We start from the raw sequence: 576,716 nt of genomic DNA, 5'->3' as shown, positions 1-576,716 counted from the left end.
TGTCACAAAGTCAGGGACCGTGTCTCTCCTGTCTCCTTACCACCAGGCTTCATCACAATACCTGGCTTCTGTGAGAGCCTCACAAATATTTATTTAACAGAAGAAGAACAAGAGGGGCTGGGGTCAAAACAGGTCAGAGAATTCCCTCAACCGCTCCTAAGTCATTAAGACAGCATGACATTTGTCTCGTCGAGAGGCGGGGAAGACTCGTCAGGTCGGGCTTTTGACCTCCGTGTACCCATGTACGAGAGGGCAGCTGTACTCTAGAGACATCACACAAGGATGAGCTCGGATGAGCTCAGGGACACTGACTCCCGGTGGGCGCCAGGAGGATGAACTGGGTTGAACACACTGTTATCCTTTTTCCTCCCCCAAGTCCAGCATCTCCACAAACCTCCATGCTCCCCTCCCCACCCCTGGAGCTGCATCTCATGACCCACAGCCCTTCGTTATTGCTGACTTGGGTCCTGATCTTTCTCTCAAAGGTCTTATCTATGCAGTAAGACAATTGTTTTGGGCTCCGATTGCAGCTTTTTCTTTTCAGTGCTTACTTAGGGAGGACAGAGGGGTGGAGGACTAAGATGGGGGGCGGGGCTTAAACAGCGCTCTATTTACAGCCTCCTTATAAAGCCAGCTTTTAAATAGATCTTATCTTGGCTCTGGCTGAGTCAAGAAGAGAGAGATTATTTATTTACTTTTTTGTTATTATTTTAAAGGAAATCTTAATCCTGGTTTTGAAATTCCCCAGAGGATCTTCAGTAGCATAAAGGGTGTTACAAAATTCTCCAGTCGATTGAAGTGAAATTATTCAATCCAATAAACATGTCACACAATACCCTGTGGGGCCCAGGGAAAGGGGGCATGATGAAATCAAGTAGGTCAGCTTTTAAGACTCCCAAAAGGACAGCCAGCAGAGGGTAAGTGGTTCCTTGGTGTTGAGACTAGGTTTGTTTCTGTAACCTCATCTTTCCTCCATAATCACCCTGTTTCTGCTCATAAATACTGTGGGAGGCAATAAGGACACTAAGAATAGCTCCCCTGGACCAATACTGACCACATTGTCTGAGCTTACAACACCCTTAGCAGGTAAACTCCAAAGGAAAACTCAGCCCTTGAAAACAGCTCCAGATTCAAGTAGCTGCTCCAATCTGCCACATCCTTCAAGCTTGTGCTTGACATCAGGGCTGCATCCTGAGTGCTTGAAGATGCCTCACTCATCCTTCCTACACACAATCCAATATTCATCCCCCAAATATACAATGTGAGGAGAAAGCCTCATGTGTGCTGTGAAACGCTAATCCTCTTACTCTTACATTTTGAGGCAGAGTCTCAGGCAGCCCAGATTCATCTCAAACTTGCTAAATAAGCAAATATGATCTTGAACTACTCTGCTTGCCTCTACCTCCCAGGTGCACCGGCCTCTGTCTCCCAGGTGAGCCAGCCTCTACCTCCCAGGTGAGCCAGCCTCTCCTCCCAGGTGCACTGGCCTCTCCCTCCCAGGTGCACTGGCCTCTACCTCCCAGGTGCACTGGCCTCTACCTCCCAGGTGCACTGGCTCTATCCAGTGCCTGCTCTCCTCCCAGGTGCACCGGCCTCTCCCTCCCAGGTGCACTGGCCTCTCCTCCCAGGTGCACCGGCCTCTGTCTACCAGGTGCACCAACCTCTACCTCCCAAGTACACCAGCCTCTACCTCCCAGGTGCACCAACCTCTACCTCCCAAGTACACCAGCCTCTACCTCCCAGGTGCACCAACTTCTACCTTCCAGGTGCACCAGCCTCTACCTTCCATGTGCACCAGCCTCTACCTTCCAGGTGCACCGGCCTCTACCTCCCAGGTGCACCAACCTCTACCTCCCAGGTGCACCAACCTCTACCTCCCAGGTACACCAACCTCTACCTCCCAGGTGCACCAACTTCTATCTCTCAGGTACACCAGCCTCTACCTCCCAGGTGCACCGGCCTCTGTCTCCAGGTGCACCAACCTCTACCTCCCAGGTGCACCAGCCTCTACCTCCCAGGTGCACCAACCTCTACTCTCCTCAGGTGCACCGCCTCTGCTCCCAGTGCACCACTCTACCTCCCAGGTGCACCGGCCTCTTGTACCTCTCCCAGGTGCACCAGCCTCTACCTCCCAGGTGCACCAACCTCTACCTCCCAGGTGCACCGGCCTCTCCCTCCCAGGTGCACCAACCTCTACCTCCCAGGTGCACCGCCCTCCTCCAGGCACCCTCTACCTCCAGTGCACCAGCCTCTACCTCCCAGGTGCACCAACCTCTACCTCCCAGGTGCACCAACTTCTATCTCTCAGGTATACCAGCCTCTACCTCCCAGGTGCACCGGCCTCTTCTCCCAGGTGCACCCCTCTACTCCCAGGTGCACCGCCTCTCCCTCCCAGGTGCACTGGCCTCTACCTCCCAGGTGCACCGGCCTCTGTCTACCAGGTGCACCAACCTCTACCTCCCAGGTGCACCAACTTCTATCTCTCAGGTACACCAACCTCTACCTCCCAGGTGCACCAACTTCTATCTCTCAGGTACACCAACCTCTACCTCCCAGGTGCACCAACTTCTATCTCTCAGGTACACCAACCTCTACCTTCCATGTGCACCAACCTCTACCTCCGAGGTGCACCAGTCTCTACCTTCCAGGTGCACCAGCCTCTACCTTCCATGTGCACCAGCCTCTACCTCCCAGTCACTGCCTCTACCTCCCAGGTGCACCAGCCTCTACCTCTCAGGTGCACTGGCCTCTACCTCCCAGGTGCACCAACCTCTACCTCCCAGGTGCACCAACTTCTATCTCTCAGGTGCACTGGCCTCTGTCTCCCAGGTGCACCAACCTCTACCTCCCAGGTGCACTGGCCTCTACCTCCCAGGTGCACTGGCCTCTACCTCCCAGGTGCACTGGCCTCTACCTCCCAGGTGCACCAGCCTCTGTCTACCAGGTGCACCAACCTCTACCTCCCAGGTGCACCAACCTCTACCTCTCAGGTGCACCAGCCTCTACCTCCCAGGTGCACCAACCTCTACCTCCCAGGTGCACCAGCTTCTACCTCCCAGGTTCACCGGCCTCTCCCTCCCAGGTGCACCGGCCTCTGTCTACCAGGTGCACCAACCTCTACCTCCCAGGTGCACCAGCCTCTACCTTCCATGTGCACCAGCCTCTACCTCCCAGGTGCACCAGCCTCTACCTCCCAGGTGCACCAGCCTCTACCTCCCAGGTGCACCAACCTCTACCTCCCAGGTGCACCAGTCTCTCCCTCCCAGGTGCACCAACCTCTACCTCCCAGGTGCACCAGCCTCTCCCTCCCAGGTGCACCAGCCTCTACCTCCCAAGCGCTGAGATTACAGATGTGCACCACCATACTTGGCTTTATTCGGTTCTGGGGGTCAAACCCAGGACTTCTGACGTGCTAGGAAAACACTTTACTAACTAAGCTGTATCCCAGCCTGCCTTCTCTTTAACAAGTTTGTCATCTGAGGTCATACCATGTAGAAATTCTAGAAGCAACAGTGCTTTGCATTATGTCATGTTACATGTGAACAAAATAAAGGGTTTTGTTAATTCAAACTCTAGACTGAATTCAGAGTCTAGTGTATAAAATACCACAGGACCAGCAAACTAAAATTTTTAACCAGCCAACTGAATCTTTTAAATTATTTTCTCCAAGCCGTCTGTATATTTATGACATTCTTACTGGGCTACCTCTTCAATAATGAATGTCATGAAAACATGACGTATATATCAATTCTAACAGCATCAGACTACCAGGGGCCCATGATTGTAAAAGCCCTTTATCCCATGCAAACAGGACCAATGAATGTATCTCATCTGGTTTGGAGAGATGCTCACTGAGTAAAGCATTTCCTGTGCGAGCATGAGGCTCCCCAAAACTCATGAAAAAGCCTGGAATGGTGGCACACATCTGTGACCCCGACACTGAGGAAGGGAGAGAGACAGATTTCAGGGGCCTTGCTGTGTGTCTAGACCAGCTGAAACAGTTGACTTCCGTCTCAAAATCAAGGTGGAGAGCAATAGAGTAAGACGTAAGACACCCAACAGTGACTTCTGACCTCCATGGGGGCATGAGAAGGCATGTGCACTCTCACAAATGCACAGATGTGTCTACTCTATGTCATAGTCCTAAAGCCTTCTTCTAACAGCAATGGAAAGAAGCAGCTGGTACTCCATCGACAGTGTTTGCCTAGCATGCACAAGGCCCTGGGTTCAATCCTTGGTCCAAATGGGTGTAGTGCGGGAGACCCATGATCCCATCACCAGGGGGTGGAAGTGGAAAGATCTTCAATTAAAGTCACCCTCAGATACTCTGTGGACTTTAGAGCTAGCCTGGACTGTATGAGAGTCTTTGTAGAAAAAAAGGAGGCTGCCAAGAATACTAAAGTCACCTTTGATCCACAGCTCCCTTCCCCCAAGAGGCCAGCCCATTATTTCTAGCCATAATGGTTCCCATAACCAAAGGAACACAGCCCTTATTGAAACTTAATCTATTATCAGACAAGTACTGAAAAGTCCAGTTTTAAAGACTCTGTAATGACATTTGGAAACACTTACAGCCGATAAAGAAATAGAGAGCAGAATTTTGTCTGTGCTACTGTGTCAAAGGGTATTTGTCAACCGTTAACCGCGTCGCCAGCGTCTCCAGTTTTCTTTCGGCCTTACCTCTTCTTTCTGCGTTGGCCTGCAGAGCGGCTGGGAGAGCACCAAGCAAAGAAAGGAATCATCTCCTCTTCCTGAGTTCTACTGACTCAGGCCGATCAGAAAGGAGGAGGCCGAGAAGTACAGAGGACGATGGTACGGTGAGTTCCAGAAAGGGGCCGTGGCTTCCTCCCCAGGCCACGCTCTGCGGTGAGGCAAGACTTCCGAGTGGTGGCAGCGTGGCCACTGGTAAGGTGTCTGGACTCTGTGAGGGTTGGAGAGCAGCGTCCCCCCCCCCATAATTAACCCTTGTACTAGAAAGCCCTGAGCGTAGATGGAGCAGGGGGAGGGGCCTCTGTTAAACAGCAGGCATGAACCGCCTGCTTGAATGGCAATTCAAGAGACGGTTTTGAGAAATGTCCAGGCTGATGTGCGCATGGCTGGGTGGCACTGGGGCCTTGTGCCAGCCAGGGAGAGTTGGGAGTGTGCTGAGCCAATCGCAATTGTTTCCGTCTTTGCCTGGTAAGTAGAGTCTGAAAGAAAAAACAATATTCAAAGTCAGAGAGACATGAAGGTGTGAAGCATCCCTTACTTCTGTGTACACAGGCACAATTTTGTGCCTTTGGAGGGAAGGACAAAGAGAACAGGTCATGCAGAGCACCTCTGAACAGGACTGTATGGAGAAGAAGATGGCCGTACTAGCCAGCCAAGTTAGAAAAGAGACGGGGTGACACAGAACATCTTACATCTCAGACTCCTCACCAGGCGTGGTACCTACTTAAGACCCCAGCGCTTGGGAGGTGGAGGCAATTCATGGTCATTCTCAGCTAGATGGTGAGTTTAAGGTTCAAGGTCAGCCTGGGCTACATAAAATTGTCTCAAAAAAAGAAAAGAAAAAGAATTAATGAAAGGAAAAAATGTTATTATATCCTGGTATCAATAAAGAAGGCAACCCAAAGTTTTAAATATGAGAGTTAAAATAATCAAAACTACATTTTAAAAATAAATGTAGCATGAATCTTAAAAGTTCTTATTAATAAAATCAATCCCAAGGCCAGTTATTGGGGTCAATGCTGGTAGATCAGAGAGACGGAACTAGCCACAGCTATCTCACCTTGCCATTTCCTCAGCTGGTCCTGTTTCCTCAGACTGGAAGCCTCTGAGTCCTTATCCAGAATGAATCTCAGCTGAACTGTGTTACTCCAAAGCCTGAAAACTTAACCAGTCAAATGCTTAACCAGGCCAAATGCTGCTAGTTTCTGGTCCTCACGCCTTATATATCTTTCTGCTTTCTACCACCACTCCCCGGGATTAAAGGCTCACTTTCTGGGAGTAAAGGCATTGAGTGCTTGGCTGTATCCTTGAACATATGGATTTCTGCCTCTGGAATGCTAGGATTAAAGGCGTGTGCTACCACTGCCTATCCTCTATGTTTAATATTGTGGCTGCTCTGTCTCTGACCCCAGATAAGTTTATTAGCATGCACAATATTTGGGGGAATACAATACCACAAATATATTTTAATATAAAATATAAAAAAATTATATTTTAAAATGCACTCTGGTGGTTTGGGGTGGAGTTCCTAAAAGTATATGCAGGGAAATCAGTTCTCAGGCTCTGGCAGTAAACAGGCAATAAAGTCACAATGAGCACCGCATGGCTGGAGGGGTTGTGAACAGAAAGCCTGTTTAGGAGGCTTGGTTAGAGCTGTATCACTCTCCACCTAATTATGTTGTTGTTATTTTACTATTCTTTCACACATTGTGTGTGTGTGTGTGTGTGTGTGTGTGTGTGTAAATACATAACTGTACACATGTATACATGCATACACTTTGATCACATTTACTCTCATCATCCTCCTTTTCTCCCTTATACACTTCCGTTCCCACCAAACCCCTTTCCAGCAGCCCCCTTTCTCTTCCTCCCTCCCTCCCTCCCTCCCTCTCCTCTCCTCTCCTCTCCTCTCCTCTCCTCTCCTCTCCTCTCTCTCTCCTCTCTCTCTTCTCTCTCTCTCTCTCTCTCTCTCTCTCCTTCCTTTCATGCATTTAACTAGGGGTACTTGTATGAACATGGCTGAGGGGGTATTACTTAAGCAGCAAGTGTCTCTCACTAAACCATTTTGGCTAGATTGAGTAGCCAGTAAGCTTTGGGGGGGTCCTGTTTCTACACCATCACCATACCTGTATAAAGTTTATATTACACACTATTACACACCGATGCTCCCAACCTTCACACGGATGCTCCCAGCACTGCACCTGACTCACATGGATGCTGAGGCTCGGAGCTCAGGTCCTCACTGCTTGTATGGTAAGCACTTTCTGGCGGGACTAGCTCCAGCCCCTTCCACCTCATATTGAAGGAGCCGTGTCTGTAAGAGGTCTCATAGCTTGGGTTTCCTTTTGAATGGAACAAAACCAAAAGCCAATGAATGCTCACCACACAGCAACCACAAAGCTAGCCACTTCAGACGATGATCTTGGCCTCGACTCCCACCATCCTCAGCTACCTAGCAGACAGTAGGAAATGCTTTCCTGACAAAGCAGAATTAAACCAGCAAGTTTCCAGGTCCTCACTAGGAACCCACTCTTTCAACCAGAGAAGGGACGATTGAGCAGCCAAGACCCCCTGATTCCATTTCTCTGAGACTCGTCGTCTCCTGGCTCCACAGTCTGGCTTCCGGGACTGCGGGGCACAAGTATGGCTCCTGGGATCTTGTAGTCTGGTTTTTCTTTAAGCACATGTTAATTACAAAAAGTAAAGGGGTTGTGTAGACACTTCCATATGTACATGCAATGGTCTGTGATTTGATTCCCTAGAAAACATAAATAAGGTTTTTTGTTTTTGAAATCTTCTGTAGGCCACACAAACAGGACCAAACTCATCATGCAATCAAAGATGGCCATGATCTTTTGGTCTTCTACCTCTCTGCCTCCCCAGTGCTGGGATTACAACCTGTCGTCACACCTGGTTTATGCAGTGCTGAGACATGATACCTTGTCCCTCCCAGGAGGAGATTGTGAGCCCAGCCTACCCTAACATAGTGCCCCCCTGCAGGGCAGTTCTACAATGAGAATAAAGCTTGGAGCTCAGTACAGGAGCCCCATGTCACCCAAAGAAGGAACAACTCTCTTTCTCAGCAGCCAAGGTCTCTGAAGTGCGGAGAGCTGCCTGATAAACTAACCTTTCTGCACTATTGTGTGGGTTTTTTATATGGCTGAGTATTTTTATAATTGCTTTACTCAGCCAGCCTGGGAAATATCTGAGTAGTCATCGGTTTTACAGATGTGGGAACTGAGGTTCAGGAAGGTTCCGTGAGTTGCCTTCAGTAGTCACAGATCTGTATCATTAGAGGATCGAATTCGCAGCCTCTTCCCTACTAAGGTGATGCTCTTAGGATGCAGATAAATGATACTCGTGCTGACCTGACACACCAGTGGGGATCTCATGCTGACCTGACACACCAGTGGGGATCTCATGCTGACCTGACACACTAGTGGGATCTCATGCTGACCTGACACACCAGTGGGGATCTCATGCTGACCTGACACACCAGTGGGGATCTCATGCTGACCTGACACACCAGTGGGGATCTCATGCTGACCTGACACACTAGTGGGGATCTCATGGTGACCTGACACACTAGTAGGGATCTCTTGCTGACCTGACACACTAGTGGGGATCTCTTGCTGACCTGACACACCAGTGGGGATCTCTTGCTGACCTGACACACCAGTGGGGATCTCATGCTGACCTGACACACAAGTGGGGATCTCTTGCTGACCTGACACACTAGTGGGGATCTCTTGCTGACCTGACACACCAGTGGGGATCTCTTGCTGACCTGACACACCAGTGGGGATCTCATGCTGACCTGACACACCAGTGGGGATCTCGTGCTGACCTGACACACCAGTGGGTGATGCAGCAGATGGAAGGAAGTCGAAAGACAGAGAAAGGGCCCTGAGAGCCAAATGAAGGCAGAGTTTGCAGGAAAAAAACCTTCAGCTCTCACAGTTTAGTGAGACTTCTTTGTACGTGTTTGTGGGCACATGGTGGCTCCTTATTTGATTGTATGGGTTTGCCCCCATTTTTTCTAAAGATTTATTTATTTTAATTTTATGTGTATGGGAGTTTGGCATTGCATGTCTGTCTGTGCACCTCACACACGCGGCATCCATGGAAGGGACTCAAGGACAAGTGCTCTTAACTGCCAAGCCTCCTCCCAGCCCCTCCCCCCACTCTGTATGGACAGAATGGAAGTTTTCATCAGCTCTAACCCCTTGCAAGGATCAGCTTACATCGGAACCCCTGGCCCCAGAGGAGAGCATCACATGAGACTAGTGTCAGTACAGTTCTACCCAGCCCTCGGAAGTTGTCGTCGTTGTCCTGTGGTGCATGCCGCTCGCTACCCAAGCCTTCAGCACCAGGGCCAAGCTGACCTTAGAGGAGGGAGCAGACACTCAGAGGCACTCTTGGTTTTTATACCTTCCCTGTCCTCTCCCCAGAACTGGTGACAGCAGGCTCACGGGGCCACATTCTATGCAGAGTTTGAGTTGGAGAAGCACGAGACAGCTCCTGAGCTGAGCTGAGCTGGAGGAGGGTAAGGGAAGAATGTGATCATTGAGTACTCAAAAATAAAAACTAGGATAAAACCACAAATGCTCTATATGATTGTTTCCAGAGCTCAAATACAGGAAATCTCTTGTACAATTCCATCCGTGAGCATCCCACAGATCCCGGCCACGCTATTTTTGTCTCTGGAGCGCTTCTCGATTTCCTATTTCTCCTGTAAGACTTACACTTCAGTTCCTCACCATGGGAGTCACTGTCCGTGCGGTCGTCCTGACACCCTCACACATCTGTCTCACAACCACAGGACAGTAATTCTTGGGAGTCTGGTTCTCAGAACCTCCCCAAGGCCACCGAGAAAGACAAACACAGGCTTGTTATCTCGGCAGTGACCCGGGGTGGTCTTTGGGGATTTTGTTCCAGATACTTCCCGAGTCCCTCTGCCAAGATCAAGTAGAGGCAATGATTCTCATTCTCTGTGTAATTACGTGACAGGTGTCCTGAACGCTGAAAGACAAACAATGCTTAGGAAACGCCAGCTCATCAAAATCACACTAATTAGGAAATTCCTCTCTATCGCGCTTATACACTACAAAGATTTATCCAGAAATAAATGCTGGAAATGGATCTTTATATTAACACCCAGGACTGTGCTTGGTTGTGGCTTTTTGTTTCTTTCTCTTACCCTTCCTTCAATTTTCAACTTCTAAATTCTTCCCCAAGGGTGCACCAGAAACAAAGTCCCTGTCTGTTATGAATCTGTTTAAACATAACACCCGTGTACCCCTGGCCTTCACCCTGGACCTACACATGCCCTGGCAGATACCTGGGGTCCAGTTTTTACTTAGCTTTGTGAATCTTTTCTCCAACGTGAACTTTTAGGCAGAAATTTTTGTTTTGCCAACCACGTCTGCACGGGGAATGAGGTCTGTAGATTTACTGACCACTTTCCCTCCGGTCATCAGAGAAATCTGCAGACAAGGTCATCGTGAAGTTTGTTTGGTCTATTTTTACTTTTCTATTTTTTTTTCTACAATGTGTGTTATGGAAGTCTGCTTTACTGTACAGTGAAAACCCAAGCAAAGGAACAAAAAACATTGAATCAGCAAGGGCTGCAGAGGTAAGTGTTCTGAAGACCACCTTCTAGTGTTCGCTCCAGGTCACTTTCAAATCTCATTGAGACCCTTTTTCCGGGGGCTAGTGGGAGGGTTTTCCTGAGCGTCCTCAACACCTAGATGTTTGCTCATGTTATAACTCCGAGATTACCATCCCACAAGATTTACTTTTTTACTCTTTTTTTAAATTTTTATTTATTTATTTTTTTATATAGTCTCACTATGTAGCCCTGGCTGGCCTGAAGCTCATTATGTAGCTCAGGCTGGCCTCAAACTCACAGAGATCCACCTGCCTTTGCCTCCTGAGTGCTGGGATTAAAGGTGCGTGACACCACTCCAGACAATTAATTATTATCTTTTAAAACTAAAATGAATGGTTTTAAAGATGGGTCCCAAAGTACACAAAGCTCACTCCTGTCTAATCTGGAGCATTCTCACTGTCCAGAAAGACATTGGGTCCTCATTAGCAGTTACCTCGGGGCCCCTCTGTGCCCAGCCAGAGGCCATCACTAAGCACCTTTTGGGTCTATTTTGAACATGTTATATAAATGGACTCATGCTGTTATAGTTTGAACGGGAAATGTATCCCATAGGCTCATGCTTTGCGCTACCAGAAGTGAGTCAGTCTCCAGTCACCCCAAGCTCTCTCTGCTTCCTGATCCAGCAAACTGTGGACAAGCCACAGCTGAAGCTCTGGTACCAAACACCATGCAGCCACACTATGCTGTCCCACCACGACGAACTGTATTCCCTGAAACCAGGAGCCAACAGCAACCCTTCGCCCTTGAAATCTCGATGTCAGCGATCCTGCTGCAGTGATGAGGACTGATGCGCGCACACAGTGTTAAGTTTGCCCTGGAACTTAAGTCTTTGATCTGCAGTTCATTTTATTGGTATATCTGAGACCAAAGCAGCCAACTTTAGTCTCTCACGTGAGGACTCCTGTTGTTTCAGACCTTCTGTTGGAAAGACCTTCAGTCTCCATTGGGTTATCTTGACAACATCATAATTAATTGGTTATAAATAAAATGGATTTTATTTATACCCTTAAGTCAGTACCAATATTTCCAGGAAAAATCAAATTTAGGAGATGGAAAATTGATAGTGATTGAATCAGAGTGTGGATTAATTTGAGTATTATTGTCCTGACAATATTTGAGTTTCTAGTTCAGGAACTCAATTTATTTCTGTTTATGAGGCTGTTTTTAGTTAATTTCAGTGTTGTTCTACAGCTTCTAGCAAAAACTTTCATTTCTTTAGCTAATTTTACTCTTGAGTGTATTTTTTTTTCTGCTTGATGTTATTGTAAATGAAACTGGTTTCTTAATTTCATTTCAGACATTTCACTGTCAGCACACAGGAACACAACTGGCCCTTGCATGCCAGTGGTCTAGCCTGTAACCCTCCTAGCATTGTTAATTCGTCTGATATTCGGTGCGTTGGTTCTGTGTGCCTGTGGGACTTCCACATGCAGGTTCAGTTGCAAAGTGGGCTAGTTTCTTCTCTCCTTCCCTCCTCTCTCTCTCTCTCTCTCCCTCCTCCCCACCCTCTGCCCCCTCCCCCAACTAGGAACTTCAGTACATTGTTGACTAAGATGAAGCAAGAGGCCTAATGTTACTCCTGATCTTTGGAAAGGAACCTTCAGGCCTTCGCCTCTGTTCAGACTGTGTGTGTCTGTAAATGATGTCTGTTAGTGAGGGCGGTCACATCTAGTCACATCTATTCCTAGTTCTTTGCGTGCTTTTAAGAAAAGAAATACATTAAAATTTTGGCAAATGCTTTTGCTCATCTTGGTGAAAGTCCTATAGTTTGTCCTCATGCAAGCATATTACATCAGCTGACTTTCACATGTCGGGTCAAACTCCATTTCTGACATAGAGCCTAGTCGGTCATGATACAGCTCCTCTTTAGTGCTGTCAAGCTTCATTTTCTGGAATTCTCTTGAGGGTTTTGAATCTATATGCATCAAGGTTATTGTTTTTCATTTCCCCTATGGTGAGGGTTTTATCTAGTTTTTGTATCTGTAGGAGCAGCTTTATAGGATAAGTTGAAAAGTGGTTCTTCCTTCTGGAAGTTTTGACTGAGTCCATGAAAGATTTGTGTTAGCTTTCCTTTAAATCTCTGGTGAAGTTCACCAGGGAAGCCAGGTGACTCTGGGGTCTTTGTAGTAGGAAAGGTTTTATTACTAGGTCACTCACTTTGTTAGTTATAAGTTTGTTTAGGTCCACCAAGAGGACATTTCAGTTTTTAACATTTATGCCCCAAACACAAGGGCACCCACGTGTGTAAAAGAAACACTACTGTAGCCTAAGCCACATGTCGACCTTCGCACCCCAATAGTGGGAGAAAACCCCACTCACCAACAGACAGGTCAGCCAAACAAAACTAAACAGAGAAACGCTGCGCTAGCGGAAGTTATAAACTAGATGGACTTAACATAGATATCACAGAACACTTCACCCAAACACAAAAGAACATACATCCTTCTCAGCGCCTCACAGAACTGTCTCCAAAATTAACCATATACTAAGACACAATGCAAACAAAACCAGATATAAGAAAATAAAAATAACACCCCAAATCCTATCTGACCACCATGAATTAAAGCTGGTTAGCTGAACAGAAACAACAGAAGGCTTACAGACTCATGGAATCTGAACAACTCTCTACTGAATGAAAAATGAGTCAAGACAGAAACTAAGAAAAAATGGAAGACTTTCTAGAATTGAATGAAAAAAGAATACAGAACACACCCAAACTTATGGGACTAAATGACGGCAGTTCTAAGAGGTAACTTCATGGCACTGAGTACGTACATGAAAAAAAAGTAGTGAGATCTCATATTAGCAACTAATCAGCACCCCTGAAAGCTCTAGAAAAAAAGAAGAAATCACAAGAAATAATCAAACTCAGGGATGAAATCTATAAAACAGAAAGAAAACAAACAATACAAAAAATCAATTTCTTTCTCATCTATGATTTGTATGTAGGAGGCTACCGATTTTCATTCTGCGTTCAGCTGCTTTGCTGAAGGTATTTATTGGCTCTAGGAGTTTCCTGGTGGAATTTTTAGGGTCACTTATGTATACTATGATCATCTGCAAATAAAGACACTTTGATTTCTTCCTTTCTAAGCTGCGCCCCTTTGAACTCCTTCAGCTGTCATATAGTTCTGTTAAGACTTCAAGTACTGTATTAAGTAGGCATGGAGGGAGTGGACAACCTTGTCTTGAGTTCCTGATTTTAGTAGAATTGCTTTCAGTTTCTCTCCAGTTAAGTTGCAGTTAGCTATAAAATTCCTGTGAACTGCATTTATTATGTTGAGGTATATCCCTTGTGTCTCTAATCTCTCCAGGACTTGTATAATAAAGGGGTGTTGGAATTTGTCAAAAGCCTTTTCTGCATCCAATGAGATGCCTGTGTGGTTTTTGTCTTTCAGTTTGTTTAAATGGTGGATTGCATTTATTTATTCATGTGTGTTAAACTACTTTGAGGTTTCATCTTACAGCTGTCAGAATGGCTAAGAGCAACACAATAAATGACAGCTCATGCTGGTGCGGGTGTGGGGTAAGAGGAACACTCCTCCACTGCCAGTGGGAGTGAAAATTTATACGGTCACTATGGCAATCAGTGCACAGTGCCTCAGGAAGATGGAAACCGGTAATCTTCGGAAATCTACCTGAAGATCCGCTATACCACTCTTGGGCATATACCGAAAGGCCATTTCATCCTACCACAAAGACACTTGCTTAGCCATGTTCACTGATGCTCTGTTCATAATTGTCAGAAACCAGAAACAACCTAGATGTCCCTCAATTGAAGAACAGATAAAGAAAATGTAATATATTTACACAGTGGAGTATTACTAAGCCATTAAAATTAAATGGCATTATGAAATTTGCAGGCAAATGGATGGAACTAGAAAAAAAATCATCCCAAGTGAGGTATCTCAGACTCAGAAAGACAAATAAGATATGTACTCACATAAAAGTGGATATTAACTGTGAAGTCAATGATAATCAAGCCACACACTGTAGAAGCACAGAGGGTAGGTAGAGAGTAGGGGACTGGGGGGACAGACAGATCTCATTAGGAAAGGAAATAGACTAGATAGTTATGGGTGGGTGGGGGGCTGGAGCAGGAAGAACAAGTGGGGAGAGGAAGGGAAGGGTGAGGAAGGGACCAGAGGGAGAGAAAGCTAAAACTGAGCCCATTTGAAGGATAGTACGGAAACCTCATACAACAGAAGCTTCCTAAAATATATACATATATGAAGTCAATCCAAATAAAACCATCCAATAATGAGGGAGACAGAGCCCCAACTGGACATTTCTCGTCACCAAACGAAGCTTTCAGTACAGGGATTGGGTTACATCTAATTGGGTTGTTGGCCAAAGTACTCCATGAGAACTCCCAAACAACCCAGGCTATTTCCAAGCATGTAGATTTCTCTCCACATACTGAAGGCAAGGCCCCATTGCTGAAGACAAGAGCTACACAACCCATTGAACATGGAGATGCCAAGCTGGTGCCTATGTAGGGCCTTCCCCCCTGTGTTCTAGTGGCTGTAGCACAGGAAGACATCTGCACATTGCAGAAAAAGAAATGTAAATATCAAACGAGTCACACACCCTTTTATCTGCAGTGTCTGCAAGATATGCTAGGGAAACGGTGGCACAAAGCTCATGGGAGTCACCAACCTATAACTGATTTGATTTAAGGCCCACTCTACAGGATATAACCACTACCCAACACTGCTTGGGTGACCAAGAACCGGTGACTGGATAGCCCAGGAATCTAGGCTTAATACTTGTCTAAAACAAAACAAAACAAAAATGTAGTGATAAAATTACTTCTAACAATATTCTGCTGTACTCATAGACCAGTGCCTTATTCAGCCATTATCAGAGAAGCTTCCTCCTGCAGCAGATGAGAAACAACAGAGACCCACAGAGAGTCAGACTCAAGCGTCAGACATCACACAGAGAGTGAAGGACCTTGAAACACTCAGTCCTAAATGGGGTGTCTCCGTCAAATCCCTCCACTCAGAGTTCAGTGATCCCCGGGGCAGAGGAGGAAGAAAGAATGAAACAGCCAGAGGGGACGGAGGTCACCAGGAGAACAAGGCCCTCGAAATCAACAGGAGCAAGCTCATGTGAACTCACAGAGGCTGAAGCAGCAGGCCCAGGGCCTGCCCAGGGCTGCACCACGTCCTCTGAACACACGTTATGGCTTCCCGCTTAGCATTTTTATGGGATTCCCGAGTATGCAAACCAGTGGTCTCTGATTCCTGCGCCTCCTCTTGGGCTCTGTTTCCTCTGTTGGTTTGTCCTGTCCAATTTTGATGTGATAGTTTTTGTTTTATTTTATTACATTTTATTGTTATATTTTAATATTATTTCTTTGAAGCCTGTTCTGGGAGTGGATTCAGATGGGGAAGGAGTTAGGGAGCAACTGGGAGAAGTCAAGGGTGGAAACCATAAATCAGGATAGATTTTGTGAGAAATGAATCTATTATCAATAAAGGGGAGAATTAAAAAACAAAAAAAGACACATGAGTGGGTGGAATACAAATAAGAAAAAGGTCACTCCTGGAGGAAAAAGATTTGAGAGTAGAACTCTAGCTGTGTAATTACAGGCTGGTTTTTCTTAAAGACAAGACAATTTTGCCATTTATGTTAACATGTGTAAATCCTGGATAAACCCTTCCCAAGCCTCAAATCACGATAAGAATATCTGAACAGGAAACGCTTAAATAAGAGGTGCACTGGTGGTGTTCTATATTTAATGCTAAGTTGTACAGTAATGAGCAAAGGAATTGAACAGACAAACCACTGGAGACCATGCAGTTGTGCTACCTAAATGAAGAGCACTTATTCCCTGTGATGGTGACTGTTGCCAAACTGAAAATCATCTGGAGGAGAGCACAGTGGGCATGTCTGTGAGGAGGTTCCACAGGGAACCATGGAGATGGAAGGACTCACTCTAAATATGGGCAGCTCCATGGGCTCCGACCCGGACTGGATAAAAGGGGGAAAGCAAGCTGAGCAGCGCCGTGCATGTCTGCTTCTGAGTGTAAACGCAGTGTGAGCAGGCGCTCACACTCCTGCCACCATGGCTTCCTGCCAAGATGGAGTTGACTTTCACACCAAAAGTGAAAACGAACACCTCGTCCCTAAGTTGATTCTCTCTTTTGTCACAAGAACGAGAAAGGTAACTAATTTGCTCCTCCAGCTTCGGAAATGCCATAGCTGGGGAAAGCTGCCTCCACCCTGGCAGGCTCCCTGACGCATTTACCCTCATCCAGTGAACTGCTCTGTGCCACACGCGGTTGACCTTGGCCCCTTTCTCACTCAGACTTTGAAAGATTCTAACGCCACTTCCCAGAGCTCCTTCTGCTAGAGCCAAGCCTCAGATTCACCCTGCTCCTCAGCCCAGTATCTCTGTCTGCCCTACAGTTTCGTCCTTACACCAGACACTAACCACGAGGGCCTTTCCGTTTCTGTATCTGTTCAGAATCTGCGCGCCGGAGAACCTCACCTCTGATCTATAGACACGGGTCTAAAGGCCCTCTGCGAACAAAATCATGGTTCAAGTTCCAGTCGGAAAGCAGGATGACGGACCTTGTGCAGCAGAGTGAGCCCATCTCTCTTGTTCGTAGCGATGGAAAGGATCAGTTTATTTGGGGCAGTCTGCGCTCTGCGAGAAGGCTGCAGTGATCTCACAGCTACGGCACAGCTATCGAGCGCCCACGGGCTGCTGGTCCTCCAGTGGGACTTGTGAGGAGGGCCTCTAAACAGTTCCCTCGGTGTCTCTACACTTCTTTTCCTGCTGCCTGGAATGGGGGTGCAGTGGCTGGAGTTCCAACCACCATTCAGGGGAGGCTGAAAGCCACCAGGCACATACAAGAAACCTAATTTGCCGAGGATTTCATGGGACACCATGCTATACTGCATTTTACTCAGGACCTCACAAACTGTAAGGGCCTTTCATATTTTATGTGGGAAGTTTTATCAACATTGCGCATGTGAGGCCCTGTCAGTTTTGATTTTTTTTTTTTTGTTATACGTACATGTGGTGGCAAATGTGTGTAGTCTCAGCCTTGGGAGGTGGACGCATGAATTCAGGAGCTTAAGGTCATCCTCAGCTGCTGTGGTGGTTTGAATGAGATTGATCCTCATATGTGCATAGATTTGATGGTCCCCAGTTGGTAGAACTGTGTGGGAAGGATTTTAGGAGGTGTGGCCTTGTTGGAGGAGGTGTGTCACTGGGGGTAGGCTTTCAGGTTTCAAAAGTCCACGCCACTCCCAGTTAGCCTTCTCTCTGCCTCCAAGTTACAGATCAGAATGTGAGCTCTGGGCCGCTGCTCTAGCGTCATTCCTGTCTAACTGCTGCCATGCTCCCCGGCAGGATGATATGGACTCGAACACTCTGGAACCACGAGCCCAAATCAATGTTTTCCTTTATAAGTTGCTTTGATTATGGTATGTGTCTCTTTACAGCAATAGGAATAACTAAGTCACATAGCCACGGAAACCAGCCTGGGTGACATGAGAGACTGCCTCCTAAAGAAACTGTTGTACTCCAGTGGAAGACCACACATCCAAGAATGTTTGGGTAGCACCAATTGGTCTTAAAAGGCTTTAAAAGAGGGAGACACAAAATTTAGTAGATAGTGAACTCTGGGTGAATCTGGGCAGAGTTGGGGAGGTGGTTGTGATTAAAACACATTCTACAAAACTTGAAATTCTCAAAAGACTAATAATAAAAACTAAAAAAAGTATTATAAACTGCCAGACTTAATTATAATTTAAACAAATGGACAATTTTATGCACTGATGGTAAAAGAGAAAGTGAAAATATACTTTGGAAAACAATTAAGTATTTGCCTTCTGATGCTCTTCTTGAGTAATTCTACATCAAGAAATAAATTACAACCATGGTAATTAAATGTGTAGATATTTTAAATAACGCCTTCACAATTTAAGAAAAATGAAAACTGTCTAAATATTTAGCATAATAACATTAAAATATGATATAACAATTGTATAAAAATAACATCAACAACTAAAAAACAAGGCATGGCAGTTCACGAGTTTAATCCCAGCACTTCAGGGGCTGAGACAGGAGGATTACCACAAGTGCAGAGGCCCATCTGGGCTACATGTTCGGTTTCAGGCCAAACTAGGTTACCCTGCCTCAACCAGAAAAAAATAACTAAGGAAACTGATGACATTTTTATTTGAAAAGCCTTTTGTGGTGACAGTGTAGGCAATCTAGATGTTCATGGTGTTAGACTAGAACCCACCACCTCGACTTCAAGTCCCCTCTCCACCTGCTTGTGTCTGCCACGTCTCTCCATAACGTTTCCTGTGTCTGAATAACACACCCAGATATCTATGCACACATACTAGATTTTTGTGTGTGTGTGGGGGAGACAGGACCTCACTATGTAGCCCTGGCTGACCTAGAACCCACCATGTAGCTCAGTCAGTCTAGTCTAGAACTCACGGAAATCTGCCTTCTGTTGGCTCTCAGGTGCTGGGGGCAAAGTCATTCACCACCACGTCGACCATACACAAAATCCTTTAAAAACTGAACTTAAATACGTTCGAAGGAAAAAATATCAATGGTATGAAGAAATAATGTCTATATAACAATAGCAAGTTTTGTATGTAACGTAAAATTTGATATAAGCAAGAGCTTGATTGCATTTCAAAAGTTCTCCAAAAAGATGAAAATACACATAACAAGCAAATATGTAAGTAAACAATGAATATTGTTAGTATTAGCAAATAATGTTTACTGTTAATAACAGCGTCCTTTTCCCCTAGACCAGACCTGACTTCTCACTGTCCTCATAAAGCTGATAATAAAAGCAGTGTCCTGACTTTCATGGCAAACAGTGGAGGCTGAGGGCACATATTTGAACCACCTGCTTCCACGTCCCATCCAAAATGACCCAGAAACTTTTAAAATATGTAAAGCCCTGCATCAGGCATGGAAGCTAGGGAAGGAAACCATTCAAGTGCCAAAAACTTCAAAGAATTTCTTTGAAATCCCTGGCAGTCGGGACTAGATTAAAGAAGGGCATCCAGGACCAACCCCACAACCTGCAAAAGAGCAGCTTAGCCCCAGAGACAGGATGCAGACAGAGGGCTCATCTGATTCCACGCGTTCTTCAGACGCCAAAAGGGGCCAGGTTGGCTGGCACGCAGTGGCAAGAATTTCCAGCAGAAAAGCTGGACTTGGAGCTGGACTTGCGTTTTCGGCTCCTAAAGGCCCAGGGTGTTTCATAGTCTCTATGAGCTGGGCCCCAGCAGGACCCTTGTGCTATTGGTGACAGCAGCCATCTTGGGTGATGCCAATGACGTCTGACCAGAGGCCAGCACTGAGCTGGAAGCTCATCTCCAATGCTTGCAGAGCTCACACAGAGATTGGTCCCTTGTGCAGTCAAGACCAAGACTGGTGGTCATGCCTGTACTCCCAGCACCTGGGACACCGAGGAAGGGGGATCAGAAGTTCAGGTTGAAGTCTTCCAAGCTATACTACAGGCTGAGTTCCAGGCCAGCTTGAGCTACATGAGACAAGTGAGTCTAGCAAAAATAAATAATAAATAAATAAATATAATAGAATTGAAGTTTAGGTAACTATATTTTGAAAGCAATTTCCCTCTTTACTTAATACATAGGAATTCTTTGAGCTGGATCTCAGATGCCCATGTGAAGAGGGAGCCGAGGGAAAGAAGCCTCTTCATGGCCTTTGCTTGGGCAGACTATCTCAAACAGACCACCCAAAGCTCTCTTCCGCAGAGGAGAGGCGGAAATGCTGAATTCGATTAAAACAGAGGAGCTTCAGTTTAACAAAAGACAGTGTGAAGAAAGTGGAAAGATGAGCCAGACTGGAAAAAACGTCTGCACAATGTGACTAGGGAGGGGCTCAGGTGCAGACTGTGAAAAGAATTCCCCGTCAGTGTGAATGGGGGGGGGCGGGAGAGCCTGGAGAGATGCTGGGCGGTTAAGAGCAGCGCTGCTTTTGCAGAAGACCACGTCCAGTTCCCAGCACCCATGTCAAACACCTCACCACCTCACAACCACCTGTAACTCCAGCACCAAGGAATCCGACACCTAGTCTAGTCTGCACACACACATAAGTAAAATAAAAATAAATCTTAAAAAAAAAAAAAACCCAAAGTCATAGGTGGTAGAGATTTGGGGAACTAGCCAAGTCCATAAAAAAGAGGCCCCAGGAAGAGCAACATGGTCAGAGGACCATGAACAAGGAAACAGACCCATCCCAGACACCAAATCTGTGGGCATCCTAACCAACTTACCAGCCTCCATAATTTAAGAAATTAATTTCTTGTCTTAACAAGCCACACAGTTTATTTTCTTACAGCAGCCCAAATAGTCTAACATATCCAACCAACATGACTTAAGAATCAAGAGAGAAGAATATAGAACAGGTATAGTGGAAGCAATATTTTAAGCAAAAATAGAGAAACAAGGAGTTTATAGAATCAGAGATTACCTAGGAGAACTGATGGTGAGATATGAGCACCTAGACGGTCCTGTGCAATGTCTCAAGAGTTAAGGAGAGCCTAAGCAGGTCCGTGAGCATCAGGCATCAAGTCCGTTTCTCAGGAGTGCTTCTCAACTCTGGCTATGCTTTGAAATCACTGGGCAAGCCTTGTGCCGGGCAGCGGTGTCCAGACCCCATTTTAAAGGGTTTTATTTACTCATCGTGGGCTGGATCCCAGGTACAGACATTTCTAAAAAAGAAATCCCTCAGTAATATAAATGTGTAGCCAGAGTTGGAAAAGCACTGCCTTGGGGAGGTTGGGGGGGGTGGGGTGGAAGCACAGACTTTTCCAGAAAACTAAACAGCATCAGTAAGTGGAGAATTTCTTCCAATCTAGGGAGGGAAGAATTATGTATGTAAGTTTAGAGGCTGATTGTAGGGAACCCGACATTCTCCCCCAAGCCAGCTCTCAGAGTGTACCACTATCACAGCCAGTACTGTGCTCACAGTTTAAGGACACAGCATAAAACACCGAAAAATGGGTCAAGACTAAGAATCCAAGACCTAGGGGGCACAGTATAAGGAACTATTGGGAAGCAGTGGAGAGGGGCTGGAGGGGGCTTGGTGTGCAAAAGCACTGGATGCCCTTGCAGAGGACCTGGGTTCGGTCTCAGCACCGAGGTGGAGGCTAAGAACCATTCCTAACTCCAGGTTCAGGGGATCTGACCTCCACAGTCAGTCAGGGGATCTGACCTCCACAGTCAGTCAGGGGATCTGACCTCCACAGTCAGTCAGGGGATCTGACCTCCACAGTCAGTCAGGGGATCTGACCTCCACAGTCAGTCAGGGGATCTGACCTCCACAGTCAGTCAGGGGATCTGACCTCCACAGTCAGTCAGGGGATCTGACCTCCACAGTCAGGGGATCTGACCTCCACAGTCAGTCAGGGGATCTGACCTCCACAGTCAGTCAGGGGATCTGACCTCCACAGTCAGGGGATCTGACCTCCACAGTCAAGGGATCTGACCTCCACAGTCAGTCAGGGGATCTGACCTCCACAGTCAGTCAGGGGATCTGACCTCCACAGTCAGTCAGGGGATCTGACCTCCACAGTCAGTCAGGGGATCTGACCTCCACAGTCAGTCAGGGGATCTGACCTCCACAGTCAGGGGATCCGACCTCCACAGTCAGGGGATCCGACCTCCACAGTCAGTCAGGGGATCTGACCTCCACAGTCAGTCAGGGGATCTGACCTCCACAGTCAGGGGATCCGACCTCCACAGTCAGGGGATCTGACCTCCACAGTCAGGGGATCCGACCTCCACAGTCAGTCAGGGGATCTGACCTCCACAGTCAGGGGATGCGACCTCCACAGGCGTCAAGTGCGGTGTGAATTCATGCATACAGGCCAAACACTCACACACATAAAAATAAAATAAAAATCTAAGTCTAAAAAAGATAGCATTGGAGGTGAGTTAAACCTTATAACATTGGTCATTAATATATTTAATTAATATGTAATTAATACATCAAATCATTAATATAATTAGAAAACAAGACCCATTTCAAGCATTAGTATCAAAAGAAAAAAAGCTTTTCAAAATCCCTTTGCCACGCATGGTGGTGCTGGCCTCCAATCCCAGTACTTAGGAGGTAGAGGCAGACAAATAAATCTTTGTGAATTCGAGGCCAGCCAGGTCTAAAACATACAGATAAACATAGTTTTTGTTTTTGTTTTAAAGGGCTGGAGAGAAGGCTGTAGCTAGAGTTTTCCTGCCTTGCCCACAGTTAGGACAAATCTCTGTCACCCGCCAGTCCCACAGCCGCTCAGACCCAACCAAGTAAACACACTTATATTGCTTACAAACTGTATGGCCATGGCAGGCTTCTTACTAACTGTTCTTATAGCTTAAATTAATCCATTTCCATAAATCTATAACTTGCCACCTGGCTCGTGGCTTACCGGCATCTTCACATGCTGCTGATCATGGCAGCAGCTGGCAGTGACCCTCTGCCTTCCTGTTCTTTCTTTTCTCCTCTCTGTTAGTCCCGCCTATACTTCCTGCCTAGCCACAGGCCAATCAGTGTTTTATTTATTGACCAATCAGAGCAACTTGACATACAGACCATCCCACAGCAGATGGCTCATCAGATGGCTGCTATTGCAGAGGACTTGGGTTGGAGCCCCAGCACCCACATGGCTGCTCACAGTAGTCTGTAACTCCAATTCCAGGATCTTACACCCTCTTCTGATGCCTATAGGCATCATTACCACATGGTACAAGACATATATGCAGGCAAAATACATATAAAATACACATAAAATAAAAATATATTTTAAAAATCTTTTAAGAATTTAATAATTCTTTTAGAAACAAAAAACTAAGGGTTGAAGCTGGAGAGGTAGCTCAGTGAAAAAGAGTACTTGTTCTTTTTTTTCACATTTATTTATTTTATGTGGATGGATGTTTTATTTGCATCTATGTCCTGCCACATGCATGCCTGGTGTCCTTGGAGGTCAGAAGATGGTATCAGATCCCCTGGAACTGCAGTTATAGATAGTTATCAGCCGTTATGTAGGTGCGTAGAATCGAACCCTGGTCCCTGAAAGAACACCTGCTCTTAGCCACTGCACCATCTCTCCAGCCCCAGGACTTGCTCTTGTAGAGGAAGTGGGCTCAGTTCCAGCACCCACATGATGGCTCACGGTGATCCATAACCCCAGTCCTAGGGGATCCAATGCCCTCTTCTGATCTCTGGGGATACCAGGTGAGCACATGGTGCACATACATGATGGCAAACACACACACATATAAAAATAAAAGTACATACATCTTAAAAAGAGGAAAAAAGTTTTTTCAAATGACTATTAGAAATAAATATGATTACAGCTTTCAAACTATGAGAGATGTAAGGACTAAGAAAATATAGTTAATAAAAACATAAAAGAACATAAAACTATTATTAAATGCGATTGATTATGTGTTGGTGTGTAACACATTACAGACATAAAAACATAATTGTGGAGAAAATACCCCAAAATTCTACCAGCGATTGTCTTCATATTGAGATCATAGTTTGTAGCTTGTTTTCCTATTAGTGCCTTTTAACTTTCTCTAAATAATCCATAATTAGAAATAGCTTTTTTGTAAGTTGAAAAAAATGAAATTTTGACATTTAAAATTAATGTTCATCTCATTTATTTCTTCGTGTTTCCATGGTACTTACATTAAAGGATAAAAGTCAAGTTTCTAAGTGGGCTCATTCAGGCAATTTTAAGATTTTTCTTTACTGATCTGATCTAATGACATTTTAAGGAATAAACATCTCTGAATACTGTAAAGGCTTTTCTATGGATGCTTTTACAAAGTCTCTTTTTGGAAGTGACTTGTTATGAAAAGTCATGCCAAAAAACAAGAATATTAAAATGTGTTCTACATTAAGAAGGAATCTACATCATAAGTATATTGGAAGTAAATAAGATTCAGCAGTAAAAGCACAACAGGAAGCCAGGAGAGCTCAGGAAAATGTGCTCACAACTCTAAGTTTTTAACTGTATAGATAGAATCCTTAGAGGCACTTATCCAGAGAGCTCCCAAGCTTGAACCAGAACACTTATTAAAAATGTCTCCTGTTGGGGGCTGAAGAGATGTCTCAGCTGTGAAGAGGACTTTTAGAGGATGCATGTTCAATTCCCAGCCCCACAGGGCTCATCCAGTGCCCTCTTCTGGCCTCCGCAGACACTGCATGTACATGGTGCACACACTCAAATGCAGGCACACATCAAAGGCAGTGGAGGAAAGAGGTCTCCTCCACTGTGTTCTTCCGATGCTTGAATGCATTATGGACTCTCTGTTAGCGCCTATCTCCATGGTGATTTACAGACAACTCCAGGCCCTCTCAGCCACTGGACTTTGAGTCCTCGGAAACATGAGCCATAACTTTAATTAGTTTTCTTTACTATTTTTTTGGACAGACTAGGTCAAGAGTTCACATGTGAAACTTGTGTTGTTGTTGTTTTTTATTGCAGTCAATAAACTTAAAATTGGATTGTGGTTAAAAAATATTTTTATCTCACTAATCAGTTTTAATATTTAAAACAACAACAGTTAGTTATTTTTAATATTTCTCCAGGTATTCCCCCAAGCCGAGGACTAGAATTGTATTTCCTCTCTGGCTCCCTAAACTACTCCAATAGCCTGAAAACACTGCTGATGTGAATCCAAATTCCATGGTTTGGGTGCTGCCTCCCTCGGCAGGACCCACCTAGATCCTGCTCTGTGTGTGTATGAGACACAAACAGTTTATAGCCCAGGCTGGCCTAGAATTCACTATAATTCAAGGTTGCCTTGAACTTGTAGCAATCTTCCTGCTTCAGCCCTCCAAGTACTGAGTTTCTAAGCACAAGCCACCAAGTCAGGTTGGATAGATATGTCTGCACTCGTTCAGTTAGATTCGAGCTGGGCACTCATATTCGAAGAGACTTCAGGGGTTAATCGTCATTGTCTGCTTGACTGAACTAAAATCACCATGGAAACACATCTCTGGGTCTGTCTAGGAGAGTATTTCCAAAAGGACTTGACTGAAGAAGGAAGACACACCCTAACAATGGAAACATGTCTCTAGGTGTGCCCCTCAGGGTATTTCCAGAAAGCTTTTATGGAAGAAGAAAGGCCTCTCTGAAAAAGATTTTCAATTACATTTATCTATTTATCGGTAAGTGGGTGGTTGGGTGGGTTCCCTTATGCCATGGCAAACACATGAAGATCAGAGGTCAACTTTTAGGAGTCAGCTCCCTGTTTCCACATGTGGGTCCCAAGGGTCAAACTCAGTTGTTAGTTTTGGTGGTAAGCATCTTTACCTGATGAGATGGCATGCCATCTCTAAATCTCTTTTTTGTGACATGAGTCCAGAGAAATTCCTGTTGAGAATCAAGGGAAAATGAGAAAAACCACTCAGAACAAATATGAAAACTGTTTCAGAGAAACCGTGCTTGGTGGGAGAGAGGTTTTTTTTGTTTTGTTTTGTTTTTTGGTTTTTCGAGACAGGGTTTCTCTGTGTAGCTTTGCGCCTTTCCTGGAACTCACTTGGTAGCCCAGACTGGCCTCGAACTCACAGAGATCCGCCTGGCTCTGCCTCCCGAGTGCTGGGATTAAAGGCGTGTGCCACCACCGCCCGGCGAGAGAGGTTTTAAGATTAAAATCACAGAATTTTCAGGAGAACTTGGTTTCTGTTAGGGAAAAAAGAAAAGTGCTTCAGAGGGAATATCCCTTCTGGGAAGAAAAACATGGCCACCCTGGAACTCAAAAAACAAGCAAGAGCCAAGTTCTGACAACCGTGTGGTCTGGGGATCCTGTGGCCCTCCACGCAGCAGTGAGCGGAGACACAGTAGTCCCACTTAATGCAGAAAGGTCTCAGAGGCCTGAAAGATATGGTTAGGAGGGACCAGAGTTGTTGGAATTCATGTTTTAATTTTGAAAAATATTTATTTTAATTTTATTTGTATATATGTTGGAGCTGCCATAGAGACCAAAAAAACATGTCAGATTCTCTGAGGCTGGAATCACAGACAGTTGTGAGTGCTGGAAATGGAACTGGGCCTCTGGAAGAACAGGTATTCTTCACTCTGAGCCATCTTTCCAGCTCCAAGAGAAACATTTTTTTAAGCAGACGTTCCACAATGCTTGTTTGTTTGTTTGTTTGTTTGTTTTCTAAAGAAATGTTTGTTTATCGTGTATGTATATGTTGTATGTGTATTGGGGTGTTGTAAGTGCATGTGTGTGCACAAGCATGTGAAGGTCAGAAATTGAACTTGGGTGTTGTGCCTCAGCAGTCACCCCTTTGTTTAGGGAGACGGGGTCTCTCACTGGGATCTGAGGCACACAGACTAGGCTGCACTGGCTGGCCAGAGAGACCCAGGGCTCTTCCTGTCTCTGCCCCCATCTCTGAGATATCAAGTCCATGCCACTATGCCCAGTTTCTTATGTGTAGTCTGGAGATGGAACTCAGGTCCTCAGCCTTGAGTGGCAATCCCTTTACCCTCTTAACTGTCTCCCTAGGACCTTGGCAAACAGTTAATGTTGAAAGAGAAACTCCTTTCTAGTCTAGTGTGGTGGCGCACGCCATTAACCCCAGCACTCAAGAGGCAGAGGCAGGCAGAGCTCTGGAGTTCGAGGCCAACCTCGTCTACAAAGCGAATTCCAGGACAGCCAGGGCTACACAGAGAAACCCTGTCTTGGGGAAACAAAAACAAACAAACAAAAAACAGGAAAAAGTAAAACTCCCTTCTTTACCCCTAGTTTGACTGTTTGACTAGTTAAAAGACCTGATAACTATCTCATCCAAGACGACAGCTAGCAGACAGCAAAGCTGATCGAGAGAAAGACTGTCGACTAACTTTGGAAGGAGACAAGAATATCTCACTCCAGTTCCTAGAAGAAAGCTCTCAGACTACAAAATCATTGTTTAGTTTTTAAAGTTTTTTTTTTAAGGAAAAGTGTAATTTTCAAATTATATTTGTTATGCCCAGATCACAGGGACCCCCTAAAAGACTACCACGAAGACTGAATCCTGTATGTAAAAGCAAAGAGCCTTTATTTTCAAGCTCAGAGCTTGGGCTCTCTGTCAGACTCAGAGGTGAGAGCAGAGAGCCCAGAGCCCAGGCAGGGTGGGGTTTTTTTAGTTTTTTGTTTTTTTATCACAGCAGAGGTTGGGGTGAGGGGATTTCCAGGGTTCAGGACCCTGATTGGCTGACATTTTCCTAGGGGTCTAGGGGATGTTTGGAATGTCAGGTATTTCCTCTTAGATGCAGGCCGCCCTAGATGGGGTCAGCTTATGGCTTTTCCTGGGTCCAGGTGTTGCCTGTCAGAAGCTGTGTCTGGGCTTCTAAGCCTGTCATGGCAGCTGTGTGGTCAAGCTGTTTTGTAACACACACACACACACACACACACACACACACACACACACACACACACGCATATTGAACAGTCAAATACTTGTTAGCACTACTATTTTCAGACATCAGGCTAGACCCTGTGGTGAAGAAAGCTGTGAGATACTCACCTAAGTCTTAGGAAATCATAGCCCTGTGATAGCTTAAAACGTGGCTCCTGCCTCTAGTATACCGGCTTAGTCCCGCTTGTGGGCACTACCCTAATCCTTCCTCAGCTTCAGGTGGCTTTCCTCTCATCCCTGGCACTCTCTAATTACCATATCATCTGATTCATTTCCCTAAAAGTCTTTATCACATTTTTATTGGAATAAAAACTATAAGTTCTTTGAGGGCCAGGATTCCCATCTGGTCTGCCTGTGGAAGTATATGTTCCTAGATTCCAGAAGAATGCATGGTCCATGTGTTTTGAAAGTTATGAGGAAGAGAGTGAATGAGGTTGAATGACTGCAAACAGTGAGGCATTCTTTATGGAAGAACCTGATCATCGCTCTGTGGAGGAAGGATCTGGGTGGTGTGGCTCTGCACGCCCTGGTAACAGAGGCGAGGGTAGTAGGCACCTTAAGAAACAAGAAAGCCTCCTCAGGAGGAACGCAAACACAGCCTGAGAGGAGAGTCCTCGTCCAGAGCTCCACACAGCTCCAGATGTCTGGAGGAAAACAGAACCAAGGGGTGAAAAAGGAGCAGGAGTCCACCATGGAGTGGCTCATGAGCTCCACTGGGAATTCAGACGTTATTCCAAAGTGTGACGGTTTGGCTAAGAATGCCCCCCTTAGGCTCAGATATTTGCCTGCTTAGTCATCAGGGAGTAACATTACTTGAGAAGGAGTAGGAGGTGTGGCCTTGTTGGAGGAAGTGTGTCACTGGGGTGGGCTTTGAGGTCTCAAAAGCCCAAGAAAGGCCCGAGTCTCTCTCTTCCTGCTGCTTGCAGATCCAGATGCAGATCTCTCAGCTGCTTCTCCAGCACCATGCCTGCTGCCTGCTGCCTGCCATGCTCCCGGCCCATGCTGATAATGGACTGAACCTCTGAATCTGGAAGCTAGCCCCAGTTAAATGCTTTCTTTTGTAGAAGTTGCAGTGGTCATGGTGTCTCTTCACAGCACTACAACATTGACTAAGACAAAAAGACAACCTGGTGGGCTGTATGCTATGGCGCAGGGTGGCCGGACAAGGCACGGGACAGATCTGTGCTGTAGAACTCGCAACTAAAAAGCATGTGAGAGAAGAATGGAAGAGACGAGGAAGCTGACTAGGCAATAAGTCATGAGAACGTGAGCTAAAGCTGAGGTTTGTGGGAACAGAGAGCAGGGTGGGCTGGAAAAACAGGGTGGAAGGAAAGAGCAACGGAAGGGGTTAACTTCCACCCCAACCCATCCCGGGCCCTCCTCCTCCCAAGTCCTGTGAGCAAAGGAAAGGGTTAACTTCCCCTCACCCCACCCCAGGCCCTCCTCCTCCCAAGTCCTGTGAGCAAAGCTCCTCTGCTGAGTTGTCCAAGGCCTGGGGCTGCTGCGGTCCCTAAGCAGGCTGCACAGGCTGGCATCACACCATCCGGGTCTTCTGATGGTCACGTGGTCCAAAGGAAAACTGGAAGAACCAACTGCGCCTGCTGAGAGCAGAAAACCGGACATGGTGGTGTTGGGATTGAAAAGTAGTTCAGTCAGTAAAACAGGGACCTGAGTTCAGTCCTTAGAACCCACGACGTCACTGGGGCTCCGGGGTCACAGACTGTGCTCCCAACAAGCCAGATTTCGCCTCCTATCCTTAAAAAGCAAATTAAAGGATCCGCACTAACAATGAAAACAAAGAAACAAACATGTATCCAGGATGGTCACATTGCCAAGAGAGACAGAGAGATTCAGTCTGTCTTGAGGGAGGGGATCTGACTTGAGGGCAGGTTTTAAACACAAAGCAGAGACAGCCATAACTAAAGAGCCAGGTAAAGTGACCATCAGACCATGACTGCCTCAGCTCTAAGGCGCTCCTACAAGGTATTCCAACAAGCTGTCAATCTCTGCCCGGGAGACAAGTTCTTCCTCAAGGTATTCTCAAGCCTTTGGCCATCTCCTCTCCTGTCAGGAAACTCCTAGGCAATTTTTAATTTCTTGGAGTTTATTATTTCAGTAGTCTGATGTCAAAGAGGGGAACACAGGTGTCTCTTCAGAATATACTCATTCCTGTCAGAAAGGCTGGTTAAAACTTTCGAAGCCAACCATAATGAGCCATGGGTTTGCCATCCCAGCATTGGGGGGAGGGGCAGAGATAGACGGCAGACAGCACATGACACCTGAGGCTATCCTTCGGCCTGTATAAACACCAATACACACACACACACACACACACACACACACACACACATATACATACACACACACACACACACACACTCCCCTGAACACACATAAACAGGCATACATACATATAGACATACACACAAGCACACACTCTCTAGAATGACCCATCCAAAACATAGATCAGGTTTCTCAGGTCTTAGCCTTCTAACCAGATATAAGGACTTTTTCCCCGATGTGTATGGTAAGATAAATTTCAGAAAATTTTATCTCCTTTTTCATAAAAATATTTTTCAGAGAAGGAAATCTAATCACATTTGAGTTTATCTCAGAGTATTTAGTGAAGGTCTGTTGGCCTCACAGGGCTCTGAGGAAAGAGCTGTGGCCCTCCAACAGTCTGCAAATTGACGAAAGAAACAAGAAAATACAAACAGAATAAAATTTCTAGTAAACCTCTAGTAGAAGCATTATACTAAAGGTATAAAACAGAGAATTTAGTGGAGAGATGGCTCAGAGGTTAGAACATCGGCTGCTTTTCCAGAGGACCTGGGTTCAATTCCAGTACCCACACGGTGGCTCACAACTGTCTATAACTCCAGTCCCGGGGGATCTAACACCCTCTTCTGGCCTCCTTGGGCACGCATGTGGTACACAGACATACAGATAGACAAAAAACTCATATGCATGAAATATGTCGGTTTGGGGAAGAGTCACGAATCAACAAGAACAATAACCCATCCTCAGAGAAAAATGTAACCTATAACTAACACAAGATCAGTGGTCATTTAAAGTGTGTCAGCCCTGGAATAAACACAAACGGATCAAAAACGTCACAAAGTATGGATGGAGTTCAGTGGGTAGAGTTCTTGCCTGGCATGCAAGAGGCCTCGTCTAGACGCTCGGCACTGGTGTATGGACACATTCCCTTACTGCTGCACCCTGGAGGCACAGGCAGGGCAATCTTCTGCCATGTAGCACAGGCCAGGCCACCTTGAGGGAGACCCTGTCCCCCAAGCAAGCGACAAAACCTGTAAACGAAGGGGCTCATTGTAAGGGTATCCGCAGTAATATCAGTGGGTAATGGACACTGATGACACACACCAAGTGCTTCTGAGATCTTTTAGTCTCACACTAGTTAGGAGCTGGCAAAACCCTTGTAACTTTATAGACAGGAAAGCTGAAGTTCAAAGAGGACTTGCCCAGAAGCCGCTCACACCTGGACAGCCTGAAGACAGAGCTGCTGGTTGGGATGTGGCCTCTGTCTTCCTGTCGCTCCTCTGCAGGACTGAGGAGATTTGCTCCAAGCCTTGCACAGCCTGGGCTGGGGTTCAGTTCCGTGTGCCCCGGGCCTCTGTCCTCTCCTTCAACTCCGATTTCAGGCTCAGTAAATTCTTACACGGAAGGACAGACTGGAGAGACGGACTAGGGAAATGCACATTCCCTTCGTTTTCTTCTTTGGGATGACCCAGTTTGCATGTCCTGCCTCGGTTACAGGAGACTCTGTCGGAGGTAACGGCCTGGGGCAGAGAGCATGGCTGCGGCAGCTGGCCGTTTAACAGCCCTGGCCACACAGGGCTTGACACGTCAGGCTGTCAGCGGACAGTGCCGCGGGAAAGTTCTTCCTTTTCTCTGCTTCCTTCTTTCTTTTATTTCTCCTTTGCATGGTGTCGTTTTAAAGTCTCGTAGAACTCACAGCAATCAACCTGCTTGCCTCAACTTAAGTTCTGGGATTGTGGGTGTGAACCACTACGCTCAGTTTCCAAAACTAGTCCTTTGAAAGCAGGACTATTTTATAAGTTCATTATTTCTCTTTATTAGACCAAAGCTCCTCCCAAGGAGACAATTGCCCTCTCTCCCTTTTTTTTGAGGCAGAGTCTAGCCTAGGCTATCTCAGACTGGCTACATAGCTGAGGACGACCTTGAATTTCTGCTCTTCCTGCCTCTAGCTCTCAAGAGCTGGGATTACAGGCACACGCCACAACACCTAGTTTGTGTGGTGTTGGGGATCGAACCCAGGGCTTCATGCATGCTAAGCAAGCACTGGACCAACTGAGCGGCACCCCAACTCCAGAACCGCATACTGTTTACATTCAGAGAGTTCAGCATTTGTAACTCTGCATCCCAAGAGCTTGCCAGTTGCAGACACAGAGGTCCCTGCCACCATGGAGTCACATTTCATCAGCTCCTTTTCTTCCCAGGTTTTTTGTGGGAGTCCAGGATGCAGCTATCATTTCCTGAGAGCCCTTTCCTCCCAGGCTTCCAGAGCACAGCGCTGTGCCTCTCCTGCACGGGAGAGAACTGCGTTCATTCACCTCCTGCTGCTCACTCGAGGGCACACCGGAGCTGGACTCCTCTCCAGCTCTGTCACCAGCAGCCTGGCTCTGTTCTCCCAGACAGGCTGTGCCTCCCCACACTGCTGTCCCGACCTCACCCACTGGGCCCAGGACCAGCACTGCTCCTTGTAAAAGAGTGGGGGCGCTTGTAAAAACCCCCACTCCTCAGCCCCATCCTCTCTGCACATGGAGCTCTGACAGGGACAAGCCCTGAATCCCTTCCTCACCCTTCTCACCCAATCTCCCTCTTCCTCACCCTTCTCACCCAATCTCCCTCTTCCTCACCCTTCTCACCCGATCTCCCTCTTCCTCACCCTCTCACCCGATCTCCCTCCTCTTCCTCACCCTTCTCACCCGATCTCCCTCTTCCTCACCCTTCTCACCCGATCTCCCTCTTCCTCACCCTTCTCACCCATCTCCCTCTTCCTCACCCTTCTCACCCGATCTCCCTCTTCCTCACCCTTCTCACCCGATCTCCCTCCTCTTCCTCACCCTTCTCACCCGATCTCCCTCTTCCTCACCCTTCTCACCCGATCTCCCTCTTCCTCACCCTTCTCACCCGATCTCCCTCTTCCTCACCCTTCTCACCCATCTCCCTCTTCCTCACCCTTCTCACCCGATCTCCCTCTTCCTCACCCTTCTCACCCGATCTCCCTCTTCCTCACCCTTCTCACCCAATCTCCCTCTTCCTCACCCTTCTCACCCAATCTCCCTCCTCTTCCTCACCCTTCTCACCCGACCTCCCTCCTCTTCCTCACCCTTCTCACCCGATCTCCCTCTTCCTCACCCTTCTCACCCGATCTCCCTCTTCCTCACCCTTCTCACCCAATCTCCCTCTTCCTCACCCTTCTCACCCAGTCTCCCTCTCTCCTCACCCTTCTCACCCGATCTCCCTCTTCCTCACCCTTCTCACCCGATCTCCCTCCTCTTCCTCACCCTTCTCACCCGATCTCCCTCTTCCTCACCCTTCTCACCCAGTCTCCCTCTTCCTCACCCTTCTCACCCGATCTCCCTCTTCCTCACCCTTCTCACCCGATCTCCCTCTTCCTCACCCTTCTCACCCGATCTCCCTCTTCCTCACCCTTCTCACCCATCTCCCTCCTCCCCCTCCCCACCCCTCTCCTCACCCTCCCCATCTCCCTCTTCCTCACCCTTCTCACCCGATCTCCCTCTTCCTCACCCTTCTCACCCAGATCTCCCTCTTCCTCACCCTTCTCACCCAGTCTCCCTCTCTGACCCCTGCTCCTATGAGACCCTTGGCCTTCTTTTCTGTGAATTCATCCGATGAAGTACTTCCTCCAAAGGGGATCAGACTTAGTCCAGACACAAGCTTCTCTAATCAACACAGACATAAAAATTATGTCAGGGGACACCAGAGTATCTCTAACAGGGTAAGGCTGCCCCAAGACGACAGAAAAAGTGATGGAGCATCCCAGGAACTATTACCTCATCTGCACACTTCCCTAAGAGTTGTTCTTTCTTAACCTGAAAAGTAGGATCTAAACACATCCTCCTCCTCAACTCTTTGAGGTCTGTGGCCTGCTGGCAAGCCCAGGTAGACTGAGGCAGAAAGGCGCGGACCAGGCAGTCACATTGCCTGTAAGATGGATAGTGGAGCCCACATACACAGCAAAACGAATGAGTCTCTGGGCCTGTGTTTGTCTTTATAGGAAGTGAGGATAATGAAGCCATCCTGATGGGCGGTTTGGGTTCAGTGCAGTTAACTATGCATTTTTAGTTGCAAATGTCAAGAAACAGTTGTGAGTACATTGCTTCTGGGGATGAATTAGAAGAGATTTCAAGTAGAGATGAGATGAGGGTAGGGAAACTGAGGCAAGGGCCTGGGGATTGTGGGAGCAGGTATGGGAAGGTGAGAGTGAAGGGTGTCTGTGTGACTAAAGTGAATGCCGCATCCCCAGAAAGCAGGAGGAGAAGCTGGAGGAATGGGAGAAGCATCCCCAGAAGGCAGGAGGAGAAGCAGAGGAATGGGAGAAGCATCCCCAGAAGGCAGGAGGAGAAGCAGAGGAATGGGAGAAGCATCCCCAGAAGGCAGGAGGAGAAGCGGAGGAATGGAGAAGCATCGGAGGAATGGGAGAAGCATCCCCAGAAGGCAGGAGGAGAAGCTGGAGGAATGGGAGAAGCATCCCCAGAAGGCAGGAGGAGAAGCAGAGGAATGGGAGAAGCATCCCCAGAAGGCAGGAGGAGAAGCAGAGGAATGGGAGAAGCATCCCCAGAAGGCAGGAGGAGAAGCAGAGGAATGGAAAAAAAAAAAAAAAAGAAAGCATCCCAGAAGGCAGGAGGAGAAGCAGAGGAATGGGAGAAGCATCCCCAGGAGGCAGGAGGAGAAGCTGGAGGAATGGGAGAAGCAACTAAGATGTTCTCCACACAGACTCTGGGTTTTGGATATCCTAGAAGTCCTTTCAGAGACCTCACGCCACCCCTGGAATAACACCCCAGGTACTGTATTAGTCCTTTTTCTTGTTGCTGTAACAAACAATTTAAGGGGGGATGGGGCTTGTTTTATTTATTTGTTTTCAGGGCTTGTAGTTAAGAGTGAAGTCCACCATGACTGGAACATCACAGCATCAGGAACTTCAGTCTGCTGGCTGCATGGCATCCACACTCAGGATGCAGAGAGAGACAGAGGCTGGTGCTCAGCTTGCCTTCCCCTTTTGGTTCAGTCGGGGCCCAGCCCTGGGAAGCAGGGCGGCTCCTTCATGCTCAGTTAAAGCCACTGGACCCTATCACAGATATCCCAGAATTGGGCTGAGGTGATTCGAAACCCTTCAAGCTGACGATGAAGGTTAACCATCACAGATACACTGCAGAAATCTGTGGAGGAAAGCCTTGAAAGCTCAAGTTTAAGTTGGTGGATGAACTGAGATTCCAGAGCATATGTGCCTCTGCGGTGTGTGTGTGTGTGTGTGTGTGTGTGTGTGTGTGTGTGTGTGTGTGTGCGCGCGCACGCAAGCGCATGCTTACATGTGGGTGTGTGTTCCTAGTTTGCTCACGTGGCCAGACTCTACTTCAAGCCTAAGCTAAACAAAACCCACAAATGGTTGAAGTCTCCACAGTTCACCTCCAGCTGCTGAACACTCCATTTTGGCTGCATCCTATGGCCCCTGCCCAGGGCAATATTCTTCCCCTCAGAGCAGGGACAATACTGAAAAATTTACTCTGAAAGTCGTAGGCCAATGTAACCTCCCTAGGCAAGAGACCCAGGTAAGAAGACCCTCCCCCTCCTCCTCCTTCCTCTTGAGACAGGGTTTCACTGTGTAGTCCAGGCTGGCCTCAAACTCTCAGCAACCTCCTGCATCAACCACTCTTGTGCTGGAATTAGAGGCATGGGTTGCCATGCCCAGCTGTATCCCTGAACTATATAATGAAAACAGTTTGTTTCAAGGCACCACTGGAAACATGTATTTGGTGGAATTGAGGGGTGAAGGCAACAGTTTAATTATCATACTATTTCTTTACAAACAGGAAATTTACTGAATGATTCTGTTTTGGTTTCTCATGGAAGCCTTGGGCTTCACGCTAAAGAGGCATGGGCAGAGTATACACTCGTACAGGGTCTAAGCAGAGTGTTTAAAACAAAGAGTGACAGGTATTGTCTCACAGCCAAAGGCGAAACCCTTTTCCTAGCAGAGAAGTTCAACAGTGGATATCCTGAAGATCCCCACACAAGCAGTTGTATATAACTAATGGGGAACCACCTTGACAGCCTTCTGTTCTAGCCAGGGTGAGTGACATGTCTCTACAGACTTCCGGGTAAGCCTTCCTTTTATCTGAAAGCTCACAGTGGAGCGTCATGGTGTCTGAGGCAGCTAGGGGGTTTGTAGCTCCATCTTTCTGCCTCACTTGAGGCAGAACTCTGTGTGGTGTGAAAACATTGCACACCTCCTCTAAGAAGTGTAGGTATTAGCAACAGAGAACATATGAGAGACGGAGCCGGGATGGAGCTCAGCTGACAGCGTGCTTGCCTAGCACACAGGAGGCCTTGGGTTTGCTCCAGCACTGCCTAACACTGAGTGTGCTAGCACAAGGCTACAGTCTCCGTAGTCCACTCTGGGCAGTGGAGGCAGGAAGGTCACAAGATGAAGTGGCTCAAGGCCAGACTGGACTATGTCTCAGGAAGTGCTGGGGGACAGGGTTGAATATATGTGCAAATATCACTCCCTTTCATTTGAATCTTTACCTGAAATGTTCCTGTGCCTGGGCACAAGGCCTCAAGTTTCAATATTAAAGGGCCAGGGAAGACAACCTGCGTTATCCTTAGTGTTCTCACAGGTTTGGGTCACACTTAATTGTTATTGTCTCTATCTTGTTGGTCTGTGTGCGGCTGATCCTGATTATCTACTGAGGCAGAAGAGGAGGAGGACCCAGCCTAGTCTGGGTGGTAGCATCCCTAAGCAGTTGGTCCTAGGTTGTAGAAGAGCCAGGCTAAGCTTGAGCCTGTGATCCAAGCAGGGAGAAAGCCAGCAAGCATTGATCCTCCATGGTTCTTGTCTCCTGGTTCTTGCCTGTAGCTCCTGCCCTGATTTCCCTCAATGGTGGACTGTGACCTGGAGTAGAGGGTGAAAATAAACCCTTCCCTTCATCCGTTTTTTGCTCAAGTATTTCATCACAGCAACAGAAAGAGCATGGGAACTCCTACTGAGACATCTTGGCAGCCCTGATTCACATTTTAAGAAAATTCTGGCTAAGATGAGATAATCCCTCCTATAAAGGAATGACTGAGCCATAGCATTTGGGTTCATTCCTCCAAACTGCCATTTGGAGGAACTTTGATCTTCCTGGTTTCTTTAAAACCACACAGCAAATGACAACACATGGGCCTGTCCTCCGCACATGGGAACGCGTGTCTAGTGGTCATGGGAGTCTGCAAGTGAATGTGAACCCAGAAGTTCCTGTGGCTGGCGGTGAGAGCACCGATTGGCCAGGGAGGCTGGAGGAGCCAGTGAGGGCCTTGGCACTGTAGCAGCTTCAAGGGGGTGGGGTATATGTGAGGTCAAGTTTGGCACAGACAATGTCTTCAACTGACGTTTCTGTCTGTCTGAGTTTTCCTTCCTCATGTAACTCCTCTCCTCCCCTCCCTGCCCCGCCCAGCCCCGCCCCCTTTACCAATGAACATATTTATCAGAAGAAGACTGACAAGTTTTATCCTAACGGAGATTTCACTAAAATGTCCAGGTCGCACATACATTTCTGCCTCTCCCTGCCAGGGCCCTCAGCCATTCTCCTTGTTCCTTTCTTTACCTGGCCTGGTGTCTCTTCTTTTCTGAGACAGTGTCTCAAGTGGGCCGGGCTGGCCTTGAACTCACTCTGTGGTGAGGGCAAGCCGGAACTCCACCTCCCCAGAGCTGGGCAAACAGGCATGAGGCATCCCAGCTGCTTTACTGGGTGCTAGCAATTGAAGCCAGGGCCTGGTCTGTGCGCGGGAGCCATCCGGTAACTGGACCACACCTGCCCCTCTGCTTCTCAGAGCTGTCTCCTGTGAAGCCTTCCTTGTGTTTCAGCTCTACCTAAGGAAACACAAAAGAAATCGGAGCAGATCCTTTATTCCTCTTATCTCACTTAGCACAGAGATTGCAAAATGATGATTTAAAAATCGTCCCGACTCTTGAACTCCGAGTGAACTTCATTTAATTGTCATTAAGGAGCCGGTAAGGAAAGAAGTACAAATGCTCACAGGTTCCACAAACTTACAACCTGAGCTCAATTAGATGTTATTTTAAAACTAATTAAAGTGCTCTAATTGGTGTCTTCTCTGCTCTGGAAGAGTTTTTTCCAGGTCAAGGTTTACAGGTCTATAATCTCAAATTTTTCTCTCATCCTAATCAGAATAATATGTAAATGTGTACAGACACTCAGCTCACCTGTGGAAGGCAGTTTCATCCACGCTTTTGAAAACAGGTTTTTAGAGAAGAAACTACTTATGTTTTATTATAAAAACATTTCTTATTCACATGTTGGCCCCAGGAGATACTTTTGGTTATTATAGCATACATTCACTTATAAGCTTATAAGCATGGTGATTTTAGTGCATGCAAATGACTACAGATCGTTTTTGTTTTAATGGATGACATTATGCTCTAGATGTAGCAATATTTCTTCCTTCCTTTCTTTCTTTCTTCCTTTCTTTCTTCCTTCCTTCCTTCCTTCCTTCCTTCCTTCCTTTCTTTCTTTCTTTCTTTCTTTCTTTCTTTCTTTCTTTCTTCTTTTTCAAGACAGAGTTTCTCTGTGTAGCTTTGGAGCCTGACTTGGATCTCACTCTGTAGACTAGGTTGGCCTTGAACTCACAGAGATCTGCCTGCCCTGTCTCTCAAGTGCCGGGATTAAAGGCGCGTGCTACCACGGCCAATATTTCTTTCTTTAAAACATGCAGTTATTTATTATTAATTTCCCACAGCCTGATCACAATTTCCCCTCCCTCCTTTCTTCCCAGCCCCTCCCCCAGCCCCCATCCACTCCTTTCTCTTCAGAAAACAGCAGGCCTCCCATGGATATCTGTCAGCCATGGTATATCAAGTTGCAGTAAGACTAGGGACCTCCTCTCCTATTGAGGCTGGATGAGGCAACCCCAGTAGGAGGAAAGGGTCCCAAAAGCAGGCAACAGAGTCAGAGACAGCCCTGCTCCTCTTGTTAGGAGTCCCACAAGAAGACCAAGCTACACAACGGTAACGCATGTGCAGAGGGCCTAGGCCAGTCCCATGCACGTTCTCTGGTGGGCGGTTCAGTCTCTGTGAGTCCTGTGAGCCCAGGTTAGTTGATTCTGTGGTTTTCTTGTGGTAAAACATGCACTTTTATTCTTTCACTAATGTTTCTCGACTTTGCCTGCTTTCACCTTCCTCCCCCTAAAACCCTTCTCCTCCCCACGAGTCCCACACCCCCATGTCTGTTTAATGTGTGCGTCCCAGAGCATTTAGTTAGAATTGCGTACACGAGCCTGGCGGTAGAACTTCTTATTTATATGAGCAAGGGCAGCTTACCTGTGGCTGCAGCACTGAGGAATCATGACCCCTCAGCCTTCGGCAACCATTAACCACCCATAGCTCCCCAGGGAGGGGTAGGACCTCATGAGCCCTTTCGAGTTCATGAAAGAATGATGTCTGACCTAGTCTTGTGCGAGCAGCCACAGCTGTTGTGGATTTGTGAGTGCGATGGCCATGTCACGTACAGAAGACAGTATTTCAGCACCCCGCCCTGTCCTCTGGCTCTTTCTGCTCCCGCTTAAATCTTCCCTGAGCTTTGCAGGGAGTAAACACTCAACAGTCACATACTCTCCCTCTTGTGATCAGTTATGGGCCTCTGCATGAACTGCTGCCCACTACAAAGTTAAGCTTCTCTGGTTAAGGCTGAGAACATCTTTATCTACACTTTGAGTATAAACAAATATTTAAAGGGCAGTTCTCAGCAATGGAGAGACAGCTCATCGGTTAAGAGCGCTGGTTGCTCTTCCAGAGGACCCAGGTTCAATACCCAGTACCCACATGGCAGCTCACAAGTGTCTGTAGCTCTAGCTCCAAATGATTTGACACCCTCACACAGACATACATGCAAAACACCCATGTGCATAAAATAAAAGTTAAAGAATCATTTAAAAAGTTTAAAAAGGCAACTCTACTCATTCCTCTCCACTCCCCGTGTGTGTGTGTGTGTGTGTGTGTGTGTGTGTGTGTGTGTGTGTGTGTACACATGTCCATGAACAAACACATAGGATACACATTTATTTAGCTTATTCTAACAGTTTGGGCCATAAAGATAGAAAATAAATTACACCACTTTGCTGTCTATCATGTGTCCATTGACAGTTTCAGCTACTAGCCAAATTGTCAGGCAAGAGAGCCAGTGTGTGCAGGAAATCAAGGCAACTCGGAACTTTCTAGAAGTTCACAGAGCAGATGGTAAAAGTCTGTGACCTGCCTTCAGCAGTTTGCACTGCTATCGGTCCTGTCACGCTCCCTTCAGCATGCTTGGGAGGTTATGGAACCAGGCTGCAGTACACACAGCTGTGATCCCAGAGTGTGGGTGGTCGAGGCAGGAGGATGGGAGTTCAGGAGCAGCCCTGGCTATGTGAAACCCTGCTCAAACAAATGAAAAGGACCACAGGACAGTGGCTCTCAACCTGTGGTTATAACCCCTCGAGGATCAAAACACCTTTTCACAGGGGTCACCTAAGACCGTGGGAAAACACATGTTATGAAGTAGCAGTGAAAATAATTGTATGGGTGGGGGTCCCCACAGCATGAGGAGCTGTGTTAAAGGGTGGAAGCATTAGGACGGTTGAGAACCACTGCAGTAGGAGAACCTCACTGGAGACCCCCGTGAGGGACTGTGCCTGACCTAGAAGGCAGAAACCAGCTTGCTGTGTTAAAACAATACAAATGACAAGCGAGTTCCCTTTTTGATTTTGAATTTGTATATAGGTGTTCTGTGATGGGTTCCTGGAGAAGAAGCTGCAGGTGGTTTAGAGTCCCCTGATGTGGGTTTGGGGATTGAACTCAAGTCTTCAGGCTCGGTAGCAAATGCTTTTACCTGCTGCGCCGTCTTTCTGGTCCTTACTTTTTTCTTTGTGCAGTTACATTGGGCCAATGAGTTCTGCATCTAGGCTAAAGAAGACAAAAGTTAACTCTCATTCCAATGTTATTAAAATTGTGGCCTGAATACATTACAAATGGGATGTGTTCATCCATAGTTACCTATAGACTAAACAGGCATTAACACACCCTATATAAAGTCAGACCTTAGGTGCCCTCGACAGGTTTATAGAAAGGATGTTTCGGGGAGTTTATTGCTGGTTGTCTGTCCTTCGTCTGGCCTAAAGGAACCACTCCAACATGCCTGGATCCTCTTAGCCATCTGTGGATCTATCCCTCCCCACTGACCATCCTTGCCTTCCCATGTTCCACATCATAAACGAGACTGTGCTGTGAATTTCAGAAACTCACTTACTGATCACAGAAACACAACACAGTGGGCATGCAACTTTTGACAGCCACTAGGGAAGCTGGCAGACAGGTTCTGAGAGCCAGGTCTTCCACAGCGGCCCTCTGCCTCCCAGCAGTCGCATGTGTACAGTGGCCTCTCCTCCTAGTGGAAACCAGAGCCCCATCTGCCCAGTTAAACGGGGGTCCTCCTTTCCTATACCTGCCCCACACCCTGCCTCAGAACTGACTTCATTCTGAAATGAGCAGCACTGGGCATTTTCGTTGATCTTTTGTTACTAAACTGTGATGGTTAATATTGTCAACTAGACGGGATCTAGAATCACTTCTCGCACATCTGTGGGTCGTTTCTAGATTAGGTATTAGGTGAGCATTGAGGGGAGAAGTTCTACCCTAAATGTGGATGGCATCATTCCATTTCGGCTGGACTCAATAAACAGGAGAAAGGAAGCTGAGCACCAGCGTTCATTCTGTCTCTGCTTCCTGACTGCAGACACAATGTAAGCGACTCTCTGTGTTCCCTGCCATAATGCCTTCCCTTCTGTGATAGCCTCTGACCAGGAACCAAAAGAAGTTCTTTGTTCTGTCAATTGCTGTTATCAGGCATTTTGACTGACTCATATACCAACAAGCACACCTGAGATGGCACACATTAAAAGAGAAGCTGGTTTAGCTTACAGCGTCGGAGACTAAGATTGAGCAGTCTTGTCGATGTGGGCCCATGAGGGACCGCCTCAGCTTCTTGACACTGCAAGTATCGGGTAAGAGCAGGAGAGAGCACATGGTAAGACCAGAGGCCTGAAGGGGAAGGCAAGGGCCTTGCTTATGCTTCTATAACAGCTAATGTTCACAAAAGCAAGATTTCTCCACAAATGAGCATTAACACGGCCTTAGGGTAAGTTAACTTGCACCAAGCCTTACATTTAAGAGGTACACCATCTATCAGAGTCGCTGTTCTGTGAACCAACCATCCAACACATGAATCTTTAGGAGACAAGCACAGCCACACCATAGCAGTGGTACAAAGACTCTCCTCAGAGGAATGCATCCTGGCCCTGGGTATGTGCTTGCTTATTAACCCTGGTAACTCAGTCACAGGCATACTGAGGTATTTTCCAGAGTCTGAATAAGCTTGTTTCAATTCCTGGTCAGGTTTTTGTTCTTGTGTTATTCAGTGTGAGAGCAGACCTATTTAGCCTTTTTGGTATAGTCAATCTGGTCTCATCACTGTAGTCACTGAAGAATTAAGAAAGTGATCAACAGCCCAGCCCCGGGCAGCCCCAGGTGGGCAGATGACAGCCACAGGGACCGCCAGGCAGGTGCCACCACGATGAGCAGGTGTGTGATGGAGAAATGGGAGGAAAGGAGAAGCAGAGTGGTTCATGCACTGTGGAGATAAGCAGAAATAAAGGCTGGAGGAGGAGGAGGGGGAGGGGAGGGGGAGGAGGAGGGAAGGCTGATTCAGGTGGCCTAGCCCCGGGGCCATGTGATGTCTGGTCCCAAGCTGCAGCCAAGGGCCATGTCTGAGTCAATGGCCCTACCATAGTCAGGGTCTATTGATGTCCATGACCAATGTTACCATGGAAGGCCAAACAAATGCCCACATTGATGCCCAAGCGCCATGCTGCTGCTGGGGTCACACTGATCTGAGTGGCCTGCTCTGCCACCTGAGGCCAGGGTGATGATCAGACCCAAGCTTTAGCTTAGATCCATTTCTGAGTCCATGGTTCTACCCCAGCTGTGTTCTATGTTAATGTTCATGGCCCGTGTTACCACTGGGGGCCATGGGAGAGCTGGCTCTGGTGGCCCTCACCATCTGTCTCAGTGGGAGAAGTGGCCCCCAGAACTGGCCCCAGTGGCATGGTGCAGGAGAGCTGGCCCTGACCCTCAGTGTCCCAGGGAGAACTGCCCCTCATTGCCAGCCACTGCAATGGGATTGCTGGCCCCACACACCGAATCGCTAGTCCCACCTCTTACCAAGCGAGAGGGAGAGCTGGCCCCGATGGTATGGGCACCTGCCAGCTGGCCCTGACTCTTGCCTGAGGGGGGCAGTCCCAGTGGAGACCCGGACTGACCATCTCAGCTATCACCCAGGCATACATCCAGGGCTCTGAGTGGGCCAACCCCAACATCTACCCCATCCCACAGTCACGGGGTCTCCATGACATGGGGCAAAGGCAGGATATCTGAGAGGAGTTTCTGTGAGGGTCTCAGTTAGGTTCCTATTGCTGTGAGGAGACACCATGACTATGGCAACCCTTATAAAGGAAGACATTTAACTGGGGTGACTGGCTTACAGTTCAGAGGTTCAGTCCATTATCATCATGGCAGAGAACATGGCATCATGCAGGCAGACATGGTGCTGAAGTAGTAGCTGAGAGTCCTACATCATGCAGGCAGTTAACTGATACACTGGGTGTTCTCCTGAGCATAGGAAACCTCAAAGGCCACCTCCACAGAGACACACTTCCTCCAACAAAGCCACACCTCCTAATAGTACCACTCCCTGTGAAATTATGGGGACCAATTACATTCCCACTACCACAGTGAGGGTCCAGTATCGATGGTGTACCAGAAGCCAGAGGCCTTGAACCAGACCAACAACTCATTGCAGTGAACATTTGCAAGTAAAGCTGTTTCAGCAAAAGGGTGTGCCACATGAACACCGCAGTTCCCACAGCCACTGAGACAATTGAGTATGTGGTGGAGAAGCAGGAAAGACAGAGGAGCCAAGTGGTTTTTGCTTTTTGGGTTTTTGCTGCTGTTGTTTGTTTGTTTTAGTTTTTCGAAACAGGGTTTCTCTGTGTGACTTTGCACCTTTCTTGGAACTCATTCTATAGCTCAGGCTGGACTTTTTTGGGTTTTTTGAAAATTATTTTCTTTAAGTTTTGTTTTGGTGGGGGCTAGGTGCTACAAGGGTGGAGGGCAGACATAGAAGGACTGGGAAATTAGTGGGGTTGGGGTTCATGATGTGAAATTCCCAAATATGCAATAAAAAATTGTGTTAGTAAAAAAGAGAGTAATGAGAAATGAATAATTAATAATGTCTCTTTCCATACATCGGGACATCTATGCTCAGATATTGGTTTAAAGAGTGTTTCAGGACTGGGGGATGACTCAGCAGTCAGGAGTGCTTGCCTTAGCTGGGTGTGGTGGGCACACCTTTATTCACAGCACTCCAGAGGCAGAGGCAGGAGGATCTCTGTGAGTTTGAGCCCAGTCTGGTCTATAGAATGAGTTCCAGGATAGTCAGGACTACACAGAGAACCCTATCTCTAAAATCAAAAACAATAAACAAACAATAACAAAAAGAGAGTTTGCTGCTTTTAGAGAGAACCAGAGTTTGGATCCTGGAAACCCACACCGAATGGCTCACAACTACCCATAACTCCAGTTCCAGGGTCTAACACCCTCTTCTGGCCTCTGTTACACACACACACACACACACACACACACACACACACACACAGAGAGAGAGAGAGAGAGGGGGGAGGGAGAGAGAGAGAGAGAGAGAGAGAGAGAGAGAGAGAGAGAGAGAGAGAGAGAGTTCAAATTTAAAAAACCTTTAAAACATTTGTTTCTAGTTACGTAAACTAGAACCTTACTAGTACAGCTTATATTCCCAAATAGAACCTTGAACTCCTCAAGGACCTGCCATGGGTCACTTTCCTACAGTCCTCTCTACCCAAGAACCAAATCTAGGAGCCCCACACCAGGTTTCTGCCCTATAAACAGAAGCATATGCCCTACCTCCTAATCTGCAATCCAGATACTTCTAAGTCTCAAGGTTTAGGGCTAGAAAGATGGCTCTGTTGGTAAGCTACTCGGCAGGCCATCTTGAAGACATGAGTTTGGATCCTCAGTACCTGTCTTGGCTAGTTTTACATCAATTTGACACAAGTTAGAGAGGAGGATCCTTGAAGAAATGTCTCTATGAGATCCAGCTGTAAGGCATTTTCTTAATTGAGTCATCAGTCGGTGAGGGCCTAGCCCATGGTGGGTGGTGCCATCTCTGGGCTGGTGGTCCTGGGTTCTATAAAAAAGCAGGTGAGGAAGCCACGGGAACAAACCAGTGAGCAGCATCCCTCCATGGCCTCTGCATCAGCTCCTGCCTCCAAGTTCCTGCCCTGTTTGAGTTCCTGTCCTGACTTCCTTCAACAATGGATTATAATGTGGAAGTCTAAGTCCAATCAGCCCTTTTCTCCCTAAGTTGCTTTGGTCATGGTGTTCCATCACAGCCGTGGTCACCCTAACTACAACCGTACCCATGTAAAAAGCCAGGTGTGATGACACAAGCCTGTCACCCTGATGCTAGTGAAAAAGGAACATGTGGACACCTGGAGCTTGCTGGCTCACCGGTCCAGCTAACCAGCAAGCTACGGAACCAGTGAGACCCTTGTCTCAAAAATCAGATGAAGAGCCACCAAGAAAGACACCAAACTTGGATCTATACCCCCCGCAACCCCCTAATGGTTTTGTCCCCCTTGGACTCTGTTGTAGAGCGTGATTTCAGCCCTTCTGACGTCTGGCAGCATCTGCTCCCTAATGTACAGGTCGCCCAGAGAGTGGGAGTCCTGCAGCAGAGTCTCCTCTCAGAACAGATTTTAAAGGAACCATCAGAAAAGAAACACTTATTTTGAATGAGCAAAAACTGGTCCTTCTTTTTCCTCTCCTTATTTGTTTTTGTTTAGGAAAGTTGTAATCAGAACAGTTAACACCACCAACAATAAAAATCTGGGGAAAGTTTTTTATTTTTGTATGGTTTTGCTGTGTGTGTTTGCAGACATTTCAGCAGTAAAGAAAACCATTTATCACATTAAAAACCTGGCTTGCTGATGTAGTCTTTGAAATTTTTATAACTTGAAAACAAAGCTTTTATCCTACAATTTGGAATACCTTCAAGGAGAGAGAGAGAGAGAGAGAGAGAGAGAGAGAGAGAGAGAGAGAGAGAGAGAGAGAGAGAGAGAGAGAGAGAGAAATTTGAAGAGGCTCGCAGGGAATTTTCTGAGGAGCTGCAGGAGAATAATCCTAGTTAGAGCCAAGGGCTTGCTGATACTGTAGGGAACTGAGATAATGCAATGATAACTTGATGCATCTTTCTCTCTGGACTGGCAACGTGATCTTAAAATGCACAAAATTGGACAATGTGTTTGTGAATAGATATGCAACAGCTGCATGGCTCTCTGTTTTATAAAATTTACAAGAGTTCTACCAAAGGGAAAACAGTGGGTTTCTTTTGTTTGTTTTGGTCAAAACAGTCAGCTAGTGCTTCTAAGGCAGCTTAGAACAGGAGTTCTGCAGCCAGACTACTCTGCCCTGTCTATAAACAGGGCCACTGGAGTGGTCTCTGCCCACTGTTGGACAGTAAACTGCTCAAGACTGAAGCAATGCCTTCTGATTTGCAAGCTATCAACGATGTGAAATCAGTTTAGTAGATTATATGCAGTGCTTTAAAAAGCTAGAATAGAGCTTTTTAAAGATTTACAAACAGATTTGCCGGGCGGTGGTGGCGCACGCCTTTAATCCCAGCACTCGGGAGGCAGAGCCAGGCGGATCTCTGTGAGTTCGAGGCCAGCCTGGCTACCAAGTGAGTCCAGGAAAGGCGCAAAGCTACACAGAGAAACCTGTCTCGAAAAAAAAAAAAAAAAAAAAAAAAAAAAAAAAAAAAAAAAAAAAAAAAAAAAAAGAGTTACAAACAGTAAGAATAATTATAGTTTTGTGAAATTCTAAATTTAATTTATATTATTATATAATATTAAATCATTATACTTATAAATACTATTGTATGTGAGCTATTATACACACATATGCATGTCTATTTATATACACACATCTACATACCATGACTCCTCTTTCTTTTCCTTCCTTCCTTCCTTCCTTCCTTCCTTTCTTCCTTCCTTCCTTTCTTCCTTCCTTCCTTTCTTTCCTTCTCTCTCTCTCTCTCTCTCTCTCTCTCTCTCTCTCTCTCTCTCTCTCTCTCTCTGGTGTTGAGATGTTGGGCCTCATGTATACATGGCCAGCATTCTCCCAAATAAGGAATAGCTCCAGTCCTAGGCTCATGAATACTTATAATAATGTATTTCTTTCTGTAATTCAGTAGCCATAATTTAAAAGCAACCCCTCTAATAGCAGTGGAGGAAACCACAGCATCAAATCCTCAGGCACCAGTGGAAAATATTCCCTGTCTTCAGTCTGGGATTGTCATGCAAACCTATTTCTATCTTCAACAAGCCAGGAAAGTCACATAAAGAAACTTGACAGTCCCAAATCCACCCTGTTAACTCGGGAACACACAGAGAAATGGCATTCACCATACAATGCTTTGGCCACACCCAGACTTGAGAGCTACGGCAGACAGTTAAAGTCTTGGTTCTAAGAACTTTCCTGAGAAGCGTTTCTAACATTACCTTTTCATGCCTTCAGGAAAGCAGGCAATGATAGAAATGAGTAACAGTATGCATTCGCTGTGCTTTTGAAAACGTTTGGCTAACAGTTTAAGGAAGGAAGGATGTATGGCTCAGGGTTCTGTGGGTTTCAGCCTGTAGTCTTTGGTTCTTGTCACTCTGGGCAGAGCACCATAGCAACGGGAACATGTGGCAGGGGCTGCTCTCTTTAAGGGCGACAGGAAGCAGCACCCTTGTGCTGAGGGGTTGGCTACTTTCCTGGTTCCATTCCAGTCTCCAGCCTAGGGGATGGCACCACCCACCATCAGGGCTAGTCCTCCAGCCTCAGCTGATCTTCTCTGGAAACACTCTAACAGACATCCCTGAGGTGAGCTTCCCTTATCTGTTAGGTGTTTCTCACTCCAGTCACGTCAGGAATCAAAGTTAATCACCAGAGAGCAGTCAGGATAAACTCAGACCTACACTCAAGCATTTTAAGAGAAGAAAGGACAAATAACTTACAAGTGTCAATTAATTCTAACTTTTACTATTTACAAGATTTGGGACACACTTCACAGCTGTGCCTTGAGACAATGTGATTAGGGATCTCAGGAATGCCGCATATTTAGATAATCTCCCACACTTCCAGACGGAATATAGTTTTACATACAACTGCCTAAATCAGAGTCTTCTCCAGAGGATATCCTAGGGACCAAACCAAGATGGGATCCCCAAAAAGTAACACAGCAGAGCTGCCAGATTAGGAAATGGTCATGGTTAAGAAAACCAGCCAATGCACCTTTCCATGGAATAACTTTGGGGGTGGGGTATTAAGATCAGTCATAAAACATGGTCTTCCTCATTTCTGTTTGTTTGCTGTGTTGGTTACTTTTCTCATTGATATGCCAAAATACATGTCCAGGAGCAACCTAAGGAGGAAGCATGTGTTTTGGCTTACCAGCTGCAAGGGATACAATTCCCCCACTGAGGCAGGGAAGGCATGGCGCTAGACCATCACGCAGCTGGAGATGACACTGTGTCACAGTCAGAAAACAGTGACACAAAGAGGTGCACATCTGTTTTTCTCTTTTTACTCAGTCTGGGACTTGAGCCCATGACATGGTGTCTGCCACATTAGGGTGGGTTTTCTTTTTCAGTTAGATCTTTGAGGAAATACCCTGCAGACAAACCCAGAGATATGTTCTACATTGATTCTAAGTCCAATCACATTTGGTTTCTTTTGTCTTTGATGGTTTAGTTGGTTGGTTTTCCTCTTTAAATTCCAAGTGTGGATAAAGGACCACTGGGTCATGGGCAACTTGTAGGGGGCTCATCCCTGAAGAAACCCAACTCCTCCTTCATCAGCTGTCCACTGCCTATATCTCCTCAACTGGGAGTTGGACCTTGTGAACCTTCCCATCAACCCAGAATGTTGACTTGGTCTTGTGCAAACCTTTGTAGACAACCACAGCTGTTGATAGTTCAAGGGTGCAGCATCCCTGTCGTGTCCAGCAGGTACTATTTCGTGGCAGTCCTCCAAGTCCTCTGGCTCTTACGGTCTTCCCACCCTTCTTCCATGAGCTCCCCTTAGTCTTGGGTATAGGGGGGTGTGCTGTATATGTTAGATTTGGGGCTGGGCATTCCAGTCACTTATTCTTTTCATTTTGACAAGATGTAGACCTCTGTAATAACCTCTGTCTACTGCAAAAAGAACCTTCTTTGATGAGGGTTGAGAACTGAGCTAATCTACAGGTAGAATAGGTATTTTGAAGACTGTTGGATACCACATCAATTTAGCTGAAAGGCAATAGTAGGTTCTCTTCTAAAGTCTATGAGCTCTCCAGCTATAGGAGTTGGCTATGTTTATAGTACCAGACATGAACTTCCTCCTATGGTGATATTTTATTTGTGCTGAAATGTGATTTTATTTGTATGTTAATAAATAAAGTTGCCTGGGGGTCAGAGCTAATAGCAAGTCATTTAGCAGAAGTCTGGCAGTGGTAGCACACACCCTTAATCCAATCACATGGCAGGCAGAGTCTGTGTGTTCAAGGACATAGCCAGCTTGGTGACATACACCTTTAATCCAAGGACCAATCATAGAGACCTGGAGGTCTGTACAGACAGGCAGTGATGAAAAAGTTATGTGGTTGGGTTTAGAACCAATGAGAAGGCAGAACAGAAAGTCAATAAAAAATACAGACACACAGGAAGTAGGTCTCTTTTCTCAGGGGAAGGACGGCAGCGGCTGGTAAGCTAAGGGCTATTCACTAGTGCTCTGACCTCTTAGGCTTTTAACTCTCCATTTGGCTCTGTGTTTCTTATTTAATAAGACTGTTTAGAAATTCATCTACACCCTCCTATTGAGCAAACCTTCAGTCCAACCTGGCAGCTGTTGGTTTCTCCTGGGGTCTCAGTGTCACTAGTGTACCACTGGGCGCATCCTCAGGCCAATTGTTATTGAAGTTCACAGGATGTACCGCTAGGGAGGATCACTGATGAGTTCGCCAGGCTAACTGTTGTAGTTCACAGGATGTACCGCTAGGGAGGATCATGGTGAGTTTTCTCCCTGGGCATCCTCAAAAGCTTTTCTTGAGAATGCTCAGTGTTTTTAACGAAGCCCAGGTGGGGCAGGGCTTCTGGTCCCTCTGCCAACCAGCTTCTTTCATGTGTTCCTCTTTACATAGCTCTCTCCCATCCCTGTGCTGAAGAATCACTTGGTTTACTCACTCAAACACTGTCTCAGTCACAGCCACAAAGAATTCACAGGTGAGTATGACTGATTCCTGACTCATAAAGTGTATACTTCGGCACAGAAAAAAAAAAAATCATGTAAAATAAATAACGTCACGGTCCTAAGAGATGACAGTGTTAGAAGAAACCGATTAAAGAAAAGTAATAACTTGCTTCACCTAGGACTTCTGGTGCCTGAAATGTATGGCTGTCAGGGGCTCATCCAAGAATAAAGTCAGCTGTAAGTTTAACATCGTGTCAGCAACCCAAGAAGCCACGTGGTCTGGTACAAGATTCTCAAAGTTGAATGTGTGTATCTTACTAAAATTCAGTTTGTGAGTGGGTGGACTCGGAGATTCTGTTTCCAACTAGATCCCACATGGTACACATACTGTGGTTACAGGGTCCACATTGAAGAATGCTGCTCTAGTGCATGGAGCAAGGACTTGGCACCAGAGAGGAGGAGTGTGATTCCTGTTCTGTCTCCTGTAGCCAGTGATCTCAAACGGCCTAATGTAAAATACCTGACATCTTGCAAAGGCTGAATAAGAAGGTATGCACAACGTTCCAGAGTAAGGAAAAGCCTGATCCAAATTAGCCCCTTTCCTCTCAATTTTGAATATACAATATATAATTGCTTTTGAAAATAAAGTTGGCTCCAAAGGACAAAATTCACTCAGAAAGCTTGTTTGAATCCACTGAGCCTCCTGACGCTTTTCCAAGTGAATATCCCTGATATGCATTTGTTTTTACAGCAAATTAAGGCATTAAGCTTCTCCCTGGGGCCAGAACCACACAATGGCCAAGTCAGATAAGAACACAGGAAGTAGTTTGCCACACAAACCACTAATCCACTCAACCTTTTCCTTAATGAAATAATGTCATCCTGGCTGAGAGCAGCCTGGGCAATGTCGGCACTTAGCAACGTAGCAAGAGAAAGGAGCCTGCGATCATGTGGGCTCACAAGCGTAACGTGTGTGTGTGCGCGCGTGTGTGCGTGCGTGCGTGCGTGCGTGCGTGCGTGTGTGCGTGTGTGTGTGTGTGTGTGTGTGTGTGTAAGCAGGGTTGGGGGGTGGAGTGGGGTAGGCATGTGTGCAGGAGTTCATGCCTCTGTGCATGTGGAGGCCAGAAGAGGACATCCGGTGTCCTGCTCTCTCACCAGCCACCTCTTTCCCCAAAGAGAGCTTCTCACGGGACCTGGAGCTAGTCTGGTGACTCACCAACCCAGTGATCCTCCTGACTGCTGGTCCTGCCTGCTTATGCAGGGCCTACGGGTGTAGCCAATCATGCCGGGCTCTTTAAGTAATTGACAGGATCTGAACTCGGATCCTCACACTTGAGCAGCAAGCCCCTTTGCACACTGAGTCCTTCTCCAGCCAGCCTAAGCTTTCATTAAGATGCTTGGGAAACATCACGTGAAACAAGCGGTAGCTGTATCTGCAGATGACTGCTTCACTGTTCTATATCATGTCATTGGAGGCTCAAAAGCCGACAGGGAAGTCGGCTGCTAAGAGAGGTCTCTAGGGGACGGAATGACATCCCTTGCTATAAACTGTCAAGTAACCAAAACCGATCAGTGTGTCCCGCCGGGCCTGCTCCAGTACTCCACTGTTTGGTTTTGACCTGGGTGGAGGAGGGCAGGGGACAAAAGTGGAGATGGGGGGGCAGTGTTGGGGGGCCAGTGTTGGGGGGCCAGTGTTGGGGGGCCAGTGTTTGGGGGGCCAGTGTTGGGGGGCCAGTGGGGGGGCAGTGTTGGGGGCCAGTGTTGGGGGGCCAGTGTTGGGGGGCCAGTGTTGGGGCCAGTGTTGGGGGGCCAGTGTTGGGGGGCCAGTGTTGGGGGGCCAGTGTTGGGGGGCCAGTGTTGGGGGGCCAGTGTTGGGGGGCCAGTGTTGGGGGGCCAGTGTTGGGGGCCAGTGTTGGGGGGCCAGTGTTGGGGGGCCAGTGTTGGGGGGCCAGTGTTGGGGGCAGTGTTGGGGGGGGGGGCAGTGTTGGGGGGCCAGTGTTGGGGAGGCCAGTGTTGGGGGCCAGTGTTGGGGGGCCAGTGTTGGGGAGGCCAGTGTTGGGGAGGCCAGTGTTGGGGGGCCAGTGTTGGGGAGGCCAGTGTTGGGGGCCAGTGTGGGGGGGGGGGGGGGGGGGGGGGGCCAGTGTTGGGGGCAGTGTTGGGGGCCAGTGTTGGGGAGGCCAGTGTTTGGGGGGGCCAGTGTTGGGGGGCCAGTGTTGGGGAGGGGGCCAGTGTTGGGGGCAGTGTTGGGGAGGCCAGTGTTGGGGGGCCAGTGTTTGGGGGGGCCAGTGTTGGGGAGGCCAGTGTTGGGGGGGCCAGTGTTTGGGGGGCCAGTGTTGGGGGGCCAGTGTTGGGGAGGCGGTGTGGAAACACTCCGCGGAATGCGCTTCCTGGTCAACTGTGGTTCAAGACTGTGTGCTTGTGTTCCCGGGACAGTTGTCCAGCTGAAGTTAAGAGGTCACACTAGGTGGGGATTAGGAGTCACATGGTCATTTTCAAAATGTTCTGGCAAATTCACAAGCTGAGTTTTGAGGGAATCACCCAGTTTTGTTTGTTTCTTTGTTTGTTTTTCCTTGGGTTAATGGGCATGGCATACTTTTTTTTTATCCTGGCTTCATTGTTTTTTTCCTGTTTGCTCTAGTGTTTTCTGATAACATTCCAATTTAAAGAAATTTGACAAATAATTGAAACATCTATATGAAATTCAGAATTCCCTTCTCCTGCCCACATCTAAACATACCCACCTCCCCAAGCCACCCCCAGCCCCATGCTAGGATTAAAGGTATGCACCACTGTAATATATAATATTTGTGATTTTAGGGAAATTCATTACGTGTGTAAATCTAAACCCATAATATTTAGCCTATTTGGGATTTTAACACTGGCATGTGCCAGCCTGTACGCACCTACATAGTTTTCTTGAGGTTTTATTATTTTCTTACAATTGTGAACTCTCTCACATAGGCCAGAACCATTATTATAAACATACAATGTTCAAACACTATTATTTTGAAGAGCCTGCCTTGAGCATGCAGTGTGTGTGGCCGGGGGTGGGAGTGGGGTGGGGATCCAGCGCTTCGAGTTGGCCAACGCGGCCAACTGCTCCATCTACCAGCTGCTGGACCGCAAGGAGGAGCCGGTACCGGTCCGCAGAGCCAGATCGGTGCCGCAGAGCCAGATCGGTGCCGCAGAGCCAGGTCCGGGAGCTCATTATCGCCACCGAAGACAAAAACCTGAAGCGTGGCTGTGATTGAAGATGGCAGTGGCTGACAACATCCGCCACAGGACCGAGAAGCAGTTCCAAGGAGTCTGAGGATCTGCAGAGCCCAGTGTCCCTGGAATAACGAAAAGTAAAAATAAAAAAAATAAAGGCAGCTCCGATGGGAAGATGCTTTTAAAAAGTGTACTCACTAAATTGGAAAGAGAGATGGTGGAGAAGAGCAGAACTCAGGGTGGATGGTGAAACTACAGATGTGGAGAAGGAGGGTATGGAAGCGGTATGGGAGAGCAGCGGCAGCGGACAGAAACCAAGGCGTTACTCAATAGATCCAGTCCTCTGCCTGCAGGCTGGCTGGAAGCGTGGAGCTGCCGCTAATGGTAGCCATGCCGGGAGAAGAAGTACAGGGCCCAGCGCTGCCCACAGACTGCAGGCACAGCAGTCATGTCCAGTATCTCTCAGGGTAGCATCGAGAGCAGAGCTCGCTTGGATCAAGCCCCGGTTGCCCTGCCTAGCCAAAATCACCCTGACTCTGGGCAACAACAGGGTATCTGAGCTGAGTCTCCGCAATGGTCCAGTATAGACGATGCTTTAGAAACCAGACATCTGGAACCAGAGCAATGACTCCTGGCAATGAGTATTATTTGTGTATAAAGCTGTTTGGGATATATATATACTGAATGAGTGACATACTACAGTTTCCAATGCCACTATGAATGCCTCTAATGAATTTGCGATGGAGAACTGGGAAAGAAGGATGAACAGAGCAGTCCATATGAGGTGGAGAGGGGCAGGGTTCTGGTCCTGCTGCAGCTGGGGGCCGTGTTGATGTCTGTGGCCATGTTACCACAGAAGGCCATTTGGATGTCCATGGACTGTGCTGCCACCTAAAGCCATGGTGGGCTGTAATGCCACCAGGGGCCATGTTCATGTCCGTGGTCCATGCTGCCACTGAGGGCCATATTGGCATCCATGGTCCTGCTCCAGCTGGGGCCATGGTCTCGGTTACCACCAAAAGCCATGTAGGTTCCCGTGGTCTGTGCTGCCACGTGAAGTCACATTGACATCTGTGGTCCAGGCTGCCACCAGGGCCCTGTTGGTGTCCATGGCCTGTACTACCACTGAAGACCATGCTGAGGTCCGTGGCACATGCTGACGAAACAGGCCAGGTCTGTGCTGTCGCCCAATACCATGTGGAAGTCTGTGATCCACACTCCTGCTGACTGTAAATGGAAAGGAAGCATCTCCATCAGTGTTATCGATGACTGCAGACTCACAGTTAAGAACAAGAGACATAGAAGACTTCTGTGACAAGCCCTGTTGTCACCCCTGAAGAAACAGCCTAGACAGAAGTCATCCAAGAGAATGCTTAAAAATGTGAAGAGGATGCTGAAGTGAAGCCCACAACAATAGATAACTCCTGGTGAGGTGGGATGGGGAAGGACTCAGTTTTCTTTAAGGGGCTGGCCACTCTGCATGCTCCAGTGACTTGTTGTTGATCTTTTTGTAGGAGAGGCCCTAAGGGTAGGGGAGGACTGGAAGGACTGGGAAATAAGACTGATTAGGATGCATTATGTGAAATTCCCAAATAATCAATAAAAATATTACATTAAAAAACTATTATTTCTTTCTTCTAGAAAGCTACAGAGCATTAGATGCATGCTCTCAAAAGAATGGGCTGTCTCCTCAGCCATGTTTGCATTTGTTCCCACAAAGCAAGAGAATTTGAGATAAAGATAACTACTTATCTAATAAACTGTACTTCTTCGTGCAATTTACCAGACTTTCTGAATAATTCATCCACAAACTTGAGTTCATAAATGCTCATTGAGTGACTATCGTAAGCTAAAGGCTTTGCTGGAAGTGACTGAAAATGAAAGCTAGGGTCCTCAGCTTCAGGACTTTCATGCCCAGTGGAGGGTTGAAACTAACCATTTCAAGATTAATAAGTCCCAAATCATTTCAACCCAAAGATATAAAGAGAGTATTCATGATCGGTAGACCTTTGGATTTACGGTTCCTGAGGGATAAGCATCTATGACTATCATCATGGGGAACGTAACAGCAGGCCACACATCATCGGCAGACTAGCAAGCTGAGGACATGCATCTTAAACCACCAGCAGGAAGCGGAGAGAATGAACCAGGAAACTCCGCAGCCTTCCACCAGACGCACTTCGTCCTTGAAGACCACACCTCTTAAGCTGCCCCAGACAGCACCACAGGTAGCTAGAGTTTTCTGCCTTGCCCACAGTCAGGACAAATCTCTATCACCCGCCAGTCCCACAACCGCTCAGACCCGACCAAGTAAACACAGAGACTTATATTGCTTACAAACTGTATGGCCGTGGCAGGCTTCTTGCTAACTGTTCTTATAACTTAAATTAGTCCATTTCCATAAATCTATACCTTGCCACATGGCTTGTGGCTTACCGGCGTCTTCACATGCTTCTTGTCATGGCAGTGGCTGGCAGTGTCTCCTTCCGCCTTCCTGTTCTTTCTTTTCTCCTCTCTGTTAGTCCCACCTATACTTCCTGCCCAGCCACTGGCCAATCAGAGCAATTTGACATACAGACCATCCCACAGCAACCACACACTGGGAAACTAGCATTCCTATGGGGGACATTCTCATTCAAATCCCCATGACAACTCTTATAAAGAAAAGCACTTAATTGAGGTAGCTTACAGTTCAGAGGATTAGTTTCTTTATCATCATGGTGTGAAGCATGACAGCATGCAGGCAGACATGGTGCTGGAGAGGTAGCTGAGAGTTCCCAGTCTGGATCTGCAGGCAACAGGAAGTGAATTGTGAGCCACTAGGCATGGCTTGAGCATTTTAAACCTCAAACCCCTCTCCCCCAGTGACACACCTACTCCAACAAAGCCACCTCTCCTAACAGTGCCACCCCCTATGGACCAAGTATTCAAACACCTGAGTCTATGGGGGTCAAACCATCACGGTCGCTGTGTCTAAATTTCTTATTGAAGGAAGAGACACAGATATTGATAACTGAATCTAAGATCATCCAATGTCTTCACAGCATTTGGTGCACCCCAAGGAGTGTGCTGGTAAATATTCACCTGTGGCTCTCTGAAAAGGGAAAAGCCCTGGCCTACAGTGTTTGGGGGTTTTCATGGCATCATCTCCATCCACAGCTAATGACAGGAAGTCACAGAACATGTAATTGGAGGGATGCTACAACTGGTGACTAGGTGTGCTGACTCTCACACCACTCAGTAAAATACTACCCAAGTGCTAAAAATCAATTCACAGTCTGACTGGTAAAATGATTGGCAGGCACATCAAAGAAAGGAGTTACATGACAGCTCTTAATACCTGAAGCCCTCATAGTACAGTAGGATGACATTACATAGACTTCTGGAAAATGCAAAGTGCAAATGAGGAGCTCTATTAATAATTTGGGGTGTTAGCATTCTCTATGGAAATCTCCTAGTAGGCTGGAGTGGTTGTTCAGTGAATCCCAGGGTTCTGCTGTCTCTGCCTCACCCCTGCAAGGTGGGGTTACAAGCTCACACCACTGCACCCAGCTTCCACCCTGCATTCTATAAACCGAACTTGGGCCCTGAGCCATTTCCTGAGCCTTGATGTAATATTTTTATAAGTCAATCTTCGCTAGGAATTCTTTAAAATTGAAAATCCATTATTTAGTGTTGTTGGGGAATATGTATTTTCTTTATTCCGTCACTAATGTGGGGGTGGGGCCCACAGGCTGTGGTGCACACGTGGAGCTCAGAGGACAACATGCTCTCAAGGATCAGTGCTCTCTGCCCACCTTTCTGTAGGCTCCAATGCCACTCTCTTGTTGCTAGACTTGTGCAGCAAATGCCTCTCACCCGGTGAGCCATATCTCTGACCTGTATTTTTATATATTTTAATAAAATTTATCTTTCAGATCAAAAAATCTTTAAATATTAGTCTAATCCTATTGCATTAAAAATTGGGGGAGGATATCACATTTCTCTGGCCTCTTAGACAATGCAGAATGGATGCTATTCAATCCCTGGTTCTTTGGGGACATGAAAAAGGCTGGTCTGCGGAATGCTGGATGCATGGAGGAGCTATTCAAATAAATTGAGCAGTGGGAGTGCCCGCCTCCAATCTCGTGTTCTGGGGTGTTTAGGTTAGCTTTTTCTGGTCTCCCTGCCTTTCATCCTTCTGCCTGCTGTGATCTGATCTGCCACAGGCTCTCTGAGTGACTGCTGCTGGCTATCACATTGCCTTCTGGTTGCTAATTTGCTTCTTCCAACCTGCTGAGGGTGAAGAAACAAAGCAGGCAGCTCCCCTCCTACACCTTAGGTAGAAAGCGGACTCGGAGAAGGCCTGGGAGAGCCTCCTGAGAGCGAGCGAAGGGCACCTATCTCAACCCATCAACTCCACATGAGGCGTCTCTACTGGAACTTAATCCCTACATGTCTTAAAACAAGAAAAGCCGTATAGTGCAGCTTTGATCCTACACAATTGAACTTGGGGCCAACATCTATATTGTCAATTGACTAACCTATTGATAGTTTGTCTCTCATCTAACCAGTGAAATACTGAATGGCTCTTCCAACCTCAGGACGCGTGGAAGAATAGACTCCCCTACTAAACAGAGTTGGGGCTGTTGTTCTGCCTCCTACTCAGGGCTCTTTAGTGCCTTTGATTCCTTACCTACTGTCATACAAAAAGACAAGTCCACTTAAAATGTCAAACTCCTTCTTTTCTAATCTTTTCTCTCCACTGAGGTAAATTTTGCATAAAAATTTACATAGAAAATGTACAGGTGGAGTGTTTCAATCACTCTCATCTTGATAATGTGCACACCTACAAATCTGTCACTCCAGACCTGTTACCGACATCCCCTTGCTCCTGAGAGCTCTAGTCCTCTCCCATTTCCACCCCTCACAGACTGTCACAGTAATGTCTATTGCTGGATTCTGTCTCCAGCTATGTGGGCCATAATAGGTTGTGGGGAAAATGAACAGGCATGGCATGTGTCAGAGGCACGTTCTTGTCTTTGAACGGTTGAATAGTTCTCAAGCACATAAATATATCACAATTTGATCATCCATTCCTCTGCTGATGGACACCATTTTAGTTCAGAGTTGTGAGTCTTTTCTGAATGACCCAAGGTCAGCAATGCCTCAGACACAGCACAAGTCAGGAGAGACTGTTGTAAGCCTGGGTGTTAGAGGCCTAGTCCCAACACTCAAAGGCCAGAGACAGAAAGATGACGTTGAGTTCAAGACAAAGACTGGTCTATACAGTAAGCTCCCATGCATCCAGGATTAAATACTGAGACTCTTTCTCAGAAAGCTAAAAATCAAAGACAGAGTGCAGGGCAGTGTTACCTCCCTAATTTTCTTCCTGTGCCGGAGGGTGACTAATTGTCAATAGGTCTCCTAGATCAGCTGTGTGTCCTTAACAATACTTTTCCAAAATTCAGAACCTGTGAAGTTTTACTGAGACTACAGCATGTTACAGAATGTGATCATTAAACACGCGCGCGCACACACACAAACATGGAGGAGAGGGGCAGGAGACAGAGGGAGAGGGAAGAGAGAAGAAAGATGATAACCAAATGTGCATTGGTTCCACAGGCTCCCCAGCCCGTCCCTCTCCCGCTCCCTCTCCCGCACATTCCCCTGCTCTGTCCGTGGACTTGTCGTCTGCTGCCCTTCTCTGGGGATGAAGGAAGAACAATTGCTTCCTTGTGCTGGGTCATTGAACACCACAGGTGGAGAGAGCTCTTTACTTGTGTGCAGGTGCTCAAAGCTCAAGGTTTTTGGTCTTTGTTTTTTTAAAGAAAAGGAAAAAAAAAAAAAAAAAAAACACTCTTCACCCAACAACTTTTCCACAGCTCTAGCAGCCCCTTTTGAAACTTACCATGAGAGGCAAAGGCAGCAAGCTTCTGGTCTTTTGCTGCTGCTGCTGCTGCTGCTGTGACTGTTGTTTAAGACAGGGTCACATAGCCCAAGCTGGCTATGTAGTCAGTGATGACTTTGAACTCCTGATCCTCCGGCTCCACCTCCCAAAGTGCTGGGATTACAAAAATGAGCCACCACATTGAGTTTGTGCCACACTGGGCACAGAATCCAGGCATTTGTGCATGGCAGAGAAGTCTTCTCCTGACTGAACTGTAGCCCGGCCCCTCTGATTGTTGATTGATTCCATTCTGCAGCGTCTTGAGGGGTGGGAATGAAGAGCTGCACGTGTCTCTCCAGTCCTCTGTAGGAGTCAGTGGTCTCTAATCTTCTGAATTCATTATGAAGCAGGGACACTGGAACTTTGGTCTATCTGGGGGTCACTTTTCATGCCCCCTAGACTCCAGCAGCTTCGCCTCTGCTGTGTTTGGTTCACCCAGAGGACGCAGCCAGACTGTGGGAAAGATACATGCCCCACCTCTGAAAATAATCTACATTGAAAATGTATTTAGTGGTCCTGGAGCAGTTAATCTACTCAGTTTAGTTAAACTTAATTCGGTAGTTAAGAGCATTTGCTGTTCTTGCAGAAGACTGGAGTTCAGAACCCAGTCCTCACAGCAGAACACTCACAACCACCTGTAACTCCAGCCAGGGTATCTGACCCCTCTTCTGACCTCCAATGTACTTGCACACAAACACATATTAAAAATGTATTTAAGTTGTATATGGTGGCACATGTCTATAATACCAGCATTGAGGAGGCTGAGACAGGAGAATGTCAGGTCTGAGGTCAAACTTTTGCAGAGAGATCTTGTCTTAAAAAGTGTGTGTGTGTGTGTGTGTGTGTGTGTGTGTGTGTGTGTGTGTGCATGTGCACGTGAGTTTTTAAAATGTGATTTTTAAATTTTTAACAAATAAAAAAAATTTTAATGTAATTTAGTGCTGTAGAGTTTTGGATTTTTGTTTACTTGTTTCAGTTTTTGGAACCAGAACATTTATTTTATGAGTGATTGAATCCTCAAAATAAACTGTATGCCGCAATAGCTGCCCTCTTGGGTTCGATTCCCAGCACCTACATGGTGTCTCACAACCATCCATAACTCCAGTTCCAGAGGATTCAATACCCTCTTCCAATTCTGACTCTTCTGACTCTGCAAGGCGCCAGGCATGCACACAGTGCACATATATACATGTAGGCAAAACACTCCTATATATAAAACAGAAAATAAACATTAAAAATGTGATTTATAGTTTGTTTAATAATCTAAAGGTTTTAATGTTTTGCAGTTGTTTTGACTTCTTACCAACATAGCCCTTGTCGAATTGTCACTTTAGGTAAGCTTATAATTCTCATCCCACAACTAGTCTGCCCTAACAATTTGTACATTTAATTGTAACCAAGTCAGTAAACATTTTAATCAGTTGGAGTATCACAAATTTAAAAACTAATTAAACTAAATAAGATTTGACAAAGTCCTAACCTTAAGACAAATTGTTCCTATTTTTCTTAATTTGTTCATGCTTGTTACCATGGAGACAGCACAGTCAAAACATACAGTGAGCACATTGTTCTGCTCTGGACTTCCTACTATAGATTTGATTAGGTAATCTGGCAGGCCCATTTTAAGACTCTGAGAACACAACATTGTTTCTTTAGTGAAAACACAGCATTCAAACACAATCAATAAAACAATGAGAATTGGATTTTAAATTCCATCACCCCCCCCCATTTGATAATGGGAGAAAAAGGCAAATCACTTCAATTAGTTATTTTTGTGGCAAATTCAAGTCTCAGATTTGTTCACCAGAGAGCATCAGGGCTCGATCTCGTAAAAGGGATGGGCTCAATCTTGTAAAAGGATACTTCAATGGTTAAGGAGACAGGTGGCCTTTTCAATTGAAGTCCAAATAAGGCGAGTTTTGAAGCATTTCTTTTGCAGACGTACTGAATATTACTCTCCAGCTTCCTGCCCCATGCAGTGCAGGACAATGGGAGATGTACTTCTTTTCAATAGGGTGCACCTGTGGTCTTATACATTGCCTTTTCCAGCCTCATTCATGCTGCGATTTCTCATGGGAATGCTAGTTTTGATCCTATGGGGCTCATGGAGAAATTCTGTATGGTTATTGCATCTACATTCTATTTCTTTGCTCTCCAGGCTGGCAAAGGGGGCATTCCTATGTCTGTAGCTTTCAAGAAAGACATGCTAACAGTGGTCCATGCTAACTCGTGGGGACCCTCTTCCCTGGCACCTTGTGAGGACCAGGGACATGGTTTCTTTTGTTACTTCAAATAAAAATGATCCGTCTGAATCACCAGAGAACAGGCAGAAGCTATTCTATTTCACCTCCTCCCCTTGCCAACAGAAAACATTATTTCTCTTTTAACCCCTATTTTCTCTGTATTCAAGCACCCATGGACTTGTAAAAAACGAGCCCACAAACAGTAGTAGTAAACTTGGCTTTGAAGCTTAGCTTTTATTCATAGCGACCCAGCAACTAAAGAGGCTTCATAATTTTGTCCCTTTCATAAAAAAAAAAAATGCTGTTTGTACCAAATAAATTCCTTAGGTTTTCCCACTCGGCATTATGTGAAAAATATTTCAATACAATATTAAAGAGTTTCTTCCCAATAGATTAAATGTCAGGTAATTAGATTTCATCAGTAGTAAGGTGTACATGCATAATTTCTACACACTTTAAAATTTTTACTACGATTGTGTACAAGATTATGTGGGGCAGGAACATCCACAACAAGGCATGTGTGTGCGCATGTGTGCATGTGTGCGCGTGTGCGTGTGTATGTGCGTGTGCGTGTGCGTGTGCGTGTGCGTGTGCGTGTGTGTGTGTGTGTGTGTGTGTGTGTGTGTGTGTGTGTAGGTCAGAGGACAACTTGTGAAGTCTGTGGCCTCCTTCCAGGGATCGAGTCGAGTCGGGGGCTTCTGTAGCCAGTGACTAGCTGAATCATCTCCCCAGTGCCCTAGGCAAGGTTCCACCCCTTTTCTTCTGTGGCCCATGGTTGGAGGCGCAGCCCAGATGTCCACACCGTGCCCTTAGAAGGCAGCTAGTCAGTGCAGCTTTCAGAGTGTGCTGTTGAAAAAGAAAAAATTGGTCCTTGAGCCTGCCCGATGAAAAGTCTGTTCCAGAGCCCAGCATGGAGACACCTACTTTCTGTTGGTCTGGAGGTAGGGCCTGGACGAGTAAGCCTTCTGGAAGCTTCAGGCCTCCTTTCTGAGGGAGAGCCAGGACAGACCCGTAGTGTGTTTAAGAGGGAACCCCTGCGTCCTTGATTCTGTGCCCTCCTGCGCTGCTTTAAAAGCAGCCCTGTTTTTAGTGTTGCAGTTGGCGGCTCTGCTGGCCACTGGCTGCAAGAGAACAATCCTTCATTGAGGCCAGGCAGCCCCGACCCAGATGCAGCAGAAAGCTGGGATGGAGGTACAGAGGGCCCCTCTGCCCTCCGCCCTGCGGAGGGTAAGAGCGATGTCAGGCGCCCAGGGATTCCCGAGCGGGAGAACTCAGCAGACTCCTCATACAGCATCCATTATGCTGGTGCCACAAGGACCCACACACTGAGGAGGCGCAGTTCCCGGACTTGGCTACCTCTCCCTGGTGCCACCCAGCTGGGCTTGAGCTCCCAAACAGTCCCTAAGCAGGAGGCTGTGGTCCGGCTCCTCACTCCGAGTGCTCTTCAACCACACCGCAGCACTAACATTTCTAAGTAAACCTCTGAATAAAATGCCCCTTCAGAAGGATGGAGGGGGTGGGGAGGGTTTGCAGGGCTACCAGGCCAGAGAAGAACCAGAGGGGAGGCTGCTGATGACTTCAAGTCTTTCGTTAGCAATGGCCCTGATACATGGCCGTCCCTGAGGTAAACTCCCTTCTAAAAATAGCAAACACCACCAACACAAACACACATTCACTTAGCAAAACTCAGTTATAGTCTCCCCCGAGCACACCGATCCCTGCTCTCCCCCCCCCCACCGCATCCCGAGCACACCGATCCCCTGCTCCCGCCCCCCCCCCCCCCCCCCCGCCACCGCATCCCGAGCACACCGATCCCCTGCTCTCCCCCCATGGCATCCCGAGCACACCGATGATCCCCTGCTCTCCCCCCACCGCATCCCGAGCACACCGATCCCCTGCTCTCCCCCCATGGCATCCCGAGCACACCGATCCCCTGCTCTCTCCCCACCGCATCCCGAGCACACCGATCCCCTGCTCTCCCCACATGGCATCCCGAGCACACCGATGATCCCCTGCTCTCCATTGCTGCTAAGCAGGGTGGAACCCGGTTAGTAAGCAGAAAGACTATGCTCTCTGCTGTTTCCCGTTCTCAAGGCTGCCATAACAAATCATCAAACAAGTGGGTAATTTACAGCCGTAGGAAGCCGCTGTCTCACAGTTCTAGAGGTGAGCGGTCCCAAAGCAAGGCCGGCAAGGCCAGGGTCTCTCTGACCACTCCTGGAGAGCTCTACCTTGCCTCTTCTACGCCACGGTGTTTGTCAGCTGTTTTCAGCACGCAGTGGCGTTCAGACACCTTCCTTCTGTTTCATGGTCACCTTCTGCCTTGGTGTCTCCTTTTCAGCTTCCCCTAGAGACACTAACTAAGATTAGGGCTTACCCACAACCTCATTTGGACTTGATTGCTTCTGTAATGACCCTGTCTCCAAAGAACATCACATTCCTAGCTAATAAAAGGTTGGGATTTAAACACACATTGTTGTGAGCTGGTGAGATTGTTCAGCAGGAAAAGAAGGCAACTGTGCAAAGCTTGACAACCTTTGACCTGAGAACACACACACACACACACACACACACACAAGGCATGATATAATTGAACCTTGAACAGGTCTCAGCTTTCAAAGCACTTCCCATTGCCGTGTTTGCTTACTCACAAACAACCCACTGGGAATGGGAGGGAAGAAGTTCTCAGAGTCACGGGACAACTGGACAAGACCTGTTTCTGTCACACCCTCAGGTGTGCAGGTGAAGGCAGCAGGAAGATGTGGGTCCCTCCTCTTTTCGTCCTTGCTGTCACCTCTGACTATCGATCACTGAACTGACTCCGGGATCCCCAAAGATCATTAGGTCCAAAGATGGTGCGGTAACTTCTGTGAAAGGTCAAGGTGTTCGCAAATGAGCCTGCCACTGCCACGGGCTATGACCTCTAGACGGCTTATAATGGCAGATGCATTGTAAGGTCTGAACACACGAACCTGGCAGATTGAGTCGACTGTGGGTCCTAGGTCTATGTTCCTTGCTTTCAAAATCATGTATCTAAGAAGTGCATCACCTAGTTCCTTCTGACTTTGCTGTCTTCTCAAATTTTCACTGAGGACTTTACTCAGGAGACTAGGGAGGCTCCCTAGATGTACTCTCTATGGTGATGCATCCCATGTTAGGATCAGAGCTACGGCTGCACCACAAATGCATTGATTCCCACTTTAGCAGGCTTTTATTAAATATTTCTGGTAATTTGATTAGACAGAATTTGTGAAATGGAAATAAATTCAACTTTTGGGAAGCCTCTGCCTCCCCAAGCAGAGCAGCTGAGGGCTGACAGACTTGGCCTGGACCCCTCCCTGAGGTGTTGCCACTTCCTATTTATTTATCTCAGGACTGAAGAGGATTGCATAGGTCCAGAGTAGTTGATTTGCCTTTCTTGAGTAACTGTGTCTTTTTCCAAGACCAGTGTAGATGATGGAAAACCCAGAGAAAAAAGGATACAGCCCTGTCTTCAGGAAGTTTGAAGGCCCATGAAAGAAATTAATTTCACTGTAAGACTAAGCATCTCGATACGACATAGTTTGATGTGTCAGGAGGAGACTAGAGGTGTCTGGCAGCTGGATGGTCCCCAAATGCAAGTTAACTGGGTAACATGAGTAGAGCAGTTTGGATGAAAGGCTAGGTCATGAAGACTGACCATGGGTTGTCATGGCTATGTGTCAGCCGTGTGTCAGGTCCTGGAGACCAAGGCACTGCGAGGGGACTGGGAGATGACTGAGTTGATAAAAGATTGCTGCACAAGGGTGTGGGTCTAAGTGTGACCCCAGCACTCACCTAAAAGCCAGATGTGGGGGCTCATGTTTATCTCAGGGCTGGGGAGGTGGGACTGGTAGATCTTAGGGCTCGCTAGCCAACCAGCATAGCCTACTCAGGCGAGCTCTAGGCCAATGAGAGACACTGTCTCAAAATAAGGTGATAGCTCCCAAGGCATGACACCTGAGGTTGACTTCCAGCCTTCTACATACACCAGATACACCAGGAAACCCTGTGGTGCACAGACATACATGCAGGCAAAACACTCGTGTACATATAAAAATCATAGGTATTTAATTTTTAAAAGTGTGTGTGTGTGTGTGTGTGTGTGTGGGGGGGGGGGGGGGGGGGGGGGGGGGGGGGGGGGGGGGGGGGGGGGGGGTGTGTGTGTGTGTGTGTGTGGTGTGTGTGTGTGTGTGTGTGTGTGTGTGTGTGTGTGTGTGTGTGTGTGTGTGTGTTTGCAGGCATAACAAGATGAGCCTGTAGAGGTCAGAGGGCAACTTTTGGATGTTGCCTTGCCCCTTTTTCTATGTGAATACCAGGAACTGAACTCAGGCCATCAGGCTTGGTGTCAAGGGCCTTTACTCATTCAACCATTAGCCCCAAAGTTGCTTCTGAAGCAGGGCATTGACTGGAATAAGAGGTCTATAGAAGGCCTGGCTGCAGTGAAAGAACCTTTGGAATGCCAAACTTCTCACTTACCCAGCATCAGGCCAGGGCTGTCCTCCCGAGGGAACTGAGTGCAGGTGTGTCCCAAGCATGATGGTAAATACATGTAGTTAGTATAACAAAAGTTATATTTCATATGCTGAGGGTCATCACACTAGGTTCACAGTCTGAATTCCTAATTCTAAAGTCCTGAGCCTGTCTCCCCAAGGTGCTCACCTGTGCCCCATCTCAGCTGAAGGTCAGGTCCAGTCTCTAACAGAAGTCTCTGATTAGAGGGCCAGGATCCTGGGGGAGACTCCAGCCGCAGGGCAGATCAAGGTGGCATCTCTCTAGATGTGCAGAGCAGACAGAGCATTGCTCTTGATGTCTGCTTACATACTGTCCAGTGGGTGTCATGAGGTTCTAGGACTGTGTCTGGTTGCCTTGAGTGACTGATGTCACTGGGTTCTGGTTATCAGGTGCAGCCTTGGGTGTAGTGGGGATCCTGACCAAGCTGTTTTCACATGTCTAAAAGGCATTTTGTTTTACTATGCTCAGTATAAGGTGGTACCTCAAACCCTAGCTGGTTCTGAGTATAGCCTAGGACTTCCCAGAAGTGAGGAAGCCCAAGTGAGTGTCTGCTCCTCTGCGGGAAAACTCACCTCCAGAGACCATGGGAGAAAGCCCCTGACAAATGGTTGGAGAGGAGCCAGGAGGAGGGAGCTCGAGGCGTCTCAGAGAACACTTCCCCCTCGCTTTGTTCTGCCCCGTCGATGGCGCTAATTTCTAAGCCGTCTCCATAGCAAAGTCCAAAAGGCATCATGGTATGTGTGTGCAAGTGTTATCTGACTGAACTGCGTCCAGCCAGAGGGTTTTGTTTCGATTTGTTTTAGTTAAAGACTTGGTAAATTCTGAGCCGTTCCTGAGACTGCCTTCCCCCAAAGTTAAACGTAGTCAACTCCTTCTGTCTCTGCAGCCTGATTTTAAGAGGGCACCGTAAAGGGAAGGGGGCTTATCCATGTAATTTCTGTGTCAATGTTTGTCCTAAAAGTATTCTCTGAGACGGGAAAAAACAGACTTCAGAATAGGTTTCAACATTTCAGTTCTTATGATCCAAGTGCCAAGTAGGGGGGAAAATTCAACTCAAGTCAATTTTATTTGGTTTCAGATATCAAGTTCTATTAAGAGATATCAAGTTCTATTAAAAGCTTCAGTCAAAACATTATGTTTATATGCGTATTAATTCTGAGTAGAATAGGGAAGTTTAAGAAAAGATTTTCTCAAAATTCCCTTCACACAACAAATGAGTCTCAATCGTGTGTCCTGAAAGCTCAAATAGACCACAGACCACATAAGACAGTGGGCTCCTAACGTCGAGTCCCACCACTGTAGGAGATGAAATAAAGTTGGTGTGTGTACCATTTTGTCGTTGGTGGTTTTCAAGGCAGGGTTTCCCTGTGTATCCTTGGCTGTCCTGGAACTTGCTCTGTAGACCGGGCTGACCTTGAATGAACTCAGAGATCCCCCTGCCTCTGCCTCTGGAGTGCTGGGATTAAAGGTGTGTGCCCCACAGCCTGGCTCTATGTGTACTCATTTTTAATCTTTATCATAATGAAAGAAAAGGGCCTGGGGAGATGGCTCATGAGTGGGGTACCCGCCTGGGGCACAGGGGTCTAAATCTGTTCCCGATGCCACATAGAGTGTGTGGCGGATCGAGTTGGCAGTCCCAGCACTGCGGAGGCAGAAGCAAGGGACCCCTGCGCTTCGGTGGTCATCCAATCTAGCTTAGCAGGCAAGTCCCTGACCTAAGAGAGCCCCAGTCTCAAAGCACGAGCTGGGCAGCTCCTGAGGAACAGAGCCCAAGCAAAGCTGACCTCTGGCCTCCACACGCATGTACACATGTGTGTATGTACTCTCACTTATGTACACCTGCACACTCACACACCCAAAAAGGAAACTATGGTGCCGGGGTCCAGATCATCTTGAGGCAGGAGAGGAGAGCCGGGAGTTTTCATTCTTGGGGGGGGGGGGGGGGGGGGCTGGCTTGTGGGTGGTCCTGCAGGGTGGGGCCTGCTGACCAGGAATCCCATGACATGCTGGATCACCCTCCCCACATCCTGGCTCTTCAGCGCTCTCCCCAAGAGTGGCATCTTCTGGTCCTCAACACAGTTGTCCAGAGAAAGGTGAAGCCGCCTCCTGCCTGTGCTCCAGGTGTGGCCAGAGAATGGCTTTCTCAGGAAGGCTGGTCTGCCCTGGGAGATGGCAGGCCGCCCTCTCCTGCTCTTGGCCTATCCTGTGGACAAACCTCGGGTATGGTGAAGGCTCCTCACAGCTTCCCCTAACTGTGCATTTGCCGCACTCGGAGGAGCTAACCTCTAACTTCTACAGTGACAATCCAAGTTCCGGCAGTGATGAAAATGGGGGAACAGCACAGGAAATCTGCTTTCTGAATTCAACTTGGAATTCCTGTGAGACCGGGGGAAACCAACTGACCTCTTTGAAATGTCCTTCTGCAGTCTCTTGGTCTTAGCTTTGTGTTTTTAAATGATTGCTCTTGAGACAGGGTCTCACACCATAGCCCAGGCTGGCCTGAAGCTTACAGCAACCAACCTACCATGTTGTGAGCAGTGCAGTCTAACTATCCATGTCCCAAAAGACCTATGAAAAAATACTAAATAAAAAGTTTTAAAATCTATTTTTTAAAGTGTAAAAATATAAATCTTTTTTTTTTTTTTTCCCGAGACAGGGTTTCTCTGTGTAGCTTTGCACCTTTTCTGGAGCTCACTTGGTAGCCCAGACTGGCCTCGAACTCACGGAGATCCGCCTGGCTCTGCCTCCCGAGTGCTGGGATTAAAGGCGTGCGCCACCACCGCCCGGCCGTAAAAATATAAATCTTAAGGGAAAACTTTTTTTTTTTTTAATTTTAAGATAAAATGTGAGCTGAAAGGAACAAAACAAAGTTTAAAAGAATATAAAATCCAAATCTTGGGGTTGTAGATATAAGCTGTTATGCCTAGTGGATTTTTTAATTATTTAATTCAAACTAACTGCTGTGTCAATTTATTAGAAATAATATGATATTGCAATACAGACCCCACACGATGCCTGGTGGTAAGATCATGGTAACTGGTACTCTGTCACCTCAACATTTAAAGAACACACAAAACCTCTTTATTAGCTACTTTGAAAAACAATGAATTACCCTCATTAATAGTGTTTACAGTACTGCAGAATGTTAGAAATGATTCTGCACATCCTCTGTACTTGCTAAACACCATATTACACTTTTAGTGTTAGTTTTTGGTCTGGTATTTTTTTAATTTTCAGTTTATAGCTTTTAATTTTTTTTAAGTTTTAAACAAATTTAAATTTTTACAGTTCATAGTTTTTCACTTTTATTTTTATTATGATTGTGTGTGTGTTGGGGTGCTGTCACACAGTATGTGGAGATCAGGGGACAATTTTGTGGATTAAACTCAGGTTGTCAGGTTTGCTTAGTAAATCCTTTCGAATGCTGAGCCGTCTCAATGTCCCCATGTAGCCCAGGCTGACCTCAAACTCACTGTCTAGCCAAGGATAACCTCGAATTTCTGATCCTTTGCCTCTTCCTCCTGCGTGCTGGGACAATAGGCATATGCCACTCTGTTTTTGTGGCACTGGGGATCAGACCAGGCTTCATGTGCGGTGGGCAAGGCAGCCGCCAACTGACTGTGCCCCAGTCTACTTTATGCATTCTCTTTTCTTATTGAACTGTCCTTCATAGGAGTGGCATTATTCTTTGGGGACACGAGTCACTGGGAAGCACATTGGATACGAGGAGGACAACGTCATTGGTTACTTTCTGATGCTGTGATAAAACATCATGACCGAAAGGGATTTCTGGAAGAAAGAGTTCATTCTGGCTTACTCCCAGAGGGGGAGTTCGTAATGTCAGCAGGCAGCCAGGGCAGGGAGCTGAGTGACCACATCAACCACACAGAGACATCAGAGACAGCAAACCGGAAATGGGGCATGGCTATGAATCCTCAGGGTCCACCTCCAGTGATGTTCTCCCTCCAACAAGGCTGGACCTCCTAGAGGTCTCCCTCCAACCGCGCTTCGAACCCAGGACCATGTGTTTAAATCCGTGAGCCCTGGGGACATTTCTCATTCTAACTACTCCAACAACTAAAGCAGTTTAACCTGAGTTGTCATCTTGATACAACCTGGAACCCCCAGAAGAGTCTCAGTGGAGAAGGACCCACACTGGGTTGGTCCGTGGTATGTCTATGAGGGACTGTCTTAATTAAGTTCATCAGTGTGGGGTGACCCAGTACAATGTGGGCAGCACTGTTCCCAAGGCAGGCATCCTGAACTGTGTGAGAGAAACCGAACCGAGCACAGGCCAGCCGGCAGTGATTGTGTGCGTAGTCCTTCCCCTCTGCCCTGGAATCTGGTGTGAGTCACTGTTTCCAGCTGCAGCCTGTAGCTTCCTGCAGTGACGGACTCAGAGCTGCAATTATGGGGGGGGGGGACCTTTCTCCTCTAAGTTGCTTTTTGTGAGGGCATTTTATTCCAGTAACAGAAATAAGACTGGAACCGTAGCCAATATTGAAATGGAGCAAAGGCGGAGCTTGGAGGGACAAGAGGGCAGACAGACTCATGGTCTGAAGAAAATACGCCCTGTAAGGACTGTCAGCAGGGACTCCCAGACAGATGACACCCAGCCCAGTTTTCCCTAGCTGTATCCAGAACCAGAATCAGCAGGCAGGAGCAGCTGCTGGAGCAAGGGATGGGAAGAAAACACAGCATTTGAGAACAGAACAGAACTGGGAAAAGAAGCGCCACCAGCATGGCATGCTGGCATCTGACCCTGAATCCTGCAAATAAATCCCAGCAGATCTGTCTGGCCAGCAGCCCCAGTCCGAGGCCTACACACCGCACTCAGCACATTTAGCTATGGATTTGCAATCCTGATGCATGATGAGTTCGTTTCCTTTCCCTCTACCTCGTTTCTGAGCAAATGGAGCCCTGAGTAGTGCTCTCCCATCAAAGGCTGCACTGACAGTTACTGGATCAATAATACTGCGCAGGTCCTTTTTAGTTCTTAAGCATCGCATTGGAGAAATGAAGATAAATAAGACAGGGCTTTGCCTCCAAGAGCGGGAGACAAGTAAACAAATAAATTACAATACAGCATCCTCAACCATGACACTGTGGCCTAGGCAGGAAGGAGGAGGAAGTGATTAACTCCTTCTGGGAATGTGTTACCAGGATGACAAGAGCTGGGGGAGGAAGAATGCACTTAGACAGACTCCTGAATTATTTATAGAAGTGTTGTTTTAACAAATGTGGGGAGGAAGCGCTTCATCATCAGGCCTCTACACGGGTCTCCACTTCCACTTCGGCCTCAAAGCAGAAGCAAGATCGCATCACCACCTGAAAAACATGGAATAACACACACACACACACACACACACACACACACACACACACACACACACACGTTGTGCCACGCTGTGGCTCGAAGGGCCTTCCCCATAGATGTCAACAACTTGTGGGAAATGTGGCTGCCCTGCCAAGCCCTGGGGAGCCAGGGCGGGGCCAATGAGGCACCTAGAAACTGTCTCCGATTCAGACAGGGATCTGGGAAGGACCAAAAGCTGACCCCAGAAGGAGGCTGCTGCAGCATCCTGTTCATCTTGAGGATTTCAATGGTCAGTCACAAAATAAATGTTCTGGTTTCAAAAGCTGAGAAAAAAGAAACAGATCTTTATTGCGAAATTGATTTTTACCATTTACCTTTTTATTACTTTGAAAATACACATGTGTCTTTACTGCTACATCATGGAAGTACCACTTTAATGATACAGGCTGTTTTACCCATCCTACAGATGAAACAGTGAGGCAAGGAGAGATTAAACTTGCCTAAAGCACGTCGCTAATGAATGGCACAGCCTATGCCCATGAACAAAGGGACACCCAGTAGCTTAAGGGGGGCTGCTGTGCTATGAAAAGGAAGAGCAAGGGTGGACAGGGTGATGATTTCCTAACAGGGGCCTGAATCTTCTCATTTGCCAAAGGGAAAGAGGAAACCCACAGAGAGAGGAGAAGCCCTTGTTGCACACAGCAGTTGAAGAAGAGGTTGGAATAAAGACACGAGTGAGTTCCAAATGCCTTTCTCCATGATGAAATCTAAATGCAGAGGCAGAGAGCGCACGCATCCTTTCCTAGCAGGATCTGCTAGTGTCTGAAGATAAGCACATGAAACTGTTTGGTTTCTGATGCTGGGGATGAAGTCAGTTCCAGAATGAAGCTTGGACACATTCAAACAAATATCTGAACTGTTGACTGAGCGTCTCATAAACCCTCTTGCGAGAATCAGGGATAAAAGTCCACCTGATCTTCAGGAGGGAAACAGTCCCTATCCCAGCACATCAGGCCTGGTAGAAAGATGTCAGTATTAACAGCTTCTACTTACCAAAAACTGAAACTTAAGAATAGTTTTAAGTTTGGGAGCTAGAGAGATGGCTGAGTGGTTAAGAACACTGGCTGCTCTAGCAGAGGACCTGGGTTCAATTCCCAATATCCACATGGCAGCTTACGATTGTCTGTAACTCGATTCCAGGGAGCTGACACCCTCTTCTGGCCTCTGTGTGCTCCAGGCTTGCGTGTGGTGTGTGGACATATGTGCAGGGAAAACACCCATACACATAATATAAAAATAAATTGAAAGATAAACGAAAGCAAACAGCAACTAGAGTTATTCAAGGGGCTGCGAGAAATACTCTTTTCCCAGAACTAATCAACATAGTTGTCCTATCTGCTCACAGAAGAATGTGCAGTGCAGTAACTACTGGGGTCATTATTTCTCGGAGCCTTCCTGCTAGGCTTGGCACGTATGTCAGGTACTTATGCTATGTGCTTTATATGTATGAGGCATTCACTCTTCACATTGTCTTTGAGAGGCTGGTGTTAACATCTGGATTTTACAGTGAGGGCACAGAGAGATATCGAGAGGAGCAATGGCTGGGGTCTGAACTCCTGGGCACCTCTGACCTCAAAGCTACTGTTCTTTCTAAAATGTTTGAGTGTTTTGCCTGCATGTATGTCTGTGAACCGCATGTGTGCCTGGTGCCAGAGTTCAGAAGAGGGCATCAGTGCTCTTAACAGCTGAGCCATCTCTCTATCTCCCTGTTTGATTTTATGAAAACAGGATCTCAAGTAACTCAGGGTGGTCTGAAACTGGCTAGGTAGCAGAGGCTGGCCTTGAACTCCTGGTCATCCCCGAGTCTCCACCCTTTAAATCCTAGGATTACAGGTGTGCAGCACAACCCCAGATTAGAGCTTTCTTTAAAAAGAAAGCTGCTGATGACAATGTGAAGATGAAACCTTCACATACTGTCAGCAGGAATGTGGCAGCTGTCCACATGTGCAGATGACAGCGTGCAAACGTCATCATGGAGTACAGTTGTGGCGTCGCCCACCACGATGCGTCTGCCTGGGAGAAGCACACTCAGTAAGACTAGTTTCTAAATAACAGTCGTCCAAAAGAAATACGCTGGGTCAGGGAGCTGGCTCTGAGGGTAAAAGAGCGAGCTTCCCAAGTCTGATGGGTTGAACCTGGATACTCAGAACCACATCTCCAGCAGATCGGAGGGGGACAGACTCGCCCTTCAGCTGTCCCAGTGTCTGGGCACAGGAACACGAAAGATTTCAGCAAGGCAGAAGGTGAGAACCAGCTCCCAGCTCTTGGCCCCTGACCCCCACACAGGTGGTGTGGCACACGCACACTGTTTTTGAACTCATACACACACATGAACATACACACACAATAACAGAATTTTAAAAAGAAGAAGTGCCATGACACTACTTGGGAATATTTACACTATATTAAGCATCTGTTCTCTTAGAAACCATCTTAGCAATTAAGAAAATAGAGGTCATAAGCAACATGTTAAATGCATGTTCTTTAGTCACTGAAACTTTTGAAGGGGGTACAGGTTACTCACAGTGCCTCTCCAGAGAAAAAGGAAAGGAAAAGCAACTTATCCACACAAAGGGATAGTATTCATCCTTTAAAGTGACATATGCTAATGAATGAACCCTGAAGATGCTGTGCTGTCACGAAAGGTTAGTGTATACGACTTCATTGTCAAGAAATATCCAGAATGGGAAAGCCCAGAAAGGCTCAAAGCGTTGTCTTCCTTGACCAAGAAAGAAAGGAAAGGGCAGGGGCAGCCAGTGGATACCATCTTTGTTAAGGGAATGGCAGAAATGTTCTGGAACTAGACAGTGGTGACATTTGCTCGACACTGTAGAGGTGCTTAACCCCCTGGAATTCACCGCTGTGGGGTGTCGCCGTTTCTTTATGTGAAATGTTTCTCAAAACAACAATTTGAGAGCTCAGAAAGGAGAAGCTGGAGGAATGGAGGCAGAGGGGAATGAAGAGGCAGAGGGAACACCGTGGGTCAAAGCTCAGAAGCAGTAGCAGAGTTTCGTTCAAAACATAGTGACAATCTGATAAAGACAGAGCCTGTGGCCAGTGGACTATGGCTTGCTTGCAACATTCTGTTGACCGTATAAGAAGAGGCTGAGGGCGAGCAGGGCCGTCAGCAGCTGGACACGTAGGACAGAGCAGGAGCTCGACAGAGCTGACCAAACAGCTGCTAGGCATGCGGGTAGGACCACACTGAGAACCTTGGCGGACGGGAAAGGAAAAGGGCGGCCCCTGACTTTTCACAGCTTGCGCAGCAGCATCATATGAAATATGCTGCAGAGCAGCAAGCTGGAAAAACACATGGGGGACCTTAGCTTAAAAAAAAAAAAGTTCAAGGTTTTACGTTGTTACTTTCTCCTTGCTGTGGACAAATGTTAGAAACACGTGGGGAGGAAAGGTTTATTTTGGTCTCGGTTTTAGAGGGACCGAGTCCATTGTGACGGGGAAGGCCGGGCAGTGGAAGAGACCCGGGCTGAGGCAGTGGGAATGTGTAGTGGCAGCTGTCCACACGTGCAGATGGGGGAGAGAAGGCAGGCGAGAGTGAGGGGCAGGTTAGATCTTCAAAGCCCTGTTCCTGAGGGTTACTTCCGCCTGCAAGGCCCTGCCTCCCGAAGCCTTCACATCCTCCAACACAGCACGAGGAGCCACGAGACAAGCATTCAAAGCATTATCCTTTGGGGGAGCGTTTTAGGGTCAAACCGTAACATTTCTGGTACCTATTGCACATTGTCTGGCCTCCCCAGCTTTTCTCTGGAACCTCGGAATAAGCCTCTATGACTCCGGGAGTCCTGTAGTCAGCGTATTTGGGAGGCAGCACACATAGACGATGCCGGGTTCTGCGGCCAGCTCACACTGCAGTCCTGTCCCTGCAGAACCGCTGCGGTAGACTGAGGTAGACAGGCGTGTGACCTGTCTGAGAAAACATTCCCGTTGGCTGTCGTTTTCCATCCAGGAGCCCTTCAGTGGTCTCTCTCACATACAAGTTGTGAAGTGGGTTTGTGTTTTCACACTTTGGAGCCCCTAGGTTGGGTCTGTCCTCCAAGACACACTTCCTGCTGTCCCAGGGCCCCTGCAGCTTGAATAGCACTCGTCTCTTGAGCGATTGTAACCCGGTCCACATTTGCTCTGTCACTGACTTTAACCATTTTACATTTTTAAAATGTATATATTAATGGGATGTATGTGTAAGAGATGTGGAATAAGGGACTGTGCACGCTACAGCACATGTGTTCAGGTCAGAGGACAACTTTGTGCGTCTCTTCTCCTTTTCTGTCTTTATGTGGGTCCCAGGGCTCAAACCCAGGTCACCAGACTTGTTCAGCATCTCATCTCAGCACCACCCTAAACTACACACTTTTTTTTTTTTTTTTACATCTTTCTGCTTCACCTTTTGCCCCCATTTCTCACTGTAGATCTGGCGGAAAGCAGCATGCAACAACTTTCATAGCTGAATGTCATGTTATCTTGAAATCTCTCCCGCCAAAGTAATTATTCCGTTTTTAATTCAGCTTCACGCCCATTTTCAGGACAGGAGAGCGTCAAGAGGCGCCTTTCATCGCGGCACACCAGCGGCTTTTAGTGCCAGCCATAGATGTTCTGTTTGTTTTCTTTTTATTTCGTCTGCACCTCATGGACCCTATCTTTCCCGTTTACCTTCTCATGAGCGGTGTGCTCTTCCAAATAGCCATCAGAATGGCTCATTAAGCTCTGCTTACAGTGGCCTAGGGCTTTCCACATCCCTCCTGTAAACCAGCTCTCAAGGCCTGAGAGCCACATGGTCAGGTTTATCACCACACACACACACACACACACACACACACACACACACACACACACACACACACACACTCAGGGTAAGCTGTTTTTCTTGTTGTTGTGACCAAAATGTCGGACAGAAACAAGAGAGGGAAGATTTAGCACAGCCCCTGGTTCCAGAGGGTCTCAGTCCATCACGGTAGGAACTCTGCTCAGTCCATGCAGTAGGAGCTTGTTGCTCCTCACATGGCACAGGGCGGGAAACAGACAGCAGAGCTGGAATACGTGGCAGGTGTAGCTTTCAAAGGCCCAACCCTAGTGACCTACACCTGCTACCCATGCTCCATCGCCTTCAAAATAGAGCCGGGAGCCAGGAGAGAGGCGTTCAAAGCATCAGCTTGTGGGGCATTTCAGGTACAGATCACAGCGGCCCACCTCCATCATTCATGATTAAGATTCCTTAGTCTGGTGTGCCTAGCTCTGCTACACAGTTGTGTGCTTTGATACTTCTAAGGATGCTTTGCCTCTTTGGGCCTAGAGAAAACAGGATAATCAGGAAATTGGAGGGAAAAGGAAATTTTAATGAAAGCAAAACTTCAAAGAAATAAATAAAGGCCCGTGTGCTCCAGCTTGGAATCAGAAAATAGTGTATGGGATAATCAACAGGGGTTAAAAGAGGCACAGAGCACACCCGTCAGCACTCACACATTTATTTACGTTTATTGAGTGAGAGAAATCAGAATAAACGATGCTGGGAAGGAAGCTGGGCTGAGAGGCAGCTTATGTCCGGGTGACAGTGGGGGGGGGGACGACACTAGGAAATGTCACAGCTCCCACGCCAGCAAAGGGAAAGAGCGAAGCCGGCACCACGTGGGGAGCACTCTCTGAGCCAACTGCAGAACCCTGACTAGATTCCAGATGTTGATTCCTGTGCACAAGAGAGGTGGAGAAAGGAAGGGAAACCGAGGCACTGGTGGGAAAACTAGTCTCTATTTTCTCATCAGCCCTGAATGGTACTGGGAAGCAACCGCGAGACTTCCCCTGTGGTCATATGCGGCTCCTTCCTCAAGCAGAGGCCAGTTACTTAGCATCTAGTTTTGTTGAAGTCAAGGAGATTCTGAGTCCACAGCGAGGCCAAAGTCGCTTGTTTGTCCACGCTGGTGCAGAATGGAGGAAGCTCACATTCAGCACAAGCAAAGCAATGCGTCATATCATACTGCCAAGAGGTTGCATCATTTCTAAACTTTCCGGAAGCCTGGATGGGAGAGAGGTCATCTGTGTTTGTTTTGTGAAGTTTGGCCTACCAGGAAATGTGTGGGTACAAGAGATATTTCGGGCCCCTGAGACTCTAACTTAACACACTTAAATCCGGCAGCATGAGCTAGAAGCTTTGGCCTCTAAGTAGATCTTTGAAAAGAGTGGCAAATTGCAAAGTATGTGAGGTTTCTTGGCTGCACGAACCAAGCCACGTATAAAACCCTGTTGCCAAACAGAGACTAGAACCAGATGGCAAGTCTGAAAACACACAGCACGTATTGACTCTTCTATAAAATCCTCATTACTGCCTAATCCAGTAATAGTCATTTCTAGAAGAATTGCATAATCACTTACCAATCCATTTTAATTAGGGTTGCAAATTGACCTTAATAGAAGGTTTTTGAACAAAATTTTTCATGTCAAGTTGCTCTAAGAAAATAATGGAATTTCTTCATCATGGGGGAAAAAAGGATGCATCTGAAGGACGTAATTTTCATTAGAGTTAAAATATATGTGGTTGTTAGTAGTCCGCCCACAGGACTTCTCCAGCCTCTGGCAGACAGTTAAGTTTATTTTGGTTTTTGTGTCATTGGTAACCTAGAAGGTGACTAGAGCCCTTACCTAGAACAAAAAGGTCTTTTCATGTGGGACTGACAAGGAAAATTCTACACACACACACACACACACACACACACACCTCCAGACCCAATCTCAGTCCCACCAGTAAAAGAGTATGGGAAACTCACAATAGGGATAATGCAAATAGCTCGCAGAGGACACCAGTGCTAAGTGATGGATGCAGAGGAGAGTTCTGCAGATCACATCAAAGGACCCACCTCTCTCACCCACTGCAGTGACTATTACGAAGCTCCAGGAAGTCCTAAAAAGAGGAACGCAGCATTTCCTTCTCCCTAGCAGACCACATTCCCATTGCATTATTCCAGGGAAGATCCTCCGGACCCTGAGAAGGGGTGTACAGCCATGCCGAAAGACTGTAAGTCAGAAGCCCACCGAGAGCCGAGAAACGCATCCGTCAGCATCGTGCACTCACCCCTCCCTGCCTGGGCATGGATCCCATAGCACACAGATGCACACCACTCCCGGTTCACACATCTAAGAGCAAGGCCCCTGCTCTTGGCCTTCTCATCACAATCAAGGACCGTCTCCTCCGTCAAGGACCCCCACCAGCCATGGGACCAAGCCACTACTGGCTGCAGAAAGGGGCCATTTGCTTAGGCCTCATCCTCACTCCGGAGTTCTGCTGTCTGACTCTCATGTTCCCAATACTCAAAACCTACATGGGTACGTCTCCCAACTGCCTCAAGCCACACAGCCTTCCACATTGTTCAGTTCCCCCAGGGCAGTTTCTGTCAACTTGCCCTTCCTTGTATACTGGAGTTGAAAACCCATCTTTCCTGTCTGCTTTTAATATAATCCTGACTCACAAATGTACTGCCTCTTCTTAAGAAGTATTTTAAATCTTGGAATCTTTGTGTATGGGAATGTGCATCTTTGCCAAGCCCTGGATTTTTATGTTGCCCGTTAAAGAGGAGTCTTAAAGGCTCACTGTGCATACCTCCAAGGATCCTGAAACGTGTGTGTGTGTGTGTGGTGTGTGTGTGTGTGTGTGTGTCTGTCTGTCTGTCTGCCTGCCTGTCTGCCTGTCTGTCTGTCTGTCTGCCTGTCTGCCTGTCTGCCTGTCTGTCTGTGTCTCTCTGTATGTGTGCAAGTGTGTATACAGGTGTCCATGTGCATGTGTGTATGGAGGTCAGAGATCAACCCCAGACAGCCTTCTTCTTTTTCTTCCTGAGCCAGGCCTCTGTTGGCCTGGAGCTTGCTGACTTGGCCAGGCTGGCTGTTGGTAGACCCAAGCATCCTCCTGTCTCTACCTCTCCAGTGCAGGTATTACAACTATGTACCACTATCCGGACTTTTATACAGGGATGCTGGGGATCAAACTCAGTTCCAGGAGTGGCAAGAACTTTGACAACTAAGCTATCTCCCCAGCCTGAGGAGTCCTGAAACTACCACAGAAGAGAGAAAGGGACTCCTATCTGGAAACATCCCCAGTAGAAAAGCAAGACAAACTTCATCGTCAAACCTCCAACCAAATTAATAGAAAGCAGCAATGGGCAATGATGATGATGATAGCAATAATAATACTAACCTGGTGGGTTGAAATACTATTCGAGGATTGGCTGAAAAGAGTCTTCTCTCAGGGGTGGGGAGGTGACGCAGGGGTAGAGTGCCTGCTGGTAAGTGAGAACTTGAGATGCTAGCACGGTAGTGGAGGGGCAGTGGGCGGCGGCAGGTGGCTCCCAGAAGTCAGTTGGTCAGCCAGCCTAGCCGAATCAGTGAGCTTCACATTCAGTTAACACCCTGCCTCAGAAATAAAGGTCGAGATCACTGTCTTAGTGCTGCTGTGGTTAAAAAAACACAACACAACAAAAGCTAACTCTGACGAAAGCAGCGCGAGGGAGGAAGGCCTCACTCTGACTCCCAGCCCAGGAGTCTATCAGTGTGAAGAAGAGCAGGAGCCGGCGGGGGCTGGTCCTACAAATCCACAACCAGGAACAGAGCCGTGAACCCATGGCCTGGGCAGCTCCTGTCTCCACATATGATCCCCAGGTCCCAAGGCAATGGTGCGCCCGACAGAGGGCGGGTCTTTCCTCTTCATTTAGCCCGATCATGACCATGCACCACAGACAAGTTCAGAGACTAACCTAGAAAATCTCTCAGGTGTGCCCAATGGCTTGCCTCTTACCAGAGTCTAGATTCTATCAGGTCGACAATTAACACTAACGGGAGTCGCTATCGATAAAAATCACCTAATAGCAACACATGCACATACCATGTGCACTTACACCCACATGCACTTGTGAACACACTAACGAGAACACATATGTACACGAAATTATTTTTCAGGGTCACTCTTAGAAACGCACACTGAAAGTGCAGAAGAAGGTGAGCCGGGTTGCAGGAAAGCGGTGGAGGCTTCTGCCTAACAGTCTTCCAGGAAGCAGCTAGAAGCTTGACTCGGCTTGGAGCATCTCAGCCCTGCTGCCTCCCTCCCACATGTCTGCATCAGTAAAGGTCAATTCATCAATATTGTTTCCACTCTGGACACACTCATTCATTCATTCATTCATTCATTCATCACACTGTGTTCCAGGAACCATCGTATGGACCAGGATACAGCAAAGGAGAACAAGGTCTCCATTCTTGCAGAGACTAATCTATTGAGGAGAAAGATTGCAGACACAATACCAAGGCAGTCTGGACCACAACCAGATTGGCATGAAATCGGGATTATCTCCTGTCTTGAATCCAACCTTACAAAAACTGCCTCAGAAACAGAGCATGGTGGTGTGCTCCTGATATCCCAGCACTCCAGAGGTGGAGGATCAGAAGCTGGGGGTCATCTTTGGCTACACAGTGAGTTTGAGGTTCGACTGCATTACGTGAGACCTTGTCTTAAATAAATAAATAAATAAATAAATAAAGCCATCAAGATGGTTCAACAGGCAAGGCCACCTACTCCCCCGAGCCTCGCTGCCTGAGTTTAATCCCTGGACAGAGTGATAAGTATAGAAGCTACTCTTGGTGGATATGAACTCTCCTCATGGTCGGTTGAAGTCAGGTGGTAAGTCTTGGTAGGAGTGAATCTCACAATAGTTACTCAAAGTGTGTGCTGTGGATTCAATGTTCTTAGCTCCTCCCCAGTTCGTATCCTACCTCATAATATGATAGTGTTAGGAAGTGGTTGGGGTGGCGCTGTGAGTGGGAAAGTGTCCTTATTAAAAAGAACTCACAGAGATTTCTGTGGTTACGCTGTATTTACATATAATATATATATATATATATATATATATATATATATATATATTAATTCTTTGAGAGCTTCATATATGCCTACAATGTACTTCGATAATATTTCCCCCACATTCCCTGTGCACACCTTCTGTCAGATCCATCTCCCACCCCCAAACCCCTTCCAACTTCCTGCCCTTTTTCTAGAATCTACCAAATCTAATTTGTACTGCCCATGCCATGGGGATGGGGCCATCTACTGCTCGACCTCCAGGGACCACACTCTCAAAGAACACTGACCCCACCTCCCTCAGAAGTCACCAACTGTCAATAACTTCTAAGAAGTTCTAGAAGTGGGGCTTATGATTCCTTCCCTCTCCGTGCCGGGATGTTGATAGGTTTGATTTTGTGCAAGTCATACGCAGGCAGTCATGGCTGCCTTGAGTTCATGAGTTCTGCCACGTCCAGAAGACACTGCTTCATCTGGTCCTCCATGACCTCTGGCTCACATACTCTTTCTGTTCTCTCTTCCTTGACAGTCCCTAAGCCTTAGGGAAGGGGGAGGGGAATGTTCTCATAGCTGAGCACTCCATAGACGTTACCTGCGCCTTCACCAGTACACAGAGCTTTCCTGAGGTCATTCTGCAGTGAGAGTTCAACAGGAGGACAGCAAGCCCAGAGAGGTGGTGACAGACGGTGGCCATGCTGGCACTCGATACGGGAGTACAACTGTCAGAAAGAAACGTGGTTTTAGAAGCTCCGAAGTCTATGATGCATTGCTTTGTTTTTTGTGTGTATGTCCACATGCATGTGTGTTCATATGTGTGCACATGCATGTGGAAACTAGAGCTGAACACTGGGCCTCAATACCAGATGTCTTCTTCCACTGCTCTTTGCCTTATCCTTTTGAGACAGAGTCTTTCACTGAATCTAGAGCTCACAATTGGCTAGACTGGCTGGTCAGCAAGCTTCGGGATCCTCTGTCTCCGCTTCCCTAGCCTAGGATTACAGGCATGCACTGCTGTGTTCGACTTTTATATGAGTGTTAGGGGTCCGAACTCAGGTCCTCATGATTATACAACAAGCACTGATTAAGCGCTTCCCCAGTCTCTATTTTGTTTGTTTGTGTGTTTTCTTTACATGTTGCAATGAAATTTGATCATGTTTACTCCCCCATTCCCTTTTCCACCTGCCCCATGTTAATCCCAACATACCCTCTCCCAAGTCCCTTTCACTTCTTCATTTTATTTTCTGTTTGCTTGACTGATAACCCACCAAGGCAATAGTGCTCCCTATATATGCATGGGTATGGGCGGTCCCTGGAGCAGCCCAGAAGGCAGCCCTTCACAGCACTCCTCCCCATCCTGTGGCTCTTACAGCTGCCACCCCTCTTCTGTGGTGCTCAGCTTTGGAGGTGAGGATGTAGATGTCTCATTTAGAGCTGATCACTCCCAGTCCATGCTCAGCAGTTGGAGCAGTTAGTTAGGAGCCTCTGCATTGACTGCTGCCCACTGTAAAAAGAAACTTCTCTGATCAAGATGAACAGCTCGGTTCTGTGGGCAGAAACCCTCGGAAGGCAGTCTGGCAATACAGCACCAATGGATATTTCTTAAGTGAAGGAATGACTTCTTTGTATCACAGACAAGGCATAGGACGTGCACATCAGTATTAGTCAACTGTGACCTTTCGATGAGGGGAGTGTGAGGGAGATAAGAAGTGAATGTACAAAAAGATCATCAGTTTCCTCTTTCCATAATATTTTGGAGCCAGAAAACCAGATGTTCCCTTCTCCTCACTCTGTGTCCTTGGCAAGAGAAAGGCATCTTCCACTTAGAGAAATTCAAGCTGACCTTGGAGTTACTGTTTCAAAGATGGTACTAAACACAAAGGATGCCCAGGAAAAAAGAAATTCTGCTTTTCCTTTCATAATATAGGTGGAAAATAAGTAAAAGATTAAGCGTAAGAAAATGCTGTTATAAAATGAGATGGAAGGGCAGGCTGGAGAGAGGGTTCATTGGTTAAGAGCACTGACAGCTCTTCCAGAGGACCTGGGTTCAATACCCAGCACCAACTTAGTGGCCCAGAACCATCTGTAACTCCAGTACCAGAAGATATGATGTCTTCTTCTGGTCTCTGTGGCCACCAGGCACACGTGTGGTGAACTGACATATATGTAAGCAAAATATCCATACACAGAAAATAAAACTTAAAAAAAATCACATGAGGATGTAGCTCAATTGGGGAAGAGCTTGCTAGAATACACAATGTCCTGGGTTCAGTCCCCACATTTCTACAACCAGTATTGTATACACCAAGTGTGACAGTCCATATCTATAATCCAAGATCTTGGGAAGGAGAGGTAGGAAGGTCACTCCAGGCTACAAAATGAGTATGAGGCCAGCCTGGGAACTATGATAACCTGCATATATATGATATATGAATGACAACTTGCTGGGCAGACATTTCAGAATTATTTAGTGTTTAGAATTTTCTGGTTTTTTCAGTGTGGAGGATATCTAGAAACAATCTTGAAAACTTGGAAGGAGGAAACGTTGACACTTGCAGGGCTCATGTCCTTCGTCTGCCTTATTTGCTGAGGAAGGAAGGCCCCATTGCTGCTAATACCCACACATTAGTTACAGAAACACCATTATGCAAGAATCTGAGGAACGCCAAGGGAAGGACAGCCTGGTATTCAAAAATAAACAGAAACAACTTCTCTTGGTCACAGCCACATGCACTTTCCACAGTACCTCGGCTATCCAGCAGATTTCATTTCTATCTGCTTTCTCTTCAGAGCTTGGGAGAAGGAATCCCGGATTTGGCAGGGGCTGCTCACAACCCCCCCCCCCCCACTGGAGCAACGTTATTGGTTCAGTCCTCCAGGCCAGTAACACTTCTGGCCCCAGGGAGACCTTGCTTCCAGCTTTTCCATCTTCCCACCAGGGAGTTCTTTTTGCAAAAGGCTTTGGCTGTTCCTGGCACTCTCTCACACTTTTCTCTCTTAAAGCATACTTTGTAGGGTTGGAATGCTGTGGGGTTTTTCCTCTGTCTTCACCCAGATGTTTCTGGTTCTCAGGATGTACACCTGCGAAGCTGGGTCACTAGGGAGAGATGCTTAGTGTTATTTACAGCCAAGAAGAATGTGTTCTTCACATGCAAATGTTTAAAATGGTCATTTTGTTCCCAGGACTCAATTGCAAGATCTGCTAGCATGGACTCTGCAGGGACATGAAAACAAAATGTTAAGGTCAAAATCATCTAATCATTAAGTGTTTTCAAACGCACACCCTGGCTCCCTCACACTGTTCCTGGTGTTGGGAATAGAGAAGAAGGGTGGGAGAGGAAGAAAAATCTGTCTTAGTTAAGAAAGAAGCGGGCTTCGGGAGGATGGGCAGTTTGTAAAAATAGCAATTGAGAAGTAGATAGATGGTTTGGCAAAATTGTCCTGAAATTTGGAAGAGAAATTAATCTATTGAGCTACACTTTGCACCATGATCTTGTTTGGGTGGCTGACCAATGATGGACACAGAGCGTTTGATGCAGTAGTTGAAACAGGGTAGGAACTCAATCCCAGTTCCCTGGATGGAAGCCCTTAGCTGATCAGGAGAATCTCTCACTGCTGGCTAGCTTACACACTGGTAGGAGGTGCTTTGCAGGCTGCTCTGGTGGAGAAAAAACTTCAGTGGTCTCCCCCGAAGCTGTATCCTTCCTACTACAGTATCAACCTGCCTGGCCCCGTGTGCCTGCTGGTGTAATAATGTCATGATAGCCGTCAGGGGAACCAATTCAGCTTGGATAGGAGGCCTGTAGAATGGAAGGGATTTCATGCCTAGTTCCATAAACCTGGTCAGAAGCCTATGACTGGAGAGATCATAGGCCCTAGAGGGGAACTTAGTATTGTTGTTATGAGAAATAGTCATGTTGTCAAAGTATTTTCTAAATATGTTTATATATACTCAGGATTGATGTTATTCTCAACTTTGATCAGAAAAGCCTCTTTTGTTGAAATGGGTAATAATTAATGCAGAAAATCATAAGCGGTCAATGAGTCAAATGTAAGTAACTATGAGTGTTTGGCTGTAGGGGCCTCATTTGTATTGATCTCCCCATTCAAGACGCAGGGACCATCATGGATGACTGGGCAGAAAGAAAGCAAGAGCTGGTAGATAAGAAGAGTCTTCAGATGCACACATTACCTCACACCAGCTGTGATAACCTGCACAACATCAAACCAGTCAAAATTCAGGAATGAGTGGGGGAGCAGAGGGCACACCCTTGGCAGGGGAGCTTTGGGTAGTTAGTTAATGGTTGCTGCAGGGTAGAGAGTCACTCTCCTGGGGACACGTCTGCTGGTAGGTGACCCCTGTCCCGATGAGTGGTCTCACCCATGTGCATATCCAGAGCACTAATGTGCTGTGGATATCACTCTATGTAAATAAAACACTGATGGCCAATGACCAGGCAGGAGGTAGGTGGGACAAGGAGAGAGGAGAATTCTGGGAAGCGGAAGGCTGGGAGAGAGAGACTGCAGCCACCGCCAGGAGAAGAGCATGTAGAGATGCCGGTAAGCCACCAGCCACGTGGCAAGCTATAGATTTATAAAAATGGGTTAATTTAAGATAAAAGAACAGTTAGCAAGAAGCCTGCCACAGCCATACAGTTTATAAGTGATATAAGCGTCTGAGTGATTATTTTATAAGTGGATTGTGGGACTGCGGGGCTTGGGGAACCTGGAGAGAAGCCCTCCAGCTACACTAATGGGACTTGGGGGGTTCTTTTTAACAACAAAGAAAGGAGGACATGAAGCTGGGAGGGTGGGAAGTGCTAGGAAGAGTTGGAAGGATGTGGTGGTAGATAGATTTAATAATGCTGTACGAAAAATGAAATTTTCAATGAATAAATTTATGTAGATGTAAAGATTTATTTTATTGTGTATGGGTGTTTTGTTAGCATGTATGTACATGCATCATGTGCATGTTTGGTGCCCACACAGGCCAGAAGACGGCATCGGATTCCCAGGAACTGGAGTTATAGATGGTTGTGAGCCACCATGTAGGTGCTAAAAACCTAATTCAAGTTCACTGCTAGAGCAGCTAATGGTCTTAACCACTGAGCCTTCTCACCAGCCTTATAAAATATTATTTAAAAAACAATAATTGTCACTAGCTTGAGCTACCAAGCCATACCATACTCTCTTAGAATCAGGTTTAAAATTCCATTTATGACAACCTATACTTTTCTTTCCATGTACCTCAAAGTACGCTCTTCAGGGTTTTACCTATCACCCTGTTCCATGACTGTTTCCATGTTTGGGGGCATCTGTTACAACATTCCATGATCTTGCCCTGTTCTGGCTGTTTTGACAAGGTACCATATGGGGCTAGTGATGTAGCTGAGTTGGTGGAGTGTTGGCCTAGCATGCGTGAAGCTCTGGATTTGATTCTGAGCATCCCACAAACTGGGCACTTAGGAAGTAGAATCAAGAGGATCAGGAGTTCAAGGTCATTCTCAGCTCCGTATTGAATTGGAGGCCAGCCTGGAACACTTGAGACTATCTCGAATCTCTCACACACTGCTAGTGGGAGTGTATCCTATGGAGACACTGGCACATCCCTGTTCGCTCATTCTTTATTCACAGTGGCTAGGAAGTGTAGCCAGCCTAGATGCCCATCAACAGATGAACGGATAAGAAAAATGTGGTACATATACACAAGGGAATGTAACTCAGCTGTAAAGAAAATTAAAGTTCACAGGCAAATGGCTGGAACTAGAAATTGTATACTGGGTGAGGTAACCCCAGTGCACAAAGACAAGTACTCTATGTTCTCTCTCATACGAGGGTCCTTGCTGCAACTCATTATATAGAGTTTGGAATCCAAGTAAGTCAGGAAACTGAAACTTTAGGTGGGGAGGGCCCTGCTGTGGTGGTCTGAATGAGAATGGCCCCGTAGTTCACAGATTTGAATGCTTGGTTACCGGGGAGTGGAACTCTTTGATAGGATTAGAAGGATTAGGAGGTGTGGCCTTGCTGGAGAAGGTATGTCCCTGAGGGTGGGCTTTGAGGTTTCAAATGCCCATACCAGACCCAGTTTCTCTCTGGCCAAGACTGGCAGATCTCAACTACTGCTCCAGAGCCATGTTTATCTGCTTCTCATGGTGATGATAAACACTGACCCCTGAAATTGTAAGCAAGCTCTCAATTAAATGCCTTTTTTTTTTTTTTTGTTTTTTTTGAGACAGGGTTTCTCTGTGTAGCTTTGGTGCCTGTCTTGGATCTTGTTCTGTAGGCCAGGCTGGCCTCTAACTCACAGAGATCAGCCTGGCTCTGCATCCCGAATGCTGGGATTAAAGGTGTGTGCCACCATCGCCTGGCTTTTTTTTTTTTTTTTTTTTAACAAGACTTGCCTTGGTCACAGCATCTCTTCTTACCAATAGAATAACAACTAGGACACATGTTAAGGCAGCCTGGAGGATGGGGAGGAGTACCCTGAGATGCTGTCTTATGGACAAAACTTGGCTACTGTAATCATGAACTCACAGCAGCTGTGGTTACCTGTGTAACAACTATGCAAGATCCATGCTGGACAGGGGAGGAGCTAAGGAATCCTCACCCCTAACAGAAAAGCTATTAGCTTTTTAGCTCCTCAAGGGAGAAGAATCATTCTTTTTGGGTAAGGCCATGGGTAGGCTGCCCATGCCCAAGTGGATGGCCCACACCCGTGTGCATGTGGACAGCACAGATGGGACTTAGTGAGGTTTAAAGGGGGAAAAAGGAGAGAAAGAGGATGTGAAATTGGGAGAAAGACGTGTTGGAAATAATCAATGAAGCAACCAGCAAAGAAGGAAATAAAAACTTAAAAAGAATCTGCAAGAGTCCAGAAGCGAGACACAGCAGACATCCTATAGAAGTACCGAGTTTCAGGAGCTGAAGGACCGACCGACGGGAGGTGGAGGGGGTAAAACACAGGGTGACTAGGGACTGTACCAGGGAAAGTCTTATATCCCGAGTGGAGGAGTGAGCAGGGACCAGGGAAGGGACACGACTAGACTTGAGGAAGGTCGGTGTATGTTTAATAAGCTCAGATCGGGAGGCATAGAGAACATGGTGGTGATCTGAAAAGGAAACCATGCTAGGCCAGTGTGTAAGTAGAGGCAAACACTTAGAGCTGAAGACTTCTGGGGAGTTGGGATCTTCTAGGGATGGTCAATGACTGGATGCAGGGGTCAGGGCAGGAGAAGGAGCAGAAAGATGCCCAGGAGAGAGGAAAAGTTTCCGAAAGGAACAAAGAGAAGGATGGCAATGCTGTCCAGCTGAACAGCTGTCTGCGGCACCTCCAGGTGCAAACATCTGGGAGAGCTCTTGAACTCCAGACCAAAGCTCAGGCCTTGCATGTTTTCCAGGGAGATGAGCGCATGAACATAAATTGTATTCGTGAAAATGAACAACAAGATCGTGTAGAAGTGCACACAGGAGAAGATGAAAGAAAAGGTCTGATACCACGAGCAGAAAGTTGTACAGAAGGACAGAGAGAGTCATCAGGAAAGAGATAAGCGACACCAGCCAGGATGCAGGGGCACCAGGAAACTGAGGAGGAAAGATGGAAGACCACGGAGCCGGAGCCGGGAGCACCGCCAGGGGCTCTGAAGAGGCAAGACAATTGCACTAGATATTTAACTACAAACAGACAACTTGTGATGCAGATGAGGGAAGCCTAGGGCAGTGAATGACCAGGATGAGGGCCTTAATGACCAGGATGAGGGCATTAGTGACCAGGATGAGGGTACTAGTGACCAGGATGAGGGCACTAGTGACCAGGATGAGGGCACTAGTGACCAGGATGGAGGGCATTAGTGACCAGGATGAGGGCATTAGTGACCAGGATGAGGGCATTAGTGACCAGGATGAGGGCATTAGTGACCAGGATGAGGGCATTAGTGACAGGATGAGGGCACTAGTGACCAGGATGAGGGCATTAGTGACAGGATGAGGGCACTAGTGACCAGGATGGAGGGCATTAGTGACCAGGATGAGGGTATTAGTGACCAGGATGAGGGCACTAGTGACAGGATGAGGGCACTAGTGACCAGGATGAGGGCATTAGTGACCAGGATGAGGGCATTAGTGACCAGGATGGAGGGCAGTTAGCAACTCTTGGGAGATATTTGATTACACTGTGTAAAGATACAACACTGTGATTGGTTTAATAAAAAGCTGAATGGCCAATAGCTAGACAGGATTTCCAGTCATAGAGGATACTAGGAAGAAGGGCAGGGACAGGAAGAGACACAGAGCAAGCAGCATGGGCAATACCAAGATGAGGTAATAAAGCCACGAGGCAGAAAGTAAATTAATAAAAGTGGGTTCATTTATGTTATAAGAACTAGTTAGAAACAAGCCTATGCTATTGGCCGAGCTTTCATAATTAATAACAAGCCTCTGTGTCATGATTTGGGGGCTGGTGGTCCTGGGTTCTATAAGAACACAGGTTGAGCAAGCCATGAGGAGCAAGCCAGTAAGCAGCACCTCTTCATGGCCTCTGCATCAGCTCCTGCTTCCAGATTCCTGCCCTGCTTGAGTTCCTGTCCTGACTTCCTTTGATGATGAACTGTGATATGAAAGAGTAAGCCAAATAGACCCTTTCCTCCCCAACTCGCTTTTGATTGTGGTGTTTTATCACAGTAATAGAAACCCTAACTAAGACAAAGGGATTGTCCTTAGAAGGGAAAGCCCAAGGAAGCCTAATTAGGCAGGGCCAGGCATAGGCAAGATAAACCCATATGTAGGGACAGGAAGGGAGGTAGAGGGGTAGGGAGGAAATTACAAATATTCTTATCCGTGGATTGTTTGTGAATCAGCTCAAGGTCATCTAGGAGTAGAGATGAGCAAGTGCCAATAAAGTGGAGGGAAATCTCCCAACAGATGGGGACGGGAGGAAGAGGACTGGGAAACTGGAGTCCTGGGTGCTGGTATTTTGGGTAAAGGGAAAGTAATGGACACGCCCTTCCACAGGAAGTTATATTGCTCCAGCACCCACACAGGAAGCCAAGGGAAGGAAGACTGTTGTGAGTGGAAGGGCTTATCTAGAAGTCTGGATGGAAAGACAGCTGCAGAAGGTACTGGAGACATCGCAGTCAGTGGAGTGCTGGCCTAGCACCCGTGAGGCCCTGGGTCTGTGTCCTACAGTACTCCATCAACTGGGTGTCACCACAGGCACACACGGGCAATCCCAGCACCCAGGAGGTCAAAGCAGAAGGATCAGAAGGTCAGAGTCATCCTTGGTGTCTTGGTGAGGGCTGTTGCTGCAACAAAACCCCATGATCAAAAAGCAAATTTTTGGAATTGCAGGAAAGGGTTTATTTGGCTTACATTTCCATATCTCTGTTCACCATTGAAGGAAGTCAGGACAGGAACTCCAACAGGGCAGGAAGCAGGAGTTGATGCAGAGGTCATGGAGGGGTGCTGCTTACTGGCTTGCTCAGCCTGCTTTCTTATCAGCCTGGGAGTGGCATCACCTACAATGGGCTGGGCCCTCCCCCATCAATCACTAATTAAGAAAATGCCCTACGGGCTTGTCTACAAGGGATCTTATGACAGCATCTTCTCAGTTGAGGTCCCCTCCTTTAGATAACTCTGGGTTGTGTCAAATTGACTTAAGACTAGCAGCACATTTGCTATATACAGTGAGTTCAAGACCAGCCTGTGAAAAGTGAGAGCCTGTCTCAAAATAAAAACAACAATATCCAACAACGAAAGTCAAAGCTGAAGGGGAAACATCCTGTTCTGGAGTGAAGCAGGCGTCAGGGAAGTAGAGATTATGTACAGAGGACCATGGTGGGTGGGATGTTCCCCTTCCCAGAGGAAAAATGGGCTTGACTGGGAGGAGCATGGCAGCAGGACAAAGGAACTCCCAAACACAGCAACAGGAGAAGGAAGTGGTCATCCCAAGAGAGGCAGCCCTCTCCGGGTGATCCAGGAAGGCAACAAGGCAGAAGAGGACATAGATGGCCCCATGACACAGTCCAAAAGTCATCTCACAGACAAATAAACTGCCATGAAGGAACAATGGTGTCTTGCATAAATGTCCTAAGAGTCTCAGCTCATCACTTAGGCCCAAGGGGATCCGCGGCCTCTGTGGCCTTCTATGCAGAAATGTTATGCCTCCAGGGCTGGGGTGATCAAGAATATGACCACTACCACAGTTTAAAATCAAATTTGAAGCAAGTTTTAATTAAACACTGACCAGGTGGATGGACTCTGGTCAGGTCCATACCCACGTTCCCAGGAAATGTCCCAGAATAAAGTATGGCAAGGGTTTAAGAAGGAAAATCCATAATTCATAGCATTTCCTAGCAGGTCCAATCAGGAGCAAGATTACATCTTGATGTACCTCCAGCCTACATCCAATCAGGGCCAAGCATACATCCTGACATATTTCCTGCCTTTGAGCCTCCTACACACATGTGACCAAGCACATCTGGTGCAGATCTGTCAAACAAACTTGTTTAGGGCAGTGGAAATCACGTGGCTTGTTATCTTTCATAAACAGTAGCCTCCAGCATTTCCGGAACTCTGTCCTTGGGCAAGGGGCTTGCAGATCAGAGACATTTTTGTTTCGGGGATCTCTTAGGCATAGTAATTAAAACTTAAAATATAATGTGGCTCTCACATTAGTACTCCAGTTTCCTGGAAGGAGTGAGTTTCTGTGGGGGACAACTCCCTTCTCTGCGTTATTTGCATAACTTTATGGGAGAACCTTGAACCTTAGGAGGTAGATGAGTTAGGAAGTACCATCTCCCATCCACGGAAGGTTAAAGTTTAACAACTTCAACCGTTCCAGGCCTTTTGCTAAGGAGGGGTATAAATGGAGCTGAGTTCATATCCTAACTCCTCATTCAACCCTCCATGTTATGGGACAGTCAACCTTTTGTAACTTCAAAACCCAGAGTTTTAATGTTTTTGAAAATATGAACTGATGTTAAATTCACATTGGAAGGACCCGGAGCCTAGGTCCTTCTGAGTCACGTGAACACTACACATGAAAATTGTGCAGAAGTACTTTCAGTTCCTACAGTGATGAGAAGCTCTGCTAGCATTTGTTAAACTGTCACCAGTGTCTGTGACAGTCCTGAGCTGAGGACCATGCTGTTCCTCCTGGGGACCTTGATAGAACAACATGATAAGCAGCCTCCAAGATGGCACCCAACAATCCTCACACCTGGGTGCTTCGATCTGTGTGAGTTCCCTCACACTGTACACTAAAGTCAGTCCAGGAGACCGGAAGGATATGACAGAAGCAACGATATGTCATGTCCCAGATTAACTTTTGAAAGACTGCAGCTATCTTGGTTACTGTCCTTATGTCACTTGCTCTGGGGAAATCCATGTCATGAGCAGTTCTCTGAAAAGGTCCCTGGGGAGGAAGTGAAGCCTCCTCTCAGCAGTCACCTTCATGAGCTTGGGGAGGACCCGCCAGCTCCAGTCATAGCTTCAGAGACCTCGCTGCAAACAGTTGACCGTGACCCCAGGAGAGAATTTAGTCTGCCTAGCTACTTCTGCGTTCCCAGCACTCAGACACAGGGACGTTATATTTGTTTGACTGGCTAAGCCTGTGGGGAGGAAAATTTCTTATGTAACAATAGATGATCAATGTGAACAATTAACTCCAGATCAGCTAAGTATCTGTCTTTCTGTACATCTATTTTAGTGCATAGCAAAACTAGCCTTGCTAGCCAGGCCTGGGAGGCTGAGCCCAGAAAGTTCTAACTTGATCACAGGAGCGGTAACTCAGACTGTGACACAGAGATGTTCACATCTGCATAAGAGAAAAAGGAAGCAAAATGCCGTGGGGAGGAGATGAGCAGATAATGAAGGAGAAGAGAGGAAACATTCAAGTAATTACATCACAGCCAGATGTATTAGCACACATCTGCCGTCCCAGAGCTCAACAGGCAGACAGAAGGTCATGAGTTCCAGGCCAGTCCGGGCTATGAAGCAAGATCCTGTCACAAGGAGAAGACGGGAGGGGAGGGGGAAATTTGAAGGAAAAGAAAATTCATTTGGATCTGAACTTCTCTCTCCAGGGTGACTCTGCACTGGTATGCAGTACCTCTGTATACAGTCATGCTGTACCTCTGTATACAGGCATGCAGTACCTCTGTATACAGTCATGCAGTACATCTGTATACAGGTGTGCAGTTCATTTGTGTACAGGCATGCAGTACATCTGTATACAGTCATGCAGTTCATCTGTGTACAGTCATGCAGTACATCTGTATACAGACATACAGTACATCTGTATACAGTCATGCAGTACCTCTGTATACAGTCCTGCCATACCTCTGTATACAGGCATGCAGTACCTCTGTATACAGTCATGCAGTACCTCTGTATCCAGGTGTGCAGTACATCTGTATACAGTCATGCAGTACCTCTGTATACAGTCATGCAGTATCTATTCTATCTGTATACAGGCATGCAGTACATCTGTATACAGTCATGCAGTACATCTGTATACAGTCATGCAGTTCATCTGTGTACAGTCGTGCAGTACATCTGTATACAGACATACAGTACATCTGTATACAGTCATGCAGTACCTCTGTACACAGTCATGCAGTACATCTGTATACAGTCATGCAGTACATCTGTATACAGTCATGCAGTACATCTGTATACAGGCATACAGTACCTCTGTATACAGCCATGCAGTACCTCTGTATCAGTCATGCAGTACATCTGTATACAGTCATGCAGTACCTCTGTATCAGTCATGCAGTACATCTGTATACAGTCATGCAGTACAACTGTATCCAGTCATGCAGTATCTCTGTATTCAGGCATGCAGTACAACTGTATACAGTCATGCAGTACCTCTGTGTACAGTCATGCAGTATATCCATATACAGTCATGCAGTACATCTGTATACAGTCATGCAGTACATCTGTATACAGTCATGCATCTGTATACAGTCATGCAGTACATCTGTATACAGGTTGCAGTATATCTGTATGCAGGTGTGCAGTACATCTGTATACAGTCATGCAGTACCTCTGTACACAGTCATGCAGTACATCTGTATACAGTCATGCAGTACATCTGTATACAGGTTGCAGTATATCTGTATGCAGGTATGCAATACATATGCATAGTGGCATGCAGTACCCAGGGTACATCTTGTTGAGAGAAGTCATTTTTCTAATTTTTGCAAGAGACCTGTATTCATTTCTTAGATCTGTTACAAAAAACAATAAATACAGAGAAATTACTCTTGCATAACCTAGGAGCTCGAAGCTTAAAAAGCAAGGTGTCCACAGCCCTTTCTCCTCCGAGACTGGGTGTAACCCTTTTGCCCTCTTCCCAGCCAGTGAGGGCCACTGATGCCTGGTATTGCCCAGCTTGCAATTGTGAACACTCCTGTCTCTGCTTATTGTTACCTGGTGTTCTTGCTTTTTGTCTCTGTCTAACATGGCCATCTTCCATCTTAGATGGAAGTAAGCAGCAATGTTGGATTAAGGGCCCAACCTGCTCCAGTAAAACTTCATATTAACTGATAACAACTGCAATGACCCCCATTTGGAAATCACTGCGTGTGTATATGTGTGGTGTCGTGTGTGTGTGTGTGTGTGTGTGTGTGTGTGTGTGTGTGTGTGTGGTGTGGTGTGTGTGTGTGGTGTGGTGTGTGTGTGTGTGTGGTGTGTGTGTGTATGTGTGGTGTATGTGTATGTATGGTGTGTAGTGTATATGTGTGGTGTGGTGTGTGTGTGTGTGGTGTGTGTGTGTGGTGTGTGTGTGGTGTGTTTGTGGTGTGTGTGTGGTGTGTGTGTATGTGTGGTGTTTGTGGTATTTGTGTATGAGTGTGGTGTGGTGTGGTGTGTGTGTGTGGTGTATGTGTATGTATGGTGTGTAGTGCATATGTGGGGTGTGTGTGTGTGTGGTGTGTGGTGTGTGCAGGTTCCTGCAGGTGGATGTAGAGTCCAGAGGTCCATAGTAAGTGTCTTCCTCAGTCACTCTTCATTTATTTTTTGAGACAGAGTCTCTCACTAAACTTTGGAGTTCACTGACCAGCCCGCCCCAGGAATCCTTTTGTCTCTGCCTCCTCAGCACTAGACTTAAGGTTGTACCGCCGTAACCAGGTTCATTACATAGGCTTTGGTGCCTGAACTCAGCGCAGACAGACAGCCCTTTAATGACTGAGCATCTCCCCGGTCCTCGCGTCATCTTAAAGCCAAGAAATAATCTTTCTCAAACTCAAAAGTCAACAGACTATCAATATTTTCTTTTCTTTTGTTTTCTTTTGTTTTCTTTCTTTCTTTCTCTCTCTCTCTTCTTTCCTTCCTTTCTTTCTCTCTCTCTTTCTTCCTTCCTTCCTTCCTTCCTTCCTTCCTTCCTTCCTTCCTTCCTTCCTTTCTTTTTTTCCCATGACAGGGTTTCCCTGTGTGGCCCTTGCTGTCCTGGAACTCACTCTATAGACCAGGCTGGCTTCAAATTCAGAGATTCACCTGTCTCTCTCCAGAGCACTGGGATTAAAGGTGTGAGCTACTGCCAGGTTTAAACTGTTCATGTTTACCTACTGATTTCATGTGTACGTGATCTATGTATGTGCGTGATTATAATACTTCCACATTTGGAGGCCAGAGATTCACATCAGGGACCTGCTCTGATTCCTCTTCCACCTGTTATCTGTGTATTCCCACATTTGTGTGTGTTTTGATCCATGGCCTCTCCCTAGGCAGGCTGGACAGCACACTCCAGTGGTCCTGATGCCTCCTCCGCATTGCTAGGATTGTAGGTGTGCACAGCTGTACCTTCCCTTAGTCCTGAGCAGGAAGGCTCTGAGCTCAGGTCCTCTCACAGCAAGTGCTGGAGTGAAGGAGCCACCACCCAGCCCACGATCTTTAAGAACTTCTCTCTTGGTCACTACATGGATTAGTGTATGTGTATATGTTTGCACGTGTGCAAATGCACAGGCTGTGACACTCGTGTGGAGGTCAGGAGGTAACCATGGGATTCAGTTCTCTTCATTTACCCTGTGGGGCAGAGAAATTGAACTTGAGTCATCATAGTAACAAGTGCTTATCTCACCAGCCCTGAAATTGTCCTTGATACAAGTTTGCTAGAGGAGATTCTGTAATAGATCAATGAGCAACTAAAGAAAAACAAGTTTGTGAATGTATAGAGATGCGAAAAGACCTCCCTGAAGTTGAAAATTTTGTCTTGCTCTAATAATATCATAATTCACTCACAGCCAGCTACAATGGAAAACAGCGGGTTTAGCTGGGCAAGGGAACTCATACCTGTGATCACCGCACTGAGGAGGCTGGAGCAGAATTCCTGCTGACAGTGAGTTCTAGGCCAGTTTGCCTTAAGTGTGAGGTCTCAAGAAGACAAAACAACAACAACAAAACAAAAAATCTCAGAAAAGCTCCTGCGCTGACCCTAAGTCACAATTTAGAGACATGACTCCCATTCTACCTTTATTATTCTGGTGACCTCACAGGAATTACTATGGTTTTTACAGTTGCATATTCTCAGCCATAGACAGGACACCTGTGTCAACAACCCCCACCCCAGAAGGCTCAGGGAACATCTCAGAAGAGGCACAGAAAGAATTTAAGAGCCAGAGGACAGGGAGGTACGTTGTGAAATCCCGTCTCCTGAACAGGACGTGGCTATGACCATCATCAACTCCAGCAGCTGTGGCTACCCACATAAACGCAAGCCAGTGAAAGTTTCCAACACGGGAAACAAGCCCCTGCCCGCAGACCCCCACACTCCTTCAGTGCCCTGCCCCCGGAGCCCCTCCTCTCCTCCTCACCACACCTTGACCCAGCTCCCGTGGAGACCCCTGCTTGGCCAGAGGCTGCACCAACCACCAGAACCACAGGTGGTCCACCCCGGCGGGCACTGCTCCCACTCAGTGCCCACCCAGCCTACGCACAACTGTTCCACCCCTCCCTGTCACCACATCCCAAGCCCTCAACTTCTTTGGAGGACTGGGTTGGGGGTTGAGGGAGTGGGGGATGGGGGGGTGGCGCTAAGCCAGAGATCATGCCAGAATTACATGATCCAGAATTACAGCCTCTAACTCATTCGGAAACCCTCAGTCTACCAGAGGCTGCCTCAGTCATCAGAAGTTCAGCCCCCAACTTGAGTGGAGACCACAGGTCACACCAGCCAGAAGACCAGAGGGGAAACAGAAACCAAGGACCAAAACACCCATCCAATAAGGAAGACTCAGAAATCTGCACCTAGACCTATAATCACCACAAACCCAGATGCCTAGAGGCCAGCATAAGAACACAATCAACAAAAGCCAGAGCAATATGGCACCACCAGAGCCCAGCTTATCCTACTACAGCAAGTCCTGGATATTCCAACACCGCTGAAGCACAAGAAGAAGACCTTGAATCCAACCTTATGAAGATGATAGAGGCCCTTAAAGAGGAAATGAAAAATCTCTTAAAGAAATCAAGGAAAAGAAAAACAAAAATAAACTGGAGGAAATTAATGAATCCCTTAAAGAAAGCCAGGGAAAAACAAGCAGTTGAAGAAAATGAGTAAAACTGTTAAAGACCTGAAAATGGAAATAGAAGCAATAAAGGCAAAACTGAGAGAATTCTGGAAATGAAAAATCTAGGTAAGCAAACAGGAACTCAACCACCACCAACAGGATGCAAGATGGAAGAGAGAATCTCAGGGGTTGAAGATACAATAGAAGAAATAGAAATGTTGTTCAAAGAAAATGTTAAATCCAAATTATTCCTAACACAAGACATCTAGGAAATCTGGGACACTATGAAAAGACCAAACCCAAGAATAATAGGAATAGAAGAAGAAGAATCCCAGCTCAAAGGCTCAGAAATATCTTTAACAAAATCATAGAAAAAAAATTTCCTAACCTAATGCCTCTAAAGATACAAAAAGAAGACCAAATAGGTTGGACCAGAAGAAAAAGTTCTTCACTACATAATAAGGAAAACACTAAACAAACAGAACAAAAAAGGGATGTCAAAAGATGCAAGGGAAGAGGACAAGTAACAAGTAAAGGCAGACCTGTTAGAATCACACCTTCAATCCCAGCACCTGGGAGGCAGAGGCAGGGGAAACTCTGAGTTTGAGGCCAGCCTGGTCTACACAGCAAGTTCAAGGACAGCCAGGGCTACGCACAGAGAAGCCCTGTCTCAACAACAAACAAAGAAACAAAAAAAAATTACTTCTCAATGGAGACTCTGAAAACCAGAAGGGTCTGGACAGATGTCCTACAGACTCTAAGAGACCACAGATGACAGCCTAGACTATATCAAGCAAAACTTTAACTATCATAAATGGAGAAAACAAGATTTGATTTGATAAAGTCAAATTTAAATAGTATCTTATCTACAAATCCAGCCCTAAGGAAGGTGCTAGAAAGACAATTCCGACCCAAGGAGGCTAACTACACCCATAAAAGAACAGGAAATAAACAATCTCACACCAGCAAAACCAAAAGAAGGGAATCACGCACACCAACACACACCAACACACACACACACACACACACACACACACACACACCAACAACAACAACAACAAGGTAACAGGAATTAATAATCAGTAGTCATTGACATCTCTCAATATCAATGGACTCAATTTCTCTCAATGAAAAGACACAGACTAACAGAATGGATGTGAAAACAGGATCTATCCTCTGCTACATACAAGAAACACACCTCAACATCAAAGACAGACATTACCTCAGAGTAAAATGTTGGAATACAATTTTTCAATCAAATGTGCCTAAGATACAAGCTGATATAGCCATTCTAATATCTAACAAAATAGACTTCAAACCAAAATTAATCCAAAGAGTTAGGGAGAAACGCTTCATATTCATCAAAGGAAAAATCCATCAAGATGATTTTTCAATTCTTTCCAAAAATAATTTATTTATTTGTATTTTATGTACTTTGGTGTTTTGCCTGCATGTATGTCTGTGTGAGAGTGTTAGATCCCTGGAACAAGAGTTACAGACAGTTGTGAGCTGCCATGTGGGTACTGGGAATTGAACCCAGGTCCTCTGGAAGAGCAGTCAGTGCTCTTAACCTGTGAGACATCTCTCCAGCTCGATTTTTCAATTCTTAACATCTATGCCACAAACACAAGGGCACCCACATTTGTAAAGGAAACACCAATAAAGCTTAAGCTACACATCCACCTTCACATATTGAGAGTGGGAGCCTTCAATACCCCACGCTCACCAGTGGACAGTCATCCAGACAACAACTAAATGGAGAAATAATAGAACTAATAGGCTTTATGAGCCAAATGGACCTACTAGATATCTACAGAACATTTCACCCAAAACCAAAATGATAACACCTTCTCAGCACTTCATGGAACATTTTCCAAAACTGACCACATACTCAGTTTTAAAGCAATCTCAGCAGATACAAAAAATTCAGAACCCCCTGTATTCTATCAGACCACCACAGATTAAAGGTGGATTTCAACAACAGAAACAGAAAGCCTACAAACTCATGGAAACTGAACAACTCTCTATTGAATGAGTACTGGGTCAAGGTAGAAATAAATAAAGAAATTAAAGACTTCCTAGAATTCAATGAAAATTAATGCACAACATACACAAATTTATGGGACACATTGAAAGCTGTGCTAAGAAAAAGTTCATAGCTTTAAGTACCTTCATAAAGGAATTAGAGAGATCATATTAGAAACTTAACAGCACACCCAAAAGCTCTAGAACAGCAACAACAACAACAAAAAAGCAAACTCAAACAGGAGAAGTAGAGGGCAGGAAATAAGCAAACTGAGGTCTGAAATCAATAAAATAGAAACAGAGAACAATACAAAGAATCAATGAAACAAACCAAACCAAGAACATATCAAAAAGATCCATCCATCATGATCATCATCCATCATGATCAAGTAGGCTTCATCCCAGAGATACAGGGATGGTTCAACATACTTAAATCTGTGAATGTAATCCACCATATAAATAAACTGAAAGAAAAAGACCACATGATCCTCATTAGATGCAGAAAAAGGCTTTGGCAAAATCCAACACACCCTTGATTATAAAAGTCTTGGAAAGATAAAAGATACAAGGGACATACCTAGACATAATAAAGGCAATTTACAGCTAGCCTACAACCAACATCAAATTAAATGGAGAGAAACTCAAAGCAATTCCCCTAAAATCAGGAACAAGACATGAATGTCCATTCTCTCCATATCTATTCAATATAGTACTTGAAATTTAAAGTTCTAGCTAGAGCAATAAGACAACTAAAGTGGATACAAATTAGAAAGAGAAAAGTCAACGTATTGATATTCAAAGATAATAATAGTATATACAAGTGAGCTCAAAAATTCTATAAGGGAACTCCTACAGCTGATACACAACTTCAGCAAAGTGACTGGACACAAGATTAAAAAAAAATCAGTAGTCCTCCTATACACAAATGACAAATGGACTGAGAAAGAAATCAGGGAAACAACACCATTCACAATAGCCACAAATAATATAAAATGTCTTGGGGTAAAGCTAACCAAGCAAGTGAAAGATCTGTATGACAAGAACTTCAAGTCTAGAAATCAAAAAAGACATCAGAAGATGGAAAGATGCTCATGGATCAATGGGATTAACATAGTAAAAATGGGAATCTTAGCAAAAGCAATCTACAGATTCAACACAATCACCATCAAAATTCCAACACAATTCTTTACAGGCCTTGAAAGAACAATACTCTACTTCATATGGAAAACCAAAAAACCCATGATATCTAAAATGATCCTGTACAGTAAAAGAATTTCTGGAGATATCACCATCCCTGATTTCAAGCTATACTACAGAGCTATAGTAATAAAAACTGCATGGTATTGGCATAAAAACAGACAGGTAAATCAATGGAATCAAATCGAAGACCCAGACATACATCCACACCCCTATAGACACCTTATTTTTGATAAAGAAGCCAGAAATACACAATGAAAAAAGACAGCATCTTCAACAAATGATGCTGGACTAACTGGATGTCAGCATGCAGAAGAATGCAAATAGATCCATGTCTATCACCCTGCACAAAACTTAAATCCAAGTAGATCAAAGACTTTAGCATAATACAGACACACTGAACCTGATAGAACAGAAAGTGGAGAATAACCTTGAGTGAATTGGCACAGGAGACAACTTCCTGAACAGAACACCAATAGCACAGGCACTAAGATCAACAATTAATAAATGGGACCTCCTGAAACTGAAAACCCTCTCTAAGTCAAAGGACACCATCAAGACAAAACAGCAGCCTACAGGATGGGAAAAGATTTTTGCCAACCCCACATCTGACAGAAGGCTAAGATCCAATACATATATAAACTCAAGAAACTAGACATCAAGAAACCAAATAATCCAATTTAAAAATGGGGTGTAGATCTAAACAGAGACTTCTCAATAGAGGAATCTCAAAGGGCTGAGAAAACCTTAAGGAAATGTTCAATATCCTTAGCCATCATGGAAATGCAAATAAAAACTCCTTTGAGACTTCATCTTACACCTGTCAGAATAGCTAAAATCAAAAATACAAGTGACAAGGCCAGGCAGTGGTGATGCACGCCTTTAATCCCAGCACTCGGGAGACAGAGGCAGGCGGATCTCTGTGAGTTTGAGGCCAGCCTGGTCTACAGAGAAAGATCCAGGAAAGGCACAAAGCTACACAGAAAAACCCTGTCTCAACACCCCCCCCAAAAAAATACAAGTGACAGCTCATGCTAGCCAGGATGTGGAACAAGGGGAACACTCCTCCATTGCTGGTGGGAATACAAACTTGTACAGCCACTGTGGAAATCAATTCAGTGATTCCTCAGAAAATTGCAAATGGATCTACCTCAAGACCCAGCTATACCATTCCTGGGCATATACCCAAAGGGCATTCTATCCTACTACAAGGACACTTGCTCAACTATGTTCATAGCAGCTTTGTTCATAATAGCAAAAAACTGGAAACAATCTAGATGTCCCTCAACAGAAGAATGGATAAAGAAAATGTGGTACATTTACACAATGGAGTATTACTCAGCTGTTAAAAACAAAGATATCATGAAATTTGCAGGCAAATAAATGAAGCTAGAAAAAAGTTATCCTGAGGGAGGTAACCCAGACCCAGAAAGACAAACATGGTATGTACTCACTTATAAGTGGACATTAGCTGTTAAGTAAAGGATAATCATGCTACAATCCACAGACCCAGAGTCACTAAGTAACAAGTAGGGTTCAAGGGGAGACACATGGGTGTGTGTAGGGATAGGAACAGGAGAGATTAGACAGGGGATGGGGTGGAGAGAGAGAATAATGGGAAAGATGACTGGAGTTGGGGGGCATTTGGGGTTGATGTAGAAATCTAGTACAGTGGAAACTCCCTGGAATCTACGAGAGTGACCCTAGCAAAGTCTCCTAGGAATGGGGAATACAGAGCCTGAATCGGCCAAATTTTATGACCAGACAAGGCTCCCAGCAGTGAGACTGGGGCATCAAACTAATGATATATTCTGCTGTACTCATAGATAGGTGCCTAGCCTGATTGTCATCACAGAGGCATCATCCAACAACTGATGGGAACAGATAAAGAGACCCACAGCCAAAGTCTAGGCGGAGCAAGGGAATCCTGCAGAAGAGGGAGAGGAAGGACTGGAAGAGCAGAGGGATTGAGGGCATGACAAGAACATAGCCCACAGAATCAACTAACCAGGACTCACTGAGTCTCAGAGAGACTGAACCAAGAGTCAGGGAGCCTGTATGTGTCTGACCTGGGCCCCCTGCATACATGTAGGTTGGTGTTCTTGTGGGACTCTGCTGTGGGATAATGCTTTTGTACACTGGTTTAATAAAATGCTGGTTGGCCAGTAGCCAGGCAGGAAGTATAGGAGGGTCAAGCAGAGGAGGAGAATTCTGGGAAGAGGAAGGACAGAGTCAAGAGTCATCAGCCAGACACAGAGGAAGCAAGATGACAAGGCAGAACTGAGAAAAGGTACCAAGCCACATGGCTAAACATAAATAAGAATTATGAGTTAATTTAAGTGTAAGAGCTAGTCATTAATAAGCCTGAGCTAATGGCCGAGCAGTTATAATATGAAGCCTCTGTGTGACTGTTTTATAAAAGGCTGCAGAGAGAATTGTCCCGACTGTGGGCCAGGTGGGGCACAGAAAAACTCTGACACCAGGACTCCAAACAGGGGGAGTGAGGCTGTCTCTGACTCTTGCCTGTGCTTAGGACCCTTTTCCTCTTCCTGGGTTGCCTCATCCGGTCTTGATATGAGGGTTTATGCTTAGTCTTATTGCATCTTGTTTTGCCATGTTCAGTTGATATCCCTGGACAGCCTGCTCTTTTTTTTTTTTTTTTTTAAAGGGAAATAGAGGAGAAGTTGATCTGGGGGAGAGGGGAGTAGGAGGTGAGACCAGGAGGAGAGGAGGGAGGGAAATGCAGTAGGGATGTACTGTATGAGAGAAGAATAAACATTTAAAAATATTAATAATGACATGAAGACATGTAGACCAGGCTAGCCTTGAATTCAGAAAGCCACCAGCCTCTGCCTCCTAAGTGCTGGAATTAAAGGCATGCACCACCACTGCCTGGTGAAATTTTCAAAGAATAAATAAAAATATTTTCAAAAAACTGCACAGACGCCAGAGTTTCTGTGAGAGTACGGTGGAAAAGCATGACATGAAGCCGACGCTGTTTGAGATCAATGCCCCAACCACCACTTACGTTGCATGGGCGGGTGATAATGCTGTACAACTCACACAGCAAGCAAGAAATGCTTCTTCCACATCAAAGCAAAGAGAAGCTGCAGAGGACATGATGTGCGAACCAGCATTCAAAACAGTGCACATGTTTGCAATCCTGTTATGAGGTTGAGAATCAGATATTAACCATATGATGGCCAGATGGAGCAGATCATACCTGTAATTTCAGCACTCAGGAGATGGAATCAGAAGGATGGGATGTTCTAGGCCATCCTCTACTACATAAGAGTCTACACAGTGAGTTTTAGGCAAGCCTGGGGTACATAAGACCTTGCCTTAAATATCAAAAATGGAGGTGATCTCTTAGTTAATTAATGTGGAATTGGTATTGACATTCGTCAGGAAACTAAAATTCATCTTTGTAAAGGAACATATCAACCAGTAGAGAACAGTGCATCCAGAAGTTTTCCTGTGTCCCATCTGGCCTGCAGCAGCTTACAAAATAATCACTCAGAGGTTTAGTATTAATTACAAACTGTTTGATCTATGGCTCAGGCTTGTTGTTAGCTAGCTATTACATCTTAAATTAACCCATTTCTATTAATCTATGTATTGCCACGTGGTCATGGTATTCTAGGTCTGCTGGCATCTTGTTCCTCCTTGGGCATCTGCCCCGACTCTGCCTTCTTCTCCCTTTATCTTTGTTTGGATTTCCTGTCTGGCTCTAATCTCTCTTGCCATAGGCCAAAGCAGCTTCTTTATTAACCAATGGTAGCAATACATATTTTTCAGAATACAGAAAGACTGTCTCACAGCAGAACAGTGTGACTCAGTGATTTTATAACTTCGTATCATTAAAAATAAAATTTGGGGCTGGAGAGATGGCTCAGAGGTTAAGAACACTGACTGTTTTTCCAGAGGTCCTGAGTTCGATTGCCAACACCCATATGGTGGCTCACAACCATCTGTAATGAGATCTGGCTCCGTCTTATGGCCTGCAGGGATACATGCAAACAGAACACTGTATACATAATAAACAAATAAATCTTAAAAAAAAAAAAATCCCCGCACCCACATGGTGGCTCACAGCTGTCTGTGACTCTAGTTTCAGGGGATCTGACACCCTCATATGGACATACATGCAGGCAAAACACCAATGCACATGAAATAAAAAATAAGAAGAAGAAAAATAAAATGAAAGAAAATTTGGGGCTATGTAGTGGGTAACATGTTTTCTGCACAAACATGAAGGCCTGAATTTGGATCCCCAGCATCCACGTAAAAAAGCAGTATCCTGCACTAGTAATTTGAGCCCTAATGGGTGGAAGGAGCAGGATCCCAAAGCCTTGATGACTGTGGGCCTAGTCTATTCAGCATCCTCTAGGTTCAGTGAGAGACCCTGTAGCAAAATAGTAAGGTGGAGAGCAATAGAGGAAGATACATGAAGTGAACTTCTTGCCTCCACACAGGCACAGGTAGGAGAGCACACTCATTTACGTAGGCACACACATGCAAACATAAAAAATACCTCATCTTTTTTCAGTTTTCGTGTAGACATTCTTGGAGCTGGGACTGTAACTCACTTGGTAGAATGCTTGCATAGCATAGATGTGGTCCTGGGCTCCAGCTTCAGCACTACATGAGTCAGTTATAATATCACCTGAGTGTTATCTCAGCACAAAGGAAGTAGAGGCAGGACAGGAAGTCAACTTCAGCTACATAGCGATTTGAAGCCTAGCCTGGGGTATGTGAGACTCTTAATTTCTTTTCCTATGGTTTTGATAAAATACCCTGACTGCGCCCCCCCCAAAAAAAAAACTTAAGAAAGCATGGGTTTATTTTGATTCACAATTCAAGGTAGAGTCCATCATGGCAGGGAAGTCAAAGCAGTAGGAGTTTGAAGCACCTGGTCACAACATTCCATCCACCATCAAGAGCAGGGAGCAAGGAATGACGTTCAGCCCACTTCTTTGTTCTCTACAGTTTAGGATCTGTGTTCAGAAATTGCTCTTGCCCACAGATAACATGGGTCTTCCCATATCACTTAATGTAATCAATATAATCCCCCACAGGCATGCCCAGAGACCCACCTCCTAAGGAACACTAGATCCTGCAAAGCTGACAGTTAGCATTGACCATCACAGATGCTGTCTCAGATGAGTAAATTGACATTCTTTTTAACTTTGTTTTACATTTATCTATTTATTTTGCACGAATGTGTGTGTATGTACATATGCAATCAGAGGACAACTTACAGGAGTGGGCTCTCTCCTTCCAGTTTGTGGGTTTGAAGATTGAACTCAGGTCACCCGGCTTGGTGGCAAGTGCCTTTGCCCACTGAGCCGTCTTCCTGGCCCGAATGTAAATATGCCTATGGCCTTGGGTCTTCTCCAAGCTTTCTTCACTGCTAGGCTAAAATGATTCGAAGAAGGCAGGGACAGGGAGTTTTCTCCCTGGATTAACTTGCATGCCTTTGACAATAATGTGCAAGGACATAAGAGACCACAGATTCACATGCCCTGAGTAATTTGAGATTTCCCGTGCAAGTATGCTAGGAAGAGCAAGCACCTCGTGTCCCAAACCAAGCACTGACTGTCATGTCCATTGTCACAAAGAAAACACACAGTGAGAGATGTTCACATAGGCAAGGGGGAAAGCCATTGTCCCCTCGAAGCTCTGTCATGTGAAACTCTGTTGGCTGTGGAAGCAGATCAAACATGCCGTAGAAAACATAGCTTGTAAGGAGATGGCTGCTGTTAAAAGACGCAGCATCTGTGGCTCCACAACAATGACATGAAAGCTAAAGTGTTATTTCCTGGTCTCCATTGCATCTTAACTGTCACTAACACTAGAGTAATGGAAAACTGAGATGTGCATATGCAAAGTAACCATCAATTATCCATTCATTGCAAAAACACTTTACCCCTTATCTGGTCAAATGCAATTACAGCCTGCTCTCTAGGTGTAGAGGAAGCAATGCAAGCAGGCTGATAAAAATCCCAGTAAATAAGCTTTCCTTTTTATTTTGGGGGTACTAGGGTTGGGGTTTCTTATTCCCTCCCACCACCCCAAATACTTTACTCATAAACTGGCCAAAACAAGTATGTCCCAGCAATACAAGATTTCTTTCCAAGCAAATCAGTAACTCTAAGCCACGTCTCCAGTGTTCTCACGAAAATCACTAGAAAATGTTGTATGGCAGACTGTGTAATGTAAATCGATCAGCAAAATACTAATCAACATAATTTAGCTGTAATTCCACTTTGTTGTTTGAGACAAGATTTTGTGTATCCTAGGCTGCCCCCAAACTCACTATAAAGCCAAGGATGACCTTGAACTTCTGATCCTCCTGCCTCTACCTGCCAAGTGCTGGCATCATGGGCGTGTGCCACTGTGCTGGGTTTCAGGGTGCTATGGATGGAACTCGGGGCTTTCTGCATGCCAAGCAAGCACTCCACCAGCTGAGGTACGGCCTCAGACCCTACAATTCCACTTTAAAAACTACAGTACAAATATACACCTTCTCCCTATGTGCTGTACGTGCAAATAATTTCTACTTGATTCTTGGTTCTATGAGGATAGTCACTTTGTCTCATTTATTTCCGCATTCCTTGGATGTAAAATAGTTCCCAGCATTTAGTAAGCATATAGTATATCTAATAGTATTTATTTACTGTGTTATGGTTCTTGTTTGCAGATGCTGGGGTATATAAAACTTAACAACAAAAGAGGGGAAGTGTCTGCTCTCATGATGTTATATCTAGAAAGGAATAAAGAGCAAATAAGTGATGCTTTGAAGGAAAAACTATGTAAGTGACGATGTTAGTGGCTACCCGATACTGGGAGGCAGAAGAAGCTGAGTGGTGTCACCAGCATGACCATGCAGGCTGAGAGGCTCCTTCCCCCAGCTGCTATAAATGTCTGCCAAGAGCTCTCAGCTGGACCTTAACCAGGAGTTGTTCTCAGTGGAAGGGAGCTTCTTAAGGTTTCCTCCTCGCTAAGGAAAACATGCATCTGATAAAATTGGTTCACACGCACATAGATCTGTCATGCCTCAGCTGACATGATTTTGAAGGTTCCCCCAGCTCATAGCTGCTTGCATGGTCCCCCAAACCTCTGTTCTAACCTCACCTGCAGCTCAGGTTCTCCTTCTCACTGATGTTCTTTCCTTCTCATCCACCACTGAGAAATCTCAGCTCAACCTGCACAGGAGCAAAAGAGAGTGTGATGATGTTTTATTTGTGCTCTAATAAATAAAGCTTGCCTGGAGAGCAGAGGAAAAAGCCAGCCATTATATTAAACAGAAGTCAGGCAATAGTAGCACACACCTTTAATCCCATCACTTGGCAGGCAGGGATCTGTCTAGGTCTCTGTGAGTTCAAGGCCATACTGGGGAACAGAGCCAAGTGTGGTGACACACACCTTTAACCACAGCACCAACCATAGAGGTCTGGAGGTCTGTACAGATAGACAGGAAGTGACAGATCTGGGCAGGAAGAGGAAGTGATATAGCTGAGCTGAGAGAGTGAAAGAGAGAACAAACAGAAAGGCATATAGGCATGGGTATACAGGAGTAGGTCTCTTTGAAGATGCGGGGTTGGTGAGGTAAGGTTAGCTGTGGGTTTTCCTATTTCCCTGATCTCTCAGGTTTTCAAGCCTCTATCTGGCTCTGTGTTTTTTTATTTAATAAGGCCGTTTAGAAATTTGTCTACAAGAGAGGGTGGCATTTGGATTTTATTCTCACCCCATTAATGAAATACAAAGCACGTGACTCCGGAGTACAAGGCAGAATTGGAGCTCACGATGGGAATCTGGGAGCTATAGTGCTTCTCAGAGCCGGGGAGATACACAAATGGCCCTGGAGGAAAAAGAAAATGCTAGAGGCCAGGAGAGAAATTTCAGAGTCCCTCTGGTATTTGCAAATCAATGAATGTTGGGAATTTATAGAGAAGATGGAAAAAATGCAACCTCTGAAACAATGTTGGCCACAGTCCTCCTAGCCGGGAAGGAAGGAATGAACTCGATCGCATGCTGCCCACATGTCAAGGTGGTGAAGCCATGAACTGATGGGGGTGGCGATATGGAGATCACTGGTGACAATGGGGCTTCTAGCAGAATGGTGGGGGAAAGAGAACTGACCAGGTGAGTCTAATACTGTCACAAGAAAGACGGGGACTTTGACAGGGTGGAGCTTTACCTCTTCCACATGTGAGCTGGCAGTAACTGTTCCCTGTCTCTAGAACAATGCAGGACACATGGGTGGGGCCACTGCATATGCTGGAATGGATGAATGAAGTATTTGACACATCAATGAAGCTTTTGCTTTATGTAACCTTATAAATCTAGAATTACCTTCAATTCCAGGTAGAGAAAATTTGGGGGGGGGGAGGATTTTATGATGTAAAAATAAACTTTGTGTAATTCCTCAATGAATTTTCCTCATGCTTCTACATAAAGTGGGGAAACCTTCTGATTAAGATTTACATGTCTTTTTGTTCAGTGTTGGGAACCAACCTCTGAGAGCCTCCTGTGTGGTAAGTAGTGCTCTGTTACTGAACTATACCCCAAGCCTCAAAACTGACTTTTAAAGTCATGTATGCTTTCATTAGTAAAACTGAAAATGCAGGACATGATGAGCATCCATACTACTTTTACAGAAACTCTGAATAGAACAGTACAGAATCTGACTTTCAAGCAATAGGTCCACTTGGTTGATTCTTTCCAGTTCAGTTTCTAATGGAGCCACAGAGCATCAATATCATCATTGGAATAAACTTGAAAACTTTTTTATGTACATAGTCTCCTCTCTCTCTCTCTCTCTCTCTCTCTCTCTCTCTCTCTCTCTCTCTCTCTCTCTCTCTCTCTCTCTCAGAATTGAACCCAGGGCCTTATACAAGCCAATCATACCTTCAGACAATTTAGTTTAAGCTAAGATAATTTATATTTTTAGTCCCTTGTACTAAAAGGGTAAAAAGGATCTAGTTTATTTTCAAGGAGTCCAAGCATTAAACATCAAAAACCAGGCGGTAAAAAATATGCAGCATTATAAAATTTCCTAATTTGTTACATAGAGACAGATCTTTTAATGTCATACTCAGAAAAGTACTATGCATGGGTAATCACAAAACTAGCCTTTGGCAGAAATTTCAAAAAGCAATTGTCAAGTGCAGAAATGTTAGAGTATTTTATTCTGGTTTCACTGATCTACACCACGGTGGGGTTGCCAAAATCACTGGTATAATTTACCTGTTTCTTTCACTAATATTTTTTTTTTCTTCAAGTGTAAGATAGTCTCAAAGCAAACAAAACATCGGCCGTATTCAGTTTGGTTGTGGTGAAAAGGAGCAGGCATGAGGTGAGCCTCTTCATGTTTAGTCTACAGGGCCAAGTTAAAGGGAGAGGAAGCCATCTCTATCACAGATCATGCAGCCCCTGAAGGCCGCTGGGAACAACAAGAGTTTTAGAAATGATTGGATAGTCTCCAATAGAGTTTATTTTAAATAAGGAAAGACTTCTGCAGCCACCAATGGAGTAATTGATTTAGGCAAGGATCTGTGGTGGGGTGCTCACAGGATAAAAGGGAACTGGGGAACACACTGATTTGACTTCAGGAGAGCAATCCGTAGGTGGCTTATTAGTTACAAAGGGGAGGGACACCGTGACAATAGAAGAGTGTAGAGGGCACACCCACCCATTTACACACACACACACACACACACACACACACACACACACACACACACGAGTATATAAGTCTTCAGTATACACTTCTCTGGAACTTGTGCTTCTCAGGCAACAGAACCTGGTAGAATTTTCAAATCAATTATCTAACTCTAGTTTGCTCTTAGCCTTTTGATACTGAACAACAGTCTATGGTAATGGATACAGTGTCACATATTGATCCAGCTATGCCACTCTGACCAAGTTGCTACCTCTACAGATGATACTACGAGACAAGCATCCTTGTAAATATGATGTCTGAGCTGACTCTGGGCATTCAAGAGTGGACCCAATGTATAAACCCCGTCTATATGAATGCACATTGCAAGACTGCTTTTCAGGAGCTGGGGAGATGGGTTGGTGGGTAAGAGTACTCACCATACAAGCAAGAGGACTTGAATTCAATGGCCCCAGAACCCACATAAAATGCAAGGCATGGCCAGGAATGCCTATAACATCCTCAATGGGATGGGTAGAGACAAAAAGATCACGGGATATCACTGGCTGGCCAGCCTTAGTTGAGAGTTTAGTGAGAGACTCTGTCTCAAGGTAATAAAGTGGAGAGTGATAGAGCAGGACATTTGATGTCCTCTTCTGGACTCCGTGGACACACATGAACACAGACACAAGCATACAGACTGCACACAAACACATTTTTTGAAATCTTCTTCCAAATGTGCTGGTAATAGAACCCAAGACTGTATAAGAATTGCGAAAGTGTTCTTGTTCCTCAAGCTCATTCTCATCAACAGTAAATGCTGTTGCTCAATGCCTCTTCCACGTCTGTGGCTGCAGTATCAACTGGAGTGTGCTGTGACCTGGAACTGTGAGCTACAGCGGACCCTTTCCACCCCTAAGCACCTTATCTATTACTTCTTGGATGCTTGTGTTTGCATTATTTCAATATGCTTTGGGTGGTAAATCTAAAAACACATTTTTCTCAGTTGCCTCTGCTCTTCACAGTCCTCTTCTATTTTTCTTACCTGTTTTGTGTCTATTTTTCTTGTACTGTTTAAAGGACTCTAGTAATGTAAGGTATATTACTAGGTATATTTTGACATCTGATAAAGTTTTCCTCATTTGGTCATAAAACTATTTAGCTTTTTGGTGTATGTGTTCATATTTAATAAATAATAGCACTTAAAGATTTCCTTAGTAAAAATGCCTTCCATTTTTATATTACCCATACCCAAAGAAAGATTATTTTACCATTTTTAAGTAAGTTCTTGTATTTTTCTCAAATGTATTGCTGTATATTTTGAATTTGTACTTTTATAATCACCTCACTGAGGCATAACACACAGTCCATAAAATACCTCAATGCAAATATAGAATGAAATGTTTCTAGCCGGTTTTTCTTGCACACTCACCCACCACAGTTCCTTTTTAAAACATCCCACAGTCCCACCATCCACAACCACCCCACAGTCCACCACCCCACCACCCCACAGTCCCACAGTCCACCACCCCACAGTCCCACCACCCCACCACCCCACCACCCCACAGTCCCACCACCCCACCACCCACAGTCCCACCACCCCACAGTCCCACCACCCCCACAGTCCCACCACCCCACCACCCACAGTCCCACACCCACAGTCCCACACCCACAGTCCACCACCCCACCCCCCACAGTCCCACACCCCACCACCACACCACCCACAGTCCCACCACCCCACCACCCCACAGTCCCACCACCCCACAGTCCACCACCCCACCACCCCACAGTCCACCACCCACAGTCCCACCACCCCACTCCCACCACCCCACCACCCCACGTGCTCTTCATGCTGCTTTAGTCCATTTCTTCCCATCATAGCTCCTGGCACCCTGGGTTGCTTCCGGACCATATGGCTTTTTCTGAATATTTCGTATGAGATTTAATATATGGCTTTCGGTGCCTAGCTTTAAATTCTTGGATTAATGTTTTAAGGTTGTATTTGTTTTCTGCTCACAACATAGTGTTGAAACTGAGTGTCACAAACAACAGAAATGTGTGATTCTCTGGAAGACCGGGGCCAGAACTAGGGTGTTAGGGAGCTGCTTTCTGTGAAGTCCTGTGGGAGGATGTTTCCTTCCCCTTCCGCCTCCTAGTAGCTGTGGGTAACACTGGCGTGCATGTGAGTCCCAGTGAGAAACAATGCAGACTGGCTTGACCTGCAAGCATGTCTGTGGGGTGTGGTTTCATCATGTGGAGACACTAGTCTCCGAGTTTGGACTAAGAGTGGGCAGCTAGCTGAGCACAAGCTTCAGATTCTTGCTGCTGCGACTTCCTGCTGTGATGATCTGGAGCCTGGGCTTGTGAGCTGAAGTAAAAACCCTTTCTCCCCTAAGTTACTTCTGCCAGTTGTTTTTTTTCTCTAGGGTTTTTTTTTCTGTTTATTTGTCTGTGTGTATGTATTACGTGATTTCATATTCTCCACCTATGTGCAGGTGCCGTGGAGGCAGACGAGGGCAGCAGGTCTCCCCAGGTCTCGGGCAGTTGTGAGCACTGCGTGGTGCTGGGAACTGAACTTGGGTCTTTCACTGCTGTGCTGCCTCTCTGGCCCCAGGGGCGAAGAGTCTTTCACCACAGACAGAGAAGAGGGAGCTGGGACAACTGCGTGTCTGCCTGCAGCGTCCTGCAGCCCTCTCCTCTGTGTGTGTCCTGTCCTGGTCTGCTCTCAAGTCTCTACCTGCGTGCCTTTCCCTTATATGGATGCTTATTGTCGCACTAGGTCCTGTGCTGACTAATCTTTGTCAACTTGATGCAAGCTAGTGTCACCTAGGAAAAGGATCCTCAGCTGAAGAGTGGCCCAGACCAGATGAGTCCGTGGTCGTGTCTGTGAGGCATTTTCCTAATTGCTGATTGATGTGGGGGTACACAACCTGCTGCAGCCAGTACCACCCTGGGACAGGAGGACTGAGCAAGGATGATTAAGGAAGGCAGCTGAACAAGCCAGGGAAAGCAGGCTGGGAAGCAGCACTCCTCCATCGTCTCTGATTTCGTTCCTGACTCCAAGATCCTGCAGTGCCCTCTGCTCCGGCTTCCCTTGGTGGTGGACTGGAACCTGGAAGCCAATAAATCCCTTTCCTCCCCCAAGTTCCTTTGAGTCCTGGTATTAACCACAGCCACAAATCACAAACTAGGACTGACCCCACCCTGATACTCGAAGCTAATCACATCTCAGAATCCATCATTGAATTATACCCGCAAAGACCCTTTTACCAAATGACTTTAACACAGTCTAGAGACTAAGCTATGGACAGTCTTGTGGGAGGCTGCCATTCCATCCAGTATAGCCATTCACCTATGCTGTAGCATGTATCAGTGTTTTCACTGCCAGATAATGTTCCACTATGCGGCTACACCATACTTGGTTTATATGCCTTCTCACCTTATGGACGTTTGAGTTGTTTCAACTATAACAACTAGTTCTTCTAAGAACATTCACAAATTCAAGTTGTCAAGTGGACATTTCAATTCTTTGGGATATGTACCTAACAGGGGAATTACTGGGTCATGTAGACACCACGTGTTTAACCTTTTCAGATACTGCCAAGCCGTTTTCTGAGGTGGCTGTCCTTTCCCATCAGCACTACTGGCAGTGGTTTCTCCATATCCTCTCGGATACATATATAGAGATATACATTCCTAAATACTTTAGAATGATGGTGATTAGATATAGATCTAATAATATTATATATAATAAATGATATTATAATTATACATTATGCAAATATATTTATATTATAGAAATATAATATATACAATAATATACTATCAAATATATATAATCACTGTCATTCTAATGAGACTGATGGATTTCTTACAGTTTTAATTTACTTATATTTCTAGCTCTGTCTCCTTAGAGATTCAGGAAACTGTAACACTTTAATAGTGACCACCAAGAACCTGGATTTGGTCCCTCCCTTCCTTCTTTGTTCCCTTGTTTCCTCTCTGCCATCTCCTTCCTTCCTTTCTTCCTTCCGTCCTCCCTCCCCCCCCTCCAGTGTTGATGTCGTTCAGACTGGACTTGAACTAGGAGATCTCAGCCGTCTAGATGTCGTTCAGACTGGACTTGAACTAGGAGATCTCAGCCGTCTAGATGTCGTTCAGACTGGACTTGAACTAGGAGATCTCAGCCGTCGTCTAGATGCTCAGATTTCCAGGTTTGGGATTCTCTCTTTCATGACATGGCTTTACGTATGCTGGCTGACTTCCAGTGCAACATGGAGTTGAGGATGACCTTGAACTTTTGATCTTCTCAATTCTACCTCTAAATCGGGTGCTGAGGTTCCAGGTGTGGGCCACCATGCCGGTTTTCTCTGGTGCAGACTATCAAACCCAGGGCCTTGGGAACACTAGCCAAGCACTCTACTAACCTTGGTTTCTAAACACATTTTTCTTTTAAAGTGGAAGCAGGGTCCTTAGTAAACCAGCTGGAGCAAGGTTAATCTTTTTTTTTTTTCCTTTTTTTGGGGGGCGGGGTCTGTGTTTCAAGACAGGGTTTCTCTGTGTAGTTTTGGTGCCTGTCCTGGATCTTGCTCTGTAGACCAGCCTGACCTCGAACTCACAGAGCTCCTCATGGCTTTGCCTCCTGAGTGCTGGGATTAAAGACGTGCACCACCACTGCCTGGCATTAATCTTGAATCTTAATTGTCAACTGAACTCTATGCAGCGATGTCCAGGAGATTAGTGCAACGCACTTCTGGGTGTGTCTGTGAGGGCATTTTCGGGATGACTGGCAGGCACACGAGGGAGCAACTGCTGAGGAAAGGTGTGCTCTGAATGTGGGCGGTGTCATCCAATCAGCTGGGAGCACAAGCAGAACAGAAGGCAGGAAGAAAAAGCCAGGATCAGTGAGTGCTTGGTCCTGTGGGCTGCGGCAGTTCCGATGGAGCCCATGCTACTTGTGTGTCTCCCTGGGGAGCTCTCCGGAGCCTTCCGTCCTTCAACACCTGGCTGGTGCTGTCTCCTTCCTCCCTTTGCTGCGGCTCCATCGCCTGACTCCCAGCCTCCAGCTATGTAAGCACATGCAGCAAGTCTACGTTTTCTCGGATTGTTTCCGTTGCTCTAGAGAACCTTAACCCACACAGTTGACTTCAAGACCAGACTGAGAAAGTAAAGGGTAAGTGTGGTCCACCTTGCTGGGACAGAACATGAGACAGGACCACAGAGAGAGAAGCATGGACAAGAAGGACATTAGAAACACAGTTTTAGGGCCTCCATGAGTCAAGATAGGAAATAAACAGCTATAGGAAAGATCTGTGCTCCTGGGTAACTCTCAGTCCACATTGGCATAAGTAAGACAAGTAGAAAAGAAAGTTCTTCCTTACGGCATGATGGTAACCACTCAGTGCAGAAGACGGACGGCCGGGCGGCGTTGGATATCTGCACTGTACAACCGTGGTGATAATAGTGAACTCAGCCCAAAGCATCAGGTGAAAAGCTGGTGGGTGAGAGGTGGGCAGGGAGTGGCACGTTGACTTGTATCAAAACACGAAAACACCAATTACCAAGGAAAAGGAAAAGCTTTAGAGCAGAGGAACGTGGCAGGTGGCTGAGAACCTTGAACCAGCAGCGGCCTCGAACTTCTGATCCTCCTGCCTCCACCTCCCAGGTGCTAGGATGACAGGCGTGTGCCACCACCCCTGGTTTACAAAGTGCTGAGGTAGAGCCAGGGCCTGAGACGCTCCATCGTCTGAACTACATCTCTAGTCCCTCACAGTTCTACATTAATAATTTAAAACTTTGTTTTGCTGCTAATTTGTATGCATGAAAATATTATGGCTTCCATTTTCCTCATCAGTTAATATTTGTATTATTAGAGTACCTTTTTTTTTCTAGTTTTTGGCTTTTAAACTTAAATTCTATGTTCTGTGTTCATATACATATTATTCCGTGTGTGTGTATGTGTGTGTGTGTGTGTGTGTGTGTGTGTGTGTCATACCACAGTGCTCATGTGGAGGGTTCCTAGGAGAAATCCATTCTCTGTTTCTACCATGTGGGCTCCAGGGGTTGAAGTTAGGTTGGTCGTTTCCTCAGGCTGGCTGGCAAGTGCCCTTCTGCCGCTGGCCAGCCCGCTGAGATTCTGCTGTCCTTTCACATTTTATAGTTGCCTGCTCTTTACCCGCTCTCCTATGTAATCAAACAGAATCCCCTATTATTACAGGAAAACGAGACACCAGCTTTCCCCAGCTGAGAGCGTTCATTACTGCTCTCCACCCATAGCCTACAGCCTGAAGAGTCAGTCACCAGCTCCTCCTCCTCCTCCTCCTCCTCCTCCTCCTCCTCTCAGAGATGAAGCCTCAGGCAGTGTGGGCCGCCTTTCTTCCCCCGGCCCTCCCCACCACACTTGAGTTCTGCTGAGGTGGTTAGCTCTTCACATTCCACAGTGTGATTCAAAGCTTCCCCCCCCCCCCCCCCCCCGTAGGCATCCTACCCTGTGTCTTCCTTCAGCAGGTTCACTGAGTCCCCAGCCCAGCATTACACACTCTTGTCACATGCCTTGATGTCCTAGCTTACTGTCATGTCTCTTCTGTTATTTGTTATTCTTTAAGGAAAGAAAGAATTTTTCAAGTATTTTCCCCAGGTGAGTCGTGTGCGTCACTGCCCTGAATCCTTACATATCTGCAAACATATTCCACTCCAACAGGGAAAAACGTATCTTAGTTAAAAAGCACATCCCAGTCTTCTTGGTGCTGACATTGGAAAGGATAATTCCAGGGCTGAAGTAATGGTTTTTTGTGTGTAAGAGTTTGAGTTGCTATGCAGAAAGAATATAATGGTTGTTTTTCATCTCTGGCTTTTCAGTCTTCTGTGTATTAAATGTGTGTGTGTGTGTGTTCTCTTTGCATGGTTCCTGCCCGGAACGTGACAGCCTGTCCTTAGGTAGATGGTTTGGTTTGCTGGCTGCCTTCTCCCCTCTGTGAACAGCATCGGTTTCCCTGTAGGGCTCCTGCTCTGTCCACATCTCTTCTCTCAAACTCCTTCTCCCCACACTGCTTCTTGTGGCAAACATTTTGATTGTTCTTAGCTTTTAAAAATGCTTTTATTGTTATTTTTTTTGAGACAGGCTATTCTAGAACTCTGCATGGCCTCAAACTCATGACGTAGTCAAGGATTATCTTGAACTTCTTATGCTCCTGCCTCCACCTCTCAAGCCCTAAATCACAGATGTGTACCACCATGCCCATTTTATGCCACACTGGGGATTGAACCAAGTATGCATCCTGCATACTAGGCAAACGCTCTGCCAACGGAGCCATATCCCCACACTTTGGTATTTCTTGGTCTAGTTTCCAGTCTCTTGGCTGGTTCTCAACATTCACCATTTGGGGGGCGGGGAGAGGGGGGTGAATCTGAAAGTGTAAAATTTCTGAATGCCTTTTAGCCCAGAATGTCTTCTGTGTTAGATCATGTATCACCTTCCATGTCTCTAATGTCTTCCTGTTCCAGTTTGTGTCCTAGGTCAGTCACCCTGACTCACAGGGACACTGCTCTGAGTGCGCCTGTTGACAGCTTACTCTTTTTTCCATGCTTTGTTCCACAGGCCTCAGTCTAGTTCCCCTCAGATCCAGACAGTTCAGGGCTGGTGGCCTACCCAAAAGGTGTCTCCACAGGACACTGATGGTGAGTGTCCTGGAGGCAGCAGGAAAGATCCTGGCCATCCTTAGCCACTCATACCCTCCCTTCTAAGGAACCCCTCCGTGACTTTTCTTGTCCCTCCTGGGGCCAGAAAGGACATGCACACACCTGCTGAAGGAGGGCAACACTCACAACCACCTTCATCAATTCTGTTCCTTTCTAGTGTATATACCTACAATTTCATTATATAAAACAGGAATGTTTCAATTTTGACAAATAATGGTAGATACTAGTGTGTGTGTGTGTGTGTGTGTGTGTGTGTGTGTGTGTGTGTGTGTGTGTGTTGAGCTAGGCATAGTGTTACACACCTTTTGTTAGCTTTTTGTCAACTTGACACAAGCCAGGGTCATTTGGAAGAAGGAACCTCAACTGAGAAACCACTGTCTGTAGGTAAGTCCGTGGGGCATTGTCTTGATTCATGATTGATGCTGGAGGGCCCAGCCCACTGTGGGTGGTACCTCCCTTTGAGTTGTATTCAAAAGCAAGCTATTCAAGCCAGAGAGCAAGCCAGTGAGCAGCACTCCTCCACGGCCTCTGCTTCAGTTCTGCCTCCAGGCTCCTGCTTTGAGTTCCTGCCCTGGCTTTACTTATGATGGACTATGATAGAGAAATGTAGGCCAAATAAATCCTTTCCTTTTTGAGTTACTTTGGCCAGAACGCCTTATCACAGCAATGAGAACCACACCAGGACACAGCATCACACCTGGGATCCCAGGTCTTGGGAATCTGAGTGAGGCAGGGTAAGTTTGAGCCCAGCCTGTGCTACTCGGTGAGGACTTGGGGGGAGGGGAGGGTGCTGGCAAGCTGTCCCATCCTGGTCAAAGCACTTGCCTCTGAGCCTCTGACCACCTGAGTTCAGTCCCTAGGGCACAACCACACATGTGCACACCACACACGTTAAAGAAATAGAATTTAAATAAATGTAAAAAGAAAGAAAACTATTGCAGAATTTCCATGTCAGCATTTTACTAAGGAGAGGGGGGTGTTCCAGGGGAACACATGGGTGCACACGCTGCAGGGTAGGTGTGCAGGTCAGAGGTCACCTCTGTGGTGTCACGTCTCTTCCTTTATGCCAGTGCTAGAGGTCACCAGGCTTGCATAGCAGTCAACTTTACCCACTAAACTGTCTCACTGGCCCCCAAATTAACTATTTTGGGGTGAACTAGTTCAAGTATGAGAACATTCCGTGTTGTTAAACAATTGCCTGTACCAAACTCTAAGAGCTTATTACCTCCAAACAAAACCCCCTCCTCTCAAATAGTCCTATGCTGTAGCAAGAATCTTAAACGATCTTATTAATAAAATCAAGCCTGGAGCCAGGTATTGGGGTGAATGCTGAAAGACCAGAGAAACAGAACAAGCCACAGCTTCCTCACCTTGCCAATTCCTCAGCTGATCCTGTTTCCTCTCACTGGATGCCTCTCAGCTGAACTGTGCTGCTCAAAAGCCTAAAAGCTTAACCAACTCTAGTTCCTGGTCCTCACGCCTTATATACCTGTCTGCTTCCTGCCATCACTTCCTGGTATTGAAGGTGTGAGTGACCATGCCTGGCTGTTTCCAGTGTGGCTTTAAACTCACACAGATCCGAATGCCTCCCAAGTGATAGGATTAAAGACATGTGTGCCACCATTTTCTGTATCTAGTGAGTGTTCTGCCCTCTGACCCCAGATAAGTTTATTAGGGTGCACAATGTTTGGGGGAACACAATATCACCACACTATGCTCCCCTTTCTCCAGCCATCGACAGCTGCCAACGTGCTTCCAGTCTCCATGGAGTTACTTCCTCTGTATTTTCCTATAAATAGAATCATATAGTTTTTGGCCCTTTGTGTCTAGCTTCTTTCACTTGGCACTTTTAAAAAAATATATAAAGCTTACTTGTTTGGCTGTGTATAGCAATATAATGTACATAAACACCTCTTTTTATTGTTTCTGGGACCTTCATACTACCTGCGTGTGCACACACACACACATGCACACTCACTAGAATTGGTATGTTCAGATCTATGACCTGTTTATCTTTAAGAAGACCATTACAGAAAACCAGAACCAATCAAATGCAGACCTGTGGGGCCGTCTTAGATCAGACACCTACAACACAACTCTTGCACATAAGGTTCAGGGATCATTGCAAAGAGGGGCAGAGACTGTAGGAGTCAGGGAAATAGAGTTTGCTGAGAGAGTGAGTGTCCTAGGAAGTCAGAACCTACACCCATCAAGTCTCATCAACAGCTCTGCCTTTGCCAGGGATACACAAAGAAACCCTCCTCTAAATGTCTTGAAATTAGTAACACCATTCCAAAATATTCAAAGAAATCACAAGAGAACTTAGAATATGTCTTAAATGGAATAAAAATGGAAACAACATTGAAAATTAGGGGGAGCAGCTAATGCAGTATTCAGAAGAAAATTTATAGCTTTGAAACGCTCCAATATGAGATTACTTTGGGAAACTAGGGAAAGAAGTAATTCAACTAGAAATAAAGAGAAGAAATGATAAATCTTAGACCTGACAATTGAATGTATCAGGCTTTGCTGACTCCCATGGGAGCCCTTACCCTTTTGGAGGAGGGGATGGGGGTAGGTTGTGGGAGGGAAGGCTGGGAGGGAGCGAGAGGACAGATGAGAGGGGGATCTGTGGTTGGTATGTAAAATGAATAAAAAAATTTCTTAAATAAAATAAAGAAAAGAAATCTTGGAGCTGAAATAAATGATAGTTTTTTAAAAAAGTCAAAGACATTTAAAACTGTCCTTTGAGAAGGTTACCCATAAAATTCTACTGCTTAAATGTAAACAAACAAATCAAAAGCTATTGCTAGCACCAACTAGGCTGGTTTGGATGGTGGAATGCTTTTCCTTTAAGTCTGGATGAAAGACTAAGGATGCCACCTGCTGCCATTTGCCCTTTGCATTGTTCTAGAAATGCTAATTTGTAGAATAAAGCAAGAAAAAGAAATTAAAAACATACAAATTTCAAAAGAAAATGTAATCTATCTTTATTCATAAGGAAATGATAACATACACAGAAAATGTTAGAGATCACAAGCTACAGTCAGATCTAAGAACGGAACTGATTATTATACTAGAACCAATTAGAAATTAAAACATCATTAACAACAGCATCAAACAATAACATATATGGATAATCTTGACAAAACGCATACATTAAACCTACAAAGACTACTGAAAAAAATTAAAGATTTCTGTAAGGTTTAACATTGTTTAAGGATGTCAGTTTTCTCTAAGTAACCTCTGTATTTAACATAATACCCATCAGGGGCTGGAGAGGTGGCTCAGTGGTTAAGAACACTGGCTGCTCTTCCAGAGGACAAACATTCGATTCCTAGCAACTCCTGTTCCGGGGATCCAATGCCCTCATACAGTCATACCTGCAGGCAAAACACCCATGTTCATAAAACAAAAATAAATGAATAATTTTAAAAAACGTAATACCAATGACAGTTATCTAGATAAAGACAGACATGTTGACCAAGTGTAGGGCCCAGAGAAATCACACATAGACCAGCACTGGAGGTCTGGAAAAGGTACCAACAAAACTTAGAAATAGTTGTGTTTCCAACAAATGACGAAACAATGAGATTTCTATGTGCAAAATAAGAATTTCAGGGTTTGGGAGTGTAATCCAGTTGGTAGATGCTTCACTGTATACATGAAGCCTGAGTTCAACACAAGTACCAAATTTCAAAAAGTATGATATTATACTCCTGCAATCATAATCCCAGCACTTGGGAGGTAGAAGCAGGAAGGTCACAAGTTCAAAGCTAGCCTGGGCTACCTGAATCCCTGTCAAAAAAAAAAAAAAAAAAAAGACTAGGAGGAAGAGAAAGGAAAAAAGGAAGGAAGGAAGGAAAAGAGAGAGGTTGGGGAGGGAAGGAGAGACACAAGCTTCAACCTTATGCTGTATTTTAAATTTAATTCCAGGCTCGAGAAATGGCTCAACAGGTAAAATCACTAGTCAAACAAGTTCGATTGCCTGAGTTTGATCCATGGAACACACACACACACACACACACACACACACACACACACACACACACACACACATACACTCACAAAGTTGATGCACTCATGCATCTGTAATCCCAGAATTCCTGTGGTGAGATGGGAGGCAGAGACCAGGAATTAGCTGGAAGTTGCCCTGACAGCTAACCTAGAATATTCTAAGCATGGACAAAAACAAGAGACCCTGATTCAAAACAAGGTGGAAGGTGAGCCTTGACTCCCCAAAAAGTGTTCTCTGACTATTACATGCATATTGTGGCACATGTGTACACACACACACACACACACAACACACACAAAGTTATGACATGCATCTAATCCAAATTCTGTGGGAGATGGAGCAGAGACAGGAATAGCTGGAAGGCCTGACAGCTAACAGAAATAAAAAAAAACAAGAGACTGACAAAACAAGGAATAGCGACCCCAAAAAGTTTCTGACTATTACATGCATATTGTGGCACATGTGTACACACACACACACACACAATTAAATACATTTACTTCCAAACAGATCTAGACCTAAGTACAAAAGCTGAAATAAGACTCTAAGAGAAAATAAATCCTTGTGACCTTCAGTTAGGCCGCTTTGTAAACTAGAATACACAAAGCATGAACCATTAAAGAAAAAAGAGTTAGTTCAGTTGAATTTCATTGAGCTCAAACCTTTTTCTCAAGTCAGGCATGGTTGGCAAAGGATCTGGGGCTTGTGGCTGTCCTGGGTTACAGAGGGCTGGTGCTGTGGCTTAGCGAGTGAAGACACCCCCTGTTAAACCCGAGTTCATTCCAGGACTCCCAGGGTGAATGGAGTTATCAAGCCTGGGAGTTGTCCCATGACCTCCACACACATATCGTGCCATTGTGTTTCTTCTCATCCACACTCACCAGAATTAAAGAACTAGAATGTAACCATGTTTTAAAGTCAGGCGGTGGTGGCACACGCCTTTAATCCCAGCACTCCGGAGGCAGAGGCAGGAGGATTTCTCTGAGTTTGAGGCCAGCCTGGTCTATAGAACAAGTTCCAGGACAGCCAAGACTATTTACACAGAGAAACCCTGTCTTGAAAAACAAAAACAAACAAACAAACAAAATTAAACGCAACACAAAGTTGGAACCAACCAAGAACTTACCCCCAGATGAGTGGATAAGCAAAGCTGTCGTCTCTAGTCAATGGGTAGCTGCTGGACAATGTGTAGGAGATAAGGACTGTTGTACTCCTTAACAGAGGTGGCCTCAGCAATGCCGCTCTGAGGCAAAGAAGCAGACCACAGGATCGGATGGAAATTTAGAAAAGCCCAAGGTAATCTACAAAGGTCAAAATCAGAACCAGCAGCTGTCTTGGTCTGGCTAGGGGTAGGGATGACGGCAGTGGAGCCTCATAAAGTGATAAAGATGATACAGCTGGCTGAGCATATGCAACTGTCAAAGTTCACGAAAATAGAAAGGAGATGCATTCTATTGCTTATAAACTGTTTGTCCATAATGTTGCTGTCTAAAGCTGATTGTGACTGTGTGTGTGTGGATGGACAGGTGTGTTTACATATGCACACCATGTTGACTGTGTGAAGGTCAGAGAACAACTTTTGGGAGTCAGTCTCCTTTCACCTGGTGGGTCCCTGGAATCGAATTCAAGTCGTCAGACTTGGGGACAGGCACCTTTATTCACTGAACCACCTCACCTGCCCTCGGCTGCTTTTTAAAAGTGACAGAGACAGGGATAATTTGGGAGAACATGCTTAGAATTGCTTCCCTACCCTTTTACTCTCTCTCTCTCTGTCTCTCTCTCTCTGTGTCTCTCTCTCTCTCTCTCTCTCTCTCTCTCCTCCTGTCTCTGGTGATTTTCTTCTTCCATCCCCCCTCCACCCCCACCCCACCCCGCCTGTGCTCCTAAGTCACAGCTTTCTTTCATTTACCCAGCTCTCTAAATATTTGAAGAGGTCTCTATCAATGGTGGCCTTCACCTACCCACCCCCACCAAAGTCTCCTCTCCTCTGGGTTAAACATTGCCAGCTCTTTAGCCTTCCACATGCTGATAAGTGGAGCTGTTAAAGCTACGTGGTTTACAGCAGGGAGGCAAGATCTGGAAGGCTTGTGGATTCCCCAGACTTCAGAGGGGACAGCTGGGCTAGGCAGCCAAAATGAACAAAAACACAAGTAAACAGAGGTACACACACACACACACACACACACACACACACACACACACACACACACGAGAGGCCACAGGGTCAGGAAAGAATCTGTCCCTCTCAATTACAGTGCAGGAAAGAAATGATGTGACCTGCTTTAGGCCTTTGGTTAACTTGGTCCTGTGCAGCAGAACTAGTACCTGGACTGTGCCATCGTCCGTGACTCGTGTCCCTTTTCAAACGTCCTGTGTTCCGTAAGCACCGAGTCCTTACAATGCCTTCGCATATTTTCCCATCTCTCGTTCTCTTCCTAATGGCTCTCCTAACAATCAGTGGACAGGATTTTATTTAGATCAACAACTCACTTAATCTCTTTCCTTTCTCTGTTTCTTCTTCTGGCCTATAACGGGATAGCCACATTCAGTTCCAAAGCCTGATTATGGCGATTAAGCTATGTGTGACCCTTTCAGTATCAAGTGTTCCCTGCTGTTTACTCAAGGAGGAGGAGAGAAGTCTTGCAAGCTTCCACACAGAATTAGAATAAGAAGTGCTTTATAAAGAGGAGGGAAGAGATGCCTGGGGTTGAAAGTCTCCTTTATAGTCTGAGAAAATCCTTCATCCTAAAGCCCTTCTGACTAGTTGCTTGCTACCGTGGCTGTCGAGAAGTATAGATGAGTTTCTTGTGGGTGAACGTGATCCTCCGCACAGAGGAAAGGTCGGGAGGGTTTTGCAGAGATGGAGACGTGCTAATCTACCTTCCCGGACCACAGCCTTCTCCTTGCATTCCACACGTACCATCCATCTTCCTCCTCCCCACCCACCCTCCTCCTCCTCTCTTTCCTGCTTCACACTGCACTTGTTTCAGCCCAGGGACAACAGAAAAGGTCTCTTGTTTTCTAAGTTAGTGGCTTAGTTATCCTGGTGTTCTAGTGTAGTCACCTGATCCCAACTAATCAGGAGAAAAGAAGAGAATACACACCGTCTGTCTCAAATCTTAGGACATGTTAGAACCCCGGAGGACACCAAAACCAGAGATTTCCCTTTTTGATGAGGGAATTTCCTTTGCTTTCCCTTAATGTTTAAATTCCTAACATAGTCAGAAAGTTCTGTGTTTTCTCTGCATTCTACCCCCAGCAGCACACATATACATACTTACATTCACATTCATACACATATATACACACTCAGGCACATACATACATATCCACTCAAACTCACACATTTCACATGCATATACACTCAAATTCACATACATACACATCCATACACATATTCTTACACACATGCACATATATACACATTTACACTCTCATACACACACATACATACACACTCATTCACACTCACATATATACACTTACACATAGACATACATACACACACTCACACACATACCTATACACACTGTCTTACACTTATACATATATACATAGTCACCTCATAACTCACACAAACACACACATACATTCATCATGTCATGATTAGTATTTTATCTCTTAGTCAATTCATCATTTCAATATCATTTTATTGTTATTATGTTTATTTTAAGTTAGTATTCTAGCCTGGACTGGCTTCAAAATCACTATTCCAAGGATGGCCTTGAACTCCTCATCCTCCTGCTCTAGAATGCTAGGCATCCAGGTGTGGAACACCACACTGGGTTGGTACAGGCTGCCCAGGGCCTTGTGCATGCTAGGCAAGCACCCAGCCAACTGATTTCCCTTTTTAAATATCCCACCTTCTATCCCCAGAACCAGTTTGAAATGTTATTTCATTAATGCCAACTTTTAGAATGTTTATAAAGCTGCAATTTGAAATTTGAAAATTCAAACTCTTTGAGGAAGAGAAAAAGATTAAGAAGCTATCCAAAGCATATTTGCCAAGAATTTTTTGCCTGACCATCACAATTTAAGAGGAAAAGAAATTCTTACATTTTGATTCATTTGTGCCTACTTCATCAAATGGTTTTACAAAAGCTATTTGATGATCTACTGGATATTGGATCCTTAAAACTTTCCAGTGTAGTTTCTCTTTGTGTGTTTTACCCACCACTGTGTGCCCATGTTTAACCCACACATATCAAAGAGAGCCATTGCTAGAACAAGTCTGCTCTCCAGTCTTTGAGTTTTCTCTTTTCTCTGACCGAAGCACTCAATCTTTGATACTTCCACATTTAACTCCCTTTGTCTCCCTTGTTTAAAAGTCCTCTTTTCAAAGCCGCCTACTTATACCACACTATCAATAACTAAGTTATGTGTATTGGCTCCAAACAACTGAACCAATTAAGACTTGGAATCAAGGGACTAGGGAGCCGGTTCCATGGGTCACCATTTCTGCTGGGCAAGCGTGGAGACTGAGTTCAGACCCTTGTCATTCATATGAAATGCTTGTGAGCACCTCTAACACCAGTGCTGAGGGCATCGGCAGGCAGGGCCCGGCTTGCAGACCAGGCAGTCTAGTGGAAAGGCTCCAGGCTGAACGAGAGAGAGAGAGAGAGAGAGAGAGAGAGAGAGAGAGAAAGGGGGGGAAATAAAGGTGGCTTGGAAGTGACTAACGAAGATGACCTGATTCACTTACATGTATTCACATGTGAACACACATAACACACACATACGCTGATCAAGGTCTGGACATGGCAGAACACACTTGTAATCTTAATAGGCTGAGCCAGGAAGATTACTAAATAAAATAAAAATAAAAAATAAGTTGAATGACCTTATAGTGCATCCAATGAAAATGTGTCACTCTTAGAAGTCTAAAGGGGCCAAGAGGGGCCACTCTGTAGTCCTACGCCCCTGAGGGTCCCCATTCTCACCATGTGCATGAGCTGCTTTTGCTGCTGTGATAAATACAGCATGCCCAAAAGTGACTTATGGAAGAGACTGTTTTGGCTGATGGTTCTAAAGGGAGTCCATAACAGGAAGGGCGGCATGGCAGCCAGTGCTCCGAGGTGGAAGCTGGGAGATCACATTTTCAACCATGCACAGAAAACGGTGAACTTGAAGTAGGGCAAGGCTACAAACTCTAGAGACTGTCCCCAGTCACGTACTTCCTCCAACAAAACTGCACCTCCTAAAGGTTCCATGACCTCCACAAACAAGACCACTACCTAAGGACCAAGTGTTCCAGTGCCTGAGCCTATGGGGACATGGCTTATTCAGTGCACTGTGCTGTGGGTACTTCCAGAACCTTCCAACATCTGTCCTTTTAGCTTTACTTCCTACTACTGTCCTTGCTCTGTGCACTCCAAAACATCAATCTTCTTGCTGTTCCTTGAAAAGCCAGAACACGTCCACTTGACGACCTCCCGCTGCCTCTTCTGCCGCCTGGATTAGTCTTCAGATAGACATCCTCATAGTAGGGCTGGGACATAGTAGGGCTCAGTAGGTAGATTATCAGCATGAACGATTAGGTAGATTAGCATACGTGAGGCCCTGGGTTGGATCCCCAGCACCACATATAACCAGGCGTGGTGGCACATGCTTGTAATCCCAGCATTTAGGAAGTGGAGGCAGGAGGATCTGAAATTCAAGAGCTCAAGGCCAGCCTGGACTACATGAGTAGGAATGAAGGAAGGAAGGGAGGGAGAGAAGGAGGGAGGGAGGGAGGGAGGGAGGGAGGGAGGAAGGGTTCCTCCTGGAGATAACTTTACCTTTTTTATTCAAAAAGTATCTTACTCTTTTCAACTGCTTCACCCTCTAATAAGTACACAGTTCCCTTACTGGGCTTGTTATTAATTGTCTCTTCCTGTTGTGATAGAAGTGCTCTAAGGTGAGAAGCTTGTTTGTAACGTTGTATCTCTGTACCTAGAACAAGGCTAATTACAGGGCATTGTGCAAAAGGAAGCATTGGGTCCACCCAGCTGTGCTCCAGGTTTACCAGGGCAGACTCCATTCGCAGTCTATTCAGATTTGTCCTGTGGAGAGTCTCTGGGAGCTCTTTCCCCAGGGAAATGTAAACAAATGTTAACACCACCCTTAAAGGGCACCAAAAGACAAACCATCAAACTTGGGGAACAAATGAGCCTATTGTGTTTACTTCCAGAGCATGGATGAGGGGTCACTTACAGGAGCACAGATGACCCCAAAGCAGCAAACCCAAGTCCCACTGCAGTGTTGATCGTGCCCCCCCAGGGCTGCATAGACGGAGGCCCCTCCCACCAGCCTTCCACCCTCGTGTGCTTTTGCACCACCTGAGACCATAAGACCGCTTGCAGTTAGGTCAGAATTCCAGACAGGAGGGAGGGGCTGGATTCCCAGGTGAGGGTCCAGGGACCCTCTGTGTGCCCCTCTTCTGTGTGGGAATGTCAACAGCCTAGAGTCCTGATCTCAGGGGTCTCTTGCAAGGGCTCCACAGCCACTCTGATGAAAGATGGGGCTGCTGTGCTCAGAGAACAGCTCTCTATGAACGGAGTTATTTAATTAACCGAATTCTCACAGCCCTTCTCACTACAGCCTTGCTTAGCAGTGTGTTACTTTGCCCTGGGTTATTCACATTTTAAGGGTGAACAGCAGGAAGAGGGCCTTGAACCTGAGACAATGAGCCTTTATTAGGGCATTCCAGGCCTTACGGCATGAAGTCTCAGTTTACCAGCGTAAGTGTCTGTTCGGTCTAGGTTAAATTACCCTACCCGCCTGGATTGGCCAAAATCTTGTTAAATTAATGCAAAATAAGTTGAAGAACAAAATGATGGAACAAACGCAAGGTGGAAATTGCTTCCAAGCCTGTGTCTAATATAGTCAGAGCTCGGGTCAGGAGGGTAGCTTGTGCAGCTTCGTGAAACGCAGTTGGAAATAAACTGCCACTTTGATTTTTAAAAAAGATGAAAACATAAAGCAAAAAAAAGTGTAGGTGTGAATTTACCGTGCAGGGGGAAGAGGTGGAGGTGGAGTATGGACATGTGAGAGGGGGTGAGGAAGCCTTGGGGACTCACTCCAGCGTGGAAGCGGATGACCAGCATGATCACTGTGGGGTCAGATAGGCCAGCTCAACTTAGATATAGACAGGAGACCAGATGGGTGTATTAAGAAAACAAAATTGACTTGGTGTGTGACAAAATGAAAGAAACATGGTTGAGGGGTTGGGGATTTAGCTCAGTGATAGAGCGCTTGCCTAACAAGCACAAGGCTCTGGGTTCGGTCCTCAGCTCCAGAAAAGAAAAAAAAAAAAAAAGGAAACATAGTTGATTGGTTTGGTGTAAGGAAATAGCTGTGGGATAGAATCGTCAATGAAAGCCATGAGTCATCCAAGAATAAATATGGCAATATTATCCCATTGATGAAATAAGTTGATTAAATCTTATTTAGCACACATAAAGACCATCTCTGGAACTTTGTACAAAACAATCAACAGTTATTTTTACATTTTTCATGTGTGTGTGTGTGTGTGTGTGTGTGTGTGTGTGTATACACTTGGATATGTGTTTATGTGTGTGTGTACATGTGTGCACATGTGTTTGTAGGTATGTAGATGCCTATGGAGGACAGAAGAGGGTGTCAGATCCTTTGGAGCTGGACTTACAGGTGGTGGTGAACCACCCTGTGTGGGTGCTGGGAACGGAACTCAGGGCCCGTGGAAGAGCATCACAAACTCTTAAGCACGGAGCCCTCCCTCCAGCCCTGACATGTTGACTTTTGAGCAAAAGATATGAACCCTGGAAGACGAGTGTTGGTGGACGAGTGGAAGGACAACGTCTAGAAAATGCCCGGATGAAGTTCGTTACTTTTTGCACTAAGTTCAAGTTTTAAAGATACATTTCTGAAAAGAAAGCAATATTATAGACATTAAAAACTAGGTTTTTTTCTGGTGTTTCTATAAATAAGCCTCAGCATAGTGCTTTTAATTTACTTGTAAAATCCATTCCAACTTTTACTGACACTAAAAACTTGCAAAAAGTTCTCTGATTCCTTTCCGCTCCCTTTCTTCATCTACAAAGACATAATGACACTAATGGACTCCAAGAGTTACTGTCAAGTTTAAGTACAACAACTCACATAGTGTTTCCTTTGTCTTCTGGAAAGTGTTTCAAGTTTCCCCCACGGTGGGTGTTATAAGGAACGTGGGTTACAGCACTAGCTGCTGTTTCTCTTTGCTTCCCGACTGTGGCTGTGATGTGGCCAGCTGCCTCGCATTCCTGGGGCCACTCCTGGGGCCGCGCTTTCCGCCACAGCCAACTGTACCACCTGGAACTGTGAGACAAATCTCCCCCGCCCAGTTCTTTTTGTCAGGTAATCACGGGTGGGATGGAGTGGGGGTGCTGGACTATGAAAGGAGGGTGCCTATTCCGTTTGATTTTGACTTTTCCATGTCATGCCTCACTTGTGGTAGGTAGGAAACTCGACAGATGAGAGTGAAATGGAGGGAGCAAAGAAGCGCTTTGAGAAAGACCTAGGACGTGCAGCATCAGACACCATCCAAGCAGCAGGGCTTTGTAAAGGGTTTGTGGATGGACTCAGCAAAATCAAGGATGTATAGACCTTATAGCACATGGGTATTTTAAGTGGGGAAAACGGGTTGCTTTGTTGAAAATAAGTAAAATACCCTACAAAAATTGGAAGCTGTTTAGTGATTCCTTGACTTTTTATATATATATAAAACTTATTTTTAGTGCATTTTTATGTGTTTTGCCTGCATGTACCTCTATAAGGGTATTGGATCCCCTTGAACTACACAATTGTGAGCTGCCATGTGGGTGCTGAGAATTGAACCCAGATCCTCTGGAAAGGGCAATCAGCACTCCCAACTGCTGAGCCATCTCTCCATGTCCATGATGCGTTGAATTTTTATTTTATTTTATTTTATTTTATTTTATTTTATTTTATTTTATTTTATTTTATTTTATTTTATTTTATTTTATTTGAGACAGCATCTCACTATGCAATGCAGGCCAGCCTGGAACTTGTTATGTAGACTAAGCTGGCCTCAAATGCATAGAGATCTGCTTGCCTATGCCGCCTGAATGGTGGGATTAAAAGTGAGCCCCCCTCTCCCTCCCAGTGTTCTCCAATCCTGTATGGATGAAAACCCCACCCAGTTGCTCAGATCCAGCCATCACTGGTTGATGTGCAAAAGTGACAGTATTTTTGCATGTTCACCCATACTCACCCTGCTCACCCTTTACTCCACGCCCACATCCTTGGCAATCCAGCTCTTCTTCTGGGCAGTCCTGCATGAGGAATCAGTCCCTCTTCTTTCCAGTTGCTTCTGTCATAATCTTCCTGAAGGTTGCCTGCCACCTGGGAAGAGAACTTTCATCGGACAATCCGCAGCTCTTGCCTGCTTTGTGCTAAGGCTCCAGTGCCAAAACATGGCCTGGCCTTGGGAGGCCGTGGCTGCTAAAGACGTTTCTATGCCCTGGTAAAAGGGAAGTCTGGCTGGGGTAAACTGAGGCTGATGCTGTGGCTCTGAAGTTCATTCTTCGGTCTAAGAGCACATCATGGTGTTCTTTTGTGTTTTGTTGTGTTGGTGGTGGGTTTTGTTGTTTTTTGGGGGGGAGGAATCAGAGAATATCTGGGGTTATTTTTTATTTTTGTTTTTACATTTATTTGTGTGTGTGTGTGTGTGTGTGTGTGTGTGTGTGTTACATACGGTAACTGCTATACTACAGAACCTGTTATGGGTGGAGATTAGAAGACAACTTGTTCTCTCTGCCCATGTGGTGTCCAGGGATTGGATTCAGCTCCCCAGGCTTGATAGCAAGCACTGTTACCCACTGAGCAATCTCCCTGGTGCCCATCAAGAAATCTGATCTGGGCTCTATGTGTGGAAAATGTCCCTAAATCATAACAACAGGTCTACCTTCCAACTCGGGCCAGCTTCCGGGGCCTTCCGTCTATCCACACAGCTGTCCCCACTTCACAGCTGCCTGTCACCACCTCCCCCTCTCCACCCTCCCTGGCCCAATGCCCCTCGGTACCCACTTCGCTCTGGGGATGCTTTGTTAGAGTTTAATTGAGAAGGATCTGACTATTGCTTGTCCCTGGTTGAGGTGAAATTGACCTCTGCTATACTTCAGAGGTGGGCCTCGATGGGGTAGAGGAATCTCCGTACCCATTTACCAGAGTAAGTATAGTTGGCTTAGAAATCACCATGTGATGTTGTCAGACCCAGACAAAGGCTAGGATGTACTGGCCAGGGCAGTCACGCCCACGCTCTTTGTCCGAGTCTATCAGAAGAAACTCTCTTCTCCTGAACATTGTGATGTGAATATTTGAGATCTGGAGTTACTAGAGCATTTTGCTACCAGGAGTGGAACAGCTAGGAAGAAGTGAACGTTCTCCCTGTTCCCTTTACACAGTCTAGCCTGGATTGGCACTTAAGGACAATAATGGTCACAAGTTGTTGAGGTATTTTATCAGCATTATTCTGGAAGTGTCCATGAGGGTGTTTTTGGATGAAATGAATATGAATCTATGGACGAGATAAAGCAGCGTGCCCTGTGGTCAGCCTGTACAAAAGGCCAGGAGTGAGGAGGGCTCCTGCCCTGTTGCTGGAGGAGCAGCCATCCCACTGGGGTCCTGCCTTCACACTTCAACTGGTACACCAGCTCTTTTCGGGTCTCAGGTCTGCTGGGTTTTACATTAAAATGTACCTCGGAGGATGGGGAAATGAAAGTGAGCATTTGTACACGTGTGTGAAAATCTCGCAGTGAAACTCACCATTTTGTAGGATGAATATATGCTAATGGTGTAAAATAAAACAGATATGCTGCAACATGATGTGACGGGGCAGGAGCTGCCCCTTCAGCTCTCCTGGGTCTCAGCCTTCCTGAACCTTCTCCTCTCCCAGCTTCCCAGCTTTCTACTGCAGATAGGAGTTCTTTTGCATCTTGCAGAATCATGTGAACGGACTTTTCCGGAGAAATTCTCAGTGTAAGTGCTCTCCACACTCATACGGTAGTGTTTTCCCGCCCTATCTAAGGCCGTCAGCCCTACATTGTTGAGGAGACAGCAATGGCCTCCTGAGTCAGTTGCTATGCCAGGCAATGCTAACCTGCTTCTTGGCTTCTAGACTTGTAACTAGGCTCAAGTCCCTGCAGAGGGGTAAGGATGCAGTACAAGCCGAAACTGTGAGCTGTACAGAACTCTAAAACCACTGCTGAGGAGGCCAGCTCCATCACTAAATGCTCAAAATACACCCAGCGATACACTGGTCAAGGACCAGTCACTGCGACAAGGATTTAGGTGGTAAGCCAGCGAAGCCGTGAAAGTGGAACACCAGTCCTAAAAGATCATTGTAAGTCACCACAAGCTTTAAGATCCTCTTGTGCAGTCTTAATCTTTAGGTGGAGGTGGTTGATAAAACCTAATTGCTGACAATCTGTTGATTTGTATCACTCTTGAAGGGGTCCAGGTGAGCTGGGGGAGTCCAGATAAATCAGCCCCTGATGAGAGCCTTGTTCTCAGAAATAGAGAGTTTTTTTTCCTAGGAAGGAGGGAATAGAGCATGGAGTCTGTGGCCCTCTGACTTTCTTCTGATCCCATTAACATTTAAATGAGTATTCCGATCAAGGCATTTTCCCTATAGAATGTAGGTGGAATTCATTCAATCAGTGGAACACAATGGGGACCATAGAAAAGGCTGGTGTCCTCCCAGAAGGACATCTGTAAGTTGTCTTTGGACTTGGGCTGAGGCATCTCTGGGGCTCCAGCCAGCTAGATTCTACAGTTTGTGTGAACTTGTTTGTTAAAAATCTCTCCCTGCTCTCTCTTTCTTCCAATATATACCGTCTATTGGTTCCGGAGAACCCTGATATAGCACGTGATCAGACTTTGGTTTTTTTTTTTAATGTAATCTTCAAGATAATCTTACTTAGGTTACAGGTTACCTAATGAAAAGACAAGGTTGAAGTTTCTTCTTCTTCTTTGGGATAATGACTCTAAGATCAGATAGGAAATGTTGTTAGTTAGGTATGTCAAGTAAGTAAAACTTACCCTAATAAAAACAATCAATGGAGCTAAGGCTGGGCATGCTGCTCAGCTGGGTGAATGGAGACATTCCTGGACTTCTGCTGCAGCACTGCAGATACAGTGGTGCACATCTGTAATCTCAGCATCTGGAGTGTGGAGTCAGGAGGGTCAGAAGTTCAAGATCATCCTTGGCTATATAAAGAGTCAAGGCCAGCCTTGGACACATGAGATCCTGTCTCAATACGTCTATAGAGCACTCCGGAACCTCCGGCTCAGGGGACACTGGGGAAGAGGTGCAGAAAGATTGTAGGGGCCAGAGGTTGAGGGAGTTTGCTGTGAGACTGTGTCTCTTAGTAATATCAAAAGCTACACCCATAAAGTCTCAGCACCATGACTGCCCAAGTGTGAGCTGAGCAAGGACACCACCAATGGACATGCCACAGCAGACAGGCAAAAGCCCACAAGGCTCAGCCTACGCAAAGCACTACAAGCAACTGAGGAAAACTGGGAGCTCCTGCTGTGGCCCTCCCCGGGGAAGAACACACACACCAACTGGTTGTCCAGTGCCCAACGGTCAGCCCTGAAGGCATGCACACAAGTAACCTCATCCGGACTGAACAGGGTACATTTAGGACTATGCATGTACATACACATGTGCATGCAGTAACAGCGAAGAAAGAAGCCATGGATTTGAATGAGAGTGGGGCGTGGCATCAGGAGGACTTGGAGGGAGGAAAGGGAAGGAAGACATGTAATTATAATATAATCTCAACTATAAAATAAAAAGTGCATACTGTATACTTTTATTTACATATGAACTAAAGAACTTCAAAAATGACTACAGCTAGTTTCATGTAATATCAGTATTAGTGTGACTCAGGAGTCCTAAGCCAGGCTTAGCATAGACTGTTTTATATATATATGTAATTTATTATGCTTCACTCTGAATGAGATTCTTATCCCTTGAAACCAAAATAGCCCAAAGTAATATACCTGCCTCTCCTAAGGATAGAAGAGCACACACTGAGATCAAACAGTTAATTAAAACAAAGATCCAATGAATAAGAATGAATAAGAATTACGTAATAAAGATGGAGGAAGAATGGCCTTACCAGAAACCCCAGGCTAAGGATAATTGCTGTAATTGGGAACAAAAGTTATCTCTGACTTTCTTAGCTGCCAAGACAAAAAGAAATCAAAATGAATAACCTTATTCCTGTTAAATAAAGAATATATCATTTCATTAAGAAAAAGAAGATGCTGAGCAGTGGTGGCCCACGCCTTTAATCCCAGCACTGGGAGGCAGAGGCAGGAGGATGTCTGTGAGTTCCAGGCCAGCCTGGTCTACAGAGTGAGTTCAAAAAAAAAAAAAAAAAAAAAAAAAAAAAAAAAAAAAAAAAAAAAAAAAAAAAAAAAAGCATAGCAGAGCAGAGCTGAGTTACTAGGGTACAGGACAGGCAGGGCTGTTACTAGTTACTAGGCTGTTCTCAGTTGAGAAACACTGTCTCAAAAACTGAGAGAGAGAGAGAGAGAGAGAGAGAGAGAGAGAGAGAGAGAGAGAGAGAGAGAGAGAATGTTTATTGAACCAAACTTCCTTGAATAAAGTAAGTTGTTAGGGACTTTTACATAAGGATCACTGAGAGAAAGAACTTAGAGATATTTATTGAACTTTGTCAGTGATTTATTGTGATTAAAATTATATGAATTTATAATTTATATAGATTTATTGTGATCAAATTGTATGAATCCCCAGCCATCTGCCCATGGGATAAACTCTGGCAGTGTTCATCTCTAGCTCAGATATAAGGCGTAAGATATAAGGTATAAGAGAATACTTCTTGATGAGAGAAACTTGTCTTTATAATATCACAGAATTCAGTGATGTCAGGCCAACAGTGCAGTAATCTCCTGTACTACTTGAAAACTTGTGAGTCGTTGTCATTCTGAAGAGACAGAGGAGAATGGGTCACTAGAGCCGTGCATGCGCAGCAAACCCCAAGGCATATCAGGCTCATCTGTCTGATAGGGTTACTAGGCCAGCAGAACAGCCTAGAGACGAGCCTTATGATATCTTCATGGACAAAACACAGACATGTTTGGGCTATCGAATGAGCTAGTTCACTATGGGACCCAGACATTAGAAGTAAATGACTTCTGATGTTCAGCTCCACAGATATGTCAGATACAGTCTGAGCTCCACACAAGTAAGGTTGTCATGGTAACAGTTAAGCTGCTGGTCTGTCCACCAGTGCCCTTTCCATTTGATAAGATTAACAGTATCGTGTTTTGCTCTAACTAGGATGGAATGCAAGTGGTAACTCTTTGCTCATCACTAAGGTATTTGTTTGGAGTACAGACTGGGCCTAAGGCTGGGGTTGAATGTCTGAAGGCCTCTGGAAGGTTGGTGTGGAGAATCTGTGAGAAGCTGGGAAGCAATCTTAGCCCCTGAGAAGCTCCTGTGTTGAGAGCCAGGAAAGTGTCTGTGGTGGAATGAGCCACAGCTGCCCTTATCCGTCATGGATCAGGGGCTGAGAAGGGAGGCTTGCTGGAGTACACCACAGCTTGGACTTGGTTCTTTACCTGTTTAGCCTTCAGGAATTAGTGTCTGTGTTCCAAGGACAAGTGAAAACTGAGAAAGTCATTTCTTCACAGGGCTTTCCGCCTCCGATGACAAGTCAGTGAGCTTAGGTCTGCCCTAGCAGACAGCCCTAGTCCTGGTCATTATTACTGTCTGTCTTTATCACCGCTGCCCTAGTCCAGCTAAGAGACCGTCTCTTACCTGATAGATGTGGAAGGCTTCTCTGCCTGGTGTCCAAGTGCCTGGACAGAGCAATAATTTTGTAGGAGTAAGTCAAACCGTGTGATCCCCTTCTAAACTCCATCTTGGGAACTAGGAGCGTAGCTCAGTTGGCACAGCACTTGTCTCGCATTCACGAAGCCTTAGGTTCTATCCCCAGCAATGCATAAATGTGGGTTCGTGGCACACAACCATAACCCCAGTAACTGAGAGTGGAGGCAGGAGGATCAGAAGTTCAAGGCTGTCCTTGTCTATATATTGAGTTCAATATATAGCCCGAGTTACATGAGACTGCTTCAACAATAAGTAAGTAACTAGGCAGGCAGGCAACAATCTGCATCAGCTTTCGGAGAGTAGCTGAATCTCCGCTCTGACCTGCAAAGCCTCACACGATCTAACCGTTCAGGAGTCTAGTGTCTTCACTGGTCACTCAATCTGAGAGCCACTGGAATTCAAGGTGTCTGACTGCTAAGTTCTCCTCATTTTTAGCCTCTTCCTTCTTTCTGCTTTTACTCTGCACTGGCTTGAGTGTCCGAGCCTCCTCTTCTTCTTTACTCTGGTAGGTTTTAGCTTATGCATCATTTCTATAGTTTCCTATCTGAGCAATCTCCTGCCAGCTCCTGTTTTGGCTAGATCTCTTCCTTCATAGTTCTTTTCTCAATGTAGAGTTATACATTTCCCTATGTATTGTTTCTCTAAGACCATAAGACTTGGTGGTGGGTACCCAGCTCCAATCCACAATGTGCATTATGGTGGGTACTCAGTGAATTAATGACCAATGACCATAAGATATTGGAAGCCAACGGCTCTTTCATTGGTCATCAGTATAACTAAATATGACATTGCAAAGTAGTCTGTCAAGATGGCATGGCTTTATGGAGAGATGTAGAGGAGATCTCTGACTGGGCTCCCAAATCATCTTCTCAGGTGTTAGCAAACCAAAAAAGTTACTCACAAACCCACAGGAAACTTCTAGAAAGAACTGGAAAAATTTGGTAGTACCTCTGAAGTCCTATAATAATAATGGTGGTTGCTGAAATAGAGAAAGAGTATTTCTTGGTGTTAATGTGTTTAAATTAGACACCCTGGCTAATAAGGTTGGAGACACGGGAATTATATAGGAAATATTAGAGCCTATGCTTCCAAGAACTAAGACAAATATTATAGTGACTCCATAAAAGATGGAGGGCCCGCAAGACAGATGTATAAGAGCACTTGTAGCTCAAGCTTGATCCTTCTTATGACTGTCCTCTGAACTCCACGTGCACCCCAACACACTCACACCCCCCAAACACGCAGGTGCATACAGCATACACACAGTAATAAATAAAACACTTTTCTTGGAAGATGAGAAATAGTTTTAACTATTGCGCTCCACCCTTCCCAATCCAGAGACAGCCCAGTTAGTCTCTGCGATTGAGTTTGTTGTTTTTAGGTCAAATCTCAGAATCTTTCCTTGACCCAAACTGTTTCTATTAGAGCCCAGCTGCTCAAATGAAATCTCCTCCTTGGTTTATTTCTCTGTGAAGGGACTAACTGTGTGCCCCCTCCCCGATACCAAATCTCAGCCTCCAGTGAATGGGATTTGGAGACAGGGCTTGTCGGTGATTAAGAACCTCAGAAAGGGATTGATGCCGTTCCATTTGTACTTGATCTCCCTTCCTTTCCCTCCCCTTCCTCTCTTTGGCTCTCCTTCATGGACACATAGCCAGAATCTAATCTCCACCCTACAAAAGATCAGTCAGTGCATTGATCTTGGATTCCCCATTCGGGGCTGTCTGAAATACATTTCTGATGTTTAAGCCACCTAGTATATGGTATTCTTTTATAGAATATCCAAGTGACTAGGACAGACCGCTTCCCCCAAAGCATTTTGGATCCACAACAGCTAGGAAGGAATATATATGGGCATATCATTAGTATTCTTGACTCCATAGAAAGAGATAATGACCATAGTGGCAAACCAGATGGGAGGGTGGCCAGGAGAGCTGTCAATCTCCATGCAGATATGGTTGGACCAACCTGCTCTGTTGAGGTGACACATTTCAGAGCAAGTCAATATGATGGATACAGTCAGATTCTTAAATAACTATGTCTCATGAGAACAGTTTTTACTGGTGTGTCTTTGGCTTTGTGACTTTATTAACAACTTCGATGGCAACATGGAAAGCATTCTTATCATCTTGATCAATGTCAAAACACTAAGAAAGGATGTTTGTTGGTTGTCTTGATTTCTTTTTCTGTTGCTGTGATAAACGCAATTTATTTAGGATCACAGTTCGGGGCTGGAGTCCATCAGGGCAGGAAAGGCACGGAGGCAGGCACAGTCACACTGTTTCCGCTGTTTAGGAACAGAACGAAGGCTTGTTAGCAGTCGCTCTCCATTTTATCCGGTTCAGGATCCCCTGCCCGGGAAATGGTCCCACCCACAGTTAAGATGGGTCTTCCCAAGTCAATTAATTAACATAATCAGAATAATCACCTACAGATGTGCCCAGGAGGCCCATCTCTCCGGTGATTCTGTCAAGTTGACAGCTAATGTGAACCATTATGTGGCAGGACTCCAAAAGTCTTAATTAGCTGAGATGGGAAGATGCAACATAAATAAAATTTAATAAAATTAAGTATCCCATCAATTAACAAGTTAACTTTAAGATTGTATCAGTTGAATATACAGTGTGCATCTTGACATGTTTTTGTGGCACAAAAGCATGAGTTAATGGGAGGAGAAATTTACTAACAAAGTTAACATCATCTTTTGTCCACATTGGGGCCAGAACAGGAACCACTGTGGTTGTATTCTGATCATGCCTGAAACACTAGATCAGAAACTGGATCCCTGGCTCTCAGGGATGAACAAGTGGGTCCCCAGAGCAGCAGGACGTCCTTGAAGTCGGCTGTGTGTCTCAGACATTTCTTCAGGAGATGACTCTTTGGGTGGGTGAAACGTGGGCATTGTCAGTTTTCTGTCCCCCGGGGCAGAAGCGCAGCACTGCAAAGAGGCGGTTCAGTCTTGGTGTGGAGCTGGAGCTGATGATGTGAGTGGGCCGTCACAGGAAGCACTTTCCTTTTCTGTGGTGGTCTTTGGTCTAAGGTTGACTTCTCAGGTCTCAGGATGTGGATGAAAAGATGCTGCTTTGGGAGACAGAGTGAGACCTGAGGGCTGGGTAGACACCTCGTTTGGTCAAGTCCCTGCCACGTTTGTGCAAACCTGGCTTTGATCTCCGGTGCCCACACAGAGAGATGTATGTGATGCCACATACTTGTGATCTAGTTCAGGGAAGGAAGAAACAGGAGGATCCCTAGGACGTCATGGCCTGCCAGCCTAGAACTTGGAAAGTTCTAGGCCAACGAGAACTTGTTCTAAAACAATAGGGAAGCTCCTCAGAGATTCATCTCTCCCCTGCACATGTGCCAACCTTGGGCTCAAAATCACAAGGCTTGACAACCCTCCTTAATCATTCTGATAACTGGGCGGCAGATCTTATTGGAGATGTTTTGGTCCTTCAAACATTTGTCTAAAATTTGTCCGTGTTTTGCCTTGAGCAATCGTAGAGAAGGCAGAACCACAGTTTTACCCAGGTGAATTGTTCAGGAAGTATCTGTTTCACTGAAGTTGCTGTGCTCCTTTTAGCTTGTGCTGTGAACTCAATTGACCATCCTTTAGTCAGTATTCTAGTAAATTCTGAACGGTCTTCAGAAAGGACGGATTGGCATTACCGTTACCACTCATCTAAAAGCAGACACCAGGTCTGGCTCCAGACACAAGAATAAATTGTAGGTGGGAAGAGTTAACGCTTTCTATCTAAAGCTAAGATTAGGTTTCAAAATGAGAGCAAGCCTGAGCCTGCCTGTGCTGTAGCCTCAGCTACCTTGGGAGGAAGGATGCCGAGGCTGGGCAACAGCTAGGGCTTGTAGAACCTGGGTACATCAGCCACATCTGCCCTTGAAAGCCTCCCAGGTCCAAACTGGTGGGGCTACAAGCTGCAAGGCTTCATGCTTTTGTGTTTACCCTCAGTTAGTGTTGCCTTCCTTTGGTTACAATGTGAATCGAGTTCGGAAGTCTCACTTTGCATCCTTCTGTACGGGACACCCTACACTCTCCATGGGTGACCCAATGTTTTGCAGTCTTTATACTGTGTTACCTATTTTTTTTCTTCTTTTCTCAAGACAGAGTTTCTCTTTGTAACTCTGGGTGTCCTGCATCTTCCTCTGTAGTCTCGAACTCCCAGAGCTCTGCCTGCCTCTGCCTCCTACCCGCCTGCTTGTGTTAGGAGTCTTCTGTCATCCTCCTCTTTTTGAATCATCTTACTTTGATGCTATTTTCAGGTTTAAGTAAAAACCTAACCGCTTCGGGAGTAGAGTCTTAACCGTAAGCATGGTTTCATAATTTGGGACACAGGGCAGCTGGTGGTCTAGATTGCTGACACCAGGATATCATCACTCTAGATTGAGGCCCTTCTTTCCATTTCCAGGAACATGACTCTGGGTCCGGTGTTCATCATTTCCCAACTAGGTTCAGAATATGTTTCTGACTTGAGCTTTGTTCTATATCCTGCTGTGAAAACAATCAACCTTGAAACCCCGTTTCAATCAGTTCATGCCTCAATAACCCCAGTGTTTCCCACTGTGTGAAGGCTACGTCCCTCCGTAGTCAGGAGCCCTTGATCAAAAGTCCCTCTTTTTCTTTGAAGCTTCTAATTTTCTGTCTCATTAATACCTCTAGGAGAGACAGCCTTATTCATTCACTCATTCATTCATCCATTTGCTCACTCATTCAAGGAGGAATTAATATTTATTTGTTGAGTATCAGGTGCTGGAGGTTGTGATTTTACCAGGAAACAAAGGCACAATTTCATAAGAAAAGTCAGGCACGGGGGACTTTAGTAACGTGTGTGTGTGTGTGTGTGTGTGTGTGTGTGTGTGTGTGTGTGTGTTTATGATGTCTGTGCTTTTCTTATTCCCTTTTGCTATTGTTTGCAAGCATTTACTATGTTTCTTCTCTAGTATTAAGCTTGTCTCAGATGCCGGGGGAGGAAGATGACTAAAACACCAAGAGCATACATATGGACACACATTCTAAGTTAGTGCATCATGATCCATTGATTCTTCTTGAGAGCTGGGATTTGAGACAAGCCCTTATCTCTGGCTGCCCTTGGACTGAGCCTCTAGAGGCTTTGATTACTAGGGACGGGTCACCACACCTGGCTGTGCTGACTCTTCTTTATAAAGAGAAATCCAGTCAGTCTGGTGGAAGAAACAGGCAGACCTAAGTCTGTCCCCTTAATTTTTCTGTCTCCTCTGACCTTCTTTGCCAAGCTTGTCCTTTAATTCCCGGACTTAACCTTTCTCCCTCTGAAGTTTGCCCATTTATCTCGTCCTTCAAATTCTCCCACACACTTTGTAATCAATATATTCCACAAACAAAAGGGGTTCTATATTCAAAGGACACTTCTCGGTTGATATAGAGAAGAAGAAATGAACACGACTCAGCCAAGTGGAAGAGAGAAACTACTTCTGTGCAATGTAAGAACTGAAAATAATTTTGGAGAAAAGGACTATGGGCTGGAGGCTGGGAAAGAGCAAGTGTTTTTGGTTGGAACTCTGGGATGAGTAAGATGACCTTGGACAAAGAGGAAGAAGGCATGTTTAGGGTCAGAAATGTCTTTGGGAGCCAGGGCAGGTAAGCTAGGCTGAAAGGCATGGCTAGGGGAAGAGGGAGAAGGCATTGGCCCAAAGTCAGAATGCATGGCCAGAGCCTGAAGCCTTGGAACTGAGCTCTGTGGGCACGGAGGAAACCACTGCTTTTGGAGCGTGTTTTCCTTCCAGATAGGGCCAAGATCTAGGACTAGTTGTATATTAGAAGGATCGATTCAAGTGCCCTTTGGGGACATCAACATGACAGGAGTCACTTAGGAGAGAGGGTGTGGCTTGCCTGTACTCACTATCATTTTTCTTTTTTCTTTTTGTTTTTCGAGACAGGGTTTCTCTGTGTAGCTTTGCGCCTTTCCTGGAACTCACTCGGTACCCCAGGCTGGCCTCGAACTCACAGAGATCCGCCTGGCTCTGCCTCCCCAGTGCTGTGATTAAAGGCATGCGCCACCACCGCCTGGCTTCACTATCTTAAAAATAAAAAAGAATCGCAAATTCCATCAGGGAAAGAGCTGTTTCTTAGGATTCATATGTTTCCTTGGGTTTTAATAAAGTAGTATTTACTGTTATGTTTTAAGCTAATGAGAGTGATAGATTCTTTTTGGTCTTTGTGGAGCAGTTTAATAGTAGATGCTTGGTGGAGTTACTCAGAATACCTAAGTAACAGAGGAGATTTGCATATCTGAGTTAATATCCCTGCTTCCAGAAACCCTTTCTATTTCTACCTTCGATAGCGCCCGTGAAACAGCAATATATTACATATTTAATTCACACGCCATCGACAGCATTTGACACATAAAAGCCAGATAAGCAACCAGAAACAGTCTTCAGGGACAGCAAGACCGTTTGGTGTGTAAAGGGACTTGCTCTCGAGTCTGACAACCAGAGTTGGATCCCCAGAACCCACATAAGGAGACAGAACTGACTTTCAAGTTTCTTACCCACACAAAAGCCATGGCATACGTGTACCTGAAGTCACACACAAATTCACTCATGCAGCAGAAATAAAGTATGCCCAAACTAAGTATTAATCAAAGCTAAAAAAAAAACCAAAAAAACAAAAAAAAAAAAAAAAAAAAAAAAAAAACTAAAAAGAAGCAGTCTTTACTCTTAGGGGTAAAGGCGCCTAGCTGGTACCGAAAGGGAAAATAGACATTTAAATTTTGATATCACAAAATTTGCCCATGCTTAATTAGCCGCACGATCAGAATGCTGTGGGAAGTTAAAGGAGTGACGAATCACTGAAAGATTCCTCTGGGGTTTACAACTGAAAAAGGAAGTATGTGCTATAGGTGAAAACCATCGAGTCAGCTTTAATAATTACTGAGCAAATACTGCATTCCTAACGATGTTTCCGCCATCAGCACCTCGTTCAGAGTCTCCTAACTCCCTGCAGTTCAGACTTCTCTATCGGGCTGAACCAAAATGAGCTTGTGTGCAGCCAGGCCTGGCCTAATTAGGGGAAAGGGAGGCCTGGCCAGGCTACAAGGAGCTTGCAATTGTGGCTGCGCGTGTACTCGGAGGCGTACGTCAGTGGGCGGGCCCCGAGTCCCCATGTGGTCCCGACATCATTGACATGGCGGAATCCCCCATCCAACCCTCCTGGTAGTTATTTGAGCGGCGGCGGCGGCCCGAGGAGGAGGCGGAGAGCAGCGGCGGCGGCGGCGGCGGCGGCGGCGGCGGCGGCGCAGAGGCGGCGGGGATCCCGCGGGCGGCTGGCTGGGACGGCGTGGGCGACCCGGATCGCGGGCGCCCGGAGCCCCGTTTCAGCCCGAGGGGAGGTAAGGCGTGCGAGCGCGGCGGGCTGCTTGGGGACGTGCCACCCACGGTCGCGCTGGGGTCCCCGCGCTTCGGAGCCCGGGCCGGGCACCGAGTCCGCCCGAGTGCGCGCCCGGCCCCGGAGCACTCCGGGATGCCCGAGGAAAACTTGGCTGCGGAGTCCCGGTCGCCCCGCGACCGCTCGGCTACCCGAAGCTCCCGGCCGGCGAGGGGGCGGCCCCGCCTGCCCCCGCTCGCCGGGGAAGAAAGCGGAGGATGCGGGGCGCGGAGCTCCCCTCCTCCCCGGCCCGTCGCTCCGAGGAATCCGCTCCCCCGCCCAGATCCCCGCGGCAGGACCGCTGCCCGGGAGGGGGAGGGCGCGCGGCCAGGCCGAGGAATCTTCGACGTGTCACTTTGGGAGGCTGTAGATTTCCATATGGTGGAGGGAGGAGGGCGTGCGTGCGCGCGGAGCTGGGAGTCGGGGACGCCTGTGCCCCCTCGGGGGCGCCGGGCTGCGACCCGGGACCCGGGATGCTTGCGGGGAGGGTCTCTGGGCGACCGGTCGCCCCCGCCCCCGCCAGGGCCTCTTGGGGACACTCCCCGCCCGCCGCTGGCCACCTCTGCGCGCCACGTCCTCCCTCCCCGTCCTGCCCCCTGGGCTCCCCCCGGGCTGGGGGCGGGAACCGGCGGCCGCGGCTGGACTCGGCGAGCCAGGCGGCTGCAGGCTCGGGCGGGGGAGCGGGGCGCGGCGGGAAGCAGAGGACGACCCGGTGCGTGTGGGCCAGCGGAGCGCGGGTCAGTCGGTCAGCCTCGAGGGGCGCCCCTGCCGGGGGTGGGGCGGCCGGGAGACGGAGCGGGTGGAATCCGCGCCCCGAGGCGGCGGGCGGGCTGGGCGGGCCGCGGGGACCGTCTGGTTCGGATGGCAGGCAGGGACGAGCCGCCGTGGGAAGGGCCTGTCACTCCTCGCAGAAAGCGGGGCCCGGGGCCGTGCCCGCCTGGCGTCCCCAGCGCCGGGCCGCGGGAGCCCCGGGGACTCTGCGGGCGTCCCGGGAGACCTGGCTGGGCCGCCGGGCGGCGCCGCTGGCCGGGCGCCTTCCAGGAGTGAGCGGCTGGGGTTGGAGCTTTTTCGAATCTCGGCTCCCACCCGGCGATCCCAGACGAAGGAAGCACTGGCATTTTATCCAGACAGTGCCGATTGCAGACTTCCTTAAAAGTTACAACTTTTTATTTTCTTTTCTCTCAGGCCCAGCGTTTTCTTTAAACAAAATGTAGAATTTGGCCGCTATGAGGCTGACTCTGGGGCCAAAAATGCGCACGTTTATCTCCATCCCGGCTAGTCCCCCTCCCCCTCTTCCCTCCCCGGCTTAATCATATTTTGGAACTGGTGAGGGCTTTGTTGGGTAGCCACCCTTGATGCTTGTCTATTTATTTTTTAATGTGCAACTAATTTGATTTGAATTTCCTCCAGTTTCCAGGCCTTACTAGGAAAAGCTAGGGGAGAGGGAATATGCCACTTTTTTTTTTTTCTTTTTTATAAATGTGGCAAGAGGTGGGGCATTGGGAAAGGGGAGGCACCGTGGTTGTGGCAGAGTCAGTAGGAACAGACAGACCCGGAAGAAAAGGAATCCATTCTGGAATAACATTCCTTTTAAAACAACAAAACAAAACAAAATTCAGGCTTTGAGTAAGATTTCACTGCTCTATTCGCATTTGAGTTCCCGGCCCTCCAGCACCTCCGAGTTAGCCTGGGAACTTGAGCTATGCCACACAGCCCTAGCAGCTCTGACCTGGTTTTGTGACTTGTGGGGGCTGTTGGTTCACTCCTCATTGGAGGCTGACTCTGGACGCAGTAAAGACTGGTTTCAGTAAATTTCCTGGCTCCCTAGGAGCAGCTGTTAAAGAGGCATGCTTCTGGCCAGGATGGTACAGTTTTCCACAGCAGTTCTTACTTGGTTGAGACTCTGGCAGAGGTACACCGGCAGCCTGGCTAAAAACGAAGCACAGTCCTAATATTGTTTTTAAACCCACATGTGCATTTCAAGCCTTTTGGTTTGAATGCTGATGAGAGAAAACATTCATTTGACAAGATAGTGTTCCTTTAGGGTCTATTAAAATTTTGAGATCTTGTGGAGTGGAGGCCTGCAGTATCTAATGACGGTATATACAGTTTCAGAAAGACATGCTGGTAATCTTTTAAGACCCTTTAAAAATAGCAGTCATCAGGGCATGGGCTATATGGAGCCTGTCTTCTCGGCTTCTGGAGGAATGCTGAGGATGGACACCAGGAACTGGCTAGTTGTTTATCCCATGGACCTTTGTGCCCCTTCTGCTCAGCTCCTGAATCTTCCCAAACTTCTCAGCTTAGGAAAACGATCCACAGGGAAGGAAAGTGACTGGTTCAGGGTTTTAGTCATAGAACAAAATGCGGGATTGCACTTAAATTTTTTTTTCTTTTTCTGTGTGGTGTTTTGAGACTCTGTAGCCCAGGCTGGTTTCTCAGAGCCATCCCCCTGCCTTGGCTTCCTAGGTGCTGGGATGCCAGGAATGAACCACCATGCCTATTCCAGAGTGTAATAATAGTTTGTTCCTTCTTAAATAAACACCATGTTTACCCTTTATACATTATTTGATTAAAATTAGAGTATTTTGATTAAAGTTATAGTAATGTACATTTTGCAAACAAGGGCATCTAAGTTCACAGAAATCAGGGTACCAGTCGTTCCAAATACCGCCCAGTAGAGTTTGTCCAGGGATAGAAAAGGTTCTGTCTAGACTGTCATACTGCAGCCAGGAGGCACATGTAATTGAGTGTTTGAAATGTGGCTGTGTGACTCAAGAACTGTCTTTTGAATTTTATTTCCTTTAAATTATTTTAAACTTAAATGTGAAACACAGAACTTTCCGACTCCCAAAGTATTTAGCTGAGCTGTATTGCTTTTTGAATCTCCAAGTTAAGTGTTCTTTCTTTACAACTACAAGACTTAGGCATGCTTTTTTTTTTTTTAAATAATTGTGATTGAACCTTGTGCATGCTGGAGGCAAGTATTTTACCACAGTGCTAGATCCTGACCTCAGCCCTTGAATTTATATTCTAAATGGAATTTAAAGTCTGGGATGAGTGTGCTTTTCCAAAAAGAGTGAAAAAATGGGTACTTACATTTTTAAATGCTTATATGTCATAGTCAAAACTGATGGGCAGAGCTTCAGATAGTTTAGTTATTTAGTTGGAATAATTGTGCGTAGGAATTGCTGGAAAAGTATCTTATCCAATTCTTATCTGCATTTCCCAGTAATAAAGTGGCATGGCCAGGCATTGTGGCTCACACCTGTAATCCTGGCATTCAGGAGGCAGAGGCAGAAAGATCAAGTGAGTTTGAGGGGTCACATAGTAAATTCCAGGTCAGTTTGTCTAAGAGAGACTCCTGTCTTACCCCCTCCCTCCCCAAAGAAGTATAACTTTTAGGAAGCAAGATGGAAGCTGGTAATAGAGTTGGAAGAAAGAGAAGCACACCCCTCCCGTCCATGTCCCTGTTCCCTGAGCAGTTCTTTGAAGAGGACTTTTTGAGTTTTTCTTTATGGAGTTACAGCATTGGTCTGAAGTATCTAAGTAGTCTTACTATCAAAACATAAAATTAAAATATCAAGCAGGGTGTGGTGGCCCATGCCTTTAGTCCTAGCATGCAGGAGGCAAAGGTAAGTGGATGTCTGTAAGTCTCAGGCTAGCCTGGTCTACATAGGGAGCACCAGCCAAGGATGTATAGTGATACACTGTCTCAAAAAACAAACAACCCCCTCCTCCCCAGACAATCAAGCACTAGATTCATTCACAAATTGTGCCGGATTAGAACCGCAGAAATGACCCTTGGCATAGCAGTAAGCAGATGGGCAGAGAATCTTTGTTTTGATAAGTGGGTTTAATTTACATCTGTTGCACTTTTAGAGTTTCACTTGGCAAAAGGAATTCCAAAAACTTCCTGATCTTGTATGAGATAGTGAAAGACCACGCTCATTTATCTGACTAGATTCTATCTGTAGATATCCCAGAACCCAGTACCCCTTTTTGTTTTTGAGAATAGGGGAGGATTGTGGAGGTGGGGGGGGGGCATTCTCATACCTCATGGTAGCAGGATGATCAAATTAATATTTGAGTGTTTAGTTCGTAAAATGTATTTCCCCACATGATATAAAGAAAAGAAATAGATTTTAACTTGGGAAATGAGTGTTTCATTTGTGAATGTGTGTGCACATGTGTGTTCAGGGGTGGAAGCCAGAGGAGAGTGTCAGGGTCCTCTTCTCTCACTGTCTGCCCTGTTCTCTGGGACAGGGTCGCACTTCCCTTTGTGCTGTGGTTACAGGAGCAGGGGCCACACCAGGCTTTTTATGTGGGTCTGGGGATTTGAACTCAAGCCCTCATGCTCCCAAGGAAAGCGCACCTACCCACTGAGCCTTCTCTCCAGGTCTGTGTGCGTGTACTTTTTATCACTTGGACTTGTTTCTCAAACACTCCAGGAAAAGACAAATGAGAAATAATGTCTGTTTATTAGGATTTTAAACAAAATTTATTTTTAATTATGTGCATATGTGTGTGGGCACGTGTGTGTGTGTGTGTGTGTGTGTGTGTGTGTGTGTGAGAATGCAGGTGCCCTGGGAGGCCCAAGGTGTAAGGTCTCCTGCAGCTGGAGTTGAGGTGGTTGTGAGCTCTCTCATGTTAATGCTGGGACCTGACCTCTGTCCCTCTGTCCCTCTGTCCCTCTGTCCCTCTGCAGGGGCAGTGCCAGCTCCTAACTGCAGAGTCAGCTTTCCAGCCCACACTTTATTAAGATTTTAAAGAAACAACTTCCACGTTCAGTATAAAGATATTAGAATCTGTGTGTATCCTCTAGAGTTACAGGGATAATCACAGGTCATAATTGTGACTCCAGAACACAGTAGAATCCCAGAGACTTATATTAGTGAATCAGTTTTAAATTGCAGTGTTATTTTAGTGTGAATATAAATCACATTGCCTCTAGCTATTGGAAAGTTATAAATTCAGCTTCAGGCAAGGCATTGGTTAATGAGAACATTCTGACATTTGAATGTCTTGTTCATACCCATTCCTGGCCATGGGGAACATCACACTATTTTTTCAGAATCAGGGTAAGAACTGTGTTATAAATAGAATTATAGTGTCCTAGGGAGTGTGCCAAATATGGAAACAAGATTTAACCATGATGTATGTGTGGTTCAATTTGTTAGGGCATCGAGATGTTAAAAACTAGAGAGACTCACTGTAATCTTAAAGATGTTGAATGACAGGCAGCGATTGAGGGCTGTATCTTAGCATCAGCTTGGTGTCAGCAAGCCCAGTCTGACAAGGGATCATCTTCCTCCTCACCCATTTGTCTCTGGCAAACTTTTGACGCTCTCTTGACCGGAGTCTCCCCATCTTAATATAAGGAGAAAGCAACTCATCTCTCTTTTGAAGGGTTACCACAGACATTTGTCGGTGTCTTTAAACGTTCGATAAAGCTTTGTATAAACTTAATAGTTCATTTTATTCCAGAGTTTCAGTTGGAGCTGGCCCTGTGGAATTTGCATGTTTTTAGAGACTAGATTTGTGCTGGGACAATTTGAAATAATAATTTAGTTTCAGCTTAGATTGTTTCCTCCCCCCTCCCCCCCATTCCCAATGGAATAGCCCAGAAGTGATGTCTCAAAAGCTGGTCCTGCACCTAACCTGTCCTCTCCGAGCTGTTGGGCAGGTCGGGCTTTGGCTGGACCGGCACTGTTGTGTGCATGGCCAGGCCAGCGTGAAGTGCCGTTTCTGAGAGGAGCTTCCATACTGAATGATGGGCAAGGCTTTAGCCCTGGTGTTAGCTGAGCTTTTATTTGAGCTGGGAAACAGTCACGTTCTCAGTGCAGGCCAGTCTTCGCAGCCTCCCTGCTTCCCAGATCGGACTCACAACTGCTGTTCTTCACGTTGATGGCAGTGTGGAACCGGGAGTGTTTCCTGGCAGGACTCTGTTTCCAGGTAACCTTCGCTCTTTGCTGTCTGTCGGGAGTGCACGTGGGTGGTGGAGGAGCAGCTTTGCTCTTCTGTTCACTTTGATGGCATTTGAGTTAGTAAAATGCCCATAAACATACGCTTAGGTTCTATGTTCTGGATTGATGGAACATGCTTGGATGCTGGTGGCAAACAGGGGTGCCCTGTCGAACCAAGTACCGGCAACGTGGGCGGATGGCTTGGGGGTTACCTGAGTCCTTTGCAATATACAGCCAAAGAGATGCCAGTCTGAAGTCGTGGCTCACCTGAGGGATAGTGATTTGTAGTAGATTTAGCAGCAAGGGTCAGTCCTTGGAGACCAAAGGTATGTGGGACAGGGGTGGAGGATGAGAGGGTTTGGAGTTTTAAAACTACAGCTTGTCATCCTGTGAGTTCCAGTGGCCAGCCATCTGCCATTGAAGATGTTTCCTCCTGTGAAAATAGATCAACCTTTGAATTTCTTCCCTTTGCCGGGTTTAAGATGTGCCCGCTGGGCATCCCTAAGTTCTCATGTTCTTGGCAATGATGTCGGTTTCAGCACAGTCCTAATCAGAACTCGGGTTATATTTCATGGCTGTACTGTCATTTAACCGCCTGTAACTTTTTTTTTCCCCTTCGAGACAGGGTTTCTCTGTGTAGCTTTGCGCCTTTCCGGAACTCACTCTGTAGACCAGGCTGGCCTCGAACTCACCACTGCCCGGCACCTCCCTGTAACCTTTAAATAACGGACTGTGTGTGTGTGTGTGTGTGTGTGTGTCTGCGCGCACGCGCATTTATGTGTGAGGCCAGACCACAAATTTGTGGAGTTGGTTCTTCTGTCTTTACATGGGTTCTGGGGGTTGAACTCAGGTCACAAGGCTTGCATGACAAGTACCTTTCCAGGCCTGAGCCATCTCATTGGCCCCTGACGGCTTTAAGGATGTTGTTGCTTTGGTTTTCCGTTTGGGACAGGGTCTCATTTAGGCCAGGCTGACCTCATCACTGTGTGCTGAGGATGCCGTGAATGTCTGCTCCTCCTGCCTGTACCTCCCAAGGGCTGAGATGGAGTGCTGGAATCACAGCTGTGTGTGAGCCTTGCGTTGCCAAGCAGACCCTCTGCCAGCTGACCTGCATCTCCAGCCGACTGTCTGCTCCCGCCTCCGCCTCTGGGCCTACTTGTAGGAGTTCGTGAATTAAGTATTCAGATAGGCTAGACATGCATTCCTTTCCTACTTCTACTAAAGGAAGACATTCTGAGTGACTGAAGGAATTTACCAGAAATAAGTAAATATCTCTAAACACATCTGTGATAGCTAACTAATCTTGGTTGTCAGCTTGACACGCCTGGGAAGAGGAACCTCAGTTGAAGAACTGCTTCCATCAGGTGGCTTGTGGGCAAGTCTGTGAGGCATTTTCGTGATTGATGATTGATGTAAGAGGGCTCAGCCCATGTAGGTGGTGCTATTCCCTAGGCTGGTGATCTTGGGCCGTATAAGAAAGGTAGCTGAGGGCTGGAGAGATGGCGCAGAGGTTGGGAGCAGTGACTGCTCTTCCAGAGGTCCTGAGTTCAATTTCCAGAAACCACAGGGTGGCTCACAACCACCTGTAATGAGATCTGGTGCCCTCTTCTGACCTGTAGTCATATATGCTGTATACAAAATAAATAAATAAATCTTAAAAAAAAAAAAAAAGGTAGCTGAACATAAGCCTAGAAGCAAGCCAGTCAGCATTGGCCCTCTGTGCCTCTGTGGTCCTGTAGAGGCTTCCTTCCATGACAGACTGTAACCTGTAAGGCAACCATCCCTCTCCTCCAGAAGTAGGTTTTAGTCAGTGTTTTATCAGAATAACAAAAAAGCAAACTAGAATAACATCTAAGTATATTTTACACCCAGTTACTCAAGCATGAGGTTTTTTAGAACATGACTACTGTAGGGATAGATTTTTGTCAACTTAAAAAAATTTATTTGCCAGGCAGTGGTGGTACACGCCCTTAATCCCAGCACTTAGGAGGCAGAGGCAGGCGGATCTCTGTGAGTTTGAGGTCAGCTTGATCTACAGAGTGAGATCCAGAACAACCGGGGCTACACAGAGAAACCCTGTCTTGAAAAACAAAACAAAATAAAACAAAACAACATCATGTATTTATTATGCATTTATCCCACTGAATTTATTTTTACTGTCTACATGTACATGGTCACTGGGGTATGAGGAACTACTAGTGACCCCTCTCCTAAAGAAAACTGACCCTTGTAGCAGTCACCAACTGCCAGGAGCTCTTTAGTTTGAGGTAAAATCTCATTAGATTTGCCAACTTTTTATGGTAGTGTAAAATCTTTAATGTATTTTTTCGGATCCATGTTCCATTTTCTCTCATGTTTAAGAGGTTTTCTGGGGTCCCCCAGTGTAGAAGACCCTGACTTTGATTTCTTGCACAGCTCTCCATAGTAGACAGCAGTTAAAGCCAACTGGAATCCTCTGTTGTTTAAATCAGTTGAGGAAAATAATGGAAGTGGTAAATATTGCTGTGTCTGTTTTTTTTCTACTGTGTGTTTTCTTACCACAGGAAAAATAGTTCTGTTTTAGAGTAACATTATTCTGATTATTGAATTGGAGAATTCTTAAAAATACATTGAATTAGAACCCTTGTGTGTTGCTATTGGGCATGTAAAATGGTATATTTTCTGTGGAAAAGTTTTGTAGTTTGTAAAAATCTTCAACCAGAATTACGGTAATGCCAGCAGCTTTATTCTGAGGTTTTGACCCAGAAGAAAATGGGGACTCATAAGTTTAAGCCATGGTTTATAATAGCATTATTTGTAACAGGTCAGAAGTGGAAATAACCCATATCCATCTACAGATGAATGCATAAACCAAATGCGGTATTTTCCATGAGCATTCAGCTTCTAGAAGGAACGGAGAATACACACTATAACACAGATGGATGGACCTTGAAGCCCAGAGGATCATGTAGTAGTTGCTGTGATCAGATACCTGATGAAAAGCAGCTCAGGGAACAATTTATTTTGGCTGCTGGGTCCAGACATGTAAAAGTCCATCATGGTGCAGAAGGCCAGGCAGGAGTGGGAAGCTGCCTGATGAGGAAGCAGGAGGAGAGGAGAGGGAGAGAACAGGAGGTGGGGCAAGGCTGTGAACCTTCAGAGCTCACCCTGCTGGCATACTTCCTCTGGCCAGGGTCCAACACCTGAATGTTCCGTAACCTTCCAGACTGCACCACCAAATGGGGATGAAGTGTTCAAATACACGAGCCTGTGTGTGTGTGGGTTCTTCATTCAAACCACCACAGAAAAACATCACATATTAACTACCATGCATCTCTCCTTGTAGGGGATACTGATGGTCAGTAAGTTGGCAGAGGCAGAGTGGCTGGTGGGGATAGCAGTGGATGGATAGTCTGTCTGGAATGACGAACTAAACGCGAGCAGCCATGGTGGTTGCGCAGTCATTATGAAAAACTGCATGCTTAAGTGACTGAAATGTGGACTTGTTATTGTATTGTGTGAAAATTTAAAAAAGTATGAGGGAAATTGAAGATATAATCTGGGAAGGCAGACTCTTCTTTCAACTTTTGCTTGTTTATTTTTTGAGACAAGGATCTCACATAGTGACTCCAGCTCCATGTGTGGCTCAGGATGACCCTCTGATCCTCCCGCTTCCACCTCCTGGGTGCCTGGATTAAAGGCTTCATGGGCATCACACACTTCTAATGTGGTGCTGGGGATCAAACCCAGGGCTTCTGCATGCTAGGCAAGCCCTGCCAACAGGGCAGTCCCTGTTCCTCCCCATGTGAAAATGTGTCTCCTTAGTTTTAACTGGTTTCAAGTGAAGAGGACGCAGTTAGAAGCTGGAGATCTCTGAAGGGGAAAAAGGCATCTTGGTACTTAAGCAAATCAGGTAGCCTGTTTGTGTATATGGCTATGTAAGAAGAACAACAATCTTTCCTGATGTCATGGTGAGCCATGGAGAAGTCTGAACTAGATGTACAGTTCTCGACCCTTTAACACTCTTTTCCCTTTTTAAGAAACACATTGGTATTTCCATCTAAGAGAAATGATCTAAGCTACTCGGTAGTCATGTTGGAGATAGTCACTTAAGTGATGGGATAAGAAACCTGAGCATCATGGGTAATTTATACATTTGAGACATTGAAACTGTCAGATAAATATGTCAGTGGAAAGACTTACATGCACATACAGATGTGCTGTAGGGAAAATCAGACCCACTTAGTGCTGTACAAGGCATTTGCCTTTTATTCCTGAGCTCTTGGGAAGTAGTGAACTCAAAAGGGTGTGATAGTGGTGTGCATGTGTACTCTCTAAGTGGGTATATTTTCTTTTGACTATAACCATGTATAGCTACATATTGTATATTCTATGTATATATTATGTAAATATTACCATATATATATATAAGTGGCTTGGTAAAACGCCACTATGTGAGTGTTTATACCATAGCTGGTCATTTTTGTGACCTTTTTTCTCAAGAGGAAAACTAATTTCCAAGCAATAGGAAAAGATGCCAGAGCCATGGTTTTATAGTGAGGGATCTCGTGAAGGACCAGCCACACTGTGCTTGCAGAATTACTAGGGGAAACAATGTCCCATTCTTTGCCTCTCACCAGTGTGTTCATCCAGCATTATCATTTTAGATACTTTATCTTAGTGCTTTTCCGCCTTCCTAGTGCTGCGACCCTTGAATACAGGTCCTCATGTTGTGGCGACCCCCAACCGTAGAATTATTTTGCTGCTACTTCATAACTAATTTTGTTATTGTTATGAATCATAATATAAATATCTGATATGTGACACATAGGTTGAAAACTGCTGCTTTACATCTCCTACAGCATGTCCTGTTCAGGGTTGTTGGATTGTCTCATTGTCTCTCTTGACAATAGGGATGATTGCTGATCTAAATAAGGCCCCTCTTTCCCTCCCCTCCCTCCCCTCCTCTCCTTTCTTTGGTGCTGATATGGCCAGGGCCCATGTGCTATGAGCAAGCTCTTTGCCAATGTGCTGGACCCCCAGCCTGACTCAAGGGTCTGCATGTTGATAGCTGAGTCCCAGGTTGAGTTTGAACTTATTACCTCTCTTCAAGCACTCAGTTGGGATTCTTCTGCTGAAGAATCTTGTTAATTATAGACATTTTGAGTTTTTATTGTTGTATTGATTTTTTTTTCATTCAGGGTAATAAAGACTGAAACAAGTTAAAGACATAGTTACCTTTTATGTAAACTTAAATTTTCATCTATTGCTATTTTAGATCTTTTATCAAACTTCTCCCAAGTTTTGTGGACTTTTCCCCAAACTCAGATTGCTGATTTAGAAAATTTCTGTTTGCTAAAAATGTGGCCTTTGGTTATATAGATTTTGTTTGTTATTGAAGTCAGCACAAATTATAACTATAATTATATATATATTCATGTTCATATATATATGTGTACACACATATATTAAATTAAGGTCTGTCATATAGCCCAGGATGGCCTAGAACTTTTATAGCCTTGGGCAATTTCCGACTCATGATGCTATTGCCTCAGCCTCCTCTCAGCCTCTGAGGTGCTGGCATTACAGGCATGTGCTACCATGCCTGGCTCTGCGTTTGTTATTGTACACGTTTCTCTGCACTTGGAACGATGGGTGTGTGTTCCCAGGTACCTGAATATTAAGGCCAAGCAAAATCAAATGCTTCCCATGTTCTTGTCTGTTGCCCAGAAACTTAAAATTTAATTTTTTGATACAATAATAATATTCTGGAGCTCTCCTGAGAGGGAGATTTTTCCTGGATGGATTGTTTTCTCTAATACCAATTTGAGCTTAAGATGGGAGAACATGGAGAACAAAAGTGGGCTTCCCAGGAAGCGATCTGTAGGACACTAAATGTGGAGAATGGGACGACGTGAGGCATTTGCTCTGAGAAGTGACAGGGAGCGCGTCGTGTAGGGACGCTGCATGCTGTGCAGAGCCTCTGCTCCCACACGCCCGCCTTTGTGTCTCTGAGGTGAGCAGCTTTGTGGAATAACACGCTGTACCCCTCATTTGCATCTGGAAGAGCAAACGCATTCCGATGACTGACCTGTCTCTGTTTTCACAGTGAACTGTGTGGTAGTGTGGATTGTACCAAACAGCCACAGGACTGGGACGCACAGGTTTGCCGAGAGCTGGAGAGGCTCCTGTGGTTAATTAAAGGTGGCCTCAAGTTGCGGAGGAGCCTGGAGCCTGTGCCTTCCTGGACAGCCAGGGCTAAACCTGGCTAGCTGGCAGCCCTAAATGCTTCCTTTGTTAGAAGTCACTTAGCTTTCTACTCCAACTTTAGAAAGTGAGTTCACCAGAGGTGAGTTAAGGACAAGGGTCTGAAGTGAGGCCTCACCGGGTCTGTCCTTGTAAAGTTGGTGTGGACAAAGAGCCTGTGAAGACGCCCCTCAGGACCACCGCCCACGGCCCTTCCCTTGCTCCCTCACAGAAGTGCGATCGTGGTGCAAAGGGGCATGGGTTGCTGTCTGCTTGGACTGGCGGCAGTGGTTCAGATCACCTTCCGATTTGGCTGTGTGCCGAAACGGGCAGCACCCCACAGAAGCAGTCCTGAGAGCCATGCTGCCTTTGTCCACCTCTGCAGAGGACCCTCGTCCTAGCTATCAGGGCTGGCTGGTTGGCAGGCGGGGGAGGAATCTTCATCCCTCATGACAGCAGGAAGATCAAATTAATGTTTGAGTGTTTCATTTGTGAAAAGTATTTTCCCCACATGATATAGAGAAAAGAAATATATTATAACACGTGAGTGTTTCATTTGTGAATGTGTGTGCACATGTGTGTTCAGGGGTGGAAGCCAGAGGAGAGTGTCAGGGTCCTCTTCTCTCATTGTCTGCCCTGTTCTCTGGGACAGGGTCGCGCTTCCCTTTGTGCTGTGGTTACAGGAGCAGGGGCCACACCAGGCTTTTCATGTGGGTCTGGGGATTTGAACTCAAGCCCTCATGCTCCCAAGGAAAGCGTACCTACCCACTGAGCCTTCTCTCCAGGTCTGTGTGCGTGTACTTTTTATCACTTGGACTTGTTTCTCACTATACCACCATCGCCTACAAGTGGAGACTTAATTAATTTTGATCCTCTTGACTCTTAAGTGCTGAGATTACAGGTGTACACAACACTCCGCCCTCTACACTCATATTTGAGGAAATTATTATGAGATCATAGTCTTTTAGGAAGTAAGTTCATTATTAGTAATCTTTTTTTTAAGGGAGAGGTCTGTGTTGATGGTGGAAGAAATAGACTAACAAGTTTAGAAGCCTATATTTTATTTTAGACTTTATTTAGCAGTATTTAAATTGCCATAGCATTTCATCATTATTGAAGAGACTGTTTCTTACAGGTTTATTTGATTTTTGGACATAATTTACCCTGTTCTGTTACCCATTTTGTGTCCTTAGATATCAGTGATGCCTGGGGCAATCTAAGCTATCTTAGAATAAAATTTTTTTTCCAGCTCTTCTCCATTTGCTTGTGAGATTTGAGGTCAACGCGGGAACAGTGACACTTTCTATTTATGTATACCTTCTCATTCTTTTAAATTACTTCATGCTTCTTAGGAGCTTATTTAAGGGCTGGAGAGATGGCTCCGTGGTTGAGAGCACTGGCTGGTCTTCCAGAGAACTTAGGTTCAAATCCCAGCACCCACATGGTGGCTCACAACTTTCTGTAGCTCCAGTTCCAGAGGATCTGACATTCTCATACAGACATACATACAGGCAAAACATTGGTACATGAACTAAAAACAAACAAACAAACAAGAACTCATTTAAGTCCACCGGGACACAACACTTGGTAAGAAAGAATGGAGGGTTCCAGTCAGCATCTCCCGTGTGGAGCCTTCTAGCTTTCCTCTGTCACTGTAATTTTGGGTCCCAAGTGTCTGCCACTCACTTCCTTGTTCTTGGGTTGTTTTTGCTAGTTTGAGGAGCTGGGATAGTTGGGGCGTGGACTGGTGGTAAGCAGGTGCTCGAGGAAGGCTATGGCACTAGCTGAGGTGACTTTGTTCCCTCTGTTGTAGTTCATGGGGATGACAGATTTTCCCATTCACTGAGTCACGGGCCAGTTCAGGAGAGTGACTGCCCGCTCTTAGAGTTGTGTGTGACTGAAAACTCTTTCTTTCCTTAAAACAAAACAAAACTGATTGGGGTATTTGTATGTCTTCAATACCTTTCATTTCTAGCCAAAAATATCTTTTGATAACATTTTTCAGGAATCATAGGCAATAAATATATACATTTTTCATGAAGGAACTATAGAATGATCTTCTAGGAAGTTATGCTATGGGATAGGTTAGATGTAAAGGAAACACCGTTTTAGGAAAACCATTTCTGTGGCATTCTTTACCCTTGTGCATAAATAATAGATGATTATCACATAGTTTTCATACTTGGGGGCCATGTGAAGTTACTCACTTAGCTTGGAATTCATGTTCTGGTAAGAAGAGAAATACTAATTTAAATGATTTGTAGTCCCGGGCTCAGCCCAAGTGCCCTGGAGGGCTTGGGCTTCAGAGCCCATTTCGTCCAGCCTGTAAGTCCAGTCTGTCAGAAGGATTCTGCAGGACTACCGCCCGCTCCAAGAGGGACACCGCCATCTTGGATTTTACTGCTTTACTCTGAGCCCTCAGGAACTGATGAAGTGTATTCCTGATGGCATGGTAGTTACCTAAACAGTTGAGTTGTTTTCAGTGTCCGTCAGCCTCCCTCCTCGGGTCCCTGTTCAGGAGACTGCACTCACTCATCTCTCAAGTCCCTCCCAGATGTTTGTGTTGGGAGGGGTGGGCCTCACTCTGGGCAGGCTGGGGGGTGGGGTGGGGGAGGGCACTTCCGAAGGCCAAGCATTGCTTAGGATGGCCAGCTCTATTCCTCTGAGAAGTTTTCTTTCTCTCTGCCTCTAGGAAGAGAGGTTGTTCTTTTTACGTAGACTGTGACGCTTCTGTTTCCTCCTCTTCTCTGTCTAGGGTCAAAGGAAGCAATAAGGGAGAATCTCTCTCCTCTACTCCTTCTCCCTTTCTGTGGATAGCTCTTATTTTTAAAGTGAGATCCAGCCTTGACGTGAGTGGGTGAAACCATGGGGATCCCAGAACCTGCCTTTCATCCGCGAGTCAGCACCTCAGATACTTTCCTCCCCCTTCAGACATCAGAACACCTTGGCAAGAAACACCAAGGACCTGGAAGTAACTTTTCCACCCCCCCCCTTTGTGTATGATGTCCTTTTCATGAAAGTGACCTAGAGGGCCTACAGGATGGCTCAGCAGGTTAAAGGTACTCTTGGTACAGGCCCGGCAACCTAAGTTCCATCCCCAGAATCCATCATCTAAAGTGTCCAAGAGAACAGAATCTACCAGGTTGTCATCTGTCCGTCAGAGGGGCACGTGCAGACATACACAAAATTATAATAAAATAAACGACCTAGAACGTGCTCATGATAGAGTATCTTCTCTGCTTTAGGAGTACGTAACCCTCACTGACCTCTTGGAAATGAGAAACTCTGTTTCATAAAGTAAAGATGAAAAGAGCACTAAGTCCCAGCCAGCTGTTTTCTGGCAGCTTCTTTTGTAGCCGTGAACACAGTTGAATGGAAAGCATGATGGGGATTGGAGCCTGTCTGCATCAGGAGGGTGAGTGAGCTAGCATTAGGCCTTCATGCTGGGAAAAAATAACATCCCCTTTCCTTTTGAAAGCTGCAGTTCAGGCAGACTGATGGAAACGAAAGGTCATTCTCTCCCAGCCCCACCTCAGCGCAAGCCTCAGGCCATGTTAATAATGGCAATCCCATTATTTTCTTACAGTAGGCAGGAAGTGCTGTCTACACCCATTAGATCTGTTTGAGTGGCCCCTGGCTAGAAAGGAAGAAAATTTAATTTTCTGACTTGCAAGGAGGAAGGAAAAAAAAAAAAAAAAAACCAAAACTCCCAACAGTGTACCATGGAGACTCACTGTTGGCGTAAGAAGAGTGTCATTTAAAGTTTTTCATTGTAATTATTGGCATGTTTGGCCTTTGCCCACATGGAAATCACGAACAGGTTTAGGTGCAGGTTAGGTGTAGGTAGCCTTTCCTGAGGGATGGCAGACTGACCCAGGTTTGCTCCCCCCCCCATTGTGTTTGCAGTTAACCCATTGCTCCCCATTACTCTGGCAGTTGGCAACCTGTTTCTCACAGGTCACTTTCCAGATTCACAAGCACCACTCGGGCTGGGGACGTGGCTTAGCTGGTGGAGCTCTTGTCCAGCCTTTGTGAAACCCTGGTTGTCTCTCCAGCGTGCCGTCAAACTGCCATGGTAGCTCACATCTGTGATCTCAGACCCCAAGAAGTAGAGACAGAGGATCAAAAGTTCAAGTCCATCCTCAGGCTGCATATGGAGTTTGAGGTCAGCCTGGGTTACATGAGACCCTTTCACAAACACATATGTGTGTACGTGCACACGCACAGCGGTCATGTTGGAGAGAATCTGTGTATTCACTGGGGTAAGTAGTTACTTTGTGGTTTCTCTAACAAGAAAAGAATAGCATTGGTATAGAGAAAAAGCTTGAGAACTGATGTGGCATAACTCAGCCACACTACCTTGAAGAGTAGTGAGTTGGAATCTGAATTGATTATATGTGCTGTGTTTAAGATTTTTTTCCTTTGTTTAACAACCAACCTTTTTTTAATCTTTACTTTTCTTAAAAGCCACTGAGATTTACCCCCGTCCCCCCAGACAGAGTTTCACTGTTTAACAGCCCTGGCTGTCCTGGAACTCTCTCTGTAGCCCAGGCTGGCCTCTAACTTACAGATATCGGCCTGCCTCTGCTTCCCAGGCACTGGGACTAAAGGCGTGCGCCACCACTGCCCAGCTTAAGCCATGAGATCTTTATTGCTGATCTTTATTTTTGATAGATTCTTTGAGATGTTTTGTTATGGCTCTTGAATTGTCTAATTCAGTCTAAGATACTCAGTATCTATGAAATATATCTTAAGAGGAAGACCTTGAGTCACAGGGACTTGCTTATAATCATGTGACCCTGCTAGATGGAGCAGCTGTTTTGGTCAGTGGGAGATGCACAAATCTCCCACCTTAGTGGTCCTGTGGCTCCCACTAAAGAAGACCTCTTGTGTCAGCATTCTAGCTCAGGCCGTACATTCACTTTACGTTCAGTGTGCATACGTGGAGAACTTGGCACTGCTCTCTGAAATGGTGCATTGGAAAGCAAGGACCTTCCAGCATCTTTGTAGGAAGACAGCAGTGAACCGAGGGTGGTTTTCTTAGCATTTTTCTTCCTCTTTGTCTTAATTAGTAAAGCACTGGGTATAAGGCTGTCTGCAATATTGGCCCCTTTATCTTTGACAAGTTATCCACATTAATTAATGTTACTACAGGCTTCACGGCTGCCAGCATTTCCATGTTTATTTCCTCATTTATTACAAGTGCGCACAAGAAGTTGAACGCTTGGTTAGCATGACTTTGTGCATGGGGTGATAGTGCCTGGTGAGATATATATCAGGAAATGCTCCTCTAATCTTTCCAGATTTTATATTTCATTTATAAAATGATCAGGCTTTCTTTGTGACCTTTTCCACGTCAGGGGCTGTAGGACCCACAGATGTTGTGTTGAAGTTTCTGTGAGATCAGTTCTCAGAACTCTTGACACTAATGACCTGTGACAATGAGAGTTTGAAGCTTATACACAGCAGGAGAGTTAAAAGGCTTTGAAAGAATTCTTTTGCTAGCTAAAGATTTGGGAGCAAAACTTTTGATCTGGAGAATTGCTTGGTTGGGTATTTAGGTTTAAAAGTGGTTGCATGGATTATTAACTATCTGGACAGGTGTAGAGTAATGCACTTATTTGAAGTGTATCTAATGTATTTCAGTTAGGCAAGAAATTAGGGCATAGATGCAGGTTAGGTGTGACTGTTTATTTTCCTTAGTCAATAAGGCAATTTGTTTTTGCCATGGAAAAGCAGTCATTGAACACATTTTACTTGATAACTTGTATAAACTTACTTAACCTTGAGCATAATGCTGTTTTATTGTTTCCAGGATGCGGACCTAGTGCTTACATATGAGGATGTTTATCATCCAGTCAATCAAAGCTAGTTGGCAAATATTCCCGTCCTTTTGATGTATTTGACTATTAAGAACCTTCATTTAGAAATGTTTCAAACCAGTTAGCTAGCCATCCTATGAACTTCAGCATTAGGGAGTTCATATTTTGGTTTTCTAGGATTTAGCCAGGAAATCAATTGCTGTAGACAGTGACTTTATTTTAAATGATTTTCTTACTAAAAACCTGCTTTCTATAGAACTATTACCATCATGAAAGAGATCCAGTGGACAGTGAGACTAACATTTCTTGATTTCTTTTAGGATTCTTAGACTCTGTCTTGTTGCTAACCCCCTAAAAAGGTTTAAGCAATGACCAATGGGGACTTTTAGAAGATTTTTTTTATATATATATATTTGTGAGACTGTGGGTGCCTGTGGCCAGAAGACGGGGGAGATGCATCTCTTGGACCTGGAGTTAGAGGCAGTTGTGAACTTCCTGATGAGGGTGCTTGGAAGCAAATCTGGGTCTTCTGTAGGAGCAGTGTGTGCTCTTAACTGCTGAGCCATCTCTCCGGCCCAGACAGGGCTTTTCGTTTAATGTAGACCTTCATCTTCTGGGCATCAGTACCATTGCTTTTTGAGGTATAGCTGCGTAGTGGTGTGTTCTGAGTTGGTGGTAGTGCTGGGCAGTGGAGAAGCCTTTTATAAGTTGGTCCTCCCCTGCCCCAGCTTCTTTCCTGGAAACTCTGTCCTGTAGGGATACTGAATACTTCTAAACTCATTTTTTAGGTTTTCCTCTGTATCCCTGAGTTCATAAAGTTGATTTCCCCCCACAATGGGGAGAACACCTTTAGGTATGGTCCATGCCACACATTTCACTTGCTTTTTAAAGGAGGAGGAAGATGGCAGGGGCAGGTGAGTCACATGGACCAGACGTCTGTGGTGTCTGCTGTCTGCTCTGGGTAGTGGCGCTTGAGTGTGACAAGGCAGTGGCCCGGATGTGACAGACTTCTGGTTCCTCTTCCCATTATTTCCTACTACATAGGAATTCATTGACGGCAGGTTCCATGTGTTCCTTGTTCTCTTATACATAGTGTCTGGCAAACAGTGAGTGCTCAATTAGTGTTCATTGAACGAGTGACTTAATGAGTGGAAGACATCTGTTGTTTTGACATAGAAATGCCATGTGTTTGAACCGTAGGACACTGCTGGTAGATTTTCACTTGAAAGCAGAGTTCTAATTCTATTTCTCAGAGCTGTAGGGAAACTTTCAACTAAAGGCAGCAACTGCACTGCCTGGGTGTGTGTGCAGATGGAAAGAATTGTAGTATCAGGGAAAGTATATTGTGTTTGCAGATAATAAAAACCCACTCCACCTAGCTTACTCAAAAGGGCTTGACGTATTAGAGAGGAAGGTGAGCTGTGGCAGCCCAGGATGTATTTCTCCACCCTCTCCTGTCTTCCTTTTCTTCCTTGACACATGTCCTGTAGAATTGGAACTTATACTTTGTGGAGACTGGATGCTTCTGAACTTACAAAGTTAAGTTACATCAGTGTTTTGGGAGACAGGGTCTATGTAGCCCAGGCTAGCCTTGAAGTCATTGGGTAATGAAGTCACCTTGCATTTCTGATCCTCCTGCTTCTACCTCCCAAATGCTGGGTGTATAGGCTTGTACTGCATGCCTGTTTTATGGGCTGCTGGGGTTGGAACCCAGGGCTTCCTGCCTGCTGGGCAGGCACTCTGCTGGTGGAGCTATGACCCACGCCCCAGAGCTGTATTTGGTTTGTATATTATTTAGAGATGAAAAGTGGTGTTATTAGTGTGAGCATGTTGTGTGGATGAGTGTAGATGCTTGTGTGGTGTAACACTCATGTGGGAGTCAGGGAAACTTTTGGGAGTTGGTTCTCCCCTTATAGTGTTGGGGTTCAACTCAGGTCATCATCAGGTTTGTGCAGCAAGTGCCTCTGCCTGCTGAGCCAGTCCTGCCGACCCTCCGTATTCCTTTATTAATAATGAATGATAAAGAGTGGGCGGTGCTTATTGTTTCATGGCCATTTTCAAGCAAAATCTTTTGGCTTTGCCATTTGCTCTCTGTGTAGGGAGACAGCAGAGGGGCTGCTGTCCAGCAGGGTCCCGGTGACCAGTGTTTCCCTTCCTTCCGTGCCTTTTAAAAACGAAGTGCAGTAAGACACCTCCAGGCTGACTTCTCCCGTTAAATCACCCCCCCGGACTGTACCAGACCATTAACCGCTTTGTGCAGCGGACAGGAAACGGTTCTGTTTGTACAAGTTGCACAATCTTAACGAAGTCAGGGCAGAGAGCCAAAGGGACCTGTGGTTTTTTCTCAGTGTTAACCTTTCAGTTCCACAAATGAGCATGTCCCAGGTCACTGCGGATACGTGTTAAAATGTGACTTTGTCTGTGGGTATGGTTACCTGTGTAGGGATACTGAGAAAGGGTGTGTGTGACTCGTGTGTGTCTTCGTACTTCTTAGTGGTTTCCCACACAGGCTTGTGAAGGTGGCCTGATGCTGGTGCCTGCCAGCTTGGAGGGCCTGAAGGGCTCAGTCCCCGTTCTGTCCTTTCCCAGTCCCCTGTGAAGGCTGACCGCTGACCTTTTCCTTTTCTAAGGCTGGCAAGCAGCTTCCTATCCACCCCCCCCCCCATGCTGGCCTCCCATACCTCAGTTGTCAGCTGCTTTTCCCTTGACAGTGGCTCTTGCTTTATGTCCCTGGTGTCTAGGCACAGTGCTTGCTGTTTGTAATTTTAGCAGAACTGATTTGATGTGTAATATTTGAATGCACTTTATGATCCAGCCTAAGTCTTGTTGTTGTTTATTTGAGGCAGGGTCTCATTTAGCTCAAGCTGGACTCAATCAAACTTGGCTGTGCAGCAGAGGCTGACCTTGAACCCAGATCCTGTTGCCACCATCCCCCAATGGCTGTGATTGTAGGCATTTGCCACCAGGCACAGCTTTCTGCTTTCCACCTAAATCTTTATTTTATTTTATTTTTTTTTAAGACAAGGTTTCTTTGTGTAGCCCTGGCTGTCCTAGAACTAGCTCTGTAGACCAGGCTGGCCTCAAACTCATAGAGATCCTCCTGCCTCTGCCTCCTGAGTGCTGGGATCAAAGGTGTGTGCCACCACTGCTGGGCAAAATCTTACTGTGCTCACTAGTTCCTCCCTTGCCCTCCCGCTCTTCCTGTTTCCTTCTCATTTTGATTTCTGTTGGTTCTTTCCCGAGTCCCACATAATATGGATGGATACAATAGTAAGTGAGTGATTAAGTGACAAGAGGCAGATTTCGAGGTCGACTGTCAGCTGAGAGAGGAGGCAGAGTCAGCCATTGCTTCTCCTTCGCCCTCGGACCTTTGGACGGAAGTTGCCGTGAACTTCTGCAGAAGCCCGCTCCATCCTGTACCTGGCTAAGATTTCTCCGTCAATGGACCCGGGACATTACTTAGTGTATCTGTGTCTCAGCTGTCTTTCGTATTTGTTAAATATTTTTTTTTTATCATATGCCCCCCCCCCTTTTTTTTGAGTCATGGTTTCCTGTAGCCCAGGCTAGCTGTGTCATGGAAGCCTCCAACTCTTGAGTGCTGTGACCATAGTCTTGAACTATAACACTGCTTTTTGATGCATACTTTTGAAGGATGTCTTAATTTTTGTGTGTTTCCCCCATTTTTCTTCAGTTGCTCTCTAGTTCCTTAAAGCACCACAGCGCTGTCAGCCTTTGGCATCCTGTTGTTGACATTTGCCGTTGCTTACTCCTGGGGCCCTCGCCTTTGTTTGTAATTGTTTCTCCTTGTTTATGGTGTGTGTGTGTGTGTGTGTGTGTGTGTGTGTGTGTGTGTGTGTGTGTGTGTGATAGTGTGCTTGTAAAGGTCAGAGAACAGCTTCCAGGAGTCAGTTCCCTCCGTCACTGTGCGTCTGTCGGTTCCGGGGATTGAACTCAGGCTCTCAGACTTGTATGATGCGCACCTTAACCACTGAGCCATCCCGAGCCCTGCTTTTGCTTTACTCCTCCTCCTGTTTGGCTGCCCACCATGGAGGCGTTCCCTTTCTAACACTCTGCTCCCAGCAGTTTTCCTGGTGAGATCTGCCTTCAAGGCTGCACTTGACCATGTGACCCCAAGTTTCTGGGTGGTGTGATTCTGTCAGTGTCCTTTTCCTTGTGTGGTCGGTCCTGCAGCGCGTCTGTCCTGGGGAGCCTGCCCTTTTCCTCTGTCACAGTTCTGAGTTCTGTGTGACTTCATGATAAGTCAGCAGGCCCTTCCCTTCCTCAGGGTCGACCCTGAGGCCTGCAAGAGGATCGGTGCAGGACATCGAGTGGCCATAGACGTAGTAATGAGTGAGCACTGCTCAAAGGCAGACCATTCATTCATCCATTCATCAATGGAAGAGGGCTGGGCAGACAGCCCAGGCGGGACCCCGTGCGTGCGTGCGTGCGTGCGTGCGTGCGCACTACCGAGCTCTGCCTCCTGGTCTGTGCCCTCCCGACTGCGTTTCTGTTGTTGGTCTCCTGTCAAAGGTACTTGCTACAGTCCCTGACTGGGGAGACATTACTTGGCTTATGTTTTATTTGAACCTGTCTACAGTTTGCTTTGAAGTCACAGTTCTTTTCCTCATCTGTAGAACTCCTTATGACTTCTTTCAGAAGTTGTCTTTGCTGCCACTGTATCCAACTTCAGATGATTCTGTTTTAAAATATTCTACTTAGAAAACTAAGACAGTTCTCCAGTACTAAATGTAAAAATATCTCTCATCCCTTTGAATCCTACTCCCTCCAAAAAGGTTTTCAGAAAGTCTGTACTGGTTGATGTGTTCTCATTGTGCTTCAGGGCAAGCTTTCAAATATATTTTTAATTAATTCATTTTTTTTTGCTGTGTGCGAGATATTTTGTGTGATACAGATATTTGTTAAGTGTGAGTGTGTATACGAGTGCATGTGTGCTTATATGTGTGCGTGTATATACTTGTGCACCAGTGTGTGGGTGTATACACCTGTGTGCATGTGTGTATATCTGTGCACAAGTGTGTGTGTGCATGTGTATGTGCATGTATAGACACTTGTGTGCATGTGTGGGCCAGAGTACTTATAAGTGTCATTTTTCTCTCCTTTCCACCTTTATATTTTGAGGTAGAGTCTCTTGCTGAACATGAAGCTTGTTGATTTGGCTGGGTTGACTGGCCAGTGTGTTTAAGGATCTGCCTGCCTCTGCCCACACCCCACCCCTCCCTCCAGTGCTGGGTCACAGGTGTGCTCTACCTTACCTGCCTTTTACCTGCACTCTGGGATCCAGACTCAGGTCCTCCTGTTTCGGCGGCAGGCACCTCCTGAGCTTCCTCCCTGGAACTGACGATTATCACATTTAAAAGCCTGGACCTTCAGGTGCTGTCAGTGGCATGGAACAGGAGACTGGTCGGACTCAGCAGGTTTGTGTTTTGTCCTTTGCTGTTGTACCTAGCACACGCTAGCTGACCATTTGGTGTGATGTTGAAGAAAGGGATGTTGCTGACCTTTGGGCTTCAAAAGAAGCCCCTGCCAATGTACAAGCTGCCATCAAGGCAGAGTTGGCCACTGTTGCCTGGTGTATCATGTGGCCCACATGACTGTGGTGTTTGTCCCTGCAGAGGGGTGGGCAGACATGTAGGATTTCTCTTGGGCAGTCTCTGTAGCAGTAATGGATGCATGCAAACTTCACCATAATCCAGAGGTGGCCTTTTACTCCTGTCCTTGCAGCAGTGTAGTAAGATCATACACACAGAAGCATTGTCTTCTTCCAAAGTAATGCTGTTGCTGCCCTCCTCACAGACTGTGTTGGAAGCACGGTGCTTTGACTCTGTGTGAAACTCCAGGGAGCACAGAGGATGTGAGGTGTTCTAGTTGGCTGTTGCTGGAGACGTGGCAGTTACTGATCTGTCATTTACTTTGCAAAGGAATTACGAAGTTTGGCCCTGTGCCTGGAGTAGCTCCAGATGGTCAGAAAAGCCCTGAATTAAAGTCAGAAAGTGTATTGCAGTGATAGACCTGGGCTGATCATGTTTTTATATGATAACACTGCTTTCCTGCTTCATCCCTCTGCACAGCTCCCTCCCCCCACCTCTTCTTCAGAGAGGGAAAACCGTGGCTCTGAACTTATGGGATCTAATTTCCACATACGTTGGTTTTCAGTGAGTGGTGTGGAGGTGTGATGTATGGTTCATATGCTTGCTCTGTTACCTTTGGTAGCTTTGGTGGTTTCGTATTTACAAGGGATGCCTAGAGATACTGACCATGGAGCTCTGTAGACCATGGCTGTGCTAGCTGGTCATAGGTAACAAGCTTCGTTGAGGTTACCTGTGCTGCTCTGATTAGGCTGGCTCTTAGTTCCCTCAGGTAATTTAGTAGTTTTTCTTCATCTCCTTTCTTGTTTTTCCAGGAAACAAGGATTCTGTGGTCACTATGGCAACATTGAAGTTTTGGTGTAGTCTTGCAAGATGAGCAGTGAAAGAAGGGTCAGGGCACTAAACAACAGTCACCAGGATGACTGAAACCGTGCTGAAACCGTGAGACGTTCTCTGCTCATTCAGGTGGCTGCCACAGGCTTCCTGAAACAGCTCTTTTTTCCCCTGGGAAACTCAAGGCTTGCCTGAGTTGAGCCTTTTAAGTAAAGCTTGGTCACAAGGCTCCGATTAAGTCCTAAACTGGCCCATTGCTCTAACAACTTTCAGTTACTTTTGTGGTTATTGAGTAACCTGGGAAGTTTGAAAACCATTAACACTGTTCTGTGTTTTCAAAGAAAATGCTGCCCATGGCGGAAGGGACGTTATATTGCATGCTTCAGAAAGGAGGATTTATCTATTTGGGGATTGAGATAATTGTTAAATAGCTGTTTGACCATTACTTATAAGGGGTTGCAAGGCTGTTAGAGGTGATGCATTTGAAGCACCTTTGTTGAAAAGTTTACAGATTTATGTTGTGGTTGCTCAGTAGGAGACACAAGATCCTTTATTGTGGGCTCCTGGGGCTTGACCCAGCTCCCCTTTCCTCTTGCTTGAATTTCTGCTCTGGATGAAACAGTTTCTTAGGTGGGTGCTCTTCCTGGCGGGCTCTCCTCACCAGTCTCTCCTAGCCAGTGAGTGTGAACCAGCAGCAGCAGCCTGGAGGCTGCCCTAGTGCTCTGCTTCAGTTTCCAGACCTCCTGTTCTGGCAGCAGTGTGCTGATTGATTACCTGGCCCCGAAATTAGTTCTCCAGCTCTTTGGGGATGAGTCCTAAACTGTAGGGGGAGCTGTCCTGACCCATGCACTTCTTGAAGCCCTCACCCTTTTCAGGAGAAGGATGAAAGGTGTGGGGGTGAGTTTGTCAATCTGATCAGTGAGGCTTTTCTGTCCCCACAATGGCACCAGGGGAAGGCTGTTTTCTCTTTTCTTACTTTATTTCAGTTATGAATGAAACATTTTAAAAGACTAAAATAAAAGGAATATTTTCTTATTTTATTAAAGTATTAAAAAAGACAAACTACTGTGAGTCCAAGGTATAGTTTCAACAACAGTTTATTATTGGAGACAAAGTCTATAGTGTGACTTTTCATATACTTTTTGTTCTTCCTTGCATTATAGGATGTGATGTCATCAAACTTGAAACAGAGTTACTGATAGGCCGGCCTATCGAGAGTCGGAGTTAGCATCTTCCCGGGGCTTGTGGTCCACAAGCCCTATAGGCTAGGGAGAATCCGTTACTCCTTCATCCCCGAGGCTGTTCAGTATTTTCCCTCGCCTGCTTATTTCTAATAGAATTCTGGGAATTAGTGGTAGAGGACTTGTGCCCCCAGAAGCCCAGTAAGCAGGGCACCTTGCTGCCTCTGTGGTCGTCCTGATCATGTTCAGCTTGCTGCTTACCGGCAGCGGTTCCCAAGATGCCTGCTCAGGTCCTCCTCTGCCTCGGTTTTGTGTTCAGTTCTTAGTTTTCAGGGCCATCCTGATGGAACTCACCCTGTAGCCCTTCTGTTAGCCTGTCTCTGTGACAGTACTGGAGAGGAATCCTTGCAGAGGAGAGGCTTATTTGCCTTGTACTCCCAAGGAGGCTTTGGTTCCTGTTCCTAGGGCTCTGCTGTTTCTGGGCCAGTGGCGTGTCAGGGTAATAGTGGCTTTATTGTTTCTGGTACTGAGCAGGTTGGAGTAGCAAAGTGCTTGTCCCGGCCTGGCCAGGAAGGAGAGAGGTGTGCATGTGGGAGGAGGCAGGGACCCCTTGTAGGGCCCCTGCTGGCTCCACCTCCTAAGTATCCATCGCCAGCCAGTACGATAGGCTAGAGACAAAACCTTTGAAGGGTTTTAAAATTCAAGAGGTAACAGTCCAATAGCATTTTCAGTGGCTTCTCTGTCTTTCAGGTGGCTGTGGTTAGTCCGATGGTGTTTCCTGCATTAGACTCTGATGCCGGGCCCCTTCACAAGGAGTATAGGGTCCTTTTAATATTCCCAGGACCGCAGCAGTTTGTTGTGGGGTATAATGCTGAACCAGAAAAACAAAAAAACCAACCAAACAAAACCAGCACTCCCTCCCTGCCTGCTTTATAAGAAGCTTGCTTAAATTAATGTGTTTCCTTTAGAACTGCTGACCAAGTATTTGGACCAGAACCTATTTTTTAAAATTTTTTTCAAGAGTGGTAGTTCTTACAAGAATAAGAATGTTTTGTAGTGAAACTTAGTAATAGCACTCCTGGACTGAGTTCTTAACTACCTACCAGGCTGGAAGCTCTTTGTATGGGTTGGTCACAGCTTCACGAGCTAGGCATCACCTCCCCCTGGTGCATGAAGAAATGGAGGCACCCAGAAGCTGGGCCTTACTGTAAGGTACAGAGCAGGCGGGAAATCCTCCGTAACTCTGTCCTTTGAACATGTCCCTGACGCGTGTGGGTCAGCTTACTGCACTGCTGCTGTAGGATATCACCGTCAGCCCCTTTGGCCTGTGAGATCTGCCCATTCTGCCTGGCTTTAGGTCCAGAGGATGCAGAGGTGGGGGGTGGGGTGGGGTGGGGGGTGGGGGTGGGGGGGTGTGGTGGTGGGGGGGTGTGGTGGGGTGGAAAGAAGGGCACTGCCCTGCAGGAGGTGATCTTGTTGCTCCCATCCTGGCTGGAGACAGTTTTGAATATCTTTGTTGTTGGGGAACTAACAACAAACATCTGCAACTTAGCTCTACCCCAGCCCCTTTTGTTTAATGCCTGTTTTTAAACCACATTTTCTTCATTGGTTGTGTATGTGTGAGTGTGGGGTGCACACACACCAAAGTGAACATGTGTGGAGGTCAGAGGACAGTGCAAGGGAGTCTTTGCTCTTCTATCATGTGGGTCCCTGGATCGAACTCGGGCCATCAGGTTCTGTTCTGAGTATCTTTATGAGATCCAATCTGAGGTTCTTGGGTATTTGCTTATTTTCTTTGGTAGAAAACCATTTAGAAAATGTTTGCTGTCTTTCATTTGGCTGATGTCAGTGCTTAGCTCTATGAAGCCACATGGAGAACCCCAGACAATGGGTGGAGTTTACCAGTCACTGTTGAATGCCTCTGTCCCTGGGTGGTTCCTGGTTCCCACTGCTCAACTCCTTAGTCTGAGTTTCCAGGTTGGCCAAGTGGCTCTTGTGTCCTCCTCTCCAGGAAGGACTCCTGGAATCCGGTGGACAGTTCCACACAGGTTCTTTCTTCTCTTTCGGAGCTGAAATGGGGACTGCTCTGAAACCACTTCCAGAGGGGCACTAAAGTGGCTTGCATGTTGATGCCTGATGCTTGAGTGACATTGTGTATGAAACAGTTTCCTGTGTATTGTTTGTTGTGTTCTCACGGTGACCTTCTGCAGTAAACGCAGTAGTAGTTATTATTGTTCCCGTTAACAGGTGAGAAAGGCAGTTTGAGAGAGCTTGACTTCCTTTCGCACACAGAACGAGACATTGAGCAACAATTCAATTCCGAGTCCTCACCCCTTTTCCTTCTAGGACACAGTGTCTCAAAGTTGCTAATCTGTAACTGCAGATATGTAGGTAGGTACATGTCTTCTACGTGGTTGACGTCAGGTAGAAGATAAGATGGTTTTGTCCTGCTAGCATTTTTCCTGACTGTTCACAGAGTATATTGACATTTTTCTTTACAGGTGTGGAGGACAATTCAAGCACCTGGGCAGCATAGATGTTAGATGTTCTAGTGCCAGACTGCAGTCCACGAGTGCACTGTAACCTCAACCCTGGGTTTTTAATTTTCATTTCATTTATTTGTTTTTTGCTTTTTGAACAAAAGGGGCACATTTTGAACTCAAGAATTATGATACCAAAGATCCTATTTCCATAGTGTGTTAGCTAATTTACCCTGTGTTTTACTTTGGAATTGGTGAAGAATGAGCTCAAAATCCAAAATCAAGTCACATGAATGAATTAACACTCCATTGGCTTGAGGTCACTTGGGCTAGTCATATATTCATTTGCCTGGTCTGGCTGACAAACACATGCCTTAGTAATACTGAAAGTCAGTACTTTTTACACTTGTCTTTTTTTATTGGAAGTAATGATAACTTTTAAACTGTCCTGCAGGAGCATAATGTTTTTCAGGCTTAGATTTTTATGATTGTTATATTATTCAGCTGTTTACATGGCTTCCATGGGTACCCCCGAAGCATACTGTCTTACATTTAGACTCTATTGACTGAAGTTTTAGTAAATTGAACGTAAGTTCTACTACACTTTTCACTGAAGGATATATTTGTAGGTGGTTAAGGACCATATAGAATGTAAGGAAATACTTCATGGGCCCAGATATATTACAGACATAATAGACAGATAGATAACAAGAAGAGAAAAATGCATATTGAATGCCGTGAATTTGTCTTGCCTTGGAAAACTCTTGTATTCATTAAATCAATTGATTCATTAAAAAAAAATTTTTTTTTTGAGATGGGTGGGTGTAGCTAGAGTTTTTCTGCCTTGCCCACAGTCAGGACAAATCTCTGTCACCCGCCAGTCCCACAGCCGCTCAGACCCAACCAAGTAAACACACTTATATTGCTTACAAACTGTATGGCCATGGCAGGCTTCTTGTTAACTGTTCTTATAGCTTAAATTAATCCATTTCCATAAATCTATAACCTGCCACGTGGCTCGTGGCTTACCGGCATCTTTTCATGCTGCTTGTCAGGGTGGCGGCTGGCAGTGACTCCTTCTGCCTTCCTGTTCTTTCTTTTCTCCTCTCTGTTAGTCTCGCCTATACTTCCTGCCTGGCCACTGGCCAACCAGTATTTTATTTATTGACCAACCAGAGCAACTTGACATACAGACCATCCCACAGCACAGCCAAGTGCAGACCATCTCAGACACCTTCACTCAGGCCCGTGGTCCTAATCATCCTCTATGCGGACCTGCTGGGTAAAGCCACGAGGAACCCGAGAACAGGCTCCCACAGGACATACAGAACATCCCACAGCAGGTGGGTCTCAAGTAGCCTAGGCTAGCTTGAAGCTCCTCCAGTGGCTTAAGCTGGCCTTGAACTCCTGATTCTCCTTAACCTCCCACATGCTAGGATTACAGACTTATTTTAAATAATAGAAGAAATAAAATCAGTTGAGTTTTGACTCATTCTTGGTGAACAATTTTATTGTGAAATGTCATCACACTTAGGAGGCCAGTCTTGGCTAATGACTCACTCTATTTTTTATGCTGCTGGAGATCAGCCCCAGCGCCTGGCATGTGCTAGTCAGCCATTCCACTGAGCTGTACCCCTTGATAAGGAATCCGAATTGTTTTCTCTGGGGTCTCTTGGAATTGATAGAGACTTGTTGTCACAGCAGGTGCACACATAAGAAAGAGCAAATAGTTTTTAACTAGAAAAGGCTGTGAGCATATTTTAAAAGGCTTTGAAAACATACGGAGGGCTTCATAAGATAAGAGCATTGGAGCCTGGTGAGCTGCTTCTGTGGGTAAGAGTAGTCGCTCTGTAAGGCTGGTGACTTGCGTTCAAGTTCCAGAAGGTGGAGAGAGGACTGACTCTGCGAAGTTGCCTCTGGACCTCCGCTCTGCCCACAGTAGTAATAAACACATAGAAATTTTAAAAAAGAGCACTGTAGTAGAATTAGTATTTATTAATCCGTTCACAGTACCTCAAGGGTAAGTCCTTTAAAAATGATTGTTATATTTTACTGTGTGTGGTGGTTTTGGTAGTGGAAGGTAGGAGATCATATAAGTCAATGTATTCTAGTAGAGTTCAGCAGGCAGATTGTAGGGATCCATCCAGTCTCCACCTGGTCTTATTCCTGGGAATCGAACCTGTGTGGGTGGAATCAGGCTGGTTGGCAAGCCTCTTTACTGCTGAGCTGTCTTGCTGACCCAAATGTAGGCTGGTCTTTCAATTGTCTTTGTTTCATAGCTAGACAGCTGGAGTTTAGAGAGATGAAGTGATCGGCCCAGTCCCACTGGTGGTAAGTGGTTGAGCAGGGGTGAAGATTTATCAGTAGCGGCTCTGGCAGAGCGCCCCACCTGCCTTGTGAGATGCAACACTTGTATTCCATTCCATAGACAGCCATCTCTGTGCTTCAGTGAAGCACCCGGTCTGGGGATTAGCTCAGACTGCTAACCTAGCATACAGGTGCCCGCTTCCATCTCCAGCACTGCGCAAACCAGGTTCCATGCCTGGAACCCCAGCATTTAGGAGCAGAGGAGGAACAAAGGATGAGGATCATCTTTGGTTACATGGGAGTGTGAGGCCAGCCTGGGCTACGTGATGCCCTCTGTCAAAACCAGAACATCGACAAAACCCCAAACCAAAGATCATAACATTCCATAGCATTGGCTGTTGAAATCATGGAACTACCCTGGGTGTATTATCTATAAACCTGGTCATACACAGCCACTGAGCACTTGAAATGTGGCTAGTGAGACCAAGCAACAGAATTTAAGATTTTATTTTGTTTTAATGAACTTTTAAACTCGACAGGGAGATTTTAGAGTGGAACCCAGAAGAATGCAGAGTGTGTCCTTTCTTGGGGTGATGGCTCTATCTCACCATTTCTGTGACTATGTCTTGGCCTCATTAGGGTAGCCTGTGATTGTGGGATTGCATCGTGGTGATGCTAATGAGGGTGAGGATAGGTTTACAAATCAGATAATTGAATGTCTGAAATTAGAATGCCTCAGAACAAAATCCTGTTTGATCACTCACTTCCAAGATTGCCAGCCTGCCACATCTGGAAGGGTCTCCTCATTAATTGCTTGACGCTGAGCCAGAGTCCCTTTGCTATACCTTTATCTGTCCAGCCTCACAGAGTTCTCCCTTTGTGAAGAGTCCAGCATCTTGGTCAAGCTTAACAGTAAGGAGTGGTGATGATAAGAGACTAAAACCGACTTTGTGGGTAACAGGGTCTGAGTGGAGACAGTGTGAGCCGTGTGTCCCCCGTGAAGACAGTGTGTGCGTGTGTCACCCAGGGAGACTGTGTGTGCATGTGTCACCCATGAAGACAGTGTGAGCCGTGTGTCACCTGTGAAGACAGTGTGGGCTGTGTCTTCCTTCTGCAGCCAGGCTCTGCAGAATCATTTTGAAGAGTTTCTGCCTATGGAGGTGCATCAGGTAATTCGGTGGTAATGAAGCCGAGTTTCATTTCAAATGAGATCACATTAACTATGGACGGTGCCTCTTATAATGCACTTTCATCTCAGGCTTTACGAGGCACTTAAGTCTGATGATTTTAATCTGTTCTTTATGCTGATGGAAAGGGCCTGGGTGGTGGTGCCACTGGCCGTGGCAGAGCTCTGAAGCAGGCAGAGGCTCCAGATGACGGCAGGTTTTGGACGTTAGCCACTCAGCTGACGAACTTAAACATGTCTGTGTCCTCTCCTTTAGTGTGCTAGCACAGACATTTTTATGTTGATGGTGTGAGCTGTTCACATTAGCAGTGAGTATCTAGCCAGGCGCAGTTACCCACTTCCCTGGAAGCCTCGGGTCTGGAATTTAGCTTTTTTTTCTTTCTTTCTTCTGCTTTTTTTTTTTTTTTTTTTTTTTTTTTTTTTTTTTTTTTAAATAAAGCTTGTTCTTCAAACATGGTGAGGCAGTAGAAAACAAAATTACATTTCCATTGTGTATTTTTTCCCTCTTAGATTCTTGACTCTCCCCCGTTACACTACCCTTTAGAACGGCTCTCTTCTCGAAAGCCAGGACCTTGTCATTCATTTTGGTGATTGTTGAGTATGTCTTCAGCAAGGGATGACTGTGGTTAGACTTGGGAGCATCAGCTTGAAGTGGCCCGTGAATGGACGGACTTTTAGATTTCCTCTTTGCAGTCCGTTAGTGGAAAGGGTGCTTCTATCCCGAGGGAAGTGTTTATTCACTCTGGCTTGTGGACGTTGTGACTGCCTCTGAGGGACCTTCTTGCCGTGTGAGTGGAAGTGTTCCACTAGGCAGGTATTCAAAACTCCTTCTCTTTTTGTAGATTCTGCGCCTTTTATAACTAAGGTGCCGTCCAGACCCAGATATGTGTAATCACTTGAGATCAGACCCTCCCATATGTACAGCAGACCAGGATTCGTAATAACATTTGATCCTTGATGTCTTTATTAGATTAAATGAGTTATGTATTTTGTATGTTGTATTATTATATGTTGTGTGCATTCACATGTGAACATGTGTTCTACTTTATTTATGGAGGCAGGGTCTCTGGCTGAATTTGGTGCTTGCTGATTTGGCTAGTGTGTGGCCAACTTGCCCTGGAAGCCCCAGGTCTCTGTCTCTCCACTAGCTGAGCACTGGGATTACAGGCAGGCTGCCATGCCCCCAGCTTTGACATGGGCTCTGTGGACCTGAGTCCTGGTCCTTATGCTTCTGAGGCAAGAGCCAACTTCCCAGCCCTGACCCTGTTTTCAAAAGGAAAAAAAAAAAAATAGCATAAGGTTGAATCCATACCAAAGACATGAGATGGATCCAGTTCCGAGCAAATTGTTCCTTCATGTTTTGTATGTCATAACTTGTTCCACAGTCAGCCCTATCTGTTGCTTGCACTATGGGATCTTCTGACCATAGAGGGTGATTTCATGGTGGTTGTGGATATCTTAGCTTGCTATTTTGTAGCACTGGCCATGCTTTTAAGGCTAAAAAACAAGGTAATTTAAGTCTGTTTTGAGACACATGGAAAGGAAACGATTTCATAACTATCGGTCACGTGAAACTTGGCAGGACTCAAGCTCATTAGTGGTCACAGTCCCAGGATTGATTGCCAGTTGGGGACCCATGGTTAGCTTATTGCAGAACTGCATCTGGCATAATTGATGTTGTCACCCACCCCATTCTGCCAACTTCCTTTCAGTAACAACAGCTTCTTGCTTTCCTTGTGTAGAATTAACTACAGTTTAAACATGATGAAATCACTCCCCCACCCTCAATACCATGCTGGGGTTGAACCCCAGGGCCTTGTGAGGTGCTAGACAAGTGCTCTACCATGAGTGAGCTATACCCTGAGCCTCTGAACCTGAAGATCTTGCCTTTCTTTTCATCCCCATATTTGGGAAATTTGTGGGTTTCTTCTTACCAAGTGGGTTAGAAGGAAGAGAGAAAGATTGTCCTAAATCATGGCAATTATTTTGTGCCTTCTTTCTAAAAGAAATTACAGGAGTAGGTAGGTGGGCCTCTAAAACTTGCACAGTAACTTGTGAGGATTGAATAATACGGATGTGAAATGGTGGCTCTTGGTTTCCTGGAAATCAGTGGTTGTTTCCTATGGAGTAGTTAGAGGGAGCCATTTGTTCTTATGAATGGGTGAGTGGGGGGTAATAGAAATGGATAGGTGTGCAGACCTCTTACCATCCGCTTCTGTCCCACTTCTGCAGACTCTGAGGCTTGGGGTCACGTCTCTTTATGGGGAAAACGCAGCAAAGGGGCATTTTGATTTCTGAGACTGAGTTTCCATACCTTACCTAAAGATAAAGAATGTCGGTTCTCATTGAGACTAATCTAACCTTGATTTTATTCGGGGTTATTTTCTTTAAAGGATAATCTTACCATTATTTTATTAAAAGTGAGTAATATAACCAACATGCAGAGAATTATTTTATAATTTCAATAAAATGTCTCTCGTGTAGTTTGAGTAAACAAATTGAATTTCAGGTTTATAAAATATTTACATAACTGCTCATGAATGTAAAAGAAAAAATTGGAGTATATTTCTGTTTCCCTGGTTTGTTCAGTTAGTGTGTTCCCAGGGAATGCCTGCTGGGGTCAGCAGCTAGGGTACTGGGATGAGTTGGGGGAAAGAAGGTTTGAGGAGAGGATCTTTGACATCTGTTGGGGATGGGGTCAGAGAGGAAAGGGAGACCTCAGTAGGTGTTCTGCCACAGAGCTGGGAGGAGGCTGGGGGAGCAGAAGGAGAGGGCAAGATTTGCAGGCAGCCTACCTGCTTCCCCGGCAGGAGTGGCCTTCGGGCTGGGACGGGGCAGTGGGAGTGGGGGGTAGGGGTGTGTGTGTATGTGTGTGTGTGTGTGTGTGTGTGTGTGTGTGTGTGTGCGCGCGCCTGCGGCTGGGGGCTGGAAGGAGCTTAGGAGGGGAAGGTCTGTGGGATCCACAGCAGATAGGGCTAGAGAGCAGGGGGATGGGGGCAGGGGGCAGGAGGGCAGGAGGGTAGGGGGATGGGGCAGGAATGTAGGGGGGCAGGGGAACGGGCAGGAGGATGGAGGGCAGGGGCAGGAGGGTAGGGAGGCAGGAGAGTAGGGAGGCAGGAGGGCAGGGGGGGGGGCGGGGGCAGGAGGGAAGGAGGGTAGAGGGCAGGAGGGCAGGGGGGTGGGGCAGGAATGTAGGGGGGCAGGGGGCAGGGGAACAGGGGCAGGAGGGTGGGGGCAGGAGGGTAGGGGGATAGAGGGACGGGGCAGGGGGCATGAAGGTGTTCTCCTTCAGAGCTGGGGTGGACTGAGGGCTTAGGTCTGAAGGAGCGAACAGAGGGAGAGGTGAAGATCTGCAGCCAGCCTACATGCTTCCCTGCAGGACTGCGAGAGCGTTTCCCTTTGCTTTCTGTCTTCTGAAGAAAGCTTTAGCTTTTTCTTTCTTTCTTTCTTTCTTTTTTTTTTTTTTTTTTTTTTTTTTGGTTTTTCGAGACAGGGTTTCTCTGTGTAGCTTTGCACCTTTCCTGGGACTCACTTGGTAGCCCAGGCTGGCCTCGAACTCACAGAGATCTGCCTGGCTCTGCCTCCCGAGTGCTGGGATTAAAGGCGTGTGCCACCACCGCCCGGCTGCTTTAGCTTTTTCATATGAAAAAATTCATTTTTTAAAAAGTTCACTTATTTTAATTTTAGCCAAAGAAAAGTTAGTTAATTGTCTTGTAAATTCTATTGTCAGATTTATTATGAATCACTCATTTATTTTTAATTTTTCCTTATTTCTTTAAGCCATGCTTGGGGTTCTGAGTTCTGTAAGTGAAGTCTCCCCATGGTCTACAAGGCTGGCCCTCCGCGGTGTGTAATGTCTGTCATCTTAAGCAGCATTAATTGTGAGGAGCCAGGCATCCTGCAGCCTGTGCCTTGACGACGCCTTCCTGTGTACCTTGACCTGTAGGTATCTTCACTGTGAGAAAAGCAGGCCAGGCGGCCACGGAGGTTCCTTCTTGGTATCTGGGAATGGCCACTGCATGGGGTTGCTGCTGTGAGGAGAGAGACATTGCTAAGCCTTGAGTTTTGAAATCTCTCACTGTTCTGAATGGCTCCAGTGTGCTGTGAGCACACAAATGTTTACACGCATCTAGTGGAATCAGAAGCTTCACCAATCTACACTTGCCTTTTCTGTTTGCCATGCGATTCTCTCCTGTTACTTTCTATTAAAAGAATGCCAGCCAGGGGCCCAGTGATTGTATGCCCAGGAGTGGGTTTCCACCTGTAGTTCAAGAAACAACCGTTTAGCAACCTAGAACAGGTCTGCCTCTTTACAGAGGCAGCCTCCGCAGCTTGGCACTCGGCTGGGCCCTTCTCTTCTGGGCTCAGATTGCCCTTACTTGATTTGATATTTTGACTTTATACCATCCTGAGCACTATCCCTGGATTTATGGTACTCTTAAAGTATAGAAGTGGAGACATGCATTTGCAAGCTAGACTTAGACTGGGACGTCTCCCTTTTCTGGTTTCTATGTATTGCTTATTTGTTACATATATTCTTGTCCTGCCCATGTTCACAAGTTCTATTGTGTATGAGGACAGTTCATGGTTCCTGTGGCCACCACAGTCACAGGGACTCTGCTCTCAGATGAAGTTTGTAGAGACTTGTGCTAGCCTCCAGGACTGTGACAATATTATCTACCAGGAGCTTCTCAGAGGCCCCTCCCTGTTCAGTGCTCGGTCAGGTGTGGTCCTCTGCAGCTTGGTGTGATGGCAGGCGTGTTTGGCATTTGGAGTTCAGACTGTGAGTTCCTCCTGCCTTTTCCACGTGAGCACACCTTTTGGCAGAGGTGAAGCGACAGTTTCTAGGGAGAGAGCTGTGTCTTATTCCCTTTATGATTTTTAACTTGTTGAACAAGGTAGTTTGAAGTTAGAGCTAGGAGGTTATTTTGAGGTTCAAAATGGTTTAGGAAAGGTATGTTCATGCTCATTTCAGGTGCCAAGAGCAGCAAGACAGTCTTGGGCTCTTCGGGAACGTGACATTCCCTTTGAGGACAAAATCCCAGCTCTCCTGCAGTTATACTGTCTGGGTAGATGTGAGTCAATGACCGTCTGAGAGGCTGAAATTACCTTTAAACTATCTCTGGTACTGGAAAGAAGTTGTAGTGGACCAAGTAAGTAAATGATGTGCTCCCTCTCTGCAAAGGTTACTTTTGCGTTAGAAAACAAAATGCTTACACATCATCCAAACCAGTGATCAAGTTACAGACCCAGCAAGTGCAGCCTTAGACTCTAGATAGATAGAACTAGACAAGGGAAAATAACTCAAGACCTGACATTTGATTGGCTAAGACAAAATTACAAAATGATCATGGTAGTTGTAAGAAGGTAATTTAAGAAATCTGGTACATCCAAAATATCTGTGTAAGTGAAGTTGCTGTTTATTTATCTTTTGGATATCATCTGAATCTTACATTTTTTGAAAAATTAGCAGATTAGGCATTTGTCATAGCAGACAGGAAGATATCTGTGAGCGTCGTAACTGCTCTTTAGATGATTCAGGGGCACAGGAAGCAAGTCTCCTCTGTGACCATGGTCCCCGGGAAGATTGTGTGGTCCAGGAGTGCTGGATCACCCAGGAGTGTTGTTCTCACACAGGGCTCGTCTCTCCGTTATTCTGAACAACATAGCTATCACCGAAAGCTTTCTAGTTCTCGTTAGCAAATGGCGGTTTATATCAGGCCCAGACGCAAAGCTGGGAACCACTTCTGCACTTCATCATGAGTGCACCCTCCCTCCTGGAACAGAGACTTTGGCCTCCTGTGCGGTTGTCTGAGAGAAAATTAGTGACTTATTTTCTGTGATCTCATGGAGAAAGGTCCTCACTATAGAAGTATTTGACTCCCCCTGCCAAAGAAGGAAACTTGAATACTTTAAAAAGTGTGTGTGTGTGTGTGTGTGTGTGTGTGTGTGTGTGTGTGTGTGTGTGTGAGAACATTTGGTGCTCAGGACAGGTGGGTGAGTCAGGTCTCTTCTACCATGGGAGTCTCTGGAGGAACTGGATTCAGGTCCTCAGACATGGCAGCAAGTTCCCCATCTTTCTGTTTCCAAACACGAATACATGTTCAAATCCCTTTGCACACACTTGCCTGCTCCCTCTCAAAATCGTGGCTGTTTTTCTTTAGTGGTTGCTGTTTTTGCTCAGTCTGTTTAGTGTGACTTGTATGTGTGTGATTTGGGGGTGACTCCGTGGTATTGGATAACAACTAGGGGCTCATCACTGGAGGTGATCCTCGTGCTGTCCACGTTTCTCAGTTGCCTCTAGTTTTTTTTTTTTTTTGTCTTTGGGCTTATGAGATTTCCCCTTTCCATGTAGCCTGTCTGTTGGTGTTGAACTTGTCCCAGGCTTCCTTAGGCAGCCATATTGTTGTGGTGTCATAGCTGAAAATCTACAACATGAGTGCTGTAAGTTGTCTAGCAGTTGAAGTTCATGAAGGTAGACTGAAATGGAGCTGTGGCAGGAGGTATTGAATTCTCCACAGTGTCATGGTTTTGGCTTCAAAGCAGAATGATGCCCCAAAACATATCTAAAGTAAAATACACAGAGAAGTATGATAAATACTGAAAGTAGAGCTCATAATTTTAAAACTTACTAAAATGGTTTTTTCATAGCTTACATTTTCTTTGGATTAATTTTTATAGAGGATTTAATCTTTGGACTAGGGAGATGGCTCAGTGGATAAACTGTGTACCGTGTAGACTTGAGGAACAGTTTTTTCAGCTCCTTAGCACCCTTGAAAATGCCAGGTGGGTGGCACCGGCCCCCTGTAATCACAGCACCCAGGCGGTGGAGGTGAGTTCCTAGAGCAAGCTGCTAGATTGGTAGCCACATAGCATCAGGGAGTGAGGTGCAGAGTGACGAGGAAGACTCTTTTTTTTTTTTTTTTTTTTTTTTTTTTGAGACAGGGTTTCTCTGTGTAGCTTTGCGCCTTTCCTGGAACTCACTTGGTAGCCCAGGCTGGCCTCGAACTCACAGAGATCCGCCTGGCTCTGCCTCCCGAGTGCTGGGATTAAAGGCGTGCGCCACCACCGCCCGGCGAGGAAGACTCTTGATGTGAACCTTTGACCTCTGTGTACATGTACACATGCACTCCTACACACATGCACACATGCACTCCTACACACCTGCACACCCCCATGCGTGCGCCTGTACCACCCCCATGAACACATGCAACAACAACTTTTCAGTTTTTAAAATGCAGCCTCCCCTCAGTTTAAAATATGTAGATGTAGCCGTTTCATGATGTCAGTATGTATGGAGTATCGGAGTTCAGGAAGCTCCTGCCGATGCTCCTGTCAGTGGAAAGTGGATCTCTGTATCTACTGGAGGAGCCCTTGACCGGCATACCCTGTCATGTTCCCCATTGTTATTTGGAAACCGTAGTTTCAGCATGTGAAAAAGCCCACCTCTGCCTTCCATCCCAGCTTATTTGAATCGAGCAGGCTGCACATTGAGTAAATGTGTGGAAATATTTGGGTTGCTTTAGATGAAAACATTGGCCGTGGCTGAGGGAAGTCTATGCTAAACATTTAATGATAGATTTATAAGCATTTAATGATAGATTTCCACTGGCTGCCATCCAGGGAGATTTCCCTATTTTCAACAATTTGAGGGGCATTCCTAAACAGGACTGGGGGGTGGGGTGTCATACGGTCCTGCCAAAGCAGCTTTTTTGAAGAGTCATGTGATCACGATGGGCCTGTGCTCATTTGACCTGTGCTGAAGAAGTCACATGATTGCAGTGGGCCAATGTGCATTTGACCTCTGCTGAATAAGAGTCACATGATTGAGGTGGACCTGTGCTCATCTGACATGTGTTGACACTGATACAGGAGATGAGGAACAGTGGTCTCTAGTTTTTGTTCTGCTGATATGTGATATAGGTGATAATTCCCTCATACTTCATAGGAATGTCAGCATTTTCTAGGCTTTGGGGGAGAAATTAGTCTGCTAAGTCAGCATTATCCCAGAATTGGGACGTCATGGCATTGAAAATAGGACGCACGCACTCGCACACATACACCCGTGCTTTTGCTAATTTAGGAGGGGGAAAGAGCAGGGAAGTCAGCCAATGGGAAGTGAATTAATAAGTCTTTAGATAATTGGAAAGATCCTCATCAGGAGGGCCCCTTATGTCTTATAACCGTCAAGGCAGAAGGTCTCACTTGACACGCAGGTTCTGCCTGAGTATGTGGAATATGTGGTGGTGATCAGTAATTCCTAGACAGCTGCAGCCTGCTGGGAAATTGCCAGCGCCCTTTAAGGAAGGTGCTGCCTGTGGGGAGGGAGCCGGGCTGCTGTCTAAGTGCTCCTTGTTTGGCAAGTCTCTACTTGTCGTGGAGGGTACTGTGCCTGGAAGTGAAGAGCAGGGAAGCGGAAAGGCAGGAAGCTGCAGTCTGTCCTCTTCAGTGTGTGTGGCTGTGAAGGTCCTCAAATGCCCATGGGAGCTGGTCTCAGCAGAAGAGCAGCGCACAACTCAAAAGCAGAAACAAGGCTCACTTTATAAAGTGTTCAACAGTCACACTCACGTCCCCAGTGAACTTACTGAGTGTGTGGCTGTATGTGTGCCACCCGGCTTCCCAGAGTCCCAGTGCTGTCCAGAGCTTCAGGGAAGAAGTGGAGATTTGCGGAGTGACTCTTGGAAGTTCGGCAAGGTTCCGTAGTGTCTGCATCTTGAGAGTCTTCAGGTTGGAAGCATCCTTTCAAATCTGGAATTTGGGACTGTTGGTAGTTTAAGGGAATCAAAGCTGTGTATCTGGAGTTCATTCTGGGGTGGAGATGAGAGAGCCCAGCTCTTACCTGTATTTTGATAGACGGATTGGCATATCACGGGTTCAAAGTTGACATTCATTTAAGGAAAGACCTGTTCATCCCCAAGGAACACATACATAAATTGTAAGTCCATTGTTTGGATTTAGTTAGGGCATCTCACATGCTACAGACAACTTTGTATCGTTTCGAGTCTTTGAATCTGGATGTTGGATTCTTTGAAGAGCCTAAGTTGCCCTTCTGACCATGTAAGGAACTGGCTGGTTAAGCCAGTTAAGAACTCCACTGCTTAGGCTGTTTCCCAGGGCTTGGCAGTAATTAATGTTCCTTTGAAAACTGATGAGCTGATCATCAGGAGGTCATTTGAGCCAGAGATTTGTTTGTTTAAAACTTGATATGCAAAGACTGGAACCTGTGGTTCATTTCCTCTGTTTCTCTAAGCATTCGTTCCTTATCTGTCCCATTTACTCTTGTGTCCCTTTAGGATTGGCTGAGGCCTTGGTCCATACTAGGGCTGGCAGGGTATGCAAAGTGAGCATTTAATTACCTTTTGGGTTCTCCTGTTGTGGCAACCATGAGAAGTTGCCTCTTCTGCTTTTCTGTCTTGAGTAGGACTAGCTGTTTCTTCATCAGTCAGGAATGGAACCCTGTGGCCTTTCTTGTGTCTCATTGGTATTTTGAATTTTACTGTTCTGCCGCCCTTTCCTTCTCTTCTCTCTGCTCTTGCCTCCTCATCTTTTTCAATGGTGAGAGTTGAACCTAGGCCTTACTCATGCAAGGCCCGCACTCTGCCTCGGAGCCATACCCTAAGCTCCCGTTCCCTTTTCTTGACATTGTACAAACATCATTGGTGCAGATCTAAAATTCTTAGGTTTGGGGTGGCTGGAAAGTTGAGGTTTCCACACTTGTCCTGTATATAAAGAGACTCGTGAGGTTCCCCGACCCCCAGGACGGAGCTGAAGACCTTGCACGCGCTTACTGTGTTCTCTGCTGATAGAAACCAGCTCCTGTAGTTGGAGTTTGCACTTCATAGTTTAAAACCCTAAGGGTTGGGCCTGGAGAGAAGGTGCAGTGGTTAAGAGTGTTTGCTGTCCTTCCAAGGACCCAGGCTCAGTTTTCAGCACCCACGTGGTATTTTACAATCTCCTGTAACTTTAGTTCCAGAGGATATGACATCCTCTTCTGGCTTCTGAGGGCATGGGACAATCATGTGTACGTACATACACGCAGGCACCTCTTACATTTATATTAAAACAAATAAATAAATAAATACATCCTATTGCACACATAGATTTCAAAGTACAGTGTTGACTTGGTACAAGTTTCTTTTACCTTAAAAGAGTACTGAGTACATTTATGGTGCCAAACAGGAAACGAAGAGCAGTGTTGTAAATTAGAAGACCGTGTGACTGTGTTGGTGAGGGTGCTGGTCGGTGATACCTTTCCCATTCCTGCCTTTTGGTCGTTATTCCTCAGGGGAATTAGGTCAGTGCATTAAGCTTCTAGGCTTCAGAAATGTACTTCAGAGTGGTGGTTAATGCTAACTGCATTGGACAGGAAGAACTTTGGTTCTGTTTAGTGCAACCATTTTCTCTTTGCCCAAACATCATGTTGGTGAAATAACTTTTCACTTGCAACACATGGTTTATGGATGTGACTGTTTCTTGAGCGCATTTGACTCTTTGATCCTAGTTTGGTATAGAACAGTTCATAGTCATATTTAATATGTTGCTGTAAGTCAGAGGTACCTATAATGTCTACAACAGTTCAATAACAGGAGGCTCATTATTCACTGTGATTGTAAGAAATAAATACTAGTTTGGTATATTTGAGGCCTTTTTATGTCAGATAATAATCCTTTTCTGTACCACTTATATAAATTAATATGCAATTTGGTCCAATACATATTTTTTCTTTTGTAAACATTTTCCTGCACAAAAATTAACTTGAATCAACTAAGCCTTATTCCTGCCTGTATTAATCATTTCCTCTCCATGGATAAGTAGTATTCCTTGTTATTTGTGAAGGCTGATGTAACAACACAGCTGTTGGATGCTTGGCATTTCTGCTCCTGGTGAAATGCTATTTGTGCAGGTTTATCTGATCCAGATGTGTGACTAGCAAGCTCCATTTCTAATTATAAGAGCAGCCAAATTCCATTATGAGCACATCATGGGACTCTCAGGCTGAGAGGCATCCTGAGAGGACATCTAGTTCATTCTCTAGCCTTTCAGCAGGGCCACACTTCATAAACCACTCTAGCACTGAAAAAAGCAGGAGGAATGTTGCCTCATGTATAGACTGAACTCGGGTTATTGGAAAAGGACGCGGTCCCCTCTCCTCTGGCTTTCTTGTGACAAAGGAAAGCAGCTTTAGGCCCAGAAAAGTTTGACTTCATCTGGCTATACTTTTAGGGCTCTGCCTAGAATGTCGAGTGCTTCCCCCCCCACCCCCAAGTGTTCTGTGCTGAGGGAGGAAGGGTAGAGGAGTTGGTCAGCAAGTCCAGATTCACAAGCAGGAGGTAGCCCTCTAGTTCCTTGTTCAGAAGTGAGGTGCTGAGTTAGTGACAGCTGGATTCCACTGGAGTGTCATAACTGTGTATGAAATCTAATATGTAGTGAGATACTTCATTATATGTGCATTTATGGTGATGTGCTTAAATATATAAGAATTAGGCCAAATGTATAAGAAATTAGGCATGCTCTTAGAGCTGGGGGCTTGTCAAATGTGCATGGGCTTATAGGATAGATGGATGTTTCTGAATCAGTATATAGATGAATAAATATCCTTTAACTTGACCTTGAATCTTGGGATTCATTTTGACTCATGTACAAGCTCTCTTTGGCCTCCGGCTTTCTCACCTGTAGAAGAGGAAAAACACCTGTATCATGGAGAAAGGACTTCATTGCTTGGGTCACCCATCAGCATATGGTCAGTCCTTGTTCTGGGTCCCATGGGTGACAGGGAGCTGTCCAGATGGCTTCCTCTCGCCCAGCAGTGAGCCTGTGCTGCTGCCCGGAAGTGCTGAACCTGGGAACTTCTCTGCTTTTAGAGCATGCAGTTAGTAGATGAGCCTCCTTCTTGTTCCAGAGGCAAGGTTGTTCCTGCAAACGTAATTTGGAGAAGTGACCCTAATGCAAAGAGACTGAGGAGGACATGTAGGAGCCTGAGATGAGAGCCCTGTGGAGGAGAGTCTCACAGTATTGATGTTCTTTGGTTTCTGTCCCCTTATATGATATAAGAAAGATGGGGGCCATTGTGAAGGCTCAGCAGGAAAAGGCACTTGCCTCCAAGCCTGATGACTTCAGTTTGATCCTTGGGGTCATATGGTGGAAGGAGAGAACTGACGTGCACACGGTGTCCTCTCAGCTCAACACATGATGGCACGGCATGATGGCACGCACCAGAGCACATGTGAGTGTGTGCTTGTACACACACACACACACACACATTGAACATGATAAAGTGTTTAGAGAGAAATTGATGAGCAAGTAAAACAGTACTGGCAACTTCATAGGAAGAAACAGATCGGGGGGATTATTGAGAAGCTGATTCATGATAGAGAATGTTAAATGCTGGATAATCTGGAGCCTGAAAATGGAAGGAAAATGCAAAGATGTTAAATTTGATGTCTTTCCTAAATCAGCACTATGACGTCAGGATATGGTCATATCACGTTAAAAATTAACATGTACTTACAAACAATCAAACAAACAAACAAACAAACAAAAAAGGGTTACAAGTCATGTTTGGGATACTAGTAAATCTGTGTATCTTTTTGTGAAGTTAAAGCAAAATTAGCCCTTTGGATGCACATATTTGATTAACTGTTTCTCCAGCATTATGATCTTTTTTTAAAGTATAAAAGTTCTTGATATTCTTTATAAAAATTGTTTTCAGATTGAGGTAGGAAAGGCAAGTCCCGTCCTTGCCACCAAGCTCTCCAGAGTCACTGAGGCTTCTCTGTGTGACCTTGGAGTACACAGTGGACGGACGGAGGGAGTTTTGAGTCGGTGGCGTTTGTTGTCTGGACAGGGTCAGGATCTGCCAAGGTCCTAGGACAGTTAAGGCAATGCTGAATGTCTGCTGAGATTTATGAGGTGCCTCTGATGCTAAGACACTCCACTGTCTGCTCATTGAGGTGGTTTTCTTGAGGGTGGGAAGGGTCACGTGCAGGTAACAGAGCTCCTTGTGGTGGGAGAACAGGGGAGCTTACAAGTGAGTTGCTTAGCAGTACCGCTGACTAGACTAGTTAGGCTTGCCATCCCCCCTTTTAAAGATTTACTTATTTCTTGTGTATAAGTGTTTTGCCTGCATGTGTGTTTGTGTATCACATGTTGTGTCTGTGTATCACATGTGTGTAGTGCCTGCAGAGGTCAGAAGAGGGTATCAAGATCTGCTGGAACTGGGGTTAACAGATGGTTCTGACCCATCATGTGTGTGCTGGGTTTGAACCCAAGTCCTCTGGAAGAGCATCCAGTGCTCTAAACTGCTCTAGCCCCAACTTTTTATCTTTTAAAAACCATTTTTGTTCAAATAAATTTTCATCTTTGTCATTATTTATTTATTCATTCATTCATTCATTTATTTGTTTATTTATAAATCTGTATAGTGTGTCGTGTGTAGACATGGTCACATGTGTGTACAGGTGTATGTCCACCTGTGTGTGCTGCGTGTGGAGGTCAGAGGTTGCAGTCTGGTGGCTTCAGTCTCTCTGCACTTTATTCTCCGAGGGTCTGCTGCTGACCTAGCTTGCTGACTTAGTTCATGTAGCCTGTTTGCCCTGGGCGTCTCGTGTCCCCCTCTCCAGAGCCCTGGGATTAAGGTTGGACCACCACGCTGCCAGGCTTTTGATGGGGGTACTGGGCATCTGACCCCAGCCTTCATGCTGAAGTAGTAAGTCCTTGATGCACTGAGCCATTTTCCTGGCTCCACAAAGGAAACTCTTCTAATATATGAGCCTGAGTGGTTCCCTGTACCCATGTCAGGTGGGTTACAGTCACCTGACTCCAGCTCCAGGGATCGGAGGCCTCTTTTGGTCTGTGTTGGTACCTGTACTCATGAGTTCCTCAACTCTCTCTCATATGCACACTCTCTCCAAATAAAATACATGTTAAAAAAGTAGGAGGCTCAGTATGGAGAACTCGTGATTCCAGCTACCCTCTTTGTTTTTAATCTTATGTGTTATTTCTTGCATACTATGTAATTTAGTTATTACTTTAATTATTTCCCCATACCAGAATCTGAGCTCCATGAAAATAGGGGGGTGGTGTGTGGCTCTTCTTTCCTCAGAGTCTATACCAGCGCTGACCACAGTGAGGGTGGAGTCTACACCATTGCTATCCCACAGTAAGGGTGGAGTCTGCACCAGCGCCGCCCACAGTGAGGGTGGAGTCTGCACCAGCGCCGCCCACAGTAAGGGTGGAGTCTGTACAGCGCCGCCCACAGTGAGGGTGGAGTCTGCACCAGCGTCGCCCACAGTGAGGGTGGAGTCTGCACCAGCGCCGCCCACAGTGAGGGTGGAGTCTGCACCAGCGCCGCCCACAGTGAGGGTGGAGTCTGCAGCGCGCACAGGGTGGAGTCTGCACCAGCGTCGCCCCACAGTGAGGGTGGAGTCTGCACCAGCGTCGCCCCACAGTGAGGGTGGAGTCTGCACCAGCGTCGCCCACAGTGAGGTGGAGTCTGACGCGCGCCCACAGTGAGGGTGGAGTCTGCACCAGCGTCGCCCCACAGTAAGGGTGGAGTCTGCACCAGCTCTGCCCACAGTGAGGGTGGAGTCTACACCATTGCTATCCCACAGTGAGGGTGGAGTCTACACCATTGCTATCCCACAGTGAGGGTGGAGTCTGTACCAGCGCCGCCCCACAGTAAGTGTCCGGCTTGTTTGTTCGGCAATTCAGTATGTTGGTGTATTGCACATTCATGATGCTGCAAGGAGATCAGTCTCTTAGATCAGGTCCTCAGTCTTGGGCAAGTGGTTGGTTATCTTTGGATACCATGGATTGCCTCATCTCATTCTGAGATGAAATTTATGAACTTCGATGACAAGATGGAATTTGGTTTAGGTTTTGGCTTCATTTTGTGTTTATGGAAAATTGGAAGTGGCATTTGAGTACTTAAGAGATTCATAGAAAAGATCTCTAGTTTCCTTTGAAAAGCTGCAAGGCCTGGCCCTGGCCCTTCCCATTGGTGAAGGTGGGAAGCTGGTGTTCAGAAGGGGCAATTGCTCTGCAGTGTGCCATAGTTCCCATGTCTGTCTCTGTTCACTCCCTAACACTGAAGTAAGTACTTCTGCTATCATGGGATAGTTTACTTAAACAATGAAATATGGAAAACTAGCTCTCTGTAGCCATCTTTTGAGAGAGTGGGAACGTAAGTAGATTTTGTGCTGATGGGCACCGTGTTTTTGGTCCTTGCAGGCATTTGGACATCATAGCACTTGATGTATATGTGTCTCAGAGAACTGAGCCCGCCCTCCTTTTGGAGTTTGTGGTTTTGATTGCTGACAGTATGCAAAAGGAAGAGAGAGTTACCCCCAAGGAATCAAGCTCAGTGCTCTGTCTGTGGAGTGAGAATGGGAAATAGCTCTGTTGTTAACCGGTAATGAAGTGTGCTCAGGAGGAAGAGGGTGTTGGCCATATTGGTTGGCAGCCAGATAAAACACTGCAGAGGCCCTGAAGATAGAACATGTATCTCTTACTGGAGATATAGTCATTGCTTCTATTTGTAATGGTGCTGTACAATGCAAAAGATTAAAAACAATTGTTTCGGAAAGTGAAACTTTGTCAGGACAGAATAAATACTTAGGTTTGTTATTGCCTTGAAATTTTAAAAATTCGAGCTGAGGTTTCCTGTCATTACACATGGCAGCAATCCCTAGAGTGTGTTAGAATGGGAATTTCAAACTATGCGTGAGTAGAGAAGTAGCTTATATGTTGATATTAAATGGGTGAACAAGATTATATGATGATTCCTTTAGACACACGAACTGCTTATTTAATTATGGGCTTAGGCAGTAGAGCCGATTTTATTTGACTCTTTACCTGAAAATTGAGCAAAGTTCTTACCTGAAGGGATTATGTAAGTGGCGTGCTAATAACATTTTATATGTTCTTATTATCTCTATAAAATTCAGGTTCCATTAGGAAAATTGAGATTTATGTTGTTATAGACCACCATTACCTTGAACATTGTCCTGTGAGCATGAGCGCTGGGGAGCATTTATATTCAGTGGTGTTCACCCTGAGGTAATGCTTTGTGCAGGTTGCTGCTTTGAGGTCTAGTGTTCAAGAACCTTCTACTGTTTAACTTTCTCAGCTGACTTGCTAATTGTATTCCTTTTCCTCTGGGATGTAATTGCATATAGTATGGTATTTGTCCCATGGCAAATTTGGAAATTCTCACCCAGATAGATTCAGGATAATGTACACTACACATTGTACATTCTTGATCTGTGTACTATTTTTTGTTTTTCTTTCTTTAAACCTGGTTTTATAGTGACATTTCTTCAAGGATACTCTCAGGGATATAATTTTGGTGACATGATTCAGTTAGCATAGAATTCAGACACAATGGAAAAAATAATTGTTGAGTCTTTATTTGGGGACCAGAAACTAATATATCTCTGTTGAAAGAATTGTTACCCTCCAGCTTCTAGGTGAGGCACCCAGTTTGCCATGTCTGGGTTACAGGCTGCCAGCCCAGCTGTGGGCAGCTCTGCCGATCCTGTGGATCCGCTGTCACTCAGAATAATACTGAGTCCTAGCTCTTGTCATGTTAGGACTCTGCCTGCAGAAGCTGCTGTGGTGGACAGAGACAATGGAGTATCATTTGGGGAGTTTGGTAAATAAGACTGAGTCTGTATTGGTGTGGATGTGGTAAAGACATTGTAACTTGGTTGTGTGGAAAATATAAACTTTGTGGACTTAGATGGAGAATATTTCTATAAATGCAGTGGTTTGAAAATCAAGAGATCTTTCCTTGTCATTTGGATCCTGAAAAATAAGAAACAACACAGATAGTCCCAAAGGGGCTGTTGATTAAAGAATATTTCTAAAATTTCCATTGCAAATTTTAAATGCTGAAGTTATGTTTTTCAAATTAGTGCTGATAGTAATGTGCTAGAAGGGAAATCACATCCTGCAGTAGAAGAGAAAATATGATTTGGAATGTCCGGGGTTTGCCAGGGGCTGTAAAAATTGAAGCCTTCCTCGTTTGTCAGTTTCTTGTATAATTCATGAAAGAAATCAGGAACCCTCTGTCAAAATAATTAGCTGTGGGTAGCAGGGACAGTCTAGTCTAGCAGTAAGAAACGGAGTGCGGTTCTCTTCCTGGGTCTCCGCCCCACCCCCAGCCATTCATTTTCCAATGAGTGATTAAGGAACGACTTAGAACCAGGAAACTGCTTGCTCTATCTTGTTCCAGGAACTACTAGCTGTTTAGAAACGCTTATCTTCCAAGGTGTGACCTGAGCAGTGGTTGTACCACAATCCGATTTTTTTTTTTTTTTTTTAGAGGTTTGTGGCTAAAGGAGATACTTTCTGGGGGATGTTTCTCCTTTATTGGTGGCTCTAATCTCACACACACAAAGACCCAAGTCATGATTACAGACCCTCACACTAGGAGGGAGTCTGTCCATCATCTGGATTAAATACTCCATACTGTAAATATATGGAGGTCTAAGAAATTGAGTCACTCAGAGTAGAACTTGGATTCAGCTCAGATCTCAAGCTTGCCACATCTTCCTTATCATGTGGATTGATTCAGGCCACAAAGGTATGTGATTGGAATCCTTGAGAAATGTCTTTTCAACTTAATTTTAGTTACTGTTTGGTAGATTACTGGAGCCTGATTCTTCACAGTTATGTTTAGAAGTGTAGTTGATTACTAAGAATCACTTTAAAATAACTGCAAAAGGTAGCTGCTGTGGACGCATGGCCTCGTTTGTGCCAGCAGCACTCCAGAAGTGTGTGATGCTGGAGGCGCGAAGTTTATACCGACGATAGAAACAGCAACATTTTCCTTGAATCCATCAAGTCTTGAAGATGTGTAGACAATGGCCAGATGGTACTAAGGTGCTTAAGGACATTAGCTTCCTTATGGGATAGATCAGGCATTGACAGAAAGAACTGTATATGGGGATTGAATTGCACAGAACTAGCTTTGAATAAATAGGATTTTCAATTTCTTGAGTTTTTTTTAAGCTCACTGGGATCAACCAATACCTGCAAGATAAGAATTAGATTAGAGGAAATCATTGCTAATCTTTACAGATTTTGGCTTCTGAATTAGACGAAAGAATCAAGAACATACAAAGGCATCCTATGAAATACCTGATAGAATATGACATTAGAGGCAAGAAGTTTTACCACAGAATTTTCTTAACCCCCAGAGAAACCAGTAGGAATTCATTAGGGATGAGTAAATTTCCTGAGGAATGTCGGAGACCGGATGCTGTGTGGCACAGCTGTGTGCCGGGCAGGCTGGGCAGGGGAGGGTGTCTGGAGGGTTTCCCTGGGTGGCCAGTCCTGAGTCATTGGCTGCCCTAAGCAGCAACACAGCACTGCACACAACTTGAATGTGCATTTTATCAGGCCCTCAGCACTATGAAGACGGAGTAATGGCAGTCACAGCACTGTCTTAATCTAGGATAGAGGGTCTTGGGACATTGAAAACAAAGATTCCAGTAAGGTCATTCTGTGAAAATTAAGGGTGTGGAACTCTAAAGACCCCTAATTTAGATTTATTATTTCAGGGTTTCTTGAAGTCTTAGCTTGAAAGCACAGCTGCTTATAATGCAAACTGGATTTCTAGGGCCTGTCACAGTGGATGTTTGAACAGCGAAGGGATGGATTTGCACTCATTTCTTACCCTTACACACTTTGGTTACAAGTGTGATTTCAGTGGATATTCTTCAGCTGTATCACTGTTTTGAGTGTGATATCTCTTAGATGTGGTGTCTGTTAGATGAACTATCTATCACCTGTCTGTCTGTCTATCATCTAGTTTTCTGAAGACAGGGTCTCACATAGCCCAGGCTGGCTTTAAATTCCTTATGTAGCTGAGGATGACCCTAGCCTCTGATCCTCTTGCCTCCACTTCCCTGGTGCTGGGGTGGCAGACATGTACACCCCACATCCAGTTCTGTGCAGCGCTGTGATTCCAACTCAGGGCCCTGTGCAGGCTAGGCCAGCACACTAGCAACTGAGCTACATACATCCCAGCTGCAATTCCAATATTAATTATCAGATGCTTCTTTTAGAAATTTTGAGGCATTTTTGGATTTCCAGACATAAATACTGTCTCTGAAATGTCAAATACTCTGAGTAGAGGCTGGACACTTTGTGAGTGTGACTTTTTCAGCATTGTGTACCTGTGTCAACTCCAGGAAGGGTTGATTGCACGGATGTTGTTTTCACACTGGAGGATAATGTGACATGGACTGCATTGCCCTTTAATCTGGTGACCTTAGACAGTCATCTCTGATGACCACTGAACGGGGGCAGTTAATCTGTCTCCACACTACCTTCCTGGCAAGCGCCAGCTGGGTGGGTCTGGTCATGTCAGGGCAGTCACCAAACAGTGCATGCCAGGAAGTGGATACGAGTTGTGCTGGGGAACCCAGAAGTAGTTCCTGGTGGGATCACAAAGACGAAGGTGTCCTTGTTTACCAGCCCAGGGCTATGTATCATTTTACTTGTTCTTGTAGGAGAATGAGTTTGTGAAAATGAACTGAAGTGAAAGCCTTTCTGGGGCTCTAGTTTCACAATGACATTGTTCTTTGAGGGATCTGGGTACTGGAGATACACCACTAGGCTAAGTTTTCATCTCAGAAGTCTTCCCTGCCTGTGAGAAGTATGGGAGGTCCTTTGCACAAGGCTGAGCTTGGGCACAGGGAGAGGCAGGTGGATGCCATGGCATACTTTTGAAGGCTTTGAAAGGATTTGCTTTTAAACAACCAGTTAAGTCCTGCTCTGTCTTAGCTATTACAACACATAGGACTTTATCTGCCTGTTCAAGACTTCAGCTGTGTTTAAGTCTGTTATTTTGGTTGCTGCTTCCTTTAAATCACATGAATTGCCAAAATTAATGTGGGAACGGTAAGCTGTGAGGAGAGTCACTGTGCTCTGGTAGTCTTTCCCCACAATTGACAGGTGAGTGCCCCAACCAGGAAATCTAAGTTTGTCTTAAGTCTGTAACTGTCTGAGTGCTGAGCTCATACTCAAAAAATTATGGTTTTGGACCATTATGGATTACCTATTTTCAGATTAGGGATGTTCAACTGGAAAAAATTTGTGGAAATATTCCAAACTCTGGGAAAACTCTAAAATCAAGAGGGTCCTGAGCATTTATGATAAGGAATTCTCAATCCGAGTTAGAAATTATAAAAGTCAGATTTGTAGAATCGAATTACAAATGAGTATTACCATACTGTGCAATATACTATGCATGCACCTCTGTATATGTGTGTGCATTCGTGTGTACTCATGTATTTGTCTTGCATATATGCATGCATATGTGTGTGCACTAATGTGTATTTGTCTTGTATGTATGCATGTGTATGTGTGTGCACTAATGTGTATTTGTCTTGTGTGTATGCATGTGTATGTGTGTGTGCACTAATGTGTATTTGTCTTGTATGTATGCATGCATATGTGTGTGTGCACTAATATGTATTTGTCTTGTAGCTGTGGTGCTAGAAATGTAAGAAGGCATATGTGTATCTTAAATTTGGTACACAGCCATCAGTTTCTTAAAAAAAGTTTGCTTTTGCTTTTATTAGTTGGAAATACATTTAAATATTCATTTAATGTCAAATTTGTATATGTACACAATTGTGTGTGTGTGTGTGTGTGTGTGTGTGTGTGTGTGTGTGTGTGTGTGTGTGGTCTTACTGTGTAGCTCTGGCTGTCTTGAAGCCCACTGTGTAGACCAGACTGGCCATAAACTCACAGAGATCCGCCTGCCTCTGCCTCCTGAGTGCTGGCATTGTATATCTTATATATTTTGACAAGAGCAGCTGCACAAGTCATTTTCAGTGTTGCAAAGTGCCCGCTCACCTTTCCTGGAATAGCTCTTACTGACTCGTGCTGTGTGTGGAGGGACAGAGACACCGAGTGAGTGATTGTCGAGAGCCTCTCAGACTAGGACTTCCCAACGGAGATCCCAAGATAGGCCATCCTCTTTGTCCATCTCATGGTCATCAAGGTCCTTCTGATCTCAACAAGTTTGTTTACAAATGCTGTTGTAAAGTCACTTGTTACAGATAGAAACACACACACACACACACACACACAGATGTGCGTGTGCACACGTCTTTATGGTAGAAATTGGTAGTACTGTGCTGGAAAACAGCTTGTAGATGACTTCAGACAGTATAAAAATGCCTACTCTCCTATGTGGATATCTGCTGTAGGTAGACACGTTAGCAAACTAAAAGTATGGTCTCTTTCTTGGTGCATGTTAGTGTTCATATGCGTGGGGTGTACGTGTGTTCACATGCATGTGGAGGTCAGAAGTTAACATCCGGTATCACTCCTCAGATACTTTTTCCGAACTTGTCAGGTAGGCTGGGCTATCTTCCCATTGAGCCCTAGGGCTCTTGGTTGTCTCTGCCTTCCTAGTGCAGTGATGTGCACAGGTGTGGACCACCACTCCTGACCCTCAACAAGCATGGATTCTAGGGGGATTGATTCGGATCCTTATGCGTGTAAGGCAGCTGCTTTCTTAGTGATCTATCTCCCCAGTGGGGGGCCCCCACCTTTCTTTTCTTTTTGAGACAGAATCAGACTGGCAGTGAGCTGAGAGTCCACCTGCCACAGCTTCCTGAGTTCTGGTGTTAGGAGCTGTGCCACACTGCCTCGCAGGAGTTGAAGCTTTGTTAGCAGTGCACAGCAGAAAGCTCCTTGGTATCTGAGGAAGGCAGTGTTGATGTTGGCGCTGATGTGCTGAGGAATGTCTGGATTCCATGATGAAATGCACACAAGCATCCTTTCTGGTCAAAGGAAAGGGGGGCCGGCCTCCTAGAGATTCAGGACTCTGAAATGTAAGGTAGAATTGAGAGACTGGCGAGAGAGAGAGAGAGAGAGAGAGAGAGAGAGAGAGAGAGAGAGAGAGAGAGAGAGAGAGAGAGAGAGAGAGAGAGAGAACGTGTTTGTGCGTATGCATGTGTGCTTTTGAGGATACTTGCGTTTGAGTCAGGGTCTCTCCCACTCACCACATAGGGATAGTTGGGTATAGAGCTAGGGGACCCACTTGTCTCTGCTCCCCAGGATTTAGATTATGACTTTTCCAATACCACACTTGGCTTTTTAAATGTGGGTTTTGGGGATCGAACTCACGTTCTCTTGCTTGCTTGGCTAAGCACTTTACTGATGGAGCCATTAAACGTCTGTGAGTTACAGCCTACATACACTGCAGTCCACCTGTTTGACTTACAAACTGCGACATCACAAGCATGTGTCTAAAGCTGTGCGCTCATTGAGGGTATCAAATTCTGGAGCATTTTTGTGCCTTAAAATCAGAACTCTGTATGTGTTAGAGGTAGCAGTTGCTTCTTACCCCAGCCCCAGGCAACCCAAGATGGTCTTCTTTCTGTCTGTGCATACTCTGAACATTTCATTTAGAGGGTATCATTTAACGTATAGCCTTTTGTGGACTTTTTTCCTTGAGTAAGTTTTTTCAAGGGTCGTGTAACATGTATCAGTACTTCCCTCGTTTTTTTATTGTTAAAGTATTTTGGCTGTGTGGATCTTCAGCTTTATCTGTGAGGAGGCTGCATTTCATACCTGCAACCCCTTTGGTTCTGCTGACAGGAGGCCAGTACCAGACCTGGAGAGACCACAATCAAAACAGTTGTTTTGTGGGACTGTCCCCTCAACAGTTCCACCTCCCTGGATGCTCTTCTGACCTCTGTGTCAAAAATCACTGCTCAGTGGTGTGTGTGGGAGTTGGGTGGAAGGCTATCCTGGAAATGAGTTAGGTGGCCTGCATTTTGCTGGACAAAGTGGACCGAAGGGAAAAGATAGAGAGAAAGCAGACAGGATAAACTGGTCCTACACTCTTTCCAAATGTAAATGTGACTTGATTCCCTTCAGAGCTAGGGTGCTGCTGTGGTTACTAGTGTCATTGGAGAAGAAGGAGTAGGTGACAGGCTTTTTCAAAGCAAGACACTGTTCAGCAAGCATGGCTTAAACTATCCAGCCATTCACGGTTTTCATTGACTCAGGCACTGTTCTAATTCCGACCTTAACTACTCTTGTCTTCCTGTTGTTCCATGTAAGTACATCTTATTGACTGCTTGAGAGAGGAAATCCTGGGGTAACTAACTGAAGGATATGCCATAATAAAAGAAAATTCTGGGTTATGTTATTTTGAAGCTCTGGTATATTGGGGATGTTTACATATTCTGCAAGTCTGAGTCAGAACTGAAATTTGTGAAGTTCTTTTTTAGATTAGATTTTGTTGCATATTTTGAAATTTAAAGTAGTGTCTGGGGGGTTCACAAACCTTATGGTCCTTGCCTGGTGGCTCAGGTGGCCCTTCAATGAAGGGGATACATTTTTTCTTACATCCACATCTTCTGTGGTGAACTGTTTCACCAACAGCTGTGGGGAGGTGGACCCTGTGGGATGGTGGACTGTGTGGAAAGATAGGCTTGTGTTGTGAGGTAGGCTGTGTGAGGAGGTGGGCTGTGTGTGTGGGGAGGTGGGCTGTGTGTGGGGGGAGGTGGGCTGACAGCCAGTAAGTGATTCAGAACTGGAAGTTGGGGTGATTTTTGTAATAGGGTTGTCTTTCCTCGGATGTCCTTCTTCACTTCTCATCTTCCCACCAGCACATTTGCCAGGATGATTTTATCTAAAGATGCTCTCTGCAGCTGTGGAGGTTCCGTGCGATTCAAGGGATCTGAACAGTCCCTCCTGCCTAGTGATCCCTTAGCCACCGAATGTCACGGCACATTCTGTGGTGATGAGGTGTGAACAGACCCACGTGATCCTTCTGGAGTTGTTCCAGAAGACCATCTTGTCACAGGAGAGGGCAGCCCTGCGTGCGTGAGTGCCTCGAAGGTGCCCCTGCCCCAGTGGACAGACAGAAGTAGAGGATGGTGATGTTGCTGATCCAGGCCCCATGTGTCTAGGCTAACTGATGCACATGCTCATGACTTAGATGGGACGTACGGGCGCAGTGTTAATGAGTAAGAGCCTTTGTCCCTGCTACCATGGACAAAGTTAAATTTAGTGAGTTTTAAAACAAGACAAAGCTTACAGAATAAGCATGTGAAGAAAGAAAGTCTTGTTTTGTTGCAGAACTGGGGATTGAACCTAGGGCCTGGCAGTTGTTAGTGGAATGCTCTGCTCTTGAGTTGTGTTCCCACCATGGTTTTGATAGAGCTGCTAATATGCTTGTGTTTTAAGGTACTACAACAAAAGAGTAGAAAATTAAAGACATTTAAAAAGGTTGTAAAATAAAAATTGATACTAAGCTCAGGTTAATTTATTGAAGAAAGGAAAAAAAAGTTAAATGAGCTATCAGTGTGGGTCTGCTTCTAAGGGTGCAGCACCCCTGTGTACTGGGCCTGCTTCTCAGGGTGCAGGCTCCCGAGAAGCTCGTCAGCCAGTTAGACATGTATATGCAAACTGGGAAGAAGAAACTCTGTCTCAAGCCAGGTGAGGACAGATGCCTGATTGCACATGCACCATGACACATGTGTGCCCTCTCAGATTATAGAAGAAAATAACAGAAAAAACAATTATTTACCGTCATGTCTCTGTTGCCCATGGCAGGCAGTCTAGGTTTGTTCTGTACTTGGGAAAGTCGGCTGTACCGCTTGGGTTTGTTGTGTGTCCTGTGTCAAAACCACACAGGTGTGTAAGGACCAGTTCCTCAGATTGTCCCCTTTGTCACGCAGCACAGCCTCCCCTCCCTTCCTGACAAACACCATCCAGAACTTCTCTCGTTTTATTTATATTTAAATCTTTTTTATTATTATTTTCTGTGTGTGAGTGTTTTGCCGGCATGTACATCTGTGCGCCTGTGTGTGCCTGGTGCCCAAGGAGGTGGTACGCTGTGGTTGCTGGGAATTGAGCCCTGGGGCCTTGTAACAAGAAGCACTCTTAATTACTGATCCGAACCCTCCTGCCCCCAAACTTTGGGCCTGGTAAAGCAGAGATGTACATCTAGCTACGCATGACATTGAGGCAAGAGGATTACAAGTTCAAGGCCTGCCTTGGCTGCAGTATAAACTTAGCCTGGGCAACTGGATGAGTCTCTAGGGCTGAGCCTGGCTCAGTGGTAGAGTGCTCCTCTAGCGTGTATGAGGCTCTGGGCGCCGTGGCACTGCCCGGAAGGAAAAAGAAAGCATTAACAAAAGAAGAAAAGCTTCATTTCGCCCACTTCATTAATGTGAGGACCGTTACCTTTTCTGTTTTCTTTTGTTTCCTCTGCATTTTTATTCCTTTCCCTCCTCTCTTCCCCCATCTATTTTTTCCCTCTCTTTCAACCTCCTTGCTTTCTTGACAGGATTTTCTTGTGTGTTCAGGCGACCATGATCTTGTGACCCCCTGCTTCTGCCTCTGATGTGATGGGATCATAGGTGTGCAGTCACCCTCCCTAGTACCCTAAACCCATTCCATGAGAAAGTCAGCGTGTGCCCACTCTTTTACAGATAGGCCAGCAGCTTGAGCCTTGTTGGTGTTAACTCGTGCTCCAAATGGCTGTGCCATGATAACCCGCCCATCTCCGAATGGCTGTGCCATGGTAACCCGCCCATCTCCGAATGGCTGTGCCATGGTAACCCGCCCATCTCCGAATGGCTGTGCCATGGTAACCCGCCCATCTCCGAATGGCTGTGCCATGATAACCCGCCCATCTCCGAATGGCTGTGCCATGGTAACCCGCCCATCTCCGAATGGCTGTGCCATGGTAGTAGATTCCTCTCGACAGCCATCCAGTTGCCATAGTGTTTTATTGCATGGATGAAGTACTCCCAGCCTCCAGCTGTTCGCGCTTCTATGTTTACCTTCATATGCACAAGGCACTGGAGTCATGCCAGACATTTTGCCAGCCTGGTTCTCTATTAATAATTTTACTGGCAGGATTATACCTAATTGCTCAAGGTTAAGTGTTTTGGGGCCAAGTATCCTTGCATTTGACTGTTGGTATGTGCTAGTTGTGAAGGAGGTGTGAACAGCTAGCAAGAAATGCTCTTTTTTTTTTCTCCTCTAGGGAGATTGGGAATGAACTTTTCAGCTTTTCAGAAACTTGCATACATGGTAGACATAGATACATAATTGTATTCTAATTAATTCATGGAGTTCATTTATAATTCTTCCTAAGAGGTGCATACATCTGAGTGATATGTCATTCCAGTGTAGTATCATTTCCAAAGAAAACAAACATGCCTTCACATGCACATGGGGCTAACCAGTGTACCATCTGTTTCCTAGTGTCTTCCTCCACCTTTCTGCCAAGCTTAGGAGCCAGTTCTTGCTTAGGTCTTTTATTATTATTATTATTATTATTATTATTATTAGCAGTAGTATTAGTGTTAGTATTGGTATTAGTATAGATAGGGCCTCTTGTAGTCTAGACTGTCCTCAGACTCAGTGTGTAGCAGGGATGACCTGGAATTGATCTTCCTGCCTCTGCCTCCTGAGTGCTGGGACAGGCAGGCACCGCCTGGTCCGGCCCGTGCTGTGGTGAGGTAGACCCGGGCCTTGTTCCTGTGGGCAGGCCTCCACCAGCTCTGCTCTGAGTGCTCTGCCGTGCTCAGTAGTTTGTCAGTGCTTCTGCTGTGTTGCGCCTTAACCATCAAAAATAAAAGATAGAGGTTGCAGAGGTGGCTCGGTGGTTAAGAACACTTACTGTGCAAACAGAAGGCCCCAAGTTTAAGTCCCCAGCATGTAACACAGGTCACTAAATGGTCTTTTAATTAAAAACCTGGAGCCAGATGCTGGAGTAAATGCTGAAAGGTCAGAGCGACAAAGGAGCAAGCCACTGCCACGTCTCACCTCGCCAACTCCACGAATCCTCTGACTCAACGCCTCTGAGTCCTCAGCCGAAAGCTCTCCAGCTGAAAAGGCTTTAGTTCCTGTCTCCTCACACCTTATACACCTTTCTCCGCACAACCATATCACTTCCTTCCTAGTGCTGGGATTAAAGGGGTTTGAATCCCCAGTACTGGGATTAAAAGTGTGAGCCACCACTGCCTGGCTCTGTTTCTTACACTGGATTAATCTCGTGTAGCCCAGTATGGCCTTGAACTTAGAGCTATCCAGACAGATCTCTGCCTCTGCCTCCTGAGTGCTAGGATTAAAGATGTGTGCCACTACTGCTTGGTATCTATGTTTAATCTAGTGGCTTGTTCTCTAATCTTCAGGCAAATCTTATTAGGGTACACAATATATCACCACACCAGCACCCATGTAAAAAGCTCTCAAATATTATTAAGGAACTGCCTTAATAATATTCATCATTTCTACAGCCTGTAGCAAAAAGCCAGGGATGGATACCTTTGCTTGTAACCCCTGGATTGTGGACTGGAGAGAGACCAATCCAGAGAGCTATCTGGCCGGCCAGTGTAGGCCACAAGGCAAGGTTTGGATTCAGTAAGAGGCCCTGTGTCTGGGTGGAAAGGTAGAGAGTAATAGAGGAAGTCCAGACAGCTTGCTTTTGTCTCTACATGCTCGCATATGGGTGTGTGTGTACATGTACCTACACACTAATGTGTGTGCAACACACACATTAAATAAAACAAGATGACAAGCTCACATCATCATTTTATTTGGGGTTGTCTCTGAGTGTGTGATTAGGAACAGTTAGAACTTGCTTCATACTTTCCTCTATTTTAAGATTGAGCCTGTGTGTTACATATGGGAACAAACGTGGGAAAAAAATGTGGGACAAATAGTCCACAAGGCTTTGAAAGGGGGCCGGTGAGTGGGGTGAATCTGCCGAGACAGGAGTACCGGGTAGTGGCTTCTTCCGTGCTGGAGGACCGGGCCTGCTCACGCTCGGGAACATCTCGGACCCCACCCTCTTGTGTCTCAGCCAGAGCCTTGGAGCTCTTTTGTGGCAGTTAGGGACTAGCAGAGTTGTTGTAGCTAAAGCATGTAGCAGATTCTATTCTTAGGTTTGTCCTAGCTGGTTCTCACTTGATTGACAGAGCACACTCCACCCAGAAAGTCTGATTTGTTTTGGCAAAAAGAGGAGGCTTTTATGGATCAGGTTATCTAAAAAAAGTAAGCCTGGGGAATGAGCCCCACCTATCGCCCCCCTTTAGATGTTTGGGTTGGTCCTAGTGAGCATGCCTAATTTAGGGATTACTCAGCAAGATGACCCAAGGGCTGGTTTTGTGAATGTTCCCAAACCATGACTTAACCACAGATGTTCTGCTATTGTTGGTCCCACACTCAGTACTGAATGGTGCCAGTTAGTTCTGTGAGATTTGCATAAACAAGCTCCTCCAGGTCTTTTTGTTCAATGGTCGTTTCAGAATATTCCATTACTAAAATGCCAGCAATCACATGGTACAAAGTAATTGAGTTATATGGGTTTTTAAAAGTTAATTTTTATCACTATACAAATTATAGCTGCTCATATATACATAAAAGTATAAGTAGAAAAAAAACTATAACTCAGTCATTGCTGCATTAGCCAGTAGGTTAGCTTGTCAACACTTTGTTTCTATTTTAGGTCAGTCTTTTAAATAATTTATATAATCCAACTGTGTGCATTTCCCTGAGCATTATGCTGTGAGCACCTCCTCAGGAAATTTCTGGTTTGCTTTCTTCCCATTGCATGGTGGCTTCCTGAAGCCATCAGGAGGTAGGATTTCTGGGCTGCGGAGATAGCTCCATTGGCAAATACTTGGCATGAGCTCTGGAACCTGCATAAGCAGAGCAGGATATGGTGGGCATGCCTGCATCCCAGAGCTGGGGAGGCAGAGGTAGGTGGGGCCTTCGCATGGATGGACACACACACTCATGGCATCTGCGCACACATGCACACATCCTAGACATGATTTCTGATTGACAGGGATAGAGTCGTGGCCTGAAGCAGTTGTCTATAAACTATGGAGACTCTGTGTATGCTAATTGTGATCTTGTTGCTCTCCTGGGATCTGTTGCTTACTGAGTCTGGCAAGAAATCTGTTACTTTAATTTGAGAAATGAGGAAAGTAAGCCAGATGAGCTGCCCTTTTTGCCCAATAATTGCATCATTTTTATGGCCTCAAAATCTTACTGTTAGGGAGTGGCCATTACTTCTCTTTTGCAAGTTGAGAAACTGAGGTATTGAAAGTGGAATCAAATGTTTCTTACAGAAATAGACTGTTTGCCTCTGTAGAGAAAGAGTCATAACTGTAGAGCATGTGTAGAGGGAGAAGTTGTAATAGTAATTTAATCCAGTGACCAGATTTATTGATTGAATTTTCACCTCCTGGTAGATGTACTTGATAGTTACGTTGACATGGCGACCGTTACCTTTCGTTCCTTTTGCTATGGTATTACTAAGTGAGGTAACATAACAATTAGGATTTTTGCTTTGCAGTCAAAGCAGACTGTGCCTTAGAAGCTACACTTTTCAGGCATTAAAGTTTTAATTTTTAAATTGCATATTACACATTACAACCTTTTTTTGGAAAAAAAATAGCTTCTTAAGAGTGTTTTCTATTTTATTGAATTTGAGAAAATAATTTCATGGCTTAGGGCTTTAAATTTTAAAATTTCATTTCAAAAATGTGTGTGTGTTTGTGCGTACACATGTGGAAGCTGGAGAGATCTTGAGTGTTGCTCCTCAGAGGCTGTCCACCTTCTTTTTTGAGAGAAGGTCTCTTACTGGCTTACAATTCACTAACTAGGGAAGGTTCTGGGGATGAAGCCCAGGTCCTGATACTTTCAAGGCAAGCACTTTACTGACTCAGTTATCTTCCCGTGTGTGTATGTGTGTGTGTGTGTGTGTGTGTGTGTGTGTGTGTGTGTGTGTTTTAATAAAGCAAAATGATGCCTTGAGAGATTTATCTAGAGAAATGGAATGGCCCCGTGGCCGGGTCTGCTTTCACCTTGGGAGGGTTCCAGAGAATTGCGGGAGACAACACCAGCTTTGTTGGCCTACAAGTGCAGGCAGCCAGGGCCTGTGAACATGGCGGCATTTGGAGTGGCTCACCATCCTGGTGACCTTGGAACTGCAGAGGTGCTCTGTGCTGAGGCCTGCTTCCTGTGTAAGCACCTATTGTGAAGCCCTCCTTTGAATGGGAGGTCTGTGAAAAGTGGTTCCCACAGCTCACAATGCAGCCTCTGGGCAATGTAAATACGCTTTCCACTTGGGGTCAGGCGAACAGTGCCCGGCTAGAAGTCCCTTGCAAAGAAAGATATTTTGGAATTCCATTTATTTATAGTGGCCAGTGGAAAATTAATATGCCTGTTAAATCTATTTTTAAAAATGAAAGGGAAGTCTCTCGTCCACAGTGCGTTTGCTGAATGCAAGTCTGTTTGCTGTGGTGTATTTAGATTTTGCTAGTTCACTACTTTAGGAAGTGAATTTCAATGTCTTCCTGATCATCTTGTCTGTGTTTGAAACTTGAGGTTCTTGTCTGAAGAGTTCTCTTTATGCCCCAGGAAAACTCTTTTTGGGTTCTTTGAATGATATAAATAGAGGGGTGACCCTAGACAATACTTAATGAAATCATTGCAAGATTTCAAATTGGCTCAAGTGAACAGCCAGGGAGGGCGCAGAGATCTGAGCAGAGATCTGAGTAGGTGAATGGCCAGGAGTGCCCACACAGTAGTGATTGTCTTGACATCCGCGATGCCGATCTTTGCTTTTAATGGAGGGCGTGAGTCTGATCGCAGAGGGACAGGGAAGGATGCAGAGTCTGCATTGCAGATGCACCAGTTGTGCCTGGGCCTCCACAGACACTCCGTTTTGACAGATTGTGGATCTCTGTAGGAGCTGTGAGAATTATGTTTGCCAGACTGGCGGGCGCAAAGGCTGTGGGACCGAAGTTGGGCCGCACTGAAAAATATTTCTGTGGCGCTGGAGGAGATGCCTCAGTGGTTAAGAGCACACTGCTCTTGAAGAGAACCCGGGTTTGGTTCCCAGCACCCATGTGGAGTGGCTTACAACATCCCTTAACTCAGAAGATCTAACCCATGTACAGATGCACAAACCTACACACAGACATACACATATACATATAATAAGAAATAATAAATGTTATTTTAAAATGAAGATTAAGACAGGGGACATGTTCTGCAGACATTTACCTTTTCAACACCTGTCAGATTTCAAAGACAATAAAGAGGCCACAGCTGGGAAGCTAAATTTAGACAATGGGGCTTAAAGATGAAGGGTTCAGACTGAGTGGAGGTCTGCAGACATGTGTGGAGTTTTGCCAGAAGTGTCTAGTGCAGATTGATTCCGACCTAATCCGGATAGTGTTTCACTGCAATGTCATCAACCTCTGGCCTGTTTTAGACTCCTGCAGCAGGGCCTGGCACACAGGGCAAGCATTTGTAGGCAGTGGTTGATTGATTACCTTTGGTCAGGTTCATTGATATAATTTCAGAGTGTGCCTTTTGGCTAAGTCCTTTGTGGAATATGGTTAGTATTAGTTTGTTTCTTACAGAGAGAAACATGCAAGGTTTTTTCTGTGTACTCGATAAAAGGCCTTAAAAATCTCAGTAACTTGTGTGGCAACCAGTAACTTGCCGAGCTGCCCTCTCCTGTCCTTTGGCTTGTGTTTAATGACGGCACACCTAGTCACCGCAGACGCCACAGCTTTCATCCTTTGTGATTTGATTTCTGTCCTTTTCTGCCCGTAAGTCTTGTTAAATCCTACTGTATTTTATTTAGTGTGTGGGATAGAGACAGAGGCTGGAACTGCTCCTTCCACCATGTTGGCTGCAGGCATAGACCTCCGGTCTTGAGGTAAAAGCAGGCACTTCTACCCACTGGGTTCTCTCTCTCCATCCTCTGCTCTACGTTTTCACCATCTAGGCCAAGTTACCGTCGGTTGGATTTGCTTAGCTTCCCTTCAGGTGTTTCAGATGGGCTGTGTAATGGTGAAATCCCTGTCTTGGCACAGGTTCCCCCGAGCCTGGAAGCCGGTTGCCATTGCGGAAGGGACGGGACGAGGCTAGGAGGAGAGCTTGGCTCTCTTAGGCTGGCTTTGGGATTCACTTCAACCCTTGTCGTCTGTGTTCCACTCAGCGGCTCACGCGTTGTGTTCGAGCCCGCTGGGAGCCCTGGCTCTCCGGCCACACCTGCCCTCTGTCTGCTTCTCCCGGGGCAGGCGACTTGGTGGTCACCAGAACAGTGCTGACCATCACAAGAGTGTTGTGAGGCCACATGGAATCCGTGTGAAAGACGTGCTGACAGCAGGCCGAAGGGATCGTCTGGAACTCCTCCAGACCCTTCCAGAAAGCAGTCCATTGATTTTGCTCACAAGACCCCTTCCTCCCCCCGCCCCCAAAAGGGTGCTGTGCTTGGTTGGTAGTACCCAGGTAGATAATCAGATGATTTACACATGAGCTTAGTTCATACTAGGCCTCCTGGTAGAGCTATGAAATGCACTTTGGCTGCATGAGACAGCCTCAAAGTCATGTGTTCAAGAACCAATTACTTATTACAGTACTTTCTCAGGTAGAGAGAGTAAGAGTCAGGGAGCCTGCGCAGCAGGACCCAGAGAACTGAATACAGCAGGGCCTGCCACAGTGCGTCCAGGGTGCCGGGCATGCTGTTTCTGCGGGCTGGCTAAGGCAAGAGCTGGGGCTGGGAGGCAGCACAGAGGTTCTGACTCCCGTTGCCCCCCTCACCCCCACACAGCAGGCTCCAAGGTGTCTCTCAGACTGCCCTCCTCTGACTTCCCTTATATTGTCCTGTGGAAAGTATAAGGACGTGTACATACAATTCCACATTTCACTGAAAATAAGTTTTCACTGACTGTTCTCCTTGGAAAAAGTATGCACCCAGGTTGGCTTGGGTGTATGTGAGAAGGGCTCAGAGTTCTCCAGTGTTTTCCTGTGATGCTAGGCTGTGATCCTTGGAATGTCAGGGAGGGCTGTGGCAGTCACTGTGGTATGAGGGGACCTGGAATTGAGGTGTTCCAATAAAACTGTCTAGTTATGCCAGCAACCTTGCTTAAACACTGTTCGAAAACTGAACAAAACCAACAGAGCTTTGGTAAACTTTTCTGTAGATAAGCTCCTGTCCCCCTTCAGTTAATATTTGCAGACCGAGGTGCTACTTGTCTGATATGTGGATTTGAGGGCATGAGATTGTGTGTATATAGTGATGTAATTTTTTCCTTTTTTCTGTAAAGGTTTGGCATGTGAGGAGTGCTCTGAAAGCCATCTCTGTATATTAATGGAGACATAGTTGGACTTTTTCCCCCCCTGAAAACAGTACTTTTCCCAAGTAACTCTGAGTTCTGCCCTGACTACACGGTGCATGGTTTAAGCAAAGCCACTTGGAAGTGTTCGCAGCCAAGGTACAGAAGGGAAGCACCTGTGAGCGTTGTCCTGACCCCTCACATGCCAGGCCTGACCCAAGGACCGTGAGCGTGCTCGGATCTGTCCCCAGCCCACATCTGTGGATGTGTGGATCGCTGAAGACGGCCTGCACAGCCAGCTCGTTAGGTACTGTCCTTTCTCTCAGGAGCAAAACAGTCCTCCGGAGCTTGTCACTCATGTTGATCAGCAAGAGTGTTCTTTTTAATGGGAAGAACTCCGTTTCACAGGATTTCTTTCAAATCTCCTGTGCTTCTAATTGGATGCAAAAAGGTGGAAGTGTTTAAGGTTAAGGTTTTTCCCTAGACAACTGTGATTTGACTTCACTAATGAACACATATCAGACAAGAAGGCAAATTCCAGACTGTTTGTGCCTCAACCAACCAGCTGGGCACATACCTCCAGGTGCTGCTCATGTCTCAAGAGGTTTTTCTGCATGAACAATTATCACCTCCCCTTCCTTCATTCAAGTGGCAAGCCATGGCAAGCGTCTTTCTTGCACATTGTAGAGCTCAGCTGTAAAATTAGATTTCATTGGCATAAAACCACAGCAACCGCGGTTTGGTTTTTCACCAGTCTAGTGAAGTTCTTCCTCCCTCTTAATCAGGAGGCTGAGGGCACTCCTAAACAAGTATGAAAGGCAGTAAGTTTTCAGATTCTCCTTTTTGATTCTAGCTTTAGTTTAATCTATATCAAGTAAGCATGGCAGGGAGTTGATGTTAAACACGTAATTTCTTACAAGCAGGAAGGAACTTGAAGGACTCATCTCTAATTGTGTTACTTTATAAAAGACAAAATTAATTGCTCAATTTTAGAGTCAATTACTGATAAATCCCAGATTAGAACTCATGTTTTGTAGTCAGTGTTGGAACAGCCTCCCCATCAAGTGTCCCTGCCCACCTCCCCACCACCCGTCCTTGGAGCTGTTTTCAGCAGTGGATCATGGGAAAAGTTCAGTTACAGTCCCCCTCTTTCTCTGTCCATATCCTTTTCTCTTCTCTGCAACTCTTGATTTGGTTTCTAAAATGGCAAAGGGGAGCATTTACCTGTCCCAGATATTTTTCCTCATGATCACACAAAGTGTGCAGGAGAGATTTAGTGCAAAGAAACTCATGGAACCACCTTCGGGCTTTTGTATCTAATGGCCATGTCCCCACACCAGGCTCCTGGTGGCCACACTGGAATTCCAAAGGCTGAACTGGTTGATGATATAGTGTAGTGCTCCTGGACCAGGAAAGAGAAGCCCTATTCTTAAGTTTCAAGGAAGTGGTCTAATCAGCTATGTGTGCATGGACAAGCAAATCTTCCCAGGATTTGGAGGTGGTGGAGATTGTGGTATACTGTATACAGTTTTAATCCCCTCATTGATTCTGCTGCTGTTTCCGTAGTTGTTATATTAAAAACCTGGGCTAGGGGTTGGAGAGATTCCTCAGAGATTAGGTGCGCCTGTGCTTCTAGAAGGCTCGATTTTGATTTCCAGCAACCACACATTGCTCTACCCACCCAAAACCCTGCTGGGGAACCGATGCCCTCTGCTGACCTCCTCAGGCACCAGGTACACATGTGGTGCACAGATATACATGCAAGCCAAACACTCATACACATAAGTAAATCTAAAGAAATCCTGGCTAGCTTTGCTGGGAAGGCTTCATAGGATGAGGGCCTCTTCAGAGTTTCTATGTCGGAATTAGCAGCCAGGGGTTTACTTTTCAAAACTAGTATCTGGTCAAGAAGGCGGGGGATGGAGTAGCAGATGGTGCTTGATGAGCATCTATTATTGTAGGGCTGCACACGGCAGACTCTCCCTGGGCTGCTGGCTCTTTCTGAAGCGTGCTATTAGAGACGGAAGGAAGTGTGCTCTTGGGAAGCTGTCAGTCCTGAGAGTGGCGGCAGTCACGTGCAGCGACCACCCGAAGGGGGGGAGGCTTGTGAGTCTAGCTTTTTCTTGTGTGCCATAGGATTCTGTGTCAGGTTCTGATTTTTTTCTGTTTTACTGCAACTACAACATAAACACATAAATCAGCTGCACAAATGTCTATCATAATTTAGGTTTTATTAGGTTTTGCTTTTCTGTTGGAAGTAATTTAGAAGCCAGTCTTGCAATCCCTTGTAAAATGTCAGCCATCTCATGGTTAGTTTAAAAGAAAAGATACAATATAGTAATTCCTTAATAGCCCTTCCTAACCTCCCCCGCCCCCCCAGCACAGCCCTCCCCCACTCCCAACTGCACAGCCCCTCCCCCTGGCTTCTGATGACTTTACACTTTCCAAGTGTCATTTTGATTATATGTAGAGGTTTCCCCATTTCCCAGAACCATTAGAAAAGCCACTTTTAGTGTTGGATAGTGAGAACGTTTTTCTGGTATAGCAGTCACAGGTTTCAGAAACTTGACCTGCACTAGTCTCACTATGAGAAGCCGGCGTGTGTGTTTGTTTTTTAAGTTCTGTACCACCACATTGGCTGTTCCCCTGCCGTGGCCTCCTGAGTGCCTGGACTACGACCTCACTTGGCTTCAGGTGGTATTTTTAATAGAGAAGGAGCCTTTCGTGAAATCTGACTACAACTGTGAATTTTCTAGTGAGCCCATGGCAGTATATTCCTTAGACTACAGAAGAAACATAGCATGTAGAATTCAAATATTTCCATGGTGTCTAGCTTGTCCGATAGTGCCTACTTAGTCCGTTTTTCATTGGGAAAGATACTAGCTCTATGGAATATGTGGACTGGAAGTTAATGTTAGTGACTTTGGAAGCATCGACTGAGATTATTTGCAAGTCCTTTTATAGGTCCTTGTGTTTATTGGTTTTTAGAATATTCATTTGTGGGTGAGGGGACAGAGGCCTGGGGTGGGCTGGCTAGATAGAATAGCCAGAAATTTCAAGCTACAAGTTCAGCCAGTGAGAAACCATGCCTCAATAAATAGTCTCCAAATGCACCCACACATGCGTATACACTTACTTGTATATGTATGCCTACACATATTTGAACATGTATACACATATGCACATATGCGGCACACACATATACAATGAAAAAAAAGCATTTGGAATTGGGCCATGGAAGCAAAAGTTGGAACTGGCTTGTGGGTTCTTAGGTACCTGCTCCCTCCTTAGCATAGGAGCCAGCTGGGAGGTGAGCATGGGGCCTGAGCCCTGGCTTGGCTTTGCTCGCTCCTCATGTATCCTGGCCCTGCCCCTGGAGCTCCGGTGGCCTTGTCTTGTTCCTTTTGGTGGCGTTCTGTTGCTCTTTCTCTTGTCGTCTGAACTAATTTGTGTACTGTACTGCTAACTCACATCTTGAATTAATGTATGGAAATTTGGGTCATTGGCCTACTGAGTGAGGATCAGGACATTGTGTTACTAATTTGAAGAACTCCCAGCAGTGCCTAGGGCTTTGGCCTATTAGGATATTCTTCCTGTGTATAGTTGGTCCTGGAGATGGATCATCAGCTCTCCTCTGCAAAGCAGGTTTTTCATGAATTTGGCCTTTATGTTTCATAGAATAGGCGAGGGCCAAAGTGCAAAGAAAGAAGAAAAAGTACTAAGCCAAACACCTAGAGAGATAGAGAAACTGGTGCCCCCGTGTGAGGTTATTTTAAAATAAGGTAGTCTTTAACAAAGGAATTAATTAACAGCGAAGGGCTGTTCCTTTCATTTCTGGAGTGCCTGTCCCCCACTCCTGTAGCTCAGGAGCTATTGGTGGGTGTAGCCTGGCTATCAGTGAACCAGGGATTTGCTCTCCTAGGAGAAGGACTGTGAACCACGAGGGCGCACGTGACATCTGCCTCTTTCATTCAGAACACAGCTAGTTGGGTACAGAGCACTGTGGCTTTAGTGTTGTGGTGAAGGGAGGGGCTGTGGGGGCCTGTGGTTGTGACCAGCTTCTTTCGAGTTGGAAGTCTGGGTCAGAGTAAGACAGAAGAGGGAAACCTGGGAAGCTGTGTGTGCAGCAGGGGTGAGTTCGGCAGATTAGAAGAGAAGACTGTAGACCCAATCCACTGCGTGTATTTTTTTCTGGTGGAGTTTGTAGCATGTAAAGGTTAATGATCCTCCAGTGTGAGATCTCCTTGCTGTTGGCAGACCTTGAGGGCGTGGGGCTTCTTTGACTGAAGTAGAGTCTTAAGATAGATTTGTCTAGCCCAAATCCACATCTCTTAGGCAGAAGGCGGAGTAAACAAATGCTTCCTTAGTGTGGCTACTCCTGAGACTTTTCAGCTGAGGTGTATCTCTTCTTTATCCAGAGAGGGCACATTGGCCCCTTAGCTGCTCTTGAAGCTGATGAGGGAGCGGTGGCCAAGGAAGATGGTGTTTTAAGGTGTATAGGGGAGTTTCAGAGGCCTCAGCCGGAGACCTCTCCTCTTTTGTGTATATAAGTGACAGTTGGGTTTTCAGAGTAAAGGGCACCAAACTTATAGTGCAGTCCTGAGATGAAAGTGATTATTGATACTGTGTGCATACTTGTGCGTGTGTGTGTGTGTGTGTGTGTGTGTGTGTGTGTGTGTGTGTGTGTGTGTGTGTGTGTGTATGAAGGAGAGTGGGCCTCAGATGTAGGACACACAGACTGGGCATAAAATTCAAAGGAGCACACTGTGGTGGTGTGCTAGCCTGTGCTACATAGCCAGGACTCATCTCTATAAGCCAAAAAATAACAAGAAACACTCAAAACAGACCTGAATTTGTTTGGGTACCTAAGACCAGAATGCTACAGAAATTCTCAGCAGGTCACCTTCTTATGAATGAATTTACTATTGTAAACAATGGCTCCAGACCCATTTTCTTAAAAACTGTATGGTCTGCTGTCTGTAATTCCCACCTCAAATCATTAAAATGAGTCCTGCTGGATAGCAAGCCTTTCACCAAAAAGATACCACTGCATATCCCCAATTTTCTGTTTACACATGCTTTCATTCTTTACAGGCCTCCTGCTTACCCATCTCTTGTTATTTCTGTGGTCCATGGTGCTAGGCTATTTCTGTCCGAGAATAATTTTAGGGCGATTTGATAGGTGGAGTATCTGGAGAGAATGGATTGCTTCTGTTTCCCTTGCATTCTGATCAGATGGCAAGTGTCCCGTGTGTGCTCATGGAGCACAGACGTGGCTGTTTAAACGCTGGCTGCGTGGACACCTCTTCTGTTTCTGTCTGGCACCTTAGAGTCTGTTGAAGATGAAGTTAATGTTTTTTGAAAATTTTGTACATGATGTATGAGTGTGTGTGTGTGTGTGTGTGTGTGTGTGTGTGTGTGTGTGAGAGAGAGAGAGAGAGAGAGAGAGAGAGAGAGAGAGAGAGAGAGAGAGAGATGACACATGTGGAAGTCAGAGAGCATCTTTCAGGAGTTGGTTTTATGGTCTATACCTTATACTCTTGCAGAACTTGTATTCTAGCTCTACTCTGGGTTTGGCACTCACGTGCTGCTTAGTGGGGTTGGATAGGCGATGTCTTGTTGATAGCAGGACCTGTTATTCAACATTAAGAAAAGCAGGAAGGTTTTTAAACTAGAATTGTCAGAGTTAGACTAATACCTTTAATGGGATTGTTGGTGGTGTTGAGTTATTCTTTAGTCCTAGGGGACCTGGAATATGTGAATTTTGTATCTAGTCAGGACTCAACTCCATTTTAACCAATGTTAGTTGGCCGTGTTGGACTGTGTGCAGCATAAATAGCTTTAACTGAGCAGGTCTGATTAAGGACCCATTCCAGCACCCTCTCCTGGCTTCCCAAACCTCTCTTTCTTTTCTCTACTCTTACATGATGGTTGGAATTCAGGACCTCCAAGGTTGAGGTGGGACAGGAGCAGAACCTATAGTTGGTTTACTCCTGCCTTGTTGGGCGACAGCAGAGTTCAGGTTCCACGTCGTCCAGGAGATGGTCCAGGGGAGGTTGTGCCATCTCAGTGGGAGAGGACCGCGGTGTTCATTGCTGCCGAGGGGAAGAGAGGGAAGGCAGAGTCACCATCTGCGTCCCTGTCTCCTGGAACTGCCCGAAGCTCCTGTATGGGAGGAGTAAGGGAGAAGAGCAGAGAATGCTTCTTATCAAACAAGAGCCCAAATATCACCGTAAACCCATGCGTGTGCGCGTGTGTGCGCACGTGCACGTGCACGTGACGCATTGGTCACCCTTGGTGCTGCCACCTTGTTTGTTTGTTTGAGGGTCTCCAGTTGGCTGGTGAGCCCTGGGATTACAAGCGCATGCCTCTTTGTCCAGCATCTTTTCCTTGGCTTCTCATGTTGTGCAGCAATTACTTTGCTGACTGAACTGTTTCCCTAGTCCCCAGCAAATACTAATACTTCTTTTTCTTTTTTTGGTTTTTTGAGACAGAGTTTTTCTGTGTAGCCCTGGCTGTCCTGGAACTCACTCAGTAGACCAGGCTGGCCTCCAACTCACAGAGATCCATCTGCCTCTGCCTCCTGAGTGCTAGGATTAAAGGCATGTGCCTGCCACTATCCGGCTAAGTGTTTACTTCTGAAGAAATATCAAATGAAACATTACACTGAAGAAAGAGGTCCATTTGAGAAAAAGTAGCCGTTTGTCCCTTTAAAACTAGTAAAATTCAACGTATTAGAAATACAATGGACATGTACATGAGTGCTCCTTATTTGAGTCAAAATCACACAGTTAAGTTGTGACAGTATCTGCAGGCTTGTCTTGGTTGGAATGTAGGAGCTTCAGGCTAGACCACTGGTCTTTGGGCTGCATTTCCATTTGTGTAGTTGCTAAGTACCTATCCCAATAGTTTCTGTACGACCTGTTATTATGGAGTGTACTTCCCAGTTGGGACAGGGCTTCCTTGATTGGGTCTTAAATAATTAGTTTGGTCTTAAATATGGAGTTGTAATGGATAATATAAAATTTTACCTATTTAAAATAAAAACATTATCTCTTGGGTGGCCTTCAGGTATCAGCAGACACATCTAGGAAGGAACCTCTTGTGGGGGAGGTGGGGGGGCATGTGTAATGTTCAGAGTGGGGGTATACAGGGATGAAAAGAAATCATTTGTTGTTGTTATAACTATCTGGTACAAATCCAAGGCAGCCACTAAAGAATTTGCTGTTGCACTTGGACTGACTGGAACATTAACAGTAAAGTATTCATTAGTGAAATAGCTTTGAATGTGAAATTTTGAGGGAGTTTTTATGAATGATAAAACTTTGGCCATTAAATATATGGCAAATTTCTTCTGAAATCATTTAAAATTGGGTATGTATGATTTTTATTAAATATATATATCACATGCACACACACACATGCAAGCACATGTACACACACGTACACGCATACTTTCCCATGCTCCTAGACTTGATGCTACAGTGCATGAATGCGCGCATACTTTTTATGGAGCAGGCTGTGATCCCCTAGAAATTCATTGTTCTTTCCTTCCTGGTATGTTGTCTGCCGGCTACAGGGGAAGGTGCAATTACAGGAGGGAAAAAGCTTTCTTTCATTTACTCTGTGTAAACAAGGGAATCAGCTTGTGAGCCCCACTGGCTTGAGTGTGTCACAGATACAGAGGAGCCCAAAGAGTGTCTGAGTAAGAGAGATCCTGTGTGTTTGACTCAAAGAAATGATTAGGAGGGACAGTGAGAACGTGGCGATTGTCAGCTTCCTTAGCGGTTTAACTTGGAGCTGCAGCACATGTAGGAACCTCAGTTTGCTTGGGTTAAGTGCTTCTAAAGTATTTTGATCTTAATGAAAGAGAAAGCTTTTTGTGAATGACAAGTGTAGTTCTTTGGGGCTGTATCTTCTGTTTCGGTCATTACCTTAATAATGACCACTGTAGCTTCTGTTTGTCAGTATTGCCCTCTCACTGGTGAGATGGCTCAGTGGTTAAAGCACTTGTTGCTCTTGCAGAGGACGAGTGTAGTTGTTGGCAGCCATATTGGGTGGCCCACAACTAACTGCCTGGAACTCTAGCTTTGTTGGCTATAATCCTCTTCTGGCCCAGTGGGTATCAGTACACATGTGGCTGATGCATAAATGATTATTTTAGAAAATGTGATCTCATTTTATCCTCAGATTTCTGGAGTGCGGCGGTTACCATCGTTCATAGGTTTTAAAGTTTTGTAAACATGGGTGTTTCTCTTGCAGGTAGCTGGTTGAGGGCAGTTCTCCATGAATGTACGTCACCATGATGATGACCGACCAGATCCCCCTGGAACTGCCACCCCTGCTCAATGGGGAGGTGGCCATGATGCCCCACTTGGTGAATGGAGAAGCAGCCCAGCAGGTTGGTGACCTCGGCCAAGTGGGAAATATTAGCTGAATATTTGATTGATTTGGGGGTTCAGAAATCTTTGCCTTTTGAACTTCCATGGTTCTAGAGATTGATTTTTTAATTGTTGTTGTTGTATAAGTACTGTATTATTTTAAAATATCTGAAAAAAATTGGAGATCAGAAATTCTTACCTCATTCAGCTAGTATTCTTAACGATTAAAAAGGATTCATTGTTAGACTGTTCATTTTTTCATCTATTATGCTTGACAAATCTGCACAAGTCCAGGTGAACCTACATGAATCCTGGGTGACCCTTCTGCTGTGGAACCTGGGGTGACCCTTCCGCTGTGGAACCTGGGGTGACCCTTCCACTGTGGAACCTGGGGTGACCCTTCCGCTGTGGAACCTGGGGTGACCCTTCCTCTGTGGAACTTACAGGGGTTCATATGAAGGCACTTAGCAGACTCCTGTGCCATTCATGACTTAACATATGGCACACAACAGCTCTTTAGAAAGTCAGCCGTGCAGCACTCAGGGAAAAATCTAAACTGTAAGGACAATTGTGTTTTTATCATTGGAACTCAATTATCTCTAATAACATGTTTTTTAAAAAAAGACTACAGAATTGTGCTTGTTCTATCTTGAAATTATAAAAATATTTTTCTTTGTACATTCCTGTCTCAGTTAGGGTTTCTATTGCTGTGAAGAGACACCATGACCATGGCAACTCCTATAGAGAAAGAACGTTAATTGGGGTGGCTCACAATTCAGAGGTTTAGTCCATTATCATCATGGTGGGACATGGTGACATGCAGGCAGACAAGGTCCTGGAGAAGGAGCTGAGAGTCCTACATCTTGACTCACAGGCAACAGGAAGTGGTCTGAGACAATAGGTGTAGCTTGAGCATACATGAGACCTCAAAGCCTGCTTCCACAGTGACACCCTTCCTCCGACAAGACCACACGTACTCCAACGAAGCCACACCTCCCACTAGCGCCCCCCCTTGGGCCGTTTCCTCTCAATCTTGTAGCTAGAATTTTCCTGCTTTGCCCACAGTCTGGACAAATCTTTGTCACCGCCAGTCCAGTCTCAGACCCACAAGTAACACAGAGTTATATTGCATACAACTGTATGCGTGCAGCTTCTTGCTAACTGTTCTTAGCTTAAATTAATCCATTTCCATAATCTATACCTTGCACGTGGCTGGTGGCTTACCGCATCTTCACATGCTGCTGGTCATGGCAGCGCTCAGTGTCTCTCTGCCTCAGCCTTCTGCTTCCACACTTCTCCTCTATCTTCTCCACCTACTTCTGCCTGGCCATGGCCAACAGTGTTTTATTTATTGACCAATCAGAGCAATTTGACATACAGACCTTTCTTTTTTTTTTTTAAAAGGAAGTTTTAACTTTTACACACCTCCAAAGTCAGCTTGGTATATTTGGGAATTTGGGCGTAGCTTCTCTACTACTTCCTGCTGGAGGGGGCGCTGTATCTTATGGGGACACAAAGAAAATTTTAGATCATGGAGTAGTCCGTGAGACCGTATCGTCTGAGCCAGTTGCCTTGAAACGATTCTGGATGTTGGATCATCTGGGCCATGGTGTCATTGGAGACCTTTCAGGTGGTCTTGGCTGGTCAAACCTGATGTATCTTAATCTGGAACAAATCATAGCCTCTGGCTTTCTGTAGAAACAAAAGCAGAACCCTTTTCAAAGCAACATATCCTTAAATCCAAATTTCGAAGTTAAGGTACCTTTAAAAATATACATTTGGCATAACTCAACAGCTTTTGCAATCAAATGTTTTTCTTCAGTTACGAATATCAAAGAGAACATAATCCAGATTCTCTGTGTGTAGCCATCTTTATGTGGCTTATTTTTTATATTACCTTGAGCCTATTGCTTTAAACTGCAGCCTTTTAAGCCTGAAACGGCGCTGTGGCTGCTGGCTCTACCCACTTCAGCTTCCCAACATGGCGGTGGTACGTTTTCCGCCAGCTCTGGGAGCCATCGTGGGTCTATGCTTTTATCCAAGCAGCATGTAGCCCAGCAACCTCTTTTTTTGTTTTGTACTAGCAAAGGCTAAATCCACCACGCAGCTTAATGTGCCACTTGCAAAGGCCTCATTCCGGCCATACTGCAGATCAAGCTCGCACGCTAGGAACGCACCAGCAGCTCAAACCGGCAGCTGCCGCTTATTTGAGAGAGACAATTAGGAAGCTGCTTTTAGCTCCATTTTAGAATCTTTTCTCAGGTTTTAGGTAGAAACTTTTGCCAACACATTGGGCACCATTTGTAGCTAGAATTTTCCTGCTTTGCCCACAGTCTGGACAAATCTTTGTCACCCGCCAGTCCCACAGTCGCTCAGACCCAACCAAGTAAACACAGAGACTTATATTGCATACAAACTGTATGGCCGTGGCAGGCTTCTTGCTAACTGTTCTTATAGCTTAAATTAATCCATTTCCATAAATCTATACCTTGCCACGTGGCTGGTGGCTTACCGGCATCTTCACATGCTGCTGGTCATGGCAGCGGCTGCAGTGTCTCTCTGCCTCAGCCTTCTGCTTCCCACACTTCTCCTCTATCCTTCTCCCACCTACTTCCTGCCTGGCCACTGGCAACCAGTGTTTTATTTATTGACCAATCAGAGCAATTTGACATACAGACCGTCCACAGCACTGATATTGATGTAACCAACCGTCTTATTAAATAAGAAACACAGAAACAATGTAAAAGAGAAAGCCGAGAGGTCAGAGCTCAGAGCTAAAATCTCACCCTTCCTCCTGCTGTCCCAGCTTCGCGAAAGAGACCTACTTCCTGTCGTTCGTTTTTTATAGTATTCGTTCTGCTTCTCATTGGTTGTAACCAAACACTGACTGCCTCGTCACTGTCTGAATGTACAGCCCCTAGGTTTAAAGATATGTCTCAATGCTGACTGTATCCTGAACACACAGAGATCTATGGATTAAAGGCGTGTGCACACCGCACACTCTGTATGGCTCTAATAGCTCTGACCCCAGACAATTTATTAACATACAATCAAAATAATATTTCAGTACAATTAGATTACCACCACACAATCTACCACGTTTTCTTAAGTGTAGACACATTTGGTGTTTGAGTGGTCGAGATGGGAGTAACCGTCTCTTCCTGTCTGGGTCAGACTCCATCACAGTGTGTAGCATCTTCTGTTCTATACACATCAACAGCCACACCCCACCCAGCCAGACAAGCCCACTCACTGCTGCTCTGTCTCCTCCCCTGCCTCTTAGCTGACTTGTCGGGTGAGCCCTCCTTCAGCTGTGCAGTCTCCACAGCGTCGTCTCACCGTCCACTTCTGGCATCTCACCGTGAACAGTGGGCTTCTTTCCACTGGCAGCGCCTGCTGAGCCCACGCCTTACCAGGTCTCTTCATTTCTGTGACTGCCTGGGCCCCGTGCCCAGGCCTTGCCGGTGCCTGGTGGCTGTCTTCACTGGTCTGTCTGCTTCTGGTTCTCGATTCTCTGGACAGAAGCTGGAGCTGTCTTCCCCAAATACCAAGTGTTTCCTGTTCATGCCCGACTCAGAGCCGCCCTGGTGCTCCTGGAGCGCAGCCTGTCTCGGTCTGTTAACCTTGCCTGGCCAGCCCTGGCCTCCCCTCCCTGACTGTGCTCTCCTATCCTCTAGTGATGCAGCTCTTTGTGGAAAGCTCTGGTAATGTTGTGAACGGCTTCGGGATCAAAGTTCGGTCTCCCTCATTTTTATTAATGAAAAGGATTTTAAAATCCAAGGTATTCACGTGATTAGCTTGGAAATCAGCTCATGCCTCCCCATTGGCGCACCCAGCCAGGCTTCCCACCCAGCCAGGCTTCCCACCACACCAGGCTTCCCACTCAGCCAGGCTTCCCACCACACCAGGCTTCCCACCCTACCAGGCTTCCCACCCAGCCAGGCTTCCACCACCAGCCAAGGCTTTCCACCACACCAGGCTTTCCACCACTCCAGGCTTCCCACACCACACCAGCAGGCTTCCCACCCAGCCAGGCTTCCCACCCAGCCAGGCTTCCCACCCAGCCAGGCTTCCCACCAGCTCCCACCCAGCCAGGCTTCCCACCCCAGCCAGGCTTCCCACCCAGCCAGGCTTCCCACCCAGCCAGGCTTTCCACCCCACCAGGCTTCCCACACCAGGTCCCACCAGGCTTCCCACCCACCAGGCTTCCCACCACACCAGGCTTCCCACCCAGCCAGGCTTCCCACCCCACCAGGCTTCCCACCCCACCAGGCTTCCCACCCCACCAGGCTTCCACCCCCCCCCCCCCCCCCCCCACCAGGCTTCCCCCCACCCCCCCACCAGGCTTCCCACCCAGCCAGGCTTCCCACCCAGCCAGGCTTCCCAAAGCCACCTCTCCTCCTTGCTTTGCCCCAGTGTTATGTTTGGCGATTTTGCCCTCATTTTTATGATTCAGTTTGCCCAGAGCAGCCTTTTGTAGCTTATTAGAAGCATAAAGAGCCCCCAGTTTCAGAATTTTCCAGTCTTCCCTTCAAAAGTGAACTCCTTTGCACAGACATGACTGAAGACTGAAAAGACAGGGTGTTCCAGAAGAACACGTGGCGTTTCTCTACCCTGTGCCTCTGACTTGTCTCTATGTAGACACTGCCTTAGTAAATCCGGTCCACTGGGAAGAGTTCTATAAAGCTAAAAGTGGAAAATGTATTAATTTATCTATTTTATAAATAGATATCAAGCCTTTCCAAAGAGCTTGGGCTGCGAGTGTGGTTCACTCAGTGAAGTATGGCGCTTGAGTTTGATCCCCAGATCCCACGTAACAAAACCCAGAAGTAGGGACGCGTGCTTGTGATCCCGGTGCGGGGTTGGTGGAGACAGGGATCTAGGAGGCGCCCTGGCCAGCCAGTTCAGAATACTGTCAGGTTTCAGGCCAGTGAGGACTGTCCAAAGCCAAGTTGTCTTTGTTTGAGTAACAGCACTGCAAGTTGACCTGACTCCTACATGTAGACATGTGTACACCAGCCCCAGCACGTCTGTCCATACACACATAGACACACGTGCTCACACACATGCTCTTGCACAAAGTGCACACAGATACACAACATCATGGAGAGTATTTCAGCCTTCTTAATCTGTGTTACATTTTTCTGGAAGCATTAACATTTACATTTAACTATTTGATATAGTTGAACTTTCTTTGGACTACCAGCTCCAAATAATGACATGGAGACTTCTTATTAATTATGAAAGCTTGGCCTTAGCTTAGGCTTGTTCCCAACTAGCTCTTAAAACTTAAACTAACCCATTATATTACTCTATGTTCTCCCACATGGCTCGGTACCTCTGCTCAGTACCATGAGTCCCACTTCCTCCGTGTCTGACTGGCAAATCCTACATCTCTTCTTCGAAGAGTTCTATTTCTTTCCGGAAGTCCCGCCTACCCTCTCCTGCCTAGCTGTTGACCAATCAGCTCTTTATTAAACCAATCAGAGATGCCTTGCCAGAGGCTCATCCTCACAGTGTATGGAAAGATTATCCCACAATCTGATGTTAATGTAAAACTTTCTTAAAGGAACGTTGTTTAGTAAGCAAACTGTTTAAATATTCTACTCATCAGGACCAGACCAAGATTTATCATGCCTGGATGCTGCTGCTTCATCTGTGGCGGTGGCTCGCCCAAACAGTGGTCTGTGTGCCTGGCATTTTTTTTTTTTCCTTTTTGTGTCCTGAATATCCCCGACCTGTGCTTCCTTCATTTCTTAAGCTTCTACTCCTTGCCTTGGGTCCTAACTTCTGTGCTGGTCTGGGTGAGCGCAGCGGAATCCAGGATCCTTGGTGTTAAACGTCAGCCGAGGCAGCCTTGAGAAAGTGGTTGAAGGAGCCAGGGAAAGCAGCCACGGCAGAGAAGAACCAGCGAGTCGGGATTCAGAGCACAGTGACGTCACTAAGACAGGGCGCCACCGCACGGTCTTGAGTACTTGCTCTGGACACCTGTTAGCACTTGTGGCTTTCTCCTAAGAGCACGCATGTCCGCGAGCCTGTGTTACAGGAGACTCCGCACAGAGGCAGGCCTGCACTGACATTTTCTGAGACATTTGGAGGCACAGGATTGACCTCGGTGATGAATCTTGCAGGCCTTGTGTGGAGACTTTATGTAAGCAGTGCTGTGGCAATTTAAATACTGCTTACGACAAGGAGCTACCCCAGCCGCAGGTTTCTCTGGTGTGGAGCCGGATCGGAGCACACCTTGCGTGTGTTTACAGTCCTCTTAATGTTTTGCAGCTGTGCAGAGGACAGTCTAAACATTTCTGGAAGCGCAAAGGACCTAGTACAGCTGTGGGAACAGGCTTTAGTTTCCTCCTCCTCCTCCTCCTAGTTCTCGTCAGGATTTTCAGCTGTGTTCTGGCTCTTTAAATAAGAGAAATCATAATTCATTATTTGAAGTCATGCTATGTTTAAAACTTCAATTTGCCATTTTATGTAAGTAAGAGAAAAGAGGAAATGAGTGGAAAGTGGAAAACAATATTTTTTTTTTTAAAGAAAGGTATTCTTATTCTAAATGGAATTTTAATAGCTACATTATCATTTGAAAAACAAACAGCAAAATGTCGTGTGAGCAGGGATGATTTACCCAACCTTTCCTCCTTCGCTTCCCTGGCCTCCTTCCTTAGCAGCTGTCTTGAGATAGAGTCCACACACCATACACTCCACCAGTTCACATGTGCAATTCATGGAACTTAGTGTGTTGGTCAGTTTTTACCATACTGAAAGGATACCTAGAAGAACATGTTGAGGTAAGAAAAGTTAATTATGGCTCAGTGTTTCAGAGGCTCCTTGTCTTTGGGGCCAAGGCAAGGCAGGGCATCATGGTGGACAGGGCACAATGGGCAGAGCTGTTGGCGTCATGAAGTGGGAGGGAGGGAGGTTTGTTCATTATGGGATGGGAACCAGCATTTCATCCCTTCTTCACTCCCAATAGTCCACAGTGTGAAAGGCACCTTTGAGTCGTCTGTCAAGCGAGTGCATTGCCTTCCCATTGCTGTGACAAGCACCGGACACAGGCAGCTCGGGAAGAAAGGCTGACTTGGTTCAGGTTGAGGGTATAGTCCACAGTGGCAGGACGGTCCCGCAGCAAGAGTGTGAGGCAGTGGGTCGTCACCGTGGTCCCCGAGAGAGCAATGAATGCTGGCGCTTGGCTCACGCTTCATTTAAAAAGTTCAGTCTAGTACTCGGTGGATGGTACTGCCCTCTCTCTCACCTCAGCCAGCCCTGGTAGAAGCTCTCCCGAACACGTGCGGAGGTGTCTCCTGGGTGATTGTCCATCCTGCAGCTTGGCAGTCAGTGTTTGGTGGCAGACATTCGGGTTGTTGGCACTTTTGGATGGCATGAGCAGTGGTGCCATGAACAAGTGTGCAGATTCCTGTGTGGGCATGCCTCATGTCTCATTACAACCAAGAAGGACGTAGGCTGGCTTCCTCCTGAGCTGCTGCCGCCGCCCAAGTGTCAGGCCTCTTCTTTAAGCATTTTCAGATGATACTGATTTATTTTGTGTGGGCTGGCATACCATGGTGCTAGTGGAGATGAGAGGACACCTGTGAGCATTGATGCTCTCTAGACTCAGATCTCAGGTGTGGCGGCAAGGGCCTCTAACCTGCTGAGCTTCTTTTCAACCCCCTGGACCGCCCCCTCCACCCCCGTAATTTTGTCGGACTCTGGATAAGTAGAGACCACCGAAGTTAAATAAACTTCACTTCTCTCAATGCCTGGTAGTTTACTGTTCTCGGTGTAAAGCATGGGGTTTGCTTTGAGTTTTTAACGTAAGATCCAGCAGCAAGTTTTGAGCATGAAAAGAATCAGTACGTTCTCAGTTTCTGATAGTATTCTGATCTGGAATTACAGCAGCCACCAGGAACCATGAAGTGAAGGACAGATGTTCACACAGGGTGACAGAGTGAGGCAACTTGCTAATATGTCCCCAGTGCTTGTTACTTACATGTGGAGAGAAGGTGATGGCTGTTGCTACATGAATTTATTGAGGGTCGATCCCCAGTGGGCAAGGACCTGGACTGATGGTCCTTTACATTATGTAGCATCCGGCACAGGGCATTTGGTAACTGTTCCCTTTGGTCTGTTTCTTATCTTTGGCTTCCTTCTTTAGTTTCCTTTTTAAACTTCTAGAATATTTGCTTTTAAGCTTTGTTTTTTAGAAGCTTCTTCAGGAAGTTAATCTTCTGAAATGTAAAGACCTCTATCAGTCTAGCCAGCCCCAGGTAACATACCTTCTGACTTGTTCTGGGGCAGGCTGCTTCTAATTCATTTCTAATTCTCTTGACTTGGTTCGTACCTTGTCCAATAGCACTTCATTTAATTGAGAATGAACCTTTTTTTTTTTCTCTCTCATTTCTTTTTTGCTTTTTTTCTTTCCTGTTTGATTTTGAAATCTCTTGTTTCCCCAGGATTAGAATCCATAGCCAGAGTTTCCCTGACATTCTTTGGAATACACACACCTTTAGACAGTGTATTAGGCTGAGAACTTTTCATGTTTCAGACTGTGCTCATGACTGGTGCATCTTTGACATCAAATGTTCTCTCCTAATTCCATGACCTTTTCCATTTTGATTGAGCTCTTCTTAATAACATTTCCCCTGACAGATTCCTTCTTGCATTCCATGCTTACGACCTCATACAGCACAGGTTTGGCCCCATGGAGAGTTGTGCATGTGCAGTGGGTCTTTTCTACTTTAAATCCAGTGGAAAGAAAGTCTTACAATTAATGTAGTAGATAAAAATGAATAAATAACTCTTGCTTATTCAAATGAGAATGAGGCCAGCCATTGATATAGAGACTGCTGCATTATTGGTGAGTAACACATGTGCACCTTTCCTCTTCGGATAGAATCTCAGTTTGGGGCTGGGTCTTAAGTGGAACATGTAGTGAAGCAAGGCTTGGTCTTGGGTCACACTCTTCAGGATCCTGATGCATAAGACATGCACAGCTTGTACAGATGTTTAACATTCTTTCAGACCACTACCCGGCTTCTCTCTACCATTCAAATCCAGAGAGACCTCTCTCTGTTGATATTGGGATGGCAAGGAGTGAGAGGGTAGGATTTGTGGCATGGATTATGGATTGACTGAGGAATAGATATAGTCATCTTAATAAGTGTTTGCAAATGTCTCCTGTGGCAGCACCTTCTTAGGTACTGAAGACACAGATGAGTGGATGCTGCCCTTGCCTGAAAGGAATGAGCAATTTAGTTGAGGAGTGGATTCTATTTTACTTAAAAATCTAACCCCAGATGCTGTATTTACATATATGTCAGGCTGCATGAATGCTTGCAGAATATACCAGAGCATGGAAGAAGGGCTGAGGAAATGGAATAGGTAGGAATACGGTGGGCCGGGCAGTGGGAGGCTGGCCTTGCCCCAGGATCTTCCTCGAAGCTGGTAGCCGTTAGGGTTCTCGAATCAGGTAACCAACTTCAGTGTTATTGATTGAGAGGATTATTTAAGTTTACCATGAGCAAATCTCTTGTGAATAGTTATTGACGTCTCTTTAGTGAGTTCTCTTGTGTGCATGTTTGTGTGCAGGCACACGTGTGCACATGCAGGTGGGGGGCGAAGGTCATCTTCCATGCTACCTCAAGAACCCTGTCTACTTCTTTGAAATGGTCTCTCATTGGCATGGAGCTTACCAGTTAGGCTAGGCCAGCTGGCCACAGCCTGGGGTCCCCTTTCCCCATCTCTCTGGGGCGTTTTAGGTTGATCATGGGGACCCTCTGGGCTCTGTACCTTCAAGGCAGGTGCCCTACCCACTGGCAGGCCCCAGGCTCCCCCCCCACCCCCAAAGCTTTCCTTGAGCCTTTGCTTTTAGTTTTTTCCTTAGGAGTTCTGCTTTCCGCAGTGTTCCAGTGTGGTGGCCGGTCCCCTGGCATCACTGACTCCGTGGAGCTGCAGATAGCAAGCAGTCCTCACCCAGAGCAGTTTAGAAAGCCTCCCTTGCCCCCGGAGCTCCTTGCAACTTTAAAAAAGGTGGGAGTTTGTACGCCTGCGGCCTGGTGCTTCAGTCCTCTCTGTGTTAGATTTGCCAGTTCTCACTTGCACAGGCTTCCACAAAGGCACAGCCTGGGCAGAATCTCAGCCTTAGGAAGGAAAATGTTGATCTGTATTTTTGGAAGGTGTTGTTATATGCGGCACCCACAATAATTAGGACACACAGCATGTAATTATGACATTTCTGAGCTGTCTGGGTTGAGAGACACTTCAGAATTGAATCAGCCAAAGGCAACAATGGTCTGCAGTAGCTTGCAAATGGTGGTCGTCATGCTGCCTTCAAAAAGGAGGGGCTGAGGGAACACACCGGCGTGGTTGGCTGCCCCGCACAGAGGCAGTTAGGTCCTCCATGGTTCCAGCCTGGCCATTGTTCGCAACTTTGCTGTCTTTGTCTGATTCTGCTTCATTAGGGAGAAAGAACTTCCGTCTGTCTTGTTCATGCTGTGCCCCACATCTGCGGCTGCATGCAGGAAATCTTTTTGAATGGATGAAGGATGAGAGAAATGAACAAATTCAATTAATTTAAAACAGTTTAAAAAAATTGGCCACTTTTAAAATTTGCCATAAGCCTTTATATATAAAATCCTTTATTATTTTTTGTGTGTGCATGTTTGTTTGCATGTGTGTGGTACATACATAGAATAACTGTGCATGTGTGTGTGTGCGCATGTGAATGTGTGTGTGTGTATGTGTGTGGTACATGCATACAATGACTGCATGTGTGCATGCATGTAAACGTGTGTGTATGTGTGTACATGCATACCATGTGTGTACATGTGTGTGCATGGAGGTTGGAGGACACTTGTGGAATCGGTTCTCTCCTCCCCTCTCTATGTAGGTTGCGGGAATTGAATTCAGGCTGTCCAGCTGATGCGGGGGTGGGGGGCACCTTTAACTGCTGAGCCATCTCACTGGCCCCTATGTTTTTCCTAAAATTTCATTTAATTGATCAGTGTTATTATTATGCCTCTGTATCTCTTTTGGGTAATAGTTAAAATAAAAAAGGAGACTTATTTGCCAATTAGTTGGCCTTCTATATCCCTGGGTTTCTTATTCTCAGATTCACCCAATTGCTGTGGATTGAAAATATTTACAAAAGGAAGGCAAGTGGTGTCTGCACTGAATACTCCCAACCAATATGTGTCCTTTGTCATTACCCCTAAATAATAATGACACAGTGTTGCATATTTACATGGCATTTGCATTTAGAGATGTTTTGAAGTCTGCAGACTCAGACTGTAGGAAGGTTATATGCAGACATCCTGCCTTTTGTTGCTTTGTTTTGGGTTTTCAGGACAAGCTCTTACACGTGCCCCACCAGCCTGTAACTGAGAATGACCTTGGACACCACATACCCTTGCCAACACGTGCAGCCACCATCCCAGCTGAATATGCCTTTTTCATGAGGGACCTGCGTCTCTTTAGATGTTGGTGGCCACTGGTGGAGGAATGGGGCACCTTGCCTCCAACCCAAGTCCTCTGAAATCCCGAGGAACAACTGTTGATAAGACAGGAAGCTTTTCCTGTTTATTTTGGGGCCCAGAAGGTCTGGCAACACAGGCTTGGGTGTCCTCAGTTGTCAGGAGCTGACTGGCGGAATAGCTGCTGCTCTGCTGGGATGTGGTCCTCACCTGCAGCAGCCGCTGCTCTGCTGGGATGTGGTCCTCACCTGCAGTCTCACCAGTTCACACTTGGCCTCTGGGTGTGACTCAACCTCATCTGAACACTTTTACTGACCCTTGCCATTGCATCTCATGATACCGTATTTTAGTTTTGAAAAGTTTATTCTTTGATAATTTTATAGATGTGTACTGTACTTTTCTTATGATTCCCATTGTTAGATACACTTAATGTGCTCACACAGATGCAGTCTCTTTCTGCTGGACTTGCCTGATGACACATTGTGAAGCAGGAGGTTTGGGTGGCACCTCCTACAGGTTAGAACCTATGTTTTTGGCTCCTGCTTTTCAGTGACTAATGTTTGAGTTTCTCTACAGAGCGCTTTCTAATCCTGATGCCTTGGTTCATCTGTTACAGTCCAGTTAGGGGACAGTGAACAGTTTGAAGGTATAAGAGTTCCGGAAGTAAAGATGTGATTCTTTAAATGGAGTCTTGAGTGAGAGTTCTTTAAAAGTAAACATTCTGTTAATGCCTAGCTGAAGCTCTTTTTTTTTTTTTCTTTTTGTAAAACATAATGTGGTGATTTGAAAGAAAATGGCCCCCAAAGGTAGTGGCACTCTTAGGAGGTGTGGCTTATTGGAGTAGGTGTGGTCTTGTTGGAGGAAGTGTATCTCTGTGGAGGCGGGCTTTGAGGTCTCATATATGCTCAAGATACTGCCCAGTGTCTCAGTCCACTTCTTGTTGCCTCTGCTCGAGATGCAGCCAGCACCGCATGCATCTGCCTGCATACCGCCATGCTCTCTGCTGTTGCAGGGTATTGGGTCACACTGTGGACCCCAAGACTGCGGTATTTACTGGAGAAACCTGCTTCTGGCTGTGGTATGGCTCAGCCCTAGCACACACCCTTAGTCTAAGAGCTTTCTGATTGAATGTTATAAACAGGATTAACCAAAATTAACCATAGGTTAAGGGGAAGCAACCAGTTGACAGGAAAAATTCATAGAGAGAATGAGGAAGTCAGGAGGATCGACAGAGAGATGCACAGGAAGTAGAAGGGAGGGGCATTCAGTTTGAGTTTTGTTGGAGATGTGGTGTAGGAGAAAGTTCTTTTTCTGGGACGTTGGCAGAGGAGGAAGGTCAGCCGGGTGCTTTCTCAGACTCTCTGAGCTAGCAGACTTTCACCCCGGCATATGGCTCCCAAGTCTTTATTGGTAAAATCAAACGATTGAGAATTAGATAAAAATGACATCCTGCTATGATGATAATGGACAGAACCCCTGAACCTGTAAGCCGGCACCTCAATTACATGTTTTCCTTTGTAAGAGTTGCGGTGGTCATGGTGTCTCTTCACAGCAATAGAAACCCTAACTAAGACACAGGCCTTTGTTTTCAGTGGTGAAATACACCACAGGAGCAACTTCAGGGAGAAGTCTGTGTCGTAGCTCACAGTTCAAGATGCTGTCCATCATGGCAGGAATCAAGAGAGCAAGAGCTTGAAGCAGCTATTGCATTGTGGCCACAGTCAGAAAGGGATGGGTTGGATGCATACATTTGCTCTGTGTGTTTGCTCTGTTTATATGGTCCCGGCTCCATGCAGAACCGTCCCACAGTCAGTTAGGATGATCTTCCCAGATCAGCCCCCCCCCCATAGGCATGCCTGGAGGCCCATCTCCCAGCTGCTCTAGTCATAACACACATGTATAGACGTGTTTCTTTGAACAGGATGATTTGTAATAGATTTCCAACCTCTAATCTTTTTGTTTTGAATACGTATTTGCCACATTGGAAGTGATATGATAGATTTTGATGTATCATATAGTAAAAATAATAGGTAAGTGCAGGAAGATGAGATTTTTCTATATCCAGAATATGTTAAGACATTTGTTAGTATATTGCTGGTCACTGGAAAACTTTTAGTCTCAGTAGCTTTTAGTTGAGTGGTCACTTGCACACAGTAGCTGAACTGTTAAAAAGAACGAGTTTTGGTTCAAAGTTTGGTTTCTTTGCTTCTCCCTTGCAAAGGGAGGAGGTCAGAGTTGAGGGCTTGTGAGCGGGGAGGATCTGTGCTAAGCACTTCATCATCCAGTGGTCGTGTGTGCACCTCATGTAAGGTGCAGCCCTGTGTGTAAGAAGGGGCGCCTGGGGGAGAAGGGTTAGGACCTGCAGTGGCAGGTCATACAGCTGGGACTTGAACCCAGGTCCTCTTTTAGGAACTTCCAGGAGGGTAGAGTTGCCTGGGCCGGGCCTTTCTGCATTTGGAGGATACAGGTGAGCAGTTAGGTGAGTTTTTCATGGTGGTGCATTACACATCTTATAAACAGATTGTCCTGGGGACCGGGGGATGGCTTAGCGGGTAAGACACCTGCTGGTTTTAGCCTTCAGACGAGGGCCTGAGTTCGTATCTCCACTGCCCTCGTAAGAGCCAGGCATGGTCACATCTGTAATTCTAGGCCTGGGAGTGGGGCAGAAGACAGATTCATCTGTGGACCTTGGTGCCTTGCTGTGCCCTGGGTTCAGGGAGACCCCCTCTCTCAAAAAGTCAGGGGGACAGCAAGAGAGGAGGGTGCCTAACGTTCACTTCTGGTCTTCACAAGTCTGTACAGATGAGAGAAAGGGGCATCCTCCCTCCCCCCCTCTCTTTCTCTCTCTCACACACACACACACACACACACACACACACACACACACACACCTTCACTAGTTTATGTGATTGTGAGCCCCGTATTATTTTTAAGAGCTGGCAAGGGACTGACTCAGAGATGGGAGAACCAAATGACAATGGGGATGTCTGGAGGTCTGATTCTCCTTTAGAAAAAAAGTTGCGAGTCAAGGTTTTCAGATCCAGCCTAGGTCTCTATAGAGTCCCAGGTTTTTTTTTTTTTTTTTTTTTTTTTTTTTTTTTTTTTTTTTTTTTTTTTTTTAAAGGAATGATTCTTTTCCTGAGGTTGGCAGCAGCTCCCTTCTGGGTCAGTACTGGTGAGAGTACTGGTGAGCAGAGAGAGGTAGCCGAGTTTCTTCCCCATGGCGATGAGGGTGTAGGAGAGGGCCAGCCTCTTGCCTCTTCTGTCCTCCCAAGCCCACCCTTCATTTCCATTCAAAAGGTAAATCACTATAGAGACAGGTTTTGAGACTCAAGAAACCTTGTTACCAAACTTGAAACTAACCAGGTGGTGGCGGCACATGCCTTTAGCCCCAGCACTTGGGAGGCGGAGGCAGGTGGATATCTGAGTTTGGGGCCATCCTGGTCTATAGAGTGAGTCCCAGGATGGCCAGAGCTACACAGAGAAACTCTTGTCTTCTGGTCCCCCAGCTCTCTCCCTGAAAAAAGAGAAAGGACTTGAAACTATTAGTTTGTTTTTCTTTCTGAATTTGCAATTATTTTTCTTAAGTAACGCCAGGGTAAAAGCACAAACTGGATTTTACTCTTCAGAAGGAAGGGACATGGCCCCTCGGCTATTCAGTCATATCTTAAAGCTTTCACTGGTCTTGAAGGAGGTGGGATCAAGTATCCTGTGGGTTTCTATTGAACTGTATTACCCTTACCACACCCACTTGCTAGTGAGTTCCTCCTTTTCTTTGTTTCAAATTGAGGAAGGGCTGCTTGGACTTCAGCTCTCCTCAAGATGTTAATTACATGTTCCAAAATCATGTGTTCTGTTAAAAATCACTTACGCACAGCCTTGGAAAGAACTCTGAGCAGGGAGTTGCTTCAGGGTGCAGAATATTGTTCTGGAGGCCTTGGGAAATAAATCTCAAGAGTTAGTTCATTTACCACCAAGACATATTTAGTCAGTGTATATAAACAAAAGAAGTCACAGTGTGCCTGGACATTATTTGTCCCAGATGGAGCTTAAACTTGGCTCACTGTGCAATAGTGATGTCATGGTGCATCAGCTGGCCCCAGATTAGACATGCAGAGAGTCAGCCCTGTGCTTGTGTGCAGCGAGGGCCTGTGGGGAGGAGGCACAGGGCAGGCTGGAAAATCTTTGTCACATTTTTCCCTGTGCACTCTGCAGAGACTAGTGTCTGTCCTGAATTTGGACTTAGTGCAGAAAGAGGGAAGATTTGGACAGATCAGTGATGTTGTACAAGTTGGCATTCGAATGTGCTCAAGGTCCGTGTTCTTCAGAGACAGGGAGGGTATGTGCTGTGCCTGGCTTTCCAACAGTTACTTAGGGAAGAGGCTCTTGTGCTCAGACACAAAACGGAAAACTGGAAAGCATTTTGCCTCCCCTCCCCTCCCCTCCCCTCCCCTCCCCACACATGATGGGTTTGAGCGTAGGTCCTTATACATGTTGGATGGATGTTTTACTGTCTCCATCCCCCAAAGCATTACCTCTTCTTTGTTCTTGAGACAAACATTCCTCCCCCAACCCCAGACAAGGTTCAAGTAGCCCAGCCTAGCCTTGAACTCATTTGCAGCCAAGGGCTGGCTTTGACCTCCTGACCCTGCCTCCACCTTCAAGTGCTGGACTTGGCAGTGCACAAGGCTGTTATTCTAAAGCCTTCCAGTTTGAAGATAGCTTTCAGGTTTTTTGGGTTTTTTTTTTTTTTTTGCCTTGATACCATTAAGGGAGACAATTGCCTTAAACTTTGTAATTCCTAAGTATCCATTCATAGAACTGTTGTGCTGTGAGGTATCCATTTGTTTAATGGTTGAGCTCTTTCATCCACTGTGGGGAGTGACTCTCAATGAGCTGTCTAAGTTTCTAGAAAGCCAACTGCCTGGAGCCCCCTGAGGGATCTGTCTGAGTTTACACCTCAGTGTGCTTTGAGAGGATGGCCTTTGGGTGAGAAAACAGCCACAGTGTTTAGTGGTTCTGCCTGTAGGAGCTCATACAAAAAAGGTAATTGTAATAGTATCTAGAGTGTTATCTAGAAGTTCTACTCCTGGGTATACAATCGAGCAACAGGAGTTAGTTTCCCAGAGAAAATGCATCATGACTATTTAGGGCATGATTATGCAAAACAACCAAGAGTTTTAGAAACAAATCAACCCTGAATTAACTAGTAAATAGATGAAACAAATGTAGTATATTCGTAAGATGGACTATTACTCAAGAAAAAAGAATGAAATAATGACAAGAGATGACACAGACAGCCTGGACCATTTTAGTGAAGTGAAAGGATTCATTCGCATTGTATTATTTTTGTCTTTATGTAAGGTCAACAAATGAGCAAATATGCAGAGACCCCCAGAAGTACATGAGGGGGCTGGAGGAACTGAGGGAAGTGGGGAAGAAGGATGGGGTGTTGAAAATTTCCTAAAATAGTTTGTGTCATGGCTATCAACTAACTATATGAATGTACTCAAAGTACTTCATGTAGATGAACTGTGTGATATGTTACTTAAATCTCAATGCTATTAATACAAAATATCTGAAATTAAGAACTCAAAAATGAAACATCCAGGTGGAACCCTCCATAACAAGCAACCTTTTATGACTTGCTCACATTATGACAATCTTAAGTAGAAATGTTTCCAAGAAGGTCACATTGTTTCAAAGCTGTCAGGGGCTTAGATTTCAGAACCTCTGCAAGCAGATTCTAGACTCACCCTGGTTGCCAGGATCCAAGGAGCCTGAACAGAGCCTGGAATGCGCATGCTTGGGAGGTGCACATCCAGAGAGCCTGAGTGACTGAGAGTCTGCTGGAGTTAGATCTATTGAGGACATGAAACATGGTAAATTGGGTAAACTGTTTTTGTTTAATCTCCCTCACTTAATTAAGACTTGTCAGTAGTAAGAAGTATTAGTAATAGTTACTAACTGGATAAGGCCTGTTCCTCTGGGAGGTGGATAAATATTCTCTGCTTTTTATAAGGGCAGAAATATACGGGCTTGGAAAGGTCAAGTGGGCTCCGGGCAGAGTGGGACCAAGCCTCAATCTTTCAGATTTTCACTGTATCCTGGTGTCCTCAGACACATGGTTCTGTCTGAATTGGGTTTTAAACAGCTCAAAGAAAAACAGTAAGTTTAGCAGAGCCCAGTGATTCATTATTCACATCCTTAAAACGCTCTAAAAGCATTTATGTATGTATTATGAAACATTAGAAGGCAGCTCTGGCCTGAGCGCCATCTACAGGCGGTGAACCTTATGTGCGTGGGGGCTTGTTCCTGGGTGTGGCGTTTTGTTGGAAGAACTTCAGGTTTGTTTTTATTTTCTGTTGAAAGACTGAATTTTAAGAGGTACATTTTCTTTCTCCCTTTCCCTCTCATCCTCTGTCCTTCTCATCCTCCCTCCTCCCTCCCTCCCTCCCTCCCTCCCTCCCTCCCTCCCTCCCTTCTCCTCCCCGTGTGTGCATGTCTGTGCACATGTGTGCACACATACATAAAAGCCAGAGGTCACCCTCGGGTGTCTCTCTTCAGTACTGTCCACCTTGCTTTTTGAGTTGGGGCCTCTCCTTGGCCTGGAGCTTAGGTTGAGTTTGCTGGCTGGCTAGCAAACTGAGGGGATCTACCTCTCTCCACTGTTCAAACAGGGGGATTACAGGCCTGTGCCCCATGCCTAGCTAATTTTTTTCTTATGGGTTCTGGGTTGAAGCTTGTGTAGCAAATATTTTACTGAGGTATATCCTCAGCTTAGGAGATACTTTTTCTTATCTGTAATTTGGATTCCTTATTCTTTTCAGACCATTTTGAGTATGTATAATATGATAAAGGCTAAATTATAATGTAAAAAAATGAGGAAACAAAATTATTTATCAAGTTTAAAATGGAATTACTTTGGAATCAAAGTAGATCTTCTGGAGCTATGATGAACTTGGCCCTGAAGAAGCAGTGTGGCGATTCTCCTCAGATCTGTAATTACATTGGTTTCCCAGTACGTTTTCCTTTGGGTCTGCACAGAAGTAAACATTGTAGGAGGTACAGAAACCGCCCACAGTGACTGCTGTGAGCTGTCCAGAGGAGAAGGGCTAGTTGGTTGCTGAGAGCTTTTCTGGCTAGTATTGTAGAGCAAAAGCCAGGAAACCAAAGAGAAATGAATAAGGGAAGGAATAAGTCTAGAGAAAGGGGGCAGCAGGCGCACACATGCCAGCTGCAGCAGCAGTGGATTTGTAAGGCAGGAGGGGCACCTGGGTGATGCATGCCAGCTGCAGCAGCGGTGGGGGTGGAAGGCAGGAGGGGCACCTGGGTGATGCATGCCAGCTGCAGCAGCGGTGGATGTGGAAGGCAGGAGGGGCACCTGGGTGATGCATGCCAGCTGCAGCAGCGGTGGAGTGGAAGGCAGGAGGGGCACCTGGGTGATGCATGCCAGCTGCAGCAGCGGTGGATGTGGAAGGCAGATGCATTATTGGACGGCAGAATTGGAGTGACAGGGAAGTACCGGTGCAGAGAGACTGAAGTTCATTTCTCTTGGAGGTGGAGGTGGTGTTAATGAGTGCATTTTGCTCAGCTCCAGCTGGGTTCCAGCCTAGCTCAGCCACTTAGTCAAGTGACTTGGGACCAATTTCTTTTGTGGTCTTTCGGCTTCAGTTTTCCCATCTATAAAATTTGGCTAGTAATTCCTACTTGGAATACCATATGGGTTTGATAAGTAGTGACTTTTAAAAAAAGATTTACTTTTTTATTATGTATACACTCTTCTGTGTGCATATATGCTTATATGCCAGAAGAGGGCATCAGATCTCATAGATGGTTGTGAGCTACCATGTGGTTGCTAAGAATTGAATTCAGAACCTCTGGAAGACCAGCCAGTACTCCTAACATCTGAGTCATCTCTCTAGCTCATAAATAGTAACTCTTTAGAGTCACTGTAAGAAAAAAAAGCCTGGAGAAGGTGCTGCTAAGGTAGCCTGCATCACACTAGAGTAATTTTACAGGTGTTAGACTGTTGAGAACAGCTGATCTCCTCTTTTTTTAAGATTTATTTTTATTTTGTGTTTGTGTGTGCATGAACATACCTGTGTGTATGTTGGTATACACATGTGTGTGGGTGCCAGTGGTGGCCAAAAGAATGCATCTGATCCCCTAGAGCTGGAGTTCCAAGCAGCCGTGAGCCACCAGACGCGGGTCCAGGGAACGGAATTCCATCCTTTCTCTGCAGGAGCAGCAAGTGCTCTAACTGCTGAACCACCTCCCCACCCCTGTGAACCTCTGATCTTTTGAGAAAATCAGATATTAAAACATCGTGGGCCTTGGGAAAGAGGCCTAAAATCCAGGAAGAAGCAGATGAAAATGTTTGCCTTGCCAACTCTGCCGATGGCACATCAGTGTGAGCCAGTGTTTGTGGAGCCCACCTGGTGACTTCTTAGCTCTTCCACTTCTGCCAGCGTTGAACTCTGGCGGCAGGCAGGATGGTGAGCAGGTGATCTCAGCGGCTCTCCGGTCTCCCGCAGCGTCTTTGTGGTCTGCCTCCTTGCCTCTTTAGCCCAGGGACATTTCCCTTGAGTGTGTTGTTACCACAAGGATGAGCTTTGGTTGTTGACAAACCATCACTTCCCTTTTGGAGAAAAGAGACTGGGCTCAGGAAACAAATGTGTACACTTCAGTTCTACCTGAAGTCTGTTGTGTTCTGTACCAGAGAGATGAGTGTGTCAGAGGAGTGTGGAAGGTGTGAGTTTGAGAATCTGAAGGGGTTGGTGAGTGTGTGTGTGTTTGTGTTGTGTGTGTGTGTGTGTGTGTGTGTGTGTGCTCGCGTGCGCGTGCGCGCACGTGCATGTGCACGTGCAGGTGTCCACCTTGGCTCAGGTAGTGTTTGTAATCGGAACAGATCTGATGAAGCAGTGTAGCCTGAGGTTTGAAGCGTGCCTCCTTCCTGCTGTGACAACTTACGCCTTTAGTCCCAGCACTGAGGTATCAAAGGCAGAGGCAGAGGCAGAGGCAGAGGCAGGCAGATCTCTGAGTTTGAGGCCAGCCTAGTTTACAGAGAGAGTTCCAGGACAGCCAGGGATACACAGAGAAACCATCTCAAAAACAACCATCTCAAAAAGAAATCCTTCTTTTTCCCCTTTGACAAAAGACAGCGCACGCAGCATGAATGTGAATTGGTTTAATGCTGACTTTGAAGAGTAGAAAATGGCCAATGAATGACCAGAAATGTTGATGGGTTTAACATACTGTACTAAAGGAACTCAGAGCAGCTCTGTCCGGGAGGGCAGCTATGGGAAGATGGGGGAGGGGAGGTGCGGCAGAAGATAACTGACTTGCTTGGTACAGAAGATTCGGTGCCTTTGTCTGCCAGGATGCGACTCACACTCCTCTGAGCTTCGTGATGCTGGTGGCCCATTCATGCCTGCTGTCAGGACAGGCCATTGGGCTGCTCTGTCACAGCTTTGCTTTTATCTCTGTCATTGACAGAGTGGTACATGGTCATTCTCCCTCATAAAATGAAGTGCTTTCTCCTAAAAATGTCCATTGCCAAGTTCAAAACAGTTCATTTCAATTGTGACTTCTGCTCTTGTGAGAAGAGAAATCGCTATTAGGAGGCATGAACTTTGGCTCATTTCTAAGGTGACTTGGTAGATTATAATCTGGTTGCCATAGCAACTCAGCAGCAGTGAAAATTACATGAACTAAACATTTGAAGAGAGATGTGTTGATATGATGCTTAAAAGCTATTTACCTTTATCTTTGTCCCTGAAGAATTGAAAAAGAAGGGATTAGGAACTGAAGTTTGTAAGCTAGTGTGTGTGTGTGTGTGTGTGTGGGGGGTGGTGGTGGTGTGTGTGTGCGTGCGTGTGTGTGTGTGTGTGTGTGTGCATGCGCACACGTGTCTGTCTGTATGCACGTATACAACACATACAGACTTTACACATAGATTTTGGAGGAGGCAGGGTGCTTCCAGATCATGCTTTGAATTGTGACCTGGTGTCAGTGATTACAAAAGACTGTCATGACTCTTCATGTAGTATGGTAGTCAAAGAGTATGACATCAATTCAGAAATCCTTTTTCATTTCTGGGGCTTTCCATAACATTGCTGAGTTGTATTCTCTGGGCCATCACTGACAATTGTGTGGAGAAGAGAATGTGTGAATTTGGGTTGTCAAAGAGAAGTAAGGCCTACTCCAGGAGGAAAATCATGCCTGATGCTTGCAATCTGATCAGGAATCCTTAGCTCTTGGTCAGAAGTGCATAGGCTCAGGGGTGAACGTACTACTGTTATTTTGCTAAATGGACATAGTATCACTATGCCCTCTAAATTTTTATCTTTGCTGCTTAGAGATCAGACCTCATCACAGAGACGTTTGTATGTGCCGTGGATGGTGGTTAGCAAACCCGCAAGTGGTCAGGCTGGAGAATGTAAGTCTGTGCAGTGCTCAACCATAGATGGGCCATCTCTCATACCCCCTTTCTCTCAAGGCTCCAGGACCATCGTAGGAGATGGGTCGGAAAGATGCTAAGAGCCAGAGGTCAGGAAGGACTGGGCGGGACCAGTATCTCCTGGTCCCGAGAGCTGCTGCACTTACGGACTCACGGCAGCTGTGGAGGACTGCACACTACCAAGTCCGTCAACATTCTCACCTAGACAGAGGAAAGGCTCACCATGCCCTGCCTCTAGCTGTGGAACGAGTGGCAGCTGACTGCAGCTATAGGATGGAGTCAGTTTTCTCTAACTGTGTGTGTGGCCTCTGGGAGCATAGCCATGCTTCAGTGTATGGATGGTCCCACACTCGTGCGTATTTGAGCAACACAAATTAGACACAGTGGATTATTGGAGGGTTAAAAAAAAAAGACATGGAGTAGACAGTGGTCCGGGAGGAATTGCTGGGGGGTGAGTGTGATCACATACATGTGTACATGGAGTAGACAGTGGTTCCGGGAGGAGTTGCTGGGGGGTGAGTGTGATCACATACATGTGTACATGGAGTAGATCATGGGTCCGGGAGGAGTTGCTGGGGGGTGAGTGTGATCACATACATGTGTACATGGAGTAGACAGTGGGTCCAGGAGGAGCTGCTGGGGGGTGAGTGTGATCACATACATGTGTACATGGAGTAGACAGTGGTTCCAGGAGGAGTTGCTGGGGGGTGAGTGTGATCACATACATGTGTACATGGAGTAGACAGTGGTCCAGGAGGAGTTGCTGGGGGGTGAGTGTGATCACATACATGTGTACATGGAGTAGACCGTGGTCCAGGAGGAGTTGCTGGGGGTGAGTGTGATCACATACATGTGTACATGGAGTAGACAGTGGTCCGGGAGGAGTTGCTGGGGGGTGAGTGTGATCACATACATGTGTACATGGAGTAGACAGTGGTCCGGGAGGAGTTGCTGGGGGGTGAGTGTGATCACATACATGTATACATGGAGTAGACATGGGTCCAGGAGGAGTTGCTGGGGGGTGAGTGTGATCACATACATGTGTACATGTATTGAATTCTCAAAAACTAAAGGTATTGTGTTTTTTAAAAAAAGAAAATGATACTTGTATTTTTATAAATCCTTAGACAAATTCTAGCATCACAGTGATGGGATGGAAACTATCTGCTTTATGTTTAACCCTCTAAGAATAAGTTTATAATGTGTGCCTGTGATTTAGGGCAGGGAAGAAAGTTGGACACTTTTTTGGACACACAGACTCGGTCCTAGTCCATCTTTGACAACCCAACTCCATATACTCTTTTTCTACACAATTGTCAGTGTGGTCCTGAGAATACAACCCAGCCATATTACGGCAAGTCCCAGGGAAGAAAAAGGATTTCCGAATTAGAAAGTGGTTGATTACCCCATGACATTGTACCACTATTAAAACCACGGGTATATCTTGTCAGGCTGGTCGTTATTGGAGCTCACATGGCTCATGGTTTCTTTCTAGCAGCTTATAATGCACCTTGTGGTGCTATGGACGTTCACCAGCATCTTCTCCAATAGCTTATATTGCCTCTTGTGTACTATGAAAGTTCACCTGCAGTTAGGAAGCGTCTGAGCCAGTACCAACTCGATTTCTCTGTGTCCTGTGACCAGAGTATTAGACTCCTCAGCAATAGGACCTTATCCACCGAGTTCTGGTGGACAACCAAGAGCAATGGGAATAGCTTTCGTCATTCTGGGGTTCTGAGCAACAGCTCCAGGGGGCACCCCACACCCGATGCTGGTTTTTGGACAAGCATTGTCTCCTATGTAGGGTAACTCCAGTTAAACTCTTTTATGAAAGTAAATAAATTAGGAAGCTCATAAAGTACCAGCTTTGCATATGGTTTTCTTTAACATCCTTACTGTGTCTAGTCTTCATCGCTCCTCTCCCCACTTGTTTGCTTCCTGTCACTTATATTATGGCCCCTCCTCCCTTAGGCCCCCCACCCCTTATTGAAGCGCTGTTTTCCAGGGTGGAGTGTAATAGAGCCGTGATGTATGTTTATGTGAAAACAAAGCTGACTCAGACGATTTCCGTGTTAAAGGAATAACTAAAACCTCCGGCTGGAGAACACCAGAGATGCTTTAATCACTCTGGAGATCTAAAAGGATTTCCTTTTGAGTTCTTAAAATGGCACACCGCCTTCACATGGGTGAGAACGGGGAGGAGGAAGCCTGAAAGATTATTGACGCAATTACTGTGGGGGGGAAAGCAAATGATTGTGAAATAATTTATCCTTCAAAATAATATGAAGCATCCGGGATGAGGTTTGGACTGCTTTCTCTTGAATGATCATGATGATTTTTCAGTTAATGTATTTCTTAATTAAAAGAAATTAATGCCTCAGCAGTATCTCCTGCTGTGAATTATTATTTGAACAAAATATGTGGATGTTAAAAGATTTAGATTATAAATTACATGACTTTGATCTGAATAGTGTTATAAAGCAGATAAATTGTACATAAAAGAAGTTTGTTTAAATTACATCTCATGAGATCCTCTAAAATTTAAAATCATTTTAAATTTATGTATATGTGTGATCGTACATGATTATATTATGCCATGTGCATCTGCAGATGTCAGAAGAGGGTGTTGAGTCCCCTGGAACTGTGAAGCACCGCGTGGGTTCTGGGAACTGAACTCAGGTCCTCAGCAGGAGCAGTGAGCTCTCTGAATGACCGAGCTGTCCGGCTCTCCAGTCACTAATCTTATTACATCTTAATTCTTGAGCTAATCTTGTGAGACAATTTCCTTAGGTTTTCCAACCATACTTCATTCAGAGAAAGGGTTGTCAGGCATGGCCTAGTCAGTCAGATCTTATCCCAATAGTACCTCAGGTAAAGAAGGAAGCAAGCACTAAAATAATTGTTAACGTAATTAGTGAATTGCAGTTGCAGATTCTAGAACTCTTAGCTGTTTACAGAAGCAGTATTGGAGGGCCGATCTCAAGGAACACAGTGCTTGAAGGTTTCAGTGCTTTAGAGCAGGCTTACTGCGAGGACCCTGAAGGAATGACAGCCTTGTAGAGTCTGTGTCTACAGACAGGTTGATGAATGTGACAGAGCTGATCTTGTCCCTGCTGATACGAAACTATAGTTAGGACTCACTTGTATTTAGTTTTAAATCAGTGATTTTTTTTTAAAGTTTTTTTTTTTTTCCATTTTCATACCAATCACAGCTCCCCCTCCCTCCCCTCCTCCCATTCACTCCCCACCTTCCCTTCACCCCACCCCCCATCTTCTCCTCAGAGAGGGTAAGGCCTCCCTTGGGGAGTCAGGGAAGTCTGGCATATCAAGTTGAGGTAGGGCCAAGCCCCCCCCAACCCCCCGTATCAAGGCTGAGCAAGGTGTCCCTTCATAGAAAATGGGGTCCAAAAAGCCATTTCATGCACCAAGGGTAGATCCTGGTCCCGCTGCCAAGAGCCCCATGTGCTGCCCAAGCCACACAACTGTCACCCACATTCGGAGAGCCTAGTTCAGTCCCATGCAGGTTCCCCAGCCATCAGTCCAGAGTCAGTGAGCTCCAACTAGCTCGGGTCAGCTGTCTCTGTGGGTTTCCCCATCATGATTTTGACCCCCCTTGTTCATAGAATCCCTCCTCCCTCTCTTCCACTGGACTCCAGGAGCTCCGCCCAGTGCTTAGCTGTGGATCTCTGCATCTGCTGGAAATCAGTTGCCAGATGGAGGTTCTATGATGACAATTAGGGTAGTCGTCGATGTCTTAAATCTGTGATTTTTCCTCTTCTTATCCATTGATTAGAACTAAATCTGTGAGGCTGTTGAAGAGATCATGCTTCACCATAGCTGCTTCCCATCTCATGTTTTGGAAGTTACCTTCTGAGATTAAATATCTGTGTCTATGTAAGAAAACATTTATTCTAGGTTATATATTGAAACATTTGAGTATTTGCTGAGGGTCATTTATTTTATGCTGTTTATTTTTTAAGATTTTTTTTAATACAGATGTTCTTTTCTAACCTTTAAAATTTTATAAATTGCCTTCTATTGTTATTTGATACAACCGCATCTCCCAGCAGAGTTGGTCAAATATTAATTTCTTGTGCTGTTTTCCTTTGTATGTAAAGTTTGTGTACGTGGTGTTTTTCTAATTTAAGTTTGTGTCTAAACTCAGAAAGAGAAAAGAAAATTGTGTTTTCCAAAGAGAAAGTGTAGTATAATCAAGTTTTGGTTATATAAATAGTATGGGACAGTATATGAGGCCATGAGCAGATGTGTGTTGTCCTATCTTTCCCAAACTTTGAGTGGGTTTAAGATTTATACCCTAAATTTTGTGCTGATACAAGATTTGGTGTCACGTGCTTCCTGCCAAGTGCGAACCGCAGGGCAGGGCAGGGCAGAGGGGCCAGGGCATTGGTGCTAACTGCAAATTTCTGTGTTTTCACAGGTCATTCTTGTCCAAGTTAACCCAGGGGAGACCTTCACCATAAGAGCTGAGGATGGGACACTGCAGTGCATCCAAGGTGAGGAAGGCGTTCGGTAAACATGCTAATCAAAGGATTTCCCCTTCATTATAAAGGAAGTAAAGTTTCCCTCTGTGTGTTTACATGTGATTTTCTAAAGCAATTATATTTTCTCTTTATTCTTCTGTCATCCGGTCTCAAATATATTATGATTCTCTTCACCCGATACATCCAGTGGTATTATGTATTGGATGCCCATTAGTTATCCATGGCTGAATGGCATAATAAAGGACATTCATCACCTCAGTTTCTGTGGGCCAGGGAGTGGCTTAGCTGTGTCTAAGGCTCTGGGACCCAGGAAACTAAAGTCAAAGTGTGGGTATCAGCTGCAGTCTTCTCGCAGGTCTGGACACACATCCAGACACACTTGGGTCCTTGTTGGTGACATTTAGCTTTGTGAGGCACTTCCTTCTCTTGCCTCCTGGTTAAGTGGGCCTCTGCAGAGGAGGGGGTAGTGGACTTACATGGCAGCTGGCGTCAGTAGAGTGACTAACTTCAGGGTAAGAGGGAGTCAGAGATATACTGACTCCCCACCCCCACCCCCCTCCAGAAGGGTAATCAAGGTCATGAATACCAGGAGGCAGCTGCCAACCACTGTTTACCCCGTGGCCCCCGATGTTTCATGCCTCCTCCTGAGATCTCCAGAAGGCCTACCCTAGTATCCTATCCTCAGAATCCAGACTCTTGTCCCTAAACTGTGAATACAGGTCCTTAAGTACCATGTCTGGGACATCCACTGGCTTCTGTTGGGGTGCTCCTCTCAGTGGCTCAGAGATCACAGAGATCTGTCTCGGGGGTGCGGATCCGTGTAGAGTCCTGTTTGCTGTGGTGATACCAGCCCTCCACCTGGACTCCACTGTGACCATTCTGGAAAGGACAGCTGATGATAGCTCTTCTCGGTAGTTGGGAATGTGGGGCCAGCAGGAAATTGTGATGTAATTGAGATCAGTATTAGGCTATTGGGTAGACTGAATCTAACCAGAGACTGACTTGGTTACCAGTCCGTGTCAGGTGAGAGCAAATGTGTGACAGTGTCCCTTCCCTGTCATGGGCTTCAAAGGAACAGTCGCCTTTTCCTTTTCATTGTTGAGAAAACAGCAGACTGCTTTACCGTGCAAGACTTCCTTGGGTTTGGAAGAACAGTGACTTACAACTCAAAAACTAATGAACATATGTTAAAGATTTAAGCCTAATGAATTTTAATTGGAGTTAAACGAAGAATTTAATGATTTTACCAATGACTTTTTGCTGACTGTAACTCTCGAGCCAGTGCTGTTGGAATTATTTTTAGTATTATAAACTTAGTCTTCATTGAGAAAAGTAGGATGAAACTTCAGGGCAAGGAAGAGAGAGAAACATTTTGAAATAGTGTGGGATCAGACTCTTCTCCCTCTTGTAGTACCATCATAAGTGGACCTGGGCTGCAGTTAAGCTTCGAAGGCCGTCTCTTCCGGACTCACACTGGGAGATCTAGATGGAAACTCCTTCTGTTAGATTGAAGTTGAGATGTCCAGTTCAGGAAGAAAGCAGTTCCCAAATCCCAGCAACTAAGAGTTGGAACCAAAAAGATCTGGAGTTAGGGTCATCCTCAGCTACATTGTTAGTCAGAGTTCAAGGCCAACCTGGGCTACAGTGAAATTCTATCTCAGACAAACCACAAAGTGGTTGAGTCCCTGGTTATGGTAACAGTAGAGCTCCATGAAGTTTCCAATAATCTGTGTCCACCCCCCAACTGAGAATGTAAGGTAGAATATATAAAAGCAAATGGCTGCATAGATCAACGTAGATCCTTGTAGTTTGTTTCATGGGAGTGTGTGTATGATAGGAATGGGACTGTGTAGTGTCTGTGTGGACATGTGCGGATATATTCATGGAGTTGGCTGTTCCATTAGAGTTTGAGTCTATGTCAGTAACTGGCAATGCACTCCAGAGGCAATGTTGGGAGTCTGCTGCTCTGTCCACAAAGGGACCATGATGATTCTTGGCGATAAGTGATACTAACATCCTCCTAGTGATTTAAAAATGCCTCTGACTGAAGCAGAATGAAGTCTGCTTACCTTTGGCTGCCTCAGCCTTCTTATTCTTTCTTCTTTTCTGGAGACCTAGACTCTAAATTATCTTCGTCTGGGGCATGGTGTTCCCTGGCCTAGTTCATTGAAATGCCACCACACAGAATGAGAGAGACAGGGACCAGGGACATGTGCTGGGCCAGGGTTTGGGGGAGGACGGGGCAGATGGCTGAACTCAGAAGGATGAAAGGAGAGTTGCCGGCAGGTGCAACCAAGTCTAGAGCACAGGCAGGCGCCCGGGCGTCGGCCCCGACAACCTCCACCCGAGCGCCGCTGGGAACTGTCCAGCTGTAGGTGTTGATGCAGTCGGTCGGATGTGGGGACTCGCTGTCCATTGCAGCTATTGGCGCAGGCTCTTATGGCTTCCTTCCATTAGCTGGATTTCATCCGTGTTGCTGTAACATTCATTTCACTTGGGCTGTACTCTGGGTGTTCTCCTTTAGCAAATGTGACAGGCACACGAGCAAGCTGAGGCCTGTCTAAATGGATTCATATTCTGAAAGCTCATGCCCTGAGAGACCACTGTTCCTCCCTCGTATGGCTGACTCCATAGCCCGACTTCTTCATGTCCATCCCTGCCATTTTCTGTCCGGCATGTCACATAAGAGGACTTGGGACGGGATGCCAACAGGAGGACTCAAAGGCTAGAATGAAGCAGAGCTGCTTTGCCTAGCTGAAGACGGTCGTTTTGCTAGTGGAACTGTGATGCACAAATTCAGGACATGCAGACAGTGTTCAGAACTTAAATTCTTTCTGTCCAGTGTCACGTTTGGACTCGGCTCCCAGGTTGAGACTTCATTTTCTCCTTTCTGGGAAAGGAGAGGTATAGTAATGGAATACTGGGACCAAGGAGAGACTGTTTTCCCTTCGTGTGTGAGTGTGTATGTTTGCATGTTTGTGTGGTTGCTTGTAGGTACATGTAGCTGTCTGTGTGTGACTGGATATGTTTGTGACGGTATGTGTGTGTTCGTGTATGGCTGTGTGGTTGTGTATGTGACTGTGTGTGGACACAGAGGTGATGGGACACGCTCAGGTGCCGTTCTGCAAGTCCTCTTCCCCTTGTTTTATAGGATGGTCTCGTCCTGGGGCTTGTCTACTAGGTGAGGTTCTCTTCATCAGCCCCAGGAATCTACTGAGTCTCCTTCTCCCTGGCGCTGGAATTACAAGTGCACAACACCACTGTGCCCAACTTTTTGTTTGTTTGTTGTTGTTTTTTTCAAAACAGGGTCTTTCTGTGCAACAATCTTGGCTGTCCTGGAACTTCGTGGACCAGGCTGGCCTCAAACTCACTGAGATCCTCCTGCCTCTGCCTCCCAAGTGCTGGGATTAAAGGCGTGCTCCACCACTGCCTGGCTCACATGAGTCTGGGAGTTGGGCTCAAGCTTTTATGCTTTCATAAGAGTTTATCCAGGGAGAACTGTCTCCCAGCCCCTTGTGCCCCTCAAAACATAGGAGGAAAGAGTCAGAAGTTGAATCCCATCGTACAGCCCTCTGAAAGAGGTGTTTGCATTTTAGTTGGGATTGCATCAAAGGGAATGAGGTTGCTAGGGTTAATTTCCCGGTGTAAGTCATCAGTGTAGGTGACCTTCCCGGAAGTTCTCAGGCGCACACACCATTTTCTGCTGGCTGGAACCTCCAGACTGCCGACTTTGCTTTTGTAGCCACAGCCAGGAGGCTGAAGAACACTTCGGGAAACGAGTGATAAAAGATTAGAGTTCTGGACATTTTGAAATCACACTGAGGTCAGCCCTTTTGTTTATAGTTTAATTGATTCGCCACATAACTTTCTCTGTACATCATTATGGCTTCACTAAAAAAGACCCCAGAAACTCAGCATGATGTCATTAAACAGCAACTTGGAAGTCGAAAGCAGATTAATGTTGAAGAGTATGATTGCTTTGGGAAAAAAAAAAAAAAGAGTTGTTTTTTGGGAATGTCCTTGGTGATAACGAAGGGAGAAAAACACAGGAAACATACAATATGCTGTGAAAGCAGATTCATTTCTGATGGAATATTTCCCAATATTTCCATAAAATATGAATCCTAAGTGTTGGAGGCGGGCAGCAAAGGGCACAACATCCAGTCCGCTGGAGACTGTTCTGTACCTGTGACAGCAGAGACCAGGTACACACACAGTTGTGTAAAGAACGGTCAGGGAGAAGGGTCTTAGTAATCAATAAGGATTCTGGCCTTTGCTTACAGCCAGGAATTAGTAGACGGCAGCGTGGGTCTCATTATTTTTGTGTCGCTGTCTAAGCCGAGGTGCTGGCAGGGGAGCTTTCCTTCCTGTCCACACATGCCATCTCTTTATCTGGGCCATTTCTCTGCTCTCTGCAGAATCCTCCTGCCAAAACAAACACTCCGCTTCCTGGAAGGCCTCAGTCTGCCCGTTCCTAGAGCCCTTCTGGACCACTGCCCATCCACTTTGGCTTTCCTCTGGGCTAGGGAGGGGCAGGTAGAGGGAGCCCCATCCAGGTTGATATGGATGCAAACCTTTCCCTGGCCCTGTTAGAATCCCAAGTCAGCACTCCTCCACCCTGCTCCCCGGCAGGCCAGCTTGAGTGCTGAGTGGACTCAGGCTGGTTTGTGTTATGCCAAGTGTGATTCCTTTACGTGTTACTATTTTATTGAGAGTTTAATTATGTTGAGTTAATATGCTTTTCACGGTCTCAGAAATCTCCCCAGAACTTTTAAAATTTAAATCACACTGATGCTTGAAGTCAACTGTTTGCTTTAGAGAAACATTTAGTGACTTCTTTATATTCTTTAATTGCGACTCTGCAAGTTCATTCTCTTCCTCTCTCCTACACCCTCCCCTCCCACCTCCCCTCCCTCCTGCTTCCTTTCCTCCCTGGTGCTGGGGATTGGGCTTGAACCTAGTATTATTTTACACAAACACTCTACCATTGACCAACATTCCCAGCGAAACATCTTTAAATTTTGAAGAATTAGCATACTGACCTTCTGTTAATGATATATTTTTCATGTTTTAAGACCTGAAAAAAAAGTGAATATCATGACAATTTGATCAAAAACTGAATTGCTTGGAAAGCATCCTTATGTTAATAAATACATAACTATCTAAAAATATCCCTTGCCAGTGGTTTTGTCCAGAATGGATTTGGTATCTTTTTACGACGACATTACCCTGCTAGCTTGTGTTAAGTGGGTCAAGACCTTGAAATGACAGCAGCGTATGGAAGGAAGTGTGCGAAGTAACTGTAGAGACGCTGAGATGAAGCAGCTCCGAAGCCCTCGCAGTGTGCAGCTCTGTGTCGTTCTCCCCCCACCGCAGTGGGGGACTGGATCACTGATGGACACTGCGCTCTGCTCTGTGCCTCTGAATGACATCATTGAGAGCAGTGCATGTTGAATTTCCTCATTTGTCCCCTTCCCCCAACATGGGATTCAGCACACAGAATGGCACAGGGTACCTAATGTTCCTTCAAAAACATTTTGTCCTTTCAGTGCATTTGTTAGATTTGGTGGGTTGGGAACAGTGGCCGTCACTCTTTCCAACAACCTCACGGCAGGGTCAAGGACCTCAAGTAGCTCCTTGCCATGAACAGTCGTGGCTGGGCTTCACAAGCTTGAGGCAGACTGTAGTTTAGCTTCTTAAATGTAAACTGGGCATTAATGAGAAATTGCTCTCTAACTAACTGAATACCCGGGAAAGAGAGCCTGCTTTTGGTGCTTCCAAAGCAAACCCTGCCTGGGCCTAAATGAAACCATATTTTGATGGGGAAAAAAAATCTTGAGATGGTTTGAAAATGAAGTTACTGTTGTCTGAGTGCTCTTGCTTATTTTAGTATGTTGGGTCTGGGATTGATTATTTGATGGTATTCCATTATTTGTGACCTATCCATATTAGAAATGATTCTTTCTATCCAGGGTTAGGATGTGATGGCTCATTTTTCTACATGAGAAGCTGCTTTGGATTTTGTGAGGGATTCTGATCAACCGAAGTGATTCCATGATTGGGAAATCTTAGCACTGAAACTTGTAGGGCTTTTCTTGCCCAGGCTAGCCCCAGTGTCTTGCCATCTTTCTGAATGACCCAGAGCTGTTGTGCATGGGAATGAGCTCATTCCTCCTGGGAGACTCCAAGGCAAGAAGAGCTGAGCTTGTAGGAGAACCTGGAATATACGGGGTGTGAAACATACCCCTAACTCGAGCCCGGTTAACACTCTGTCACTGACCTGCAACTTTACAATCTCAAGACTCAAGTGTTAGCTGCAAGACAGATGGTCTTTCACCTGTCTGTGTGCTTGCTTCTCTTGTTGTTTTTTTAAACTTCTCCATTCTTAGATTGTGTGTCCTCATGAAACAGACAGAATGACGTCAGTTCTGAAGCACACCTCATCTCTGAGGTGTTTCCTCGCTTTATTTTATAGTTGCTCTAGCTTTTTCTCCAAATACAGACTGAGCGATGTGCATAACTTCGTGCCACACATGCCTCCCATATGCTGACCTGATTGACACCCCCGCAGAGCCAGCAGAAAGTTCTCTAGCAGAGTCTTCTCTACACGGGCTGGTAGATACTAAAGGATGCAGAGCAGAGAGTCCACCATATGGACTGGGAGACAGGAGAGATGTGATTGTGGAGGTTGTCTTCATCGCATGGGGACGGAGTGGTGTCACAGGGCCGGGTTCCATCAGTGCCTGACATCTTCCCCAGGAGACCTTCCCAGTAGAGATACCTAGTGTGCCTGTTGTCTTACAGTAGCTGTAACTCTGATAGGATTGTGAGAAAATTCATTATTTTTATATCAAAAGCGCTATTATCAGTGTCACAGTTGTTGACATATCATCATCATTGTCATCATCATTATCTAGTATTGTACAGAATGTTAATTGTTTTCTTAAAGTAGCTGTATGATTTAGAGTGGGGAGTGACGTGTCCTACTATGGAAATCAATTAATTGAATGTCCAGCCTCCAATTCACTGCTTCTTTACAACACGCTGCTCCCCGGGCTGGCTTGGGTGGCACCTGTTGAAACCTTTCAGCTGAGCTTTCTGGGAATGTGCAAGCTGATCAGCTATACGCTTGTCTAGAGCACAATGAGCTCACTGTTGTCCACATTCAAAGTAGGTCTCCTGGTAGCCCGAGCCTTGGATGTTGCATTTCTCTTGGACATAGCTGTTCAGTCTCACACAAAGCCCGAGCAGCCACACAGGCTTTTAGACCCTCTTATTATACCCAGGAAAGCAGGTTCTCTCAGTATGCCTCCCATCTATAGGTGTTGCCATAACTCGCCTACTTCTTCCCATCTTTATCTAATTTAATTTGTCCTGTTATTGGGTAACACTAAAAGCGCAGTGTATTAGTGACTTTCCTCCTACATGTCACAAAAGCCATTTAAGGAGGAGGAGTTTCCGTTGGCTCATACCTGAGAATGGTTGGACATCGATCATGTCATGGTGGGGAGCGTGGGGTTGGCTGCATTACGCCTGCCATCAGCAAACAATGCTGGTGTCTGGCTGGCTTTTTCCTTTCCATTCAGTTTGGGTACCCCCATGGGATGGTGGTGTCCACATTTAGGGTGACTCTTCCCTCCTCACATAAACCTCTCTGGAAATCCTCTCATAGACAAACCCAGAGTTCTGTCTTCCCGGTGATTCTAAGTCCCGTCAGCTGGACGCTGAGAATCGGTGAGCACAGGCAGTAAGGTGTATTGGTAGGGTTTGGAAGTGACCGGCCTGGCTTAGGGGTCTGCACTGGGCTGCGGCCTGGACGGGCGGCTCAGCAGGTAAGAGCTCCTGCTGCCTTTGCAGAAGACCCTGGTTCAGTTCCACCCGTGTCAGGTGCCTCTCGAGTGCTTATCACTCCAGCTTCAGGATGAGCATCTGCCGTGTTCATCTGGCTTCTTGAGGGTACTGATGAACACTTACCTACACGTGAGTGAGTGAGTGTATGTGAGTGTGTGTGTGTGTGTGTGTGCGCGCGTGTGCAATTAAAAATGAAATCTCTGTTATAAATTATGCAGTGAGTCACTTCACATTTCTAACTCTCGGTAGAATTTCTGCCCCGTTTCTCTAGAATTAGAACAATGGCTATCTTGAAGGATGACTGTGTGGCTAAAGGAGGCGCTACGTAGAAAGCACTAAGAATTTCAGAGGGACTGGGGAGATGCTCAGTGTAGGTGCTGGCTACACAAGCAAGGATGCTGGAGTTTAGATTCCCAGCACCCATGCAAATGCCAGACATGGTGGTGCACACCTGTAATCCCAGTATCCTGGAGATGATGGAGACAGGTGGTTACATACCTGTAATCCCAGTATCCTGGAGATGATGGAGACAGGTGGTTACACACCTGTAATCCCAGTATCCTGGAGATGATGGAGACAGGTGGTTACACACCTGTAATCCCAGTATCCTGGAGATGATGGAGACAGGTGGTTACACACCTGTAATCCCAGTATCCTGGAGATGATGGAGACAGGTGGTTACACACCTGTAATCCCAGTATCCTGGAGATGATGGAGACAGGTGATTGCACACCTGTAATCCCAGTATCCTGGAGATGATGGAGACAGGTGGTCACACACCTGTAACCCCAGTATCCTGGAGATGATGGAGACAGGTGGTTACACACCTGTAATCCCAGTATCCTGGAGATGATGGAGACAGGTGATTGCACACCTGTAACCCCAGTATCCTGGAGATGATGGAGACAGGTGATTGCACACCTGTAACCCCAGTATCCTGGAGATGATGGAGACAGGTGGTTACACACCTGTAATCCCAGTATCCTGGAGATGATGGAGACAGGTGATTGCACACCTGTAATCCCAGTATCCTGGAGGTGGAGACAGGCGATCTATCCTTGGGGCTTGCTGCTAGCTAGCCTGACCAAATTGGTGACCTCCAGGTTCAGTGGGAGACACTGTCTCAAAAAAATTGAGGTGAGGAGTGACAGAAGAAAGCACTTGTTAACCTGTGACTTTCTCAAGTTGTATGTCCACATACCAATGAGCATGTGTACTTGCATGCCCACATACCTATGAGCATGTGTACTTGCATGCACACACACCTGTAAACATTTGTACTGCATGCCCACATACCTGTAAACATTCATCTTGCATGCACATACACCATACATGCATATGCATGACAAAGAAAAGAAAAAAAACAATATCTCCTGAGTCACAGTGAGACGACCAGAAATAAGAAAGGTCAACTCCAGGTCATGGGCAGATGATGAGCAGCCTTTCATCTTTATTGCTCCTTACCCTGCATCATCACAGAAAATGCACTGGAGTTACTGTGTGTGGTTTTTTTTTTTTTTAAAAGATATTTTTACATTTTTGTGCTAAAATTTCAAAATAATATGCTTAAGAATTATGCAACAGGAATGTATTGGAGAAATTATGGCTACCCACTACAGGAATGCACTTTCCAACCCTTTTGCTTTCCAGGCTTGCTAATCAGAGATTAAAATGTCACCTCTGAAGGTGACACTACTGTTTGCAGTTTTTTTAAATGTTACAGATCTTCCCACACAGTGCCACATGACCCAACTGTCTGTCACATTTAACTTCACAGCTTGTAGTCTTTAGTTTTTGCTTAAATTTTTCTCTCTTCTCCTCTCCTCTCCTCTCCTCTCTTCTCCTCTCCTCTCCTCTCTCTCCTCTCCTCTCCTCTCCTCTCCTCTCCTCTCCTCTCCTCTCCTCTCCTCTCCTCTCCTCTCCTCTCCTCTCCTCTCCTCTCCCCTCCCTCCCTCCCCTCCCCTCCCTCCCCTCCCCTCCCCTCCCCTCCCCTCCCCTCCCCTCCCCTCCCCTCCCCTCTTCTTCTCTTCTCTTCTCTTCTCCCCCGCCACTCTCTCAAAGCTTTGCTCCTATACTTGCAAACTGAAGTAGAATAATTGCCACACAGGGAGGCCAACATAGAAGGCTGTTTGGGCCTCACCACCAGACAGGCTCGTCAGTAATAAGCTCCAGATTCATGAGAGACCATGTATAAAAATAAGATGGGGCAGGAGGGCCAGCACAGCGGTTAGGAGTGCTTGCTGTTCTTACAGGGGACTAGAGTTTGGGTCACTCATGAACACCTGTAACTCCAGCTCCAGGCAATTTCTTTGGCTTCGTGGGTATTGCTCCCCATATGTGGCACATGTATACACACACACACACACACACACACACACACACACACACACACAAAAGAAAAAAAAAGAATTAATCTTAAGGTAAAGTAAAAAGCTAATGAGGAAAGGTGGCCAATGTCGACCTCTGACCTTCATATGCACACACATGCATGTGTACTTGCATGCACCTGAACATATAGAAGCATGCACACATGCATATCACTTTTTTGTTTTGTTTTTTTGAGACAGAGTTTCTCAATGTAACAGTCCTGGCTGGCCTCTAACTCACAGAGATCCACTTGCCTCTGCCTCCCTGAGTGCTGGGATTAAAGACATGTGCCACCACTGCCTCGACTTACACCCAGATTTCTTAAGACATAAACTCATAGAATTGCTTTCTTTTTTGTATGTCTGAGGTTTGTTTGTTTGTTTGTTTGTCTGTCTGTTTTTGGTCTTTTTGAGACAGGATTGCTCTGTGTAGTTTTGGTGCCTGTCCTGCCTGGAACTCGCTCTGTAGACCAGGCTGGCCTCGAACTCACAGAAATCCACCTAGCTCTGCCTCCTGTGTGCTGGGATTAAAGGTGTGTGCCACCACCGCCTGGCATGTGTCTGAATTTTTCCTCTTTCTTGTTTTATTTGTTTCTAGTGAACTGAATTCTGCACCAGGACTCTGGTTTGGAAGGCTTTGTCTGTTTAGGGATTTCCTTTCCTTTTCTCTTTGCCTCAGTTCCCACAGAATGATAGGATTAGAAAAGACATCCTAGGGATATTGTAGAGCCTAGTATTTGGAGATTTCTGAGTTAGGAAATTTATAGAGATACAAAACATAATCTGAATGCAAGTGTGTGTTTCAATCAGCTGGTCACTGTGCAGGAAACCCCAAAGGACCAAATCAAAAGGAGGAGGTCTCACATGGAAAATAATCTGAAGAAACAGGAAAGGGTTCAAGCAGAAACCTAGGAGAAGGGAAGTGAGTCAGTTCAGGAGAGACAGGCGCCTGCATGCCAGAGCTCTGGTGCAGAAGGGAGCAGCCTGGGAGGGTCTCATTGATGGGAGGAAGTGCCATGGTAACACAGATCACAGGATTACTTGTATCATTTTTCACTTCTCCATGTAGACAGGGGCCTATTGTAGAAATTTAGAACTTTGGGCCCACTTCTAAAGACCTGTTTCAGGCTCAAATTGTTTATTCCCAGAGCAGTTGTCTACAACAGTCAAAAGGCCAAGGAGTGTCCTTAGCATCAGTCAGGATAGTGTTGTGTATTGGGGGGAGGCAGGGGCATTCTTCGGCTGGTTTTTGAGCTAAGTTTTTTGGTCATTTTTTGACTTCTTATTGCACCTGCCATGCTGGTATTTGCAATTAACATTCTTCAGAAGCAAAGAGAATGCCAACCTCCAGCTCAGCTATAACTTCAGAACCACAGGTGTGTTCTACCTGCTGCTTGGCGCTCCCCAAGCAATCCGAATTAGCCAGAGGACAGCCTTTGAGGAAAGTGAGCCAGAGCGCCGAAAAGCAGCCCTGGAAATGGTGTCAGGGGGACAGAGGAGATGGTTCAGTAGGAAAGCAAAGGGTCGCCTCTCCCTTGCTGGTACGAACTTGCTGACTGTGGGCCGTCCACCCTCTGCTTTGTGCAGCTTTTTAAGGACAGGTTTACATCACAGGTCACTGGACTTAGGCCATGCAATAAAAATCACTTGATTACAGTGGTAATTTTTTTCTTTCCTTGTAACTAAGAAAACCTGACAAACCCTCTGGCTTCCTGAGAAGAGCAGTGGGGTCTTCTGATGGAGGCAGGCAGGGGTGCCTTCTGTCCGGCCCATTTGCCAGGGCCTCGGGGTTCCCCACCACACAGGAGAAGCCAGCCAGTCACTTTCTCATATTTTGTCTACCACCAATTTCTCTTTCTACTCCCACTTTTTACATTTTTATTTTCACAAGAATCCTAAAGTTTGAATAAATTCTAATGTGGGCATATTTCAAGAGTCCAGATGAGTTTTTCTATTTGAAAGTGAGGTATTCAATTTTTGCTTGAGACTCCTATTTCTGGTAATACATGGATTTCTCTGAAATTTTCTTAATGTATTTAACCTGGGCTAGTAACAAAAATAAAGTACAAGGCCTAGTATTTTTCTTTACTATTTAGTTTTTAGTTAGCTTACAGATTTACAAATTTCTCATGGCATTTTTATCACCCTAACCCATATGGCTTTATGCTAGTTACCATCCATTCTAGCTGTAGGCTTGAATTACTCATAGTTAAAAAGATGGCTTTGGTGAATAGCTGTGTAGGTAATGGACAGAAATAGTTCAGTCCTCGGGAGTGGGAGAGGTGGAGGTAGGGCTCACTGACCAGCCAGCTAGCCAGCCAGCTAGCCTATTAGGAGAATTCCTGGACAGTGAGAGACTTGGTCTCAAAAAACAATGTGGACAGCTCCTGAAGAATCACACGTTGATGTTGACCTTTGGCCTCTACATGTGCGCGCGCGCGCACGCGCACACACACACACACACACACAAATCAAAACCTTAAATATACAAATCAATACAAGACAAAGTACCCAGTGCTTGATGCTCACTATCTGAGAGATTATGTGTAGTTTGTACCTAGTGTATATGCGTATTATATTTTAAAATCACCCCTATTTTCTTTTCATGTCTCCCCCCCCCTGTGTGTGTGTGTGTGTGTGTGTGTGTGTGTGTGTGTCTGTCTGTCTGTCTGTCTGTCTGTCTGTCTGTCTTGCATACATGGTGAAGCCCACTTGGCATTTATGTGGGTTGTGGGATCTAAATCCTGGTCTTCTTGATGCTCAGCAGATTCTTTATTCCCTGAGCCATCTTTCTGGTCCCTGCCCACATATATTTTTAAAGAGAATGTTGTCACGAGTATCTAGTTTACATTGCACCTAAAAAAAAGGGGGTGGGTGGGTTTTATTTTTATGTATTCTATTAACTGTGACATTAAATTATTTATCTTTGATCAAAATTTAAAAATACGAAAAGTGGTTCTTTGAGGTGCTCAGGTGAGGAGATTGTATCTGCCTTGCTGTCTCCCATCCTGAGCTGGATTGCTTTGCTGTTTCTTTGCTGATGCTAAGAAAAAGCATCCATTGAATTGACTAGTCACTGTGTATAGGAAGCTTCCTTTCCCCCAGAAGATGTTAAACTGTGAGAAAGATTCCTTGGCATCAAGGAAATAAGCTAATTTGATTTTCAGTTTCTCATTTAGATTTGATTAGACCTCAAAATCACAAACTGATGTGAATGAATCTTTTCTAACTTGGTGTTTGCAAAAAACAAACAAACACACACAAACACACACACACACACACACACACACACAGAGAGAGAGAGAGAGAGAGAGAGAGAGAACACGAACATATTGATTTCTATTGTTTTTCTACATCCCCGTTGGGGAAATATGGCTGGCTTATTTTAATGTCATCACATTTGAACACGCACTAGAAGACTTCCGTAGAAGTCGTGATCTGATGGTCTTTGTTAGCGTCAGCTTCTCACCATGTGTCTGTCTCATGTCAAAGTGTGTGTGTGGTGTGTGCCTGTGCCCTGTGTGTGCATTCATCCGTGGACATATCCTGTGTGACACCCGAGGCCAACGCTGAGTGTCTTCCTCTGTTGCTTTCCACCTTGTTTCTTGAGATAGAGTCTTCCACTGAAGAAAGCAGACGGTCTGAGAAATCTCTACCTGCCTGTGCCCCCTCCACCTGCTCTGGGGTGCAGACATGCACAGCCACGCCCAGCTTCTCCTGTGAGGGCTAGGAATCTGAACACGGTTCCTCATGCTGGCATAGTAAACACTCATTCACCGAGTCATCTCCCTGCTCCAAGATGCCGATTTTCATAAGGTTATGTGTGTATGCATATTGGCACGGAGTCACATCTGTACTTCCTGGACAGTGTTGTGAATGTTCATGTTTGCCAGCATTACTGGTTGTATTTATTTTACCTAGCCTTTTTGTAAAATCTGTCCTTTACATTTTAAAATTCCAGAGACTTCCATTGCTCCTCTTTGCATTTGCTGGTCTAGCGCACACTGGCCGCGATCACATTGGTTGTCACAGATGGGTTTTGTTTGGACCTTAGTGAGGCAGTTTCATGAATATGGGGTTGTCCTTGGTTCAGGATGTCTAAGCAGGGCAGCTGGCTTGCTGCCTGCCATGGATTCATCCTGGGAGGTGTCACCTGGCATCTGACATGGCTTCTTTGTGTACTGTATTTACTGTGTGAGTTCAGAAGAAAGAAAAAGAGACCCGTACTGACCACTGTTCTGCATCAGCCCCCTTAGGTCAAGTTTTCCACCCTGACTCATGCCTATCAGGCTTTGGAGATTGGTCGGTTGGGTTTGTAGAATTTCCTGTGTCGCGCTCAGGAGCCAGAAAGCCACGATGAAGTTTGATTTGGCTTGTGGCAGCCTTTTCCAAATATGAATTTGGAAATAGTACAGTGAGTGCTCTGAGAAAAGCAGGGAGAGAAGAATTACTGTAACTGCAGCTATTTGGGGAACATTAGAAACGGGGAGACAGAACCAAGGTGTTGGGTGTCCCCTTGAGCTCTTGTCACTGATGTTCAGAGGCTGCCTTCAAGCTCTAGGCTGGAGAGAAGCCACAGAGCTGGCAGCCTCCGTCCTGGGCTGCAGGCTGCCCTGCTCCAGACAGCCTTGAATGTGACCTGGCAGCCAATGCTGTTTCCTGCTGACGTGGCCTCCTGCCACTGAGCAGAACAGAGCAACTCAGTGTGCTGAGCAGGGAGCCAGGAAGGTGGGCGTCTCCAGCCCGCAAGCAGCAAACAGGGAGGGAAAGCAGCCTAACTGTTGAGGTTTCCTTGTAGATAGCTGTGAAAGACACCTTTCTTATAGGGAGGGAGGTGTGGAGACTGCCTCGGGAATGGCTGGTTTGTTTGGCTCTAGGAAGGGGTTCTTATCAGTGGGAGTGGACTTCCGGGATGGGATTATACCCAGTCAGCCTGAGACATCTGAGAGCAGGGGGGAGCCGGACTGCATGCTGTAGCCTTCATAGGCGCACTCTTGCTGAGCGCCTAGTTCTCCTTGCTCGTCTCTGCTCCTTTCATCTCTCTCTCTCTCTCTCTGCATATCTCTTTTGCTTCTTACTTCTCTCTCCTGTCACATTTTCTCTCATCTTTAATTTCAGAGGTCCTTTCAATTGAGTAACACAGCGCGTAATGGGTTTGTCCATTGGCTGACAAGAATTGCTCGGGAGTAGGCAAAAAGAAGAAGCAAAGAGAAGCCATAGCTCGCATCCCAATGAGCCCCAAGATCCAACGTGCAATACCTCTGCCCAACAGGCCAGAGTTCTTTACTCGCCAGAAGTGGGACTGGCTCAAGGTCAGTGGCAGAGTTGCCACTGTGGTAGTTTCATGAAAGGAAAAAAATTAATACGCTGTTTTCCTTTCAGGAATGTCCAAAGAATTGCAATTTCCAATTCCTCCCTTAAGCCTCCTCCAAAAGGCATCTTACCAATAGTTAGCGTAGCCACTTGTCCATGCTAGTGATTAGTCGCAAATCACCGAGAGACTTCGTCAGCAGTAAAGCGTGAGTCAGACCAACTCATTATGCTTTAGATTGTCACCAAAATAAAGGGCATAGATGAGAACATCGAGCAGCGAATAGTGTTGTTACCCGGTCTCATTCATGGCTTCCATTCGTCCTAATTGTGCGTATCACGTACTCGTAAACCTATAACAGATATTAATGCAATATTACTTGTTTTTATGACTGAGCTACAGAAATGTGCATCCACTGTTACATAAAGGTCAACGAATGCTTCAGTTACTGTTAGACGAGACAAGAACAAAGCTGAGTTTGGAACCAGCGAGCTTTTTCGAAGTGTGTTCGCATCAGCGACATTCTATCCCCTTGTCTCGTGTTCTTACTATATAGTTGAAGCTCTAAATGTTATATAGCACGTTAGGTCTGGCTTGGGATTTCATTCTTCTCGGTGTCTTACAATCACAACGTGATAGACTTCCACTATGTTGAAACTGTGGGGATTCCAGCGTCTAAGCCTGCCGATGCTCCACTTCTAAACACCCCTCAATAGATCCTGCCACAGTGGCAGAGGTACCATCAAGCGCTCAGGTTAGCTCCCTAAACAACTAGCACCCTCTCAGTTACGTCCTTCAGACACACACCTCAGTTCTACCTTCTCCTTCAGACACCCACACCTGCAGTCACTCGTCCTCAGGATCGTACACCTCCATCCACCCGGCCTCAAGAACAACAGCCCCGTTCTACGTCACTCAGGTGAACCTGAGTCCATGTATGGTTTCTCATGCAAACACAGTGGGATGCGAACCAACTCACAAAGTGTAGTACAGGCCACTGTGGTAGCACCAAGGTCTCAACGTAAGCCATGCGTGGAGATATGGAGCAGGAACTGTAACCAAATTGAGCTAGATACCACGTCATAGGGTTCCTCCACACCGTCAATTACCAATCAAAACACTTGTGCCAGAACAGTGAGAGCTGGGTAGAGAAGAACAGGGGATTGGAATAGAGGCACTCCCTGAAGTCTCAATGTCTTCCAAACACGCTCCAGCCCCTGTTCGCTTGTGAAGGTTCTCCAACCTTACCACTATGGAGACCCCATGGGCGATCGAGGTGCACTACAGTACTTCCAACCACTCCTTTGCTCCAGATTAAGTAGGACTCGGTAGTGGGTGCGGACCACACGCCAGGGTGATTGGGAGGAGCGAAGGCAGAATGAGACAGATTATGTTATGGTACAGGCCCATGCCTCCGGCAGTCGAGTGCAACAGCTCCTTCTCAAAGATTCTCCTATCATCTACTTCTCTCGACACCAGTGTCCCTAGCCCCTATGCTGGTTTTAATCTGCAGCAGTTAAACAGAGGAAAGTGACCATTTACTACCATGGAAAACACTCACGTCTAAAAAGGACAGTGGTTTGCCCTGGTTGTGCAGTAGCCAGAGAGTAGGGCACCACACACAAGTAACCGCATAGATATTTAATGTGAAAATCTTGTGGAGCTAGTAGTCTTGAATCAAAACTGGGCTCTTTTAGTTATGGATTAGTATTGATGTCTAGATTTATCTGCAGCGAGACAGCCCAGTCAGTCACTAAAGTCACTTCTGCTGGTTATACAAAGCACTCCGAGGTCTATAGAGGACCATAATGAGAATGAAAATCAAGGCATGTGCAAGGGAAGGTCTTAGTGGCCCAACAAATAAGGTGATCTGAGTTTCGCATCAACCCCATGTGTACCCTTGGTAGAAAGGAAAACCAGTGCTGAGGTAGACAACAGTGAGAGCCCGGAGGGCTCCGGCCAGCTTCACTCCAGCTCAATCAACGTGTGAGTGCTGGTTCAGTAAAGACATCCTGCCTTCAAAAATGAGGACAGCAATGAACCATCTACTTACCCCTCACACAGGCACAATAAGTACCCCACGCACTGCTGAAGTGCAACAGGAACCTACAGTCTCCCTCGTGCCTGCTAGGCAATCTGCAGATTACTAGCGTGTGCGAGCGCGCGCCGCGCGCACGCACACACACACACACACACGACGAGCACACACACAGAGTTATTGTCATAGGACCTTGGAAATTATTATTAGTGGGAGGTAAAGTCATCCCTGAGAAGACTCTGGAGGTTATTTCATAACAAGTGCTTAGACAGGCTTCACTTGATGGAGCACCCTGAATCGCAAGCGATATTACGAGTGAAGTGCCAAGAGCACATGCCATGGCAGGGCGAGAACAGAAGACCACCATGAAAGTCCTCATATTACGACTGCTGGATGACAGCTACTCAAGATCGTACCAAGCCTCCGCTCGGATGAGCTAAGGCATATCGATAACATGGAAACTCTCCTCCCCAGCCTCCTCCTCAAGTTACAGTGGGCCTGCACACCAGACGTATGGGCCGACCACAGGCCCATGATAACCTCAAAACAAACTACAACATGGCGCAAAAGACAATGGACCCAGTCCCTGACCACGACCAACCACCCCAAGCTGAGGCGAGAAACAGCGTGCTAGCTGCGGATGCCCACGTCTACTCGACTTCCTCCTAGTCTGCAACTCGTCAGTCTACCACCCAGGGCGCACGTCCGGCCGAATAGAGACATACGATGACAGGGAACCACAGGAGACACCTCGACAAGTGCCACTCGATGTCCAACCTGTGAGCACAGCTCGAACCGCGCTCAGCAGAGCACGTAGAGCTAAGACAAAAGCTCCACCAGGAAAAGCCACAAACCCACAGTGAGAATCACCCCAGGCAGCACGACCAAACACAAAGTAGAATAACAGTGGGTATCGGAAAGAGCGTATAGTAGATAATAGGATGCTAACAAGAAATAAAAGACAAAACAAAGAGAAAAAAATTATAAATATAAGAATTTTTAATCCATATCACCAAGGAAAGCAGTCAATTATTGAACGTAGACAAAAGAACACTAACGATGATAAGAATAAAATTTAAGCACCTAGCCCACAAAGTGGAAAAAGGCTGACATAGAATGTCTGCCCAAAAGAAACATCAAACCTCCCGACCAACACCAAGGCGCCGAGCGTCCATGTTACCTTGGCCAAAATAAACCTATTTTTTATATATTCTTATATCGCGGAGGCAGGTTTTATCCCTCGAGAGCAAAAGCGAAAGCGGACTGGAAGGATGCTCCAAAATGGGCATAAGCACGCGAACTGATATCATAACTTCTGATCAAACACTGTTGCTCATTAATCTTCTCACAATGTCCTTTCTCATATTAATCTATCTGTGAAACAACAAGTATAAGGTACCTAGGGCCACCGAATGAAATAGTAGTTAAGGCACAAAACACTTAGACAAGATGCGTAAGCTATTTGCTCAGTAGCCAACGCCCAGAAACAACACACACAATCCAAGCCGCAAACTAGTACACCAAACTAACCACCCTATACCCTGTCAAGGTTTTAACTCACACATTGGAAAGCTCCACTACAATCGCACAACTTGAGAAAAAATACATACAATTACCTTTGGCTTTAATCACGGAAGATAACGTAAAGCGCATCTTTGAGACAATCAATAACCATGGGCGAAAGATAAAAGTATCACATATGAGGAAGCTCTCCTCTGACACCTGGGGACAGCCTGAAAATAAGACAATATGTACAAGAGTAGTTCGTAACCAAAACAAATAACCATCTAGTACATTTAACTTCCTCGTAGTTAAAGCACGACAATTCTTGTCAGTTAGAAGTTTTGCTCACGACTAAGCACCTAATTAAGCATAATAGGTGAGCGAATAATACTAAGAATTTGTAAACATAGATCCAATCCTAGAGTTCCTTTACACGGAGAAAATACACTAAGTCTTTGTGAACTCATAAGCTCATCTAAGGACCTCAGTCCTAAATAAGACATGTAAGCTAATAATCCACAGCTTCAGACCATACGCACTAAGCTATACGCAGCTTAGAATAAACTCGATCAAGTTATACCAATACACAGCACAACATTAAAGAACATGGCACACCACTCCGCAACAATACAATCAAAGAACGCAAGTAACTCAAGACGAAAATATAGAACCTCAATGACACACTACCTCACTATTGACAACTAAGACCTCTGACACTAATCAACATATTCCAAGCACCAAAAAACTTGACACCACTGTCAAGCTCCACAGACCACAGCCGATGAAACAGGATACTCCACTAGAATTCCAACTACTCAACACGTATAAACACAGCTGAGCACTCGCTCCTAATCCACCTGTTAATATAGAGTTTCGTTACAAAACAGTTGTAACATCGTTAACAATGATGGCACGTCTGAAATGCTCCTGCAAGGACCACAAAAATGTTACTATCGTTGAGTTGAATAACACGCTCGCTCACAAACGTGTTCACAGCTGCTGAAGTCTCATATCTCTTTTATCATCTCATTTCTTCTATTGTCGTACCCGACACCAGAAAAAACCTCGCACATGCCAGCACGGAACCATAAACACCATGATACATGCCCTCAATGAACAATGCGCACCATAATGGCCTCACTACGCAACGGTATCGTCGCAGCGTTATGCCAGTAATAAATGTCAATAACCTAGGAAACAAGGACGGAAAGGCTACTGCCCAGCCATAAAACCACTAACAATGCACACAGTGATACTACGTAGAAAGCAAAACCAGCGGATTAGACCATGATCAAACTAAACTTCGAACCAGGACACGCAAGCAAGCTCACGGCAAAACAACCCAGAACCAACCAACCACATAAATAACACCCAAAGAAAAATCCCAAATAAAAAAAGCACACTCCAACATGAATCCGCAAGAATCATCACCAGCAACATAGCGCTCTATGACCCCTCCGAGTGCTAGACGCGAATAAAAGCAAAGACTACTGGCCAACACGGCACCATAGCTGTACAACCAAAACAAAAACCATCCGACACTAGTGTGAAGAACTCATATTTACTCTCCAACTAAAATACAATCAAGTATCTTCACCAACAAACACCAATCACCCACCGAGACGACCTAGAAAGAACCCACGAATTCCAGTCGTCCACAGCTATGCACCTTGACCACCGACATTAACCGCGAGTAACTGCACATGGCAGTTCAAAGCTCCAGAAGCGACAACCAAGAACTAAAGAATGCCGCCGGAACCCAGAGAACACCAGCAGCAAAAAGCATTCGCGAGAACTGAGGATCCAAGTGGAAAATCGTCACCGCACAACCGACACACGCACAAAAACCTGAGAACGACCCGACCAATAAACATCAAAATAGCACCAAAGAATGCAGAATCATAATCACAAAACACAAAAAACAAAGCACCAACACTCAATCCTTCATAAAAATACCTCTCACTGTACCACCCCTAAAAAAAGTGAAGCCATTCAATCTGACTTTAGCACGAGATCCACAAACACACAGTAATGCAGAAGAACACGCCGTTGTGCTTCTCTAAGATCCACTCAACACCTCCAGAAAGCAACATTAACTGACGCAAGAAAAAGTTTCGCGCCATGAACCAAAGCATAACTAACTCTCATAAATTTGGGCAAAGGCACTGTGGAACCAAAGGCACTGATATCCCAGATTTCCACCACCATTAATACATCATTTCTGAACTATTTTGATCAAAACAACCAGGCATATGCCACCGCTTACGAAAGTGACATAAAATTACAAAAAAGTTCTTGCGTTGATAGGATTACTCCCATCACAATCTTGCGAAGGCTCCCAAGTACCAAATCCTAATCATACATATTGAATCCTGGACTTCACAACTGAATACACATAAGATATTCATTGCCGAAGAGCAGATGAACCGAGCGACACCAAATCTCGAAGCCCCTCATGACCCTATCCAATCACAACTCACCCCCCCTCATATAGATAATGAACCTCAGCCGCGAAGCGTGTTTGCTGAGAATCGCGATTAAAATAAAGGAAAATGTACTAAAATGACAGAAATATAAATTTCTACCCTAGAATCACGCACTGCCGCACGTTTTGCTGTAACCCCTGCCACTACTATGGCTTTATTAATCTGGTGACTTCTATGCAACTGTTCCTATGTAAATGCCGGCGTTCTTAATGTAAAAAGTGGCAACAGACCCCAACGCCACTGCGCTTTTCGACGCCCCCCACCTGCCGATTACACAACCTGGCGCATACCTCGTCCTCTAAAATGAAACGAGTTATCGGGCTTTCTAACTAGCTTGAGATTTAATGCTTCACACACACATATACTTATAACACACAAGAGAGAAGTATCAACTAATTACATCTAACCGTCCTTAATTTCAACAAATTATTTGCAGTGGCACTCTAATGTCCACACCTGCTCTGCCTAGTCCCAAGAACCAACCACCCCTCGACACGAAAAATGAGGCAATATAACGAATTGACTACACACACTTATACTTAACCAAAAATCAGATGTTACATACTGACGTTTTCAGTTACAGCAGTACCAAACCGCTGCGCCATAGTCTTAATGAATAAAAGTACATATTCAAAAAGTGTACATGAATTAGATTGACAAAATATTTACATTAATCTAACAAATAATAACAATGAGTTTACTAAGGAAAACTAAACATGATGAAGAATATTGAAGAAGCCATCTCAACACCATCAATCCAACTAGAATTTTGAATATTTTCGTTTACACCAAAATCTATAGAAAAATACACAGGATGTTCATTGAAGAAATTAGATATTACATGTTCGCACACGACAAAACACATCACCACCAAAAATTAGATAATATCATTAATAATCCGCAACCACTAAGGTTCATCTCCTGATGAGAGTTACCAGAACAATACATATAGTTTGATGTGAAATACCATCAGAAACGTTTCATTACCTAGCTCTATGCTTGAATAGACAAAAAGAAAATACACATGACTGAGAAAGTCTGTAAGACGCGAGACACAGATTGGGATAAACTCAACAATACTTCATAAGCACAACATATATGCCTAACAGTATCACAATACGCTTTCTGTTAAAGAGTAATTCGCACTCGTTAGAAGTATGTAAAGATTAGAAGAGATGTACACTATCGAACTGAGCAACAACTAATAACGGATATAAGGATGTAATAAATATAAAAACCTCTAAGTTTAATCACCGAGATAAGGATGAACTGAAGGCTAATAAACAACAATAAGTCTATTAAAATAAGTTTTATAGACTTCGACCGAAGTTTGTAGTTTAAAGAAAAAAAGGCCTTCGAAGAGCAGGAGCATAAACAGTAACTCCGCTAATCCGCGCGGAGTGATTACAACCACCCGACTTAAAGAAGACCACTACAATCTGCCACGACAACAGTAAGAAAAAAATAAGCAACGATACCTCGTATACTACGCTTCCTCAAACTCCATCCACATGAAGAAGACGAAATGGAACAACGCTAACTGGAGTTGACTGAAGTATTAATAAGTTTCTATAAATTATCTTCATATCATTAACGAAGCGGAACCTGTGAAGGAGCCGTCCGTGCAATGATCCATCGGTGCTCTACCCAACGCAGGCGGAACGAATAAAAGAGGCAAACCAAATTGACTGAATACAAAGGAGAACCGGCACCCGAACTCCCTCCGTGTGCCACGAAGAGGAACCATGGAGTTGTGCAGCTAGAAGAAACAACGTAAAAATAAGGTCTAGCAGCTTGGACACCTAGTCGAGAGCTGGGCGTGAGCTGAGATGTCTATATTGCACAATGCTCTCCACACCCCAATTGGACTAGTTCTCGTAGTGAACAAATCTCCTGCAGGGCCAAAGAGTTAGTCTCAGGCCCCGTCTCGGCTAAGAGTAGGTTCCGAAGGTCCCGTGGAGTTGCGGACAGGCATGACTCCCTTATTTCATCTATCTATTCTCCAGCCAATGAGTTCTCAACGCTAAATATCCTTCTATCTAATATTTCCTGAGCTGTATAGATCATCACTTCTCAAGAAATACCCTATCTGGGCAACTCGTGGGAGTGTGGCTTGAGGGGTAAACTATATCCGCCCCCCAAGTGCAACATTAAAGGAAAGACCATCTCTACGTGCTCCAAGGTCTTACCGCACGACGCGTTACTGACGTATACTGAATGTAGATCGTTGTTCTTGTTCGAAATGTACGGATAAATACTAGAGATGGTGCACGGTGCGACTTGGTTTCTGGACTCATTTCCTTATGAAAAAAGAGTAATAGTAGGCTTATAGCAGCTGGACCAGCCCCATAGTCGACTAGCCCACCTCCCACTCCCCTTTGGGCTGGCGATATAGCTCATGTACGATCCGTGTAGAATCTCACTCATGCTCTCAGAGAATGAGCAGATATGGCAGAGGATCTCTGTTGTGAATGATCCGAGGTCTCTCACCAAGTGTCCCAGTGAGTTGAAAGAGACCGCGTAGCCTCGAGAAAAGAATGAGAATAGTACCAGAAAATTGAATTTTGTGCGGTTCTTATATTGAACTTTTTAAGAAGCATGAAAGTACAGTGAGTAGTGTCTGTAGTACCTACGTGAGTTCTAAGTATAGAGTGGTAAGACGCTACGTATGAGATGACGCAGCAGATCGATGTGTGCTAGAGGTAGCTCTAACACGCAAAGAAGTGGACACTGGGAAACTCAACTCGCCCACTCAGAAGTCAGTTGTCTCCTTTCTTGCTGAGTTTGCACGAGTGGCCTAGACTTGATAATACAAAGAAAATCGTGTCGTTCGGTACTGTACTGTAAGCTTCCGCAGTCTCTCTTTGTCCCCTTTGCCGTCGAGCCGTTTTCTGTGTTGCCGCTCCGTACTACACCCATACCTTAGGCACAGAAGCCATAGTCCTACAGAGCATGACCACATAATGCCATGTGAGGCCTCGAAGAGAGGTCTGGCTGCTCACCTGACTATGATTACTCTGAGTGAGCTGTTGTATATACAACAAAAGGTACGGTGAATGGCATCATGCCAAAACTGCTTGGGCTTCGCTTACATTTGAATGCTAGGCACTACTGTTAGCATGTTCAAGTGACGTAAGTCAGTGGCTCGTGATGAGCGTTGGTGGAAAGTCGGCACGAGATCGACAGGGATAGTTGAAGAAGTGCAATGGACTACTGATACTCAGCAACTTCTTATAAGCTACAACGTAAATGATGTACTGTTCTGACCTTGTTTCTTGAGTTGGATGAGGTATAGCAGAAACCGGGAGGGGCGCGTGGGAGGGGCGAAATGTAAAGCAATAGCCACCCCATGTGACTTACTGAGCACCATATTGAGCTTTTTATAGTTCTTAATTGATGCAAGGAAGGGAGGGGACACCTCAAAAGGTTAAGCAAACCCTCTACAAGGGAAAGTGCTTTGACCCAGATTTGAATAGTTGTTCAGGGGGTTCCGGGGGCGGCATTGCAAGGAGGTCGGAAAACGAGATTAATAACTCCCTTTTTTAAACCAAATAACTCCAGTTTGCTCTGCAGACGCGAGCACTCCAGAAAACTTCCAAAATGCGACCTCAGCCACTTCTCTGTAGACTTTCCACAGTTGGCTTCAGGTCGCCATAAGCAGGACAGAGAAGACAAGAAAGCTCGTTCGCGTGGCACATCTGACCCCCCCAGGCGTCGTGCTCCTGACCTGGTATGCTCTTTGCAAATTAACGGAAGATTCCTGTGTCAACCCTGCCAACAGAAAGGCCTACTTGGCTAGCGTTTGGGGGAATGACTCCCATCTACATTCTGCCCTTCAGCCTAACTTCCGGCTTGCTTCCACCAATGCCAGGATGCCCAACCACTTGTGTGTGTGTGTCGCGATCAGCTGGAGGCAAGGACTTAGAATGAGTGCGCGCACTGCGACGTGTTGTGGAACAATACTTCTTATGGTCCAGAGCTGTTGTATCAAATTGATTTCGAGCAAAAAGAAAAAACAAACTCTAAAAGACACCAAAACAAAATTGATGTCCTAAGTTTCCTTATGCCAAACAATTGTCATTCATTTATTCAATTGATGGCAGGAAAACATATGAAACCAATTAAAATAACTTTTTTAAAAATAAGTTCAATAACTACAGTAATGTGGCTTAGGCAAGGCCTCTGAAGTTCATTAAACAATAAGACGTTCTCCGAAAGAAAATGTGTTCAATCGCGTGAGAAAGAAAATTATCTCCATTACCAACACACAAAAGATATACTGGCCCACCCACCCCACCCCCACTGCTGTTGTTCCTACTCACAGCTGTATGGAAAGTGTAGTTTCGTGCAAAGTAAGCATTTGGTGAGTGATAGAATAGGTGAGTGTGTGTGTTCGTGTTTGGGGGTGAGCGTATGTTTGTTCGTGTCACAGGTATTGAATTTCAGAACAAAAGAGAACAGGAGACATGTTTGTTCGTAGTGTGTGATTTTCCAGCCCGTGGGGAACCAGACAAAAGGCACAACCCGTCTTGAGTTCACCACCTGCAGGGAGAGAGGTTTGCTGCCAGAACTCAGCAACGCTAGTCTACCCTATAATTTGGTTTAAGACTTGTACTTAACTCCTACTCAATCTAACCACAAAAAAAAAGCGGGGCCAGATCAAAACATACATGTAGATGCATGTACCTGCCATGCATAAGCAACACATACGTGCACATCAAACTCTCAGCAAAATCATGAACAGTAGGAACAGGATGGAGAGAGTGAGATTGGAAACGAGCAATGTAAGTCTAGTTACATTTTCAGTAAGTCATTTAATGATTTTCCCATGTGTAAATTGCCCAAGTCTTTGCTGTTACTGTTTTGATTGCTGTGTTTTAGATGAGGTTATACTTTGTGATGGTTAGAAGGGGAGAAATAGCTTCATTTGGTATTCCTTTCTCAGTGGCAGAGGTGCTGGGTCCATGATGATATGTCCTCCCTGTCTCTTTTGTTCTGAATTCATACTGGAAGAAAAATGCCCCAAGACTCCTTTTTCCAAATGTTCTTGGTGAATCTCTTTTTCCAGTACAGCTGTGAGTAGGAAACCACAGCAGTGGGGGGTGGGGTGGGGTGGGCAGTCATTCTTTTGTGTGTTGGTAATGAGATAATTTCTGCATTACAGATTTTTTCAGGAGACTCTTTGTTTAAATGAAACTTCAGAGCCCTTGCTAAGCCACATTACTGCATCTATTGAACTTACTTTTTAAAAAAGTTTTTATTGGTTTCATATGTTTTCCTGCCATCAATTGAATAAATGAATACAATTGTTTTGCATAAAGGAACTTAGGACATCATTTGTTTGGTGTCTTTTAGAGTTGTTTTTCTTTTTCTCAAATGCAATTTGATCAAGTCTGACCCAGAAATATTGTTCCCAACATGAGGCGCACCTCATTCTAAGTGCTTGCCTCCAGCTGTCCGGCAGTGGTTCATCCTGGCATTGGTGGAAGGCAAGCCGGAAGTTAGAGCTGAGGGCAGAATGTAGATGGGGAAGTCATTGCCCCCAAGGCTAGCCGTACCCTTCTGTTGGCAAGGGTTGGACACAGGAATTTCCGTTAATTTGCAAAGAGCATACCAGGTAGGCCTGAGGGTGTCAGATTGCCACGCGAACGAAGCTTTCTTTGTCTTCTCTGTCTGCTTATGGGACCTGGAAAGCCCAACTGTGGAAAAGATCTACAGAGAAGTGGCTGAGGTCGCCTTTTGAAGTTTTTCTGAAGTGCTCGCTCTGCAGAGCAAACTGGAGTTTATTTGGTTAAAAAGGAGTTAATTAATCTGTTTGATCTTGATGGGGAAATGAACCCTATCAAAATCTGGGTCAAAGCACTTTCCCTTGTAGAGGGTTTGCTTAACCTTTTGAGGTGTATTTTCATCAGATTATAGACTATAAAAAGCTCACTGGTGCTCAGTAGTCTACATGGCGGCGTGGCTATTGCTCTTACATATCGATGCTGTTTTATCCACAAATAAAAAAAGAAAAGTCACATTTACTTGTAGCTTATAAGAAGTTGCTGAGTAGGTAGCTGCTTCATACCTGTGGCGTTCCACAAGGCACCTGTACTGAACTACTCAGGCAGCCAGTTTATATCCTTAAGTGTGAAGAAACAATATCAAAACTGGCAAGATTGGCTCAAGCATTGTCAGCTGCTTGCCGCCAAGGCTGACAACCGAAGTTTGATCCCTGGGACCCAAAAAGGAGACAACTGACTTCTGCAAGTTGTCCTTTGGCCTCCTCACACACAGCTGTGGCATTCATGTTCAGGTTTACACATGAAACACACACACACACAATTTTTTTGAAAAAGAAGCAATTTTTTCTTTCCATCTTTCTCTTCCTCACTACATTGAACCTAAAGGTTGAACTTTTCTAAGCAAAGGTTCTACCACTGAGCTATATCCCCAGCCCAAAGGGGAGTAGGGAGGTGGGCAGTGACTGATGGGGGCTGTCAGCCTCTTAGAAGCCTACTATTACTCTTTTTCATAGGAAATGATCCAGAAACCAAGGTCAGCAGGTGCCTCTCTAGTATTTATCCCTGTACTTCACAAAACTACACTCATCAGTTCGCCTGTGTAAGACCTTGGAGCACTAGATCCTTGCTGGAGCCAGACTGAATGGAATTACCAAGTCTATAGTTACCATTTGATGAAGAGGGCTTGCCCCTCCCCGACTCCCACCCAGGGGCTGACCTTCCCTTGCTGACTACATTTAAGGCTTTGTCCCTCTTCAGCACCTCGAACCTGCTCCTCACAGTAGTTTATGTCAGTGTCTTCTGGACTTCACATCCCACCCCAACAAGTCACCAACATCTGGAGAGGAGACTAAAGACAGAAGACGTGACAGCTGCCTTCCAAATTTACTAATACTAGTCATCTGCTTCTAGCTGTCCCTTAGCAGGAAATGGGAAGGTCAATGAAAAACTCGAACCTCAGTCAGATGGGCAAGGCTCAGAGTGCAGAAGGATTGACTAAGGGATCTACAGAAGTGCCTGAAACTATACCCATTACCTGTAAAGAATGAAGTTAAACTTGGTTTTTTTTTTTTTTTATCGTTTTTGCTCTAGGTTATTTTTTTATTATAATTTAAAAACTAAGAAGCTACATAATGGTAAATTATTACTTAAACATTGATTATAACTAATATAAATCTAAAATAATTTAAGGTAACCCTGTTTTCACATTTGGATTCATTTATTTAGTTATACATTTGCCATTTATTTACTTACCTACTGACCTGCTGCATGGAGATCTAACCTAGGCCCTCCCTCTTGCTAGGTGAGTGAGTGAGCCTCTGTCCTTTGTTGTAACTCGAATCTGCTATTGTAATAATTTTTGCTAAATTTCATTTTTCTTAGCTATTTATATGATGTTTTTAAGGATAAAAATGAACAGATCACTATCTCTGCTTTTGATTTTTGACTGTAGATAAATCAAGGCTCTGATTTATCAGGAAAGATGTTCTGGGCTATGCTCTGTCTCCTGAGAATAGTAACCATCCATTAGAGTTTTCAGCTAGTAGGCACTGCTTTGTTTACTCTTGTTAGCTAGGCATTTATTGAAATCTCAAGACTATTCACACTTTAATCGCTGTAAGGAAACCATACCTCAGAGTGAATTCTGTGTATGAATTATTTCCTTTTCTCAGAGGTGGTCAGTTTAAAGAAGAGTAAGGCAAGATATTTTCCTCTCGATACTGGGAATTTAAATGAGCCTGTTGAACAGTTTTACATTGTTTGTTTGTATTTGAATGCTTCACATCAAATTATGGTTATATTTCCTTATGATCATAATTGCAGTGTCTTATAAACTTAACTCTAGATTTTTACTGTGTTGTGTGGAAACACAGATCTTTTATTTTTGTTATACTGAGTTTCAGTTTGGGGCCAGCAGGAGAGCTCAGCAGGTAGAGGCCCTCACTGCCAACCTGATGTCTTAGACTTGATCCCTTGAGCTCGAATGATGGAAGGAAAAAACTGACTCCTGAAAGTTCTGACTGGCCACATGTGTCATCCCAAGGCAGGCAAGCTGTAAATCTTGGCAGCTGCCACAGGAGGAAGATGGAGAAGAACGAGGAAGTGAGAAAGCCATGCTGTCAGTGTTAAGCCGTCAAGTTCCTCTGTAGAGGTCATCTGCATGGCAGACAGTGGTTCTCTGGCATGGGCAGGGGAGGCGGGATGGCATCCCTCAGAGAAAGGGTGAGAAAGCCTGAAGTGTCAGGAAAGCATGCTTAGGAAGGAGATAGGGAAACAATGAAGCTACCCTTCTAAAGGGCAGGCTTAACACAGCTACACGGCTGGGTACCATAAAAGAGAGCGCAGAGGGCAGGGAGTCTGGGAAGGAGAAGCAACCATCTCATAATAAAGGAATAACTATTCTTCCCAATTATTTGGCATAACATCAGGTGAGTCCATCTTCCTGAGGAGTGGTACCTTGGCCAGATGACTGGCTGGGCCAACTGGATTAATTCTGAAGGGGGTGACATGTTTCCACCCAGAGGTAGATTCTGTTCCTTTGGCTAGGAGGCAAAAGCTTTCTGTAAAGGGCCTCCATAGGGACCTGGCCTTTAATGCTACTGTAACAGGATGACTTCATGAAGTGATGAATGAGCGACTGACTCTTCGTCCACATGAGACTGTTTGACAGCATATATGACGTGCTGTTGCTGGCTTTCTGCCATCGACCCCTGTCACTGTGTGCAGAAGCGATACATGTGAACTATACATGTGCTGGCTTCACCCAGCCTCTTTGGAACCTTGGTCGATGGGATCTTGTGTCCATTTTTCTTATAAAAATAACGATGACTGTCTTAAGGTAGTAGTTGAAGAATGGGAATCTGGAAGACCTCTCAGTGGTCTCAATAGACATCGTGTGTCAGGTGGATCAGTGCTTAGGGAATCTGGTCATCCTTCTTGACAGATTTGTCGGAGAAATTTAAGAAGGATTGAAAGTGTTGGTGCCATTTGCTTTCTTACTGTGTTCAGTGATGTCATGTTCATGGAGTAAGTGGCTTGGGTGGAAATACCCGTACCCGGAAACCAGTGAGGGCTGCCCCGTGGGACTCTGTTCTCCCCATCCCATCTTCCCCTGTGGAGCTGGCTATTCATCACTGTGTGCTGGACATTGTCACCTTTTATGTTGTTTGCAGCGGAGGAATAGAAAGCTAGGCGGTGAGGAGACAACAGTGAGGAAGAGAATTGAAGTACAGTGAGTACTTTAGCGGAGAACCAGGCAGGATTCAGTGTGTGGTGAAGCTGTTGACTTCTAAGAGTTGATAGTTCATGTTCATTATTTTTAGGAGCTTTTTGTCTTCAGGTTTGTACAGCTTAATAGGCCAATGATCACCCAGTACCTATTTTTATTACTTAAAAAGTCATTGGTAATAATCAGGTTTCTGTATATAAATGGTTCTAGGATAATTTTGTAACCTAATTTTTTTTATTCTAGCATAATTTTTATGTTTTTATTGCTCAAGAAGTTCGAGTTGCTTCTGAAGAGTAAATGTTTGGATGGACCCTTGCTCCTGTTCTGGTTAGGTAGTTATTGTTTGATCATGTGTATAGCTGGTAACTTAGCATTTCATAACGTAGGTTCACCTGGAGATATGGTTCAGTGGTTTTCATGCTGGAGCAGTCAGCTTTCCAGTCTTGGTTTAGTGGTTTATGACAATTGTATTCTGGCATAAAAGCTCTAGAAGCATCCCTGTTGGCCAGCCTGCCCAGCATTAGGTGGTTCTATTCTGCTGTCATCTTAGCTAGGGCCTTGGCGTTTATGAAGTACTGTGTGGATGCTCCGGAGGTTCACCTTGGGGGCAGCATCAGTGGGATGGCTGTGCAGGGCTGTGTGTGCTGGGCAGTGATCTGTTGGAGGCCAGTACCCAGAACCAGGCCTTCTGGAGCCAAGCTGCCTGGTAGGTTTACATGGCAAAGCAGGGTGGGGAGGCAGTTGTTAAAATGACTCAGGGGTTAACTGGTTCTAAGGAGCCCATTCTGTTTACCTCAGGGACTGGGTAACTAAGTTGGAGAACAACATTGAAAACAGTGGAGATGACTCACAAGTTTCCTGGCTGCTGAGCAAATACCAAATAGTTAGAAAACATTACAGAGATAAGACCATCAGCCAGAAAGGCTCTCTGTTGGGGACCGGCTTTGCAATGCCTGCTCTGGGTTCCTCTCAGCATGTGCCACCCAGCAGAGGATGAAGAACACAGCGTGTATTTAGTGGGTGACCCTGGCTCAGTGCCTCTGCTGGATGACTAACGGCTGGAAGGTTGAAGGGTACACAGTCCATCCTGGCAGGGTGTGGATGATGGTAGGAGTGACTTGGCTGCTCTAATGGTGGCAGCTTGTTCACATTTCAGGGAAGCCGGAAGTCAGACCCACTGCCCAGCGGCACACTTCCTCCAGCGAGCCTCCACCTCCTTAATGGTTCATGGCTTTGCCATTCGGGGACTAAATGTTGAGCCTGTAGGGGCAGTTTACACTAAAACCTTACAAATGGTCCACCTGTTCTTCCACTGAAAGTTCACTTAAGCAGTGCATAAGAAAGTTGTTTTTCTCACCACAGACAAGGAGGTTCATTGCTTAGCTCCACTCAGAGTGGGAGTTTTAGAAACTGAAGGGACTGGTGTTGGGATGTGGCCTAATGGTAGAACGTTAGCCTTCAGGATTGATCCCCAGCCCCTGAGAGGAAACAAAGCAACCACACAAAACAAGCAAAGCCAAACTAATGTAACGGCTTGCACATCACTGAAGCCAGGCACCTGCCCTTGCAGCCCCGCCCTTGCAGCCCCGCCCTTGCAGCCCCGCCCCTGCAGCCCCGCCCCTGCAGCCCCGCCCCTTGCAGCCCCGCCCCTTGCAGCCCCACACTGACCTACCTGGCTTCAAGGCAAGGTTGCCATGTACTTTACTTCAGGCAGAACTCCTAACTAACAGACCTAAGTATTTTTTTTTGTTCATTTTTATTTATCTGTGTTATTTAAATGATACATTAAAACATGTTAGCAATGTTTAAATTGTTAATGTTACATTTTAATTTAATTAAAACTTAATTAAAATTTAAGTTTGGTATGTATATATACACATGTATACACACACACACACACACACACACACACACACACACACACACATATGCCCTGTGTTGGTATTAGAATGCAAGCCCATGGGGGGTAATGATTTCTCAACCCTGTAGGGTTTGTGAGCTTTTCCTTCCTGGAACTGGCAGCACTTCTCTGTCATCTCCAGCTCAGTGCCGAGCGCCGTGGTCGCCCATGGATAGATGGATGCTGGGCTTGGTTCTCCTCCTTCCCCGTGTTCCCGCTTGCCCAGATGGACAAGCTGCAGATGAGACCACATAGAACAAAGGTGCTCAGTGGGTCAGGACAGGCACTGAAGTTCACCTTTGCTGTGGGAATGGTTGGGTCAGAGTCAAGCCAGGATGGGACTCCTTGCTTGGACAATGCTGTTTCTTGTTTGCTGTGGCCACCTTTTCTCGCTAGGACCCCAAACTGATAGGGAGAAGGGAAGGAGAGCTTCCCAGTTTGTAGGCCCTTACCTCATCCAGGAGCCAGACTGGAGACTATGAAGTGTAAGAGACACAAAGCCGTACGAAAGGGGACTTCCGGTGGCTTCTGTTCCTGCCATCTGCTGCCTTTTTGGCACTTCCTAAATAGGCCTGCAAAAGCCCAGGTCAAACATTTTACATATATAACTTTCAGGTAATGAAATACTCTGTGTGTATGTGTGTGTGTGTGTGTGTGTGTGTGTGCGCTGCGCGCGCGCGCGCATGTTTGTGCTCATGCATGTCGTGGGGTACATGTGCATGTGTGCATGGAGTAGAATGGTCCATTGCTGTCCTCATCTTTTGAGGCAGGAGTCTTTCACTGAACCCAGCACTCACCCGTTGATTGAGCTGGAGTGAGGCTGGCCGGAGCCCTCGGGCTCTCCTGTGTCTACCTCCCCAGCACTGGCTTTTCCTTCTTACAAGGGTACTGGGGATTCGAACTCAGATCCTTATTTTTAGCCACTAAGCCTCCTCACTGCCCTTGTTTATTTTGCTAAAGAGCCAGTTTTGAATTCAAAGATAATAGATTTCATTATGCGTATTTGGGGGCCACTTACACAGCACCCTGTTATAGAGTGGTCTTTCATGTTAAATGTCTTCTCTGTTTACTGTGAGATAAAACCTCGGTGGGCAGTCAGAGAAGAAAGGAGATCCTTGGAGGACTTTGCCCTGCGGAGGCATGGGCTGTACCCCGATACATAATCTGTCTCACTGTCTGCCTTGCCCTCCCACACCCTGGGTGTCAGCACCCTCCATCACTTCTGGCACAGGAGGGTTGGAATACTGAGGTCGACGCCCATGGGGTCTCCACAAGTGGTAAGGTGGGAACCTTCACCTGCGACAGGGCTGGCGTGTTGGGCTTGACCTTCAGGAGTGCTTTCCAATCCCCTGTTCTTTCCCAGCTCTTACTGTTCTGGCAGTTTTGTTGGTAATTGCGTGGAGGACCCCTATGACGTGGATAGCGTCTGGTTACAGTCTGCTGCGTATTTACACTCTTGAACTGGAACTCCACCAGGGCCTGTAACCTTTGCTGTCTCTGCACCCTGTTCTCCATCAACATCAGACTTACAGCTTCCTGAGGAAGGTGACTGAGGTGTGTGTCCTGAGGACGGTGACTGAGGTGTGTGTTTAGAGACCTATTGAGCTGTGTCTCTGCCACTGTGGAGGTCGTGAGGGGTGTTCTAGAAGTGGAGCATGGAGGCTCCTGAACCCACAGTTTCACAGTGAAGCTACTCCTTTATTAAGAGATAATCCCAGCAGACAAGAGCAAACATTTGGGCTAATTATGTGAAGACATGCTTAGAATGTGCTGATGCACACTTGAGAACTCCTGGTTCCCAACCTCAGCTTTGTCTTCTCTACAGTAACTGAGCATTGTGACCTTTGTAACCAGTGGTCACATTTCTGACTCAGCAGAACATTATTTATTATTTTTGGTTTTCGATGTGACACACATTAAGAATGGAAGCTTTGACATAAACAGCATTCCTCTCTTCATTCTTTTTATTAAAGCATAAGATAGCTTTATCACAGTCTGTTCATACACTAGCATGGACAAGTGGTACCATATTGGTAGGATGCCTTTGGAGGAGGCTTAAAGGGAGGAATTGGAAATTGCATTCTTTGGACATTCCTGAAAGGAAAACAGCTGTATTAATTTTTTTTCCTTTCAAAATACAGGGCCTCTCCCCTGACTCTTGCAGCTCAGTACAACTGGCTTGGCATAGTGATGGGCAGGCATGAGTTTGCCTTTCTGACTATTAGCCAATAGAAACCAGCTGTGTTACTAATGAAAGGACTCTGAAATTAAAGAGAGAGAAAGGAAGGAAGGAAGAAGAAAAAAGAGAGAGAGAGAGAGAGAGAGAGAGAAAGAGAGAGAGAGAGAGAGAGAAGGGAGAGCCCTGTCGACAGTTCCTCAGTAAACACCAGGTGTGTGCAGTGGCCTTACCCAGGTCTGCCTGGTGCTGCAATGCCATGTTGCCCAGTGGGAACCAGCACCTGAGATGTGGGCTATGATGAAAGTAGGTGTGTTTGTAGCAAAATAGGTCTGTTGTGGTTGACAAGAAGCATTTGAAGGGTTATTGTTTTTAGAGAGCCTTTGTGTTCAGTCAGTCATGGCCTGCCTCCTCCTTTACTTCTCATAAAAAGAAACTTAATGTGCCTGCAAACATGTGGTCTGCTCTCAGTGTTTAGACATCGGCCACTAGAACCACTGAGCAGACCTTAATGGCATCTTCCTTTAGTTGCTCATAGGAGAGTTGTTTTTGTTTTTGTTTTTAATGTATTCATAATGACCTCAAACCACTTAGATGTCAAGTCCTAGATTTTCCTTTTTATAGGGACCAAGTAAGGGCTATCTAATAGTTAGAGATCTGTGTCTGCGGAGATGATTCAGTTGTTAAAGCCCTTCTTTGAAAGCATGAGGGCCTGAGTCCATTACTAGCAACCAGGGGAAGGAGGATCTGAGGGTTGCTGGCCAGCTCATCTAACAGGGCTGGTGAGTTCCAGATTCAGTTAGAGATCCTGTCCCCAAAACAAGATAGAGAGTGATCGAAGAAGATACATATACATGCATACATGCACACACACACACACACACACACACACACACACACGCACACGCACACGCACACGCACACGCACGCACGCACGCACTCACGCACACACTTCCCCTCCCCCAAAAGTAGGGGGATCTAGAGTTAGCTGTCTGTCAATTTTTGGATTATTTTTGTTTGATAAAGTGAGATATTTTTGTTGTTATCCAAAGCAATACATTTCCTGGGGGAAGGAACATTACTGACTGATCCTGGGCAAGAAATGAGGTAAACTGTAAACTGTTTTCCTCACTGTGTGGAGGAAGCCACAGTGAAAACGTGTTTCCGAGAACAGCTCTGGAGTGTATCAGATCCTCTGAACCCTTAGGGGTGAAGCAGCCTGCTGGAAACACAGGCTCATGTGCCCTGGTTGGAGGTTTCAGTACCCAGTCCGTATAACACACTCCGCATGCCATCATGGAGTTCTAGTTGGCCATAATTCAAAATAAGAAACCTATTCGTTCCTTTTAAAGATAGTCTTCAATAAAAGACAAAGCTCAGAAGTGAGTTGCTAAGGATGTTTTCTATTATGAGTAATACCAGTTTTACTATGGGTATATTTTATCTTTGTGTGTGTGTGTGCGTGCAATATGTATGTACACGTAGACTGCACATATCTGCATGCATTTGTGTTTGAATGTTGTATGTATGTGTGCCGCTGTATAAATGTGGAGGTCAGAGGACATCCTCAAGTAAGTCCCACTTTCATTTGAAAGGGGGCATCTTTGTTTTGTCCCTTTTTCAGGTGGCTATACCAAGCCAGCTGGCCTGTGAGCTCCTGCACATTCTGCTGCCTCACTCTCCCATTTATCTCCCTAAGAAAGCGCTGGGATTATACAAGCTTTCTCTTTTGTGTCTGGCTGTATGTGGGTTTTGGAGATTAGAACTCAGGTCCTCAGACTTGAGTGGCATGCACCTTTATTCCCTTCAACCTGGTAAACCACGTCTCCTGCTATATAATGTGGGTACTGAAGTAGGTCTCCAGGCTGTAGAGAGATAGTTCCACTCAGATGATTTATAGAAAAGTTTTGCTTAAGGAGTTAAAGAGAGTTTTCGATTCCCCCTCTTGGAAATCAGAGAAAAAGACACTGAAATTAGTGTATGATGTTAAAAGTAAGTAAAATGAGAAGGGACCTTGTTGTTCTGGAATGTGTTGTAGGGACCTTATACAATTCTCTTTTCTGCTCATTATGTTATCTGCTGTTGTCCTGTAGAAACAAGCTTTATGTCTCCAATTCTTTTTATCGGGTGAGTCCTCAGTTTGACTGTGACTGTTTATAGTTAAAATCCGCAGATGACATAAGAGGTGAGTGCTGGTCGTGGTGGCGCACACCTTTAATCCCAGTGCTGGGCAGGCAGATGCAGGTGGACCTCTGAGTTTGAGGCTGGCCAGGTCTACACAGCAAGTTTCAGGCCAATCAGGGCTACATATTGATACTGTCTCAAAAAAATCCCAAGAGGAAAACATCTGTGCTCCAGTGTTCTGCTGTGTTTTCCACTGCTTCTGGACAAGGAGGCTGCACAGTTGCTGGACCAGCTGTTTGAGTCACAGTGGGAAGGTTGGAACCTCCTGCCTGCTGGGCTAGAATAGAGGCCCTGCTGTGGCAGGGACTCTGAGACAGCCTTCAGTGAAGCCTGGTCAGTGTTGACATAGTATGTCTCAGGGACGTGTCATTTACCAGCAAAACTTGTGAACTGAGGACGCATTCATGGTGCAGTAACAGATGCCCATTGGGGAAATATTCCACACTTTGGCACCTCCTCAGACCAGAGGAATGAGGGCGCCTCTGGGTGGGAGCTGGGAGCACGGTGCCACTTTCACACCCCTGGGTGCAGAATGGCCCCATTCTCCCCAACCACAGCACATTCATTTTTCGCCTCACAAGCATCAAGGGCCCTGGGGTGTGTTTGGGAGATTATACCTGTTTCTACCTGGAAAGCTCTCAGGGTCAGAGGTTCCCAGACACCCGCCTTATTCCAGAAATAGTCTTCTTGTAGCTTTGTTTTCTGCTGCCTGCTCAGACCCTTACTTGCTTGAGTCTTGTGAATTGAAGCTTATTTATACAGCATGGAGTTTAACATACAGACTATTATTTTTAGCCTGAGAAACACAAAACCCATCTATTTAAAAAGTCCCAAATTTGAATGGAAGTTTCATCTTGCTGGAAATTCCTTGTATTTTTAAGCCAAAGGAAGAAAAAAAAAATGTCAACAGTTTGCTAATTGGAACAGCTGGTTCCTGAGTGTGTGTGTATGAATGTCTGGAATCTGTGAATGTGAAGGACTTTTAGGAAGAAACATACAGACACTTATCACATCTTGTCCTGTTCAAATTTCAGTCTTGAGATGTGAGATTGGCCTCATGAGAACAAGCCAGCCAGCCAGCCAGCCAGCCAAGCACTCATTGAGACACCTTGAGCAGATGGGCAGATGAAGGCATGGTGGAGTTTCTGTTGTGTTAGTGAGGAATGAAGACAGTGGTCTTGGTTTGGCTGTGGCTGAGCCGCCTCTCAGCTTAAGCCGGTGTTTATCTAGCTGCTGTGGAGGGAGGTGGAGGCTTTTGAGTATGTAGTTAACCTAACCATTCATGCTGCGCTTCAGCCAAATTGCTGCTTCTTTCTGGACCCTGGGCACCTCCCCCCTTCCTCCCCATCTGTCTGTCCATCACGCCCATGGCCTGCTTTACCTCTGTGCTGCCCTTCTGGGGAGGTGGAGGCACTGTCCAGCCAGCCTCGTTTTTTATTTTTGCTGTCTTATCTGCCATCGCTTTGCTTTCTCACCTGCCCTCGTTCTATCAGACGGCCCAGAGCTCGCGTCTCCCCTGCCACTTTCTCACATCTGACTGGTAAGAAAGATTGTCACTGATGGGGCACAGCTCTAGAGAAGAGGAGAGGGAGGTTCCTCCTGTGAACACTTCCAAGCTGTTCTTCTAAATGACTTTCTTAGGACTCTGCAGCCCCGTTCATCATGGGTGGGAGGGGAAATTCACAGGGAAATGCTTAATTATTTTTTTCCTCCTGTGTGTCTTTGTTTTGTTTGTAGCTCGGACCCTGTCCTCTGTTGCTGAAAGGCAAATGATTAGAGCGGGCTGACGAGACTCTTGTGTGCTGAGGGAAGCTCAGCTTTGGGGAGGCGGTGACAGCCACAGCCGTAAAGCACACCTTCAGCCTCTTCTTCTAGCCAATATTTACTTTAGTGGGTTTCTTTTGTCCGTGAGAAAAGCTTTGATATTTTTTATTTTTTCCATTTTTGCCTTGTGGTTAAACACTAATACCATATTGGCGGGTGAATTGGTTTGTCCTCTGCTGTGTAGGTTTGAGAACTTTGTCTTTGTAGAGTTAGTGCACACAGAAGCTCCATGGACCCGTGGTGATCAAGGTAAATACAGAGTGTGAAGGAAGTACAGAAAACACAGTAAATTAAACCATCTGTTCGAGGGGACAGAGAGGTGGCTTAGTGGGTGACATGTGCCGCCAGTGATGACGGAGAGAACTGACTGCTGCAGTGCGTCCTTGGTCTTCACGTGTGCGCACTTCATGTGTGCGTGTGCGCAGACGCACATACTGAGTAAACGTTAAGAAGAAGAAGAAGTCTGTGTTAAACGCCAAGTGCTCCTTTCAGATTTACATGTATTTGTTTTTAAGACAGGATCTCACTATATGGCCCTGGCTGGCCTGGAACTTGCTATGCAGACCAGGGTGGCCTTGAACTCTCTTTTCCAGTTCTGGGATTAAAGGTGTGTGACATAACACGTGATCACAGAATGTTCATTTCAAATTGGCATCATAGAAGGCTTGAACTGGAGTCCTAGGCCTGTCGTCTTCCACACCCCCCTTCTGCAGCACACACACGCCCTCTTCACAGAAGGCTTGAACTGCAGTCCTAGGCCTGTCATCTTCCACACTTCTGCAGCACACACACGCCCTCTTCACAGAAGGCTTGAACTGCAGTCCTAGGCCTGTCATCTTCCACACTTCTGCAGCACACACACGCCCTCTTCACAGAAGGCTTGAACTGCAGTCCTAGGCCTGTCGTCTTCCACACTTCTGCGCCACACACGCCCTCCAGAAGCTTGAACTGCATCCTAGGCTTCGTCTTCCACACTTCTGCAGCGCACACACGCCCTCTTCACAGAAGGCTTGAACTGCAGTCCTAGGCCTGTCGTCTTCCACACTTCTGCAGCACACACACGCCTTCTTCACTGTCCACTGAAATGGACAGCTGCACTTGCTCAGCCTTCGTTCGCTGTCTGCACGTGGCTAAGTGGCCTTTCAGTTTTGCAGCTGTCATGCATAGTTCTGTTGTCACCCTGGCCAGACCAGCTCTTACTTGTCATAAATGCAAGCATCTTACTCTTTTCCCCTCTTACTGGTGTGTTTGTGTGTCTTTGGAATTAGTTTTGCCACAGGTGGGGGAAATGCGTATTGTAGTCATTGTTATCCCACCGTCCCCATGTTCCAGCTGGCCACAGCCTTTGCCAGATGTTGGCCATGAATCTCAGGTTCTTGGTGAAGGTACAGATTCTGGACTCTGCATACACCATTTGATGCAAGCAAGCGCTCTGGGAATGAGACCCTGGCATCTGTACTTCAGTGAGCCCCTGTGTGGTCCTTGAGCTCACTACAGGTTTAAAACATGAGCAATTTGTGGAAAGTGGTCTTTACAGTGGTCCATGGTTTCCTGAAGGCAGGGGCTGTGCTGCATGAACATAACCAGAACATCTTAGAGTAATACAGTTATCTGTCGTATCTGCCCATGGAACACGTGAGCACATGTTCATCATACCCAAAGCATGGTGTCACACTCTGAGACGGACAGGGAGAAAGGAATATATCCGAGGACTCAGATCAAACAGGGCTTGGCAGCTGATGGTATGTGAGGAATCAGGAGAGGTCAAAGAACCTTTACGTGTGGTCTTGGGGATAGGAATCTTACTGGCTTTAAGAGAGATGGGCACATTGGCTGAGCTGGTGGTGAGTGGGTTTCCTTGAGCAGCCTCAGAGAATTTTCCCATAGTGCTTCAGAGAGCAAGGTTGTACATGTTCTTTCCACTAGTGTGGGAGGGATTCAGAGTAATCTGCTGAACTTTAAAGCATCTTGGGATTTCACATCTGAAAGTAGATGTGCTCACTTCTTGGTAGGGTCTATCATCCCCAGAGATTCAGTATGGAGTTGCTATGTGTGCGTGCGTGCGTGCGTGCGTGCGTAGGAGAATCTAGGGTCAACATCAGAATGAACAGTTGTTTTCTAGAAGTGTTTAGACAGTGAAGAAATCATTGTGGAAAACAGTGATTGCAGTTATCTCTAGAGCTGTTTTTCCTAAGGAGCTTTACAGCCTTTGCATGACTTTGGTCACAAGATGGTCCTGGCGCACCCGGAGTGTCTTGCACTTGTTGGATGCTGCACATGGTGCGCAATAAGGACTAAGGTTGCAGGGGTGTGCTGTTTTCCTTCAGAGAACAGATAGATTAGATCAGGAGCTTTGGTATAAGGAACTTGTTTTACCCCAAACCCATCTTTTGTGTAGCAATCAATAAATATGCCTCTTCAGGGTTCAGGTCAAAGAAACTGTACCTCCCCTGTTGCCAGAGAGACTAAAATTCATCTAGGAATGAACCTCTTTCTTTGACCAACTCGCACACCTCTGTGTGTGTTCGTATGGTACATGCATGTGTACACAGCCAGTGCATGTGACCCCGTGTCAGTCCTCAGGTGCTTTCTATCTTCTCATTTGTAACATAGGCTGCACCAGTGTGGTGGTTTGAGGAAGAATGGCCCCCATAGATTTAAATACTTGGTCACCAGGGAGCGGCACTATTTGAAAGGGTTAGGAGGTGACCTTGTTGGAGGATGTGTGTCACTGGGGGTGGCCTTTGAGGTTTCAAAAGCCCAAGCCAGGCCCAGTGGCTCTCTCTTCTTCTGCTGCCTGCAGATCTGGATGTGGAACTCTCAGCTCCTTCTCCAGCACCGTGTCTGCCTGTGTGCTGCCATGCTCCTCTCCATGATGATAATGGACTGAACCTCTGAACTCGAAGCCAGCCCCAATTAAATGCTTTCTTTTATAAGAGTTGCTGTGGTCATGGTGTCTCTTCACAGCAATAGGACACTGACTAATACAGGTGACTAGCCAGCAAATCCCATGAATCTGCCTTAATACCCTCCCTTCCTAGTTCTACGATTACAAACGTGTGCCTTCACCCCTGGCTTTTCCGGTGGGTACTGAGGAGTGAACTCGGGTCCTTGTGCTCGCTCCGTACCGATGGAGCCAGGAGCCAGCTCCTGACCCAGCGTGGACTTGACTTTGTGACTTGAGTAGTGCCTTCCCATCATTCCGGCAGAGCTGACAAGGACGGCTGGGAGGCAGTTCCTTCCCGAGCAGGACAGGAGGTCCCTGGGACAGGAGGTCAGGTGCCGAGGCTGTCACAGGAAGGACAGAGAACACAAGAGTGAGGAAGGCTGCCAGGCCAGTGGCTGCTTTGACCTCTCATACCAGCCCCTGGAGACAGGGCTGCAGGCTTGAGCGAGCCTGCCCCGGTGGCCGGGCAGCCCCTGAGTGTGGTTTGCTAAGACACCAAGAGAACTTGTCTGGTTGGGAAGCTCCTGTGCTCTTGGGTTTGATGGCAGATCTGGCAAATGGTGGCTCACTCCTCATCCAAGGTGCCAGCCCGGAAGGGCTCTGGCAGCCACGCCAGTCACACTTCTGCTGACAACATTTCTAAGATGAATGGACCTGGCTATGGCATAGTCCTCAGTCCAGCAAAGCTCCTCCGCTGTAGCCGTGGGCAGACCTAAGAACGTGCTGTGGGCAGGTGAGTCCAGTGTGGGATCTGAGCGGACTTCTCCACTTGAGTTTCTGTCCATGCCTTCCATGTTAGTTAGTAGAAGTAAGAATGGGATATTTGTAGTGTGTTTTCACGCTTCTTACAGGAAGACCTATTTGGTTTGGCATCAGAACATAATGAGCTAACGGTTTGTCAAGCTTGGGATATAGCTCAGTGGTAGAGTGCTTGACCAGCAAGAGTGGGGTCCTGAGTTCAATCCCCATCCAAGTGAAACAATGAGAGCAAAACAGTTTTCCTCAGTGCGTTACGTAGCTGTGTGGAGCTGACAAACACAAACATCAACTGAAAAAGGTGGTGAGGGAGTGGAGGTGCTGCAGTTGGCCAGTGTGGGAAGGGTAAACGGGAACGGCAGCTGGAGAACCCGCCCTTTGCCCTCCGAGCGGCGGAGAAGCTATACAAGGTTGGTCTTGTCTTCGCTTTGGCAAGTCAGAGCAGGACAGAGCAGCTGAAAGCTGAGCGTCCTAGAGCGCTGTCATGTCCGTGACAGGAAGCTCTGACAGAATCGGAAGCCCGGGGCGCTATCCTCTGGAATTTGTGTGACAGATCCACATCGTCCTTGTACTTTGCTTTTTAAGAAGTGAGACATTCTGATCCGTGATTGTTACCATTTCTACTAGGGAGCTGCGATGCTTGGTTATGGGCAGATGAACTTTCATATATAAATATTAATTGATAATTTCCTATAAAATAGGAGATGGAAAGTGCCCTCTTTCTCTGTTTCAATACCAAAGTGTGTGTTTACCGTGCATAAAAATTTGTAATTTCTCTACTTTATGAGTACATAAAGGACTAGTTTTTGTTTTGTACTAGTAAGATGATTTACTTTGCTTAAGTGTGTGTGTGTGTGTGTGTGTGTGTGTGTGAGAGAGAGAGAGAGAGAGAGAGAGAGAGATTGAGATTGAGATTTTAATCCAGAGTTCCTTTTCCTTGGAAGTATTTCAACCTTCTTCTGCTCACTTGCCTCGTAAGAAAATGCAATCAATGTTTTGTCCTTAGATATCACTAGCATTTCCTTTGATGGAAGCAAATTTGGCTATGAAATGTCCCCCACAGGCTTAAGTTTTGGAAGTTTCCTTCCCACCTGGTAGTGCTGTTTAGGGAATGTTCTGAAAACTGAAATGGGATCTAGATGGAAGAAATAGGTCATGGTGGGGGGTCTTTAGGGGTGTGGTATACCTGCCCACTTCCTGCCTCTCTGTTTCTCCTCTCTCTGCCTCCTGCCTGCCACGATATAAACAGACATCCCTCCACATCCCAGCAGCGCTCGCAGTCACTTGGTGCTAAGCAACCATGGAAACCATGACCTAAAAATCTTTCGGGGCTGGAGAGAGGACGGCTCAGTGGTAAGAGCTCTTGCTGGTCTTGTCGAGCTGTTGGTCCCCAGCATCCATGTCAGGCAATTCACAGCTGCCTTTAATTCCAACTCGGGAGGATTATAGGCCTCTGGCCTCTGCAGGTACGCCCTCCCCCGACATGTGCACATCTTCATACACAGACGTGCATGTACATAATTAAAAATAAATCAATTATAGAAACAAAGGAAAGGAATCCCCAGACCAAGACCCTGTATCATTTCACATAGTACTTAAAATGATGGCTTTACTGGAGAAAAGAAGGCTAACTCGAAAACCAGATGGACTAATTGATGGGACGCCTCACGTGGTAGTGTGCTGCCCTAACTGGTGAGTGCCGAGAGGTTCAAGCCTAGATGTCAGGGGCACCAGCATCCCAGTGTCCCTGAGATAAAAGCCAGGCATTCAGGGAGCATGGATGAGGGATTTTCTTGTGGATATTTTCTTTCCTTTTGAAAATATTTTTATATTTAAAATTCAAACACTGGAGCACTTTCTGCGTGAGCTCGAGGACCTGCGTTTGGGCCCCAGCACCCATGTTAGCGTGGCCATGGCCTGTACCCCCAAAGCTGTGGAGAGCAGAGGCAGGGCTCCCCAGGGCCTGGCAGCTGCCAGCCTCGTCCAGCTTTAGTAAAATGCTTTGTGTGGAAGGAGTTGAGTAGAGTGAGGCGGGGGAGGGGGGGCACCTGACTTTCTCCTCCAACATCTAAACTCGTCATGCAGGCTTGTGTGTGTGCATGAGTGTGCACACTGCCATGCGTCCCCCGCCCCCCCTATACACAGTCCAGACGTTCAGGGTGGTGAGACTATAAGCTGATGTCTAAGTGTTTCTCAGGAGGGTGGATGCGAAGCTGTCGGACGTTGTCACTTGGAAGGTGTGCATTTCATCGAGGGCCATTAACCATGGGCATTATTTGAGCACAGACCTTCCCCTTGCTCCCCACTCCCCACCAGGTTCTGTCAAGTTCAAAATGTTCACGTGACTCATAACCTTTTCATTTATAGCAGGCTGGAGAAAGAATCTGCCATTTTTTCTCTCCTAGATGGATTCCAAAAATGTCCTGACCTTTCCCACCCTTCCCCTTCCTTGCATCATACCTGTTAACTGGAACGATAACCTGGAAATTGATTAGAAACAAGCAATCCATGTAGACACGGAAGACACGCTCTCCCACATAGGAGAGGAAGCCACTTGTGTTATAGAACAGCATTTTAAACTTGAGTTCTCCCATGGAGAAGGCTAGAGACACTCAGATCTAGGATGCTTGCTTACTTGTTTTCAAGTACTTAGAGATTTTTTTTGCAGTGATCTGTGTTTTTTATTTTTAATTGAGATTACAAAGGAATGTATTCATTTTAACAACTTATAAACAAAACTTAATTCCTGGTGCCAATAGTATGTTCGTTACACCTTTTTTTTTTTAGACGAGACTGGGTTTCTTTCTGTTTGTCCTGGCTGTCCTGGAACTTGCTTTGTAGACTTAGGGTTAAAGACATACTTCGCCAAGCCCAGCCAGTCCATTACACTTTATACACTTTAGAGTATATTTATCCGCATTACAAGAAAAGTTAGCTGTTGTTATATAATGGACCGATAGAGTCAATGAACATGGTTTTGGTAAGTTAGTTACTTGTAAATAGCCTATCCAGTGCATTTACTGTATGTTTTAATTAGAGGGAAACAATCATCCTGTGTGAATTTGGTGGGGACTCCTTGTCTTTGCCTCTCAAAAACTACATGGTAAGTATGCGTGCCTCTGCTATGACACACGCCTTGTATCTCACTCGGGAGGGAGTTAGGACATAAAAACACAAGAGGATGGAAAGGAGAGAGACAGCACAATTGGTAAGAAAATGGTTGTATTTCTTATGTGCATCTCAGGTGGAAGACCGGAAGAGGAAAAAGATGTGAGAACTGGTGTGAGGGTTGGGGAGCATAAAGAATTACCATACCGTCAGCATTCTTGAAATTACTTCATCTGTCCCTTCTTCCCTCAGCCAAAAGGGCAGTGATTTCTCTTGAGGTGCAGGCAATTGGATTTTTTTGTTTTCATTTTTGTCTTGTTTATGGAAACTGCAAAAAGTAAACAATTGAGTCTGCCCCTTCATCTGTTTTTTTGTTTTGTTTTTTATCTAAATGAATCTAAAATCGAAGTGCTTTTTTTTCTCTTTAACATCATGATAACACTTAAAAAAAAAAAAAACCCTCCAAATTTGGAATTTGAGCTGCTTGATGACATGCTTGTAAAAACATCCAAAATATTCGTCTTATTGGTTCAGTTAAGAATTTCAAGATTTATGGGTAGGATACATTCGGGTGACCTCACAGGAAGCTGTCTCCGGACTCCTTAGCTGCCCCTTAGCCTTCCCAAGGCTTCACAGACTGTGTAAAGCCTGACCTGAGGGGAAATGCCTTTTCCCCAGTTTCCTGATCTTTGTGTATCCTCCTCCCTCCCCCATTCTACAAATCCTGTCCCAGCGCGGACTAAGAAGTACAGAAGAAGAGTGAGAAGCCCGAAGGTCCTCCTCAGTCCACAGCGCCTTTCACAGCTTCGGAAGGCGGAGTGGGCTGAGCCTGAAGAATTTCCATTTCTGCAGTTTCCCCTGCCCTGTCCTCTCTTGCACTTCCTGTGAGTCACAGTGGCGATGACATTTCTTCCCAACCAGCACCTCACTGTGGCATCTCAGTGTCATCCTTCAGGAACCAGAGGGGATTAGGTAACCAGCCTCTGTGACTTGAGCTTCCAAACTCGGTGTGATCCACTCCTTCGGGAGTCTAGGGCTATGTACACTGAGCACACCTGCATGGTTTGTGCCAGGGTGTGTGTTCAGACCCCATGTGCACCTCTCAGCGTGAAGCTTGGCACACCTCCTTCCTTCACAGACTTTTAATGCTGCATGCTCATTTCCTTTCTGACGTTCTGTTCATCACTGTTTCTCTGCTTGATGTTTTCCTTATCTTCTGGAAGAGGCTTAGGAATGAAGGACCATGTAGGACAAGGAAGCATTTAGAACATATTTACTATGCTTTGGAAACTGGAGAACTTTGTATCTTCCACCCACAGTGTTAATATTTGCTACAGAGAAACAGTAACCTTGCCTATGTAGCACGAATTGTCAGAAGGTCTTATTAATAACATCAAACCTGAGGCCAGGTATTGGGGTGAACACTGGAAGACCAGAGGAGCAGAACAAGCCACAGCTTCCTCACCTCGCCAGTTCCTCAGCTGATCCTATTTCCTCAGACCGGAATCCTCTGAGTCCTCATCCAGAATGAATCTCAGCTGAACTGTTTGTTGCTCAAAAGCCTAAAAGCTTAACCTACCCTAGTTCCTGGTTTTTACGCCTTAGACTTTCTGCTTCCTGCCATCACTTCCTGGGATTAAAGGTGTGTGTCACCGTGCCTGGCTATTTCCAGTGTGACACTGAACTCACAGAGATCGAGATGGATCTCTGCCTTTGGAATATTAAGATTAAGGGTGTGTGTGCCACCATTTTCTGGCCTCTATATCTAGTGGCTGTTCTGTTCTTTGACCCCAGATAAGTTTATTAGGGTGCACAATATTTTGGGGAACACAATATCACCCCATGCCTAAATAATACATTTTTATTATAATAATGTGATGTTCACAGTTGTTTCTAATTTTTTAAACATAATTTACTTTTTCTGTTTTAAAAAGAGAATGGTTCTGTTTTAAAAGACAGAATGCAGAAATGTTTAATTGCAACATTGTTATAGTAACAATATTAGTTGTCAAGATGAGGAAGAAATGATTTTGTATTTGGGATAAAGTTGTAGGGGCTCACGGCTCATCTTTGCCCCTGCAGTGCCCTTCATAGGTAATTGGCTGCTTTCCATTCCAAATTTTCTCTGGCAGGGTGCTCTTATCTCAACCAGTGATCACCATAGCAACAAGGTACACTCTTCTATTTTTAGAGCATGAAAAAAGTACCTTCTTATCTCCAATAATAAGTGATAGTTCCAGAAAAGCAGAGCGTTGAAGATTTATTTTTCTTTGCCTCTTTAAAGATTATGCAATAGTCACATTCCTGGTGTTTGGAATCTCTCACTATTCCCTAACATGGGTAGTGGTGTTCTGAGTCTTGCTTTCTATACACTCCTGTTGTGCCGACGAGAAACTCAGTGCGGGTGAGTAGCTTGAACAGGTTGTTGGAGCTTACAGCAGTGGGGATTGGCATCTAACACAGGCACCATGCCTTCAGGTCCCCACGTTAAACCATGCCACCATCCCCACGGAACTCGGTAAGAGCAGGTTCTCTTTTATGATGCCTACCTCTGAGAATTCCTGACCCTTCAGAAAGTGATCATAAGACATGTGCCTCAGGGCACACAGACTGGAAGAGCGGATGACCACCATGTTGGTATGGGAGAGGGCACAAGGTAGAAACACTCATTCAACTGGCAGATGCCCTTCCACTGACCTTTCAAATTAGAGAGTTTCAGTATTCTTAGTACAGACTGCACACAGGTGAGCCAGCAGGCGGGACAGCTCTCAGGGTGTGAGGGGACATGATCTTCCAAACAGTGAAAATCTGACTGCATCAGCATCTTCCTAGTTTCCTTTTATCATGGATCTATCTTCACATTTTGTGCTGGTAAATGTTAGTAGGAATTGACAAGTTAGTTTCCCTGTAATAGTTCAGCTTGTTAGTGTAACATCCTAGAGAGGAGGTTTGGTGAGAAATTAAAACTTTGCCCTGCTTTGATTAACCCTTTGTTCTTCAGCGTAAGGGAAAGTTGTTGATGAGTTTGTAGCTGTCACCACAGGTTATCTTATGCTACCTAAGATGTCCTACAACATTAGAAGGAAGTGTTGCCTTAGAGTAAACCTGCTCTCTGTGTGTTCAAGATTCCTCAATTCCACACTTAGGCCCCGAGCAGCCAGGTAATCTGTATGTCCAAGCTTATAGAGGACAGATGACTGGAGCCTCTGTCACAGGGAGGGAGGGAGGGAGGGAGCTAACTTTGAGTTTAGCTAGTATTAACGCTTGCTTTATCAGGTGAGGTCTTACTCATTGTCCCCATTCTGTCAGCAGGAGAACTGAGGCCGGTGGCACCCTTGTCCTGTCCCGTCACCAGGAGAGCCTAGTTTCTCACAAGTTAGGCAAGCCATTCCAAACAAAAGACCAGCTTGAAACTTCTTTGTGTTATTGTTTAAATTGTTTTTATTTTTAATTGGCATATAAAGAATGGGTTTCATTATGGCATCAGACGTTGTCTGATTTCCCCACACGTCAGTTCTACAGGAACTGTGAGCGGGGTGTGCACAGCCCTACCAACTCCCAGGCAGTGCACTGAGGCCGATTGGAGTGCTGTGGAGCATTCAGAGCTAGCTCAGGCCCTGAAGAGGAGGTTAACTAGGGGGAGTGGGTTAGCCTGCTCTGTCCTGGAGTGAAGCCAGGATGGCCCAGGGGACACGAATGTCACCAGACCTCCAGTTTTTCTCACTTACCTTTTTAGTTCATACTTTGAGGGGATAAGAAATTCAGCTTTGAGTTTCCAGTGAAGAGGAGGTGAGGTAGCGGAGAGTATGCCATGTTAACCCAGATCAGGATGGCTAGCTGTAGTTCAGGTTGGCTTCTGTGGTCTCCAGTGGCAAGGCAGGGTCGATCAGTTTTGAAGATTCTCCCATGAAGAGCCTGGAAGTGCTATGGTTGACTTCACTAACAAGGATGTCATCACTGTGCACTGAGACTCTGTTTAGTATCCGTTAGTGTGGGCTTATCCAGTGCAGACTGTCTAGACCAGAAAGAGCAGCATCTTCAAAACCCAAGCTCAGATGAGTATATGCAGATTTCATTCTTGAGCGTTTGGTGTCATAAGAATGCTGCTCATTTGCAGACAGCCAGCTATCTAAGTGTCCGCCTGTGGTTGTGTGTTCTCACTTCCGCCCTTCTCATCCGTTTCCTCCTAACCTGTACTTGTTATTCTTGTTGAGTATTGGGCCTCAGTCTGTCTTCTCTGTTTCTTTTCTGCCATCTAACTGCTTGGGCATGTAGAAGTTTTTAACGATTTTTAATTTGTTAGTCTCAAGTACAAGAGAGTCGCAAGACAGCGCTTCTGTGTGGCAGATGGTCCCATACATGCTTCTTGGCAGGCCACCTCTGTGGAAGGGCTTCCTAATTTGCTTGACTTGGAACCTTCTGCATGGGGTCATTTCCTGTGCCCGGCCCATGACAACACTGACCGCTGTGTTGGGCACTTATGCTGTGGCTTGGGAAGCCTGTCTGGTCAGCCTTGCTTGGTGGGGTGGCTTCTCCCTACTCCTGTACTCTCACTCTGAGGTGGGAAGGAAGATGTTTTTGATTTCTAAAAATGGCCCCATGTAAGAAAATAGCAGCAAGTTATTATCACAAAAGGAAGACCAACACAGTCTTTCCAAAACTATTTCATCCTTTGAAAAAACTACAGTGTACACCAAACAGCAAGTGGAACAAATGGTTACATTGTAGGGTCAAGACAGGTGAGCAGACACAAGTTCACAGCTATGCCAACAGCTACACATTTGTAGCCTAACACTGATGGGTACATTTATTTAACGGGCAGCCATTGTGAAGGTTCTGAGCTTGCCAGGTGCTCCAGAAGCCACTTGAGAACCCTATAAAAGTAATGGCAGTCTAAATAAAGTGTGGCTCTTGTCTCCGCAGGCATGACAGGCATGGCAGGGCACGAGATGATGACGGTTCCATTGAGTCATCAGTCCTGCGCGTCTTTAGGAATATTGCTTCACGGTGTGGGATAGACTGAGAAGAAGCTCCCAGCATGAAACATGAACATTTGTGGAAAACAGTGCTTCTTATGAATTAGAGATCTCATGACATTAATCCCCCTTCTGGGGTTTCTCCTTAGCAGAGGCAGAGCTCCACCTAGGCCTGTGTAATTCTTGATTGAAATTCAAACTAGATATTTTTCAGCTCATACAATATGTGCTATTTATTTCTGACACTGTCATTCATACAGATTCTGGATTTGTGGCTTTGTGTATGGAGAACATTAGTCTTCTCTAATATGTAGGCAAACGGCTGTGCCTTCATAGTAAACTACCATTCTTTTGTTTCTCAAGGATTTGGAATGAATTCAAAACCATTATAACTTTATTTTTTTTTTAAATGATTGGCTTGCGAAATGGAATTTAGAACCCTTGATGCACACTGTAAAGGTTCTGTTTTGTTGTATCCGAGTGATGCCTCCTAGCTCATCAAATAGCCGAGGTACTTGTACCTATGTAGGAGAATACTCTATAGAAAGGATATCATTTTGAACCAAAAACCTGGCTTCATGTTAAAAGAAAGGCATTAAGAATATTTGGAGGTATTAAGAACATTAATATTATGTTATTAATAATAATGGTATTAAGAACATTAGAACTGTTTGTAAAAACTGATATAATCTAGCACCAAAGAATCCGAGAACAACAAAAATTCATAGATGGATCACACACAACATTGCTAGTTTGGGGTTACCTTGAGCCTATAGATTTAATGAGTTTAAAATATTGCTCTGGCCTCAACTCAGAGTGGGCAGCCTAATTCTTAGACCATGGTGAATGGTTACTGGGACTACCTTGTTGCTAAGAAACCTGCTATGCTATTGAGTTGCCTTGGTGAGGTAATGACTTCTTCAGACTCCTTAGCTGGGTGGTTGCTAATCAGAACTGTGAAGAACCCGACAGAATTTGTTTCCCAGGTCACAAGTAAATCTTGATCAGGAAGAGAAACCAACCTGAGCTGTATAAACTGACAGATTTGCAAAGTCCAAGTTATTGTGAGTAAACCGTGATTCGTAAGTCAGGTCAGTGATAGAAAAGTGTCGTACTACAAGATATAAAGCCGTTTTTTGCTAGTAATAAGTTTGAAGAACTTTCTCGCCCCCACAGTCTGTATTTGTTAGTGGTTCTCGTGAGCACATTTGGGATGCACAGAGGGATGTTTAGATGGAGGTGGTGAGGGAGAAAGTGTGAAATTATTTTTGTCACTTGCTATCAGTCTTTATGAAATGACACAACACTTGACAAGAAAACTAATGCTCTACCACATAGCGTTTTCATGTTATTTTTACTGTGCCAAGCTTGGTTTTGAAACTCCTACCATATTTGTGATAAGGATAAGTGTGGCCCCTTGTGCCTGTGACCAACTCAGTGCTCCCTCAGCATCAGCCCTCGGTCCAGTGCTCCGCCACGGATGCTGGGTTCCCAGGTCCAGTGCTCCGCCACGGATGCTGGGTTCCCAGGTCCAGTGCTCCGCCACGGATGCTGGGTTCCCAGGTCCAGTGCCCCGCCGAGCTGGTCCAGGTCAGTGCTCCGCCACGGATGCTGGGTTCCCAGGTCCAGTGCCCCGCACCCCCCACTCTGTTATGTGAGCATCCTCTGATCCCTGTCTAGATATCTCCTTATCCCACTCCAGCTCAGACTCCCCATGTTAAGTATCTCTAGTTGGGGAGAAGGAAGGGGAAGAGGAAAAGAAGAGCTGTTTGTATTTCAGCATGCCAAGTGAGGGCAAGTGGAGATGCCTCCAGCCCACCATCACACTGGCCTGATGGAAAACATTTCAGCCATTTCAGTCATGTGAATCAGAGCTCAGATAAATGACTCAGTGGTAATATGTCCTTTGTTTGACAAGCAAAACCAAGACCAGGTCAAGGCACCTGCCCTCGATCCTGATGACCTGAGTTTGATTCTTGGAACTCACAGTAGGAGAGAACTGACTCCTGAAAGTTGTCTACCATGGCCCCTGCCTACCCACCCCCAATAATAATTAAAAAACAAAACAAAAAACCAGAACTGGATGGTGCTGGGACGAGAACCGTTGAGGTGCTTTCTCCCTGAATGCACTCATGTTTTCAGTTAAGGGTTGTTTTGGGGGAGGGATGCCTACACTCTCCACACTGTGCACACATGGGCAGAGTCCAAGGCTGAACAGCACTTGTTAGCTAACCCAGCTTCTTCGTGGGTTACATGAACAGAACTTCACAGACTACACTTGGGCTCGTGTCCTCCAGTGGCTGTTTACTCTGGCCATGTTCTTAGCGCCTTGCTTCTGCCAGTCCCCGAGAGTTGCCACAGGGAAGAGCTGTTGGTACCTTCCACTGGAAACCTGGCCCAGAGTCTGTGTCCTGACAGAGCACCTCTCAGGGAAGGCTCCATGGGGAAGCACAGGGTGAAGCTTTCCTAGCCCACCTTGGCTGGTCTCCATGCCCCTGGAGTGCCAGTCAGTCACCCCCACAGCCCCTCCGCACACACTCCTGCTCTGTGGTGTGTGTGTGTGTGTGTGTGTGTGTGTGTGTGTGTGTGTGTGTGTGTGTAGAGACCAGAGGTGAACCTTCAGTGTCCTTCAGATTTCATTTACTTTGTTTTGTTTTGTTTTGGAGATGGGGTCTCCTAATGGCTGTGGTCCTCTAATTCAGATAGTCAAGCTGGCCCATGAGCCTCAGGGACTCTCTTATCTTCATCTCACAAGCTCTGCGATTACAAGCATATATCACCACAAGTGGCTTTTACCATCATTTTTAGGGTAAAATCTAGAGCCCCATGCTCACAAGGCAGAGATTTTACCAACTGAGCCATCTCCCCAAGCTGTTTTTCTTCCTCTGTGAAAAGAAGAGAGAATACCTCTGCTAACACCCACACTTGACATGAGGACAGTGTGTGTGGTGGGGTGGGCCCTTTGTGTAACTCCTAGCAGCGCCGACACTAGTTATCTGGAAGTGACCTCATGAGAAAGAGCAGCAGTCCTTGAGCGAATCTTCGGCTCCCAAGATTCCCCTGCCTTGGCCTCCTCCCTTCCCTGCAGTTGGGCAGCAGCCACCTACAGCTGGGCCGCGAACCCCCATTCCATACCATTCACACAAAGTTCTGGTGAAATAAGCTGCCTCTTCCTCCAGAGTTTTTCACCCTCCTGTCTGGGAGTGCTGTGTGCTGACAGCTGTTTAACAGATGTTAATGTTTTCTTTGTGTCTATGGTAAAGGTACCATTAAGCCAGCAGATATAAAAATGCCCAGATAAAGTTGACTTTCAAATATACAAGCATTTTTTTTTTTTAAGTGTATTTCTCATGCAGTGTCTGAAACATCCTGGTGTGAATTCCTTGTAATGCATTGGCAGCATGGTGCTAACTTGGTGTGACCTATCTTTTGTCTGGTAGCCTGAAGTTTTTGGTGATGCAGTATCTTGGCTAGAGGTGTATTTAGAATTTCATATATATATGCATGCATACATATATCTGTACATACATATGTGTATATATTTAGAAACTAATGTTTCTAAAAATTGACTGTAGGATATAGAGAGATGCTTCAGTGGGTAAAAGTACTTGCCTGCAATCATAAGGTCCAGAATCTGAAGCCCCAGGGCCCTCACAAAAGCTGTACTCTCAGGGCTTCTGTTAGGGAGATGGGAGACAGAGACAAGTTCAACAGGCAGAGACCGGAAGCTCTGACCAGAATAGGTCAGGCAGTCTGGTGCATTCAACAGCAACACAACGGGGTCCCATCTCAAGTGATTAGAAGGTGAGGACAGACACCCAAGGCTTTCCTCTGTCTTCTACATATGCACTTGCATGCCTGCCTTCACATGCATAGATGTTCAAAGATACACAGACACAGACCGGTCTATGTGAGGATGCTGTGTAGATCTTACGGGAGGGACGGATTATTTGACGGAGCGCTGTCCTTGGATGTTTCCCTGTGCGGTCCATCTTTCTTCTGGTGTGTTCTCCAAGAAATCTAGTAAACTCCAGGCAATACAGGAAGTCCTTCCCACCTCTTACACTTTTTTCACAGTCTTGGACTCACTCAGGTTAGCGAATACCCTCTTATAAAGGCAAGCGGTTTTTCCCCTGCCTGTTATAAGCCAAGAATCCTGCAAGTTGTAGGATTTATCAGGTCTCTTCCCAGAGGATGAAAGGTTTGCCTTATTGTAAAGTCTTAGAGTTGTCTTAATAATTGCCTGTTGCTGAGTGAGTGGATTTCTGGCTGGGCCTTCCATTCTAACTCGAGTATTTCATCTTCTCCAAGGCTTAGGCCTCTGACCCTGACAAGCATTATTTGAAAACGTGTTCTTCATTTGTTTCCAGCAGAACCAGGAATTATTATTTAAGACACTTGTAGTGGCTTAGCACAGGGATTGGCAAGCTCATTCTGGGAAGGGCAAGAAAATATCCTGCTTTGTAGACATATAGTCTCTGATGCATGTATTCTGTATTTTTTAATAGCTCTTTAAAAATATGAAAACTATTTGCTTGCGATCTGTATAAAAGGAGGCCACTGAACTACAGTTGCTTTCCAGTTAGTAAAGTACATTAAATACATTTGTGGGGAGTTGTCTGGGTTCTGACTTTCTTTACACATTGTGTTGATGGAGAATCATCCCTTATAATGAGAATATATTAAAGACCTTGGGTACTCTTATACCCTGTAAGATACGGCCTTTCTTTCTTCTCTCCTTCTCCTCTAACATTGTCCCTATTTTCAGATGAAAGCTTTTAAAATTCTTGTTTGCTTGTTTACAGTGCTGGCAACTGAACCCAGAGCTACCTGTGACCGCTGGACAGATGCCTACCCACTGAACTCGGTCTCTAGTTTGTCCGAATTTTGGTCCTTGCATTTATGCTAATAAAAATGTCATTGTGACAGGATTCTGTCACTGATACATTGGTCATAGTAGCAAGTCATGCCCGGCCTGGGGAGAGAACCCAGGCAAGCATGTCTGCTCTGTGTTCATTTGCTTGTGTCATGGAGGATTTGGTAAAAATCTGGCTGAACAGGGAGGGCTCTTACCCAATGTTGCAGTCTTTCAGAATTGACCATTTTAATGAAACTGTGTAAGGATTTTTCTTCTGAAAACCTGTAGGGAACGAGGAAGTACATGCACAGAGGAGCCTAACCCGACCAGAAGTTTGTGGTTTCCCTTGCTCAGTTTTCCTGATCTTCTGTTCCTCAGCACGCAGCACCACCAGATCTGAAGAAGTCACTGCCTTCCTTTCTAGCTGCATCCGAGCTGCCTGGCCTATAGCTTCCTAGTCAGTCCTTGTCTATTATACAGATGGAAATTGGGGTGGTTCCCATCACTTTCTCATCCTTTCAGATCTTTACAAATGATTTTTGGCTCAAATGCTGTTGTGAATAGATGGACGTAGTTTCTAGGAAAGCAGTTGGGACCCACTGAATTGTGACTTTGGGAACAAAGGCATTTTGTTTAGAAAGATTGTCCCAAATTGGAGTTGGAGCCTGAAAAGGGGGCTTACAGCATCTCCTTCTTTCTCCTGTGAACTCATCGGAAAGCTGATGTTTGCTGAGTGGATGGCTGTACTCACTGTCCAAACAGGTCTCTGTTTGCCAACTGGGAACATATTGCCGCCTCTGTGAGGCACTCCATCATGCCTTGAATGGATCCTCTTGTGTTCAGAATTTCTGAGTCAAAGAGAAGAGAGAGAGCGCTATTTCTTTCAGGCCTCGGCATTCACTGCAGCCTCCAGGATCTCTTCAGGCCCCTAGAAGCCAAACACGCAGCAGAGGCATTTCTCCAGGGCAGTGAGAAAGGAGTGTGTGTGTGTGTGTGGGGGGGGAGACAGCGCCACTAAAACGCCATTCTGCTGGCCCCTTGTAGCCAGTTTTTGTAAATAAACAGGCTCTTTTGGCAAATAGAATTGTGACAATAGTCCCAATTTCTCCTCAGCAAAATAAAACTTCCTGCAGGGATCTTCCAAGGAATGGTGTGTGTCTTCTCACTTGATTCTGGCACACCCCAGAGTACAGTAGTACTTCCCACAGCATGGAATACACTTGTCGGGTACTACCGAGTAGGTGATTGGGTTTCATCATGCCTGACTAATTCTCAGGCGTGAAGGCTGACTGATAGGAAGGATTTCCTGTTGCTCCGTAACCACCCTGTATATTGCAGAGTCCAAACCTCCTGTGTACAAAAGAGTGAAGACGAAAGACATTTTCTCTTGTCACATTCTGTACTGAAGTCTATGGTAATTGTATGTTCTGGTAAACTAGTATTTACTATGTAAATTGAGATCTTGGTTTGTGGAGAAACGTAGTCATTCCTGATGGTCAGCCATCATTCTGTCTGGGTTTTAAACTTGAGAAATCTCGTTGAGTGGGAAAGGAGTATTAGTCCCGTTTATAGATTATTTCTGGGAGCACAGAACAAGGTGCTTACTTAATTTTGATCTGAGTAGGCTACTAGTACCTCTTGTGCACTGGGCAAGCTTTGCTTGGCATAGTGGAGAAAACACAGAGGGCTTTCTGTAGATGTCTGCAAGATCCCAATGGTTTTATGAGTGGAAGAGGAGAGTCTCATTCAGCAATAAAATATACTGCCTGGTCTCATCAGTGAATTCTCACTGTTGATGAGCTTAGCTGATGTAAACAGAGTTCTTGGCTCACTCCATTGACACAGCATTTACTTTTTTGGTTGTCTGTACTTTACTCCTTATCTAGTACTACCTGTACCTGGAAATGTGCAGTTCCAAAACCTTAATGGCTTGTATCTGGACTATATCTATTAGGCAAGGAGAGGGAAGTCTGCTCCAGCTGTGGGGCCACGATGATGACACCAGCTAGCTGTCCGGGCAGGCTGAGCATGTGAGCACCTGATGCGTGCCAACTCATTCCCTTCAGCAGTGCCAATCTTGAGAGACTGATTCTACGGGGAGGGGAGGGGGTGTTCCTCCCCCTAAATGCTCGGGACCAGAAATATTTGAAGTATCCGAGTTTTAAATACTGTGTACACTTTACTAACTGAGCATCCCTGATCTGAAAATGCAAAATCTGGAGCTTTTAAAGCATCATCAATGCTCACACATTTTTGACCTTGGAACATTTTAGATTTTAGAACACTTGGGATTAGGGATCTCAACCTGTATCAATTTCTTCATTTTAGGGGGAGACTGAGGCATAGAGACAGGTTTAGTAACGTGCCTGGGTGGAGTTTGAGGTGAAGTCTATGGGGTGTGGTCTTGTTATCTCTGCTGCCGCTGTGCCGTGGGGACTGGTCAGCTAAGACTTTTCTCAACCAAGTACTTTTCTCAACCAGGACTTTATTCATCTTCCCTTGACCCTCTGGAATGTGTACTTCGCCATAGGGTTTAGGTTTGTTGATACTCAGAACCAAGCATTTATGAAGCTAAGATCACTTTAAATACTCTATTCAGTAGGTGAATCAATCTTTCTGTTTTTATTATGGAAGTAAGTTTCTGCTTAGCTCATTCCCTGTCTTTTGTTATAAATTGACTTGTGTTGCAGTTGATAGGTAGAGCTGGCCATTTTGTTTTGCTCAGAGCTAATTGGCAGTTTGATTTTGAGCTTCAAATAAATTAATCATTATAAAGTATCTGAGAGTAAAGTCAGGAGGTGTATGTGTGTGTGTGTGTATAGGAACATGAAGTAATATATATGGATTGTAAATTGTGCAATCATGTATTTTACATGATGATAGAATGAGAATAGAATATGTGCATAAGGGTGTGTGTGTGTGTGGAGAGAGAGAGAGAGAGAGAGAGAGAGAGAGAGAGAGAGAGAGAACATTTTTTAGACTGTTTTTACTACTGCACAATCATATGACTATTGGATAGTGTAACTAGCTCTTCTCAAGGGACCATGAAGCTAATTGAACTTGGCTGGTGTGAGATAACTTTCTGAATTACATGTGTGGCATTCTTGTGGCACCTGTCAAGGAAGTCTTGTGGCATCCATGCAGGGGATTAGGTTCCCAAATTGCTGTGTATGGAAAACGTAAGTCAAACATTAATGTATTTCTAGGAACTCATCAGAAACTGAAGTGTGTTGTGGAATGTATTTTCTGTAATCCAGTACAAAAAAATCCATCGTAAAAAAAAAATAAAATTAGACGATAATAAATTGTGATTTTTAAAAATAATCTATAAGCATGGTATCTGAATTTGTTTTTGCAAATTTGTTGAATACAAAGAATTTCTTTAGATGTTTTGCATTAAACTGATTTATTTTCAACTTTTGTCTTTTGAAAGAGAAATTATAGCACAGAAAGAAGCCATCATTTTCTGCTGGAATCTTTGCTTTGAGCTTTGCTTTGTTGGTTTCTAGTCTTACTTTTTATCTTGGACCTGCTTATGCCCATTTGGGCCTGTTTCTGAACGACAGAGGAAAGGTAACCTCATCCACCAGCCCCACCAGCTCCAGCTCTTCAATTCCACACAAGGCCGCTACAGTAGTGCTCTTAGCACTAGCTGGCCTTCCAGCTAAGTGTGGGTTTCATCTGCAGAGGCAGTCAGGATACTAATTTGCATGAAAACCTGAAGAAACGGGAAGAGTTTTGTTGAGTCTTACTTGGTATTGTAGCCACTGAAAAGTGGAAATGGAAATGCTTTATGGTATTATTGATGTTTCCTCTCTAATGAGTATCAAGTAAACTAGGTTTTTTAAAAATGTTTTCCTCTTTTGATCCTTATCAGAATTTTACACAACCTTGGGTACATATTTAAACCAGGGATACAAACCAGACATTAACTGGTAAGAAATTATTTAAAGAATTCTTCGGTGTGCATATAATTTTACCATTTAAGACAAGCAAATGTGTATATTAATGAAATAGATATACTTTTTTTTTCCAAATAAAGAATTAGGCTGGCTGAATATTTGATACTGCCTTGCATATAAGTACCTTCCAGGCTTTGCATAGTTGATTGATACTTTTATTTAAATACATAGTACAGAATGGCAGAAATGTGTTTAGAGCCAATTCAGAAATGGTTGAAAATTCTGTTCTAATCCCACACCATAATTTACTAACATTTTCAAAGTGAAACTCAAATCAACAACCCAAACAAGGGCTTTCAAAATCAAGCCTGCTAACCCCTGTGCAGTCCAGACATACGCTGATTCCATACTCATGTGCTGAAGATTTTTGGTAGGAAAATATAATGTCTTTCCCCCATAATTAGACCATTGTGTTCCTGGAATAGCAGAAAACTGTTCATTCATTGAGCTCACCACAGTTCTTCATCTGCTTTAGTTTCCGGTCTGAGCCTGGGCGTTCCAGGCAGTGTTGTTGGCATTGGTTGGCATGATGGCATGCCCCGGGCAAAGCTGTGGATTCAGAGCAAGGCTGCAGTGCAGTACATGATGCTGTATGGGCAGGCACTGCCAGAAACATCCAGGACTCATTGTTTGAGTTCAGATTAATTTTTGGGAACAAAACATTTGAAAGCCTTTTATTCCGCCAGTTTGTTTTACTCCTGCGTTCATTCATACCACCCCCAACCCCCCACAGTGTCTCGCCCCACCATGAGAGACACTGGGAAATAAGCAGTGCAGTCTGCACGGGGAGAAGAGTGACTGGAACAGCCTGTGTATCAAGTATCAGGCTTGAAACACACACACACACACACACACACACACACACACACACACACACACACACACACACACACAGAGTTTGTGTGTGAGAGAGTTTACCATTGCTTCAGTCTGCCTTTGTTTACCAGATTTTGATAGGCTGTACCTCCTCAGATCTATAAATTATTTTACCATATTGAATTTAGTAAAATTGAAACACTACTAGCTTAGCAGAACCCCAGCATTCACGGGTTCTACCCTGTGCCCTCGTCTTTAAGGACAAGACTTGGTTTTAGCTCCCTTTGAAGCCTGTCTGTTTTGGAGAACTTGGCTTTCCTGTGGCTGACATTCCTAAGAACACTGTGATATGGGCTCTGGGACGAAGAGAAGCAGAGTGCAGTGAAGCACAGATTGAGAGAATCTGAAGGGCAGGAGTAGCTGAACTAGGTGACTGTGCTGTCCTAGGCTAGGTGCACATAGTGTCCACCCTCAGACAGAGCGGCAGCCTCAGCGATACCTTTCTCAGAAAACCAGATAGAAAGAGATCAAGAAAGACACTTTGAATTGACATGCTGGCCTCGGCACAACACACATGCATGTATATAGAACCACGTGAGTACATCAGTACATCCCACAGACACACACTGCATGCGTATAGAACCACGTGAGTACATCAGTACATCCCACAGACACACACTGCATGCGTATAGAACCACGTGAGTACATCAGTACATCCCACAGACACACACATGCATGCATATAGAACCACGTGAGTACATCAGTATATCCCACAGACACACACTTGCATGCGTATAGAACCACGTGAGTACATCAGTACATCCCACAGACACACACTTGCATGCGTATAGAACCACGTGAGTACATCAGTACATCCCACAGACACACACATGCATGCATATAGAACCACGTGAGTACATCAGTATATCCCACAGACACACACTTGCATGTGTATAGAACCACGTGAGTACATCAGTACATCCCATACATCCCATAGACACACACTTGCATGCTCATATACACATGCTCAAATAATTTTCTGAAAGATTTTTATTGCCTGTCTGTTTTGTACTTAGGCTCATAGTATTTTGTATTGAACTATCACAAGGAGCTAATCATCATAGAAAGAAATGCAATAATTGCACAGACTTCTTAATATAGTGCTTAGTATTTTATATTATACAAAATCCTCTTCTGTTGCTATGGAAGTACAGTAATTGATTTATTATGAGGAATGCTAGAGAACTATTTTTAGACAAATTATACTCATCTCCGTTAGTTGAGGTATATTAAATTAAATACCCATTAACAGGACAAAATTTATGGCTCTCTACTAATGTTTTGTTATTTTTTCTTCTCTATTTTAAAATATTATCCTGAAATTAAGACTCAGCTTATTGGGCTTAAAGGAACTACAAATAAACTCTACTTACAGGCTTCTGAATGTGCTCATTTTTATAATGTTCCTGTAGTTTGTTGTTCTTTTGTGCATGCATTGTTGTGTGTGTGATGTGTGAATTGTGTGCGTGTGTGCGTGTGTATCGTGTGATGTTTGTGTGGAGGTGGAAGGACAACTTTCAGGTGTCTGCCCTGACCTCTCCGTGTTGTTTAGAGACAAGGTCTTTTTGCCATCACAGCAGCCAGGCTGTCTAGCCCCAAAGCTCCGGAGACTCTCTGGTGTCTACCCTGCATCTTCCTTAGGAGCTGTGGCTCCAGCTCTTATGTGGGCTCCAGGGAATCCAGACTAGGGTCATCAGGCAAGTGCTGTATCCACCGAGCTGTCTCCCGGTCCACAGGTTATTGTGTTCCTCCTTGTTGCTCATCCCTCTGAACTGATACAGGAATGTCTGTATCAAAACTAGTGGGGCATTTGGTCATGTTGGGGTGGAGGGATAGATGGATAATTTATGAAAAAAGAGCAGACCTAGGAGTCTGGTAGTCAACATGAGGGCCTCAAATTCTGATATGACGAGCACCCGAGTGTGATAGCAGGAAGTGTTTTAGGGAGTAACAGCCAGCAGCGCTTTTCTAGAATCTGTGGAACTAAGTGAGGCCAGTGCTTTCAGAAGCTGGTCACCCAGAGGAACCATGGAAACCACTGGGTTCCTTTTCTCCTGGGCAAAACTGGATGGCAGTCGTGCCTCAGTCCCCAAGTGCTGGCGTTGCCGGCTTGAGTCTCCATGCCTGCCTTGTGGGGCTGGCTGTTGAGAGGGAAGCTATAACCGATTGGGAAGAATTGTTTATGAAGTCTAGGGAACAGTGTGCCGGGATGGGAAAGTGCCTTTTGTGCAGCCACACAACTGCGTCAGGCATCCTGTCACTGAGAAGGTGGCTCGTCAGCTCCCTAGGCCTTTCCGGCCTTGCCCTGCATCACCACGTTTAGCTGGAGGTATGCACCTGACTGCAGGCACTGAGGAGATGCAGAGTCCAGCCTGCTTGCTAGTGCTCATCACTGTGCAGTCCTCAGTCAGCTCCACCCCTTTCATGCTCAGACCAAGAAGCCCTGGCTGTGTAAACATGGTCTGACTAGAGGAACTCTCATTTTCTTGCTAGCTTATTCTGTGTGGCTGAGGAAAGGCCAAAATGCAAATTACATACGACTGGTCCTCTCCAAGCCCATTATTAGCAGGTCATGCCCAGTGGGCAGCTCAGAGAATGTTTATTAGCAAGCGAAACGCCTTTGTAAAATTGAAGTTCATTTTAGAAAGTTCCTGGGCCTTGGTGGAAGGACAGCTCCCCTTGGTGACAGTGGGTGCTTGTATGTAAGCAAAGCATGGGCTTTTTTTGGAGGGGGGTGTTCTTTTTTGGTTTTTCAAGACAGGGTTTCCCTGTTGTAACCCTGGCTGGCTGGCCTTGAAGTCACAGTGATCCGAGAGCTGGGATTAAAGGCGTCCCCCACTACCATCGGCCTCCCTCTTTTGATACAAGGTTTCATATAACCCTTGCTGGCCTGGAACTTGCTAAGTAGTCAAGTAACCTTGAATTCTAGGCTTCTTGTGTCTGCCCTGAGTGCTGGGATTACAGGAATGGCCTTCTGTGCCTTGTGTATGCAGTCCTGGGGTGAAAGCCAGGCTTCTTCAGCTAGGCAGGCACTCTCCCAAGTGAGCCACAGCCCTGCGCCTGCTTCCCTGTGTAACTCTTCCTGAGAGTGGAGGAAGCTGGGGGAGAGAAGGACAGCACCTCCCTCCAGAGCGACAAACACGCAGGGCCATCGGGGGCTCTGCCCTCACGATGGCCTACCATAGCTCTCCTGAGTTGCCCTATGATGAACAGTCTGTCTTTTTGATTCTCTACTCCCCAAATTATAAACTTGAATAGTATTCTTTAACAACATGGTTTGTATTTTATCTCATGATGTGATTCGAATGTAATTTAAATGCCCTTACTTGGTAGGGGCAATGTTGGGAAGTTTTTACATTGTGTGAGATCACTAGAGAGTTCCGCTAGGAATTCTGGGCACCCGTTTCTTCCCGCCTTTCCCAGAGACCTCCCTTGAATGTGCCGTTAGTGGAACAGTGAATGGTCCTTTACCCTTCATGGTGTATGGAGAGCGTCTTTCTACCTGATAGCTCAGCTGCAGCAGACAAAGCATTCTGGGAAGGGCTGGCTCTAAACTGGGGCTCACAAGTCTGATCTCTAGTACTCACATAGATGATGGGTAGGCATGGCCGCCCACTTGTAACCCCAGCATTTGGACAGTGGAGGTAGGGAATCCCCATGGCAAGTGGGCAAGCTAGACTAGCTGAGTCATCAAGAGCGAGACTGTAACTCAGTATTTAAGGGGGAGAGCGGTTAGGCAATACCAGTCTCTGGCTTCCACATGTGTGTGCCCACACAGCCATATGTACCGTGTTGCGCACATCCCTGATGCAAGGACAGATGGACATACACTCACACTTGGACATGGCTTGGAAATGCTTTTGTCTCAGTTGTGGTTTGTACTCACAGGGATTGTAGATGTGAAGTATCCGTCAGAAACCCTTCCTCAGTATTACTGAGTTGCGTTTGTGCCACTCTTCAGAGCTGAAGCTTACCGGGTCCTGGCTCACATATAAACAGGTACATCTGTGGACATATTCCGTCCCCCATCTACCATGGAAGACCAACCCAGGAAGTCTGAATTTCAGTACTGTTGACAACCACAACTGATAAGGTGGTGCCAGATGTTTTGCCTGCATAGTGCAGGTGAATCTTGTTCCTAACTCAGATTCAGAGAGCATGAAGAACAGGGCCCCAAGATCTCAGGAACCAACTTGATTCAGGTTGGAAGTGAGAATGAACTGTCTTTCATTTTTCCAAAAATCAACCTGTACCTTTTCACTTGGGTCTTCTACCTTACTCTTTCATCATTTTTGTTGCATAGACACACCAAGAACATCTGCTTGAGACATCTGGACTGGAAGCCCAGTCCATGCTGTGACACAGTGTCTGTCACAAACCTCAGGGCAAAAGCAGGGCTCCAGACGGCCCTTCCTTCCTTGCATGGCTCTTTGCCCCGTGCCTGGCTCATTTTGCAGTCCTTTCCCCACAGTTAGGAGTGGAAATGCTCCTCTTTGATGTCACTGTACCCTTGGCTTCCTGCATAGCCTGACCCTCACATTGGGTGTAACAAAGGTGTGCTGAATTCAACAGAGCGTCAAAGAGAGTTTGAAAAACGAGTTCAAGATTGAGTTACAGGCCCCTGCCTGGGACCTGATCTCTTTGACAGTCTTGAAGCTTTGTATCTGTGGTTCTGAATTTAAATCGGTTCTTTCAAACCTGTGTTAACACAGTGCACATTGCAGTGAACAGCTAGCTCACCAACTTTTACCATTCACTGCCAGTGTGAGGGTTTTAAATGTTCTCAACTACCTTGAGAGTAATTGCTACCCTGCAGTACCAAAGCTGTTTGCCTCTTTAAAGAAAAAGCTGAGCCTTGTGTGGTAGTTGCTTATTTTTATGGATCTCTTGTGGAATCTGGGTGACTGTTCTTTCCACATCTTGCATAATAAATGTTTATTGAATTGAAATCAATAAAATATTAACTAATGTATTATAGTAGTGCATATTCACACAGAAACTATATAGATTATTCTAAAACACTGAAGTCTAAGCCACTTGGTAAAAAGTTTTTTAGATAGATGTCTTGAGTTTATTTAAGCTAAAGGAAGTTGGGATTTGAGCTCCAAGTCTTAATGTGAGAGCTAAACCCTGGTCTTTTGTTGCCTTTGAACTTGTTTTGCAACTCAATTATTAGAGGAGTGCTATGAAAGAAAACCTAGGTTTTAAACTGACAGCAGGTAGACTATGAACCCTGAGTCCCGTCTTCTGAGAAGAGAAGATGGCAGACAGACCATGGACCCTGAGCCCCGTCTTCTGAGAAGAGAAGATGGTAGACAGACCATGGACCCTGAGCCCCGTCTTCTGAGAAGAGAAGATGGTAGACAGACCATGGACCCTGAGCCCTGTCTTCTGAGAAGAGAAGATGGTAGACAGACCATGGACCCTGAGCCCCGTCTTCTGAGAAGAGAAGATGGTAGACAGACCATGGACCTGAGCCCCGTCTTCTGAGAAGAGAAGATGGTAGTGACATGTATCTGAATTCCCTGCCCAGCTCTGCGTTAGTTCTTGGTAGTGATTTACTTCGGGTGGAAGCTCTGGGAAGGATTTGCTGTTATGGTCATTTGCTTTTAAGGACAGTGGTTGAGCCAGAGCAAGAATTTTTGTCCTAAAGACAATGTTCAGTGTAGGAGATCCACTTTCAGAAAGCAAGGGCTGGCCCTTTCACACATTCAGCTATCCTAGCACACTGAGAAAGTTAGGCACACCCAACTCTTGAAGGTTTCCTAGAAACTAGACCAAGGAACAGGGAATTTGGGGAGAGAGGAAGTTATGATTAGGGGTATGGGGATAGATACCAAAACGAAGGGAAGCAACCACTTTTTCTCTTTTTGTTTCTTGCTATCTAAGTTGTAATTTACATATTTATATATTTTTATCTACTTAAAACAGGATATAATTTTGCAGCTAAAAGATAGAAATATTGGGAGAAAAAAAAGATGTGAAGGGCAAAACAGGTTACTTGCTGTCTTGGCTTTTATGGCCAGTAATTCTGCTGGAATCCTTTGTTTACATCATTTGCTCCTCTTTTAGATGCAGTGTTAAAGTTGCCAAGTCAGCAACTTTTTGCAGAGGGGCTGTTGAGTCCCACTATCCTGTCCTCAGGACGACCCTTGGAATTAGCAGGAGCTCTCCTCTTGGGGGTGGGGGGGCTGTAGCAGCAGAGGCCAGACACAAACACAAGCTTCCGGAAGGATAGGGCTATGTTCTGCAAGTCAACTTTTCGTCTCTGGGAATGTATGTTAGAAAGAGCAGTGTGCCTTCATTTTGCTGGTCAGTGCCTAGCTTCTGAGTGACGCTCTGAGGGGACATGAGTATGCGTCAGTGTTGGAGGCCTTGTTTTCATGTTTGTGTGTCCATCCTGAAGCCCTTAGCTGCTTGTAGATGGGATGTATTTTCCCATCTCTGCATTGCAATGTTTGGAAGTGGCATTGTCCCAGTATGCGCTGTCTTCTATGTTCAGTTCTGTTGTCTTACCTGTCATTGATTATATGAATAATGTTTTATTATTAATATTACTACTTTTCAGTGAGGTGAATGCATGTATGTTATGTTTAGTTTCGTGGCATGTACCTCGTCACTGTGTTATGTAACCACCATCTCTAGTTTTAGAACGTTTTCATCTCTGCAGAAGGAACTCTACCTATTGGGCAGGTGTTTTTTAACCCTCCGGTCCTCCTCTGTTTCCCTCACCCTGTCCCTACTCTTGACACCCATCAGTCAGTTCTGCCTGTGTGGATTGATTATTTTTGTTATTACTTATATACTGGAGATCGAACCCAGAGCCTCGTACATGGTCAGCAGGCAGTCACTCACTGAACTATAACCGGTGTCCCTCTGTGGATTGATTTCTCTCTCTCATGTTTCTTGTAATTAGAATCACATATAGTATGACAGTGGTGACTTTAATGTTTCCAAGGTTCAGCCACTCATGAGTGGCAGTGCTGGTTCCTTTTTATAGATGATGCTATTGCATTATTTGGACACCACACATTTTACTGGCCTATTCATCCCCCAGCAGATATTTTGGTTGTGCCTCTTGTGAGCAGTGCTCCTGTGAGCATGCCCACGCCTGTATTTACTTGAATACCTGCTTTAGTTTTTTTGGAGTATATAATCAGTAGGGGAATCCATAAACATGTTAGCTAGCTCTGGCTGGCTGGAACTCACCGTGTAAACCAAGTTAGCTTCTAGTAGACATCAGGTCCTAAGTAGTGGTGTTTTTAACATTAAGAGGAAGTAGTGTTCCAGCTCTCACTTTGGTTCTCCTCAGCAATATACGAAGTTCTAGTTTCTCTGTACCAACGCACATCCTCTCCACCCCCATCTGCGTTAACATGGCTGTTGCTGGGATGTCAGGAGGCATTCTACTAGGGTTTGAGCTGAACCCTCTCCTGACTGACGATGCTAAGCCATTTTCAGGTGCTGCTTGTGACTTATAATTCTTCTGAGAAATGTCTGCTCAGTTCCTCTGCCCATCTTTGAGTTAGGTGGTGTTTTTTTTTTTTTTTCCTTTTCTGTTGATGTGTAAGAATTCTTTATATTCTAGATAGAAGTCTCTGATCAGATGGAATTTGCATTTTGCCCATTCTCCAGTTTTTGTTTTCTTGGCGCTGACTAATGCATAAAGGTTTGAATTTTGATGGAGTTCAGTGTCTCTTCTGTCTCTTGTACCTGTGGTATCTGTCATGCCTGACTCACTTCAGTACAGTCATGAAGACCAAGTCCCATTTTCATCCATGAAAACTAGGTCCATGACCTGATAGTCAATAGTCAATAGTCAATAGTCACTAACAAAGTAGTGGAGAGAGCCTGATCCCTAGATGATGAAGAAAGCAAGCCTGTGCTTCTTAGGAAGGGATGACAGTGGAATGCGGCGGGCATTCCCAAACACAGATGATCAGGCAGAGATGGCAAACTCCCTGGGAGGCTAGTGTTGGGGAGGACAGTGGGCTCACACTGCCACTGTGCAAGAGACTTGCTTCCTTTAGCTTATGGGGGCCGGGATTACTTCAGGAGCTTGCGTAACCCTGAGGTTCCACAAAACAGTTGCATTTGAGAAGCCATTGTAGTGTGTCTGAAATGGCCTTGCAATGGCTTTGATGATGGTGTTAGGAGGAAGAAAGGACAAGTATGTGGAAGTGGTTTAGCATCTCCTGATGTGAAGGCCAGGAAGAAAACTTTTCTAGCTGTAAATCACTTGCCCTATACTCCTTAGCATTGGCACAAATGGCTTTACCAGTTTTCAGGGTTACACTTGGGGTTAAGAGACCATTATTAACTTGGTATACATTGTGATAATTAAAAATCCATCCCTCACCAGGTGGTGGCAGCACACACCTTTAATCCCAGCACTCAGGAGGCAGAGGCAAGAGAATCTCTGTGAGTTCAAGGCTAGACTGCTCTACAGAGTGAGTTCCAGGGCAGCCGGAACTACACAATGAAAGCCTGTCTTGAACCCCTACACTCCCTCCATCCAAAAGCCATACTTCATTGGCTTGCAGAACTGTGAAACATTTGATATTTTGCCAACAGGAAGAGTTGCCCGTTAAGTAAATAGTGTACATTGTATACACTTGTTGACTTTATGTATTATAAGGACATAAGGTATTTTAAGAACATATTCCATATAATTTAATAACAAAAAAGACAATGCAATAAATAGCAGTCCAGAAGGGTCCTGGGCTGAAGAGATGACTTAGTGGTTAAGAGCTACTGGTTGCTTTTCCAGAGGACCTGGGTTCAAGTCTCAGCATCTGCTGGTTGGCTCACAACCATCTGTAACTCGAGTCCTAGGAGATTCTTGGATACTAAACACACGCAGTACACAGACATAGATGTAGGCAAAACATACACATAAAATTTAAAAAAAGGTTTTAAAACATTATCAAAAGCATTGTGAAATAGTAATGAGATATGTACTCATTATGCTCATGCTACTTTTGCAGGTATTAATGAATTTAATCTTTAAGCCTGACCTTATGAAGTAGCCATTCTATTTTCACTTATAGCTGTTAAGAAGTGAGACTCAGAGAGGCCAAATGAGTTCATTGTTCAAGGGCACACAGGTATGAGACCAGGGGAAGTTCCTGCTCCTAGAACTGGTTCTGTGGAGCTAAGTGCATTGATCTTTGGATTTCAAAGAAAGTACGGTTCTTTTTAAATGAATCAGTTCAAATGAGGGTTCAAAGGAAATTCCCATGTCTTGATGGCTGTGCTAAAGATGTTGAAGCTGGTGAGGAGGATGGACTTAGAAACCAACACCTTTAGTGGTTGCCCTATAAGTTTAATTCCAATTAAAAATAAAATGGTGTCATACAGTGATCCTTTGTTTTGGTAACGGGGGCATGGTAGGTTTCAGGGTTTTGAAAATGCTAAGCCTGTGCTCCACCACTGAGCTGTGATGCACGCCACCCTCTTATTGCTTTTGGTTACAGACACACATGAGACCACTGGGTTTGTGAGTGTAGTGATGCTCAGAGTTCAGTCCATGAACTTGCAGTGAACACTCATTTGAAATTTCTGTGATGCCCGACCTGCTCACGCCTTCCCACCCCACCGTGTCCTCTCCTATCATGGTTGCAACACTGTGATGTGAAAAGTGCATCATGCTTCCTTGTAAATGCAGTGATTGGGTGACAGCATCGTCTCCTTTTGCCAAGAAGAGTGGTGTAGTTTTGGGGATTTTGTCCAGCTGTGCTGTTTTCACTGTCAGCAGCCCGACACCCACCAGGAGAAAGTCAATAAACAACACAGCCTCATCTCACAGTGAAACCCGTAGATCTGGGTCCCATTAGGGGAGCGTTTCTGAGTCCATATGAGAGCTAGCTGTGGGAGGTCAGTTCTAAGGCTCCTTCACTTGGAGGGAAGTGGCTGAATTGTAGGATCCTTGTAAGGGTGCCAAGTTGTTTTTGGTATGTGGCAGTTAGTTTGTGATGAAACATTAACCCAAACTCCGTTTTAGGTAACTGTTAACCTTGTCATTCATTAGATGGCCTTAATCATGTGATTAGCATTCATTGGTAGAGTGCTTGGAAAGCATGCACAAAACTCTGGTAGGATCTCAGTGTTGCATAAAACTGGGCATGGTGGGAGTTCCAGATCAGCCTGGACAACGTGAGACCCTGTCTCCAAACAAGTAGTTGAGGGGGGACAACAGCAAAACATTCATTGAATTAACTCTGTTAGTTTATTGTGTTACTTTGAAAAAGTAGAATTTTCTTCAGCATGAAACTCTTAATGTTACCTAATTTTAGAATATGATCTATTTTTTCTCTCACTTAATGAGAGACAGACAAAATAGTTGATTGATTTTGTTGTTTATGATATTGGGGATTAAACCTAGGATCTTAATACATATTAAACAAGTGTTCTGCCACTCAGCCATACCCCAAGCCCTTTAAAAAAATACCCCAGCTCTTTATTTTCAAGTAGGGTTTAATGAAGTTGCCCAGGCAGGCCTTGAGCTTGTGATTTTTCCTGCCTTAGCTGCTCAACTAGCTGGATATAGGACTGTACTACCAGGTCCAGCAGGTTTGGAGTGTTTTAAGGATTTTATACCTTTTATATTAATGGAAGGTTATAATAAATTATTGAAAATAAAAAAATCACACACAAAAAAAATCACATGAAATCTTAAATCCAAAGCCTACAGGAGCTTTTGAACCTAAAAATTTTCACTTCAAAAATGTGTTTATGTATATTAATTACAATATACTTTTTTAAAAGGTAGAGTTGGAGTTTGTTAGGAGATTTGAACTATTCTAATATTGTCTTTTAAAGCCAAGAGGAAAAGTCTTTTGTTCCATTCTGTTAGCCTGGCTTTAACAGAATAGTTTTGGTCTATGGAATTTCTGGCCTTTAGGGAGTTGTTAAATATTAATAGAGATGGTTATAACCTCCTTGTTGTTGCTGGTTTTGTTTGTTTCCTTGACTTGTATAGCCAGGAAATTATTTCACCCATGGTTTTAAGTAGTTATGGCATGTTAAAAATCTCAGTGATTACATTGAATGATGTGTGTCTCTTCATGTATTAATATTTTGCTTTTATAACTTTCAGGACCTGCTGAAGTTCCCATGATGTCACCCAATGGGTCCATTCCTCCCATCCATGTGCCTCCAGGTTATATCTCACAGGTATGACAGTTGACTGGCATCTGCACTCACTAGTACACTGCTATTTTTCCATCAAAATACATGTCAAGGCTTAACACATATCCTTTGTGAGTTAATTTAGTCACACTGATGCTAGGATTGACCTTGTTGCTTTCTGTTGCTGTAGTAAAAACACCTACCAAAGCAACTTGGGAAGGAAACTGGTTTATTTTAGCCTACAAGTTACAGTCCATCATGGAGGGAAGCCAAGGCACAGGAACTCAAGGAAGGGACCAAAGCAGAACCATAAAAGCATACTACAAACTGGCTTGCTCCCAGCCTCACAATTCAGCTATCTTTCTTATACATCCCACGACTGCTAGCTTAGGGGATGGTACCTCCCACAGTGAGCTGGGCGCTCCTGCATCAGTCAATAATCAGAAATGGTCCCACAGACACAAACACGCCATAGGCCAGCTAACGGAGGCAGTTCTTCTGCTGAGACCTCGTCTTCTACATGTGTCAAGTCGACACCAAGTGTAACCAGGAGGGAGTGCTATCACTTTGTGGCATTGCTCAACACTTCCCAGGTTTTGCCACCTGAAGTACCAGAGTAAGAGAGAGGGAGACAGAAGGGTGGCGGCCGTCAACTGTAAGTTCAGTGCACACCTAATGTCTGTATGAATGCTTCTGTGAAACCCTCTGTTTTAAACTTTTCCTCCCATCTCTCCTATGACTCAGTTAGCTCAGGTTGAACACACCATATAGCCCAGGATAGCTTTGAACTCCCGATCTTCCTCTCCTGATCCTCTTGGCTGCACCTCTTGATGCAGGGTTACAGGTGTATACTACCACATCCAGCTCAAGACAAAAGTTTTAAAGGATAAAATTTTACTCCTGTGTTTGGATAAGAGGTAGAGGTTGAGAAGTTAGAGGTTTAGAGTGCCTGGGGAGTTTGGGGTGCCAGGGGCTGTCTGTATATTTTGAGTTTTTGTTCAAGGCTCAGCCAATCCTTCTGTCTCACCATTTCTCACTAACTAAAGATTTTTCTTCATTTTTACCTCCTTGTTGGTTATTCTTAACTGTAAGAACATCATACATACATTGGAAAAATAGGGAGAAAACTTGAGAAGAATAGGAAAATACAGTTTTACTCAGAGATGATAATCACTGTTAGCACTTTTTTGGGGCCTATTCCACATACCCCTCCTCTTTTTAAAAATGTTCCTTGGTACCTGCCTATACCTTAAAAATATTTAAAAATCAGTAATTTTCCATTATTAATATTTTTGGGTTTTTTTTTTTTTTTGGTTTTATTGGCACCTACTTAGGAAAATTGTTGAAGCTCAGGCAAGGATCAACAAAGATTTATCTTTCTTTGATGTGAAAACCAGCCATTTCTTCACCGTGCAAGGCATACTACAAGCACTCTGATTTCAATTTTCTCCACCCTTACTTTCGTGTGAGCCGACTGGACGTTTTTCAAGTTGCCAGGTTGTTGGCCAGTTTTCCAACTGTTATAAATAAATGGCTTGTTTTACACAAGTCTCTGTACATAAGACTCACAAGAGGAAGAAAGGGTACAGACCAGACTCTTGACGGGGGTGGCGTGATGGATGACATTCACATCACCAGTCGCTCAATGGAGAGGAAGAAGGAATGTCAGGGTTCTATTCTGTCCCCTGCACATTTATTTTGAGAAAGTGTTTCAGCCCATTGAACACAGTATGGTTCTCACCGTTATGACAGCCAAAATAACACCTCCCTTTATGCTAAAGGCCATTAAGGAATACTAGTTAAAATTGGACACTCTAACGGGCAGACGCTGTGCTTCACAGTTTGCCTGCTCTTGCTAGTGATGTTGCCGTTGTTATAGTAAATGCAGAGTATTTGTGGGGAATCCTAGGAGAGAGAAGAGAGACATTTTCTACCTTAGGATATTTCTGATTCTGAAGAACTTCAATTAAAGTCGAAAGGGTAAAAGCAGGGCTGTAAACTGATGATTGAAGTACATTGACATCCTTCCCAGCTGACAGTTCTGCTAGGAAATGCGAGAAGATTCTGGAAGTATATAGTAAGGATGGAATAATTGTGATTGAGGATTGGAAGGGAAGAGGAGGACACGGTTGTGAGGCTTGTGACCACCTGTGTGTGGTAGACTGTTTTTCAGGGCCTGGAGTTGAAGTCAGGAACGCAAGATCTTGTCAATAAGTTCCCCTTCATTGGGGAGCTGTGTCAGGTGGGCTTTGGAGCACAGGGCGTGCCATGAGTTTCTTAACCTTCAGCAGTAGGTTGTATCTTTAACAGAATGTCATGGGGAAATGTCGGAGAAAAACAGGTTGTTGATAGTATGAAAAAAATTCAATTTAAAAGGCAATAGAATGTATGTTCATCTTCCAGAGCTGGACAAATTCCACACTTACAGGAACAAGGAGGGTGGAACCTAGGAAAAATCATCTGGGGAAACTTGTCATCAGCAAGAGATCTAAGGAGCAAGAAACATAGTTGTGAAGCTGTGGGAAGAGAGTGCAAGAGTCAGGGTTTCTGGTGCTGTCAAGAGACGCCATGACCAAAACCAAGCTGGAGAGTAAATGGGTTTATTTGACTTACATGTCTGTGTTACTGTTCATTACCAAAAGGAAGTCAAAACGGGGACTCAGAGCAGAATCCTGTAGTCAGGAACTGAAGCAGAGGCCATTGGAGGGGTGCTGCTTACTGGCTTGCTCCTCATGGCTTGCTCAGCCTGCTTTCTTAAAGACCCAGGACCAGCAGCCCAGGGATGGCCCCAAACAATGGTCTGGGCCCTCCCCTGTGATCACTAATTGGGAAAATGCCCTACGGTCCGATCCCGTGGCAGCATTTTCTCAACTGAGTTTCCCTCTTTCAGATAACTCTAGTTTATGTGTCAAGTTGACATAAGATCAGCCAGTACAGAAAGAATCAGAAAAACAAAGAGAAGTCCCACTGTAGCTGGATGTTTGTCAGGAGTGCCTAGAACCCGTCAGTTCTGTGTTCTCCCCAGTGTCCAGTCCTGAAGCATGCGTGGGTGTCTTACTCAGCTCTGGAGCCCACTTAAAATTAGAGTTGTATAGCTAGGTAGGTGGGACAATTGCCACTCAGCCTTGTTCACCCTCATGGTGTTCTGTCAGCCACATTGCAGCATGGTAAAAATCTGTCTGTAGACGATAACTTTTCATCTCTTAATTGTGTGTATTTGTGCTCATTATTTTGCCATCGTAAATACTTAGAGATCTTGTTTGTGTAGTAGTTCAGCCACCCTTTCTGGCCCGGTGGTCTTCCTGGTAGAGGTGGTCCTTTAAGAAACAGCCATTCTGGAACACCAAAGGGTGTAATACATTTTATATTATGATACACACACACACATATATACACACACACATATATATGTCCCCAAGAACTATCATTACTTCATGTGGATTGTAGCTTAAGACACAGGGCCCTGGCTGCCATACAGTAGGCTCTTAGTGAGTGTATAAATGAAGCTTGGGCCTGGGGAGGTACCTCAGTTGTTAAGATGCATACTGCATATCACTTGGGCCAGTGGCGTACTTCACAGATGGTGATGATGGCTCTGGAAGAGTATGTTCTCCAGGGATCTTGTGCTGACTTAGTTTTCATATATACCCTCTGTGTTATTCATACAGTAGAACTGCCTCACATTGCCTTTCTCAGAACACAGCCATTTGTTTTTAAGAAAAATTTTTTTATTCATTTTACACACCAATCAAAGATTCCCCTCTTCCTTCCTCCCCCTACAAACCCCCCATTCCCCCTACAAGAAAGCAATACCTCCCCTGGGGAGACACGACCAAGTCCTTCCCCCTGCCTCGAGGCTGCACAAGGTGTCCTGTCACAGGTAGTGGGCTCCAAAAAGCTCGCTCATGCACCAGGGATGGATTCTGATTCTACCACCAGCTCCCCCCACCCCCAAGGAGATCAAGCTACACAACTGTCTGGCCATGCAGAGGGCCTACTCCAGTCCCATGGAGGCTCCACAGCTGTTGGTCCAACTTTCATGAGTTCCCACTAGTTTGGTCTGGTTGTCTCTGCAGGTTTCCCCATCATGATCCTGATGCACTTGCTCATAGAATCCCTCTTCTCTCTCTCTGGCTGGACTTCCTGGAGCTCTGCCTGGTGATTGGCTGTGGATCTCTGCATCTACTTCCATCAGTCACTGGAGAAAAGCTCTGTGATGACAGTTAGGGTATTCACTGATCTGATCACTGGGGTAAGCCAGTTCAGTTCAGGCACCCTCTCCACTATTTCTAGTAGTTCAAGCTGGGGTCATCTTGGGGATTCCTGGCAACCTCCCTAGCACCGGGTTTCTCTATCCCCATGATGTCTCCCTCTATCATGGTATCTCTTTCATTCTTTCCCCCTCCCTCCCTGTTCCAGCTCAACCATCCCATTCCCTTATGCTCTCATCCCCTATCCCCTACCCTCCATTGCCCACCCTTCATCCCCAGTTTACTCATGGAGATCTTATCTATTTGTCCTTCCCAGGGTGATCCATGCATTTTTCTTAGTGTCTTCCTTGTTAGCTAGCTTCTATGGAGTTGTGGGTGGTTGTCTGGTTATCCTTTGCTTTACTTCTAGTATCCACTTATGAGTGGGTACATACCATGTTTGTCCTTCTGAGTCTGAGTTACCTCACTCAGGGTGATATTTTCTAGTTTCATCCATTTGGCTGCAAATTTCATGATGTTGTTGTTTTTCTCTGCTGAGTAGTACTCCATTGGGTATATGTACCACATTTTCTTTACCCATTCTTCAGTTGAGGGGCATATAGGTTGTTTCCAGGTTCTGGCTATTACAAATAATGCTGCTATGAACATAGCTGAGCATGTGTCAATGTGGTATGATTGAGCATTTCTTGGGTATATGCCCAACAGTGGTATAGCTGGGTCTTGAGGAAGATTGATTCACAATTTTCTGAGAAAGTACCACACTGATTTCCAAAGTGACTATATAAGTTTGCACTCCCACCAGCAGTGGAGGAGAGAACATATCCTTTTGTTAAGTGATGTATAATTACATGAGAGATGTTCAAGGAGAATAATAGAGTACCTAATATCTGAAAAATAGCGGTATCAGAATGGTGTATATCTTCAGGTAATGAAACGTTCTAAATGTGTGTTTAAGAAAGAAGCCGATCGTCTCCAGCATCGCTGCGGAATGACTAGATACTCACACCTACAACATTAGTGACATTGCACCCTCACCTCACATCCTGCACGAACATCAGCTCACAATGGGTTGGAAACAAAGCTAAACACTAAAACTATACAATTTGGGGAATATATGTTCATCACCTTATTATTTACAATGGATTCCTAGATATGACAATATGAACCATAAAGTAAAAAGAGGAAAGGTAATATTAACTGTTTATAAATTGAATTTCTTTTTTTGAGACAGGGTTTCTCTGTGTCGTTCTGGCTATCCTGGAACTGGCTTTGTAGACCAGGCTGGCCTTGAACTCACAGAGGTCTGCCTGCTTCTGCCTCCCAAGTGCTGAGATTAAAGGTGTGCACCATTACCACACAGACTATAAATTGAATTTTTGTGTATTGCAGAAGATATCAAAAGAAAAGTCCAAAGACAGCTGAAAATAAGAAAACATATATACATATCTATTTTGTAAGAAGTGACATGTATCTATCAAATGTAAAGACCTCCTGTGACTGCAGAGTGAAAAGACAACATAATTCAAGAGTGGGCCATGAGGACCGAGAGTCTAAGTACCCTGCCTGGGCCACACAGCAGGACACTGTCTGAATGAACCAGATACTGGAGGTGTAGGTCAGTGGTAGAGCTTTGGCCTTCCATACCCAAGGCCCTGCGTGCATACCCAGCACTGCAAAATAACCTGTCAAGCAAACAAAACAAAAGGGCTAAGGACATTCTCCATGTGGTGGCGCACAGGCCAGCAGGAGGGAAAGGTCCGTCATGTGTCCGTCACACACTCGGAGGTGGCTGTGTAACAGAAGAGAGAGAGTACCAAGAACTCCTAACCCAAGGCAGCAAGGAACACTCCTCCACTGTATCTGCTGGTGTCAGATAGTCGACCCACTCTGGACAAATGTCCCAAATGGTGAAGCAGGGTTACCACGTGACCCAGCAGCAGCATCCTTAGGTGTCTAGGCAGAGAGACTGGAAAACACCTGACTGTGCAAACACATGCACACAAATGTTCCTAACAGCTGGTCACAGTGACCTCTAGGTGGGAACAGCCCACAAGTCTGTCAGCCTGTGAACTGATAGGTGACCATAACAGAATCTGTAACAGGAAAGAACTGAATTGAAAAGAAGCTAGGCACAAAGCTGCATAGTGTGCCATCCTGTGTATGTCAAATATCCACTGTTAGCAAATCCACAGAGACCTAGTGATTGCCAGGGCCTGGGGAGGGAGTGATGCAGAGTGACCAAGTGCTGATGGGTGGCTGTGGTGTGGGTTTGGGTGATGGAACTGCTCAGAAAGTATGTAGTGGTGATGGTGTTCAGGCTTGTGACTATGCTCAAGTCTGCTGAATCAGACGCTTCCAAAGGATGGACTTTGTGCTGTGTAATCATATTCAGCAAAGCTGTTACAAAAGACAGTGATAAACTTACTGCACTCTGAAAAGGCGGATAGTAACAGTAGCCGGGGGAGGCCTGCCTTCCTCCTTGGTGCTTTTGGTGTGGCAGAGGGGCCTGGAGTTTCGGTGACATTGCACACTGCCAAGTGGTTAGTGATGTCGGTAACATTCACCATCTGGCTACATCTGAGGAGCCGGAGGGTCAGACTGCAACCCAGGCATGTCTGAATGTACTGGGTTCTTTTCCTTTGCCCACCGTCTGCAAGTCAGTGCCAGAGCCTGCCCTGATGGAGGCATTCCTGCCTGGCAGTGTGCCACTGTGCAGTGCACCTGCAACGTGTCTGCAACACACAGGTACCTGTGGCTTGTGCGTGGACGGTCTGTTGGTGTAAGACAACTGGGGAGGGGGGAGGGAGGCAGAGCGGATAGAGATGTGTTACCACACGAGCGCCTCAGGGTGGAGAGACTGCTTGAGGGTAGCAGAAAATGGTGTGCAACTGAGGGGCCTTTAAGAGACAGACTGGTACTTTCAGTAAATACATGCATGACCTGCTCATGTCAGTCATGTGAGGGTGACCTTAGAGGAGATGGACGGACGGACGGACGGATGGACGGACGGACAGGCACAGCGATAGGCCGCTGTGGAAGTGCTGTTGGTGCCCCAGCCTGCATTTCTTTAGGTGAGGAAGACTGCCCCAGGGACCCAAGAGCCACCGTGGCCTGAGCACCAGGAACTTGTCATGTGACTGGTGACTTCTGACAAACGGACTTCACACGGTTGGGGTGTGTACATGATGCTTTAATTTTGATTAGATTATGGAGTTGAGAAAGATTTGAGAAAAAATTCACCTGGCCTTTTCAACGTGAGAGGGCGCTCAGTTGTTAGAAAGCGCACATAGTAAGATGGTGTGTTCACTATCTTCCTTTCTGTTCTGAGGAAGTATTGACAAGCAGCGCTGCACATCACAGGCGAGGCACAGAGGCAGGGGCGTGAAGCAGCTAGTCACGTGGCACCCGCAGTCAGGAAGAAGAAAGAGATGAATGTTGCTGCCTGCTCTTTCTCTTCTCTTTATTCATTCTGGGATCCCAGCCTGTGAAATGTGCCACCCACACTTAGGGTAGGGCTTCCTTGATAAGCTGCATAGAGAAACTGCCTCACAGACATGCCAGGGCTTTGTTTCCATGGTGATTGCGCACCCTGACAGGCCTGGCCGTCAGGAATCAGCATCGCCAAGGGAATTTAGTCCTTTTTCCCGTCACACTGTCACCACCCTCATCTAAAAACACCCAGAGTGTGGTTCTCAACCTGTGGGTCACAATCCTTCCAAGGGGGTCTCCCAAGACCATCAGACAACAGACATTTACATTGCGATTTATAACAGTAGCAAAATTACAGTTATGAATTATCAACGAAAATAACTTCCTGGTTGGGAACTGTATCAAGGGTCACAGCATGTTCGGCAGGACTCTTCGCGCATCTGGAATAATGTGTCCGTTAGTGGAGGCCTCTGCCCAGATTCGTGATCACGTCCCTCTCCACCCTTGCCTTTCTTTTGCTGCATACATGGAGGCCTACTTGAGGTGGTAGAAGTTTGTGGCCTTCGGTGTAGGCTTCCTAATGAAAAGACCACTCTGGTCACTCCAGACTCGGGCGGGTCCTGTCCTGCTGAGCACACATCACGCAGACTGAAGCAGGGTCCTTCCGTTGGCTGTTGGCTGTGGTGCCCTGGTTCCTTCCCACCGTCATTAGCCTTCTGGACAGTCTATGTGTAAAAATGTCTGAAGCATATGCCCTGAGCCTTATTTTCCACATTTTGCAGTAATAGTTTACGATGGCTTGTTCAGGTGTCGTAGGAAAGCTTCCTGTTGACAGAAAGATCTGAAAAGCATATGGAAAGGGTTGAGCATCCAAGTGGGTATATCCTGTCATTTGGGAAGCCGCTCTTTCTCCAAGATGACAGAGGTAAAGAACGTAATTGGTTAGGATGAGCGTCTTTTTATTTTGACAGCAGAGGTATTCTCCTTACCTCTGTCCATCCTTTGGGAATGTTAGTTAATGGTCATTATACACTGAATTAGATAATCCTGTGGCCTGGTAAGAGAAAAGAAATAGAAAGAAAAATGCATCTAAATTTGACTTATGGGCCAACAAAGATGGCTCAATGGGGAATGTGCTTGCCACCAAGCCTGACAACCTGTGTGAGGTCCCTGGAGCCCTCAGGAGAGAAGGAGACAGTCAACTCCTGCAAGCTGTCCTCTAGTGTTCACGTATACATTGTGGCACATGGGCTTACATGTATGCGCGTGCGCGCACACACATACACACACACACACACACACACACACAAGGAAATGTAATAAAATTTTTATTATTTTTAGTTGGTTATTTCCACACTTGGCCAGCAATTGGAGGTCCTGTGGAGAAGCCATGGGCCGATCAGGTAAAGTCACTGAGTAATGAGCTTCTATGTAAGCGTTAGCCCAGGCTGCCTCCTTTTATGACCACAGCCTGCTCCACCAGTAGCAGTGTGAAAGTCATGAGCAGAAAGGGTAGAGGCTGCCCTCTGCCCTGACCCTCTTGGCTGCTGGCATAAGGAACCTGGGTCTGCTGAAGACTCTGTTCTGTAAGAGCAGGGGCTGTTGTACAGCATTGAGTGTGCCTGGAAGAGGAAGAGCACCTGGATAGATCCCCTTTCCATTATTAGTGGATTGGTGGCTATTTCATTCTTCATTTATGCTTTATTTTGTGTGAGGAACAATTAAAACTCCTTGCCACAGAGTGGTGTGCAGTTTTCTCCTCTCTGTGCCTTCTCTCCATCTCCCTGCCCAGTGTTTTCTCTCGTATTTCTGTTGTTTGTTTCTGTGATCCCGACATCATGGGATTATAGAATACAGGGTCAGCCGGAGAACACAGAGAAAAACCTGTGCCGGCCAGTTGTTTATTTAGACGTATCTTAGTTGCTCATTTGTCCTTGTTGTACTCTAACACTGGAGCTCCATAGTGGGGGTATTTTCACTGCTGCTCATCAGTGGGTTGATACCCAGTTCTCTGACATGTCACCGGCATTTGTCAACACATGCTGTGTGGTGGGGTCATTTCTATCTCACAGAGAGAAGAGAGAATTTGAGGGCATCTTGAGTCCCTTCTAATCTGAAATGAGGTGATTCTTCTATTTATTTTGTACTTCACAATGATGATTACTTGAGAGCATAATTAAGTCTTGAATGCCACCCTAACAGGACACAGACGTTTGGCATTTACTGTTCTCTTGGTTAGAATGCTGTTCTGTACTTAGCTCCAGAACCAGTTCATGTTCATGGTAGTGTTGATACTGAAATAGCATCACACCTAGAAATGTTTTTTTAATTATTTGTTACACCACACACATTACATTTGAAACAACAGCTGTTGCTGCGTTTCCTGATGCCTGGTTCCTAAATCCTAGTGGGATAGTGCAGGAGACCAAGTATGGACTCTAGATTATTCGATGCCGGCTTTCCTCTGCTGACTCGGTAACCTTTGTCAAATACCAGCCCCAGTCTTGAAGGCCTGCCCATGCTCTCCCCTGAACAGCTTGGCCGTGAGTGAGTACCTGAAGGAGGCGGACACTGTTGTGAGGATGCTGTTTGCCTACTGAATTGGCTGCAGAGGGCTTGATTCCATGTACTGGTACCTCCAGAACAGTCTGCTGATGTCCTGAGGACATGACCATGCCTGGGTAGCTGGAGAGGGCTGCTTTAATTCCAGATATAGTTAAACCATGGGACCTTTGTTCTTTAAATCAGTGTTAAGTCTGTTTTAGGAGTGACTGGAAATTTAAGGTATCATTTTATCTACACGTACCCAGTGCCACACCTATTGGATGAATTTGGTCTGACTTATTTTTTTTTTTCCCCATGGAAATGGAATGTTGTATCTTGTCAGCTTTGGATATGGGCTTACCGACTACTCATCTTACATTAAATTACTTAATCTCACTTGAAGATTTTTCATATAGAATTTAGGACCATGATCATGTTATTCTTACTGTGAGTTAGGTTCTGTTCCAAGCACGCCATAAACTATGAATTATAGAAGTCATTACCACTGTCTTTGATTGTTGTAGTCAATTAATTTCCTTTCCTTCCCCGCTCTGTCCCAGGCTTCTGTGCCTGCGCACTCCGAGTGTGCCCTCTACCCCCGTCTGGTTGCGGGCAACCCGTGCTGTATCCATTTGTGTGCTCCGTCTGCTCCCGGACCTGCCCGAGCAGGAAGCAGGCCTGCTCTCCTTTTGCCTCCTGCCCTTCCCGCTCCCCGTTATTCTTGCACCTTTGCGGGTTGGTGGGAGTAGACAGAAAGCATTTCGAGAACAAAGGAGTTTATTGAAATTCCCAGGGAGCATTCCAGTTAAGCATTTTTCTTTCAAAAGAGAAGACACTTAAACTACATGTGTTTTACAAGACCCATTCTAACTTCTGGAATTAAAATAGATTTTTACTCCTGAAAGTTCTATGTTTGAGTGAGCTATACTGACTCCCCTTCAGGACCTCCTGCTTTCTATAGCTCTGTGCAGTAGCACTGTGCCTCAGGATTGTTGAATTAGAGAGGTGATGGACATGGGTAATGGTGATTGGTAATGGTATACGCCATGCCCTGTTCAGCAACTAAAGGTGTCCTGGCCCCTTTCAGGCCGAGGACATTGACCACAGCAGCTGTAGGCAGTTAGTGCTTTCGGCTGTGCCTTGAAGCCTCTTGTGTCTCTTACCACATGTGCCCTAACTCTGAGTGGTGACTTTGCATATGGACTTAGCAGCCTACATCATGTCTGTGCAGTCCTCCACCTGACGCAGTGATGTATTGACCATCGTGAAAGCCCCAGCGTGGTCACGACACTGAGCTGCCTTTTAACAGCACTCTGTGCCGTCTCCCTTGTCTGACAGAGCAAGCTCAAGTCTAATTCTCCAGTGCACAGGGAACGTACACATGACAGCTGGGATTGGGTGGAAGTTTCTCTCTTAGCCCCCACCCCACCCTGCCCTGCACACTGCCCCCATCAGACCCCTTAGCCGTTGTCCCTGGACTGCTCTTGTTTTTATTTTATTCATGGTTCTTTTGGTCATATGTATTGAAACACTTGTGTGAGTAGAACACAAGTCCACCTCAATTAACGTGGTGCACCTACACCAGCCACTTGGCCTTTGGCACAGGACAGCAAGCATGCACAGCACCTGGAAGTCTTCTCCCTTGTCTGACTCTGTAGTCCTTCCCCTGCTCCTCCTCTGGAGGCAGATAGATAGATGATGGGCACCAACAGCAAGGTGAGGATGGGCACAGAGAGGTGAGGCCCAGCTGCTGAGAAGCATGTGATGGTGCTCTCTAAGTTCAGATGAGATAATCAGATATGGATCTTCAGTGGATCAAGGCTGGTGTGTATGAAAGATGGATCACTTACTTGTTTTACTTCATTTTGTTTTTCATAGCAGGGAAGGCATAGACTTAAGGTAAAAGAAACTTGGACTCAGCCACCCTGCCCTAAGACTCCTCTAGGTGCTGTGTTACTTTACTAAAGCTGCCCGCCCCCCCCCCCAAAAAAAAAAGTACCATAGTTCTGGAGGCTAAAAGTCCAAGATGGTGGAATGCCTTCTAAGGCCTCTGTTTCTGCCCTTATAAATGAGTGTATTCCTTAGATCGTTTTACAAGGTCAGATTCCAGGGCCTAATCTCACTCTGGATTAGAGTCTAGCTGCATAAACATTCCGAGGCCTCTCCGAGCATTAACACTTCAGCACAGGGAGTTAAGAATTGGGGCTGGGGTGCATAATGCAGCTCACAGTAAGTGGCCATGAGAGAGAGAGAGAGAGAGAGAGAGAGAGAGAGAGAGAGAGAGAGAGAGAGAGAGAGAGAGAGAGAGAGAGAAGAGGAGAGGAGAGAGAGAGGAGACAGGAGAGAGAGAGAGGAGAGAGAGAGAGAAGAGCGAGCTAGCGCAAGCGCGCGCGCACACACACACACACACTTTTCCCAGAGTTCTGTGCTTCCCTGGGGATGCATGAGAGGCACTTTCATTGAGCCATTGATTTCTGAAATCACTGTATTTGGACTTTTGTCACGGTACTTACTAAAACCCAGGCTAGTTTCCTTACCTTGAAGTATTCAGTGGTTAGCAGTGGTGTGTGCCAGGAAGTCCCTACTGAATTGAATATGTGATTTGTCTGCCTCCAGACATGGCCATAATTTCATTCACCCCAAAAGGAAGTGGATTTGTTTTTCAGTAGTTATCTGTGGAGATTGAAGGCCTATTTTGTTGCCTTGGGCATTTTAAATTGAATTTCTCAGATGTTTGATTTCTTCTAACAGAATTATATATGATTCTTATATACATATACGAGAATGACTTTTACTAAACAAAGGATCTTTTTTTTTTTTTTTTAAGATTTATTTATTTATCATGTATACAGTATGTATGACTGCAGGCCAGAAGAGGGCACCAGATCTCGTTACAGATGGTTGTGAGCCACCATGTGGTTGCTGGGAATTGAACCCAGGTCTCTGGAAGAGCAGTCAGTGCTCTTAACCTCTGAGCCATTTCTCCAGCCTCCCCCCCCCCTTTTTTTTTTTTTTTGGTTTTTCGAGACAGGGTTTCTCTGTGTAGCTTTGCACCTTTCCTGGAGCTCACTTGGTAATCCAGGCTGGCCTCAAACTCACAGAGATCCGCCTGCCTCTGCCTCCCGAGTGCTGGGATTAAAAGCGTGTGCCACCACCGCTGGGCCTAACAAAGGATCTTATTACCACCATTTCTGAAATTACATCCTTAACTAAGCTCTAAGCTCCTCAGCCTTGGCCATTCTTTAGGGAAACCTGAGAATAATTTCCTTAGGTAGAGTTCACAACCAAATTTGATAAGTAAAGTGTGCTATAATTTGTGCTATAAAACAGCAGCAGGCAAATTATCACTATGTGTTTTTTTTTTAATACTTAGCTTAAAATTAATACTTAATTTGGGGAGGGTGAAAGACAAGCCTGGTTTGGGTAAGAGTAGGTTTCTGAAAGTGTCTCATTATGTATGTACATGTAAATATCTTTCACAGCTACCACAGAACAATTCAGGATAATTACCACAGGGCTTCCGGCAGGTTTATATGTGCGTCAATTTGCTAGTTAATTTTCTGCCTAGAAAGCTGTTGTGTGTGTGTGTGAATAAAGATAATTTACCCTTCAGAGTAAATTTATTTTATTATTCCTTAAAGATTTCTTTAAATTATGTATATACACTGTTCTGCCTGCATGCCAGAAGAGGGCAGCATATCTCATAACAGATGGTTGTGAGCCACCATATGGGTGCTGGGATTGAACTCAGGACCTCTGGAAGAGCAGTCAATGCTATTAACCTTTTAGTCATCTCTCCAGCCGCTTACTATATTAACTTTTAGGAACAATTTTTTAAGGACAGTTGTTCTTATAAAATTAGTAAGAAAGAACACAGTTTTTCAGCTCTGCATGTCATTTAGTTTTTTGATGAACTTTAGAAAAAATATGCTTATAGCAAGCCAGAAATTATGAACTGCTAAGAATAAATTACTTTCATTACAATCACTGCTGTGGAAAGTGGCCTCCGTCAGCTTTACTACATCAGTGATGTCCATGGGGTTTCACCTAGAGGAAGTGGGGAACTGCTTGGCAGTTCTTTGCTTCTTTGAGCTTTGAGGATTGAATGAATATCTTATGAAGATGGAACACCTAGAGTGTGCCTTCCTCTTTTCCTAATAGCTGGTGGAAGGTAGAGAGGGTAAGAGAGCTCTGGGAGAGGCATTTTTTTGTATGACTGGTAAGAAACGTCCACATCGATGTTGCAGCTGTAGGAAGTATGCTCTAGACCAGTGTGTCTGTGCTCCGTGTTTCAGACGGAGGACGGACGCTGTCAGTCTGTGCTCCGTGTTTCAGACGGAGGACGGATGCTGTCAGTCTGCGCCTGCACTTTCCCGTGTCCTGTTTAGACACTCCCACACATGGACTTGTAAATACCAGCTGCATGTTCAGAAGTAGCTTGATGTGATTAGCTGGCCACACCCTGGAAGTGGCTAGCTTTATTCAAAACTGTAAGGACAAGAAAGATTGCCTTGAGCTCTAGGAGAGAGAATGATTTAGAGCCTCAATTTCAGGGAATGAATGTTGAGTTTACAGTAGAAAGTACAGTAGAAATTTTCACGCTAATTTATGTGCATGTATGTGTGCCTGTGTGTGTTTATGTGCACTGTATGTGTGCAGGTGTCCATGGGGTCCAAAGGTGGCATCTAATCCCTGGAGGTGGAGGTCTGGGCTCTTGTGAGTTGCCATGAGGATGCTGGGAAGTAAACCAGGGTCCTGTGGAAGAGCAGTATGTGCTCTAAACCACCCAGCCGTCTCTCTAGCCTCCTGTTTTCTTAACATGAAGACCAGCCATTGGATTACTTTGTACACTAAAATGTAGACTAAACACTTAGAGACTTGCCAATTTAGCCATAGCAATATTGTGTTGTTGTTGTTTTTCATGAAGCTAAGCATAGGGTATGTTTTTGTTGTTAGACACAATTAAATCATTTTATTTTGTCCTGTTATCAACCTCCTGAGAGGCAATGCAGAAATCTATTTCAATATACACATTCAATTTCAAGCATTTAAAAGGAAAAGAAACCAACATTAAAGCCTGTCAGAGAGTGTGTGCCTCATTTTCTTAAATAATTGATTCAATCAAATGTTGGTGAGTCTGGTCCCAGATTCCCAGTTTAACAGTGTGCATGTGTGCGTGTGCGTGTGCAGTGTGTGCGTGTGTGTGTGTGTGTGTGTGTGTGTGTGTGTGTGTGTACTGGTATATCTTGTTCGTCTCTAATTTGACCAAAGCCAGGCCCTTCCTCTACATCTGAACCCTAGCCTCAGCCTCCTGAGGTTACTCTTCAGTCTTCTTCCTCAGAGGCCCCCAACCTAGAGTTCATCCATCAGCTGTTTTAGTCCTGCAGTTCTCTGAAGCCCCTGTAGCCTTCTGGAACTGTCATTTCATGATTCCACTTCCTGTGGCAGCTCGTAGCTTTGCCTTTTCTTTTTTTTCTTTTTCTTTTTTTCTTTTTTTGGTTTTTCGAGACAGGGTTTCTCTGTGAAGTTTTGCGCCTTTCCTGGAACTCCCTTTGGAGACCAGGCTGGCCTCGAACTCACAGAGATCCGCCTGCCTCTGCCTCCCGAGTGCTGAGATTAAAGGCGTGCAACACCACCGCCGGCTGTAGCTTTGCCTTTTCATTGTGGTGTCTGTTGTATGGACTACATCCTTGCTTGTGTTGTGTCAAGACCGTTTGGGGTAAAATAGTAGCACACACTGGCCGGGTAGGCATTAACTTTCACATTGTCCCTCCCTAGTTGACTTCCTAGAGATGAGAGGTTGGTTGGTCTCATCTGCCAGAGCTCTTGGTGAAATCAGGACAGCTAGGTACAAATTTGACCATCCTGACTTGAGATTGCTTAAGTTATTCCATCGGCAGAATCCCTTCACCCCCGCCCCCATCCTTAGCCCAGGTAAATGATGTTTTAGTGTATTTCCGTGGCTTTTGACATCACTGTTCCCTGTGTTTCCTGATATCCATGAACTTGTGTGTCCTAAAGCAGATATAGAGTAGACGTTGTCAGACAGATCTAGAAACCCAGCCCTAGAAACTTCTTACATGACCATAGAAACTCTTCCTGCAAAACCATTGGGTCTATAGTTATATACAAAGTTACTCCTAACATCAGTTTAAACATACTCTCGACTTACTTGTCCAGTAAAACTTTTATGACCATAAAAATTGTATGATAAATCCAAGATTTACTAGCAAGATAATGGTCTTTCCAAAATGTTTCATGGAGTTGGACTCATTCAGTTAATGGGAAAGTTACTAATTCCTTTGGGTAATCAACAGGGATGTTAATAATGCTTTCATATCCACGGGTGTGCTTGTTAATAGTATATATTATACCCAGTCCTTCTGTTCTCTCCCTTAGGTGATTGAAGACAGTACCGGAGTCCGCCGGGTGGTGGTCACACCCCAGTCTCCCGAGTGCTACCCACCGAGCTACCCCTCAGCCATGTCTCCCACCCACCACCTCCCGCCGTACCTGACTCACCACCCGCACTTCATTCAGAACTCGCACACAGCTTACTACCCTCCTGCCACCGTGCCTGGAGACATGCCGCCCCAGTTCTTCCCTCAGCACCACCTGCCCCCCACCATATATAGTGAGCAAGGTGAGTCTCACAGCTGGCCAGGAATTGCTGGAATGCTGTGCTCCAACAGTGCGGGAGGCCTCTAGGCTTGGTCTCCTGTGGAATAAGCGAGGCAGAAAGAGACCTAACTGGTACAAAACTCACAGGCCATCCCAAGCTTCCGCCGTCTGGATTTGACTCCATAGAAGGAGTAGGATAGCTCATCTTTATTTTGGAAGTGAGGTAGCCATCTGCCCTGTGTCCTGTGCCTGCTGACATGTGTTTATGCAAGAGTGGCCTTGGGCAGAGCTGGGTCCCGTTATTTCTTTGGCGGCATCACGGTCTGCCAGTAGAAGGGAAATTGGAATGATTCGTGCCTGTTAAAACGTTAGACGATTATGAAGTCTCAATATCCTTTGGGTTTCCCGAAAGATATATCTTGGCAGAACTCAACAGTCATCTTGCTGTTGGTGTGGCCATCCTGCAGCTGTTTTTAGTTTGCGACTAGCCATTATCTTGGCCTCAGTGTCACTGGTTGTTAGGCAAATACTTAGGTTGAAAGGAAGAGAGTCTCAGCATTCTCGGCCTTATGTCTTTGGAAGTTCCGATGTGGGTTCAGTCTCGAGCTCTGACTATCCAAATGGATGCTCAGAAGCCAAAGAACAGGGAGGTGGAAACTGACTTCAGCTCTCGGACTTCGAGAAAGGCCCCTCTCCCTCTGAATTGGAGCATTTGATTCTTTAGACACTTGCCGTGTGGGTTCAGAGGCGTCCTCTTACACTGTGTAGTGTTGGCGCGAGTTCCCCGTGTGCTTGGGGCCCAGCCCATATCTCACATTTGTCCTTTTTTTTTTTTTATTAAGAACAAAAGAGAAATCTGAGATGATTATTTTTTAAAAATATTTTATTTTATAATTAATTTAATTTTACATATCAGCCACGGATTCCCCTGTCCTCCCTCCTCACGCCCCCCAGTTTTCCCCCCAAATCCACCCCCTGAGATGAATATTTTAATTAAATATTCCATTGTCACTTAGGAATGAAATTAGATTATTTTGTTTGTTTTGGTAGTTAGAAGAAATTTAACATGCTTTCATAAAAGGGTGTAGGAAGGTCATAGCCAAACATTAGGTAAATATTATGCCCCACATCAACCATTTACTAATTTGATCTTTATTTTCTTAATGACATAAGCAAAAAAAAAAAAAAATCAAGCATGGTATGAAGACATTTAGAAAAAAAAATTGTTAACTTTTTGTTTTGTTTTGTTTTTAAGACATAGTCTCACTCTGGAGCCCAGAGTCATCTTAAACTCATAGCAATCCTCCTGCCTCTGCCTGCCAGGTGTTAAGATTGTGGGCATGTGCCATCTCACTCGGTTAATCAATCTGTGAAAAGGTATTCAGTGCTTTGTCATAATCCATATGAAGTATTTGGAAGTTTGTCAGAGTGTCGAGTTGCCTGTGACATCACTGACTTCTGCAGTCTTGCCCCCGACGCACATTCTGCTGATGCTCTCTGGCCTGCCTTACGTCAGCAGCTGCTCCCTATGATGCCTGGTAGTTACTCTTGTATAAATGATGGCTTTATAATCTTAGCAAGGTAAAACTGTGATTTAAACCATCATCAGAATTAGATAAGCACTGTCTGTTCTTCATTTCATAGTGTACCGTGATCTAATTTCACTAATATAACACTGGACAGTAACATATGCAGAAGGGAAGTGCCACCTTCAGTGTCAAATTAAAGATGACAATAAAAAACTCTTCATCTTCTAGAAACATCTGTGGAGCTCCCTTCCCTGCTTTCTCAGTGTATCGCTAAAAGCAATTAAACATTAGCTCCTGGAGCCATGAAAGCCTAGACAGTTCTCACCGTGCTGAAATGGTTCTTGCGTTACTCTCCATAGTGACCGCTTTACCTGTCAAGTGTAATGCCTTGTGCCGTTTAGAACTGTTTAGAGCCGTGGCCAGCGTCTGCCATATGCTAGGACAGTTGACTTCAACACCTCTCTGAATACGGCACTGCTGGTTATCTCACACTCTCTAGTCCACACCAGCTGCCTTGTAAAGATGTAATGAAGCTGTGGGAGAGCTGAACTATTAATAATTTCATAATTAATTGAGTTATGGAGTTTCCCATGCATCCCTACGCAGCCCCGTCATCCTTTGGGTTGCTCATCCTAGAAATTGTGGTTTGTCCTTTCTTTTCCTGCCCACAAGTTACATATAATTTATGCAGTTACTGTACATTTGACAAGTCCTTTTATTCCTGAAAAGAGATAAGGACATATTATCTAGGTTATGTGTTGTCGTTTTCTGTTGATCCCGAAACATGATTTTAAAATACCACACTTCCTGCTCTCGCAGAGGACCAGTATTTGGTCCCCAGCCTCGTCACTGGAGTCCAGTTCCAGGTGATCCAGCGTTGTCTTCTGGCCTCTGCGGTGCTGGCACACATGTGGTACACACATGAAAAAAAGATAAATTTTTAAGAAAAAACGAGTAAGGGCTTAGAGAGCTGGATCAGCAGTTTAGAGCACTGGCCCTGGGTTCAATCCTCAGCCCTACAGGGTCACTCATTAATCATCTGCACCTCCAGTTCCATGGGCATACACATACTACACAAACATATATGCAGGCAAGATAATGATACACATAAAGTTAAAAAGTTAAATGAGTACAATAAAATCTCTCTAAGATCATAAGAACTATTGCAAGCTCCTATTTCCTCCTTTACCAGTTAGAAGTGTGCACAGTGAAGTGAGACCCCACTCACGTGTTCCTCCACCCATCGCTCCAAAAGAGGGCTCAGAATGACGGCTATTAAGTCTGGCTACCGACGGCAAATGTGGCCCTTCTTTCTCCACTTCTTTCTCCCTTCATTTTATATCTTTGGTTACTCTTCACAACTATTTGTCATTTTATCCTCCTTAATAATTTTTTCCCAATTGTTTTTTTTAATGCCCAGCGTAACTTCTTATATCATGTTAAATCTGTACTTTTTGATGGAAGCATTGTTGTAGCTCTATGAATAGTTTATACTTGTAATTGTTTTGAGTCTGTGTATCCATGTGAAGGGATATTTCATTTGTTCTCTTATATGTACTGCATCTACTAAAGACATTGAGAAAGGCAAGATCAGATTTAGTTGTCAATTCACCAGCCAGTGAAGTCTTTGGGATAACTGAAGATAACTGTTGTCTTCATTTTTCTCCATAATTTATGGGAAATAGTAAATGTACTGTGCTGTTTTTAATAACTGATATCCCACACAAATCCTGTGATCATATAATGTACCAAGCATTGTTTTTTTTTTTAATAATTTATTAACTTTATTTAATGTGCATTGGTGTGAAGACATCAGATCCCAGGGAACTGGAGTTACAGACAGTTGTTAGCTGCCATGTGGGTGCTGGGAATTGAACCTGGGTCCTCTGGAAGAGCAGCCAGTGCTCTTAACCGCTGAGCCATCTCTCCAGCCCCCGCATTGTTTTAAAGTATATTTCATAATGTATGTAGCAGTTCTTGCATTGCTTCCTCCAGGGGTCAGGTTATTTGACCTTTTAATCACTCACTGTGACAAATGTAGACTGAGCTTGTATTTATCACACACATTCATTCTAGAAATTATCCCACTGTACGGAATGTCGAGCTATATCACTCGAGAAGACCAGTATAGCAAGCCACCCCACAAAAAGCTGAAGGACCGCCAGATCGACCGCCAGAACCGCCTCAACAGCCCACCTTCCTCCATCCACAAGAGCAGCTGCGCCACGGTGTACAACGGCTACGGCAAAGGCCACAGTGCTGGAAGCGGGGGAGGAGTCGGCGGTGGGAGCGGAGGTGGACCTGGGCTCAAAAAGACGGAGCGGAGAGCAAGGAGCAGCCCAAAGTCCAGTGATTCGGACTTGCAAGGTAATGCTGTAGACATGGGCATTTCGAGGGCGCCATCGTTTGCAGGGGAACCTTATTTCATGGGACCATCTTTACAGGGGGACCTTATTTCATGGCATCATCTTTAGAGGGGAACTATTTCATGGCACACTATCTTTAGAGGGGGACCTTATTTCATGGCACACTATCTTTATGGGGGGACCTTATTTCATGGCACCATCTTTAGAGGGGGACCTTATTTCATGGCACACTATCTTTATAGGGGGACTATTTCATGGGACCATCTTTTACAGGGGGACTTTATTTCATAATGGATTTTTTTTTTCCCCTGGGAACCATTGGCTCAACCTTATCCCTTTCTTAGTAAGGAAAGACTAATGTAGCATTTATTTATTTATTTATGTGAATTTTTCATCACACTTCATCTCAGAAACAGTATTGGAAATTATTTTCACATTGGCCTGTTTCATGCTACATTGAGAGATATGGAAGATAGCAAATTGAATCTTTTCCTTGCAAGCATGGGCTAATTCTAATCCCAAGTAATTACACCTCATGGAAACAGCTGTAGTTATTTAATGTTGTAGTGATGTTGGCTGTGCATGGCAGGAATGTATCCCTGTTCAGCTTCAGACAAGGGCGTCCTTGAATGTCCTTTGGCATCTTCACACCTTTCACAGACAAAATGAGATGGAGGGTCAGGCTCCCCATGAATGGAGAGCGCAGCGCAGAAGGCCATGAGCCTTCGTAGGTCAATGGTTGTGGTGGGGTTGAGGGGTATGCTTGTCTTTAATTACATTTTAGGCGAAATTTAGAGATAATTATTTTCATTGCAAAAGGAGAAAAAAGTAGGCTTTTTTCTGTAGATATATAGAAGGCTGAAAGACATATATAGACATGCATATATATGGCTGAAAACCATATAGACATAGAACGCTAAAGCAGGTAACACTTTGACAACTATATGAGTTTATAAATCTAAATAAGTACTGGCAATCCAAGATGAACAAACCTCAGACAGATAACTGATATATACCAGCCCTTTGTGTGTTTGTGTGTGTGAGACTGTGTGTGTGTATGTTTGAATGTGGTCTGTGTGGTCTATGTGCTCATGTCTGTGGTTGCTTGCTTCTCTATGTGCATACAGAGCCCAGAAGAGGATACTGAGTGTCTTGCTTGTTCTCTCTCCACCTTAGCCCTTTCAGGCATGGTCTTCTTCTAAACCTGGAGCTAGGCTGGCAGCCAGGAAGCCCCAGTCATCCTCCTGTCCCCATTCTCCACGGCGCTGGAGTTAGGGGTGTGCATGACTTTTGATGTCGGCACTTGGGTTCAGATTCACATCCTCAAGCTTGCACAGCGGGCACTGTGTCCTCTCAGCCAGTGGTTCTCCACCTTCCTAGTGCTGCGACAGTCCCTCAGTACAGCTCCTCATGCTGTGGTGACTCCAGCATGAAGTATTTTTCCTTGCTGCTTCTTAACTGTAACTTGGTACTGTTAACTCATAATGTGAAGATCCATGTTCTCCAGCAGTCCTAGGTGGCCCCTCTGAAAGGGGTTGTTCCACCCCAAAGGGGTTGAGATCACAGTTTGAGAACTGGTACACTAAGCCCTCTGTCTACCCCAACCATTCCTTACGTTCATAAATCAGTGACTGTGGCTGTGACGACATTTGTGACTGGAAACGGTAGGAGTTGGGCATATTTGCTTCTCTATGGAGGATTGTGTTTGACAAGAAGAGAACATGCTGCTGGCGGAATTTCCTTGTAGGCCACGGACAGTTGCTAAGTTACAGTGTAACAAAGGGCCATGTACAGTTGATAAGTTACAGTGTAACAAAGGGCCGTGGTGAGAAGTGACCTGGGAGGGCAGTGTGGGCTCTTTTGATCTCCTTTATTATCTTCTCTATCGTTCCTATTGCCTGCAGTCACTGCACTTGGACAATTATTAAACAAAACACAGACAGACAGTGTGTGGAAAAGACTCAGCTCCTAAGTGAAGATGTTGTCTCTGTGTCTAAAATAGTCTTTTCTGTGAGGTATGGGGCTTCCTGTGTTGCTCAAGATGGACTTGAATCCTCCAAGGCACAGGGTGTCTTCCTACCTCATGCACCCATGTTTTGTGGATTTTAGGCTTGTAGCGCTGTGTTAAAATAACTTCAGTCAAATCACACCACAGTTGCTGTTTAAAATTGGCTTTCCAATTTTAAAGTATTTTATATCTTGATCATGCTTGTGAAGTAATGTGTCACATTAAATACAAGGAGTATTTATTAACAATATTTGAATTTAACCATAGAAGACAATTCTTACTACACACACACACACACACACACACACACACACACACACACACACACACGGTGTAGATGCAAAGGAACTTTTTTTTTTTTACCCAAATATGAATAGGGAGTGTTCATGTTGTCTAGATTTAAGTGATTCAGGTACTTAGAGTGGGTTAGATGAAGCAGTGTTGAAATTAGTGCAAAAGTTGTTGCAGCTGCAGATTCACGTTGTCAAACAACTTTCCTCTGTGTGCAATTATTTCCCAACTCATGTACCTAAGTGTTCTCTCTGCTCTCTGTTTTCCTGTTGGCACATTTGGGGAGAGCTGGCTTTGTGTTGCTGTCTATATGGAATACTCATGGACGTTCGTGGGTCTGCAAGCATTTTCATGTTTTACCTCATGTGAGAGAAAGTGGGTGGAGATGTTGGGACACATGTGGCCTTGGCTGCTGTATAGAAAGCAGTTATTTTGTTAAGATGGTGGTGAGCTGGCATTTGCTCTGGACCAGAAGAACCGGTGTTTCACAAGGAGCAGGGGCAGAGTGAGATGAGTCTGCCTGGTCTCTGACCCTTGGCTCATTACCTTAGCTTTCGCCACCCCCCCACCCCCAATCGCCTGGTCATCTCCACACGGTTTAACCACGAGATGACAATCACTGGGCTGGGGGAGCTGCCCAGCAGGCAACTCGACCGTTAGTGCTTTTGATGACTCCTAAGCTCTCAGCGCCACCTGATTCATACTCAGCTGCAGTTCACCCTGTTAGGATTTGCATGTGTGGTTTGTTCTAGACCAGGCTGCATCCTGAATCCCAGCATGTGGCTTGTGTGTCTTTGCATGTTCTGCTCCTGTTTGTTGTTTCCAGAGAAGAGCAATCTCATTGCTTCATAATCTTTTCATCTCTCAGAGTCAGCATTAGCCAGCTGCCTGTTGCTGCTTCCAGTAGACAAGTGGTTTTTCAAAGGGATAGGTAGGGACCAGGGATGCAACTCGGTGGTAAAGTGTGCACCCAAGCGTGCTTGAGACCCCACTTCGGTCTTAGAACTGGAGGGGTCAACAGGCAGAGGGTTAGTAAACTTTCAATTCATGTGATTCGTATAATCAAACTACTCCCAAAAGAGTAAAAAGCTGGCAATGCCGTGAAGACACAGGGATGTGACTGACAGCCTTCAAACAAACAAACAAACAAACAAACAAATCAGTAAAAGTAAGTCCTGGTTGTCAGTTAACTGCTTCAGAAGCACAAATAGGACCTTGAACCAGAGATGCCTGGCTCATTTTAAATCTGAATCTTCTTGGTTTGGCTTCATGCTCTCTCCTCTCAACCCCCAAGTCGGGCCAGTGCTCAGTCAAGGCAGAAGGCAGCTATTGGAATGGGAAGAGGTGCTAGAGAACAGACAGGGGACATGTAGGGTCCAGAAGCAGCTTTGTCCTCTTCGTTCCCCATCTCCCCAGTACTCTGCTGAGCACACAGTAGGTACGCAGTGTATGTTCACATATTTGTAGATGACTCGAGTTCTGTACAGCTTTGTTTCCCAGAGCAAGCTTCTCTTTGAACAGGTGAAGCCACAGGACCGTTCCCTCTTCCTGGAACTAATTGCTTCACTGTCCAAGGAACACTGAGCTCATGTCTCCCTCCTGCTGTCTTTGCTTTTGCCTCCAGGAAAACAGCTCAGTAGTCGAAGCCCATGAGACCTTCGGTGACCAACAGGTCAGAATCCTGTTCCCTTGCAGTCCCTTGGAGCTGATGATAGGCATGAGCTGAGAACAGCTGAAACTTCAGTATTAGACATCATGCTAGGCTTTGTCGTCACTCACTAATGATTTGCCTTCAGCATTCCTAAATTTCTACATCCTCATTTGTACAGCAGGTACTTTAATTCCCATGATTGAATATTGAGAAGTAGCCCAACTCAGTTTCTAACACTTTAGAGAAATGCTAGCCCTTAGCACTTGAGTATTTGTCTTTCTCACATTCTTGGACTCTTCATTTCGTAAGATCACCTTTCATCAAGGCAGGCATCCCTCCATCTGCTCTGATGGTCTTCCCTTTCCCTACAACCTCCCTTCTCAAATTCCTGATCCTTCTACCCTCCCAATACCAAGATTACAGGTAGCCCCCTCCCAGCTTCTGGTTGGTGGGGTGCTGGGTATTGAACACAGACCTTCCTGCTTGCCAGATAAGCGCTCTCCCGGCTGAGCTGCACCTCCAACCTGTTTCTCTCTAAATTCCCCCTCGCATTTCTTCTGTAAGTCAGACAGGCTTCCTTAGCTTGCACCCTTGTTGTGTTATGGAGGTTTCACCCTAACCTTTGGACCACTGCCCTGAAACTTGCTTCTGGGCTGTCCTGAGCGGTTGTTAGTAGGGTAGAGAAGCACCCTAGGCTTGGGGCCAGTGGTAGAATGGGTACAAGGACTCACAGATGTCTTATGGCCACGGTGTGGGAGGAAGGACCTCTGGACTTCTTTTCTTGTATGTTCTGTCCTTGGAGTCTCATTCAGGATTCCCCTGCCTCCTTCTGTTTCTTAAGAGCCCTTCAGAAGGGACACCTCGCCTCTTAAGATCCATAGCTATCCTATTCTCAGTGTTATGGCTACAGCTAAATCAGATCTGAACATACTGTTCCCTCCTGAACCCCTGAGGCACCCCCATTGTCTGCAGAGTCTAAACTGCCTGGAGCACAGTCTCCTGCTTTGTATAATCTGTCAGATCCTACCAGGTACCCGAGGTTTATCCAATCCTCCTCATGTGTTTCATCATCTTTTCCTACCCTGTTTTTCTAGCCCCATTAGCAAACTTTAGCTCGGTTCTTCCAGAACCAGCTCAGAAATCCCCTTCTCCGTGAAGCCTACCTCCTCAAGGTGTTAGGTAGCAGGTAAGCTAGTTTGAAGCCTCTCCTCAGGGTGTTAGGTAGCAGGTAAGCTAGTGTGAAGCCTCTCCTCAGGGTGTTAGGTAGCAGGTAAGCTAGTGTGAAGCCTCTCCTCAGGGTGTTAGGTAGCAGATACTTGAGTGTGAAGCCTCTCCTCGGGGTGTTAGGTAGCAGGTAAGCTAGTGTGAAGCCTCTCCTCAGGGTGTTAGGTAGCAGGTAAGCTAGTGTGAAGCCTCTCCTCAGGGTGTTAGGTAGCAGGTAAGCTAGTGTGAAGCCTCTCCTCAGGGTGTTAGGTAGCAGGTAAGCTAGTGTGAAGCCTCTCCTCAGGGTGTTAGGTAGCAGGTACTTGAGTGTGAAGCCTCTCCTCAGGGTGTTAGGTAGCAGGTAAGCTAGTGTGAAGCCTCTCCTCGGGGTGTTAGGTAGCAGGTACTTCAGTGTGAAGCCTCTCTCCTCATGGTATTAAGTAGCAGATGAGTTAGTAAAAACAAACAGCACAGAATTACGTTGCTTCCCTTTTCTATTCTTTGCCTAGCGTTTGATTTTTAGATGGGTGTTTGTATACTGAATACAGATCTTCAAGAGTAAGAGTGGAAAAGCCTTGTTTTACATGCAGATTGTTGTACAGGAGCAAGGGTCTTGAGCCTGCTCTGAGGCCAGTGCTCCGCTGAAACAGTCACGGTAGCCACCCCAGAGGCTGAAGCCAGCCTCGCTCCTCAGTGAGAGAACGTCTCATTGTTCCTTCGGAAACCAAAGCCTAATGTATCAGGATAGTAAGCCGTCCTCCGTGGGAACCGGTTCTCAGGCAGAGTTGGCATGTCCTTTCAAAGTAGGGGAATCTGCTTGGGTGAGTCTAGGAAGGATTCTGTAAGTTAGGAGTTGAAAAAATGACAGGTTTGGACTGAAGAGATGGCTCAGCGGTGAAGAGCGCTGGCTGCTGTTTTAGAGGACCCAGGCTGGATCCCCATCACCTGCATGGTGGCTCGAAAATGTCCGTAACTCCAGTTCTTAGAGAATCCGACTTCCTCTTCTCATCTGTATGGGCAGTGCAGGCATGTGATTCACAGATATACGTGCAGGCAAAACCCATACAAATGAAATAAAAGTAAATAAATCTCAAATAAAAAACAAAGCTGGGCGGTGGTGGTCCATGCCTTTAATTCCAGCACTTGGAAGACAGAGGCAGGCAGATCTCTGTGAGTTCTAGGCCAGCCTGGTCTGCAGAGTGAGCTGCAGGACATCCAGGGCAGTTAACACTGAGAAACCCTTTCTCTAAAACAAAAACAAAACAAAACCCAAAAACAAAAGAAAAAAAAAAAACCCTAAAAGCTTTGATGAAGATCTGCTGTCAGTAACATAAAAATACCCGCCAGGTGTGGTGGTGTGTGCTTCTAATTCCAAGGGTGAGTCAGGAGGATTGTCCATTTACAGCCAGCCTATCCTACATAGGGGGGCCTTGTTTTATAAAAGGGGGAGACATGGGGGGTAGAGAGATGGCTCAGTGGGTCGGTCAGTACGCTTGCTGCTCTTGCCAAGGGACCCAGGTTCAGTTCCCAGCACCCACATGGCACCTCCCAACTCCGTACAAGTCCCTCTGTAGGCATCCAACACCTTCTAGTCCTTGTGAGCACTGCATGCATGTGGTGCACATATATATATGCAAAAAACCCCACTTGTAGACATAAAAATAAATACTCGTGTTTTAAAACTCCGCTGCAGAACAGTCCTGTTAATCAGGAGCACAGCTGAATGGGGAGGAGGTAAGGAGAGGAAAATGGAAGGAGACACCACTCTGGGTATCTTCTGTGTAGCAAGAAACATGTGATGTGTGCAGTTGCTCTCCAGCAGCTTTACATCTCTAAGCCGAGAGTGAGGATGGCTTCTCAGCATTACCTGTACACTTGGAAACATACCAGGGCTGAGAGATTGTTTGATCATATGCCATTTGGTGTATGTGATAAACAGATGTGTCGCAGCCGCTGATATCAGAGTAGTCCTCATCAGTATTAGATTCTTTCAGATAACAGTTTTTTTCTTTTTTCTTTTCTGAGACAGTGTCTCTTATTCTGTGGCTCTGAATGGCCTGGAACTCAGTATGTAGACCAGGCTGCCTTCACAGTTAGTGATCACCCGCCCTTGCCTGTACTGTGCTCAGTGGACGCTCCAAGCAGTGGTCAGCCCTGCAGCACTGGACAGACAGTGCCTTAGCGAATACCATCTGAGTCTGAATCGTGGTTTTAGCTGGCGAGGGCAGGAAAGTGGGACTGAAGCAAGAGAGGTGGGGGGGGGGCGGCAGCATTCAGTTCAAATTCATGATTTCAGTGGAAATATAGTCCGTGTAACGATAGGCATTGCTGGTCCACCTGTGGTGGAGAATTCCTTTTGTGTTGCTAATGTAGAAGTGGCAGCTGACATGTGACCTCTGGACCTTACAGTGTCTCTGGGGAAGATAGAGACACGATGGTAAGAATTCCAAACACAGGAGTCAAAACACAGGCCTCATACTTTAGCATTTGACCTTTGGAATAGTTAAGAATCCAAAGACTCAGTTATGCTTCAGAGCAGATTCCACTAGAGACAGACAGACAGACAGACAGACAGAGACACCTGGCTCCTGAGTATCATGGAACACCAAGGAGTGTGTTATTCTGGGCCTTCCCCCTTCAGCAGTGACACCTGCCTTCTGACCCCACAGTACACCCCATTATCTGCTCCTTAGATTTCGGTTGTATTGGGGGTCCTCATTGACATCTTTTCTCTTCCTATATTTTGCAGTCACTGATCAGATAGCAGTGCATGGGCTGAGGAGACGGCTCAGTGGCTAAGCAAGTGTAAGCACCTGAGTTCAAGTCCTCAGAACCCACTTAACTCTGGGTGTAGAAACACTTACCTGGGAGGTGGAAACGGGAATCTCCAGGAGATCATGGACTGACTAGTCATGCAAGTTATGAACAGCAAGAGATTCTGTATCAAAGTGGAATGCACGTGATTGCATGCACACACACGCACACACGTACACACACACATGCACACAGGCACACGCCGGAGGGTCCGTTTACCCCTAAATTACCATGGAAGTTGATTTCCTGGTCTTAAGAACTGTCCAGGGCTCGGGGAACGGCTCAGTGGCTCAGGCACTTGCTGCACGGATCTGAGACACCGTGTGAAAAAGCCAGGCAGGTGTGGCTGCCATCTTTAATCTCAGCCTCATCATGGGAGGTGAGGGGACAGGCAGAGTTTCCCAAGATTGCTAGCTAGGGTGGCCAATCCGTGAGCTCTGGGTTCAACTGGGAAACACTTTCTTCAATGTATAAGAAGGAGAGTGATTGAGGAAGACATCAGCATCATCTTTGAGCTTCTCTCCATGGATGTGTGTACACACATGTACCCCCCCCCCCACGCACACACAAAAGAAAAGTGGGGAGGAGAGAGGGAGGGGAGAATGCATCGCCCCTCTGCGTTGCTACTGTAGCTTTCCGGATTGTCTCCTGAGCCTCTGCTGTTGATGTAATCCCAGTCTGCCACCTGTGAGTCTTGAACATGGCAGCAGTGTCAAGAAAACAGGAAAACACATGGAAAGTGAGCTCAGGTGCCTGGAATCCACCCGTCTTTCAGAGGACAGTGTGCGTCCCTGGAGCAGCGTGAACGGCATGCTCCTCGGCAGGACAGCAGTGCGCACGTCACTTCCATCTAGCATTGGCAGCCAGCGCCAGCCCCTCAGCCTGGGAGGTCTCCAGCAGGCCCTGGGGGGCCCAGCTGACTTAGGGCCTAGGAGGGGAAGGAATGGGGAAGAAGATTGAGGGTCAGAAGGTGAGGTTCATCAGGCGTAGCTGTGGGCTTTCTGATTGGGCCATTCTTCTCTGAGGTCCAAGAGGGGAGGAACCAAATTATGAAGGACTCTAAGACCTCGGCATGCCCATCCCCAACCGTTACTCGGGTGCTAGCTTCACTGCTGTGGAGACAAGCTCGGCCACCCAGCTCAGGCCGGTATGTCGTCCTTTTCAGGTTGTTAAATCCTTTGCTTTAGCCTTCTCTCCTCCCTGTGTTTGGTTACAGTGTAAAAATTTAAAGACCCTAACCATGGGACTTTTTGTTTTTCTTTTTCGAGTCAGGGTTTCTCTGTGTAACAGCCCTGACTGTCCTGGATCTCGCTCTGTAGACCAGGCTGGCCTCGAACTCAGAGACCTGCCAGCCTCTGTCCCCCAAGCGCTGGGATTAAAGGCGTGCGCCACCACCACCCAGCACCGTCTGACTCCTAACGGGCAGGATGCTGATGCTTTTGTCCAGTCAGTTTCAGACTTGAACCCATTAAATCATGCGTCCAGCTCAGCAGTTTTTAAACACCAGAGACAAGAACGACTCTGCTCTCCCTCTGGAAGTCTGAGGGCAGAGTCTGGATGAGTTTCCCACACACAGTACTAAGCTCTGCAGACCCATGTTCTTTTCTCTGCCTTTTTGCTTTCCTGGACACTGGTCAGAGCAGCATTTAGATGATGTGATAACCCATTTTGGCAAAGTGCATGCCATCCCCAAGAACCCTTTAAACAGTATGTAGATGCAGTGAAATGGTGTGTTTCTGGTGTGTGTGTAACATTCCATTTGATTGGTTGAAACATTCATTTTGCTAAAGTATATTCTGAGTCTAACTGGGTAGAGGTCATCCTCTTCACCAGTGTGCTGTGCTTAGAAGCGAAATCACTTCCCATTGCTATTGCACAGACTTAGGTCTCCTTCCGGCCCCACCACTGTCCTGTGGGAGCTGTGTACCCTTGGGCATGAAAGCTAGTCTCTCACAGCTCGGTTTTCTTCTGTATGTATGAAATGGGTGTGGGTCACAGCAGCAGCGCAGGGGCTGTCGGGGGTTCTCTTCGTGATTGTAGACACCAAGGGGTTTGAAAATGTTAGTGACTATGGAAGAAAGATACGACACTTTCCTGTGTATGAGAATTGCTTCCTGTCGGAGTGTAGAGGAGCCAGGCCTCCTCCTTTCTCAGAGTGATGGAGCGGTGAAGGTCAAGGACAAGAGAGGGAGAAGCTTCAGAGGGCCATCCACTGGCTAACATTACAGATGTTTTCTGTTTCTTCTGCTTCCTCCCCATCTGGATTGTCTGTGGACCCAAGGAGAGTTAGGACAGGCCATTGACTCTGTATCCGACCCACTCAGCCTGCCAAACACTCTAGATTACTTTGCTGTTGGTCAGAAATACTGGGCAGAGGAAGGAGATGACATCTTCCCCCTTCCTGACTTGGAAGCTCTGCAGTTGAGCGAATGGATGTGGCGTCTGAGATGCTCTAGCCCAGTAAGCTAACTAGACAGGTTAGATTTCAGAAGCATATGGGCCACTTTGGCATTCTGCAATTGTCTTCTCCCTGGATACACGGTAGGTGGGGTCAGCAGGTGGGGTCTGCAGGGTGGGGTGCACCGTCATGGCGATGGCATGTAGACTCAGCCACCATTTCTTTAGTACCCCATGTGGAGCAGACTTGGCATTCTGGCGGATTTCCTACTGCTAGGTCCCCATTGCCTTTGCTACTGTGTCTCCTTCCGTCGACAGTGGTCTGGGATCACCTCATAACTCAGTCTGCTGAAAAGGCAGGAGTGTGACGGCTGCAGTGAGCATGCAGATAGGCCCTTTAGCCATAGCCTGCCTCAGCAGCCTCGGCTCGCATTGCAGATTGAATGTGTCCAGCCAGACGCACAGTGCAAGCAGGCTTTGCCACTGTGCTTCCACTTCTGGTGCTGCGCCAAGGCCCTGAAATACTGTGAAGTAGACCACACAGGTGTGACCTGGAAAAGATCCCTGGAAAAGAGCAGCAGCGCTCCCTTAGTGTGGGATTTACCAAGTACTGAGTCCTGAGGCCTGGCAGCACACTAGAGCCCCTGTTTTTCCTCTGGTGTGGAACTTTCATTTTAAAAACACACCTTTTTTCCCCCACTCACCCTTCTAGATTGTAACTCTGTGTGTGTGTGTGTGTGTGTGTGTGTGTGTGTGTGTGTGTGTGTGTACATGTGAACTGGTGGAGGACAGAGCACAGTCTTGAGTGTCATCTACCTGTGTACCTTTGTTTATTGCTGTTGTTTGGGGTAGGGGGTTGCTTTGGTTTGCTGAGATGGGTCTCCCACTGGCCCAGAACTCACTGATTGGCTAGCTGGCTCCAGGAATCTGGGTCCCCAGTGCTGGCTTTACATGTGTGGGCTGCTAGCTCCAGTTTTGCTTGTTTGTGGCTTGGGTCCTAGTGATGTAACTCAAGCTCCAGTGACGTCCAAGGCAAGTGCATCACTGAGCTGCTCACTCACTCTGGAACTGCTTCCCTGTAGCGCATCGGGTGAATGGGTCTTTCCATGTTGGAGTGTTTGCCGGAAAAGGGCAGAGATGATCCTGTGCTGATTGTGGTGGGGATGCTGTGCCCCAAGCACAAAAGAGAGTGGGTTGCTCAGGTGGACTGAAGAGCCAGGAGGAAGGAGAGGAGAAGGGCCTCAGAGCAGTGGCAGCTGAGTAAGAGCAAGTCCTAAACGTGGGAGAGGCAGGAAGGTTAGGTGATGGAGGAGGGTAATTTGGAAAGAGAGAGGTTTTGTGGTTCCATGCTGTGTATCCTTCCCCTGAGGGGCAGGGTAGGCCAGGAAGTTAGCTGAAGACTTTTGCCTGTTCTAACCCAAGAGCCTTTTACCAGAAGGTCTGATTGCAGCAATCTGTGAATAAAACCAGTTTCCTCTCGGGGTTCCTGTTCTGTGTCCCAGAATACACTGTTCTCACAGGCACATTCAAAGTCAGTTCTTGGGACTGGCGAAGCAGTTGAAATGATAGTGTAATTGCCTCGTGTGGCTGGAACTCTGAGTTTGAGCCTCCAGCATACACTGATCATGGGTGTGTGTGTCTGTAATCACAGCTCTCAGAAGCAGAGGCAGAACGGTCAGAAGTTTAAGGGTATCCTCCGATGTGTGATGAGTTGAGAGCCAGTCTGGACTGCCAAGACACTGTCCAAAACAAACCAACCAATGAATAATTCTTTAGTGGAATTTAAGGATAGCAGCATGTTCAGAATGGCAATCCAATGTTGTTTACATCATGTTTTAGAGTTTTAATATATTTAAAACCTAGAATCAGAATTTTTCTACTTTTGGGTTTTAAGTTAAAAATTAGACTTCTAGAAGAAACGACCACATCTCCTTTATGCCTGGGTTATTTTGCTCTTAAAAGCAATCTGCTTTGGTTGGCATGGTTATCTTAAAGCCTCTGAAAACCAAAATCACTCTCAGGTTACATTTACATATAGTAAAAAGAATTTGTGTAGTACTTCCATGAAACCCCACTCTTGCTTTGTAGATTTATCAGAAACCCCATGAAAGGAACATGTAAAAACTGTGTGGATGAACCAGATCTACCAATATTTTCTTGAACAAGTCTTTCATAAGTGCGTTTATGAGCTAATTCACATGGTGAACTTCCATTCACCTCTTCCCTGTTACTTGAAAAGACAGATGGGATGGGACAGTAAGATTCTTAGACTAAGAGGGCTAGGGAAACCACCATATTTTAGGTTCACTGAGTTCCTCAAAACTATTTGAGTGCCTTGCCAAGCACATTTTAAAAATTAATATGTAGTCCTTTGGGATGATTTATCTTTTGGCGCAATATTGCTCCAAAGAGCCTCATAAGAGATCAAGATCTCTTAGACACTCTCTTGAGAAAATTATGTTACTTAAGTGAAATGGGACTATTGGTGCCTGAGTTATTCAACTATCCGATTGTTTGTTTGTTGTAAGTACATTGACAGTATTGTTCTCTACTCACACCACGGGGCAGTGGCTCAAACTTGAAAAATGCTGTTTGATTTCAAAATGGCATTTTCAACTCGAGAAGAATTACATGTGTGAGAAGTATTGTTGTCATATTTTAACCTCTGGCTGTCGTGGTCTTGTGCATGAAAGCAAAACTGTCCCTTTTGAGTTTGAAAATCCCCACCACACTAATATTTCCCAAAGAAAGCTCTGTTGTCGGTGTAATACATGCACCATGGCATTTTGACTTCTGAGTTGCCTGATTCTGTGAGGCACACATACTTGTTTTCTGTATCACATTTTAAAGATGATATCAGGCCATTTGGGTATGGTTCCATGACTGTATTGCTTCATGATTGGAATGTAATGTTCTTTATACTAGTGTCTGTACTTATGGCAGAACTGTGGGCTTCTGACTGGATAATGTATAGGATTCTTTGCACACAGAGACTGAGGTTCTCTTTTCTTCTTTTTTATATTTTCTTTGTTCTTTGCATTTCTTTATTCTGTACAACTAACTTGTAAGACTTGATATATTTGTTATTACTAATAACAAGACTGAATTTCATCTTTTTTATTAAGTTGCTCATCTATTTACTACCAGGATATTTTTATTTATGTTTTGGGGTACATTAAGAAGAGAGAAATTGCCGGCCGGTGGTGGCGCACGCCTTTAATCCAGCACTCGGAGCAGAGCAGGCGATCTCTGTGAGTTCGAGGCCAGCTGGGCTACCAAGTGAGTCCAAGGAAAGGCGCAAAGCTACACAGAGAAACCCTGTCTCAAAAAATTAAAAAAAAAAAAAAAAAAAAAAAAAAAAAAAAAAAGAAGAGAGAAATCAATGTTAAAGAATATTTTTAGTACTGATTTTGAAAAAAAAAATCAAGCTGTCAACACACATACTTTTAAAAAGAGAAGTTCAACTGCTCTTACATTAAAATCTTTCCAATGCTCATGGGGTTCATCTGTGGAGTAGGATGGCATTCAGGTGACTTCCTTAGGAGGCAGATGACTCCCTTATTTCCACACGCTTTTGGCTCCTCCCTTCTGTCCGTTTGTGCTATTGATATTTTTTTTTAACTTTGTTTTTGAGACAAGATCTTGCTGGCCTTGAGCAAATGACCTTCTTGCCTCAGCCTACTCTGGACCTGGTCTCCCTTTATCCACATTTATCTTTAATAATCTCCTCAGTGGCAGGGTAAACTACCTAGAAAAGAGTATGTTCAAGTACTGATGCTGAGTTGCAGTAAAGATTGCTGGGCCTAGGAAAGCTGAAATGTGAATTGCTCACAATTTATCTCTAGGACCCATTTGTAATACTGGGTAAACACAAGGATATACTATTTTAATAGACCAGTAATAATCAAATATTGAAAATTGGACCATATGCAGACGTCTAGTATGACTGACAGTTAGTAGACATCCAAACAGAGTGTTCCTCTGTTCTCCTCCTCATCTGTTGCTATGCCATAGTTAATTCTCCTCTATTTTCAGTGTGAAAAGTTAATTGAAAGGCTTAGAGCAAGAACATTGGAGACAAGGAACTAGGGTAATTGTTCACTAGTACTATAGCTTTTACAACCAGCATATTTTTTTAATGTTCTATTTTGAGCCAGGAGTGGGAACAGTAACCTATTTAAGGCTGCACTGGATTTTACAGTGACCTCAAAGAGGAAGCCCTGGCATGGTAGGATATGCCCAGAAGGCAGGAGGATCAGGAGTTCAATACCGTCCTTGGCTGTATAAGGAGCTCTGGGCTTGCCTGGGCTACATGAGACCTTGTCTCCAAGAGATACCAAGGGATAAAATGGAGAAGGAGCCCAGTGTCCAGTGTTTACTCGACACAAGACTAGAAGGCTGTTTCAGTGCTGGGAGGAAGATACCACTAGCAATCAACCTATCCTATGTGCTAATTGTAGGTGACAGTTACACTAACTATACTCTCTTAGGTGCTGGTTTCGTTCCTGGAAAATTACTCTTATTTAAGAGAAATTTGAGTTATTAGAGGACTGAATGTTTTTCGGGAACACTTGCGTGTAATTTTTCCATTTTACTCAGTTTCCCAAGTCTTACAGGGTGTTTTCAGACCTGGATCTATGACTACCATATAGAGAATCTACCGCTTAGGAACATCCCCAGTCAAGCTCACTGGGAAGCGTGCGGTCACGAGTGGGTGTTGTCTCAGCACTTCAGAATCCTTTTAAAGCTCATGATAAAGGAGCATGGACTGAATGGGGAAAGGAGCTGCCTTACTTCCTGTGCCTAGGAACTGCATGTGAACGGGAGTTAGTTGGTGTTCCCCCATTTGGGGTAATTCTGAGTGGGCCTATCTGCTGTTACCAGGCGCTCAAAATTAAATAGCAGATCTGAGTTCTGTCCTGTGGGGAAATGGCAGAGAGCAGCTGGCACAGTCCTGGCAGATCTGAGCTCTGTCACTTCCCTGGGGCCCAGTTTTCTCGCTGCTTCTTGTCACACCAAACTGACTGCCATCCACAGATTTTAACACAGTAGGTCAAAAATGGGTGCATTGTCAGTTTCCTGTGACTAACAAATTACCACAGAGCTGGTAGTTTAAAGCAACAGAAAATCATTATTTTTTAGTGTAGAGAGCTTGTGGATTACAGTTTCAGAGGTCACTAGGCTGAAGCCAGCTAGCTTGTGGGGCCAGAGAGAAGCTCACAGAAGAAACTGTCCACTGACCTTTTCTGGCCATAGGTGAATGCCAGCATCTCTTGGCCAGTTAGACCTACCACTAGCATCTCGGGTCTCAGCTCTGTCTTCATGTGGCTTTCTCCTCGGCTTCCTCCTTGTAAGAATACTTGCGATTTCTTTCATTTGGGGCCCACCTAGAAAACCCAGGGAAATCTTCTCACCTCAAAATCCTCTATCACATCCCCCAAAGATTGGACCATGTCAGATAACTCCTCCATTCTCAGGGTTGGTTTCTGGGATCCTTTCAGAGACCATTTCAACCCACCCCAAGTTACCTCCAGCATGTCTGTTCTAAAAACTGGGCCAGAATTGGCTCTTGCCCTCACTCATGTCCTGCTCAGGTCTAACTGGTGAATCCACTCTTCTCAGCACTGGTCGTGGGATTTAAGGGGCAGTGTGTGGCAGCAGATAGGTCTCTCTGGCAATGCGGGGCAGGAGCCATCGGCAGAGCCTTCTCACGGTGACAGTGCCCTCAGGGAAGACCATGCATAGGTGTTCCGATTGAATGCCAGGACGCTTTTCCTGTGTGTGTGTGTGTGTGTGTGTGTGTGTGTGTGTGTGTGTGTGTTTTCTTTCTTTTTTTAATATTTTTATTTTATAATTAATTTAATTTCACATATCAGCCATGGATTCCTCCCCGTCCTTCCTCCTCCCACTCTCCAGCCCTCCTCCCCAGTCCACCCTCCACTCCCACCTCCTCCAAGGCAAGGTCTCCCCTGGGGAGTCAGCCCAGCCTGGTAGACTCAGCCAAGGCAGGTCCAGTCCCCTCCTCCCTACACCAAGGTTGAACAAAGTGTCTCAGCATAGGCCCCAGGCTCCAAAAAGCCAGCCACTGCACCAAGGACAGGTCCTGGCTCCACTGCCTGGGGGCCTCCTAAACAGTTCAAGCTAATCAACTGTCTCGCTTATCCAGAAGGCCTGGTCCAGTTCCATGGGGGCTCCTCAGCCATTGGTTCACAGTTCATGTATTTCTGCTAGTTTGGCTATTTGTCCCTGTGCTTTTTCCAATCATGGTCTCAATATCTCTTGCTCATACAATCCCTCCTCTCTCTCGCCGATTGGACTTCCAGAGCTCCACCTAGGGCTCAGCTGTGGATCTCTGCTTCCGCCTCCATCATAGTGTTTGGCCATCCAATCACCAGAGCAGGTCAGCTCAGGCACTCTCTTGACCATTACCAGTAGTCTACAGTGGAGGTATCTTTGTGGATTTCTGGGGACCTCTCTAGCACTCTGCTTCTTCCTGTTCCTCTGGAGTCTTCATTCATCATGGTATCTCCCTCCCCATTCTCCCACTCTGCTCCTGATCCAGCTGGGACCTCCTGCTCCCCTAAGCTCTCTTTCCCCCGTCCATTGCCCTCCATTTACCCAGCCCCACCCCCAGTTTGCTCATGTAGATGTCATCCATTTCTCTGTTGTTGGGCAATCCTAGAACCTGGAAACAACCTAGATGCCCTTCAACTGAAGAATGGATAAATAAAATGTGGTACATATACACAATGGAGTACTACTCAGCAGAGAAAAACAATGACATCATGAGGTTTGCAGGCAAATGGATAGATCTAGAAGAAGTCATCCTGAGTGAGGTAAACCAGACTCAGAAAGACAAACATGGTATGTACTCACTCATAGGAGGATACTAGATGTAAAGCAAAGGATAACCAGACTGCAACTCACAACTCCAGGGAGGCTACCTAGTAAAGAGGACCCTTGTGTGTTTTTATGATCAGCTTTTATTGCTGTGACAAATTACCCTGGAGAAGCAGTGGGAAAGGAGGAAGGTTTGGGTTAGCCCTGTTTCCATTTCCGTTTCCATTTCTGTCTGATCAGCTAGCTCCATCCTGTCGGGCCTGGGAAAGGCAGTGTTCATGTGGAAGCCCATAGCCTGGGAAAGCCACTCACCACCTGTCAGCCAGAAAGCTCGGTTAAAAAAATTGCAGTAGCAGATGCAATAAATACCATTTCCTAGGAAATGACACATCTGCCCGATTTGGGCATGTCCATGTTCTTTGAAAAGGAAACAATCCAGTTCTTACTAAGACTCATTAAAGTTATTTTTTTTAAAAAAAGCTTAGTGAATCTAATATTCCTTCAGTTTAGTTCTGTTTAAGAAGACCCACAGTGGCCACGTTCGTTGCCTTTATGGATGGGTCCAGTGTCTTCTCCCTGAGAACTGCTGTCTGTACAGATCTGCTTGCCCTAATCTTGAAGAAGCATTGCCAGCCCCTCAGGTTTCAGGTGTTGTATGGGCACTGCCACAAGTCTAAGTGTCTGTGATGCTCTTGACCCCTGCTGCTTGTCACGGTGAACGTGGGTGGGTTTTATCAGTTTTGTTTTTACCTTTGGGCAGGAATTTTGCCTAACTTGGAAAAACAGAAAATTTTAAACTATATGAGATAGAACTTGGTACCTGCTACTCCCTTTTCTTCCAGAATTATATAATTTTGTCAAATGTGGTCATTTATGTATATGTGTGTTTGCATGGGTCTATATCCATACACGTGGACTCGTACACATACGCGCACATCCCTGTCAGGCAGGCATCATTGTGTTGTGTCTGCAGCGTCCAGTGGACGACTGAGTTAGTCAATGCTATGCTCTGCTGTGAGTTTGCAGAACTGAAGAGTATTCCAAAGCAGGAGGTTGATGAGAACGGTGGGGGCCAGACTCAGCCAGATAATCGGTTCCCAGCCATAGCCATGAGCAATAAAATGTCAGGACAGCGGATGCTGCAGGTGGCAAAGGGAGGCGGAAGTAGGCAGAGCCTGTGCCCTGCAGCCCGCCTCAGGGCAGTCCATGTGGCTGTGGGCTCACTGGGAAGCACACTTCGAGGCTCTCGCGAAGGGCGAGGAGGATCCAGGCAGCATGGCCTCTCTGGAACAGTTTCCAGGCTCACTGATGGTGAAGCTGAGCTCCGTCTGAGCAGCTTTGCTTTGACTGCCCCTGTGAGCCGGTCATTTAGTTACTTAGGTGTTCCTTCCAGAGGAGCATTGATCACAGCATAGACGATGCCTGCCAGGTCCTCTTGGAGCCAATTAGATGAGAAGGACTTTGGACAAAACCGTGTGCGTGTGTCTGGTTAAGTCATTTTACTATTTGAGGGCAGCTTTGGAGACTGAAATATATTTTCCATTTAGTAGGATTTGCCTTTTCTTGCGGCCGCATTTGTGGAAATATGTTGAAATCTTAAATGTAGACAGTTTGGCTTGCTGTCTAGAGCGAGGCTCCCCTGGCCGATGTCTGACTGACGGCAGCAGGGATGAGTGTGACCAGAGCCTCGGCTCTGTTCCTTCTGCAGCTCTGTGGACTGGGCAGCAGGCACACCACCCTCCCGGAACATTTTATCCGCTGTGCACTCTTGCAGTTCCTCTGCATGTCAATGTCACAAATGAAAACTTAGGTGTAGAAGTCTGTGAAACAAGTAACAGTTTTCTAGATATCCAACATGCTTCATGAAGTGGGCTTTCCTAACTTCCTACGGTCCTTACAGTGTTTGTCAGGCTCGAGAGTGTGTGTGTGTGCGTGTGTGTGTGTGTGTGTGTGTGTGTGTGTGTGTGTGTGTGTGTCTGTCTGTCTGTCTGTCTGTCCATGCATGCACTCGTATACACACATGACCACTTCCATAGAGCTTCTACGTCTGAAATGGAATTCTTATTTTCTGTCTCTCTGCTGCCAATTTATCCTCCCCTCCCCCCAGCAGCCAGGGAGCTCCTCTTAAATCCATCTCCCATATTTTCCTTTCAAACTTAGCATAAAGTGCAGGCCCTTTTCCCAGCATGTGACTGGGTCTGCCTCTGCCCGGTACCTCCCTTTGAGTTCTCTCACGTTCCTGTCCTTCCTGCCCGGGGCCTTCTCTCTCCTGGAGAGTCCTGCCGTTTGGACAGTGGTGGTGTTTACCTTCCCCTCTCAGACCAAATGGTTCAGGGTCACGTGGCTGCTGACCTCCACCACTAGCTAACCCGTGTGTGTGTGTGTGTGTGTGTGTGTGTGTGTGTGTGTGTGTGTGTGGTCTATAACCCCTCATAAGAGTTCACCCCTTCGATATATCCAAACAGACCAAGTTGGCAAAAGTTCAAGAGCAAAGCTCACTCAAGGATACTTCCAAACGTTTTTTTTATAGATACCATAAATTGCTAAATTTGCTTTTTATTTAAATTTTTGTTTTTCATTTTACAAGGCTGGGGTTAAAATATAGAATTCCACTGTAGCTGGAAAGAATCATGAGATAGTTTATTAATCCAAATACTAGGATGGAACCACATAAGAAACAGCCGAGATGAAATGCTTTTTCTTGACAAATTGAATGCTGGGTAAAAATTTACTGTTAAGCCTGATCCTTGCCCACTGGTGGTGGCCTTCCCTACACTAAGCCTTGCATTTTCTTCTACTAAATAAATGTGGAAATTTTTCATCACCATTGCTTTGTGTTTTCTGAGGAAGAACGACCCTCCCTTGGTGACTCTGGATACTTTTGGTCGCCCAGTGTTATTTCTACCAGCATTGTTAGCTTTATCCACAGCTAGAATCTGGGTTTTGTGTCCCCTCTTTTCTCCTAATTCTTGTGATGTTTCATGTAGTGCAGAGAAATTAAAACTTCCAGGAACATATTCTTGACTACATCATCACAAGCATTTCAGAAACGTCAGTTCACCCCTTTCATTCCATAGTTTGGGGATGCTTTCAGTCCCCAGCTGGCCTTTGAATCCATTAACATTTTCCAAAGAATAAATACATTTTAAGTGATACGTTAACTTTTATTAGCCAGTACCATTTCTACTCAGAATGGATTTGTGTCTTCTTAACTCTCTTGGAAAATGTGGTAAAAACACTCATTCCTACGTGGTAGGAGGCACTGTAGACTCTCGGGTTCACTTTGTCCTAACACTTGAGTCTCTGCCAGCAAGGGCAGCACCAACTGGTCACCCCGTTCTTACAGGAACGTTCACAAGGTAAACACAATAAAAATGGAGAGCCATCCCCTTCTAGATGGTAGCAAGAGTGCAAGATGCAGAAATATTTGTGGAAGCCTCGAGAAAGCAGATCCTATCAGGTCAGTGTGTGCACTGGCATTTTGAAAGAAGGAGAGACTCATCTCCGTTCAGAGCTCTCTGATAGCACTGTCTAGGAAGAGAAAGCTTTTGAGAGTTGTAGCCTAGGATATAAGCATGCCTCTCATACACACATGGCAGAAGCAGGGCTGCCCTAGCTTATGGTTATGTATGTCACCTGAGGCTGGGTCAGCACTGGGTTTAGCAGAGATTTGTAATTCTAGCTTTAGAAAAAAATCCTAGCAGTATAAATTAAAGGTACAAGAGCTCAAAACTAAATGTAAATAAGTAAATAGAAATATATTTACTTAGAAAGCTTTCTTACTGTGTGTAAGCTTACAAGTCAGAAACAAAAGCATCACAGGGCGGGCAGCGGTGGAAGGGTACTTCAGGGGTTGCGAGTAAGAAAACACAGTACCCTACACTGTCTGCACCTTTCCAACTTGGTATTTTCTCTAGACGACGGGCTTTTAGCCAGGCTGGATGAGCACCCTTCATGGAGCCTTGTAAGAAAGTATCCCATAGGCCCGATGAGCCCAGTCCTCAGCTTGGTAACAGTCAGTGTCTGAGAACACTTCTGCTCAGAGTCCCCAAACACAGCAGAAGTGATAAGTGGGAGGGCCTCATGCTAGACACAGGGAGACATCGCCTTTTAACTACAAACGTTGCTCTTTACTTAGGTAAGTTTAATGTTCCTATTTCAGGGAGGGGGCGTCTTTTTCAAAGCCCCAGGGCCTCTGCTGGGGAGCCCAGTCCCCTAAGAAACACGTCCTCTGGCTGCCCACCTTGCTCCCCTCTCCACCCCGTCTGTCTGTCTGTCTTCCTGTTCCCTCTCACTGCTCTGGCAGTCCACACCTGCTGCTCACGTCTGCTTTATGCCGCTTTCCACTGGAGGCTGATGTCTAAAAATCAATCCTGGCAACTAATGTGAAATGAAATTTGGAAGACATCTTGATTCTCATGGACTTGCACAAGCTGAAGTTATTAGAGAGGATTAGGGGCCACAGCTGGCGAGCAGATGGAATGCTTTCAATTTCACAGTTGAAGCTGGTCAGAACTGAGTGTGCGCACAAAACTTCTGGACGTTCTCTCCACGTTATTTCACTTGCTTCTGCTGGACTGTAACCCTGGTTGGTGTTCATGATCTTTAAATTGCTGGGTTAGACAAATATTAATGTCTCCTATTTAGGTGGCATTATTATACTTGATGGAGTTTCCTGCTCCAAATCTCAACTTGGTAGCCATCTTGATAATGGGCTTATCCTATAAAAGATAAGAAAGAAAATAGGACTTTTACACTTCGCTTTTCAAGTTTGGAAATAAAGACTAGTTCACAACCAGCTACAACTAGACATTTCAGCTTATTGTTACAGAATGCTTCACTCCATCCTTGTCTCCAGCTTGTGTTCATGTCTAGTAAGAGTGTTGTTGTACACACGAGTCACCCCAGCGGGTCCACGGTGGCCTCAGGGCGGGCTCCTTTCTGCCTGTGTGGCTTGCTCCCCCAGTGTAGGCCGCTTCACATTGCCTTCCTGGTTCTGGCCTGCAGTAACACAGGGGCCTTTGCCTGACACAACTATCTGCATCCTCAGAAACATAGGCCTGGGGCAAGATTGTTGTAGATTTGTGGTTTCTCCACAGAAGAAACTTCTGCCCAGTGGCTGCTGAGGTTGTTAGGAATGCTATCCAACTAATACAGATTAATTCATGTTTTAATGGTTGGTGCTTTATATAACAGCAGAATCTTTATCTTTGCTGAAAGACTGCAGAGGAGCGGCTGCGTTCTTCTGCAAATGTGAAGTGCCTGCAAATACCGGACAACAGCTGGGCTTGTAACTAAGTTCCGCGGTTTGGAAACACTCTGTACTCACTGTTCAGGAAGAGAACGCTCCGACATTTCAGGCAGTGCAGCATACCAAAAGCAGCCATATTTATGGGCCAACCAAGTTTCTGTTCTGTTGGAACCAGTATGCACTTTTTCCCTCAAACCACAGCCGGCTGCAAAAACAGTCTAGCATGCAATTATTGCCCGATGCTGAGAGCTCTAACTTCTAACCATCCTGAATGTTATATATCTATGCATGAAGGAAGGGCGGAGAATATTGTGTTTCCAGCACATTGGCACAAAATGGTCTGTAGAATACCCCCAGCAAATGGTCTTTTTGGTGGCCAGCTTTTGAAATAAGTTTTAGTAGCTTCTATTTGAATTTCTAAGTTGAGCTTCTACAATTGAATGTGATACCGGAACAGTATAAACATACTTCAACTCCTGCTGTAATTACATTGTGCTGAACTGCCTGCTGGGTGATATCCTAAGGATCTCACTTGAATCCCAAAGCAAAGTCAGGTAGAGCACTGAGGGTCAGGAGCAAGCAAACATTGCTGGGCTGACACCTGAATGGAAGCAGTGGAGCTTTCTACTCATCAGGATTATGAACTGAGGATGGCGGTCTGGAGCAAAGGCGCCACAGCAGCCGTCATAGGTCACATGACAAGGGCAGAAAGGGATGCAGGCGTGAAGGCTGCCACAGGGGCTTCTACTTCAGAGGGCCACTTTTTGACTGGGCTGAGTCTCCAGTGGTTAAAGAGGTGTAAAAGTGCCATCTTTTTGGTCTTCATAGATGCCAATTTGTGTGAATAACATAATCACCATGGCATAGGGAAGCTGGACAACAGCTCACCACTGAAGCAAGCCAACTACTTTCGTGTCTGAGAACAACTCTGTGTACTCCAAATTCACTTTCTAAAATACGACTCGTATATAGCCAATTAAACTTAGTCAACATATAATGTATTTATTTGAAAGTGTCCCTACATAACACAGTGTCATGTACAATGTATGTACAAGAAAATTATGTGTATATATACACATATACATATATACACATTTATATATAGTTTTTACATATCTCTAGTTAAATTCCATCCTTACCAGGATATTCGCTAGAGCAGGGCTTCTTAAGATGTTTCTGTCCTTTGACCCCTTTTCTCTGAGACATCTTTGCACAGCCCTAGGTATACAGGTATATAAGATACATTTACAAATCAAATATCCAATAACAACAAATCATAAAGAGTTTTAATGCACTTCTTTGGGGAGCATGATTTTACCATTTAGTAAAAGTAAAAGCAGATTTACATACTATTAAGTCAGATATACTTTTTAATTTTCATATAAAGAATTAAATCTTGGTTTCTCTGATACTTTGGGGTATAGTAACTGGAGAGAAGAAGGATTTTATTTTGGCTCACAGTTGGAAGGGATACAGTCACTGTGGTAGGGAAGCCGTGGCTCACAGTTGGAAGGGATACAGTCGCTGTGGTAGGGAAGCCGTGGCTCGAGGTTGGGAGGGATACAGTCGCTGTGGTAGGGAAGCTGTGGTGGCAGAGGCATGTGTAGGTAGCTGGTCACATTGCCTCTGCAGTTAGAAAGCTGATAGAGGACTGGAGATGGGACTAGGTTGTAACACCTCCAGGTTCACCCGCACCCCACAGATCTACTTCTTCCCTCAAGGCTTCACCTCCTAAAGGCTCCACAGCCATCTACAACAGCACTGGAGACAGTATATTCAAGCTCGAAAGCCCGTGGCAGACATTTCATTTTCATGTGAAGTCACAGAAGTCAGCACAGGGGAACACTGCCAGATGCACTCAGATGCGTTGCAGACTTGATCTTGAGTTCATTTTTGACCATTGCTCAATTAGCAACCCTTTTTCTGTTGTCCAACTTTTCGAAGCACCCGTATTCGGTTGTACAACTTCATTTGTGCTTGTAACCCACAGTTTAAGAAGCTCTCCTCTATAGTGAGACCCAGGAATTCTCCATTACATCAGTAACTCCCCCAATTGCATTTAAGCATCTTAGTGTGACAGCAAGTTTGATGGCCTTTGAGCATATTGCTAGACAGACTTCACTCTGGCTAGGGAAATATTTCTAGTCTACATGAAATTTAAGATGATCACTGAATGTATTTAGATTGTGTGTATTTGTATCTCATGTAACTGTGTAGATCTACCGATTTCTGGTGCAGTTTTATCTTAGTGATATTTGATGCAATGCTATGATTTCCTAAGATACCTTTCTTTACAGCTCACTCCGTCCTGATGTCCTCATGCTTGTTTACTCACATTGAGAAAATAAGTTCAGTATCTGCCATGGGAGTTGTGTTTCTCATTTGTTGAGAATTCCTGTGCCAAGCGCTCAGTTAGGCCCTGGGGTGTTAGTAGATTTGATGACTGCGGTTCTGAAGCTTGAACTCCCCGAGGCGGGGAGGACTGAAGATGGCTGTGGGGGAGGAGTTGAAGTATAGTGTGATCTGTACTATGTGTGGAGAGGAAGGCAGAAGGTAGAGGAAACCCTGCAGAGAGGGCCGTTGTAGCCCTGCGAGCTAAAGGCAATGCCTGGCGGGAGAACTGGCATCGGGCAGAGTCCAATGTGGCAGGAGAGGGAGACAGTTACCCCTTCACATTTGACACTGTCCTACCCTAATTAACTTAGAGTTTGTCTGTCGCCTTTTGTGTTATGCAGTTTTATATTAACAATGAAAATCTCGTATTAAAATCAAATTATTTTAAAGTTAATTATTTATTATAGGTTGTTGATTTAGGGTAGTCATAGAAAGCCATATTTTGAAACTTTTTATCTGTCAATCATTCCTTTTCTGTCTACCCTGCATCACTTGGGGGCATCTACTTCATAGTTTTTCTATCTTATCTTTATAATATTTTCTTTTTGTACATTTTTATTTCTCACCCAGCTTAGAGCACAAATCCAAATAGCTGCTTTTGCCTGTAGGGACCCTTTGAATCTAGTGAGTCCAGGATGTGGCTACCTCCATTGTTAGGGTATGCCAGCCAGGTGAAGGAGGAATAACATCTATAGACTTTGACATGCAGATAACGTAGATGATGCCATTTACAGAGTGGATTTGGAGCCAAAATGTTGTATTCAGTTCTTGGTATTTTAGGAGAATATTAGTGTCATTGTAGTGGGAGTGGATATATGTGCAACTGACATCTTTATGTTTTATTTTTATCTATCATATTTTCAAACAAGAGTATCCCATTTAGACAATAGAGATCTGTCTCCATGGCTCATGATGGATAGCTCCTTTACATAGGAGCTGAGGGTCTAAGTTCCAAGTAATTTGATTTTACGATAAACGTAGAATGAGGTAGCAAGATCGATATAGAGGAGGATGCTTGAGAGCAAGTCAAGACTTCTTTGTAGTGACTTGGATTTGCAGATGTCTCTTCATCATGTCTATGTTTGAGAGTAAATGGAAAATCTTATGAGTGGAGAGCTTCTGGTGCTTGGAGTAGTTCCCATCTGGGTCCACCTCTCCAGTTAACACTGGGTGTCGATATCCTTCCTCCTTGCCAAATCTTAACTCTTGATCTTAATTCAGTTTTGACCTCAGTGCATTTAGAAGACAGTCCATTTTCTTGTGGGTGTTGAGGCAGATGGTGCTGTCTCTTTTGATTATCTAGTTCTTAGAAGGGAGATGTTGATTAGGAAGAACAAGAAGTGAAGCATAGTCCAATTAAACTGAGAGCAGAAATTACAGCCCACAAGAGGAGCGAAATGTGTTCTGTGGTTTCCTACGTGAAGTATACTCTAGTTTGGCATGAAGATAGAATATCCAGGAATTTCTGAACTGACTCGAAACATACTTCTGCCATTTTATACTATGAGCTGAGGCAAAGCAGCATTCTCAGCATTGATGATTATAAAATAAAAATAATGATCAACTCTGAAAAACAATTAGGATACCCCATGTCCTGCCATACGAAATAGTCAGCCAGGTTTGATTCTTTATGGGAAAATAAATAAGCAGAGCAATCTCACTAGTGTGCAAATTTGTTTTCATCCTCCATAAATAGTAAAAAAGAATATATGTGTTTGGCAAAAAATTGCTTTCAAAGAAATTGCTCTGTGAATTATTATCAATTTATGTTTGATTTGTGTACCTGAAGACCTGAAAATATGAAAGTTATCGTGAATGGAAAATGTTTAAACAGGCTTGGTCTGGTGGCACTTTGTGTTTCATAGTGTGTGGGTCACATCATGTTAAAACAGAGTGCTTAACAAGTTTCCACAGCAGAAGCCACTACCAAGGACAATGGGGACCAGAGGATAGTAGCTACGTGTGTGGCAAATTTGTCATCTCCAAGATTAATAATGCCGATGTTGCCAGTTTTGACATACTGACATTAAAAACTGTGTCCTGAGAAGTACTCTGTTCGGGGAAGGAATTCAGACTCAGGAAAGTCTCTCATATGCACAGCCGAGCTTCTAGTGGACACGTTCGTATATAAATGGGGGTGATTATGGGTACAGGCTTTGCAACTGGGAAGGACACTGCAGGAGTAGCCGGGAGATGCTGAGGGAGAGAAGCAGCGGGGCACACAGGATGCACAAGGAGAAGGCGGGCAGGGCAGGGCTGAGGGACCTAAGGACGGTAAGGGGGCACTGCAGAAAGAAGAACCTTGTTTGAAAATGCCGCCAGGAAACCTAACAATTGTGTGTGCTAAGTACACAGATTTTAAAATAAAAACAAACACCAAAGCATCGGAACCCATTGATATTTAAAGAGAAGAACTTCTCATTCACATAGAAAGACGCTGTCTTACAGCTACCAGCATGACAATAGAGACCAACGGAGGTCAGCTTTGTTTACTGCAGAGGAGATATGGGGCTGGAAAGGAAGCTCAGCGGGTGAAACTCTTGCAAGGCCACCATAAGGAGCCGAGTTTGATCCCCAGACCCCATGGGAAAAGCCAGATATGGTGATCCACAGCTGTGCTTGAAATACCGTCCTGGGGAGACAGAAACAGGCCAATCTCTGGGGCTCTGGTCGGCCAGTTCAGCCAGTTGGTGAGTCCCAGGGTGGCCAGCATCCTGAGCAGTGACACCCACCAAGGCTTGAAATCTGGCCTCCACATGGACACAAAACACAACACTTAGACCACATGGCTTAAACTGTCATGGTGTGTGGAAAGCTCTGAGTCTTGGTGTAGGCAGATTCAGTGTCTGGCTTCCTGCTTCCTAGAGCTATCATGTCCTCAAACTCAGATCCCATTCACAAGGCTCCATCCTCAATGCCTCATCTAATCCCAACTCCATCCCTCCAAAGACCCTGCCTCCGATACCATCACATTTGGGAACAGGCTGACATGAATTTGGGGGAGAACAGATATCTCACCCATAATGTTACTCCAAGCATTCCTATATGTTTAAGCTATTTTAATGTATACATTTTTACAGATTTGGGCAATTTCCCATAAAACATTGAATTTCCGTATCCTCTGGAAAAATGAGAATAGCCATCCAACACACACCCGTGGTTACTCTGTGAGTAACTACGTGTCTGGTGCTGCCCCATTAGACAGAGTGAGAACTTCTCTTCTTCCTTATAGCACCTCCTCCTCTCACTGATGTCCCCTGCCTGGGGGTGACTGGGAATTTGCACTTGTCATGCGTGGGGATGTCCTGAGGGAGACAGCGCGTCTCCTAGAGTGTAACAGTTTTGCAGTAAGCCAGACTGTTGCTTCAGGAGATCCCACCTGAGATCCATCTGTCAGTGGCTGGGCTTCAATGTGTATTCGGCAATAGGCTAAATGTCTAGCCTTATCCCCAAATAATTTAGTTATATGAGGCATAAGTAAGGAAATGCTGCTATAAAACGATTCAAAGTTTGCTCTGTAGATAATGGAGTTATTAAAGATCCGTACACTGTGGATTCTGTCCATCCATCCTCCGTCTTACAAAAGTATTAACTAAGCTAATTGAAAAATTCTAGCTGTGTCCCACCAAGTCTTAATGAAAAAGCAAGCCAGGGGAGTTTCTAGATGCCGCTGTAGAAAAGGTACACAAACTGTAATTACCTTTGTTCCTTCTCTCCTGTTTTAAAGCAACTGCCTTTCTGTCATACATCAAGCGAAGCAACAGCCCTCGCTGGATTACCATGGAGTTTAGTCTCCCCCAATAAAAGAGCTGTATCTGGCGCGGGGTGGCGCAGCTCACTGGTGGAGTCCAGCCATGCACAGGGAGTCAGAGGCACGGGCTGGTGCCTGAGTGAACAGGCGTACAGTTATCTAGGACCTTTATCCAATTTTGTGAGATTTCTGTCTCTGCTTAATTTGATGTATTTAAAAACGCTAGTTGCTTCTGTATGGTTTCGTGCATACTTAGGGTTCCCTGAGAAGCAAACATGGGTTTATTTCTTTGAGAATTTGAGAGAAGTGCAAATCGAATCTTCCGATATTTCAAGCAGGTTCTAATTTACTTGGCAACAAGCAAGGTAACTTGCGAGATGTGTGTCGAGTTGTGGGAGTCGAGAAGACTCTCTGGCACCTTCCTGTTGATTCCTCAGTAGGAAGGGCTTGTTTGCTTGATGGTAGATTAATGTGAAAGTGTCTGGTAGAACTTTGTCTCAAAACTTGCTCCAGGAAAGAAAACTGTTCTTTCTCCTGAATTCCACAAATAGCAACTGAAGCCCAGAGGAAATTAGGCCCTGGTGTCCCATTTACATTCTGTGGCCAGCTCTCCTGTTCAGCTGGTCACTCCACCTGCAAAAGGAATTCATCTCTCCTTCCATTTTTCTCTCAGGTTCCAGAATCTTTTTGGAACCCAAGCCACCCTTGAAAATATTTTCCTAGACCAGAATGCAACTTCCCACATTCTGGAATACAGCTTTTTTTCTTTTTTGTCACTGATGGGCTAGTGTTCATCCATTTTTCAGAATTTCAAAGAATGTGATCAGTTTCCCAACTAATACTTAGAAAGATTTCTGTTTTGAATTTTAAGTCAAAATATTTGATGTCAATATTGTGGTTATGTGTGTGTGCCCAACCATGTTCATGTGTGTGCATGTGTGTATGCGGGTGCATGTGTGAAGGCCAGAGGTTGCTATAGGGAGTGTTCCTCAGCCATTCTCCTTCTATTTTTGAGACAGGGCATCTCACTGAACCTGGAGCCCACCTGTGCAGAGCCCTGGGATCTCGCTGTCCCCAGCTCCCTAGCGCTGGGATTACAAGCAGACAGGGGTGTGCCTGGCTTCTGTATGGTTGCTGGGAATCCAGACTCAGGTCCTATGACAAGCATGTTACTTACTGAGTTGCCTCCAAAGCCACTGGGGGCTGTTTGTTTTTGATTTTTAAGTATTTGCTCTGTAGGGATTAACTGTATTGTTTTTATGTTCTGAAAATGTATTCTTCAGCGATCTAACTTAACTTTTTTGTTTTTTGGGTGTATGTGTGTGAATGTGTGTTATGTATACGTTTGTGCGCACAGGCACGGAGGTCAGATGAAGGTATCAGGTACCCTTTTCTATCACTCTCTGCCTGGTCCTTTGAGATGGGGTCTCTGCTGATGCCAAAGCTCCTGTTTGCATCCAGCCAGCCCCAGCGATCCTCCTGTTCCCACCCACTTTAGTGCTGGGGTGCACAGGATACATGCTGTTTGTGCAGGTGCTAGGATGTGAACCCAGTCCACACGTGTGGGCTCTGTGCAGTAACACCACTATCTAAAGAGGGCTAGAGACTTCGTTGTGGTATTTATACCTAAGACCATTACCTCTAAATCCTAACCACTGAGTAATTAAACTTTTTTATGTACTTGATGCCTTTTTCCTCCTTCTCAGAGAAATAATACTTTTGAAATTGATAATAGCCAGTTTGATTTTCTACATAAAAAAAATTTTCTCTGAGCATTCTTACCATTTCCTTCCTTTGCCTGTTTTCATTTTCACAGATATTAACAAATATATTGACAGATATATAAAAACAGATATATTGACTGGGTGCCTAGTTTATTTTTATTATTGATTCCTATTTTTCTTTTCATCTAAAAGTATTATTTGTCCATTTAGGTCTTACCTCTAAATGATTAGACCCTGTATTTTCAGCCCACAGGTCAATAGACTTAGCTCACCTGAGGGCAGCCGTAGCATGTCCTTGGCAGACCAGGAGGACTCTGACGTCCAGAGGGGCACATCTACACAAGCTGGTCTGGGATTCAGGGAAAGTGCAGAGAAAACTGCTGTTGGTGTTAGTCTACTGGAATGAAGGGCTGGTGCAGTGTAAATACTTTTTACAGCTACAGCCAAGCATGGACCTGAGTTTCTTTTCTAAGAAGGAAAAAAATCTGAAACAAACCAAAGAGTAAATTGTGTTTGTAAAGGGGGAATGTTTAAATTAGTTTGGCCTGCACACTCACTCAAACAGTCTGGTCTTAGGCTTTTTGGAGCAAACATAAAAACCATTATTTATGGAAAGTTTAAATTTCACATAACACATGCTCCCTCAGTGTGTGGTGCTCTTTTTCTTTTTCTTTTTTTTTTTTTAACTATTCACTTTATTGTGTGTTTTTAATTTAGCCTTCACTTTGCTAAAGATACTGTATGTTCTTGGGAAGAGAGGTGCTTTGGGGAGGGGAGGGGAGACTTGAACCAACAACAAAAGAAAAAAAAAAGGAGTGTCTGTTGTGATTCCACAGAAATATTTCCATGCTTTTAAAACTGGTTTCTTTTCCTTGTGTGTCTTTCATTGGTAGATGTGGTCTTCCCAGAGCATACGTGAGTCCTGAGGTTCCCATTGGTACCTTCTTACTATTCCTCTGTCTGTCTCTTGATGGTCCAGCTCCTCCGCCTTGTCTTCAAGCTCAGACATTCTGTCCCCTCCTTGAGCTAGTCTGCTACTGAGACTTTCTGGAGAGCTTTTTACTCAATAGTCCTGCTTCCAACATCTGAGACGGGGTTTTTTTTCTTCAGTCCTCCCCATACCCCCATATCTGGTATTACTGTCTTTATTTCATTTAGCTGTTTGTATTCCCAGTTGGGAGCTTATCTTCTGGTGTGTAGCCTAGGCTAGCCCGAAACTCCAGATCCTCACCTCTCTACCTCCCAAATGTTGAGATTACGGGTTTTTTTTGTTTTGTTTTGTTTTGTTTTTTGTTTGTTGTTGTTGTTTTATAGGAAATCAGTCACATGCTCTAAGCCTGTAGTATCTATACCTTCCAAGCACATTTTAGTAGGAAAAACCAAAGGAGCATGAAAGGAAAGCAGGGTAATTATTTTCAGATATTGGTAGTAGATAAACGATCAATGAGATTTGAGGGACAGAGTGGGGAGTTAGCGAAGACGGTCCTCGAGCAGGTGGCTGAGATTACACCTGCCTAGTGAGCCCCCAGCCCTCAGAACGCAGGGTTGGCCAGCCCTCCAGGGCCCAGCTCGGCCCCCGGTGTCTGCTGTCCCATGGGACTCACTCTATCCAGGTTGGTCTGGAGCTTTCCCACAGCTTTGCCCTCCTTCAGGTTGCCTTGGTCCCCTGATGCTACAATCACCATTTGGATTTCCTTCTCCCCACTAACCTATAAATAATTAGGGGACAAGGATTTATGCCCTGGGAATCATATCCTTCCAGGACTGTAAATCAGGATAGACAGTTGTGGAATCCACCACAACTCAGAGTTAGATTCTTTGAAGTGAAGCAGATTGAACTCTGTTTACTTGACTGTCCATTCTTTCCATCTCTGTACGCCAAGGTTTTTTCCTCCTTGTATTTCTAAAAAGCAGGTTTTGCCACACTATGAAAATGTGTGGTAATATTTCCCTTTCCTCGTCTTATTGAAGACGTCATCTCCCATCTCGTTGATGAAGACTAGAATTATCCCCGCTCATCCCCTCACCACTGTCTGTCACATCCAGGTTTGTAACGCCTGTGTCTTGCAGCCTAGTCAAGTTTTCACCCTGCTTTCCAGCAGCTCTAGCTGAAGGTAGTTCTGCCTTTACCTGTGCACACACCCTCCTTATGTGCATCATTTATGAAGAAGTCTAATGTTTCTTCAAACCCCAGCTGTTTTCTGAGTCCTTCCACATAAACAGTGCAGTTCAAACGTAAAACCCAAGCTATAAATGAATACATGGATACACATGTGCATACACACATGTGCATACACACATGTGCATACACACATCCTGAAGAAAAGTTTGAACTCACTCCATTGTTGCTCAAGTTCTTCTTCTCCAGAAGATGTTCTGTGCACTTGCAATTGCAAGGGTCTCCTGCCTGCCCTTCTCATGACCTGTTATTCCCTGGTGTATGTTGAATGCAGTAGGACTAAGTCAAGCTGACCTAGTGAGTACTTACAAGTGTACACTGGCAAGATAGCACCATCACAGTGATGCCCTCGTCCAGCGTTCAAAGTGGCGCCAGCAGTGTGTTTCCCAGGCAACTGACTGACTTGATGACCTCCTTCACTAAGGCATGGGGAAGGAGACTTGACAGCCCTACTGTCTTCTCACGTTTTGTCTCCTTTTTGTCTTCGCAGAGTATGAGTTGGAAGTCAAAAGAGTACAAGACATTCTTTCGGGAATAGAGAAACCACAGGTATGTCTTCTGGACCTCTGGGCAAGAACAGCATGTTCTTAGGTATTCCTAATGTGCTTTTATTTTGCCACACCATCGGTAAGCAGAAGGACCCCTTCCCGTTGCAAATTTTAATAAGCTTGAAACAGTCATCAGCAGTCATCAGTTATTAACAGACCACAAAAATCTAGAACGGGCTTCTGTGTAGTCACCCACAGAAATGCCACCTTTGTGCAGATGTTCTGAATTCAGGTAGATGCATCTAGGTTTTCTTGGTTCTCTAGAGCAGTTTGTTCTTTGTAATTTCTTGTTACCTTTGTAAAGGGAGGGAGAATACATTTTGAAAACCTCAGAGATCCCAGGTGTTTCCCTAGGTAGATTTCAGAACAGTATTTTTATATTAGAGGACATTGGGCACAATGGCAAGAAAGAGATGGTGGGTGTGGTAATGTTACGAGATTTAAATTTCGTTTGCCAGGTGTTTTGAAATTCAGCTAGAAATTTATAATGTTGATTCAACCTTTTTGTCTGAGCTAGAGCCAGAGTTTTGGGGAGTGTTTTCTGGCTGAATTGGAAAACCTTGATTCTTGGTGTGTTATGAAGACTGGGGCTCCTAAACAGCAAACTCCAGATTGACCTCAGGGTCTCATTTGAACTAAACCAAGGAGCATGGGTGTGTTGGAAGGTGCACACTACAGAGATATTGCTGGAGACTTGAGTCTGGATTCCTTCTGGGCAGGGCAAGCAGTCAAGTCACTGGGAGATCTCAGGCAAAGGTGCTAAGTAATGGAGGCTGCATTTGCAGAGTGAGCCAAGGTGGCAGATGAATTGGAACAAGAGGGTGGGCCAGGGAGGGGGGGTGTTAGGAATCCTCCCACTCCTCATTATCCACAGGATGGTGTCCAGGAGTCAGAATTAGGTGGTGTCCAATGTGGCAGAGAGGCCCAGATATTAGGTCCATTTTGAAGGTAAGTTGATAAATTATTCCCATTTGCTACTGGCTGCCAGGGGTAGCTGGGCTATAGCTTCAGAACGTCCCTTTCAGCAGCTTCCCCAGTCACTACCCTTACCATCTGGCAGGCTGTCCTCACGGTCTGCAGTACCTCTGGTGGTGCCTCTAGTCTCAATGTGGCCTGGACGCGTCCCTGCCGTTGCTCATAACACACTGCACTCGAGGGTATTCCTGAAGGTCTTCCAGCTGGCTGGACTTCCTCTAGGGTACATTCACTTTAGGCTCCTTTTGTATCTTCATGGCCATTCCTGGACATCTTAGGTCTGTTTCACTTGCAGAGCATCCAGAAAAATAAATATAGTACACAGTCGGATGTGTCTGGTAGACTCTGTGCTGTAGAAAGAGGAGGACCAAGAGCAGGAATGGGCAACTGTAAACACAGAAGTGGAAGTTCACGTTGTAGACACAAGAGCAGCTTGGGGGCTAGAGGTCAAGAGTAGGGGAGATTAGAAAGGGGCTGGAAGATGGCGCGGTGGGTAATGCTTGATGTGCACACGTGAGGAGCTGAGCCTGGACCGCAGCAGCACATAAAAAAACCAAAACCAACAATGAACCCAAGTGTCTTGGAACACCTGTAATCTGAATACAGAGGGACAGAGACCGTGCTTTCTGGGGTTTGTTGACCAACAAGTGTAGCTGAAACAGTAAGCCCCAGAGTCAGCAAGAGAACTTGTCTCAGAAAGCAAGGCAGAGGCCTGGAGAGATGGCTCAGCCACCAAGAGTATATATTGCTCTGGCGAAGGACCCAGATGGCTTCCCAGACCAAGGCAGGAGGCATTCTTCCTTCATCCTGGTAAAGTCCTCTGCCTGTAACAGCCACTCAGTCCCCAGCCCGGTTAGTCATTTGCATGGTTTTCTCTCTACCATCTTCTTCCTCTTGTCCCTTCTTTCTACAGTTCTTGGGCATGATAGTCTTTGTGCACCCAAGACCTAGCTGTCCCTGTCCTTGACACATACTGAACCCTTGACAACTGTTGCTGAAGAAATGATAGACATGTCTGGGTTCTGGGGGGTAGGACAGATGCCCCCGGACTGGCCAGTGTGGAGGAAGGCAAGTGCAGAACTTGTCACGGTGCCAGCTAGCAGCTGGGGGCGAGCGGCCCCTGTTTCGCAGTCACACCTCCGGGTTTGTAGCCAGTGTTGCTGTTATCAAGCTCCCTGACCTTAGCCAAGGTTTAGCTCCTTCCTGATACAAATTGAGGTGCCTGAATGTCTTCATCTTTTAAAGTTAACGTAATGAAAACACCGTGAGGATCTGAGGGGACAGTTATATGTTGTGTTAGAATACTTGCTTTCCTTACAGTTTGTAGCGTAGTTATAGTTAAGCAAGAGGGTAGGTAGCTCCATACTACATTCAGAGATGAGGAGGGGTACCAGATGAAGAAGCCAAGCTGTAGAAGAAGGATGGACACATAATTGGAAAGAGCAATTCTCCATTCTATTCCCTGTCAGCTACATCTTATACCAACTTCAAATGAAAAACAGTGGTTTTTCTTTGAGATTCCTACTGATGATTCAAGTGCAGAAGTACCATCTAGGGCTGGCAGACTCCAGTCATCTTTCTGTAACTTTGGGCACCCCAAATCGAGTGAGTCATTTACTGTTCCCTTAAAGAGATCCAAGTATTTGGTCAGTTTCATAAAGTCTGTCTACTGATATGCAAGGTATTTGTCCCTCAGCTCTACACTTGGGTGCCTTGGGGACTTAGCTGTCATGGTCCCTGCTCTTCCCAAGATGGGAGCTTTCATGCTGCCCTCGTGGTTTAGAAATTAGGAGCCTCGTGTCCTGGTGAGCTGCTGGTTTTCAGGACCTAACGGCGTATAACCTGCAGCCGTGGTTGTGGTTTCCATTGGTCAGTGTTTAAAGAAACAATTGGTGTGTTGGTGCAGAAGTGAGACCTAGGAGGAACACTTCCCTGTAAGAAGCACTTCCTTGAGAGATGTCTGGGAAAAGAGCTGAAGCTCAAAGCACACTGGGAGCTAGAAAAGTAGGTGAGCCTGGAGTTTTAGATTTGAGTGTCCGTCTTTTATCCTTTCCTCTCCTGTGTGTTTTTCTTCTGGGTTATTCATCATGAAGGCTGCTGTACAAGTCAAGCCAATATTTCTGTGGTAATCTTGCTTTATGATATTCCTTCACCAGATTGGAGGGCCTCCCACATAGCTAAGTTGTGAGAATAAAACAAAACAAAACAAGACACAAATTTATAGGCTAGTTCAAACACTGAACAGAAGGGGCAAAGATATAAGGATTGCTACAAGTTAATACACTGTACAGTTCACACACACACAACTATTCTCAAGTTAGAATCTATATTTTTAAATTCATAGGAAGGACTGAGTTCTAACCACTGTGGAGCCATTTAGAAGTAGATAGTAGTTTTATAAGCCCTCAAGGCATTTTTAAAGTTAATTCCTATGCAGGCTTATCTCATACACTTCCCAAAGACCCTTTTATATCAATGTTACCTGGGTCAATAATTCAGAACTAGAAATCACCACTTCTAAAGATACTGACTTCTAATTGTGGCCAATCCCTTAAACGTCCATAAAGCTGTTAGACTTTGAGAGACTGTCTGTAGCCATGGTGATCACTTCAGTGAACAACAGAGCAGCATCCTAGGCCACCCCAGTGATCAGTACTGGTGAGAAAGTTTGGCACAAAGAGAGAAGTTGGCAGTGTGAAGTTCAGGGACACATGCTGTTACTTAGACATAGACTTGATCTGGAGTTCCGATTTACCTTACCAGGCCAACCCTGACCCAGCTGATGTAAATACATCTGGGGCTAAGGATTGACCCCTGAATGGCAGTGTTTTCAAAGACAAAAACTGTAGTTTCCTAGAGTCCAGCTTGAGGTAGAAGTGACTTCCAAGTCCAAAGGGAGGCCCAGCGCTCTTTCCCACAGGGTGCCAGTGGCTGCCAGAGCTTAAAGGAAGACTTCATAGGACCGTCTCTCCTTCGGAAGCAGTGCTGAGTTCCCAGAGTGCACTTGTGTTGGGAAGGCCCTTGGCAAGATTGCACATCACAGGTGTCTACATCTCCTCAGGGCTGGCTCATAGTCTAGGGAGAAGTCAACACTATTGTAGCTGGTACTTCCAGCATCATATGTCTCTGCTCACTTAAATAGCTAAATCTTCGAGGAGGAAAGTGTGTTGGTAGCACTTGCTAGGAAAGGTGGATTTATGAATGTGTGCTTGGTATCTGGAGCACTGGCTTTCACCAGACTATTCTGAGGTGTACAAGTTCACACCACCAATTACAGAATCAGTCACTACACACTTGGCTCATGGAATGGTGCAAGGCATCATTTATCACTTCAGCAAATTTCTCCCTGGTATGAGAGCCTACTTTTTTAATGGCAGCTGAACCTTTCATAGTGAAACAGCACCTTTAAAATTAAAATTATGTAAAGTGCTCATAGCTCAGGATTACTCATGCAGGTATGTGGAATAATTCAGCATATACCCTGGTCTGTATGAGAAACTGTGTGAAAAGCTAGCAAAGAAATCAGCCACCAACAAATCAATGTCCCGGCAGTGAAATGGCCACACAGGAGACAGAACATGTGGCCAGAGCACACTGAGCAGCAGGGCTCTGACCAGCAAACTGTGAGGACAGTTCACAGACTGTCCTGGTCTGTCCCGAGTGTTCTGCAGGGCGTCTCTACCCCAGTGCTCCTTGTGTTAGCAACCTTTCTTGTCGCTGTGACAGAACACCTGGCCAAGGCGGCAGACGGGAGGGAGAGCTCATGAGGGTAGGTTGTGAACTTGACAGGCTCTACAAGAGACAAACAAGCCTCTGGCATGCTTGTGAAGGATTATCGAGATCCGGTTCATTGAGGTGGGACGACCTCCCTGAATGCGGGTGGCACCAATCAATGGGCCGGAATCCCAGGTGGATAAAAAGGATAAAATGAGCCAAGTGCCAGCATTCATCATCACTCCATGCTTTCTGACTAGGAACGCTCCTGCCACCAGTGTGTCCCACCTTGATAGATGTAGTACTTCCAAGTGTAAGCCGCCAGTGTGTCCCACCTTGATGGACATGGTACTTCAAGTGTAAGCCCATGTGTCCACCTGAAATGTACTTCCAAGTGTAAGCCGCCAGTGTGTCCCACCTTGATGGATGTAGTACTTCCAAGTGTAAGCCGCCAGTGTGTCCCACCTTGATGGATGTAGTACTTCCAAGTGTAAGCCGCCAGTGTGTCCCACCTTGATGGATGTAGTACTTCCAAGAGTAAGCCGCCAGTGTGTCCCACCTTGATGGACATGGTACTTCCAAGAGTAAGCCGCCAGTGTGTCCCACCTTGATGGACATGGTACTTCCAAGTGTAAGCCGCCAGTGTGTCCCACCTTGGTGGATGTAGTACTTCCAAGGGTAAGCCGCCAGTGTGTCCCACCTTGGTGGTGTGATGTGGCCAGTGGTACTGGGTGGTACCAAGGTAGGGTGGTAGGGGGAGCGGTAAGCCCCATGAGCCCTTCCTCCCCTCTGCCGCCTTGGCCAGGTGTTCTGTCATAGCGACAAGAAAGGTTGCTAACACAAGGGGCGCTGGGGTAGAGACGCCCTGGTCATCTCCATGCAGAGTTCATCACATGGGCACTGTAATGGCTCGTGTGGGAACAAAGGCAGTGTTTGGCCTGGGTTTAGGAGTTTGTTAAGCTCAGAGCAGTGGGAAAGACCAAAGCTAAGTCTGGAGCACAAGAGGACCTTGGAGGGTGCAGATGGTCAGTCTTCAGATTGGAGGGCAGAGCGGATTCTGGTCCCACATTCTGGCCCATCAGATGGTGTAGTTCAGTGGAGGCTGGGGCATTCTGGAGCCCCAACTGAGGCTGGAGACTGGTCCTTTGATGGTCTCTTCTGTGTCCCAGAAGATGTTACACATCTGTCTATCACTTGTGCTGGCTCTATCGGAAACTGAATGGAGCTGGGTGGTGGAGGCGCACGCCTTTAATCCCAGCACTCAGGAGGCAGAGGCAGGCGGATCTCTGTGAGTTTGAGGCCAGCTTGGTCTACAGAGTGAGTTCCAGGACAGCCAAGGCTGTTACACAGAGGAACCCCATCTCAAAACAAAACAAAGAAAATGAATGTACCATGTTCCCTCCAATTTAGTTTTTCCTCAACACTTATTTAACAGCCACTGCCCACTATTGAATATGACTTAGTTTGTGCCCTTAGGGAGTGTTTGAGTCTGTCAGGACACAGATGTGATTAATAGTGGCAGCAATCCCCACTGGGTTCCATAGAAGAGACATGTGATGCTGAGTGGAGCACTTCAGAGACTTTGAGGGTACCTGGTGACAATGAGGTGAAGTTCTCCTGGGGTCTCAAAGGATGAATAGGAACCTGGCTAAATGTGCCATGGTTCTGTCTATTATATATAGACAGAAATTATATAGCAGGACTGTCTGCTAAAACTGAATAAGTAACAGTGAAAAACAATGCTCAACATTTATCTCCCTATCTGTTATTTATGCTTTCAAATTATTTTGAATATATTGAGTATATTTCCATAATTTATATCGATCAGGTAGTGACAAAAATTGGCAAACACAACAGGGATTGCATGGTTGTGTATTCCTTGTGTGTTCCCACCTGGAGCTGAAATAGTCAGCTATAAAGTTTGTGTGAACACTAACCTTTAGCATTTGTATTGAGTCTCACTCCTTTGTTTATTTTAATGAGTTAATCCAGAACAGGAACCAAGTTGTAATAAATAGTATTTAGAAAACTAAAGTTTGAAAGCTCTGTTGTTAGATTTGTATTAAAGAATTAAGCCTTATGTGTAGCATGAATCTTAAAGGTACTTACTAATAAAATCAAACTTGAATCCAGTTATTGGGGTGAATGCTGGAAGATCAGAGAAGCAGAACAAGCCACAGCTTCCTCACCTTGCTAATTCCTCAGCTGATCCTGTTTCCTCAGACTGGAAGCTTCTGAGTCCTCATCCAAATGGATCTCAGCTGAACTGCTTCTCGAAAGCCTGAAGCTTAACCAGCCAAGTGCAAATGCTAGTTTCTTGTCTTCAGACCTTATATACCTTTCTGCTTCCTTCCATCACTCCCTGGGATTAAAGGCTCACTTTCTGGGATTAAAGACGTGAGTCACCATGCTTGCCTGTATCCTTGAACACACAGAGATCCAGAGGGATTTCTGCCTCTGGAATGCTAGGATTAAAGGTGTATGCTACCACTGCCTATCCTCTATGTTTAATATTGTGGCTGCTCTGTTCTGACCCCAGATAAGTTTATTAGTGTGCACAATATTTTGGGGAGCACAATATCACCACACCCATGCTTGGGTTTCTCTAGAAAGAGGAGCTGGAACAGAGACTCCTGCGGACAGTTATTTGGGGAGATGACTTGGAGAACCTAAGGTAGAGGGCAGCTGAGACCAGGCAGGGAAGGCAGCCAAGGCTAGACGCGTTCTAAAATGAGCAGATCGGTGCTGTGGGCAGCAGGAAGTGCTCAAACGTGCAGGAGGAGAGCATGTAGCTAGAGCAGACCCTGCAGTGGTGAGTGGAGAGTCAGGCGCTTGCTGTTCCTGGGAATCCATAGGACTTCAGGGGCTCGGTGGGGTCAGCGTTACCTTCATAGGATAGGCAAGGCTGGAAGGCTTCTAGAAAATAAATTTGTTTACCTTGAAAGTGTCGGGCACAAGGAGGCCCGAGTGTGTGACAGACTTCGTGAGCCTGTGTATGGCATCAAGGATGGTGCTGCAGGAGTTGAGTGTCCTTTGGACATCAGGCCTTTGACAGAGGAAAACAGATAGGACTCTCATTCAAATTAAAGCTGCCTTGGATTAACTGTTGTGTCACAGTTATTGATAACGAAGCCGTAACTCAAGGCAGCTGCCCTGGAACCATGTGGAATGCATGTGGACACTTTTAAACCCTCCCCCCCCCCTTATTTTTCAGGTGTCTAATATCCAGGCAAGAACAGTTGTGCTGTCCTGGGCGCCCCCTGTCGGACTGTCCTGTGGACCCCATGGTGGTCTTTCCTTCCCTTACAGCTACGAGGTCGTCCTGTCCGACAAAGGGCGAGATGGGAAATACAAGATCATTTACAGGTAGTCATGCTTCCACGTGGGGGTGGGTTTGCTGCTGCTGAATTGCATCGTTGAAGAAAAAAATGGGAAATTTGGACTATGCAAATTTCCTTTGAAGTCAGTAATTTTAAACATCAGTAATCATAGGGCTGAGGGTATAGCTCACTGAAAGAGCACTTGCCTAGCACGCATGAGGCCCTGGGTTCAATTCTCAGTACTGGGAGGAGGTATAGTAATTATAATGTCACAAATTACTTAATTTTGTCCAAGTAATTATTCACCAGAAATTAATAATAATATAGGGCTATATGGTGGAATAAACGTTTTGATGATATGCTAGTTGTCAATATAGTATTAATACAATTTCTACCAAGGTCTGTCGGGACAAAAAGTGACTAAATTTTTCAGTTCCTACATACATTAGGTGGCTACAAAGTGAATTACATTGCAGCCAATCTTTTTCTAGGCCTGTGTCTTAGTTAGGGTTTCTATTGTTGTGAAGAGACACCATGACCACAGCAGCTCTTACAAAGGAAAACATTTAATTAAGGTGCTGCCTTACAGTGCAGAGGCTCAGTCCATTGTCATCATGATGGGGAGCATGGCAGCATGCAGGCAGACATGGTGCTGGCTACATCTCAATCAGAAGGCAACAGGAAGTGAGCTGGGACACTGGGCAGTATCTTGAGCTTCTAAGACGTCCACAGTGGCACACTTCCTCCAACAAAGCCACACCTCCTAATTATTCCACTCCCTGTGAGCTTATGGAGACAGTTACGTTCAAACTACTACAGCCTGCTTTTTGAAAGCTACAATATTTCTGTTTCCATTTCACCCTGCCCTTTACCCTCCACACTGTACTGAAGGTTACTTTAAAACCTTCATTATGAAGCTTTATTAAATGCCTCTGAGTTCAGCACACCAAGGAAGAGATTAGCCTCTGTTTTACGGAGTCCCACACATCAGCTGACCTGGTGATTTATAGCTGTTTTCTAAATGTGATAAAAATATTAAGATCAGGTCCTTTCTCCTTGTACAGCTTATGTTTGCAGAAAGTCAGGTGTATTTGAAGTCCTTTTTGGAGCTCCCTGTGGGTGGTCTTGATGGCCTCTGCAGAGCAGTGCAACTCACTCACAAAGTCCCACTGTGTCTCAGCCAGAAGCCTTGCTTCCTCTTCAGTTCTCACCCTGTGCCATGCAGCGTTCACTCTGTCTTCTGCTTTCATGACGTACTGCCCAGACGAGCCGACTTGTGGGCGAGGAAAGAGAAAGAGATGAGAAAAGAACCATTCCAGTGCTGACACTTTCTCCTGCCTCCTCTGCCGCATTGTCTCCCCTGGTCCTGCTGTGTCCTGACTTTCTCACACCTGCTCTCACCCAGCATTGTCAGATCTCTTCCCCATAGAGTCCCAACAGAGGCCACATCGTCACTCCTTGGCAAGAACACTCTAGAGATTGCTTTCTTTGCTTGGAATAAAACCTCAATTTGGTGCTCTGGCTCTTAATCATTTTATTCTATTTTGAAAAAAAGATACATTTGGAGACACATTGGGAAACCATAGAGCCTCTACCTCCTCTCTCAGAAATTAGAGCGGGGGACGGTGTCTTGCTTATTGCCCAGGCTGGCAAAGAACTCATCCCTCAGCCCGCCCAGGCGCTGGAACTCCAGGTGTAGGGTACAGGTGTACACCGCTGCCCCCAGCTAGCTACATCCTGTTGATCTGAGATGAACACTGATGCTAGCAGCGAGCCACAGGTCCCCAAGGAGCGAGGTGGGTGACCAGTGCAGGCCGCTGCTGGCGGTCGGAAGCCTGTCTCTGGAAAGGAGCACTCACCCCTCAACTTCCGCTGTCAGGATCTGATGACTTTTTAGGGATTTTTTTTTCCCTCAAGAGATGCTAAAACTCTCAATGACTGTGACGTTTTTCCATGTCCACCTAGTTCAGCAGATAACAAAACGTGTTAAGTTGCAGTGCAGGTCAAGCTGCAGAGCTGTAGGCTAGTGTGGACGTAGCTTCTGTTTGAAACGTCACAACAACAACTTTATTTGGGAGACGTTGATACATCTCAGACATGGGGTATATGATAGCTGCATGCAGCTGTGTTCTGTACATGTTTTTCTCTCACTAAGCTTTTATCCTGTTAACCCTGCTGGCTTTTCTTCTCTTCTGTGTGTATTTCTTCACAAAAGTTTCATACATCACAATCCTTTACCATAAGTGTTTCATGTTTTCTGAGCACAAGGATGTTTTTATAGATAACCACATTGTAATTTTCAGTTTCCGTAATATATGCTGGCCTAGAGATTTCTTCTAACCCATTGTCCTGATTCCAGTTCCACCAGCTGACCCTTTGCCTCTCTCCTTTGGAAAACTGGGGCAGTGTTTTGAGTCCTTCGGGATAGTGTCAGATAAATACACTTTGTTTCTAGTCTCTTTTAATGTGTCATTTGATAATTTTGAAGAATGAGAAAAAAGGTATGGACACACACATGTACCCTCTACTTTAAAAAAAATATATCGGGTTTTGCTGTGTAGTTCTCTTGCCTGTCCTTGAACTTATGATGATCCTGCCTCCACATCCTGGGTTCTGGATCCCAGGTGTGTGTTTCCACCCCTGGCCTTTTGGCCACAGTAGGACAGAATGTGCCCGGTTTTGTAGGGCTTGTTTCTTCATCATTTAGGCTGAGGCTCAGTTGCCCCTTTGGCTCACAAAGGGTTTTACTTGTCAGAGAGCTGGTTTTTTTGGGGGGGGGGCTGGGATGGACTACAGGTTCATTAGGGGGGCCCTGTGCTGAGGGCATTGGGGTTCCCACCAGGGTAAGTCTGGGAATCACCTTTGGCAGACAGCTGGCGTATTTTGCAGATCTAGCTGTTGGTGTACATTACTGGCCTTCATGTCTTGGTTTAGGAAGTCATAAGATGTTTAACACTTAATTGATGCTGTTTCTGAGATCCAAGTTGTGTCATTCAAAGGAGTCTGGTTTTCAATTAAAAAAAAAAAAAAGGACAACCACCAAATAAGGTTGATTTCTGGGTTGTGGTGAATGCAGACTTAGTAGTATTTGAGTTACTGTTGGTGAATGACTATGAAACCCAGTCCCAAAGCTGCTTTACCTTTGAGACCAGTATTAAACTAACAAATCCTTTGTCTTTGCAGTGGAGAAGAATTGGAATGTAACCTGAAAGATCTCAGGCCTGCCACTGATTACCACGTGAGGTGAGTTAGTTCCCATCCATGAAAGAGCCTGCAGAGTTCAGGTGGCCATTGTACATCCCGAGCCTCCTTTTGAAAGCGGTGTTGAATGGCACTTCCCTCATGGAAGGTGTGGGCCAGAGCCATGGCCGTTCATTCACATTCTGTACACAGAGCATAGCAATTTTGAGGACCCAGGGCTGCTTCTTGGACAAAAAAAAAAAAAAAAAAAAAAAAAAAAGGTGTCCTAAACAGCATGTATATTTTTAAAAATAATTTTTGGGGCTGGGAAGCTGTCTCAGTCCGTAAAGTGACATTAGGGTATGAGTTCAGTGTCCAGCAATGATGTATAGGCTTGGCTGCAGGCACCTGTAATTCAGTGCTGGAGATGGGAGGCAGGGACGGGGGCATCCCAGGAGTTGCTGACTACGGGTCTAGACAGATCAGTGTACTTCTGGGTCAGTGGGTATGTTCCAGGTTCAGAACTTCCTTGTCTCAAAGAGTAAGGTGGAGGGCTGTTAAGGAAGACACTCAACACTTGTCTCTGTGCCCCTACCCCTACCCCCACAAAACAATAATGATGATTTTATAAAGGCTTCTGAGGTCTATTGGATGGCATGGCTTAGCATATAATATTTTCTTTGGTGTGTGTGTATATACATACATGCATATATCCATCAAGGATGTGATAGTTTTTGTTTTACCATAGAGACATCAATTGCTCATCATAGACAGAACCTCTGTGTTCAGACCTAATGACAGAAGCAGGCCTTCCCATGTTAGAACAGTTTGGGATCTTAAAAGCCAGTAGATTTTGAAACAGGCAAATAATTCAGACAGAGAATTCTCTCTAATGTGAATAAACCCATTTTGGCCAAGCAGAAGCCCTTGAAGAGTGACATGTTGTTTGGAACTCCTCTGTGGTTGCTCTGAGACTCATGCTGTGACCTCAGCAAACAGGGCTAGCTGACTGAGGTGAGGCCTGGCCATCCTGCTAGAGCACACTGAGATCCAAACTGCTTGGAGCCCATCTCAGTATTCAATGGTGCATCTATCCATCCAACTTGGCAGACTTCTAAATGTGTTTCATTTTACCTTGTTTTCAAGTTCAGCACAAAATATACGAAGCCCTTGTGATGAGGTGGAGGCAAAATAGCCTAGTAGGAGTCTGGAGTTCTAGTTTAGTTCTGCCAGAAAGCAGCTTTTTTAATTTCAACGCTAGTAAAAGTTCTGTTGATGGGTGATCTAGTTCTATATGCTGTGAATATGTGTTGCTCTGATTGGTTGATAAATAAAGTTGTTTGGCCAACGGTAAGGCAGAATAAGGTTAGGTGGAACATTCTAAAGAGAGAGAGAGGAAGGAGCAAGGCAGAGCAGGGGAGATGCTGCTAGCCGCTGCCAGGAGAAGCAAGATGTAAAAGTACTGGTAAGCCCCAGTCCATGTGACAAAGTATAGATTTATAGAAATGGGTTAATTTAAGATGTCAAAGCTAGCTAGCGAAAAGCCTGTCATGGCCATAGTTAAAAATAATATAAGCCTCTGTGTGTGTTTACTCAGGTCTGAGCAGTTGCAGGACCAGGTGAAACACAGGAATTTTATAAATGGCTGTGGGACCTTGGTGCCAGGCGAGCACAGCAAAACTTCTAGCTACATTCTGTGACATGGTTTTCTCTTTACTGGAAGTGAATGTGAATGCGAGGACTTGGTGGATAAAACGCCTGCTAGCAAACCTGACAACCAGATCAACCCCACATGCTGGAAAGAGGGACTAGCCTCCCTGAGCTGTCCTTCGACACACACATGCAATGCGCATGTGCGCACACACACACACAGGGAGATATTAATCTGTTAATTAATTCAATGTGGAAACAGAGAGAGAGAGAGAGAGAGAGAGAGAGAGAGAGAGAGAGAGAGAAGCGTGGTGTCCTGTACATGCAATCCCAGCACTTGGGAAGTGCAGGTAGAGGAGAATCTGGAGTTGAAGGTCATCCTGGGCTATATAGGGAGTTGGAGGCTAGCCTGGCCAATAAGGGACCCTGTTTCAAACGGAAAAGGAGGGAACCAGGAGCTGAGGTTGCAGTGTGCTCTTTAGCGGCCGTGTGCTCTGAACTTGGCTGTTCTGTGTCATCAGTGGGCATCTGTCTGGCATTGTGTGGTGTAAGTGAACTGTACTGCAAGAGCTGCTGCTGTTTAACCAGAACCTTGTGGTTCTGCATCCTGAACTTCCACCCAGACACATTAGACATCACACAAAAGCATGTTTGTAAAGCTAGGGTGAAAACCGAAACTGTTTGACCATTCTTCAAGTGGTCAGTTGAACAAACCAGAAAAGTTGAGTCCGGTAAGCGCTCCTGGGAGTGCAGTCCATTTCCTGGTTAGCACAGGTTTCCCTTGGCGCCATGCTTTAATGGTTTATTGTTGATGCTTTACCAAAAGGTTATTTTGTTAGGTTCCTGCTCCTTTCATGTCTTACAATAGTCTTCTCAGGAAACTTGAATGTTGTGACGAATCTGCCCTTTCTGGAGAACATTTGATAACTGAATCTTTTTATAACTAATTTTTAAAATTTTTTTGAAATTGTAATCATATCATTTACGTAACCTTTCCTTTCTACCTCCCAACCCCTCCCATATACCTCCCAAACTCTCTTTTTCTTTAATTGTTCAGATGTAGAAATATCCTAAATACATAATTACAGTCTGCTCAGTCCACATAGTGTCTCTTGGACGTCTGTGTTCCTGGGGCTGACCACTTGGTATGGATAGCCGCTGGGCAACTGTTTCCTGGAGAGGATGAGTTCTGGCAATCAGCATGCCTTAGTTGCCCCTAGGTCTTTGTCTAGGGTTGAGGCATCATGGACTTCCCTGCTTCTACAACTGCATGTCTGTTGGTGCCATCGAGGTTGAGTCTTGTGCAGGTAGCCGTGTCGGGAGTGTTCCTGGCTGTAGCTTCCTGGCATTTCTAGGAGACAGTCTCATGGGAAACTTCCGGTTCCTCTGGCTCTGGCCGCCTTCCCCAGCCTTCCAAACTGATTCCTGAGCCTAAGGTTCAGGAACTGTGTTGTTAGATGTATTCATTTGGGCCTGGGCATCACATGATCTCTTGTTCTCTGCATTTTGTCAGTTGTGGGTTTTCTGTAATGTTCTATAATGATATAGCAAACTTAGAGAGTTCTAGGAATGTAAGTGTCAGTCACAAATTCAGTAGTCATAGCAGAGGGCTGTGTGGGAATAGCCTTTGCTATGGAAGACCCATTTCACCCAGCAGCCACAAAAGGAGAGCTAAGCCCACTGCCCCTCTCATTAGGAATTTAGAAACGTCCCCCAGCTACAAGCCCACAGACTTTACTCAGACAACTGGGGTATTTCTTTTAACAGCACAAAATAGGCGACATTTTCCCTTCCTGTTGTTGTTTTTGTTTGTTTCACTTTTTGGAGAAATGGTCTCTGTAGCCAGGCATGACTTGAACTTCTACCCTCCCAATCTCTACCTCCCAAGTGCTGGGATTACAGGTGTGAGCCCAGGAACCATTTTATACAGTACCTGGCATACTGAGCCACACATCCTCTTTCTAATTCTTAATATTACCATCTTGATTGAGACCTACAGAAATCTTGGCACATAAATATTTCATTCTTAAATTGTGTGCTGTTGTTATGTGTTGTTAAATTGTTATGTGTTGTTATGTGTGTTATGTGTGCTACTTTGTTTTTAATTATGAAATTTCCTGAAGTTAATGTGCAGAATAATGGGCTTCATTGTGATCTTTTCATTTATTACTGTATTTTGTTCATATTCAGCCCGTTACCTTCTCTTGTTCCCATGGGTTCTCTTCCTGTGCCTCAGCTTTCCTTTGAGTTTTCTGCTCTGGTTTTATCCTGCCCACAGCTTGTCTGATATCTTTCCCTAATGCTTTTCCTCACCCTTGGCTCCCTCCACTCATAGGACACAGCAAGCCTGGTTTTCTAAGTAGCGAGCTCCTCTCTGGCATCTTAGCACAAACTGCCTTGTGGCTGGTTGCCTGACCAGGGACAGCTCTTGTCTTTGCTCTTCCCTCAGATCCCAGGACATCTTCTAGGCGAGGCTATCGATTGCATGCTGTTTTTATTGTCATCTACCCTCAAATGCCCAAACTCATTTCAAGTTTAAAAAATGTTTCTTCTTCCCCATTTTTTCTATAAACATATATGTGGTATTTCTGCAAATCTATTACTATTGTGATTTAAACAAAAAGATCTTTATGTAATGTATGCATTGATTTGTAAAATTTAGGTCTTTTCTTGAGTTTTGTTAGAATAATCATTTTTAATTAACTCATGTAATGTTTAAAAAGAATCAATTTATAATTATCAAAGACTAATTAGTGCTTCCATTAGGGATAGAATGTTATGTGTTGAATAAAACCATTAAAATAAAATCTACTATAGTTGTGAAGGGAATCTGGAGAGAGGGGAAACAAAGACATTGAGATTATGTGTTGAAGTGGGAGGGAAAAAATCTTGTGTTTTTTCTGGAAAGACTGTTCAGTCAGTAAGGACCTCAATGTGATCCCTGGAACACACATTAAAAAGCCAGCCACCGACAGGTGTCAGGTGGTGGTGGTGCACGCCTTTAATCCCAGCACTCTGGAGGCAGAGGCAGGTGAATCTCTGTGAGTTCGAGGCCAGCCTAGTCTACAGAGCAAGATCCAGGACAAACACCAAAACAACACGGAGAAACCCTCTCTCGAAAAACCAAAAGGAACAACAACAATAACAAAAAAAAACCTGCCACCATAGCACATGCTTGCAATCTCAGTGCTGAGAGGACTCCTTCCTGGGGCTCACTGCCAGACAACCTAACCTAATGGGTGAACTCCAGCCAATGAGAGACTCTGTTTGAAAGATAAGGTAGATAGCGTTCCAGAGGAAAGGCACCCAAGCTTGTGCTGGCCTCTACACAAATACTCACACACATGTGCACCTGCACACACATGTACCCCACACACACACACACAAATTATTTTAAAGGAAAGAAGAATATCATGTAAATAAATACAGTTTTAAATACTCATGCTTAACTATGTACACACACATATATCTGTAAATAAGCATTTACATATCTACAAATGTTTCTTTCCAAGCGTTTCTTGGAGAAGGATCTTCCTCCTTTGGCTGGCAGGTCTATAAAGTTAACAGAGGTGTAAGATGACCGTTACTGTGGGAACCCAGGACTCAGCCTTGGAGCCTGACCTGGGATGCCTTGCCAGCTGCAGGGCATGGGCTGCTGCCATCATGGCCCTTTCCCCATTCTCTGCCTGTGCTTCAGTCTATATTAAAGCCTCCTAAAAACAAATTCCAACTTTGCTTCAAAACAGGAACTGCTATTTCTGTCGTAGTAGCCCGCCGGGGACTTGAGTGATGGACTGGGTAGCAAGCCCGTGACAAACTTGGCGGCACTTTCTCAGTCTCCACTGTAAGCAATTTGCCCAGAAGTGACATCATGGAATGACATTTCCCAGAAAACGATGTGCAGAACCATTTCTAAGAGTCTAGTCGACCAGCCCAGAGCGAAGTTATGAAATAGGTGTTGCTTACGGGAGACTGTGGCTCCTGGGCTGTCCCAGACGTGTGGAAAGGAGCCGCAAGCCTGTTGACGAAGCTCTCGGGGGACCTGCTCCCTAAGTGTTTGGCTGGTACAGACATGGAAACCCGTGTGGAGTCCAACACAAAATTACTATGCAGGAAAATGTCTGGTTTGAGGGGTTACATGCAAAAGACAACCCCACTGATTCATTTAACCCCAAAAATGATCCTGTGCTATAGATCTTCCAGTTACAGGATATTAGGGAAAACCTATCACCCTCATGTGGAAACTTTTGTATTATTTTATTTATTTATGTATTTATTTATTTGTTTATTTATTTATTGGGGGGTGATTGCATATGGAGATCAGAGGACAACTTACAAGAGTGGGTTCTCGCTTTCTTCATGTGAGTTCCGGAGATCAAACTCAGGTCATCGGACTTGGCGGCAGGTGCCCTTAACCTTTGGGCCATCTTGCTTTCCCCTGAAATATTTAATAAATAGGGCATTTTCAATGGTTTTACTTTTTATAGACATCCTGGATGAGGCTGTAGCAAGCTACTGTTACAGTTACAATTAGTTACTATTTGTTTACTGAACAGTTTTGATTAATAAATAATCCTGACGTGATTGGATAATGTTTCAGTTTTTACTGTCTACAACATTAACATTATGCTTTAAAATGAACCTGGTTTTCCTTGCTGACCAGCTTGTATGTGTGAAAAGCACTGGACTTCTCATTTAAATGAATGACAACTTGCCCTATTTGGAGAGGGGTTTGCTGGAGATTACGCCCAGGGCCTCATGCATGTTGCAAACACGCTCTACACCAAGTTCCACCCACCAAAGTCTCCACAGTCAGAGATGAGCAGAGCATCCCCACGTGGCCCTAGAACCACCTCACTTCTACTCCGGCCCTCAGGTTCTTCCTCTGCCAAACTCTGTTTTATCAAAGATCCTGAAGTCAAATTTAGATATTATATATTTTGCTTTTAAATAATGTTACCATCATTATATGCCACTTAAAACACAATAGTAATTCTTAATGTCTTCAAAATTCAGAAATTGCTCACATTTCCTCATTTGTCCTAAAAATGAAGGGTTTACTTTCTTTGTTTTGCTGTTATGAAAGTTCAGATGTAGTCTGAATAAGCTACTTGGGTAATGGGTCTCGGATTTCTTTAACGCCGTAGATTTTCCTTCCTGTCTTGACTGGGGTCACTTTTGTGTCCTGTAGTGTTCCGTACTCACCAGTTTAGCTGACTGAGACTCTGCCCATTGCTTGATATGTTCCCTGTCCTCTGACTTTCCAGGAAGCCACGTGGCAGTGGCTTAATCAGATCCACACACAGACTCCTAGATGACGGCTTGTCTTTGCCATTTGTCTTTGTATATCTTACTACACAGCATAGGCTGGCCTAGAACTCATGTTGTAATTCTCAGTTAAGGTTTCTATTGACGTGATAAAACATCATGACCAAAAACAACTTTGAAAGAAGGAGTTTATTTCAGCTTACAACTATTTTGGGAGGTGGGAGGAGGGTGGGGGGTTTGAAACAGGGTTTCACTATGTAGTCCCAGCTGTCCTGGAATTTGGACTTCAACTCAAAAATCCGCCTGCCTCTGCCTCTGGTGCTGGGATTAAAGGCGTGCGCCACCACACCTGGCTCAAGTGTACATCTTAGGTCACACTTCATCCCTGAGGGAAGTCAAGGCAGGAACTCAAGGTAGGAGGAACTGAAGCAGCAGCCATGGAGCAAGGCTGCCTATGGTTTGCACCGCCTGGCTTGCTCAGCCTGTTTTCTATGCCATCTAGGGGCCACCTGCCCAGGAAGGGCACTGATTATTTGATTATTAATTAATGGAACCCTCCTACACTAATCATCAGACAAGCAAATGCACCCCCAATCTTGTCTGCAAGTGGCAGTGGGGATTTTCCCCGTGAGGTCCCCTTTTCTCAAATGATGCTAGCTTGTGTTACATTGACAGGAAGCTGACTAGGATAATAGCTCAAGGCACCTTTGAACTCACAGTCTCCTGTTTCAGCCTCCTTCATGCAAGAATCATAGGTGTAGGTGTGCATTCCAGTGCTCGGGTGCTGTGACCATGTATTGGGAATACATAGCATCTGGTTATCTCCTTTATGGTGATCTTAGTTTAAATCCTAAATTGATAGGTGACTCTGATATTTACAGACACCAGCTCCCCTCCCACAACACACAGTGTATCCTGGTCTAGGTACAGGGCATAAGACTTCAGTTGGAGAATTGTGATATAAAGTGTAGGCTTGAACTGACCATGGCTGGAACAATGTATGGTTCATTTGAGTCCATCCTGACACGTGGATGCAATCTTGCCAGATCATTGCCGTTTGGTTTTGCGTTACCACATTCATTGTTACTGTGTGCACAGAGGAGCCGTTTCTTAGTCGGGTTGGGCAGGGAGCATTCTCACAATTGGGATCATTTCTTTGCCTCAAATGCTATGATGTCCTCCCATAAGGCAAGTAGCACAAACACAAGATGGATTCTTATGTTGCCTTTTAGATGGAGTCTACATTTGTGATTAGCATTTTTTATTTACATACCCTAAAATCAGGTCCATATGTCAGATGCTGAGCCAAGGGCCTCTGAGTGCAGAGAGAACCCTTAGTCTTGGTGCTGTGTGCAGGCATTAAATGTGCATGTGGATGGGCTGTACTGGAATACCGTCTTGTTGAATTGCAGAGAGAACCCTTAGTCTTGGTGCTGTGTGCAGGCATTAAATGTGCTTGTGGATGGGCTGTACTGGAATACCGTCTTTGTTGAATTGCAGAGAGATGCAGTTGGCAGTGGCCCGCAGGTTTCTTGGGCAAGCATCCATGTTTTTACCTAGCTGTGCTCAGTGCTCTCAGTAGTTCTGAGATATCTACCCTGTTGTTCTTTTATACATTCTCTGCAGCCTGTGAACTCTGCAATGAATCACGTCCCTGTTCACTAACTCCTAGCTAGTGTACCTTACACCTTTTTCTAGACAGCCAAGCCAAGCCTGTTGGCTTTTAGAATGTTTACATGGAGGCCATTGAGAGGGAGAAGCTCCACGTTCTATGTAGAATGCTCTTTTCCAGTCAGTGGAGTTACCTCTATTGCGGTGGGACTCTATTGAGTGGGACTTCCTGAACAGCACACCTGCTGAGGTGGTTGTCCCTGTAACGACTGACCGGCGAGGTAAGGACGAGAGCACAGTGCTCTCCTGCGGAAGGACTTCTGCTCAACCATGGAAAGCCCATGAGGCAGAGATGAGAAGCTTGATCTTGGATCTCAGCTACTGATGCTCATCCTGCCTACCTGTTTCCTTTGCAGGGTGTATGCCGTGTACAATTCCGTCAAGGGATCCTGCTCTGAGCCAGTTAGCTTCACTACCCACAGCTGTGCACCAGAGTGCCCCCTCCCTCCCAAGCTGGCACACAGGAGCAGAAGTTCACTCACCTTGCAGTGGAAGGTGAGTAGCTCAAAATGCCAAGAAGATGCTCGAGTTGGTGGCGAGGCAGTCAGTGGGATACCATTTCAGAGATCCTGTTTGCACTGGGGCTTGTTTCCTGTGTAATCAGTCACTACGTGAAGCCAGTCATGATGCATCAGAAGCTGCCGTTTACATGACAGTCAGAGGCAGAGGAGGGGAGGAAGATCCAGTGTGAGCACCTTCTCAGGAACTTGGTAAATCCCCCAGTGCATCATAGGCGATATCAGTACTTAAAATACCTCAGTTTCATCTCTTTCTACTACTTTAGTTCATTTCTGCGAACATTTGGAAGCTTCAGCACGCCGTGTGAAGGTTTAGAGAGACAGACAGTAGTTTTGAGTTCTTTTAGCTTCTTCCTAAGTAGAGACAAAATACTTATTAGTTACAGCTTCCCAGAATATGTGGTTCTATACTCCATTAAGACTTCATTAATTTTCACTAATTAGTCATTAGCTCAATCAGGATTCCTATTTTCAACAGCCTGAACTGTGTAGTGGTTTTCATGAAATACAGTGTACTGTTTAAAATAACCATTGCCTGGCCAGTGATCTTAGGGTGTATTCCTTCTGTAAAGTATGACATTAACCTGTTAATCATAGTTTTGTGTTTTCAAGAAAACAGATCATTATTTCTCTGTCTTGATATCTGAAAATGTAGTTAGAAAGTGTCAAATAGATGGAGAGGGTGAAAGTTACGGTTCCAGAGTGCAGAGGGGGTGAGGCCCGGGGAGAGAGGAGTGAGGAGCAGTGTAAATGTATCCAGGCTTCTCTGAGTCCTGGTGTATGGAGCCACGTGCCCTTAGTCAGTGGCTGACATTGACTGTGTTGTTGGGACAAAGGCGAAGTTTCAACTGGCTTAGACTCTGAACTTTTTTATTTTCCTTCCTGGCTTCCAGGGATAATCCAGGTCAGTGATTTCCCACCTTTTCAGAGTTTTAGCACCCAACTGGTCATTGTTGGTTAATTCCTTAACAAATACACATCCATTTAAAAATAAGTTCACATGAGATAATAGATTTAAAATCTGTTTCTTTTGAAAGAAACATGTAAGAAATCTGAAGATTACCAGAGGGACCCCAAGATCTTACAAACTTAAAGTTGGGAATCACTGATATGTCTCTGCTCTGTGCTTGGGTGGCATTCGGGTCTCAGATGGACCAGCAGCTTCCAGAGAGGTCACTTGGGGACCAAAAGTACCCTGTTCCATTTAGTCATCCGTAAACATATGAAGGTCCTGGATTCAACTCAGCATCTATTTAAATGTGCTGGTGCAGGTTCCCTGTTTTCACACTGGGTAAAGGCATGTGCACCAGAGACTTCTGGGTAAAGGCATGTGAGCTGGAGACTTATGGCTGCTGCCTGTTCTTGACTCCACAAAGAAACTGAGGAAGCCAAGGAATTGGTTTCTCCTGAAGGCTTTTGCCAGTTTCTTCAAAGTTCACCTGCATGCCTACCCTGCCCTCCAGCCCAGACCCACCAAAGCTTAAGACTTCAGTTCCCAACTCAACACTCATGAAAGGTGGCTCAGCAGGAGAGGAGGAGGACTGAACCTGTGGCTCTTACAGAGGGAGCGAGCGCTGATAATGATTTAGTATCAACAGTGAGAAATAACAGCTGTCGTTTGCCGAGTGCTTCTTAAACACCTGGGTATATTCATGGGTGATTTACATATAGTCTCCCAGCTAGCTATCAAAGATCTTCATTCTTGGAAATGAAATTTCCATGTTGATATTAAACAGCTCACACCAGACCATTGGCAAGCAGACAGCTGGGCTGGGATTCCATCTGCAAGGGTGTGGTGCCCTTTGCTGGGCCCCTCTCTCTCTGAGTAATAACCAAATCCAAGCATATTTTTGAGACAAGATAGGCTCCTAGTGTTTGCCTCTTATTTTCTCAGTCTTTCTAGAACGTTCAACCTGAGTGCTGCAATAACCACACAGTGTCACCCCTGCTAATAGCTCAGGTTCTGTGAAGTACTCTTTTCTAGAAAGTGCTACTTGCCTTGTTGAACCTTGTCTTCTCATTGACATTTCTTTATGAGCACAGGAAGAGATGAAGCCTCTTTTTGCTAACATGTGATGGGCTAGTACTCTCTGGTAGTCTATCCAGAGGATGTAACCTTTCCGTGTGTGTGTGTGTGTGTGTGTGTGTGTGTGTGTGTGTGTGTGTGTGTGTGTGTGTGCAGGAGGGTGGGGTGGAGGATGGAGGACTTAATGCCGCAGCTGGTTCTCTAATCCTAAGTACTTAAAGGAAAAAGTAGAACAAAACAGAAGTCCAAAGCTGTGAGGGGAAGTTACAAAAGGCAGGCATGACTGTGCCTGCCCGCAGCCCCGAGCAGTGTCTGTGTGGTACAGCGGGTCTTTTGTCTCTTGATATACTCAACCTAAAGTGACTCTTCAAAGTTTTATCCCACAGGAAGCAGGGTGCAAGGGCAGGAGTATAGAGGGGTGGGAATGAGTGTGCTTTGCTCTCCAGAACTGCCAGTCAGGAGGCCGCTCTTAAGGCTGAGGTGTAGAAAGTTAATAGTGTCTACCAAGGCCCCGCGGCAGCCGCTGGCTCCCTCTCTGAGGGGACAGCACAGAGCCATGACAGCCACTGCCTTTGACCAAGTTGCTAGCTTGTCTCTGAACAGCTTTCTCCAGTCTCATTTCATTATTTTCTTTTTTAGGCACCAATTGACAATGGTTCAAAAATCAGCAGCTACCTTTTAGAATGGGACGAGGTAAGCATCTTCCCACATTCATCCATCCAAAATGCCATTTCCAAGACACTGGCCCTTCCTGAGACGTGTCAGACAAGGGAAATGCAACATCATTACAGACATTTAGCTCGGTAGCTGTTGACGATGGAAAAGCAGTTGGATTGAAGTAGTACAGTGGATCGTGCATTAAAATAAATTAACTTGCTTTTATGCAAGCATTGTTACTGAAGGCAGGCAGGTCTTATCGATTCCAAATTCCACCGCCTCCCCGGGCATTAATTTGTATTTGCAGTTGGTTGTGTTTTCATCTCCACTGTATGGATGGTTTTGATAAGGCAAAGCCTGCTATTTGGTAAGCATGCTTTAGTTTTCTTCTTTGGAGTGTGACTGGTGCCCTTCCTCATGTCTGTCTGGGAGTGGAACAGCACATGAAATCTCATTCATACCTTGCATGAGTCTGTGAATTAGACCGTCCTGTGACAGGGACAGTGCCCATGATGGAGTGAGCCTGTCCTCAGAGCTGCTCTGCTGCAAGCCAGGGGCCCAAGGGCTCTCCGTCCTCACTCTCCCAGTCCAGCCAGAACCTCCTGCAGGAGCCCCTGTGCAGGGCAGGTGCTGCTGTGGCTTTGTTCCTGTGGCCCTCCGCTGCAGGCAGCCAGTGCTTCACCCTCCCTCCGCTGCAGGCAGCCAGTGCTTCACCCTCCCTCCGCTGCAGGCAGCCAGTGCTTCACCCCCCCCCCCCCCCCCCCCCTCCGCTGCAGGCAGCCAGTGCTTCACCCTCCCTCCGCTGCAGGCAGCCAGTGCTTCACCCTCCCTCCGCTGCAGGCAGCCAGTGCTTCACCCTCCCCTCGTGTGGTCTGAGAAGGACGCGAAGGACGGAAAAACAGAACATGGAAAAAAGAAAGAAGAAAACCAATGGGGAGCAGTTCAAGTTAGCTAGTCTTTGTGACTTAAATTTGAAGAGATTACAAAATTCAGAATGTATGCAAGAGCAAAATCATGACTTGTCAGGAATGAAAAACTTAAGAATGGAACATTTACATACATCAGATAGTTAACAATGACATTTTGAAGTGACAGAAGGGACTGCTTTCTTTCTGTGGAGTGTATTTGCATTTGGGTTGCATCTTAACAGCTTTGAGTAACCAAAGACAATTGCCATGGTGACTTTAGAATCCTTATAAATACCTCATAGGTGTAGGTAGGTGAACCCAGTTGGCTCACCCCCAAGCCCCTGGGGTCGGCCTGTCTCTGCCTCCCCAGTGCTGAGATTGCAAGCACGCACCCCTGTACCTGGGATTTTATGTGGTTCTTGTGATCATGTTGTAAACACTTTCCCAGCTAAACCACCTCCTTACCCCCGTGCACGGCTTTCTGCCCTGTGCTTTTTGCTGTTTGTCTTCCTAGAACAGTGACAATCTCAGGTCAGAAAAGTCAGAGAAATTGAGTGCTTGAGTGGAAAGCCTCCTCGGTAGGCCCCTGAAGGAACCAGCAGTGGAAGGGAGTGTGTTGGTGTGACACCCACCATGGACTGGTCATCACAAAGTACTCAGTGGTTAGCCTGGGGCCTTGTGCCTCCCCATGAGTGGTCTCCTTTTTCTCTCCCCCATTTGTACTTAATCCTCTACCTTCTTTATGCTTCTTTCTCCTCTCCCACCTTCACATCCCTGCTGGTGTTGGCTCTGCGGCCTTCTGCTGGAGATACCAGGCTGCCTCTCACCTACAAGCCAACAGAGGGCTCTTCTTGTGCTCTGTAGCTTAACAGTAACCTTGTAGGGCTGGCAGAGCCTCTGGCAGCAGAGGGCCACAGAGAACACAGACTAAGAGATAGTTATCCCACCTGGGGAGCGGCGGCGGCTGCAGAGACAGTCAGTCAGTCATCCACTTGCAAGCATCCATGCCGTCACTAAGTGGGTGGTTTGTTTTCCACCTTTTCTGATCAGAGCATTTGGGGATTGCTTTCAGTATTATTTGATGTATTCATTTATTACTCAGGCATTCTTGGCACATGGCCCTTCCTGCTTCCCCATGGCAGACTGTCCATGAGAGGAGAGTGATTGGGAAGCTAGCACTCTCTCCCCCATGGCAGCTGAGCAGGCTTCAGGCGCTTCTCCTGAGTGCTTTTGAGCATATGCAAATGTATGCAAATGAAGCAAACCTGGCCATGAGCTCCTCACTTTCCAGCCAGTCACTTCTTTGTTTTATACCCCACATTTCTACTCCACTCCACCTAGAAAGGTTAGAAAATGGTTCTATAGACTACGGCAATGAGACTACATGCAATAGTAGCTAGTTCGTTCTTGACCGGCTTATCATTTTAGAAGTGAAATTTCTAGAGAAATAGTCTAGTAGTTTGTGTCTAAGTGGGACCAAAGAATCGCCAGCCCTCCTCAGAGTGGCTTGCTGAGTCTCTGTTCCCATGTTGCCCAGGCGCTGGCCACAGGGAAGGCAGGCAGGTGTTCAGAGAAAGAAAACGGCATCAGGCCTGCAGGAAGTAAGGACGCATGAAGCGCCGCTGGCTGCCCCTCTGGAACCTTCGGGTGGTTTCTAGAGCCAGCACCTGGTGCAGGGCCTATTTCTGGACTCCGCTCTAGTACAGCATGGCGGAGTAAGAGGCTGGGAGGGGCCGTTACACTGCAGGTCCTGCCTCCACAACCCTTCCGGGAACCATACCTCCCATTGCCTCTCCACCGCTGTCTGCCTCGGCCACACACCCAGCACCCCTGGGCTGTCTAGGGGCTGCAGAAATAAACCTGAGTAGAGAAGAATTGCGGGGTATACGTAGAGGAACCCATCATGGAAGGACATAATTGGCACCTTCAGGTTAACCCCCTGCATGCCTTGTGTGCATGCACACACTCAGAGATACACACCAAGACAGTAAACAAGCATAAAACCATTTTTAAAGATGGAAGAATCTCAAAGTTGTGCTGAGGAAGCTCGCCAGCCCCATGTCTTCCCACCAAGCCCAGGGCCATAACTTTGAGGGAAGGTGTACCTGTCCACATGTATACCATGTGTCTAGGTGTCCTTTAGAGTCCCAGGCTTTAGTACCCAGCACAGAGCAGCGCCTCCTGCTCCAGGAAACTCCGTTTGTAATCTCCGCTCCAAAGGGGATGAGTCAAACATTTTGAAAATATTGGTAAACTTTGAGTACAGGACCTGAAGCCCAGCTTTCAAGCCTTTCCAGTGAAGCCACCCTGAAATAAAGCCCGACATTTGGCTCTGCTGGGACCGCAGTGCTGGGGTTGGGGGAGGGCTCAGTGAGGGCCAGAAGGGGGCAGAGCAACAGCCAGGAGCTTACTCAAGCCGTGGCCAGGGCTTTCTCACTTCCTGGAGTTCACCTGAAAGTTACTGGTGGGGCATCGATAAAAGACTGAGGTCTTTTTCTGCCCTGGTAACTAGCTTGGTAACTGCTCAGTTTTTAAACCCATGTGAGATAACCCAGTATACAATGGTATTGAGCAGCTAAGAATGGAACCTTCTGGAATCCTTGTCTTCTCAGCTGGGGGATCAGTTTTTCACTTGACACATGCTGATTTTCATTACTTGAAGTGGTATGGCTTTTCCTGCCACACCAAACAAGGGCCCTGCCTGTTTGCAGATAGGTCTCCAGCCAGAGCTCCCCCTCAAGAGACTCCTTAGCAGGAGCCTGGAGGCAGAAGTCATTTCCAAGCAGGTTTCTATTGGATGGCTGTCAGTGAGCTTCTGAGATCCGCCTTTCTTCCTCCTCAGTTCTCCTCAGGGCAGAACCTGGATCTTCACATTTCTCAGGCTTGTGTAGCGGGCACTTCACCTCCACAGCCATCTCCCCAGGCCCCTTAGCATTTTATTAAACATCAGGCAAAGCAGTGTTTAGGCACCGGTTTTCTCAACACAAAGCCGTAGACAGCGAGTTATCTCCAGCCGGGCAGTTCCTGAATAACCACTCAGAGGCTTAATATTATTTATAAATGCTTGGCCAGTTGCTCAGGCTTATTACTAACTAACTCTTACACTTAACCCATAATTATTATCGATGTTTAGCCACCTGGCTTGGTACCTTATCTCAGTGCGACATTCTCATCTTGCTTCCTCTGTGTCTGGCTGGCTCCTCCCTTCTCCTTCCCAGAATTCTCAGTCTGGCTCTCTCACTAAGCTAAGTGTCCATCAACACTTCCTTTACAGAGCTCTTTTTTTTTTTTCCTAAAATAGAAAAAGTTCTTATTTAACCACAAAAGATACAACTTTTTAAGAAAGCTTGCTTTTATTTATTTATTTATTTATTTATTTATTTATTTATTTATTTATTTATTTATTTTAAGAAAACGGCCAGTTCTTGGTCCATTCAAAAAGCTTTAGGCTGAGAAGGCATGTAGCTGGTGTGAATCTAAAGTCTCAGCTTCTGGCCCAGCTACTGGCCTATCCACTCTTCATTAACAATGAGCATAATCCACAGCACAAAGCTTCCTTCCCAAGGGAGTGAGTGAGAGACAAGAAGTAGTACAAGGTCCCTGTTCCTGCAGAGGTCTGTGCCCATCCTCCCTGAGCTCCCTCCTGCTTGAGGAGCTCCCAGCAATCTGTGGTGGAGGCAGGAGGGAGTTGCTGCATGGGGGATTGACTTACTCATGGACACTCTTAGGGCCAGCTTCTTGTATTTATCTACTAATAGCTAACATGATTAGCCCATAAATTTAGCCACATGGAGTGATTAACTACAGACTAAGAGATTACAGAGGTCTCTAGGTTAGGGTACAAAGCGGTGAGAGCCTTTAGATTCATACCAGGTACATGCCTTCTCAGCCTAAAGCTTTCTGAATGGACCAAGAACTGGCTGTTTTCTTAAAAAAATAAAATAAAATAAAATAAAAGCTTTTTTAAAAAGTTGTGTCTTTTGTGGTTAAATAAGAACTTTTTCTATTTTAGGAAAAAAAGAGCTCTGTAAAGGAAGTGTTGATGGACACTTAGCTTGAATGTTGGACTCTGATACTGTACGTGTGTGCACACTTGAGTGCGGTGGCACTCAGCTAGTCACTCAGAGTGCTTGTGGATCTCCTGAGACTGTGTTTGTGTTCACTAGTGAGAAAGTACTGACCTGGTAGGTCACGGTACCTCAGCAATCAGTTGTATCCCTGAGCCTCAGTCTCTGCAATTGAAAGATAGTGTCTTTTATCTTATGACACGCTTACTTTATGACTGGCTGACATGACTTAGCACAGCAGATTTAGTGTACTCCCTCCCATGTGTAAATCCCTTGTGAAGGACAGTATGGGAGTAGACTGGCTTCTGCCAGGACTTTAATCAGGGTTGCTGCTGTCGGGGCACACATAGACCGATGTCCAAATGCTGCTGGCTTGGCTTCTGTTGGGATACAGAGGGAGTTTGTGGAAGAACCAGAAAACCAGTTCTGTAGCTGGAGAGTTTTCTGTCTGGGTCCCGCCAAGCTCCTGCAGTCCCACAGCCCACTTATAAAATAAACACACAGATGCTTATATCATTTAAACTGTTTGGCCTAATGACTCAGGCTTCTAGCTATCTGTTCTCATATCTTAAATTAACCCATTTCTATTAATCTATAAGTTGCCACGTGGCTCATGGCTTACTGGTACCTTTACATCTTCTCATGGTGGCCGCTGGCAGCATCTCCCTACCTCAGCCTTCCACTTCCCAGAATTCTCCTCTCTCTTTGTCCTGCCTATACTTCCTGTCTGGCTACTGGCTAGTCAGCGTTTTATTTATCAATCAGTCATCCACAGCACAGTTCTGTGGGTTGAGATGATTGAAGCTCCCGAGAACCTTCTCACATGTGGCTAAGCTGGTCGGATGGAAGCTCACATCTGTGTTGCAGTGACTGGAGCCTATACAGCTCTGGAACTGAATGGACTGCCATTTAAGGAAACCCAGAGATGCTGAGCACTAAGACAAGAGAACAGAAAAGGTCAGAGCAGGAAGAGCCCATGAGCTCTGTTAACAGACCACAGTCCATGCTGTATCCATGGTTGCAGTGCACAAACCATCTGGGGTGTGTCCAGACTCACAGAGCAGCTCCTCAGTATCTCTGGGGATTGAGAGACAGCTCAGCTCATTGAAGGATTGAGCTGCCTCCACAGGAGGAGTTTGGTGACTTATTTATTGTTAACTAGTCGCTTGTGTGGCCCAGGAGTTGATAACCTCTCAGAGTGCTTCTTGTCACAATGAATTTGCATGTGACTCTTTGTCAAGTGACAGCTATCATAGGAATGCAAGGCAGGGCAGCACCACCAAGCTGAGTGACATGCTGAGCTCCTCGAAACCCACGTAAAAGCTTACTGTGGTTTAAATCTGAAGTGGCCTCCACAGGCTACTGTCTTGAATACTACATCTCCCTTTGCAGTGTAGTTAGCTGAAGGCCGTGGAGACAGGCTATAGGGCCTGGCTGATAGATGAGATACTAACTAGGGAGTGGCCCTTCAAAGCTTATACCTACCCATAGGTCTGGTCCAGCTCTCTCTGCTTCCTGGTGTACCAGGATGAAGAGCATCCTCCTCATGGTCCTCACATGAACTCCACTGTACTGTTACCATTCTGAGGGACCATGATCCGAAGCAAGCTCTCCCTCTACTTTCCTCTGTCAGGGGTTCCGTTACAGTGGCAAGGACATTTACATAGGCCTTCATACTCATGCTCTCATGCGCTCTCTCTCTCTCTCTCTCTCTCTCTCTCTCTCTCTCTCTCTCTCTCTCTCTCTCTCACACACACACACACACACACACACACACACACACACACACACACTTTTGTACACGCATGCCACACTACCTTTACTCCATGAAGGAAATCAGAAGTCCTGGTTTCCATCCCTCATTGCCAGCATCTGGCTAGAAATGTCAAGGGAAGATGTAGTCTTAGATCTTTTCCAGTGACTGTACCTACGGGGAACAGGGTCGGGTCGAGGGCTCACTGGGCATGAGTCCATCACAGTTGATCTTTAGCTCCAGTGCAGTAAGCTAGACCTTCCCTGGTAAAATGGCAATGTTTCACCATGTCACAAGTCCTTACCACCACAGCCAGGGCTGTAAGAGAGCCAGGGAGTGGCTTCTCCAACCAGAGATGCAGATGAAGAAACCCAGCCAAGAAGGCTGTCTTAGAGTTACTGTTGCTGTGATGAAACACCATAAGCAAACGATCTGGGGAGGAGAGGGTCTATTTGACTTAGGGTTCCACGTCACTGTTCATCACTGAAGGAAGTCAGGACAGAACTCAAGCAGGGCGGGGACCTGGAGGCAGGAGCTGATGCAGAGGCCATGGAGGGGAGCTGCTTACTGGCTTGCTTTTTGCGGTTTACCCAGACTGCTTTCTTCTAGAACCCAGGACCAGCAGCCCAGGGATGGCACCACCCACAATGGCACAACTCCCCCCTCCCCCAACCAATCACTAAATAAGAAAATGCCCCCCCCGCCCTGGGCTCACCGACAACCTGATCTTATGGAGGCATTTTCTCAGCTGAAGTTCCTCCTTCCAGATGACTGTAGCTTGTATCTCGTTGGCATAAAACTATTCAGCACAGAGGTCTTAAGAACTCAGAAGCACGGTTGAAAGGAGAGGAGCCCCTCTTTAGGATCCTGGTACTGGGCAGATTCTCTCTCTATTTGTTGCATGTGCAGAATGGGGCTGTGGACTAGAAGCAGACTTTGTGGGAAGGTTCTGCAGGAAACACAAATATTCATCTCAATCCCTAGCACCTCCTCTGTCTGCTCTGCCATGTTTACTGGTGGCCAGCTAGAAGGTAGGCACTGTAGCCTTCCTTGTGTGGTGGGCCAAGCCAGCTAGTCTTCAGTTCAGATATCAGTTGTAAGGCAACTCTGTGTGTGTGTATACACGCGCACGCGCACACACGCTGTGAACATGTGGAGGCCAGAGGTTGATGTCTGATGTCTTTTCTGATCTCTTCACCCTATTTTTGGAGCCATGATCTCTCAGAACTCTAGCGCTCCACAGTTCAGCCAGACTGGCCAGCACACTCCAGGTAACCTCCTGTCCCAGCTCTCCGACACTGATGTCATGGGCACACGCCACCTCGAGTGCCGGAGGCCGGAACCATCCCCCAGCCCCAGGCAGCTGCTGCTTTGTTAACCGCCTCTGCTCCTTTCCTTCCCCACTCACTGGAACATTCTCAGCACAGCAGTCCTCAAACCCTTGACCATGCCAGGATCTGGAGAGATGTGTCGTGCAGCCACGCTGCCTCTCTGAACCTAGGCACTTCCCGACTGTCCCTGCCTGTTTCAGGTAACCAAGCCTCTCCTGGGAAGTGAATCTCTAGTGTTCCTGGGCATGAAATGTAAGCTGTTTGTTCAGTGTGTGCAGCCACAAGCCGCCACCCCACCGCTACTTGTCTTGGAAAGGTCTCCTGAACCAGCGTGAGGGTAGAGTGGAGTCTGGCACTAGAAAATCTGTAAATCCACCCAGATGTGGAGTGTCCCCAGCTCCCCTTTATGAGACCCCCACCTCCAATGTTTCTCTTTGATGTTGCCTGGGGTCTGCCAGTTCTGGAACAACATCTAAATATAGACGCATGAGCAGACTGAACCATGGCGTAGACCTGGCGGGGGCCTGGCCAGTGCAGACTCACTTCTTTGGTTTTCAATTGCATTTCTGTCACATTACACTGTACTCCTGCAGAGAGCCAGCTCGGTGACGTGGCCCGTGTCCACAGCCACACAGTGGGGACGCCACAGTCACTGCCCTATAACTAACTTAGCAGACAGTCACCCTGGAAAGTGAAGTCAGGACAGTGCAAGAGGTGACACCGGGAAGGATATAAGCATGTGGCCAGAGAGAGCTGGTTCCCCGTGGGGTCTCCACCCTCATCTTGGGGTTCTTGGTTGTGTGCATTCGTGTGGGCATGCATGGAGGCAGGTGTCCCATTCCTCAGGCTCTGTCTACCTTGTTTTGTTTTGTGTCTTTGAGACAAGTAGGACCGACAGTCGCGGGAATCTCTGTGTCTTTGTGTCCCCAGCTCTGGGATTATGAGCCAGTGCCACCACACTCTTTTTTCTTAGATGGATTCTGGGATGCAGCTCTGGTCCTCACACTTGGATGGGAAGCATCCTTCCAACTCGGCCATCCACCCCCATTCTTGTGTGCCAAGAATGAAGATGTGCGAATAAACAAGGGGACATTTCTAATCTGTTAATTTCAAGGCAATTGAAAATACCAGCCAGCTTCATCTGTGGGTGCCAGTTTCATTGGGCATCCTCTCCTCCATCATGGGTGGTGCCAAGCTCATTGGGAATGTTAGCCAGGGCACCACAGCCCTCGCGGTGTACAGAGTTACTCTGGCAGGCAAACACGAGCCTGAATTAATTGGGATGCTTGTGAATTATGTGTGTGGAATTAGCCCAGAAGTGTTAAGTTCCTGAAGCCGAAGCCAGCCCTTGTAGAAAGTCCGTCTTCCCACAAACTGAAGACAGCTGCTCCGAGGATGTTCAGTAGAGGAAAAACTACTTGAAAAAGGATTTTTGACTGTTTTCAGTCTTTCTGTTACATTCTTTGACAAATTAACACACACAGTAACATGCTGTTTTTAAATACATTTTAACTTTAAAAATTAGTCCGGTCCTATAAACAGAATCAAGTACTTTTTGATGTACCTCCCTACCAGTTTTCAGGCAGGCTGACCTCCTGTCAATTGGCTTTTCTCCTGGAACTCTTTTCCATTGTGTACTCTTAGAGAGCCGGGAGCCCGCTTAGAAGTGGAGGGCCTGGGAAAAGCTGTTTTGTTTGTGCTCAGACCTTGGAAAGGCATGCTAAGAAGTTTTAACCCAGGGACTGGGAATGTAGCTCAGTAGTATAGTGTTTGTCTGTCATGCCTGAGTTTCTGGTTTCCATCTCAGGACTATAAAAAGAAAGCAGGATTTTTCTTTGGTCTAAATTGTAATTCTCTAGATGAAGTAATTGCATTACTGGGGGGAGGGGGCGCAGTTTGGATTAGTCATTGGCGTCCAGAAGTTTGACTCTCTTTTTTGCATCTGCGGTGATTTTAAGGGGCCATTTTAAAGGTCCTTTAGGGTACTGGATGGCTTTGCGTGTACTCAAGGGTATACAAAAGCAGAACACCTGTTAGGGGAGGCATGTGGTCTTCTGCAAGCAGGGATATTGATAAAAGTTTGCTGAAATTAGGACAAGGGGCATCGAATGAATGCGTATGAAACTGTAAAAGAGATGACTATAATAATAGCTTGCAATAATCACATTCTTCAGTTAGGTGGTTATTTTTGAGACCGAGACTCATGTGTCTCGAGCTGGCCTCTCAGTTGTTTTATAGACTAGTTTGTCTTTAAACTCCTGGTCCCCTTGCCTGCCACTCCGTGTGCAGTGACGCAGATGTGTGGGGTTGCCCTGTTGATGGGGTGCTGGGCATCAGACCCAGGTCTTGGTGCGTGCTAGGTGACACTCTGCCGGCCGACAACATCACAGCACTCCAGTCTCTTACGTGTGCTCAGGAATCCTGGAGTAGGGATTGGACTGGGCTCAGGGAATAGTCAGTCAGCTCTGTGAAATCTTGAGTTTCGGCTGGGAGGGCTCACTGACTGAGTAGGAGTCCTCTGAGGCAGCTTCCTTCTCTGGTACCGAGGTCATTGCTGGCTTTGGGATTCCTCACGGCATGGCAGTCTCGGGGTGGTCATGATTGTGAGGTGAATATCCCTACAGAGAGGCAGAGGCTCTGTTTGTCACTGTTCCAGAAGCTTGGTGTCATTTCTTTACTTGGTTCTGAGAGACACGCGCCCCTATGGACATGTGAGGCCTGGAGAATGACTTCCTTTTTGCACAGATAGGGAATGAAAGCTTTCCATGTCCCAAACACTCCCTGTGTCGAGGTTTCCCTGACTGCTTGGAGTCCTGATAGACGCCACCAGATGCTTAGGTCCTGGACCTGGGCTGTTAGGTAGGAGATCAGACGTTTGAACACAAAATGTTTTTTCTTCCTTCTTCTTTTCTGTTGTGTGTTCAGGAGAGAAGGAAGAGCAGGAGAAAGGAGTATCAGAAATGTAGTCAGAGAACCCGTGCAAGTTCCAGGCCAGCCAGAGCTCTGTAGTGAGACCATGTCACAGTGAGAGAGACACAGAGAGGCAGAGGCAGGAGGGGGAGAGAGACACAGAGAGACAGAGGCAGGAGGGAGAGAGACACAGAGAGACAGAGGCAGGAGGGAGAGAGACACAGAGAGACTGAGGCGGGAGGGGGAGAGAGACACAGAGAGACTGAGGCGGGAGGGGGAGAGAGACACAGAGAGACTGAGGCGGGAGGGGGAGAGAGACACAGAGAGACAGAGGCAGGAGGGAGAGAGAGACAGAGAGACAGAGGCAGGAGGGAGAGAGAGACAGAGAGAGGCAGAGGCAGGAGGGAGAGAGAGACACAGAGAGGCAGAGGCAGGAGGGAGAGAGACACAGAGAGACTGAGGCGGGAGGGGGAGAGAGACAGAGAGACAGAGGCAGGAGGGAGAGAGAGACACAGAGAGGCAGAAGCAGGAGGGAGAGAGACACAGAGAGACTGAGGCGGGAGGGGGAGAGAGACAGAGAGACAGAGGCAGGAGGGAGAGAGAGACAGAGAGAGGCAGAGGCAGGAGGGAGAGAGAGTGCAAACAGGATTTGGTAAGAGGGCAGGTCGAGGTCCTCAGCACAGTTCAGGTAGCTGGAGGAGCATGCCTCAGTGGGTCTCTGTTCCCAGGAAGGAAGGCACTGTGCTCCTCTGGAGGGTCAGACCCACCTCTGTGTGTCTGCTGCTTCTGAGAAGCGGAAGCGTGTGTCCCCTTCCTTGGGTGACTCACCACAGTTCAGCAAAGTGTTCCCTTTTGGGGAGGAGGAAATAAATTACTTTTCTAAAGGTATAAACTTACTAACCAACTTTAATTTTTAACTATAGATTAGAAAGATAGAAATATTTAAATAACCAGTAAAAGGGTAAAAGAAAACATGTAGTCTAATTCTTAAAATCTTCAAAATCTCTTCCATGTTTAATTTATTCCCAAATTTCATTTTAAGATAAAGTGTGTAGTAAGACATCTGTCCTCTTTGGGGAGAAGTGACCATCCATCCTAAAAGTGTTTGCAGAAGTAGGTTCTGCTCTGCCGTGTACCCACATAGGCGCCTCCTTGACCACCTCCTCTCACCCTTACCTATCCCTGCTCGAACAACTTACAGAAGTGGCAGGCCGTTGCCGTTCCTCTGAAAGCAGGAGCCCAAAGAATGTAGTATAATATGCACACTGTCGTCAAGACTCGCCACCAAATGTGAACGTGAGGGGAGGCCGACACTGACCACGTGTGTTCAGTTCTGTTAGAAGGCTGTGACTCTCCTCCCTGCAGCTGGCGGCTGCTTTAGAATGTAGAAATCTAGGGAAGCGATCGCTCACCCAGTTGAGATGAGGGGTGCAGATGAGGGGTGCAGCCTAGCAGATACTGTTACGGTGACCAGGCTTCCACAGACATACTGCAGGGTTGACGGGGTGAGCTGAGCAGTGCTTTTCTTCCGTGAGAAGAGGAAAGGGGAGCAGAGATGGGATCTCAGGAATAGGAAGGTCTGAAGATGCCATGAACACAAGCCAGCTGGCTGGCAAGTCCAAGTCCTTTTCCTTGAGAGCAGCTTTGACCAGGAGTTTGTGGGGTGGGGGCAGCATCTGGGCCCTGCTCAGAAAATAGCTCCCCAGGGTGATGAACTGCTACCATTGGGCTAGAAAGGTGTAGGGATCATGGAACTTGGAAAGGGAAGTAGCCCAGTTTTGGAAGTGAAGCACCTCAAGGCTGGTCTGCACTCCAAGACTGTCTCACATTCTAGTAAAGATTAACGCTGCCCTCGGATGAACTCAGAGTGAGCTGTAGAAACAAGCATGGGTGCCTGCCGCAGTTTATGAACGGAAGCAAGCCAGTGAACCCTGAAAGACAGCCTTTCTTTGGGACTCGCAGGCGCTGGCAGTGAAGTCAGGTCAGAACAGGCAGGGGTTATTCCAGTTCATGTCAAAGTAGGTCAATAGCCCAGTGGCCAGGTCTGCCTCAAACTGACCAGGGCTGGGAGCCTGGCTCCTCTTATCCATTTCTCCAGTTGGGATAAACTTGTCATTCAGTTTCTACCAGGGACAGCACAGAGTCTGTCTGCACGTCTGCTGCTCCAGACTGTGTGCTCAGAGGACCTGCTGCACCTAGCCGCCGAAGTCCCAGTGCTGCTGGGGACCCGGGTCTCCTCTCTGCACCACACCATGGAGAACCCAGCAGTGGTGACTGGTCAGAACTAGGCCTGGTCACAGCTGTCCTGCTGCCCATGGTTGACCAGATTGTTGATGAGGACAGGGCTAAAATACCTAGGGATATTGCTCCTGAGAAGCGGAAGCGTGTGTTCCCTTCCTCGAGTGACTCACCACAGTTCAGCAAAGTGTTCCCTTTTGGGGGAGGAGGAAATAAATTACTTTTCTAAAGGTATAAACTTACTAAATCACCAACTTTAATTTTTAACTATAGATTAAAAAGATAGAAATATTTGAATAGGCAGTAAAGGGTAAGAGAAAATGTACTCTAATTCTTAAAATCTTCAAAATCTCTGCCATGTTTAATTTGTCTCAAATTTCATTTTATTAAGGCCATCGTAGCAAAGAACTTTGTAATGGCTGACTTCAGTTGGGGGGGGGGGGGAGTTGCCTGGGCCAAGAAGGTTGAATGTTTGCTATGCAAGCGTAAGGATCTGAGTTCAACTCCCCCAAACCACATTAAAAACATGATGTCCCAGCCCCAAGGTAGGAGGCAGAGAGCTGAGCCAAGTGAGCGAGGTCTAGGCCCATTGAGAAACTGCCCTTAAAGGGGGTGGACAGAGCCTAGGATCAGCACCCAAGACTCTCCTCCAGCTCTGCACTCACGCTCACTTCCAGATATGTGCACACAAACACACGCACACAGTAAGTTTTCCAGGTAAAACACATTGCAGCAATCCTGTGTCACTTAGAGTTTGTTAGAAGAGAGAACATTCCATAGGCTTCTCTCTCTCTCAGAATCCTATTAAATGTGAAAGCCATGATCTACACAATGTGAACCCTCACTGACAGTGACAGCTTTTACGTATTTAATTTCTGATTTTAAAAAATCATAAGCGTTCATATTATCCTTCCTGTCAGTTCTTTGGAATCTCCCAGTCCTTTGTCTCAGGCATTAGCTGGGGTTTTTTATCCTGTCTACAGCTGCCAACAGAAAACAGAATTTCATCCGTCGCTGTTACTAACCCACGATCTCCTGGTGTTGTGAACATCCCCAAGCCTCCTGTGTACTTATGGGGGGGAGGTCTGTTACAAATGTTATCGGGGTGTTGACTCTCTTTTTTCTCTGCCCTTTCAATAATACTTACTGCATTTCTTACGCACCGTGTGGAAGCCAGGCTGGTGACAGGCCAGCAAGATGCGTGTGTATCCCTGCATGGCTGGTCTCTCCTTCCTGACTTCTCCTCTGGTGGCCCCTTTTGGAAGGGCAATAGCTTTTGTGAATGTCAGCTTTTTTTTTCTTTCCAGTTTTTAATGTGAATGTTTTCTTTTATTCCAACACTTCTCTGTTGTCTGAAATATTTTGATGGCCTGCCTGCTCTTGGATTTGCTTTATCCTTGGTGACTTCTAAAAAGCTTCGATTCTTTAACTCTGGAAAGCTTAATTACCTGATCAAACTCAACAAATATTGTATATTCCTAAGTTCTAGTTGCATGGTAGCACACCTCAGGGATTGTTATTAAAGAAAGCTTGGAGGCTGGAGAGGGACAGCTCGGCCGTGCAGCGCATGGCCTGCTGGAGTCCAGTCCCCACACCCACACCATGCCTCCCATCTTTGACTGCAGTCCCAGGAGATCTGACGCCCCCTTCTGTCCATAACAAGAACTGCACTCCCCTGTACAAGCCCACCCTCACACACAAACACACATAATGTAAAAGGAAAAATAAATAAGAAGGAACATTTGAATACTATGTCTAAAGTCGCCAGGCTGCTGCTCTTCAAAGGCAGAGGGATGTTTCCATTCCCAGGTCCCATGTGAACACTGCAGCCACACTCCTTTGAAAGGAGAATGCTAGGTTTTACATTGACACCTCTCCACTCCTCCTGATTTAAGTCATAGACAGTATGGCCTTTATATATTACAGCAAACTGACTAGTGAGAAAAGACTGGCTTTTATTTCCTGGCTACAGTTCTAAGTACCAGAAATGGATAATGGAGGCCAAGCAGAGAAAGGGAAAATGAGGCACTGAAGGGAAGCCAAGGTTTGGAATCGTTAACAGCCTCATTGGCGAGGCGTTCCTTTCTCACACCGTTTACTCGGAGTTCAGGAAGGGAGGCAGAAGAAAGGCAGATCTGGTACTACTGAAATGAGTACAAACACACTGGATGAAACACTCATGCCGTGTAGTGAGGCCCTGGGCACAATCAGGCAAATAGATGCACAAACAGTTTTCTATGACTAAATCTACGACACCAACCTTAGCACTCAAGGTGACAGTCAGCAAAGGTCCAGCACACGATGACTTCGCTCGGTCACGATGGAAAATACTCCACTTTCTATCCTCCGTCTGTCCATAGTTGCACCTGAATGTATTTTGAACCCTTGACAAAATGAACTTTGAATCTTAAGGGCCATCAGGGTTTCTGTCAGAGACAGCGCCATCTTGCTTGGGGAGGAGCTGTGAGCAGTGTAGTTTTCACTGTTGGGTTTCATCTGTCTGCTCTATGCATTTGATTTTAATTACATGTCACCTAGAATACGTTCTCACAGTCTGTGTTCGGAGCCTGCTTACCAGAAGGAGATGCGTGAATTGGCCTAGAAGAAAACTGCCCGCTGCTTCATGCTACAGAAGTAATTTGAGAGTTTCAGAATGTTCCTGGAGTCTCTGGACTCAGTGAGAATGTTAGATCTGTTGTGGATTTGTTAGTTAATATGTGAGCTTGCATTGTTTTGTTTGAAACAGCATCTTCCTCTGTAACCCTAGCTAACCTCAAACTCAATATGTTTGGGGCCAGGCTGGCCCAAATTGTGTAGATCCTCTTGCCTGTGCCTCAAGAGGCTGGGATTGTATGTGAACACCACCATGCCAGGCTAGTGTGTTTGCTTGTTTGTTTTCATGGGCAATTAATAAGATAAGATATGCATTATGAATGGAAATATTGTTCTAGAAAAATCCTTATATGAATTTCTATGTCTCTGAACATGGCCCAATTTAAATGGTCCTTTTCCTTAAGTGTGGTACTATGAGACCCCACTTGAGGACTCAACCTAGTAACTTAGGCTATAACCCAGCTACTCAGGAGGTTAGTGAGGGAGGGTCACAAGTTCAAGGCCAGCTTGAAAAACTATGGAGACCCTGTCTTAGAAGAACATGGAGTGTGGGGATTGGGAATGACTCTGTGGTAGAACGTTTGCCTATGATGTATAGAAACGGGTTCAGTTCCCAGGTCAAAAGACGGACAGCCTATGTGTCTTTCTTTTTACATAAAAGAACTTATGTGGGGGCCTCCTTCCCTCTTGGTGTTGGCCTCAGTCTGAGAGGGGAAAGAGGCAGAAGGGGAGACAGAAAGTTTTGTATGCGGCCCATGAGCACAAACGGAGACAGCCCTCCGGGAGACAGATTTCAGTGAATCAGCTCAACTTAATTCCAGACTATAAGGAGCAAATAGGATTGGGAGCCTGGGGACAGACTTCACTTACATTAGGTGGCACGCTCCTGTCTCAAGGCTTTGTCCGTGGCAGTGGGGTCCTGGAGCAGAGCCTCCTAGCACAAGTCTTCCAGCAGGGATCCGGGTCAAAGGTCAAGCCAAAGATGAGTCAGGAATCTGGTTTCGAGACAACTTTCAGATAAGGTCAGGCCTCCAGACCCAGGAGCATTCTCCAGATAAGGGCAGGGAGAGGGCAGGAAGCCTTGAGGGAGTTTCCATACTGTTGAGTTTAGAGAAAGAGGCCAGACTATGGGAGACCTGTAACCAGCCAGCAATGTATTCCAACAAACTTGACACATACTCATAAGAAACTTAGAATGACTACAGCGTGGGGAGGGGCGTGGCATGGGGGCAGGGAGGTGTATATAGGCTTTCCACCAGTGTTCCAAGCTCGTCGGACATTGACGTTCAAGTCTATGCATAGTGGTTGAGCTCTTGTGGGAAGAAAACAGATGTGGACAGATGATTCAAAGGCTTGTGACCAGTATTTAGGGATCTGTAAACAAACAGCTCACTATCACTGTAATGTGTGTGTCAAGGGGTTTAGGCCACTGTGACAGAAGAGACAAGAAACACCTGCCTGGTGTTCAGCTGCAGGGACGGGTCCTTGGGGTATGGGAGGACTCCTGAGAAAGGCCAGGCCCCTTCCAAGGTGGCAATCCTCGGCTCTGTCAGAAACTCACATGCTCTACTGGCCATGACCACCAACCCAAGTGAGGGAGACCTTAGCAGTCGCGGTCCTTATTGCCACATTGTCCTGTGTCTGAAAAGACCTTCTGATACTGTCAACTAAAACCCTGCGAGAAATGCAAGTCCGAAGAGCTCTGGGTCTGTGGCAGGTCTGAGTGGCTTTGGTGTCAGGGTGAGGCGTCCCTGTGGGTGCTCTATGGTCAACATGGGCCCTCTCTGGATGCCCTTTCTGTTGTTAGTTCACCCAAACTAGAAATTTCAGCAGTTGTTTAAAATATGTCTTCATTTTCTTATAGTAATTTGCTTTTTTAAATTGTATCCATTTGGAAATGTCACAGCAGACCCCCATTTGTTTGTACAATAATTTTTAAAGTTTTTAAATGAATGAGTCAACAAGTCTAATGATGCTAATAAACAGGAAAATTAAGAGTGCAGTGTGCTGAGTGCCTCTCTGCTAGAGAATAACGCGGCTCGCCTCTGCTCTTCCAGGGAAAGAGAAACGGTGGCTTCAGACAGTGTTTCTTTGGGAACCAGAAGCATTGCAAGCTGACAAAACTCTGTCCAGCCATGGGCTACACGTTCAGGCTTGCTGCTCGGAATGACATCGGCACCAGGTATGGCGTCTCTTCTTCTTCTGGCCCTTCAGCTTCAAGGCCTCTGAGGTCGACAGAGCACTCTGACCGTACTCAGCCTCGGCTGTGCTGTGAGGCCCACTGGAGGTTCCGGGGACCAAGAGGAAGGTGGCAGTAGAGCTTTGTGAAGGAGGTCATCCTCTTGGGCGTCCGCCCAGCCCAGCACCTGCTCCTTGTTCTGTGTCACGCGGCAATGTGTCTGTCCTCCAGGCCTTTCCTTTTCATTTGTGTGACTGATACGAAGAAAATGTGGCAGAGCGACCATTGTCCTCAGGTCACAGCATCAGGGAAACCGGGCCGCCTGTCTGCAGGTGTCTCCAGGGTCACAGCATCAGGGAAACCAGGCTGCCTGTCTGCAGGTGTCTCCAGGGTCACAGCATCAGGGAAACCGGGCTGCCTGTCTGCAGGTGTCTCCAGGGTCACAGCAGCATCAGGGAAACCGGGCTGCCTGTCTGCAGGTGTCTCCAGGGTCACAGCATCCAGGTGTCTCCAGGGTCACAGCATCCAGGTGTCTCCAGGGTCACAGCATCAGGGAAACGGGCGCTGTCTGCAGGTGTCTCCAGGGTCACAGCATCAGGGAAACCGGGCTGCCTGTCTGCAGGTGTCTCCAGGGTCACAGCATCCAGGTGTCTCCAGGGTCACAGCATCAGGGAAACCGGGCTGCCTGTCTGCAGGTGTCTCCAGGGTCACAGCATCCAGGTGTCTCCAGGGTCACAGCATCCAGGTGTCTCCAGGGTCACAGCAGCATCAGGGAAACCGGGCTGCCTGTCTGCAGGTGTCTCCAGGGTCACAGCATCAGGGAAAACCGGGCTGCCTGTCTGCAGGTGTCTCCAGGCTGCAGGAGGAGGGGAAGAGGGGGGCCTAACCAAGGAGCCTGTTGATTAAGGGGCTTTGAAAAAAGACCATGTCTCAGTTCTTGCTGGGTAACTCTCGATCAAGGGAAAAGTCTTCATTTCCTGGCGGCACCTTAGACTAAGTGGTTAGCTGCCCAGCCTGGAGAACCCCTCTGTAACATCACAGACTTTTAGAACCACTCCCGGTGCCTAAGAAGCAGTAGCTTCAGAGTTTTCTAACCAGAAAAGTTGGAGCGATACAGGCTCCTATTGTTCAGGAATTTTTAAATGAGTTAGGAGCACCGCAGACTTGGAAAACAGTTTGTAGAACTCATGATCCTGCAACAACATGACTTGTTTGTACACACATTCGTGTGAAGTCTTTTGGTAGCCGCTGCTCTTACCTTGATAAATGTGGTGCTGTGCTATATTTTTGAGGGAGATGAAATCAGAAGCCAGTTTTGTTACAGCTGGAGTGCCTTTGTGAAATGCAGGCAATGCGGGCACAGCAGGACAGTTGAGAGCTGCGGTGGGAAATGTCCTGTGTACAGGATCCTTTTCCACCACACACCAGTGGGGCTAGGTAGAGGCATACTATCCCACTTCTAAAATGCGGGGACTCCTGACACAGTCCTGATGGGAGGTGGTGTTCTCTACACTGGGAAACATCTCACTGATGTCTCCTCTGTTCATTCCTCTGCAGTGGTTACAGCCAGGAGGTGGTGTGCTATACACTGGGTAACATCCCACAGATGCCTTCAGCACCCAGGCTCGTCCGAGCTGGCGTCACCTGGATCACACTGCAATGGAACAGGCCAGAAGGCTGCTCACCTGAGGAAGTAATTACCTACACCCTGGACATCCAGGAGGATGAAAATGTGAGTTGTGCAGCCTCTGGACCTACAGAGCATCATGGCACTTTCCTACCCAAAGTCAAGGCCACTCTGTTTCTACCACGGCCATCATTGCTGTGCACGTCAAAGTGCCCTTCTGCAGCTCAGCAAATGGCTTCTGGTCCTTTCAGCTGGACTCATCCCATGACCCCAGATATAATCAACAGCAAATCTTTTCAAACTTTCCTTCAAAATTATCCAGAAATCTAGCAACTGTTCACCGTCTCCACAGCTAAGAAGGCCTCCTGGGCACAGCCTTCCCCTTGCCTTGAGCGAGCGCAGAGGCCCCTCAGCGGGGCCCCAGCAGCATCCTCGTGTTCTTTGATCGCTGTCCAGAGCACATGCCACCCGGCCACCCTCTTGCAGAGGGGCCACAGCTCTCCTGATGCCCACCCCCACTGGCCCTGTGTGCTTGGGTTTTGTCTCTGCCCTTGTTACTTACCCGCTGTGCCCCGGTGTTGTGGACTTGTGTTTCCTGTGTCTTCCTGCAGGGAGCTCCTTGAAGATACTGTCCTCACTTTCCTGGTTTCCTTTGGGTCTCTTCTCACAGCTCAGCAAATATCCTCCTAGGACAGCCTTGCCTGACCACTCTGGAACGTCTCTGTTGTGTAGAACTCTGTGCAGTGGTAGACACATCCCATAGTTTATGTAGGACATGTGCTGTGAGCATTTGAAATATGGCTACTGACCAAAGCAGCTGTATTTTTAATTGTATTGAGTTTGAATCCCAAGAGCCACATGTGGCTACTGTACTTGGTCAACCCCTTCTGCTGTGGCGTCATCTCAGGAGCTCCAGCAGCCTGCCTCTTGCCTTCATATGCCTTCACAGCCCACAACACCATGTGGTGTGCATGCCTGCTGTGTGTGTAGGGTTTTATTTTTTCGATTGTCTTCTTTAGATAACATGTAAGTGTCTTGTGGACCAGGTTCTGTATGCCTTTTCACAAGGCTGATTCTCTTGAGCCGGAAGGGATCCTGATACACAGAAGCTGCTTGGGAGGGAGGGACAGAGGGAGAGAGGATGGAGAACACTATGGAATGAATTCAGTGTATTCACCTACAGCAGGAAGGTCTACCCTTAAAGGAGAATGTCCTTCCCCACCCAAGCTGTGCTTCCTCCCTTAGCCAGAAGAGAGCGCTGTAGCTCAGGAACCTTGCCTGCCTGCTATTGCACAGCCGTTTGCAATGTCAGCCTCCCAATCAACAGGCTTTTCTCAGGACAAATTAATTGTTAAATGAAAATATTTCAAGCGCTAACTGCTCTGTCATACACAGTTGGCCAGAGCCAGGCTACACTGCCGGGTGACAGATGAGACCTGAATTTAGAAAGCTGTCCACGGCACGGTGGACCCTGATGCTCCGTTAACAGTGGCTGCCAGCCTCCAGGCTCACTGGTGGAGATAGGAAGCCACAGTAAAAAGCTCTGGGTCCTTTGGAATTTGAGGCCCCGATGTTATGATTCTGATGACTCTTTCTGGCTTTGCCTTTTCAGGATAACCATTTCCACCCAAAGTACAGTGGAGAAGATCTAACCTGTACTGTGAAAAATCTCAAAAGAAGCACGCAGTACAAATTCAGGGTGAGTCTTACTGCCTGGGTGCGAACACTGACTGTTTAGTGTTTCTCCACTTCCGTTTCCAGTGCCGTCTGCCGGCCAGAAAGGGGCTGAAATGGACAGCACCTTCAGAGTAGCACACACCTCCCAGCACCCACCGTATTTAAATTTGAGAGTCTGGTTTCTAGACAGAAAACCGCACGAGAAGATGCTGTTACAGCGAGGGCGGTGTCCAGCCGGGAGGCCCCTGACCTGCGGCTGTGTGTCCCTGCCCTCCCTGGCGATTGCTGCCTGCCTGTGCCACTTGTCCTCAAACGCCCTGGCTGTCCAGTGCCCTCCGCTCGCTCTGTGCCTGTTGTTTCTCTCCTTTTTCCAACCCCTTCCGCGGCTTAGGCCAGGGGTTCTCAACCTTCCTGATGCCGCGACCACTTAGCACAGTTCCACATGCTGTGCTGACCCCCAACCATAAAATTATTTCATTGCTACTTCATGGCTGTAATTTTGCTACTGTTATGAATCGTAATGTAAACGTGTGATATGCAGGATATCTGATGTGACCTACAGGTTGAGAACTGCCACCACTAATGTTCCCATAGTGATCTGGGAAGGCTGCTTTGTGTCGCTCATGAGTGCCTCCTCCTATCCCACAGCATCCTGTGTTGGCCCTGTGCATGGCACCCTTCTTCCTCATATGCCCTGAGGTTTCTCCGCCCTCCCATCTCTAATTTTAGGGCTAAGTAATTTAATTTGGCATGTAGTCACTCCAGTATTTGTCAAATTATCAAGCAGAATGTTGTGACTGACTATTTGAGGAATATAATTGCTTTTGGTATGCTAAAAATACCAATGTTGGCTCCCGGAGCATAGCTGTACTGCTGACGTTCTCCACCAGGTGGCACTGTCTGACTCTTCATAAGTAAGTTTTTGTCAGGTTTATCCATGTTTTTTCACCAGACCGCACAGAAGGGTGGGAACAAACTGATTTTATATATGCTGCCACTACAGTCTCCTCTTCCTGCTCCTTTATTGAAACGTGGCCTTACTCTGTATTCCAGACTTGCCTGGAACTTGCTACGTAGCCTAGAATGGTTTCAAATTCGCAGTTATCTTACCTCCACCTCCCACGTGCTAGGATTACAGGCGTGTACCATTAACCTAGGCTTGTATTTCCTCTTGTAAGGACATACAAATATCTTTAGCTAAAACCTACCTTATAGTTTTATTTTTAATTGTTAATAACCAAATTATAAACAAAATAAGTGATCACAAACAGTTAAATCGTCGGTCTGAAGAAAGAAAGCATGAATGGATGGATAGTGGATGTATCAGAGTATGTATCTGACCTTGCAATGTTACAAAGACACGATTGACCTAATTGTAGCCTGTAACCTGGGTGTGCTCTCTTCTCACGGCTGCGTTCCAGCTGACTGCCTCTAACATGGAAGGGAGGAGCTGCCCCAGCGAGGTCCTGGTGTGCACAACCAGCCCTGACAGACCTGGACCCCCGACCAGACCCCTCCTTAAAGGGCCCGTCACGTCTCATGGCTTCAGTGTCAAGTGGGGTACGTACTCTTCTGCTCTGACAGCTGCTGCTGTTCCCTTGTGACTCATTTTAACTTCAGTAGTGACAAATCAAACACAGAGACATGATACCATGTGTGAGGGCGTCACGCATGTGTTACACGTGTGTGAGAAGCATGCTGAGGACTGGAGAATGCAATGGTTCTAATGTATGGCCAGACTTTAGGGGACTGACTCTCTAAATGAACAATTTTAAGAATATTTAATTTGTTCCATAATTTTCTTATATTACAGTTTTCCTCCTTATTTAAATGCATTGTTGATTTGAGTCTCAGGATTCATGATTAGATAATTCATTCTTTAATGACTCACCTTGAAAAATTTATTAGAAAAATATTTTTCAATTAATACTGAGATTTCAAATTTAGGTATGTAATTTTTTTAACTTGCAAAGTGTTACAATAAAATAGGAAGAATTCTGTTTTTTTGTTGTTTGTTATGTGACCACCACCCTGAGCTTCAGGATATTTCACTTGGTCTGAGATAACCTGGGAGGACATTGAAGTTCATCTCTACAGTGTGGGTCATTTCAGGGAGATGCATATTACTGCGTGGTTGTAACATTTGTGATTATATGTAAAGTGGTTAAGACATGTGTTTTGCACTAATGTCATGTAAGAATATGCATAAATAGAAAGTGAAAGACAAAACAGAAAAATTTAGAGTTCTAAAGGTACTGTCTGTGGGGTGTGTTTAATGCATAGACCATCACCAGAGACCAAGCTCAGGCATACTATTTTGAGTTACCAAAGAACTCTGAGGCCCGCTTTCCCTGGGAGACAGGTATGGTTAAAAGAAAGTGGGGGATTCTGGGTTGCTTGTGGTCCTTTCTCCGAGGAGCCTGCCCCCGAGCTCTCCCCTTGCTCACCTCAGCACTCTGCTGGGTTTGTCCTTATCACTATTGTTGTGAATGTTGTTATGGAAGGATGTGTGAGCAATGCAAAGGCCTGGGTAGTGAGCTTCCTCAGTCCGTGTGAGTGAAGTCAAGACCTTGGAAAGTCTCCCCTGCGACCAAGGATATAGAGGTGGCAGGCTGCTGACAGACATGAATTCTTCACAGTTTGGCAAAATTATTCTGCCTCACATTCTCATACTCCAAAAAAAAAAAAAAAAGCTCTTGCAGCAGAGACTGTGAGCGTTTATCCAGGGTGACAGAGGGGACCCCGGTAAATGACAGAGTGTGCTCCCCACACTGCCTGGTGCACATGGTGATCACAGCTCTGGGGCTGGACTGGTTCCCTGGGTGGGGATAGAATGTTCCCTTGGTAGAAGGTGTGACAGAGTGAATGTATTCCATTCCAACATTTTATTCATTTTGTCAATACCTTTTTTTTTCTCTCCCCTTCTCATTTTTCAAAAGAATCTAATTGCTCATAAAATATATGAAGTAAAAATAATAAAACAAGATCAATATCTGAACATTTCAGCTTTGCATAAAAATCACCAATTCTTAAAGAGCCACTTCAGAATTCTCTGGAATAACCATCCCACTCGTCAAGTTGCATGCATGTTTCACTAAATAAATGCCAACTCTTACCTTCCATTCTGCATTTCAACAACCTCAAATAGAAGCCTGATAGAACTCAGTTTCTTGACACTGAGGAGCCATTGTGTGTTGGGGACTCATACCTGTAATCACAGTACTGGGATAGGGTGTTGAGGCAGGAGAATTGCTGAAGCTTTGAGGCCAGCCTGAAGTATGAGATGCTGTTTCAAGAAAAAAAATCAAGGGGCAGGGGTCATGAAAACAATGAACCGTGCCTTTTGGTCAGTCCAGACTGAAGGCCACGTAGTGGTGAGTTCTGCTGTTCTTTGTGAGGATGTTTCCCAGTACCACCCTGTCCTCTCCTGACTAACAATGTTTGCCTACTCTCCAGATGCTCCAAAGGACAGCGGTGGCTCAGAAATCCTAAAGTATCTGCTGGAAATCACAGATGGAACTTCAGAAGGTGACACTTTGGGAACTTTTGTACAGTGCATTCACACCCTGAGTTCTTGGCCTGATGTGGTCAGAGCTTCACAGTAGCAGCAGCAGGCAGCCATTGGTTCTCATGAGAGAGTTAGCAGTGTGGTCAGGCCTGCCAAGCATTGGCATATCCATCTACATGTCTGCCTGCCTATCTATCTATCTATCTATCTATCTATCTATCTATCTATCTATCTATCTATCTATCTATCTATCCATCCATCCATCCATCCATCCATCCATCCATCCATCCATCCATCTATCTATCCATCTATCCACTTACCTACCTAGCTATCATCTCCCTTCCCTCCTTCTCACTAGAGTTTGGTCTTGAGTTTGTTTTTCTTTCAAGCACCCTACCTCGGCAAGCCCTCTACACCAAACTGTACCCCTGAGTACAGTTTTCTCTTTCAGACACCACAGTTCATTCTGTTTGAAGTTCCCGTTTTTTGACATGTTGGAGGTTTTTGTTTTTGTTTTTCTATGTCAATTATGAAACTACAGGGTAAATAAATTTGGGGCTTTCTCCCCTAACCTGCCACACTTCTGGACACTGTGGGCAGGGTCAGGAGCAGTCTACCTGTCCAGTGACAGGACGTCAGTGTGACCAGCGATCGGTCAGACTGTCATGACATGTTTGGTCTCCATTGTGACTAGAGTTAGAACTCTCATCGGAAGTCTCACTACAAGGATTGAAGTAGGGCCATGGGGCTTGTCACCAGGTCACATGACCTGACTTCAGTCCCTGGAACCCGTGTCAAAGTGGATAGAGAACCAGCTTCACAGAGTCGTCCTCCTACACCCCATGTGTGCTCTGACATACATGAGTGTGCGCGTGCGCCCCACCCCCGCACACGTGCGCCTCCCACCTCCGCACACGTGCCCCCCACCCACCGCACACGTGCGCCCCCCACCCACCGCACACGTGCCCCCCACCCACCGCACACGTGCGCCCCCCACCCACCGCACACGTGCGCCCCTACCACACACAATAACTTTAGTGGGACAGTGTAAGAAGTGAAAATCTAATTTAGAGTTCCTAGAAATGCTCTTGCCTTTCTTTCCGATAAAACTCATTGGGCGCCAATAGGAAAAGATAGAGTTGTCAGAACTTTCAAACATGGCCTAATAAGGCTGCCGTCATTGCTCTTTAAAGTATGCATGCCTATGACAAAAGAGAGAACCCTGAGTCACGGGGAACAAGTGATTCTCTTTGCTTTTGTTCTGAATGCCACAACCGCTTGGAGTTGTTGTTTTTAAGCCTGTCAAGTACCATTTTAAGCTGAAAATAGAGTTCTTGGAGATGGGCACAGCTGTTCTTAACATGAAATCAGTTTCTGTACTGAAGAGCTTACTTAGTGCTTACATTAAGACTGAGAGAGACGTCAGGGCCTGACAGTCACTTATTGCGAAAGTGTGAGTCTGCTTTCCTTGTCCTGGCTCCCTCGGGTACTGAGTCAGTGCAAGAGTGGGTGCTATTTTACGTTAGCATCAGCAGCTGGCCAGTACCTGGGGGTGAGTAATAGAATCTCTTCATCTGTCCTTGTTCCAGCTGTCCCTCAGTGCAGGGTGTCTCCCCGTAACTCAAGCACCACTGTCTAAATTCCCAGTTCCCATGGGGCTTTATCCTAACTCTGACCTAATACGGCCCAGTGCCACAGGTAGGGGATAGAAGTCTGACATAATAGGCAGCTGAAGGGATCTGTGGCAGTTCATTTATAAAACACCGTAGAATAGCGTGAGCATATTTTCCCTAAAACAACTTGTGGAGAAATGGACTTGTGTAGATGGGCAACTAGAAACCACATTATAGAAACAAAACAGAGAGAAGACATCCCTGCCGCCTGAGGCTGAAGCAGGCCATGGTGGGGTGGCTTCCAGGTACTTCTTCCCAGTGGGCGTCAGCCTGGGGGACACACCCCAGCCACCCCATCTGCTTCCTTCAGTCTCAGAACCTGGGACAACCCGAGTCACTCCAAGTGTCCCCCTTTGATTTCTCACCACTGGGCACATCTTCAGAACTGGGCTCCTTGAAGACAGCAGGCCTTTGCCAAGACCTCGGTCTGTAAGGAACAGCGTGGCTGACTGCGCCTCAGCAGCACCCAGACTCTTGGAAGCCCGGGCCATGTGGACAGCACCGGCAGAGCTGGTCCTGTGGCCTCCTCACTGTGGCATTTCACAGCTGTTCCACACTGTCTCTGTCCCCTCCTCCTGTGCCAACTCTGTGTCCTGTGCCTTCCCACAGCCCGACCCCATAGTCCACAGTGTTACAGCGGTCATGAAAAGTGACCATGTGAATCGGTGTCAGGGATGCTGGGTTTCCGTGGAAGGCGCTCGGTGTTTGCCCCAGACACTGTTTCTAACGGGGACTGTGTTACAGAAGGCTTGAGCTCACACCCGTCTCGTTTTACAGCTGGTCAGTGGGAAGTGGCCTACAGCGGGTCTGCTACGGAGTATGTCTTCACCCACTTGAAACCGGGCACTTTGTACAAACTGCGCGTCTGCTGCATCAGCACCGGTGGGCACAGTCAGGTTGGTTCATCAGTGTGACGGCAGGCCCCTTGATCAGACCGTGACACCAGAATACGCTGCAGTTTAAATGTGTCTTGTTGACGCTGCCTGCCCAGTGTCTCGTCTGGATGCGGAAATCGTCTTTCCACTTACACTTACCCAGATGATTCTCTGCAGCATTCTGATGCATTCGGGTCATTTGTCACTTGGATGACTGAGATAGTTACATCTGGGAGATGAAACTTGTTAGGATTTGCATTAACTAAATAAGGGAGACCCCAGTCATTTCAAGGAGGAAAATATATAGACCAGAGTCAAGACCTGCAGGGCTGTGCTGGTCTGTTAGCACAGCTCTGCAGGTTCTTGACTGCCACCTGCTGGGAGACGACTGCAAAAACAATAGAAATCTGGTGATTGCATTTCTGCTGTTGAGTGATTAATTTCCAGTGCAGGTCTGCAGGCAGCAGCCTTGTCTCATCTCTGTCTGTTTGACTGTAGAAGAGCCAGGTGGCATGTCAGAAGACTCAGTTTCTACCACACACAGTGCTCAGAGGTTCAATATAATCTAATAAATGCATACAAAGTACTCTTGAAATAAGAGTGTGGGTGTAATGTTGACATTCACGAAAGAGGCACTGTGATAAAAGTGTTTTCACTGTAGATTATGTAAAAACCATTAATGATAAGAAAGAAACATGGTACCTAGTCACCCAGTAGCAGATTAATTATTAAATATAAGGCTTATCACTTTCCTGAATTTTACACACACACACACACACACACACACACACACACACACACTGCCCATGTATAGCGTAGCAGTTCCTCAGTGTCTAGAGCTCCAATCTAGACATACTCCCTCCAATTAGAACACTCTTATACAGTGCTGGGGCTGCCCGGAATGCATCCTTCGGAGTATATGCAGACCAGAGCCGTAGAGCATCAGGGATACCTCCATGTGAGGGGCTGTGTGAGTCAGCATATGCATTCCTTGAAGGCAGAGAGGTCATTCCCACACATCACTGCTCTGGGAAGAATTGGAGCTATCTGGCCCTGCCGCCAGCCTTACACAGCCAGATCCCACAAAGGGGAGGCCTAGTTACTTTAGCGTTGATAGAACTGCTGTGAACATCAGTCTTGGTGGGCGCGTGCTCCCTTTGACCGCTCCTCTGCCATTTCTGTGACTGGCTGGCCATTTAGGGTACCATTCTTAACTTTATCCAGCTGCTGTTTTGTGTTCTCTTGCATCCTCATGAAGGGTCTTTCTAATGTTGGTGTAACGGGAAATAAGTGTGCTTAGGGTGATCTGACATGAGAGAGAGCCACGCTTGTTATAACCAGCATTGTATGCGATGAGAGCGAGCCCATCCTTAGACGTTCAGCCAGGCGTGGCCCCTCCTGAAGAGTTCAATCCATGGCTGGCACACATCTGCTGTGTAACTCCTTTTGGTCCCATTTCCAGTTGTGACATAGAATTAGCCTGGTAGATAAGATGTGAGCACTTCACAGTAACTAAGCAATGGTCTCTCCGGTGTTTCTCCCACAGTGTTCTGAAAGTCTCCCTGTTCGCACACTAAGCCTTGCGCCAGGTCAGTGCCGACCACCGAGGGTTTTGGGTAGACCAAAGCACAAGGAAGTCCACTTAGAGTGGGGTGAGTGAATGAATCTTCATGTTGGCCTCAACCAGGACAGTGGGAGATAGAGACACGGTGCTTCGTCTCTGGGCTCCAGCGCTTCCTTCTAAAGCTGTGCTCCCTGTTGGCATACCTGTGTTCTCTGTGACCTGGGCACCTCGGGGCTCCCTCACCCCACACCCTTCAACTGCTCATGCTCCCATTCCCGCGGGTGCTGCACATCCTGTTGCTACTCTGCCTTTCAGAGGTCACCTTTCTAGAGGAAGTTCCAGAAGAGCTGCCTTGTCCTGGATTGTTCAGCACGTGAAGAAAATGTGCAAATTTAGAGACTGAACTAAGAAATGGTTCAGAGTAGCATCAGATTCCTCAGCGGGGCCTGGTGTTTTCATAGCATTGCCTCGCACTGTTCCGTGTGCACATTGCAAGTGTAGATGTGGAGAACATTAGCAGACATTTGGGTCACCACTTATGTCTAGAGTGTAATAAAATAACAGGCCAGTTTGGGGTCCTGCAGACCTAGTGTGACATCTGACATTGAAGAGATTTTCTCTTCCCTCCTTCCTATCCTTTTCTCTGTGGAAGTGTGAAGGTTTGCCAAGTGCTCCTGTTACTCCTGGGTTCTTTTTAATGTAATGGAACATTTAAATGAATTTGCTTTGGATAGTTTGATCATTCAAAAGCTCTTTCATTGTTTTGATTGGGAGGCTGCTCTTGTCATAGAAACTCAAAGGACACACCGCCTACATACTTGAAAAGTAATGACAGAAAATCAAATGTAACTCAGTCAGCTGGAAATCCAGAAAATTCAGGCTGAAGAGATGGTTCAGTGGTTGAGAGAACACTTGCTGCTATTGCAGAGGACCCGGGTTCAGTTCCCAGCACCAGCATTGTGTCTCACAACCACCTGTAGCTCCAGTTTCAGAGGTTTCACTGCCCTCTTCTGGCCTCTATACACAGTGCACACTCATACACACACACACACACACACACACACACACACACACACACACATAAAAATGAAATAAAGTTAAAAAAGGACTCCAAAAAAATGCTCAAAGATGAAAAAATGTTTACATCCTCAGATGTCCCTGCATCTGAACGTGGCTGCGAGGTCTCCGAGTACAGCGTGGAGATGACGGAGCCTGAAGACGTAGCTTCAGAGGTGTACCACGGGCCCGAGCTGGAGTGCACTGTCGGCAACCTGCTCCCTGGAACTGTGTATCGCTTCAGAGTGCGGGCTCTGAATGATGGAGGGGTGAGTGTGAGGTGACCCCCACCTGGAGTTCCTCAGGAGTGTGTCCCAGGCTGACAGTCGCTGCACTGTGTATAAGATCCTGTCTGAGAAGCCATGCTGTCACGGTTTCCTGCTGGCCCAGCACTACAGAGTTTCTGATTCTCTCAATCTTTCCATGAAGATTGTGTGTGTGTGTGTGTGTGTGTGTGTGTGTGTGTGTGTGTGTGTATTTGCGCATGTGTTTGATAATTCATGAAAGAATTTCCATTCTCTCAGAAACTTCATCAGTTGTAGGAATTAGTCCTAGTAAAAGTTCTCTAGGGGAACTGGGGAGACTGAGTCAGGAGAGCATTCGTACACACTGAGTTAGAGCCCGAGACCTCCATTTTAAAAAGCTAGGCATGAGGGAGCACACTTGTAATCTCTGCACTGGGAAAGCAGAAGCAGGAGGATCCCTGGGGCTGGCTGGCCAGACAGTCTAGCCTGCCTAGTGGGGTCCAGCCCTGTCTCAGAAAGCCAGGTGGAAGCAGAGGTTGTCTCCTGTCCTCCACACATACACACATGTGCATGGACTGTACACACGTGAATGTACACACACCCCAGAAACATTGTCTATGCCTCGAGGTGCTTAGTTCTGGACAAGTAGGGTGGGGCCTGAGGAGGGGGCAGCTTACTGGTTTTTTATTTGATTCCTCTGCAAACTCTACAAGTCTCCTCCTCCTGCCCTTTTGTTCATCTGGTATAGGGGGGCGCTTGGAGTGGGGGTCAGAAGTTGAAAGGATATGTCTCTGTATTAAATCCACAGAGGTATTGTTCTTTTTTTTTTCTTGAAGTGGTAGAGTGATGTGGATTTTAAGAACATATAGGAGGAGTAGGTGGCCCACAAAGAGTGTCAGAGATGAGCACAGATGTAAAAGGATAAGGTGATGCCAGAGGTCCCGAAGCCTCAGTGGTACGTGCAGATGAGTTCCATGAAAGTCGTTGCACTTCATTAATTGATGAAATTTATTTAAAAAGAAAAAAAGGCCAATTCACAATATATGTTGATCATTGACAATACGAAGAAAAGACATGTCACATGAGGCCCAAGGACATTCAGAAAATACATTACAGCAGTGTTACTTTTCAAAATGGAAAATACGAGTAACCAGCTGAGCGTGGTAGGCATACCTGTAAATCCCAGCATTCAGAAGACTGAGGCAGGAGCATCATGGGTTCAAGGCTAACCATGTATGGCAAGATCTTGTCTGAAAAAAGGAGGGGGATGCCAGCAGCCAGGACACAGAACATTAGGTAGAATTTGTATTCAATTGTATTATGATACTGTTGGCTTCCTTTATTGTAAGGTTTTAGATCCACACCCATGCAGAGACCATCCTCTCATGCAAACATATGTTTTCTTCTCTTTCAGTACGGGCCCTACTCTGATGTGTCAGAAATCACCACGGCTGCAGGGCCCCCAGGGCAGTGCAGAGCACCCTGTCTGTCCTTCACGCCTGACGGATGCGTGTTGGTGGGTTGGGAGGTGAGTTGGGTACATCGCTTCCGTGGCTTCTGCCTTCACCCCCAAACACTAAGTTGACAGTTGGTTGCACCATTTCCAGTTGTGGAGGTGGTCAGAGGTGAGAGGAAGCTGTGTCACCCTCTCCTTTATGTGCATTGGACCACCCTGGGGCGTGTTGGCTCCTCTCAGTGAAATGACTGACTTCAAACGTGTGCCTTGCAGAGTCCTGAAAGCCCTGGAGCCGACATCTCTGAGTACAGGTTGGAATGGGGCGAAGATGAAGAATCCTTAGAAGTCATTTACCATGGTCCAGATACCTGCTTTGAGATACAAGATCTCTTGCCTGCTGCACAGTATTGCTGCAGACTACAGGTAGGTGACTATTCAGGGATTCCCTGACAGGTACTTCAGGAACCCAACCAAAGGCTGTAGGGGAGGGCTCACAAGGAAAAAGAATCCTATGTGCACTGGGAGATGATGCCCTTGGAACAGTACTTGCCACACAGACAAGGAGGCGTGAGTTCAGACTCCCCATAGGCACATAACAGCCAGGTGTTAATAGTACTTGTCTGTGACCCCAGCATTGGGGTAGATAGGCAAGATACAGGTGAGCTCCAGAGACCTTGTTGGGCAACCACTAGCCAAACTAGTGAGCTCCACTTCAGTGAAAGACTGTCTCAGAAAATAAGATGGAGAACAGAGGAAAAGACACCTGATATTGACCTGTACCCTACACACACACACACACACACACACACACACACACACACACACACACAGTGGGCACATCTGCACATATAAACAGCTCCATACACACATACCGAGTGCTTGCTTTGGTGGTTTACAGTTGATTTCACTTTCCTAGGAGGTTATAACCTGTAAGAGCAAAACCAGATTCTTCTCTGCTCTCCTCAGTAGCAGGATCTTCCACGCTGGTTTCCAACACACTGGACAAGTGGCCTAGACCCACGGGGCAGCTCCCCAATTCCTCAAGAAAGACGCACTTTCTTGAATTCCACTTGTGTGTGAAGTGGCCTGGGACTGGTACACAGACAGGAAATTCAGATAGACCAGCTGTTAGCTGAGCTATAAACACAAAACCAGTATTTCAGTCATTTGAGCTAGTCTCCTGCCTTAGTTTCTTTCCTGTTGCCGATGGAAGGGAGAAGGAGTTAATCTGGCCCACGGCTTAGGTGCAGTGAGGGCAGCCTGGCAGGAAATGGAGGCAGCAGGGCCTTGAAGCAGCGGGTCATAGTCGCATCCAGTCAGAAAGCAGAGTGGTGATGGCCACGCTGATACTCAGTTCCCTTTCTCTGTGTACACAGTCTAGGGTAGCACCAGGGGATGGCACCACGCAGGCCTTCCCACCTCGCTTGTTAACGTAAATCTGCCCTCACAGACATGCCAGAGGCCATTTCCCAGGGGAGGTAGCCTTTCACGTTGACCATCATAGGAAGACCAGACACAAGGCTGCTCACCTCCAAGCTTCCGTTTGGGAGCACAAGCAGAGTTAGGCAGGAGCCAAGGGTCCTAGCCTGCCACTAGGAGTGTTGATTGTCACAGAGTCCCAGATCAGGAGACAAAGAAGGTTCAACAGCTGCACTTGTGGCCCTTAAGGCAGCCCGTCTCCGAGCACATTTAGATTTCAGCAGATAAAGAAAAAGATGGCAAGCTTACGTTTCCGCCTATGTTGGGCTCTGCAGCAGATGGCCTGGTAGACATACCTTAACATCCCTGGCCTTGTTATGGAAGATAATCCTTTTGTAAATTAATTTTCCAGATCAACCGGGGCTTTTCCCTTGATTTTGGAAGCCTGCCTCGTCTTAAACATTTCTCATTAAACACCTTCCTTGGCGGTGCCCTTCATTCCTGTGTGAATGGACCACCACCACGTCATTAGCGCTTTGTCAATGAATCTGTGCCATACCACATCATCTGGTCTTCGTGTCGGTGAGGCTGAGGCACAGGAAGAGGGTACACTGAGGACACATGGGACCAGGCCAGGTCCTCATGCAGAGCTGTCTGCTGTCCCGTTAGAGCTCGCGCCCGCCCTGTGCTTCTTCAGCTTAGCTGTCTATTAATGTGTCCTCCCTTTTTCCTGGAGGATACATGTTGCCACTCAGTATTGGCTTCCCCAGACTGTTTTTAAGAGTGATCAAAATAGAAGCTGCATAGTAGCCCCGTTTCTCTGTTAGCAGCCGGGGGTAGAAAATGTTTTTAAATGTCTGAGCTTGTCATGGAATGAACAGACCCTTTGAAAGGAGTCTCGGCACTTCTCACAATGCCACCCCTCTCTTCCAGCATTACTTAGTTCTTGGTATCTGTGGACCACATACAAATTGCTAATTCCAGCCACTTGACATTACTGTGTGGTCAAGCCAGCCCTGGATATTCTTTTGAATATTTGACATTCCAAAAAATCATTTTTCATAAATTCTCTTTTTTTCTTAAAAGTTTAAAACATTGGTTTGTTTTGCTCAGGAATGTTTGTCTTGTTCCTTGGGGATATGTTAGTTAAGTGTCTTGGTTAGTGGTAGAACCATCCTCGCTAGGCCTTGAATTCAGTCCCAAATGTCCCCAAACATGAGCACACACAAAAGAATTACCAAATAAATATTCACAAGAGGTATTTGTGCTTCATGGCTGTAGTATTGCTTAGTAAATGATGCCTTTAAGTTTCCTTTGAAAACTTCGACTCAGAAGTGTGTGAACCAAGAAAGAGTACAGCTGAGCCTGCATAGGGAAGTAGGGCACTGGACAGAATCCTGAGATGGAAGAGAGCATTGTTGGGAAACGTGGTGAGGTTTGTATTAGGCCTTGGGTGGTTAGTAGTTCAGTACCAAAGATAGTTTCTAGATTGGTTTTTCTTTTTAATTTTTTTATTTATTTTTGTTTTATATGAATGGGTGTTTGCCTGAATGCTTATCTGTGTATCACATGCATGCAATGCTCACATAGGCCCAAAGAGGTTCTATAGTTACAGATGGTTGTGAGCTGTCATGTGGGTCCTGGGAATTGAACTCAGCACTTAACTGCTGAGCCATCTCTCCAGCTCCAAGTGCCTGTTTTGATCATTAGTTTCTGGTGTGTGAAATGAGGGTATTAGGGGAGGCATGGTAAGAGCTGTGCAGTAGTTAGCTTTCCTGTAGCTCTCCTGTGAGTCCAAAGCTAGCTCAGAATAAAGAGTGTAGAAAAGGTTGGGAACTGTTGCTCTGTTTGTGGTTTTCGCAGCTGGAAGTTAAGATGCCTACTGTTGGCCTATGTGACTTTACCACCGCTTCACCGGTACGGTCTGGCCAGTCATTCAGTGGCTTGGCATTGCCAACCCATGTGACCGCTGAGGCGGTTAAATGATGGACTCAAAGTCTGAGCAGAACTCCGACTCTAAAAGCCATCTTGCTTCCCTTCTGCTACGTGGTGATGCAAAGCCCTTGCAGAAAGGACCCCTGGCTTTCACTGATCTTAATTCTTCAAGTCTTTGTGATAAATTTATGTCTAAATAAACTCTGTGGTTCTGTTCAAGTGTTCTCAGAGATGTTACATTGAACCAGGCACACACACAAATGAGCTCTGTCTGTGATAAGTGGGGTGATGAAGTAGGATGCTCAGCAAGGGCGTGCAGAGAGGCCTGAGATGAACAGGGTCTGGGAGAAAGGACACAAGGGTACAGGTCCTGAGGTAGATGTCTGTGAGGACCAGCAAGGAGGTCGGCTGAGCCGATGAAAGTGTCAGCGACCGAGGAAGTGCAAGTGCTAACGGCGCTTTTGAAGTGCAGTAGGAGCACCAAACAGGGTCTCTGTGTGCATCTAAAGAAGATGGAGGCTATTGAAGGCTTCAAACTAAAAGTCCTGGAGGGAGAACAGTGCTAAAAGCACTTGTTCTTCCAGAGAACCCAAGTTCGACTCCCACCACCCATGTCAGATTGCTCACAGCCACCTGTAACTCCAGCTCCAAGACCGCATGAGTCACCTGTACATGTGACATATACTCAGACACATACACATGAAGAAAAATAAACTAAAAACAAAGTAGGTCCTGACTTGTGTATTACCATGTCCTTCTAATCACTGTGGGTCCAGACTTGTGGGGTAGGGTCAGTGCAGTACCAGGGAGGGTATTCACATTAAGTGGAGAGAAGGTGCTTGGGCTAGGGAGACTTCAGAGAGTCTGATGAGCAGGACATCGGTGATTTGGAAGCAGATGTTCCCAGGAACTCTGGATGTACCCTGGACAGCTTGCAGGCTGGGGAGGATGGCAGGAAATATGGTGAGGTTTTAAAGGAGGAATAGGGTGGGACTGAGGAACCTACTGGATGTTCACGTGCCACCCTAGACATCAGGGCAGAGGTGGAGAACAGTTAAGGATGACCCCTGACCTCCTCATGCAAATGCATGTACACATATGAGTGTACACAGACACACACACACAAAGTTAAGATTTGCTATATGGAGGTGTTGGCATGTGCTGATGGTGTCATGTGACTTGGCTGCACTCTTCTGTTTTCCAGGCCTTTAATCCAGCAGGTGCAGGGCCGTATAGTGAGCTTGTCCATTGCCAGACACCTGCCTCTGCCCCTGACCCTGTGTCCACGCTGTGTGTCCTGGAGGAGGAGCCCCTCGTTGCCCACCTGGACTCGCCCTCCGTGTGCCTTGTACTGAACTGGGAAGAGCCGTGCAATAATGGATCTGAAATCATCGCTTACAACATCGATCTCGGAGACACTAGCATTACTGTGGGCAATACTACCACACACGTGATAAAGGACCTCCTTCCAGAAACTACATACCGGTGAGTGCACAAAGCTCGTGTAAAGACCTGGTCCACAGTGTCAGTTCCAGGGCTGAAAATCCTTGCAGAGACTCCACACTGGCAAGTGTAAAAAGGGGGTGTGAAAGACTAGCCCATGGTGCCATCCCAGAACTGAAAATCCTTCCAAAGCTATGCTCCAGCCCTTCCTCTTCAACGGATTTGAAATAGACTAAATGAAATATAGCTTAAAGCTCATATTGCTCTAATAGGATAAAGTGATTAAATTCCCTTAATTCCACCTCACACATGAAATCACTTTCCCTTCCTATCCCCTTGGTTTCCATCTTCCTTCATGTAATTTTTCTGTGATTCATCTGGCTGCATACTCCATCCGCAACCACATTCCTGACAACCTTAAAGCCAGGCACCCCCATTCTGCTGGCTCCCCAGAGCAGACACAGGGGTCCCAGAGCGCATGTCATAGAGTTCACTCTGAATTCCACAATGGGACAGAGAAAAGTGACATCACATACCATGTGTAACATCAGCTAACATGGGTAATCCTTCTCCCTCTGAGTTCCTCATGCTGGGGGGAAAGACTTCCACTTGCCCACTGTCTCTCCTGCCTGGCCCTTCAGACTTTCAAAACACTTTGCACTCTCTCCAAGTCAACATAAGTCAGGCAAAGCCTCAAGTGCAGCCAGCAGGACATCTCACTGGGAGAGATCCAGAGAGCAAGTCTTGATAATCACGTGTGGCCCCACGGGGCTCCTGCTCTCAGACTCTGGATTGGCAGGTGGGGATGCCGACTCAGGCCAGGTCTCCTCTGTGTCCTGTTCCCCTGTAAGAAGAGGAAAACAGGATGATTTCCCAGGCAGGTATCTGGTAAGGACTAAATAAGCAAATAATTCCAATGCTTACAATTGAGCCAGGAGTGGCACAGTTGGTGTCCAACAATCTGTCACGTTGAAATCCTCTTCCAACAAAATTGCTGCTTCCTGGGGGCTGGGATGGCGGAAGGGAGCAGCCAGACTGCTCATATTCTGCACTGCTTTCTCATTCTCTAGTCTGAGATTGTGAGCACATGTGGGTACACTTGTATGTATATGCGTGCATGTATGTGCATGCGTACATATCGTGTGTGTGTGTGTGTGTGTGTGTGTGTGTGTGTGTGTGTATGTACACATGTATGTGCCTATGTGTGCATGCTTATAGAAACCAGAGGGATCTTTGAAGTTATTCTTCCTCGGGTGGTCCCACCTTGGTTCGTTTGGCTTTGAATGGTTTGTTTTTTGTTTGTTGTTTTGGTTTTAGTTTGATTTGGTTTAGTTTGAGACTGTGTAGCCCTGGCTGGTCTGGAACTCAATATGCAGACCTGTTGGCCTTGAATTCAGACATCCGCCTGCCTCTGCCTCCCAAGTGCTGGCTCCTCCCCCCACCTGGGGCTGGCTGCTTAGTCTCAGGTGGCTGGCCTGTAGTTGTAAGTTTTCTCCAGTCCCACCTGGCCCCACGGTCCCTTGGCTGCTTATAAAATAATTATTCAGAGGCTTCTTGCTGGCTACCTCTATCATCTTAAATTACTGCTGGCATCTCCCCAGACTCCTCCTTGCCATAGGCCAAAGCAGCTTATTTATTAACCAATGGGAGCAGCATATATTCACAGCATACAGAAAGACATCCCCCAGCACTGGCCAGTGAGTCTAAGTCCACGCCCATCTCTACCTCCCCATTGCTGGGATTACAAGACACAGCCATCACTTGGCTTTTTTTACATAAGTTCTGAGACTCGAACTCAGTTCCTGATGCTGCAGGACAAGCCATGTGCTCGACTCTCCTTGCTATCCCAGAAGCTGAAGAAGGAGGCAGCTCAGCAGCTGTAAGGTCCAGATGCTCCATCCTGGCGTTTCCGATCATCCATCTCTCATTTTCCAAATATCTCTTTTCTACGTAATTCAAAAGCCTGTTTTGCTTTTCAGAACAGCGACAGCATTTTCCTTGTTTGTTTTATACATGCTCACTGCTGAGCGTCCTCTTGGCCAGTGTGCCTGGCAGGTTTAGAGAGCACTTGAAGATCTCAAGGACACTTAAGTGACAGCTTTGGAGAACAGGTGGTCAGCAATGAAAGGAGCATTGCACACACGGAGGTCTGTGATTCACTATAGTAACACTAATGGAAGCAGGTGGCACTAGTGAGGTCTGGGCTGTGGCTCAGTCCTTGCTTAGAGTGTATGCAGCCATGGGTTCCATGCTTAACCCTTAGACACACACAAAAGTAGGACCTCGGGTCAGAAGTGAGCAAAAGGGAATATGGCTGGTGAGGGGCTCAGCTGGTGAGGTGGTTGCCTCTGGAGTACATCTGCATACTGTATACAGAAGTCTAGTCAACACCTAGCTGTCCGATTCTACGTTTCAGAAACAGTTATAGCAATTATAGTGAGCCCTGGCAATGACTGTTTCAGAACAAATCTAAGAGCTTAATTTTGATCTGGTCAACTTTCCCTCACCTTTTTCTATCCCATAAGTTGGTTAAAATACAGGCAAGATGATCACCATGTATGAGGTGTAGATAAAGAACTTGCGTCTTTATTTTTATATGTGTCTTGCCTACATGTATGTCTGCACAATGTACATGCAATGCCCACCAATCCGCTGAAGTTTTAGACAGTTTTAATCCTGAGACTAGAACCTGGGTCCTCTGGAAGAGCAGCCAGTGCTCTTAACCACCAAGCCATCTCTCCAGCCCCCTGTGTTTATCTGTGAGTATAGGAGTTGCCTGTCATTCTCTCTAGACTGTGCATCTGTAGTGACCCCTTGGGACAGAGAGCAGAGTTCCAGCAGACCTGTCTCCTGGTGCTGTGAGCACTGCCCAGTAAGGGTTTGCTGGCACAACCTGTATTAGAAATTGGACTGGAATTAAAAAGCAATTGTTAAAAGTATTATATTTACATTTAGAACTGTATCAGAAATTAAATTTGTGCTTTGGATTGAAGAGAAAAAATGGAAAACAGATTTCCTTTGCATGTGTCCTGCCAAGTAGAGTCACAGACCATAAGCAGAGAGCGGCTTGGGGTCAGCTGGTGACACCCATCTTGTCCTGGACATGAGCAGTTCCATGACAGGGCAGTGGTCCAGCTTCGGCTGGCCAGGCAGTCCAGCTCGCCCCTTGAACTTCATCAGAACCTGCTCAGATCTAAAGGCACTTTTCAAGCAGTGCTTCTCAGGAGTGCTGTCCAGGGTTAGCAGCACCGGTGGAGCTCCTGGAGAAGGTGCAGAAGATCAGGTCTCACCCCGGGCCTGGGAAATCAGTGAGGTAACCCAGGCTCAGAAAAGTAGACAGGAGGCCCCGCTCAGGAGTGGGTCTTGGCTTCTCCGGCTTATGTGGGGGTGAGTGGGCAGATGCCAGCACACTGGATAGGGGAGAAACTGCCCGTATGGGAGGGGACTAGAACACATAACAAAAGTAAAGGGGAAGATACTGGGGGTACGGAAGTTTGGGCAGGAAGATGGACAAGCAAAAGCAAGTGTGTATGAAAATGTCCTAGGGAAACATGCTGCTTTGCATGCAGAGAAAGGATAAGCTCGGAATGGTGGCACATGCCTTTCATCCCAGCACTCTAGAGTTGGAGACAAGTGGATCTCTCTGAGTTGGAGGCCAGCCTGCTCTACATAGCAAGTTCCAGGCCAGCCAGGGCTACCTCGTGAGTCTCTGCCCAAATAAATAAATCAATAAAGAGTGAAATAAAATTGCTGCTGAAGAAGTGGCTCAGCAGTTATCAGTGTGTACTGTTGTTGCAGAGGACCCAAGTTCAGCTCCAGTACCCACATCAGGTGGCTCACAGCCATCTGTCCTCTGTAATTCAGCTTCAGTATACCCAGTGCCCTCTTCTGGACTCTGCAGGCACCCACAGACATGTGGCATACACATAAGTTAACAAATAAATTACAAGAGTAAAAGAATTTTAGATAAAAGTTAGGGCCAGTAATATGGCTCAGCAGGTAAAGGTGCCTGCTGCCAAAGCTGTGGACCTGACCTTAACCCCAGAACTGACGTAGAGGAAGAAAGGAACCGACTCTGTGAATGGTTCTCTGACGTGTGCTGTGACATATTTGCAAACACACACACACACACGCACACACACACACACACACAAATTGATTAGGTAAAAAAAAAATGTAAGGAAGAGAGAAAAAATGCATCTTGGATATGAAGCTTGGCCCTGAGAAGGAACACCATCTTTTACAGACTGCAGAGTAAGTGCCATTATTGCCATTTTAGCAAGTACACCAAGGTGCACAGATCCCCGGCAGCAGGAAGTAGAGGCAGATTTGAAACTAGAATCCAAACTCCTTTCTTCCATGTACGAACACTTTCCTGTTGTCCAACTCTTTATGCCAAACACAACTTCAGGACTCATGACTGGTTGTCAGTGGGTCATGGATAAAACTTGGTGGCAGTTATTAATGAGAGTAGTATCCTATAAAAAGTCCTATAGTATCCTATAAAAAGTGAGTCTAGGGGTAGGACCTGGACTCTAGTTTAACTAGCCTTCCATGAGAAGCATGTTTAAGTGTGAAAACCTCTGCCCGGAAGTGTCAGTGCATATGCAGGGTGAGAAGATAGGTGTCTGAGCCCCACTTCTGAACCGTGGCCTAGTGGGCCCCGTCGGGGAGCCTCGTAATGGCAGCCACCTTAGTCCCACCGCCCTGGTCAGCCCACTCTTGCCAGCGTGGCTTCCATGGCCTCCTTCATTATCCTGACAGTCTGTCTCCTGGTGGCCTCTCTTTGCACAGCAGTGATCTGTCTTGCCTTGGTGGTGTTTGGGGTGATGTGGGGAACTGCAGCTGCCTCTCTCCATCCCGATCTGGTAGTGAGGTCACCTAAGATTACAACCTCATTATATGTCTGACTCACACTGATCTGCTGAACAACGAAAAATTAAAATAGGTTTGTTTGTACGCTCACTTATGCCCATTTTTGCTAAGTAGAAGGGGGTGAAAATAGCGTTTATTGAGTTCTTACTAGGTAATGAGCACCACGCTCACTGCTGAAAGTGAATCATAAAGACCTTCCCCGTCACGAGATGGGTGGTGTCTGTGGGAAGAGCCACGTTCTGAGTCATCGGCTGTGGCTGCAGCCCCTCGCTCGTGTCTCCCACCTGCAGAAGTAGCTGAATCTCCTCATGCCTCTGCTGCCTCGTCTGTGAAATGGGGCTAAAGCTACAGCCACCTGGCAGTGTTGCCGTGGTAGACGAGGTCTCCGCTACCTTCTTGGATAGACATATGCACGCGATAGCACTGGCTGTTGATGGGTCGGGTCAGAAGGAAAGGAGCCAGGAATGCGGCAGTCGCCGTGTTCTAGGCTGGTGTGTGTGCAGGTGGGCTGGTGGAGTGGCTAGTGTGTGTGCAGGTAGGCTGGTGGAGGAGAGGCTGGTGTGTGTGGAGGTAGGCTGGTGGAGAGGGGGGGGGGGTGGCTGGTGGGAGGCTGGTGTGTGCAGGTAGGCTGGTGGAGAGGCTGGTGTGTGTGCAGGTAGGCTGGTGGAGAGGCTGGTGTGTGTGCAGGTAGGCTGGTGGAGTGGCTGGTGTGTGTGCAGGTAGGCTGGTGGAGTGGCTGGTGTGTGTGCAGGTAGGCTGGTGGAGAGGCTGGTGTGTGTGCAGGTAGGCTGGTGGAGTGGCTGGTGTGTGTGCAGGTAGGCTGGTGGAGTGGCTGGTGTGTGTGCAGGTAGGCTGGTGGAGTGGCTGGTGTGTGTGCAGGTAGGCTGGTGTGTGTGCAGGTAGGCTGGTGGAGTGGCTGGTGTGTGTGCAGGTAGGCTGGTGGAGAGGCTGGTGTGTGTACAGGTAGGCTGGTGGAGAGGCTGGTGTGTGTGCAGGTAGGCTGGTGGAGTGGCTGTGTGTGTGCAGGTAGGCTGGTGGAGTGGCTGGTGTGTGTGCAGGTAGGCTGGGGAAGAGGCTGGTGTGTGTGCAGGTAGGCTGGGGAAGAGGCTGGTGTCACTGAGGCATTGGGGCGTGGCCTAGGCTGGCCCAGCTTCCATTCACGAGAGACCTCTCCAAACAGCTGTTCTAAGTCCATTTTTCCTCACAAAAAGGAATGTTCTGTTTGCTCTGTTGTCTTTTCAGAAGATTCTCTCTAGCCACAGTTGTCTTCTCTTAGTTAGAGGGTAGGTGGTAGGGCATCTTGTGAGAAGCCTAGCCTTGCTTCTGGGGTCCCAGCCACCCCTGGCTTCCCGGCCCTGACCACAGTCACCCTGTCCCACACTTGCACCACCATGAGGCCTGGGTGACTGATCCATTAAGGACAGTCACCTTCTCCCTGAAGGACAATTTGTTTTGAACGTCATTCTCCTTTTAATATAGTTACTATCGGAAGTTTGACCGTGTGAGTCTAAAGTACATTGTGGAAGGCTGTATGACCTTCTGAAGCAAGGAAATATTTGGCATCTAGAAGAAAGATACTATAATAGTGTCTTCCCAATCCAGTCTAAAAGGCATGCTTCTTAACTTGACTTAATCAGTAATATTAGCATACTGATGAATATTATAGACTTGTGGAAAGTTAAAATGTTTCACAGTAATCTGGCCAAGATACTGTTAGATCAGTATTACATCACTTTCCTAATTTGGAAGCAATATTCTGCTTCCCTTGTATTTCATTTTAATTACTCTAAGTTGCAAAACCTGATCTAATGCGCATTTATTGAAGATAAATCTGTAGATCCTACCTGAGTTTCAGGGTTACTGTTGCTTCAGAATAGATCTTACTAATTTAATAAAACTTGAAGCTCATTCCTCTAATTCTCTGAAGTGAATTCTTTGTGTTGTTAGCCAGTGTATGGTGTTCACTATTCTTCCCAGGAACTTAGAAAGTGGGAATTATTTCCATGTCCCTAAAACAACGGAGTAGCTGCATGGTCCTTCCCTGGCTCCGGCCACCTCTGCTCCTCATGTAGCACTGGAGAAGAAGACAGCTCGCTTCCTTTTAGTAGCTGGTCGGCTCAGTTTCCACGCCAGTGTTCTCTGTCTTTAGGACTAATTAATGTCCGCTCGATGCATCAGTGATGTGGAGAGTTGTTTTCATGACACACAGTGTGTTCTTGTAAAGGTGTGGATAGTTGGAGTGTTCTGAAGTCGAGGTCGATCATTTCAGAATCAAATGCTGAATAAAGTGAAAAGAAACATACTCCTACTTGTTGGCAGAGAGCAATCGGTGATCGGAATGTGTGGTTTAAATAAAAATTATCCTTTTATTGGCTTCATAGCCATTTTAGGTCCAAATTTTGACAAGAAAATATGGAATGCAGGAAGATTCTGAATCAAAGGGACCCAGTATACACCCATATCTGAGCACACTCCACGTGTCTGTCTGTGTGAGCCAGTGAACACAGCTCAGCACACCCCACATGTCAGTGTGAGCCACTGAACACAGCTCAGCACACCCCACATGTCAGTCAGTGTGAGCCAGTGAACACAGCTCTGAGCACGACACACTCCACACATGTCGGTCAATGTGAGCCACTGAACACAGCTCAGCACACCCCACATGTCGGTCAGTGTGAGCCACTGAACACAGCTCAGCACACCCCACATGTCGGTCAGTGTGAGCCACTGAACACAGCTCAGCACACCCCACATGTCGGTCAGTGTGAGACACTGAACACAGCTCAGCACACCCCACATGTCGGTCAGTGTGAGACACTGAACACAGCTCAGCACACCCCACATGTCAGTCAGTGTGAGCCACTGAACACAGCTGAGCACACCCCACATGTCGGTCAGTGTGAGCCACTGAACACAGCTGCAGCACACCCCCACATGTCCACTGAACACAGCTGAGCACACCCCACATGTCGGTCAGTGTGAGCCACTGAACAGTCAAATAGACAGAGGTTCTGGCCTTGTGGTTAGAATGAGACGTGGCATCGTGATATGAAGTCTAGGCTTGTGGTGGTGTAGCCACTGTGTCAAGAACTCCATAAAGTATCACTTTGGAGTTCACCAATGTGCTTTTGGCCACTTCAGATACTTTTCAGGTTGAATCAGACTGGAAGATATTGAAAATTAAGAAATATGCCCCATTTCCCTCATCTTAGTTAATCGTTAATCAGTTCATCGAACATGGTGCCATCGCCTTTTACTGATGAGGATACCATTGCTTACATGTGTTAGATGACTTCTCAAAGAAACCTATCACCACAGAATTCCTGCTGGTGACTGATGTCAGTGTTTTCAAGGGGAGAAGCATGCCCAGCCAGGGAGAGTCATGTGCCACCACAGTATTCTTGCTGGCACTGGTGGCTGATGGTGTGTTACACAAAAGGAAGATTAAATGCCAGCAAGTAACCGGTTAGAGAGCCATAGGACTAGAGATGTGAAGTACTATAGAGCAGTGCTTCTCAGCCTTCCTAACGCTGCCACCCCTTGATACAGTTCCTCATGTTGGGTGACCCCCACACCAGAAAATTAGTTTCATTGCTACCATCATAAGTGTAATGTTGCTGCTGTTATGAATCGTAATGTAGATATCTGATATGCAGGGCATCTGATTTGTGACCTCTGTAGATATCTGATATGCAGGGTTTCTGATTTGTGACCTCTGTAGATATCTGATATGCAGGGTATCTGATTTGTGACCTCTGTAGATATCTGATATGCAGGGTATCTGATTTGTGACCTCTGTAGATATCTGATATGCAGGGTATCTGATTTGTGACCTCTGTAGATATCTGATATGCAGGTTTTGATTTGTATCTGTGATTTTTTTTTGTTTGACCTCTGTAGATATCTGATATGCAGGGTATCTGATTTGTGACCTCTGTAGATATCTGATATGCAGGGTTTCTGATTTGTGACCTCTGTAGATATCTGATATGCAGGGTTTCTGATTTGTGACCTCTGTAAGATATCTGATATGATGCCGGGTTTCTGATTTGTGACCTCTGTAGATATCTGATATGCAGGGTATCTGATTTGTGACCTCTGTAGATATCTGATATGCAGGGTTTCTGATTTGTGACCTCTGTAGATATCTGATATGTAGGGTATCTGATTTGTGACCTCTGTAGATATCTGATATGCAGGGTATTCTGATTTGTGACCTCTGTAGATATCTGATATGCAGGGTATCTGATTTGTGACCTCTGTAGATATCTGATATGCAGAGGGTTTCTGATTTGTGACCTCCGTAGATATCAGATATGCAGGGTATCTGATTTGTGACCTCCGTAGATATCTGATATGTAGGGTATCTGATTTGTGACCTCTGTGAAAGGGCCATCTGGACCCTCCCCTCAAAGGGGTCACGACCCACAGGTTGAGAACCACTGCTATGGAGGCTTTGAGGAAGTAAGTGAATTCAAACTATCTAAAACTTTAATTTTTTAAACCATCTTTATTCTATAAATGATTCTCATCTCTTAGGTTTTGTCTCATTTCATCTTGTGTTGAGCACAGCAGGAAGCAGCCCAAAGCAACCCAATACCTTTTGTGTGCTGAGGACTGCTGGGCTGCACAAGTCACAAGAAAGGATAAAGAGCTTCCTGGTATACAGGGTGAGCTTAGCCCCGAAGGACTGTGGGCCAGCAATGGCAGGAAACATCTTGGCCTGGGGCTGGAGATGTACCCTGTCCTCAACGAAAGGGAAGGGATGATGGCTTGGACACTGCAGAGACCTTCAGATAAATCTTGTCTGCGAAAGTGCAGGCTGTGCATTGATGAGGAGCTAGACCTAACGTCTGCTTCTCTTTTCCTGAGAAGGGGGGCTCATCGTAGCTTCTCAGCATGGCGGCTTGCTTTGCAAGGCTCTCCTCCCTGGTTGCAAAAGCATTTATTGCCCTTCAGGCCTGGGTGTAGAGAAGGGTACAGCCACTAATTCTGTGCAGCATTTGTAGGGCCTGTGAAAAGCAAAGGCAAGTTTTAGACTTTGTTATTTTTGGTGACTTCTCCATGTATAATAGAAATCCTTCCTGATGTCTGGTGGCCTTTCTTTCTGCCATCTACTGGGGATAAGGATTTGCTCTGCCTCAGACCTCACCTAGTTGCAGAAGTGATGAATAAAACTGTTGTAAACTGCTTGCATTTTCTCCAGAGTAAACACCTAAGAGCATAAATGTTTGATATATGTCTCTGGAATAAACACCTAAGACCATAAATGTTTGATATATGTTTGGATTTTTCAAGAAGCAATGTAGCTCATTGGTTTGTTCATGCACACATTTTATAGGCACACAAATGTTCATGCAAATATGTATAAACATACGAATTTATAATAGTATCTTGGTGTTTTGATTTACATTTTTTTTCAAATGACCAATGTGGAGCATTTCCTTGCTTATTATCAGCCATATGTCCTCCTTGGTGTCTGTTCTAGATGTCAGTTTGTTTTGTATTGTTTGGTGTTTTCTTCCTCCCTGCCTCCCGCTTGCTCTCTCCCCCCATTACCGTGTGTGTGTGTGTGTGTGTGTGTGTGTGTGTGTGTGTGTGTGTGTGTGTGTTAGGGATGGGGGACAGAGATTGAGAGGTTGGGAAGGCATGTGTGGTCCTGGGACTCTGCCTGAAGTACATCTTCCACCCTTCCTTTTGAGCTCTGAGGAGGTCACTGTGTGTTCTGATTATAGATTCTTTGTCAGATGTCCGATGTGCTGTCTTCTTTCCTGGTCTAGCTCATCTCCATCCTCTTAACATGGAAAAGATTTTAATTTCAATCAGACCCAGATTTTCCTTTCTCTGTCCCTCGTCACACTCATGCCTTTTGTGTCACAGATGAGAACTCTTTTCCAAGTTCTCGATAATTGCAATGTCTCCTGTGTCTTCTTCTAAAAGTTCCGTATTCTACATTTAGATCTTCGGCCAGTGTATCAGGTGTGAAGTTTAAGTTGATGTTTTTATTTTTTTTCTTTTGACATCCAATTGCTCCCGGAACCGTTGGCTGAGAAGACTGTCCTTCCTCCCCTGAGCTGCCTTCACACTTTGCCAGAAAAATCGATTGGCCGTATTTGTGTGGGTCTATTTCTGGAGCCTCTCTTCAGTTCCGCTGATCTGTGTCTCTCTCTTTACCACACTCTCTTGAGCGCTGTAGCTCTGTAGTGAGTCCTAAAGTCAGATGGTACCTACTCTTTCTTCCACATTTACTGTCTTTCACATCTGTGGTGCCCAGTTTCCTTCCTTCCATGTAACTTTTAGAATTAGCTTGTCTTTATCTCCTTATGTATTTATTTATTTTGGGAGACAAGGCCTTACACTTGAGCCCAGGCTGGCCCTCAATCCTCCCGCTTCAGCTTCTCAGGGGCCAGGGTGGATTTTAACCACATTATGGCTCTAGGTCAATTCTAGGAAAGCAGACACTTTTGCTGTGAAGCGTCCTGTCCATGACTACTCCAGGTCTCTCTGTTTGGGTAGGTTCTCTGTGATGTTTTCATTGGCATCCTGTGGATTCCATTTCTTTTTTCTCTAATTCTCTAGACCTTTTGCTCTCAGAACTGGTTGGTATTCTTAACAAATGCTGCTGAATAGGACGGTGAGCACACCAGGCATCCTTGCCAACCCTTGCTCCTGGTCTTAACGGGAAAGTATTTCCTCTCTCACAGCTCTCAGGGTAGTTGTGGCCCTGTGTCTTAGATGTCCCTTTTCAGATCAAAGAGGCTCTCTTCTGTTTGCAGAGCATTTTGATTGCAATGTTGGATTGTGTTAGATAATCTGTCAGTTGATATGATCATCTGTTTTTTCTTCTTTAGGCTGTAAGCAAGATGGAATTGCTTAAGGTCTAGGAAATGGGGGAATAGGGAAAAGAGATTTCCCACCCCATTCAGAGCCATACATATCCTGGGGACTGATCTTTCTCTGCAGCTCTTTCCACACAGAGGCCCACTTTTAAGCTTAGTTCAGCCCCCCGGGATGATAAAGGGGGGAAATGGAAAACTCACTGTTGGTTTGTGAGAGTACAGAGTCTAACTCTGTACTTCCCGACGTGTGCCAGCTGGTACTTAACTTTTCAGAGTCCTGAAGTAGCTGTGTCCTTTACCCAAGATGAATAAGAGGGGTGGAGTGTTGTGCTCTGTCTCACGTAAAAGAAAACTTTCTTTTCTAATAATTACAGGTATTCTAGGTTGACTTATATACTCTCTAAGTTTGAAGAATTTGCCTCACATGTGATGTTTAAGTGGTACTTTGTATTTAAGTACAAGCAATAGAAGCTCTAAGTGAGAACCAGGCCAGGAGTGGTGGTGCACGCCTTTTTCCCAGCACTGGGGAGCAGAGGCAGGTAGAGTTGTGTGAGTTTGAGGCCAACCTGGTTTATAGAGCGAGTTTTAGGACAGCTAAGGCTACACAAAGAAATCCTGTCTAGGAAAAAAAAAAAAAACAAGCAAACGCTATTAAGTGAGAATTACATAAAAGTAATTAAGTCATAGAAATATGTAAAAGTGAACTGCTCCCTAAATATTTCTCCTTAGACTATATTATTTATTATAAATTCAAAACACATTTAAATATTGAAATTTTTTGAGCTGTTAGCATTACCCTTCTCTGTCAACTCAGTGATTTTTGAGTTCAGATTTCTATGAACTTAGCAAGGAATCCAGGGAGAGAGCCCCACTGGATGGAGAGGTGGAGGAAGCTAGAAGCCGTAGACCTGAATGACTTCACATGCGTGATGCTGTGGAGACATAAGGTTAACTGGAGAATTCTGTTAATAAAGCGGAACTGTATCAAGCCTCGTATTTATAGAAAAAGAGGAGGGAGGAGTCGGAACGGAGAATCCCCTGTTCCGAGCATTAGGAGAGAAATGTCCCTGGGGTGGGAGCAGGCCTCAGGAACACACCGTGCACAGAGGTGTTCAGGGTGGGGAGCACCAGGCAGGTGTGGGTCGGTGACTCTGGAAAACTGTGGCTGAGCAGCAAGTTGAGAAGTAGAAGAAATGGAAAATAGGGATTGTATCCCACTGTGTAAGGTTTCGTGTATACATTTTAACTCTATTAGATTTTAGATTCTGGCAGGATTGATACATCTTTACCACACACAGTAAGCATCCAGTTAAGAGCTCTGTATACCTAGAGATACCCTGGTACTACCAGCAGGTGATCTCTTGGCTCTGGCTAAGGACTTGCAGAGTCATTGGTAAGGGGAGAAGAGGCCAAAGGTCCTGTTGAAGGTTGTTGGGAATGTGTTCTTTTAATGAATTCTTCATGCATAGTCTAATGCCAAAACTGGCCTTGAGCTACAGCATAAGAGCGTGTCTGTGGGAGTCCTTCAGACAGCAACCTGCTTCTTTCCAGTTAAAATCCTAAGGAACGTTTGCTAATGCACTGTTTTGCTATGTTTAGAAACAGCGCATATAACTTCTCCTGAGCTGCCCAGGGTCTGCTCGAGCTGTTCTTCCACAGCATCGCTTTAGGGAATTGCTTTAGTAAATGTCCCAGCAAATGTTTGTTTTGAATGAAGAAAATCCAACTTCCTAGACCTACATTGTCTTTTTTTTTCTCTCACCTCTAGGATCAGAATTCAGGCTATCAATGAAATTGGAGTTGGACCATTTAGTCAGTTCATTAAAGCAAAAACTCGGCCATTACCACCCTCGCCTCCTAGGCTGGAATGTGCTGCATCTGGTCCACAGAGCCTGAAGCTGAAGTGGGGAGACAGCAACTCCAAGATCCATGCTGCTGAGGACATGGTGTACACGCTGCAGCTGGAGGACAGGAACAAGAGGTGAGGCCCAGCAAGTGCAGCCTGGTGCCCCCGGCTTTGGCGTCCGGCTGCTGCTGCTCCTTCCTCCTTGTTTAAAGAAGGAACATAGGTGTTGCCTCTTGCATTTTACCCAGCGTTGTGCCCTCTGTACTCCCTCTGGAGTTCTTATGCATTTGAAAGATCCCAGGCTCCCTACGTGACAATGGATGCATGTTTTTCCCTTTATAAAGTCAGATGATGGAGAGAAATTATTGAAATAGAAATTTGTCAGATTCAAGTCCCCACTGTATAATAACATTATATTAGTCACGAGTTCAGAGGAAAATGGGACCTGGGAGAAATGGTACCTCTTTAAATATTCAGTAACCATCAGGACAAACATGTTTACCAATCTGAAATTGCTGTGGGTGATGTACAGATGGGAATGTACTCTCCAACTATGGGTGCTGTGATATCAAATTAACCAGAGCAAATAAGAGATTTGTTTTTTATAAGACTCCGTGCCCAGAAGACACTTGGAGATGTTGAAATCAAATCCAGGCTTTCACATCATGCTTACTTAACCTAACTTTATTTCCTCAGAAAATGGCCAATCAGAAGACAGGCAGCCAAATGGTATTCAGGAATAATTAGATGCTGAGCAGAAGTTAGTGGTGACAGAATATTCTGTTAGCAAAGGTTCTGATCAGAATCGGGTGAAAGGGAGGGTCATCATAAAACCAAGGCAGTGGTGAAATACTAGGTGTGTCCAACTTGTTGACAATATGACATGATGTTAGTATGCAAATGTGTTGGGCCACACTGACTGCTACCATGGAACACATGTATGCTGCAAGTTGGACACACCTAGACTAGACAGAATGTTCCTGGAGCATGAAACCAGTGCTACCCTGGGGGTTGCCTCTGTTGTATCCCTGTCTACATTACCACATTCTGTTCCAGTGCATGGGGTTTCCCCTCCCCCACACACATTCTTGGCCCACTGCTCTGCAGTCAGGAGGTGACGATCCAGAGAAGTTCCGGGGAGAAGGCGCCATGGCTGTACACTGGGCTCTGTAGAGACAGTATCGGCCAGTGACAACTGATAGGCAGTGAGTGGACGCTTGGCTGAGGAAAAGCAGCCAAACCTAGGCCAAGGAGACCCTGAAACCCGGGACAAATACTGTCCTGTGCGTCTACTTTGCAGAGCTGCCAGGAAGAGCAGGGAAAAGCACCCATGTGCTTCTTTCAGCTTCTTAGAGGTTGGCAGAGCTGAGAGGCCATGTCTGCTAAGAAGAAAGAAACATGTAAAGACATGGGAAAGACAGACATTTAAGGATCCAGAGCATCCATGATGCCTCTTTTGGCCTTCCTGTCCTGTTCTGAATGTCCTCACACAGCCTGCCTACCTATTGATAATGTCCCAGAGACGCTGGGGACATGGGAACAGCACAAGGGCAGGTGACAGCAGCTTGAACAAGGAGTCCTTGACCTGAGGACAGAAGCGTGCAAAGGACATAGCTGAGCATGAAGCTGGAGGAGAGCCTGGGCAGCAGAATAGGGCGACTGAGGCCACTAACAGTGAGAAACAGACAAGGGAAGATGAAGGGAAGCAGGATGATAATGGCGACCAAGACGATGGTGATGAGTCGGGGCCAGCAGTTTCTATAGTGGTTAGCCTCTCTGCACACCTCAGTCCCTAAGGAAAGTTGAAGAGTGAGGCTGCATAAGACATGTTTTCAAACTGTACAGCACCTTGTTTAGTACAGTAAACAAGTAAACATCTTGTAGGTATCCCCAGGAGCTGCCACATTAATCCCCCTGATGCAAGCAGGGGGTAGGATTTGATGTGGAGACTGAAATCGAGATCTTGGCCCTCAACACAGTTGGCTCTACCAGGGGATGGTAGTGTCTGTCTCTGATGCAGCTTAACAAAATAATAGCCCTGTTACACTTCATAATGCCAACCCCCCCCCAAAAAAAAAAACAAAAACAGGAGAGAGTTCCAGCTGTTTTGTTGACCTTTGAATGTAAATAAATACAATATTCATAGAAAGAGGGAAGGAGATAGAGAGACAAGCCGAGAATTTAGTGCCCCTGGGGAAAAGTGTGATGGGAGTTTGGGCCATATGCATGCAAACCACACATTTGAACTTGACTTGCCTTCCCAGGAAGACCAGGTGGAAAGAAAATAAAGCAGCCATTGTCCTGTTGGAAACATGGCCAGGCCAAGAAGCACAGAGACAGTGATGTTGATTTTGAGAAGGTTGTTGAAGATCAAAAATGTCTTTTAGATGCTAAAGCATTCATTCTATTAGATATGTTTCTTTGGATCTGTTTTTAATGGATCATTATTCTACCTTGAAGGAAGTTCTCAGCCACAGAGGACTAGCAAAAACAAGCATTCTGAACTACCAAAAGTTGTGAGAGAGCCAGTATTAGGGAATATTTCCAAACCTTTACATTTTCTCCAGGCCTTTGCATCTGTTAGCAATAGAAAGAACCTTCCTTAGGGATATTTTCTATTTCCCCAAGAACACAAAGCACAGAAGGGCAGGAGACTGCACTTTACCTGTCCGTGAACCTGGAGTGCCTGGGCAGCAAGGCTCCCTATTCTCTGTAGCTCTGCCCTGTTGGGACAGCCCCCCGAGAGTGCCTCATATGGAAAATGTGCAGATGGCGGTCTCACCTTTGGCACAGAGCAAATGCTCTAGAAGCATTTGTACAACCAAGTGTGGCTATCATGAGACACCTAAATATGACAGACAGGAAATAATGCATAATCTCTAGGAGCCAATGTGTGCTTGCCCCTTTGAGAGAAGAGGAGAGGTGGGGAGAGGGGAGGAAGCAGAGATGTGCTAAGGCTCGCCTTGTTCGTCAAATAAATCACTTGCCTAAATAGAACTGGCAATTTAAGAAATTTGACCATTAGGAACAATATTTTTCTTAATTTTATGAGCTGGAATCCAAATTTATCTTTTCTAAATTAAATTTGTTGGTGCTCTCAGAAAGTTATTAAAGTGATGTGAGTCCTGGGCATAATCCATTCTTATTCTATTTGTGGAATGGTTTTCCTGGGATTTAACAGATGAGGACAGCCTGACTTTAGTTTGAAGATGACCTTCCTTAGTGTCTGGAAGTCAGCACTCCTGAATGGCCCTTTGAGTCCAAGCCTTTAATGCCAACTCTTAACTCAGGATCAAGGACAAAACACTGGACTTGAATATATCACAGTTCTGTTAGCATAATGTCTGTCTGTCCATCTGTCTTCCTGTCCTTCTGTCCATTCTTCCTTTCCTCTTTCTTTCCTCCCTTCCCTCCTTCCCTCCCCCATTCCTCACTTTCTTCCATGTAGCCCAGGCTGACCTTCAATTCCTTGTGTGGCCAGGATGACCCTCCACTTCCGGTCTTCCTGCCTCAACCTCCCAATGGCTGAGATTATAGGCATGTACACCACACTTGGATTTATGCAATACTGGGGGGGGGGTGTAGAGACCAGAGGCCCCTAGAGCTCAGCGTCCAGCAAATCTAGCCTTCTGAAGTCCCAGTGACAGACCTTGTGGTAAAAAAAGAAGGTTGACAGCTGTTCTGAGGACAGCACCAATGTTGACTTCTGGCCCCGACATGAGCGCGCGCGCACACACACACACACACACACACACACACACACACACACACACACCTCCCTGTGTGTGCACAAAGTGACCCAGGGATTCAAATATATATTTTAAGCTTTCTGAAGGAAAATTTTATATGTTGAGATCATGCAAAGAACATGCCAGGCGCTAGAAGCTTGGTTTACATTTAGTTCCTTGAATAAAAAGTGAAATATGCTTCTCTGTCCCCCACCCTCCCTTTTTCCCTCCCTCTCTCCCTTTCTCCTTCCCCTTTTGGGCCCTTTTCCTATAAACAGAAGGCATCCTACAGGTCATCATGGCCCAAAGCCTACCTCAGGGTAAACGCATCAAGAATTCTTGCAGCTCAGCTGCCTGGAAGTTGGTTCCCTCTTCATTAAGACATGTATTTCTCTGTATTCAAGCTTTTGATCGGCAAGATTCCAGGGCTGTATTCATAGAGCAGCCATGCTCCCTCTGAAGGACTAAGTTCGTGCCTAGTGTTTAGGATGCTCAACTCCCAGAATTCTTTCTTGAATTACTGCTGTGTGCCAGGCCTTAGGAGGTATGTGACATATCTGGAGGAGCTGATCTTGCTGAGAAAATGAATTAGCATTCAACAGTGAACAGAACGTATAAGAGACTTTAATTTCAACAGAAAAGCAGAAATTAGATTAGTTTGCCCTTGTGGTGATTAGGTGCATTACTCCTAACAGATCCAGCACAGAAAATCGGAATGGTTCTAGTTCCCGTGTTGTGCCAGAAAAATGCACACCCTGAGCAAACATTCTCATAAAGCCAAGTTAACCTAATGCGCTCGCCGGACGGAGTCCAAGGACCAGCTCGTAGGCTCCAGGTCATAGCGCTGCGCTGGCAGTTTGGGAGATGTCTTTGTCTGTTTCTAAATGAAATGTTGCCTCTTCTAATGGAATTGGAGTTGATGCTGAGCCCCACCCTCATCGGACCGTGTTCTGGGTAGTTGTGCACAGTCCTGAAGCAGAAGGACTTAAATTCCAAGAGTGTATTCATGTTTAATCTGTTGCTTGGGGTTTGGGTCAGACAGCCAGTGTTTTTCAAAGTGAGGCTCCAGGGAGATTAGGCAGGGGGAGGCATCTAATGGAATGAATAGTCACTGCCTGCCCTCCCTGGACAGCCTTTGTAACTGGGACACTTCCCCAGCAGCGAGGGGCTGTGGAGCTTGGTGATGCTTCCAGAATCACTAGCTATTGACCATTACTGGGGGGGGGGACAGTGGGGGGGGGGAAATACCTGTGTTTTTATGGCCTCAAGGTTTCTTTAAACTCCAGAAGATCACACTGTAGGGAGCTAATGAAAGGGACAGAGAGCGTGAATGAACTGTCTCCGTGTTTCTCTGGCCTCCATTCTCAAACCTATTGCTGATTTAAGTGACCAGCCAAGAGGTTCAGAACCCTCAGGTTTCCAGTGCACTTGGTCATCCTTGCTGGGGAATGGCTACTTCCCGCAATCCCCAGGCCGCAGCTGCAGCTCTCAACACTCCTGTCAGACCTCTGTCCCAGCCCTAGACCTGCTGATGACTTTTCAGATGACCAGAGGTGCGTGCCTGGACTGCTTGTTACCTAAGTTTCCCAGGCTACAGAGTGCAGAATGATGCTTGGGGCTCCAGTCCCTGATTAATAGAGGAAAATTATTTTAGACACATTTTAATGTCTTAGAATAAAATCATAAAGATTCATCCTAAAAGATAAAAAGTATTGCTAGCTTGCTCAACTTCAGGCCAAATACCTTGGAGCAGTCAGGGCTGAGGGGTGGCAAGGGACGACTTGAGATCTGACTGGACACGAAGTAGAATCCAGATAATGGGTTTTACCTCTGATTTACTCTATAAGTAGATAGCATGAAAACGGTTAGTACTTTCCTGCACTGAAGCAAGGCACTGCTGCAGAAGTGGACAGCCATCTGGAAAACTCGGGAACTCGTGTCCTCGGGCGAGACTCAGTCCACACAGAAACCTGCAGGTGGCCAGCCTCTCCGAACCTTGAAGCTGGGGAGGGGCTTGCTATGGCTGCAAAGGAGTTTCTTTTTGATCTGTCAATGACTGAAATGCAGTTTAGGCAATACAAAGTGAGCATAGGATTCTGTCCATTCCTTTCCTTATAAAAAGGGCTGGAAAGATGGCTCAGCAGTTAAAGCTGCTGGGTTGATTCCCAGCACCCACATGGCAGTTTGCAACAGTCCTGGGGATCTGGCGCACCCTCTTCTGGACACCAACCATGGAGGTGATGTGCATTCAAAACATAAAATAAGTCTGAAAAAATTAAATTGATGTCATTTATCAATAATAATGAAATTTTATTTCTTGGGGGAGGAAACATAAAAATCCAGCTCATTAACTAAAAAATTGTTACAGTCTAATTAATTCACAAGCCCAAAGATCAGTAGACAACTGGGAACAGCAGGCAGGAAGGTAATTAGCGCTTTTCCCATCAGTCCTCCTGGGAATAGCTTCTGGCACTTTCATATAAACAGGGACTCTGACCAGTGTCGTCTGGCATCAGTCTAGGAAATGGATTCCCTGCCCGAGGTGTCCCCACACAGTGCCATCTGCGTCCATCTGCTCCTACACAGAAATGGTAGGACTCTGTGTTCCTGGCACAGTGGGGCATTTACTGTCCATGTCTTTAATATCTTCAATTTCTAAACATGATTTGAGTGACATAGGAAACACACACACACACACACACACACACACACACACACACACACACACACACACACGGAGCCCAGAGAAAATAAGAAAAAGAGAGGGAAAGACGATAAGATGATATAATGTTCATGAATATGCCACGCTGGATCTGTGGGCAGCTGTTGATTTATGCTGTTGTGAAATGTGTTTTGAAGGGTACCACTTGAAGCCTTTTGTGAACTGCAGGCCATTTTAGGCCAGCAGGTTAGTCATATTGAGTAGTTAATATATATGAGCTGGAGTGAGCCTAAGATTACATGAGCAGTGCCGTGGGGGGTGGGGACGACACACAACCCTTAGCATTAAGTCTTGTTTGCACAAAGAATTTAGTAAGCTATTCAGAGCATTCTTGGTTTTCTTTCTATATTGTTTTCTCTTGCCCCCAATGGTTTCAAATGAAAGAACACATAAATATGTGATGTGGCCGAACTTACTCCATCAGATGCCCTTGGTGCAAACACATCACCTTTCTCAGTGAATGTTAAAGGTGAAGACCCCGGGTAGAAGAGCGTGGCTCTTGCTGGGGCTTTGCTGAGACTGTCCAGAACCTGCTGCTTTGTTCATGGTGTGTTTTCTATCAGAGACTTTTCTTGATTCTTTCATTTAGATCTCATAAAAATTCCTGTCAAGTAAACCTGATTGTTAGTTGGACAGTCTGGAAATGGAGCTCTTAGTCTGACTTGTAGAATCCGTGGTGCAGGTCACCAGTTCTGCACTGAGGCCCAAGGTCTCTGTATGCCTCTGTGCTCCTGAGACAGCCCCTCTCACACCTTAGTCCAGAGGACTGTGACAGACAAACAGAAAAGCAGAAATATCTTATGTTCGCAGGAGTGGAGAACTTTCTCAGAGTACCTTTTCGTAGTCTTTATTTTCAGAACTCTTAGGTTCCTGCAAAACTGAAAAGGCAGTGCAGAGAGCTTGCAGACCCACTCCCCACATCCACAGCCTCCCCCCTTCTCGGCCCGCCAGAAGAAGTCTAGCCTGCCTTTGGTCTAGCCGCACTGCTGTTCACGTGTCTCCCTGGTTTGGGTGACGGATGAGGCCATGGATCCACCATATACTGCCCAGAGTCGTATCATTGGCACATTGGCAACTGTCGGTCCCAAACGTGTTTGTCAACATCTGGCTGCTGTGTTTCAAGAAGCCCTGACAGGGCTGGAGACAGAACTGCTACAGAGTCACTTAGATCATAACCTGTTAACGACCCAGCTAAACTGCTTCCTTTCCAAATGTGTATTTTTAATATTGGAGACACTGCTCCCTAGTGTTCTCCCTCCTCAGTCAAATTACCCAGTCTAGGCCTGGGTGTCCAAATCTGGAATCCCAGCACTTGGGAGCCTAAAGTCGTAGGGTCATGAGGTCATGAGGCAATAAGACCCTGTCTCGAAATGGTGAGCTGCCCCAAGATCCCAGAGTGGCCTCTGGCTCTCACCTTGGCTGCTTTGGTTGGGTTTGCCAAGAATAGGGTGCAGGGTGTTTACCTGCTCCTCTCCAGAAGCCTCAGAGAATCGAGGAGACAGGAGTGCCCTTGCGGGGACATCTTTCGTTTCTCCAGCTTTGGAAAATAAGGTGAATCATTCATGAGCTTTGGTGCCTTGCCACCAACAGTATTAGTGGTGGTAATACTAAATAGTTTTCAACACTAGTATTCATTGAATACTTCATAACTACAAGGCAATGTGTAATGCAGTATCCATTACCTCATTTCTTTCTCACAGCAACCCCACAAGATGAATTCTTTTGCCCTCCTTTCCCAAAGGAGGAAATAGCTTACCTGGTTAGATAGCCCAAGCTGGCCAATAGAACTCCATCCTTGTTATCCATTCTGTTTGACAGGGGGGGGGGGGGGGGGGGGAGAGACTAATAGACCAGCATAGCAGTACAGTAGAGGCCCACATGTGTTTCCACCCTGGCGAGTCCTTGGGCTTGCTATCTGTGGGGCTTCATGGCCACAAAGTCTGGCGGTGGAGTGTAGATGCCTTAGAGATACGGCCAGTATAAGACTAGGACTTCTGGGACTCCTTTGAGGAGCTGTGATTCGGAAGCCGATGCTTGGGTTATGTATGCCTGTGCCATGGTTGAGAACATCATAGAGACATAACTGCACTGCAGGAACCATGCCACCTGCTTGCAGCTCAGTGCATTTAAACTGGGGCGTCTTCAGTCTTTGTCTCTTGGGATGTTGGGATTGGTCAATTCTTTTTTTCCCCCCTATTTAGAGCTGAGGAACGAACCCAGGGCCTTGCGCTTACTAGGCAAGCACTCTGCCACTGAGCTAAATCCCCAACCCCAGGCATGGTGAATTCTATCACGGGGGCTCTGGCTTGTTTAATCAATGAAGTTAGCCTTTTACAAGAAGATTGAAAAGAAAGAAGATGAGGTCAGTCTGCTAGAACAAATACTTGCTGAGTATTTTAAATTTTCCAGAATGGCTCCAGCCATGGGTTTGATGTCCTACCCTAACTCCCAGCATGGCCACATAAGTCCCTGGCTCTGAAAAAGTCTGACATCTCCCACCTCCTTGAGTGAGAAACTGAGGGGTGACAGCAAGCGAGGATTGCCATTTGTGTGTCGGTGTGTGTGCGTCTTCTGGTTGGTGTGTCCCGCTTGGTGTTTGAGGAGCGTGCTACTTACGCAGTTTGGATCCTAGTATGAAATCAGGTTACTGAATTTGCTTCCGTGAATTTCTTGGTGGCTGTGCGTACTTCTACCTTGGTATGTAATTGAACTTTGGCACAAATATGTATCAAACCTATTTTCTAAAGGAAGTGCCATCCTTGGAGTGTGGCAGGGCTGGAAACAGCTCTCCAGACTTAAACACTGAGCTTGCTGCCCCTGTAATGGAGATTGAAGAGTGGCCCTCCTAAACGAGGGCTTCCGTCTGTGACACAGTTAAGGGCAGCCCCTCCCCCTCCCGCTGGCGGCGAGTCTGGCCCAGGTGAGCTGGGTTAATAAGTACCCACTTGCCTCTACGTTAGCCGGCCATCTTCATTAAGCAGGCATGTGTTGAGCGTGCTGAGTGGGTTGCCATGGTTATTTGTGGGTTTCAACCTGGACTCTGGCTTTCCTTGAAATTAATGATGTTCAACCTTCAATAAAAGGCACTTCCTCCTGAAGCAGAACAGGCAGGACCGTAAGTGAACCTGCCAGGGCTTGGGAACTCAGTTAAGGCTGATGAGTGGCAGGACATTACACACTGAGGATTGGCTGGCGGGGTTTTCTCTTCAAGCTCTTCAGTCTATCCACATCTTACTACCTGGATCCACCACACCTTGCCATCTAGAACTGTTCCACACAGAGCAACGCTGCTACTGCCCTTCAGAACTCCCTACCCTCACATAGGCCCAACACCCTCAGGGTGGTTCTCAGGCTACCCGGAGCCCAGCACACACCCGGTTGTTAGGAGTGCTTGCCAAATGAATGCAAGAATTCTCCTCCCTGAGCCAAACTAGCCCTGGTCAGACATTTTGAATGATGATTCCATCACTGAGTACCTTACAGTAGTTTCTGAAGATAGTGGAGTATCTACCTTGGATGCTGAGGGAACTCTGGGCCCTGATAGCCAGGTATGGCATGTGTGGACCAAGACCGTGTGTTTGGAGTTACTCAGGGTTGGTTCTCAGGGTGTTCCTGGGCCACTGAGGTTTAAGTACTGAAGAACGTTTGGAGAATTACATTGTTTTCAAAAATCATACAGTTACGAAGTGATAAAAGTATATTTGTAGCTTTAGGTAATCCAGTTTCCCTAGAGGGGAAGAGTTAAGTTTTCAAGGTACACTGAGGAAATCTCTAAAGTACAAGGCTTATTTTATTAATTCATAGTTTAGGTAATTATGGTTCACAGTCTTTCCAGAGGGCTCAGTCAGTAGGCAGACTTGCTGAGCAACTTACATAAAGGAGGGTGTGGAGCGCCATCTGTACAGAAGTGAGGATTGCTTTGGTTTCTGTGTGTGCTCCCATACACATGAAGCACACACACAAATAATAAATTAAGATTGAAAAGATACTTTAATTAGCAGAGAAGTATAAAATAGTTTCAGACCAAATGATAGAAGAAACCAAAATCTGCCAGTCAAAACTGCCCAGCTGGTCCTTGCCATATTTTCTGTTATTTTAATGACCCTAGTGATAATTCTGAACAGTACTTTTTGTCTTTTTGTGTATTTTCTCAAAGATACATAATCATAGATGTCTTTTTGCCAGCTTAGGAAAGGGCTTTATGAGGTCTTGTATAAATAAAGATCAACATTTAAAGGATTTCCTAAACTTCTGTTATTTGAAAAATCTGAGTAAATAGGCATCTTATTTCTCAAGTGACCAGTGGACAGTAACTTCATTGCTAAGAACATAATCAAAGGTGAGTTACCACTAACCATAATGAAACACTTGAAGATTCTGTTTTTTCTCAGGAAGTAAAAACATGAACAACTAATGTTTCTGAACCGTGGTTGTACTCTTTGCATGTGCTTTGCTGTTTTCTGTCTATAAACATCCTTGAACAGTGAACTGAAGCATTACATACAGCTGTCATTTCAGGTGGGAAGAGGATTTCTCAAGTAGCCCCGACTTGAGTCTTCCTCACAGTTTATCAAAACAAGAAACTCACATGACTAATGGGTTCCACTCCTTTCTCCACCTAGGTTTGTTTCCATCTACAGAGGACCCAGCCACACCTACAAGGTCCAGAGACTGACAGAGTTCACCTGCTACTCCTTCCGAATCCAGGCAGCAAGTGAGGCCGGGGAAGGACCTTTCTCAGAAACCTACACCTTCAGCACAACCAAAAGTGTCCCTCCCACGCTCAAAGGTGTGTGCAAACAGACTCTGCTGCACTGTCCCGGGAGGATAGAAATGCATTGAAATCACATGCAGGAAAGTCAGTTATAACCATAAATGCATTCTTTATATTTCTAATAGCAAGATGAAATCAAAATTTCTCAAAAAAGAAAGCTGTGTGAGGGGGTCTGGAGTAAATGTCTGTATGTGTGGACTACTGCGTTCTGCATAAATGTTTATTGCAGACACTGTAATAATGAGATAGTCTCGTCCCCTTACATGATAGACAAGGAACTGATATGAGCGACAGCCTTTGTGTTAGCAATGAGTGAGAGGTGGTTTAAGATTGATTGCCCAAAATGGTTTTCATATCTCCTTTCCTGAAGACATTCAGAGGTTGGCACTCATCTCTGGGTGACTTTGGTGCCTGGAAATTAGAGCCTAAATCAGGCAACATCAGCATTTCCCTGTGGGCACATACACTTTCCATGGAGGATGCTCTTAGAAACCTGTGGCAGTGACCTTCAGTGTTTCTCCTGATGTTTTCAAGGTTTTCCCCTGGAGGACTCAGATCCTGCAGAAGTGCCATGACAGCAAATATCTAAACCTCCCTTCTTTCTCAGGAGGGTAGACAGGGCCACTCTTGCTGGGCCACTGCTCCAAGTCTGCCATGTCCCCAGTCCCGGGGTTGTGGGGGAGTGGGGGAGCAGACTTGCGTAGCAGGCCAAGCTTGCACGTGGGCTCCTGAGCCTTGTTCTCTTCACCCAGAAGTTGTGTTCTTACACAGGTCCCTGGAACTTCTCCTTAGCCAAAGCAGCGTTGTCTCGGCCAGCCATTGCCCCAAGTGGCCCTGATGTTGGGGTGTGTCGGGGCAGGGGGTACTCACTAGGGAGAAGGTCCCTCTGTATTTGCCCCTTGGACAGCTTCCATACAAGGGAGTTGAGGCCCCCTACATCCAGAGCATAGAGTCAGTTACAGGAAGTAGGGGGCCCCAAGAACCTGGGTCACTGTCTGGCCTGGGGTCTGCCGGGTTTGTTGTGACTCCTTCCAAGGCTATTTCCTGGCGTGTGCCTTCACCCTGCTCCGACGCCTCGCAGGCACCTTGGCCACTTCTCTGTGTGTCACGTGCCCTGAAGGCATCTGCGTGAGCTGCTGGGCCTCTGGCAGTAAATGCCCAGCCCTGGGGCACACCTTTGCCTTTGGGCTTTAGGAACACAGAACCTGCAGGGTGTGGGGACGCACGCCTTTGATCTCAGCACTCAGGTGGCAGAGGCAGGCGGATCTGTGTGATTTCCACCCCAACCTGGTCTGCAGAGAGAGTTCCAGGATAGTCAGGGCTACACAGAGAAAACGTGTCTTGAAAAAAAAAAAACAAGAAAGAAGAAAGAAAAGAAAAGACAGAACCTGAGGGTGCTGTGGCTTATTGATTGGGGGAGGGGGGTGCAAGTGTTCCAGAGGCAGTTGCTACCAGCCTTGAATCTGTCTGACATCAGGAATGCTCCCTGTTTCTTTCAGAGTGATCCTTGGTAAGAGCCACTCTACAGAAGCTCGGATAGCGCAGGGATCCCATAGTGCTTTTACCTCCCGGGGGCAGGGTCCTTGACACCCCACAACCAGGCTCTTCCTCTGGCTCCTAGGCTGGAGGTCTGTTTAGTGGCCTGGGCAGGGCTTGGGGGTTGTTGATTTTAAGTAACTTACTATAGACTAGCTTAACTTTAAATATTCATGACAGATCAGTAGATGAGCAAACTAAGGACAGTGTTTAAAGCCTCCGGCTGGCTGCGAGCTGCGTCTTCGCTTAGCATCATCTATGGCTCCTGTGTTAGTCGGTCACATGCTCGGTTTCTTCCCGTGCCTGCCCTGTACTGTGTTCTTTCCTTCTTTGCCTAAGCTTAGAGTCCTTAGGAACAGACTTGATCTTTATTTCCCCACCTAGCACATGCTAGTACCTAGCACATGGAAAGTGCTGTAAAAAGGTGACCAACGGCCATGGGAGGGATGGAGGGATGCATGGATGGATGGATGGATGGATGGATGGATGGGTGGGTGGGTGGGTGGTGGATGGATGGATGGATGGATGGATGGATGGTGGATGGGTGGGTGGGTAGATGGGTGGATGGGTGGGTGGATGACAGGTAGGTAGATACTAGATAGATAAATAAATAAGTAAGCTGAGACCCAGACCACTGCCTCATTAATGAGCTAGTGAGATGTTCAGTGAATGGGCTTCCTGGTCCTGGAGTAACTTCCTTCCTTGAAGGTTACCCAGAAGGGTTAGCAGGAAGCTGGACAAATAAAGCTCCCTCTCAGGCTGGACATAAGCACCATGGCATTCTCCCCAAGTCTCACTAACAGTGCTAGAAAATGGACTGCTGGTGTGAGCCTGAGTTTTGAGCTGGTGTGGTTCTGTATTGCAGCCCCTCGAGTGATGCAGTTAGAAGGAAATGCGTGTGAAATCCTGTGGGAGACGGTACCACCAATGAAAGGCGACCCTGTCAACTACATTCTGCAGGTATTGGTCGGAAGAGAATCTGAGTACAAACAGGTAAGGCCCAGTGTCTGCGCGTGGTCCACTCTTCTGCGTCAGGCTGGCTGCTTGCCTTGAGTTTAAGGGAGGTGGCTAGTAGACCCTAGTGCCTCTGACTCAAGCTCGGGGTGCTTCTTGTCACCCTTTAGTATACATACCCATCATGTGGAAACCTGTTGGAGTTCAGATTCTGATTTAAGATGGCTAAACGTGGATTCAGGCTCCGCTCCTGGTGACGTGGCTGCCCACTGTGTCAGAGTCAATAGACACAGTCAGCCCTATTCAAGAGAAGACACAGTCCTCCCAGCCAGACAGTGAACTGGGTTTTACTGTTTTCACACCTCTTCCAGAATAACCCCTTAGCAGGTCACTGACTGTGATGGGTTCAGAGACTAGGGTTTCTATGAAATCCCCTGGAACATAGCGACTGCTGGGTGAAGCTGGGACATGATTGTTTACTCCAGAAGCGTAAGGTCTGTTCTTCAAGCGCTTGGCACTCTTCATAATCCATTGGTATTGAACTCAGGAGGGTGAAGGTGGAGGTTGCCTGTCCTGGGAAATGTTGGCATTGTTTGTAAAGGCTGCTGGGTTTAGCTTTTGAGTCTTCAAATGCACACAAGAGAAGAAAATCTGATTCAGTGAGCGTTTCACTTAAATTGTTTGCTGGTGTTTTGTGTGATAATTTTTAAAATGCTTGTAAACCAAGTGTGCTTAAAATGTCAAAGAAGTTATTGGACATTGTGATACATTTTGTTAATAGGAGCATCAGACAATGACTGAGTTGTTTTAACCACATCTTGCACAAACTTTCTTCAGTCTGGCATCTGCCAATATTGGTTCCCATGAGCCAGTGATGACATCATCCCTCTCACAAGGGAGCCAAGCCACTGGGCCTCCCTTCCCCTTCCTGTCTCCTTCTGATCCTGTTGCTGTCCCAGAGTCAGTCAGCTCACAGTGATAAGCTCAGCTGAAGGAAAGAATTCTGTCAGCTAGATTTAGCTGTTAGCCTTGTTCCGTTCCACAGTGCCACGGGCGCTAAGAAATGGCTCCCTTTCTAGTTTGACATGTGGCAGCAGTTCATTTCTCACAGGCCATCATCATATGTTCACTGCTGTGTTTTGAGAACCTTTTGTTCCGGGTGCCATGCTTTTCCACGTATTCTTGGAAAAAATGTTCCGCACAGTTCTCACCCACAGCGAGCGCTGCTTTGCAGCGGAAGGGCGGCATTCAGTGTTCGGTTTCTGTCCCTGTCCACCATCTTCAGAATGAAGACTGATCTGTGCAGTAATTTAGATTTCATCCGTTCAGTGCTACATGTTTAGACCCACAGATATATGAATGCTGAGTCTGCTATGATGTACAATCATATATTTGCCATGGAGTATTTTCTTACCATCAGTGCCATAGACAATTATTATCGAGAACGTAGGACACTTTTGTCGATAGAGATGTCCGCACATTTCCCACATTTACCAAGAAGTGAGTAAGGGCAGCAGTGGCGTGAGGAGCCACAGCTGACACAGCTGGTCAGGGACAGTGTGTACTGGATTCGGGGGCTTTGTTGTTTTTCTTCTTCCCCCCTTCCCTTTCCCTATTCAGGAAGCATTAGCGTGAATGTGGTGTTCTGAGTGTTGCCTTCCCTCGTCCTGACACGAGAGAGGGAAAGAGGGCTGTTTGTCTAGTGCGTGGGATAATAGACAGCAGGCTTTGGATTCACAGCGGTGCCGCCGCCGAAGCAAATGGGAGGTAATTGTTAGGGCGCAGCAGGCTCGCCAAGCCAGGGCTCTCGTGCCGCACCACACACACCTCCATCCCAGCGCTAATCACAGGATCCGCTAACAAGAGGGCTTGGCTGATTCAATTTTCGTTTTCTGAGTCTGGCACACAGGCACTCAGTAAATGCTTCCTGCATGCATGGAGGAGGCAGTGTCCAGGGAGCGGGTAATTTACGCCTGCAGTGGTATGGAGAACAGTGATGTTGATTCCACTAGACAGGCAGGTCCAGGGCCTTTCCTGTCTTGAGTTGTTTGAGGTCTAGCTTCTCTTTGGTTTGGCTGTCCTTTGTTACCACTGTGATGGGGGCTGGCAGCCTGTTTTAATAACTGCACAGGCATCTGTTAACTGCCTACCAAATCCTTACTGACGCTCACTCTGCATTCAAATGCATGTATATGGCTGTCTTTCTGCCACGTCAACATTCCAAGCTCAAACTGTTTTTCAAGAATCTTGCATTTTTTTTTTTTGATGGCATTACTAGAAAACATTCTTGAAAGGGTGAAAAGTTCTCTATATACATGCAACTCATTTTCGTTTTTGCACAGTGCACAGACACACAAAAATGCAGAATTCAATCCTACAGCAATTCAGCATGCTCTGTGCTCAGTGCCCTCCCTAATAGCTATTGTTTAAGGGATTTCAGCAATGCAGCTTGTTATTCTGAAGCAAAACTCTTGGATTCTTCACTGCAGTTATCTGGGTATTACTTTATGTCCTCCTGTTTGGAATGAACATTTCAAAATGAGTTTAAAATATAGCACCAAATCAAGAACGAAAATAACCTTTGTAAAAAATAAGTAATTCCACATGTGTACTTATTTTTGCAAAATTATGATTGGTGACTTCAATAAGAAAATCTTCAATGGACCGTTGCCTCTTAAATTGAGTTGAGGCAGGAGAAGGGGCCATAATGAGGCCCCTGTCAGAATGAATGAGAGGAGAGGGATTGAGCCATGGCCAGCCAGTGCCACCTGTGCAGTCTCAAGGCCCCTTGGGAAATCACCCTGCACAGGCATCGCCTGGGGCCCCGGTGAATTTACGGCAGCCGTAAGAACCGCTGGCGTTGGTGGCCACGGACTGCTGTGCTCAGTGGCTGCTGTGCTCACTCACAGGCTGCAGTGCTCACTCACAGGCTGCAGTGCTCACAGGCTGCAGTGCTCACTCACAGGCTGCAGTGCTCACTCACAGGCTGCAGTGCTCACTCACAGGCTGCAGTGCTCACAGGCTGCAGTGCTCACTCACAGGCTGCAGTGCTCACTCACAGGCTGCAGTGCTCACTCACAGGCTGCAGTGCTCACTCACAGGCTGCAGTGCTCACTCACAGGCTGCAGTGCTCACAGGCTGCAGTGCTCACTCACAGGCTGCAGTGCTCACAGGCTGCAGTGCTCACTCACAGGCTGCAGTGCTCACTCACAGGCTGCAGTGCTCACAGCTGCATCTCACTCACAGGCTGCAGTGCTCACAGGCTGCAGTGCTCACTCACAGGCTGCAGTGCTCACTCACAGGCTCGTGCTCACTCACAGGCTGCAGTGCTCCAGCTGCACTCACAGGCTGCAGTGCTCACTCACAGGCTGCAGTGCTCACTCACAGGCTGCAGTGCTCACTCACAGGCTGCAGTGCTCACTCACAGGCTGCAGTGCTCACTCACAGGCTGCAGTGCTCACTCACAGGCTGCAGTGCTCACTCACAGGCTGCAGTGCTCACTCACAGGCTGCAGTGCTCACAGGCTGCAGTGCTCACTCACAGGCTGCAGTGCTCACTCACAGGCTGCAGTGCTCACTCACAGGCTGCAGTGCTCACTCACAGGCTGCAGTGCTCACTCACAGGCTGCAGTGCTCACTCACAGGCTGCAGTGCTCACTCACAGGCTGCAGTGCTCACTCACAGGCTGCAGTGCTCACTCACAGGCTGCAGTGCTCACTCACAGGCTGCAGTGCTCACTCACAGGCTGCAGTGCTCACCGCTGCACTCACAGGCTGCAGTGCTCACCCAGGCTGCAGTGCTCACTCACAGGCTGCAGTGCTCACTCACAGGCTGCAGTGCTCACCAGGCTGCAGTGCTCACTCACAGGCTGCAGTGCTCATGCTCACTCACAGGCTGCAGTGCTCACTCACAGGCTGCAGTGCTCACAGGCTGCAGTGCTCACTCACAGGCTGCAGTGCTCACTCACAGGCTGCAGTGCTCACTCACAGGCTGCAGTGCTCACTCACAGGCTGCAGTGCTCACCGGCTGCAGTGCTCACTCACAGGCTGCAGTGCTCACCCAGCTGCAGGCTCACGGCTGCAGTGCTCACTCACAGGCTGCAGTGCTCACTCACAGCTGCAGTGCTCACTCACAGGCTGCAGTGCTCACAGGCTGCAGTGCTCACTCACAGGCTGCAGTGCTCACCGGCTGCAGTGCTCACTCACAGGCTGCAGTGCTCACTCACAGGCTGCAGTGCTCACGGCTGCAGTGCTCACTCACAGGCTGCAGTGCTCACCCAGGCTGCAGTGCTCACTCACAGGCTGCAGTGCTCACAGCTGCAGTGCTCACACAGGCTGCAGTGCTCACAGGCTGCAGTGCTCACAGGCTGCAGTGCTCACTCACAGGCTGCAGTGCTCACTCACAGGCTGCAGTGCTCACTCACAGGCTGCTGCGCTCACTCACAGGCTGCAGTGCTCACTCACAGGCTGCAGTGCTCACTCACAGGCTGCAGTGCTCACTCACAGGCTGCAGTGTCACTCACAGGCTGCAGTGCTCACTCACAGGCTGCAGTGCTCACTCACAGCTGCACTCACAGGCTGCAGTGCTCACTCACAGGCTGCAGTGCTCACTCACAGGCTGCAGTGCTCACTCACAGGCTGCAGTGCTCAGCGGCTGCAGTGCTCAGCGGCTGCAGTGCTCACAGGCTGCAGTGTTCACAGGCTGCTGTTCTCACCCGTGTCTTTGAGCTAGCTTTCCTTCAGCTAATTGCTCAAGTGCTGTGAACTAGATCCTCTATAGCTCTCTGAGCAAATGGTTGTCCTGTAGGATCAGGGGAGACACAAGGTGACCTAGCAAGGGTCAGTTAGTGCCACTTCCTTTTTAAATCACTCATAACCAAACATGTCACCAGCTGGGTTTAGTTGCAGCTCCCCACCCCGATCTGTATTTGTTAAACCTAATTTTCATGTCATTTGAATGTATTATTTCCTTGACATTTTCAGAAATGGCTCTCCACGAAGCCTCCTTCCTTGGCTGCCTCAGCCTCCTGTTAGTTCAGCCTGTTCGAAGCATGGTCATTTCTAAGTAAACTGAATTTCAAATCCTTAAAATAGTAACCCTCTTCATGACTATATTAAGGGTCTAAGAAGCGGGGTGTATCTCAGAATCCTAGGTCCTTAATGGGCGAGAGCAGGCTGATTACACTAATGAAATACTAAAAACACCACTCATCACTTACATTTTTGTCTGTTTGTGTTTGGTTGTATGTTTGAGCATTTGTTTGTTTATTTGGGACAGCCTATCACTATGTAACTCTGGTGTCTGGAACTGCCTATGTAGATCAGGCTGGCCCCAAACTCACAGAGACCCACCCACCTGCCTCCACCTGATGGATGGCTAGGACTGAAGGTGTGTCCCAGCACATTTGACTTCAGTATTAATTTTTAATGTTGAACTGCATCGAAGAATATCTTCAAGATAGACAGAACACAAAACTGCTGAGAAGTCGATCTACACAAAAATATCCATAACATCCAAAAAAACAAACAAACCAACAAAAAACAAAACAAAAACCTCCAAACTAGGAGCCAATGTCCATGAAAAAGAAAACCAATGCAATGCAGAGTCTAGGAAGACTCCTAAGTCCGTCCGTCTGTGTTCCTGTCTCTCGCTGTCTCTGTCCATGCGTGTATGAATCTCTCTGTGCATGTGTATGTGTGAACTCATACCACAGACAAATCAAGTTGCAGACCCGGAAGTCAGTGAGGTGCTCCCCTCAGGGGATGTATCTTGACTGGGGCTGCAGTGCATGTGTGAGCTGCAGATGAGGTGAACCGGTGGCCTGGGGCAGAGGACAGCGGGAGAGAGGCGCACCGCACCCAGACTTCCTTCATACTTTATAGGGGGGGCGCTTTTTGTTTTGTTTCGCTTTTTGACACTTGAGTGTGAACTCCATAGATCACGTGTCACAGTGTCCAAAGATTAGGTGTGTCTGATCGCCAGTTGTCAAAAAGAAAGGGAGTGAGAGGCGTGGTGTTTTGTTACCGGGGTCGGTGGTTATTACTTCAGTTTACAGTGTGAATTTGTCGAGATGGTCGAGCTGTGAGTGCTAAGCCTCTTCTAGTGGGCAACCTGCACTGTAGAAACATAGCTTTGTATATCTGTATCACTTAACACATTAGGTACATCCACTTCTGGCAAAGTCAGGTCATTGATTTTATACTGCACTTTGTTCCAAGTAAGGGGGGGTTCCATAAGAACATAATTGCTGTTGTTAAGGGTTTATTTGAACAGGTATCCGTAAGGCTCCGGGTGTACACGGTATTTTCTGTGGCAGTCACAATGTTCTGAGTTCCTCATGTTTAATTTTCCTTTTTTTGAAGGTGTACAAGGGAGAAGAATCCACATTCCAAATCTCAGGCCTCCAGAGCAACACAGACTACAGATTCCGTGTGTGTGCATGTCGCCGCTGTGTGGACACCTCCCAGGAGCTCAGTGGAGCCTTCAGCCCCTCTGTGGCCTTTGTGTTACAGCGACATGAGGTCATGCTGGCAGGCGACACAGGGAACATGGACGATCCCAGGATGAAGGGCATGATGCCTACTGATGAACAGTTTGCCGCCCTCATAGTGCTTGGCTTCGCAACCTTATCCATTTTGTTTGCCTTTATATTACAGTACTTCTTAATGAAGTAAATCCAGCAGACTGGAGTCGGAGTGGAATGCCACATTTTAATACACATTTACTCAGAGCCTTCCTTTTTAAGCCTTTTGTTCTTTGATTTATATACTTCTCTTGTTTTACAGATTTAACTAGGGGAAACAGTCAGTGTTTGCCTGCACCAATTTGAGATGCAAAGCTAGAAAGAGGTTAAACTGGATTTAAAAAAATAATAATAAATAAATAAAAGAAGAAATAAGAAGAGGAGAAGGGAGCAGAGGAAAGCACCAGCCACCAAGAGCTAGTGTGCCCAGTGAGTGCAGTGTGCCCTGTGCCCAGTGAACACAGTGTGCCCTGTGCCCAGTGAACACAGTGTGCCCTGTGCCCAGTGAGTGCAGTGTGCCCAGTGTGCCCTGTGCCCAGTGAACACAGTGTGCCCTGTGCCCAGTGAGTGCAGTGTGCCCTGTGCCCAGTGCGCCCAGTGAGTGCAGTGTGCCCTGTGCCCAGTGAGCGCAGTGTGCCCAGTGTGCCCTGTGCCCAGTGAACTTATGTTTTCAAGCTTTCCACTATGCTTCTATTCTGTTTCCACAGACATCTTTTGCAAGCCTTGATTTTTTGTGTGTTCCAGTTTAGTAATTTATATTCACAGTCACTTCTTGATCGTCTCTATCTGTAACAGAATCACAGTGTATGGGGTTCAGGGCTGGGATTTTGCTGTTGTCAGAGTGGTACCACACAAGAACATACAGAACATGTGTGCCTTCGGCTGAGGCCACCTAGACCATCCTATCCTCACTCAGTTATGTAACTGTTTAGCTCATTGAAATCACAGTGTGTACTTTAATCTAAATGTGTTACTACTCTGTATCCCATATGATTTTAACACTATGAGTTGCCTGTCTAGGAAATCACATAACCAAATTTGCACCTATAAATGATGGAGTATTGTAGATCCCCACATGGTCCATAGCAGTAACTTTACGAGGGCATTGTGCAATAGTTAGTTGTTTCCTGTCCAGCTACTTTAAAAGCTGCTTTAACTTGCCTGTCTGTCTTTGTATATAACTACTTCTAATCTAATCACTAGAGTTATTATATTCTGTTATGTTTGACGTCAGAATTGTGTGACGAGAACTCATGGCAGTTGAATGCCTCACAGTTGTGAGCTGTCTCCTTACATGCTGGCCCATTCTTTTTGACAGATTTGCCTTTGGCTGTCCTTCGGGGTATAAGTGAAGTGGATGAAGTTCCACACCTTAGTTCAGTGCCCGTATGACTAATGCAGCAGTAGATACATTCTCACTGATAGAGCCCACAAGGGAACGCCTGCATTTGTCCTTCTGTTTCTGGGGGCTTGATCTGGCCACATGTAGAGAGGGAGTGCTAACTGGCTGTAAGCACAGTGTGTTTGGGGGCGAAGAGCCTACAAGATTCTCTCCTGGGTCTGTCACTCACTTGCTTTGTGACCTCTCAGTGCCTGTTTTCCCATGCATGAGAAATCAGATCAGATCAGATCAAATCAAATGGGGATTCAGTATCTGTAAGTGCTTTGAGACCTTGGATCCACCGGTGCTAATGGAGTGCAAGTGTTATCTCGCATGTTCATGTAGAGTTATGAGATAATCAGTTCTAACCCAAAGTCATTGGATTACTCATATGAAGTCCACAATGTTGAGTACCTCAGGGACACTTAAGAGTTGGAGGTGCAACTGTATTCCAAAAGGGTGCAACAGACACAGCCGATCCCCCTGTTCCTGGTTGTTTGTATATTTTTGCTCCTTGGTTTTCCTTGGTCTTAGCTGTTTTGTTCTTGGTCTGTGTTGTCTGTGATGCAGTAAGTACCCTGTACTAGCTTATGATATTCCCATACCAAAGTCATGGGGAAACCAACATTATTTTGTTTGGGGTTTATTTATACTATATTCTGCATACAGTACTTTAAATGCCAATTACAGTGCAATCTTTATTTATTGTAAAAATCTTTAAATGTACTTATGTACTAATTTGCCCTCATAGCATGTTATATTTTGTGTGTTTTATACTTTTGTAATTTTAGGTCAGTTTTGTTCCCTGGCAGCATCTGTAGTATTAACCTTCTGACATTTTCTTGTGTTTTTAAAGATAAGAAGAGCATCTAACTCATTAAATGCACAAAAAAAAAAAAGAAAAAAGAAAAAAAATCCCATTATCAGTGACTGAAAGGTTTACATGTACCCAGAAAACCATAGTCATCTCTCGGAAGAGTGCTAAGGTCAATGCATTATTGTGTGCCTATATCGATGTAGTTAAGTACTAGAGAGCTCTGTATTTTGTTATTGACTATAATAATTAGTGTAATTAGACTTGTAAACTGATGGTATCAAGGTAAATATATTTTTGCCAAAGTTCTGGCCTTCAGAAACTCATCTTTCATCTAAATGTGTCGTGTGACCCACTGTGACATTACATCTGCATTTCTGAGACAATCGTAAGCAGGTGAAGCAAACTCAGTGGACTGACTTTTCAAGCTATTTGTGGGGAGAGTCTTCTGGGACCCTTCAGCACTGCTGCTGTAAAGGATCCCTGGATTGGTTGAATGATTTTAAAGGAAATAATATTTCCAGCCAAAATCTCTGTGAACATTTGCTCTTCCAGAGAGTTCCATGCCCCGTGACCACCAGAACAGCTGAAGTGTGGCACACGAGCAGACAGCACTTTATTCTATCGCTCTCCACTACTTTGTTTTCATTCTGGTCTCTTCAGTCAGGAAGTTATTCCTCCACATGGCACTATTTTGTATCACGAGTCTGTGTATGTGCTGTGGATGGACAGCTCTGTGCATCGATGTCACAAAGGATCAGTTAGAGAAAGTTCTGGTGACCTCCCTCCACCCTCTGCATCTGTAGGATGAGCGAGCAGCTTCTGATGCTCTGATGCCTCTCTGTATGTCACACACATCCCTGACACAAGAAATCCAGTCATCTGAAGCAAACTGCCCTTTGTCCTCAAAGAAAATGTTTAACAAGGAAACTTTTTTAAAGGATATTTTGCATACTATCTGCCTTGTTCTTATCAAACTTGAGATATTGACATTTTCTAACCGTTTCTTTGGCTACAATCATGCAGTATTTGTGTCAAATTGAAAAGTGCCCTAATAGATGTGTTTGAATGTTACCTTGCACAGTTCTTTAAATTGAAAGACAAAATGTTTTACCTCACTGTTGGACATACATTCCAAGCTTTTCAACTTTAGGAGAAAAAAATAATCATGTTTTCCTGTCTTGTAAATTTTAGATTATTTCATATACGTTGTATTAAAACTGCCATATCAATTTTAATGTATAGATTTTGCAAATACTATGCTATATGTAATACCTAACTGTATCTGTAGTGTATATGTAATATATTTATGCCCAATAAATGTTTTAATTCTTTGATTTAAGTAGGGTTATTCAGCCTTGAATAAGATTACTTTTATTGTTGCTCCTTTTAAATACTTAACATCCCCCAAAGGTCCAGTTTAAGTGTCCTGAGCAGCCAGGCAGGCGAGGCCAAGCAGGTAACATAGCACAAGATACTTTCTGACGCCTGTCTCGTGGGTGAGGTCTTGCGGGAGCACCTGCTTCAGTCTCATCCCTGCTATCCCAAAGTAACTCAGATTCCAGGATACTTCTTTAGTCGGTCTCCTGCCTTAATACTTCATCTGCAGCCAGAAGTCAGGAGTACAGGTCTGCCTACAGCACGCAGTCCTGCCTGGTTCCCGCCCCATGATGAACTCACAGTTTGAACTCCTTCCTTCTCTGGGTCTCACTCAGCAGCAGCAAGAAGCTGGTGTTGTCCTTCAGGAGGCTACAGGAAAGAAGAAACCACAGTAAGGGGTTAAGCTGGTGAGGAACAGAGCCTGGTGATGTATTCATCGTTATGGTTAAGTTGTTTCACTAGTAATCCCCCGGCCCCGGGGGAGAGTGTGCAAAACCTCCCATTCTGTGTCATGACTGAAAAGTGACAAGTTGAACAAGCCATCAAATGTTACATGGACCTGACTGACACTGCAGAAAATACAGTAAAGGAGTTCTTTTTCATAAGAACAAGAGCATGGATAAAAAAGTTACTGATACTAGAAGTTTGGAAACCAGACCAGGGAATGCAAAATCTCTATTCGTCAAATGGAAAATGAGTACCAATGGAAAATCAGTGCTGAATTCTCGGTGCAGAATGTCCTGAAGGCAAAAAAACTGATGGCTGTGTCTCCCCACGGAAGTGAGGGTAAAGAATAGAATGGGTTGAAAGCTACTTAGCTCTATAATATCTCTACCCCCTTTACATTGCCTCTTCCTTACCCTCACCACAGCCTGGAAGTTTATCCTCAAGAGTCCCTGCCTGGGGAGTAATGACCTAGAGCTGAGAGGGCGGGGCCATGCAAAATGAAACCTGGTGAGCAAAGCCATGCAGAGTCGGGGGGGATCTAAGTTCTTCAGGTAAAGTGCCTCGGTGGCTTCTAAATCTCACGTGCATGACGACATTGCCTGGAAAGCTTTTCACGATCTCTGCACTCACAGATTAAAAGAAGTCCTGACTGGAGTCCAGTGGTTTTGAAGATCTCCAGCTGATTTGGCTGCATGGAAGCCCACTTCCCATTTCAGTGGCCAGTTGTGCCAGTATTTAGTCTTCTGTCTTAATCAGGGGCAACCTGACAGCTGGCAGAAGCTTCTAGCATGAATGAACAAACCCCAAAGCAGCAACTCATAAGAACCCGCTAGGGAGAAGATTGAAAAACTAAATGTCTGTAACCTAAAGATGAACAGCAGCAAAAGTGAACTGAAGAACAAGAAAAATCCCCTTGGGGATGAGAATTTTTGGAGGGAAAAAGAAAGCTGAAAGTGGAAGCTTCCAAAAAATAGAGAAGGGTCCGACCAGGACACTGCAGGTGCACATTCCAGTCTCCGGAGTGGGAAGTGAAAGGGCAGGGACTCTTTCCATGAGTTTCCATAATGAGACATGAGGCCTTCGTTACAGAGACAAGGGAGGCTTCCCTCAAACTGTGGCATCCAGAAATTTCAAAACTCTAGAGCCAGAGAAATCTCCAACAATGCAGAAAACCAGGCCACGTGGAGGGGTTAGGATCAGGATGGCTTTAGACTTCTCCAGAACTGTGCTGGAAGCCAGACGGCAGAGCCACCATTAATTCAAGACTGTAGGATGGCCCACCTTAACGAAACAGTATGAAGTGTGAAGATGGCATTTTAGAAATGCAAGGTCTCACAGACTTGCTCCAATGTACCCTTCTTCTGGGAGTTTCTGCAGCATGTGGCCTGCCCTGTAATTGAAGGAAGCAGGAAAAGAGGATCATAGGATTTCACTCCATGCTTTTCCTTAGGGCCCATACTTGCTCTCTGGCCTTTGCTGCAAATAGATTTATACACTTTCCACTCCCAGCCACCCCAACTATGACTGTAAATGTCAACACTTTCACGTTGGAGCTGTAGGCTGCAGGGTCAGATTCAAGGCCATTGGAGGCTGTGTGTGCCTCGAGCTGGGGAGGAGGGCAATGGACAGGCCTTGAGCCCTCTGTTAACTGCAGCATAGGCCATGTTATCTGGCCACGTGATAGAAGGCACACGAGCCTTGTTGACTTGAATTCCACTAATTTGACAGGAAAAGTTTATGTAACAAAAACATGGTCCGTACATTTTCTAACATAGCCCATATTGTTTTGCCATGGTGTGTTTATTATTTGGGGAGCTTGTTTTTTGTTTGTTTCAGTAAAAGGAATTTTTTTTCTTTAGTATTTTTAGTGTAAAAAGGCTGGATGTGTTAGTTACACGTCTCACTGCTGTGATGAAATTCCTAATAAAGCCAGTTAGCAAGGAAGGGTGAAGACTCGACTTTAACTCTTAGATCTACAGCAAGGAACCTTCTAGTGGCTGGGAAGGCATGCGGCCGAACACAGCAGCAGGGGCTCACATTGCATCTGCAGTCAGGAAGCAGAGAGATGTCTGCTGGTGCTCAGCTCACTTGGTCATTTTTTATTCATTTTTACCCAGCGCATGCATGGCATGGTGCTGCCCACATTTGGGGTGGGTCTCCCCTGCCCCCCGCCCCCCCTCCCCCGCACTGTTAAAGCTCTCTGGAAACACCCTCGGAAACTTACCCAGGGATTTGCCTTCTGAGTGATCCTGTCACCTTGACAATGAAGATTAGCATCACAAAATGAATAGATTTTTTTTTGTACAACTCCCCAGGAAAGTCATGCTATATTAATAGAACAGATGATCTTTTTAAAAACATGACCACCTCTACAGGCATATAGTATTTGACAAAAATTCAAGTAATTCACAATAATATTAAGCTAGAAAACCTTTATAGTCAACCTGATAAAGAACATCTCTCTAATACTCACAATAAACATGGTACTAGAGACCCACCCCACTCCCAGGGAACAAAAAGGAGGTCAGGACTACTGACTCTTGCTTCCTATTCAGCATTGTACAGTGTCCTAGTGGAGGCGATTAAACAAGACGTAAAGGCACAGGTGCGCATTCGGGAGTTCAAGCAGCAGCACCAAAAAAAGGAAAAGGTTACATACTGGAGAGGATACAGAGATGGTGTTTACTGTGGACATGAATGTAGCAAATCTTAAAGAACGTACGAAGAGTGTCAAATAAGTTGTACTAAGGTTTCAAGACATGATTTTCATAAAAAAAAAGAATTACATTTCTCCTAGGCTAGTAATGAGCTATACAAAAATATGAAGCTAAGTAAATAAATCCATTTACAGTAGTGTGAAAGACTAAAATGCTTGGCAATATGTTAAATAAAAGAAAGGCAATACTTCCATAGCAAAACTGAAGAAAATTTAGAGCTCTATGGAAATGGAAACTTTTGTTCATAAGTTAAAAATCTTAAGATCACAAAGATACTTCCTAAATTGACTGAAACCCAGTCCCTGTGAGAATGCCATGTGGAAAAATGATAATCTGATTTTAAAATCCCTGTTGATAGTCATGAACCTCAAAGCTGCAAGAGTTGACACTTCCTAATTTTGAAACACACTACAAAAATACAATAATAGAGATAGCCTGATGCTATCATAAAAACAAAAACTTAGGTAACTGGAATGGAACTGGGAGTCCAGAAATTAACCCCTGTAATTCCAACAGCTTTTTTTTATAAGGTTGCTAAGAAAATGAGTCTAGAAAAAAGGACAACTTTCAACGATGTTGGGTCAACCAGATGGCCACTTGCAAAAGAGAACCTCAATCCCTGCTTTTTACTGTAAACAAAGGACATTAATTTAAAGTGAGTCAAAGATGTCAATGTATGAGCTAAAGCACCAAAATATTTAGTATTCAAAAAGACAAAACTTTGTGAAAATGTGCATTGGTGCCCTCATTCCTTGTAATGGAAAAGCCAAGTAGAGCCACTGCTTTGGAAAATAACTGGACAAATCTTTAACATGTTAATCATATTTCACCTAGCCATTCCATTCCTAGCTTTATCCCCAAAAGAGATCATCTGTAAATACAAAACACATTCACAGATGTCAAATAGTGTCATAATACCTAAATTTCCACTAGCAAATGAATAAACAAAATGGTGTATTTGTTGTATGAATGAGTACACCATATGGCAAAGTTCTGTTACAGGCTACCATGAAGATGAAACTTGAAAACAGTATGCTAAATGAAAGAAGCCAGATAAAAATCTATATATTGCATAATTCTATCTATATGAAATGCTTAGAATGGGACACTCAAGAAACAAAAAGATTAGAAGTTGCCAGGCCCTGGGTGGGGGTAAATTAGAGTGGGTGCTGTGTGGGTGCATGGTTTCTTTGGGAGTGATGAAAACATGCTAGAATCAGATAAACAAGGGGGACTCCAGGCCTTGTGGATATACTAAAAGCCACAACGTATGCTTGTATAATGACTTTTTCTGTCCTGCCAGCCAGCTCCCAAATAATGACACAGAAACTTATTATTTATGAAAGCTTGGACTTAGCTTAGGCTTGTTCCTAACAGTTCTTATAACTTAAATCAACCCATGTCTATTAATCTGCACTTTTATGTGGCTCAGATATTTTTACTCTGTGCTCCCCATCCTGCTTCCTCCGTGTCTAGCTGAGGACTCCATCTTTCTTCTTTCCAGTGCTCCCTGTCCCCAGAAGTCCTGCCTGACCTCTTCCTGCCTGGCTAATGGCCATTCAGCTTTTTATTAAACCAATCACAGCGGTACATCTTCACACAGTGAAGGGATATTCCACATTTCCCCCTTTTTGTCTAAATAAAAAGGAAAGGTTTAAACTCTAACACAGTAATACTATATACAATAGGAACAATTATCAGGTAAGAATTGCATTTATAATGTCCACTCCATTTGTATCAGCCAAATTCAAAGAAAACACTCTGTTAACTACCCTCTCTTGGTGAGTCCAGAGTTTTGTACCTCGTTTACTTTCTATCATGACTAAGGAAAACTGTAACTATAACTATCTAGTCTTCAACCCCATCAAAGACCTGAGAAGAATACAATATTATCTGAGTAAACAGGAAATGCAGAGCAAGCAACTTCCAAAACTGTAAGAAATGACAGAGACATCTGGCTGCCTGGACAGTCACCCCAAGGTTCCTCTGTAGTGCTGGGGCGTCCAATCTTTGGCCTATGGGCCTAGGATATCTGATAGACTTTTCTGTGAAGCAGGCATTTTTGAAGGACTGTTCTACCCTGTCTTGGCAAAGTTCAGCAGTTGCTTTCTTTTGTGTCCTGCTTGTCCAGTTTGAACAGCAGAGTGTCAGCAGTTGAGGCAAGGGCAATTTCTTGCCCAAATGACTAGTTTTTGCCACAAAGAAAGCAAACTCCATATAGAGATTCTTTGATGCCCACCATCCTTTTTTGAAGTAAATGGGTGCTGCCAGGAGCAGACATGTCTTGCTGTCATGAAAAACCTTATGTTATTATAGCATTTTAAATGTCACATTCTGTAGGTCTTTGAAGTGCTTGAAGATTTCCTATCTATCTAAAATATATCTCTATGACCTTGAAAGCATACCTAACATGACTATAAGCTTGATTGTTATAGATGACTATTAACCTGTATTTTTTTATTATCCTAAATAGCTTTCAGGGACTAAAACAACACATTACATTTTTAAATGATATGTATAGGTACAATCAAGAATAGAAACATATGTACAGTATAACAAAAATAACCTTAAATTTGTATCAATATACATAAATCCATACCAATGTAAAATATTTCAGACTATTGGTTGCTCAAAAGTAGACTAAACAATCCACTCGTTTATCCCATCATTTCTATACTATATACATGATATATCTTTTTCTCTTCAGAAAGATATCCCTGAATATAATCTCCTTTTTAGGTTTTTTTCCTGACCATGACCAATAACAATTTGTAAACAACCCTCCTAAGTGATGACAAACATCCATAACCCATTGAATTACCAAAATTACCCATTCCACCTCCTGGGAATGTGGGCATCATATTTTCTAGACTGCTTCTTATTGTCTGGAGACAATGACATCTCTAGGGAATCCTGAGAAAATTGGGATAATGGTCCAGTCCTGGGAGAGCTAGCCATAACATTTGTTGTCCAGTCTCTGTGCAATGGGAAAGCACAAAGCTTATCTGTAGACCTGGCTAGAAGAGTCTGTGAGGCTGGCCCATCTCAGCTAGCAGCCTTGAAACTGTTCTGAATACAAAACTTTGAGGAAACTGCAAAAAGGCACTCTGAGAGCCTGGATCACCTATGACACTTGTTCATTGGTGCCTGGTCCTCTTGCTCTGAAACATAAACTTTCAAAGGTAACATACATATTTGTATTAACACAATATGGATTGTGTGTTATACACAATTCAGCCAAAGGTGATTTGTTTTGTTTTATGTTTGAGCAGGTAAACTGTGTTACCTGTCTTGTAGTTTTTTTAGTTTTATTTCTTATTTTTAGGTATATTCTGTCTGTATACAGGATTTTCAGGGGGTTTTCCCTGATCAAACCTGATCCTCTTTAACCTGGTACAAATCCACAGCCTTTTCTTTTCTGTGGAAAGTATAACCTCTTCCCCAAAGCAATACATTTTCTGACTTCCACTTTAAAGTTAAGGCATTCCAAAGTATCTAGGCTGGTTTAATTCAGCAGTCTCTTCCACAATCCAATGTCTCTCAGCAGCTGTCATTCTCCTCATTAGCATTCAAAACATTCAAAATCAGCAAGACACCATTGCTGTAGGATGGTCTGTATGTCAAATTACTCTGATTGGTCAATAAATAAAACACTGATTGGCCAGTGGCTAGGCAGGAAGTATAGGCAGGACTAACAAAGAGGAGAATTAAGGGAACAGGAAGGGGAAGGGAGTCACTTCCAGCCACTGCCATGACAAGCAGCATGTGAAGACGCCGGCAAGCCACAAGCCATGTAGCAAGGTATAGATTTATGGGAATGGATTAATTTAAGCTATAAGAGCAGTTAGCAAGAAGCCTGCCATGGCCATACAGTTTGTAAGCAATATAAGTCTGTGTTTACTTGGTTGGGTCTGAGCGGCTGTGGGACTGGCGGGTGGCAGAGATTTGTCCTGACTGTGGGCAAGGCAGAAAAACTCAAGCTACACACCATAAAGGAAAATACACCTGTGTATTTTCCATCTTTACATGGCTTATCTTTTTCATGTTATTTTATTTTCTCTTTAAATAATTCATCTTATCATTTGTAAACTATTTACTTTTTCTGTGACTTCTATACCCATTTACTTTTTTAAGTCTATGCACATTTTGAAAACACACTCGAAGCTGTTTAGAAGTTTCTTCCACCTGGAGCTTTCTTTACTGAGCATCTGCAGTGTTCTCTGATCATGGGAGACAAATCTTACACTGCTAAGTCAGCGACCCATGGCTCAGCTCACCACATGGTGCCCGCACATGGCCCTGGCAGCTGGCTCCAGCCCACAGGCAGCAACCAGTAGCCTCTGTGTGCTGAGCACCAGCCCACCCGAGAGACTGCAGGACTAGAAAGGCACATCCGGCTCATTATCCAGAACTTTTCTTAGCTTTCTCATGCCCTATGTTTGGATATTTGAGCTCCCATGTTGGATGCCATATGTAAGTGGATTTTTCTTTGGGCCGCTAACTCACAAAACATGACACAGAAACTTATTATTAATTATGAAAGCTTGTCATAGCTTAAGCTTGTTCCTAACTAGTTTTTATAACAAATTAACCCATATCTATTAATCTACTTACTTTTATGTGGCTTGGTCTCCTTTACTCTATACGCCCCATCCTGCTTCTTCTCCATCTGGCTGGTGACTCCACCTCTCTTCTTCCCAGAGCTCTCTGTCCCCAGGAGTCCTGCCTGACCTCTTCCTGCCTAGATGATGGCCATTCAGCTTTTTATTAAACCAATCACAGTGACACATCTTCACACAGTGTAAAGGAATATTCCCCAACACACTTGTGTGATATCAGACAGGCGCAGAGTTAGCCATAACCAGGAAAAGCAACAGTTCTGCCCCGGCAGCTGTGACTGCAGCTGGTCAGAAGTCCCCTTTGCAGTGAAACATCCCCGAAGCCGGGCTCTTCCCTCCATGTCAGAAATTCGAGTGTTAGGGCACTCCCCAGTTGTCACCTGGATGAACTAATGGAGCATCTGCATCTTCAGGCCGTGCTGACTTCATTATCAAATCACGTACATTGTAGCTTCAGCTCTGTCTCCTTGTAGACTTTTCTCAGGGATCACAGGAAGAAATGCCTTAACAGAGGAATCTGGTTCACCATGATTCAGGAGGAGGGGGGGCACCTTAACCCAGGAATATGCCACCCACTTCATAAATACCCATTTAAACTTCTTTTAAATGCACACCATAACCACCAACTGCTTCTGCTTTCACGGCAGCCATGGAACCTCCCTTGAGTATGCGCTTTGCTTTCTCTGCTTGCCAAATAACCCAGTAAAGCTGTCTGTGTGCCTTGACCGAGTTCTCTCCTGAAGATGAGAACCGAGAGATCTGTAACATGTTTCAAGGGTTCATTTCAAAGTATATTAGCTATGTGTTGGAAAAAAACCAGAAAATTAGACCATCTTTACCCGCTGGAAATATATCCCAAACTTCCTGTAAAGTAAAAACAGCTCCTAGCACATAAAAGTATGGAAGGATCATAAATCCACCAGTACTTATCATCTCTATAAGATAAAGTAGAGAAGAACATGCTAGATACTTCTCCATTTCCGGATTCAACATAGGGAAGGTTTATTTTGTCTCGTGATCTGAGGGTTTTTTAGTCTGGCATGGTAGAGGTCATAGCAAGAGGCATGTGTGATAAAGGCTCCTCATCACAGAGGGCCAGAAAGCAAAGAAAGAGAATCTAACATTCTCTGGCCTTCTCCTTTTCCCCTTCTGTGCCACCTGGGTCCCCAGCCTGCAGGGTGGCACTTGCCACATTCAGAGTAGGCCTTCCCCTCATGAGTTAAATCTCTCTGGAGATACCCTCACAGGCACGCAGAAGTGTATCCCACTCACCCCGTGGGTGTTTCCTATGTGAGGAAGAAAAATACAGTAGCTGAAGAGGAAGACAAGGTTTGGTTGAAGAGAAGGTGTGATTGGCTGGTGTTTAGACTAACCCAGGAGAGGGATAGGCATTTGGTGGACTCTTGGGGAGCAATTGAAGATGCAGGAGACAGTGCAGTCGGTGTAGCTATGGTCCACAGAAAATGGAACGAATGGGAACTGGTGAACAGCCCAAGAACTTAGCCTTAGAAACAGATGAGAAGACAATGGCTGCTGAGCAAAGACATGGAGAAAGTGATGAGAAATTCCATGCTTAAGGAGGGAAAGAATGAGTTGTTGAGTCATCCCTGAATAACAAAAGGCTTTGAGGAGCTGGGAGATGGTGGAGAGCTGCTGGAGAAAGGGAAAGGTTTAAGAGCAGGGAAAGATGTCTTAGGAAGGGCTGAGCAACCTTTGATGGCATGCCAACCAGCCATGAGCAATTGCCTTCAGCAAAGATGAGGCTGGCAAGCAGCGTGAAAAAGAACGATGTTCAGAGTGAGTGACCAGGACTTAGTGAGGGGTTTAGCATTATCAGAGGAGGTCAGACCCTAGAAGGGAAAACAAAACAAAATAAAACAGTATCTCAAAAGATATGTAGGAGGGGAGTCCAAGACGTTTGTAATTTGAAGATCACAAACAGATCTGACATAGTTTTGAATACTATGCCTATAAAGTAGAAACAAAAGTAGGCTGCTTAAGACTTAATAGTAAACAATTCTCAAGCTACTTGTTGAGTTCCCGTGCAGCCACACCTCTCATGAGCATGATTTCATTTGTCATAGCAATCCTTTATAGCATGATTCTTCTCATTTTATAGACAGGGAAAGTGAGCTCCAGAGAAGTTATTTCCTCTTGGTGTTTTGGTTGGGAGCCTAGCTTTTAATGGCTAACTTAGCCAGAGAAGTCATTTTCTCAAGATCACTATGGCCTATATTTCCCAAAGATGGCTGTGATACATCTCCTATCCTATCCTGTACAACGTGGCCTCCCACTCTCTTCTCAAAGGATAGTCAAATTTCCCTACTCTTCAGTCTAGCTGGAGTTGTAACTGCTTTAAGCAATAAATGTGTCCAAAGTATCTCTATGTTGTTTTTGAGGCTGTTGTGAAATGCCATGTGTTTCTGTTGGACATTTCTCTATCCTAAGGTAAGTACCATCTAGGGTTTTTGGCATACCTAAGGCCACCATGATGAAGCACAGGCTACACATTTATTCCCACCTCTGGTTCAACACAGTTGAGCTCTCTTACCCAGCCTATGAAATCTCACTGCAGGCCCCCAAAAGACTCCCATGTAAAAACTTCCCAGCTCAGCCCATCCTGAGATTTGGATCCACATTGTCAGAGAAATTAACTGATTACTGCTTGACCTAATTTTGATAGTGAATCTTTTCTGTCATCTAGACTGGCTTTAGAATCACTTAGGAGACATACTTCCTGACATGTGAGCAGGGTAGCATTTCAGGAAAGGTTTAGCTGAAAAAGTCAGACATAGCCTGGATGTGGGCAGCACCATTCCATGGCCTCGGGGCTCAGGTGGGAGAAAAAGGGAAAAGACGGGGTAAGCACCAGCGTTCTTTGTGGATAAAATGTGACCAGCTGCCTCTAGCGCCAACCAACACACCTTCCCGGCCATGATGCTCAAATCATGAGCCAAAATACAACCTTCCTTCCTAAGACTGCCCTTGTCTGGCATTTTGTCACAACAATGAAGAAAATAACTAACACAAACATTTTGGGGGTTATGTGTAACGCAGCAAATATATGCACAATAGTCTCATAGCAACAGAGAAGAAATGCCCAGGGGCTGGCAGCATGGCTCATCTGAGAAGGTGGTTCAGTGTACTGACCTGGGTTTGGTCCACAGCACCCACGTCAGGCAGCTCACAGCCACCTATAACTACAGCTGCAGGAGAGCTGATGCCTCTGGACTCCAAGGTACCCACATTGATGTGAACTCATATACCCACACACTCAAGTACATATAATATGTAAAAGTTAAAATAATACACATGAATTTTTTTTAAAAGAATAAGCCAGGATTCATGAAAGCTGTGTGACCTGGCAGACCAGCTTTATTTGTTTTCATTTTTTTTTTGAGACAAGGTTTCTGTTTATTTTTTTACTTCTCTCTCTCTCTCTCTCTCTCTCTGTGTCTCTCTCTCTCTCTGTCTCTCTTTGTCTCTCTGTCTCTGTTTCTCTCTCTCTCTCTCTCTCTCTCTCTCTCTCTCTCTCTCTCTCTCTCTCGTGTGTGTGTGTGTGTGTGTGTGTGTGTGTGTGTGTGTGTGTGTATGTGTGTGAGCGCCCATGGATATCAGGGTGTCGGTTAAGAGGTAGGTCTCTGCACTGCTCTCTAGGATTTTTTGACAGCCACATTAAACTTAAGGAGGCCCAAACCACGATAGACATTGAGAGCACAAACAGCCTGTTACATTCAGAAACCTTCAAATTAGAATTCAGTGTTTCGGTGTTCACAGAGCTAAACCATGCATTCGTTCTGTGCTTTGTCCCACTGTGACCTCTTGAAATAAGAAGGCCCTACTCACCCAGGAAGCCATGCAACAACAGGCAGCAGAGCACACTAGGAACCGTGAGGCCAATTAAATGTCCAGCAGACATGAGGAGTGTCGCCCTGTTTCATCAGCACCGGCCAGCCAAGTGGCAAACGCATCTAAATTGAAACCTAAGCCACTCCAAGCTCAAGAGGCCTGTGCCTGGTGGGCGTTTTCTTCCTGAATTCTAACTAAAGGACTGCACTGTTGTTACTGCTGAACTAATAAAAAGGTTATCCTTGTGCCACACATGGTGTGTAAATGTCATTTGTAACAAACTGCTTGCTTGTTACTCCTTATCACCAGCCAACATTGCTACCTTCTCACTGGCTAGAGTCCAGTCTGGGGAAGTCCGTATGAGGAACAAGAGTCAAGAGCTCAAAGTCTCCACCATCTTGACACCATTTCATTGCTAGTTTTTTTTCTGCAGTGATCCTGAACTAGATCCTAATCTTGACATCAGTGATTGGCAGTTTTCACGAAAGTCCTCTTTCACGGCATCACCCACAGGAGTCCCTTTTTGACGGCTTGGTGTGGGCAGACACTGTTTTCTTCCCTGCAGTAGTTACTCCTGAAGAGACGAGGCTCTGGTGACCCAGGAGTCACTAGAGGCCAGGGAAATGGCCTTAGCAAGTCAGCCGCAGCATCCAGCTTCTCCCCGCATCCTCCAAGATTCCTCTTTCACTTTTCTCTTCTCTAACTTGTCCTGTGCTTTCTGAGTTTCCTAAGATGAGTGGAATAGGAGATTTGCAGATGAGCTAGTAGAGCTATGAGATAGTTTATAAGCTAGCAAGCAGACATCATGTGATGACCATCAGCAGAGCAGATCTCAGGACTGTCAGACAATTGTAAATCTCACGTTTTTATGACCTGAGGTTTATTGTCCTGACTGAAGGTTTGGGCATAGAATATCACAGTGCGAATTCTGTCAAAGGCTAACACTCCTCTCACTTGGGTTGAGACCTGTCTGGTTCTCGCTTTCATCCCCCCAAAGTGTTCTTGGTGGCTGTTTGTCAAAGCTCCTGTTTTACTGCTGGAACTCTAGGTTTTAGGAGAATTGGGGGTGAGTCACACTGCTCTGCCTTTGCTGATGTTACTTGAGGAGATGCCTTAGGGCAGAGAGAGGCACTCCGGTCCTGCTGCTCCGGACAACAGTACAAGTAGCCGAAGCCCTGTGGCAGGCCACTTGGAGGCAGTAAGAAGTGGTGGGTCCCTGCCAGGCCTGGCAATGGGGCTTGCCTGTAAACCTATTGAGTCTCTTTAGCTGATGGCTGGCTAAGAGAAGGGGGTTCCTGGAAAACCAGTGGCTCTCAGAAAGTGGCATCTCTGTGTTATCATTTAGAGGATAGCCAGCAAGAACCACCTGATTTGGAAAACTCAGCGACAGAATTTTCATGTTTTGTCCTAGCAAACCACTGAATGATGTGGGTGGTTGAAGACCCTCTGATGGTTCCTGAGTTCAGATGAAGGAACTGGACACACTAGCAGGTCAAGACGTGTTGTGTTGCAGAAAATAGTAACGGTAGAGGGTAGGGGAGATGCAGGTCCATCGGTGGCTCATGATCAACGGAGAGCAAGCCTCCACACGTCAGCCATGGCCAAGGGATAGATCTTGTAATGACTGCTGCTGAGAGGAGACAACGCATTCCTACAGTCCTCGAAGGACTTGAGAGCTGGATATACTGTTATCCCACGATTGGTGATGAGATTATTTTTAGAGATAAACCCCCATTTTAGATTATTTCTCTTACTTTATGAAGTTTGTTCTTAGATCCCTGGCTGATTTGAGGACACTGACCATATGAAAAATCTGGTCCTACAATTTTGAGTAAATGTCAGTAAGCTTTATAACCATACGTTAATGTTTCAACAAAGTTCACTTAGCATATCCGCTGACAACTGGAATCCTAATCAATGTTTAATGTCTGTTTCCAGCTCCTAATTACAACGGGAGAGAGAAATCCCACACGGCAGTTGTTTTCCCCACGTGGCAGTGGTGAGCCGGGCATGACAAGCTCTTCAAGCTGTGCCTGTCAAACAGCACACAACTTCAACCTCCATCATGCAGGTGTGGAGGAGGGTCCCAAGCTTCCGTTTGTCCTCCAGGACATAGCCAGAGGCATTCTCGAACATGCGGCTAATATCCCTCCAGCTGAACACGGTCTCTTTTTCTTGCCCAGCTGTGGTTTGTTTGGCTGGCTGTTGGTTGGTTGGTTTTGAGAAGCTCTGTCTATGGATGTAGTGAGAGCAGACAGTCCTTGCCCTGTTCTGATACTGGGCGCGAATCATCAACTTCACCAAAACTTTTAAAGTTATACATAGGTTCTTCAAAGAAAGGCTTTATAAAGTGGATAAAGTTCTCTTCTCTTTCTTTCTTTGTTTAATATGTGTTAAGATGATCATTGGAATTTTCCCCCTTTTTTTTTAGGAAGGATTTCACTATATAATCCCAGCTGGCCTGGCCTGGGTATCACTATGTGTAGACCAGGCTGAACTCGAACTCATAAAGATCTGCTTAATTCTGCCTCAGAGTGCTGGGGCTAAAGGTGTGTGCTACCACACCCACCTCAGAGTTTTTCTTGTTTTAATTGGTTAACTTTTAAAGTCAATGCGACTTTGCATTCCTTCAGATAGGTACCATCTGGTTGCAAATATATTTCACTGGATCAACTTGCTGAAAACAATTTAGCAATAATGTTAATGATAGATATTGAAAGGTAAGGTTTTATTTCTCTCTTAAAATACCTTTGCTTGGTGTTAGAATTGAGTAGCACAGACTTTAAGGGATGAGAATTATTCTGTTCTCTTGTCTCTCTGGAAGAAACTGTGTAAAAATGGTATTTGTTAAATATTATCTAAGCTAAAAGCATTTATACCTGCAAATTTCTTTTTAAAATTAGCTTTTAAGTCTAGTTTTCTTTATTAACTATGTGTCTGTCCTGCCTGTTTCTTATCTAGTTACCTTTAGTAAAGTGTCTTTGTGAGACCTTTGCCTAATGCGTCTAAGTTGAAGTTACTGACATGAAGACATTCATAATTTCTTACGATTCCCATATTAATGATTGTAAAGCTGTAACAATGCCATCTCTCTCCTTCTTAACATCGGCAACTTGTTCTCTCGGTTCCTTTTTTTCTAATCAGTATGGCTAGGAGCTTTTCAGTGTTTTTATTTTTATTCTTCTGACTTCTGTCTCACTGTTCTCTGTTGGGATCTTTGCTGTATGATTTCTTCTACTGTGGATTCCATTTGCCCTTTGTTCTGGCTTCGGAAGCAGAGAATATGACTTGGAATTCTGATGGTCTCGCCTGTGAATTTTACTGACTTAGTTTCTCCCTGGACACTACTATAGTGGCACCCCAGAAACTTTAAATGTGCCTTGAATTTTTATTAAAGATTTGTCCATTTTTATTTATGTGTATGGGTTTTTAGCCTACATGTCTGTCTGTGTACCACGTGTGCCTGGTGCCCATGGAGACCAAAAGAAGGAATCGTTGCAGGTGGTTTTGAGCAGGTTCTCTTCAAGAGCAGCAAGGGCTCTTAATCACTGAGTCCAATATGCCTTGAATTTCACTTAATTTAAGATACTTGGTGCGTTTCCTTTTGACTTCTTTGAACCATGAGTTATTCAGATGTATTTCTGGGTAGCTTTATGCAATTGATTCCTAGTTTAATTTCATTATGATAGAGAACAGTCTCTGTACAACTTGAATTGTTTCATAAACTGTGTTTTCATTTTCACTCATTTCCAAGTACATTTCTTCTTCAGCCCATTGTTCATTTAAGAATGTTTTAGTTAATTTCCATGTTTTTGTGGATTTCTCAAACTTCCTAGTAAATGACTTATGATTTCTCATTAATTTCATCAATAGCCAAATAACTTGCATTGCATTATGTCATTCTAATCTAGTTTTTTTTTTCCTTCTTCAGGACCTTTTTCATGAAGCAAAGCATGATAATATACTTCTTGTAATGCCACCATGTGGAAGGCTGAGGAGGGAGAAGCTAGAGTTTAGGTCTAACCTGGGCTACAGTGAAGTGTGTAGCCCAGGCTAGCCTTAAATGCTCAGTTCTCTGTGCTTCTACATTCCAAGTGCTAGGATTGCAGGCAAGTGTCACTATGTATACCACATACAATCATCTGAATCTGCGCTATCTATCATCTGTGTCATTATCCTCTCCATTAAAGTGGAAGAGCCACGAGGGCAGGGATGAAACAGAGGGCTTTGATCACTGTGCGTTCTGTACTCAGAACACTGCCTAGGACATAGTGGACACTCAGTAGCCAATGAATACGAACATCTATAGATGAGCACTGATTCCTGTGTGATAATTCCTGTACATCATCTAATCACCAACTATCTTTACTAAAGATTGAGGTCCACGTTGGTAGATAATACCCCCTCAGCTTGTTTTGGTTCTAACCTGGGCTTTTGGAATGAGGGAATGGCATCAAGGTTTATGAATTTGGTGAACTTGAACTGCAGTACAGCACTGAATGACTGGAGCATCTTTCGCTTCCTTCGAGGTGGACAGCAGAGTTACGGGAGTCAGGGGAAAGAACGGCATGGCAGTAACAGCAGCTCTCTCCCCTTGCTGCTGGTTCTCGTTTCTAGATTCTTCCCCTGCCTGGGGTTGCTTTTCCCTCGAATAACCTGCTTCTAAGTCAACAAAACTGGTCCCAAGATGATGATGAGCATCTTTTATAACAACTGAGCTCTAATCCCAGATTCTAATCCTGGCTCCTCGGTCACACCTGTAGACCCTGCAGTCAGTCACCTTGCCTTGCAGAGCTGTGCTGGCTTTCACTTTCACTGTAGGGAGGCATCCTGCTTCCCCAGGTCACTGTGGGACAGAGAGGAAGTGAGACAGTGCTGTGAAAATGATGACGTAGGTAGCAATGCTCAATTTTTAATTAAGAGATGAAACTAGAGACTCATTCTTTATGAGATTCTGGCTACAACAGTGATGGCAACCATTACAGGCACTCTTAGACTGCGCTGCACAGGCTATCAGAGATGCTTCCAGCACTGTAAAACTGTTCAAAAATAATGACGGGCGTGTGGCTCAGCTGGGAGAGTGCCTACCCAGTATGCATGAGACTCTAGGTTCAATCCTCAGGACTACATACAAATGCTATGAGGCATGGCAGTGCAAGCCTGTACAGAAGATAAAGAATGGTAAGAAGTTCAAAGCCAGCTTTGGCTACATACTAAGTTCAAACCAGCCTGGTATACATGAGATTCTGTCTTGAAAAAAAAAAGTCATGATGTCATAAGTAAATGTTCTGTCAATCATTTCACAAACACAAGTGAAGCACTCTCGTTGTACAAAGCACCATTCTTACTATACAAGAAAAAACTAAGGAGGAGAACCCCTGATCGCCTAGGTTCCATTCTGCTGGTCAAGGCAAACATGTGCAGTGAAGGAGAAATTATCCAGAAATGTGTAGCATAGTATTTACCATGGAGGTGGGGAAATTGGGTTGTAATGGAATATTAGGAAGTAATAGCTGAAGTGTGTCCCGAGGAATCAATAAAAAGTCAACAAATAATGAAGGAATAAATGGTGCCTATCCAGTACTTAATATTAAAGCCCCTGAAAGCCGGAAGTCCAGCAAGGAATTGAAGAAGGAAAGGAAGGAGTCTGTAGAGGAATTACCATCATTTGATTTTGAGGGTGCCAAGAAGGAATCTATTAGGAATGGAGAGAATATGGTAAAGTTAACTCTGGGGATTTGTGTGACCATGGCTATCCTGGGATTTGGTATGTAGTCCAGGCTGACCCTGAACTCACAGAGATCCACCTCCCAAGTGCTGAGATTAAAGATGTGTGCCACCATGTCCTGCCCTTTCCTAGCTTTTGACACAGAGTCTGGCTATGTGGCCCATGCTGGCATTGAACCCTTGCTCTTCTGTCTCTGCCTCTCAATGGCTGGGTTACAGGTGTGCTTCACACCTGGCCTCCATGTGTACTTATGAACCACCTTTTCCTCTGGTTACAGATGTGCTACTTATGTGGACACATCTTTCATTGTAGCATTTAGTCATAATTTCTGCATGCTATAATTTGGCTTATACATGACTTAATTTTTTAACTCCACCCCGAATGTGATTCCAAATGTCTAGTGCTCTTAATATCAACTCACCTTTGTTTTTGAGTTTTATTAATAGAGTATGTAATTGGCCCAAACCACATATCTGCTCTTCAGTCAAATAACTATCTCTTCTTCATCTACCTGTAACTAGGAAGAACAGATTCTCATAGGATAAAATTGGCCACAAATCTCATTGTTCTTAGAGTGGTCGTTTGATTGGGAGAGTTCCTCCCTACGCATAACACATCCAGATGCTCTATGACATGTTGTCTACATGCTTAATTTGAATTCTTTTATATGTTAAGAAAATTTGAATTATCTCCCAATAAAAGTATTATTTTCTCCTTTTTTGCATATTTATCAAAGTAAGATTATATAATAAATTATTTCAAAGTATGCAACTCAATGGTACTTCATACATTATAAGATAGTTTTAAGCCTTCTATAACTAAGTTAGCATACAGATTTTCCAGTTATTTAATTTTTTCTTAAGAAATAAGTAGTTGATATAGTCTTGGAATCTAAATGAGAAATAAAATAAATCAACTGTACTAGAGTACTTGTAATTTCGAAGAAGTTCAATGTGAGATACTTCAGCTAGAATTGGTGAATCATCTAGAATTAGCACTTTGACTGCATAAGAGAATCCCTGGGTAATGTTATATACTTACACCTGGGCTCTGCCTTCAGAAGGTGCAGCTGGTTTGGCACATGACCCTGGTATCAAAGACTTTGACTGTATCTCGAGGTGATGCTGATGTGAGGCTGGGGTGCAGCTTGTAGTTGGAGATGACGGTATTGTCATAAATGGGTTTCTGGAAAGGACACATAGGAGCAAACTCTGACCCAGGGACAGAAGCCACTTCAATGGAAAGAGGAGACTCTGAGGTAGCGGAAGCATGGCGATGCTGGGAGCTGTGGATGGGGAAAGGCACACACACCTGCTGCTCCCAAGTGATCCATGACCAGCAGTCTCCAATGGCTGAGGGGTCTTGTTAGAAATGTGCGCTTCTTGCCCACCCCAGACCTGACTACTGCTCTTAATAACACATGCAGGAAGCTCACGTGCACGTCAGAGTCTAGGTTCTCAGAGAAAGACAACAGAGTAATTGATAAGAACAAACTCCCTCCTGTGGAAGGATGTGTCAATGGCAGAGGAGACCTGGTCTGCCTCAGCTCCTCCCCAAGCCTGCTCTGTGGCTGTTCAGCTCTCCTTCCTCCATGGTTTTTCAGTCTGTGGTGACTGTCACTCACAACAGTCATATGGCTTGAACTCTACTCTGTCCAGGTCTGTAGTTTGAAGAATGTAAGCACAACAAGGGTGGACAGGGACATAGTCCCCAGGGTGCTGCTCCAGGACAGCTTTTCTTTTTTATTTTTAATAGGACATTGACAAGTTAGAACTGCATATTGGACAAAGTGATACATGATATGTGTGTCAAACCATGCTATGATGTCTCAGCAAAACTGGTTCCAGGACCTTCAAAGATGCCCAAATCCAGATGTCCAATTCCCTTATATAAAGTGATGCAGCCTGCATATAACCCATGCATATTCACCCTATGCTGTAAACCAACTCCAGATTGCTTGGATTGCTTGTAACACTTACAACAATGTAAACTCTATGTTCATACTTGTTGTATACTGTGTTGGTTAAGGGCTGGGGACCTAGGCCAGGTGTAAAGTGCTTGCCAAACATGCACAAAGCCCTGAGCTTGTGCCCCAGTACCACACACGTGTTGTAGAATATTAGTTTAAGATGTGTTATATTTGTTAATGCCGTGGAATGTTTGCTTAATGATGCAAAGATGTGTCACAATGTTTTATGTTGCATTTGTTTAACTGTGTGAAGCTGTGTTATTTTACCTGTCTAAAATACCTGATGGTTTAAAAAAAAAAAAAAAAAAAGAGCTGAACGGCCAATAGCAAAACATGAGAAAGATAGGCAGAACTGGCAGGCAGAGAGAATAAATAAGAGAAGGAATCTGGGAGGAGCAAGAAGGATTAAGAAAGAGCAAGAGAACAAGGAGAAGAGGACTTCAGGGGCCAGCCACCCAGCCACCCAGCCACTCAGCCACCCAGCCAGACTCTGAGTAAAAAGGAAAGAAAAGGTATACAGAAACAGAGAAAGATAAAAGTCCTGAGGCCAAAGATAGATGGGATAATTAAAGTTAGGAAAATCTGGTAAGAAACAAGCCAAGCTAAGGCCAAGCATTTATAATTAAGAATAAGCCTCTGTGTGTGCTTTATTTGTGAGCTGGCTGGCAGGCCCCCCAAAAGAACAAAAGAGCAAAAAAGTAAAAAAACGACCAACACAAACACACACATACACACAAACACAACACACACACACACACACACACACACACACAAAGGCTGTCCTCATGCTGTGTAGCTGCAAATGACCTTGAACATCTGATCTTCCTGCCTCCACCTCCCTATCAGCTTTTTCTTTTATTACCTGAATTTTTAGGTCAAAATTCAAAACCTGTTTACCAGATGGTATATATTTAGAGAAAGCTTTTCTTTCTATTAATTTTTTAAAATTACCTTTATTAGGGCAGGCATGGAGGCACACACCCTTAATCCCAGCACTCAGCAGGCAGATCCAGGCAGATCTCCATGCACATTTATTTACACATATATGTATACCGTTGACTAACTTCCACATGTGAGGGAGACCAGGCAGGTTTTTTCTTTTTGCAATTGTGTGACCACACTTAACATTATACATTCTAAGTCCATCCATTTTCCTGCAAATTTAGTGATTGCATTTTTTTCTTTAGAGCTGATTGGTATTCATATACATAGACATTAATTTTTCATTACCCATCCATCCATCATCTGTTGGGCGTCCCGGTTGATTCCAGTTCCTCACCATGGTGAATATCTTTATAGAAGCGTGTGGAGTTTTCTGGGTAGGTAGCCAGTGTTTAAATAGCCAGGGTTTATGGCAGTTCTATTCTTTTTTTTTTTTTTTTTTTTTTTTTTTTTTTTTTTTTTTTTTTAGGAATCTCCACACATTTTGTAGGCTAGTATGCAAAGTAATGAGTCTCCTCATGGAATCTTCACACAGGTGAGTCATTATGCTTGTTCTTCTCCTTTCCTCCCACTCTCCTCTGCTCTCCCCCACTCTCCTCTGCTCTCCCCCACTCTCCTCTGCTCTCCCCCACTCTCCTCTGCTCTCCCCCACTCTCCTCTGCTCTCCTCCCCCACTCTCCTCTGCTCTCCCCCACTCTCCTCTGCTCTCCCCCACTGTCCTCTGCTCTCCCCCACTCTCCTCTGCTCTCCCCCACTCTCCTCTGCTCTCCCCCACTCTCCTCTGCTCTCCCCCACTCTCCTCTGCTCTCCCCCACTCTCCTCTGCTCTCCCCCACTCTCCTCTCTCTCCCCCACTCTCCTCTCCTCCCCACTCTCCTCTGCTCTCCCCCACTCTCCTCTGCTCTCCCCCACTCTCCTCTGCTCTCCCCCACTCTCCTCTGCTCTCCCCACTGTCCTCTGCTCTCCCCCACTCTCCTCTGCTCTCCCCCACTCTCCTCTGCTCTCCCCCACTCTCCTCTGCTCTCCCCACTCTCCTCTGCTCTCCCCCACTCTCCTCTGCTCTCCCCCACTCTCCTCTGCTCTCCCCCCCCCCCCCCCCCCCCTCTCCCCCACTGCTCCTCTGCTCTCTCCCCACTGTCCTCTGCTCTCCCCCACTCTCCTCTGCTCTCCCCCCACTCTCCTCTGCTCTCCCCCACTCTCCTCTGCTCTCCCCCACTCTCCTCTGCTCTCCCCCACTCTCCTCTGCTCTCCCCCACTCTCCTCTGCTCTCCTCCCCCACTCTCCTCTGCTCTCCCCCACTGTCCTCTGCTCTCCCCCACTCTCCTCTGCTCTCCCCCACTCTCCTCTGCTCTCCCCCACTCTCCTCTGCTCTCCCCCACTCTCCTCTGCTCTCCCCCACTCTCCTCTGCTCTCCCCCACTCTCCTCTCTCTCCCCCACTCTCCTCTGCTCTCCCCCACTCTCCTCTGCTCTCCCCCCACTCTCCTCTGCTCTCCCCCACTCTCCTCTCCTCCCCCACTCTCCTCTCCTCCCCCACTCTCCTCTGCTCTCCCCCACTCTCCTCTGCTCTCCCCCACTCTCCTCTCTCCCCCCACTCTCCTCTGCTCTCCCCCACTCTCCTCTGCTCTCCCCCACTCTCCTCTGCTCTCCCCCACTCTCCTCTGCTCTCCCCCCCACTCTCTCCTCTCTCTCTCCCCCACTCTCCTCTGCTCTCCCCCACTCTCCTCTGCTCTCCCCCACTCTCCTCTGCTCTCCCCCACTCTCCTCTGCTCTCCCCCACTCTCCTCTGCTCTCTCTCCTCTCTCTCCCCCACTCTCCTCTGCTCTCCCCCACTCTCCTCTGCTCTCCCCCCACTCTCCTCTGCTCTCCCCCACTCTCCTCTGCTCTCCCCCCCTCTCCTCTGCTCTCCCCCACTCTCCTCTGCTCTCCCCCACTTCCTCTGCTCTCTCCTCTCTCCCCCACTCTCCTCTGCTCTCCCCCACTCTCCTCTGCTCTCCCCCACTCTCCTCTGCTCTCCCCCACTCTCCTCTCCTCCCCCACTCTCCTCTGCTCTCCCCACTGCCCTCTGCTCTCCCCACACTGTCCTCTTCTCCCCCCCCCACTGTCCTTTTCTTCCTGCTTAGCCTCCTCTGCTTGCTGCATTTGGCCCACTCCACACCCTATTCTCTCCTCCCTTGAGACTGCTACCTCCTTTCTCACTTTCCAGTTTCATGACTGTGTACATGTAAAAGCACACAAATATATGTAAGGGAAAGTATTCAGTGTTCATCTTTCTAATTCTGTCTTTTTACTTACTAAAGTGATTTGCATTTGTACCCATTTTGTAGCAAATATCATGATTTCACTTTTCTTTGTGGCTCCAAGGATTCTGTTATGTATCTGTCTTGCATTTTCATTATTGACTCAGCAGCTGATGGACATCTGGGCTGGTTCTACTTTCTCACTACTGTGAAGAGAGGTGCAACACACAGGAGCACATGTATCTCCAGCATGAGGTATGGAGGCCTTTGCTCTCTGCCCAGGAGTGATATGGCTGGGTCATATGATGGCTGCATTTTCAGCTTTTTGAGGAACCTCCACACTGATTTCCTACTGAGGCTACACATGTTTACCCTCCCACCAACAGTAAATAAGGCTTCCTTGGCAGAACTTGTCTTATATTTGAACACACACATAAAGCAAGTGAGGTTTAAGGGCCTGTGGATGTCTGTTTACAACTGAAAGAGCTGGGAAAAGAAAACAGGAAAGAAAATAATGTACAGGCTCATCAGAGAAGGTTAAGTACATTTTAGCCAGTGAATTCACAAGATAAATATTCTTGACATTAGCTTAATTTCTGATAGGACTCAAATACTGGGAAGATTTCCTTAATAACGTCTTGAGTTGAAACAGGGCAAATGTTTAATTTTATTGTTATAAACATTTGTGTGGAGGGGCAATGTGTATAAAGATAAATATGTAGGATGGTGGTCACAGAACCTTCACAGTGGTGTTTTTTCAGATAGACACTCTAATAAATTAACTGGGGATATGTATTGCCTTTCCCAGCACAACGTAAACATTATAAAAGAAGGGACTTAATGTTGCTTACAACTTCATTCCTATCTGGTGAGTGTGCACCGCTCACACATGTGTATTGAAGGAATGAGTGAATGAGCAAAAGAAAGAAGTGCAGTGTCTATGCCGGACTAAGCCACAGTTCAGACCCATGGAGCTCAGGGGTGTCTGGGGAGCAAGTCACCTGAGCAGATGGGAATGCACACAGAGTTGAGTCTCAGCATTCTCCAGTACCGAGGTAGCCCCTGCTTATGATGAAATAGATGATGAGTATTGTGTGATTTCACACTGCTTCCGAGCCTAGAGGATGCTTCCGTCCACCTCCTGCTATAATAACTACGATAAATAACAATGATAGTGCTCTAGTGAATAAACAAGATATGCAGGCATCTTCCTTCCCACAGGATCTTAATTAAAGGTTTTAAACCAGCTGAGACTCTAGAGCAGCAGTTCTCAACCTATGGGTCACGACTCCTTTGGGGTCAAATAACCCTTTCACAGGGGTCACCTAAGACCATAGGAAAACACAGATATTTATAGTTATGAAAATAATTTTATGTTTGGGGGTCACCACAACAGGAGGAACTGTGTTAAAGGGTCGCAGCATTAGGAAGGTTGAGGTCCACTGCTCTAGGGTTTAAAGCTCACTTGCTGGTGATGGAGGCCCAGAAAAGAGAGCAGAAAGGCTTCTGCTTTCCCATTGCAGTGCTGACTCCAGGGTGGCTGTCCTGGGAAACATTCAAGAAGGATGGCATAGGAAGCCAGAGGCTCGTGGATACCAACACAAGATAGATTCGGAGACCCTGATGTGAGGAGGAATCCTCCCATCATTCAGCAATTCTGGAACTTTCCACTCTTCATGCTGAGGACTAATGTGTGCAAGCACAGGCTGCTAAATGACTTCCTTTGCCCAGCATGTGATTTCCCACTGCTTCTGAGCCTAGAGGATGCTTCTGTCCTCTAGGTCAGGCATTATGGTACTGTTGTCTCAAAGATTTCTCTGGAGAAACCCTTAATTACTATTGATGAGGTATTCTATTGTCTGCTCCATTCTCTTCAACCTCACCCCATTGACAGATGGAGGTTAGTCTTTATATGCAAATGCTATCTCTTAAGCCTTTGTTGGCTCTACACTGAGCTTAAGATAATGACCAGACCAGGTATCATGGCGCACATTTTTAATTCCAGCGCTTGGGAGGCAGAGGCAGGAGGATCTCAGTAAGTTTGAGATCATTCTTGTCTAAATAGTGAGTTCCAGGCCTGCCAGGACTGCATAGTGAGATCCTGGAGAGGGGTGGTGGTGATCAAAGTCGACAGCATTACCTTTTGGGCTCTGCCCATCTGGGACAGTGTCCACCTTCAACCACTCCTACCTTGCTCCAGCCTTGTGATATCTCAACAACTCAGAAATATGTTCCTTTCCAACTCAAACCTTTTATGCTGTAGGTCAATTCTGGAATTGTACTCATCCTTCAGTCACCCACACTTCACATTGTGGTAGAGTGTCACCTCTCAAAGGACACCCTTCTATTTTGTGCTTTAAACAAGCTGGGTGTCCTAGTTAGGGTAACTATCGCTGTGATGAAACACTGTGACCAAAAGCTTCAGGAGGAAAGAGTTAATTTGGCTACACTTCCCCATCATAGTCCATCCCTGAAGGAATCAGGACTGGAACTCAAGCAGCGTAGGAACCTAGAGGCAGGAGCTGGCAGAGGCCATGGAAAGGTGCTGCTAACTGGCTTTCTCCTCATGGCTTACTCAGCCTGCTTTCTTATAGAACCCAGGACCACCAGCCCAGGGATGGCACCACCCACAATGGGCTGGGTTCTACCCCATCAATCACTAATTAAGAAAATGCCTATGGGCTTGTCTACAAGGGATCTTACGCAGGCATTTTCTCAATTGAGGCTCCTTCCTCTCTGATAACTCTGGCTTATGCCAAATTGACATAAAACTAGCCAGCAGACTTGAGTAAATGTAAGTTTCTCAATATTCACCTGGCTATTCTCTATTATGGCACACAATTCCATTATAATTAAATAACTATTGAGCAATTATTTGTGTAACATTAGTTTTCCTCACTGGAAAGACCATATCAGTCATAGAACTGTGATGGCTGGTGTGACTGACTTACAATTTCTTCTTCAGGACTATTTTTATTTTACAATATTGGGGGAATTATATGTGTGTGGAGTGAAAGGGGAGACTACATATCTTAACTGGTTTATTTATAAAGGGTAACAAGAACTAGGGCAGAAGTTGGAGGGATTTGGGGGTTATATTGGCAAGCATGTGCTGATATAACTGAGTAACAAGGCAGACTGGATAAAACCACAGAAATATGGTTCTTACTCTTGAGGCCATATGGCCCAGACCCACAGTGCCAGGGAGACTGACCTCCATGAGATCTCTCTTCCTAACTTGGAGATGATTTCTTGTTATGTCCCCTCAGTATTGATGGGAAGGCTCTGGTTCTTCTTCTTCTTCTTCTTCTTCTTCTTCTTCTTCTTCTTCTTCTTCTTCTTCTTCTTCTTCTTCTTCCTCCTCCTCCTCCTCCTCCTCCTCCTCCTCCTCCTCCTCCTCCTCTTTCTTCTTCCTCCTTTTGTTCTAAGTTACATTGATTTAGTGTATGTGTGTTTGCACATGTGCACACACATGACCAAGCAGGCAGAGGACAACTTACAGGAGTCGGTTTTCTCCTACCATGTGGGTTCCAGGGATCCAACTCAAGTGCTCAGGCTTAGCAATAGGTGCCTTTATCCACTAAGCCATTTCTCCAGCCCCCTCCTTCTTTTCTTATCAATGGCACTAATCCTACCATGTGAGCCCCACCCTCAGGACCCTTAATTACCACTTCCGAGGCACATTTCTAAATGCCATGGCATCGGAGGTTAGCACTTGGTACACAATGGGGGTGGGGTGTCCCGGTCACAATTCAGTCCATGGTAGGACTATGAAAAGATTTCTTATGGTGGGAAGTTTAAACAGTGATGGTAGACCCCATGAGAAAGGGCCAATATAAAATGCCAGAAGAGAGGGGACAATTGTAGGAGTCCAAAAGAGAAAGAGGGCATAAGGTAGCCACTGCCATTTTAGTCAGAGTGGTGTTGGTTTCCCATAGGAGACCCTCAACAAGATCGGGCCTGCTGATAGTCCCTCGTAGAAGGGAGCGAGAGTCATTAGAATATCATCTAAGAGTTCCACTAGTAACAGCCTTCTGTAAACACACCCCAACTGTATGCAGCCTTCCCGGCTGTTCTTGGTCTCAGGAAGTGTCTTTTCAGAGGCACTCCTCCCAGATAAGAGAGGAGAGGACATGGTCAGCTCCCTGTGGCTTCTTCCACACAGTAGCAACAAGCTGAGAGGATAATCTCTGATGGTACTTTATTCCTGTTAGAAAGTACGAGGCACGTGTGTCCGCTGAGGCCAGGGAGTTGTTTAGATTATTACATGAAGACCAAGAAAGAGCTGCTACAGTGTGCTCCTTTCCCTCAAGTTCTTCGCTCAGATCCAACACCCAAGGTGACTGCGTGATGACACAAGGTCCTTGGTAAGTGATTATGGGATGCATTCGCCATGATTGAGACTAGAGACCACTTACTGACCACAAAGAGCTAACATCCTGGTTCATAGGGAAGAAGTAAAGAGGCTGAAGAACTTCTATGTGGAAGGAATGGCAGTTGAAAGCTCTAGAATGAGAGAGAGTTGTGGTCTTAGAATGAGACACTGAAATGAAAACGTTTAGAAGAGCTGCTTCTGGTAAAGCCCAAGTGCGTCACACAGGCGTGAGTAGCTGACATGCAGTAGAGGGAAAGGTACCTGGAAACAGGAAACAAGTCAATCCGCTAACCTGCCTCAAGGTTCTAGCTACTCAGGCATGTCCAGTCTTCTTGCATCCCAGGACAGCTATGAATGTAGCCGTAATACAATTGTGGGTGACAGTGGTATTTCCTACTACCAAAAGGCTGGCTGGACACACCCTGGTGGTGCTGAGAAGGTGCTGTGCCTGGTAACCAGCCTCGCTTATAACTCTGTCTTAAGAGAGCTGATCCTCTCACCCCGGGCTTCCTGTGCCCCAGCACTGTTCCCTTTTAGCTTTCAGAGGTGGAAAATGGCCAGTTTCTCACTCTCCTCTGCTCTTTCTCCTCCTATCAAGGCTTCATATCTGGAAGCTATTTGGGACAGATACAAAGATAAAAAAGACAGAGGAAGCAAGAAATGATAACAAGTCATCACAGGAGCCACGGAAATCACAGACGACAGTTGGCATTTATCTGATATCTGAGGCTTATTCTTGGATCCTGAGACTAAATGAAATCCTTGCTCTGTAAGAACTCCACTAGGGAAAGATGGCCCTGGGAGCCAGCCACTGCCAACACTGCCTCATGAGTGGTTTCCTGAAGAAGAGGCTGGGATTAATAATTGTAGTAATTAGTGTCTTTATGAAGAACTACTAAGACTAGGAAACTGTTAAATCAGGAAACACCCATCATTCAGAGAAGACATTACTAACAGATTGTTGGTGGTGGCAGTGATATTGGTCATGGTGATGGTGGTGATAGTGGTGGTGAGGATGGTAATGGTGGCGGTGACAGAGGTAATGATAATGGTGATGATGACGATGGTGGTAATGGTGATGGTGTTGGTGATGATGGTATAGTGGTGATGGTGATGATGGTGTTGATGGTTATGGTAGTGGTGGTAGTGATGATGGTGGTGGTTATGGTAGTAGTGGTGGTGATGGTGTTGGTGGTTATGGTAGTGGTGATGGTGGTGGCAATGACATTGGTGGTGGTGGTGGTGGTGATGGTGATGATGGTGGTAGTGATAATGGTGGTGGTAGTGATGGTGGTGGTGATGGTGGTGGTGATGGCAGTGGTGATGGCGGTGGTTATGGTGGTGGTTGTGGTGGTGGTGGTGGTGGTGGCAGTGGTAACAGTGGTGGTAATGATGGGTGAAAAAGACCATCTCCATGTAGCACTGTAAGTCTTCCTATGATCTTCCTGGGCCTGCTTGAACATCGGTTCTGTCACTGCTGTAGATTGTCCCTGTGCCTGCAACTCCCCAGACATACGACACCTTCCTCTGCCTACGTCTCCTTAGTCCCCAGAGCCTAACCAGCTCGTTAGGACTTCACTTACGGAGTCAGATGGTCACTTTTTTAACCATGATCACTTTTATGTGAAGACACAACTTTTCTTCTCTTTAGATGACCTTTCTCAGCCCAACAGCTGTCTTCCTCTATACCCTGACTAAATTCTCAGCATTGTCACCATAGGATATACGTTCAGACATCTTCTTGTGTGTCTTCCTTTCTGGGTACTGTTAGCTAAAGGGCCAAGACTGCATCTTGTGTGCTGTTTATTCCCATAATCCTCAATCTGCAACTGATAGAGTCAAGAACACCCCTGAAGTCCTTTGGTAACAATCTGGCAGGACTGTCTACAAGAAATGTTAACACTCCCAGCTTTTCTCCAAGCCTGTCAGGTGGCATTGAAGGATTTATCTCTGTGTTTTACTCAAGAGGGATGATTAGCTCAGATGCCTGTTCATAGTCTTACACACTCCGCCTTTCAAAAGTTCTCCCCGAGTGTGGTAGAGGATGGATGGCCTCTGATAGCCTGCGTTTGCGTGCTAGTGTCCAGTGACTGTCTTTTGGTGTCACATTAAGCTGCCCTGTCCACAACAGGGAAATGGGATAGTCAAAGCATTGAGAGCAGGAGATCTAGTTAAATCTCTGCTCACCACAGTCTCTGGCTATTACAGCTTTGGACAACTCAAAATGTGTTTCCTCAAATTAACCTATGAAATAGTCTGGTAATTCCCCACTAACACTCTGGCGGTCCCTAACCCCAGTTAGGAGCCAGGAAAATGTCTTCCACTCTAGTGAGGAATTAGGACACACCAAGTGGTTTCTGACCATGTGAGTGCCATAGCCGTTTGATTTATTCTGCCTTGTCCCCTTTCAAGCCCTGCAGCCCATGCTTTTCATTGTTTTTTGGGTTTTTTTTTTTTTTTGCCTCTACACAGTATTAGTTCCATGAGGGCAAAGTTTTTATTTCTTTGAGGTGGGAAGCCATAGCACCTAGTATTGTGTAAGTTAGGCCCTCTGTAAATATTTGCTGACTTTTGTAAAGTATGAAAAGAAAAATATAGTTTTGAAATAATAAAAATATAAATGAATGAGCCTATAATGGATGATTTCCAATTCTGTATTTTAAAACACCACATTATAATAAAAACATAAAAAATTCATTGTGGCCCAACTACAGCTGGGGTCCGTGTTGAAGTCTGTGGCTCAGGTTGCCACTAGGGCTCACACAGAGGCCCAGGATCTGGGCTGGAGCCTGTGGTTTTTTGGAGTCTGAGGGCCATGCCATAGCAGGGACCATATAGATATGGGTATCCTGTACTGCCACCCTGGGCCATGAGGTTATCCAGGTCCAGGCTGCTGTCAAAGATCATGTCTGGGTCCATAGCCCTATAATGGCCAGAGTCAGGGTTCGTGTATCCTTGAATATTATTAATGGACCAGCCTTAATAATATTCTTCCCAGTGGCCCAGAGAAATTACAAACAGTGAGAATTGTTTTCAGGAAAAGAATCTAAGTACACCACACTCTTTGTCCATTTACTTTATTTCTCTTTGACAAAATTCTATCATTACAGCTTCAGCTCCGTCCTCACATTTAGCTCCTCTCTGTGCCCCTTTTCCTGTCCTAATAGTTTTACTAAACTCCTATGCTTTTGACCTAATCTTCGTCCTCTGTTCCTTTGGCCTGCATCTTTCTTTCCTTGCTTTTTACTCTGAGGAAACTCTACAAGAGATCTGCCTTACCACCTACAGAATCTCTGGCCATGCGGCTCTGTCTACCCTCTAAAAAAAAAAAAAAAAAAAAAAAAAAAACTGCCTTGTTCTTCCTCTTCTCACCATGCAACTCTCTATCTTAGGAATTCTGCCTCACTCTTCACTCCACTTGGATATGCAAAAACCTCCTTTGTTCTGAGTCAATTGCTCTGGAATGCCACTAGGCCTGAAGGCAAGGGATAGACTGAGCTTTATTTGCACAAAAAACAAAGCTATGCATCTACAGCCTGCTTGTCTCCTGGGCTCTGCAGGGAGTTAGTTACTTAGAGAGAGGATCAGCAACTGAGAAGCTTCCACTGTTTGCCAATATGGTCTAGCAGTATGTGGGCCCACAGAATTTCATAGCAGAAGAAATATTAAAAACTGAATAACACCAAATATTCCATGATAAATGGCTTCCTCTAGAAAAATGCCTTGAAATTTCTAGGCATAGCTTTAACACACAACTGAATCTCTGTGATATGTTCCTGAGGCCCACAAGAGCAGATGTGGTTCCTGTCTCCACCAAGGGCCATGATACCCAGGGCAGATTAGCTACCTGAATCCAGGTTGGTATCTCAGGGCCAGGATGCATGCAGATCTAAATGGCCTGTGCTATTTAATGTCATGGTGATGCCTGGCCAGAGCTGCAGCTGAAGATCATGCCAGGGTTCTGGGTTGATGTCCGAGGCTCCTGTTACCATCGAAGGCCATGCAGACAGTCTAGATCGAGGGACATGTTAGTGTCTGAGAGCCATACTGCCACTGAGGCCTGTGCCGATCTGAGTGGCCTGCATTGCCACCTCGGGCAGTGGTGACATCCAGAGACAGCTGCTGCTGAGGCTGGGGTCTGTGCTGAAGTCTGAGTCCCATATTGCCACCAAAGGTCAGACCTTAGGGTTGGGGCCACAACCTGAGGCCTTGTTGGTATCTGGTGGCCATGTGACTGCCAGAACCATCCCAACCTGAGTGGCCTGTGCTTCCACCCAAAGCCAGGATATCATCCAGCCCCAAGCTGCTAGCAAGGACTGTGTCTGGGTCCGTGGTCCAGCTGAAGCTGGGGTCTGTGTTGATGTCTGTGGCCTGTGTCACCTCAGGAGGCCTTAGGTATCATGCAAGATGAAATCAGAGGGCCATGCTGAGCAGGCTCCGCCCTTCACTGTCTGAGGGAAAGCCCGCCTTGCCTCTCACTGGACACTGCAGCATGAGAGTTGGCCCCTGCACTCAAGAGACGTGGTCCCCACCCCTCATCACAGGCAAGGCTGAACTGACCCTGAGGGCATGGATTTAGGGGACCTGATTCTGCCCCCTCACCTGAGGGTGGCCCCAGTGGCTCAGACTGGCCAACTCAGCTACCACCCAGGCCCACAGCCGGGCCTCGGGTTGGCCTGTGCTGACATCTACCCCATCTAGACCTATGGAAGCTTGTGAAGGGACTGGTCCTGTGGAACAATACCCACATGATCTCCATGACTCAGGGCAGCTGCGGGATATCTCAGAGGGGTTCAGGTGAGGATCCAGTGATGATGGTGTACCAGAACCCAGAGGCCTGGACCAGACAGTGCCTCTTTGCAGTGACCATTTGCAAGCAACACAGCTGATGGACAAAAGGGTCTGCTGTGTGACACACCGCAGCCCCCAGTGCCAGCTGGACGAGGGCAGAGGTGTTGGAGGGGCAGGAAAGCAGAAGGGGAGAGGTTTCTGTTTTGTTTTGGGGTTTGGGAGGTTGTTCGTGTTCTTGGTTGTTTGCTTGCTTTGTTTTGTTTTCTTTTGTGGGGGGTGCCACAGGAGTGAGGAGAGGATATGGGGGCACTGGGAGGTGAGCCAACTTGGGGTGAATGATGTGAAACTCCCAAAGAATCAATAAAGAAGTTAAAAAAAGGAAAATTCATGATGTGATCATTATTCTTAGTTGTCAACTTGCCCAAGCAGCTGGGTACAGGTGTGAGGGATTTTTGTTGTTGTTGTTGCTTGAATTTCAAATGGTCTTTTATTTAAAAAAAAAACAAAAACAAAAAAAAAAAAAAAAAAAAAAAAAACAAAAACTGGAGCCAGATATTGAGGTAAATGCTGAAAGATCAGAGAGACAAAGGAACAAGCTACTGCTACGTCTCACCTCGCCAACTCCATGAATCCTCTGAATGTCTCGGAGTCCTCACCAAAAGCTCTCCAGCCAAGAAGCTTCCAGCTGAAAAGACTTTAGTTCCTGTCTCCTCACGCCTTATATACTTTTCTCCACCCTGTCATATTATTTCCTTCTTAGTGCTGGGATTAAAGGTGTGTGCCACCACTGCCTGGCTCTGTTTCTGTCCTAGACTGAATCAATCTCATATAGTCCAGGGTGGCTTTGAACTCACAGAGATCCAGATGATCTCTGCCTCCTGAGTGCTAGGATTAAAGGTGTGTGTGCCACCACTGCCTGGAATCTATGTTTAACCTAGTTTAATAGTTTAATCTAGGGGCTTGCTCTGTTCTCTGATCTTCAGGCAAATTTTATTAGGGTACACAATATATCACCACAATTTTTCTTGATAGAATCATTTGAGGTGGGAAGACCCACCCTAAGTCCATATCTTTTTAGGTAAGAGGATATGCTTTGAATCGGGGCACAGCTCCTGCTGGCATCCTGTATAAAGGACACAGAAGAAGAAAGCTAGCTCTCTTTGCCTGCTTCCCTCGCTCTGACTGGATAGTTCAATCCTTCGCTGGCATTACAGCCTACCTCTTTGGGACTCCAGGGTATACTGAAGACCAGCTGAGACATCCAGCCTCAGGGACTGAATAACTATGGGATTGGATTTTCCATCAGGAGATAGACATTGTTAGAGTAGTCAGACCATAGCCTATTGACCATTCTAATACACTGTGCGTGTGCGTGTGCGTGTGTGTATGTGTGTGTGTGTGTGTGTGCGTGCGCGCATGGCACACACATTCTGTCAGTTTTGCTTCTCTAGAGAACCCTGACTGATACACATGAGTTATGAGTTATGCAGGCTCCCACTATTAGTTTTTAAGCTCTGCTGACTGTTCCACAGATTCAAAATCTAGTAAGAACATTGTTTTTAACCTTGACAGTATGTCCAGCCAAAGGATTTTTATATTATCACTCCAGAATGAATATATTTAAACTTTACTGGAGAACTTTTTATCCAAAATTACTACATTCTCAATCATGTAAACTTTCACTATAGAAGAACAACCTCACTATGACGTGAACTTTCTAAGTACCTACTTCAGTTCTGTCAGTTAGACGGAAAAACAAAAAGACCCAACCCATTAGTGAGATGAGCTGATCTGTTATTTAAATGTGTCTGATGACACTAATACAAAATTCACCCCAATCATCCGTGTCCCAGATCCTCTAACAATGGAGCCAGCACAGCAGCAGCTGTGAGCTTTTTGTATAGGTGTGAACATCCAACACAAGTAAGATTAGTTTGAAAGGACAGTTGCTTAAGTGAAAAACCACATTTGGCACACTGGATTGAAAACTCACTCCGTGTGGCACTCCATGTTAAAGGGCCATCTTAAAGCACAGCTTTCTTGAAAGGATTCTTCAAATGATTAAAGCTGGGCATGGCACATGCCTTTAATCCCAGCGGAGACAAGCATTCTCTGTGAGTTTGAGGCCAGCTTGGTCTACAGAGTGAGTTCCAGGACAGCCAGGGCTACACTGTGAAAGCTTGTCTCAGAAAGAGAGAGAGAGAGACAGAGACAGAGACACAGAGACACAGAGAGAGAGACAGACAGACACAGACACACAGAGAGAGAGAGAGACACAGAGAGAGATGATTAGATTTATCAGAAAAATTAAAAGCCTGTTGCCATTGTAACAGATTTTCTTCCTGAGCAAGGCTGTCCAAGTTCTGTTTCCTGCTATTACTCCATAGATACACTAGCTACAATTTTCCCATTGACCCTAGTGTCTGCCAGCCTGCTGATGTCATCCTGTCTAAAGGGAGCAGTAACACCATCACACATAAGCCCTAGCTGGGATGAAGCAAGCATTGCCCAGTCACACGCCTCGGAGTCACTTGTAAGGGCCTCCCCCCCTGTCCTTAGAGAAGACTTAATTTCCCTGAGACACAGAGAGATGGGGTTCAGCTGATGGGTTAAAGAGAGAACCCCGAACACGAGTGAACCTCTTGGGCTGCTAGATTTGTTGTGGGGTATTCACCAGAGAAGACAGCGTGTACAGGGGTTAAGCCAATAGAAACTCTCTATCAGCCAGCCAGTGACTACACTGTGTGTTCAGGATCCTAGTGTAGCCCCGAGCCTTTCTTGGGATCAGCTTCTAAGCACAAAATCCATATTCTGGGTTGATACATTTCAGTTAAAAAGAAGTTAGCCAGAATTGGAACCACAAAAGCTAAAAAGCAAGGTTAGTACCTTTTGAGACTTTCCCAGGACTCTATGGGCTTTGATAGATGAGGCCTTTGTTTTAGTTTTGGCAAGTGGTGCTGTCCACATGCTGAGTTTTACAGCCTGAATGGTACTTCCATCATGGAGTCAGAGGTGCTAAGATCTGAGGCCCTGGTACAGATGTAGCAGAAGCCAGAAACAACTCAGTGGTGATGTAAAGGCCTTACCCCAGCTTGTTCCAGATTGATGCTCTGTCCTCTAACATTGAGAGGGTCCAAGCCCAATGCAAACTGGATGGGGTGCCTGGACATCAGGGGTCCCCAGTCACATGCAGAGTGGATTCCCTGTCACCCTGTTAAAAACTGTCTCAGCTCAGCATGTCCAAAAGCAGATCCACAGTATGAAGCTGCCAAGACTTCTGGCTAGTTTAGGCAGTATCTAACACAATTATTCTTTTCTTTATTTCCTTTCTTTATTTGTTTTGTTTTTAAAAGACACATTCTTGTGTAATTCAAGCTGGCCTCATACCTACTCTGAACCCCCAAATAACCTTGAGCTTCTGACCCTCTGGCCTCTAGCACCCCAGTTCTGAGATTACAGATGATTACCACCAAAGTGGGTTTGTGCAACACTGGGTACCAAATCCAGGGCGTTTTCCAAGCTAGGCAAACCATCTACCAACTGAGCTACATTTCCAGTGCCAGATTTATTCTCTTCAACAGTTTTACTTGGTCTACTTTTAACTGACATGTAAGAATTGTACATATTAACGGGGGTGCAGCATGATAATCTGAGGCATGTATGCAACATGTAATAACCGAATTGAGCTAAGCAGCATTTGTCTCCCCTTAGGAACGAACACTTAGCATCTCTTTGTGTTGGGAAGCATCACACTCCTCTCTTTCAGCATTTATAAAGTATATAGTAGTTTGTTATGGACTTGGATTTATTCATTTCTAGAGACCAACCATTTTCTGCTCTCAGTGCTCATGCATAGGGATAAGAAGCACTCTGACGCAGGCCGCAGGTGTTTAACACTTTCTGTCCAGCATCTCAGGGACTCTAGCAGATGTTCAGGCCATGCTATGCCATGTGTCACAAGCCCACACTGTAGCACGCCCAAACACTTCTCCACCAACCTGGAGAGCCAAACCATACTCATTATTGTGACTACTTAAAATACATTATGGTGATATTTTATTTGTACTGAAATGTGATTTTATTTGTATGTTAATAAAGTTGCCTGGGGGTCAGAGCTATTAGAGCCATAGCAGAGCAGGGCGGTGGTGGTGCACACCTTTAATCCCAGCTCTTGGGAGGCAGAGCTAGGCGGATCTCTGTGTGTTCAAGGATACAGCCAACATTGGAGACACACGCCTTTAATCTCAATACCAACCATAGAAGACCTGGAGGTCTGTACAGACGGGCAGTGACAAGGAGGTCATGTGGTTGGGTTTACAACCAATGAGAAGGCAGAACAGAAAGTCTATATAAAGACAAACACACAGGAAATAGGTCTCTTGCTGAAGAGGATCGCTGTAGCAGTGACGGGTAAGGCTCTTAGCTTTGACCTCTTGGGCTTTCATCTTTGCATTGACTCTGTGTTTCTTAGTTAATAAGATGGTTACTTCTACAATGCACCTAAATGATAAACCTAATTGCAATACCAAATTCAGTTTCTCTCAAAACTGCTGAATTCTTTGGAAAGAGTCCACAAATACAAGCCACTGAATAGTCCACTGACAGATGGAGGTGAAGTTACTGTAAACATTGGGATGAGGAAGGTTCAAAAACCGTGGGAGAATTCTGCACACATGGCTTAGAGTTTTGATCTTCTATAAAGAAGATTGAAATTGCAAACTGGCTCAGCATGATGGTTTACTCCTGCAGTCCCAGAACTTAGGAGGCTGAGTTTGAGATAAAGGTAGGCTACATAGTGTGACTGTCTAAAAACAAAGCAAAACACCAAAGTGGAAATAATGTATTGGAGACAACATAATAAATGGTTAGGAAAAAGAGTCAGTATGGATGTGGCTAGATTTCTGGATTAAGATGTTTGACTCTGGTAACACTGGCACTTTAGGCATTCCCACTGTGCCCTCAAGTAGTCTGGGGCATGGAGAGTCTGGTGTTAAGTGATTGTGTTGTGGTGGTATTGTGTTCCCCAAAATATTGTGCACCCTAATAAACTTACCTGGGGTCAGAGACAGAACAGCCACTAGATACAGAGGCTAGAAAATGGTGGCACTCACACCTTTAATCCTAGCACTCCAGAGGTAGAAATCTCTCTGGATCTCTGTGAGTTCAAGGCCACATTGGAAACAGCCAGGCATGGTGACACACGCCTTTAATCCCAGAAAGCGAGCCTTTAATCCCAGGGAGTGATGGTAGAAAGCAGAAAGATATAAAGCGTGAGGACCAGAAACTAGAAGCATTTGGCTGGTTAAGCTTTCAGGCTTCTAGCAGCACAGTTCAGCTGAGAGTCATTCAGATATGAGGACACAGAGACCTCCAGTCTGAGGAAACAAGACCAGCTGAGGATCCAGAAAGGTGAGGTTAGCTGTGGCCTGTTCTGGTTGTCTGATCTTCCAGTTCACCCCAATACCTGGCTCAGGTTTGTTTTATTAATAAGAACTTTTAAGGTTCCTGCTACAATTCTGTAGTTGTGTGGTTGGTTGTCCGTAGTGAAGCTGCAGATAGAATCAACTGTCTTCTTCAAAGTCAGTGCACACTACACGAGCCATTTCTGAAGGTCAGACTCCAAGTGGAAGAAATTGTTCAAGACAGGTTCTAAAGCATTCATCAGGCTACGTAGTGAACAAGGGGATGTGCACAGAGATGTGCTGCCAAGGATCCAGGATGTTCACAAGGTTCCTTCCTCTTCCACATCCTCCTGAGCCTAAAATTATATTTTCATCCAGAAGTAAAGGTAATTGTGTCTACTGGTAGAGGATGCAAATGATTTCTGAAAGGTATATCTGTATGCAAGTGCATATGTACCACTGTTTCTGTCTCTCTCTCTGTGTCTGTGTCTGTGTCTGTCTCTGTTTGTCTGTCTGTCTGTCTGTCTCTGTCTCTGTCTCTCTGTCTCTGTCTCTGTGTGTGTGTGTGCGCGCGCGCGCATAAGCCAAAGGTCAATCCCAGGTGTCCTTCTTCAGGTGACATCCACTTATTTTTGAGACAGGGTCACTCATTGGCCTGGAGCTCACTGGTTATTCTAGGCTGGCTAGTCGGGGAGCCCCAGGGAGCCTTCTCTCTCACCTCCTCTATCTGCTACGTTTTGGCAAGCTTGCCAGCACGTGGTCAATATCTCAGCCAGAGCAATTACCAGGCCTGGCTGAGCCTGCAGCCACTTTCACTTGCCTCTCTCAAGTGCCACAACCCATCAATAAAGTGGCCGGGGAGCCTCTGCCTGGCTGGGGTCAGTTAGAAATCTAGATGGTTAGTGAAATGTTCTAGGTACCAGAGCATGGACAGAGATGGGGCTCAAATGGAGCTACCTTGTCCTTTGCTAAGTGGCAAAATAGTAACTGTGACTATGTAATGAATACTGATAGGTGACTGCTGCTTCCATGAGGAGCAGAAGGCTAAGGAGTTTGCTGGAGCTGTACAGTTACGTCAGGGAATGAAACAAGTCTGGCTGTAGGGAACAGCTGGTATCTCACGGAGAATACTGCAGTGCCCCAGGCTCTGAGTTCCAGTTGAGACTAGAAGACACTTCCCTGGGCCTGTGCTCCTCACTGAAACCAGGCACCTCAGAGTCCTAGAAGATGTCTGAGGCTGAGATCCAAGAACAGGGCCTGGAGCAGGGAAAAGACGCCGTCTCTACATTATGACAACTCACTTATCATTTGTCATTGCTTCTGGGCAGATATGTTGGGTCCAGTAAAGCACGATGATAGGTCTAACTAAAACAAGTATGTGCGTGTGTGTGTGTGTGTGTGTGTGTGTGTGTGTGTGTGTGTGTGTGAGAGAGAGAGAGAGAGAGAGAGAGAGAGAGAGAGAGAGAGAGAGAGAGAGAGAGAGAGAGAGAGGAGGCCAGAAGAGGATGTTGAGTGTCCTTCTCTATCCTCAGTTATTTTCAGATAGAGTCTCTCACTGACTTACTGTTTTGGACTAGGCCCACTGACCAGTAAGCTCCTAGGATCTGCTTATCTTTGTTTTTGTTACAACTTTTTGTTACGCATGCGTGTGTCTACGGCTGTCTTTTAAATGGGTGCTGGGGAGTTGAACTTATGTCTTCTTGCCTTCACAGCAAGCATCTCACCCACTGAGGCATTCCCTTAGTATAATAGTTAGAATTTCTATTGCTGTGATGAAACACCATGACCGAAGGCACTTGGGGAGGAAAGGGTTGATTTGGCTCATGCTTCCATATCACTGTTTATCAATGGAGAAGTCAGGACAAGAATTCAAACAGGGTAGGAACCGAGAGGCAGGAGCTGATGCAGAGGCCATGGAGAAGGGCTGCCTTCTTGTTTGCTCAGCCTGCTTTCTTATAGAATCGTAGACCACCATCCCAGGGTGGTATCATTCATAATGGGCTAGGCTTTTTCCCATCAATCACTAATTAATAAAATGCCCTACAGGTTTGCCTATAGCTAGATCTTATGGAGCATTTTCTTGATTGAAGCTCCTTCCTCTCTGATGACTCTAGATTATATCAAGTTGACATAAAACCAGCCAGCACAAGGGTTCATTTATCTATATTTCCACATCCCAGTCCATCATCCAGAGAAGTCAGGGCAGAAACTCAAGGCAAGAACTTGGAAGCAGGAACTGATACAGAGGCCATGGAGGAACACTGTTAACTGACTTGCTCAGCTGCTTTCTTATAGATCCCAGGACCATCAGCTCAGAGACGGCACTGCCCACAGTGATCTGGGCCCTCTCACATCAGGTATCAATCAAGAAATATCCTACAAATGTGCTTACAAGCCAATCCTCTGGAGACATTTTTCTCAACTAAGATTCTTTCTTCCCAGATGACCCTAGTTTATGTCAAGTTGATATAAAATCTAGCCAGTACAACTAGCCTCCAAATTTAATTTTAACAACCCTGAACTTGTGATGGGAAAAAAATTAGAAAGAAATGTTGGGAACCATGAGAAAACAGAAGACATTTTCCACCAAATGTCATACAAAGCATTAACATGTTAGTATATTTTTTTTCAGTCCTATTGCTCTTCAAATATATTTTTCTTTAAGATGAGACAATATGCTTACTCATGTTGTGAAAATTATTTTACAATATCATTTTTTGTTTGTTTGTTTTTCATGTCTATGAGATACTCTAACCTGGGAAATAGGGTGTGCTGGAGAGATGATGTCTCAGCAGTTAAGAGTGATTGTTGACCTCTCAGAGGACGTTAAGTTCTCTGCACACAGAGATGCCATACAACTACCTGTAATCCAGCTACAGGATCTCTGACAGCCTCTTCTAGCCTTTATGGGAACCTGCACTTGAGTGCATATACCCACTCCCCCCCACACATATGCATAAGTAAGAATAAATTTAAATAAAATGACATGAGGAAAATGAGGGGACTCAAGTCTTACCAATCTGGGATCCAATTGCAGATTTGCTATACTGCTATTCCTGGCAGTATGTCAAAACTCTTGTCTCAGTGGCTGCAGTCACATCTCCTCCAGTCTTAATCTCATCCTCCTCTCCCTTCACCTCTTCCTCCTCCCCCCTCCCCTCCTTCTGGTAGGGATAAGAGAAGAATTTCTTCCTGTGTATGTTGGGGAAATTATAAGAAAATTAATTTCAGACCTTTAGCACAGTGTCTCATAAATGAAGACATTCACCATTGCTCTAAATTGTTGATTCTTATTTGCAGACAGATTGGTTTTCCAGGTACTCTGATGTATCCACCCCTGTCTGCTTCCTCTATAGATTAGGTTTTGTGTTTCTCCACAATCCTGTGTTGATGAGAAATGACCATCAGAGGAAATGCACAGTTTGGAAGCTTGTTGCACAGACTCACAAGCTGTTCTAGGAGCTGGGTACTGATTTGTGATGCGTTTTGGGACTCCTTGAAGGACATTAGATCATAGCTCCTTGCGAGCTATGATCCAGCAAGCAAGGGATGCTTGGCACTTATAGATCACCCTAGAATCTGTTCTGGAAAGAGACAAACTAAGGATGGTCACTATTGGGGTAGTAGACTACTCCAATAGCTTGTAATTAGCAAATGAAAATTGATGATGTTAATGAGTTCTCTAATTTTAGCTCTGTTTTCTGGCTCCTGGGATCCATATGTCTGGAATCCAGTGCCTGGCTGGTGCAGACTCAGCCTTTGAATTCCCATCTGACCAACATAAGTGAGTAGCTGCTGAGTGAAAGAGGGCTGGGGGGTCTGGCCCTGCCTGGAAGGGCTTGAGGTCTTTGGCTCACAGGTCAGCACCACACAGGGCACATGGCTTTTGGGGACAAGCTGGAAGAGCCTGAAAAGGGGTGAGTGTGGAATCACAAGTCCTTCTCAAGGTCCTCTGCTCTTCTGAATGTTACACAAATTGGATCCAAGGCTTCTTATCAAACACTAAGACCCTGAGAGGAAACACTCCACTACAACAGACAGCTCCTTAAAGTTGCCATCTGAGAAATGTAAAAGACAAAACAGAAGCAAACCAGGACCAGCAGGCAGGAGAGTGACTCACAGGCTCATAACTGTTAACGAACAAACTCCATGCTTTAAAAAGATATTTTATTAAGCAATTATTGGTTATTACATCCACGGAAAGGGATTGCAAATTCTGTGAGACAGATATATGAGAGCTACAGCGAAGTCTTAGCTAACATGTACAAAAACCTTCGAAGAAAGAAGCCAAAATACCCCCAGTGACATTTCTAGTATGCTGTGGTGACATACAGGGACCAAGTACAGTAGTGCCTAGGACATCATATTTTAGTGATAATGCTACAGTGTTTAGCAATATTCACACCAACAAATGTTCTCTAGTACATTAAATCCACTACACTAAATGTGAAGAATACAAATACTTTTTGTGGATTGAGCTACATCTGTGATTTGGGTTTGAATTGTTATAACCATGGGTATCTTTCAAGCTATTTCCCCCAAGTGCTTTCTGTGTCTGGTGGGGGGCAGGGAGAGGGGTCTAGAGAGGACATTTGTCATATATTGGCGGAACTTTCTGGCCATTTTCATGAGGAATGTTTTCTTATGGTAGAGGTTTTTTCCCTTTTTGCCAGATTTGGGAGTAGCTGGCAGTCAGTCCTTTGAGCAAAGGTGTGCACCATAAAGGCATGACATATTTACGGAAATTCCAGTAAGTGGGTAAACAATAGCAGAGGCATAAACACAGACCATGTAAAACAAGATGATGATGTTGGCCTCATTAGCCTCCAGCATCCTGAAAAGGTCTGAGTTCAGTAGGAAATCCACAGAAATCAGCCCCAGCAGAACCCTCCTCCTCAACTGCTTCACATTTAGATTATTGCAAAGAACTGGATGACTGGGTCAGAGGAAGTCTAACTGGGAAGTGACTTGAGCTTAATCCTGGGAGTCTGTGTTGCTCAGGACACAGACTGTGCAGCTTTCTGTTGATTTGAATAGCAGTTTGTTTTCTGCTAAAAATAAGTAAATAAATGAAAATTAGGTTCCCAATTGACTCAACTACCATTTGTCACTAATCATTTATGCAACTTATCATTGTACGTGCCAGCCACTGTCACAGTTTAAGATGAAGAGAAATCACAGGTGACCCATTAGCTAATACACCATGTTAGACATGGTGTGTCTTCAAGGACATCATCTCTTTCTTTGAATGCTATTATTCACACTAGATACAGTGTTTCTGAAAACAGAAGACTCTATTAGCTTACACATGGTGACAAGAACATCTTGTATATGTAAATATTATGCAATGTTTTAAAGAGGTACACACTGTTCTTTAAAAGACAAAAGAGTGTAGGCACCAATCTTGCACAAAATCTCACAGTTTTTTAAAATATTAAATTCAAGTATATGGATAAATAAAAAAAGATGAGCTAAAACTGTTTATGTTGAACCCAAAACTGTAACTATATTAAGTAGTTAACAAAAGTATTTGCATGAAGAAAAAAACAGCAGACTTGAGTGTGATCTCGTCACCTCAGCCACCTCTGCACCAGAAGGTCACTGTAGAGTGCTTTTCCTAGCTGGAGGCTACACTAGTGTTTCTAAACTTCCTCATCACAGATTTTAAACCTTAATATTTGTTTGTTTGTTGAAATGCATCACTCTGCATCCCAGGCTGTGATGGAACTCACTAGACAACTCTGGCAGAACTTGAACTAGCAGTAATCCTCCTGCTTCCTGGTGCTGTGGTTATGAATATGCACCCTGATAGAACTCCCAATTTAAAATAATTGATGGGCATGGATGTTTAAAGTGATTGTTTAGAAAGCTCCTGCTCATATAGCAATTTCATTCTATACTAAAGACTATGACTTTGACTTTGACACTGCCCAAGTGTGACAGAAACCTGACAGCTGGATAGCCAGGGCCATGGAAACCAGGACCAAAAAGAGAAGTATGCTTCTTGCCTTTCTGAATGCCTCAGTGTGGTTCCCACCAGCAGACACATCAGCTCTATCTACAAATATTGCAGTGACGGCCCATTCAAATGTATTTGGAGTCAAGAACACAGCACCTCAGTGCAATGAATGACCCATTGCAGTCCCCAGGGTGGGGGGTTTGATATTTCCCTACTAGAGATATCTACTTCATAATTCAAATCCCTTTATCCATTACCCACAGCACAACACACAGGTGATTGTGAGATCACTAAGAATAAAAAAATCTTTGGCTTGTTAATTACTCAGAGCTCAGACAGAGCAGGCGCATACCAAATGTCGAGAAATGGTAGGCTTTCCCATACAACTTTCTCCAGGGTAATTTTCTTTTGCCCTGAGTCTTGAACAATACATAGAATATAATAATGTAAAGAACTTGCAAGTAATAAAAGAAAGTAATGATTGGAGTGGACAAATCAAAGATTCCTTTCTCTAAATAAAGGATTTTCACTTCCCAGGTCAATCAGTGGGAAACATAGTGGCCCTTGCTCTGTAGTCTACTCCCCAGATGTGAGTTGAAGACGACCATCATAGAGCACAGAGATGGGACCACTGAAGAAACTAAGCAACTAATCAGGCTTGTTTCACTCCAAAACAGTGATAAACATTCTTTTTTGAAAACTTGTTTCCTCTCAAGTGTGTTGTATTTATAGAGAAACTGCATCAGGAAGCTGAAATCCCTCTTTTTAATTTACTGGGCGCTATTGAGGAGATGGGTGCTAAATGCACTAATCAGTATCTCATGGAACTGAATGCATCAGTGTGTGCTCACTGATGCACTCCTAAGAATTAACTCAACAGTCAACTTGGTAACATGAGGTGTTTAGAGTGAATTGCATGTCCACATGGGTTTCAGAAATATTTCTTTAAAAGTAATTCTAATTATGCTTGTTTTTTGATGTTTCCAAAGCAAATAGGCACTCCATTACTTCATCATAATAACCTTTCCTTTTAAGTGCAAGACATTAACTTCCTTAAATGGCCTAACCAGTCCTTTCCGTAGGAGCTGCTCACTTGACAGCAGTCCCAGAAGAATGGAAGCAATCATTCTGGAAGGATAGACTGAGATCATCCAGGTGACCATATAGAAAGTAGTGCCTTTAGAAATGAAACTTAATTGTTATAGCTAAAATGCACAGTATTTACTGGAAGGTGTACTCATTCATAATTAGACTGAGTGAAACTAGAAACACCTCGACTATGTCTGTCACTGAGGTGTTAATAGCAAGACCACCTTGGAGATAGGACATGGCAGGAACAAGTTGAAAGAAACGACTGAAGTTTTAAAATAAATTTTTAGTAGAAATAGGTATAAATGTTGGGGGAAATTATGAGCCTGCCTTCGCCATTTGAAACTTTTTTATACTCTTTAGGTTACTATAAGCTGGCCAAAATAAATAATAATTACCTATCCACAAATGAAAGGCTTATGATTAGCTTACATAGTAAGTCAAAAAAGGTGGTCTATAGTTTTTTTACAATATTTCACTTCCTGAATTGATGCATGCAATTAAACTTATTTTTAAAATATGTGACTTAATTTTAAGATGTATTCCACTCTCTTCCACCACGAAGATGGAACATTAGGTGTGACCTTAACATTTGTTACTCTAAAATCCTGCTATACTAATATACTATTTAAAAAACATTTGAAAGGGACAGGTGCTTATTTTTAAACATTTTATATGAGATTAATAATTATGTTTCATGCACTTTGGAGTGTCTGCTTGGTATGATAACCACTACTTGAAATGTTCCTACTACAACTGAGGAACTGAATTGCTTATTTTAATTAACTTTGAATTTAAAAAAAAACAGTAAATTATGTTACTTAAAAGCTTTGATTGTACTCATGGAATTTCAGCTGTTGAATCAGTTTTTCTACGATCAATTAAATACATCAAATATTACTAATGGAACTAACTGTTCAACTTCAAGCGGGCTGCTTTGTGGGGAGTATACTAGGTTTCAGAATTACTGTGAGGGCGGGGAGAATGGAGATTTCTCAATCGTTTCATATTGAACACATGTGTGCCTTATGTTATGGTGCTTTGGATGAATGTTGTGGAGCTTTGTGGAGATTGCTAGCTTCGAAAAGTCATATCTAAAGTTGTGTGTGATGTTATTTCATTTTTATGATGATGAGAAAAGCAAATGAGGTTAGTGTTTACCCACTAAGAAGGAAAGCCGGTGCCCAGTGTGCCTCCTCCTTCCTCTGAGTGGAAAAGCTGTCAAAATCATAGACACAGTGTGCAGGGATGGTGCATGAGCACTCTGATGAGCGCACAGTCAGATCAAACCGCACAGACCCTACCCTTCTGGCTTTACTGCCCGCCCCCAATTGTTTCCAGATCCGTGTCTCTAATCCTAAACTGACTTTCCGCTTCCTCCCAAGTCCTGCTTGGCCATGGCTTCTGGTGTGGAGCAGCAAGCGATGACTGGATGACTGAGTGCTTCGATGTGCTGTCATGTGTTGGTGCTCGACTTTGCCCAGGCCCGGGAGCTTTCATCCTTCAGAGTGGAGAGCTTTCTCGGCGAGAAGGACTCAAACCCCAGAAGCTTGAACACCGCCACCCGGTACTTCTTGGACATGATGTTGTACAGGATGGGGTTGATGGCAGCACTGAGGTAGAAGAGGACGAAGGACACAAGGTTGCAGTACTGGCTGATTTGAGCAATCTCTAGAGAGCCGGGCTCGAAGGACTTGGAAAACAGGTACCTTCCCACATGGAAGGGCAGCCAGCAGAGGATGAAGGCAAACACCACCACAGCTGAAAGCACAGAGCAAGAGACCATCAGTGCGAGGCATGTCACCAACCACTTCACAATCTTAAGTCTCTACAGCTGAAGGCACAGAGCAAGAGAGACCATCAGTGCGAGGCATGTCACCAACCACTTCACATTCTTAAGTCTTGGCTTTGTTTTTTCTATGAGTAGCATGCCCACTGACAAACATCCTGTGTTACTGTTACCGTGGGAAACATGACACCCTGCTCCTCACTGCTCTGCCCCCCACTCTCCACCCCCAACCTCCATCTATCCTGACACTTTGACATTCAGTGAGTCTGTCAGACCAATGGCTAAACAATCTTCACCCATCCTCCCAGTCTTCCTACTTGATAACTACTCAACTTTGTGCCTGCCTTGATATAACGACTCAACTAAACAACTGATTAAAGATTACCCTCCATTTATATGCATTACACAGAACACAAATATAAATAAGACAAGGCGTCTGTACTCAACCACAGCATGGGTCAGAATTCCCTTCTTTTTCTTTTCCTATCTTCCTCTTTCTTTTTTCCATTTTTAGGACAAGGTTTTGTTATGTTTTGTGGACTATTGTGCCCAGATTTTTAAAATAAGTTTTACAGGGGACTGGATATGCAATCGGGATTAGTAACCACTGAGAAAACAAGTTTATGTCATCTATAATAGATATAAATAAAGCATAAGGGGTTGTTAAGCCAACCAATATTAATTACCACCCATTCAAGGCTTCATTTTGCACATGAAGATACTTTCTTCAAGAATTCTAAATTTTTAGATTAAGTTTTTAAATTCAGAAATGAGAGAAAATAATATTGTGGTCCTTGTGCCCCTTTAGTGATCCCCTTCGAATTGTCCTGAAAGAAGACAATGGGCATTGACATCAAGATACCAATGGGGAAATGAAGAGCTTACAAAATTGGAGGGAGCTGGTAGCTTCACCTTAGGACTAAGTCACACAAGAAGAGCTACCATGCCGTAGCAGCACTGTGGCCCACTCTTCAGTGAGAGTGAACTGGCAGTCCCATGGAGGACACAGGAGACTTACTGATAATCTATCCTCCCTATCAGCACAATCCTGGTCTGGGAAACAAAACATCCCTGGAGAAATCGCTATCATTTTGATATGTAAAATTTGAGAATAATAAAATTGCAAATAGGAAATCATTCTGCAAAAACTAAGAAATGTAAAATGCAAATAAACATGAAATGTCTTGAGAAAGCGAGAGATGTTCCTCTTGGACATGAGCAGTCTTCAAGACTTCACTGTACCAAGTGCCTTTAGGGAGATGGACTCTATGTGAATCATTCAGTACACCCAGCCGTGAGCCTATGACCAGAGGTTCCTGAGGTACAACTTGAGGAAAGGTAGGGAGACAGGTAATCAGAACAGCAGAAGGAGGCCCCAGCACTCCCCCTTTCAAAGCCTTAGAGAGGCTGAATTAACGGAGTTGATGCAATTATCTGAGAAAGATGCAGGGCAGAAAACAAACACCAGTACTGAAAGCAAACAAAACACATCTATAAACAGTCTTTAACAGAGTGATCCAACTTTTTGGTTAAACTCACCACGGAGTAATTTCTAAATCTGATGCCTACCTGCTGGTTGTAATGTTACTTTGATAGCCACAAATTCTATGTGAGGCAGGAAGCTGAACCTCACCTCCAACACTTAGGGACCTTAAAAAAAGGTGATGAGGTATTTCCATCTTGAAGCAAGTTTCTCGAGTAATAATCATTTTAAGGAATTGCCGATGTGAGCTTTTTTGTGGAGAAGATACAGGAAGAGGAAGAGGAAGAAAGAGGAAAACAGTAACTCAGACCAAGAACTGGGGGGCAGAGAGAGACTTGAGAGGCGTGGGGACACGGAGATGGCGAGAAACAGAAAATACAGGGCCCTGCAGAAGGGGAAGCAAGGGAGGAAGAAAGGCCTCCTGGTGCAGGACTCACCAAGCATCTTCACCGTCTGCTTGTGGTTCTGGTCCCTGAGTGAGGCGCCCACCGCCGCATCGCCGCGCCTCCGCCACAGCTTCCTCCCGATGAGACTGTAGAGCACGGTGAGGCAGAAGACCGGCAGGAAGAAGAAGACGCTGGACACCCACACCATGACCGTGAGCAGCCCAGAGCGCACTGCGAACTCAGTGGCGCGGCACTCGTTGGTGTCCCGAGGGTCGGTCCCGTTCTCGTGCTCCACCCCCACCAGCACGAAGATGGGCCCCGCGCTGCAGAAGGCCACGGCCCAGATGACAAGGATGACCAGCTTCACGCGGCCCTTGGTGACCACCACCTTGGCCCGCAGCGGGAAGCAGATGGCGAAGTAGCGCTCGACGCTCAGCGCGGTGATGGTGAGGACCGTGGCGTAGGTGCAGCTCTCGCTGACGAACTGGAAGAGTTTGCAGAGCAGGTCGCCAAAGTTCCAGGGCCGGTACTGCCAGAGGCGGACGAGGTCCAGCGGCATGCACAGGAAGATGAGCAGGTCGGAGAAGGCCATGCTGGACAGGTAGAGGTTGGTGGTGGTGCGCAGCTCGCGGAAGCGGGACACCACCAGCATGGTGAGCAGGTTGCCCGAGATGCCCACCACAAAGAGCGCCACGCAGGTGGCGGTGACGCCCGCCAGCAGCGGCGCGGGGAACAGCGGCAGCAGCTCGTCCGTCATCGAGTCGTTGCCGGGGGAAGCGTCCCAGTCCAGGTCCAGAGTGACGTTAGGCTCCGGCTCCTCGCTGGGCGTCGCGTTCCACATGCTGCTAAGGCTTGGGGTCGCAACCTCGCGCAGATCTGGTCTCCGAGGAGGAGGTCCCCTTACCCGCGGGAGAGTGCGAGGGAGAAATAGGCGACAGCAGAGCGCAGGAAGGATGCTTGGAGAGGAAAAAGAATGGGAAGCCTAGGGAGAAGGTGGGATGGGGTGGGGGAATTAGAGGTGAAAGAAAGTGACCAACTGCGCGCCTCTACCACTTTCCCTCCTTCCCTCACTCTCTCCCTTTTTTCCTCCCTCCCTCCCTCCTCACCTCTCCTTTCTTCCCCTTCCCACTCTCTTCCCTACAGTCCCTGTCTCCCAAACCAGCCTCAGACCGCGCACACAGTCACTTACCTGTCACCCGAGCAGAGCCGGCAGCACTGCCTGGCACTGGAGATCTCGCCCCAGCCGCATGTCGTACGCCCCACAGCGTCCCAGTGCGTGGGCTCTGCAGAAGACAGGCTCTGCAAAGCCCGGAGTGAGGACTCCTTTCCCCAGCCCTGGGCGCTAGGGTGGCCGGGAAGGACAGGTCATTCGGGTAGAGTGGTGAAGGGTGGAGGAGACCTTAGTGGCGTAAAGAAGGATGCCTTCCACAGCGGGATCAAGTCCTTCCTCCACAGGGGGTCGAATTGGTTATGCTCCGGGTGGGGAGAAAAAAGGAGCGTGCCTCTGATGGAGAAGGGAGGGTAGAGGGGGAAACAAGCTATTCGTGTTCAAATCAGAAGAGACAGCGCGCACCTGGGAAGAGCCTCTCGCAATCTTAAACACGCCTTCGTGTTCGCCCGGATTTTAAAACCAGAAGCGTGTTCCCAAGTCTGAGGTCATAGAACAAGACCAGAGCTGGTTCACTCCACAAGTGTGCAAAAGCCCGGGTCCTAAATCCCATCCCTCTGAGTGGGTGTGGGGAAGGGGCATGCTGAATAAGCACGAGTGTCACCTTCACCAGATGTAAACGAGGGGCAGGACGGGAATAGGGCCCCGCACAGGGGAAAGTGGGTAGCAAGTGCAGGAACAGAAGCAGCTAATGCTGCCAGGCTGGCGCATGTCGATTGTGCCCAGTAAACTTAAGTGTTTTTTAAAAGCATGATTTGGAGAGATCAGCTATTCAGAAGCTGTGATTTTTTTTTTTTTTCTGGCAAGATCTCCAACCTCCGGAACTTTAGTTTGCTGTTGTTTCTTTGTAAAATTATAGACAGCATGAGGATCATTGTGAGTGGAAGCGAAGCTTTAGAGGTACATGAACCATTCAATAAATTAATAAGGGCTGCTTTACTTCGTAGTTGCTGCGCGCTCGGGGGAGGGGGTGTCCTTATCCGATAGGAATGAATCTCAGGGAATTCCTATAGTATAAAGATTCTTCTGAGAACGGCCCGTGCATCTGCTGTCCAGATCTGGGAACCTACATCTAAAAAACTGAGAAGACAGTTTTGAGAGCATAGAAGCCTCTGGCTGCTTCCCACGCTCTTACGGGGACGTTTTCAGCACCTCGGTCAGCTCCTGGGGGCCTCTTTTCTACATTCCCAAGCCTGAAGCCTTTTCCAACAGCTCAGTCCTGCAGTCTTGGTGAGGAGGGAGACCACCCACCAAAATACAGATCAGCCGCTAAGCCCCTATCTAACCGCGTCCCTATACCCCTGTATAAAATATTCCATCAACTACAATTGAAAGACTTTTACATACTGGAGTGTGATACCGCGTGACTTTACTAGATGACTTACCACCTTCTCTTATTACCTAAACTGTTGGCACACAAGTCCATAAGATAAGAAACTGGATGTATGCACATGTTGATAAGAGATTCACAGTGAAAAAGAGGCTGTGTGGGAGAATTTGGCCTCACAGTTTGCCTGTGAGTGTGCTGCATCAGGTTTCATTGTACTGTAGCATTACAGACTTTGGACCAAAGTGACCTAGAATTTATCTAAAATGTTGACAAATCCGGAGTAAATAAGATAGCTCAGCAAGAAGAACTTGCCTCCAAACCTGATGACCAGAGTTCCAACCTCGGAACCCATATGATGGTGAGAAAGCAAACTGTGGCAAGTTGTCCTCTGACTTCCACATGTGCATGCCACTCCACATGACACAATAAATAATAAATAAGTCAATAAATGTAAAAAATAGGTAAGATACAGATAAATCTGTATTGTGTTATCAAGAAGCAGCAGAGGGTTTTATTGAAATTGATCCATTTCTTCACAATGATAACCTACATAACACTGTCTTTAGATGTTTATCAAGCATTGCTCAAAACAAAATAGAAACAATCCAGACAGTTTCTGCATGTATAAACCTCTAATCTAGAGATGAAAACACAGCGAGGCAAGCCATCTAAGTACAGTACTGACAGGCATGTTTAAGAGGGATCTACAGGGGCTGGAGAGATGGCTCAGAGGTTAAGAACACTGGCTGTTCTTCCAGAGGTCCTGAGTTCAATTCCTAGCACCCATATGGTGGCTCACAACCATCTGTAATAAGATCTGGCTCCCTCTTCTGGCCTGCAGGGATACATGCAAACAGAACACTGTATACATAATAAATAAATAAATGAATAAATAAATAAATAAGGCATCTACAATGAATGAGCCTATAATTAAGAATACCCCGTGCTTGCTGGGCAGTGGTATGCACACCTTTAATCCCAGCACTCAGGAGGCAGAGGTGGGTGGATCTCTGTGAGTTTGAGGCCAGCTGGGCTATAGAGTGAGTTCCAGGAGAGGCTCCAAAGCTACACAGAGAAACCCTGTCTCAAAAAAAAAAAAAACCCAAACAAACAAAAAATAAAAAAGAATACCCCATTCTTGAGAAAAGACTTCTCAGGGGATCAGGCGTCTGAACTGGATCTTGAAGAGGCTGAGTTCTTTCAGAAAGGCAAAACTTGCTCAACTGTTCAGGAAAAGGGTACAAAGCAGGCTGGACCTCCCTCAAACAGCACCCCATACTGTTGCGCTGGGATGGGGAGAGGCATAATGCTGCGGTCCATGGATCCGTACAGTCAATGAATAGTGAGAAATCACAGGTGTTTTTCTTTTGCCGTGAGAGCTGGCTACCCCAGCGGGTTCTCCTTCACGTTGTTCAGAATCTTTCTTATGTGGCTAAGATTTTGAGAGCTGTATTGTGCTGTGGAGCATCAGAAGCTGTTGTAAAGTTTTACTCTAGATGGGAAGAAAATAGTACTCAAAAACTCTCTGGTATTTGTAATGGGGAGTAGAATTGGGTGGGGAGGACTCTATTTAGGCAAGAGGAGTCATTTCTATTGTCCCTGGAGCCTTATGGACTAGCACTTTCTGCAGAGAAGCATGTAAGTACACATGTGCATGTGTGTGTGTTTCATATTCTAGCCAGGAATGCAAAATCTTAAATGTAATCACAAGGAGCATCAAACTCCACATAAGAAGTAATTGATTTAACAGTTCCTCAAAGACTGTGTTATGTGTGACAAAATAAAGCTAAAGCCCAGTGTTTTATAAGTGGAAGACACAAAGCAAACAGTGTAGGAGAGGAGCTGATCATTCTTGGCCATCACTGTGAATCAGAAAATGCTCAGGATCCAGAGACATAATGACTAAATGCTGCTGCTTGTTTGCCACAGGATCAAAACTACCCAAGAGGACATTCTTGTGCCAACTGACACACTTAGCTATGAGTGGTAGAACAAATAGAATTATTAGGTTAACATCAAGTTTATGAGCCTGATAACTCTATGAAAAGAATAATTTGATGCTTAGAAGTACACACTTAACTGTGATGTATGCATCTTACTATCAATTGCTTAAGAAAAATTGTGTATGCACACACACTCAAGCCCACATATGTGGGCTTGAGTGTGTGTGTGTGTGTGTGTGTGTGTGTGTGTGTGTGTGTGTGTGTCCCCATTTGTGGATAGACCCAACAAATGATGAGGCTGCCAAATGTTGAAGGTAATCTGGGGCTGGGGAAATGGCTCACTGAGTAAGAACTATTGCTTAGCAATTATGGAGAGCTGGGCTTGAACCCCTACTACCCAAGTAAGAAACTGAGCACTTCTGCCCATGTCTACGACCCACCCCAGCTTTTGGGGTGGAAACAGACAGATCTCAACAGCTCATTAACCAGCAAGCCTAGCATAAAAGGCAAGCTTGCGGTTCAGCGGTTCAGTGAGAGATCTTGTCTCAAGGAAATAAGGCAGACATCCTGCTCTGGCCTGCACATATGAATACAGAGGCATATGAACAAACCTGGACACTCATGTGAAGATAACACACACACACACACACACACACACAACACACACAACATTAATCTAGAAAATGGTAGAATTAATTTAACTTGTATTATCTTACAACTTTTCTGTAACTTTGAAATAGATTTTAAATAAGAGGTGTGAATGCCATATTTCTGTAGACACTCTCAATTAAATTTGCAATTAGACATTTAACTTCTTTGATGTTGTATTTAGATTCAACAGCTTGATTCCTAACAACATAAATATAAACATTTAACTTATTAATACAATACTCATTAAGTTATTTCAATCTAATAACATTGAAATCACTACTAGTAAAATTGACAATGAAGCTTGGGATTTTCTTGCAATTCTATTCTGTCCTTATAATAAATATCCCCCATGTGTGTGCAGTTACTGTGCTCTAAAGTTATACAGGTTAGTGCTTTGGTATGTGTTATCAATCATCTTATCAATTTAGTGTATGATGCACCTTCCAGTTACCTTCAAGTTTAGTAGTTATTTTTAACTTTGTCTTCAAGTACATAACACACATATATTCTAGAGAATTTTAAAATTATTTATTTATTTATCCTATGTGTATGGGTGTTTTACCTGCTTGTATGTGTGTGCAGCAGGTGCATGCAATGCCCATGGAGGCCAAAAGAGGGCGTGAGATGCCCCGGAACTGGAGCTAGTGATGGCTATGAGCCTCCGCCATGGGTTCTGTGAATAGAGACAGGTCCTCTGGAAGAGCACTCAGAGCTCTTAACTCTTGAGCCATTTCTCTAGCCTCTCAACTAGATCTTTAAACACAGCATGATTTAAATGTAAAGCTCTAAAATAAAACACATCCAGAAAAATGTTTCTGTTCATACTCACCAATAGATGAATTAAAAAAAAAAAACTTTATGCCTGAAATGGTGGCACATGCCTTTAATCTTAGTACTCTGGAAACCCAGAATATAACTAAAAAAATCTTGAGGGGAAATGGCAAAATAAAATAAATAAATAAAGTTGAGGGCATCATGATACCAGACTTTAGAATGCACTCCAGGGACTGTGGGTGTAATCAGTGATAGAGAGTTTGTCTAGTATGCACAAGGCTCTGAGCTGACTTCCAGCATCTAAAAACAAAAACAAAAGCCAGAGAGAAATGCTACAAAACCATAGCAATTCAAGCATCGACACTAAACCAGTGGAACAAAATAAAGAAACTAGCCAGGGACAGAGAGTGGAGAAAGAGTAGTGTAGCTTTGTTTCTGAAGGTCACAACACTTGACATACATATGCAGAGGACAAAACTAGATCCTCTTCTATCCACAAAAGCCAATTCAAAATGCATAAGACCTGAAACTACAAATTACTACACATCAGTATAGGCAAAGAATTTTTAGATAAGATCTCCTCCCACCAACCCCACTCCCCAAAAAAAACCAGACAACAAAAATGAAAATAGATGAAACTCTACTAAAGAAAGCTACTTCACATTAAAGAAAGATGGGATGGGAAAAGTCCAAAGAATGAGAGGAAATATAGATTCCCATACAGAGTTCACACACAAAGTAATAGTATCCAAAATGTATAAGGAACACTAAAAACTTTACATCAAAGAACCCCATCCAATAATCCAATTAAATGGACTACCGACAGCAGACATTTTTCAAAGAAAGATATGCCCAGTCCTGCTAATCATGATCCTTGCAAATCAACACCACGAGGTTATCACAGCAGATAAGTTACTGTCATCCAAAAGTTACCTATGACAAATGCTGGCAAGGAAAGCGTGTGGAGAAAGGGGAACTCACATACTGTTGGTGGACACATAGGTTAGCCTAGCCACAGTGGGAAACGGTGTGGAGATTCCTTAGAAATAAACAATGGAGCCAGAAGGATGACTCACTGAGAAAGAGCACTTGTTGCATAAGCCTACGGGTGGGAGTTTGGATCGCAAGGACCACATAACAAGCTCAGCATGATCCTGCTCACACCTGTGACCCCAGCGCTAAGAGGGATGGGAACAGGGGGCTCACTACCCACCAGCCAAATGTAGCTCCAGGTTAAGGAAGAGACCATGACTCAAACGAGTTCTGTGGAGAGTGATGGAGGAGAACAAGCCCCCTTTAGCTTCTGTGTGCACACAGGCACACACACAGATGTGCGACCTGCACACACACATGTACACAGACACACAATCTGAGATGGGAGCTACCGTTTAACCCAGCAATTCCACTGCTGGCACATGGCAGCAACAATTCATTAAACAGTATACAGCCAAAACAAATGAAATAATTACATCAGAGACATTTGCACTCCCTAGCACTCTTATTTATCACAACACTATTCACAATATCCAAGATATAAAATCAATCAAGGTATTCATCAACTGCTGAATATATAAGGAAAATGTGGTATAAAAAACACACAATGGAATATCACTCAATAAAAAGGGCTACATGTTTTTATCTGCAGCAAGACTGATGAAAACAGAGGTTGTTGTGTGTTAAGTGAAATAAGCCAGGTACAGAAGTGAAAGTGCCTCATGTTCTTCCTTGATTTTTAGAAACAGAAGCTGCTCTCATTGGACAGCAAGAAGAGTGATCACTGGAGACTGGGCAAGGCCAGGGAGAAGAGGGGCAGAAATCTCTCCAGTATGGTCATTAAAACATAGATAGGAGAAATCGCTTCACTATTGGTTGCAACAACCTATGATGTATTTTATTTTAAATTTTTTTAAATTTTACTTATAACTGTGTGTGTAAATGTATGATCGTGTGTGAGAACAGGCATGCATGTGACATGTCATATGTGTGGAGGTCAGAGGACAACTTCCAGGACTTGGTTCTCTCCTTCCACCAAGGGTTCCAGAGATGGAACAATGTGGTCAGGCTTGTGTAGTAAGGGCTTTTACCTGTTGAACCTTGTCATCAGCACGATATGTTTCAAAATAGGTAGATAAAGATAAAATTTCCCAACACATAGAAAGAATTAATGTTTAAAGAGATGGAAATGTACATTACTCTAATTTGATCATTGCATATTATATAATATATACATATATATATACATATATTTATCACACATGATTTGTACAGTATACTCATAACAATATCAAATATTGCTGTGGGGTGTTCTGTATGCTCTGAATGTGTTGCTCTGATTGGTTATAAATAAAGTTCTGATTGGCCAGTAGCCAGGCAGGAAGTATAGGCGGGACAAAGAGAGAGGAGAATTCTCGGAGGAGGAAGGCTGAGTCAGGAGAAGGAAGGCTGAGTCGCTGCCAGCTGCTGCGATGAGAAGCAACATGTAAGATACTGGTAAGCCACAAGCCATGTGGCAAGGTATAGATTTATAGAAATGGATTAATTTAAGATATAAGAACAGTTAGCAAGAAGCCTGCCACAGCTATACAGTTTATAAGTAATATAAGTCTCTGTGTGTTTACTTGGCTGTGGGACTGGCAGGTGAGAGAGATTTGTCCTGACCATGGGCCAGGCAGGACCAGGAAAACTTCAGCTACAGAATATCAGCAATGAAAAAGAAAGAAAATAAATAAAATAAAATTTGCCCGACCTGCATGTGTTTCTTTGTCTAGATATTTGAGTGTGTTTGTGTGTGTAGCCCACATAAAAATAGTCCATCCAGCCTTCAACATTTGTGGGTTTTATATGGGCAGGCTCAATCAATTCTTTAAAATATAATTGTATTGAGCATGTAAGATATTTTTTCTTGTCAGTGTTCCCAACACAATTTTGTATAGTAAATATTTATATGGTATTCAATATTGTAAATAATATAGAAATGATTTATTGAAAACAAACATTACATGTAGATCCTGTACCCATTTATGAAAGGGACTTGAGCATCTACTAGTTTTGGTTATGTGAAGTCTTGAAAAAACAAAACCACTCGTGGACAAGGGCTGACTGTATACAATATACCGTGGTCTTTTTGCTGTCCTATCGATCTCAACAGTATATCCTGGATTCTCTTGTGTTAATATTATTCTAAAAAAGATTTGTTGACTTCCATCTACAGAAAGTTATAGGGCTTCCTCTATGGCTTTACTTCTAGCCACATCTTTGATATATTGTCTTTTAAAATTGTTATTTCAGTTATTATTGTGTGAGCCCCCATGAGTGTCTATGCACCCATGTATAAGTGTGGATGTATGTTGTGTGTCTTGATAATCTTTTATTGCTGCCTATGATAGTTTATACATGTACAGATGTAGTAAAATGACATTAAAAGTAAGAATTTAATTAACAACAATGACAAACATTAGCATACAATCTTTCAAATTGTGCAAATAAGGCCAGGTAAAACATGAGTTGCCTGGAAACTGAGTGTGAGCTTTGAGAACACTTAAGCAAATTCAGCATAGAGTAGCATCAGAACCCCACATCCTATTTTGAGGAGGGAGACTGTTGAATCACGGGATACAAGCAGACAGACTAGCTACAGTCACAGTGCACATTTCTCCATCAGACGCGTCTTCACTAGCAATGGATATGAGGACAGGGATGTCAACACTTGGCCAATTTGTTAGATGAAACACTGGTTTCAGTGTGCTTTAAATGTGCATTCATTTATTTTGAGTGAGAATGAACATAATTCCATACCCATGAGAGAAATTTGCTGATTATCATGTGAGCCACTGGGTGATGACGTCAGCCTGTTTTCCCATGGGGCTATTGTTCTTCTTGGTTGAATTTCTAAGAGCCTGTGTTGAGGAGCTTCTTAGAAATGTGGATATTAAAATACTTCCTCAAATTTTTATTTGTTTTATTATTTCGGTCCTGCTTATATTCTTTTTTCCTCTTTATTGACATGGAAATGTCTTAATGCCTATTTCTTCATGTTGTGACTCCCGGATCGTGTCCACATTTATGAACACTAGTCTCCTTGGCAGTTTATAAAGATAGCCATCTGTTTGATTCTATTATTTTGATGTTTTATTTTGACACTTTCATTTCTGAATCTATTTGCAGTTCATCTTGGTATATGATGTGTCGGATGGATCCAGTTTTATTTTCCCCCAATAACTATCCAATTGTTTCAACATCATCTCTTTAAACACTTGTTTTTCCATCTGTTGATTAGAGGTGGGTTTTTTTCAGGTATGACATTTCTATGTGTGTTTTCAGAGCCTAAACTCAAACCTTGAGCTCCACAAACTACTTCTGCAGCATTTATTTGTGCATCCAATAAACTGTTTGCTCTTGGGCCACATTTCTTCCACTAAAGGCTAATTATAGATTGGGGAAATCGCTCAGTCAGTAAAACGCTTGCCTTGCAAGGATGAGGACCCAAGTCTGATGCCTAGAACCCACTTTTTAAAAGGCAGGCATAATGGCATGCATTTTTAATCCCAGCACTGAGACTGCAGAGACAGGCAGCTTTCCCAGGCTTCACGGGCCAGCCAACTCAGCTGAATTGGCAACTTCCAGGTCAATGAGAGACTTTCTCTCAAAAAAAGTATTCCAAGTGAGTGGAACCTGAGAAATGACACTCAGAGTTGACCTCTGCCCTCCATACACATGTGCACATGTGTTTGCACATGCAAAATGCTAATTTTATTTTTAAATATTTATTTTATTCTTATTTAGGGGTGCGTGCCTGCGTGTGTGCCTTCAGAAGCTAGAAGAGGATCTCCTGTAGCAGGAGTTACAGACAGAGTCATCCAGTGCGGGCTGTAGGAACCAAACTCTGGTCTTCTTAAGCTATTTAGGAGGCCCCCAGGCAGTGGGGCCGGGACCTGTCCTTAATGCATGAGCTGGCTTTTTGGAACCTAGGGACTATTCTGAGACATTTTGCTCAGCCTTAGTGTAGGGAGGAGGGGACTGGACCTGCCTCAACTGAATCTACCAGGCTGAGCTGAATTCCCAGGGGAGACCTTGCCTTGGAGGAGGTGGGAATGGGGAGTGAACTGAGGGGGAAGGCTGGTGGGTGGGAGGAGGGAGGACAGGGGAACCCATGGCTGATATGTAAAATTAAATTAATTATAAAATAAAATAATAATTTAAAAAAGAGCAGCAAGCACTTTTAACTGCTGAACCATCTCTTCAGTACCCCCAATACTAATTATCTTTCACTTCATTTTTTAACCTTTCCATACATTTATCGTATCACCCATATTAATAAGGAGTAGGACTGAACAAACACCCAAGAAGTCGAAAAAGAGACAGAAACAAGACAAAAGTTTATCAGTCAGAATGTAGAATATTCCTGGCTGATACTAGGAACTCATGGTCCTTTTGCCTTTCTGCTCTGTCAGTCCTCAAGAGTGGCTTCCAATGTCAAGGTTGCTTCATAGCTCAAGGTTGTTAAGGGGATCTAGTCATATAAATAAATTCTGAGCAAGAAGGAGCAGAAGAGGAAGGGAAAGACAATGTTCTTAAGCTCTAACTCAAATCTCTCACCTACATTGCATTAGCCAACCACATATCTCTGAGGGACAAGGAAGTTGTTGTAGAGACTCTTTTCCTGTAAGCATAGCAAGATGCCATCTTGGACTTTTCTGTGGCCATGGCAACTTGAGCAGAACAAGACAGTGGTACCAGGTCTATGGCAATGATGATGGTGATGAAGCTATTGACCCTTCTACTGATGGTTGGGAGACCCTCACCTGGGATTCCAGCTGTTCTGCCCTCCCCCAGCTGCAGGTGATCTTGGGAGATGCTGCAGTATAGAAGTAAAGGTTGACTAAAGGTGGGACTCTGTGGTGCAGCTTCTATGAGGCTACCATCCGTGGTGGGTGGGATTTGGCAGTGGTGAAGCTGTTTGGGGGGGTTGTCACTCACTCACGTAAGTATGACATCATCCACATCCTGTAAAGTCCAATAAACCCGTTGACGCCACCTAGTTGGACTTCGGTGAAATTGTCCTTTGGTCCCTGGTGCCCACCTGGGGTGATTGGCCACTCACAACAGAAGTATCCCAGGAACTGAGGGTTCCTATGCTGTGACAGGACACACACCAAGCAGGGCATAAGGTTGCCCCCAGGGTTCTGAAGTAGGAAGAAACAAGTTATGTTCTTTGCTAGGTTTCTCCAAGGCAGACTGTAAATGATTTGAAAGCAAAGATATTCTGGGAAATTTATATGACCCATGAGACCTAGAACAGTGTGTGTGTGAAGGCAATGGAGCACCCAAAATAAACATTTACTAATTCGATTAAATTTATCTTTCATTTAAATTACATGTTTAAACATAGGACACAGAGTAGAACTCAGGAAATGTTGTTGTTGTGTCTCCCATAAAATACATCATTTGCTTTAATGTTCAATTCAAGCTTTGGACATAATGTACTGACACATTTGGCTTTGCCTCCTGTACTCTTTCTACCATATCTTATAGCCTCATTTAAATAATCTCATGCACATATTTTAGAGTAAAAAACACACATCTCTCTTTCCAGATCAGGAAGCTGTAAGAATCCAAATTTAATATCAAGTACATCAATATAAGATTATATTTATAGAAAAAATTTATTCCTAGTACCCAAAACAAGTGTTCTTATTTAGCAAATAAGATGTAGTATCATCAGCAAGTATTTTGAATAATTAATTACACAGTTTGCAAATTCATTTAAAAATATTTATGATTCTCTAATCAGAGCAGTAATATATTTCTTAAAACTCAGCATATTGGAGACTGGGGAGATGGCTCGGCAGTTTTAGCTCTTGCAAGCACAGAGACCAGAGTTTGGATTCCCCAGGACCCAAGTAAATTCAAGGTGGGCATGGTGGCCAGCCTGCCATTTCAGCTTCAGAAGGTGGAGACAGGAGCCTTAAAGTGCGGCGGCTGGGGAGACTGGCCATGTTGGTGAACACTGTTTGATTTAGAGACTCTGCCTCACTGTATAGAGGGGAAGAAGGGTCAGAGTGATTGCTGCCACTAAGGAAGAAGAGACAAATGAACACTGGTTTAGCTTGCCTTTTCCTTTTCCTTTTTACTCAGCCTGGGATCGCTGTCTCTTGTCCACAGAGGCCTTCCACGCTCAGATCAGCCTCTCTGGGAAGATCCTCACAGACATGTCCAGAAGTGCGTCTCTTAGGTGATACTAAATCGGGTAAATGGACTCTGTGGTCACTTTGATTAATAACCATAATTTTCTATTAATAGTTACCCATTAAAAGCCGCACACAGGGCTGAAGAGACAGCTCAGCAGCTGAGGACCCTTGCTGCTCCTACAGGGGACCTAAGTCTGGTCATCAGCACCCAAGTTAGGTGGCTCACAACCACTGTGACTCCAACTCCAGGGCACTGATGCCCTCTTCTGGCTTCCATGGGCACTCACACACATGTGCACACTCACACCCACACACATAAATAAATATTTAAATATTTAAAATGTATGAATAGGTTTATAATTTTACAAAGATATGTTGGCTTATTAAATGATTATGAGACTGATTTATTCATTATTATCTATTGACAGATATAAATAAAACTAAATAAAAAGTTTTAGTTATTTAGTTATTTTGCCTTCTTTCTCTTTTGGTTTTTCAAGACAGAGTCTCTCTGTGTGTAGTGTCAATATTGTGAAAGGGCACATGAGAGGCCTTGGTGGGCTTGGACCAAGGTGCCCCACAGCAGATGAGGCAGGCCGTGTGGACTCCGTGAGCGGCGGCATGGCATGGTGGAAAGTTACTCACACCATGCAGGCATGGCATCCATGATGAAATTTTATTAAAGGGGAGAGAGAGAGAGAAAAGGGGAGAAAGGAAAGCAGTGCTCACAGACCTGTGGAGAGAGAGAGAGAAGGGGAGAAGGAACGGTCCAGACGTATGAGAGAGAGAGGGGGAGAAAGGAAAGCGGTGCTCACAGACTTGTGGAGAGAGAGAGAGAAGGGAAGAAGGGGCGGCTCTTAGAGGACTTTTACATAAAATGACATCAGGATGCTGGTTGGCCCCAAGGGGCCGTTCAGAATGCTAACATCCTTCCGTTTTGAATACTATGAAAAGGTGAGTTATGGATAACAATGGGGGAGAATGAGTATGCCAAATCCTAGCAGAAACCCAAGGTCTCACGGTATCCCCGTCTGGATATGGCAATGCTGACCTCTGGGCAAGATGTCCCAATATGACATCTGCCACCAGGACCTGGCCCAGACTGTGGACAAACAGCAGGACATCGGAGAACTGACTGTACCCCTTTTGCTTAGACAAGTAAGATCAGTCTTCTCCATGCTCCTCTTCTATGGGAGAAACTCTCACATTATGGCCCTAGTGGCCAAAGACTGATGCGCTTCTGATACTTCTGCCTCCAACAATGTGGAGCCCTGGGTACGGCTGACTGGGTATGGACTGGTCCCTGTCATTTTTAAGAGATTCTAAAGCTGCTTGGTCTGCATCCAGATATGATTTATCCTTCTCAGATCTCTGATTCCATTTGATGATCAGGCTTTGCTTCATCTGCCTTCTCAGTTCTCTATATAAAATTGACAGGTCTCCCTTTCCTAGGGCTACTACTGGGTCTCAGCATAATTTATCTAGTTACCAGATCAGATACACTCACAGAACAGACTTTAATGTAACATTTTACTATTGATTGCTCTCAGTATCACCTGGTGAATTAGATAAAAAAGAAACTGTTTTAAGGTTTGTTTATATGAAGATAGAAAAGCTGTCTCACTTCTGTTCACTTACATATCCTTCTCAGATCTGATGATGTTTAGGGAAGTCTCCCTCCTTCTTCATTCACTCAACCACTTGCATTCAATAAATTTCCTCTGGTTATAGATTTAAAGATATGTTTCATTGGGCTAAATCCAGGAAATTTTCATACCTTTTAACCCAAAGCCATAGCTTTTGCTATGACACCAAGATGTAGGTCTGTTCCAGTTGTTTTACAGACACTTACAGGTCCCTGCACAGATCCACCCCTCCTGCCAGACTCCTGCCAAGGCCAGAGCCTCAGAGGCCCTCCAGATACACCACCAGCTGCTGTACCAACCGAGGATAACAGCCGGGTGAATACTGGCAGGATGGATGGGAGCATTTCCCACCTCCAGAGAAATAGCAGATGTGATAGCTCCTGCACCCTAAAGAACACATCATCCCTCAATTCACTGCTGACACCTCCTCCCTAGGCTCAAGAGGGCACCTACCCAGCAACCAGAACCTGGTTTTCCAAGATGTCCCAGTAAAGGGCATATCCTCTCTCGTGTCTCCCTCATTCACTCTTGCCTCTTCTCTGTTCTAGTCTTTCTGGTAGTTATCATTCTTCCCATGGCTAGTCCGCTCATGAGGCCAATGATAACAACCTATTTTTTCCCTAGCCTTCTCAGCTCCCTCAAGGGGAGGATGACAGCTAACTGAATGCTTCTTCACCCACACCTCTCACTGTGAGTGACTCCCAACGTCCCCTCCCCACTTTGCTTGAAAGTCAGCAGGAAGCAAGCTCAAGAATTTGGTACCTCACCCCCCACACACACACACACTTGCTATCCATAACTCACCTTTTTATAATGATCAAAAACGGAGGAATGTTGGCATTCTGGCCCACCCCTTGGGGACCGCCCTGCGTCCTGATGTAAAGCCGCCTTTAAGAGGAAAAAATTCTTCCACTCCATCTTCTTCCCTTTCCCTCCTTCTCTTCACGAGGCTGCGTGCACCTCTCCTTTCTTTCTTTCTCTTTCTCTCTCTTTCTCTCCATTCTCCTTTACAGAACTTTCCATGTGGATGCCATGTCTGCATGATGTGAGTGACTTTCCACTGCTCCATGCTGCAGCCTGCCACTGTGTCTGCACGGCGTGTCTCCCTCACCCGCTGGGGCACCTTGGCCCAACCCACCTCACACACACACATGCCATATCATAACATATCTGAAACTCGCTCGGTAGGCCGGACTGGCCTTGAACTCACAGAGATCCGCCTGCCTCTGCCTCTGGAGTGCTGCGGTTAAAGGTGTGCGCCACCTCTATCCATGCATCACCATGTGAAGGTGCGCACACACACACAGGTACACACGCCCTCTTCCATCATATTCCAATGCAACCATACTGTGAACTCAGGCCAGAGTCACCCTTAACGCCTTATACCATTGTAAGTCTCACTGTACCCAGATTACATAGTTTAAAGCGGTAACATTTTCCTTTCCTGAAATACTTTTCATTTTCTTTGGTATTAAAACAACCTCCTTGAATGGATTGCATGATTTCTCAGTAACTCAGTAATCTCAGTGAATTCTCTTCTGTGTATTCCTCAAGTTACGTTAAGAATTTGACACATCAGGTCAGTGCTTGGCTCAGGGGGTGAAAACACAACCTAATGACCTGAATTTAGTTGTTGGGTCCCAGATGGTGGAAGGAGAGAATTGGCCCACAGGAATTGTCCCCTGACTTCCACTTGTATGACCTGGCACATACATATGGACACATACAGACTCACAGACACACACACAGACACAGACACACAGACACACACGTGCGCAAGAATGGATGAGTGAACAAAGGAATAAATAAAGAACGTGCTGTTTTGTGGAGACAACCACCCTTTTCCTCTCCTCTTTACAAATACCTCTTACTTAGGTACTTCCTCTGAACAGCGATTTTACTGAGCTATTTTTTCTCTTTGAGTCTTTTTCTTTCTTGGTTTGCCTTATATGAGGAAGAACACATTCATGAACACCTTCCCGAGCAAAGACATACAGAAGACCGGGTTTTGAGACTCTCTGGTCCTCACCTCTTTTATGAGAGCAGTGTATTGAACCAAGCGTCTGCTTGCTGGTTTTTAAATCATTTGTGTCTTTTTGGAATGCTGTAACAGAACTAGAGACAAGGTGGCTTTACAGATAACAGAAATTCATTTCTCACAATTATGGATGCTGTGAAGTCCCAGACCAAGGCAAATGTGATGTCAGGTGAGGGTCTACGGTCTCATCCTAAGTAAGCTGTGTTCTTGCTGCCCCTCAATAGCAGAAAGGGGCAGGGAAGCCAGCTCTTTGGGTCCCCTTCAAAGAACTCTGCCTCATTCACAAAGACCAGACCCTCACCATCAGCCGAGCCTCTCAGACTCCTGCTGTGCATTAAGTGTATAAATGGGGTGATTACAAAAGCTGTAACAGTTACAGAGATTTAGTTTAAACACCATTTCCCCTAGAGAATTTCTTCTCCCTCCTATGTCCCTATGACTGACATAGAAACCATTACACTGCCCTTTTTGGCTCAAATTCACAATTTTCCTGTCTCCACCTCCTAAATGCTGGGGTTATAGGTGTTCGCCACCCTGCTCAGCTTCCCCCCAACATAATTTCAAAAGAATTGTTCCATGGGATTTAATTAGTGAAAATATGAACATTTAAACAAAGTAGCCAGGGAAGATGATTTCTCAGCAAAGCCTTGAAGAATAGGTGAGCATTGGCGGTGAGGGCGGTTACTTGCAGGCCAGGCAAAACAAATGCGAAGGCTGGGGGTGGGGGTGGGGTGGGGCTTTGTACTGGGCCGGCCTGGCTAAGCTGCTTTTCAGACAGCCTCCTCATGTGGCCTTGCATAGGTTTGGAAAGGAGAAATTTGTTCAAAATTGGTGATGTTCACATGAAGTAGCAGTCATTTTTGTTCAAAAAGTTCCTGAGATTGGTGATATACACAGTTACCAAAGCTCCGTGGAGCCAAGTCTGTCAAGGCAGCAGCCAGGTCCTTTGAGATGACCTCCTTCAGTCTCTCTGGCTGCTGAGCCAGGCTCACACTTGGCTTCACAAGGAAAGGCACCAGCTTCTGCAGCCTGAGGCTCGAGTCAGGAGGGATGTGAGCCCACCATTCACTCTGAAGAAAGACCTTGGGTTCCAGTGTGCCATTGATTCCAGCTCCTCATCAGAGGCTCCGTGTTATATTTTATATCCTCCACTTTATATCTGTCTGCTCTTTATAACTTCCTACCCTGCTGATTTTAGAGTTAACACCATGGGTAAAAGCAAAGCCGTGTGTAAACTGGATTGTATGGCAATGACCTCAGCTTCATAAAGCTTAACACCAAAATCGCATTTCCTACTCTGTATCACCACTGGTAAGTGCTTCTGTGATCAAGACTGACAGTATGGAAGAATGTGATGGAAAAGGAGTAAGAAACCCAACAAAGCCTCAGTGGAGTGAGCAAACGGGAGAGTGACAAGGAGCTGAGACAAGAGAGGTGATGGGACCAAATGGGCTTCGATGGTCATAGCTACGATTTTCTTCTCCTCTTATTGATATGGAAAGTTACTGGACGGTAACAGAAATGATGATCTGACTTACATTGTAGCAATTTAGTTCTGGTGGTCACTTAGAGAGATGGAAAGGATGGAGGCATGGAGGCTTCTTAAAGAAGCAATTTAAAAAGTTGAGGCAAGATGTTATGGTGATAAGAAGCATTGAGGACTTACTTCAGGATAGTGTCATGGAAGTGATGAAGAAAATCACCAGGGTTTGTACTTCTGAAGGGTAGAACCGGTGTGCTATGTGTGCCCGGGCTATGTGAGACTTGGCCTTTGCAACAAAGGATGAACTCGCCGTTAATATGAAAAGTGGAAAAGAGCTTACTTTCAGAGGTATTAAATTAGAGCCTTAGAAAGAGAACTTGGGGGGGGGCAGCTGGTTATACTGGTATGGAGGTCAAAGCTAGAGATTGAACTAGGGAGTGGTCAGCTGTGGATATGTATGTCAGGATGCCAATCTAGGTGACTGAGCAAGCAGGTATGGCTGGAAAAGAAAAGGGACCCAAAGGCCTTGAGATGTGAAGCCTACTCACCCTACAGTTCAGACAAAGAGCACAAGCAGCCAGTGGAGTGGAACCAATGCCCGAGAGTGTGATGTGCTCAAGCACAGCACAGGAAGGATAACAGAGTCCCACCTCATCTACCAGGTGGTATACCAAGAGCAGACTGGGTGCAGGGCATTTACCCACCAAGCCCACAGGTCCCCAGAGTTTTCTTGAGTGTGAGCAGCAGGAAATATTAGATAGAAGGATTTCGATTGTGGAGATAAACAGAGGAAAAATAAAGGATAGCCTCGAGAGAGCCTGGAACCTATTCCAAGGAGCCCCAACTGTCTCTGCCCCAGGGCATTTATAGAGACACCAAGGGATGAAGCAAAAGATCTCCCCCACAGCACAGCCAAGTGCATACCATTTCAAACACCTGCACTCAGGCCCGTGGTCCAATCATCCTCTCTATGAGGACTTGCTGGGTAAAGTCACGAGGACTCTGAAAACGGATTCCCATGATTGGGTGATGTCTGATTGATCAGCAGCAGAGCCCACCTGAAACCAGACCAGATCCTGCTATGAGTCAGTAAGATGCACAGTAACCTTCACAGCTATGTGGAGGTAGTTATTGATGATTGTGGTGGCATGTGGGAAGTTAACCTCATTTCACGTGAGCATAGAACCAGACAATTTGAAGACTGAGCATAAACAACAGTGGGGTAGCAACTCCAGAATGGTGTAGAGTTGTAGCAGAAGTTGATGGTGAGGCAGATGGAGATGGCTACAGAAGCATTCTTACAGCGCAGGGTGATGTGGCCTAAAGCATAGCAAAAGATGGGCTCTGTAGGCACAGGTACAGGGGTACAGCACAAATAGCACATTAGGTTTGTGGGAATTCTCTCGGGTGGCTTCTGTTCTCTTAGCAATATAGGAAGCTGAGGCTGTGTCTGGGATTTAGAGGATAAAAACACTGTAAAATAGAGGGGGGGGGAGGCAGCAGGTGATGCTATCTAATTACTCGGCAGTAAAAGACCCACCTTAATGATCATGAATTTAAAATCACACCAATTAGTAGGCTGTCTCCTTGTTTTTATGTTCAGATGTAGAAATGGAGTGGAAGGGACATGTAATGAGTTGTAATTTTGCTCAGAACAGACAACAGAGTGTAAGAGGGGCACAGACATAAAAGTTCTATCCAAGGGATTAATTAGAATTCTTGTCCACTGAGTTTAAACTGGAGGAGAGGACATGAAAGGTGAGGAGCAGATGAAAGATGCCGAGGTCGGGGATCTCCACTTTGCTTCTGATGGTTCCTGCATCTCCAGATGAACCTTCGAGTCTGTTCTTTTCCCGTTCATGTAGTTTGATCCTCTTTGACTTTCAAGCAGTGAGTGTCCTTTCATACCAGGAAGTTCTGTTGAATTATGTGTTTGGTATTTGCCCTTCTCTCTACTTTTCCTCTTCTCTCTTTGGAAACATCTTGTTCATATATTGGATCTTTAATTTTGAAGGATGATTGGAAGGCACCTTTGGGGTGGAGCATCTCCAGTGGATCTTCACTTTCTGATAACTCATGTGTGTGCGCTCACACGCACACACGCGCCACACACACACACACACACACGACATGTATATACTTACATGCATGCATCATAACATATTAATAATAATAAAGTTAAAAATAATAAATAAAATGAAAAATTAAAGACAATTTTTAATGAGGAAGAATGGTGTTATCAGTTACCTTTCTGTTTTCTATGGCAAGATAGCAGACAAAATTAACTTAAAGAGATTACAGTTTCTTATGGAACACAGTGTGCCACCAGTCCAGCGTGATCAGCGGCACCAAGCTGGACTGGTGACACACAGCTCTGCGGAACTGGGTTTTCTCCTTCCACCTTTACCTGGTTTTCGGGACTGAACTTAGGCTGTGACCAAACTTAAGTCTCAGGCATACACTTTGCTGAGCCATCTTGCCCACCCCTCCCCCATTTTAAATTATGCCTGCCTTTACGCACCTAACAGGTATACTCTCATTTGGATCCTTCCTGTCGATTTTAAAAAATTTCAAGACTGTCCAATTTAAAAATAAAGAAATGACTCTTCCTTCACTCTCCATCTATGCCACCTCTTCCCACAAAATCTACCGACACCCTGGGCTATTCTCACCTCACATCTGTCTCTAACCCTTCACTAAATTCTTGCTCAAGTCATCAGATCTCAGGACACTAATATTTTTTTATCCCTCACACAGTGATTCTTAGCACCTCATTTTTGTACATGCTTGATTTTTGTGACATAGCACTCTGTTTTTACATTAACTTTTCACTTTTCTCGTGAGTCCTCTCTCTCTTTTCTTGCTTGCTTATTTATTTATTTATTTATTTATTTATTTATTTATTTATTTATTTATTTAGTAATGATCAAGCCCAGGGGCTTGCACACACTAAGGAAGCTCTCTGGCACTGAGCTACACCCCCAGCTATGATTTCCTTAAAACATCCAAACTTTAAGTGTTAGACTTCTTTGATTTTAAGGATTTTTTAAAAAATTATGTGTACATGTGTGTATGGAGCATTAATCTAATTAATCTTTATCAATAAAAAAATCATGAGTCAAACATTGGGTAAGAATCTGAAAGATCAGAGAACAAGGAGCCTCTGCCAGTTGCTTCCTACCTCGCTCATTCCTCCATCCAAAAGGGCCAAGCGCCTCTCTCAGTCCCATCTTACTGCTCCTGTCCCCTTCTCTGCAGTCCTCCAAACCTCTATGGTCAGCTAGTGGCTAGCTCCGCCCTCTGAATCCAAGCAAGCTTTATTTGTCAGAACACAATCAAAGTATCACACAGCATTTCCCCCTTTTTGTCTAAATAAAAAGCAAAGGTTTTAGCTAACATAGTAAAACTATATACAGTATGTACAATAACTGTATGTAAATATATACAGGCAATAATTACATTAACAACATCTAGTACATTTGCATTTGATGAATTCAGAGAAAATACTCCATTACCTATCCTATCTTGGTGAGTCCAAACTGTTATACCTAATTCACTTTCTATCATAACTTGCATTACCAACCAAAACTATCTTTTGATGTCTTGCAGCCTTAGACACTTCACACCTTTCCTGTGGATTTCTTTTCTGAATTTTTAAACAAGGAAAACTATAACTATCTAGTCTTCAACTCCGTCAGAGATCTGAGAAGAATATAGTATTACCTGAGTAAACAGGAAGTGTAGAGCAAACAATTTCCAAAACTAAGAAATGACAGAAACAACTGGTTGCCTGGAGAGTTACCCAAGGTTCCTCTGTAACACTGGAGCATCCATCTTCAGCCTGCGGGCCTAGAATATCTGACAGATTTTTCTGTGAATCAGGATTTCTGTAAGATGTCTTGGCAAGGTTCAGCAGTCTCTTTCTTTTGTGTCCTGCTTGTCCACTTTGGAGAGCATACTGTCAGCAGTCAAGGCAAGGGCAGTTTCTTGCCCAGTGGCTAACTTTTGCCACAAAGAAAGTAAACTCCAAGTGGAGTTTCTTCCATGCCCATCATCTTCTCTGAAGTAGATTGGTACTGTGGGGAGCAAACACATCTCATTGTCATAAAAAAAGAACCCATGTTATTAAAACATCTTAAATGCCATATTCTGTAGATCTCTGATGTGTTTGAAGACCACCTCTCTATCTAAAATACATCTTTGTTTGACCTTGAAAGCATACCTAACATGACTATAAGTTTAATTTTAATAGATGACTACTAACCTGCATTTCTTTATATCTTAATTAGTTTGTAATAATAACTTTCAAGGACTAGAAAGTTACATTACATTGTTAAGTGAGCTGTAGAAGTACAATATATTGAACAAGAGTAGAAATGTATGTACGGTATGTTCCAATAAAAATAACCTTAAATTTGTATCAATATACAAAAATATCTTTAACAAGAGTAGAAACATATATACAACAAAAATAATCTCAAATTTGTATCAATATACAAAATTCCATATCAATGTAAAATATTTGACTAGTAGTTTCTTTTTTGGTTTAAAAGTAGGTTCAATAATCTACCATTTATGCTATCATTTCTATATCCCCCTTTTTTCCCTTCAGAACAAGATTCCTGAATCTAATCTCCTTTGTTTAGCTTTTTTTCTGATCATTATCAATAACAACTTGTAACCAATCCCCCTAAATGATGACAAATATCCATAACCCACTGAATGACCAAAAATTACCCACCCCACCTCTTGGGAATTTGGGCATTGTGTTCTTAAAATTACTTCCTGTTGTCTGGGGGTTGACAGTATATTTAGGGGATCCTGAAAAAACTTCAATAATTGGCAAGAACTGGGAGAGCTAACTGTTGTCTGGTCTCTGTGTAATGGGAAAATGCAGGGCTTGTTTCAAGTCCTAGCTAGAGTAGTCTGTGAAGCTGGTTCATCTCAGCTAGCCAACTTGAAATTGTCCTGAGCAATTTGTAGGCCAAAGCTGATCTCTGGGTGGTATTTGTCAGCTTACCCAGTGGAATCCTCATTGTGGGGCCCCATCCTCCTTTTAGAGACTTAAAGGTTGCTGTTAGACATGGTCATGGTTCACCACAGAGAACTTAAACATTTTAAGTGTCATATGCAGCAGCTCTCAAAGAGGTTAAAGGACCATAACTTGTTTTGTACATCCAGAGTACAAATTTTAATTCCTAGTTACTGGATAGAGACTCAAATCCACAATTGTGTACAGGAAACAAGATGAAGTCTTTTTCTAGAATTAGTATTCTATATGATCATTAATATCATGACAAAAAATTAAGATATATATATGTGTGTGTGTGTGTGTGTGTGTGTGTGTGTATAAATCCTACAAATTTTGAGATAATATTTATATCTTAAGAAAAGTTTTAAATAATCAAAATAAAACCAAAGGATTATGAGATTAGTGGCAATAGAATAGTCCCTTAATTTTGGTTTGTCTTCTGTCCCATATCAGGTGGATCTTCTGACATGAGACAGAGATTTTTGGATTTTCTTTTAACAAGCATGCTTGGGTTTAGAGAAGGAAAGAGCAACACTCCAACTCCAAAGTCAGCTTTAATTTTTAATTGAACTGGGACTACAAAAGTACCATTTGCATTATATGTCTGTAGAGAACAGCAGGAACAAATATTTGGGAAGATTTATGAAATTTTATCCTGTTGAAAATGTAATATACCAATAGGCCAATTTATTCCTTTTCTTGGGACACTTTCTCTGGATGATTTGTCCTTTTTCTTCAGATGTCTCATTTGTCCAGTGGTCTTTGGATTCATTACCTGGATGCCTTCATTCTCCTGGAAAGACAAAAACAAAACCCTTCCCCAACCCTAATTTTGGGGAGTTTCCCTTTTGGCAAGTTATATCTGATCAAATGAAAAGCATTTGCTAGTCTTACAAGTTAGTTTAGATTGAATGGTCACACAGTTAGATGAATTAGCACCTCTTCTAATCAAGAGGTCTCTTTTGTTCCAATCTAATCTTTATAATATTTGCTTTATGGTTTCTCCTGAAATTTTTGTTTCATCTTCTAAAGCTGTTCTATCATCCAGAGCAGTATTTTTATTTATTTATTTATTTATTTATTTATTTATTTTTACAATAGGCATTCTGTCCTTGAATTGCTCTGCAGAGGAGTTTCCCTCTCAGGAAACAATTGGACCAAATTTGACATGGGGGGCCTGTGAGAGGCTGCCCAAGGCATTTCCCAGTGGTAAAGGGTTACATTGTTTTCCCTTGTTGATCTATATTCATTGGTCAAATGTCAGCCTTTTCCATGCCTTCTGCATACTCCAGAAGGAAGGGGCCTTCTGTTTGGATTATTCCTAGAAAAAAAAAAAAACATTCTTTCTAGAAATGCCATGCCTACAATCCCTTTCTAGGTGACCTTGTTTACCACAATTAAAACATCTGACATTTGGATTTTTCTTCAAGCCTTCGGAAATCACCTTTCTTATCCAAGCATCATCATGGTTATGAAATTCAATATTGACTGTATCTTGGATCCATTCCTCTATTGGTGCTGATCTTGCCTTTAAAGGCCTAATTTACAATTTACCCTTTTGCATTGTGAATTACCATTTTCAAAAGCCAAAGATTCAATTATATCTGATCAAATGAAAAGCTTCTGGATTTGGTATCATTCTATTTACAGCTGAAGTCAATCTTTGTAAAAAATCAGTGAAGGTTTCTGTTGGGGCATGTATAACTTTAGTAAATGACTCAGTTCTCTTCCTGACTTTTTCAACTCTGTCCCAAGCATTCAAAGCTGCTTCATGGCATAGAGCTAAGGTGTGACTATCATATAGAGACTGTCCTTGTACATCAGCATAATTGCCCTCTCCAAGAAGTTGGCCTTGGGACATTTCCATACCTCTAGCCCTACGCTGTTGTTCAATGGTCTTAGCCTCATTTTTCCACCAGGTTCTCCACTGTAATTGAGGACCAGGTTCTAATACTGCTGCAACCAAGTCTTTGCAATCTTGTGGGACAATTCTGAATGTAACATCTGCCTCACAAAAGGTGAATGCATACCATATAAGACTATTGCTCCCTTAAATCTCCTCAGATCTAACATTTCCAGAGGGGTCCAGTCAGCTCTTACATAGCCTTCGGGATGCCTGTCACTTGGCAGTTGTTCCTGCATGGAGACTGGATAAATTAAGGTCAGCTGTTTGATAACCTTGGGCTGTTCCTCTCTAATTTTATAATGTAATAGTGAGGTTGGTTCTCCTTTAAATTCCTCTGTTTTTGTCTGAATGTCTCTATTATTTATTTTAATAAGTTTTTCTAAGACATGTAACTTATCAGTCAAAATTGCACTATTTTCTTTAGTAACATTTCCTAAGGACTGTATCTTGGCACTCATATCGACCAACTTAATGTTTATAACTGACATAATGTAAACCCCTGCTAAGTTAATTGTCCCCTCACTTAATTGTTCCATTTGTTCCATTTTTAAGCCATTCATTATGAAATCATGCAGAGACCTAACTCCCTCCATTGCAGTAGTGTTTCTCATTTTTAGTGTGGGAAAAAACTCTCTCTCTCTCTCTCTCTCTCTCTCTCTCTCTCTCTCTCTCTCTCAACTAATTCCCCCTTTAAGAGTTCCCAGGTGTCTCACCAGATCTGCTGAAGATGACAGTGCAGTGTGAGGCTGGCTGTCACTGCATAGCACAGCTGAGCAGAGAACACAGGTGGTGAACAGCCTGGCTGAGGGCAGCTCCCCTGATCTCATGTCCAGGGAAGGACCACAACCCATGGGGAAAAGGAGCCAAAGAGCTGCCTGAAGGCGGAGCTGGCCGGTGGTGAGGGCTAACTCTGGGGATGTTTGGCGCCCAAGCACCTGTGGAGTTTGGGGCTTGTGGGGATTGCTGTAGAGAGGCTGCAACAGGGAAATCCCAGACTCGCTCAGGGCTTGGGGGGATAAAAAGGAAAAGCCAGCAGCACAGTGATTTCAGCGGGTGCAACTCCCACATGCAGACCCGGAGAGTAATGGTGGCTATAAAGCCATGGCTAAGAGGCTATTTCATGAATTTGTGTCCCACATTGAGTGCCGGTGAAGTGTTAATCTAATTAATCTTCATCAATAAAAAATCAGGAGTCAAATATTGGGATAAGAGCCTGAAAGATCAGAGAACTGGGAGCAGCTGCCAGTTGCTTCCTACCTCGCTCATTCCTCATTCAAGGACAGATCCTCTCTCAGCTACCTTACTTCTGTCTCTCTCTTTACAGTCCTCCAAAGCTTTATGGTCAGCTAGTGGCTAGCTCCACCCTCTGACTCCAAGCAAGCTTTATTTGTCAGAATACAATTAAAACATCACACAACACGTGTATATTATGTGCATATGTGAATGCAGGTGTCTGCAGAGTCCTGAAGAGGGCACCAGATCCCCTGGAGCTGCTTTTCCCTGGTCCCTGTGCAAGAGCAGTATGCAATTTTAACTACTGAGTGTAATCAGATGTTTCCTGTCTTAACTGCCTGTTCCCAAATACCTGGCAGATACTTCCCAAATTACCACACAGAGTTTTAAATTAATTATAAGTGCTCAGCCGATAGATCAGGCTTATTACTGACTAGCTCTTACACTTAAATTAACACATAATTCTTATCTATGTTGAGCCACGTGGCTTGGTACCTTCTTTTCTCAGCATGGCACTCTCATCTTGCTTCTCTGCCTTTGTTGGCAACTCTCTGACTCTGCCCTTCCTCTTCCTAGAATTCTCCTAGTCTGGCTTTCACGATCACTCTCTTCCTGCCCAGCTATTGGCCAATCAGCTTTTTAATTAAACCAATGAAAATAATACATATTCATAGTGTAGAAAAAGATTGTTTAAATATTTTCCCCTTTTTGTCTAATTAAAAAGGAAGTTTTAAACCATAATATATTTAAACTATATACAAAAAAGTTATTACAAATTACAGTTACAATATCCAGTTCATTTGTATTTGACAAAATTAGAAAAAATACTCAATTATCTATCCTATCTTGGTGATTCTAGTTTCACATATAATTTATCTTTTATCATAACTAAGAAAAATTATAACTATGACTATCTAGTCTCCAACACTGTCAAAGACCTCAGAAGGGTGAAATGTTACCCAATGACAAGGACATCTCACTGCATGGACAGTCACCCAAAATTCCTCTGTAATGTTGGGGCATCCAACTCTGGCCTACAGGCCTAGCATGTCACTTCATACTTTCCTGTGAAGCAGGAAATTATGAAGGACTTTCCTACCTTGTCTTGGCAAAGTTCAACAGTTGCCTTTCTTGCATCCTGCTGGTCCAGTTTGGACCTTAACTGTCAACAATTGAGGCAAAGGCAGTTTCTTTGCCTACATGGCTAGCTTTTGCCACAAAGGAAAGAAACTCCATGCAGAGTATCTTCGATGCTCATCATCTTTTCTGGAGTGTATTGGTGTCGCCAGGAGCAGTTGTGTCTCACTGACATGAAAAGTCTAAGTTATTAAAACATTTTAAATGGCATATTATGTAGGTCTTTGAAGTGTTTGAAGATTACCTATCTATCTGAAATATATCTTTGTATACCTAGAAAATCTAACTAACATGACTATAAGTTTGACTATTACTGATGACTATTAATCTGTATTTCTTAACTATACATTATATTTTAATTAAGCTGCATAAACACAATACCTTAAACAAGAGTAGAAATATTCATACAGTATAACAAAATTAACTTTAAATTTTTATCAATAAACTAAAATCCATACCAATATAAAATATGTTGAGATTAACAGTTGTAATTTGGATTAAAGTAGATTCAATAATCTACCCTTTTTTCCCTATCATAATAATCTACCCTTTCCCCCATCATTTCTATATCATATCCCCTTTCTTCTTTTAGAAAGAGATTTGTAACCAATCTTCCTTAAATGAAAGCAAATGTTTATTGTAGCTAGAGTTTTTCTGCCTTGCCCATAGTCAGGACAAATCTTTGTCACCCGCCAGTCCCACAGCTGCTCAGACCCAACCAAGTAAACACAGAGACTTATATTGCTCACAAACTGTATGGCCGTGGCAGGCTTCTTGGTAACTGTTCTTATAGCTTAAATTAACCCATTTCTATAAATCTATACCTTGCCATGTGGCTCATGGCTTACCAGCATCTTCACATGCAGCTTGTCATGGTGGCAGCTGGCAATGTCTCTGACTTAGCCTTCCACTTCCCAGAATTCTTCTCCTCCCTGTCCCGCCTATACTTCCTCCTGCCTGACTACTGGCCAATCAGTGTTTTATTTACTAACCAATCAGAGCAACACATTTGCCATACAGAACATCCCACAGCAGCTTATAACCAATATTTTGGGAATGTGGGTATAGTTTTCTAGACTACATCCTGCTGATTGGTGAGTGCTGGTAAACTTTGAGGGACACTGAGAATATAAGGATAATTGTTAAGTTTTGGGTGGAGTATTCTGTGAGGCTGCATCATCTCAGTCAACCACCTTCAAGCTGTTTTGGATGTTGGATCATCTGGGCTATTTTTATTGATGTCTGGTCTCTTTGTTCTGAAAACACACAAACTTTTAAAGGCAACACACATATCTGTATTAATACAAATATAAACTATGCATTGTATACAAGTCAACCAAAGATGATTTTTTTTGTTATGTGTCTGAGCAGGTAAAATATACATCATGTGTCTTGTAGTTCTTTTAGGTTTAGTTCTTTATGTCTGTTGTCAGGATTTCAGGGGGGGGGGTCTTCCTTGATCAAACCTGATCATCTTTAACTTTGAATGAATTCACTGCCTTTCATTTCCTGTGGAAACAAAAGCAAGGTCTCTCTCCCAAAGCAGCATACCTTCTGACTTAAATTTTGAAGTCAAGATATTTTTAAAATATATAGGTTGGTTTAATTTATTAGCTTTTACAATCAAATGCCTCTCAGCAGCTATCATTCATCCATTAATAGTCAAAAAATCCAAAGACAATACAATAAAATATAGAATCCAGACTCTCTGTGTATTTCTGATCTTTAAGTGTCTTATTATAATTTTTTTATTACCCTATTCCTTTTTTTTTTTTTTTTTTTTTTTTTTTTTTTTTGGTTTTTCGAGACAGGGTTTCTCTGTGTAGCTTTGCACCTTTCCTGGAGCTCACTTGGTAGCCCAGGCTGGCCTCGAACTCACAGAGATCCGCTTGCCTCTGCCTCCCGAGTGCTGGGATTAAAGGCGTGCGCCACCAACGCCCCGCCTACCCTATTCCTTTTTTAAGGACTTTTGGTACCATTTTTCTTTTCTTTCCCAATCCTACACATACTTTTTAACACTCTGTAAACCATTTAGAGGTTTTTTTTTTTTTAATCTGAATATGTCTCTACTGCATATTTCTATGTTTTTCAGATCACATGAGCCTTTAAACTGCTAAGAGGCATGGCTAGGTCCAAAACGGTAGCTTTGGTGGCTGGCTCTGTCCCACTCCTTTTTTCATGGAGCACCTAGCTTCATGGCAGAGGTACCTGCTGGAGCCATGTTTACTACCCCAACTCCTGAAATCCTGAGTCCATGGTGCCACTGAGTTGCATCCTGCCACCCACTGCTCATTAACCCCATTTAAGTGTTTGGTAGCAGGACCTCTTAAACGAGCCACTCAGTTTTTGCTGCTAGCACTGAGTCAGGAAACTGTCTCTTAGAGGAGCTGTGCCTCTGCTAGCTGCTAGCAAACAGAGCCCACCCAGGAAAAAGTGGTTATCAAGAAGCTGAGTTTGACTCCATTTTTGTGTGTTTAGAATCCCTTTTAAAGCTTTTTCAGGCTTTATGTGGAAATTCTTGCCAAAAGTTTGGCAACCATATGTAATTGGACATTTCCTGTACTAACTGCCTGTTCCCAAATATCCAGCAGCTGTATCCCAAATTACCACACAGAAGTTTAAAATAATTATAAATGCCAGGCCAGTAGCTCAGGTTTATTACTAACTAGCTCTTACACTTAAATTAACACATAATTCTTATCTGTTTAGTCATGGGGCATGGTACCTTTTCTCAGTATAGCATTCTCATCTTGCTTCTCTGCATTTGCCGATGACTCTCTGACTCTGCCCTTCCTCTTCCCAGAATTCTCCAAGTCTGGCTCTTGTGCATAATCTCATCCTTGCCCAGCTATCAACCAATCAGCTTTTTAATTAAACCAATAAGAGCAGAAAAGGATTGTTCCACAGTAGCTGAGCGCTCTGGCCCTCAGATGATGATCTCATCTTCCTGTTCCTCTTCTTCTGCCTTCTCTTCATGTTAGGGGCTTAGTTCCTTTTCTTGTTGCTGTGATACAATACCTTGCGGGGGGGGGGGGGGGGGGGGGGCAACTTAATGAGAAAAAGGAAGGTTGTTTGGGCTCATAGTTCAAGGATACAGTCCATTGTAGTAAGGAAAACAAGACAGTAGGGGTTTGAAGCAGCTGGTCACCTCACATCCACAATCAGGAAACAGGAATACTTACCCTTTTCTCAGACCAGTACTCCAGACTTTAAGAAAGGTGACACCCACCTTTATGATGTATCTTCTCATCTAAATCACCTAATCAACACAATCCCTAACACCAGCCCAAAGGCTAGATAAATCCTCACAGGTGTGCCTGGAGGTTTGTCTCCTAGGTGATTTCAGATCCGTCAAGTTGACAGTGACTGTGAACCACCCCAGCAGGTAAACAAATGGGCTTTGTTGTGGTGTTTTCTCATATGGGTCATTCTGCTTTGTTCTCTTCTTTCCTGTGTGTGTCCCTACCCACGTTATTTCTTCCCACCACCGTCCATCCTCTGCTGATTATTACACTTCTTTTCCTTACTGTTTTTCTGTCCTCTCCTGCTTTCCTCTCAAGTTTCATGATTTACATCCTCATGTGTAAATAAATAACACACACACACACACACACACACACACACACACACACACACACACACAACTTTAAATCTAGGTTCTACCTAAGAAAAGATTGTGTTTTGTAACATGAATTCTAAAAAAATCTTTTAATAAAAAAAAAAAAAAAAAAAAAAAAAAACCCTGAACCAGATATTGGGGTAAATGCTGAAAGGTCAGAGAGACAAAGGAACAAGCCACAGCTCACCTCGCCAACTCCACGAATCCTCTGACTGGATGTCTCTGAGTCCTCACTCGAAAGGCTTCGGCCAAGAAAGCCTCTAGCTGAAAGGGACACTTCTACCAAAAGCCTTTAGTTCCGGTCTCCTCACGCCTTATATACCTTTCTCTGCCCAGCCATCACTTCCTGGGATTAAAGGCGTGTGTGCTTCCCAGTGCTAGGATTAAAGGTGTGTGCCACCACTGCCTGCCTCTTTTTTCTCTCCTAGACTGAATAAATCTCATGTAGTCCAGGGTGGCTTTGAACTCACAGAGATCCAGACAGATCTCTGTCTCCTGAGTGCTAGGATTAAAGGTGTGTGCCACCACTGCCTAGCCTCTATGTTTAATCTAGTGGCTTGTTCTGTTCTCTGATCTTCAGGCAAATTTTATTAGGGTACACAGTATATCACCACAGTGGGTTTTTCCCCTTTCTTTGTCTATCTTATTTTGGTTAACACAATAACTTTCATTTCTATGCATTTTCATACAAATATCATGATTTCACTTTTCTTTAGAGCTGCATAAAATTACATTGTGTTTATGTGGTACATTTTTCTGTTCGTCTGCTAATAGTCACCTAAGCTAGTTGAAGGGTTAGACAGTTTTTCAGTGCTGGGGACTGAACTCATGCTTCCTTCATGCTAAGCAGCCGTTAAACCACTGAGCACACACTTACCTGCTAGAATTCTTTTCCTGGGTTCTCTTTCCTTCACTGCTCACCTCTTAGCAGGTGATCTCACCCACACCTTAGAGTTCCTTACAAACATCCATGTGTATTTTAGAGATCTTTTAAGCTCTAATAACATGAACACTGTTAACTTCACTGTACCCAAAACAACATTTCCCAAACTAACGTGGTGAACTGTATAAATCATAAAATCACAGGACCCCAAGCTGAACTATGATGTTTCCCTACCTCTGTGACAGCAATATTCATCCGATGGGCAAGCCAAAGATGGAGGACTCCTCTTTTGCACTTGCCTCCCCTTTTCTACTACAATACCCACATCTAACATGTCACAACACATGCTGATGGGGCCTACACACACTTTGAATTACCTCACTCTCTTTCTTTTCTGCTACCCACAGCTAACACCAAAATCTATCCGGGGCCCTACATTCCCTCTGAACTCTAGTGGTTTGTTGAACATATGGCAGACAGAATGAATTTGTCCCCGTTGGGCCTCCGTCCAACCCAAGCACACTCAGTGGCTCTGGATGACTCTTGTAAGAGAGAAAGGACCTTAAATCTTAAGGTGCTCTGTAAGAGAGGAAACCATTGGCGTTGTCTTGGTAATATTTGTTGCCTTATGGCATGGCATGCAGGGCATTTAATTCCCTGAAAGGTTCTTGGCATTGGACCAATGCCATTTCCTCTGTCTGGGAAGTCCAACAACCCTGCCCCATCGCTCAGCCACTGCTCTCCATTGGCCCCATCCTGCTTTGTCTCCCACTTCCACAGGAAGTCTTCTGTGTCTCAGTCAACTCAGCCTGCACTTCCCATGCGGCTGTCTCACTCATGTGCCTTCTGTGGTTGATACCTGTCTTACATTAGCTCCTATGAAATGTAGCCTCTGAACTACACCAGATGCACAGTATGCACTGAGTGCGTGTTAGCTGAAGAAATTCATCATCAGCATTTGCATTTTTTCTGTAACTCCAACATGGGCAGTTTAAACTTTAAGCAGTATCATGACATATTCTCTAAGTGTGCTGAGAGTGTGTCAGGAAGAGTGTAATGAAACACCCGAGTGAGGGGACCTCTATAAAATGTAGTTTGGGGCTGGAGAGTCATCAGCATGAGTGTGATCCCCAGAACCTGCATAAAGATGGAAAGAGAGAAGCAATTCCACAAAGTTGTCCCGACCTCTACACGAACACACATGCACAGTGGTAAACAACAAAGAAACTAGAAATTGCACTTTTATAATCTAGACTTCATCTTCACATGCAAAGCGGAGCAAGCCCCATGATCTCTTACAGACGTGGTCACCCAGCACTTTTTGAGGCCTACACACTGCGCTATTTTGTCTTGTCAGCCAGTGGATGACACTGTTCCCTTTGCCACTGGACACGTGTCTGAGAATACAGTCAAGGAAATGAAAACTTCATTAAAATGCAAAGATGATCACCATGTAGTGTATAACAGCCCTCAACCCCTGTCAGCGTTCTGTTAGGCAGAGTTTTTAGTTCTTAACAAACATGACTGCAGCTGACACAATCCGAAGAGGAATGTGTTACTATTGAAGCCGGTGTGCTGGCCCTACCCACAACCTCAGCATTTGTGAGGCAGAGGCAGAAGGATCAGGAATTCAAGGCCCAGCCTAGGCTACATGTGACATAAAAATAAATACAAACAGATTAATTAAAATAAGATAATAAAAAGGACAACTTGTAGGATTTCCAGAAAGATAAGAAAACCCAGTTTGGAAATGAGGGAGCATGAGGGAATACTTTGGTCACCACTGGGCCCCTGGAATCTGTTTGGCATGGCCATCACTACTGCTGCCCCCCTATCTGGCCACACTGGCTGCCTTGGAAGCTGATTTGACTACAGCTCCTGCCCCTGAGATCTGACAGGCTCTCTCTCTACCGTCACACTTCTTCGGATCTAAAGAACTACAACCCGGACACACTCTGAAATAGGTGTCTTGTATTTACAGGAAATTTATCTCTCCTCCAGCTGCAAGGAGGCTGGAGAGCAGAGGTTTGGAGTCTACTATGTCTAGGACAGGAGAGCCTTCCTCCCGTCACAGTTCAGATGAAGTGAAATTCCCACGGCACAGAAGGGGGACAGACACTCCATGTCCTCACCAGCTAAATAACAGGAACGTGTTATATAAATTATGGTTCAGCTACATCAGGAAATTCTATAGCCATTGAAATAGCTTTGGGGTAGAAAAAATAGAAAGAAAAGGAAGATGTGTTTGGGGGAGGGGAAGATCCAGAAGGAGTTGGATGTGGGGTAGTGAAGGAGGTTATGATAAAGATACTTTGTATGAGCATGTGAGAGTTTCAAAGAATAAATGAAAATATTATATGTTTTAAAAAATATTATGTGTTTAAAAAAAACCAAGCAAAGGACAGGTGATGAACTTGACTCCTTGTTCTGAAGAGGAGCTGACAGCGACCCAGAGGTGTGGTGCCCCGTGTTGGCCTTAGTCCAGAGAAGGTGGCACACACCAGCCCCCCCCCCCTCCGCCCCTGGCACACACACAGCCTGGGTCACATTCCCTAGGCACACACCAGCCCCCCCCCCACACACACACACACAGGCACACACAGCCTGGGTCACATTTCCTAGGCACACACCAGCCTGAGCACACACCAGCCTGAGCACACACCAGCCTGAGCACACACCAGCCTGAGCACACACCAGCCCCCCCCCCAGGCACACGCAGCCTGGGTCACTAGGCTTGAGAATTATGCAGAAAAAGATGGAGCTGACAGTTCCACATTGTACACAAACATTATATTGTCATGCTCTACTTGGAAATGTGTACAATTTAAAAATAATCCCCATTAATAAAAATTAATTATGCAGAAGAAAAAGTACTCTTGACCAGTGCTTAGTAGTATAGACTACAACATATTAAAATAGTATAAATACTTACAAGCATGAACTTAGACACCTCACTGTATTTGTCATTATGTGTGCTACATACTACATGTAGTTAGCATATTGTGTCATTTATCATGGTATGCAGTCATGTGTCAGTAGACGGTGGGTTGTTTCCTCCTTTGGTATTGTGGGCAGTGCTGTGCTGAATCCTGAGTTACAAATATCTGTTCTGGTCCCTGCTTTGAGTTCTTTCCATTGCTCACTGAGATGTGGAACTGCTGGACCAAATGATAAAAAAAAAATTCTACCGAAGAAGTGAAGTCCATGAGGAATGGGCTGATGGCCACCCAGGAGCAGGGTGACGTCTGGGTCTGGGCTGCTGCCAACAGCCATATCTGGGTCCGTGGTCCTGTCACACTCAGGGTCTGTGATGTCCGTGGCCTGTGGTGCCACCAAAGGTCTCACAGATGCCCAGGGTCTAGGCTGCAGTCTGTGGCCAAGTTAGTGTCCGACAGCCAGGCTGCCACTGGGGCCATGGGTCATCAGGCCAGGGCTACTGCTGAGAGCCATGTTTGGGTCCATGGCCCTCCCACAGCCAAGGTCTGTGTTGAGTCTGTGGCTCCTGATACCATTGAAGGCAATACCAATGCCAGGGGTCTGGACAACCACCTGCGGCCATGTCGGTGTCCAAGGGCCTGGCTGCCACATGGGCCATGCCAATCCAAGTGGCCTACGCAGCCACGCAGGGCCTGACCAGGATGCTGCTGTATGCCATATCTAGGTTCGTGAACCAATGGCAGCTAGGGTCTGGGCTGATCTCTGTAGCTTGTGTTCCTATGGGAGTCATAGGAACCATGTGTGTTGAAATCTGAGGGCTGTGCTGAGCCGGCCCTGTCCCTCCCTGGCCCCAGGATAGCTGGCCCTGCTCCTGACTGAACACTGCAGCAGGAAAGCTGGTGCCCACCCCCCAATTGCAGAGCTGACCCCAGCACTTAGGAGAGACAGACCCACCGCTCACCACAAGCATGGGAGAGCTGGCCCCAATGGCATGGGCCTAGGGGAGCCGGCTCTGCCCCTCACCTAAGGGGGCAGCCCCAATGGCCCACCAGCTCAGCTACCACCCAGCCCCACATCCTGGGCCTCGGGCTGGACACCCTAACATCTACCACTTCTGGGACCTGCTGGAGTGGGTGAAGGGAGCGGCGCCTCGGAACAATATCCACAGGATCTCCATGACTCAGGGCAACCACAGGATGTCTGAGAGGAGTTTCGATCAGGGCCCAGTGGTGATGGCATGTCAGAAACCAGAGGCCCTCAGCCAGATCAACGACTCATTGCAATGAACATTTCGTGGGTGGGGCTGATTGGACAGAAGGGGTGTCCTTGGTGATACACGGAAGCTCCCGATGCCATGAGGATGAATGAAGAGCTGTTGGAAAGATGGAGGAGCTGAGTGGGTTTTTTGTTTGCTTTGTTTCATTTTTAATTAAGTTTGGGGGGAGGAATACTGCAGGAGTGAGGGGCAGATATGGAGAGGACTAGGAGGTGAGCAGCATTGAGGCGCATGATGTGAAGTTTCCAAAGAATCAGTATAGAATTATGTTTAAAATTTTAAAAAAATGTAGGGCTCACCATGCAGTTTTTTAGAGTGGACAGCTTTATGTCTCCAATGCGGGGTCTAAGGCCCAAGTTTCTCCACAACCCTCCAACACTTGTTTCTGTTTTGTTTTTCTCCAAACAACAGTGATCCTAACAGGTGTGAGGTGGTATCACATTGTGCTCTCAATTTGCATTTCCCTGATGCCTAATGATGTGGAGCATCTTTTCAGGTGCTTACTGGCCATTCAAACGTTTTGGGAAGAATTTCCATGTGAATTCTTTGTCCATTTTTAAAAAATCAAGTTGTTTGTTTTGTCATTGAGTTCCTTTGTGCTTGAGATCATATTTTTTCCTCATCAGTTTATCTTCTAATGACTTTGAAATCACACACACACACACACACACACACACACACACACACACACACACAAATACAAAGAAGGGAAGTTAGTCAAAAGTGGTTTTTCAGTTTAGTGGATGCAGTCATTACGTCTGTCTACGTAGGCGATGCAATTCAGATTGCCCAACAGATGGTGCAGAGATGATGAGCTTTTCGGATACAATCACAACACATTCCATTCAATTAAAACTCCTACTTAGCAGATGCCTTCAACAGTTGGTGTCCGCCGAAGCTCATCTGCAGCGGAGACATTAGTCTCTTATATTCGTCATCTGTAGTAGGTTTGGGTCTTTGAAACTTGAGGTCTCTGACAAAGCACTACATTGGTATTTTTAGGAAATCTGAGAAGTTCTGAAGATGGACAGACAGTGTTTTCATTTCTTACAATAAGGCACTACGGAGAGTGAATTGCTTTAAAGTAGAAAAGATTTGTAAATGTAAGTTTCTTCATGAATGTAGACAATGTACCCACAGATGACTTAGCTATAGACTGAAATATATATTAATTTTAATGGAAGTATTGTAAAATATTTTTAGTCTCATGAATCTCATTACAATAGAGATCTATTCACCATTTAAAGAGTGATATTGAGAAAAATCTGACTATTTATCAGAATGGATAAAGAATTCTACATATTTATGACTGCTTAAGCAATTCCATTTTATTTTGTAAAATATTATTCCACATTAAATTGAGAGGGTGTCTCAAAACATTTCATTCCATAAAATCAGACAAATGCTTTAGAAACCAGAACTTCCTTTTGTGCAAACTGTAGACCAGTCCTTGGGGAAGGCTTGGTCACTACGGGCTGATCATGGAGCAGTCCTTGGGGCAGGCTGGAGAGGAAAGACAGAGGGGCTGCCCACGGCATGGGCTGCCCACGGCACGGGCTGCCCACGACACGGGCATGCAGACAAACCATCTGGTCTGCACCACCTCTTGCATCTCTGGGCCTGGAGAACACCTTGTCATTGCCAATCTTCATATATCTAAAGCACATCTTGGACCTCCTGACATCCCTAAGTCACATCTCCATCTCCAGTTGAAGTGTCACAGTTCAGTCCCTTACTTGGTCACCCCAGGTATGGCGAGTTCTCTGCCTACTTAACCACACAGATGTGTTAAAAACTGAACTTTAAAAAACTTGCTGTCAGCTGTATCTCTCCATGTTAAATTATTTTATTTTATTGAGACAGGGTCTAACGTGGCCCAGGCTGACCTCAAACTCCGTAGGTAGAAATGATGACCTTGAACTTTGACTCCCCTGCCTCCACTTCCCGAGTGCTGGGATTATAGGCATTTGCTGTCATACCTTATCTATGCCGCACTGGGGATCAAACCCAGAGCTTCACACACGCTAGACAAGCACTCAATGAACTAAGCTACATCTCTAGCCTTGGGTCAATATTGCTTAAAATCATCATTATCTAGGACTTAGGAACTCTTAATAGACATTTGTTAACTAAATAAATTCATTTCTGACACGAAGAAGCCTCTCCAAGACCTAGTCTTCCTCTGAGATCTCAGGGAACACTGTTCCACACCCCCAAAACCGTGTGAGAATTCACAATGCTGGAGCTGTGTATACTGATGGCTGTACTCTGGCCTCATTCAGACACAGGTGCTTTTTACAAGTTACATGATATAAACATGCTTGTAGTTTCAGCTAGTATAAGGGTGAGATCTTTTTCCCTCATTGATTTCACCTCTATAATCTGAGATAAATATTTTACCTCTAGAAGAAACTTAGATAAGCAAAACTGTATAGCATTTGAAACATAAATTGGACTACTTCATAGATAGATGAATTTCATGGACTGACCATTTCATGGACTGACCATTTTTCAAAATGAAAAAATTCATTTTGAGCCTCAGAAGTGTTTTGACCATGACCCGATGCTGTACAGATGTTGTCTCTTATGCAGTTAAGCAACAGAACAGGCATGCAAGGTATTAGTAATCACTGAAGCCATGGTGTGCTGGTAAACATTTCATTGGGTCTTCAAAGGAAAAAGAAACAAAACATTATTTTGTGATGTAACTACTCCATAACATTGGTCAATTTCACACCACCACGGAAGTTACCCTGGAGGTTACTGGAGGTGGCATTGGAAGGTGGTGCTAATAAGCCTTGTGAGTGTCAACTCTACTAACTGCACTGGGCTCTGACTTGCTGGAGCACGGAATAAACAGCATGAATCTGCTGAAGAAGAAGAGTGAGTTGACTTCGTGTAGCCATCCCACCCTTTGTAGACTATGTTTCTTCAGTTTGGGAATGCTCCAGAGAAATAGGTAGAGAATATCTAATCACACAGCGATGATAAATATAGGACTGGCTGCCCCCAATAATAATAAAATCAAAAGACCTGTTTTTAGAAGGCAATCAAAGGTACTGAGGATACCCCTGTGTGTGTATGTGTGTGTGCCTCCTGTGTGTGTGTGCCTCCTGTGTGTGTGTGTGCTTCTATGTGTGTGTGTGTTTCTGTGTATGTTATATGTATGTGTGTATGTGTGTGTGTATGTGTGTGTGTGTGTATGTGTGTGTGTGTGTGTGTGTGTATGTGTGTGTGCCTCTGTGTGTGTAGGGGAAGAAGGCGGACTAGGGAAGGGGAGGTGAGGGAAGGATGCTCACTGCACAAACAATATATACTTGATCACAATTTTCACATGCTGGAATACTAGAATATGACACCTGATCTCAATGACCTGAGTCTGAGAGATAAAAGGAAATGGTCACAGCAGTCACTGTAACAAGCCTCAGTCAGAACTCTGCCATAGGAGTTCACTGACTCACTTGTCTGTGAAAACACCACTCAAGAGGAGGAGTTCACTAACTCACCTGACTGTGCAAACGCCGACTCAAGAGGAGGTGTTCACTGACTCACCTGTCTGTGCAAATGCCGACTGAAGAGAAGGTGTTCACTGATTCACTTGTCTGTGCAAACACCGACTCAAGAGGAGGTGTTCACTGACTCACCTGTCTGTGCAAACACCGACTCAAGAGGTGTTCACTGACTCACCTGTCTGTGCAAACACCGACTCGGGAGAAGGTGTTCACTGACTCACCTGTCTGTGCAAACGCCGACTCAAGAATGGACTCATGGCTCAGCTCTGGCCCGAGAAACCAGACCTGAAGTGCAATGAGGACCTGTTGGGAAGGCCCTCCCATTCCTGGTGACACACCCTTTGGGGGCTGCATCTTTGGGAAGGCCCTCCCATTCTTGGTGACACACCTTTTGGGGGCAGCATCTTTGGGAAGGCCCTCCCATTCCTGGTAACACACCCTTTGGGGGCAGCATCTTGATGGTTGTGGTAAGTGGAGTCACTATTGAGCCAGTTCTGAGGAAGGCAGGGCCAAGGGATGGAAGAGCTGAATCCATCATCCTGGGAGCAATGCTCTCTCTGGATGTCCTGTGACTAATGATGAATTGTCCTACCATGAGTCCAGCAGAGACGGAGCTTCTGTGAATTGAAGCTGAGCACATCGAGTTGCTTCAATTTATTACATTTTCTCCAAAATTGCCTTGAGTTACAAATATAAAACAGAAGCACTGTTTCTTCCAGGTAGAGTTTCCTGTCTCTTTTAAGAGACATCATAATCCTATTTAACCTTTCCTTGAAAATGCATCAGGGCTTGAAGCTGCAAGAGCAATTCAGAAAAAAAAGGAACACTGTTCTTAAGCTGATTCTCTTCTACAAAGCGGATGACTGGAAGTGCCACCCTGCTTTGGAACCGCCTCCTCTTTGGCTTCCCTCTGAGTTGTGGAATGCTAATGGACTAGACATTGTTAATGCAATTCTTGACTGTATATATTGTATATACTTATTTGCATATACTTTTCTTATATATATATATGAACTACAGTGGAGCACTGTCATGCGGGGACTCCATCCACTTACCTTTCCTGCAACCAGAGCCCCAAGTCTGGTCTTTTCTGAGACAGTACACACTTGTGATGGTTAGTTTTAATTGTCAACTTGATGTGAAGAAGCTTCTGGGAAGAAGTCTCAGTGAGAGATAGCCTAGATCAGGTTGGCTTGTGAGTTGTCTGTGGGGACTGTCTTGGTCACCTTAACTCAAGTGGGAGGACCCAATCTGAGAGGAAACAGCACCATTCCTTGGTGTAGGGCTCTGTAGTGTGTGAGAAGATAATGCTGACTGCCTGCCAAGCATGCATACATTCATTCTCTCTGCTCTTGTAATATGGATGTGATGTGGCCAATTGTCTTAAGTTCCTTCGGCCTTGGGGTTCCTGCTATGATGAGCTGTAACCTGGAATTGTGTGCTAAAATAAACCCTTTCTAAGTTGCTTTTCATCAATATTCTTTGTCACAGCATTGGAAATGCAGCTGGGACAGCACTTGAGAAATGCTTGGCTCTTTCCTCTGCCCCAGGAAGGGTCATCTGGATTCAGCTAAGCCCGTTTCAATGCCACTCTCCTTGCCAATGGAAGGTTAGGGATGGCAGTGTCTGTAATTCTGAATTGCAACTGTTGGGGAAGTTTTTCTCCTTCACAAAAAGCCTTTCAGTGAAGTGAAGTGCTGGAGGCAGAAGTCATCACCCTGCCATCGAAAGCCAACAGAGACAGCAAAGTGCACGGGGAAATGAAGAGCGCCTGCCTCGACGCTGGCAAGGAGCCCTGATGTAGTGAAGCCAGTTGTCCTGCCCTGGGCCTTCTGTGATGTTAGTGCCAGGTGAATTAGGCTTCCTGCTGGTTATGCTGGTTAAGCGCCAACCCGACACACATGCATTCCTAACCTGCTGTGGGCAGACTGCACCTGGGCCTCCACCTGTCCAAGCAGGTTAAGGAGAAACAGCGTGACAACCCTCCTTCTGATCTTTAACAGTCTTGGCAGGAATGAAGACATTCTAAAGAGACACTGGTGCTTGCCCTTTGACAGTCAGATGATAGAGATAATGAACCCCAAGACAGTGGAATTTCCCAAGAAACCCATGCTGGGAAAAGGAAGAGTCTGAGAGCCAGAGGAGGAGCTTGTCTTTGGGGGAAGAAAGTTCACACCTTCTGACTATCTGTCATTACAGGAGACTCTGGAGCCTAGACAGCAATAATGGTCAGGACCTCAGCTTGACCAGGATTGCATAGTTATGCATAATTCTTGCTAAGTTAAACCGTCTCTCTGAACCCCAAAGATGGAACCTGTTCCTCTTCTCAAAGTGACCATATTGAATAAACCTGCTTTCCTCGGTGCTCCATCCATGATTGTGGAGGAGGTGGGGTGGGGAGGTCTTGACTCTAACAACTCCAGTAACTCTCTCTCCACACACAGTGTGCACAGGGGACTAACTGTGGAGGTTCACACAAGACCCATTGGCTACAGACTGACTTTAAGGTATCAGGCACAATTAATGAGTAACCAGATGTTTTGCACAAATTAGCTATGGATTGTTAAATCAATCAGTTTAAGACTTAAGCCAAGGATTATTAAAAATATCAGGCACGATGGTGCATGTTTACTATCCTGGCCCTCAGGAATTCATGGCAGAAGGGTTAGGAGCTTGAGCCCAGACTGAGTTATGTGAGATTTGATGGCAATGCCCACTCCCCACCAAATTGATTTAGTTTGATTTAATTAAGTAAAATGTCAGAACCAATTCTAGGTAAAACATCTTATTCTTTATGTCTTATCTTCACAAACAGAAAATATTTAAAGTATTAATATGTTAAAAAGTCTCTGATGATGGGGCTCAGTGAGCAAAGACACTGGCCATACCAGCCCAACAAAGTGAGTTTTGGCTCTGGAAACCACAGTGAGAGCAGAGAATTGACTCAAGCCTCTCGATAATAATAGTAATGATGATGATGATGATTGTAGCTAGAGTTTTCCTGCCTTGCCCATAATCAGGACAAATCTTTGTCACCCGCCAGTCCCAAAGCCGCTCAGGCCCAACCAAGTAAACACAGAGACTTATATTGCTTACAAACTGTATGGCCATTGGCAGGCTTCTTGCTAACTGTTCTTATATCTTAAATTAATCCATTTCTATAAATCTATAACTTCCCACATGGCTCGTGGCTTACCGGCATCTTCACATGCTGTTTGTCATGGCAGCGGCTGGCAGTGTCTCCCTCCGCCTTCCTGTTCTCTCAATTCTCCTCTCTGTTAATCCTGCCTATACTTCCTGCCTGGCCACTGGCCAATCAGTGTTTTATTTATTGACCAATCAGAGCAACACATTTGACATACAGACCATCCCACAGCACTTCCCCTTTTCTTTTCTTTTCTTTTTTTTTTAAAGGAAGGTTTTAACTTTTACACATCTCCAAAGCCAGCTTGGTATATTTGGGAATTTGGGTGTAGCTTCTCTTACTACTTCCTGCTGGAGGGGGGCGCTGTATCTTATGGGGACACAAAGAAAATTTTAGGATTATGGAGTAGTCCGTGAGGGTGTATCGTCTGAGCCAGTTGCCTTGAAATGGTTCTGGATGTTGGATCATCTGGGCCATGGTGTCATCAGAGACCTTTCAGGGGGTCTTGGCTGGTCAAACCTGATGTATCTTAATCTGGAACAAATCCATAGCCTCTGGCTTTCTGTGGAAACAAAAGCAGAGCCTCCTTTCCAAAGCAACATATCCTTAGATCCAAATTTTGAAGTCAAGGTACCTTTAAAATATACATTTTGGCATAACTCAACAGCTTCTGCAATCAAATATTTTTCTTCAGTTATGAATATCAAAGAGAACATAATCTAGATTCTCTGTGTGGTAGCCATCTTTACATGGCTTATTTTTTATATTACCTTGAGCCTATTGATTTAAACTGCAGCATTCCAAGACTGAAACGGTGCTATGGCTGCTGGCTCCATTCACCTCAGCTTTCTAACATGGCGGTGGTGCTTTTACCGCCAGCTCTGGGAGCCATCGTGGGTCTATGCTTTTATCCAAGCAGCGTGTAGCCCAGAAACCTCTTTTTTTAAAATACTAGCAAAGGCTAAATCCACCACACAGCAGCAGCATAATGTGTCGCTTGCAGATACCTCATTCCTGCCATACTGCAGGTCAAGCGCAAACGCCAGGAACACGCCAGTAGCTCAAACCCGCGTTTTGCAGCATCTAGCTGCCGTATGAGACATGAAGCAGGAACCTGGTTTTGGCTCTGTTTAGAATTGCTTATTAAATATTTTCAGGTTTAAGGTGGAAACTCGAGCCATTGGGCGCCATTTGTAGAAGTAACCGTCTTATTAAATAAGAAACACAAAGCCAATGCAGAGATGAAAGCCCAAGAGGTCTTAGCCCAAGAACTAAGAGCCTTACCCTTCACTGCTGCAGCTATCCTCTTCAGCCAAGAGAGCTACTTCATGTGTGTTTGTCTTTATATAGACTTTCTGTTCTACCTTCTCATTGGTTGTAAACCCAACCACATGACTGCCTTGTCACTGCCTGTCTGTACAGACCTCCAGGTCTTTTATGGTTGGTATTGAAATTAAAGGCGTGTGTCTCCATGCTGGCTTTATCCTTGAACACACAGAGATCCGCCTAGCTCTGCCTCCCAAGAGCTGGGATTAAAGGTGTGCACCACCAATGCCTGGCTTTGCAATGGCTTGCTATTAGCTCTGACCCCCAGGCAACTTTATTTATTAATATACAAATAAAATCACATTTCAGTACAAATAAAATATCACCATAGATGAGATAAATTTTTTAATCTCATAAAGAGTGGGGTGAGGTAAGGAGCTTCTAGAGTGTTTCAAAACACAGGCTTAAGCTGGACACAGTGGCACACAATTTTAATCACAGCACTTAATGGTAGAAGCAGGCAGCTGGATCACCGGAAGTTCACGTCCAGCCTGAGCCACATAAAGAGATTCTATCTCCAAATAAAAATGTCTCTGTATTAAATAAGGTCAGTTTAGTGATTTTTTTATTAGAACATAGCTTTGAGACCCCAAAATTATTATATCTATATTTTCTATAATATATGTCTATTAGTATATTTATATTACCTATAACATATATTGTTACATAGAAAATCATTGTAATTTTCTATCATATTATTATAAAGAATAATGTGTTTATTATCTCATGAAGTGTGAAGAATGTAGAAAGCCATCTTCCATAATTTCCCAACAAATACTGCTCATCTAGTAATAACGTATAGAAAATTAGAGAATGTAGTATATTTTTATACTCATTTGGTCTAGTGATTTAAGGAAAGAGCATGTGGGAGGACACATAAATGAGCCTATACTTCTTTTTGTGGCTCCTGTTACCACCAAGGGCTGTGTGGCTGCCCAGGGTCTTGGTCAGCCACCTGAGACCATGTTGGTGTCCAAGAGCCATGCTGCCACCAGAGCCATACAGATCTGGGTGGCCTGTGCTGCCCCAGGGCCATGGTGATGTCTGGGCCTGAGCTGCTGCCAAGTGCCATGTCTGGGTCCATGGTCTTGCTGCATCTGGGGTCTTGTTGATGTCCATGGCCTGTGTTACCACAGGGGGTCATAGGAACCATGCATGTTGAAATCTGAGTGCTGAGCTGAGCCTGCCCCATCCTTCACTGGCTCTGGGACAGCAGGTACTGCCACTTGAAGGACACTGCAGCAGGAGAGCTGGCCCCACCCCTCATGGGAGAGCTGCCTCCCTGTACTCTGAAAAGATGGCCCCACCCCTCTCCACAGGTGTGGCCTGAGTGGGGCTGTCCCAGTGGCCCAGACCAACCAGCTCAGCTACCACCCAGACCCACATCCTGGGCCTTGGGTTGGCCACCCTAACATCTACCCCATCTATGACCTGCTAGAGTGTATGAAGGGATTGGTCCCTCGGAACAATAACCACAGCATCTCCCTGGCTCAGGGCAGCAGCAGGATATTTGAGAGGAGTTTTGGTGAGGGTCCAGTGATGCTGGTACACCAGAGGCCTTGAACCAGACCAATGACTCATTGCAGCGAACATTTACAAGTGGGCTGATTGGACAAAAGGGTGTGATGTGTGACACACCTCGGCTCCCAATGCCACTAGGACAAATGAAGAGGTGTTGGAGAGAAGGGAATTAAAAATCAACATGGAAACAAATTTTTGAGCACAGGTGTGAAAGATCTTTCTAGATTAAGTTAATTGATAGGATGATCCATGCTATGTGGGGGTGGCACCATTCCATAGGCTGGAGTCCCAGACTGAATAAAAAGAAGGAAAGGGCACAGGGCGGTGGTGGCACATGCCTTTAATTCCAGCACTAGGGAGGCAGAGCCAGGCAGATCTCTGTGAGTTTGAGGCCAGTCTGGGCCACCAAGTGAGCTCCAGGAAAGGTGCAAAGCTACACAGAGAAACCCTGTCTCGAAAAACCAAAAGAAGAAGAAGAAGAAGAAGAAGAAGAAGAAGAAGAAGAAGAAGAAGAAGAAGAAGAAGAAGAAGAAGAAGAAGAAGAAGAAGAAGAAGAAAGGGAGCTGGATAGGAGCATCTGTCACCCTCCTCTCCTCCTCTTCCGGACTCTGGGAACAATGCTACAACTGGTCAACCAGGAGCCTCCACGACTTCCTCTCTATGATGGACTCTATCCTCAAACTCGCAGCCACAGGAAGCCCTGCCTGTCCTCCACAGCTTTTGTCAGACTTCCTGCCATAGCAACAAGAAAAGTAACAGAGACAGCATGAATGTTCTGTCTCTTTTGAAGCATCTTCCTAGGTTTAAAGACGACCTGTTCCAGAAAAGATGACATAATAAGGAGAGGAAGGTCTTAGTTATCATCTTCTTAATGAAGTCTGTGTTCATGTTCAAGTACAAGTAATATGTGTAGCAATTTTCTCTTTGAAGTCCGTTATCAGTGAAATATAGGAGAGGGAAATGCACTCCCATTGAACTGCTCCTGTACGATGCATTATATTCCTTAGTCCATTTTGTTTAAAAAAAAATCAAATTACAATTTTAAATAGGAAAGGAAGTGAAGAAGCTTTTTTAATATTTTAGTCATGAATATGACCCTCACCTTTAAAGTCTGCCAGCTACAAATAGTTCAAAACTGCTATAATGAAATAGTTAATGTTTTTCCTCTCTCCAAATTTCTTACCCATTTAAAATTTAAGAGGAAAAGAAATGCCTCTTTATAATGCATCACAGACATTTATGTCATGTGTTTTTTAAGAACGTGCACATGTAGTCTCTCTTGAGTCTACTAATAAGCTGTGGAGAACATAAACTAGATTCACAGTTTCAAACAAGATAGAAGTTAGCACAGACCCCTGATGCTGCCTCGTAATCTGCCACGCCTCGAGGTAGCAAAGAGATTGGTGATATGAACCATGTTCAGAGATCAACAAGAGGGTACGAGGTTGGACGTTGCTCAGGCCTGGGGTAAGAGCACAGGGGGTCACAGATGAGAGGTGGGTTCAAAAGATCTCACATGGATTATCTTTCCCTCTGAATTCAGTGAAAGAAATCTGCAGTGCTAACCCACAGCGAAAGTATAAGATCAGGACAATGGAGAAACCCATTGCTCTTCTTGCAGGAATAACTCATGCACTAAAGCCTAAGTAAGCAGTGCCCCCAACAGCAACAACAGCACTGAAACTGGTGCTTTCAACAGAAATATGGAGATGCTGAAGTGAAAAACAAGAAACTTGTTTAACTTTCCCATTTGTTTGGGGTAGGTAGATAAGAGTGCAATGTAGTGGGTACCTGTTCTACCTATGACCTTGAAATACCAGTCCCTGGGGCGTGGCCTCCTGGCTACCCTTAAGATCTGAGAGGCATGTACGCCGGCTCTCTGTTCTCCCTCGTGGACTTGGATGGTGGGTACTGGCTCAAGCAGAGAAGCAGCGTGGGACAGACCATCCGCCTTCCAGGACCCTACGACAGAATTGCTTTATCTTGTTTTGTGAGTTGTTCTTCCCCCAAAATAATTCCTAAATAAATAGTTTCTTTATCAATATCTGTGGATTATCTGCAATAGTCCAAGATTCAAAGATTAATAACATTTAAATTTAGATAGAAAAATGAACATAACTATTGATCTTGTAAGATAGAATTATCAAATATTAAAAAACGAACCTTAAAATTGTAAAGTTACTGTGACAGTTTTAATTGTCAACTTGAAATAATCTAGAATCACCTGGGAGAAGGGCCTCTGAGAATGTCTGGAAGGGACTATCTTAATTATATCAATTACAGTGGGAAGGAAGACCTGTCCATATGGGTGGCACGATTCCCTTTGCTTAAGATCCTGGATTGTATAAAAATAAAATGAAGGAGAACTTGGTAGTTCTTTATGGATGTTACGTGACCAGTCCTCACAATCTCCTGCCTCTGTGACTTCCCTGCAATGTGGCTGTAACTTGGGACTGTAAACCAAACTCTTCCTCCCTTAAATTGTGGTTGTCAGGGTATTTTTTTAACAGCAAGAGGAAATTAAACCAAGACATTACCTTAAAAGCATTAAGATTATCCTGCAGAAGATCAGAGAACAAGGAAAAGCACACAGTGAAAACTAAACAAGAGCAAAGACACATAAATGAGCTCCTGTTTTACAGTTTTTACAATAAGTGAACGTGGGTTAGATTCAAATACAGAGACCCTCGGATTGATGACAAAGTGTGTCTCCACACTCTATAATTCAGAAGAATACACTGAGCCCACAGCTGACAATAAGATAATAAGAAAAGTATAAGAGGAAAATATAAAACAATAGAAATCAGACAAAAAAAAGAATTACCTTTCAGGGCAGTGCTACATGGCTGAGGGGCATGAGGAAGAAGAAGTGGATGCCTGAACCTCTGTGTTTACTAAGATGACATTCACAGGAACACTGTGAGGTGTGTGTGTGTGTGTGTGTGTGTGTGTGTGTGTGTGTGTGTGTGTGTGTGAAATAAACAACATCATAGTTAATATACTTTCTGGCTTCATTGCTATCAATTCATTGCTATTGGAAGTCAAAAAGGAAAAAGAAAAAGAAATAAAAAGAAAATTCTTTGAGATATTCATGTCTCACAACTGAAAATATCTATTTAAATCTTTGTTTCAAGAACAAATAATAAGGCTGGTGATAGACAATTTCTGACCTTGACAATGAAAGTGTTAAGTGCCGGAATGTATAGTACAGTAAATTAATTAGTTAATTACTAATTAACTAATTAATTAGTTAAGATAATGCTCTGAAGGAAACTGCAGAACTGAATTGACTTGCCAAAAAAGTAGCAGTGAATGGACTGGGAGACGGCCCAGTGGATGGAGCGCTGTGGCAGGAGCCTGAGAACCTCGGCTTCGAGTCTCAGCATCCATGTGCAACCCTGGCACCCCCACAGGTACCTGTCCCCAGCTCTGCATGAAGTGGTGTCAGAGGAATCTCAGGCTCTTCAGGCTGCCAGTAATGCCAACTCTAAGGAGAGACCCTGTCTCAGAGAAATAAAGTAGGCAGTGATAGTCTACAATAAATGGGACAGGCAAGAGCCAAGTCGGCGGGACTCCTCCCTTCACGGAGCCCTGGAGAACAAAGAGAACTTGGAAAAGTCGACTCAAATTCTCTTTCACTTAAAAACAGACAGGCAACAAATAAACACCTCAGATTCTTAATGCAGAACCCAAACTTACTCTTCCAGGAAGCCTGTGGTGAAACTCTCTTCAAAATATCTTTATGCAAGATCTAGAGGTTTTATTTTGTGATCTTGGGTTTTTTGTACATTGATTTTTCACAAAATAAGAAGACTTGGTACCCATTTCTGCCTCCATATCTCTTATAACTCCGTATCCATTATAATCATTTTCAGTGTTGACACACTATGGCTCTCTAGGAGCTTGTAAAAGAAAGACCAGTATGACCTAAACTCGACATAAAAGCAGTTAAAACAAGGCATGGTTTCAATCCCAGCATCCTGGAGGCAGAGTCAGGCAGATCCTCAGAACAAGTTCCAGGACTATACAAAGAAACCTTGTCTTGAAAAACTAAAACCAAACCAAACAAAACCCTCTGGAGGCTGGGTTCTTATTCTGGGGAGCCCACCCTGTTCCCCAGCCTCAGTGTGGAGCTCCATCAAGGTACACAAGCTTATTTCTTGTCTGTAGCTTCGATTGCCTATGGTCCAAAGGTAAGCCACCTACCTAAACCTAAGAATCTGAGGTCTTTAAAGGGATAGATACCTCGAGGAAATGAAGGGGACCTCGCCACCTGGTGGCACTCATGGTATGCCACAATAAGGTGGCTGGCCCCTTTTGGTCTGAAGACAGAAGCTTTTGTCCAGACACTTCTCCAAAACTGTAGAGCTGACCTCTCCTCTGGGATCACTGTCGCTTAAAACGCCATGCTTTGGCCAGGCCCCCCAGTCTGGTTAAGCCGGAATGGCAGTTTTGTCTTTATCCTTCAAGTCAGGAGGTTTGCTGGACTGGAACTCAACAAGGGATGGACAGTCCCTGCCCCCTCTGCCTGCATTTATTTCCTTTTCCAATAGATAAGTATTCGTGCCTTTTAAAAAAGGACTCATGATCGTCCACAAAGCCATCATTCTGGAATATTCTCTCCACTGTTGCTTCCGGCGTCATAAGCTTTAGATTTTAGCAGAGGAAAGAATATGTAGGCATGCTTCTTTAAACAAGTCATGGAGTTTAATGTTGCCCATGAATTGAATCTTTGAACATCTACTCATGAGTGCCTGGGTATGTTGCATTCTTAAATATTTAATTTCTAAATCACAGCATTTGATGTTTTGGTAAATATGTGTCCTCCAGGCTGCCTGCTAATTACTTGAGGAAATTAAAATGCACATACTAAAAGATCCCTGGGCACCATTCCAAGATTCTAATCTTGTTGGTTTGTGGTTGAATCCAGGCATGAACATTATAAAATTCTCCCCAGGAGACTCTGGGGCAGAGTGACCCTGGGGACCGTGGCTTGTGGACCATATGGAAACAGCAAACGAGGAATGACTGTGTTCAACATAAAAAGCAGAACTCAGAGACTGTTTCACTTGGCAGCCCGGCAAACAAGAGGTGGGCTGTGCATTTTCCCTTTGATGGAGACTTGGGGACCAGGAATTAAAATAGTGCTCAGTTGTTTCTGCCACCTAAAACATTAAGGCTGGGGTGTCATCCGCGTCAGGGCACATACCTACTGGAAGCAAGACCCTGGGTTTAGTTCTCAGCCCTGCATCCTCCCAAAGTTAAATTGGATCAATAATCCCAACTTAGGACTCAAAACATAAGGCCCAATGACAAAGATGTCCGTTGTCATTTGGTTTGTAGCGACAGATGACAGGAAGCAGTCTGGTGATCAGATGTTATGATCTAGTCACTCAGGGTACAATGTTCAATGTTTTTATTATTTTAAACCTTTTTGTATGTCATGCTTATATTATTGTTAATTGATGCTTTTAGTTAAGTGGAAAGTAATGGGTTTCTTATGACACCTTCACACATATCATTGCACAGTGCCCTCCACGTTCCTGTTCCAGTCCCTCCTCTCATTGGTCCCTTCTCCCCATCAAATAGTCCTTTTTCATGTTCATGCCATTCACATGTGTGTGTACATATTGTTAAGTCTGACTTGGTATTTGAGGAAAAAAATGTATCTTATTTCCTCCTTTCTTGTTCTTCTTTCCAACCCCATTCTCTTTCTGTGTGAGTGTGTGAGTGTGTGTGTGTGTGTGTGTGTGTATACACGTGTAACGTGCGCATGCACGCATGTGCAGGTCAGAGGACAGCTCGCACGAGTGGAGCCTCTCCTGTCACTGTGTAAGTCGCTGGGATCAAACTCAGGTTCTCAGGATTTTGGGCAAATTCCTTTACCTTCTACCTTGAGTTTTAAATTTTCTCCATTATTATTTCTTTATATTATTAACTTTACCTATATGGCTACTTATTGATTCTATTATTAATTTGTCAATTAACATTAATATACTTAATGTTGACATTCATTACATACAGTACTTTATTAAGTAGTAGGGGTATAATTTTAGGCAAGACTGACTGTGTTTTGCTATTACAATGCTTGTATTCTAACAAGAGGAGGCAAACTTTAAAATGATAGATGTGAAGTCCATTTGCTGGTTTGTAGAGGCTTGACTGGAGTCATGAGAAGAAAAGCTGTCAGAAGTGACAACTATCCATAACCTTAAATTCAAATTAGCTTTAAAAGAAGACATGTTTATTTTATGCGTACGGATTTTTGTCTGAATGTCTGTCTGTACACACGTGCATGCATTGCCTGCAGAGGCCAGGGGAGGGCATCAGATCCCCCGGAACTCAAGTTAGGGTTGTTAGCGGTCACGTGGGTGCTGAGACTTGAACCTGGGTCCTCAGGAAGAGCGACCAGTGCTTTTTGCACCTGAGCCATCTTCCCAGCCCCAAGTAGGCCTAAAAAAACCAAACAAACAAAAACCCTGTTTCGTTAAAACACATTACATGTGTTGATTTTATTCAGTTTTGTGTTACTGTAATGAAACTCCAGGCAGAGACACCTTAAAAAGACCATCTGAAACACGGCCTACACCTAAGGTTCAGGAAACATGTTGGGAGAGGTGGGTGGAAGCTTCCGGACAACACAAGCATGTTGAAACTAGTTCAAACTCATTCCTGAGACTCAAGGCAAATTCTTATCTGAATGTAGTTGGCTTTTTTTTTTCCTTTTTGGGGACCCACTACCCAGCTCCCAAATAAATACACAGAGACTTATTCTTACTTATGAATGCCTGGCCTTAGCTCGGCTTGTTTCCAGCCAGCTTTTCTAACTTGAATTATCCCGTTTCTCTTTAACTACGTCTTGCCTCTGGGCTTTTTACCTTGCTTTATTCTATATGTCTTTCTTCCCTTCTTACTCTGTGGCTGGCTGGGTGGATGGGTGGCTCCTGGTGTCCTCCTCTCCTTCTCCTTTTCTTGTTCCTTGCTCTTCTTCTCCTATTTATTCTCTCTGCCTGGAAGTCCTGCCTATCACTCTCCTGCCTAGTTATTGGCCATTCAGCTCTTTATTAGACCATAGGCAGACACAGTAACACAGCTGTATAGAGTTAAATAAATACATCACAAAACATACATATCTTTGCATCACTAAATATTTCACACCATAAATGAATGTAACACATCTCAAATTAATATTCCACAACATCTGAATGTTGCATACTTTCAAATTATAGGGGCGCAAAGTTCAGAAAAGGAGAGAATGGAGACTGGGAGAGCTCAGCTGTCGAGTGGCTGCTGTCCACCCAGCCTGGTATGCTCCATGAGGAAGGAGAGAGATGACACTTATGGGCTCCAAGGATTTTAATAACTCACCACAGAAGCAGGTCACCATCAGAGTGCAGGACAAGGACTTGGGAGCCTTGTTTCTCCTGACAGCCCTGAGCAGGGGCAGAAGTGGGGTTTATAAACACAAAATTCACAAACATTTGTTGCAAGTTAGAGTTACAATTTACACCAATCAGGATTGAGAGATTAGGGGCTTCCTTGAACGTTCCATCATTGTCGATCAATATACAATGTAAGCCTTTCAGTCCAACCAACCAGATTCTGTTGTTAGGAACAGCCATAGTGTTTCTGAAGAACTAAAGATGCATGATGACTGTCTCTGTGGTTTAGGGAGGAGTAGGTCAGCCACTGGAAAGTTCTCAGCGCCCCTCGGGCTTGGGAACTTGAACTTAAAAGGGCAGTACTTGGGCCAGGGGGCTTTTGCCTGCTCCCTTCAGTTGCTTGCTGGGTATCAAGAAGGCCAGCTCTGCAGGAACAGGGCAGGTTATGTGTGCCTACGCTTTCAGCATATCCGAGAAGCAGGAGGCTGCACCGTTAAAGGTCACCCTTGGCTACATATTGGTTTGAGGCCAGCCCGGGATACGTGATACCCTGTCTCAAAAGCGAAGGAGGACCGGGTGCGTGCCGTGAAGGGAAGAGCTCAAATGAGACTGAGCCCCGGCAACTCTGCATCTGGCTCCCAGGGCATGTAGGGGCAGAATCTGGGCTCCATGGGCCGGGGCGGCTTCTCCAGCCTCTTTCTTGGGCTGCTCTCATTCATCGCCTGCAGTTTTCGTGAGTTCTTTGGGCAAGCTACATCTTCAAGGACATTCCCTCATGGCTGACTTACTCCAACTAGGTCCATTTTCCACAGTTTAACTACCTCTCAAGCAGTTATTCAAATTTTGAATGTGTAGTAGACAAACCCCTGTGACCTAATCCTCTCGGGAAATGCCCTCAGGAGACACACCTAAGGGTGTGCTCTGTTAATCATCACGGTAAAGATTAGTCACCACTGTCAGCGAGGCTGCAGAAAGCTACGACTTCTGGAGACCGGTCTACCTTGAAGCTCTGATGTGTTTCTCAAGAGTGGATCCAATTGTTCTCTTTCCTCCAAAAGTCTGTTTCTCAGCTCTCAGCATCCTTAATTGCTTGTAGCTCTTAGTGTAGAGTTGAGGCCTCCTGGGCTTCCCCCATCCACATTAGCATGTCTGTTATTGTCCTGGTTCAGCTCAAGGGTGACTCTAAACAAGTAATGCTAAACAGACAGAGAATTGTGCGTGCATGTGTGTGTGCGCGCGTGCGTGCGTGCGTGCGTGCATGCGTGCGTGCGTGCGTGTGTGTGTGTGTGTGTGTGTGTGTGTGTGTGTGTGTAGTAATAGCAATTAATGAAAAAAGAGGCCATGAAATTGAAGAACAGTATGGAAGGATTTATGGGATGGGAGGGTTTGGAGGGAGGAAATGATATCATTATAATCTCAAAAAATAAAAGAAACAATTTTATAAAAGAATGTATCCATGGTCTTTCTTCTGGAAACTTCCCAAAGACTAGGCTTCTCTGGACCTCACTGGGTCAAGAGAATTTTCTCGAGCCATACATTAAATTTCAGAGGTGTCCAATCCCTGTTAACTTGTGGATTTTGAGCCATGAACACATATTTTGTATGATCATGGGACACAATGTTGTTATCACAGAGTTCACACTTGAGAACCACATAATAAGTTACCATAGAAAACAGTTACACACACACACACACACACACACACACACAAATCTCCTAATGGTCCAGGTGAGAGATTCTGTGATTTTTTTTCCAACATAATATTTTTATTGATTATTTACTGATTATTTAGACATTTTGCATAAATGTAACATAACCGTAGTCACACTTGCTTCCTGGTCCTCTCAGGCCCACCTCCACTCTCGTGAATTCCCTCCTAAAAGTCCATCTTGTGTTCCCATACACTCACTGCAGTACGGTCAAACTCCCAGGCCAGACCCTTAAGGAGAACCGAGTCCTTCTCTACTCACGCCCGACAGTAGCCATCAGTGTGGTGAGCTACACTTCAGCATCCATATCACAACTTTTAAGAGTTGTCTTTGATGGCCGGGCGGTGGCGGCGCACGCCTTTAATCCCAGCACTCGGGAGGCAGAGGCAGGCGGATCTCTGTGAGTTCCAGGCCAGCCTGGTCTACAGAGCAAGATCCAGGACAGGCGCAAAGCTACACAGAGAAACCCTGTCTCCAAAAAAAAAAGAAGAAGAAGGAAAAAAAGGGTTGTCTTCGATGACTTCCTGTCTAGGCTGCTACTTTTTGGGGATTGGAAGGGGCCTGGAGGTAGAGGTTGTCACAGAAGCCTATTACGTCTCTCAAAACTGAGTTCCACGTGGGACCTGGCAACAGTATAAACCACAGACATCAACCTAGATGACTGGACATTTAGGGCTGTGTGTGATCGCTGCAGGTCATTTAGTTAATTAAAAAGGCTCCAAAAAAACTGGCTTCTTGGTCCAGGTCCACCAAATTCTCGTTTGTCACAGAAACAAAAATCCTGTCATTTTCTTTAAGCTCAAACAGCCCCCCTTGATAGATGGAATAGAGTCCGTATTCTGCATCTCTGGACCAACAGCTGTTTCTGGCACTCTTCATGAGCATTATGGGGTCTGGGTAGCTGGTGTATTTGTAGATGTACTGTACCATTTGTTTGTTTCTCCCTCTGTCCTTTGAGACTGCCTTGGAAGTGTCTTCAGCCTCTTTAAACCGGAAGTACGTCTGGGAATAGATGTAATAAAGGCCCTCTTCCTGGATGATCAGCTCTCCATTTCTCAAATGTACATAGCTGAGGAACGAGTGCCCTTTCTTCGATGACTCCCAGGATTCTATCTTCTGGCCCAAGATCTTTCCATCCTTGGAGACTGCATGAAAATGAGAAACAGTTTGCATCAAAGCGAGGAGATCCCTCACTGCTCAGCTCAGTCAGTGTTCACCGAGCTTGCCAAGATGCCATCCAAAACCAACTGCCTACCATTTCAGTCTGACTCGGGTTACAAAGGCTGTTGTTATCACATCGAAACAGGGAGGCTCCTGTACCACTTGACCTGCTGTAAGAACCTCACCTTTCAGTCCCCCATTGGCCAGCTATCCCCACCCCCACACGGCAAAGGCTGCCAGTCCGGTGGTTCAAAAGTGTCCCCGTGGTGGGAGATCCTAGTGCCTCGTGGTGAAAACAAATGCTGTGAATTTAAACTTTTGAGGAGAAGGAAGAATTGATACAAATGAAGAGAGAGAGAATATTACTTTAAAGTTGAAGGAAAAAGCCTAGGTATAGTGCTGCCTGCCATTCCAGCCCGTGGAGGCCTGAGACAGAAGGATCTGGAGTTCAAAGCCAAGAGGGGGAGGAAGAGAGCCAGGCAGCCGCACCAGCAGCAGTGAAGGCCGCCCAAAGGGAGTCTGGAGCAATGTTCTCTCAGGCCCACTTTTCCTAAGGCCAGCTACGGCAGGAGAGTTACCAAGTGTGTCATTTTGTTTCTCAGAACAGTCATCTGATACTTGATCATTATTGAGCACTTACAGTCATAGAAATATTTCAGATAAAAGTTAAAACTAAACTACTTTGGACAATTCTAGCCTCACAAATGCTAGATGTTGTCCACACCCAACCCAGCTGCCAGCCCCAGCCCCACCCCCTGCCAGCCCCAGACCTACCCCTGCCAGCCCCAAGACCCACCCCCTCCAGCCCCAGACCCACCCCCTGCCAGCCCCAGACCCACCCCCTCCAGCCCCAGACCCACCCCCTCCAGCCCCAGACCCACCCCCTGCCAGCCCCAGACCCACCCCCTCCAGCCCCAGACCCACCCCCTCCAGACCCAGACCCACCCCCTCCAGCCCCAGACCCACCCCCTGCCAGACCCAGATCCACCCCCTGCAAAGCCCCAGACCCACCCCCTCCAGACTCCCTCAGGATCTTACTTGGAATTAAGGCGGAGCTGCTTTTCCGAGTCATTCCAGTAATGTGAGCTGCCACTCTCTGAGGTTTTCCACCTCTGGGTGGGAAATTAATACTTCGCTGCTTTTCTAAAAGACACAAGACAGAGAAACATCAACACTTGTCAAAATAGCTCTCAAATACACTGCCCTGCTCACACCGCTGTGTCTGACCAGGGGTCTCGAGCACAGGGCCTCCCTCCTCAAACTGACCCTATAGTTTCTTAAAACAGCCCACATAGTGGGGCTCGAGGGGCTGCTGGGACCGAAGACCACTGACCTGGGTTTGAGCCCACCACCCGCATGGCAGCTCACAACTGTCTGTAACTCCAGTTCTGGGGCAAACATGAGGATCTGAGTTTGGATTCTCAGCAGCCACCTAAAGACCCAGACACTGCCTCGTGCCTGTGTCCTGAGGTAAGAGCATCGGGGAGGAATGAATGGAGACAGGGTCATTAGGGTTGTCTGGATGCCAGCCAGCCAACGGTCTCTCTGTGAGAGACATATCTAAAGGGAACAGGCAGAAACTTAGAGAAGGACTCGTGACAGCCTCTTCTGGCTTCCCAAAGCAGGCACACACACCTGCACACACATAATAGAAATCCTATACCGTCATGTCTTTTAAAACTTAGCTTCAGAACCCCATTTCTGCTTACATTTAGTTAAGATAAATCATATTCTATCAACACACAAATATTGGCAAGGACAAGAAATTATCCACACTACACAGAGTTGTATAGATTCCGCTGAGTCCTCAAGGAACGTGCTATATTTTATGAAGCTATCAGAAAATAAAATAATTATCCTCCTGCTAGTCCTCCCCCTCCCCCCTCCTGCTGCTGTGTCCTCCCTCCTTCCTCCCCCCTCCTGCTGGTCCTCCCCCTCCCCCCTCCTGCTGTCCTCCCCTCCCCCCTCCTGCTGGTCCTCCCCCTCTTTGTAAACAGTCCTCCCTCTACTTACACATCTTTCTATTGGTGTATATTAACTGTATAAAGTAATGAGTTTCATTATGATACTTATATTAAGTGATAAAACTTAATGTTTATTAGAGAAAATTAGTAAGCGCACAAAGTGGGTCACATGGTCTGGTAAATACAGTGTTATCCCAGTCCTGTGCTGTAATATAGATGCTTCAATCACACTTTCCACAAGAACGTATCCAGGCAAGTGCAACAATATCCTGAAAACACTCCTGTTAACAGTTTTCCAAATCTTATGACCTAAGCTCCCCCTGAATATTTTAGGGTTCTCATATACTGAATAGCACTAAAACCACAGGAACCAATGTCCAATTACCAAAGTATTAGGTCTCAAAGCAGCATCTTCCAAAGTTCTTACAGTAGCTGCTTTGGGACTCTGGCCACTCTGAGTAAATGCTAGCTGCTCAGCCTTCAAAGATAATTTTGCTAAGAAAGTTCTTTGTTGTTGTTGTTTTGGTTTTTGGTTTTTTGGTACAAGATTACTCTATGGGGGGCTGGAGAGATGGCTCAGAGGTTAAGAGCACTGACTGCTCTTCCAGAGGTCCTGAGTTCAATTCCCAGCAACCACATGGTGGCTCACAACCATCTGTAATGAGATCTGATGCCCTCTTCTGGCTTGCAGTCATATATGCTGTATACATAATAAATAAATAAATATTTAAAAAAAAAAAAAAAGATTACTCTATGTAGCCCTGGCTGTCCTGGAACTCGCACTGCAGACCAGGCTGGGCTAATATTCAAGAAAGAAAGCTTCACAACGACAAGAACTTCCTTTTTCTGTTATTTTTACTGTGCCTGGCTAATAGCGAGGGATCCAATACCTGTTGGATGCGTAAGTTCCACATAGATTTCTCTTAAGCCCTAAGATACAACATTATTTAAAATATGTATCATCTGGCTACAATCATATTGATTCAACAGTGACAAACAGGTTTGAAACACATGTTACTGTTTTAGGGAGGTCAAGGGCTTAAACGGGAAAGTTAGCGGTTTGGAACTCGGCTGCTGGAAACCCTATCTTCATCCAAGAAGTCTGTAGTAGTTTTCAGGATTCACTCCGGAAACCACATTCTCAACATCTCAGCCGAGAGTCAGGGCTAGAGGTACACGAAGAAAACCAAGACCAGGCAGACAGGATGAAGGGCCAGAGATCCAGCCAGCAGCCCTCCTGAAGCACTTCTGGTTCATCCCAGACTTGAGGTCTCTCAACTTGGTTCAGCTGGGCTCGCTCCTCCGGGCTCTGCGGGAGGCTCTCCGCTAGCTAGCTCACCTCCGCTCCGGGCTAGCTCACCTCAGCTCTGGCCTTGCTCACCTCTGCTCCCGGCTAGCTCACCTCTGCTCCGGGCTAGGGCTAGCTCACCTTCGCTCCCTGCTGGCTAGCTCACCTCCGCTCCCGGCTAGCTCACCTCCGCTCCCGGCTAGCTCACCTCTGCTCCCGGCTGGCTCACCTCCGTCGCCTTCCTCCTCTCCCTCTCGAAGCTCTGCATACCTGAGAGCCACTGGGCTCCGCATTTAACATGTGTAGAAAATGTCTTGATTATATCCACTCCTCATTGCCCCTGACTGGTCCGCTCTTCCTGGTGAGCCCTTCTTCCCGGGTGTTTTCCCTTCCTTTTCTCACCCCTGTCTGTCTCTCTGTGTCTCTTCCTGTCTCTGTCGCTCTTGCTCTCTCCCTCTCAATCTGGTTTCCACACATGGGGAAAAAAACCTGCGTTTTTTTCTGAGTTTGTTTTATTTTTGCTTAATACAAAGTCTCCGAATCCATCCGTTTTCCTGCAAATGACATAACTCTGTTCTTCATGTGAAGAGTACACTGTGTACATGTGACAATTCTCTTTCTCCACCCACTGATGTGCACCAAGGCTGCTTTGGTGACTTGACTATAGTGAATAGTGCAGCAGTAGACGACATCGATGTGCAGGGATCATTACTGTAGACAGATTTGAGTCCTTGGGGTGTATTTTCAGGAATGGTATAGCTGGTTGTGCAGATGCTCTATTTTTAGATTTTTGAGAACCCTCCATCCTCATTTCCACAGTAGATGGACAAATTTCATTCCTACCAACAGTGTATAGAAGGATCTCCCTGGCACTCTCAGTGTTTATTATTTTTATGATATCCATGATGACTGAGATGGGGGATGAGACCGTGGGACATCTTTCTCTCTCCTTTCTTTGTGTGTGGTGTGTGTGTACACACGGAGGGTGCACGTATCATGCACCCGTGTGCAGAGGTCAGCAGAGGATGTCAGGTGTCTTGCTCTGTCTGATTCCCCACTTGGCAGCCTGGAGTCTTGCTAGCGCTTCTCATCTCTTTCCCTACAGTGCTAACAGATGCAGCCATATGTGTGGTCACGCCCAGCTCTGTGTGTGAGCGAACTCCTACCCTCTCATCTGCACAGCGGGCATGCTTACCTCTGAGCCATCTCTCCAACTCTCTCGAGAGACAGGGTCTCATATAGTTTAAGGTGACCTCACATTTCCTTTGTAGCTGTTAGCTTTGAGTTCCTGACTCTCTTCTTCCACGCCATATGTGCTGTGAGTGCCCAGCTTCTCTTGGATTTTAAAGGCAATTTTGCTGGATATAGTAGTCTGTTTTAGGCATTGTATAAATGTGTGTGTGTGTGTGTGTGTGTGTGTGTGTGTGTGTGTGTGTGTGTGTGTTAGAAATTAACCCTCTGTCCTATGCGAAGCTAGCAATGACTTCCTCCTACTTTGTAGGTTGTCCATCCCTTCAATAAACTCTATCCCTTGCTGTACAGAAGTGCTCTAATTTCATGAAGTCCTTTTTGTCAGTTGACAGCATCTTTGTGAACGGAGTCCTTTCCAGAAAGTCCATACTGGTGTCTGTACCTTCTTTTCTCTGATAGTTCCAGAATTTCAAGTTTTACATCGAGGTCTTCCATCCATTCTAAGCAGTTTGTCTAGTTCCATTCTTCTGTGTGTGGATATGCGCATTCTTTGGTGAAGAGACTTTTATCCACAGTGTATTTTTGGCCTCTTTGTCAAAAATCAAGTATCTGTCGCTCTGTGGGTTATGGCTGCTCTCTCTGTTCTGTTTTTGCATTATTGCCATGCTGGTTTGTTGTGATGGTTCTGTAGTATAACCAGAAATCACCACCAGCATCATTCTTTGTGCTCAGGATTGCTTTGGCTATCTGGGATCTTACGTGCTTCAGAATGAATCTTAAGATCGTCTTTTCTGTGCTGTGAAGAATGCCATTAAGATTTGCAAAGATTTTCTTCACAATTATTTCAATGTGGTAGAAGAGAAGACAGTACATGGATAAAGTTGTATATAAAATACAATGAGACAATAATAAGAAATAATAAGATAATGGAAATAATAAGATGCAGGGGAACTTACTTAGAAATGTTCTGAGAAGAGAAATTTGTGGGCAAAAGAGCCATGAAGTAGTGAGAGGAACGCTGGCCGGGAAGGGAGAGCCAGATGGAAGGTTTGATAAGCCAGCCTGGGGAGGAAGCAATGAGAAGTGGTGTGAAGAACGTCTGCTGGCCGTGAGCAGGATGGTGAGCATGTGGTCTCCAGCCGAAACCACAGCTGAGACCGTGGGAGGTAGATAGGTGTCTGGGGAAGGAGTGACGCAGTGAGGGCCTTCAGGGTAAAGAAAAGCGTTGTGGTCGGAGGCAGAAAAGATGAGTAATTTTTGGAGGATTTTATCTATTTTACTTCCTGCCAAGTTCTAGGTAATACTTAACATGGTTTATTTCTAGCGTATTAGAAAAAAAATAATTAAATAAGTTAAGAAATTGAAGTAAAAGGAAACTTCATATGGAAAAAAATAAGATAAAGAAAGAATAAAGTTCTGACTGTGAGTAGGCCATGAAGTTAATCCCAAGCTCTCCAGTCCTCGGCACAAACAGAGAAAGAGAATCAATAAGCAGTTAAAACAGTGGGCAGAGGTCCTAACTGGTAAGTATGGACGGGAGCAGAGAGGCCAGAGAGCTGTTCAGCTTGTGAAGCAGACACTAGCAAGTAGAAATAACAACAAAATGTTACTACCTGGAACTGTAGAAATGGTTTCCCCAAATGTCCTCAAAGTCACCTGCAAATGGCATGGAAGAAAGCTTGTTAGTGCTGCTAAAACTTCAACAGGATGCATGTGCTTCTAGGTTTTCTCTCTGACGTGGGATGGGATGCTTATACGGTGGTATCAATATAGAACTTCTTTTACCCAAGCATAGGTATCTGTGGGGGATGCCATGACCAAAGGGTGG

General features: G+C 45.4%; 3 protein-coding genes and 2 long non-coding RNA genes across 8 annotated transcripts in view; 1 reads left to right on the top strand and 4 right to left on the bottom strand.

Annotated features, from left to right (window-relative positions):
- The first annotated feature begins 144,902 nt into the window (after positions 1-144,902).
- Positions 144,903-463,296, top strand: Fndc3b (fibronectin type III domain containing 3B). 4 transcript variants are annotated; one of them, XM_028875811.2, is made up of 26 exons: positions 144,903-145,005; positions 218,047-218,185; positions 244,537-244,612; positions 316,055-316,131; positions 332,670-332,913; positions 336,497-336,787; positions 369,780-369,838; positions 377,741-377,892; positions 381,030-381,089; positions 389,972-390,110; positions 392,799-392,852; positions 410,694-410,818; positions 412,373-412,547; positions 414,055-414,141; positions 415,541-415,679; positions 417,576-417,647; positions 420,078-420,196; positions 421,722-421,827; positions 422,892-423,064; positions 424,455-424,568; positions 424,770-424,919; positions 429,055-429,335; positions 442,776-442,988; positions 453,926-454,092; positions 456,479-456,606; positions 462,929-463,296. In XM_028875811.2, exons 2-26 carry the CDS (start codon positions 218,075-218,077, stop codon positions 463,238-463,240), a joined length of 3,624 nt encoding a protein of 1,207 aa, XP_028731644.1. In that variant the 5' UTR covers positions 144,903-145,005; positions 218,047-218,074; the 3' UTR covers positions 463,241-463,296. The 4 variants fall into 4 exon arrangements, with proteins under 4 accessions (XP_028731644.1, XP_037062401.1, XP_028731645.1 ...); XM_037206506.1 differs by lacking the exon at positions 144,903-145,005 and adding an exon at positions 145,673-145,752; XM_028875812.2 differs by lacking the exon at positions 144,903-145,005 and adding an exon at positions 145,696-145,777.
- On the bottom strand, positions 378,565-390,117 carry LOC119088143. Its single transcript, XR_005091722.1, has 3 exons — positions 390,098-390,117; positions 387,013-387,114; positions 378,565-379,119 (listed from the first exon to the last, which is right to left on the bottom strand). It is a non-coding gene; the product is annotated as an uncharacterized LOC119088143 (long non-coding RNA).
- Positions 404,553-405,063, bottom strand: LOC119088144. Its single transcript, XR_005091723.1, has 2 exons — positions 404,985-405,063; positions 404,553-404,634 (listed from the first exon to the last, which is right to left on the bottom strand). It is a non-coding gene; the product is annotated as an uncharacterized LOC119088144 (long non-coding RNA).
- A 48,345-nt stretch (positions 463,297-511,641) lies between the features above and the next one.
- Positions 511,642-515,412, bottom strand: Ghsr (growth hormone secretagogue receptor). Its single transcript, XM_028875803.2, has 2 exons — positions 514,498-515,412; positions 511,642-512,549 (listed from the first exon to the last, which is right to left on the bottom strand). The coding sequence occupies exons 1-2, from the start codon at positions 515,285-515,287 to the stop codon at positions 512,245-512,247; spliced, it is 1,095 nt and encodes a 364-aa protein (XP_028731636.1). The 5' UTR covers positions 515,288-515,412; the 3' UTR covers positions 511,642-512,244.
- Positions 515,413-569,715: 54,303 nt separating this feature from the next.
- Tnfsf10 (TNF superfamily member 10) overlaps positions 569,716-576,716 on the bottom strand; it is a 21,283-nt gene continuing 14,282 nt past the window's right edge. The window contains exons 4-6 of the mRNA XM_028875810.2: positions 576,502-576,544; positions 571,484-571,588; positions 569,716-570,429 (exon numbers count right to left, since the gene is read on the bottom strand). Coding sequence (XP_028731643.2) covers positions 569,984-570,429; positions 571,484-571,588; positions 576,502-576,544 — 594 coding nt within the window. The 3' untranslated portion in view covers positions 569,716-569,983. The remainder of the gene's footprint in view (positions 570,430-571,483; positions 571,589-576,501; positions 576,545-576,716) is intronic.

Source organism: Peromyscus leucopus, chromosome 6 (assembly GCF_004664715.2).
Source record: "Peromyscus leucopus breed LL Stock chromosome 6, UCI_PerLeu_2.1, whole genome shotgun sequence".
NCBI lineage: Eukaryota > Metazoa > Chordata > Mammalia > Rodentia > Cricetidae > Peromyscus > Peromyscus leucopus.
This window is presented reverse-complemented; position numbering and strand designations above follow the sequence as displayed.

Excerpts from the sequence above, each read along its gene's own strand:
- Fndc3b (XM_028875811.2), top strand. The coding sequence starts at position 218,075 with ATGTACGTCACCATGATGATGACCGACCAGATCCCCCTGGAACTGCCA. Across the intron at positions 377,893-381,029 it reads AAATACAAGATCATTTACAG|TGGAGAAGAATTGGAATGTA; the intron begins GTAGTCATGCTT and ends TTGTCTTTGCAG. Across the intron at positions 414,142-415,540 it reads GCACGCAGTACAAATTCAGG|CTGACTGCCTCTAACATGGA; the intron begins GTGAGTCTTACT and ends GCTGCGTTCCAG.
- Ghsr (XM_028875803.2), bottom strand. The coding sequence starts at position 515,287 with ATGTGGAACGCGACGCCCAGCGAGGAGCCGGAGCCTAACGTCACTCTG. Across the intron at positions 512,550-514,497 it reads GCAGACGGTGAAGATGCTTG|CTGTGGTGGTGTTTGCCTTC; the intron begins GTGAGTCCTGCA and ends CTGTGCTTTCAG.